At 45.2% G+C, this 477,691-nt stretch overlaps 2 protein-coding genes and 2 long non-coding RNA genes across 10 annotated transcripts in view; 2 read left to right on the forward strand and 2 right to left on the reverse strand.

Moving 5' to 3' along the window:
• Positions 1-71,631: 71,631 nt before the first annotated feature.
• Positions 71,632-391,243, reverse strand: PRICKLE2 (prickle planar cell polarity protein 2). Of its 4 annotated transcripts, XM_032867319.1 has the most exons (9): positions 391,066-391,243; positions 390,200-390,285; positions 160,770-160,953; positions 128,767-128,880; positions 125,551-125,688; positions 120,508-120,711; positions 117,142-117,328; positions 111,170-112,045; positions 71,632-77,692 (listed from the first exon to the last, which is right to left on the reverse strand). In XM_032867319.1, the coding sequence occupies exons 1-9, from the start codon at positions 391,105-391,107 to the stop codon at positions 76,818-76,820; spliced, it is 2,706 nt and encodes a 901-aa protein (XP_032723210.1). In that variant the 5' UTR covers positions 391,108-391,243; the 3' UTR covers positions 71,632-76,817. The 4 variants fall into 4 exon arrangements, with proteins under 4 accessions (XP_032723210.1, XP_032723212.1, XP_032723211.1 ...); XM_032867321.1 differs by lacking the exons at positions 390,200-390,285; positions 391,066-391,243 and adding an exon at positions 227,528-227,886; XM_032867320.1 differs by lacking the exons at positions 390,200-390,285; positions 391,066-391,243 and adding an exon at positions 185,529-186,702.
• LOC116873522 lies at positions 77,002-79,844 on the forward strand. The gene is made up of 3 exons (XR_004383834.1): positions 77,002-77,090; positions 79,116-79,164; positions 79,817-79,844. It is a non-coding gene; the product is annotated as an uncharacterized LOC116873522 (long non-coding RNA).
• A 36,744-nt stretch (positions 391,244-427,987) lies between the features above and the next one.
• LOC116873599 lies at positions 427,988-429,638 on the forward strand. Of its 2 annotated transcripts, none has more exons than XR_004383854.1 (3): positions 427,988-428,117; positions 428,234-428,523; positions 429,567-429,638. It is a non-coding gene; the product is annotated as an uncharacterized LOC116873599 (long non-coding RNA). The 2 variants fall into 2 exon arrangements; XR_004383855.1 differs by having other exon boundaries at positions 428,345-428,523.
• A 22,075-nt stretch (positions 429,639-451,713) lies between these two features.
• Positions 451,714-477,691, reverse strand: part of ADAMTS9 (ADAM metallopeptidase with thrombospondin type 1 motif 9) — a 164,907-nt gene continuing 138,929 nt past the window's right edge. For all 3 annotated transcript variants that reach the window (XM_032867326.1, XM_032867325.1, XM_032867324.1), the window contains 4 exons: positions 475,888-475,979; positions 470,920-471,024; positions 454,708-454,802; positions 451,714-452,791 (listed from right to left, as the gene is read on the reverse strand). In XM_032867326.1, the coding sequence (XP_032723217.1) occupies positions 454,713-454,802; positions 470,920-471,024; positions 475,888-475,979 (287 nt within the window). In that variant the 3' untranslated portion in view covers positions 451,714-452,791; positions 454,708-454,712. The remainder of the gene's footprint in view (positions 452,792-454,707; positions 454,803-470,919; positions 471,025-475,887; positions 475,980-477,691) is intronic.

The raw sequence follows: 477,691 nt of genomic DNA on the forward strand, positions 1-477,691 counted from the left end.
ACACTTAGCCTCACTGAAAGGGACCAGATATATTAATAGGATCATTCTGTACTTGTACCTTATCAACTGTTCTGTTCCATTCACCATGTATTGTAGATACCTTTCCTTGCCAATAAATACGGACTGACATCATCACCTCTAACGACCACATAGGATTCCACTGCTTTTATGTACCAACGTTGATCCCATCAATCCTTAATTGCTATCAATTTAGATAATTATGTCTTCAGTCTCATAAATGCCAAAGTGCTGATCATCTATGTGCATATATTTTCACATTTATACAATCAGTTCTTTTTTAAGATTTATTTATTTATTTGAGAGAGAGAGAAAGAGAGAGGGAGGAAGAGAGTGAGCAGGGGGAGGGGTACAGCGGAGGGGGAGAGAATCCTCAAGCCGACTCCCCATGGAGAGCAGAGCCCGCTGTGGGGCTTGATCCCAGGACCCTGAGATCAGGACCTGAGCCAAGATCAAGAGTTGACCACTTAACAGACTGGCCATGTAGGTGCCCCTCTACAACCATTTCTTTTTTTCTTTTTTTTTAAGATTTTATTTATTTGACAGACAGAGATCACAAGCAGGCAGAGAGGCAGGCAGAGAGAGAGGAGGAAGCAGGCTCCCCGCTGAGCAGAGAGCCCGATGTGGGACTCGATCCCAGGACTCTGGATCATGCCCTGAGCGGAAGGCAGAGGCTTTAACCCACTGAGCCACCCACGCATCCTACAACCATTTCTTAACCCACATCCCTAAAAGTGTAATTTCTAAATAAGCGGATCTACGCACTTTGTATTGACATATTACACAGGGATTAAATTCTTTTTCCAAAAATGATATGGCAATTTATATTCCTACCAGTATCTTAAAAAGGACTTGTTTTTCTCTTGTCAATACATCTTTATCAACCATTTTAAGATTTAACAATTATGGCAATGTTGCTTTCCTTTACATTTATTATTATAAGGTTGAATTCTTTTCATCTATCTACTGACTATGTATATTTCCTCTTATGAAATGCCTGTTTGGCTTTCTTCATTCCTCCACGGAATCTTATTAAATTGAGAACACTCTTCATATCTTAAGGATCTGTTTGTCAAATGTGACAAATTTCCTCCCAGTTTTTTTTTTTTTTACATTTTAATAGAATTTTTTCAACATAAATATTCAATATTTATATAAACATCAATATTTCCCTTTATGGTCTCTGTTCTCACCATCACGTCTTAGTAAATCTTTCCAACGTCATGGTTTGAAAATGATTAACCCATGTTTCCTCTAATATATTTCTTCCTTTCCCTTTTTCTTTCTTTCAGTGCTTTAATCTTTGATCCATCTGGAATGGATGTCTAAAGAATATTGTATGTCACATTTAAAATATTTTTAAAATTTGCTCTGTTAAAAAAAAGAACATATATATACACACACACACATATATATACTATATACTATAATGATATTTTTTATCCAGAACCACTTGCTTGACGTAAGATTAGACAGCAAAGAATCTTTGCAATTAGCTTTATCTTAATGAAATAAGCCTCAAAGGACTGCCCTCCTGCTTATATAACCCATAGGAATGGCCCCTCTGGGTCACATGACCCAGAGCTGATGAGACCAAGTAAAGCCAAAGGAAACCAACTCATTGTCTGGCTGGCAGATCATGACTAACCTGGCTTGTCTCAGCTAGATGAGCTGGTTGGGTGAATTCTGTTTTCTTCAGAATCTGAGCTAGGAAACACCCCGGGGCTGTTCAGAAGAGCCAATACCTGAATAAAATTCGAGAATAATAACTTTAGAATAACAATTCTAGAAGGAATAAGAAAGCTGAGAAGGCAGACATCCTAGAACTGAAGGACACAGCATTTCCAGTTTGAAAGAACCACTGCATACCCAGCAACACAGATTTTTTTTTTTTTTCAAGATACCTCATTGTGAAAACTTAGAACACTGGGTTCAGGGAGACAATTCCCAAGGTTTTCAAAGAGAAGAAATAAGGTCACTTAGGCAGGAATAAGAGTCAGGATGAAATATCTTCTGAAATAAAAACACTGGTGGGGGCAGGGCACCTGGGTGCCTCAGTGGGTTAAAGCCTCTGCCTCCGGCTCAGGTCATGATCTCAGGGTCCTGGGATCCAGCCCCGCATCAGACTCTCTGCTCAGTGGGGAGCCTGCTTCCCTTCCTCTCTCTCTGTCTGCCTCTCTGCCTACTTGTGATCTGTCAAATAAGTAAATAAAAATATTAAAACAAAACAAACAAACAAAAAACACTAGGGGCCAGAAGTCAATGGAACAAGGCCTTCAAAAAAGATCAAAGTAAAATTGTTTCCAACCTAGAACTCCTTACTCAACTTTTATTTGCAACAAATATGGGCATTTTAAGACCTCCCACATCTCAAAACCTACCTCCCACGCACCTGCCCTCAGGAAGGAAGTTGCAGAGGATGAACTGTCCCTAGAGAATGGGTAATCCCACCCAAGAGAGAAGAGTTATCTCTGGGATGGTATAAAGGTAGGCCTCGGGAGGGCAACCTTGCAGGTGACCTGGGGAGCGGCCCATCAGAAGTCCAGCAAGAAGCAGGTTCTCCTTGACAAGTCTTTCTCTCTCAGCCCACAAGCTCTTACTCTAACTCGGAAATCTATCCAGAAGCTGACCGTTTCTACCATCCCTACCCTTGACACTCTGGCCCCGCCCATCATCATTTCTAGCCTAGATCGCGGTGCTCTCCTCACCGGTCTCCCTGCTTCTCCCCTTGCGATCTCCTTGACCGAGCAACCAGGAAGTCATCGTCCTTTCAAAATTTAAGTTCCCCATTTTGCTTGTGAAATCAAGCCCTGGCAGTGGCCCACAAGGCCCTACGAGACGGCCTTTCCCAACCTCTCTGCTGTGCACACCCCCACGTTTCTCGTCACTCAGCCTGCTGCCCGCCCCAGCCCCAGGCCCCTGCCAGCACCTATCCGGCACCCTCTCCCGGTAGGCCCTTAGCCCTGACCATTTCCTCTGCCTGGAATGTGCTGCCCCCAGACACCCTCGTTCCCTTCAGGGCTACTCAGACGTCACCTCTCAGAGGGGCTCTCCCCACCTGTTTAGAATTCCACTGTGTCTCCTTGCCTGCCCTTCCAAGCCATTTTACCAAGCTCAATTTTTCCCCCATAAAATATCTTCGGAAGTACTGTTCTTTATTATCCTTATTGCTTATTTCTCTCTCCCCAACTCCAGGGTAAACTCCAGGAGAGCGCAGATTCTGTCTCGTGCACAGTTACGTCCAGTGCCTGCAACAGAGCCTGGCACCTAGAAGGCCCCCACAGATGCTTCCTGAGCGAATGAGTGAGAGTCTCCAAGAAGAACAACAAACAGGTCAAATACATGAGTTTGAAAACTCTGAGAACCCAATGATGCTCTTGCCCACGAGTTCAGGGGGAAGACAGTTCCAGGAGTTTGGAAAACGATGACAAAAGAACACGAGGCAATTATGAATTCCAACCGGACCACGGTTGTCCCAGAAAGCAAGTGTAACTCTAAAATACTTCATTGCTCCCTTGTGAGCGACATTTTTGTAGGTATAAAAACACAACCAAGGATAAGAATGGAAGTGAAGCTAGGACAGAAACAGATTGGAAGAATGGGGAGGGGAGAGGGGCAGGACTGACGAAGGTGGGACCCGTTCCGGAGGGGAGGGAGGCGGATTGCTGGGCTCTGTCAGCACAAACTCCCCTGCTGTTCTCGTCCTAATTTTTCTTTCTTCAGCCTGATAAAGGCACTTCCAAAAACTTCCATTTTGAGCTCTCTCCGTACTTTCTCACTGATTGTGCTCTGCTTTCCAGCTTTTCTGTTCACTCGGGCAAAAGGATTCAGTGATGGGAACATCAACCAGCACATCCTCCTCCCCGCAAGCAACAGGGACAGCCCTGGTGCTGGGAGGACCCCACATGATGGACCCCAAGACAGTGACCCCCGTGCCCTTTACTGCCCACCTGCACCCCCCACCGCCACCTGCAGACCTTTGTCCCACATTCTCCTTACATAAACTAGAGGTGTTTTCAGCTTTTTGGAGACAGTTTTTGAGATGTCTGTCCACTGTCTTCCTGGTGTTGGCCTCACTGAAATAAATTGCTTTCTAGTTTCACCATCACTCATCTCTCTGCCTTTGGATTCTGTCAGCGGTGAGTGGCCGAGCTGGTCTGTTTTGGACCCTGGGGTCCCAAGTGTGGGTTATAAGCCAGGACGGAAACCACTCTCAGAGGGCCTGAAAACACATGACTGCATGGGGCTTTATTGTCCATAGCAGGAAGTTCAAAGTTAACATCCAAAACTGGAGAAGAAGGAAAAAGTAGCACAAGTAAATTGTTTAGCATATGGGGGTCAAGCCCCCAAAAGGCAAGGTTAAAAGTGACGGTCTCCAGACGGCAGGATTCTATTAGGGTGATGCGCACATCCAGGCACGGTGGGTTTTTTTTTCCAAAATAAATCTTTACAAACCATATACTGCTTGAATACTTTGGAGAACATATTTAAATATTTGAGAAAAGAAGACAAGGCTCTGCTTTTTTGTTTTAATGCTCTCTTTTGAATTTCTAACTGTGAAATCTGCAACTCTTTACCTCCTAAAATTATTCTTCTTCACAGATATGTTATGAGTGTGTTTTCGTAAATGCATTACTCACTCTTGACACTTCTAGAAACCTGCGTTGCCCGTGGAAGCTCTCCACCAGGGTATTACTTTAACCCCACAGACAGACGGCTGAGCTCCAACCTGCAGTGGGCATTCCTGAATGAAAATAATGCAGACTGTAGCAAATGCAGAAGACATTTCACTTGAATATATGGGATACTTTTGTCGGTCTTTTATTATTTTTCTCACGTTTTTGTGTGTGTGTGTGCAAAGAAAAATCTCTCGGGTAGTTGTGTGAAAATCATCTGTCATTTGATCAGGGTAGGTGAACCCCAACTTTACGCCAAAATCCAAAACACAGATTACCCAATGTTATAAAACTAAGAGCTAAGAAGTATTTCCATTCGAAGAGGGAGCGGGGTTAGGTGAACTCAAGTCCATCAGCAAAGAATTTTTTTAAAAAGTGATCGTCAGAGACACGGATTCGTGACAGGAATTGGATATACGATGGAAAATGCACTGTTACGTTTAAGGGAACACCTGCCTCTATCATCATTAATATAGAGAAGGCAGTTTAAACCGCATATGACTGATAGAGTTTGGTTTCCTTCTCTTCCCCATACAGATTCAGGATCACACTGAACTCGCTCACGACCTCAGGGGGTCCCGCGCCCGTGCCCATATCCTCCGAACCACTCTCCAAGTCCTGCTGTCATGCCTTCCGCTCAACACAGAGGAGACAAATTTCCCGTCCATTGTGTCTTTCTCTGGGCTTTTTAGCACCATTACCTCTAATTGCTAAGAAATCAATCGATTCCTGAACTGTTGCTATGATTCCGTGGGCCAAAGCGGTTCTTTGCCCCTTATCGACAACTCATTATTGAACGCCCAATCACCCATTCCATGAGCGTCTCTGTAACCATTAACTCAATTTGACTGGATTAACTCGTTTTACAAAGATCCCTCTTGTATTCTTGAATTTTGGGATCTTTGTCCTCGTGCACAGGAAAAAATAAACATGCATCTTCTTTGTCAAATCCTGCTCCACGGAAATCAACAGCATTTAACCAAAACAGGTTCCGATGAACTAAGGGCACGTATGTCTTCTTTATTCGCTCTGCTTCTGGGGCTCATTTTAAAATCATACTTTCTTCATTTTTTATTTTCTGTATCACAAGCCCTCTTCTGTTCAGGCCTGGTTTTTATTTAGAGATCCCAGCAAGCAAGCCCTCCTCCTCCTTCACTTTGTACTTTGCCTTTATGTCAGAGCATCTGGTTCTGACCACAATGTTCTGTTTCAGGGCCCTGGAGGTTTTCATTCGGAGCAGAATGGAGTTCGCTCTCTGTACCAGGGCTGCTGGCCATTGACTGTGATGAGTACCATACCTACCACGAAAAAAATTTTAAAAATTAAACAAAATGTTCTTCTTACTGTATAATTAACTCTATCTGCTTGGCTGTGGTCTTGCTCACTTTGAGTTGCATGCACTTTTACGTTTTTCATTGAACTTCAAAGACTTGATGTGAGAGGCTCTGGTCACAGATCCCCTGCTTGTGTCCAGGGTGGGTTGGAGTGAGAGAGAGGGCAGTTCTCTCTGCACCTGTCCTCGTCTTTCCTGGTGGGCAGTTACTGATGACCCCTTGTTGGATACGTAAATTCTTTCTAGAGAGCATCTGCTCAGAACACAGGGAGTTTCAGTGTCATTGCAACATAATGATCAACCGATGTAGCACGCTCATTTCTTCCTCACTAAATTATACGTTTCCAAAGGATCATTTTGGAGCAAGAAGGCTTAGAAAATGCTTTTATTCCTGGAGCAGGTTATCAAGCTTGAGTAATTGATGTAAACCGGATCCGTTTTCCTTTTTGGATTACTAGAAGCCTCTCGCACAGTATGACCCCATCATGCAACCCTGCTGATGCTGTAGGCAAACACTTGTTGGACACCAGCTGTGTGCCAAGCTATGGCTATGTGGCTATGTGTTCGAGGTGCTAGGGTGCAGAACAGAGCAGCGGCCACTGGGTTCATGGAGCTCATATATATTATGGTGGGGAAGACACAGGGAAAGACATGCCAACATGAAGCCATTAGATGAATTATTCAGATAGTGGCAAGAACCATGGTAACATGGACACATTACTGGAACAAAGATGCTAAGGCAAGGCTCTTTGGTGAGGTGACATTTAGGGTAAGATAAAAAGGATGGGCTTGGTTTAGGATCCTTCTTAGAGGAAGTTACCTTGTGCCAAGTCTTTTGATTCTGTTGGTAATTACCTACCTTCATAAACAGTATAAGTCAGGTTTATCACATTATCCTCCTTCACTGCTTATTATTTTTTTAAGATTTTAAAAAAAAATTTACACAGAGAGAGAAAAGAAGCAGGGAGAGCAGGGAGAGGCAAAGGGAGAGGGAGAAGCAGGCTTCCTGCTGAACAGAGAGCCCAACATGGGCTCAAACTCAGGACCCTGGGATCATGACCTGAATGGAAGGCAGACGCTTAACTGAATGAGCCACCCAGGCACCACCCCCCACCCCCCCGATTCACTGTTTAAAAACAAGAGAGTGATGGGAAAGAGCAGGGATATGTAACTGCCCCTTGCAGCCACTAAGCACATACCAGGTAAAGTCTAAAGAGTGGCCCATTTCTGGTAAGCTGCTGGATTGGACCTACCCATCATAGTTCCCCTCCTACCTCTAGTCCTGCCCATTACCCCTGGGAAGGGGCTGCTCCAGGTAGACACAGGAGGCTGGGTGCAGCTGTGGGAACTGCAGTGAGCATCTACCGGGGAGAGTCCTGCCATGCAAAGTTCTGACCCTAAAGGGAAGATATGGGACACTCAGACTTGTCAGAATTGAAATTAGAAATTGGTGCGAATCATCTTAGTAGGCACAGAAACCAGGGTTGTGGAAAAGGGAGAGAGGATGGGGGACAGAGCCTCCATAAGTTAAAAGCACGCTGAAACCATGAGCAAGCAGGAGCAGGAGGAAGGTGTTTATGTCTTGGAGAACAAGGACATCAGGTGGTGACTTCAGGCAGAGCGGGTGGACAGAAGGGAGTGGCTTCACACACCAGAATGAATATTCATCAACCTCATGCTGGGAAGGGACCCAAGGCACTTTAGGTCCAGAACCCACAGCGGATCCTGCTCGATGAGGACAAGGACGAGTTCTCCGAGTTGTGCTACTGCTTCCGACCTTTCAATGAGCTCTAGTGCCAGCCTCGCTGCCCACTCCTCTTCCAACCAGCCTATTTTCTGGAGCACTCCTAAGACAGGGCTGCATGGCTAATATTCCAGTCCCTTTCCCTCTCTCCCTCCCTCTCCCGCTTCTTTATCCTAAGTATCCTGACATTAAATTCTCCTGACAGTCTTAGAGGCCACTTCTGCCTCCAGGAAGAGCCCTTTGGTAAAAGTGAACAAAACAGTCATACCCTCACCCTTTCACTCAGCAATCACCTTCAGGAACCTACTGTGAAGATACACCTTTGGTGTATCTCCCCGTGCTTATATCCACGTGATGGCACTCTTTGAAATTGTACAATATTGGAAACAATTTAAATAGCCAAATATAGGAAACTGGTTGAACAAACTAGGGCACATAACACACAAGGAAATACTACGCGGCAGTGAAAAAGAGCAAAGGCGCTCTTCAAGAGCTTTTTTGGAATGACTTCCAGAAATCAAGATGTATCAGTGTGAAAGGTATAAATTCCAAGGTAACTAAGGTGGCAGGCAATGTAAAAGTTATAAATTCTAGCCACTGGGCGATGTAAAGATATCAATAAGGCAGTAGGCAATGTGAAAGATATAAATTCAAAGGTAACTACTAGGACACAAAGTATAAAAAGAGAAAAAAGTGGGTCTCTGAATTTGATTACCAGAAGAGTCTAAGACACAACCGCAGAGCATGACTGTAACAGGGTAACTATCGCCAGTCGAGTGGAACACGTGGCACCTGAATTCCTAGCTCTTCTTAAGATAAGCTTGGAAAAACCTACCGGGGACCCACCGAAACAGCGTGGTTTCGACCACCAACAGATTAAGCAATGCAAAGGCAAGAGAGAGTCAGCCTTGGGAACGAATTAAATAGCGAGCATTTAAACAAGGCCTGTGGTCTAATGGTGGTATAGATCACAACTGTGCTGAACTTGCTATCGCTCATCTCTACTACTTAGTACTGCTTTTATCTGGAGCTTTTGCTGGCAGGAGGCACAGGCTAGATGGGGAGCTACAGCTTTCTTTTCCTCTGAAAAGTCAGGGGGAGGGACGGGCGTGAGGTGTTTCGCATGGTGACCAGCAGAGGGCAGCAGTGCCCACCGAGTCTCGCGGAGCCCATGGCCCCCGCCCACCTGGAGATCAGGAATTCCAGGCCAGCGGGTCAGGGGGCCTGCTGTTGGCCAAGGGGAAGGGGAAACCGGGGTCAGACTCGGTATTAAGCACAGAGAATGTGGTCCTCTTCTTAATTTCATCGGGGGGAAAAAACGTCAGGAAAGTCCACTCATTTAGAAGTTCAATATGACCTTTGAAAGCTTGCTCCTGATTTGAGTTTCAGCTGAAGCAAAAGATCCTTAAAGGTTTGTTTTCCTCATTTTAGATCCTGACACTGATCATTGGAAAACATGGAAATAACTTAGTAGATTCTTCCTGTAGTCAGCTATGGATTGCTTCCGTCCCTACTATGGGCTTGACTAGTTCAAACAAAACAAGGCAACAAAAGAGGTAGACCCTAATTCTGGAGACAAAACTAAGAAAAAGTTTTAAGCCAATGATTCTTTTTTAAAAAGATTTTATTCATTTACCTGACAGAGATCACAAGTAGGCAGAGAGGCAGGCGGGGGGTGGGGAGGTGGGGTGGGTGGACGAGAAGCAGGCTCCCCGCTGAGCAGAGAGCCCGTTGTGGGACTCCATCCCAGGACCCTGAGACCATGACTTGAGCCAAAGGCAGAGGCTTAACCACTGAGCCCCCCCGCCCAGGTGCCCCAAGCCAATGAATTTTTAAAGGTGACTTATGATGACCCCAATCACGTATTTTTAAAATAATGTGTAACCCCATGGAGAGTAATCAGCAGTGACCTGGTGGCTGGCGGTTCTTGGTTAATTCAAACCACAGAGAGTAGACATTTGAGCCGGGCTTCTAAGTCTTTGTGATTTCTTCATTTCTGATTTCCTGGGTAAATTAAATTGTTCAAACTTACAGGGAAACCTTTATTTTGGTTTATATTTTATTTTTTTAAAGATTAATAACCAGATCTTAAAGATTTTATTTATTTAAATGACAAACAGAGATCACAAGGATCTCTGTGAGGGAGAGAGGCAGAGAGGGAGGCAGAGTGAGGAGGAAGCAAGCTCCCTGCTGAGCAGAGAGCCTGATGCGGGGCTTGATCCCAGGACCCTGAGATCATGACCTGAGCCGAAGGCAGAGGCTTTAACCCACTGAGCCACCCGGGCACCCTTTGGTTTATATTTTAAAGTAGCCTAAAAATAATAATAATGGCACCAAACTCACACAGCATTTATGGTGCCCTGGGTGCTTGGTTAAGCACTTGACAAATATGAAGTCATTTAATTGGTACAACTCAATGAGATAGCTGCTATTATTTCTCCATATTACAGAGGTTCAGAGAGGTTAAGTGCCTTGCCCAAGGCCACACAGCTAGTCCATGACAAGGTAGGATTTGAACTTAGGAAGTCTGGATCTGACTGTAGGATCCCAGCCATGATATCGTACTTCCTGGTGTCAAACATTAACCACACCATGCTCCCCAGCAAGCCTGGCTCTTTCCTGTAGAATCACCTCCCTCTCCCTCCCCAGAATTCAAACCTTCAGTCTCACTAGACTGACTGATGACCCCAGTATTTTCATCCCTTTCCCATCCACGAGGTGCCAAGCACATGAACCTTGACATTTAAGTGAAGACCGAATTCTCTTGTTGTTTCACGTGGGTTTCACTGATTCTGACTTTTGCTCGTACTCTCTGTTGATCATTTAAACCACTGTTTCTGTGACTTTCAAATGGAAGCCTAATTCCAAATGTATAGTTTAAAAATTAGGTAATAAAAAAAAAATAGTCACCTGACTTACACCCAGACTCAAAACAGCTGTCATGTTCCCTCCCTTATCCCCAAGGTGATCTTACCAAGGTCATGCCGTGGCTTCCCCTTCTAGATTCCCTAAAACGCCTCTTCAATCTTCTCCATTTCAGTAGCAGTTCCAAATGCTCCCTCCCCTCAGCCTGAGTCTTTGTAACAGCTTCTCAACTGGTCTCCAGACCCCCATCCGACCCACGGACCTCAGCCAGATGATGCTTCTGAAAGTAACTTTTTGATCAGGCTGTATTTCTTGCTCTGAAACCTCGCATGGCTTCCCTTGTCTGCAGAATTAAGTACTGAAGCCATTAAGGATTAGTCTTTTCACCCAGGCTCCAACTTTTTATTACTCCCCAGTCCAAAAAATGCTTCATCGTATAGGCAAATTCATGCAGACAGAAAGTAGGATGGAGGTTACCAGGGGCCGGGGGGTGGGGAGGGAGAAGTGGGGAGTTCGTGCTTAATCATCACAAAGGGACTGCTTTGGGAAAGGAAAATATTTTGGAAAGAGATAGAATGAAGTCTGCACAGCATTGTGAATGTCATTCATGCCACTGAATTAAGCCTTAAAAATGGTTAAAATGTCCAATTTTATGTTATACATATTTTATAATAAAAAAAATTCAAGAATATACGTTATTCTAGTCCAAGAGACCAACTGTGTCTCTCTGAACCTCACCACCACCCCCACCCCTCCCCGTTATTGTTCACTCTCATACAAGGCAGAAAGCACGGGCTCTCCATGCTGGAATGTGGCAAGGTTTCCTGCTTCCTCCCGTCCTACCTCTGATCAGTGAAAGATTAGAATAAAACTTTCAGAAGGTCCGTAGTGGTTTTTACTGCTTTTCTGTCACCAGTTTATAGGAACAGTCTTTTCTTTCTTCTTCGTGAACACAGGCCTTCTAAAAGGATACAGAAATAGTCAAACAAGTTTATTTCACGGACTCTGCTTTCCAATCAGATGCCCTTTTGTGGAATATTTTCTCCACAGGGGTCGTCAGTGCTCTGGACAGTCATGCCGTGTACTGTGGAGTCTTATCTACCCCTCTTCAAAAGCAAGCTGGCTGAAAGATTTCCTAGACCGTGTACAAGCCAAATGTCTGCAATTTTCAGCATTCCTTTTTTTTTTTTCTTAAATGGAGAACACGGATTCCGTGCATTCAGCTTTATTTTAGGGAAAAATAATTTAGCATCTTATCTGTTTAAAAGGATGTTCCAGTTACAGCCCAAGAGCTGAGAGATCTCTAAACATGATGAGCGCACATTTCTGGAAGAAACCTCTCAAGCAAGCCTCACTCCAAGAGTTCTGCTTGAGAGGGTTGAGGAGGATTCTGGGAACATGGCAGCAAGCTGGCCACTCCCTGTGTCTTCATGCTCCCCTCCATCTCTCTGCATCTCCTGGGGTCCTTCTGCTGAAGTCTGAGGGCAGTGGGGTTCAGGTGAAGCTTTCAGCTCTGTGGAAGGTCTGGGGGAGAAACCTATGGGAATATCAGCCCCCCGTTCCCAGGCTGGGCAAGTACAAGAGAGTGGCAGATGCTGGGAAGAATCTGATCTGCCGTAGATGTGGCTGGTGCCTCCTGGAGTTGTGCATGGGGACAGCGCTGGTTGATACTGTTCCCTCAACCTCTCAGACGGCCTCTCCTCCAACAGGCATGTGGAGAAAACTTCATCAGGAGGGCCTGCGACCTCACACTTGCAGCACTCACAGAGTAGGGTAGCATCTCAGAGAGAAGGACCACAACCTAAGATTCCTGTACCCCGCCACGATACTGCCCAGATTTGAGGTTGGAAGAAAACAGCTGGAGATAAGTAAATAGCCAGAAACTGTAATGCCCAGATACCCCTTTCCAAGGCAATAATTGAGACTCAAAACCAACCGCAGATGAGCCAGAAGAGAGATCCCAAGATGGAAGAAGATAAACGGAGAGGTCACAGCCACTCAACAGGATGTTGAACGCCATTTTGCAACCACAAAGCTGACATTAATTAAACCAGTACAACAGACAGAGCACTTCTGCACCAAACTCTAGAAGCTAAGCACACAAAACAAAAAATGATTACAAATTCAAGGAGAACTTGTTAAAATTACTAGTATGATCAGAGACTTCTAGATTTCTCCCGAAGACAGCATACCCAGCAAGAAAATTGAGAAAAGAGAGGAATTTAAAAAAATACAATCAATAAACTTAAGGAAACTGGTACCTGTAGAAACTTATGTCCATTGAAGAGGGAATGTTTATTCTTAAAAAAAAAAAAAGAGAGAGAGAGAGATTTATTTATTTAATTCAGAGAAAGAGCACACATGCATGTGCTCATGGGGTAGGAAGGAGGGGCAGAGGGAGAGAGAGAATCTCAAACAGATTCCTGGTTGAACACAGAGCCTAATGCAGGGCTCAATCCCGTGACCCTGAGATCATGTCCTGAGCCGAAATCAAGAGCTGGACACTTAACCAACTGAGCCACCCAAGTGTCCTGAGGGAATATGCATTCTTTTCAAAGGTCCAGGAATATCCTCAAAGGTATCACAGAGAAGTGACCTAAGTCTACAATTAGAACTTTGAAAACTCAAAAGCACTAAGATTTTATTAGCCACAATTTTCCAACTCGTAACCAAATAAGATCAGACGTAAGTAACTTAAAAATGACTGAAAATCTTTCCCATTTGGAATGGGAAAAGGGGCTGTTGACAATATTGGATTAAAAAAGTAGTCATAAAGAAAAATTAATAGCTCTCTAGAATGCAACAGAGAGTCATACAGCGCGCATAAAACTTTTAAGACACAGCGAGACCCATCCTGAGAGTTCAGGGTCTTGAATGCCTTCCTGGCTAAACAGAAAAGACCGAGAGGCACTAAGCAGGTATCATTTCCTAAGAAGCACAGCAAAATAAACCCAAAGAAAATAGACAGAGAGATAAAACCCCAAGGTAATAAGGTAGCATAAATAGGTAGCAGAGAGGATAAATAGATTGAAGTTGTCTCTTGGCAAAGACTGATGAAATTTTAAAAAGCCTTTAAGATCCTGATTAAGAAACAGCAAGAGAGATATAGGGAGAACCTAAGGAGACAGAGGTTAGATTAAAAAGGAGAAAAAAAAAATAAAAGAAGAAAGGAGAAATAACCACAGAGATAGAAGTAATTATAATAAATTAAGAGATGGAATAATTAGTTACTATATATCAACAGGTGAATGGATAAAGAAGATGTGGTATATATATATATACACAAATACATACAATGGAATACTATGGCCAGCCATCAAAAAGAAAGAAATCTTGCCATTTGCAACACTGTGGATGGATCTAAAGGGTATTATGCTAAGCAAAATAAGTCAGAGAAAGACAACTGTCATATGATCTCACTGATATGAGGAATTTGAGGAACAAGACAGAGGATCACAGGGGAAGGGAGGGAAAAATGAAACAAGATGAAACCAGACAGAGAGACAAACCATAAGAGACTCTTCATCTTAGGAAACAAACTGAGGGTTGCTGGAGGGGAGGGTAATGGGAGGAATGGGTGGCTGGGGGATGGACATTGGGGAGGGTATGTGCTATGGTGAGACCAAAAAAAAAAAAAAAAAAAGTACCATTAAAAAAAGAAAGGAAAAAAACACAATTTTCCTTCCTGGTGATGGATTCTTTGTCATGTATTTTTATATATAATGAGGTTTATTTCTGAGTTATTCTATTCTATTAGTTTCTCTTGTGTCAATGTAACATTGCTTATGCCACAAAATTTATTAAGTATCTGTGTGTATAAATGAAAAAATCACTAAAAAAAAGAAAAATCAGTTACATAGTAATGATTTCAAAACTTGGAGGGACAAATTCCTAGGAATAGGATCAATTATGAAAAGTGACCCAGGAAAAAAGTTTACATTCTTGAATTCAGCGTAGCTGGAGATAATGATAAAAGATCTATTACACATTTTTTCAAAAACGTTTGGGAGATGCTAGAAATATTTGAATATGGATTGTATATTAAATGATATTTGGGTATCACAACTAATTTTCTTTGCTGTCACAAGTAAGACAAAGCTCTTGTCTTTAAAGCTTTTGTGCTAGGGTTGCCTGGGTAGCTCAGTTGCTAAAGCATCCAACTCCTGATTTTGGCTCAGGTCATGATCTCAGGGTCCTGGGACCGAGCCTAACACTGGGCTCCATAAACAGCATGGACTCTGCTAGAGATTTTTTCTCTCTCTCCCTCTCCCTCTGCTTGTGCATGCCCTCTTTCTCTCTCTCAAATAAATCTTTAAAACAAAAACAAAACAACTTTTGTGCTCAAGTATTTAGGGATGAATTGTTATGATATATGCGATCTACACACACACACACACACACACACACACACACACACACACACAGTAATACCATAAAACTACAGTCATCAAAATAGCATGGCACTGGTGTGTAGAAATAGACAAAGTAATTGAAGAGACTAGACTGTCCCTATATACTCCTCTGCCCACTCCACCACATGGACAACTGATTTTTGAAAAAGGGATAAAGGCAAAGCAAAGAATTCTCACTTTTCCACAAATGATGCTAGAACAATTGGATATACATATGCCAAAAAAAAAAAAAAAAAAAAAGAACTCGGATCTCTATCTCTCAACACATGACCACCTAAGTCTATAAAACTTCCAAAAGAAAATAGGAGAAAATCTTTGTGATCTTAGGTTAAACAAAGATTAGATATAACACCCAAATCCACAAAAGAACAAATTTGTACATTGGATTTTACGAAAATGTAAAAGACACTAACACATCAGAGAATAGAAAGATAAGCCACAGATTGGAAGAACCTCTCCGGAACGTGTCTACCTGATAAAAGACTTGCACCCAGATTTTGTAAAAAAAAAAAAAAAAAAAATCTCAAAACTCAACAATAAGAAAGCAAGCAACCCAATAAAAATGAGTGAAAGATGTGAACAGATTCGTCACCAAAGAAGACCCATCCAGATAGCAAATTAGCACATGGAGAAGTGATCAACACCATTAATCACCAGGGAAATGGGAATCAAGACCCCAAGGAGATACCAATTACAACAGTTACAATTAAAAAGTCTGCCCATGCCAAGTGGGGCCAAGGATGGGAAGGAGCTGGAGTTGTCACCCACGGCTGGTGGGAACACAAGATGTTAGGACACTTCAGCAAATAGTATGGTACATTCTTATCCAGCAGTTCTACTTCCAGTCATTTACCCAAGGGGATAGGAAACAGACATTTATCCGAAAACATGTTTACAATGATTCCTGGAAGTTTTATTTGTAAAAGTCCTCAAACTGGAAATGGCCCCAATGTACATCAAGAAATGAATGAACAAATTTTGGTGCATCTGTACAATGGAATATGGCTCAGCAATAACAAACAATGTACATGCAACAGCACAGATGTATCTCCAAATAATTATGCTGAAAGAAGTCACTCACAAAAGACCACATAGTCATGGGGCGCCTGGGTGGCTCAGTGGGTTACAGCTTCTGCCTTCGGCTCAGGTCATGATCTCCGGGTCCTGGGATCAAGCCCAGCATTGGGCTCTCTGCTCCGCAGGGATCCTGCTTCCCCCTCTCTCTCTGCCTGCCTCTCTGCCTGCTTGTGATCTCTGTCAAGTAAGTAAATAAAATCTTAAAAAAAAAAAAAAAAAAAGACCACATAGTCTATGAGTCCATTTACATGAAATATCCTGAATGCACGAATCTATAGAGACAGAAAATAGATTAGTGGTGCTTAGGGCTGGGAGGTGGGTGGCAAGGGGTAGGGAAGTTGGAGGTTGATTGCTAGACTACAAGGTTTCGTTTTGGGGTGATGAAAAGGTATTAGAATCGACTGTGTTGATGGTTGCACAGCCCTAGCACTATACTAAAGGAGATGGCATTGCACTTGAATGGGTGACTTGTGTAGAAATTGTATCTCAATAAAACGGATACACAAATAATAAAGGGAACCTTGCTTCCCTCAGGTATCCACAGGCAACCTTACGTAAATTGCTGAGTTCTCGGCTTATTTATTCAAAATTACACAGAAGTCAACACCACAAGCGCAGTGACTTTTCAGGGTTCTATCTGCTGCTACTGTCTTTGCTTAGACCAGGTTCTGGCACAAACCAGGAGCTCAGGTTTGCGTTAAACAAATAGGTAAATGAATTAGAACCACGACTTCTGCCACAGGCTCTGAAAGAATGCCCATTTTTGGTTGCAGAGAGCAGTCACAGTTTCAACTCTAGATTCAGTGGCAAATGGTCTCTAATCCCAAACTTTTTATATTTAAATTTAGCATAGGACCCCCCCCCCCCCGCCCCGGGAGGAAAGGCATGGCTGGAAGTCTCAATAAACCACAGACAATGATGTTCCCAAAAGGGGGGCGTGGTCAATATTTGCTGTTTCCCGCTTAACCTCCAAGAAGGCTTTGTGGTCTTAAGCCACAGACTAGACCCCGGTGGACTAAAGCAAAAAGGAGACTTACTTGAGGGAGGTACGGACCCACCCAGGAGGCCAGTGAAGCTCCAGAGGGAGCTTCAAGGGAGGTCCAAGGTACTCCAGCCACCTGGCTACTCACTTCAGGGCACGGAAGCTGGGGCGAACTCATCGCAGCATCCGCTCTTCCTCAGATCACCTCTCTCAAGATTCAAAAGTGGGAGAGAATCCAAATTTGTCCAGCGGGTCCTGTTTTCATCCCCGCCAAGGCGATTGTCCCGAGTGCTTCGGGACTGTGCACTTTTGGTTGGGGGGTGTCATTCCTCAAAATGGTATCAAGGTGCGTCACTGGAGAAAGAGGGGACAGCACTGGACAGCCATGGAGGTCACTGCTGCCATCTCTCTGTTTGGAGCCTTTTAGGGTTGATGAGTACTTGAATTTCGGGTAGGATTTCACTCATGTTCTACTCAATAAGCTTGAATGTGAAAGGTGTTTCATCATATTGTGAATTAATAGGAAGAGTCAAATTATAAGATAATACCTCCTTCGGACTGTTAAGGCAGGCATTGGACCCGGGCCTATGCGGCACAGGAGCTGTGGGTGGTGAAAACACCGGCGCCCCAGGGTCCAGACAGGAGGCCTCCGGCTCCCTGAGCAGCCGCCTTTCTGCTCTGAGAGCAGCTTCTTTACCCCTCAGCTTCACGACTGTCCCCCACACTCGATCTCCATCAAGAAATTCAACTTCCTTCCTTTTTCCCAAGGTAATTCCTAAATAAACTTAAGCTTTGGTGGGTGTCAAGGGGAGAACAAGGATGAACCAGGAAAAGGCTGTTTGCAGGAACTTGCTACTTCAGGCCCTGCAAACAGACCTGTGTGGCCACCGGGTTGGTGTCCCAGGGGCTACCAGGACCAAGTGCTGCATGGGGGGCCTTAAACAACAGCCACCAACTCCCTCCACATTCTGGAGGCTGGAAGGCCAACACCAAGGTCAGCCGAGTTCATTTCTCATGGTCATTCCTGTGTAGGTGCCGATGTCCTAAGCTCATCTTACAAGGACACCAGGGTTTGTTGGAGGGCCCATTGTATGACCTCACTTTACCTTAATAACCTTTTTCAAGGCCTGTCCTCAAAGAGAGTTATGTTCGGAAGTAATGCAGGGGGCTAGGGGGTTAGGACTTCAACATATGGATTATCAGGGGCCGGAATTCCAGCTTTGCTAGTGCAGGGATAGAAGAAACACAGCGGGAGCAGCACCCAGCAACTCGCCTCAGGGGACCCGCTGGGGACACTCTGTTATGAAGCCAGCCGTCGCTGTGCCCCCTCAACTGCCACACACTGCTTCAGCCTCAGTTTGCTGTTCTGCGCTAGCAGCCAAGGCAGAGCCCTGCCCGTGTGTCTGTGTGTCAGATGCTGGGAATTTAGACAGAGGTTGAAGGGCGTGAAGCCTGGGTTGTGCTACTAACCCATTACGACCTTTCCACCCGAAAGACTCCAGAAACAGTGTGCAAGTCTTTTCTAAACCCCATTTACTCACCTAACCAGAGAGGCCACCATTGGCGAACTTGGGGTAGCCGCTCTCCACCCGTGGCCCGCTTCGTGGAGCAGCCCAGCAAAGTGTTCGGGACCCAGGGGCTGAGATAGGGCGGCTTGCATTGGAATTCTGGCTCTGCTGCTAATGGGCTGTGGCGCCTTGGAAAAATTAACCTCTCAGGGCTTCAGTGTTCCTATCTATGAAATGAATCATCATAGCATTGCCCAGCCCTGGGCCTCCTGTGCCGACTCCTCGTCTTACTGTATGCCAAGTGCTTAGCACACAGCCTGCTACACAGGAAGTGCCCGGTAAATGTCAGCCAGTATTTTTTAGGTGACAGCCAAGAAATGTTAAAAATCCTACCTTAAAAATTTATCATCAGATGATGGGAGGAACTATTTATTCTCGAAGTTGCTCTACAGATAGAAATTAATATCAAGGAGGGCACGTATTGCATGGAGCACTGGGTGTGGTGCATAAACAATGAATCTTAGAACACTGAAAAAATAAAATTGAATTTAAAAAAAAAGAAAAGAAAAAAGAAAAATAAAAAAAGAAATTAAACTCTCTTTAGTTATGTGAATGCCAGATCTGTGAAGACCCAATCCATTTAAAATCAGGGTCCTCGGAGCAGCAGAGACAGAAGGCACAAAGGGGGACGATTTATCATAGACAGACCCCAGCCCGCGGGCCATCGCTTTTTATAGACTCTTGCTTTCCATACATTTCCAGCAACCTTGCCTCTTGGGTTTTCCAGAAGCAGCCAAATGGAAAGTAAAAGAGGGAAGTGCTTAGAGGCAGGCACACTGGCAGTAGCAAGAAGGGACAGCTGACAGTTTGTCAGCTAAGGAAGAAGTGAGAAAATTAAAAAGCAGAGCAAACAGTCCAGCACAGCTCAGTAACCCCCAAGGGCTTCTGAGTACGGCACAGTGATTGATGTTCTCAAGGATGACCCACAGACCTGACTTCCCCGCTGGGGGATTGGCCTCTCCATCCACTGGGCCACCCAAGCCGGAAAAACCAGCCCCGTCCGCAGCAACTCTTTCTCTGTTTTCTCCTAGATCGGCTCAGTCACCAAGTCCTGTAATTCCCCCTTCAGTGGGTCGGGAGGTTCTGGTGCCCAGCGGAAGGAGGGCTGAGGTCCTGAAGTATTACTCCGTGGATTCCAGCACTCCGTTGGGACCACCTTATCACTGTTTGCTGGGCGAGTGTTGGGAGATTTCCACCTGGCCTCCCTGCCTCCAGTCTCTTTGAGGACAGTGTCATCCAGGGTGGGGGAGAGGGGACATGCTCATAGTTGTCCAATGCCTATCATGTGTTAAACAGACGCTCGTCACTCTACGCAAATTAAAAAAAAAAAAATGACATCTCTTCACATAGGCACAAAGTCACTATTTTCAGGTGTTTTAGGAAATAAGGCCAAGTATAGGTATTCCGAGGGAATTAGACAAAGTGAGGTGATGAGGTCAGTAAGTCAGACTTCAACGTTGTACATCATGAGGGGAAACGCTGAGAGTGGTTGTGTGGAGAGGAACAGACCTTAATTCTTCACTGTGACTTGAACAAGATTTGGTTTTCCTTTTCTGTTTCTGGATCTCACTTTCTTCTCTACAGATGCCCTCCTGAGCCCGATGAAGCATCATCTGCTGCGTTTTCCTCCCGCAGCGGGAACTGTCTCCATTGGCGCGGGGCCGGGCAGCGGCGCTGGGTGGCAGCGGGGCGTGCTGGCTCTGCCCGCGACAGAGGGCGCAGATAGGACAGTGTGATCTTTCTTTTTCTTTTTTTTTTTTTTTAAGATTTTATTTATTCATTTGACAGACAGAGATCACAAGTAGGCAGAGAGGCAGGCAGAGAGAGAGGGGGAAGGAGGCTCCCCGCTGAGCAGAGAGCCCGATGCTGGGCTCGATCCCAGGACCCTGAGATCATGACCTGAGCCGAAGGCAGAGGCTTAACCCACTGAGCCACCCAAGGTCCCCAGGACAGTGTCATCTTGTGCAAACCACGGAGCTCCCTGTGCAGTGTGGTTGCAGCATCCTCGCTCACTTCTGGGGTCATTATTCTCCGCCCACTTTACTGAGACTAAACTCCAAGAGAGCTATGGACACAAAGGCCACGAGAACTGCAGATCCGTGTTCTAGGAGAATCCCTATCCCCTTCCCTTCGTTCTAGCTCTGAGCTGAATGCAAATCGTCTCCGTGTCTTTCCTGCAGGCACTGGGGGTGACAGCACCCTCCTCGTCGCAAGGTTGATAAAGTGCCTTGCAATTATGAATCTTAAACAGGGCGTTTTGTGTGCTCCAAAGCAAACTGCCTTTTAGCTCAAAAAACCTTAGAATACCATTATCCGTGGACCCCTTTTAGGTATGTGTTTGTTCTCGTGGTTCTAGGGAGTGTCCTTTGACGGACAACAGTTGTTCAACGGTAGCTGTGAACATCCTGTCATTGCTTCTGTCGCCTGCGCGTGGATTTCTGTCCCCCAGCAGAACGTCTGACAGCCGTGTTGCACTGCCCGGAGACAGACTGCCCTTACCCTGTGACATTTTTCCTGCCATATCTCAGAGCTATGAGGCACGTGTCATGGAATGTCACGGAACCGCGTGCGAGCACAGCAGCCCCGCCGAAGCAGAGCGGAGGGGTGGGCAACATTTCACAGGCAATTCAGCAGCCTAGAAGAGGAAACTTTCTTCTTACTATCTCTTCACCCACCGCCCACGCTCAGCCTTCCCTTGGCTTCCCTGGATGATGCCTGCAGAAACTCCAGCCTGACTCCATTATATTTTTCGTCTATGATGGACTCACATTCTGAGCAGGAGACCCAGAGAACAAGAACGCTTCTGTTCTTTTTTTCTTCCAAAGGTTTGGGTGGGTTTTATATTTGTATGGAGAAGAAATTAATGAAAATAAAATACTTTTATATGGTCAAGGGCATTAAGATCGACACACGTCCAGTTAAAAATAAATGAGTCTGGGGGATAAAAAGTACAGCATCGGGAATAAAGTCAACAATATCATAGACACACAGTAACTACACTTAAGTAATTCGATGCTCATTGTGGTTATTTGTCAAATCACTATGTGGTACACCTGAAACTAATAGAACATTGCATGTCAACTATACTTCAAGAAAAAAAAAAAAAACAAGAAAAAAATTTTGCTTTGAATTCCCAGTGTTTTTTTTAATGTGGCTTTTGACCTAAATTGTTCAAGTAATTGCCCCAGACCCAGCTTAAATCACTTTCAAACTCTGCAGACACTTATAATACAACCTGTTTTTGCATGTCACCATGCATAATTTTTTTTACCCTGTCTTCATTTTTTGCTGAATTTTCTTTTCTGATTATTTTATAAATAATCTAGAACATATGTGAACGAAGCCACAGAAATATGCCCTCTACCTCCTCTGAAAGTTTGGGGACACAAAGGAAACAGTCTCTTTTTATAATGTATTTTAAAACATATTTTAAAAATAACATGTACTTTTCATTAGACTTCTTACTATTGCCCAAGAGAAGAAAAGTAAGATTGTAATTCTACCTTTCAGAGATCATCACTTTTACCCTGTTGGTGTTTAAGAGCCTAATCTCTTTTAAACAGAGGGAGTTTGGGAAAAAAAGCTTTCTGTAAATTTTTAAAGTCAAATTTAGTGGTAAAATGAAGTCACAGTTTGGTAGCGAATTGGCATTGTTCCAACCGTCGAATAATAAATTAACTCAAACAAATTCCTGAAAAGCTGAGGCCAGTTCTGATGGAGCTGTCTGGGAAGATTACCTAAATACACAATTCCAAGTTGCTAATTATGGCATTTATGCTAAGTGTTCTATAATGAAGGTGGAAAAGCTTAACCTCAAAAGAGCAACAGCCTAGGAAACCGGCAAGATGACTGGATTTCTCTAACAGAAGCAGAAACTGATGTTCTCGAAGAAATGGTCCAACAGGGAATTGTTTTTAAAGATCCTTCTTCCACGTATCACCACTGTGCAATTTCTTCCATAGTTTTGTTGGATGCTTTCCTTAAAAGTAAATCTAATCCCCAAATAGGAAGGGTGTACACATCACCCCTCCTTTGAACAACTAGAGAAAGTCAACTTTCCCTTCTTCGTGCAATTAAAACAACAACTTGAAGGTATGAACACGCGACCACCACGGGATAGGAATAGCCAGTCCTTTTGTACTTTGTGCAGCCTGAGGATGTACATATTACCTCAGATAGGGGGGCTTTTGCAAATATAAGCTGAGATTTCAATAGAGATTCACTGACCAAAGACTTTTATGCCAATATCTTGGTAGAATTCGATAGCCTGGTCTGCAGAAGAGGTCTTTTACGTACATTTTCTATCTTAGTTAACATTGCCACCTCTATCTTAGTTACGACAGCAGCTCTCTTACAGGGCTGCCAGGGGCTACGGGGGAGCACCGATCAGCCTCACACAGAACAGGAGCACCCAAGGATTGAGGGTTAACCCACCCGACCAGTGGAAGCAGGACAGAACCCGGACACAACTAGGCTTGCACATGGCTGGGGCTCTGGGCCATGTCGTAGTCAAAGAAACAGCCGGGCTCACAGAAAATGCACATCAAAAACCACTGAATCTCGCTTGGTCTCACAAGAAAACACTGACTAGAATACTTTGAATGCAAAGAAAGTTTCTCTTAAAAAGTCCCTTTAGATGACATTCCACTTCCGAAGTCTATGACACTTTCTCCCAGGGACATCTACCAGAATGCCGTCTTGTCTCTCTTCTTCCGAGGGACCTTCTGGCCACATCCAGACCCAGGGGCTCTCCTTCCTCTGCGGTCCCTAGCGTCACTCCCTGGCTTATTTCTTCATTATCTGGGCTCACTCATCCTCGCTTGCCTCTTTATTTCACGTTTTTCAATTCTCTCATGGACAGGATCCTACACAACAAATGAGTCTGAAAACCAGTAACCAACCAATCAAAAATCACGAATCCAGTAAAAACTTTTCTTTTTGATGGAATGAATAGGGACGACATTATCAGCTTATGGAATTCTGGGCATGCCTGCTTCCTACAATTGTTGGACAAAGTCAATGTTCTTTTCACCTGCTTCCTGGCTCCCAAGACTCTAGTTTCCAAGGGAGATACTATATATATATATATATATATATATATATATATATATGCATGCCTTAAAGAAGGCTTTTGCTGTACACCCATTCATCTTTCATAGGCCACCTCATTCATTCAATAAGATTTTGTGCTAGGTGCTGGGTTGCCAAGATGAACAAGGCGCAGGCTACAGTGGCAACACAGCTATGAGAACCTGCACTGTGTCCTTTCATCTTTATACACACAGACCATGGGTAAAATATTACGTCAATTTTACGGATGTGGAAAGGCGTCTGGAAGAAGGAATCTGAGTTAGAACATGAACATGGGAGGGCATGATGTTTTCCATAGAAGGAACAGCATTTGCAAGAAGCTCTCCTTTATAATGTGAGAACAAAGAGGGACAGGATAATTATCCTCAGACATTTGGTGGGTACCCGTGTGGAAGGCAGAATAGCCTTGGTTTGAGTTATCTCAGTGCTGAGAAATGCGATCAACGGTCAGGAATAAGAGAAGCCAAACTTATTTCATCTGAAAAAGAACTTCCTGGTATGTGGAACACCCTTACAGCAGTGATAATAATAGCAAATAGTTACAGGATACTCAGTATAGGCCAAGCAGTGTTCTAAGTGATACACACCCTTTATGAAGGATTACAGATATATGTAAAATCAATCCCCATAACTACCCTCAACTACTGCTATCCTCAGTTTATGGGCACAAAAACTGAGGCACAGAATGTCCCGTAACATACCTAAGGTGCCACAGCTGGTAACTGGTGGCTCCTGCATTTGACCCTACGTAGTCTGGCTTCGGCATTTGTGTTCTGGGCCTCTTTCCTATACTGCCAATGCAACAGCATGGTGCCTCTCGCCAAAGGTCTCCAAGTAAGGGTTGGGCAGCTCCTTTCCAGGAAGGCTCTAAAAGAGCTTCCTGCATCGAATGGAAGGCTAAGCTACATCACTTCTAAGTCCCCCTTCTCCTGTCAACCTGTGAGGCTGGTAACTCATCCTCAATTTTTTCTTTTTTTTTTTTTTTTAGGTTTTATTTATTTATCTGAGAGAGAGAGAGAGACAGAGAGAGAGAGTATGACAGGGTAGGGGGTGGGGTTTGGGGAGCAGCAGAGAGAGAGGGAGAAGCAGGCTCCCAGCTGAGCCGGGAGCCTGATGACACCTCGCTTGATTCCAAGACCCAGAGATCATGACCTGAGCTGAAGGCAGACGTTTTATCAACTGAGTCACCCAGGCTTCCCCACCCCAAATCTTGATAGGTTCCTAACTCCTAACCATACTTCTCAATCTCCTTGTTACCTCCTCAGTTCAAGAGCCATGACTTACAGAATCACACAAGCTCAAAAAAAAAAAAAAACAAACAAACAAAAAACTTTAAAAAAAAGAATCACACAAGCTCTCTCAGTCCTAGCAGCCTGACTCCCTCCACACTCTCTTGTTGCCTCCCAAATCTTGTTATACAGATCAACAGAATGCTTGTGGAAAAGTCTTTCCACCTCCCCTCCTGCCTCTCAGCCTCCTTCATGTGCGTCCTCTGCCCGTTCCCCCCGCCCCCTTCTGCAACTGCACCACTGAGATCCAGAAACCAGTCTGGTGAAGACAGGATTTAGCTCTGAGAGTGTGAGGGAGAAGCTGAGGAAGAAGCAGGGAGGTGGGGGATAGGGCCGGTCACGCATGCCACAGCGTGGCCCTTTCCACGGGAGTGTCCCTTTATGGACATTTTACCAGTGTGACGAAAAGCTCCTCGGGCTTTGAGAGCAGAGCAAGAGGATGGGGGAAGAGGAAAATGTGAGCTCTGTGTGCTGAGCTTGGCCTCTCAGACCTGGAGAGCTTTTCACTGAAGGGTCTCTCTGATTTGGCTTGAGAAGAGGGAGCCATTCCGCCCGTCTCCACAGAAGCGGAAGAGACTAGATATTTCTATTTGTCTTGTGATCAGCTGGTGGCTCCTATATGAATCTAATTAAGCATCTTCCTGGCTGCAAACACTTCAAGTTCTATTTTTAAGATGAAGAATGTTTCCCAAAATGTATCTCACAGACGACTGACTGGCTTCAGACATTTTATCCCCAGCACACCATTTTGTGGCACGGGCTAAATCACATTATAGAAATGACTCCAACCTGAAGCTGAGCCAAGTCAATAATATTGATTGATGAACTTAGGATGTCAACCGTCTCGAATACAATGCTTCAGACCAGACTCATTGTCCTTTAACCTTGTCATATTTGTGGCTAATGCCCCTCCCCTGACAGCTCCTCCCCCAAATAATAAATGTCAGAGAAGATGAAAACCGATTACATCTGCTTCAGTCAGATGTAGCAAAGATGCAGCTGCTTTTCTGTCAGTCATCTATGCTGGGATCAGCTCTGTCACTGGAACCTGACTGGGCTTGGTTGGTCAGTGGCAGGCTCTCCCCTCCCCCCTACCTACCCACCTAACACAGATCTGCTCTGTCCCATCTGCTGAGGCATGCACTGTGACATTCGGAGCAAGGTAACGGGACACCCAACTGTGGAAAGTACAATTGTCGAAGAAAGACAGTTACTGTGATGTGCATCCCCAGGCTCCTGTGGAATCTGTCCTTCTACTCATAAATATATACCTACACCAAGAGATCCTTCTAGAACTCTGAATGAGTCTCCTCCTTTCTTCTGCTACCATCATTAAAGAGTGTGATGCGGGGGGGGGGGGGGGGCCGAGCCCCCGCCCCATAAAAGGGAGCAGGAATCAAGGCTAGTGAGGTAGCTACCGACCAATTTTCCTACCTTGAAGAAAAAAAAAGCAAAAAATACAATAGTACAGCAAGGGCTATGTAGTAAAATATATATAGTTTTCTTCCTAAAGAGAAAGAATTTCAGCCAATTCAGAGTGGATGGCTGCCTAGCCAGGGTCTCACGTTCCTCCAGACATAGGCAGGCAGGGGTGAGGGGTGGGGGATGCAGCCCTACCCCAGAGAAAAGAAAGCAAAATGAGGGCACAGAGCCAGACTACAAGGCAGAGGGAAATAGTAAAAGAGCCTGAAATTCCTCCTCAAGAATTCTGTCCTTGCAGCTGAGTGGAGCCAGGACTTCCTGTAATTATGCAATCAGGGGCTGGGGTGGATATTAAGTGAGGCTTGTCTTTGGAAAAGGGAGAAGGGTGTGGGGCCATGGTTTGGGTCCTGTCTTGACAGTGCAATCCTGTCACCAGGTGTCACCAGCAGCTCCGCCAGGATCAGGATGGGCCAGCCTTGGAGCCTCTCCACAACCACCGGGAGACTTCCCCTAGGGAGGACATGGTCTTCCAGGCCCCTGCCAGTCCGTAAACTGGAAAACTGGAACGATTAGTGTGCGATGCTGACAAGTCAGTTCTGCTTTGGGTTGACATGGCAACACAGTCTTAGCTTCCTCTGTTTTCCAAGTTTCTAAGCTTATCTATAGAAAGGAGCAGCTCTTCTATGCGCAAGAAAGGGCGAAAAACGAGAAAGGGTGAAAATCTTTCTTCGGGTATAATGGAAGCAGAATTGGACTCGGAGAGAGAGAAACCAAAACGGGCCAAAGAACAGGAGATTTAACGAACACCCAGGGGCTGGTGAAGCCACTTCCAGAAGACAGCAAGAGATACAACCTTCGGTGAAATGCATCAGAGTCCCAGAAGGCCGGAGGAAGAGAACTCCGAGTGAGGAAGTGGCCCCAGCTGCTGTCACAATCGTTCTAGACATCCTGGACTTGAGGATTTGGCATCGTGAAGTCAGGGGCCAAACAAGCAGCCAAAATTGTTGACGGCGGCGGTACCATCCCTGGGTTTCTGCCAGCACATGGGATTTGTGCAACAAAGCCCCCAGCCGCAAACCCCACCTCGGCTTCACTTCCTGCCCCACAGGGGATGGACCCATCCACCCCCCCCAACCCTGGTGCCTCCCCAGGGGACCCTGCATGGTGGGCTGTGTCCCCTTCTCTTCAGAAGAGCGAGCAATAAAGTCTTCTTTCAATTGCCATCGCCTCTGCACTGTGTCATCCCTGATGAAAACAGAATGTGGGTACATTCAAAACAGCTACAGAACATCATTCTGAATCCTCAAGACTGTGTGTGCTTTTTTTTTTTTTTAAAGATTTTATTTACTTATTTGACAGACAGAGATCACAAGTAGGCAGAGAGGCAGGCAGAGAGATAGGAGGAGGAAGCAGGCTCCCTGCTGAGCAGAGAGCCCGATGCGGGGCTCAATCCCAGGACTCTGGGATCATGACCCAAGCTGAAGGCAGAGGCTTTAACCCACTGAGCCACCCAGGTGCCCCAAGACCATGTGTGCTTCTAAACGGTGTTGGCAGAGGCGTGCTCTGTGAGACAGACTTTGTGCTCATGACCTATATGATCTTAAAGGTCAAGTTCACCAACCAGCTAATTCTGCTTACTGCCAAACTCATCTGGGACGCGCAGACTACGAGCGCTTCCCAGGACTCCACTTGTTTTATCCTCAACCAGCTCTACACACGTGATGCCAGCATCATTCCCAGGTGACACAGGAGCAAACAGACTCAGAGAGGGAGAGGGAGGAGCTCCAGAGGACTCAGCTCATGGCCAAAGTTGCTCAGACACTGTCTGGCTCCAGTGGCTGGGTTTTTAATGCGACGTTTATAGGGCACGGATTCTTACCTCCAAACCACTGGCTGCATTTTTACATCTCTCTCTCTGGGACTGTCCCATCACTGCACACATCAACGAATATTTAGTGAGGGTCCCATGGGTGCACTGAATTTTCCGAGACACCAAGAGTACCTGACTGGAGGAGAAATGAGCCCTGCCAGCTCTTGGGAAACATAATGCAAATCCAACCATCCAAGACAGCCTCCAGTAAGACCCAGCTGAGAGACAATAGGAAGATATGGGGGAGCAGGGACAGGCTTTGAGGTAGCTGGAAAGTGTGTGCTTGTGTGTGTGTGTGTGTGTGTTTATGGGGGGTGATTAACTTGTACCTTCAAGGAAAGAGAGGGGTCAGAAAGCAGGGAACTGAGGTGAGGGCATGGAGGGAAGGGGCAGGAGGAAAAGCAAAGGCACTTAGAAGATTATACCTGCCATGTTGACATTTTGGCTGGAGTGACCCTTTTTATTCATGTGAGGGGTTGGGTTGCATTTGAAGGGGTCTCGATGCAAGATGATGCAGGGTCTTTTATGGCAATGTCCGGAATCCGGTGTTTAGTGGGAGCCCCATAGATGGAGGAGGAGGGGTGTGTAGGAGCTCAGAGAGAGAGTTAAGGTGGGCAGGAGGGGGCAGGAGGGAGCAGGACCTGGGAGGTGGGAAGTCTGAGGGGAAGACTGCAGGGCTCTGTGAGGCCGTGAGGAACAGTAGAGGAGATGAGGGAAAGCGGGGGCGACAGAGTCTCCTGTTCTGTGGGCTCACAGAGCTCAGCCTCTCAGGATGGATGGAGAGCTATCTGGTCAGGATTCGCGGTGTCAGGGCCATAGCATCAAAACCCCAGTGATGTTCTTGCCCTCCCTCCTGATTCCAAGTCCAAGCAGAGGTATTTTAGACACTGGTGTTACCTAGTGGGTTTTTAATAATTTAGATTACTAACACTATGTGCTACTCTTCTATGTGTCAATAAAGCCTTTGTTTTAAGCAATTTTGCATTATTTTTTAGGGTTTTTTTTTTGATGAATAAAAAGTTACTGAAGAAAATAGAAAGTATGTATAGGTTCTATTCGAAATGACACAGAAACCAGCTGGAGATAATGACTATTTTCTTTTGGCAGAAGCTCACCTTGCACGCATTGAATTTGCACATACATACATGCACGCACATATTTGTGCATACACTTACATTGTAAGTGTGTTTTTATATGCGTGTGTACTTACTTAAGTAACTTATTTAAGTACTTATTTAAGCATATAGGTGTGTGTGCTTATACAAGTATACTCAAATTATATATAATTCATTTATCAACAGATTGTTTCTATGCCAATCATTTATATATATATATATATATATATATATACACAAATAGAAAAATGTTTTTGACTTACAGTTACATGAATGTACCATGATTTATTTGGATCTTCTACTTGCTTTCTGTTTTTAGGTATTATAAGCAATTAATAGTTTGGGCATTGCGGAGCCCTGGTCTGACAATTTAGGTAATTTTTATAAATAGATGAAAAATGCTGTTTCTCAGACTTCTTTTTTCTTTGTTATTTTCAATACTTCCTCTTTATCTCTACACATCTGTTGAACATAATTTTCCCTTGGTCAGTTTTCTTGCACAGTCTCACTTGAAAAATGACTTTATAAATCTCCCATGAAGGATTCCAAATAACTTATGTAGATATTCTGCCCTCAAGGAGGGAGAGCATAACTCCCCACTCTTTCAGTGTGGGCTGTACACGGTGGGTTCCCTCTGAAGAGCACAGTATGGAAAAGGGAGGCAGGAGAGTCACTTTATAGTGGGAAGACTGGACAACTACCTCAGCTAAGTGACCAAGATCACACCAACAGCCATAAATCATGTTGATAGTCTCCACCCTCGGTAAGATGTGATGAAAACACACGTTACCCCCATGGTCTTCCTCCCAGTAACCCTTGACCCCAGTCTTATCATGAGAAAAATATCAGAAAAATTCCCACAGCGGGCCATCCATCAGAATATCTGACCAGTTAAGTACTCTTTGAACTGTTCGGGTCACAGGAAACAAAGTCTGAGAAACCATCATGGCCAAGACAAACCTAAGGAGATATGACAACAAAATGTGATTTGGTGTCCTGAGGCATTAGGGAAAACTAAGACAATTTGAATAGAGACAGAAGGTTAAAAAGAAAAGAAAGAGAAAGAGACACAGAGAGACATAAGTAAAAGCTGCGACAATTTATATGGACTTTCGCTAATGATAATATACCAATATTGATTCATTAACTGTAACCAATGTACCGTACTAATTAAGAGATTACTAACTGGGAAACCTGGCACCTGGTAGATCAGAACTTTTTGTACTATCTGTTCAATTTATCTGTTAAAAAAAAAAAGCTTTCTAAAATTAAAGTCTATTAAAAATGAGTAGAAGAGCACTCTATATGTGGTTAGAGAAAGTGTTCCTTCAGAGCTGTGTGAAGACCCCAAAGTAGAAATGGGGACTGCATATGGGGCTACTACCATAAGGCCCAGCGGGGCCCTCCCTGCTGGGGGAGGTGGTTCTGTGGGGAAGGGAGGCCCCAGAGAGCAGAGTGTAATCCCCGGCCCACAGGGAATCCCCGGCCCACAGGGAGAGCTCAAAGTACAGGGCCCATCACTCCTTAGTTCCTCTTTCTTACTTTATCTCAGCCATTAGCCTTTTCTGAGTCCACCTTTTTCGAAGGTGGAAGGTATGGGTCTAACTTCTGAGATAAGAATGAGCTGAAGGAAGGCTCCCTCCACCGCCACCATGTCTTCCACCACCACCGACTCTGACTTTCGAAATGCCGATCTACAAATCCTCTTCCTTCTACAGCCTTTTCTGAGAGTCCAGCCCTGCTTGACTGGAGCTGTCCATTCTAGAAACCCCATATTCTCTCTTTCTTTCTGGTTACACCGATGATGAAAAGAAGAATTTTCAAAACCGAGTCAAATGCTGAACCCCAGGACCACCCCAATCGCGACAAGTCGCCACCCTGCACCAGGCTGGGTGCCTCAATGTCACTTGCTTTTCCACGAGCCGTTAAGGGTGCACTGTCCACTGGAATGGCAAATTCTATGAGAGAAAACCTTGGAACCAGACTCTTCTCACGGAGTCACGAGGGCAGAGAATAGGACAGTAGAAGGACACGGTTTACTCATGTTCTCCAGGCGGAGCAAATAGCAAAAGGTCATTACCATTACTAATTGGTACATTGCATAAAACACACCAGTAACTTAAAAGTTTTTTGTTTGCTTGTAACTCAGTTTTAAAAAAAAAAATATATCAGCCATATAGCCTACTTCTAATAAAGTTAGCTAATATGACTGATCACTTACTATGTGGCAGATTGTTTTAAGCACAAATATTGATCAACTCAATCATCACACAGTTCTAGAAAGTGGTTACTAGTTTTGTTTCTATTTTATAGATGCAACTGAGAAGCCGAGAAGTGACTTACACCAAGTCACACAGGAAGGAAAAGTCACACCCTAACATTTTGATTCCAGAACCCATCCTCTTGACCTCTATCCCATGTAACACACACGTTATCCTTACATACAAATATGTATACATGCGCACATATACATACAAGTACATATGTGTGCATGTGTGTGTGAATACACAGAAACCTATCTTTACTGCAAAATATTCTAAAAGATTCTAAAATTAATACTGTAACACAGTCTAAAATTAAATTTTTCAACTTCTGTTTCAACTGAACCTCAGAAGAAAATCATTGACTTTTTAAAGGTTTGAACAACCAGAATAAAAGCAAAAGCAATGGTTGGGTACTTCAAGACGAATTCTTAAATAAACTGCAGTTTTCAGATCCGTTTTAGCAGACAGAAGCCTTCGAAGATTATTACTTGAATGCTATTTTGAAGAAGGAATCTCTCCCTTAGGACAACTATTACCAGAGACACAATATTTAAGTACAATTGGAAAACTCGAATTCCCTTCGGATTTGGAGGGAAGTGGATTTCTCTAATGAATGCTACTTCTGCTTCTCCAAAGAAAAATAATAAAGGCCAGATTGATTTTCTTTGGCAGGGACTAAGTAGGCATTCTTAAACCTCACGCCCAGGTAGCAGACCTCTGACTTGGTATTTCGAGTCTGTAGGTTACAGAGACATCGTTTTCATGTGTGCATACATAACTGACCTGAGACATGGATGCCACTGGCATTTCTCAAGCCCCCTTTTAAAGATTATTTTTAAAATGATATATAATTTCAAATTTCTTTAAGGTACAGCAGAATCATTTTTATTTCTGCACCACAGTCCCCTAAGTGAGGAAAGGCTCCATTTTTAGTGGCCAAAAGAACTTCAGAAGAAAGCATTTTCCCCGAAAGTAAGCAGCGTGGCCAAGGACAAGAGATAGAGAGAGAGTGAGAGAGAGAGCTGGAGCACTGTGGTCCTGGGAGAAGGCCGATCGAAAGCACAGACAGAAGAAAGATTAGAGAGTCTGAGATAAACAGAGCCCATGAGGTTACTGGAGCATCAGAGGCCGAAATGGTCCCTGCAGCGGCTGAAACCCTCCCCAGGGGCACCTATCGCAGAATGGCAGGTTTTCCCCTCCGTGATTAGGAGGATTGCTTTTGTTCAGGTTACCATGGCAATACCCAGGCCGATTCAAAGGGAGTTTTCTAAAGTGTTGTGTGTTTGGTGTCTGTGTATTTCTCGACGTGTGTGTATCAGGGGTGAGGCACACACATGTGTATGCAAAGACACACAAGCCAAATCCAATCACGGATTCTTTTGGTGGGAAGGAATGTCCTCCTCGTATTGACTTATTTTGAATCTTACTTCTCATGAGTGGGTCATGAATTGGAGGGAGATTTTCTGTTGCACAGAGATTCTCATTGTGACTATAGGCCTCCCCAGGGCGAAGTCCTCCCTCCTCAAGTCCAATATGGTGAAATACAGGCTAGTGAGAGGGGCCAGGTCAAAGGTAAATAAAAGGACTGTCTTAAGGCATTTTCTTTTTTCCCTCTTCCTTCCCTCCTTCCTTTCTTTCTTATAAAGTCCATTGGAACTTGAGCAAGTCAGGGACAACCTTCATTGTCTGGACAAGTGTTCTTAAAAGGAGAGATTATAAAGATGTAAATCAGATTCATCCACTCTTAGTTTCACTTCGTTAATAGAATCCCCTGGCTGTCTAAGCGGAAATCCTCAGTTCTTCCTGCCTCTGCCCTAGCTCCTGTCTCCAACATTGCCCGCCGCCCAGATGCTCAAATAAACCTGTGATTCTTGCCTTCTCCCCTTTATCTTGCCCCAACATTCGTTCAGTCTCAGTCCAGGGCACTTTCTTCTCACAGCCTCTTAAATCAAACTTCTCTACATTCTCAAAGTCACAGCATTAATGCAAGTCCTCATCATCTTTACTAGGACCATTGCAGTAGCCTCCCAGTGAACTTTTCTACTCCTGCTGTCCCCTCGGGCATCACCCACATGGCTACCAGATAGATCATTCGGAAAGAGATAAAATCTTGTCACTATTTTACTTCAACAACATCCTTGGGAGAACATTCAAGACCCTCCACAATCACATTCCCTGGCATTTTTTCCAATTAAAATTGAAAGGCCAGCTGAGGTCAATATGCCCCCTTGAGACCTGGCCAAAATTCAGCTTAAGGCCCTTTCCTGGTTTCTTTTTTTTTTTTTAATTTATTTTTTTTATTTTATTTTATTTTATTTTTTTAAATTTTTTATAAACATATATTTATTTTTTCCCCAGGGGTACAGGTCTGTGAGTCTCCAGGTTTACACACTTCACAGCACCCACCATAGCACATACCCTCCCCAATGTCCATAGCCCCCCCCCCCCACCCCCCCCCCCCCAGCAACCCTGTTTGTTTTGTGAGATCAAGAGTCACTTATGGTTTGTCTCCCTCCCAATCCCAACTTGTTTCATTTACTCTTCTCCTACCCCATTCCTTTCCTGGTTTCTGATGAAGGTTTACAATTCTCCCTAAGATAATTTCTAGGATTATATTCTCTTGGTCTAGACTCAACTAAATTTGATATATGACATTAACATACTGTAATGAAAGCTTATGATATGGGAAGCATCACAGTAAATGTTTACACACATTATTTTAACTAACACAACAACCTAGTGGGGTTGCTACTGCTGCTATTCATATTTTATGGACAAGGAGACTGAGGCTTAGGAAGAAACATGTCCAAAGGCACTGAGACACTAGGTGGAAAGGAGGTAGGCAGTCAGGTGTATCTGATTCCACCGTTAGTTTATGCTACCACCCTTCCTCTTTCTTCATAGTTTGATCATTTATTCATTCATCCATCCATGAATGAGTGCCTCTGGGCACCAGGTACCCGGCTATGAATAGGGGCAAGATGCTGGGAAGAGTAAGAAATGAACATGCTCCTAAAAGGAAACAGAGGCATTCTATGGAATATTATAGCATCTCAAGGGCAAAGGGAGCCCCAAATGCAAAGTGCTTGGAGCCAGCACGGCCCAGCCCCAGAGTCTCACACTCCTCCCGGCTCTTCACTTGCTAGCCGTGACCTCTCATAATGTCCCCTCTCTGCTCCACCTTCTCCCAGCTTTCTCTTCCAACACACCAGCCACTATCCTCCACCCTAGACCAGCCAGTTTGCTCTGAAAATATGCCAGGACATGCTCATGTCTCTGGCTGTAACCAGCCTGATGTGTCCCTGCCTGGAGTATTTTCTGCCTCACTCAGTTGTTTCTCTTCTTCAGCACCAATGTCAAATCCCACCTCCTCAAAGAAGCCTTTCCAGATGACTCCTGCCGTCAACGATCTTTCCTGTTCAACTATTTATACAACACATTGCTTTAATCATTTTGGTTGCCCGTTATTTTCTATTTGACCCCCAATCCACTGCTCTGTTATCAGGTCTTTCTTTTTTTTTTCCTTCCTTGGGATCCTTTGCAAAATTTCACCCCCTTTCAGTAGGAAGGTAGCTCAGCACTTAACAATGGAGGCTGTTCTGCTGAACAAGGTCAGATCTGGTCCTGATCGCCTTGTCTATTAGCTCTGTGTCTTGGAACATTTATGTAACTTCATCTAGTCTCAGTCTATCTAGTTTATCTGCAATGTGATGGTGGTAAAGGGGTCTACCTCACAGAGTAGTCACGTAGGCTAACATATGTGACAACTTTTTTTACAAAACATATTTTTAATAATTTATTTATTTTAGAGAGAGAGTGAGTGCGAGAGAGAGAGAGAGTGCGCGCACACAAGCAGAAGATGGGGGGAGAGAAAGAGAGAGAATCTCAAGCTGACTCCATGCCAAGGGTAACCCTGATGTGGGGCTCAATCTCATGACCCTGAAATCACAACCTGAGCTGAAACCAAGAGTTGGGAGTCTCAACCAATGACACCACTCATATGTAACACTTCAGAGGAAGCTAAGAAACACAGACACTGGACAAAGGATGGAATCATGCTATTAGAGGATAATCACTAGGTGTGTGTTATAGAGGAAGTCATGAAAAAATAACATCTAGGTAACATCTCTGGGCATAGAAACAAAGGAAAACATGTAACCATGAGCAAAATTCCATAGTTAGGATTTATAATCATTTAGAAGGCTGAGATGAACTATGAATGCAACACAGAGGTCAGCTGGGTCACCTTGTTTCAACCTCACATAATTTTCACAGATTCTGAGAAGTCCATTGCTGTCCCCAGGATTTCTCTAATTCTCCAAGTTCTGAATTAACCCTCTACAGTCTCCTTTCCCATGTCTTGTCAGTCTTAGTTTCCTTTAAATGAATCTCTCACACAACCAGAGCATTTACTAAAAGTCTAGAAGATTTGTGTAGAGATTTCTGTTGCTGTAGTTCAGACCACTAAAAATCTAACACTAGAAAATCCTGTTCTTTAAAGGGCCACAGCTATTTCCACGGCTTGAGTAAGTTGGAGCTTCCCGCCCTTCACCTGGCTGTTCACTCTTTCCTAACCACTTCTACTATGAAGTGGAACTCTTCCTAATAACCAAATGCTGTCTTTACTCTAGCAATATCTGTGCCCTTAAAGCCTTCTTTTTTCTCTTGGAAACTCATCAAGGTATTTTTTTCAGAGATAGTTATTTTCCCAAGAGGAATAGTGGTCCCTGCTACTATTCCATTTGTTAAAATTCACCACGTCTAAATGACTGAAGTTATCCATCCTAATCAGACACCAGCATCTCTGCACCAGCTGTCAAGTGGGGTACAACCAGGCCACTTTTGAGGTATCTATAAAGTGAGGTGGAGATGAAAGCCAGTATCTATCAAAACACGGGTGTCAACTATACAGCTGAAAAATGACGTAAAAATGATTAAGTCTGTCCAAAAGCAGTTAGGGAACCTACATCTGCCTCAAATATAGGAACATGAAGGTACAAAAATCTTCACCGTAAATCAACACACAAGCACAAGATTTCAACTTCTCATCCATGTTCTCAAGAAGGATGTACTATTATCTAGCCCTGAAGAAGAAAGGTGAAGAACTGCTAAGTTATCAACTAAGTTATCTCAGCAGTTAGAGATCAACAAATATGTACGATGTCATACGGTTTTTTGGGAAGAGGGAGTGGCTGAGCTCAGCTTCTACCTCAGTCTCTGAAGATGTTGGATTGCAGCCATCTGAAGGCTTGACTGAGCTGGGAGTGCCAGCTTCCAAGATGGCTTCTTCACGTGGCTATGGGCCACAGGTCTCAGTTCCTTACGAGTCCTCGGTAGAAGTCCTTCCCCACACAGCCCTTTCTCCAAAGGACCACTGGAGTGTTCTCCCAACATGGCTGTTGGCTCCCCTGAGACTGACTGACAAGGCCGGGGGGACGATGATTTTCACAATTTAGTTTCAGAAGTCTCAGGCTGTAACTTCTGTCATACTTTATTAGTTAGAATCAATTTACTAAAGATATGGGAATTAGAGAACAGGAATTGGGCTCCACCTTTTTAAAAAAAGATTTTATTTATTACTTACTTGAGAGAAAGTGAGAGAGAGAGTAAGAACAGTGGGGAGAGGGAGAAGTAGGCTCCCCACAGAGCAGGGAGTCTGATGTGGGGCTTGATCCCAGGACCCTGGGATCATGACCTGAGCTGAAGGCAGATGCTTAAACCACTGAGCCACCCACGTGCCCCAACGATCCACTTTTTAAAAAGAATGCCAGAGAGTGTGGGCATATTTGAAACCACTGTGAGGAGAACACATTTAATCTCACAGAACCACCGAGAGGTAACTTCAGGTGAAAACTGAATCATAGACTATAAAATGTAGGGAGAACTCATTCTCCTCCTCTTTCTCACAAGTCCTTGAGGAATTCTGTCCCCATTCTATAGGGAAAATTTGACAGAGATAGATAGGAGACAGGATGGAGGAGAAGAATGTGAATATTGGGCATGCTGATTTTTAATATTCTATGCCATCCAGAATTATGTCAGAAGCAGAGTGAGATTAATTGGGGAATTAAATCTCTTTTCTTGTTCTACTCATTTCCCTCCCAAACCCTTCTCCTTAGCCATGGAGGCTATCAAATGACACACAGGGTTTTTTCCTCCATTATTCTTCACGCTAAGGACCCATTAAGCAGCATCGATGCTTCCGGGGATCAAACAATCAATCATTTCTGTCTCTGAAAGGGGGCCAGAGTGATCACACATTTCACTCTGCTTGATAAGGGCTACGGCTGGGGAGCCAGCACACACAGGATAAAAATACTTTCCAATTGATACGCAGCTATTATTAGAGCTGGTATTTACTTAAATGGTTTGTGTCACCATATTGCATTTACTGTATTGTGTCAAAGAGGGAATGTTCAGCTCCAAAAACAGATTTCTTGTTTTCGAAGCTGCTAAGCTGCTTTGATTTACATCTGTACTTTGCAGTCACTAGTTCCTCCTCCTAGAAAAATATTCCCCTCCCCTTTTGGTTTCAAGTGTTCATTTAAACCAAAGAAATCCCTTTTTAAACTAAGACCTAAAATCAGAACTCTTTGTGTGTTAAAAAAAAAAAAAAAATGATTTAGCCTCATAGGTTAATTCATAGGTGTGCCAAAGACCTTAACCGTATTTCATGAAACAGGGTCTCAGATTAGATGCAGCGGCCAAAGGAATTTCTTTTTTCCAAGCAATGACTGCTAGATAAGATTCAGTCATGATTTCAAAGATGAACAAAGAGAGAATTAACAGAATTAGGAAGGTAATGCTGACCTTTCTTTTCTTTAAAAAAAAAAAAAGATTTTATTTATTTGACAGAGAGAGAGAGAGGAAACACAAGCAGGGAGAGTGGGAGAGGGAGAAGCAGGCGCCTCAGTGAGTAGGCAGCCTGTTGAGGGGCTCGATCCCAGGACCCTGGGATCATGACCTGAGCTGAAGGCAGAGCTTAACTTAACGACTGAGCCACCCAGGCACCCAGTGCTGACCTTTCTTACATGAATTCTGTCAGGTTTCCTCTCTCACCTCTGAGTACTGCATTGAATACCATTTTAAAATGAAGTAGAGGGTAACTTGCTAAGTAAGCCAAAGGGTCATCACGTTGTTTCAGATATGAAACTTCATTTATGCTAATAGGGACTGAAGCCATAAACATAGCTCCCGCTAAGGAGAGAAAGAAAGGAAGGAAAGAATGGGAGAGCATGGAAGGACTCGCCGGCTCTGTCTGGACCCCTTTGATGATGGTAGCTCCTGAGACAGAAGTCCAGAGGGAAAGTGAGGATGAACGGGGCACACCATCAAAGGGATGCCCCCTGAAGATGATGATGTCCTTCAAACGGTCTTTTACCATGTCTGGCACGAAGCGGAGGCTCATTTTGTATTTTGTGAGAAAGATAACTTAGGTCAGTTTGGGAGGAATTTTTGAGCATATTTGAGTTAGATCGCAAAATATGAAAACGTTAGTCCCCAAGTATAAAATTAGGTATCTTGGAGAAATCTCAACTATTCCAGGAATTAGGAGTATATGTCATGACTATAGGAATAACAACATTTTGGAATTTAATAGACTCTCTTCCCTGCCATACACATTCGAACTTAAAAATGTTTATTAAACACTGTAACAATGTTTATTATTTAAAGATAAAAATCCTGAACAGGCTTCTAAGGGAGAATATGACAAACACATAAAACTGTAGGAAAAAAAAAACAACAACAACCACTGTAATGCCTTTACCTAGGAACAGACATTACAGACATTTTGGCTTATTTTCCCCCAGTAATTTTGTAAGCAGCCTTGTTACATAGCAAGGGTAATACTACAACTAAGCCTTTGCATCCTGCTTTTTAGAACTCAAAAAACTACATTTTTATTCTGACTAAAAGTGGATATGTGTTCATTGTAGAGAATCTGAAAACAATTAGTATAAAGAAGAAACAAAAAATCACTAGGAATCCTATTGTCTCACATAATCACTGTTAATATTTTGGTGGCCTTCCCTTCCCAGATTTTTTTTTTTCCTTCTTGTCTTTAACAAATCTGTAGATTCACAGGAGAGAGTGGGGTCATTCTTCAAGTGTTCGAAGACCGCTTATCCAAGATTTGTGTTGAAAACTCCAGGAAAAGTCAAATAGTTTATTACAAATTAAGTGAATTTCTTGGAAGGAATATACAGTATTATCTGGGAACAAAGAGGGCTTTAGAGATGCAACCCAACTGCTCTTCCCAGGTGGGAGCCTTTGTGTTCCCCCTTTTAGAGAAGGTCTGGGCCAAGGACACACAGTGGGACACAAGAGACCATGACATGGAAAGAACATTCCAGGCTAAGAGGCAGCTTGCCATTCCAGGAGAGCTACTATCACCAACTCTCCTGCCATGCCTCTGCTACCAAAAATTCTATTTAGCTAATAAAATTTATATTGAACAACAACAAAATTACACTAACCCACGGCCCCAGTTTTTCTCCCAGGGGACTCTGCCTATTTCTCTAAGCGAGGATCACACACATTATTGCCAAGAGGAGTTAAATTCAAAGGTCTCACAATAGCAGACATGGAAACCAAATGATGATGAATCTGAATTTTACATTTCATTGCCGTACAGTTTGATGAGGCCAGTTTCCAGGGGGCGTTGCGGGGTACAAGAGGCACAAAGGCAGCTCTCCGCACATCCCATGTGATCATGGGCAAGCTGCCTGCTCTTCCAGAAGGTCTGGATTTATCTCAGGAGAACCTGGGCTACTCACACCTTCTCCATGCACACCTGTGGCTCACGAGGGCTCACCATGGTAAGAGCCTTTCACGCGCAAGGGAATGAACGTTTGTTCCTTCCTTGTTTTACACTCCCGGGCTGCCTCTCACAAGAACAGGTGTGATGTACTGTGAGACACTGACCGTGGGCATCTGTGTCACTGTGGATTAGTTTTAACACAGAGAATAATTACATTCTTTGTGCTTATTGCAGAACTGCCAAAGTGGAGACAGAAGGGAAAGGAGAGGTTTGAGGCAGGGAAGAGGTTTTACCTGTTTGTATTCAGTAAAAGAAAGTGGGAAGGAGAGGGGAGGTGGGGGGATGGGTGAAACAGCGGAAGGGGATTAAGGGTACACACCTCGTGATGCCCATGGAACAGTGTGTAGGATTGTTGAATCATCATGTTGTACACCTGAAATTAATATAACCCTGCATGTTCACGATATGCGAATTAAAAAAAACTGAATAAAAAAGAAAGGAAAGAAAATTACAAATGTAACTTATTGGTGTCATTACAAAGTAACAGGTACATAAATATATGAACTATATACCTGTACCTCTCCGGAAGGGACCACTGTTCCCGGTCACGTGACCATGCTCCCAGAACCCTTTCTAGTCATCCCAGGTACATAAACACATATGCTGGTGTTTTCACATTATCTGCTCAGTCCTGTGGGACAGCCCTGTGCTTGGGCACCATGGTGGCATCTCATTTTTTTCCTAAACAGCAGCACCGGCTTTCCCCCGGCCAGAAGAACAGTAATGGAACCATCAGTCGGAGAAGAGAAAGACATGCAAAGGCTAGGTCTTCACCTTCGATCAGAGCAACTACGAGCAAATACACGTGTTAATTAAGCTCTTGTGAGACTCAGTAACTTCATCTGTAAAATGGGCAAAAGGACACCACCAGCACCCCAGTTGCGTTTCTGGGAAGCCCGCTGAGTTCCTATGCATCGAAGTGTCTCACCAACGGTAAAGCAAAGCCCGACCCTGCCTTCTACGCAGCCCTGTGTGGGGGGAGAGGGGGAGAGAGCAGAGCCGCTGCTGTTACTGTCTACATGCCCTGTGGTCATGTTTAATGCCAAACATGGGCATTTCCAGTAATTTCCAATTTGGCATTTCCAATAATGCCAAACTCTGGGCCATTCCGTGACCAAAGAGTCGTGACAGCTTGTTCTCTACCGAAGCGGATTGCTTTAGTGTTTGAGCTGCAGTCAGTTCTGAACTGAGGGGACTTCAAAGACCTTTGTTCTCTTTCTTCGGGCGCCCATCGCTCCCAGAGGCAGAAACCGCCGGATTCGGAGGGCTCCTAGCTGCTGATCAAGAACACATTCTCCTGTCTGCCTTATGAAGATAAAATGGACCTGAAGCTGGGCTCTTTTCTCAGTACCCTCCAGAGAGGTGGGCTGACAACACATCTGAGTCACTTGGTGAGTGGTTATTGCCAGAGGAGGTGGAAAGAGAAGAGCCTGAAGGAAAAGTCACCTGTGGGTTAGATTAGTAAGAACCCTGTCTGTGCGTTCTCCGCCAACACTGGGGCATCGGGCTTCTTACTAAGACAAGGCTATTCCATTCCCTCTTGTCAACAAGATAGATTGGACTCTGCCTTCAGAATGGCCTGCAGCCTGTCTCCAGGATGCTGGCTTGTTTGCACACGGCACAAGACTGTGTTTCCTTCAACTTTATTCTTGAACTTGACATTAAAAAAAAAAAAGACCAAGAGAGGGACACCCGACTGGCTGAGTGGGTAGAGCAGGTGACTCCTGACTGCAGGGTCATGAGTTCGAGCCCCATGGCAGCCATACAGATGAAGAAAATAATAAGAAAAAAGACCAAGACACAAAATTAGGGCCTGTGAGCATCAGGGGGAAAGAAAGGAAGCAGGGTAGCTTCAGTTTCCCAAGTTGTTGAGGAGACACGTCCCCCATCCCACCAGGCCCCAGGAGTTCCAGTGTCATAAGAGGAGCTATTCACTGTGGCGGAGACAGATACAGCAGCATGGTGTCCACAGACACCCTCCAACGACCTCAAACGCAAGCCAGATGAAAGGTCGGGTTCAAGTGCACTTTGAGTTGAACAGAAGGAATTTGGTCGTCCGACAGACTCCTCATCATGAGGTCAGTTGTTCTTGCAGTTCATTAAGGAAAATTTCAGCTTCTCTGATGCTACCCTGGGAGATCAATCTTAGCGTGTAATAACTCGCGGCCTTTTCATGAAAACGCAGCAGATCACCAGAACTGCCCAGGCAAATAATCTTACTCAAAGGCCCCCTCTTTTTTATTTCCCTTCTTACCCTTAATGAGTATTTTCTCCTTCCTACCGGTTGCGGACACCTGGAAAATTCTTTAAAAATATATTGAGGCTTCCCATTGGGAACCTGTTTTCCTAGGAGCAAACGGCAGACCATCCCCTTTTGTCAGGAACAAAAACCGAGGCTCCAGAGAATTCCACTAGCAGTAATGATGTTCTCCTGCTGCCCATGGGCCTGGCTTCAGTCCATGCTACTTTTTTTTTTTTAGAACAGGAAAGTTTTCCTTAACTGGAGAACTATACTCTTATCACAAATTTCAAGACATTTCTCTGCTTGAATTCTCAGGTGTTCTCTTTGTTCTGCTGGCTCAGGAGAAACTTCCAAGCCCATTGTTCAAGTGTCCTGAGGATGATAGATGACAAACCATCCCATCAACAGAACAATAATTTCCACTTAAGGAGAAAAATGCCTCTTGCCAATTCAGTTCACATTTTCCCAAACACGTTTGTAAATGTCTTTGCCCTGAATAATCTGCGATGCACAGAGCATAAAGTAAAAGCCCCCCACATGGAATGACTAACGAGGCAGATGCGAAACAGCTAACAATAAAAGCAAACACAAAAATAAGACAACATGTGTCAGGTGCCATGTCCATCACAAGAGAATGTTTTTCACATCTAGTCATCAAAGACTAAAGGCTGGATATTTAGCGCATGGAAAAGAGGGGGTCCTTTAAGAGTTTAAGTAAGGGGGCACCTGGGTGGCTCAGTGGGTTAAAGCCTCTGCTTTCGGCTCAGGTCATCTCAGGGTCCTGGGATCGAGCCCCGCATCCGGCTCTCTGCTCAGCGGGGAGCCTGCTTCCCCTCTCTCTCTCTCTGCCTGCCTCTCTGCCTACATGTGAACTCTGTCAAATAAATAAATAAAATCTTAAAAAAAAAAGAATTAAAATAAAGTGAGAGAGCAGTGCAGTGGGTTTGGGAAAAAAGAAATTTGGAGTCCTACTGGGGGTCAAGTACCATTTCTTCTGTGAATTAGTTGGGTCTCTGGAGGTCATGTGACTAGGTTCTCAGCCTCCTTTCCACCATAGGTGGACAGGAATGATGAGAACAACAGCTCTCCATCCCCCCTGTTCGGAACTCGTGAGAATCAAAGGAGATAGTGGGACATCAAGTTATTGCATCATGCTCTATGAATATTTGAACTTCTAAGATGTCATTTGAAAGGACATAGGTGGGGAGCCCATGGATGGAGCTGTGGCATGTGAGAGCTGGGAATGACTTGCCCCTTCAGGCTCCCTCCTGCAACCCTCATTCCCCGTTCCGGGAGGGTCAACTTATCAGATCTTTCCAGTAAGGCCCAGGGGAGAGTTCGGGACATGCCATGCAGATGGATCTAGCTAAGGCCCGGGAATTTGCCTCTGGTTCAGGATTAGAGCCCTCCTTCATTGTTTTTTTTGTTTTGTTTTGTTTTTTAAAGATTTTATTTATTTATTTGACAGAGAGAGAGAGAGATCACAAGTAGGCAGAGAGGCAGGCAGAGAGAGAAGGGGAAGCAGGCTCCCCGCCGAGCAGAGAGCCCGATGCGGGGCTCGATCCCAGGACCCTGAGATCATGACCTGAGCCGAAGGCAGCGGCTTAACCCACTGAGCCACCTAGGTGCCCCTCCTTCATTGTTTTTATGGGAAACTCAGCTGTGTTTGAACTTGAACCAATGTTAATGGAATTAGCCACATACTCAGTGAAGGGCGGTTGGAGTGTTGGTGAGGTTTGGTTCATGGCTTGGAGATTGTCTGGGGCTTATTTGGGGGTGAGAGGGGGAAAGTTGTAACCTAAAATGATTTTGTTGTGATTTGGACTGTATACTCTGTTCCAATCACTTGAGGGCTTCAGGAGAAAGTGGAGAAGAAAGGAAAAAGGAAGAAGCAAAAAGAAAGTAAAGGAGAAAAAGAACAGGAGGTACCCAGGAGCAGCAAGCCCACATCCTGACTTGACAAACTGAGGGGGCATCGCTTCCCTCCATCCACAGCTCACCTGTGTCACATACTCGGGTCTCCCGCATCCCCATGGCCATGGCGGATTGATCAAACACAAGGACACCGGACTCTAAATGCATGGATGTCTATACCTTTTGTCTTCTCCTCCAGGAGCCGAGGCCATTCCTGAGGAGGATGCTGGTGCATTGTGGGCCAGGAAATGAAGTTCTGGGTTTGAGGCCTGAAGCTCAAGTTTAAGGATTTTCCCAGCCCTAAATGCCCAGAGGACAGCAGATTCATGGGATCTACTCAGAATGTCATACTGGGGCTAAGTTTTGAGCCCTGGGCTTAGATATGGGATAAGAACGAAGTTCACTAAAGATTCAGGGCTCTCCATGAGGCCGCCAGCAGCAGACAGATCCAAGAATAGAAGCATGGCTCCTCAGGGGGTGATATGTAGAGACGCTCTCTGCCTCTCTAACCGACTCTCCTAGATGCGTGCCTGTATGTACACATTACGTACACACACACATACACACACACACACAAACACCTCCCACCCCAGCCGCCAGCAGTCCCCAAGCTCAGCTGTGCCCCAAAATCATGCTGGAGACTTTAGTTAGAAAGTTAGAGGAAAGGGGCACTGGGTGGCTCAGTTGGTTAAATGTCTGCCTTCGGCTCAAGTCATGATCCGAGGGCCCTGGGACCGAGCCCCACATCAGGCTCCCTGCTCATTGGGGAGCCTGCTTCCTCCTCTCCTTCTGATCCCCTCAACATCCCCCACTGCTCATGCTCACTTGCTCTGTCTCTAGCATTTTCTCTCTTAAATAAATAAAATCTTAAAAAAATATACGTACAAATTCTCTGGTGTCCAGTCTTCTTGCTACCTTACCAGATTGAAATGGTTAAGTCTTGGATCTGAGAACCTGGTATTTTTAAAATTATTGTAACATTAAAGAATCAGCAATTTGAGTAAAAGAGTAGCTCTACATCCTGATCCAAGAACACACAAATATTTTTTTCAAGTTAACTTGACACTCCCGGTCTATGGGCATATTTAGAATGTTTGTATTTTTCATACTAAAAGAATCTCATTGTATTGTTGTACTCTACTCTTCCTTTTCTGATGTGTCTTCTCATTTACTCTAGGTTTTTACCTCCCTACTCCCCTTCCAGATTACCACTGATTAAACATGTCACATTTTCTTCCACCCATCTCTATGCTCACACGAAGTATGTTAATACATACACACGTACGCTTGGTTATTGCTTCTTTTACATGTATCTCTGTATATTGCCTTATTTCCACATAATACATCATGGCAATTCTCCAGGTCCCTAGGTGTTGACATAACTCACAGTTGCATCATGTCTCGTGGTGTATTAATTAGGGTTCTCCAGAGAAACAGAATCAGAGGGTGGGGGGCCAGAACAGATTTTAAGCGATTGGCTCATAGGACTGTGAAGGCTTAGTCAGTCCAAACTCTGCAGAGTAGGCTGGCAGGCTGGAGACCCAGAGAAGGGATAGGGCCCAAATTCAAAGGTATTCTGCTGGCAAATTCTCTCCTGCCTTGAGCGGTTAGTCTTTGGAGCATTAAGGAGGGTCACCCACACCACAGGCAGTAATCTGCTTCCCTCCAAGTCCACCTATTGAAATGCAAATCTCATCCCAAAACACCTTCACAGAAACATCCAGAAGGACGTGTGACCAAACATCCAGGCACAGGGGCCCAGCTCAACACGGACACACAGAATTAACCATCACACGTACATGGATGCAACCAATTCACTCCCTGCCCAATTCATTCCTCTCGGGATGGACTTCGAGGTGCTTTTTTCTGTCTTCACTTTGCCTCTAAGAACAATGCTCACATATCAAAAGTCTTCATCGCCACAGGATCGAATCCCTAAAGATGACTGCATCCCAGGATATGCTTAGTTGTATTTTAACAGATGCTATCAGGTCATTTCCGAAATGAGTTATAGTGCTTAAACCAAACTCTTAGTTCGCCAGTGATTCTGGCCCAGCCAGGTCAGCTCTGGTCAGTGAGAGCACCAAAATTCAACATTTTCTTCCTATGCCAATGTGGAAATGTTTACAAGAAACTTTCTCTAGGCTGAGACCTCAGAGCCTTTCTCATTCGAGTGTGCAGGGATAACGGCGGTTGACATATCTGATAACTTCACGTTACCCCAAAAGCACAACCAGCAGTGCTCTGGGAAGAAGGCAAGGATGCTTGGCAACCTGAGATGGACTCTGGGGCTGGCAACATCCTTATATTTGACTTCAAGGTTACCTTTGTGACTACTGGGTAAGGCTTTGAGATGTTAATATCCCCCCCTCCAGTTCTGACCTTTTCTTTCCCTTCCCTTTATTATAAAAAGGAGCTTATAGGAACTAGATGCCAAAAAGATGGTCAAGGGGCCTAGGAGGTTTCTTGTCCTGTATAGAATTTGGGAAATTTCCGCAGTACCAGGAGGAAGCAAGATTTCCAAGAGGAGACAGTGACAGAACAAGCAGGGGGAAGAGACTAGATCAAGGGTTGTTCCAGGCTAGGGGCAGAAGAAAAGTCTGCAGATTCTAGAATCATTCAACTATCTGACGGAGAAGGGATGACCTCAAGGAACAGGACCTGAACAGCAAGCAGGTGGGTACTTTGGCGGCCTCCCTGCAAAATGCCCCCTTCCCAGCAGAGCACCCCTTATCCAAGCTCGGCTCAGCGCAAACCCCCAGAACTACGGTCAGAACGGACATTGTTCATCTTGCCAGAAGAGTAGGAGGCTTGGGGTAGAAATTACGTTGATTTATGGCAAGGTTTCCTGACACCAGCACTCCTGATATGTGGAGCTGGGTGATATTTTTTGCTGTGGTGTCTGTCCTGTGCATTGTAGGATTTTAGCAACACTCTTGACCTCTACCCACTAAAGACCAGTAGCATCCCTTCCCTGTCCCCAGTTCTTCTAACCAAAGGTCACACATTGCCAAATGGCCCCTGGAGGGGCGGTAGATTGCACCTGACCGAGAATCAGTGATTCAAGGGAAAGTAAGGGAAGCCTGTTACTTTGTAGTTCATGAGTAGAGATGCTTAAATAGGCCTTGACATTGATCTAGTCTTTGTGTAAGAGAGGCCACCTAGCCATTGTCCCTCTCCCAGATTTGCCTCCTGGACGATATTTTGCTTGGACTAATTATTAAACATTATCTTCCATTCTCTGAACTGCTTGTCAACAAGCAGATGACATCCATCAGCAGAAGGACGTGTATCTTAATTATACCTGCAGTGGTTAATGGGTCAGTGAGCATTTGGGGTGCCCTAAGCCCTTACTGACCTTTCCCAAGCTGGTGCCTGTCAGTTCCATGGCTATGCCAGACTACAACGAATGCCAGTTCTGGAAATGCTGGCTGCCCTCCAGGGCCTTTTAGTTCCACACTAATAAGCCTGATTTAGGCTTTGCATTACAGAGTAGCAACGAAGTGTTTTTGCCAGCGAGGGCAAAGAGCTGATGTCCGCGGTCTTTTCTGAGCAAGCAAATGAACGTGTTATTTTTGCCGCCTCCTCTCTTCTCACTGAGATGATTCTTGGAGATAAACCACTTGGTTATCCCTGGACGTGAACATAATTTGGAAGCAGCAGTTATGCCAGATGGCCAGCTCAAGCTGGGAGCCCTAAGTAGATTCCTGAGCCAAATTTCTCATTCCCTGGAGGAGCTGAGTGGAGGGTGTGTATAGGGGAAGGCCAAGCTTTTCATTTCTGGAAAAGGAGTGACGACCGGGAGAGGCCGGCATGAATGGCCACGGTCCTTGCCAAATATGCATGGTATGACTTAGGTGAATGATTGAGAAAACTTCCTGAGCACCAGTGTGGACAAATCCCGCAACAGGATGCCCCAGGCAGCTGTGGGACGCCCTTTCCCAGAGGTCAGGGCCACCCGGGTGGTTCTGACTCTCCTGCTTGTCTCATCCAGCCCAGACAACCGGAGTGACCTCTCAAGATGTGTTTCACAGCTCACAGAGTCCTAGATCTGTGTGGGCTCTGGGAGTGGGCAGCGTGAGCAGCAAGGCATGGGGCCAGTAACATAGAGCTCTGGGGGGTTGGTAGCTGCCATGAGCAGAAGATGAACCCCGGAGAAACTTCTATGTTCCAGTGTGCATCAGAGCCCACTGGAAGAACACAGAGAAAGAAGGAGAAGCAGAGAAGGAGAGTGGGAAGCCAAGGGAACTGAAGAGGGTGGGAGAATCTTTAGAAAGTGCCCTATAGGGGCACCTGAGTGCCTCAGTTGGTTAAGTGTCTGCCTTTGGTTCAGGTGGTGATTTCAGGATCCTGAGATCGAGCCCGTATTGGGCTCCCTGCTCAGCAGGAAGCCTGCTTCTCCTTCTCCCTCTGCTGCTCCCCCTGCTTGTGGTCTCACTCACATGCTCTCTCTCTCTGTCAAATAAAATCTTTTAAAAAAATGACATATGGACAAAGGACAAATGAAAGGCCACTAAGACTATTATAGGGACACTTCGATTTAATAGAACGCAAAGGAAGAAAAGTGGGCTGTGAGATTATGAAATAGGCCTATTTCATCATCTCAATTTTTACAGTATTTCTTTTTGATTACTCACTCATTACTGAAATTCATCAGATTTTCACCTTTTGTCTGCACTTTGGTCTGGGAAGTCATGGTTCCATTACCTACTATAGGACTTTGGGTCATTTTTATTTCTCTCCAAGCTTCAATTTTCTGATATTTAAAATAAATACACACACTCCCTGACTTTGGAAGGGTGAGGAGAGTCAAATGTACAAAGTAGAAAACTATACACAAAATGATAGTTATACTCATTTACAACACAATAGTCTCATCCAATCCCTTCTTCAGCTTCCAACATGAAAATTTTGAAAACTTATCCTGATGACGCGGCTCTCATGTCTAAATGCTCCGCAGTTCCCCATCATTTTCCGGAAAACATTTGAACTTCCACAGCTTAGCCCACACAGCCTCCCCAGTCTGGTGTCTGTGTTTCCTGGCCTCATCTGTCACCAGTATAAGACTCTACGCAATGGGGTAGCAGTCATATTCACCTGCTTTGGCTTCTCCAAATGCAGCTAACACTTGGTATCCACCTCCTTGCTGTCAGAGAGGGTCGGCACAGGGGGCCTCCTGCTGCACATGGTGGCAGGTTACCCTGGTTTAGGGCTGCAAACTCAAGTGCATGCAGGGCCTTGGGGGGTGGTGGGCAGGGTCACAGGGAATACAGGTGAACAAGTAGGGTGGTCACTACTTAGCTAATTCTCCTGCACAAACAGGACTGCATGCGATGTAGGGAGATGGTCCAGAGAATCCCCTCCAAGCAAGGTTTTTAGATGAATGCTCTTAATTTTTCAATCTTGACAAGGCATTAAATTTTATTTTAAACCAATTGTCCAAATAGAATGTATCACAGAATTGGACATAACCAGGAGCAATCATTTTCAACCCTCGGTCTTACCCTTCATGTAGGTTGAAATAAACACGAAACTGAACTTCTAAAAACAACAAGAAATGTTGTTAATACCTGCCCTTATGTTTCTTGATCAAATCTTTCTTGTCCTTCAAAATGCTATGCAAGCATCACCTCTTCTGAGAAGCTTGACTAGATATGCCCTCCTCTTCCAGTCCTCCATCATTCCACCCCCTCTGCCACTTCCTTAGTCCAAGTCTTCATCAAAACTGATCATCCCATGGTCCATAATGGCTGCTGACACTCCAGCCATCATATCTGCCTTCCAGGCAGCAAGATAGGGGAAGGAGGAGAAATGCAAAAAAAGACCTCCTCCTAGATAATCAATTCCTCTCAAAGAACATTCAGAAGCCTTAACCAAAAACTTCACTTGCTTTACATCCATCTCATAGCTCAGTCGTAGCTCCAGTGGGTTAGGGAAATACAATCACATCACCAACTAGAATAAAATCAGAGTTCCATTGTAGAAGGGGGGAAAAGGTTATGAAGTGGGCCATTAGCACTCTCCCACACTTACAGACTTGTTTTCCAGCTTCTACTGTTGTACATAAAATTCATTCCCCAAATAATCATTATTTCTAAATTGGATTATGTGGCCTCTCCAGTTTAAACACTTCAACAGCTTCTGTAATCCTTTGGACAAGACCATAACCATGTAAGGCTAGAACACCTGTGTGACTTGACCCCACCACTTTCCTCCCCCCTACCCCCACCCCTACCACAGTCTCATCCTCTACCTTCTTGTTCTCTGTTCCAACTGCATGGGCATTATTTCCCCTCCTTGAATGGGTTGTACTTTCCCTCCCTTGCATAGGCTCTTGCCCATCTCGAACTTTCCTTCCCCAACTAACCGGTGCCTCCAAGCATCTGGTCAAGGGTCACATTCATGGGGAAGCCATCCTCACCACCTCAGGTAGGACTTCCTCACCTCCCTTCTTCTTGGGCTACACTCTGTCCCCTGACTTCTCCACAGTTGGGGGGACACCGTGATGTGTATAAACATCACGGATGACCAGTCTTCCCCACTAGACTCTGTTGTAAGGACAAGGGAACATGTTGTACCTGTTCCCATCTGCAGGAGTTCCTGTGCTTGATAGATTAGGGACACTCAGGAAATACCTATTGCCTGAATCTTTATCATAAATCACTGTGTTTCTTTGGCCCTTCTGGGCTTAATTAGGTAAAGGATAGGTGAGACTCAGCCAAATATTTACAAGCTACCCTCTCTCTCTCTCCAAACCCATCAGACAAAATTATGAATCTAGGATTAGATCAGACCCAGCCCAACTAGCCACTTAATACCTAAGGGCACCTTCCCTTCCTCCTTATACAGAATAGCCTTTCTCCCCCCTCCCAGTGTAGCTATTCTGGCCTGAGGGTTACATACCAACTGGCTGCTCCCACATCCAGAATTCAGTTAAATGTATTAACTGATCCCACATCCAGAATTCAGTTAAATGTATTAACTAATTTTTCTGTTTGCTTCAACCTAAAACAAACACAGGCACAAAAAAATAAAACAAACACAACTTCATGTAACTATTTGCCTTTAAACCTCTGCCTTGAAAATGAGAAAAAAATTAAAGCAAGAACAAGGCAGGGAATTCTCAAGGGATGGATCATTCACCCTTATCTGAGGAAGCACATGGAACGTGATTGGGAAACAACATAAACCAAGCAGCTGGCAACGTCTACAGCCAGGGCAGGGAGAGACCCATGTTATGGATACCGATCCCTCCCAGATGTGTGTGATCCATTCCATGCTGGGCCCAACATATGCAGAGGAAGACGAACGTTAAAAGTCTCGTATCAGCCAGAGTGCTGACATTGGTTTTCTGCTCCATTTAGTGGGGGACCTTGAGAGTTTAGGGCAATGCTCTGTCCATGTGAACTTAGGCACAGTGGTGGAGGATGGGAGGCCCAGATGCCTCGACCCAACTACAGATGTCAACACTAGGATGGCCCAAAGGAGTGCAAGTTTATGCCTTTCCTTCTCCATGGGAGACCTTGGGAGATGGTATCTCACAGCCTTACACCAGATGCTAATCAGATTATATCCAGATGCTCTATAAACACGTGTCAGCAGTTGAAAATACCTATCCTAATTGGGACAAAATTACTTTTTCCAATGCTGTAGGTAGAATGCACAAGGGAAAATAGAACTGTGGTTGTTTAAATACACCCTAAGGTGCTTTATTTTTCTTTAGTACGAAGTCCAGCTCAAGCAAATGCATACGCTTGCAAGAAGTCTATTGGAGGGAAAACAGTGGAGAAAGACATTGGGCAGCTTCCCCAGCTCTGTGTACCTACAGATGGGATTTCTCATGGCTTTAGGATTCCATCACCTGATTGGAAGACAGTGCAAGTTTTAATGCATCATTTTCCCTTTTTGCTGATTGAGGAGCTCTTCCTGTTAGCAAGTGTGCAGATTTCCTTCTGAAGAAACCCCGGAATGGAGACTTGTGCACCCAGGGCAGAACTTGTGTTTTCCCACCAATACCTCAATCTCAATTTGGTGTAGGCCTGTGTAGTGGGGGACATCAGTGAACTGTGTCATAGTCTTTTTTTTTTTTTTTTAAGGGTAGGAACAGAAAGACAAATCGACAGGAAATTACAACACATGTGGAAACACTGGCAGAGTAAGACTAAGATGCTATGGGAGCAGAGAAGGGGTTCACTAGACTCAGCCTGGGGGTAGGGATGTGTGAGCCCACCCACAGTAGGAAGAGGTAGAATGTGAAGGAGCTGGGTAAGTAGAGGGGAGAGAACAGCGTACTTCAGGCGAAGGAAACCTGGGCGCCATGCCACTGGGTCGGGGGCTATAATTTACACAAATTTCAATTCGGACTTAAGCAACTAAAACTGTCCAAATGGAATGGGCTTTCCCAGAAAACAGCAAGTTCCATTTATTAGAAATGTGCAGGGAGTGTATTAGCATTTGGGGGGTATTCTACCAATAAATGTCTCACCCCAAACAAGAGATACAGAAGGGGAAGTCAGCAAGTCCTACTCCACCAAACGAAGAAGGAAACCATCAACCAAATGAGAAGACAACCTATTAAATGGGAGAAAATAATTGCAAATCATATCTGATAAGGGGTTCATATCCAAAACAAAAAGAATTCACACAGCTCAACAGCAGAAACACTGATTAAAAAATGGGCAGAGGGTCTGAACAGACATTTTTCTAAAGAAGTTGTATGGATGGTTCACACGTACATGAAAAGGTGCTCGACATCTGTAATCGGGGAAACGCACAGCACAACCACAATGAGAAAGCACAGCACAGCGGTCAGAAGGACCAGGATCAAAAAGACAGTAAGTGTTGGCAAGATGTGGGGCAAAGAGAACCATCGTGCATGGTTGATGGGAATGTAAGCTGGTGAAGCCACGATGGCCAGCAGGACGGAGCTTTCTCAAGGAAATTAAAAATAGAACTATCGGATGATCCAACAATCCTACTTCTGGGTATTTAACCAAGGAAAACAAACCCACTAACTCAACAAGACATTTTACACCCCAGTGCTCGCTGCAGGATTATCCAGTAGAGCTGAGCTATGCCAACAACCCAACCGTCACCCATGAATGAGTACAGAAATGTGTGTATCTACAACGGAATATTCCTCAACCGTAGGAAAGAATGAAACCTGCTTTTTGTGACAACACGGATCGACCTGGAGGACATGAAGCTAAGAGAAACCAATCAGAGGAACAGAGAACTTATGATCTTTTTTATATGTAAAATCTTCAATAAACCCCAAGCTGACAGATACACAGAACAGACTAGTGGATGCTGGAGGCATGGGATGGGTTAACATAGAGAAACTGGTTTTTTGTTTCTTTGTTTAAATTGAATAAAAAAGGGAGTTCCTGGGTGGCTCAGTTGGTTAAGTGTCTGCCTTTGGCTCAGGTCATCATCCCGGAGTCTTGGAATTGAGCCTGCTTTTCCTTCTCCCTCTTTTGTTCCCCCTCTGGGTTTACTCACTCTCTGTCAAATAAGTTGGTGGGAATGCAAGTTGGTGCAGCCACTTTGGAGAACAGTGTGGAGATTCCTCAAGAAATTAAAAAATAGAGCTTCCCTATGACCCTGCCATTGCACTACTGGGTATTTACCCCAAAGATACAGATGTAGTGAAAAGAAGGGCCATCTGTACCCCAATGTTTATAGCAGCAATGGCCACGGTCGCCAAACTGTGGAAAGAACCAAGATGCCCTTCAACGGACGAATGGATAAGGAAGATGTGGTCCATATACACTCTGGAGTATTATGCCTCCATCAGAAAGGATGAATACCCAACTTTTGTAGCAACGTGGACGGGACTGGAAGAGATTATGCTGAGTGAAATAAGTCAAGCAGAGAGAGTCAATTATCATATGGTTTCACTTATTTGTGGAGCATAACAAATAACATGGAGGACAAGGGGAGTTAGAGAGGAGAAGGGAGTTGCGGGGAGTTGGGGGAAATTGGAAGGGGAGGTGAACCATGAGAGACTATGGACTCTGAAAAACAATCTGAGGGTTTTGAAGGGGCTGGGGGTGGGAGGTTGGGGGATCCAGGTGGTGGGTATTAGAGAGGGCACGGATTGCATGGAGCACTGGGTGTGGTGCAAAAACAAGGAATACTGTTATGCTGAAAAAAAAAAAAGCTAATAAAAAAAAGATACATTTAATAAAAATTTTTAAAAAGATTTCTGTAATAGATGGGATGCTATGCTGGGTCTATGGTCCCAACCCCGGTCCCAACCCCAGACCCAATGCCAATATCCAAAAATAGAGTTCAAGAAAGGGTTTTTAACCTAACCCCCTAGCCCCATCAGTTATTTGGTAAATCAAAACAGTAAGAAAACCATTTCACACCTGTTAGGTATGAGAAGGCATTAGGATGGCTCATTACATGTGTATGTCTGTGTGTGTGTGTATGCATGTGTGCATAACAAGTGATGGCAAGGAGGAAGAAATATTGGAAGCCTTGGGGTGCCTGGGTGGCTCACTTGGTTAAGCGTCTTACTCTTGATTTTGGTTCATGTCACTCTTGGGGTCATGAGATGGAGTGTCCTGCTGGGCTCTGTGGTCAGCATGGAGCCTGATTGAGACTCTCCCTCTCCCTCTGCCCCTCCCTCGGCCTCAACACTCTCCCCACCTCACCCCCCACAACACCACCAAAAAAGAGCAGTGGAACCCTTGTATATTGCTGGTAGAGAGAACAGAACAGCTGATGTGGGAAACCGTGTGGTGGCTTCTCGGTAGTTAAACACAGAATTATCGTATGATCCAAAAATTCTACTTTTAGGTATATACCCAAAGGAATTGTAAACAGGCAGACATTTGCACACCTATGTTCACAGCAGTGTTATTCACAGTAGGCAAAAGGTAGAAACAACCAAATGTCCATCAACAGATGAATGGGTAAACAAAATATGGTACATACATAGAAGGAAATGTTATTCCAACCACAAAAGGAATGCAGTTCTCATACATGCCATGTCATGAATGAACTTTGCCGACAGGGTGCTAAGTAAGATAAGCCAGACAAAAAAGTACAAATATTGCAGGATTCCACTTACATGAAGCACCTAGAATAGATAGACGAGGCAACAGAAAGCAGCCTGGAGCTTACCAGGGGCTGAGGGGAAGGGGAATGGAGAATTACGGCTTAACAGTTAATAGTTTCTGTTGGGAATAAAGGAAGAGGTTTGGAAAGGGATAATGGGGATGGTTTTACAACACTGTGAATATCGTTAATACCAATGAATTTTACACTTAAAAAAGGAAAAAATGTTAAATTTTTTTTTTTTTAAAGATTTTATTTGAGAGAGACAGACAGAGAGAAAGAACATGTAAGCAGGAGGAAGAAATGGAGAGAGAATTTTAAGCAGATTCCCTGCTGAGCCTAGAGCGGGGCTTGATCTCAGGACCCTGAGATCACAACTTGAGCTGAAACCAAGAGTTGGATAACTTTTTTTAAAAAAATATTTTATTTATTTATTTGACAGACAGAGGTCACAAGTAGGCAAGAGAGGCAGGCAGAGAGAGAGAGAGAGAGAGAGAGGAGGAAGCAGGCTCTCTGCGGAGCAGAGAGCCTGATGTGGGGCTTGATCCCAGGACCCTGGGATCATGACCTGAGCCAAAAGCAGAGGCTTTAACCCACTGAGCCACCCAGGTGCCCCAAGAGTTGGATACTTAACCGAAGATGAAGACCGAGCCACCCAGGTACCCTTAAAATGATAAGTTTTATGTTATGTATATTTTACAACAACTGTATACAACAAATGTATACAATGTATACAAATGCATAATTTACAATTAAAAAAAAAAAAACTCCTTTGACCCAACATCATCATCCCAAGCCTATAATCTGGTGTGCTTATAAATGGAATTCACTTGGTCTTTCAACACTTATTAAGCACCTACTGCATGCCAAGCTCCTAAAGAGCACTTCTGGAGAACCACTGGACTAGTTGATCACACAGCTTTACGAGATTGAAAGGCTTAAAAAGTCCAAAGCATTTGCACAGCATTAATTTAAAACAGACCATAGGGCTTCCCTTTGGAATATAGGAACTTGGGAGCACAGATGAACTCCAAGCCTTTTTTGGTATCTGAGCCAATAAAGGGCCTCCCTCTGATGAAAACATTGAGGTGTAAAGCCTTTCCCAGGGAGGGTGGCAGACTGGGGTATTTCAGCTCCCGTTGCCCTCTTCTATGACCCACTTCAGTTCTCAGGGTCAGGTCTACCCAACAGAAGCCTACAGGCCCCCACCTGTATCTCTAGACTTGCACCAATCTCCAGAAGGTAGGAGAGGAGGAAGGGGACTACAGTCCAGGTCTACACATAAGTTCCCTAAATAGCAAAGTCTGGGGCAGGTAGGTCTTCTTTGGGAAGTGATCCCAGGGAGGAGAGAGGGATGGAGGGATCAACAAAGGAGTGAAATTCTATTCTAAGAATCACTTAGTTGGACGACTCTGGGAACAACAAAAATCCCACAGGACATTTTGAGAAGTCCTAAGACCCAGAAACCGGAACTGTCCACCTAGAAATTGGAAAGGGGTGATATTTACACTTCTGTTCCTTAATGTCAGGAATGGGCTTATGGGCATGAACTTCTATCATTACACACTTGGAGTTGAGGGGGTGAAAATCAGACAAGAGTCAGAGCAGAAAGCAAGAGGGAAGCGGCCACAGGCCAAGACCCAAAGGGAGCTATTATCCATCAGCATGGAGCTGTTTGCAGCCCAGGGGGAGGGGGGTGGGGGGCTCACAGGCAGAGCAGCAGGTGCATTGGGAGGCTGGCCTGGGAGGGTGCGAAGTTGTGTACAAGAGGAATCCAGGGGTTAAGAAACGATCCTGCCGTTCTAACCAAGTCTGGAATTCCCGCGTGGATCCACGATCTCGAAAGGACCACAGAAGGGCTGCCTACAGAGCAGTACATAAATCCTTACACTTGTCTACACTTGGAGGAAAATGGCAGGGGGTCGACCAGTCAAAGAGGGAATACTGCTCCCAGTTGTCGTTTGATCTATAAGCTGAAACCACTGTAAATCACAACAAATGAAACACACATATTCTTTTCATCATCCGCTTATCCTAAGGGGGACTCTTTTCCCCAGATTTCCACTCGTTTCTAAAATCAGAAGCCCCATTTCCTGGTCAGGGGCGGGCGGAGCTGTGAACTGCAGCTCAGTGGTTCTCAAAGCGTGGTTCCTAGGATCAGCGTCATCACCTGGAAGCTGGTCAGAAATTCAGGCCCTTAGGGCCGACCCCGGAATCCCTGGATCAGAAACTCTATGTTGGGGGTGGGGGGCTTCGGGCTCAGCAGTCCGCTCTAAGAAGACCCTCCAAGTGATTCCGAGGCTCAGTTTACAGAAGTGCTGCCTGAGATCACTTCATCAGTCACGTGCCCTCTGCCAGGTTTTCAGACCCTCCTGGTAGAGCACGAGGCATGACATGTGGACTCGGTTTTTATTTAAAACCAGCAAACAGGGACACCTGGGTGGCTCAATGGGTTAAAGCCTCTGCCTTCAGCTCAGGTCATGATCTCAGGGTCCTGGGATCGAGCCCCGCATCGGGCTCTCTGCTCCGCTGGGAGCCTCCTTCCTCCTCTCTCTCTGCCTGCCTCTCTGCCTTCTTGTGATCTCTGTCTGTCAAATAAATAAAATCTTAAAAAAAAAAAAAATAAAACCAGCAAACACTGAACATGCCCGCATGCGTGGTGTTGGGCTGCTGCCACGAGTTACCGCAGACCGATAAACACTAACCTATAGAATTGTTGAATCGCTATACCGCTACGCTGTGTACCTGAAATTAATGGAAACTAACCTGAAACTCTACTGGAATTAAAGAGAAGAAAGAAAAGAAAGAAAAGAAAGAACTCCCTCCTCCCCCACCAAAACCCCAAAACAAAACAAAACAAAACCCAAACCAAATTACCACAAACCTTGTGGCTTAAAACAACAGAAAATTTTTCTCTCACATTTCTGGAGACCAGATGTCCGCAGGGAAGGTGTTGGCAGGGCCAGGCTCCCTCCAAAAACTCTCCTTCTGGGTCTCTCCCAGCTTCTAGTGGCCCTGGGTGTTCCTTGGCTTGGGTGCACCATGGAAATAACTACTTCCACCTAGCTTTCAGAGTCTCCTGTGAGAACCTCCCGCAGTAGGGCTCTCTCTCCTCTCTCTTATATGAGCACCAGTCGTGGGCTGTAGGGCTCTGCCCTAAATCTCGAGAGACCTCATCTGGAAATCCTTAACTTAATTACAGAGCAAAGACCCTCTATTAAGGTCACAGTCACAGGTCTTGGAGCTGAGACTTGGATTTACCTTTTGGGGGGTTAAAACTCAACCAACTACAATGTCCGGCATACTAGCACCCAAATCTCCCTTAGTTTTCGTTCTGTTTTGCTTTTTACAGATAAGCAAACCTAAAATCCAGTCATTTAGTTACCTTTTACCCGCCCTTTGGCTCTAAGGAATCACGAGTAACTGGGACGTTCATTCTCTAGCATGGAGAACAAGGGTTACTGCTCCGCACTGATGCCCCAAAGTAAGACGACTCCATGTCCGTAGCCACGCAAATAAGCCTGTCTCCCTCCTTCACGCACATGTCCAAGAAGCATAGTAATTAATCGCATCCAAATGCCTGGCTGCTCACAGGTGATACTTGCCCCATGAAGCTGAAGGATTCAATTACTACTTCAAACATTCACTGCCCTGGAAACCAGCCACCTGTGCCCCAAAGCAAGCACCCTTTATAGCACCCTTTATATGCTGACCTTGGGTCCCAGGGACACAGCTACTCCCGGCCCCAGTGCCCTGCTTTCTGATTATAGCAGTGTGGGAAATATGGCTTCTTCTCTGCCACCTTACCCCCATGGTGGCAATATGCCCTCTCAACTTATGCCCAAGCCCAAACCTGTCCCAGGTTCTCCAAGTGAGTCGGTTCTTCAGCTGAGGGGTGAAGGGCCTCCTTGCTATATAACTCCAGGGGTCCCATTCATGTTCCATTCTCTGAGAATTGTGCTGTTGTGGGCCATGCCTGCTGGCCCCTGACATGGCCAGAGAATGCATCCACGCTTGGGATCTCTCCATGCCTCAGAATCTTGGCCTAACTCATCTCCATCTTGACTATAAAGGAAATTATTCCTTCCCCCAAAGTGACTTATTCCCAGTTGATTGGCAATGGGAATTCCACTGCCTTCATGGGAAGGGCCACGCTTGCCTCACTCTTGGGAATACAGTCTAGCCCCATGGCCCAGGAAGAAAAATTCCTAAAGCTCTGACATTCTAACAGGTCCCAAACGAAATGTGAGTTTATTATTATCCGTGCTCTCCTTCTTACAACCATAATTGTTGAAAGACGTTGGTAGGCACGAAACATCATGATCACCATGTTGGAAACCAAAAGAGTTATTAAGTAAGGAAAGTGAACTCTCGCATGTACTTGCATCAAAAGATGCTGTTTGGAAATGGCATAAATATGGACCGGATTCTAGCCCTGGCCAAGGTTGTGTGGTATCTGCTTTTATGTTTTTATTTAAATTCCAGTTATCTGTGTGCTGTAGTATTTGCTTCATGTGTAAAATACAGTGATTCAGCATTTCCATATATCACCCAGTGCTCCCCATTCAAGTGCCCTCCTTTATCCTCTTCATCCCCTTCTGTTACCCATCCTGTCACTCACCACTCTGCTAACCATCAGTGTGCTCTCCATAGTTAAGAGTCATTTCTTGGTTTTCCTTTCATTTTTCCCCCTTTGCTAATTTTTTCGTTTCTTAAATTTCCCATAGGAATGAAATCATAGGTTATTTGACTTTGACTGATTTATTTTGCCTAACATAATACTCTAGCTTCCGCTGCATCATTCAAATGGCAAGATTTCATTCTTCTTTATGGTTGGGTAATATTCCATCGTATACAGATACCACAACTTCTTTATTCATTTATCAGCTGATGGACACTTGGGCTGTTTCTATAACTTGGCTACTGTCGATAACGCTGCTATAAACATTGGGGTGCATGTGTCCTTTTGAATTAGTGTTTTTGCATTCTTTGGGTAAATACCTAGAGGTGCCATTGCTGGATCATAGGATAGTTCTATTTTTAACTTCTTGAAGAAACTTCCTACTGCTTTCCAGCATGGCTGTACCAGTTCGAGTTCCCACCAAACAGCACTGGCCAACTCTGTGTCTCCCTGAGGCTCAAAGATGGTCTGCATTGTGGGTCAGACCCGAAGGCTTGACTACTTGCTCCTCATTCCTTCCTTGACCATCCTGGTTGGAAGAGACTGAGTGGAAACCATGTGGTGTTCCACTGGGAAGATAAACGGGGGTCTGTCCCATCTGCAGTTCAACCGGCTTGTCTGCAAGGACCTCCTCTTCTCCCTGGACCTCTCCCAGCTGCAGCCCTAGGCTGGTAAGCTGGGTGATGATTTTCACCAGAAAACAAAGAAGGTCCATAGGAGTGAGGCTAGCAAGAAAGACCTGGAGCCAACCAGCCAACCCACTGCATTTCTCTCCTCGGCTCAGCCTACCTGGGCTTCATTTGTACCCACTCTTCTCTTAGTAAATGGGAATATCTTTGCCTCTCACATCTTGCGTCTTTTTCTAACGGGGGCATAGAGAAAGCAACAAATGTGCCCAAGGGCACACCATTGGCAAAGGACAGAGCCAGATGCAGAATGTGAGGGTCTGAATCTGTGCCTAGCTCCCGTTCAGGGGATCCCAGGTCCCCAGAAAGCCCCAGCTGCTGAAATAAACATCCCAATACCAGGAAAGCACTCCATCTCCTGGCTGGTTCCCACTGCCCATCTCCAATGGCTTCACCACGTGGCCTCCTCTTACCAAACTTCCCAGCTTTTCTTCCCAATTCCTCCCTTCGGATGCCCACTGTTCGGATCCCACTGGGCAGTTCCGGACCTCCACTTGCTTCCTTGCTTGGACTGATGCAACAATGTCTCTGCCCCGGCTCTCCATTTTCCTTCCACTCCGAAATTATCCTGTTCTGCAAAACAAGGGGAATCACTTCATGTTCTTACTTAAGAACCTTAACGGCTCCTCACTGCCCAGAAAAATGAAGCTGACTCTTTTGCTTGGCATCTGCAGCCTTTCACTGCCCACCCCATCTGCCTCCCCAGAGTCACCTCCTGGCACCAAAGCTCCTAGCCACGCTGATGGCACAGTATTCCCCGAATACGGCACACTCTTCTATGTTGCCTAGCGCTGACTCTGGTTTCCTCTGCCTTTCCACAACATCTTCACCAGCAGAACCCTTGCACATCCTTCCAAATCAAACTCAGATAATTCCTTTGAAAAACCTGTCTGTCTATTCCTTTGCGAAACCTCTGACCTTGAACTCCTCAAGGGCAGTGGCAATGTCTTTTTAAGTATGTCTGGTACCAAGTACAGTGGCTGTGCATGGGATGTTCTTAATGTGATCATGGGAAAGAATGTTTTGTTGAGCATTTAGTATGGCTCAGACACTCTGTGGGCCCTAAAAATATAAAAATTTGATAATAAAAACTCTTAGTATGCTCTCTGGGGCTGAACAGTGAATGGGTTCTTTCCTAATACAGCACCCTAACTTCTTTTAAACTCATTTGTGGGGCACCTGGGTGTCTCTGTTGGCTGAGCGTCCGACTCCTGATTTCAGCTCAGGTCATGATCTCAGGGTTGTAAGATCAAGCCGAAGGCTCTGTGCTTGGCATGGAGTCTGCTTGAGATCCTCTCTCTCCCTCTTCCTCTGCACTTTCCCCACTCACATGCATGCAAACGTGTGTGTGCTTTCTTTTTCTTTCTCTCTCTCTAAAATAAATAAATCTAAAAAAAAAAAAAAAAAGAAAGAAAAAGAGACATTCACTTGCAATACCTAAGATTTGTAATAGGGGTTGACAACACTTACATGTTCTTTCATGGTCTCATTTTAGCAAAAAAACACTTAATTCTAAAAAATAGAAAAGTGGTATTTAAAATATTTTTTTTAAATTTGAGTATAGTTGATACACAATGTTACATTCATGTCAGGTGTACAATGTAGTGATTCAACTTCTCTCTATGTTATGCTGAAAAGTGGTATTTTTATTTTTTATTTTTTAAAAGATTTAAAAAAAAATTATTTAGGGGCAGCTGGGTGGCTCAGTGGGTTGGGGCCTCTGCCTTCGGCTCAGGTCGTGATCCTGGGGTCCTGGGATTGAGCCCAGCATCGGGCTCTCTGCTCAGCGGTAAGCCTGCTTCCCCCATCTCTCTGCCTACCTCTCTGCCTACGTGTGATCTCTGTCAAATAAATTTTTTTTATAAAAAAAAAAATTTTTTTTAAATTTATTTGACAGACAGAGATCACACGTAGGCAGAGAGGCAGGCAGAGAGAGAGAGAGAGTGAGAGAGAGGAAGGGAAGCAGGCTCCTTACTGAGCAGAGAGCCCGACGCGGGGCTCAATCCCAGGACCCTGGGATCACGACCTGAGCCGAAGGCAGAGGCTTTAACGCACCGAGCCACTCAGGTGCCCCTGAAAAGTGGTATTTTTAGAAAACTTTTGTATAACACATCATTAAATAAATATCTTTGGTGGATTGAAACCAGTGCAACAAATCTTTCTGTCTCAGCAGATGTCTACAATTCCTGAAAAAAACAGATTACACATGTACATACATGTGGGTGTATTACTAAGGTTCTTCCACTGCACAGTGGGGGCAGGCTCTGGGGCCAACCCTGGTCCCAGGATTCTGTGCAACTGAAGTCAGAACCTTGATCATACAGGTGTTATTTCTGATGGCTTAAACGCGGAACTTCCGTCCTTTGTGATGGAAGGTGACAGACGCAAGGGAGAGAAGCTGTACTTACAACGCAGGTATCTTTCTCGAGGTGTAGTCTCAGAGAAGGAAGTGACAAGAGAAAAATCATGTATCTAATTGAAATACAAAAATAGAACTGGTAAGCATGCACAAGATATGATAATTCCCTTAATTTCATTCCACTGAGTGTGGCTCCTATAAAAATGAACAATGTGTACTACTTAGAAGTTTGCTCATTAGCGCAGCCAGCTGAGAAGATGAAAGAGGATACTGGGCCCAGTCTAGCAAGAAGCTTTTCCCTTGATGCTCTCACCATTTTTGACAAAGATCCATTCAGAGGATGCAGGGACATACATCCTTTCCAGATTTCAAACTCCTGGAACCATTAGTGCTGGGGCCTGGAGGTGGCTGAGCCCTCCCTGTCTTTCCCCTTCCCTGTTGGTCCAGAGGACTCACATTCTCGGCTGAAATCTGGGTTCGATGGTTCCCCAGGGGAGGCTCATTCTTGCCTCAGTGATGTAGCACAAAGGCTCCTTCTCCAGGGCTTTCAGTATTTCGTATGTGGTTTTATTTGTTAGCACACATGTTATTTATCTGGATGGCCCACCTAACAGAAGTGGCTCTTTGCTATGGGCTCATGGTCACTGGCCCATCTTCAGGGCAGGGGAGAAAACAGAAGTGAGGGACCCTCCAAGAGAGCACGTGAAGACTCAGACACCTCCTGAGTTCCTGCTCTCTGGGGTTCCTAGTCCATTCCAGGCTGCTTCTGTAGCTGGGCATGTTGTCCATACTACGGATTTTATTTTCAGCTGTCACTTGAGGTTGAAAACTTATTTGTGCCCTGGTTGGTGTGCCTGGGAATTGTGTTCTGAGCTCTCAGCCTCTGTCTTAAAAAAAAAAAAAAAAAAAAAAAAAAAAAGGTTTTATTTACAGGACGGTGTGGATGGCATTCATTTGCAAAACACAGAGCTGGAAAGAGGAGGAAGGAAGAGAACTGCCCTGATGATCTCAGGAAGACTCCTTTCAGGGGAAAACATGCTTCTGGGTGACATATACCTTGTGGGTGAGCTTGGGTCCATGCAAAACTGGCCAAGCATTTGAGGGTCTGCAAGAGACATAAAGGCAGGACTGGACGATGGTGAAGTTCCCTGTATCCCAGATCCCCGAGAGCAGGTCAGCTGCCTAGAGACCCTGTGGTGGGGCGGTTAGTGGAGGAGAGTGCTGGCAGGGGAGAGGGGATCAGCAGTGTGCACCTGTGCTAGCCCCCGCGCCCCCCAGAGCACTGTGCACCGCTTAGACCCCCACCCTACGTAGGCTCAGGCACGACTGTGGGGATCGGATGGAAGAACCAAGCTTCTTTCTTGAGTCCCTGGGCCAGTTCAGGGCAGACTTCAGTTGGGACTGCTGGGGAGCATTTCTCTGGAGATGTAGTGACCCCTTTGAAGAAGCTCATAGCTCTGATCCCCGGCGGGGGATGTTTAACACAGGGCAGCCTAGCGAGCCGTTTCCAAAATGAACCATGTCTGCTACTTAGAAGTTTGCTCATTAGCGCAGTCTGCTGAGAAGATGAAAGAGAAGCCCATGGAGGGAAACAGCTTCTCACAAGGATGAAGTAGGCCAGGGAGGAGGGTAGGGGTCATCCGCTCAGTTCAAATAAGAAACAGGGAGGTGACGATCTCTGAGGCAAAGCAGCAGAAGTGGACGGAGAAGCAAAGCTGGTTGATTTCTAATCAGGAGCTCCGGGGAAATGGGGTCTACGGAGTTGATATTTTGGGAGATATTCAGACTTTCTGCCATGGCCTTGTTTTTTTTTTATACTGGATAGCTCAGATAACTAGATAATTGAAAACTTGTCTTTCCACAAGTCAAAGTTTGGCTTAAAGATGGGGGGGGCACCTGTGTGGCTCAGTGGGTTAAAGCCTCTGCCTTCAGCTCAGGTCATGGTCCCAGGGTCCTGGGATCGAGCCCCGTATGGGGCTCCCTGCCCAGCAGGGAGCCTACTTCCTCCTCTCTCTCTTTCTCTGCCTGCCTCTCTGCCTACTTGTGATCTCTGTCAAATAAATAAATAAAATCTTAAAAAAAAAAAAAAGATGAGGGGAAAGCAAAGGAGAGCTCCATGAGAATAGGAAGTTTGTTTACATTATTCATTGTTTTATCGTGAACCTTAGAATAAGGCACCCAATAGGTGCTCAGTAAATATCTGTGGAATGAATGTGCTATCCAGGGAATTGAACTTAGTGGTTTCTTCCAGAGCCTCTGCTTCTGCACAGAGGAGAAAGTCTTCCCCAGTCTTTCTAGGGCAACACTCGGGTTGATGGAGGGCTCCATGCCATCTGGATTCTCTTTGCATGGGTCATTTCTATTCTTTAATTCTTTTATTCCTTTTGTTTAACAAATATTTATCAAAATCATACTCTCTATAGGTACTGATTGAGCTTAACACGTGTGAATGCAATGGCACAGATATGCACGTGCTTGGAGCTTACAGTCTTGTAGAATTTAGCTCTCTAAGCCCATTTTCATGGTTGGAAGCTTAAATAACTGAATACTTTAACCAGACCAAAGCAAGCAAGCAACCAACCAAACCAACCAAGCCAACACACGAAGAAACCACATCCAAAATATTGACCCCTTCGGGCTTCAGAACTTCTCATGGCCATCGAGTGACTCACATGACCAGATCACCCAGACTAGAAAGAACCTTGAGAGGTCCTTCTAGATTTGCCCCCAGGTATTAGTCACAACAGTGTGGGTCTAACCCTGAAATCTCTACCACTGAATTCAATGGAGGTGTATATCTTGTTCCCACAAAGCTTGTTATGGAACAAGTTATGGCTTCTTCCATGCATATGGTGACCCAGGGAAGTCTGCTCCTGTCCAGTGACCCAGCATCTCACCCCGAGGCATCCAGATCACCACGGTCTGGAAGGAGAAACAGTAGGCAAATAGATACATAGGGCTGGTTCACCGCCTTAGTCTTGGAAGGGACACCTCTCTTGTCCTCCGTGTTTTGGCCAGCCCAAGTTGTATGACCCCACCCAGCCGTAAGGGCAAAAATGCCCCTGAATCATTATTATGCAGAACTGAGGAACAGCTTTGACACAGTTGATAGATGAGTTTAAAAGGACAGATTTTGCAAATAAATGGGCCACTTTATTTCCTGAGTTCTTTATCTGGGAATCATTTTGAAATGAAAGGAATATAGGAAATAAACTATGTTAGAGTTATAATATAGGCTCACTTTACTGGATAGAAAGCATCAACGTCTTTCTTTGTGTTTCTTCCGCCATCAGGGGCTTTTATTCAGTGTTGTACCATCTCATTTATTTCTAATTCAGCTGTAGATTTCTATTACCTACGAAGGGTGCCCTGATTCTGTCCTGGCTTGCTCGGGCACATTTCCAATAAACAACAGTGGTGTAATTAGCACTAGGTCCATGAAAGAAGTATGTTGAAATATGGTAATTTATTCCATTTGCTGATATAAGTTTATTCCTGGGTAGCATTTTTCCAGATCAATATGGATTTGATTATTCTTAAACCTTCACTTCCCAGGGATGGTTCTTTCATTATATCATAAATCATCTGCTTATGATTCAGCGGCATGAGACCTTGACTTCAGTTTTTGCATTTATAGTTGATAATACTCGAAAAGTCGGTTGCTTCATTATGGAGTCCAAGGGCACTATTACTCTTTGAAATTGGAAAACACGATGCTTAGCTGGAGTTTAAAAAAAATACCAATTTGGGGGAAATTCAGTAATGCCAACCTGATCATCAGGGGCTGCAGGTGAAATTTTGCCTTGCAGCAACTCATCCTTCAGAAGAGAAAAGCCTTTGCCTCGGAAGGAAAGTTGGAGCTTCAGAGGGAACCCAGACACTCAAAGATGTAAAAGACTAAGCCCGTGATCTCTCTCAGCCCTTTTAATTTACTGAACCAAAATTTTTAAGAATCTTCCTTCTGACTTCCTTTCTAGGGCCTGTCCCTGATAAGACAACCAGGACACCGTCCTGCACGGAGTACAGGTTATAAAGGAGAGGGTAAACTTACAAGACGGTGATGGGGACATGCAGGGACCCTGGGAGCCCAAGGCAGAGATACCTATTTCCAACTTTCCAACAACTTTTCATCATGAAGGAAATCTGTGTCCACTAAGAGCTGAAGACTGAAGCGTGAGTGTTTAAAGCAGATACAGCAGCAAATCCAAAGGTCTAGGTACAAGGGAGAGACCACGTCGGTTAGCAGGAAGATGAATTTGGTTGGACTTTCATGCAGGGCTGTCCAGCAGTTGTGGCATATATGTTCACAGTCACGTCTAGGCATCTCCGTGAGACAAAATGAGCTGAAGACAGAGAGCAGGGGCCAGACCTGAGATCTTGTCTACCGCAAAGGTTTCCTAGGTTATGGGTCTTGACTATGAGAACAGGTACAACGACTTTCCCAGAGCCCTCCTCTTACCAGGCGTGAGGCCACCCGCTGGATGGAATTCACACAGGCTACGGTCAGAGGAAATATTTGGTCCCTGCAGCCTGGGAAGAAAAAAAAAAATTCATCCAGTGTCAAAAGCAGCATCGTCAGGAGGGAGTCTGAGTAGTGAGCAAAGAAGAGGTAAAAACGAACCCCCAGAGAGTGGCCGATTTGATTTACAGAATAAAGAGCAGGTGAGGGAGAAGGGAAGGTGGGACTGAAGAGATCTGAGCACTAGGTGTGTTTGGGGGGCGCAGGTTGAGAGTTAGGGTAGAGCATCTGGGGGAAATGTTCGCAACCATGTGCACGAGAATGGGCAGGGGGAGCGAGGGAGAGAGAGAATTTTAAGATATTCACTGTGCATGAAGAATTCACCTCTTCCTTTAGTATTTCCTTGAGAGACAGTTCAGATTTGATAGACAAAGTATAGGTTTATAGCAGTTTTTGGTTCCTGGGTTGTGTTTCTTTGAAGGCAATGCTTGGCTGAGCCTGGGCCCACAGGAGTCGTGGGGCTGGGGGACCGTAGAAACTTCCCCTTGAGAGGTACCTCCAATTCAGTAAGTAGCGGACATGTGACTGTTCAGAAATACAGCCAACAGATAATAGACCTGGTTCCTCCCTTGGGATGTTATGAGGATAGTTCTTACAGGAGATACATTTTGGGGTGTCTGTTCAGCCTATGACTTTCTCTGTCTGAAAACTGTTTCCTCACCTGCAAAAACTAGCACTTTGCCAGCATGCTAGCACCAGGAGTCACCCCCTTTCCTCCAGTAGATGATTTGACCAGGAAGGAGCCCCTGATCCAACTTGGGCCCTTTTTTCCTGAGAATAAGGGGCTAAATGTGGAGAATGACAACTCAGGAGCTGCGTGGAGCCCCATATGTCCATGAGCTCCCCAGAAAAAAAGCAAAGTCAGACGACTAAGCAGACAGTTGGTGGGAAGCAGATTCAAAAATTGGGATAGAATCCTTCTCAGCTCTTGGTGGCTCTCCTCTTCCTGGTTCAGGCTCTCATGAAAGGGCTGCCCTTAGCTTCTTGTAAGACACGTAGTATCCCCTAAATCAACCCTCTTTCCATTTCCCTTTTGCTCAAGTTACTTGAAGTAACTGGCCTAACATAGCTGCCCCAGTTCCTCTAGTTCTTGGGTTTACTTTCTGGTACTTCTGGTCTCATCTGTTTTGCTGTCTTGCTGTGTTCGTGGCCCAAAGCTGCCATCCTCCTTGATGATCTGTGTTGTCTCTAGAATCACCAGCCTTGCAGGGGAAAAAGTACCTGCCAGTATTTTCCTGAGGAAACTCTTAAAGCATCTCCTCTCCTGTGGGGTTGGATTGTGTCCTTTAAGGGCTCCATCCTCCCTCTCCCATACTTCAGCCTGTGTTTCTGTTTATCTGTCACATCTTCTGAGAAGCTTTCCTTCTGGGGCTTTTGTCTTGACATCTCTCTCAGACAAAATTAGGGGCTGCTATGTCTCACTGTGGGCTGGAAGCAAACCAGTGTCTACACCTATGGTAGATGAGCATTGGAGAAGACGATCCTTCCGAAGCAAGCTCGGGAACACAGGCGGGACTGCAGGCAGCACGGAGGGCTCTCAGGGGATGGATTTCCCAGGATGAGAGAGGCTCAGAGCTGTCTCTCTGAAGGCTGGTCTCAGATCCCTGAATGCTTAGGAAAAAATGCAGTTTTCCTAGTCTTGCTGGAGACCCGCTGAATCAGACTTTCTAGGGATGGGGCGCCAGAGACTCTGGATTTTAAATAATCTACCCAGGTAGTTTTGATGCGTGAAAGCCGCTGGTTATGAGCCAAGAGTAGCCATTCCCAGACCCAAACGCAGTTGTTAGGCTGAAATCCACGATAAGCTCACCATCTTCAATGCAGTCATGAGATATATGTATTTCAGAAAAATTAAGAACAGTTAAACTACCCTTCTACTTGTGAAGACTGTCACTCCTGGGAGATAGTGACTATACCCCAGATTCTCCAAAATTGTACTGTAAACCCCAGCCTCAGATCTTTCCAACCTGACCAACGGACTTGTTATCAGAGTCTCCTGAAGTGGGTGGGACCGGCAGACTTCTTGTTTATCTGTTTTGGAAGAAAACAAAGAAACAAGCAAATGTTAAGGCAGAGTCTCAAGTAGTGTGGTCCTCAAATCTGCGGGACTGGAAACACATGGAAAGCCTTGTTAGAAAAGCAGGTTCTGGGGTTCGACCCCGGATCCACTGAACCAGAACGTCTGTGGTCAGGACCAGGAGATTGGTTTTGTTTAATATTATCTGCAGGCATTTCTTACATAGAGTAAAGATTCAAGCCTCCCGGGGATGTCTCTAACACCAGTGTAATGCTTACGTTAAATGAAAGTAAACGAGCACTGTTAGACCAGATACCAGTGGTTTCTGAGATTCTTTCTCTTTGAGATGGTGAGGACAGTAATCGCAGCAACAGATAATATGTTTTGAGCTCATACAGGGGCAGACACAGCTCTAAGAGATTTCCATGCATTAGTTCTATAAGTGCACAGGACACCATTTCTCTCCCATTCGTTAGATAAAAACTGAGGCTCAGCGAAGACATGCACATTTCCCGAGATGATAAAACAAACAAGTGGTTAAGAGGGGATTCAGTTGCTAAATGCTTGGGGGTACCTAGGTGGCTCAGTTGGTTAAGCATCTGCCCTTGGCTCAGGTCATGATTTCAGGGTCCTGGGGTCGAGTCCCATGTTGCACTCCCTGCTCAGGGGACAGTTTGCTTGTCTCTCTCCCTCTGTCCCTCCTCTGCTTGTGCTCTCTCTCTAAAATAAATAGAATCATTTTTTAAAAAATGATTCTATTTATTTATTTGATGGAGAGAGAGAGAGCGAGAGAGGGATCATAAGCAGAAGCAGAGGGAGAGGGAGAGGGAGAAGCAGGCTTCCAGTGGAGCACAGAGCCCGACAGGGGCTCAATCCCAGGACTCTGGGATCATGACCTGAGCCGAAGGCAGATGCTTAACGACTGAGCCACCCAGGTGCCCCTGAAACAAATAAATAAAACATTGACAAAAATTGCTAAAGGACAGCAGGGCAAAAGAAAACATACAGAAGTTGCCACCCAGGATTCATCCTTCAAATGCTTAATGATAACTGGAATCTGTTTGGGGCGAGACATCGTGCGCACCAGCTCCTGTGGGTCGCTTTAGATCTCTCCGGGCTCAATCCATCTGTGTTCTTGGTCCTGTGTACATTTTTGGAAGAACTGCTGTGCTCTTTTCCACGGAGGATACACCATTTTACATTCTCCCCCACAGCACACAAGGACTCCAATTTCTTCGCTTCCTCACCTCCCCCCACCCCCCACAGTTAGGCTTTATTTTTTTGATAGCAGCTATCCTAATGGGCATGAGGCATGGAGAGCTTTTGGGTGGTCACATCTCAGGGGGAGGGGAGCTACTGGCATCTGGTGGGTAGGGAGGTCAATGATGTTGCTGACCTAAACATCCTACCAGGCATGGGCCCGTTCTCTGCCAGAATGAACTGGCCTGAAACGACCATAGCACTGAAGCTCAAAAATCCCAATTTCATCGGGTTCATCCTTCATAGTAAATCTCATCCCCCGACACGTGTAGCCTCTGTCTTCCTTGTTGAGATGCTCAAAGGCAACAATTTCAAGAAATCCAGAAAGGGAGGGAGGACTGAGAAGATTGGCAACATTTCTTTTATTCAAATTTTATTGGAAGTTTACAAATGTATTACAGACATCAGTAAAACATATCCATTTTACAGGGCACGGATCTCAAGCAAAGTGTTCACAACAGTCTCTGGCAGAGCCCACACCAAAGGCCCGTTGCAGACCTTCTTTACAAAAAGCTTGACACTCGACAAACAACACAGAGTCTGGCCTGCCTCACCTTCTCAGACCCTCTGAGGTTTTGTTTATGCACTTGGAGTTAAAGCACGAGATGGGCAAAGCAATCCTGTGCAGGAAAGAATGTGTTTAGGAGAGGGAAAACTGTCAAAGTCCTTATTTCCTAAGGAAAATGAAGGACTTGTAGACCTTAGAATGTTAAGTCAGGGCCCATCGTAGAACCAAAATGCTTTAGGGAAACACGGGAGTATTAACCAGAGGCTGGAGAACAGACCTTACTAGTGGGTAACTCTCTCCAAAAAATCTTAAAAAGGTGGGTCAGTGACCTATTGAACACGGATGGCCAAATGCCCAGTAGGGTGAAGGGATGTCTCTGAAAACTGCCAGGATAGAACAATTCTTTTTTCTATCCTTCAGATTCATCATATCTCAATCACCAGAAATGTTTTCCTACACGATGTGACTTTGCTCCCTCCTTTTTAAATTCCCCTTGGGGAAAGCTAGCTTTGTCAGCAGGAAGTAAGCTTATAAAAGAGTATCGCTCCCAACAGTGAGTCATGGTTTATGGCAGTCTTGTGTTGACTGGGCTACTGTTATGAGAAAATGGAAAAGGAATCCAATCCTTTCTTGGTCCTAACCTTGACAACTGCTTCCAAGTGGCCAGACAAGACAAGCCCCAGTGTCTGCTGATGGCCCCAAGGGACCCAGCACTGGAGGCGAGGCAAAGCTGGCTTCATTTCTACTTCCCTTGTGCTTTGAGAGATGTACCTCAAAAGGCGGCAATCTGAAGCCGCCTTCAAAATCAGGAGGTTTTGCTGAGTCCTACAGCTGGAAGGCTGTCCGTAGAGCCCATTTCAAAGCCTTGAAGGTGCTAAACGGTTGCTAACAGCAACTCTTCTGGCATGAAATAGATAACTGGTTTCATTTCCCACTCTCCTCTGGTCATAGATAGATCCTCTGTCTTAGGCATTAGCATCTGGTTTCTGTTAGACAGAAACACACAAAGAGCACTTCTCCTTGGAATTTAAATATTTGTGTTATTTCTGGTTAGAAGGTGGGATTAGACGAAGAATAAGATGGCCTCTTATCTGACCTCTGCAAAACGATGAACAGAAGGCTGCTTGTAATAATTGGCCAAGAACATGGGAATGCAGAAGGAGGCCCAAGGGATTTGTCTTTGTTTTGCTTTAAGAAGTCAGCCTCCACTTTTAGCATCCACAAAGGAATTGGGGGCTCTCACAGTCATTTACGAATGATGCTTCCTACAAGGTTGGTGTGCCATTTGGGGCCAACGGCAAATGATGGAAAGACAGATAAAAATCAGTTCCCAAATGAGATTTGTTATCAAATGACCTCAGTTCTAACCCACTGATCCTGGGTGCTTGGAGCGTCACAAAGATTTCTGAGACTGCATCCACGCTCCCTGGGAGAGTGTGGTGAGATTCACTGGCTTTACCAGCCGCGCTGCAGGAATGGGAGAGCGTGTGCTATGTCTGTGTCATCGTTGGCCGCACCTGAACTCAGCGATGGTGAGGGGGACCCAAGAAGTGGAAAACCACCGCAGGAGAAGGAAATACAGTTTGCTGCAGTGCAAAAGCATCCTACAGAATGGGGAGAGAGAAAGAGCAAGAGCTGTCTTGTGGTCCCCTCCTGGAAAGACAAAACTGCTTGTTCACTGGGCTGGCTGAGGACAGAAGGGAAGGACTAGTGATGAGAAGGTGAATGTAGAAAGAACCAACAACCAACAACAATCCAACAACTCTACCTGCCTTGAACCTGCGCAGGACCTGGGAGCATGGTACTGCTTTCCCTCACCTCATTCACCTTCACGGAACTATAGGACAGAAGGAAGGGTACCTAAACGCCACCCTCCATGCCACCAGGCTGCTAAAAAATCTTTCACAGTATCGAGGGTCATATGTATTGGCAGGGGCATTCAGGAAACCGTCAATGGCTACTTCTTCCTGGAAAAGAGCCCGTTCTGTTGCCACTGAGTTGAGCAGCGATAAGAAACGACCTGAAAACCAAAGTGGTCATTTTCACCAAAAGCCAAGAGGACCTATATGAAGAGAGGTAGAAAAAGCAAACCCAAGGTATTAGAGATGAGAGGGAACTAGGAAAAATTACTTTTCTGGAACGGTCTATCAAAGATGCAAGGAGATCTAGGAAGAGGTGAGTGTAAGCCCCACTCACAGGCAAAACTTGACGAGGAAGAGCTCATGGTTATGACAGAGGGATAAGTTGAGGATCCCAAGTTCTTGCCTCCAAAGAGAACACATTGAGTTTTCAGGAACGGAGTTCTGTGATGTTAGGTGTAAGTCATCACGAACAGGTAGGATTCCTACGACCATGACATCTTGCTCTCTCCGGGGCATTCACTTGGAGGTCCCATCACCTTTGTGATGATTTAACCAGCCTCGTGGGCATCGTCTGAAAGGCGCCTGGCTGCGTGTGGGGTGGGGAGAAGCCGCAATGGAACACACGGAAGTGACCTTGGTTAGAAACAGTGTGACCCTGAGGCTTCCATCTCAGTATATTTCATGCTCTGGCCAGTTGAGCTGCCGGACGCCCCCTGGGCAGCTAGCTCTGAAATCGCTTAGTCCTCCCACCCCCTTCATGGGATGTGGCTACGGGTCGATTTCAGGCCACCCTCTTCTTCCTGCGGAGGGTGCCTCAAGCCTCATGGGGGGAAAGTAAGGGGGTACTTCTGGAGAGGATGGATTTAGAAAGCAGCTTTTACCAGGAGAATTTCTTTCATTGGATTCCAGGCCACAGAGGACAGACATGATTTTCAGCTGTTTGCTATGTTAAGCGATCTACTTTTGTCTCTCTTTTCTTTTTCCAAAATGCCTTTTCATTCTCATCAATCAAGGAACTCCAAACTCCAAATTGGACTCGCCCGATTTCTACCAGAAACCTGCCACTTCAGTAGCATGGTGTTGCACATTGTTTCTTAATCAGTTTTGCCAAGCAGTTTACAAACTTACTATACAAACGTAATAGAGTTAATTCTCCGGAGGCTTGGATAAGTAATGAAGCATTTAGATATGAAGATAGCATGCGGAAAACAGCCACAACCAACATTTGCATTGCTTTTTTTTTTTTTAAATCAGTGACAATGACAAATGTCATATTAATACCTGAAAAGCAAATTATTTTAATACATCCTGAATGGAGTGCCATTTCCACGTCCTTTACAGCCTTCTTTTCCCCAGACCCATTTGGGATGGTGTCTGAAAAGCCACATCTCACATTCTCTCCATAAAAAAAATACTAGAAAATATTAACTACTATACTGAAAAGAGACCACGCTCACCTCACCACGGCAGATGGCCACTGAGTTACACCGTGTACTACATCAACAGTACATCTTACTAAAGGAGGGTCCTCCGATGGATTATTTCAACTGCTACAATCCATTCAAGGGAGGAGGAGAATGGAAGAGAAAGCAAGGGCTTCATTGTGAACTGAAGCAAGGTAGGAAGTTTTATTTTACTATAAACAACACAACCGTTAAATGTCTTCTTCAAGCAAACTCACTTTTGAGCCCAATTTCTGTCTGACCAACAGTCCCCAAAGTTCAACACGGAAATCCCCCTTTGAACAGCATCTGCTCTTCAAAGCCATCACCCTGAAATCTCCCAAGCTGCTCCCTTTCCTGGGTTACCCAGACACTCTGGTTACGGGGCGTGTTAAACTGGATTCTTTCTGCAAGCACTGGGTGGGGGGGGGGTGGTTATTCAAGGTAGCGGTCACCTCCCACTCTACTTCATTTCCCGAAGCTCTTCTTTACTCTGACCTTCCTTCATATGCCCCTTCAGTCTCTACCCTTGACCTGCTTTCTGCTTTCGAATTCCCTTGTTCCTTCTCCACGCATGACGTACGATCTAGAACACCCCGTCCTTCCCAGAGCCCCGCAGGACCTTCTACATGTCTATTGCTTAAGTTCATTTGCACTGAGGACAACCGGTTGTCAGGCTAAGGCAGCTGTTCTGTCTGCCTTGGTAAAGGAAAGCAGATAATATAATCCAGGAAACATGAGCACCAGAAAATAATGCCACATTCAAAACAACGTCATGCTGACATCACACGACGGGTACCACTCACAGTCACTTTCATTTTCCCCAAGGGACAGATCAACAGCAAGCAACTTCAATGTTCCCAGCAGGGACGGCGTTGCTCACGGGAGTTTACGGACACTGGTTGGTTTCTCTAATTGGCAAAAGTTACGTTTGCAATTAAAAAAAAAAAAATTACTATCACTTTGTAGAGAAGAAATTCTACCAAGGGCGGGAGCAGACTTAAGGATGTCTCCTTAAGGTATAATGGAGCATAAAATACTTTGGGTGATAATGGTTAATTTTTTTTTTCAGCCACAAAACGTCAAATTGAATAAACTCCTTTGAAAAAGGTCTCACTGACATGTAACAAATTTGTATAAAAAAAAAAAAAAAAAAAAAAAGGTGGTCCTGGACCGCCTCTGAATGTACTACTCAAAGACAACGCTGGGCGTGCATGCAAATTTCCACTGAGTCCTACGATATAGAAATTCCTTTGATATTACAAAATACAAAAATATTTTATCAGAACTCTCATTTACATTGCATTTACAATGGACATGTAAATAACTTAGTCTTGGGTCCTGGCTAATAAACAAATTACTTACTGGAAAAAGGGTCCTAAAAGTAAGAGAACCAGAGAGGATATAAGCGAGCGGGAAACAGTTTGCCATCTTGCGAAAGGCGACTCAACACAGACTGACGGGAAGGAGGGGACCAACCCTGGCCTCCAGAGTCTATAGCGTTTCCAAAGTGAAATGTGCAAATAATAGTCAACATGCCGAGAACTGGGACTACCTATTGAGTCAGTCTATAACCTTGCCTCCACCACGGCCAGCATTTCCCTCTTCTCCTCTAGCCACCACCCCGAAAGCGCTTTACAATGGAAAACAGTGCAAGTTTCTGAATGTACATTCTTAGCTCCCATCTTCCCCCATTCCCTGACCCCAAGCCTATTAGGAAATGATGCAGTTTTTGCTCTTTTGTCTTTTCCTGCTGTGCAACTGTCCCCTGCCCCCTAATGTGGAAGACTTGGGGAGCCCATAGGAGCTGTATTTGTGCAACAGCTCATCGCTCGTGACGTATCGCAGGCGGGCGGGCTGGGGGATGGGTTCTCCTAGGAAATAGCCCTCGTTGTCGGACTCCGAAGAGGAGGAGCAGGTAGAACACCAATCGTACTCGGCGAAGTAGGGTCCCCAGCGCTCCCCGAAGGCATTCTGCAGAGCCAGGTCTGACACCGTTCTCGGGCACTGGCCGTACAGGTCCCTTCGGGACCCTTGGCCCAGGCTCTCCTGGAAGCTCCGCTGGCGCATGAACTGGTCGTAGTCCTCCCTGGCTCGGAGCGGGGGCCTTTCTTTTAACCGAGAGATGGCCTCGCGTTCGCTGGCCAGGTGCAGGGCGTTGTCCGAGCGAGAGCGCCGGGAACGCCTGGAGCGGTGAGGTCGGAAGCGGCGACCATCGTCGCGGGAGGTACTTCTCCTCCGCGTGCGTTCGCTCATGGGCTGGATCCTCATGCCCTCCTGCCCTGGCAGCTTGCTGCTGGCCATCCCCCCATCAAAATCAAAGCTCTGATGCAGCCTGCCGTGGGACTGCAGGTCTCTGTACCCAATGGGGTTGCCGAGCTGATGGAGGTTTCCCTCCATCTCCTGGTACTGCTGGGCAGAGAGCAGGCTGCGAACCGACTCTGCGCTCCGGAACTGCATGGACGAGTTAAGCGTGCCCATGTTGCTCAGCTTCTCGGAGACATTCATTCCAGAGTCTTTGCTGAGGTCAGGCATGGAAAACCGGGAGAGGTGCTCCTGGCGCTTGGCCCCACCATCTGCGGACAGGCCTGGGGGTAGAGAGGGAAGAGAGGACCACGGAGGTTAATATAAATGTGCAGTCTTGCTCATCGGAATCACCGTCTGTCCGGGATCGCTGCATACAGTTGCGCAGTTGTACACTGCACAAAGGTGCTCTCAGAATGTTTGGGAGAGCTTTCTCCCCACTCCACAGGGGGGTGGTGCCCACCGAGAGAGGACACCTGGTTAAAATGCATCTGCACAGGTATATGTTACTAGTTACTAATTCCTCCAAAGGCTCACTAAAGTCACTAGGAGCCCACTGTGCATCTCATGCATGCTTCTTCTGTTTAGAATTTCACTTTACAAAGTGCTTCAATTACCTCTTTGATCTAAGGCTGCACTGTAAGTACATGGCACAGATATTCTGGACATGGAAGGTTTCAGTGACACAGGCTGGGCCATGCCCAAACAGTTCCTATCAACACTGAGCCTCGCATCTAATCTCCTGAAACCAGAGCAACTCACTTTCCTGTTAGCCTCCAGCAGCTTCCCCCTGCACCTGCCGTCCCTGAGCTCCACAGCTCAGATGTCTGGAACACTAAGTGGCTCCCTGGGTGTATACTGAGGGACATTTACTCTCTCAGGCTCTTTAGTGAATGACTGCTCCAGGGTTTTAAACTGGCCCTGAACAGCCAGAAGATGTGAGTGGGACTCTGGGATACTCCTTCTCCCCTGGGGGAGGCACTTTTTAAAACACCATGACCAGTGGGTATCTCTCTAGCAATGGGCCTGCAGTCCCTAAAGGCTATCAATGGCACCACTTAAATGAAAACCATTTTGCAAGTAGCAGGGGATTCTTGACCTGAGTAGCTTCCATGCTGCCCGCCCTAAAGCAGCACTCTCAAAAGAGAAGCTTAAGAATGGCCCCAGTGGTAAAAGCTCAGCATTTTCACTCATTACCTGTTGGAAGATGAGCCATTTTGCCATTGCTGGTTGCAGAAAACATGCCTTTGGATTACAATGGCCCAGTATGACCCAGGCTACTGATTCTTCTTCCCCAGCTGCTGGGGGCCAACAACTTCCAACCCCCGGACAAAACTAGTGTTATGAACACTTTGAAAAACTACTTAGCAGTATCTGTTTATGCTAAATACACACACACACACACACACACACACACACACACACTATCAATGAGTTGCTTGGAACAATTTGTGTCCTTTTGGGTGTGTGCGTGTGTGGACTTATGGATTATTTCTGTTGGGTGTACAATCAGAGTGGAGATGCTACAATTTTTCATTGTTACTCTTGATTATACACCAAACAGAAATTAGTTTATAGGTCCCAAAAATGTGCAAGGCTATTCCGAGAAGCTTTCTTTAGAGTAGCTTAGAACTATAAATAACTCAGATGTCAATTAACAGGAAAAAGGATCAGTAAAATGTATTTTATACCAATCCCCCTTAAAAGGAATGAGGAGTCTGGAGAGATGGCCGATTCCGGGACAGGAGGAGGGAAGGTAAGGTAGGAGCATAGAACATCTCACTACGCCAGAAAGGAAGGAAGTATTACATATGAAAAAATGAGGGGTTCTCTCTCGCCAAAGCTGAGCAACGTGAGCATCAAAACATTAAAACAGTAATGATTTATAAACCATTGAAAAAGGAGGAAATAAGTCCATAAACGCCCCAATAAATAAATGGGGAAGACTGGGCTCTTGTACACAGGACAATGTTGAGCAGAGAGGGGGTGCTGGATTTGGAAGACCACCATTTTGTAACCACTGTACATAAAGATTGATTCACAACAAGAGTCAAATTATGCTCAAGTCAGGGGGTAAAATTTGATGGGGGAGCAGGATATTTGCATGGTGTTAAGTATTTCTCCATATTAGTTTGTAAGGAAATATTTAATAACTACACAACAGAGAAATCAGATAGCACTTTGACCGGGAGATCAAACTTAACATCATTGATGAGGCAGAACTGGACACTGTGTGCCTCCCAACGTAGGTCCTAAGAAGGACACACTGTCACCCACACACTGTTCTAGTCAGGAACATTTCCCGAGCGGATTCTGAAGGAAACATTAGATAAGCGCCCAAATGAGGAAAATTCTATTAAGAAAAAAAAAAAAGGGATTATATCCTTAAAACTTTTTTTTTTTCCCAGTACCATAAAAGTCTGAGGGAATGTTCTATGCCGAAGAACACAAAGGAATCATGGCAACTGTGTAGAACATCTGATCCCTCTGGAACCTGTTCTTTGGTGAGAATGTTAGAGAGCATAGCTGTGGAACGACTGATTTCAGTTAGTCTGAAATTATTGCCAAATAAAAAGTTTCTTAAAACGAGCAGTGTATGCATATACAATGGTTTGGTTTTCCATGCTCAGGGACGTTCCTGGGGGTTGGGAGGGGGGTGGGTGGTGTACGCTGTTGGCATCTAATGGACAGAGGCCAGAGAGACGTTGTTGAGCACCTCACGGTGGACAAACTGGGCAGTCCCCACAACAGAAAATTATCCAGCCCGGGAGGACCAGTCATGCCACAGCTGAGAAACCATCATACGGCGGAATTCCACACGACGACGAGAATGAACAATGATACACAGTAACAGGGATGAATGTCACAGAAAATGCTGGCAGACATAAAAGAGTACATGTTGTGTGATCCCATCTGTATGGAGTTCAAGAGCTGAGGTTGTGTTTGGTGGCAGAGATCAAGGCAGTGGGAAGGGACATAAAGGGAAACTTCGAGGGTGCTGGAGATGTTCTATATCCAGATCTGGGTGATGGTTATAAAAGGATACACACGGAAAAATTTCTTGAGGTGCAATTTAATATTTTGTTTGCTTTATCTTATATATAAGTCAGACCTCAATAACAAGGCAGAAAAATAAAGCAGAGCCACATTTAAATGCTGGATATGCCTGCAGAGAAACCATTCTGCCAACCATGGTACTTTCATATAGATTTTTTAATTCCATTACTGGGGTAACTGTCAGGGCAGGAGGGGATGAGTTCTTTAACTCCCCCTTTCTCTGCTGCTTATCTCTGACACACACATCATAAAAGCTGATTTACAACAGCCTAATCACTTCCAGAACCTCCCCAACCTGAGGGCGGAGGGGACGGGTCGGCAAGCAAGGATGATGAATGAGTTGTCGGGGCAGACGAACTCCATCCAGTAGGGAAGGAAAAAATTCTTCAAAATCACAGGGAAAAGCAAAAGCTGTACAGGTGGGCTCAGTGATCTCTGCTGGGCTTTCTCCTCCAGCTCTGGAGTGGAATCAGCGTTGGCATCAACAAGCGAGCAAACACTGTAAATTCCCACACGAGCTGTTTTCCTGACCCTGTCTTTTAGATGCCCCAAAGCCTGTCATTTCTGAGGACATCACGTTATGTGAACAGATTCTTATTTCGATGAGGAGGTTAACATAAAGAAGGGCAGTTTCAGTCCCACTGGGAGGTGATCTTGCTGATTCGTGTTGTGATCTCAGGATAACCCTAACCATCTCAACCCTCCCCTACACAGGAAAATGCTCTGTCAAGAGCAGGAGGGGTCCTGGTGCTCAACCCACAGCCTACTGTTAATCTCACTTATCCCAAACACAGGCTACTCCCTCGGGGACATGGGGCTGGGATTGCAAATGCTACCTGCTCACTGCAGACATTATTAATACATTAATTTACTTAGGAATAAACCTTCTGATTGATTAACTCAGATTTGTCTCCAGGGTCCTCTTGCTCGTAGAACATGAACAGAATGGCCAATGTGGCCCACCGATGGGCAACAATCATGCATTTGCCGCTAAACAGGTGTCTCTGTGGTTAATTTCATTCTTGGCAAAGTCCAGAGTCCTGACGCAGATCTAAAGACCCCGAAGGGCCTCCAAGATCACCCACCAAATGCTCTTTCCAGTTTACACGGATTCAGCAATACATTTCACCACCAGCCAGCTCATTCCAGCCCTCCTTGGAAAGCCCTCCCCTCTGCATTGCTGACTTCTCTTCATCATTAATGTCACCTCTTCCGAGATACCTGCCCTGATCGCTCTTTCTCAAGTAGCAAGCTGTCCCCCACAACAACCAGTTGCTTTGTAGCCTTGACTTCTAAGGTCCCCACCCTGACTTGTTTTCTTAAGTTCATATGTTTGCAGTTGAATGGATGTCCCCTGGGAGCAAGGATCATGTTCCCTGCTCACCAGACTACCCCAGAACCAGGAGTGCTCCACTGGTGCTCAGTAAATATTTGTGCAGTCAAGGTCAATGAAGCCTCACACTGCCACAGCTAGGAAAAAAGCAGCTACCCTCTGACCTGGAGTGGGCCAGGACTTAAGGAACAACCAATTGTAATTCAGACGGTGGTTGCCAACCGGGGGAACAGAAACACATGGTCACACCTGTCAATCTCATTGTCTCTGGTGCTTCTTTAGGCGCCCTATCATCTGGGGCCTCTCCAATTTTAAAGCTGAGGAACGGGTGGTTTATAATTAGCTCCTCGATCTGCACAAAGTGTTTGGGCTTATTAATCACAGTTCTGGAGATATGTCTAAATTAGCAGCTTCCAAGCCCCCGAGATGATCACAGATCACACCTCAACTTGGGAAACCGTCCCTCCCTCCCTGCGAGCCAAACTGGAGAGCCACCTCTGGGGCTGGGTGACTGGGGGCAATCTTTGAACCTCTAGAGACACATCTCTAAAATGGGTATAACAACAGTATCTGAGTTTGGAAGTTGTAGTGCCACTAGATGAGGACAAATGTACTTTCCCTTGTTAAGCCTTATCACAGCTGCAGGAATTTTGTGTTGTCTCTAGGGCACCTTTAACTCCTGGGGTAGTCTAGAACTTCCAAGAGGGCAAGAATGGACTCCTGTTAGCCAGCTCTCAACTGGCCGCCTGGTACTGCGGTACTCTACATGCAGGAAGAAAGCAGGAAGCAAGACCGCAAACTGCCAACGAAAGGAAGCGTGCCCCAAGAGTTTTGTACCCAGCCAACTGTAAAGGCAAACAAATGCTTGAAGGTATAGATCCTATGAATGAAAGAATCTGAGAAAGACGACCCCCCCCAACCCCCCACCCAGGCCAGAGAAATGGCAATGTTCACTGAAGATGTGCCACTGTTAAAATAATTTGCGCCTCCAAACTGCACCTGGGACTACTTCTCTACGCGGAGGAAATTCACGTCTTTACTCCATTTATCTGTGTGCAGCCCGAGTCTCCGTATCCAATCACCGGCTACTGACAGAGTCCAACCAAATGCGGCTCTCCCAGGTCACTCTCTCCTGCTGCAACAGACACACATTACTTCCCTTGCTGCCCAAGCCGGGATGTGTGCACATGTGTGCCCGCAAGCGAGGTGAGGTGGGGGAGGCGGAGACCGCCCACTCAATTCCCCTTTGGAGCCTGTAGAGTCTGACCCCACAGGTGACACTGGCATGATCACAGGGCCCCAACACATGCTGGAAAACCTGCCTGCAGAATCCCAATCGACTTCATGAGCCATGGAGGCAAAGTCATTCCTTCTCCAGGGGAACTCTGTTTTCTTACTAGGCGGAGAGGGTCTTTTCCTCCCCAAATAATGCAGAATCTGTGAGCCATGCTCCATGGGGACTGTGAAGCTAGTGGCTTCCATTTATCCTTAGCCCAGCGATCGTTGTGGCCCAGAGCAAATGCCCAGGGGCTGCAGGCTTCTGTTAGCACTGCAGGCCTTGCCCCAACAAGGAGAGGGCTTCGTGGAATGTCGCCTGTGCTCCTCTGTGGTTAAACAGTCAGGACAAAGCTACAGCCGGGCTTCTGTAAGCAACGCCAGCGTGTCAGAATGTGCAATAAACCCGCACTGCCAATGGAAGGTCTCAGAGAAGCTGGGGACAGCAAGAAAAATCAATACCCTCAAAGGATGCCCTGGGTGTGATGGAAGAAAGGCAATTTTTGCGGTGTTCCCTCCCTCTCTTTATTCTGAGACCAGAAGGTATATGTGTGCTCAAGTCCAGAGAGAAGACAATGCAGACTTCAAGGTAACGCAGCCCTTTCGCTGCATCTTTCTGTTCCTTAGTTATTGCCCTTCCTAGTCCTATCCCTCCCCTCCAAAGAAACTGGCACAGAAGGACAGAGTTGTGTTTCTGCCAAACTAAACAGTGCATCCCCATTTTACATTTCTGTAAAAAGAAAGAGGAACTGCTCACCTTAGCCTTCCAGACATTTACGACTCACAATGATGATTTAGTTCGCTCGCAGTAGGGTTTTCCCTTTCTGACTTTTTTTTCCTCCCCCTGAAGCAGAGACATGAATAGGAATTGTTTGGAAGAGGGGTCTGCAAAGTAGAGCCCCTGGTCCAAATTCAGATCACTACTTGCTTTTGTCAATAAAGTTTTATTGGAACAGGACTACCCCCATACGGTCTAGAGCTGCTCTCCCACTACAATGGCGGGAATGAGCAGTCATGTCAGAGACCATAGGACCTACGAAGCCTGAAATATTTATTATCTGGTCCTTTCTAGAAACCGTCAACCTCTGGTTTAGAGCCTGGAAGCGCCGGGAAGCTGTACCAAGCTTAAGCAACCCCAAAGTCGTGAGCTCTCACCGTTTAAGTATCTCAGAGCTTGCGAAAATATGTCTTTGAGGGACAGGCTGATTCAAGTGTGTGTGTATGTGTGTGTGGTGGGGGAGGGGTAGTTTGATCAGGTCCCTTGGGATCCTTTTTCCAACTAAGTCCATTGATTTCATCAACACTCAGAATTTCAAATTGGCAACAGCTGGAGAGAAGCTGTCATCTGGGCAGTGGGGTTTAACCAACACCACATGTTTCTCAGTGACAAGGCACGGAATGTTCGAACAGGGCAGGACAGGGAAGGGTGGGGGTTGGGGCTGGAAAGAGAGGGAGAGGGGAGAGGCTATGGGAGGAATTATGGGTACACTCAAAATTCCTCACTACTAAGAGTGTGACCTGTGGCCAGTGGCCAAGGCGTCGTACTCAGACTTGCGGAATCCCGACCTGCCTTTGCACTGGAGCCTCTCTGGTGATTCATATCCCTTGAGGGTGAGAGGAGTGGTGACAGTTTCAGGGCCAGAGTGGTGACAGTTTCAGGACCAATCTTCTTAGCAACTAAAGGGGCTTCGACTCCAGGAAACCCCACACCCTCAGACATGGATTCAGGGTCTCTCAGCTTTGGTACTATTAGCGTCTTGGGCAGGATAATTTTTGTTTTTTCCTGTATGGGGGCTGTTGTGTGCTTCGCAGGATGGTTAGCACCACTCCTGGGCTCTGCTCACTAGACGCCAGCAGCACACCCCTCCAGGTGTGACAATGCACAGTATCTCCGGACACCGCCAAATGTCCTGTGGGAATAGAACGGCCCCAGCTGAGGACTCCTATCCAGACAGACCCAGTCCTGGGGGAGCCGCAGACCACAGCCTCAGAAGGACTCTGCTCCTGATCTCACAGCAAAGCTGGGTAAACCCTGCTTCACCCCACCATGCACACGTGAGCCTGACCACCAGAGAGGCCGGACACCTTGTCCTTCTAGAGAAGGAGTGTGTCCCACGAGGCTGGGAGTGGCGATGTCTCCCAAATCGGGGAACCCCAAAGTTGTTGTCTCTCTGAACTCCCCTCAGCTCACGCACTCCTGACAGTCTGTCTCCCCCTCAGTGGGTTTCCAGAGTTCCCCGTGGTTCGGGCCTTCACGGCCTTATTTTCCTCCTCCCATCGGAAGCTTGCAAAATCCTGCTCTCTTCCTTCCTTAACTCCGGTCACAGCCTGTCTAGTGGGTCCCGAGGGACGAGCTGGTCATAAGTGCTCACAGTAACGTGTCCGCCATCTGCTCCTGGGGTTCCAGGAAAAGTGCTGGCAGACGCAAAAAACCATCTTCTTCAGGCAGCTGCTGCCCAGAGGGAGGCTGAGGCAGGCTGGTCGGGGGTGGGGGGCGGGGGAAGTGCCCGCTTCTAATTTCGCACCACCCCGCTGCCCGCCGGGATCCCCCTCCAGGGAAGGGCTCTTTCCTTGTCCCCAACCACTGGGTGAGACCGGCCCGAAATAAGGAACAGCTGCCTCACAACCAGCGGGTTTTGAAGAAGGCCGTGACCAATTCCGGTTTCCCCAACAACAGAGGCGCTGGTTGTTAGCAGCATTCATCCCAGAGACTTGCCTTTGAGCCAGAGTAGTTGGGAAGTGACAAGTGGCACAAGAGGACTAAAACCGCTTTTCTGGCACACCCAGGACAGTTACCGGAGAGCGCCTGGTCAAGATCAAAACCTTGGGGCAGACGGGAGGTCCCTCGCCTCCTATCTGCTGAATGGCTCATTAACTCCCTCATAAAGTTACCCCAATAAAGACCAACGTGTAAAAGGCAGTGAGGGGGGGAGCCCAGGAAGTGACATTTTTAGAAACATGTGGGGTCAATTTTAACTCCTACCCAGCTCCGTGGGGGATTGTGGCCACATAGCCACAAAGCCTATTGCTAATTGAAAGGATGCATAAAAAATTCAAACCAGGTGAAGACTGCTTGCCGGGGTTTGCGCTGGGCTCACGCTGACCCCATGCTGCTTTCCAGAATCCATTCACCCAGGTCAACCAGCAGACCACACCGGAGTCTGTGTTTAGGGAACACGGGGCAGAAGCTCAGTGGCTCTCCAGCGGCCGAGAGCGGGCAGCCAGGGCCTCTGAGACTCGTTTGGTCTCTTTAAAGATTCTAGACAAAGCCAGGTTCTGGGGAGCAGATGCTTTCTGGTGACTCCGGAGAAGACGGACGACATTCACATATCAGTACAGCTGCTCTAGGGAGTAATCCCAGGAGGGAGGAAATGCAACTGTTGTCCTAGAGAATTAAAGACTGGCTGTACCCCGACTGAGCGCCTGCAAAGAACCCTGTCGTGGTGGGTGATAACTATCCTAACACCTCAAGGATGCGAAGGAGCCAGCCATGGGTGGGGGAAGGCATTCCAGGCAGAGGGAACGAGAACATTCTGTACCAGATGAAGTTCCCAGTGCTCTCAGAAGGGACAGGAGGGCTGCGTCACTGGAGCACAGGGGTGAGGACAGGGAGGCAAACAGCAGCCAGGGGGAGATTTTTCCAGTCCACTTTGGGTTTGAAAGTATCCCTCCCATGCTTGTCTGCAGGATTAATAAATCCCCCTTCCCCCAAGAGGCAGCACAGGAGAGTGGAGAAGAGTGCTGGCTTTGCCGTTCACCTTCCGGCTCCGGCTCCCAGAGCTATGCCTCCACCGGCAAGACCCTGGCCTGCATGGTGCCTCAGTTCCCTCATCTGTAAAATGGGAAGAGGCATGGACTCCACCTCCTTGCTGGTGACAGTGAAAATGAAGGGGTCAGGACACCAAGCTTAGAACAGTGCTAGTGCCGAGACGTCAGATAGAATGTTCTCGCTATCTCTCCCCTCAGTATGTCACTTTGCAAGTACTTCTCTCTCTGTTGTCATAGATGAAAGTGCTCCGCATTGAGATGCAAGTTTTTCAAGTGGGTAACAGAGAGTGGGAATAATGTGCCCAAGGTCACACAGCAGCCACGTCAGAACTCCTACTTTCTGCCTTTTATTTGGGTGAGTAGAAAGAGTACAAGTACAAGAGTACAGCCACAGGGCTGACAGTCAGAGATCTGACAGACAGGAGGCAAAGACAGAGGGAAAGAGCCATCCACACAGCGGCGCTTTGAACCGGCGGCCACAATTCACAAAACCCTTTTCATTAATGGATAACTTCCTATTGCATAAATATAAATTACTGCTACGCGCAACAGCACGGGTGAAGGTCAGAAAGTGAAAGACGCCAGACACAGGAGAACACAAACAGTACGATCCCAGGGATATAAGATCAAAAACCGTCCTGAACGAATCCAAACTGTTTGAGGTTAGGACAGTGCTTGCTTTGGAGACGAGGGAGGGATGGAGGGGAGGGAGGGGGGAAGGGGGCTTCTGCAGCCTGGTGGTGGTCTAGTGCTTGACCTGAGAGTGGGGCAGGAGTGCAATAATTCAGTGCCCATCCCTGGGCACATTTACACATGTATCCTACCTGCCTGTCCACAAGCCTCCCTCCCCCACTTAGGGGTGCATTTCCCACCCTGGTCAGCCAGGTTGATAGGAGGGTAAAGTCTGGATGAAAGTGGTTTATGGATTTGAGGGGCAGTATACAACAGCCTCTTTTAAGCTTGGGATCCTTTCTTCTCAAGATCTGACTGACCTTACACAGAGCCGGGAGTTGACAAAGTGCTATTCCTGGCATAAAAGTTCATGACATCATGTGCGACGGAGCAATGACTGGGATGACTGGGGGTGAAAAGATACAATGAAGGAGAGGTAGACGGCGTGGCTGTCAGAAGGATGGGTAGACGGCATGAAGAACTGAAAGGGTTGGGACAGAATGGGAAAATGGATGAATCCGTGAATGCGTGTGAGGCGATACACGTATAGAAAAAGACATGGCTTGGGGATTTCATCAAGATCTTACAAATTCAAGCTACAAAATATAGTTTTGGGGTAAGAATTAAGTTTTCAAGTAATCATTATTACTTCTATTGCTCATTTACCCCGAAATAGTCTTCATTGGTGCCTCCTGCCGTGTCTGGAGGGGAAGGCAGTGTGGTACCTGCACGTGGAGAACTGGAAAGAAAGACAAAACGATGAACAACTTGCCCAAGGACATGGATGATGACGGGAATCAGTGACAAAGGCAGGGACTGAATTAGTTCTCCAGACTTCCAAAGGCGGTTTCTTCTCCAACTTCAGCAGGCATGCAAGTCCCCCAGGTGTCTTCTTAAAATGATAATTTGGGTCCACTGCATCTGGGGCTGGGGCCAAGATTCTGAATTTCTAACAAGCCCCAGGAGGTGCCGATGTTGTTGGTCCACAGACCACACTTGAAACAGCAAAGGTCTGGGTACTTTCCTGTATCGTGAACTTGGAAAAAGAGCTTGGTTTTGCTTGTTTCTCATAACACATCCAGGAAGGTGTTGATCGAAGATCAACCAGAGGGCTGTTCCTGAGCGCGTAAAGCCCCTGGCCAGGGGACCAAAGAACTCAGAGAACGAGGGAGAGAAAGCACAGCCTTGCTCTGTCCTGTTCTCTACTTCTCCACTCATCAACATAAATGAGGCTGCCAACAACCTATATCCCTGCTTCTTTTCTTTTCTTTTTTTTTTTTTTTTTAAGAATTTATTTATTTGGGAGAGGGAGAGAGGAGAGCAAGAGTGTGCTTGTGCGTGAGAGGGCACGAGCCAGGGGAAGGGGCAGAAGGAGGGGGAGAAGCAGATGCCCTGCTGATCAAGGAGCCGGGTGTGGGGCTCGATCCCATGACCCTGAGATCATGACCTGAGCCAAAGGCACACACTTAACCAACTGACCCACCCAGGTGCCCCCCATTTCCCTGCTTCTGATGAGAGTAAAGCCAGGACTGAGTTCTTAGAAAGCATAAAAACACTGAACCTGGCCATGCAAACTTCCCTTCCTGCTCTCAGTCTGTGCCCATCACCGGGCTTCCTGAGACAGCCTGGGCTTGGCGAGCCTCACCCTCCACACAGATGGCGAAAGCAGCTGCTAGCCCAGGAGGAGCTGGGAATCCAGAGTTCTCCAAAGCCCTCAGATCTCTCTCCCCCCACCTTGCCAGTGGCACACATATCCCAGCCTGGGAATTGAGGGAACTTTTACAAAGTATCCTTTCTGGATTAGTGAGAAAGGATTCTGTATGCAAGTAAGTCTAGCCGTTTCTGAAGCACTTCTGAAAATCTTTAACTGCTTAAGTGTAGTAGGAATTACCATACAGGAGACACCTGGACGATAGAACCTCTTCCCCACCTGGCTCCAGCCTACTCCAAAGGACATATTTTGGGAAAACAGTGGCTCAACACTGACTTCCTGTTAAAATCCAAACATGTCTGCTTACAATTTCTGTCCCTGTCGCTGGAAGAGGGGCACGTGCAGTGGAAATTGAAGCCTAGGGCAAAAAGGAAATGGTCAGTAAAATGGATCCTGTCTTTATACAGTTTTTAAGTTTTGTTCCTCATGGATTTTTGCACGAGTTTTGATTCTGAAAATGCTGCAATGAACTACTGTGTACCTTGATGACCGAGTTTTTGACTCCCGTTTCAATTCTGTGCCCATGGGAGGGGTTTCACGCATCTCCCCCTGCCCCACACCCCACCGGACAGGCCACTCCCCTTTTACCTTGGTCAAATATTTCATTTCCTTTGTGAAATTCCACGGATTGTACACTTCCTATAAACTGTGTTTACTAGGGTAGTGAAAAAGTAATTGGTCTGGACAGGGAAGGACCTAGAGTTCAGTCACAGCTCTGCTGCCCACTCCTGGAAGACGGAATAAATCATTTCTCCCCTCTGAACCTCAGTTCCTTTTCTGAACCTGCACTAGAGATTCTCCAACCTTCCCAAAGCTGAGTCTGTGAAAATTTTTTTTTTTTAAGATGATTCAAAAGCCTTTTTGTATTTTGTTTCTATTGAGATATATTTGACATATAATCTTGTATTTGCTTTAGGTGTACAACACAATGATTGGATATAGGTATATCTTGCAAAATGATCACCACAGTAAGTCTAGTTAACATCCGTCAGCATATAGTTCCAATTTTTGTGATGAGAACTTTTAGAATCTTCTCTCTTAGCAACTTTCAAATATACAATACACTATTATTAACTACAGTCCTTATGTTGTACATCACCTGGACTTACTATTTATCTTACTAAATAAAATTTTTTTAAAGATTTTATTTATTTGACAGAGAGAGAGACAACAGGAGTGCAGGGGAGGGGCAGAAGGAGAGGGAGAAGCAGACTCCATGCTGAGCAAGGAGCCCGATGTGGGGCTTGATCCTGGGATTCTATGATCATGACCTGAGCCAAAGGCAGACGCCCAACCCAGTGAACAACCCAGGCACCCCCCCCACCCCGGGGTTTAAAAAATTTTTTTAAAAAAGATTATTTATTTGAGAGAGAGAGAGAGAACAGTGGGAAGGGCGGGGGGGGGGGGAATCCCAAGCTGACTGCACTGAGTGCAGAGCCCCATGTGGGGCTTGATCTCATGACCCTGGGATCATGATCTGAGCTGAAATCAAGAGTTGGATGCTTAACCAACTGACCCACTCAGGCACCCCATCAGGACTTATTTATTTATAACTGGACATTTGTACCTTTTGACTGCCTTCACTCATTTCTGTGAAAGTTTGTGATTTTGATTCTATGACTGCAGACAGCTCACGTTATCAGATCAGTATGGATTACCGGGAAGATACCAGAACACAGTCTAATCCCCCAAGGAATGGTGTCTAATCAAGGGAGTAAATGAGAGGGCAAGGAGAAGTCCTGGAGCGCAGTCTGAAATGAAAACACATAGGACATTCCCAGACAGAGAACATTTAAGGATGTAGTCTGTTGAAAGAAAGAAAAGAAAACGAGAGGAGAAACCTAAACACAAGATTTGCGTATTTCATCACGGCTTGTTACACTGAACCAATAGCAGGTCACAAGCAGAGTGTGTGGTACCTTCTAGCTTGTGCTTTGTCCCCAGAAAGTCAGAATGGAATGGCGAAGGCTCACTTTAAAATAGAGTGGGGGGACACCTGCGTGGCTTGGTTGGTTGGGCATCTGCCTTCAGCTAGGGTCATGATCTTGGGGTCCTGGGATCGAGTCTGTGTCGGGCTCCTTGCTCGGTGGGGAGCCTGCTTCTCCCTCTGCCTACCGCCCCCCCTGCTTGCACGCTCTCTCTTTCTTTCTCTCTCTGACAAATAAATAAAATTAAAAAAATAAAACAGAGTGGGGTCCTGACAGCATCTGTTTCAGAGTCACCTGGGTGGCTTCTTTAAATGCAGTGTCCCAAGGTTGGCTGGGGGATGGACACTGGGGAGGGTAGGTGCTATGCTGAGTGCTGTGAAATGTGTAAGCCTGATGATTCACAGACCTGTACCCCTGGGGCAAATAATACATTATATGTTAATATAAAAAAATTAATGCAGAGTCCCAGTTCCTGTCCCAGACCTACTGCCTCAGGACTTAGGGGAGTGGAGCTCAAGACTACATTTGCAACAAGTGTTCTGGTAGATTTTGATACCTCTTTTAAATTAAAAAACCCACTGCTTTGAAGTCAGATGGGTGTGAATAAATAAACAGGTCAGACCCCCTTACCAGCCGGCAACCTTGGAATTCGGAGTCTGAAAAGCTGCCTGTTACAGAACTCTGCCTTGCCAGCGCCAAGCAAGGTGCGAGGGTTCTGTGACCTGCCAAGCCCTGAGCTGCTTTCAGACACAGGATTTCCAGTTTGTGTTACCTTTCCCACCAGATCTTGGCAGGTGAAGACTGATGACTTAATTCCCCGGCCCCTGTCACTAAGTGTGGTCCCTGTGCCAACCCAGCCAGGGTGGATGGCAACCCAGCTCCCCTGGAAACCGTTCAGATGGCTAGCTCCCGAGAAACCCATCAGGCTGCTGGAGAAGGTAGCGAGGAAGGGATTTTACTTGGTCCGGCTCCAGCTCTTGGGCCATCAGAGCTGTTCTTTGCTCTGGGAGCACATAAAACCCCCAAATACTAGAGCAGATGGGGGACCATGCTGGGCACGCTCTGTAGGCCCCATCTTCAAGAAGGATTTTTGGTCCTACCAAGTGCCGAGCTCAGAGCACCTCCTCTTTCGATGGAAGTACAAAAGGGCAATTGGGTAGTATCTGTAGAAACTTGCCATGTGCCTATCCCTTGGTCCAGAGGGTCCCACTTCTAGGGATTGGTCCAGTGGAAAAACCCGAACAAGGACACAAATGATCGTAACAGTGAAATGCTGCAAAAAATCCAAGTGTCCAGCAACAGGGGATGTGTTAAAAGAATGATGGTACCATCATACAATGAAACTCTATATGGCTTCATGTCAGTTAGAGCTATATACACCAAGAGGGAAAGATGAACAAGATATAATGTTAAGTGAAAAAACATATTGCAGAATGGTATGATGACTTTGCTGTTTACAATTATTTATCTGTCAGTGTATGCCCAGAGATAAATACTAATGGAATTGTCACCTAACGGTGGGTGGATGCAAACTGGAGGATGAGTTCAATTTATATAGTACAGTTGACCATTATTCAGGTTTTAACTGTGTGGGTCTACTTATACATGGATTTTTTTTTTTTTGAAACAGTGCAGTGCTATAAATGTATTTTCTCTTCCTTATGAATGTCTTAACATTTCCTTTTCTCTAGCTTACTTTATTGCATAAACATAGTATAGAATATATTTAAAATAAAAAATGTGTTAACTGACTGTTTATGTCATCAGTAAGGCTTTTGGCCAACAGGAGGCTTTGAGTAAGTTACGTTTTTGGGGAGTCAAAAGTTATATGCAGATTGTCAACTATGCAGGGGCTCAGTACCCCCAACCCCATGTTCTTCAAGGGCCAACTATATATTTCTGTAGTTTTGTAATATTTTTAAAACTATTTTTGTTTGTAACTTAGAGAAGATGACAAAATTACATGGAAAACGTTGGGAGCGGGGTGCCTGGGTGGCTCAGTGGGTTAAAGCCTCTGCCTTCGGCTTAGGTCATGATCCCAGGGTCCTGGGATCAAGCCCCACATCAGGCTCTCTGCTCAGTGGGGAGCCTGCTTCCTCCTCTCTCTCCCTGCCTGCCTCTCTGCCTACTTGTGATCTCTGTCAGTCAAATAAATAAATAAAATCTTAAAAAAAAAAAAAAAGAAAACATTGGGAGCAACGAAAATTACATAGAAAACATTGGGAGCCAGTCGCTTTTTACCTTGGCCCACCTCTCAGGAAAGCTAGAGGCAAGACGCTTTTTCTGGGGCTGAAACGGAGCCCAGGACAAGGATATTGAGCACAAAGTCTACCCTTAACAGAACACTATGAGGCACAGCAAAGACAAATTCTACCCCACATGTTGTGCTAAATTATTCGGAACTGTCTGCGATGAAAAATAATCTGGAGTTCACAGGGAGGCACGGGAAATCAGGGTCGGTGGTTCCAGATCTCCAAGTGGTCCACCTCCACCCATACCTTTACTCCAAAGCTCTGAACCCAGACAGAGGACGGGCCACCCCTAGGGCTGGTGTTAAGTATGAGCCACAAGGACATTTGCGGCACAAGGTCAATGCTGTACAAGGAGCTGTGTCCTGGTGGCTAAGGCTCTCTAGAAATCCGGCTGCCTCTCAGCAACTGTGTGCTCTTGGACAATTCCCTTCGCCCCTCTTGGCCTCTGTTTTCCCATCTGTAAAATGGAGGCTCATTTGTTCACCAACATTTCATGAATGCCTACCCTGTGTGAAATTGATCCAATACGCACCATATGTCAGACAATGCTCCAGCCGCCAGGGCAACAGGAGCAAAGCCAGTCTCTGCCCTTAAGCAGCTCTCCTCCCAGTAGGGGAGGAAGACAATCAATAAAATAAGTGGCATATAGTGCTAAATGCTACAGAGGAAAAGAAGGCAGGGAAGGGGGAAGGGAAGCATTTTGTGGGAGGCTGCCCCAGGGAATAGGAGCAGACCTTACCCATATGGAATGAGTGAATGCATGTAACTCTGCAGACATAGCCCCATCCCGCAGCATCTAGTGACTAAGGCCATTACTACCAAGACTGCCATTATCACCACCACTGTCTGCCTGCTCCTCTCCTCCTACCTCTGCAGCCAAGTCCTGTCTTTGTAAGTTTTTCTTCATTGGTATTTCACAAGAAGTAGCCTTTTGAATAATTTATCAGGGACAAGGCATGCCACTAAACAATTTTACATATTCATCCTCATTTGATTTTCACGAATCCCTTAAAAGTAGGTTTTGTTACTTCGTTTTTTTTTTTTTTTTTAAACTAAGAGGAGTTTGAGGCTCAGGGAGATTGTGGGGGTGTGTGTGGGGGGAGAGGATTTCCTCATAGTTTATATGATTAAAAAAGTTCCCCACTGGGGCACCTGGGTGGCTCAGTTGGTTAAGCTTCTGCTTTGGCTCAGGTCACGATCCCAGGGTCCTGGGATTGAGCCCTACATGGGGCTCCCTGCTCAGCAGGGAGCCTGCTTCCCCCTCTCCCTTGGCTGCTCCCCTGGCTTGTGCTCTCTCTTTTCCTCTGTCAAATAAATAAAGTCTTTAAACCAATAATTTAAGAAGTTCTCCATTTTTCTTTTTTATTACAGTCTGCAGCATTTCGGGCTTCGCCCATGGAAAGAGCCTCCAGTCTCACAGAGAACAGGTGCCGGTGGCGGGAGAGGATGAGCAGGAAGAGGAGAAAGGAAGCGGGAAGGCTGCGGTGGTCTGAGAGTGCCCACAGCCGATCAGCGGGGCAAGGAGTGCTCCCTGCTTTCTCCACACCCAGGGCAACGGAGTCCCTGCCGTTGGTATGCACACACTGGAGCTTCTCCACAGGCAGAAAGAACCTTCCGGCAACAGATTCCACCTCCGTTGCTAAGGGGAGGTAGGGCCTTGGGCAAAGTCAAACCAGGGATCTTCCAGGAGGGGTGTGGTGTGGCTCTGTGTCCTTGATGGGCGGGGAGAGGTGTAGAGTGGGGGAGAGCTACGGGCACTTTAAAAGGCAGATTCAGCCTCTGAATCACCGGATACGGTACCTTCCCCCACTCTGTCGTGTAAGTCAAAATTTCCCAGACACTGCGGAATGTCCTGTGGAGAGTAAACTCACCCTGACCGAGAAGCACGGGGTTATGTATAGAAGGTCAGGACTTGGGCGCTAGGACCCTGGCTCAAGCCACCGGCTGCACTGTGATCCCAAACGTGTTATTCAACACCTTTAAGACCTGATTCCTTGTCTGTGAAACGGAGACGAGATGATACGTATGACTCATGGCGTTATTGTCAAGATGAACTAAGAAAAGTCTATGTTAGTAGTTAACACAGCATCCCACTCTCAAGGCTTCACAGCTGTCAGCTCTGGTTGTGACGGGAGATCTTGGTGGCCTCGGAGATGCACAGCGGGTGGTCTCTGAACGGGGGGGGGGGGGTGTGTCTGCAAAGAATGAGGAACTCTGGGCAGGTAGGGGTGTTCGAGTCTTGTGCTAGTTTGTTAAAGAGAGGGCGTGCCTTATTCAAAACCCAACAAAACGGGGAAACACTGCTCAGAGTCAGCGCTGTTTGAAGCAGCGTGACAGAGGACCTTGGTTCTACCAGAACAAGGCAAAGCAACAAGCAGGAGGAGGAAGAGGTGGGACTCCCCTGTCCCAGCCGGCAGCTCTCAGCCTGCAATGGCGGCTCGTAAGGTGGTTTTAGTTGAGCCCAGGCTGGCTGCTATGAGGAAGGGAAGCAAACGGTGAAAGGTGTGGAAGATGATTTTTTGAGGGGCCTGAGGCCGTCGGTGGACCCTATCCATTTTGGCTTCACATGCTGATGTCTCCTTAGAGAAGAACCCTTCCCACCAGAGAAAGACCTAAGCTTTCTGTAAACTCCTTTTTCTTGGGCACAGTTAAGGGGTGATGTCACCCAGAGGCCCTCTCCTTCAGGAGCTTTTATTTGATGGAGGAAAACACAGAGGAGTGGTTACATGTGTAGACTAGCAAACCCCACTTAGCCCACTCACTAGCTACGTGACCTTAAATTCTTTGACTCTTGGTTCTCTCATCTCCAAGAAGGGGACAATCGCTGTAATTTTTCTTTCTGTTATTATTGTCCCCTTGGCTTTTCCACTTCAGTCCTTAGCTACAACAGAATCAAAATACGTGGGTCCTGAGCATATTCCCCACCTCTGCTGATGTGGAAACAACACATGTTTTTTGTGTTTACCGTGTTAAGTGTCTTCTCATTTCACCCTAAGATGGCTATAGGTGAGGGAATACGGGCTCAAGAAGTTTAGATCATTTGCTTAAGGTCACAGAGCTGGTACCAGACAGAGCTGAGAGTTAAGAGGAATCTATCTGACTCTTGAGACTATCACCTTAATAGTAATTTCTAGGGCCTTTGGGTAGAATTTCATAGAGGACAGATGTTCCTAGAGCACATTTTTGTGTGTTCACAAATGAACATTTTCTCCCTTAAGATGCGGTACTTCACAGAGACAGGGCCAGAGTAGGGCAATAAAAGCAGAACCACCTCATAGATCATCCCAGAAGCTAGAAACAAATGCACCTAATGAAAAATTTGGATTTGCCTTAACACCTTCCTTCTCAATCTTGCCTGCTTGATAGAATTACTGGGGAGCATGAAAATATCCCCTGGCCCAAACCAAATGCCAGATACCAGTTACACTGGACTCTTAGGGATGGGGCAGAGGCACCTGCATCCTTTACATTCCTGGGATGATTCCATGTGTGACCAAGACTGAGAAGCAGTGTCTGAGTATTTTAGCATCTACCTTACATCTCACCAATAGGTGTCCAATCACACTTTCCCTTAAGCAAGACTAAGAAGGCCCGGTGGCCATTGTCTTTAGATTAAGTGTTAAGTATTCACTCTAAACCTTTTGAGTTTGAGGTGGCAAATCCCATGAGATATTGGCTCCTTTTTCCATCTTAGTCACAGCCAAGGGCCTCAAACATGCGATGGTTCTTGAGATTTGCTAAGGATAAGCCTTGGTCACCACTCAGTGAATGTGACATAACTGTGAATTAGTGAAGGTCTCATCTCTTGTCCTACCACAGTGATGAGACTCTAGAAGGGCAATGTCACACCATAACTTCTCCTCCCAGCAACACAAAATCCTCCTGCTGAACTTCTGGGCCTTGGCCTTAGGGATTTCGAGGAAAGGTGGAAGGACCCAGAGCTTTGAAGGCAAAGTGAAAGCCTTCTGTAATTTTGGCAACATCCACCTGGGAAAAATGACAGCTACTCAATCTCTCTTCTTAAAGACAAACATATCCAAAGAACCCCGGATTTTGTTTGCCAGGGCCAATACTGGCTAATTTGTGCAATAAAAAAAGAAGGGGTTTTGTGAATCATATTTCTGCATAACATATGTTTTGTTTTCAAGGATTACTGTTTACTTGAGGAAAGATTTTTGCATTAATCAGATTTATGCATGTTATGTGGCTAAGCCTGGATACCTGGGGTTATATGCAAAAGTACTGCGTATATGAAACCCAGGATATGACTAAGCATTGAAAGTAAATGTAAGCCACAGCAATAGAAAGATCAACAGAAAGAGCTCACAGACTTTTTTTTAACAAAACTTTTTGTCTTAAATGGCATGTCCTCCCCTCACGCTCCGCAACGCATGATATTTTTCACCTAATGCTTCCTTGTACGCTTGCATTTGCTTTTCGACTCCCTGTGCAAATCAGCTGACTTTTTCTACTTTAAGACACCCCCACTAAAAAAGGGGACGAGGACAGTGTTCTCAGAGGGATTCCAGGAGGTTGAACCAGAGCCAGCAATAAAATGTGACTGCTTCACAGCTCTAAATATAGCTCTCTCCCCCTTGACAACTCTGCTGGCCTGCTTTCAGTTGCTGGAACTGCACAAGTTCTCTCTTGCCTCAGGGCCTTTGCATATGCCATTCCTAAGGCCAATAGGGCCTCCTTCCCCTCCCCTCCTCTTCCTGTGCCAGACCAAGTTCTTTTATCTAATTCTTGCTACAATATCACTTCAGAGAGCTTCCTGGTCATCCTTTTTAGGTGGTTAACCCTCAACATTCTTTATTCTTGACCCTGCTCATTTCCTTCATGACACTTAATCACAATCTATCCGTGTGTGTGTTCCTACTCTGGCTTCTAGTGGGTGGGGCTTGACTTCTGGGAGGAGAGCGGAGTGCAGAGAGTGAGAGAGGTCAAGGTGTTGCCTTGGTTCCCTCCCAAGGCTGCAGGTTGGCTGCAGTTCTCTCCCAGAGTCCTTAGTTCTACTCAGCAGCCCTCCTTCATTAGCCTTTAATTACTCTTTGAATGTGCTGCCTATTTCTTGCTGGGGCTCTGACCCCTATAGGGACTGGGTCGGATTCATTCACCAATGTCTATAAATGTCTATTTATGCTCAATAAATATTTGTTGAATACATGAATATAAAAGAATAAAGAATCAAGATTTTAAAAAATGTACTCCTCCTCCCTATTCTGTTTCCAAAACAATCTTGACTCAAACTCTAGGATAGCAGACAGATAAAAAAGGGATGTTGGGATTCTGGGTGGGTGGGGGAGACAAACAAGCACGGTCCTCTTTCGAATGGCAACTCTAGAAACCCAGCGTGTTGGAGATCTTGGGGGAATGCCACGAGGGATGATGTGGCATCTTCTCCTGTGTTTACAGTTGCGGTACAGGATATTAGGGGCTGGGCTGACAGTGTTTACATCTCAGTGCTCCCAGGGGGACTTCGGGTTCAGCTGGTGGAAGACAAAAGGGGTGGATGGGGGTGGGGAGTAGATGGTACTTCTGTGCACCCACGGAAGAAGATTTAAAATTCTTTTTTTGCTGTTGTCTTGGAACTCAGAGGAAAGCTGGAATAAAAACTGTCCTCGGGCCTGATGTGCTCCATCTCTTACTGGCAGATAAAAGTGTGGCACCCAGGGGCCCTGACTACTGAGGCCCCCACAATAAACAGATTCAGAGAGCAGAGAATGACAGAGGAAGCCATCTGCTTCTCAGGCGGCTCTAATCCTGAGCAGAAAGCAAGCCACAAAAGACAGTGCTCAAGGTGATAGAAAGCCCAGCCACTTATAGCTCACCATTCCCTCAAGGATGGTGAGATCTGGGTTGCAAGGAGAACCATCTGAGAACCCTGGGGCCAAGCTGGAATTCCTCCCCGCCCACCCCCCCAGGGGCCCGAGCTTGAAACACATGTGCAAGATGAGAACCTGGCTGGGCTTGTTCCTGCGGCTGATAACGATCTCCATGGAAAACTTCCACTATTGTCTGTCCCCATTGTCTTCCCAGCTCCGGGCCCAGAGCAGGGCCTGCTTCTCATCCACAGATGGAAAGAACAAATTAACTCCTGTAAACTGTATCGAGTGGGAATTCTCTGAGAGGTTAATTGATGCTGGGGTGGGTGGGTGGGGGTAGTGGAGGGGGAGGAAGGGAGGTCAGGAAAGCAAAGGCTGAAGTCCAGGGGCTGGCAGGGGCCCTTCTCACACGGGGAGGGCGGGCTCCATTAGTACTAATAGTGTTACACGGGCAGAATTAGGCCACAGACTGCAGTAGCCTCTTTAAGCTCAGAGAAGGCTGGAGACTGAGATCCAGGGAGAAAGGGCTGCTCTTTCTTGCTGCGATCACCCCTGAAGATCCAAACAGCAGGGCTCCCCACTTTGGGTGTCTGCATGGGTCTGGACGGCTGACCTCGGCGGAACTGCCAGGCATCATGGCCCATCCGTCGATTCCTGCACCTCGGAAGGATTTCTGGATTCCATTCGCTCTCCCCTCTCCCTGGTTAAGTGAGCAACGGGCTGAGACACCGTTAAAGGAAGGTGGCAGGAGGTCGGCACTCTGGAGCCCCCTGATAGTAATAATAATAATAACTCTCCAATATTGAACTTGCCATGTGCCAGACATGCAATGAAGTGCTTTCTGCATACTACCCCACGCTTCACGACGGCCCCGGGGGGCATACATTGATAATCACGCTCTCTAGGGGATGCTGAGGGGGTGAGAGGTTTAAGCCACCAGCCTGAGGTCACACAGCTACAGTGGCAGTGCGATTTTAGCCAGGTCATTGTGACCCTTAAACACTAAACCCCAGTGTGGGCTGCAGCTGGGGTCAGAGCAAGAAACACAACCGGCTCATTCTACTGCATGGGGTACGTCTGAAACGCCCAGCCTGGGAGGCGCCTTCTCCAGCCATCAGTTCGGGATTCTAAGCGCCTGCCGCAGGAAGGGCTGATTTCCAAGGCAATAGTCTAGACCAGGCTTTCTCAGCCTTGGCGCTACTGTCTCATGGGACCAGATGGCTCTTGGTTGGAGGGAAGGTGCTGTTCTGTGCATTGGAGGCTGTGGAGCTGCACCCCTGGCCTCTACCCACTGGAAGCTACTAGCAACCTGCACCCCAAGTTGTGACAATCAAAAATGTTTCCAAGTGGCGTGCCCAGGTGGCACAGTCAGTTGAGTGTCTGACTCTTGGTTTCGGCTCAGGTCATGGTCTCAGGGTCGTGGGATCAAGCCCCTCGTCGGGCTCTGTGCTCAGCATGGAGTCTGCTTGAGATTCTCTCTCTCCCTCCCTCCGCCCCTGCCACTCGTGCTCTCTTCCTCTCTCTAAAATAAGTAAGTCTTTAAAAAAAATTGTCTCCAAGCATTGCTAAATGTCCCTTAGGTGACAAAACCCCTACCCCTCCCCACTCACCACTGCTGAGAACCGCTGACCTAGAACACCCTGCTCACACCCCAGGGGCCTTTGTGTGTGTGTTTATCACAGGTAAAGGGAATTTCTCCTCTGATCTTCTTACCTAGGACCCAGTATCCAGATATAAAGAAAGAAATTTTTTTTAAAAAATGAGTTATTCTAGGCTGTTTTCTCTCCTCTCCCTTCCAGCTCTGAGCTCAATCTGCTTCCAAGGAAAAGACACAAGGAAAGCCCGAACTGGATTTTCCTGCCTTTGAAAATCAGCGCCTCCAACTAAAAAGGCAGCCATCAGTATAGTCTGCTCCTGCCGGGCTTAGACACCCAGGCAAGGTCCAGCATGCTCACCACTGGGGAGCTCAGAATCCCTGCCAGGGCCAGTCACACAGGCCATCAGAATCAGAATAAGGCCTCCCAGGTGGCCCCAGACTGATAACACACTCTGCAGGCAGATGGGACCGGACCGGCTGAGTCCAAGAAGCAAGAATCCCTTATACTCTGCAGGGCTGAGTCAAGGAGCTGTTCCAAAGAAAGGCCCAGAGAACAGAAAAGAATATACCAAAGGACGTGTTCTACTGCTTTCTGCAAAGAGCGAAATAAGCACGTTTTTGCCCCAGTCCTTGTACGTGGGAGGGATAAAAGACAAAAGAGAAGACAGGAGCTGGGTAGTCTGCAAACCGGGCCATCAAACCCTCAGGGAGCCCAGAGTTGAGAAAGGCTCTTTTCTGGAACCCAGGAAAGGAGTGGAGGAAATGGGTCTGTTCTAGTTAAGTGGAGGGGGAATTTAGGAGGACATTTTTAAGCTGTTAAAACTTTTTGTACCAAAGAAAACACTAGGCTTTTTCTTAGTAATTTTGTGTTGGAAGACGCAGACTTTATCTTCTAGATGGTGCCCTGCCTGTTTACTCGGTCGGATTTGTGGCAGCTGTCTCCCAGAAACACGGTGTGCTCTGGTTTTGATTTGGGAAGGGTAGGCGGGAAGAGGTGCCTGGCGGCACACCGCTGGGAACACACACACACACACACACACACACACACACACACACACACACACAGCTACCTGACTGCTCATGGTGATGCGCCTGAAAATTACTAAGTTAACCAACCAATCAACCCACTTCCAATCCATGAAAACTGTGGTCTCCTGGCGCTTCGCTTGCCCATCGATTTCCAGCGGAAACAGGCCCTATTTGGAGTCAGAGTATTTTATTGTTCACCTTACCTGCTGCCTTCAATGACAATACCAAAACCACCAAATGCTCTTAGCAGGTATCACTCTCTTTCACAGTTAGCCCAGACTGAGTGCTTAAGAAACATACCCTCTGTGTTTCAGATAACATGCTCTTAGCTTGCTAAGATGCTATTTACGGTACCAAGGGCTATCCGATGTCAGGGACATCTTCAGAACTTTCTAGAAGAAATACAATCCAATTTTTCTTTTGTCCAAATAGGAGGCTAGACTCATGACTAAGAGAAGATGCAAAAGGGGTACCATCGGCGAGAAGAAACTTCTAACCACAGACAAGGCGGCAGGGAGGGCTGCTTACCCAGGCATGATCTGGGTTTCTCTAGCTCAGTGTTCCGTAAACTTGATGGACCTAGGACTTCTGTGGGGGCAACTGTTAGAAATGCTGATTCCCAGGTCTGGCCAGTGAGAGACTCTGTTTGCGGGACTTGGATGGGCCCAAGAATGTGTACTGTTGACAAGCATCCCAGGTCAATGTGATGTAGATGGTCCCCAGGTAACGGACTGATGGAGGGATGGTGACTATTTACATGAAGAAACAGGACTCCCCAAAGCTGCCCCAGGTGGGTTTTACTAGGAAGTGGGGTTTTAATCACACTCATTTCCTATGCTTGGGAGGCACTTTGTGTCTGGGTAGAGGAGGGGTGGTTGGGCCAGGATGGCTGGCATGGAATCGCTGACAAGCCTCCCAGTCCCACCAGAACACTCCATGGAGGAGATGCTCAAGTAAGGAGGTCAAGCAACTGGCGAGAAACTGTGCCAAAGTATTTAGAAGGTTTGATTATGTTTATAAGGAAAGAGTGAGTCAAAAAAGTACGTTTTTGTTGCTGCAAGTCAAAGGAAATGTAGATTTCAATACAAATCAGTTTGGGAGCCTCCTAAGGGTCCCATTCCAGGAACATGATGACGTCCATTCGATTGAATATTAACGTAGCCATTAAACATGATGTGATAAAAGCCAAGAAAAGAAGCTAATAACAGAATGCAAATGAAGAAAGTCAGGACCCAGAACATTCAGAATGTCTACAATTCAGAAAAAAAATAACATGCTGGTATACAGGGAAAAGATATGAAAATTCACCAAAATATTCGCACTAGTCAAGAGGTAAGAGCTATGATATATTTCTCCCTATATCTTAATTGTTCTCTTGTAGCTGTTCCTAGTTGCCCACATTTAAAAAAATAACTCCTAAAAACCTGAGTTTCAAGGCCATTACCAAGTGGGTGTGAGTGAAGTTATTTCCTTTTGTGATATTCTTTACATTCAAAAGCTCCAAGAGAAATGCACACAGGTCCTTTAAAAATTTACTTTACAAAATCTTGTACCAGTCTGAGGCGCCCATCGGCCCCCTCCCTCCACCCTGGGCCCATTTTCCTGTGTTGCCTTTTCAGTAATAAAATGAATAAAATCAGCAACCTTTTCTCTCCTGTCAGCAACCATGGTTACTTATTCTGGGTAGAGATGACTGCCCATGCCCAGGGAGGTTATAAATAAGCCTCCTGAATGGTTATTAAAAACCAGGACACTGGAAAAATTTCTCTGAACCCAGAAAATGTCAGTGAAACCGTGACCTGAAACAGGCATGCATCGGGCCCTCTGGGGTGAGCTCTGTCCAGACTGCTCTGTCCACTGCCCCCCTCTCCCTCTCACCTGGCCCTGAGAATATCCTCAGCTTCAACACAGCACGAAATTGACCCAAAAAGAGAAACACAAGATGAACAGATTCTACTGCGACTTTCACTCAGTTGGTTTTCATCTGGGCCTTGGTCTATGAGTCCGGTTCAGAGTCATGGAATACCAGTAAGGGGGCGTCGTTTCCATAAGGGACACAGAGAAAGTCACCCCGTGGAATGAGTCAGAAACCTGAATCACACCTTCAACACTGAGCTGAGGGGTTGGGTTCTGTCCAATCTGCCCTTGCAAAACATCCCCTTGCCATCCTGAATTCCCCACATTAAAATCACATATAAATTCCCCACATTCCCCACATTAAAATGGAGACATGCCCCCTTGTCACCAGAAAACCATGGCAAACATACATAATGGACATATGACGTCAAGTTCACATGACGGAGCTTCCGGAGGAAGGAACCAGATTCGGGATCGGTCCCGGAGGGATGCAATGCCCCAGACGGTATAGGCTCAGGAGCAGGTTCGTGTGCTGTTTACTTCCTTGCAGTACAATCCCTTTTCCTTCAAAAATACTACCTGGATTCCTCTTTGGGAAGCCCATCTCCATTCTCAGTCGCTGCAGTTTGGATGGGCTGCATCCCATCCCCTAGGTCCCAGGATGGGCACGTGACTCAGGATGGACCAAGCAGAGCAAACATTCCTCCGCTCCTTCCACCACAGGAGGTCCTTTATGAACTGTCAGGTGACGCAAGTCAGGCAAACGGGACCCCATTCTGGGGCTTTGGGTGACACTACCTCGTGCTAATGGGTGTTAGCCTGGAGTTGCCCACGGCCATCTCAACCACCACTGGGAAGAGCCCGCCTGAGAACGAAGCCAGCCAGTGGGGAGGAAGTAAGAACCCAGAGAGAGAGAGAGATGGAAAGTAGGTGGGTCCCGATGACATCATTTGGGCATCTGGATCCAGCTGTTCCCAGAACCCAAATCCTGTGAACTTTGTGGACACTCTACTTAAAGAAAACAAACTTATCTGTTTACACCAGTTGGGTTGGGCTTCTGACACTTGCAAACAAGAGTTCTGCCCTTCTCATGAAGGAAGATAATCCCAGAGTATTCTCGGTGCTGGCCCTGAAGCCAACTGACAGGACTCTGGGTTTTCTAATCTGTAATTCCGGACCAGGCCACCCATCCTTCCCGGCGGAGGGGATGAACAAAGGATCTGGGCTGTGAAATTCATGAGCCATGACTGAGGTGTGGCCGCTCAAGTAAGCGGGGGGCGGTGGCGGGGAAGGGGACTTGGGGGGGATGGGGGCAGCTGGTTAGGAGGTTTTACCCAGCCATTTAAATAAAGAAACTGGGGTAGAGGATGCACATCCAAACTATGCAGAAGAAAAGGAGCAATGTTCCTGCCCAGAATTAAATATAGAAATGTTTTGCATTACAAGGATTAAAAAACATTGCAGACATTCTTGGTCAAGTGAGCTGTTCCAGTTGGTTCTTTCAACTCCCCTCCACCCCTTGTTGTTCTCTGGTTCTCTCCCAGTTTGCCAGCAAGGCTGAAAAATTATCTCATGACTCCCCAGCCATCAGTACATCTTGCACATGCATCTCGGTCTTGCACAACAAAGTGTCCCTTGTCAAGGTGTGTCGGTGCCACAACTGTGCAACACTCATCAAAGGCAGCAGGAAGTCCTTTTGGACTTCTGCTTTGGTGGGGTCTCTACATATCCAGGCCAATGATATGTGCGCTTTTAGCTGATGGTGGCCTGGGTCAAAAATCAGAGTCGGCAAACTCTTACACAGTTCTAGGTTTTCAACTTGATCCTCTCTGTCTCTCAGAACCCTTCCCCCAAGGGCACTGTCAACCTGCCAGTTTTCTCTCCTAGGTCACCATCCTATCGGTCTTCCTCTATCAGTCTTTACTGTTGTTTACACTGTGGGCCTTCTTTCACGTGTTTATACTTGCCATACATTCCTACCACGGGGCCTTTGCACATGCTGCTCTTGCTGCCTGGAATCCTCCTTCCCTTGTCCCTTAAGCATCACTTTTTCAGGATATTCGATTAACCTCCCTGACTCAGCTCTATCTCTCTTTGCATGCCCTCTTAGCCCACATTTACCACAGATTCAATTTCATATTGCACAATTCGATGCTTCTACTCTATTGAACTCCACTAGACTGTGAGGAGAAGGAAGGTAGGCTCCTTGTCCACTTTTGCTCAGCACTGTATCCCTAACCCCCTGCACAGGCAGTGGCACCTTCTTGCTGGCACTGAGTACTTAGTGGACATCAGGCACTGTCCTAAGTTCTTTATAAGAATTAACTCTTTAATTCCCACAACACCCTATAAGGCACTGCTGTCATTTTATTTCACAGATGAAGACACTGAGGCATCAAAAAGGTAAGCTCAAGGCCACATGGGTATTAAACCACAAAGTCCAATTTCCAGCTCTGGCAGACTGGTCTATAGCCCATCACGGGGTAGGCCCTCAGTCATACTGGCTGGCTGCATGAATGCACAAAAACTGTCCTTTCTTTACTCCCATCCACACCTGTATTTCCTTCCTTTAGGTCGCAGCTCTCTCTGACCCAGCCACTCCTCACAGCATGTGGCTGATCCTCAAGGAGGAGCTGTGTTCCCAGCCTCATTGCTGCGCTCCATAGCGCTTTGCTGGGGACAAGCTAACCATCTCCAGTTGTCCTTTGGTGCAGCCTCTGCCTGAGGCAACAGGTCCCGATTTGAACTCTACTCTTCACCTGGCTCCACTGTGACTTGAACGGTGGCCCTGACTTGCGCTACAGCCTTCCCCTGCTCTCTGTAGGGGCCTCCCGCCAGGCGCCCACCCCTGGACTGTCTACACCTGTCTCCTTTGTCTTTAAGTTCCCCTGACCCACACAGGTCACCTCGGACTACCAGCTTTGCCTTCTGCCATGCTCTCCAGCTTTGGTCCAGCCCTGCCCAGGCCAGACGGACATCAGCAGACTGGCTGCAAGAGGAAAAGAAATCCCGATCCCGACTGTAACCATGACCCTTCCTGTGGGGACTCTATCAAGGAGGTTGAGAGCAAGGGCCTTGCAGGTTGAGATTCTGGCTCAATAGTGACCATGGAGTGGTCATCAGTAGTGACCATGGAGAGCTCACAAATCCTGTGGACTAGAGCATACTTCTCTGTAAATGGGCAAAATAATCAGATTTATCTCACAGGGCCATTATGAGGATTTAGAGAGACATTACCTGGGACATCACCATCATGTCAGACCATCGTCTGTGGTCTTACAGTTGTCACCCGTTACTACTATCATCACTGTGCACAAGTCCATGGTACGGTGGTTGAGGGCACAGGCCTGGAGCTAGACTGCCTGCATTTGCCTCCTGCTCCTCCACTTCCAAGCTGTGTGGCCTTGAGCTACACAGCGTCTCTGGGTCTCACTTAGGTCATCCATAAGAGAGGACTAACAGCGGGGTCCACCTCCTTGAGATATCGTGAGCTAGTTCCCACAAAGCCCTTTGAATCTACCTAGGACGTGCCCAACACACAATGCCAGTGGCTGCTGCTATTACTAAGGTGCAGTACTCGGGTCGCCCAGGCTGCAAGCTGCTTTGCGGGCACGTGTAGGCAATGACAGGGTTCGAGAGCTTCTGCAGGGCTCCACACAGTGCTGGTGTCAACGGCTGATTGTGCTCACCTGACTCACTCCGTGTGAGCCTAACGGGTGGATGGTATTTTCCAGGAACAAGGGGTAATGTGCTCCCGGTTCTAAGCAAATCAGGATGGGGCAAAGCCCAGATCTAAGGCTGGCAAGTCCCTGGGGCTGTTTCTCTAGATCTGTTCAAAGGAAAAATGCTGCCTACAACAAGATCATGCTTTATGCCAGATTAAACAGGACAAACTTATTCGATAACGTGAGTTATTGACGATGGAAGAAAAAAAATCCATTCTCTAGAAAACTAGCTTTCACCTGAGGATTAAGGTGTTTGGCTAAGTCTTCTATGACCCATACTTGTTACTCACAGACTGGGATTCCAGGATTTAAAGATACACAGTTCTGAGCACAGCCTTCTCAAAAGACGAGGGAATTTTCTAGCAAAATTTAAATGCAACAATGGGGTTTGGCAGCAAAACGACCGAGTTTCCAAGTCTAGTCAATACCACATCTTGGGTGCATGTGTGCATGTGTGTGTGTGTGTGTGTGCGCGCGTGTGTGTGTGCAGTGTAGGATCTAGAAGGCTATTTAAGGTTTGCTCCAGTGACCAAGGGCGAAGCAATGCTTAGAACATGAGTGGCAATCTTTCTTCCATACGGCTGTGTCTGACAGATCTATGGAAACACAGGGGCACAGAAGGCATTTCTTCAGTTCCCTGTTTCTCATGCTCTTCGCATGCTGGTTTAAAAAAGGAGAGCATCCCACAGGAACATCTGCAAACCTAAAAATGCAAACCTGTGCAGCTGGTGGATGCTGGGAGATGTCAGTAGCCAAAACATTCGTGGAGGTCCAATCTGTGCACCAGTATGCTTGGGATAAGAATGATGAAAATGCAATCATAGCAAAAAGTATCGGGTGAGCCTTGTAGAAGGTCCTCTGTGTCAAAGACTATATTAACGAGTTTAAATGCATTATCATAGACTTCTCCCCAAAACACTATGAAGGAAGTCCTGTTACTCACTAAATTCCACAGATGAGGTGACTGAGCCTTACAGAATATAAGCAGTTTGTGGAAGGCCACCCGTCTTGGCCATGATGAAGGTTGGATTTGAACTGGTCTTCCAAGCCATTAATTGACAATCTGAAAGACTGGGGCTCCTATGAGAACTTCCCAGGAGACTAAGGATGGGGTTAACTCTGGGCCCATCCTACCAGCTCCCTCCCGCCAGCTGTGCTGTCCAGAAAGGGTGGCTGCTAGCTACACGTGGCTACTGAAATTAAATGTAATATCAAATTCTGCTTGGTGCTCTTGAGCACTTGAAATGGGGCTAGCACAGCTGATGGCCTGAAATTTTAATCTCATTTAATTTTCATGAATCCGAATTTCAACAGTCACATGTGGCTACTGGCATCATGGGGCAGTGCTGATTTCAGGAATTTTTTTTTTTTTTTTTTTTTTTTTTTTTTGTAACGGTATCAGACACAGTTCAGGGAGGCTTCTCCTAATCTCAGAGTCAGAGGGACATTCAGTGCTTTGCCCAAGAGCCCACAGAAAATCATGGGGATAAATGTGTCTTCTTTAGGATGCGAGATGGTACATTCTTCAAACATACACCACATGGCCTTTCCAATATTTCCCAACACCTAGATCTCCTGATTTTCTCCTAAGTCATTACATGAGGACAATCAAGTCAGACAAGCCCACGGACAGCTGTTCTCAGACAGTGGCTGCATCAGCTTCAGCAGGAGCTGGTTGAAATACAGGTTCCGGCTCCCCCCCTCAATAGGGTCTGATGCAGGAGGTCTGAGGGGACACCCTGGAGTCCACGTTTGCATCAAGCAGCCAACGTCAAATGCACGTGGTCTAGCTTCGAGAAATGCTGCTTCGGAGGCTGAATTACCTGTTTATCTTCTGGCCTCTTAAATAATTATAGCATATACATTTTTCAAGAACAGCACACACTGGGCTGAAAGCCAGGCAGTCATCACTCGGCACTAACTGCTCGCTTCTCCGACATGCGGTAAGGCGCTTAGTCACTAAGGCCTCGTTTTTGTTTCATCTGAAACCGGAGGGTAACGATACCTGCTAGTTGTCCTCTAGGACACACGAGAACATAGACGTGAACGCATCTCAGAGGCATAAGGGTTACAAACATCCTGCGGAGACCTCCTAGGACTTAGAGACCTGTTCTGCTGGTCTAACAGAGTTTAAATAGATTTCCCATTTTAAAAATCCCCACGTTTAGCTCGTCTGGAGGCACTGGAAGTGTTGGCCACCTGGTATGATGAACAGCACCGCCCGGGGGGTCGAAGGCACACGTTCAAGTCCCCGCTCCACCTTTTTAAAAGCCGGATGACTTGGGGGCAAATTCTCCAATGTCTCTATGCTCCAGTTTCTTCCATTCTGACATGAGACTCTTAATAGTATAACCATTTTCTAGGGCTGGGAGGGTTTCCTTAAGTGAGTTAATATTTATGAAGTACGGAGAACGCAGTCTGGCACAGGGTAAGAGCTACGTCGCCGCTGGGTGAATAATTAAATGTCGTTGCACGCGGCAACAACCCGCTGGAGCTGAGCTGGGGCTGTCACCTCCGGATGGGGCTGGCACGTACAAGTTCATCACAAGCACCACCAAGACCCACTGACATCTGGGGTCCCTGATGTAAGGGGCAGGCAGGCGTACGTCCCCCTCCTCGGGTGTTCCAGCCATAAGGGAAGCGCATCTTGGGGCCGTCCTTCTCAGCTATCGATGGCGAAGGACCCGTTCTTAATTTTCGACCCACCGTAGGAGAATATGTGACCCTCCTGACCGTGGCTGACACACAGCCCATGCCACACACAACTCACAACCCACGACACCCTGACTGGTCCACACCTGGACCAGGAAGATGAGCCTGCTGGGCACACACTCGGATGTTGTGGCAAGGTCAGATCGTTCCAAGAGTTGCTAGACATTGTCATTTTTAGTACTTGTCTCGCTGCAGACTGCGGTGAGCTTCCACGCTCAGACTACACATTGCGGAGTGCCGTCTTAGAGAACTTCCACATCCGTCCCCACAGGTCCCACGGGCTGGACCACTTGTCTGGAGAAAGCAGACACTGGATGGTCTCTCTCTCTTCCCCCTTTGCTCCTTTTCAGCCTACTTCCCTTCTCCTGTCTGCCCCCATTTCTTTGGTCTCCATCTACACATTTAAATGAGCTCCCTAATGCGATACTGCAGTTTGGGACAGCCTCAGAAGCTGTCACAGATGCCGTGCTGTCTCAAGCATGACCCGGTATCTCGAGGACAGCATCTGGCTCACAGCTGCCTCTTCTCCTGAGTGCTGTCCTTGGCCAACAGCACCTGCCATGCCTTCTGCCCCTACCCACAACCTCATCCAGGAGCCACTCTCTAGCAGCCCAAAGCCCGTGACTGACAGATACACAGGACGCGGGACCATCCACCCCTGTCGCAAGACGGAGCCAACTGTACGATGCAACCCATCCTCCAGAGCCCCCTGTGGGGTCAGGTTGCAGTCAGATGCCAGCCCAGACAGGATTCTCTGCTTGGCTCCTCCCCCAACGCCGGCCTGCCTCTCTGACTCCCCTTCCCCGGGAGCCCGCCCTCACTGTGTCCCAGGCATCCTCATCCCTGCCTCAGGCTCTGCTTACAGGGAAAGTGATCAAAGACAGAAGCCATCTGAAACCACGCTTCCCCTCCCTGACACCCTGCTGGAGGAAAGCACATGGCAGGAACAACACGAAAGTCCTTGGGTCGCCTAGAGATCATTACCTCTTGCGTTCTGTTTCCCAGGTGACCAGAACCTACCTGTTGCATTAGACAGGGCCAGTGACTCCATGGAGCCCGGAGGGGTCTGCTCTGTAGGTGTCATGTTCTCGGTGTACTTCAGGGAACTGATGGGATGGCGGGTCCGACACTGCTGAGTGGCTATGCCCCCTTCCTCCTCCTCCTCCTCCTCCTCGTATTTGGCTACTGGGATGTTGCCTCGGGTCTCACTAAAGCTCTGACTCGACATATCGCTGTAGCTCTCCTGGGATCTCAGCCTTCCCGGGTAATAGTCCTCTCGGCATTCCTTCATGAAGCTGCCACCGTGCCCCTTCATGGCCAGTGATGAGCTCCTTTTGGGGTTGCTGAAGTGCTTGGCCCACATGTCGGGCTGGGCCCCGGCCCCCTGCCCTCCCGGACTGTAGGAAGTTCTGATGTTGCACTGGCTGAGAAGCTGCAGGGGACTCTGGGACTGGTTCTGCTCCATCTTGTTCCCGTAATGGTAGGGCTCGTCCCGGCTCCGCCAAATGGGGTCCCGGTTGAGGCTGGGCGTCTGGCTGGACAGGCTGAGCATGTCCATCTGTAGTGACAGGGGGTCCACGTCGGCCGATAGTCGGTTGGAACTCACCTGCAGCTGGCTGTGCTGGTTTAGCATGGGCTCCTCCGTCTTGCCCTTGTTCTTGCCGATTTTGGCACTGCGCCGGGACTCCTTAGCCCTGGCGTTCTGAAAGGCCGAATCGGATGAGTCAGAGCCATTGGGGTCCTCCCCGGCACTGCAGGCCCGTGAGCAGAATATCTGGCCCTGCTTTGGGAGGAAGGGCCGCCCCAGGAGGGATTTCTTACAGTGAGCACAGCAGAAACAGGTCTCAGTGGCATGCCAGTGTTGGCCGTCATAGGTCATCTGACCTTGGTCGATCCCTAGGGATGGAAAAGACATGAAAGAGGCTGACAAGTTAGCTCGGAGGCCCACATTAGGATGTGAGACACACAGCATCCTGGTTTGGCCCAGGGTTCCAAATACAACAGAATAAAATAATTATAAATCAATAATCAGGACCTCACATAGACGGTATTCACGTCCCTTTATGAGAACCCCCTTGTTCTACCAGCCAGCTGCTTCTGAACTCATTTGCTCTGAGCAGAGAAAAAACTAGATCAAAATGGCCTGTCCATGAATCCTTCTGCCTGGGACAGATTCTCCCAGACAAAATTATAATAATGCTACTAACACAAGATACAGAACTGCTTTAAGTGCTCTGCATATATGTAAAGTCATTTAACTCCGCCACTGTATGAGGTAGGTTTCTAATATGATTTCCATTTCTCAGATGGGAAAACGGAGGTACAGGAGGGCTAAGAAACTTGCCTCACTCAATGCAATTAGGAATCTCGGGTGGGATCTGTACCTGGAAGTCTTGCTCCTGAGAAACTAACATTTCCTTTTCACTCTCCCTGGGGGTCTGCTCCAATGCCAACTCCTTAGAGAAGTCTCCCTACACGCCTGATAGCATGTTCTCCACGGCTCTTCACCCTGACCTGCCATATTTTTCTTCAGAGCATGAGCCCTGCTTGACAACACACGACTACATGTGTGCATTTGCTTGTTAATTCTCTCCCCTCCGCAAGGGAAGCTCTAGGACAACAGGGTCCTTCATTTTCTGTGGCACGTCCAGGAACATGGCCTGACATATCGGAGGGTCTCTTTATAGGCTGAATAGATAACCTGAAGCCTAAACCCCCACGGGCCATTCAGATGAAAAAAATCACTGTTAACAGTTCAGTGGAAAACAAAAAAAAAAAAAAAAATGGATTTCAACACTTGGTAAGGAAAAACCTGGGTGTGGTTCATCAAAAGCAGCCTCCATAAGCACGCACACCTTTTGCTTAATGTCATCAGGGAAGGAAGAAACACACTTGCTCCCCACGCAAGGGCTGTCCCTGGTTTGCATAATCTTGTTACACCTGCCCTGCTGGAACCTTCCAGAGGCCCAAGGGCTCTTGCTTCTCAGCATCTCTTCCGCCCCCTGCTGGTTCCAGGCCTCAATCTCTCTGTGGGCCACCAACTTCGGGCCACCAACTTCTTGCCACCGTTGGGCCATGAGCTTTGGGCAGGGCTAAAGCCATGCCTGGACCTAGTACCGACCAGTAAAAAACTGTATTGCCCAACCTGGTGGCTGCTTTCAGAGTGGACCTAAGACCTGCACTAGTCCAACGGGAGAATTACATGGACTCCCCTAGAGCGCCTCCCTACGTCACTATCTCAGCAAGGTGCTCTTTCGACAGCAGTTGCTAAGCTGGTAGGATGGAAGTCTGGATGCCAGGGGCGGTGGGGGGGACCCGCTCCTATAGGGAGATCCTATGGGGGATGCAGTCTCATGCAAGTACTATAGAATGGAAGGGGACCTGTGCAAGACTCCTGATTTCTGATAATAAAAATCTTTCCAGAAATGGAGTTCTACTGTTGAACCTCCACCTTTAGGGGCTAACAGTCCGGAGCCCGGACCTTCCAGGAATCACCTTGAGAGCTGCATGTGGACAGGTAGTAAATGAGAAACTGGAGAACGACCTCTAAAGAGAAGGACAAGAACAAAGGGCAAAAGCCAAGCAGCTGTCCTGGCCTCCTCTGCTCCCTGACCCTACCTTCAGGTCCCTGGAGCCCAGGGAGAGAGAGGCACAAGGCTCCACCTCTCTTATGAGCTCTGTCCCAAATTAAGGTGTCTCGGCTGATTTGGAAGTCTGGCCCTAGGGACGAAGAGGGGACTTTCAGAGGGACAGGAGTGCCACAAAGGCCACTGGAAGGCAAAGTGGTCACTGTGGAAATCCACACCTTCGCATCAGAGCACTCCTGGGAGGAGTGAGAACTGACGGAGCGGGGCTAGGGACGGGACCCAGAGTTAGGGGACCCAGAGCTGCGGCTCCATCTACACTTTGTCCCCAGGCTCCTGGGAGGAAGCAGGGCAGGCCGCGCGGGAGGCCGAGGTCTGGAGTCCTGCAGAGGGAGGCTTCAGGAGTCAGTGAGGAGTCCGAGGAAGAAGGTTCCCATCCTGGCTGCATCCCATTCCAGCCGGCTGTGACACAGCTGCCAAAGCCCATCCGCCCAGGGTCCGATCTCGGCCCATGGCTGTGTGACCCTAAGCAAGTGGCTTGATCTCTCTGTGCCTCAGTGCCCTCTGCGGCAACATGGGGATGACAACAGGTCTGGCTTCCTAGGGTTGTTGTGAGTTAATATGCAGACGGTGCTTAGACCTGTATTTGCCAACTACTCTCACGTCTCTTTTTCTCCCATTTTCATTACCTCCTGATGCCCAGCTCCCTTTCTGCTCCGAGGGCCACTGCCCGGGTGCAGTCTAGGAAAGGCTCTGGGGCTGGCTCCGTCTTCCCTGCCCTCCCCTGCACAGGGCTGTGCTCACCCCTGGCTGCCCAGCATCCCCAGCAGCGGCAGCCTTCCCCGCTCCCTGTCAGAGGCACACAGGAAGCCTGGTTCCCGGGTTTGTCCCCCACCAGCTGCCTCTCTGAGCTTCTGTAAGGAAGCTGTGCTCCAATGTGGCAGTGGGGCCCCAGTAGTGGGGATGCGGCCTTGCAGAAGGCTGGACTGGGGTGAGGCGAGGCGAGCAGAGGGGAGGCAGGTGACAGACAGAACGGCCCCAGAGGCCATGCAATGCGGTCCCTGAGCAGCATCCCTGATGTCAGACAGTCCTCTGAACTGGTCCTGAACTCAAAACATCTGGAAAAGGGCTGTGCTGTCCCACATCTAAGCGTTCCTTTTCAATTCCCCCCTCTAAGCTCTGTAAGCCCTTCTCGGAGGGAGTGTGTGTCTACTGCTGCTCTAGCCTTGCTCTGTTTATAGGACTGTTTACTCGGCGATGCGCAGGCAAAAGTACCGTTGCCCTGGCAACGGCCGCCTGATGCACGGTCCACTCTGAGCGGCTGTATAAATATGGAATATTTGTGTAATACGGTCAGAGCAAAGCACCAGGAGATAGTGTTATGCGGGGTATACACAGCACACCCTTTCACTGTTGCAGGAAAATGAGGTTTCACAGAAAAGTAGATGAAGGGAGAAACCAACCAGGGACCACATTTGAACTACAGCAGTGATAACACTGCAGGCCACGGAGGTCCCCCTCTCTGGCAAAACACGGATGCCTTTTTATGGATTTACAAGGCAGGAGAAGGCAGTGCCGATCAAAGTTGTGAACAGCTAGAAGGGGAGAGAAAGAGAAGAAGACAGAGGGGCTTTCTGAGGCGGACCTGCTGTGGTGACAGACAGATTTTTCTCTCTTCCAAGTTGCTGAGCAAACGTTCTAAGTGGCAGTTTCTGGAGAGGCTTTGAAGCCTCAATGGAAAGGGACAGAAGAAACAGCAACACTGGTGAGAAGGGGGGGGTGTTGTGGTGGCAGGGGAGCGTCCGTACCCTCGATGCCTACTGGCGGACCCAGAATCCATGCACAGCGAGGCTGGCTCCGAGACCGGCACAATTCCCCCCTCCCCCTTCCGACACAGCCCACCTGGCCTTCCTCACGTGGCCAGCCACCTGTCCACAGAGAGCTCCCCGTTTCCTAACTCTTAGCATCAAAGCAAGTCTGTTTCCTTGTTTTGATCTTGTGAGAAAGGAAAGCCAGTGGGTCCTTGGTTGAGGCATCAGGCGGTGAGAGGGTGAGGCCGTCAGGGCTGCAGGGGGAGGTGAATTAGACTATCGCCCAGGCCCCGGTCAAGGACTCCAGCCCCGAAAGGCCTCCTAGAAGCAGGCCTGAGTCCGGGGGGGACAGACTGCTGGACCACAAAGGACCCCGAGCACACAGTAGGTGTGTTGTCTGCAAAGCTGTGATTTTTACCAGCTCCCAAAGCACTAGCTAGGTTTTCATTGGAATCTATCACTTCTGACGAGGCAGGGAGGCCATGTCCCTTTTTTCGGTTCCTGATAAAATCCTTGACGTGGGGCAAAATGGGCTCCCAGATGGATTCCCTCCACATCTCCCCACCAGAGGCAAGAAACTGGTGGCTTCTGAGCAGATTTCTTGGAAGGGCACAAGCCGCGGGAAGAGCAGGCTGCTGGCCTCCCCAACAGTCACCCCCTGCCAACTCTTTCTTTTCCTTTTTAAAGGGTGGCGCCTTCTCAAGGCGCCACAACAGGCAGTTGGATGAAGAAGCCACAGACACAGCCTGGTCTGGAAGAGCGCTGAAGGGTTGAACAAATCGGTTCTTTGCGAAGGGAAAATGATCTCCACCGCCTCAGATCTGCTGCTTCTTTGGGGGAGTCTATGGCTTATGAGCTATTTCAGGTTCTCTTGCTTTGTATTTGGCTGGGTCAGCGTTAGCTGATTTTTTTAAGGATGTGCTTGCCAGAAACCATTTGGTTTTCTTGACAACCCCTTCCTACCGAGAGGACTATGCTGGTTCCTCCCTCTGCTGATCCTCAAGTTTTCCAAGGAGACTGTGGAAGACATCTGTTTACATTTTCCCTCGGAGTTTCCTTCTGGGACCTCTCCCCCTCCCCCGGGTAGGGGAGCTGTACATCACATAACCCCATATCGGGGGTGGGCCCATGACTCAGGCAGACCAACCGAAATACCCTCTTCTCTTGTTTCTAAGGTGAAACCCGTGACCAAACCAGGGATGCTAATGTTCGTATTTGGAGGAGCTGATTTGGATACTCGGACAGACGTGGCCCCACTCCTTTTGAGAATGCAAGTGCTAAGGCTCTGTATAATTGGGCAGTCCTCTTAGCCAGCATGCGAAGGCAGCTTGCTTTTTACCAACGCCAACAGAAGGCAAGCAGTGCTGAGATACAAAGGATAAAAAGACCTCCAGACTTTAAACCCTTGAGCCATCCGTACCTGAAGCAAGCCCACTCCTTGGCCTTCCCGGAAACGTGAGCCAAGAAATTCCCTTTTTTTTTTTTTTTTTTCCACTTAAGCCAGTATGAGTTGAGAGCCAAAGGGCTTCTAACTACACCAGACACCCAGGAGACCCAGTCACAGTAGGACTAAGCTAAGCACCAAACATCGCCTCACCTATGTGCTGGGCACAGGTGTCGCAATATTCTGCATACAAGGACTCGAAGCAGTGGCAACAGTAGGGCCTTCCCTCCTTCATGATGTAGCGCTGGCCGCCAAGCACCGTCTCGCACTCGAAGCAGCAGAAGTGTTTCATGTGCCAGTGCCGCCCCTCAGCTTCTGTGCATTCGTCTGCAAAAATGATCTAGAGATGGGGAAGCCAAAGGATCAGTGGTTAACACCCAGCCAGGAGAATGCACTTTAATGGAGAAGAGCTTACGGGGACCCCAAACTAGAAGGATGGGAAAGCAAGACTTTGCCACAATTTACTCAATTGAAAAATCTATCTGTATATGCCCTGTCCTACAGCTCTATCAGTGAGCGCACTGGGATTTGCCTAAAGCACAATTAACCACAGTTTTTGGTCTGGCCAGATACTAACTGAACCACATTTTAATGAGAGATAAAGTTCTACCCTGAAGAATAAAAAGCAAGACCAGACACCAATGGCTCGTGGGCACTTTGGACAGCATGTCCACGTCTTCTTTGGCTGATGCAACATCTTTTTAAAAATAGGAAATGTCATTTTAATACTTAGGCTCCTGGTTTCTTTGTTGAAAACAAAGTATTTGAGAAGGAGGACTCCTGCTTCTAGATGAGTAGTCAGTTCTCCAGTTTGGTCCTTTCACCACTCACTGCTGTCTTAAAATAAGTCACCTTTGTGTACACAACCTGCCTTGCCCTAGGAAGCATTTGTGTTTTGACCTCTAATATAGACTTTTTAAGTTTCAAAGCACGGACTTCAAAGCTGACTATAAACTGTAGTAATCCAGGCAGTGTGGTCCTGGTATAAGAACTGACATATAGATCAATAGAAGAGAACTGAAAGTCCAGAAACAAACCCAAACATTTATGGCCAACTGCTTATCAACAGAGATGCCAAGGACATCCAGTGGGGGAAGGAATGGTCTTTTCAACAAATGTGGCTGGGACAGCTGGGTCACCACATGCAGAAGAACGAATCCGAGTCATATACAAAAATTCATTCAAAAGAGATCAGAGACCAAAGGAGCCATAAACTATAATGCTTACAAGAAAACACAAGTGTAAATTTTCAGGACCTGGATTAGGCGATAGTTTCCTCAGCTATGCCATTGCAAGTGTAAACAACAAAAGAAAAAAAAAAAGGTAAATTGGACCTCATCGGAACTAAACACTTCTGTGCTTCAAAGAACATCAAGAAAATGAAACTGTAACCACAAAATGAGAGAAAATAGTTGCAAAGCGTGTATCTGACAACTAGGATCCTATCTGAACTAGTATCTGAACTAGTATCCAGAATATGCAAGCAACTCCAGAATAGAAAGAAAAATTGCTCAATTAAAACAAAACAAACAAACAAAAAACCAGCGGAGGATTGGAATACACAGTTCTCCAAAAAAAAGAAGATACACACGGCCAATAAACACATGAAAAGATGCTCAACGTTATTACCCATCAGGGACAGATGTATCAAAACCATAATGTGGTGGGTATTATGGAGGGCACGTATTGCATGGAGCACTGGGTGTGATGCATAAACTATGAATTTTGGAACACTGAAAATAAAATTAAATAAAATTTAAAGCAAACAAACAAACAAAAAGAACCATAACGTGATACCACTTTGCACCCACTACCATAGCTTCTCTGAAAGAAAGTCTGCATTCCCTCAACTTGGGCACAGAATTACCACGTGACCCAGCAATTCCATGCCCACGTATATACTCAAGGAAACAGAAAATATATGTCCACACAAAAACCTGCATATGAACGTTCATAGCAGCACTGATCATAATCTTCAAAAAGTGGAAAGAACTTAAATGTCCATTAACTGCCTCTACCTAACATGACCTATATACGTGACTGAATATTACTCAGCCTTGGGAAGGAATAATATACATATACACTACAGTGTGGATTAACCCCGAAAACATTACACCACGTGAAAGACCACTTCCAGAAAAGATCACACATTGTCTGATTCCACTTATGTAAAAGGCCTAGAAAATGTAAATTCATAGAGACAGAGAACAGATTAGTGGCTGCCAGGGGCTGGAGAAGCGGGGAGAAGGGAAGGGACTGCTAATAGATACAAAGTTTCTTTTGGGGTGATGAAAAGATCCTGGGATTAGCCAGCAGGGAGAGTTGCACAACTTTATGAATATACTAAAACCCACCAAATTGGATACCTAAGAAAGGTGAATCTTATGCTAGGTTAATTATATGTCAAGGAACAAAAGTTTCAAAACACCTCAATCATCATATTCTATTTGCCATTAGATAACAATAAAGTATTAGGAGCACTAATTTCCAGAAGTAGAAACTGAGGCAGGAAGGTAAAGTGGCTGCTTGAATCCTGGTGGAACTGAATTCGGTTTCCCAAATACCCATCTAGAAGGTCTCTCCAAAACATCACCAACAGCATTAGAATCCAAATTAGTTAAGGCTGGCCAACTTCCTCCTAAAAAAGCAAACCCTCCCTAGGCAGGCAGGAGTGGGCTGTGGCTGAGAAAGGGGAGTGCCGCTTTGCAGAAGCCCACACCACCGTTTGCAGGGTCAGATGGAACCAGAAATCCACTCTGCAGAAGGAAACCCCTATCCAACATCCTTCCCAAATTATTCCCATAAAAGTGGTCAGGTTTAGAATATTCTTTCTCCTCCAACTTTTTTTTTTTTTTTTTTTTTTACTTTTTACAGGAATATAAGCTCCAAACTTTTGAAGCCAAAACAGCTATTCTCTTCTTGTAGCTTACAGATCATATCTGGGTGTGCTCCTTGTGGGAGAAAACACCAGGCACAGGCTTGGGGGTTCTAGTCCGCTTTGTGACCTGGGGTAGCAAACTCAAGGACCTCTCAGAGCAGGGCTCTCTCCTAAGGGAGTATCCACCTGCCTCCTGCATCCCCATCAGAATGTCCCCATGGGGACACTAAATTGTGACACCAAATGTTCCTCTTCTCAAAACACTTTGTCCCACTGGAGCTCAGGAATCCCAACTATTTTAAGAGTTCAGGGCCACACCATGACTGATGATTACTCCCGGCTGAAATCTAAAGCGGCCCAATGCCTCTCTTTGACAGTTCAGAACTGCCCTAGTGCCAGCGACTCTCAGCTACAGACACTGCCTTCTGGCCTGGATGCCCAGGACTTGTCCACTTCCAGATGGGCCAGCCGGCAGGGAGGGCTGGGGCTTCTCCCGCGAGGCTTAATATAGGAAGACGGAGCGGCCTGTGGTTTCCCTCCGGGCAGAAGAGCACAGGACCAAGTGAGGCCCATGGCCACACGGAGGGGCGATGGGCGGGGCTGGCCCCTCCCACCCCACCCGACCCGCAGCGTGCTCTGACCTCGTCGCAGGCTGCGCAGCGTGGCTTCAGGCACTCAGCGTGGTGCCGGCCACAGTAGATCTTCCCGTCTTGGTAAAAGTAGATCAGATCCACCAGCAGCTCGTTGCAGACGGTGCAGATGAAACACGGCGGGTGCCAGCAGACACCGTGGCCGGCGCGCGACGCAAACACGGCGATGTCCCCGCCATTAATCTGGCCTCCGCACTGCGAGACAAGCAGACAGGTCAGTCCAGACACCAGCCCCGTCTCTGCCTCTCCAGGGTCACGCGTAGAAGATAAGAGACCACCGCTCCCATCGAGGGCAGGTGGCTGGGCGCTTGTTTTCAAGCTGGTCACTGTGCTCCCTGCCTTAGGTACATGGCAGGGCAGGTTTTGCTTGCCCTCCCTCCCACTCTTCTTCCTTCCAAGGAAGACAAAGAAAAAGTCGCTGGGAAAATCAGGACTCACAAGGTGGGAAATTCAGAAAAGCCCCTTTAGCATCATGACACACTGGAGCTCTACAGGCAGGGGGCAAACCGACCGGGGCTGAAGGTGTCCATATCTTCTAGAAGCTCCCAACTCCATCCCAGGGCACAGCCCACGTTTAACACCAGGAGGAGTGGGGAGGATGGTGGTGGAGGGGAGGGTTGCAAGAAGGGTGCTGTACCATGGGAGAGGGAGGGGCTTCTGGGTGGCTCAGTCTGTTAAGCAGCTGTCTTCAGCTCAGGTCATGACCCAGGGTCCTGGGATCGAATCCCGCATTGGGCTCCCTGCCCAGCATTAAGTCTGCTTCTCCTTCTTCCTCTGCTTCTGCCCCTCCCCCTGCTTGTGCTCTCTCTCCGTCAAATAAATAAAATCTTAAAAAAAAAAAAAAAGAAGATGGGAGAGGGAGGGATGCCTGGGTGGCTCAGTGAGTTAAGCGTCTGCCTTCAGCTCAGGTCATGATCACAAGGTCCTGGGATCGAGTCCCACATCGGGTTCCCTGCTCAGCAGAAGTCTGTTTCTCCTCCCTCTGCCTCTGCCCCTCCCCTGCTTATGCTCACACTCTCTCTCTCTGTCAAATAAACAAATAAAATCTTTAAAAAAAAGAATAAAGAACATGTGATTGATATATGCAACAGGATACTATGCAGCCATCAAAAGAAATGAAATCTTGCCATTTGCAACAATATGGATGGAACTAGAGGGTATTATGCTAAGTGAAATAAGTCAGTCAGAGAAAGACAATTATCATATGATCTCTCTGATATGAGGAATTTGAGAGGCGGGGGGGGTCATGGGAGGAAGGGAGGGAAAAAATGAAATAAGATGGGATTGGGAGGGAAACAAACCATAAGAGACTCTAAATCTCAGGAAAGAAACTGAGAGTTGCTGGGGATTGGGGGGGTAGGGATGGGGTGGGCTGGGTTATGGACATTGGGGAGGGTATGTGCTATGGTGAGTGCTGTGAAGTGTGTAAGACTGATGATTCACAGACCTGTACCCCTGGGCCAAATAATACATTATACGTTAATTAAAAAAGAAAAAGAAAAAGAAAAAAAAAAGATGGGAGAGGGAGTGTGCTCATAAAAGTACCTTAACGATTTCCCCAAAGCTTTTCAGGCATGTTTGCAGTCTGCTTTCTCTAACATCTTTTTGCCTAGTCTTGACTGAAAAGGTACCACTTCTAAGGCCACGCTAGGGAAGGGGCTTCTCTCCCCCTTTCCTGTCATCTCTCTCATGTTCCAAGTTCCTCTCCCAAAACAGAAAGGAACAAGGCAGCATCTCTGATAACCCACGTTATAGCTGAGGTTGGGCCTCGGAGGGAGGAGTAAAGTGTGAGATGGTGGGTCCAGGGAAAGGCTCTCTGCAGACCATGGTGTATTTAAATAAATAAATAAATATCTATCTATCTATCTATCTATTCATTTATTTATTTTAAGGCTCTCTGCTTGGCCATGAGGTTCGCCGGCTGAGAATCTAGTTACTCGGCCCTACGTGAGTGGCTGGCTTCGGGGACAATGTCTAAAGGGTAGAAAAGATACCTTCAAACCTTCCCCACACCACAGCCATCATATGGGATTAAATGATTCATAGGAAATGGAGTCAAGGTCTCATGGAACGGTCTCTGGGAGCTCATTCAGGTAGTGACCAGACAAAAGAAAGACACTGTTAACACAAAGTACTACCCTTTCCTTTGAGAACATTAGTAGACCTGGGATAGGTGCAGTGGTAATAGATGAACTGAAACACATTAAAAATTTCAAGGGTTTATTTGAGCAAATACAGATTTAAGTTGGGCACTGCCCAAATGAAGGTGGTTAGGAGGCCTTCACCTATCTGGAGCTAGGAGGGAGGTGCTTAGAGAGAAGACGGGGGGGGGGCAGGGGGCAAAGCAAGGTAATTATTTGACCGGCTGCAGCTTAAGTGGTTGCCTTATTTGAGAAAACTTAGTTGCCTGTTGGTGATTGGTTAGTCCTCAGTGTTATTTTCTCAATACTAAGACACTGCCTTTGGCTTCGGTTTTGGTTTGCTCACATAGGTAATGAAGGTATCAGAGACATCTCAGTGTCAAGGCCTCCTTGTTCAATTGCTTTAACGATACAGAATACAGAATAAGGTAAGGGAATCCTCACCTTAATTCCATGATGGAAGCATTTTGCAGATGACAAAATGGAGGAAAAATAACAGGGGCAAGGTCGTCTGGCAGAAACATGAATCAAGCTTCTCTGCCTCCGTGCTCTTGTCACTATTCTACACAACTTTTGATACCTGCACATGAAATGTCCAACCTTCCTTTGTCCTTAAGAGAGTGCAGCTGGGCTGGTTCTGGGGGACTGATCTCAGAAGGGCAGAATTCCTGATATGAGGACACCGAATCTCACATATTTTCTTTTCTTTTCTTGTTTTTTTTTTTTTTTTAAATTTTAACTTATTTTTTAAACTGCTGTTAAGTATTTTTTAAAGGATTTACTTAATTATTTTAGAGAGAGAGAGTGGGGCGGGGAGGTAAGGACAGAGGCAAAGGGAAAGAGAAACTCAAGCAGATTTCTCACTGAGCAGGGAGCCCAACGCCAGGCTCGATCTCACAACCCTGAGATCACATCTGAGCTGAAACCAAGAGTTGGACACTTAACCAACTGAGCCACCAGGCGGCCCATTTTTAAAAAATATTTATTTATTTATTTTGAGAGAGAGATTGAGAATGTGGGCGGGTGAGGGACAGAGGCAGAGGGAGAGACGATCCTCAAGCCGACTCCCAGTGAGTGTAGAGCCTGATGTGGGGCTCGATCCCAGGAGCCTGAGGTCATGACCTGAACTGAAATAAAGAATCGGCTGCCCAACCGACTGAGCCACCCAGGCGTCCCCCTCCTTTTCTCTGTTTCCTGAATCTCGCATCTCAACCACTGACCACCTACATCTCAAGGGTGAGTATCAGGGGTGAAGACCCCACTTCCCAGCCTCTGGTCCTGTGCTCCCCCTCCTAAGGAGCATCTCCATCCCCCTCCAATGTCTCTGAAATCTCAAAGAGGGGCCATGGAACGGCACCCACTCTCCGCAGGGAGTAGCTCTACTTCTCACTGAGGCAGCTCCCTTGTGGTCCGCACCTGAGGGGTTTCCTGGAGAGCTTCAGGAGCTGGAATAGGCCTTTCAAAGAGCAGCAAAGCCAAGAGCAGGGCCAGAGTGATGGCTGAGAGGAGGGGCAGGGAGAACCCAGGCAGGCTGCCTGTCCACCTTCCTTTAAAACCCTCCGCCCCTGGGCCCTGAGTGCTCTGCAGGAGAGCAGCAGGAAAAACCACCCCCAGACCCAGCTCAGTGAGGCCCTGGGGAGGATGCAAGGGGGAATGCATGCATTTCCCTAAAGAACCCTCAAACCCAGGATGACCCTTTCCCACTTCTTTAAGTGGCCCCGGGTGGATGTCATGGTCCAGGCAAATTTCATTTTCTAAAGGGCTCATTATTTATTTCCTTTTAATGAACATATACTGTATTATTTAACCCAGGGGTACAGGTCTGTGAATCGCCAGGTTTACACACTTCTTAGCAATCACGGTAGCACATACCCTCCCCAAAGTCCATAACCCAACCACCCTATCCCTACCCCCCACCCCCCAGCAACCCTCAGTTTATTTCCTGAGATTAAGAATCTCTTACAGTTTGTCTCCCTCCCTGGTCTCATCTTGTTTCATTTTTTCCCTCCCTACCCCTCACGAGCCCCCCCGCCCTGCCTCTCAAATTTAAAGGACTCATTTTAGGCCATAAATCCATCATGTCTTTCCTGTGCTTAAATCCCTCAGACGGCTTCCCATCTCCTTCCAGTGGCGAACACAACCGGCCCTCCACGCACTCTGCTTTCATGGCCTCCCTCCATCCCTCCACTCTCTTCTGCGCCACAATGGCCCATGTGTTGGTCCCGGAACACAACAGAAAGGCTTCGGCCTCCGAGCCTTTGAGCGGCCTGTTCCCTCCGCCCTCTGAGATCTGCAGGACCCACTCCCTCCGTCCCTGAAGCCTTTGCTCAGAGGCCACCTTCTTCTTTTTTTTAAGATTTCATTCATTTATTTATTTGAGAGTGAACGCAAGCGAGAGGGAGCACGAGGTGGGGAGGGGCAGAGAGAGAGGGAGAAACAGACTCCCCGCTGAGCAGGGACACCCCCCTGCCTCCCCCTGATGCAGGATTCCATCCTAGGACCCTGAGATCATGACCTGAGCTGAAGGCACACGCTTAACCCACTGAGCCCCCAGGCACCCCCAGAGACCCCACCATCGAAGTGCAGCCTTGCCTGGCCACTTTCCTGAAAACCGCAAGCTCCCCACACCCCCCAGGGTTTGCAGCCTCCTTCTCTGCTGTATTTTTTCCTCTTTATTTTACTGTTTGACTTCTTCCCCTAGAAAGGACCTCCTTACGAGGACAATCAAAATCTTTCAACAGCTTTCACATCTTTTGTTCACCGCTGTATCGCCCAGAGTGAGAATGGGGTCCCGCCCCCCGGTAGGCGCTGCAGGACACAGCTGTTGATGGAATGGCCGTGCGTGACGCGACACCAGCGCGATCCCACCCCGCACCCCGGACTCCACGCTCACCTGTTCACAGATGGCCCCCGTCATCGTGACGGGGAAGGGCCTGACATTCCCGCGGCCCAAGTTTTCGCGTTTCCTCTGGTTGCTGAAGAGCTTCAGCTCCCTCTTCTCTTCCTCATCCAGCGAGTTGCAGTATCGAACCTGGACAGACATAGAGAGGGTCACGGGGGACGTCGCCCCTGCCCTGTGGGACTTCTGCAGCCCGCGCCCCAGACTTCTCATGACATGTGCTCGCAGTCGGCTTTACAGCGCCGGCCTGCACCAGCCCACCGGCGGGCTCGGGGCTGGAGAACGTGAGTTTCTACTGAAGCCGAAAGAGCTGACCAAAGGTGCCCAAGTCCGGAGCCCGAGTCACGAGCGGGCTCAAGGTTCTGAAACTGTCCCGCAGCCTTGCTACCCTGCCCTCCTGCCCCACGAAGGTCCCCATCATGTCGGGAAGCTCTGGGGCTAGTCAAGATCTGGGACTTCTTCCTACTTTAAAAAAATGATGTGGATCTTCAGACGGATTGTGGGGTCCTGATACGTTCACCTCCCTGCGTCCATGTGAGTGATCCCTGACACGGAAGGATGGCTCCAGGCCAGCGAGCAGGAACAGCGGTCAGAGGGCTCCCAGCTGCTTCTCCCACCTCGTTTTGGGAAAATGGGGAACTGAAGGCTTGAGGCAAAGGAGTTGGTCCAGAGGTACGTGTCCCGCTTCACGGAAGTCCCTGTGTGTTTATCTGTGCACGGGAGGGAAAGGGCTGCCCACTGGTCTGTGGCTGATCCGTCTACTTGCGTGAGATATTTGCCCTCTTGTTAAACATGAAAACTCCCAGCATTAAGGGCAGGGCACTACGGACACTCAAATCCAAGATTTCCCGGTCTTCCCCCTGATTAATACATACCATGGGAATTCTGCCATAGTCTTGAACCATTAATACCGTTTTTAAAATGGTCTCACTTTTTAAAACTTGAACACATTTACTTAAAAAGAAAGTATATTGTGACTATACATTAAAAATCAGTATCACCTGTAAGAACCAGAAGGTGACCCTAAAATGAGACAATGTGAGAATGAACTCATGTTGTTAGATTCTAGCAACTTCCGCTCAGGGGAGATCCTGAAACGGAGATTCTTTTCTTTTCTTTTCTTTTTTTTTTTAAGATTTTATTTTATTTAATTATTTGACAGAGAGAGATCACAAGTAGGCAGGGAGGCAGGCAGAGAGAGAGGAGGAAGCAGGCTCCCTGTTGAGCAGAGAGCCCCATGCGGGGCTTGATCCCAGGACCCTGAGATCATGACCTGAGCTGAAGGCAGAGGCTTAACCCACTGAGCCACCCAGGCGCCTCCTGAAATGGAGATTCTTAAGGCAGTTACCTAAAAGTGGAGACTGGTATGAGTTAGAGAGATAGGAGGAAATTGGGTAGCCCAAATCCCACCTCCCTGCCCCTGGGGCGGATCCTACCATTCCATCTGGAGGAATGAAGCACAATTTAAAAGGGAGTGATTCTCTTATTATGTGGCTCACTTTCACTAACTGCCATGTCTACGCAACACCCCAAGTCCTGTGTCTGCCACCCTTTGGGAAACACAGACCTCATCTCACTTCCTGTCCTTCTCTGGAGTAACAGCAGAAAGGTTAGGTGAAAAGCTCAGACGGCTTGTGATGTGATGGGCGTTGGCAAGTCTGTAGACCAGGACTACTGCTTCCTAACTGGGAAACCGAGGCAGCTAGATCCGTCTCAACTGCTTCCTCTGGGCAAAGAGCGAATGATCAGATACTGACTTTAGAATCATCACTCTTTGTCCTCAAAAGGGCCAGGTCAAGTGGGCGAAATCTTCCCACTGGGTCACATGGAAGGAATCCTCTCCAGCAGGAAGAAGGAGTTTGGTCTCTTTTCATAAACCCACAGTTAACTGGAAATCGTTAAGAGCAGAGCACAGATCCCCTTGCTCCAGCAAGCAAACAAGTGTTAAAAGGAAGTCGTCCTGTGGATGTCCCCGCGAGCACGGAGCACCACTGTGACCGAACTAGCTCGGAACATCGGATTACACCACTGACGTTTTATGGATGTGCTCTTAAAGAAAGGCACTCCCCTCCTGCTTGTAAAAACCCGCATTTTCACTTCCAAATTAGTTAACTGGGCATCCGGTTACAGGGCTTGCTCTCGGCTTTAAAGGGGAAAACATTGTTTGTATTTGTTTTATGAAGTTGGAAATGGGCGACAGGAAATTGTGGCTCTCTTTCTAGGGACTTGCTTTAGTTTTTAAGCTTTTGCTTCACTGACTCAAATTTATTTTTGAGGCTGCCAAATTATCCCTTTTGATCCAAATACAGGCAAATAAAGACTAAAATAGCACCTACTCAATTTCCCCGGAGATCCGGCTTGAGGGTGGGAGCAGTCGGTAGAAAGCTGGGCTCTAGTTCCCTGGAGGAGTTATTTCTCCTTTCAATTTAAAATCGTTTAAAATGCAATCAGCTAAGTGGACAATGCCATTCTAGGGGATGACTGTTTAAAAAAACCAGATATTTCAAAAATTCATTTCCAGTGTCCAAACCTAAGCCCTTCAAGCAAGATGATCTTTTCAAAAATGTATGCATGGATTTTCCCTTTATGAGCAATTCGACTTCAAAGATAAGAAACGCCTCATTACAGCAGTCTTCTATCGGGGTTCAGGAAAAAAGGACAGCCTGCAAGCCAGCCTTCCAGGTGTACAAATGGTGAGCAAGCAAAGCTGGTCTTTCAACGACAAAAACGCAGATGTTCAGAGCTGCAAAGCTGGATATGTGACTTCTACCACAGCATAACGTGGAAGACTTGCCCACTTACTTAACATGAAACGATGCTGAGAATGCCAGGGAATCATGTTTTTGCAAGGCTTGACCTTGGACTGGCCCGGGGAATCGCAATCAGCTGAGGGACTTGGGCAACCAGCACATTCTTCTTCAACTAGGAAAAACTGGGCTTGAGCTTTTAACTTTTAGGGCTCCCTGGATGCCCCAAACGGCTAGTTGTGCTGGGCTCGGAGATGAATCCAGTCCATAAATGAGATCTGCTTTCTGAAAAGTGTCGGGCCGTGTCTTTTGGCTCTCATTAAGGAAGCTAAAACCTAAAATGGGCCGGAGTTTTTCTTCGGAGACCTCACTGATCACAGCATGCTGATTATGGAGAAGGTGAACAATTCACAGAACCTCCTAAAACAAGTCTTGCTAAGGCCCCCCGGGAGCTCCTCCTTACCTCATTGTCATGCGGCGGCAGCTGGTGTAGTAGCTGCTTGATTCGAAGCTTCTCTCCGGGGCTGTTGACATAGGGAACCTTCTCTTCTGGGAGACAGCTGTAGTACTGATGAACCTGTAGGATGCAAGCACATGGGTCACTGCCCATCCCCACTTCCCCCGGGAAGAGGATTCCGGCAGCAGGACACATTCGACTTCCTGTCGTTTCCACCCTCCTGCAACTTAACAGCATCTGCCTTTCTCACTGCAAGCAGACAAATTCATCCTTGAAGAAAGAGTGGAGCCAATCACCCATATCTTGGGGCTTTCCCCTGTCTTGCTAGGGAAAAATAAAGCTAGTACACTTTCCTAGAAAAAGAGAATTCGGCAGATAGGCGGGTGGGGGCGGGGGGACCCAGAGGGTAGAGTTTTGTCGGCAGGCTCCCCGCCCTGAGAGAGCCAGAGAGAGAGAGAGAGAGAGAGACAGAGAATGAGAGAGAGAGCAACTTTACCATTTTCTCTGTGAGTCTCCGGCATGCGCCGTGCCTCCCTAGCCAAAGGGATGTGTCAGTGCCTGCCTCACACTGAAGTCAGAGCCAGGCTCTGGCACTCGCTGAGCTGCTGGGTCCCTTGGCCTCCACCTACACTAAAAGCCCTCTAGGTTTTGAGTGCTCTGTAAGGACAGGTAGCAGTTTCCAACTGTCTGAAAAGAGAGTCACTACATCTGGGATACTGAGTACGTAATTACAAATGGTCATTGGCGGATATTTCTGCACATCCCAGAATGCTCCTGTTTACGGCTGTTAGGACATATTCTTGTCCTTTCTGGGGCTTATTCAGCTCTAACAAAGACTTGGGAAGGCATCTAATTTTGCCTAAGAGAAGAAAACAGACATTCTGTTATCCAGCTGTATGCAAAACTTGGGTCAGGAAAAACTGGCCAAAACAGAAGGTATGCTATTACACAGGAGGGGCAAAAAAAAAAAAAAAAAAAATCCCACAAGTTCAGATGACATCATGGAAAATTCTTTCCAACTATCTCTTAGCATCATGACCAGCTCTTGCGAAACAAGGCATTCATTCAACAAGACACAGAAGACAGAAGACTTGAGGCTCTAAATTCATTCTATTTGTTCCACTCCGCAAACTTGGTCTAATTCCCTTGAGTTGAGGGAGCCCTGGACATGAATACATGTTTGGGGAATTCTGGGGCAAAGAGCTATGAAAGCTCTGTCTACTTTTATCTCCAGAAAGGAGATCATAACTCTTAAAAGGTGGGAGGAGGGAAAGGCTTGGCAATGACAAGGCCTTCAGGAAGATGCAGAAGCCATCTTTGTTTTCGTAACACACGACTGTAACCATTCACCATCATGTGCATATTCCTGTCTCAAGCAAAGCCCGAAGGCAACCGTAAACAGACTGCTCATAGACTAGCTGGCTTTCTCAAGACAGGGCCAGGGCCATGCAACCCCTCCCTAGAGGCATCTGGTGGGGAACCGCATCCTGGGATGGGAAGGAAGGGCTCCAGGTTTTGAAAGCAGCCCACAGGTTACCAGCACTCTCTCTGAGAAGAAATGAAAGCCCAGATCGTGAGTTAGTTTGGGAGGAGGAGCTGGCCGTGGGCCCGTCAGAGACCAGCACCCCACTCTGTGCTCAGAGCGATCTATGCATCACACACCACAGCCTTAAGTAAGTGCAGGCAGAAAGCTAAGCCCTGTGTCTTGAGGAATGGGTCTCACACCCCAAGCTGAGAGACCGCTGGTAGCAAAGCCTTGCTGCAATGTCCCTTTGTCATTCTCACGCTAGTGACAGAACCTTAGGGACGGATGCTACTAAGAAAGGAAAATCACTGGAGTTGCTTGACAGGAGAGTCCAATCTGAGTACAATGGACCCTCTCCTGACTCGCCCTTCGGGACTCACACACCCCTCTTTGCCGCCCAGAGCATGGACATCCCTGAGAGCCCCTGTGACCTGGCACCTTGAGCCCAGTCTTTGCTGACACCGGCCAAGGCTGAGCCTGGTTGGAACCTTCCTTGCCCCTTGGGCAGCTGTTTGTGAACCCCCATTCACAGCTCTGTCACTTCCCATCTCTGTGTTCCTGAGTGAATTCTAGAACCTCTCAGAATCCTCATCGCAGGACTGCAATTCAACAAGGGTGAGGGCGAAGAACTTGGCCCTCCATAACAATAAGCAATATGAACACATAGTGGGGAGTCCATCATCTGGCCCGCAGGCTCCCAAGGGAACGATCCAGATTTTCCTGGCCTCTCTTCCATTTCGAGAGGCAGAGCCACACTACCAGCTTGCAGAGTGAGACCAAACCTGGAGGCCCCCAACTACCTTAATCAAGGAAAGAAGGTGGCAAGGGGGGAAAATGTTATTTAAGATAGTTTGATTTCAGAGGGGAAAAAAAAGGCAGATTCTTACATAGGTGTGGTGTTCTCTCAAGAAGCCCAACAGAACTGTAGGGTCTTAAGAGGAAATGGGACCAGCCACTGAAAAGTGACCGGTAAGGGATTCTCATCTCTCTATGTTCAGTGTCCTCTTATCTCTGCCTTAGTTTTCTTCTGCAGATTTGTCCCTTAGCTTCACAAAGTTTAAAGATTCCCACAGCACCTTAACTTACACAACCTCCCTTTGCATCCATCCTTGACTGACTCACTTGGCTCCGTTTTGAAGTCGCCAGAGAAGGACCCTGCTTACCCCAACTGGGGCAAGGTCCACACCTGCAGACTGGATTGGAGAAGTTCCATCCTGTTTTGAGACTGGAGATAAAGGCGTCCCAACATGTCAGGGCAGGGCAAAGCAGAGTCGGCTGTGACTGGAGACCTCTTTGGGACCGGGAGCTCAGTAAATACCCTGGCACCCTGAGGTCCGTCCTAAAGACTTGGAATTCTTACGTCAACAGAGGCAGTGACTACTCTTTAAGAACACAGCTCTATCTTTCCTGACTGGGTATCTTGTGTTGCCTTTTATAATTCAAGCCAACAGATCACTGCTGCAGAAAATACGTCCTTCTACCAGCATTCAGCAATTCCATGTATACACAATGTATTAAAAATAGCTCCTCAGGAGGCGGTCAACGGTTTGGTGGACGACTTAAAAACTTACCGAGTGAAATGCACCATTACGAAACCAAATCAGCCAATATTAAGTAACAACCTCCCCCCATCATCCGCACGTCACGTGGTAGGTGATCTGGCCTGCTCTGAGGATGGGGAATGAGTTGGTTCTTCACCACTTCTCTTAGTTCTTCCACCCCCTGGCTTCTGTGTCTCCTCCTGGTGTTCCAGAGCTTGGGAAGTCCAAGCTCTTCCTTGAGCAAAGGGATGGGAAGGATGGAGAAACTCCCCTCTCAAATTCCCAGTCTGGCTCTGGCAAGACAGAATTGCTGCATGTAGTTTCCTCTGGCATCCTCCAAAAGAAAACTACTGCGCGGCCCAAAACAAACCCACGGCAAACCACTGGTAAAGGGAAAATATTTAGTGTACTTTCTGGCACTACGGAAATTAAATTTGGCGCCACCCCTGAAAACCCTGCAGATTGCTCATTTTTTGTCCAACCATGTTTCTCTCACTAATTTTCACAAGCAAATAATCAAATTCAATAGGATTTTGTCAATGGTGACCATTAACGAGCACTATCTGCTATGCTGATCATTTTTTCCTCCTGTGTGTACTGAGTATCACTCTCCAAAAGCAGGACTTTGGAATGGGCTAGAAACTCCATTCCATTTATTTATCACTCAGGTAGAGGTGCCCTGTGCTACTTGCACCTTGGGTTGAGCTGTATGAGGTATGCTTCCTGCAAACAAAAGCATTTTGCACACAATCCACTGGCTCAGGAAAATGAGATAGCTGAAGGCCTTTATTTACAATGTCACTCCCCACAGCGAGGTTTGGCAAGAACTTCAGTCTGTGTCAGATGGATTGCAAGAGCTTTAGTCAGTGTGCAAATAAATCTACAAAGCGAGGCCTCACCCAGTTTGAAAGACTGCGTTTGTTAGAAGGAACTGCACATTTGACAGCATATCTGCCTGGGCAGAGATGGAAAGGAGGGAGTCAAATGACTCCCTGTTGGAGAGAAAGGTGTGCTAATTAAAAAAAAAAAAAAAAAAAAGTGCAAAGTACTTCATTAGAGCAGTGGTTCTCAAATTTTAGCTTGCATCAGAACCACGTGGATGGCTTCTTAAAACACATTTCTTTAATTCCACAGGACTGGGGTGGGGTCCAGTGGTTTGCATTTACGCTGCCTTCTCCTGTAATGCCTCTGCTGGGGTCCAGGGAGCACGTTCTGAGATCTGTAGAGTCGTGTGACTGTTTTCCCTCAACAGCCAACCCCGTGAGGTTGCCCGGTAGATGATGGTGATCCTGTGTTCTCCAGGAGATCCAGGAGGCCCAGGGGAGGGGAGGGGACTTGTTGACTCTCACTTAATTTGGCAGGTGTCTCCTGCCACACCTACAGACATGCTTAGGAAGGGGGAGTCCACCAGCTCCAGCAAGGATAAGAAATTCTAAGGGCAAAATGCTTCTCTTATTGGGTGGGACATTTTCCATATCAAAAGCACTTGTGTTCTTAAGAGTGGGAACCCAATAGAGAAGTCAGATTTCCCTGGTTGGTCTCAGATTCAGCTGTCCTTCACCCTCTCAGTGAAGGAAGGGATCAGTGAACGTATTTATTTACGGAATGGCTCTTAGGGCATACATGTTTTTATAGACAGTATCTCGTGAATCCACCCCATGCCCTGGAGGCTGCTACATTGTACTCATTAGACTGAGCATCGCATAACTAAAAAGGGGGAAAACATTTTTTGGACTTGGTTTCCTTATCCTTTCCTGTTTTTTTGGATTCTTGGCCTTCTTTATCAAGAAAAAAAGAGGGGCGTCTGGGTGGCTCAGAGGGTTAAGCCTCTGCCTTGGCTCAGGTCATGGTCTCAGGGTACTGGGATCGAGCCCCACATCGGGCTCTCTGCTGAGCGGGGAGCCTGCTTCCCCCTCGCTCACTGCCTGCCTCTCTGCCTACTTGTGATCTTTGTATGTCAAATAAATAAATAAAATCTTAAAAAAAAAAAAAAAGAAAAGAAAAGAAAAAAAGAGACTGGCAGATGGATGGGAAAGAACTGAAACACCGGATATAGCAGATTCCCAGTATGTATGACTGACCACATACATGATGGACGTTTTCCTTTGGTGTTCTCCAGAAAATAACCAACATATGGTCCAAAATGAACTGGCAAAAGGTGAAAAATGAGGTACTCCAAATGAAAGGTCTTTCTGCAACTCCATGGAATGATGCTACAAGAGAGTTGTGGTAGACATGGTTGCCTATCTACATCCCTTTTCCTTAATAAGAATGCCAAAATCTTACTTAAAGCATCAATATATACCCAGCTTAGAATAATATTTTTACAGCTCCCTAGTAGCTATGAGTGGACGTGCAATTAAATTCTGGCCAATGACATGTAGCATGTGACTCCTGGGAAAATTCTTTTAAAGGAGTCTGAGCAGTTAGCAAAAACACCCCTCCCCCATTCTCCCTTCTTACTGTTTCCTGTCTGGAATTAAAAACAATGGCTGGAGCTCCAGCAGCCATCCTGTACCATAACTTTCTTTATTGTACTATGGAACACCAAACCAGCTCTGGATTGCCTATCTCCAAACCTCTCTTACCAATGAGAGAAAGAAATGATTTCTTTATTCACAGTCTAAGGTACTAGGAACTGAATGCCATTCCTAAATGATATAGCAATGGTTCTCAAATGTTAGCAAACTGTAGAATCATTTGAGATCTTCATTAAACATTATCCCCATTTCCATTCTTCTGGGTCTGGGGCAGGGGGGGAAGCCCAGAATTCTATATTCTTAATCAACACCTCATACCACACCAGGAGAAACACTGATTTAAGAGGAAGGCAAACATGACTCCACAAGGTGAAGGTAAAAACTCCTGACGTATAATCTCCGATGTGGGCTGACGCATTTGAAAGGCTTTATAAAAGCTCATCTTAACCCAGAGACCAAGTGGAAGATGAGACCTTTATTTCACACTCTCCCACTCCTGCAGTTTGAGAAGCTTGGAACCTTGGTTAATCTACCTCAATTCAGGAAGGCAATATCTAGAATAAGCCCAAGGTCTCAGAAGGCAGATGTTATGGAGAAGGGAAAGATGCTGCCTGAATTTGTGGCACGTGGTGGTTTTTATGAAAAGCACACACTAGTTCTGAAATGGAGACCTGGAGAACAATCGGGAAGCATTACAGCTATAAGCAAGTGGTGATGGGCTGCTTTTAAGGGCCCACTTGTTTACTGTGCCCCCACTTGCCAGAATTTCATTACCCAAGCAAGAGGAGAAAAGTGGTGTTAAGTGGCATCTAAGAGGTAAAATTATACGAGGTTTGGCTCCTTTCCTTTTCTCCTGGAGACCCACATTATAATTTTAATTGGTTTACTCAGGAAGTAATGTAGGAAATAACAGTCCGATACCTAATGCTTAAACACTGACTCCACCATGCTTCGACTCCCATAGGGTTAGGATCAAAAATCAGAAATAAAAGCTCATATAGGGTATTTTCAGAGAAGAGTATTTCAAAGGCTTTTTTTTCTTTCTTTCTTTTTCGCTCGCACCCAATGTCTGATTCAACATTAAACCACGTCAGACGTAGGTTCAAAACATACCAAGAACCCAGTCACCCTCCCCAACCCTGTAGGACCATCTAGCCACAACTAAGTGCTCAGGGGAATTACAGACACGGTTGCTTCTGGACCCTGGCTTTCACCTTTATTCCCTGCAGGGGAGTCTCTATCCAACAGCAAGGACTACCCTATCTGAATATTAACCAGGTCATGACACTGCTCTTTTCGAAACCTTTCATGGTTCCCATTGCCCTCTGATTCAAAACCAAAGTCTTCCACTATACGATCAAGGTCATGCCTCCTCCTGGCCGATCATGTCACTTACTATATTCCTGTGGCTCAGTTCTGCTCCCAACATCCTCCTTGCCACTCCTCCCGCCTCAGGGCCTCTGCACTAGCCCTTCTCTTGGCCATGCACATTTTCTTCCCCAGATGTTTATGGGACGCCCATTCTCACTTCCTCTACTCTTTGCTCAAATGCCACCTCCTCAGAGAGGTCTTCCTCCCCAGAGAGGACGACATTAATAAATCAGCACCTTCACCCCTTACTCTTAAGGTGAGTGTGTGTGTGTCTGTGCAAACATGCGTGCTGTTGGCATCGAGTGGGCTGAGGGCAGGGATGTTGCCAAATGTCCCACCATGCAGAAGACAGCTTCCACGGTCCAGAATAACCTGGTTCCAAATGTCAATAGCACTAAAACTGGCAAACACTTAACCTGCTTTTCATCAAAGAACTTACCACTTGCTGGTGCATGCTCTACTCATTCATTGTCTCTCTCTTCCCTCTAGAGTGTGAATACCTGGGATTTTGTTGACTGTATACACCCCAGATGAGTGTCTCATACCTAACAGGTGCTCAACACATGTTTGCTGAGTGAATGCATGCTGTGTCCAAATCTCACCTTTCTGCCTCGCTGGTTTATGGGAGGATTTGGACAGATACATGGAGGAAGGAGAGAATATGTAGGTGAGATTTCCAGAGCAACCAGAGTAAAACTCACAGAGCTTTCCTTTCATCCCATCGAAGCACCTGCTTTGTCACTGAAGATTCCTGGTGTGGAGGGATGGAGGAGCAGCTAGAAAGATGAATGGAATAACTGACAAGGGACAAGGGACTGCTTCTTTAAGAGGAAGGGACAAGGAGCACCTGGGTCCCCAGGGATCAAGCCTGCTCAGCAGGGAGCCTGCTTCCCCCTCTCTCTCTGCCTGCCTCTCCCCCTACTTGTGATCTCTGTCAAATAAATAAATAAATAAAATCTTTTTTTTGAAAAAAGGAGGACGGGGCAAAACAACACCATTTGTATTTGAAGCTAGAGCATTTCTTCCAAGTTGAGTCAATTTTGTTCAAATTATAGAAAATGATCATATTAGGTCCTAAGGAGCTCCTGTAATCGCAAATCGTGTGAGGTGTTCTTTCTCTATGCCTCTTAGGTCCACATACTCTCTCCTTCCCAATCTTAAAGTTTTCAAAACTTTTTAATTTAGAATATTAGAATATTAAACCTCAATGTTTATTAGAAAGTACTTTCCATTTAGTTTGGATTGGATGTGGATTGGAAACCTGGCATTCACTGTATTCTGTCTAGAAGAAGAGGTCCCAGACATGAAAGAACTTGGAATTTGAACACTTCCCCTTCAAACTACAATTACATCAAGTCTCCCTTACCCCAATTTTGTCAAAACTGCTCTTTGCACAATGTCTACACATTTGCATACATGCCCTGCTAAGAATTCCTCAACAGTTGCTTACTTTATTTGGTAACAGTTTCAATATTGCCTTTAGACAAAATATACACATACATATGTATGGAAAAAGCAGGAGGGTAGTTTCCTATAGTGGTTGAGTGTTTGGACTCTGGAATCCCATTGTTTGGGTCTGAATATTGGATTGAAAACTTACCATCTGTACATAGTTGGGCAAGTTACTCTACATCTCTTGTCAGTATCTTCATCTGTAAAATGTGGACAATAACATTCACCTTAAAGCATTGCCACGAGGCTCAAATGGGATAATGCCACTAGTACAGAGGCAGGCACATAGCGAAGGCTCTGTTTTCCAGCTTTGAAGAAATCAAATGCATAAGTCATAAATGTCTAGGTCATGGACGGACCTGTGCCCGTCTGTTCACATGCTAAAGCCCTAACCCCAAAAGTGATTGTATTTGGAGACACAGCCTTTAAAGAGAGGATTACATTTAAATGAGGTCAGAAGGGTAGGGCTGTAACCAGAAAGAAATGATGTCCTTAGAAGATGAGGAGGCACCAGGAGCGTGCACGCACAGAAAAAAAGCCCCGTGAAGACATACACAGAGGGCAGTCATCTGCAGGCTAAGAACAGAGGTCTTACCAGAAACCAACCCTGCTGGGTCCTAGATCTTGGACTTCTTGCCTACAGGACTGTGATGGAAGCAAATCTGCTGTTGACACCACCCAGGCTGTAGTGTTCTATTATGGCAGCCTGAGCACACTGGACAATGCAGTCTTCTATATGCAAGAAACCGTTCAGGGCTAGTGGGGAAAGGACACGCATACAAATAAGAAATGATGCCTGGATGAAGGTTATATTTGAGTATAGTATGTAAGACAAGGATGCAAGTGGCCACAATGTGAAGTTAAAATAATGCAAGAGCCATCCGAGGCAGACCAAACACTACAAAGTTTCAAAGAACAACAGATTAGATCCCTAAATGTGTACATCTGCCCATTTCTATGGTGGAAAACAATCCCGCTAAGGATAATTTCTAACTACCCATGGGACGTCACTGGATGTGGGACTGGAAGAGACACAGAGCAGCGTTCATTACATGGCATTGCCACCCCACGGATGTAACAGATGAAATAAACCCAAGAGCACAGACAACAGGGAAACACAGGAAAATAATCATGAAGGGATGAGTCCTGAGTACTTATCACCTCTGTTTTTAATATAAGTTTATACAATTAAGCTTTAAAAATGGCTGAATGAGCACTGGGTGTTATATGCAACTAATGAATCATTGAACATTGTATCAAAAACTAATGATGTGGGGCGCCTGGGTGGCTCAGTGGGTTAAGCCTCTGCCTTTGGCTCATGTCGTGATCTCAGGGTCCTGGGATCCAGCCCCGCATCGGGCTCTCTGCTTAGCAGGGAGCCTGCTTCCCTCTCTCTCTCTGCCTGCCTCTCTGCCTACTTGTGATCTCTGCCTGTCAAATAAATAAATAAAATCTTAAAAAAACAAACAAACTAATGATGTGTTATATGTTGGCTATTTGAATTTTTAAAAAGTTGCATTCTCAAAAAAAAAAAAAAAAGGGAGAAAATTGAATTTAACAACTGGCTTACAGAATTCCTGAAAACTGACCAACGGGATCTTCGGCCAATTCCAGCACACCACTGTCAGAAACTTCCATGGTCAGTTCTTTGGCAAACTCTCTTTAAGAAGGGAAAAACAGTAGAAGGCCTGTAAATACCTAAAAACTACTTTAAAGGGCAGGAAGACAACCATCCAGCTCTGACTCTGTCTTTGATGGTTCTGGAAAATAGCACATTTCACCAAGTCATCTACTTTCGCTGATACATTCTTCAAAATATTTGCACATCTCCCTCTGCGAGTCCTTTCCATATTCCTTCCATCTGTGGGCCACATACTTTGCCCTTTCTTTATCCATCTTTTCCTTTGCTCCCTTCTTGTTTCCTTCTTAAACCCCTGGGCAAAATCCAGAGGCAAAGAACATTTAAAAATAGTCATGTATATACTGGCATGCGTCTGATTTTCTCTTCTAATGTTAAAAAGGATGTGAGTCAAACATATTGTGGGTATCCACAAAAAGAAAAACAGCAAAAACCCCACCTGAAACCTTAATAAAACTCTACTCTTTTTAAGCTAGCCTGGGAATGGCCAATGGTGTTCTAGTAGGTCATCGATTCTTACTTTAAAAAAAAAATGATGAAGAAAGATTCTCCATTTCTGGGAGAGCCACTCAAACCTCAACTATATTACTATTTGTCTACAGTACAGAAGAGAGGAACTGCATTTGATATTTAATGAGTCTTTTTTTTTTTTAAGATTTTATTTATTTATTTGACAGACAGAGATCAGGCAGAGAGGCAGACAGAGAGAGCGAAGGGGAAAGCAGGCTCCCAGCTGAGCAGAGAGCCCAATGTGGGGCTCGATCCCAGGACCTTGAGATCATGGCCTGAGCCAAAGGCAGAGGCTTAACCCACTGCGTCACCCAGGCACCCCTAATGTTTGAGCCTCGACTATGACAGATGCTAAGTCTGCAACTGCAACCAAGTTATCTAAATTGTCTGGGCTTCTGTGTTTTCATTTCTAAGAGTAGGGTAATTGTACTCATCTCTCAGGGGTGTGAGGATTAAAGATGATGACAGAATGAAAATATACTGTTAACTGTAAGGCCGTATATAATTTTCAGGTGAGTATTACTACTGAAAATAAAAACAGTGGAGATAAGAATTGCATTACAATTCTAACTGCATTAGAATTGGGCAGCTAGTAATAACAACCTAAGTATAGTGGTCTAGGGCCAATATGGCATTTCTAAAAACCATCAAACATCTGGGTTCCATCTCTCTGTACCACCATCCTAACTGTGGCATCTATTCTCCAAATCACAAAATAGCTGCTGGAGCTCCAGCTATCATATTCACATTCCAGGCAAGAAGATGGGGAAGGTCAAGGGGAAAACTACCTATCTCCCAGTTGGATCAATAAAATTTAAAGAGATTTCCTAGAAGTAACTATTCAACGTCTATTTATAACTTTTGCCTAGACCTAGCTCCAAGAGAAGCTAGGAAATAACACCTCTAGTTAAACAACTGCTGTTTAGAATAAATAAGTAAGAAAGTTAGTAAGAAAGGAGGAGCCTTATATTGGATAGACATGTAGCAATTGTGTCCCAATAAATATATCAGTTTTGGGTTACCTCTTCCCTAGGTGGACTCCTAAGGAGTTTCCTGTATGGCATTTTCCCTGTGTGTTACTGTTTCTGATTCTATACTTCACATAATTAATCCATTTTCCTCCTCTATTATAAGTACAGATTTACAAGGTCACGTAAAATCATTTTGAAGAAAATTTAGAAAGCAGCAATAGGAGGAATCCTAGAACAAATTCAACTTTTTAACTACCCAAAGTGATGTATAAGGACACAAGCTATAATTCTAGTAAGAATTCTTCCTTAAATAGGGGATTGGTGATCATGGGATGCTATTAGAAATCCATGTTTATTGTTGGAAACCCCAAGTTGGTTGGGGTGCCTGGGTGGTTCACTCAGTTAAGCATCGGGCTCTTGATTTCAGCTCAGGTCATGATCTCAGGGATGAGCCCTGCGAGGCGAGGACAAGTCTCCTCCCCACTTCACACACACTGCATGTGCATGCTTTCTCTCTCTCTCAAAAAAACAAAAACAAAAACAAAAGAAAAACAGGTTGGTGATATTTATTTGCAATTGGTTTATTTAAGGCAGTTTCATTTCTGCCCATTAAATGACAGTTGTGAACCCATGAAAAAGTATGAGAACTAAGGGGCTGCATCCATATTATTGAATAAATGTTTCTGACCACCACGGCTACCTTCAGCCTGAGTTCCACTGCCTGTTAAGTTTCATTAAGTTTCAAATGTATCATGCATACAATGGCAAGAACTGAGTCCTCCCTGCTCTGAGAGGCCAAAAGATCAGAGGAGGTAATACCCTAGTCTCCGGTTCAACATTAGATGTGACCATACAACTCTAAATGTCCTAGACTATACTATTGTGGAGAAACAGATGGGAAAGAAGGTTTCGTGAGGATGAGCTAGGTTATGCCACTGTAACAAACAATAACAAAATATCAGTGGCTTTGCACCACAGTCATTTTTTTTTTAAGATTATATTTATTTATTTGACACAGAGAGAGAGATCACAAGTAGGCAGAGAGGCAGGCAGAGAGAGAGGGGGGAGGCAGGCCCCCCCCCCGCTGAGTAGAGAGCCCGATGTGGGGCTCAGTCCCAGGACCCCAGAATCATGACCTGAGCTGAAGGCAGAGGTTTTACCCACTGAGCCACCCGGGCACCCTGCACCACAGTCATTTTTTAATTAAAATAAAAAATTTTTTAACATTCTTATTGTGGTAAAGCCTATAAAAGATTTGCCATTTTAATTATTTTATTTTGTTGTTGTTGTTGTTGTTGTTTTTAAGTAGGCTCCCTGCCTAGATATTTCATCTAAGGGCAATCATACAATATTTTTCTTTTCTGGCTTATTTTGCTTAGCATAATTTTCTCAAGGTTCATTTGTGTTGTAGTGTCTATCAAAATAGCTTCTTGGGGCACCTGGGTGGCTCAGTGGGTTAAGCCTCTGCCTTCAGCTCGGATCATGATCACAGGGTCCTGGGATCGAGCCCCATATGGGTTTCTCAGCTCAGCAGGGAGCCTGCTTCCCCTCTCTCTCTGCCTGCCTCTCTGCTTACTTGTGATCTCTCGCTCTGTCAAACAAATAAATAAATAAAATCTTAGGGGGAAAAAAAAAAAGAGGCCCTCCTTTCTAAAAAAAAAAAAAAAAAAGCAGCTTCTTTCTTATGGCTGAATACTATTCCATTGCATGAATATTCCACATTTTGTTTATCTATTCAACTGTTGATAGAACTTGGGTTGTTTTCACCTTTTGACTACTGGGACTAATACTTCAATGTGTACTTGTATGGTGTACAAATATCTGTTTGAATCTCTGCTTCCAGTTGTTTGAGTGTATCCCTAAGAGTGGTATATACTGTTAGATCATATGTTTAATTTTTTTTTTTTTTTTTTGAGGACTTCAAACTGTTTTCCACAGTGCTCATAGCATTTGCCATTTCCACTGGCAGTGTACATGGACAAGGGCTCCAAATGCTTCACATCCTCACTCACACCTGCTATTTCCCTTTTTCAAAAATGATAGCCATCCTAGTTGGTGTGAAATGGTATCTCACTGGGGTTTTGATTTGCATTTCCCTAATGAATAATGATGTTGAGCATCTTTCCACTTCCTTATTGGCCAATTGTTGATCTTCTTTGGAAAAGTCTCTATTCAAGTTCTTTGGCTATTTTTTAAATGTGTTTTTTTTTTTTTTAATATATTGTTGTTGAGTTAAAGGAGCTCTTTATATATGCTGTATATAAAAGCCTTATCCACACCAGTTTTATTTCTCACTTACACTGTATCTCTGAGTGAGCAGAGACCCAGGTAATTGCGGCTCTATATTAATATGTACCTCCACGATGATGACAGCAGAGAAAACAAAAGTCTGGAGCTCAATTAAATGCTTTTTTTTCTGAATGTGAAGCAGGCAACTTCTGCATATATTTCATTGGTTAAAGCAAGTCATGTGGTCACGTGTAATTTTCATGTGCCTGGAAGAAGCAGGAGTCAATCATTTGTGAGCAGCACTAATACCCACTCTAGCAGAAGAGGAATGCAGTGGTGTGTGAACAATACACTACCCGTGGAAAGGAAAGTATAGTCAATTCTTGTTATTCGTGGTCATTATAGTCTATAAAGTAATGGCAGTCATCAGAGGAGTAAATAATAAACCATTGCTCCTAGGGGAAATATAGGACTAGGTTCCTGCCAGCCTCTGGTCACATTTTTGTCAGTGGATCAATATGAGACCTTGTTTTAATTACACATATACAGTTGATTCACAAACGCTGAATTCATGGTTGACAGCACTATAACACACGCTGAGTGAAGATCTGTTATTACCCACTGAACACATATCCTCCATGAGACTTCTCACAGGATTCTTGCCCTAAGGAACATTAGAGAGCACTTACGCGCTGAGCTTGAGAGGCAACTCAAACAGTGAAACCAACAAATGCAAAACATGTACAGCTAAACAGATGACAAAAAGCACGCTTCTTTATTTAATGAGAGCGGAAGCATTGCCTTGTTCACATAAATGGCAACGTGCATGTTGGATGATTCAATTTTTTCACCCCTCTGCACATGTCTAGGAATAACTGCAAACATGCTCTGGGTACTGATTTGGGGGTTACAATCAAATTTTGGTAACTAGGCAAATTTGCAAATACTCTGTGAATAAGGGGGATCAACCAGATTCTAATCTATTGGAGCTGTTCAGGAGTAAGGAAGGGGCTTACCCAGGATTCCAACTTAGGTCTGACTTTAAAGCTCACTCTCTTTCCACTTCACCACACTGTCTTCATAAGCCAGTCACAGGATTACACTCTGCCATAAGTATTTGATGAACAAATGGCCAATGCAGTCACAGTTCATTCTTCAAGCTTGAGATTCCTGCTAAAGCCTTGGGCAATGAACAGGCTAGAGTGGCTGCCTAATCATGAAAACCAGATGGACCCAAGGGAACTCCAAAGAAGGTGGACATCAACGGAGTTACGCAGTAATGTGCATGCTTTGAATGTTACGTGATAAGGATCATGTGAACTGACTCGGGCTTGACAAGGTTTTTTCTTTGAGGTCTACGCAAGAGAAGATAATGTGCTGAAGTTTATCCCCAACAAAGACCATGTGGTCCTTGAAACGACTGCTCCAATTCACGAGAGTACATTTTTAAATTTTATCAGTTTATTATTATTTTACGTACTTATTTTGTGATAAAACACATATAATATAAAACTTAACCACTTTAACCATTTTTAAGTGGCATTAAGTACATTGTTGGGCAATCATCACCACCATCCCTTTCCAGAACTTTTTCATCTTTCTAAACTAAAATTCCATACCTATGAAATACTAACTCCCCAATTCCTGCCCTCCCACCCCCGCACAACCATCATTCTCTTTTCTGTCTCTATGAAGTTGACTACTTGAGGGCAATTTTTATTACATGCTGAGACCAAATGTTCTTCTCCAGTAACATTTCTCTGAAATTCTGGTGAAAATCAGTGGAGGAAAAAATGAGTCAGATAATATATCTATGCTTACCTTTAAGTCTTTTTATAAGAAACTTTCCTTCTGTTTTTAATAAGACAATTAAAGGTTCCACCTGGGACACCTGTCCCAGCCATCAGTATCTATAACAAATGAGAGGATGTGGGAACTCAGCCACTCAGAGAGAAGACCCATGAGATAAATAGCCACTGATAATTGGGCAAGTTATTTCTCCTGACTTTTCAGCCTCAGGGCATTGACTTAACATTTCATAGATCACAGAAATTCCATTATGTAGCACCTCTTCCTCACTCAAGACAGTCTCCTTGTTATTCTAGAAGTGGCGTGAGAAGAATCAAAAGTGTTAGCCAATAATTGCAAGAAAAGAGAATACAGTATCAACTAGGTTCAGACCCAGACAGACAGTTCTAGCAAGTACTCTTCAGGATCTTGACATTCCTTATAATCTAGTGTAAAAACAATGCTCATCCATGTGTCACCACAATGTCACGCAAAAAACAGATACCGTTACATGCTTGGCCAAGAACAGCGTCCAGTTGTAGTAGTATCCTGCAGTCTTGGTCTTCTGTCATAATTACAACATCTTCCCTTGTTGTCTATAGCAATCTTTACTCTTGTTTTAGTTTACTGAACTTTCCTCTAAAAACTTTTTTTGGAAATCAGTAGAAAATGGATGAAAAAGAAAAGCAAAACCTTAATTTTACTCATATATATTTTAGAAACCAGAGCTATAAAAATGGGGGCCTTCTAAATCTGCTCTTATCTATGTTAAGAAAAGGGAATAAAGATGTAAAATAGGCATGAAATTGATCTCAACGTTATTAGTATTGATACGATTTTGGTTTTAAATTGTTTTACTTACACTTGACCAAATATGCATGCAATCGAGGTGGCTGGAAAGCATAATGACATGCAGGCTTTTCAAGATGGGAGGGAAAAATCTGTCATGAGTAACCTAAGAAATGGTACTGAAAGGACATCACAGAAGTTCACTGTCAGAATCAGGAAGAGGATGGAAACACTGATACTTGTTTAAAATGAATGACATGTGAACACTGTGAGTTTGAAGGCAGCTCAGGGTATGTGAACAGTGGCGAGCGATCCAGTGTGGTTGGATGTTAGGAAACAGTGAGCCACCCCTACAAAAACGGGAATATATTCCACGGCTTTCCAAGAGTAAAGGAAAATGAAGGAAAATTCTATTAAAAAACAGAAGTCCAGGGGCGCCTGGGTGGCTCAGTGGGTTAAAGCCTCTGCCTTCGGCTTGTCATGATCCTGGGGTCCTGGGATCGAGCCCTGCATCGGGCCCCCTGCTCAGCAGGAAGTCTGCTTCTCCCTCTCCCACTCCGCTGCCTGTGTTCCTGCTTTCGTTCTCTCTCTCTCTCTCTCTCTGTCAAATAAATAAATAAATAAATAAATAAAATCTTAAAAAAAAAAAAAGTCAAGAAAAGAGAAAAAAGCAGAGGGAAAAAAGATGGCAAACACAAAACAACAAAAGATGGTACTAATAATTATCTAAGTTATCATAACAAATGTAAATATATTATATCTATCAATTAAAATATTATCAGTTTGGATTAAAAAGAAAAATGCATTACTCATCATATGCTGCTTGCTTAAAACAAACCCATAAGAAAAGGTTGAAATAAAGGAATGAAAAAGCACAGTCCTGCAATTATTCATTCACCAAAAGAAGGTAGTGTGCAATGTTACTACTACACAAACCAGAATTTAAACCAACAGAACTAGTAGTGACAAAAAGGGATGTTCCATGGTTATTTCTAATTAATTAGAAATTAACTAATCCTTGGTCATTTCAAAATTATTAGTGATACGATTTGTTGATCACTTTGTAATAACCACTGGTCTACTATTTATGTTTCAGGAAAATATTATTAATGCAGCATTCATAGGCTTTTTAAAAACTATAAAAATGGTTTTTGTGGTAAAATAAATCAAATGCAAAAAATACTAAAAAGGGATGCTACAAAATAATAAAAGGAAACATCTAGAAAAATATCGTGTAACCATGAATTTGCAGGCACCCAAAATAGAGCTTCAAAACACATAAAATGATAACAGAAATACAAGGATAAGCAAACCCATAAATACAATGAGGGATTTTAAGATGCCTCTCTCAGTCTTTGAAAGATCAAAAAGGCGAAAAATTATGAAGGCAATAGAGAATATTATATCAACAGTAATTACTGCTCACTAACTCTATCTATCATGCTTTTTTCTTTTTTTTTTTTTAAGATTATTTATTTATTTATTTGACAGACAGAGATCATAAGTAGCCAGAGAGGCAGACAGAGAGAGAGGGGGAAGCAGGCTACCTGCTGAGCCCGATGTGGGGCTCGATCCCAGGACCCTGAGATCATGACCTGAGCTGAAGGCAGAGGCTTAACCCACCGACCCACCCAGGCGCCCTATCATGCTTTTTTCTAATAACCTGAAAACATTACCTTCCTTATTCTTACTTTATATTGGGAAGAAAGATTTAATATCCTTATTTTCTAAATGAGAAACGGACGCTACACGGTGCTAAGAAACTTGGTCAAGATCACTTAGAGATCCTACTGTCCGACACTGAATTTCCTGAATCATAACTTTTTCTGGCCTTAAATGCCACTTTTTCTGTCTATCTGTCTGATCTACAGTCCTTATATATTTTCCCTGATGTTGTAGGGGGAAGAGTGGTCAAATAGATAAATTCTGCTCCTTAAATTCTGGTTGTATGTGGCAACGTGCAAATCATACACTTTCACTCAGACTGCATTCTTAAGCATTAAACGCATGGTTTATGTTCCAGTAATTTCTGTGGTCTCTACAGTTCTTGAGTCTGTCCACGCTCTTCCCCCATTCCCTAGACTACCACTTCAGACTGAGATCTGTTTTGTTATCGCAGATAAGCCTTTCCAAAGAAAGTGTTTTCACACCACCAGTTGGACTTTCCAACTGGTAATTCTATCTAATGCTTCTTGAAATGCCACGTACTGTAATAGTTGCCCTATAAGGCAGGAACCATTACACCTCATTTTATAAAGGAGGAAAAATGACTTCACCAAGGTTAAATAAGTTGCTCCAATCATAGATATAGACAGAGAGTAGCAGACATGGATCAGGATCCTGGTGTGTCTGACACCACAGCTATGGCTTTTAATCCTGGTGCTTGGGAAAGACCACCCACAGACCCTATTTCAGCAGAGCTGTTTCTTAGGTAATTTTCATCATCCAGATGAATTCTTGATTATCCACATAGCAATGGGGTCCAGGAGAAGAGAGATGCTTCAAAATCATGCACAACTCAGCGTCAAATTTATCCACATAGGTCCGAACCTCTCCTCAAACATGAAAAGAATTGCCAAGTGCTTAGGAAAATTAGTTGGTTGGTATTTCAGCTCCTTCCCCTGCCTACCTCTCTGTCCAAGGCTATGACGCTTGCAATGATTTGTTAAATGTAAAAGATGAAGGAGAAAATAGAAAAGGGCATGAACTATCACCATCTTGACCATCAAAACTGGAAGAAAAAAAAAAAATTTTCCCTCCTTTCTGCTACGAATCACTCAATGTCAGTGAAGATGGGAATTCCACGTCCTGTAATATCCTTTGGCAAGGGTCAGACAATAGATTTCCCAAAACCCCAGGACTGCAGGGAAGTAAGAAATAAAATCATCAATAAGCTAGGCTAGTTAGGGTTTATAGTCCCTTCTATGTTGCTGTTAGACTTTTTGGTATCTTTACAGAAATTATACAAATACCCTTCCCAACCACAAATTAGAAAAAGCCCCCAATCTCTTAAGATAAAGTCTTACATCATACAGTAAAAGGTATGCCTCCTTTTGGGAATCATCAGAGCACAGGTGACTATCAGCCTCCAATCACCCCCCTGGCTGGGAAACTTTGTGCAGTGCACAAACTATACAACTGTTTGTGGCAGCCCTGATACCCTATCCAGTGAGAGCTTATGAATTTATCCAGTTCATGCAGGAAATTCAGGTTCAGAAATTGCCTGAATAATTAGCTTCTCTTAGCAAGATCTGATCACCAAGTTTTATTCATCCAGAGCAATAACAACTACCACCACTACTGAGTGCCAACTACGTATTAAGCACTGTCCTAGAGAATTTACAGAGATGATGAAATGAACCAGTCTGTGGAACTGATTTTTCAGGGCTATCCCTCTGGATGTTGATGAGTTTCTGTCCCCAATCTCCTTTTTATTGTGCATAATTAATACTAAGCAAATTCCTTCTGACAGTACTTGGCCAAAATGTTCTGTTAATTCCTGAGGCAACCACAGAACCTTAGGAAGAACCCACCACTGGCATGAGAAGATGCTTTCCTTCCTTTTTGCTAAAGAGCAGTTCATTCATTCAGTCACTAGATTGAGATAATTGAAATACAATAAGTTGCACATATTCAAAGTATCTATCCTGATAAATGTTGATATATATATATATATATATATATACATATATAGCCACAAAACCATCAGTATAATCAAGATAAAGAAAAAAAAAACCCTATTACTCTCAGAAGCTTCCTCTTCCCTTTTGCCATTCCTCCTTCTCATTCTCCCACCCCTCCTATCTGCAAGTAACCACTGATCTGCTTTCTGTCACTATAGCTTAAAGCTCCTAGAGTTTCATATAAATGGAATCATACAGTACATAATTTTTTGGTCTGATTTCTTTCACTCAGAATAATGAATGATTTTTCGATTCCGTCAGGCTGTTACACATCTCAAGAGTCCATTCTTTTTTACTGCAGAATAGCATTCTACTCTACGGATACAGCACACTTTGTTTACCACTTACCTGCTGATGGACATGGGATTTATTTCGGATTTTTCACTATTAAAAAGAAAGCCCTATGTTTAAGGTATGGTCTCATCTAATCCTTACAACCATGCTATAGTTAGATAATGAGATTCTCATTTTTCAGATGATGAAAGGCAAGATCAGGAAGGTGGAGGAACGTGGTCCATGTTTGGAAGCGACACAACTAGGATTTGAACACAAAGCCAGTGAGTGTCCAAGCTCATGCTCTGGAACATTCTGAGCTGTCAAGAACAAGTACGTCAAAGACAGAAGCCACAGGAGAGCAGCACAGAGCCTGAAGTCTCGGTGGATCTTCCCCAGGGAGAGTTGTCTCCCTCTGCCTGTAAATGAGTCTGTGTCACACAGAGCAGAATCTGCAGGCAGGGGCTGGGACACACCCGTTCTACACCGGACTCCGGACTCCGACGACAGCCACACCGAATCACATCTGGACTGACGGCCCGCAGGTAATGATGACTTAATAAATAACGGTCAAACGAATAAATGGCTGTGTGCAAAGTGAATGAATGAATGTACAGAGACCCGGACGGATGGGTGGGGATCAGTTACTAAATGACCTGATAGCAGATTCATCTGACCAGCCCATGAAACTACTCAAAATATCTCACGAGTCAGAAGGCACAGATCATCCCGAGAGTAAATCAACCATCACAGCAGCTCACAGTGCAGGCCACTGGCCGCTCAGTCCACAGAAAGGGCAGGCAGCTGTGTGCTGAGGCAGGAAGTCCAAGTCCTGAGTCCCACTCAGCCACCCGGAGGATCCCAGAAAGCATTTACTATGCAGGCGGGGGCCATCCATCTTGAAAGCTAGAAACCCTGATGGCAGCTCTCCTTTCTGGTGTTTGCAGATGAGTCTAGGTTTCTCTAGGCATCACACTCTGCACACAAGCCTTGACAAGGCCCTGCTCGTGGAACCTGGCTGCCAGGCTGCTGAAGTGATCGGCAGAGGCCCTGAAGCCTGCACGCAGCTTCTAGTCCCATCTCTGACAGCTCCGCTGAGAACAAGTTCATTAACGGGCAGTTTTATAGAAGAGTGCACATAGGCATAGTTCCCACTGCCGCGTGATGATGTCAGTGCATTTCTGGAGCCAAGATCAACACGGCATCCATCGTTCACGTGACTGGTTTCCCGAAACCGTGCGGGAGATCTCTTCCGGGGCCTCCTTCTACCTCCCTTCCCCACTCATCTCTTACACCACACTGAGAGCCCTGGGATGGGTGACAGGGAAGGTGAACACGGGAGAGGCCGCTTAGAAGAAATTTAATCCAATCCAGTTGGGGAGCCATGCGTCTCACTGCAGCCATGAAATTCCATTCTGAGCTCAGCATGTGCTGATGGAATAATGAAATGAAGACGGTAGGGTGAATGGCTGGTGCGTCTAATGATGGTGTTTGTGGGGTTTTTAGAGGGGTGATTTGATTGTACGTTCCCTTAAGAACCAGAACCACCCAGCAGGCCTACAGAGATGAACCACGTCTCTGCCTTCCCCCAGATCTGCCAGTCTCTGCCCCTCTTGGTATAAACAGCTTCACACATTATAAAGAACGAACTGTCCATCGCCTGACAGCGAATGGCAAAACTGGTTGCTGGCACCGTGGATCCAGGTGCCACAGGGGTGAGTCACAGCGGTAAAACTCATGCTTCTACAATAACAGGGACCAGAGCATTTTCTGAACGAAAAGGGCCAAGGAGAACGTGAAGGAACAGGAGCAGTGAAGGGATTTTGAAAAGCATCCCCAATTCTCCTTTAACAGACAGCCTTGTACTCGGGCCATATTCAAGAGAGGTCGGCCAAGGGCAAGATGCTGGAGGTGGAAGCAGATAGCTTCTGGGGCTCATCCCCCATTATTACCCACAGGCAACTCTGCTGCAGTGTCTTGAAGACCCAAACAGTGACCGTGGTGATGACAGCAGTCACGGTCGGATGAGGACCGCCTATGGGTCTGCATCTCCCAGGCTCTTTGGGGAGAAATTCAGTTCGTCTTCTCAGTGACTCCAGACCTGGGCACGAGCCTCTGCATTTTTCAGACAAAACTGAGTGAAGCTCAGGTCACAGACCTAATAACTGGTAGAGCCAAGATTTGTCATTTCTAACATTGGTTTAGAGCAGCAGTTCTCCAACTTTGGCATGTTTAAGAAACACCTGAAGTCCCTGTCCAAAAAGAATGCTGGGCCCACCTTCAGGGTTCTGGTTCAGTAGGTCTGGGACAGAGCCCGGAAATCTTCATTTGTCAACAGGTTCCCAGGTAGTACTCATGCTGCTGGTAGGGGAACCCATTCTTTGAAAACCATTGGACTAGGCTGACAAAATATCAAACCATCATTCTGCAGAACAACTGAACTCAAATGTCATCTCCTTGGAGAGGTTCTCCCTGGCCACCCCATCTAAAGTAGCTTCTCTAAATCAGGTAGCAGCAAGCTCTGGCCTTTCAGTCAAATACTGACTAAGGCCCACTGACTGTTCTTGTAAATAAAGTTTTATTGTCACCTGGCCATGCCCATTCATCTATGACATCATGCCTTCCCACGACATCATCAGAGTTGGGTGAACAACATCAGAGTTGGGTATTTGCAACAGAGATTACATGCCTCCCAAGGCCTAATATTTACTACACTGTTCTTCACAGGAAAAGTATATCTTCTCTGGCTCTAAATCATATCCCCCATTTTTTACTGCTTTTCCAGCACACATCATTTTCTGCAAGTGTCTCGTTCACTTGTACAAACTGCTAATTTGTCCGCAGCCTCTACAATGATGTCAGCTCTAGAAGGGAAGGGAGACTTGTGTGTTCACGGCTGTCCCTCGGTGCCCAGCACAGAGTTGGCATCCCATAATATCTGCCCGGTGAATGAGTATCGCGGTCAGGGGCCCAGGTCTGCGACACTGCACAGGAGCATGAGGACCCGTGCAGGAGGGAGAGGCAACGTGGTTCTCACCATGGGGGCTGTCAGCCAGGATGACTCTCCTCAGTGAGGAGAGCCAGAGATAAACAGAGATTGTGGATGGGGGAAAATCAGCCTCTGAAGTTTCCTGCTTCCTGCAGTGATGGGGAAACAGGAGGTGAGGAAAAGAGGAATCCCTTAGTCACCCGGGTCAACCTGAGATTAGGGGAAACTATCCTTCCCTGAGAATGAAAGCACCTTGTGTGACACATGCCGCCCGCTCTTCCAACACACGCCACGCCGGCTTTCTTGGCTCTGATCTCCTGGGTGGATTGCCGCAGAGGAAAGCCAGGTGGAGGAAGAGGAGCCCAGACTAGCAGTGGAGTGTCCCAGGACGCCTGTGTGCGCCGTGGCCCCGCCCCTTCCTACCTGTGGCAACCTGGCCGAGCTTCTGGTCCTCTCTGAGTGGCAAGGGATTCACGGGAAGAGGGAAGGATTTTGTACACGGATGACATGCGATGGCTTATTCAGGTAACATGTGTACATCGCATGGGTAATCTGCAGCAGACATCATTCTAGGTACCAAGCATGCGCAGTGAGCAAGACAATGTGTGACTCCCTCCGACAGGCTCACGTTTGAGAAGGTGGGACATCTAACAAAATGCGCAGACAGAAACCTTCAGGGAGTATCCGTAATGGGGGCTCTCTGTTGCCCTATCCTGACTTGTAAGCAGAAGCCCCGAGGTGATGGGTGTGAGGTGAGCCCTCCTTCGATTTCCAAGGGGCGACCAAGACACTGGGGTTTTCCAGCCTTTGCATCCATGGATGTCTTGGCCACAGCTGGACACTTCATGGGCTCCGTTCATCTCTCCCCACACCGTTCACCACCCGCTGCCCGAATTCGTCATGCAGATGTGAAGTTGATACTGATTTTGTTTCACTTCTGAGCTTCACACAAGTGGGTCCCATAACATCTGCAACACGCCAGACCTTTGCACAGGCAGCCCCTTCACGTCCTTCAGCAGCGGTTCAAATCCCGCTTCCCCAGAGAGGCCGTCCCTGACCGACCAGCCTAGGTCAGCCGGTCCCTCCAACACTCTGGCCCACCTCCGTTGTCACAGAAGCTTCTCTGCTTTCTTTGAGGCATGGATTAAATGGGACACCCCCTGTAAGGCACCCAGGATCACACCTGACAGTGGAAGAGGTCACTAAGTGTGTATTGACGTTATTCTTCTCTCACGGATCCCCATCTTGAATTATCTTGAACATCTATTTGTTTTCTAATTCATCTCTCTAACACACACCCCCTTATGACTACAGTCTAGCAGAAACCTTCATTATCTTGTCTGCTGTTTTAGCCTCAGTGCCTAGAATAGTGGCGGAAGCACAGTAGATACACACGAGTATCTGCTGAATAAAGGAATGAATGCAGGAAAAAAGCCCCCCTGCTGTTCCCTCATCACAAAAGTCTCCAGCACGTTCTCTGATGCACTCTGTACACTCTCAGGGGAAACGTCGCCAAGAAGTCCACCTGCGAGAGACAGGTGTTAAAGAGGCTCTAAGTGGCCAAGAGAGGCCAGAGCCAGGAGTGATGCCTCCTGGTGACCCACTGCTCCCAGGAGGCTGAGCGGGGGGGAGGATTGCAGAATAGTCTTGGTTGTGGGAAGGCTCTCTTTGCACTCTGAGCAGCCCACAGAAAACGCCCCAGGGACACACTCCTCCCGGGCCTGGTGACCGTGAAGTGGCAGGAGCTCTCGGGCTCTGAGGGAGGTGGGTGGCAGAGCTCTTCTCTTCAGCAGACCGTTCCAGAAACCTGCTTGGGGTGTGAGAGAATTCGGTCAGGTGGCTCCGAGCAGGCCCCCGTCCAAGTTGCCCTTGGCACTTGGCTCCGTGGAACTAAAACTACATTAGAAAGATGTGGCACCTTTACAAGGCTCACACAGCAGACAGCCTGGGGAACAGAAAGACCTCCAGATCGGCAGAATTCAAAACGGGCCTACTGAAGGCCTTTGAGAAGGCTGAGAGGGGATCCAGGACTCCCGCAAAGCCCATGCTTCCCTCACCTCTTCCACGCCCACCTAACCTTCCTCTGTCCTGGTCAGCCCAAATTTCCTTTTGCCCTCTTCCTGCCTGCTCGGGACACTGGTCATCAGTGTCACTCTAGCTTTGCAGGAAGGGCAGGGAGGAGATAACCATTTTATGGAGCACCTTCTGTATGCACACACCCCCTCATTTGGGGCCCAGAGCAGCTCCTGTGGCCTACAGCTCAGAGAGAATCAGCTCCCAGGTCGGGTTGGCCAAGACCATCTCTGTCGATCGGCTGTGTGACCTTGGGCATGTCTCTTTGCATTTCTCTGGGTCTTGCTTTATTCACTTCCAAAACAGAGACAGGAATAATAATTTTCAAATAAGGTTGTATTGAGAATGGAGAAGGAATCATGCAAGCAAAGTGAAAAACTGGTAGGCAAGGAACAAGTGTTAATAATTTCCTCCATTGTCATCATCATCATGATCATGAGAAGACTGAGGCTCTTGGAAGCTGAACATCGTTGCTAAGGTCAGGAAGGGATGAAGCGGCGCCTGGGTGTGCCTGACTCCAGAGGCGAGGCTGGTTCCTCCCTGGGACAATGCTGCTTCCTCCTTACCCCGCAGCTCCCGAAGGGCTCTGCATGTCTGGATGGGGACACAAACGATTCCCTGCCAGGCCCTTGGCTCCCGCCACCTGGCTCCAGCTCCGGGTCCTGGAGTGAGCTGCGCTGTGGTAGCCATGTGCTAGAGCCAGGTCCTTCTGTGAGCTCCCCTTGTCGGTGGAGAAAACCCTGAAGCAATCTTAATGGCTAGGGGAATCTGCTTGGAACACAGGCCTTCAAGAGAAACACAAGGAGCAGGAGAAATTGACACAGAATCCTCCTTTATGTAGAAAATAATATTGTTAAGACTGCTCTTCCCATGTGATGCAACCCTGAGCCTTTCTGCTTCTGCAGAGGACCTCAGTCCTCCGCTCGTCTCCTAACAACTATTAGTTGGGTGTCTGCCATGGGTCAGGCTCTGGGCAAGGGGCTGGGATTCTAAGATCCTGCCCTCTTGGATCTTAGACCAAAGTGGAAGAGGTAAATATCCAACATATAATTGCACCAGTAAGTATCTAATTATGTTTGAAAAGTGTTAATAAGGAGAGTAGCAGGGATTGCTACAAAGCACGTCAATGGGGACTTAATCATGTATTGGGGGTAGGAGGTGGTCACGGAAGCTCCTTGAGGAAACACATTGAATCTGATAAGTGATGGCTGAACTACTGTCACTGAATTAAAAGCCAAACGAAGAACTTTGTGTACTTCTAGGAGACATGGTTCTAGACTTTCACAGGGCTCCAAACCAACTAATATGCCCCACCCCCGTAGGTGGTACTGGATGGTCTGCTTTGCCACATGTGGCAGAATACTAGGAAAGCCAAACATTGGACAGTGGCTCCCACTATCTTCACCCTTCCTGGGAGGGGTTGGTGGGCAAGTTGAGACTTCCAAACAAATAACTGAATTGCCACTCTTTATGCACAGAACCACAGTTAAGGTCAAGGTAGTATTACTAATGTCTGGAGACCAAGGATTGGGGCATTCATATTCGAGAAACCTCTACAGATACTCAGAGTATCCAAAACACGGATGGAAAGGAATTCCCTCAGGAGACACGATCTGATGGGACTCTTCAGGTTTGCATGGAGCGATGACAGAATTAATAGGAAAAACACATCCATATGTACCCAATGAAGACGATCGACCCAGAGGCAGTACCAGTTATAACCCTTCTGCACAGAAGTTTGTCACAATAAATCAAAAGCCTTAGAAATGTTTACAGGAGACCACCCCACCCCTAAGAAGTGTTGTGAAGCAGAGGAACAGACAAATGCACAGGACGATGGCTGCTGTCCCCTTATTCAACGCAGAGGAAAGCTGCCAGCAAGGCACATGGTCAAAAATGAACCTTCAGCTCCGCGGTGCTCGGCGGTGGTCCTCTTGGCATTCGGGAGGGGTGGCCTTTTCTTTGCCCGGAATCATCTGGTAATTTTCAGGATGTCAAGCGTCTCAACCCTCTACCCATTTTAGTGCCAGTGGAACTATTCTGACAATAACTACCCCTTCCAAACATGTATTTCCAAATGCTCCCTAGTGGCGGGTCGGACCACTCCAGGTAAGACACTAGCGAGGAGGACAGGCAACCATTCCAAAGGGTCGTCTGGATCTAAATACACGGATACCAAAAGCTGCTCACAATACACGAAGTGGAACAAAAGTCAGGGTAAGGGGCGCCTGGGTGGCTCAGTCATTAAGCCTCTGCCTTCGACTCAGGTCATGATCCCAGAGTACTGGGATAGAGCCCAGCATCCACTCCCTGCTCAGCAGGGAGTCTGCTTCTCCCTCTCCCACTCCCCCTGCTTGTGTTCCCCCTCTCTCTGTGTCTCTCCCTGTCAAATAAATAAATAAAATCTTAAAAAAAAAAAAAGTCGGGGTAAGTGAACAGCATCATCACGTTTTTGACCAAAACAAAATGGAAAGTTCTCCTATTACAAAGCTACTTGCTACATGCATACAGTAAAGGTTGTCGGATAATAGTTCTTGACTGGTGGAATTATGGGTGATTTTGAGCCACACTTTCTTAGGTGTGATTTCTTTCCTTTCTACGTATTTTCAATGAGCCAGTTTTCTCTACACTAAAGGAGAAAGCGATTTGTGTTTTGGAGAACAAAGGGGACATCCCCACCACTGCCAGCTCCTCACACCGGTCCCATCCTTCTTTTGACTTAACTGAGCACAGCGGGGTCTGTTTGCAGAGCACCAGACTCTGCTCAAGCAGAGGGACCACCATGCTTTCACGCCACCAGATACCTGACCCTGCTACAAGGGAGCAGCTATGAAACCGGACCCAGAACATGGAAGGTTCTCGAACAAATGTCTGCTGATGTGAGTCAGCCTTTTATGTCTTGACTGGGCCAGAATTTTGCTGACAGATCCTTTGGGTTTCAACATCACTTTGATTCAGTGGTTCTCAACTAGGGTGCCCAACCCACCCCCCCTGCCAGAGTCACAGGGCGCTGCCTGGAGATATTTGGTCACCCCAATGTCCGAGGGAACGGGTGGTATATGCTACTGGGATCTGGTGGGTAGAAGCCAAGGAAGCTGCTAATCATCCTACACAGCTTAGGACAGCCCCAACAGCAAAGAATTATCCAGCCCAGAATTCCAACAGTACTCAGGTATGGAAACCCTGCTCACCATTTGCTTTTCTTCCAGCTTGTCAAATACCCTCCAAATTTTCTTGAAGTACCACCTACTACTGTAAACTGATCACGAGAACATCTCTAGAAGACAGGGCATTTATTATTAACTGATTTGAAGTCAAACTAGAGCTCGAAAGAAGACAACAGACGGCCAGTCAGGGCAACTGAAGTACTGGAGGGCTCTCCAGATGACGGGACACACCTTGCCTGAGGTGAGCAGAGGGGAAGGATCCAGGCAACCTCACTGATGACTTTTCAGTCCAGTCATTAAAAAAATCATGACATAAATGTTACTCCTTTCCAGCATAATCTATTACATTTATCACTTTTTGCTCTATTTTAAGAAGGTCAGGTTTTGCAGCTAGTAGGGTTTTATGAAATTAAATGCCCTTATTCAAAAACACCTCCCATTTAGGGTACTTCTGTGTGCATTATACTTAATTGAAGGCATTTCTCAGAAGAAACAGGATAATAAAGAGTATCACCTGAAGGTATATTACCAACCCCATGCTCAGGGAGTCAAATGAAAGGTTTCTAGCAGAAACAAAGGCACATGACTCTCAACCCTAACTGGTCTTTGGTATTTCCCCTGGAGCACAAAGCATTTAACTTTCCCTGTAATTTCTTTTGATAGAAAAATGAATTTTCTTAAACCAGAGACAACTAGACATGCTATTAAACTTCAGCATTTTTAGTGAAAAGCATACAGGGTCTCAAATTTGCCTAATCTTAGGACATCCTACACAGCTTTTAAAAAATCCTTAAACATATAAACAGCTCCATAAATAATAGATTTTAAAAGAGCTCATCATTTTAAAATTTGAATTCCATTTCTTTCAGGCAACATGATCCCTTCAAACACCTTTAAATACAGACTCCCATTTTATTAGGCAAATATACAGCCCTTCAAACAGCTTGAAGAGAGAGTCTCTCTGGAGAACAACTGCCCTTCCAAACCATCTGTGTCACATAGGTTTGAAGAAATTCAGGGAATAAAGAAAACCATCCAAGGAATAGCAGAATTATAAGAGATGGGACTATCCATTCATTGGACATAATTCAAACCACTTATTTAATAACATTAATTGCTTTCTGTCAAAACAAATCAAAGAAAGTTGTTTCATGTTTCCCCAAAACATGCATTTTGGTTAAGTGAAGCACCCTCCAAAATGACTATCAGCACTCACTTTCGGAACTGGTGAACCGAACCAAGACCCCAGCTTCTGCAACTGTCTATACTCTTGGGCCAACTGAAAATTTTCTCTGGGCCTGAAAATCATAGGGTGATGTTACATGGTCTTAGGGAAGAGTCTACCTAAGCAGGGAACCCCAAATAGCATAACTTCACAATTCCAGGGCCCAATTTGGCAGAAAGCAAGGTGAACAAAAGAAAGATGGGTCTCTTAGAAGCTGCTGGAAATGAGGTTAGCAAGAAAATGAAATAAGCTCACAGATGTATCTAGGTGTGAAAACTCCCTGCTCAAATACTGGTGGCAGAATGGTGATGCCAGAGATCTTCAGTCTCCCACCACCTTGTTAGTGTTCAGACAAACTCAATCAAATACTCTCATTCTTCGGAAGCTTACTCCTTAATAATACAATCTTCACTGAAACAGAAGGAAATAACGATATACCCTTAACCTGCAAACCAAGAGAAAATGTTCTTACTTCTTCTTCCTGATACCTTGAATCCTCATGGAGATTATTTTCTGTGAATGTTTCTGTTCTAAAACATTTTCTTCCTTATAAGAAATCACAAAAATGGAGTGCCTACAGGGCTTATGAAGGGCTTCCTCAAGAGATAAATATGAACTTTCACATAAAAACAAATTTTTAAGGATTAGCAAGTAATTCAAAATTTAAAATAATATTTTGCTAAACAAATCCTACCTGGGTGCCTGATTCCAGGTGCCAATTTACGACCTCAAATATTGGAAGAAGAAAATGAGAAACGGCTAATCAAAGAGAAATTACTAGGGGTCTACTCTTGAGTTGTTGGCAAATTCTCGGGTCTTCCCTCGTCAAAAAGAACTTTTTCTAGAAGCATTATTGCACCCAAAGTCCCTGGCTTTAAAATTTCAGGACATTTTAAGCTTCCAAACATTCTGTCAGACATGAAGATCACTAGAGACAGCCATTTTCTGTGTCAGAGGGCAAAACTGGGGTCTCTCACAGATGGTAAGTGTCCAGATTTAAAAAAGGGGGATTCTAAACCAACACGAGGCTGGTGGAGAAGAAAACTCCAAGGACAGAAATGCAGTGAAACAGAAAGAAACCGAGATCATCTGATCGAGCCAATATTTGCAGCCTGTAGGTAGTGCCAAATATTTCAGGAAATGCCAATGTCTTTCTTTGTAAAGCAAGGCCAAATTTAGTATTTAAACACAGCATATATCACTGGGAAGAATAAGGCAAATCCTTACATCCTCACTCTCTTTTAACAGAGAATCTTAAAGATTCATGGCCAGTGTTGAACTACCTTTCCCCCATTCAAAAATCAAGTTTCCCTAATGTTTCAAAGCCAGCGTTTCTGAGAAGTTTCTGGCCAATCTTCTGTTGACAGCTAATAATGGCAATCCAGAGTGAATTAGCAGTGGCCCCCATAGGACTAATCTTTACTGCTTTTCCTCAGCACCCACTGGTACGCTAGATGTCAACCCATGGACCCCCAACCACTTCTCTGACTCAGCAAAGTGAACTCTTCCTTCTGAGCTGGAATGAGGAAGTATGGGCAGGACAGAGAGAAACAGCCCAAACCCCGCCCTCCTCATCAAGAATGGTACCTGTTTGCCTCTTACCCTGTTGGTGGAAATACAAACTGGTGCAGCCACTCTGGAGACCAGTATGGAGGTTCCTCAAAAAGTTAAAGATAGAACTACTCTACAATCCAGCAAGAGAACTACTAGGTATTTACCCAAAGGATACTAAAATACTGATTTTGAGGGACACGTGCACCCTGATGTTTTATAGCAATGTTATCAACAATTGCCAGTTTATGGAGCGAGCCCAAATGTCCATCGACAGGTGAATGGATAAAGAAGTGTTGGTATATGCATGCAATGGAATATTACTCAGCCATAAAAAAGAATGAAATCTTGTCCTTTGCATTGACCTGGATGGAGCTAGAGTATTATGCTAAGTGAAACAAGTCAGTTAGAGAAGGACAAATAGCATACGATTCCACTCATATGTGGAATTTAAGGAAGAAAACAGATGAACACAGAGGGGAAAACAAAGGAGTGGTAAACCAGAAAACAGACTCTCTAACTATAGAGAACAAACTGAGGGTTGCTGGAGGGGACGGGGGGAGGTGGGGGGGAATGGGTTAAATGGATGATGGGTATTAAGGAGGGTTCTTGTTTAGATGAGTAGTGGGTGCTGTAAATGAGGAATCACTAAATTCTACACCTGAAGCTAATGTTACACTTTATGTTAACTAACTGGAATTCAAATAAAAACTTGAAAGAAAGGTTAAAAAAAAAAAAAAAAAAGAATGGTACCTGTTCAGGCTTCAGTCCCGGTGGGATCCAGGCATACTCCTCCAAGGCGCAGCCCGAGTCGTCGTCTGACGTGGAGTTCCTCTGGAAGTCAAACATGAGTTTGCTGACAGTCTTCTCCATCTCTAGGGGCATCACTGTCACCATGTGCTCCTCCTGAGGGCACTTGCAGTGCAGGCAGATCTTCCTGCAAACAGCAAAGGCGGGAGGTGAGAAGGAAGGCAAAAGAAACTATTGTTCAACCAGCCTTCGGGTCCTAAACCATAAACACATTCTTGGGCAACTGCCTTTTGGCAGGATCGCCTAAAGCGGCACCCCACAGCCCGCCTGTCTTCTTGGAAGGTGTGGAGCTGCACGCGTGGAAACGTCATGGAAGGCCAGAGGCCACCAGGTAAGCCTCATGAGAATGTTCGAACGTGGACTCCAACCTGTTCTTCCAAATCAATATCCCAAGAGCAACGTCAAATATATTTAACCAGACAGAGCATGGGCTATGGACCATGACTGCAATTTTCTTGACCATAATAGTCATTAAACAGACATAATACATATGCTGACTAGAAACATTACCAGTGGACTTAACAAATACTGACAACATACCATTTTCATAAAAGCTTCCTAGCAGCTAAGGAAATGGAAGCGTTTTTAAAGAGACCCGCAGGTGAGGTTTTCTTTCAGAAAAAGAGCAAGAATATGTTTTCCCACCAAACAAATCTAGCCCCAAGATCTCATGGAAAGACATTTTCACCTCTACTAAATATCCCCATAGGTTTAAAATTCTAATCAAAAACCCAAATTTTTCCTACATTGATTGTTTTTTTTCTTTTTTAAATATACAGTAGGAGAGGATCATGCATGTGAATTATTTCAAAAGGTAGCAGCCAAAGATAAAATCTCTCCCCAAAGTTGAACATTTCTCTTTTAAGGTTACCATCTGTTCCCTTTTCCATGGCTACAAAAATGATGAAGCAGTAAAAAGGTTGATGTCAGCAGCACAAAAGCATTTCTAGCTTCTACCAGTAAAAAAGAGAAGAAAAAGAAATCAAGGAGGAAAATTTTTAGAAAACGAGCTGTTCTTTGTGGTACTCAGATCTTCATGATCAGTTTCAATAGCATCTTATCCAGGCAATGAGAGGGTCCAGAATCCTAATCCCCACATGTGCCTAATTTTTTTGACAACAGCTTTGTTAAGATAGAATTCCCATATCCGAAAGGTCACCATTTTAAAATGTACAAATCACTGGCTTTTAGTGCATTCACAGAGTTGTGAAACCATCACCACTACTTAATGCTAGAATGTTTTAATCACCCCAAAAGAAACACAGGGCACATTGGCAGTGACTTTCCATATTCCCCTTCCCCCCAGGCCCTGACAACCACTAATCTATTTTCTGTCTCTATGGCTTTGCCTGTTCTAAATTCCATATGTATGGCATCATGTAATACATAGTTTTTTGAAACTGGCTTTTTTTTTGCACTGTAGGATGTTTCCAAGATTAATCCATGTTGTAACATGTGACAATCCTTCCTTCCCTTTTACTGCATTGTAATATTCCAGAGTATGGTTAAGTTACATTTTGTCCATCCATTCTTGAGGTGAAATTTGGATTATTTCTATTATTTTTATTTTTGCGACTACTACTGCTGTAAATATTTATATACAAGTATTTTTGTGCGAACATAGGTTTTCAGTTCTCTTGGCTATACACCCAGGAGCAGAACTGCTAGGTCATATGGTAACTTTATGTTTCACATGTTGGGGAACTGTCAAACTCTTTTTCAGAAATAGATGCACTGTTTTACATTCCCACCATTAATATATGAGTGTTTTATTTTCTCTACATCATTCCCACACTTTTTAGTATCTTTCCACTGTTTCCAACCTAGTGGGAATGGAGTGGCATCTTTTTGTGGTTTTCTTACTTCCTTAATAGCTAATGACACTGAGCATTTTTCTAGGTGCTTATTATATATCCTCATTGGAGAAATGTCTGTTTGAACTCTTAGTCCATTATTAAAATTGTTACTTGTCTTTCTATTGTAGAATTATAAGCATTCTTTATATGTATTTCTGAATACAAGTCCTTTATCAGAAATAGAATTTGTAAAAATATTCTCCCATTCTCTGGGTGGTATTTTTTTTTTTAATTGGATAAACACTTCCAAATTTGTTCTTTTTTTCTTTTTTTAAACACAGGCCTTTGGGATTTTAATTAATTAATTAGTTACTTATTTTTATTGGAGGAGGGCAGAGAAAGAGAGGAAGAAAGAAAAACTTAAGGAGGCTCCATGCCAACATGAAGACTGATGTAGGAGGGCTTGATCTCAACAATCCTGGGATCGTGACCTGAGCCAAAATCAAGAGTCGGATTAATTGACTGAGCTACTCAGGCGTCCCCAGTTTTCACTTTCTTGATGATGACTATTAAAGCACAAAAGTTTCTTATTTTGATAAAGTCCCATTTTTCTTCCGTTATTGCTTGTTCTTTTGGTATCTTATCTAAGAAACCACTGTCTAACTTGAAGTCAAAAAATTTACTCCTATGTAATTATCTAAGATGTTTATGGCTTTAGCTCTTATATTTGGGTCTGTGTTCCATTTTGAGCTAGTTTTCATGCATGGTGTCAGGAAGGAGTCCAACTTCATACTCATGTAGTTATTCAACTGTCTTAGCATTATTTGTTAAAAAGTCTGTTCTTTCTCCATTGGGTTGTCTTAGCATCCATATCAAAAATCAGCTGATCATAAATGTAATGGTTTATTTCTGGATTCTCAGTTCTATTCCATTGAGTTATCTGTCTGCCTTACGCAATTATGACTCTGTCTTGATCACTGTAGTTTTGCAGCAGGTTTTGAAATTGTGAATGTTGAGTCCTCCAACTTTGTCCTCCTTTAAAAAAAAAAAATGTGCTAGCTTTCCCGGGTCCCTGGCATTTGCACCATGAAATACAAATTTTAGGACGAGCCTGCCATTTTCTGCAAAAGTCCTAGCTGGAATATCGACAGGAATTGCACTGAATCTAGAGATCAATTTGGAGAACATTGCTATCTTAATATGAGATCTTCCAATCCATGAACAAAGGATGTCTTCACATTTATTTCAGTCTATTTCAATTTCTTTCAATGCTCATTTGTGTTTCTCCGTCACAAGTCTCACATATTTTTTTAAATTTATTCCCAAGTATTTTATTCTTTTGGATGCTATTTAAATGGAATTGTTTTGCTTAATTTCATTTTCAGTACAGAAACACCAGTAATACAGGCACATTCATCTTGCACCATACAATCTTGTTGAACTTGTCTTTTCAGTTTTAAGAGCACGACGTGTGTGTGTGTGTGTGTGTGTGTGTGTATTCCTCAGCATTTCCTGTATACAAGATCCTGTCATCTGTAAACAGAGACAGTGTTATTCTTTCTTTTCCAGTTTGATACCTTTTATGTCTTTGTCTTGCCTTATTGCCCTGGCCGGAACCTCCAGCACCATGGTCAACAGAAGTGTCAGTGGCAGACATCTTGGTCTCGGTCTTGATCTTAAGGAAAAACATCCAATCTTCTACCATCAAGTATTATTTAGCTGTGGGCTTTTTACAGCTTTTACCAAGTTGAAGAAGATTCTTTCTACACTAGTTTGTTGAGTGTTGTTGTTGTTTTTATCACTAAAAGGTGTTGGGTTTTGTCAAATGCTTTTTTCCATCCATTAAGATGATCAGTTGGTTTCTGTCCTTACTCTATGAATGTCTTGTGCCTACATTTTGACACCAAAATGTACTCAAGAAACAAAAGTGGTTTAGTTCAGCCAACTTGGGTTTGATAGATTCTCCTACTTCCTGCTTTTCATCAGATTGAAAATATACACAGATAGAATGCACACTTGGATCTGGTTTGCATCTCCAAACTCAAAGAGGTTTCTTCCCAACCCAGGCTGCTGCTTTTAAAAAAAGAGCCCATTTTAACAGTAACTCTTTAACTAACCAGCTACTGTAAAGAAGTCAAGGGTGTTAGGAAGTGGCCGGGGATTTTTCCCTCCCGTTATTTTTACATCAGTTAATGACTTAAGGGGCAAAAAAACAAACCAAACCAAAACAAAACAAAAAAAACACACTTCAGTGTGTTTGAGTAAATTTAGGAAGCTCTTTGGTGATTCACGGATTATACTAGACAGCCATACTTTTCAAAACGAAAATGTAGAAGAATGTTTACCAAAGTCAGTCTCCAGAATATTCGTCTGTGCAACCCATGTATCCAGCAGTACAGGGAAACAGCATAATAATACAATAGTTAAGGTCTGACGGACATAATCTAATGAAGTGAAGATCGCCGGGAGAAGAAAAAAGACAAGAAGAAAACAAAATACAGAATTGCAGAACCAGAACCAGAATGAATCTCACTGAGTGGAAGAGAACAGAGAAGGGGAGAGGGCTAAGGGCCGATTTTGTCACCATCAGGCAGCTACCGTGGGCCAGGCACTGTTCTTGCATTCCGGAAATCTAACCAAAACAAGCAAGGATCTCTGCCTTCTTGGAACCTGAGCAATCCACATAGCAAATGATCTGATCAAACAGCACAGTAAAGATGCTGGGTGCTAGGGAATACAGGCAAGGTGAGGCAGGATGAGGGTGATTGGGGAGGGTGCATATAGGGGCAGAACACATAGCATTTGGCTTACACATGCCTTACAGGAGCCCAGATTGGTACACCAGCCCTCCAAGAAAGAAAACACCATCCCCACTTCCCGGAGCAGAAATGGAAGTCCCAGCGATATCAAGCAACATGTTCAAAGTAAACCCCTAGTGGTGAGCGGAACAGAGACTCAAAATAGGATTGACCTGATCACTGAGCCCCAACAATTAACGGCAGAAAGCATACCTGATCCCAACCACAGAATGCGCTTTTACCCTTGAACAACACACACATCCAGAAAAAATCAAAGAGAAAACAAAGAAAAAAAGAAAACAAAATGGTAAACAGAAAACCATGAGGACCTCCTGTGTTTTCCCTGCTAGCTGCCTGCCTTCTACTTCTCATTCATAATTAACAGGCACTCCTACGGCAAGGCATTTTTATTTGTAAAGAATTTTCAATCTTTGAGTGATTCCATGGCAGCCTTTGGAAAGACTAATTTAATTACCCCTGTTTACAAATGGGGAACCCAAGGCCCAGACACTCAGAAAAGAGCAGAGGGTCAGAGATAGGCCAAGCGGATTTCTCTTGGTCCCTGTGTCTCTCTCCCCCTCCTGGCAACATGTACACAGCAACACCCAACCACTCTCTCTTTCGACACACTGATTAAAGCTTTTCAGGAGTGTGTGGGGAAATATATGATTTGGCTTTAAAAAAAAAAGACATTTATGAAAATAGAACCTGCTAGTATAGCAGGATTTCATTAAAAAAAAAAAAAAACACTAACCATATAAAGCACGCATTGGTTTCATTCTGTCAGAGTTGACATGTTACCTGCACATAATTGGGTTTGTGAATGACAGGTTTCCAGGGAGGAAGGCAGGATTCCGAGAGCAGTGATCCCGCATTCCCCTTCCTTTCTTCCCTCTGCCGGGCAACCACCCCTGCAGCCCACCCCCCCATCCAAAAGTTGCAGCTTTTAATGTATTTGCTTCCATATCCAGAAGCCATGATCTGCTTTTTCTTAGGACACACAATACTGGTGGGCAGGTAGAGGCTCTCTTTCTAGCCATCTCTAAGTACTCTGGTCATCTGCACCCACGGCCACACCATTTGAAGAATGGCTAATTTAGGCTAATTACCCTACCTACCGTGCTGTGGAAAGGTTCATTATAAACAGAATGGGTGCCTGGCTGGGTTCGGGTGTGTGTGTGTGTGGGGTGGGGGGGTCTCATCTTGGAAATGTTGACAGGTTATTTACAACACTGATCCCGGAACCACAATGTCTTGTTTTGTGTGAGAAGTGATAGGATGAAGGCAAAAAGGGATCCTCCTTTATAATGCGATTCTGACAAGTTTGTGTCCTGAACTGCAGGATTCTAGATTTGGATGGCACTGTAAACATCATTAAGTCCTTTTTTTTAAAAAAAAAAAAAAGGGGGGCTTTCTCTCTTTCACCCTCCTGCTCCCTTTTTTTAATGAGAGGAAAATATCTTTTCAAAAGAACTCATACGTGAAATCTCGATATAGAAACAGAGCTGCCCAAGTTGATGTAAGGGAAGGAGACCTGGCCTGTTTCAGGCTCGACATGCTTTCCAAACTCCAGGCATTTTCACGGCCCTAAGATCCCAAGAACATAAGTTTGGAAACCAGCACACTTCCCTCGAGAGCTCAAGGTCATTCCTAGCACTTAGCAAAATGTAAATTAGATGCTCAATATTCTGAAAGATGATGGAAAGACACCCTCCCCCAGAAAAGGAGGCTATCAATGACTTTCAAAAGACAAACAATTCCCATCATGAAACGCTGCATACAAATAATGATTCTAGTCATGGGAAATGACATATCTGGTTGCCAAGACATTACATGGAGATGCTTGGGGAGGAGGGAGGTAACCTGGAAATTCAGATTTGATAGACCTGAGACAGGGCCCAGGAAATGCGTTTCTCCCAGCATCCCCGATCCACACTGGGAGGACACTCTTCTGATGCTGGTCTTCCAGTTAGAAGGGAACACTGGAGTCAGGGAATGGTCTGAAAACGTGAAAACATGTGTGTTCTGCCAACATACCGAAGGTCTCAAGAACCCTGGACAACACACGTTTTTAAAATTGTTCCAGGGAACCTACAGTGAACCCTCCTGACTGCCATGTCTTAGACTTTGACATTGCTAAGCCCACCTGTCACTCCCCTGGGTACCCATCGAGGTACGGGTATAAAAAGGTGCTAGAGAGGGGCAGTATCACATCAACAGCCAGAGGCGTGACTCATTGCCAGCCCTGCCACCTGTCCTCCTGCCTTCCACTGCCCCTGTGCTGTGGACTTCTCTGTCCCAAGTCCATGGCCAGATTAGGTTCAGGCCACTTTTTATGCAAAGTGTCAAAGGGCAGACTGCTTAAAGGGCAACTTGGCCACAAGACACACTAAGTAATTGATGAGGAATGGACAACCCTAGACATGGCCAAGGGGCCACAGGGCAGTACCTTAGGCTGCTGAGCTCAGCTCAGAGTGGGGAAATTCACCTTTGTTAAAGACAAAAGGGATAAAATAACCCAAAGTCTTCCATAGCTTTTTGCTATGTAAATGGATGGGTCCTCAGTATTTGAATTTTTCCATGACTCCAGATCATGGAAGGCAAAAAAATAACTTATTTTATTCTTAATAAGAGGAAAAGGGGGAACCTTTTTCTCCATATTACAAAGTTACTGCTTCCTTACCCTTTAAAAAAAAAAAAAAGCACACAGTTAATGTAGGAATCAGGAATTGCAGATAAGCAAGAAGAGAAATATTTCAAAACACTCACAATCCCAGGGATAATCACTGTTAAACAGAAACAGCTGCTGGTCCTCTCTTTTCCCTCATGTTAAGAAACTGGAGACCAGACTTCATTCTCTATGTTCCCCATCGGCGAGTACCAAGAGACAAGACTGTCCTGGAATGACAAGGCATGAGCCAGAACACCCACACACGTACACACAGCACTCTCGGCAAAGAGAAGGGGATTATTCAATCCAGATAAGTGGGTTTGTTCTGATCCAGTGCCCCATAACGGGATTAGAGAACTTACTTACATAGCAAGGAAGATGCCGGCAACGTGGGAATCACATATGTATTTATGACTATCCCATCGTTATGTTAGGTCCGTCAGATAAAAACACATCTGAAAACCAGATTTCAATAGCTATCAACTTTCAGTTTTCTGTGCAAGTGGGGAGAGATGGGGCATGGATAATTTAAAACCACTAAGCCTTGGCTGTGAATTGGGTCTTTGTACCTCGGTCACATACTCTCAATGCTGCGGCAACTGACATTACTTCAAACCGCGTGGAGGTTCCACCCTGGGCAGGACGGACTTGGCAGGAGCTGGACAGGAGCTCCACTTTCACAGTCTACTCTGTTGCCCAATTTCCTTAAGTTTCCAGCCTAAGATGAGGTGAACGTTGTTCTGAGTTCGCTGTCCCATGGGGATACCTCCCCTGGGTCTCCTTAGGGGGAAAATAAGTGTGTGGGGTGAAAAGAGTTTTTACTGGGCTGCAGGTTGCCCCAAAGTCAACAAATGAAGAGACAGTGGGTGCTGTTAGCAGCAAAGGCATTGCCGTGCTGTGTTGCAGGTGAGCTGGTAGGAACCGTAAGTGGGGTCTGTCTGCCGTAAGATATGGCTGACATGATCCCGTCAGGACTAAGGCAAAGCTGTCAAAATGGTGCTCTGACACAGAACACCCGCTGTTTCCCTCCGAAAACATGGTCACATGATTATATAACCTACACATACGGCTACTGCTCCCACCTCCTGCATCTTTCACCAAACACAAGTGGAGGTTTGGAATGGTGGAAAGGCAGGCAGGCAAGAGAAACTTGGGCGGAGGCTGGCCTGAAATAAAGTCAGGATGTTCCATTTGGTGAAACTGCCCCACGAAGGAGCAAGGGCTCCGCATGACAGTTCCGACCTCCGGGCTCCTTCCTCTCCACTGCTACTACACCTGCTTTCTGACCAGAGAACACCAGGTAAGGGTGAACATGGCTGATGCGTTTCTACTCCCAGCGTCATTTCTCACATTTATGGAGGGTGTATGACATTCGTGTGATCTTTGCATAGTTTATCTGACCTCTTCATTCTCAGTAGTCCTGTCGACTTAGCATTTGAATCCATGGCACAAATACAAAAATCAAGGCTGTCACCTCATGGGTGACTTCTCTGAAGTCACACAGATGAGAACCTACGTCGTCTGCTTCCAAGACAAGGGATCATTCTACCACCTTGTTGCAAACAGAGGAGCCAGGTCTTCCTTCCTCCTTTTTTCCATGCATCCTTCCATCTTGCCATCCATCTGTCTGTCCATCTGCCCACTGATCCATATCCATCCATCCATGCAACCTACCCACCATCCAAGCAGACAGCAGTCCATGAGCTTCTACGGCATGCAAGGTACACCATAAGATGCTGGGCACAGGGTGCTGACAGAGACTTACGACGCTTCCATCTCGTGGAGCCTAGACTCCAGTGGGGAAGGCAGACAAAAGGCAGATAAACAAACAGGTGAACTTGCCATTTGCGGATCGTGGGAAGTGCCATAATGGAAATAAACAGGGAAATGAAGCAGAGGGGGGCTGAGGAGGGGTTAGGACAGGCCTCCCCGCCCCAGTGACATCTGAGCTGTGATCAGAATACTGAACAGGAGGCCACTCTGGGGGAGCATTCTCCAGGCAGAGGAAGGCAAGCACAAAGGCCCTGAGGTGGGGAAGAGTGCAGCGTGAGGCGTTCTCAGGAGGTGGTGCGCGGCCTCCCCTCCCCCACCACAGTCTGCCTCTGTGACAGTGACCACACTGGATGTGCCACTGCCTGCCCCCCGAGCTCAAGCACAGACGTGAAATTCAGGGGACAGCAACAACTAAGTGTGTGCCTCAAGCACACTGTTTCCCTCATCCCCTCGTCCCTGGAATTCCTCTGTCCCTCTGTCTTGATACCCAGATATCAGCACATCCTGTTATTTGCAGCCTGACTGGCTCCTTTGCTCCCTCCCCACAGCCACAACACGTTGTTTGCCCCCCCCTTTCTGGCAAACACTCCGTCTGAATGAGGGACCCAGGCATGAACCTTGACACTCGCCATGTCTGGAAGCGAGATTCCTATCTCTGTGAGAAAGGAAAAAATGGTTTCCTAATAAACACAGAAGCTAAAGGGTGAGACCGTGACAGCGCCAGCTGGGTAGGAGGCTGGTGTGTGCTGAGAGCCAAGACCACGCTGCCTGGCCCCATCCAAGTCCTTGCCCTCGGCCCGGGCTCCAGCGGCTCGGGCCATCTGCGCCGACAGGAGCTTCTCTCTCCCAGGCACTGCTAAAGTTGGTAGAGGATCATTTTTGGTGGCAGTGGTTTCCTCTCATATGTCAATTCATATCTCCATGAGCAAATACACACTGCTCCCTACTCTGAATTTATCTTGTAATTTCCGAGCAGGAGAAATATTCCGTTTGAACGATCAGCCTCCTGCATGACCTCTCTTACAGAAACTTCTTTGGAACCTCTCTTACCGTACTTTGGATTTAGGACTATGATGTCTCAGTAACTGAAGGACGGTGCCCGAGATTGTCTGTCCCCAGAATCAGAGCCTCAGGAGGTATCTGAGTGTAAAGAATCATAGGAGTTGATCCCCAGAAAGTCCTGACAGGGAAATCGAAAATGAAATTGGGCGAAGGGAAGGATGCCAACATAAGGTAAGGGACAGGCTGCAGCGTTGGACAACTGTGACCCATTTCAGTTGAGGAGCTGTGGAAGATGGTTTGAAACACTCCTCAGAGAGGAGCCCAGTCAACCAAGCTGGTGAGTGCCAAAGGGGAAGAAGGGAATACCAAAAACGTTCGCTGCAGGCAGCTTCATTTATTAAACAATAATTCACTGAACATCTATGTACTATACATCCCAGGAGGTATTGTGAGGCATTCAAACAAAACAAAACAACAACAACAAAACCAAGAATCCCGTCTGACTGGGACACAAAGATATAAACATAAAGAGCTAAACCACAGATATCAAAGTGAAGAGTTCTTTGGGGGGACACTGAGGAGAATGTCCTTGTTTCAAGGAGACAGATGCTGAAATATCATCAGGGATGTTTGTCATTTGTTTTCACATGGGTAAGCTAGAATATTAATAATATATATGCACGTGTGGGGAGAGAGAGAGACAACCTGTAGCAAATGTGGCAGAATGTTGACAACAGAGAATTCTAGAAAAATATATGGATGTTCACTGTTATATTCTGGAAACAACTATGTAACACTGCAGGTTTTCAAAATAATAAGTTTGAAAACAAACCAACTAGAAAGTCATTTTCTGTGGCTTTGCTGTTAGGAGAGTTACTAACAGAAAACCTACCGTGTGCCAGGCACTGTGCTACGGAGAGTTTCTGGTTACCAAAGAGTCAGGGAGGGCTCTTTTGGGGAAGCTGGACCTAAAGGTTGCCAAGTAGGAGGATGCTAAGCAAAAAGAGAAGGAAGGAATATTCCCAACAGGTGAATGAAAGACGGAGGTGGGAGAGAAGAAGGTGCCATCAAGATATGGAGAGGAGTCAAAGATGGCAGCAAGAGGGCAGGTAGAGAAATTACACATAACAGACCATGTGAAGGAGTGTTGACTTCGTTGTAAAAATGTTCCCTGGCCACTGAGGAATCTGCCTACCAAACACACAGCTAGCTAATTCAGCATCATAATGAGTACACACAGTGAGCCCTCAGAGGAGAAGAGCTTGGCCACGGATGTTGTCTCCATGGCAACGCTGCTACCTGCATCACTGCATCCCCAGGAAGGGCTATGGATATCTAGAGAAGCTCTGATTTCCTTAGCTGCCTGTCAGACCCATGGCTCTGTGAAGAATAAACCGAGGTAGACAGAATGGTTACTCTTTCTGGAAGAATTCTTCAGCTTCACTTTGTCAACATGCTATCTGTGATTTTATGACACGCACGTTTTGTTTCGTTGGTCATTGAGCAGAGTAAGTTCTGAGAGCGTTTCCTTTCCAGATAAGTCCTTCAGGAGAATAGTTTTTGAAGAAGTAACTGCAAATTGGATTCTAACACTTGCCTCCAAACTTCAAGGCAAGGACTGGAAGATTCCACAAAATATCTCTTTGCCTTCATCTTCCATGCTATCTGCTGATTGTAGAAGAAGTTGGCTAATCTCAGGACAAGATCTGAGGCATTAAATATTGCCTAGGCACTTAAAGGCAGTAGATAGTATAGTGGATTAAGATCTTAGATTCTGGAGGCACGCTACTTGGGTTCAAATCCTAACTCCACTACTTCATTGACCTGCTGCTAGGATTAGATGGTGCATACATACAGCATGCATCAGGTAGCAAAAGCTGACTGTCTGCCACTATGTCATGCCCTATTCTCTATGGAAGGATAGCAAATAAAACAAGTAAAAGCAGTCATGGTTCCTGTTCTCTAGAAGTTACTCTAGACCCAACTAATGTATTCCAGTCAGGACAGAAAATAGATCGATGGAAAACTAGGAGCAAAGAAGTCCTTTCCATAAGTCTTTATTAAACTCCTGCTATATACTTACAGGTATGCTGGATGAAGCAAGTAACTTGATTACAATCCTTACCCAAGGATTATGTATCTTTAGCATGCTTTTAATATTTCAAGGTCACACAAATGACCTTTTCTAACCAAAATACAATAAGGTAGAACAGGTTACATATTGAATTATTGACCCCCGGGCCTAATGAAGCACTTTAGGGAATACCATCCATTTTCACTCCTGGGAATCCATTGAATTACCTTTTTGAAACTCTACAAGGTTAACGAGAACAGCAAGGGCTATTATTGTCCTTTCAGAGATAAAGAAAGTGAAGCTCAGAGACACCAAATGCTGTGGTTGTGAGTGTCCAGAATCCCAAATACTTTTTTCTTTCCTGAGCAAGGGAGGTAAAGCCCATTTGGTTCCATTTCTAGGGTTTGCTTTCCCCAACTTTTCTTTTTTTTTTTTTAATTAATTAATTTATTTATTTGAGAGGGCGAGAGTGAGCACATATGTTGAGGGGGAAGGGGCAGAGGGAGAGAGAGAATTTCTAGTAGATTCTCCACTGAACTCAGAGCCTGGACCAGGAGGGGCAATGGAGGGGTGGGGGGTAAGTAGGCCCTTAATCTCATGACCCTGAGACCATGACCTGAGCTGAAACCAAGAGTCAGACGCTCAACTGACTGAGCCACCCAAGCACCTCAACTTTTCTTTTTAAGAAAATATTTTGATTGTATGCTGGGCTCTACACTAAGCACTTTCCACATTTCCTTATTCAGTCTTCAAAGCACAGTACGGGATGGAAATTATCGTTCTCATTCTCATTTTAGAGATGGGAAAACCAAGGCTCAGAGCGTTTCTGGAACTCACCCCAGCTCCCACGGCCAGGAGGTGATGAAAACAGGACTGCAAATCGTGATCTGCTAGACTCCAGAGCCCTTCACCAAACACCTGAATGCCTTTTTGATGCCCTTTCAGACTGACGGCACCGGTCCCCTAATCCATGTAAAACAAGTTGTGCTTTTCTCCCTGTTCACATAGAGGCCCCCAAATCACTGGCAAGTCATAGGAAATTCTTAAGTGGCTGCTTATTAATAACATTTTCAGTTTATATTAGGCTGCCTTTCATCCAGGGGAACTCAGCCAGCTCCATACACAGAGAACCACTGAAATCCAGCCATTTCTGCTATGGCGGGGGGCCAGCTGGCAACAGCTTCCCTCAGGGGCTTGGCTTGTGGGGATTCTGGCAATGGTCACACCCTTCAAAACTTGACAGGGGCCCTTTAATATCCGTGCTGAAGGGCTTGAGGCAGAAACTTCCCAGAAATCCAGGTTCCTCAGTGAATGAGGCCAAAGCTCAAGACAACCCCAGCAGATTTGGAAAACGAGACCATCAAGAAACTGGGTATTTACCAAATACTGAAGCTGGAGGTAAAGCCCCTCGACTCACATTGAGTCAGACACAATAGGGAAAGACATTCTTTTCAGGAGAGACCTGGCTTCAGTCAAGTCCAAGGGAAAACAAAACAAAACAAATTTCTCAGGGTTTCCCACCGCGGCGGCTAGGCAAAAAAGGAAAGACTCTGACTTTCCCTCGATGGAAGCTGGATCTATGGAATGGTTTTTGCGGTTTTGTTCTGAACCACAACTAGTTTCCTCATTCTGCAGCAGTGAGAGGACAGGGCGAAGTATACAGAAAGAAAATAACATTTCCTAGTTTCATATTTTATTGGAAAGAAGCCTTTGATGAATTGAATTCACATGGTCTACAGGAATAAGGGTTTGAAAATACTTAAGAACTTGTTGTATTCAGATTTTGACAAGGTAATGGTTGAAGAACATATGTCCCCTGCCCGTACCCCACCCCCCAAAGCCTACTGGAAATAGCCACGCCCACACACTTTTGGTATAGTTGTCATCGTTAACAACAGGTCCAGCTTCCTTGGTGCATGGATGAATCTTGGTCATTTCTCCATTAGCTCTTCTCACTGTTCCTGCCTTTACTCTCGTAGTCCAGCTCATGATGACCTCCTGCCTCGGCTACTGTAACAGCCTACTTTCCTAATTCTCTGCTTCCAGCCCGGCCCTTCTCAAATCTATTTTCCACCAGCTGTTTGTTTTTAAAACAAGGGAGACGACACTCAAGTCTCCTGCTTCAACTGCTGGTTCTCAATGCAGTCAGAATAAAATATACACTCTCCTTAACCTTGGCCACAAGATCCAATATAATCTGCCCCCTTCCTCTCTCTCCAACGTTATTTTGTCCCACTCTCCATATAGTCTACTGAAGTTTAGCCACATTGACCTTTAATTTGTCCTCTACACTTGGACATACCAAGGCCATCCTTCTCTTTGGATCTTTGCAGTGGCTTTTCCAATGCCTGGAACACCCTTTCCTGAGTGCTTTATGAGCTGGCCTACCCTTCACCATTAATGTGACTCAGAGTCACCTCCACCAAGGACCCTCCAGAAAGTAGCCCACTTCTGCTTCTCATTCACTCACTACTCTATTACCCTTCAATTTTCTTTCTTAACATTTGTCATACTCAGAAACTGTCTTACCTGTCAATGTGTCCATTACGCTTTTCCCACTATACTGTATTTCTACGAAGTCAAGGGGTTTATCCCGTATCTAGAACAATAAGCACTCCATAGGTATAGTTCTTTAAAATTTTGAATCTTTAATGCCCAGCCCACAATCTAGCTGGACATTTCTCAACCAGAAGGCTCTGAACCCTTTAGGGCCATACACAAGATTATGATCACTGCGTAAAATTTTCTTTATACTTATTTTTTGCAATAACTGAAAATGCATATCGTTTCAGTGATGCCAGAAATGTAGAGTGGGAGTCTGCTATTCACATGATCAGGAGTATGTCATCAAAACCATACCAAAGAGGGGCACCTGGGTGGCTCCGTGGGTTAAAGCCTCTGCCTTCGGCTCAGGTCATGATCCCGGGGTCCTGGGATCGAGCCCCGTGTCGGGCTCTCTGCTCAGCGGGGAGCCTGCTTCCTCCAGTCTCTCTCTCTCTCTCTCTCTCTCTGCCTGCCTCTCTGCCTACTTGTGATCTCTGCCTGTCAAATAAATAAATAAATAATCTAAAAAAAAAAAAAAAAACAACCATACCAAAGAAAGACTGCCTTTTTCCTGGATTAAATGAAAGTAGGCAAAGAAGAAGGTAAGGGCAGAGAAGAAAGTATTTGTTGTTGAGGATGACTGAGAGTTGAACCATAACTAGACAGTAATATAATTCTGCTAAGTGTATTGCAAATGTCAAATTTTTGAAAGAATGCCTGGACTATACTGAGAGGCTGAAAATCCCTCACTTAACCCAAAGCAAATGTTCAAAAAATTGGTAAAATATTAAATGAATACTAAAAAGTCTCTGAAACACAGAGGAAACAGAGACTGCCATGGCCTTCGCACCTGAGACTGCAGACCTCAATTTACCCATCTGTAAAATGAAACAGATCCAGGTAATTCTCCTTCTAGTTCCACAGAGCTTAACATTAGCTCCTGGGTAACCATGCAGAAAAGTGGTGTGCTTCCTCCCGCAGAGCAAGAGGATAGTTCTTTCTAGTCACTTAGTAACTTTTTAGAGATTTTCCTGGATAGTTTAGCAGTCCTTATCTTCTGGGTTACTTTATATCGTTAGGAATCTGATGAAGGTGGAGGTCCCGCCCTTAAACAAAACCCACAAACCCACCACACCACACACACAAAAAAACCCCACAAAAAACAGAACACCAAAACCCCACCCACATATATACAGTCACAGAAATTGCTGCATTTAATTTCAAAAAGTTCATCCATCTTTGCTGGTCTTTTGGTACTCCTGGATTCTAAGTTTAAAACACCTGGTTTCGGGGCACCTGGGTAGCTCAGTGGGTTAATCCTCTGCCTTCTGCTCAGACCATGATCTCAGTGTCCTAGGATGGAGCCTCTCACATGGGTCTCTCTGCTCAGCGGGGAGCCTGCTTCCCCCTCTCTCTCTGCCTGCCTCTCTGCCTGCTTGTGATCTCTCTCTCTCTCTCTCTCTGTCAAATATATAAATTTTAAAAAAATCTTTAAAAAAAAACAAAAAACAAACAAAACAAAAATATCTTAAAAAACAAACAAACAAACAAACCTGGTTTTGAGAACTGGTTGAGCGTAAAAGGCTTCTCTGTGGTCCCTATAGGGCCAGAGACAATGCCTTGTATGCTGTAGATGTTCTATTTCTCACTCTGTTTTAAAAATTCAAAATAGCAAATGATATCATAGTTATGACTTAGGAAGCCAAACCTTAGCAATTCAATGGTACAGAATTTAAAACAACTTCTAAGCATGGCCAGGGCAAACCCCAGTGGTATTTAGGCAGCCGGTTAGGCAGCCCAGGGGACAAAGGGCAGGGAAAGCAGGTTTAAGCCAGTCTGATCAGTCCAGCCCCGTGCTTAGGTTGCTTTTCACCTACTCATCTTTTGGAAGCCATTCCAGCAGGAACCCAAGCTCCCCTAGTTGGGAGAAAATATATGAATTCTTTGCTTTGCATTTTCACCCACTTCCTAACATGGCAGGTGTTTCTGAGTGCCCTAACCTGCACAGAAAGCATGAGAGATGGTGTGGGGGGAGGGGGGCTCACTCTTCCGGCTGGTGGCAAGCATCTAGTCTAGACAGGCTTTCCAGGGACTTCTGACATGATGAACTCAAACGCAAGGAGGAAACTTAAGTGGTCATTTAAACGGACACCAGATTCTTGATGGATAAGCTGTCAGGGGGAGGGCTTTAGCTGAGCACGGTGCAGTTGCTGAGCCAAAAGCAGCCATTTGCTCCTCAGGGTCACCTACCCGACGGCTGAACCGCCCCGGGGATGTCTACAGAAAGCAGGTCATGGTAACGCGGGTATTCCTCTGGGAGCATCGTAGCAGGAAAGCTGGAGAAAGACTCTGCGTTCACTGGTGATGAAAAGTAACAGAAACCTTAACAACGCTCACCAAATTAATCAGAACTGCAGGATGCATATCCCAGAGAAAGGAGAGAAACTCTATGAAAACTTTAACTAAAAATTCGACGAACTCAGACTTTCAGTAGGCCTGCAAGTTATCCACTTTGTAGAGGAAAGGATAAAACGAGAAGGTGGAAAACATGTCTTTTTCGCACGCCTAAGCAATTAGGTGTTTAATCCATATTTATCGAACAGAAAAGAGACTCAAACTTCAGGGAATTTTTAAGGGTTGACATTGTGGGCAGGTTAAATCACTTGGGCTAATGGCAACGGATGGGTCCAGGCCGCGAGGCATGCTGAGGTGAGAACGAGTCTAAGATTCTGTTGGGATGTGGCAAACGGATTGGAGGGTTTCATCAGTGAGGTCTGCGATGGGCCAGGGGTACTGGGGCCTGCTGATGCAGGTGCCCGGTCTTTGCCACGCTAACTCTACAGTCGGGATGCTTCTAAGAACGGAATTCAGACATGAGTACACATTCATGTGAGAATAATTCTCTCACCTGAAGAAGACTGCTACTATCAGTCAGATAGAAGCCTCTGGGGAATTACAGGGAGGAGTGAGAGAAGAAATCGGACATCTGCTTATTCTGACAGATGGCAGCCTGGTGTCCAGTGAGGTGACAGATGACGAAGTCAGAGGCTGTTTGCAATCAACCTCTTATGACTTCCACTTGAAGAACAAATTCAGCAGGAATTCATGTTCAGGATAATAATTTACATGGTTGCCATGTCCTAAATCACAAGAACCATGTAGTTGGGTAACCCTGCTCTTCCTACCAAGGCAGTCAAGGGATTGGGTATATTTTCCAAATAGGCAAAAATAAGGCAGGAGACTAACTTGGATTTCATTCCAAATAACCAAAACCTCAGTAAACCAACCTCCGATTCCTCTGAACATTCCTCCTAGGGAACACATTTTTGGGGGGGCTAGCTGAACTACGCGAGACAACATGGCAAACACCTGTGTTCTTCAAAACTTTGAAAAGCATTGGCTTTTTCATAAACTGGAACATTTTTTTACTCAAGACAAATACAATCTCATCTGGAAAACACCTCTTCTACCTCTTCTTTTCAGGTGTCCTAAATATTAAGGTGAGCATACCAAAGAAATGGATGTTTTTATTTATATGGTATGTTTGTACAAAACACACACACACACAAGTAAGTTCCAAGAACTTTCCTATCTACCATGTCTACAAGTTGCGAAGGCTCCAGACTCAGATGGTACAACTCAAATCCTAGCCTATGTATGAGCCATGGACCCTGGGCAAGTTATTAAACTATCTGTGCTCAGCTTCTATAGGATACAGCTGATAACAAAGCCTACCTCCTAAGGTTATCACGAGGATGAAATAAGGTAGAGCACACACAAGAATGAGCACACCTGGCATTCGATGTTAGTTAGTAATTATGTTTATAACTCTGTAGGAGAAACTCTGAGGAGCTAAGGGATCTCTTTGAGGTTTGTTAAGATAAGGAATGATATAACTGGGATTAGAACCTGGGATTTCCAAATTTGGTTACATTTTCTTTCCTGTGCGGCACCCGATGCTGATCGGAAAGGTGGGTAAGAAGGAGCCGTGCTGGCACCACCAGGGAGCGTGTTACAGAGTCTGAATTTTAGCAACAACCCAAGGTGTCCACACATTCAGCTGGAGCAGCCTTTGTCTCTGGTACCTGGCGGGATGCTCGCATATGTAACAGCCCTGGAGGGTTTCTAGGGGTGAATAAGCAACACCAGCACACGGATGAGAGGCACGCACTCCCTCTTCCCTGGCGCAAAACCGCCAAAGGTCAGATGTTTCTCTGGGAAGCTCTGAGTCATTCTCTGGAGAGCTACTGCTTCTCATCTTGCCGCACATATTCACAACACAGAGGGGTCAGGTCCCGATAGAAAACCTGACCTTTTAGTTCTCTGCGCCAGAGCCACCGACGGCGCAAATGGCACGTCTCCACCGTCAAGGCTGAGTTCATTCTCAAAGTTCACGCTCATCAAGGTCAGTGCTGGAAGAGAACTTATGGATTATTTGATTCGGAACCTTCATTTTAGGGATGAAAGAACAGAAGCTCAGAAAGGGAAACACATACATTTTAGTTAGAACCTGATGTGGATGCCACAGGGGTCAAGAACTAAGGAGCATGGCCCCTCTCTCCGTGCTCCGACTGGGTTTGGCCACATTCACCTACAACTTCCGCACAGCAGAACTTCCCACGCCCCCCCTTGTCCACCCAAGGGCTGCTTCCATTGGCTTCTAGCTTTTACCCCTCACCTCAGTGTGTCTTAACGGACTTTCCAACCAACCTCCCTTCCATTCTAAAAGCCATGTTCAAAACCAGAGTTGAAGATGCCATTGTGTTCTGTTTCAGACCTGGCGAATTCTCTTCCATGTTCCCTCTAATCTTACCAACAGATTAACGGAAAGGATTTTGAGGGCTGAATAATGAGACGTTTCTCAAAGGAGAGAGCCACAGCAATGATCTAGAAAGTAAAGAAAAAAAAAAAACATTTACAGTGGACGTTAGAGTGAGAATGGCAGACATGACTCAGGCTTTGGGTGGTGATTATCCTGGGGCTGAATCCCAATTTTCCTTGTTACTGTCTGCGTACCCTTGGCCAAGTCACTTAACTTCTAGCAGTCTTGGTTTCTTTAGTATGAAATAGAGCTGATAATCCCTAGCGGCATAATTGCTGCAAGAACTAATAAGGCAAGGTACGGAAAGCTCCTAATAGGTCAGCTAGCACACCCGTCTCTGATAGTCACTACTGTTTCTATACATTCATGCAAACACTGACGCAAAGACTATAAACAGATACCAGAAACCCAAAACACACTGACATGTACACTAACAGCTACTCTGAAAACCTGTCTGACCCTGTGAGCCCAGAAAGTATGGTTGCTTTTCAGCTGAGTTCTGGAACTTTCCTGAACAAGCATCTCGGAGGACTCACAACTGATGAATGGATGCCAAGAAAAGAGCTGGAAAAATGGCATCCTGCCCAGTCGAAATGAAATGCTAAGAATTCCTGTCCTAGTTACTTTTAACCCTGGATGGGGCTGGATGACATTTTTAAGGTTTGATTTTAAGGTGTCCAGCGGGGTTGGGGGGAATTCTGAGGGGAGTGGCGCTCCCCAAGTGAGAGGAATGGAGGCAACACAAGTCAGCCATCTAGCGTGAGGCGTGCAGAGTGCCAGACAGTCAAAGGCATCAACCTGGGCTCCATCTCTGTGCCATATTCCAAGGAGTAAATGATGCCTGTGATCCCTCCAGAGCCTTGGGATGGTTTATATATGGCAGCTCAAATGACAGCACCAGGAAGAAGGGGGGGGGGGTACCGGAAATCACATCCTTCCTTCCTCTTCCAGGTTCACTCTGCTGTTCTGAGGCAGCATGATTCAGGGTAACACTTTCCCACAGGAGGCCAGCCCCAACTTCCCTGAGGCTCCCACTTCCAACCAGGGATGCTTCTCCATTCTGTGTCCCTCCTAGTGCCCTATCTCCTCTTCTGGGTCGACCCTCAGAAAATCTGAGTCTTTGGTTCAGCCCACCTGATTTTTCCAGACTTTATGGCCAAACATGTACTGGAAGTTTACCATGTACACCCACCAAGGAAAGGCAGGTTCATATCATCCTTGAAAACATGTTCTTTTTCATTAATGGTGTTTTCATAATGGTCCATGGTGATCTGGTGGAAAACACACTGTGTATTTAGCCACCAGGAAGGTTTGAGGATTTAAAATGGCTGCACTATGAATTCTGTAGGACAGATGGGGAGAGGAATTTCTAGCTGAAGGAGAACAGAGGCTCCTGTCTCCGAGTTGCAACTTCACCCACAGGGAACCTTCAGCTTTCCACTTTCATGGTGGATTGGAGATTGCTCTGATATTCTCCCAGCTGCTTTCACATTCTGGCTTCCCTCCTCCCCTCCTCTTAACTCCTCCATCTCTCTAAATCGCCCCCCCTCCTTCCTTGCTTTCTCCCTCTGCCTTGTCCCCAGGGAAATAAACGAATCAAGCAAGCCTCCGGGCTTCAGACTCCAAACAAAGAGATGCTCAAACAACAGGCCAAAGGAAAAAGAAAACCTAATCTCCCAACTCAACTGGCCAAGTCCCCAGTGAGATTTTGGAGGACTTAGGTTGCTGGAAACTCAGTCTGATCTTATCCAACATTTTCTTTTCTGCATCATCTAAACATGCACGCGCGTGCAGGCACACACACACACACACACAGAGACAAGGCATAAAAACAAGAACATTTCATTAACAATCTTTACAGGATGGGACCAGAGCAAAGTGGCAAGCGTCAGTCATGAACATCCATGAGGGAAACAGATTTTCCCAGTGTCTCACTCCAAAGCTTCTTAGTTTACCACAGCTCACAGTCACCAGCAATTACCTGATTTTTAAGGACAACAGTCAGGGAGAGAGGGAAGAGAGAATGGTTTTGATGGGCCTGCAGACACAAAAGAAAAGTCCTCGGCCAAATGAAAGCCACGATCCTGAGGGACAGAACATTTTCGCTGGGGTGTGCTTGAAAACAACAGAGATGAGAGAGGACCATGTCTTAAGGCTTCTGAAGAGAGACATCGTTGCTAGTTCAAGGAAAATAGTGCCATGGGGTGGCTAAAAGCTCTGTTCCTATTCTGAGCCTCTGGAATCGATGTCTCGTAGAAGCAACATTCTGCTAGGTCCCAAGCTTCATCACCAGTGTGTCATGTAAGGTAAGGGCTTTTCCCTCTGTGGCCTTAGTTTCCTCTGTCAAAAGACTATTTAAACTCCAACCTCCTGATGTGCATAGGTTGGGACTAAATGTGAAATATGAACATTATTGGCACCAGAAAGAAAGAAAGCCCAACACCTAGTAGGTACCAAGAATCGGTCAAGGACATCATGGCCACCATTTCACAGTCATGCTATATGTCCAGGGAAACTGATTTCCAATTTTCACATAAGAAAACCAAAGTTCAGAGAGGTTAGGCAACTCTCTCAAGATCCCCTATACCAGCAGGAAATAACGGAAGTGGGCTTCTGTCAAGGTATGCGTACAATTCTCTAAGCAAAACACAACTTGACTGAAAACCCATAGAAACCAAGAGTGAGCAACTCCCAGTTCTGAGTCTCCTGAGGAAAAAATTTTCTGCAAGACTCCTCTGGCTCCTTTGGTCCCTTCTCATTTGTCCTTCAAACCCTACGTCGGAGCTCCACTTCACCTAAATGTAAAAGAAAGATGTTGAGAAGAAAGGGAAAAAGAGCTGTCAGACTGAGTGACTAAAGGGCGCTCACTGGCACGAGGAGTGAACTCACAAGTCTGGAAAAGACCTAGCACGTCAGCAGAAACCAAACACAGCCTATTCCTTTCTTCACAGCGCGTCTCCATGCTGGAGTCACCCACACGGTGACACACACACAGCCCTAGGGCTTCTGAGGACCCAACCATCCAAAGGCCTCTCCGGATGGAGGGGGGAAAAAAAAAATGCAAAGTGTCTGCCCTGAGCAGAAGAAAGAAAAGGACTGCCTCTCACATGCGAAGTTGGAACTGAAGAGAAATGGGAAGAGGAATCCAGAAATGCTTCAATTCCAATTTGGATCCCACAGCTTTCTGCATGTGACTCGTCAGCTGCCCAAGCAGGAGACCTTCTTTCGGCATGCCTGAGCCGTGGCTAGTGCTAAATGATTTCTGTGGCACCATCCGGTCACTCTGAGTTCTACAAAACATGGGAGCCCTCGACGCTGCACTTGATTCTGTCAGCTCGGTCAATGGGGTGGAAGGTTCCCTTGAGTGGGAATGGATGTGGACATTACAGTCACTGCCGATGGCACCTCTGCCACCAGGAACACCTCTTTGCAGACAAATGGCCTTTCGGGTGGACCGTCTTGTTTTTAGCAACAGTGCTGACACCAGTAGTGGTAAAAAGGAAACAAGGATGGCAATAATGACGGCTAGAATTCACTGAGTACGTGCCGGTGGCTAGCACTGTGCTCCGTGCTTTTCATGCGATCTCATTAAATCATACCTATTGCACTGCCTAGAGGTCCTACTGGTCTCCCCATTACACAGATGGGGTCAACCCTCAGAAAGGGAGCTAGCTCTCAGTGTCTTCAGTGCTGTCTGAACCCAGAGTTGGAGCCCTCAGTCCACATCATTACAGAGTGCCTAACCTCTAAGTTCCTTTCTCATTCTTTAGGCTTCTACAAATGCACCCTCCTTCCTACATTTCTGTTTATTCCCCTACACTGCATGGTGAGCCTTTACAAGCCTGCCATTCCAAACAACACTATTTTATTATTTCTGGCTGCCCCATGACTATTTATAGGCTGAAATGCCCAGTGGAGCCAACATGTTTTAATGTTTGAAAAAAAAAAAAAAAAAAAAGAACTTCCGAGGGGAAAGAGCATCTGATGGAAAGGCAAAACCTTTACAAGCACTCAAGGAGCCCTTAAAATCCAAATTTCCAAAATATGGTAATTCTGTCAAAGTTGTGACTGACTCCGGAGCCCAGGGGGATCCTCATCCTGACCCATCTGTGAAAGCCATCGGCAGCCAATAACCCTTCTGCCAAATCGGCCTCCAGCAAGGAGGCCAGGCTGCTTCCTTTAGTTTGAGTCTCGTGGAGATGCTATAAAACAGTCTCCGGGAAGAGATGGTCAAGCAAAGCAAATTGGAGCCTTGCAAGCTTTAGCTTTGGTGCACGGCAGTCCGAGCCGATATATTCACGGCACGCTGGAGCCCTCCCCTGACTGTGGTCATGGATGCATGGCCTGGAAGCGGAACTCTCTCGCGGGGGGGAAATAATACATGTGCCTAAATTATGCAAGAGCCGTGCTTGGGCCCGCGGATGGCATCGCACCTGGTACAGATCACTCACCCTGGTGTGATTTGGCCCGGCCCGGCTTATTGAGGGTTCGTAAAAGTCCCACCGGACCCCAGCGTATTCTAAGACCGCACAACAAAGAATAATGGGATTAAAGATCTGGATTTCATCGCAAGACCTCCGTGGCGGATTAGTAATGCTCTGACCGGTTTTGCGGCAACCGAGAGTGAGGAGGAGCACTAATGAGGAGCACTCCTCCAAAAACCCAGTGTAGACAATACGCTGAGTCATGTGATTCAGCCTGGTAGTGCAGGCATAGTCGGGAGCTCTGTCACCATTTCTAACATGAAAGCGCTGGCTAAAATTAAACCTAAATTATTTGAGCACCATTTCTTTCCCTGGAAGTCTCAGCAAAGTCCTCCTTCCCCAGACCCTCTAATGGTTTCTGATATCCGGAGCAGAAGAGACGACTGGGCATGAACATGAGCAGGTGTTTGGTTTTTAAACCCTCTCCCCTTCACGATTATTTTTTAAAGCTAGCTGCACTTCTTTTTACAGAACTGCTGCTTCTAGAGCATGAAGACGACAGAAGCGTTTCTTCAGGACTCTCTACAGCTGTGACATGTCACTTTGCAAGTGAGCTTTCTAATCAGCACAGAAAAGGTAAAAGGTACCAGAGGACCACTAAAAATGTCACTTGCCTAAGATAATGGAGCTCTGATAACCTCTCCTCCATGCAAAGCATTTATATGCAGCTTTCTCAGCCTCCCTAGAAAATACACAGTTTTTTTTTAATATGTGGATTAGAACAAATTTCTCACCTACCTCCAGGGAGGATAAAATGCCCAGTTTCAGGGGTGGGGGAAGGTTCCACCAGACCCTCTGAGCTTGTCAGTTGCCACAGTTCACTTTCTCCCCAGGTCTGGCTTCTAAGAACGCAAGCAGGACCACAGGCAGCCAAAGCATCTTCTTCTGGAAACCCTTCTTAAAATCTAGACCCTTCCCGAAGCCAGAGGCAGGCTCAAGGCGGAGCGGCTCTGCATGCGCTGGTGGAAAACAGCACTGCTGGATGGAGACCCTGCTGGGCACCCACCGCGCAAGGGGGGAAAAAAAAGTGTGACTTCTACCCTTCCTCTGGATCCGACTGCCTTTCTGCGAACCCAGCCTCTCAATCCGCAGGAAGTCACAGACCCCAGCTTCAGCGTCACCAACTGATCCCGAGCCAGACCCGGGGCGACCAGTCAGCTGGTCGAGGAGCCCAAGACGCCGAACCACGAACTGTAGAGCTCGGCCAAAAAAAATAATAATAACTGTGGTTGGAGAGGCTGGTGGTGCCGGAGAAGTCGCTGTTGCAGTGCCCGCATCCTCCGCATGCTAATGAAGCCGTGACGTCAGCAAGTCAGTCACGGCATCTGGACGTCCCGTCCCGCTGCCCAGCACCGAGATTTATTTACATGTAAATTAGCCTCGCCTTCCCAATCAATAATCCCCAAGACAGGGAGGGGTGGGGGGAAAAGCCTTCTCTGGATAGGAAGGCCCTAGGTCTGCACCCTCCTCCGAAGGAGTACAAAAATATCACACGTTAAGAAGACAGGCTTTAAAGATATACGCCTATTTTCTTTTCTTTTTCTTTTTTCTTTTTAAAGGTTGTGCTCTTGTGTGCCGGGGATCGGATCTGGGCACAGTTATCAACCTGAGCGCCTGTTTTAGATTATATGTTGCATCAACCCAGGAGTGGAATCCAAGCTCGTTTTTTCCTCCCCTACCCTCCCAAAATGTATGGAGTCTTCAAATGCCTGTACTTTGTTTTCTCTCTTTAACTTTCATTTCTGGGTGTTTGTTGGTCGGAGACTACGTCATCCTTGAATTTTTGTGCATGCCGGAAATAAAACACAAGACTACTTTCCTCAGGTGCTTGGGTGATGAATTAGTCATTGCCTCCCTCCGGCCCTGACCCTAGCTCCTCCTGAGTATAAGAGATGACAAAGCATAAACCAGTCTGAGGACCCTGGGACTCTTAAAGAGCACTTCTTCCATTCCTGCATTTTACAGATTACAAAACCGAGGCTTTGAGTAGAGAAGGGGTTTTTCTTCCTACAGCCAAGCTGGGAGTTCAGCAAGGGTAGGCCAGAACCTGTATTTCCTGCATCTCAGACTGCAGCTTTGTTAAACACCTTTGGGTCTCTAACACCCCATTCACTGCTCCAACAGAGGCCCATCCAAGCCATCACCAAGAAGGAATCCACAGAGCCTGGGAGTCCTGGGTTCGAATCCTTTCATTTCTGCAAGTGATGTGACCTTGGACTAGTGACCTTGGACCTTGGACTAGTCACTAGTAACTAGTTACTGGCAACTAGCTACCAATAACTAGTAACTAGAAACTCCTGGGGTCTTCAATTTCATCTGTAACTTCCCTTCATTCAAGAAATATCTGCTGAGTATCTACTCTGTGCCATGCACTGTTCTAAAGACTAGGTATAGATACAGCATCTGCTCTCTCCTAGCTCATTCTAGTGAAGGCCAAGTGTTGAATGCGACGGCAGTGAGGACTGATACAATGTCACTCTCCATAAATAACAGTGATTTCTGACATTTTGGAAGAAGTCAGAAAAAAAAAAAATCACCAAGGCCTTCTTTCCACTAGGATGGTCATTGTTTCTATCCTCTATTTCCATGGTCATCTCATCTTCTGGTTTAAAATCAAGTGTTCTTTCAGTTCTGCCTGTCTATGCTGTGAGAGGCAAGTGCCAGCTGATATCCTCACCTGTGTGCTTGTGATAAGGAAATGCTGGGGGTTCCTTAGGTGGAGGCTGAGGGAGGGGCCGGGGAAGTGGGGAGATAGGTTTATCCCATCATGCATGGAAGCGGTCCCCAGGACAAAGCAGCCAGCACGGCTCCTTGCCCACACTCCCCCCGCCTAAGGAACCCACTCTGATGAGCTCTGCCCTTCCAGTGGGAGTTCCTGAAGCTTCAAATGAATTTCTTTGTTAGATGTGGGGAAGTTAAATTATTCTTTTGTTATATGTAATTGTATTAATAATGCCCTATAACTTCTTTCAGAATGCTTCTCTTTGGTTCAGAGAAGACCTTTCATGGTGAAAATCATGGGACCTGGTCTGACTTGGCACTAACTGAAACAGAATACGAATAAAGGAGTCCCACTCCGCTTTAGGTGTCCATCACGCAGAGCTCAGAGCAGGTGGGGAAGCGGATGGTCCCCTTAGACCTCAATATCCTTCAAGGAGGAGAGCAAATACGACATTTTGGGGCCACCAATGGTGAGGAGGCATCCTACTCTGGTGTGGCCATTGACATTTGCTAACTGAATGATTTGGGGCCAGAGTTTTCATCTGTAACAGGATGGACAAGAACAGTGTCTTCCTTTGCAGGGCTGTTCAGAGAATCAAATGACCCTCAGAATTGAGCATTGAGCACTGAGCACTGAGCACACATCAAACATGAAGTTAATGTGAGCTCTTGGTACCTGGACGTAATGATGCCTTCACTGGTAACTTTGGCACTGATGAGTTAATGGACTAGACAAAGTCAAAAAACAGGAGGAAGTAGGTCCATGGAGACAGCAAAATCATCCCCACTTCCGGGGTATAACTCAAAGTTCCACCTAACGCGGGCGAGCTACTGATGTGCCCTTCACATCAAACAACAGACATTTGCAAGGGGCATGAAACGAGGGAAATAAGCAGCCAAAATGACCAACAGGCACTAGAGGCCTCCCCCGCTGAAGCTGCACAAGAGGGCAAGACAGCTAGGCTCCTGGGAAGCATGGACACTTCATTCATTCCTGTAACCCTGCACTCATTAAATGAGCTCCTACTATTTGTCAGTCACTGGGTTAGGCCTCAGGGACATCCTGGTGACCAAGACAGACATGAGTCCTGCCTTTAAAAAGCTCAGAAGTGAGAGGGGAAGACAATTAAGCAAGCAATTAGAGCGAATGTGATGCATGTCAGGATAGGGCACGTGCAGGGGTTCTCAAAGGTCTAACCACAGTTAGGAGGGGGATGGTGCAAAAGCACGTTGCTGAGGTCCTTGTGACAGCGTGTGCTCCATGAGCACAGCTTGGTGATGGGGAACCTGGAGATCTATGCATTATCCTTGTACAGATTAATAAAATAATAAAGCCCACGGATCAGTAATGCCTCATGACAATCATTTTCATCCCGGACACCACCCTACTCGGGATTTTTCCAAAATATACTGCAAGGTGTTAGACAAGGTGAGACCCCAGCTGCTTGGAAATTTCAGAGACCTGGTAAATGGGGACAAACCTCACACTGTTCTTTTACAAAAACAGAGTGAAATTCCACAGTAATGAGAGCAAACTTCTTGGCAGGGGGTGGCAGGGAAAACAAGGAATGCCTATGAGACAATCAAGTATTTATTGGGGATCTGTGAAATTCAGGACACTTCTTGAGACAAGGACACAAGTGCTGACCTTCAGAACTTTCTATTTAGACAGAAAATAAGATATTCATATAAGTGGCTGGAACTGCATACCGTGTATAGGTAGAGACACGCAGGAGACTAGATTCATGGTGGCAGAGGTGATCAGAAATCAGGAAAAGTATGATCTGAGTTCTGTTGAAGGTCAAAAAAAAAAAATCTTTCTTTTATCCTGGAATGAGAAAACAATTTTATGGGGGCGGCAGGGGGAAGCTTTACCCAGCATGACCCAATATCCACAAGCCATAAAGGTAAAGTCGGCTGTAATTGCCAAGGTCAAATATGAGCTGCCAGAGAAGGTGATGCAGGCAGGAAGAAGAGCACAGATACGAGGGGAAAGTGTTAGCACCCGTGCAGAATTAAAGACGCATCTGTAAGGGCACAGGACAGCAGAGCGACACTGACGGGACGCTGGTGGGGCTGACGAGAGGAGCTCCTGACATTGAGGAAAATCAAATCGGCTTTACATTCTAGCCAGCATCCGTTAAAATCTTGTTAGAGGAGTAGAGGGGAGGGTCAGCAAATCACTGCTGGTGGCTCGCTGAAATGGCAGGGGGACTGTGGCCCCCAAGATGAAGGCTCTGTGCAGGGCACTCCTAAGGAACAGTTTCTTACCTCCATTTCTGGAGGTATAAAATAAAATGAAATGGATTTGAAATGAACTAAAGAGGGACCTCGCTCCGACTCAAGGGACTTTTGAATACTGCGATGGTAGGAACTGGCATTGGTCACTCAGAGCAACAGCAGGGACTTGGTCTCAGGGACACTTGAAAAGGAGAAAGACAGGGCACCTCTGGTGCAGGAGGTTATGCGTCTGACTCTTGATTTTGACTCAGGTCATGGTCTCACGGTTATGAGATCGAGCCCCATATCGGGCTCTGTGCTGGGCATAGAACCTACTTGGGATTCTCTCTCTCCCTCTGCCCCTCTCCCCACTCTCTCTCTTAAAAAAAAAAAAGAAGAAGAAAGAGAAAGAGAGAGATAGAAAGACAGCACCAGTCCTAGCTAGTTTAGATTAATACCTCCTGGCCCTGTTACTGTGAAATCCTAATTGCCATAAGGGATATTACCAAAGTTTCAAAGCATGTATCTAACAAAGATCAAAAGTTCATTTAAGTTTATTTTATTAAGAAAAAAGTATGTATGAGCAGAATATACATATTATATGTGTGCTTATAGTTTATAATTTAATTTTATTATAATTTATAATTACATATAGTATGTATAATATATATTCTATACACACTATATATAATTTTAAAGAATATTCTTTAAAAACTTTATACATACATATATATGTGTGCATATATATGTGTGTATGTACATATATATATATGTACATACACACACAAATGCATAGTTTTATATAGTTTTAAATGATCCTCAAATTTCAAAATCTAGTACTTTTTAAAAAATGGGGCCGAGGAGGCTGACAAAGAATTGTTGTATTAGCTGGGATAGGCTGGACTCTGGTGCAGTAACAGACAATTGTAGTCTCAGCAGTTTAACCACAAGAACTGATTTCACACTCATGCCAAGCTGCCTGGAGGGGCAGGGGTTCTGCAGGGACTCGGGGATCCAGTCAGCTTCCCTCTGGTGTTTCTGTGGTCTCGACACCTAACCTCTGGAGATGCAGTTAGGTGACTTGGCCTGGAGGCAAATGACATCACTTCTAGCGAAGACTTTGTCCCATGACCTCACCCAGCTGCAAGGTGGCTGGGAAGTACAGGCCGAGGAGGCAGGGACAATAAAGAGATCCTGGGGAGCCCTGATAACACTTAACCACAGCTATCCATTTTAATTTTGGCCACGTAAATGGATTAGCACAATGTACTAAAACCATCATGTCTTAAAACAATGGGATGTCAAACATCAAAGGATGATGACATTTCGGGGCGCCTGGGTGGCTCAGTGGGTTAAAGCCTCTGCCTTCGGCTCAGGTCATGATCCCAGGGTCCTGGGATCAAGCCTCCAATCGGGCTCTCTGCTCGGCAGGGAGCCTGCTTCCTCCTCCCTCTCTCTCTGCCTGCCTCTCTGCCTCCTTGTGATCTCTGTCTGTCAAATAAAATAAATAAAATCTTTAAAAAAAAAAAAAAGATGACATTTCTAAATGAATGCTAGACATCAAGGATGCATCTGCTTCGCTCATTTGCTCTAAAAAGAAAAATGACAAGAAAAAAATCCACATTCTTGATTTGTAATAACTCTCAAGCAACAACAGAGAACCCATACAACTCTGAGGAAAATGAACCGGTGAGGTTTCTGGAGGGCAGGTAAGACACATAAGGGGCTCACCGGGTGCAGGTAAAGATAAATAAGGCTCCTTCGCAAAAAAGAAACACTCCAGGGAGATTCCCCTCAACAGTTTCTATCCACTTTTCCAATTAGGACTTACAATAAAACATCTGCCTCCTGTAACAGAAAGACCTGAATTTCACGTCGGCCTTATGATCTCCTTGCCTACGTGACTTGGCAAGAACAGCCACTCATCTTTTCTAAGCCTCAGTTTTCCCATCTATAAAATGGAGAGAGACCATCTATCTACCAGGAGTGCCAAGGAGATGAGCTGAGTTAATGGGTATTACAAAGTACTTCGAAGAGTGCCTAGCCCAGAGTTAGTGTAATGTTACTCCCCACTTGGTTTTCAGACAAGGGAACAAGAATGAGAGGTGCGAACGTAAATTATAAAATTGTTCTTGACAGACATAGGGACTGACCCACCCCGAGCACCCCTTCTTTCTTGCCTATTTTAGACTCCATATCTTAGGGCGCCTGGGTGGCTCAGTTGGTTGAGCGACTGTCTTCAGCTCAGGTCATGATCGAGGAGTCCCAGGATCGAGTCCTGCCTTGGGCTTCCTGCTCAGCGGGGGGGTGGGGGGTCAGCTTCTCCCTCTGACCCTCCCCTTCATGCTCACTCTCTCATTCTCTCTCTCAAATGAATAAACAAAATCTTAAAAAATAAAAAAAGACTTCACATCATGAATGTTTCTTACACTGTGGAAACATTTCTAAATCTTGTGAAAAATAATCTGCCACACTTTAAATCCACCCCCCCCAAAAAAAGGCCTTCCTTTCTCTTTTCCACCATTTTAGGAATGTGCCTCATCTCAGACATTTTAATTATTCTTGATCCTGATAATCTAACGTGCAAAATTCTACCACAGCCTCTTATCCTTTTTAAATTATATTAATTAAAAGGAGACATGTGGACAGGCTAGCATGGGCAAATCCAAATGAAAGACTGTTACAGATTTTGCTCCCTCCCCCCAAAAAGATTAGAAACTGCATCAATGATTTAAACATGCTTACCACCGCACATTTCCATGAAAATATTGTTAAACTGACACAATGTGCTAGAAAATACCGCTTTTGTTTTAGAGAGAGAAAGCTGTACTTTTATTACAGCAGCTTTTTGGAGGTACTCATTTTCATTAAACAGCTGAGCGAAACCTGAATTTTCTCAGTATAAAGGACGAGAACAATGAGAAAGAGTTGCACAGGGATGCTTTGGTTTTCCAGCACTTCCTAAATGTGGGCACTAGAGCTCCCCATGCTTCTCTGGGGAGAGAATGCTGGCAAGATGGAAGATACCCCGGAAAAAAAAGCTGAAAAACTCCCTGCCTCAGAACACATTCAACTTGGAGCAAAGACCTGTCTTGTCTTGGGAAAATTATCTTGGAAGATAACATGTCACAGATGTACAAGATGACATACTGTTTTTCTCAAGGAATGGGAAGGATCTCCGTGCCAGGTGTTTTATACACTTTGTCTCATTTAGTCCTTACCGTCATCTCGCACTGTGGCTTTTACTATCCACTGTTGTACCCATGAGGACAATGACTTTCAAAGAGGATCAAGAATGGCACCAGGTCCCACAGCTGAGGTTTGGTCCTGGCTTTGAGGACAGAGCCTGCATTTCTTCCTTGGGTTCAGAGGTTCTCAAACGTCCTCTCAAAAACCAGGTGTGTCCCAGTCAGGATGTGATACGTTGGAAATCATTTATTATTAAAAACAAAGAAAAATATGAAAGGTTCCCTGGCCCTCCAAATTAGATCAATTCTTCTTCTTTTTCTTTTTCTTTTTTTTTTTAAAGTAGGCGCCATGCCAGCATGGAGCCCAGTGTGGGGCTTGGACTCATGACCTTGAGATCAAGACTTGAGCCAAAATTAGGAGTCAAGTGCTTCACTGACCGAGCCACCCAAGTGCTCATTTGATCAAAAGATCAATTCTTTTGTAGAAAACTCACAGTACTACTCCCTTAGATAACTCCTTTCCTTTAGAACTCTTACTGTGTTTGAGGGAGGTGCACCCATCCTTGGTTGTTAATGAATTACCTAATGAATATCTCTCTCCAAAGACACTGCATATGCTCTCTGAGGGCAGGGGCTGTGCCTTTGGGGGCCTGTGTCCTGTTCCAAGCATCTAGCAGAGTGCCTGGTGACCTGACAGCTCATGAATGTTTGTTAAATGAATTAAAAAGCCTGACAATAATTTTCTTGTCTGAAAATTAGAGGGAATTCAGGATTCTTCCGTAAGAACATTTCTCTGCTCATTTGCGTACCAACATGATTCTGTGAGTGGGGAAGGAAAGGACGGATTTACCCTCTCTGAAGCATTTTCTCAGCTTCACTCCGTGATGTCACCTTCTCCTGGTTTCCCTTCTATCTCGTGGCTGCACTTCCTCAGGTCCTTTTGCTGGTTCCCCTAATCTATCCAACAGCTAAAGACTGGAATAACCCAGGGCTCAGTCGTCAGACCCCTGCTCTTCTCTATACACTCGCACTTCCTGGATCTGGTCTAGGGTCTCCAATTCCACCTCAGACCAGCCTTTCCTCAAACTCAAGGCTTACAAATCTGGGTGTCTGAAGACTTCTCAGATTTACCAAGAGACCAGTCCTCACAGATCTGCTCTGCCGGTAAGATTCACTCTCACAGTTAATGGTAACTCCATCTTTCCAATGGTTGAGAACAAACACCTCTGAGCTACCCTTCACTCGTTTCCTCCTCTTGCCCTGACATCTAACCCAGGAACCGGCAGACCACGTCCCATTGGTCAAGTCTACTGTTTCACATTTTTGCCAATACACTGGTACTAGAACACAATGATAATTATTCATTTATGCATGTCTATGGCCACATCCAGGTTTCAACAGCAAAGCTGAGTAGTTCCAACACAGACTGTATGACCTGAAAAGCCTAACATATTTACTCTCTGACCCATTTTACTGAACATTTTGTAATCCTTGACTTGTCCTGTTGGCTTTACCTTCAAAGTTCCTGCAGAACCCAACACGTTGCCATCATCCCCACCCTTCTTCCCCTGCTCCAAGCCATGTCATCTCCCTCCTGGTTAGAGATGCAAGCCACCGTCCACCCTTGCCTCTGTCTGACCCCCCTTTCAGTCTATTCACAAAATTGCAACCATAGTGATTCTCTGAAAATAAATAGTGTGTCAAAATGCACCAACACTGCTCATCTCAGAGTAAGGCCCTTGAATTTGAGGTCCCATGACTTCTGTGGGACCATCTCCTGCTCCTCTCTTCCTTGACGTCGCACGGACACTAGTCCTCACACACACCAGACCCGTCTTCCAGGTCTTTGCACTGGCTCCTCTCTCTGTCTGAAAGTTTCCTTCCATGGATAGTAGCATGGCTCACTTTCTCACCTTTTCTAGTCTTCAAAATGTCACTGCAGTGAAGGCTCACTCTCCTATCCCAGATTGTCTTCCCTCCCACCTTGCTAATACTGCCAAACCTTTACCCTACTTTCTTTTTCCTTAGCACTTGGCACTCTTTAAAACAAGTTTTATTGAAATACAATTTACATATCATACAGTTCACCCACTTAAAGTATATAATTTGATAGATTTTAGTATACTCACAGACTTATGCAACCATTATCACGATCTAATTTTAAAACACTTTCACCAACCCTTCATGCCTTAGCCAGGAATAATCACTCCCCATTTGTCCCACTATTCCAGCCCTAAGCAGACACTGATATATTCTTTCTGTCTACAGATTTGCCTATTCTGAGACTTCATATAAAAGGAATCATATAATATGTGAACTTCGGTAATTTGTTTCTTTCACTTAGTGTAATATTTTCAAGGTTCATCATCATGTTGTAGCTTGTACCACAGCTTCATTCCTTTTTTACTGTTGAATAAAATGCCTACAGACTTACATTTTCTTCACCACTTCATCAACTGATGGACGTTTGGGTTGTTTCCACGTTTTTGACTATTATCAATAGTGCTATGGGGACCATTTGTGTAGAGTTTTTTTGAAGATGCATGTTCCACTTTTCTTGGGCATATATCAAAGAACAGAATTGCTGGGACAGGGTGCCTTAGTGGCTCAGCTGGTTAAGCATCTGCTCTTGGCTCAGGTCATGATCCCAGCATCCTGGGATCGAGTCCCACATCGGGCTCCCTGCTCAGTGGAGGGCCCTTCTCCCTCTCCCTCTGCCTACTTGTGCTCTCTATCTCTCTATCACATAAATAAATAAAAATCTAAAAAAAGAATTGCTGGGACATAGGGTAATTCTATTTAACATTTAAAGGGAGTATCAATCTCTTTGCCGAGACGTAAGAATCAGCTCTTAATCCTATGAGAGTTCCCTTATTTGCGATAAGTTGTTTTCCCCTGCTGCTTTCAAGATTTTCTCATTATCTTTTCACATTCTGACTGTGATGTGCCTCAAGGTAGTGAGTACAGATCTTCTTAAATTTACCTATTTGGGTTGCATTAGCTTCTTGGATGTGTAGACTAGTATTTTTTCATCAGATTTGGAAGTTTCCACTATTATTTCTTCAAGTATTGTTTTCCTGCTCTTTCTTCTCTCTTTAGCTAATCCCATCACACATATATTGGTGTGCGTAATAGCATGCCATAGTTCTCAAACACTCATTCAGTAAAGCAAACCATCACACTGTGCACCTTAAACTTTATATAGGGATGTATGTCATTTATTTCTCAATAACACTGGAAAAAAAAATTATCTTTAAAAAGCTGTTCATTTTTCTTTTTCTCCCTATTCCTCAGACTGCATCATCTTGATTGATCTACTTTCAAGTTTTCAGTTTCTTTCTTCCTCAGATTAAATCTGCTGTTGAGCCCCTCTAGCGAATTTTTCATTTCAATTACATTTTTCAACTCCAAAATTTCCATTTTTTCAAATAATTACTTTTTAAAAATAACTTCTCTTCATTGATATTCTCTATTGGATGATGGATCATCCTAATGGTTTCCTTTAGTTCTCTAGACATAGTTCCCTAAAGTTCTTTGCACATATTCATAATTGCGGATAAATCTGTCATTTCTTTTGCTTACTTTTTCCCTGTGTAAGGGCCAGAGTTTTCTGTTGTTCTTTTTTTTTTTTTTTAAGAATTTATTTATTTATTTGACAGATGGAGATCACAAGCAGGCAGAGAAGCAGGAAGAGAGAGAGGAGGAAGCAGGCTCCCTGCTGAGCAGAGAGCCCAATGTGGGGCTCGATCCCAGGACCCTGGGATCATGACCTGAGCCGAAGGCAGAGGCTTTAACCCACTGAGCCACCCAGGTGCCCCTGTTGTTTCTTTTTTAATGACTCATGATATTTTGTTGAAAACAGAATGTTTTAGATAACATATTGAAGCAATTCTGGATACTGACCCCCTCCCTCCCTTTTCTGGAGCTTGATGTTATTGTTTACTTGTTTGGTGACTAGCTAGACGAGTTGAGTGAAGTCTCTTTCCTCTGCGGTGTGCAGCCTCTGCTGTTGCTACTCAGAGAGCATGAGTACCTTCTCTCTGAGCACCTGGCTGATTTGTATTTATGGTATCACACCCAGCTGTTAGCCTCCACTAATTGCTAGCTGATTGTTCTACTATTTTTGACAATAGCCTGGGGCACAATTTGCTCCACAGTTTGATCTAAGGTAGGGCTTCTTTGCAGGGGCAGGGTGTTCCCAATCTCTAAAGTGCCCCTCCCAGGGTGAAATCATAGCCCTAGACTGAGAGCTAGGTGGATAAGGAACCCCATGTTCTTGGCTGCATACTCCCGAAGTGAGCATCCATCACAACGATCTGTGATCGTGATAAGGGCACCAGGAGAGGGGTGGGTCATGGTTCACATGCCACAGACTCTCTCTTCTTACCAAGATTTAGTAGCTTTTCTTGAATAGGTATTTCTGCATTTGCTACATGCCCCTGGGGTAATTTTCAGAAACCTTAAATAGCTGTATCTTGTTTTTTTTAATAATGTTCACAATCAAATGATTATTTCCCTGGTTAAAGGGTCTGCTGTGCCCCCCACACTGTCATTTTGGAAACTGATGCACAGGACTGAATACTCTTAAATCATCATATATTTTACTTGCTTATGTCACTCTATGTTCTGTCTCCTTACGGAGGCCTAAAGAGTAAGCGCTAGGGGATGGTAGGCAAGATTTTTCATTGAGCACTCAATTGAGCATTGAGCACTTTTCATTTTCATTGAGCACTCTATCCTCAAAACCCAGAACACTGCCTTGCATACAGTAGGCCCTTTAAAAACATGGTAGAATGAAGTGCCCAGTGACCTACGGCCTATCCCATGTCTACCATGGCCGGTCATAAACCGCCACAGCCGATGATCCATTTAGGATGGTGACAATTATTAATAAGTGGGGTCCTTTACAACCATGTAACTTTTTTTTTTTGCATTTTTTTGCAATTCTCTCACAACCCTGGGCAACTGTCACACTTGTGCATGTCATCAGGCAGGTGACTGATGGAGAGAAAAGAATGCAAACAGCCGCTATGGTACACATACTTCTTCGCCCACCGTGCTGGATTCTTCCTGTTCCTTTGAATCTTAAATCTTCTTAGCATCTATAAATAGCTATGAAGAGCAGCTCATTTATCTGGGTTAAAAGAGAGTCCTGTTACAATGAAACTAGCCCTGGAATTGGAAAAGAAATCTGTATTTGATTCTGGGCTCTGGAACTCACAGTCTGTGTGACACGGGTAAGTTGCTTAACCTCTCTGTTTTTCAGAAGTCTTCTGTGAAACATGTGAGTAACGGTGATAACTATAAAACCTCTTGTTATAGGAGTTCAAATCATCTTCACAAAGCACTCTGCACAGTACAAGATGCAGCAAGGACACTGTCAGCGTTAGACACTATTATTATTATCCGCTAAACGGTCATCACAGACCTGCCTCTGGCTCTGCAGACAGATTGTGTGGTGCACTGTGCAAAATGGCCTTTTGAGAACTGCAGAAATAAGTCTTCCCGGCTTGCCGGGCTGAGAAAAAGCCCTGTTCAAGTTTGCTTCAGTCCCACTCCATCCTTCCACTCCTCTGACAAGTCCTAACTTGTCAACCTTCTGACTCAATGAGGCCCTTCAGGAGAACCTGGGAATCCTGCCTCAAGACCCTCACTTCCCTCAGGCAGGAAGTTCCTGGTACAAGGCCCATCGTTTTCAACACTGCCTCCCAGCTACCACCTTGCTCAACAGAGAACCCAGCCAAGGCAAGGTCCGAGCTACAAAAAACTGGTAACACAACTTGAAACACCAGCAGAAATGGACAGTGGGAGAAGTTCGGTTACACACAGTCATGTGCTTCCCTACAGAGAACCTGGCAGTGTCTGCCCTAATGTGGGAGGGTCCAACCCACTGAGACAGCCAGCGTCTGGAGGAGAGAGGAAAGGCCCCTTGATGGCCAGGCATCTCTGGATAACAGGGGATCTGTGAGGCAGGATGTATCCAAGGGCAAATCCTGACTCTGCCCCTTATTAGCTGTGGGAACTGCGACAAGTCACTTTCCTTCTCTCAGCCTCTTCTAGCAGTCTCTGCCTCGTGGACTTTCTGGATTATAGGAGATACTACAGGTAAAACTGCCAAGCACACAGCAGGTTCTTAAAAAATGTTCTTTTAATTTTTTTAATTATTTTTAATTTTTAATTTAATTTTTAAAATTGATTTTTAAAGTTTTAAAAATTAATTTTTAATTTGAAACATTTAAATTAAAAAAAAATTTTAAATGTCTGAGTGTAAATATGCCCTCCGTCACACTCTGGACTGTGAGGATGACCAGAGCTGCCCCCCACCCACCCTGGCCTGAGCAGCCAGCAGCCCACAGGGTCAGTGCACCCAGGCTGTGAGCTGCCTCCCCGCTGAGGCCCACAGAGCCCTTGACAGCCCTGAGGGTGTTCACACTGCCTTGCTGATTCTTCCTGCTCCCCTCGACGTCGCAGCACAGCGAGGAGGAGCCCTGCTGGGGCATCCTCAGGGTCGCCGGAGGACAGGCCCGCATGGATATTGGAGCAGTCTGCCGTAATGAATTATTTAGCACCCGCTCTCCATGGCAGCAGCCCCATTCATCCGGCAGGAGCCACATTCCTCGTCCCGCAAGTGGCACACGCAGAGCCTGCTGGCAGAGCCTTTACTGCTCAACTCAGCACAGCTGGGGAGGCCGTGCAAGGAAGGGCTGTTCGGAGCCTAGCCAGCAAGAAGACATGTGCACAGAGTGTTCGGCTAGCTGGGAGGAGGGGAGCAGACAGTCCTGGCCCCCAGAAACACCAGGGATGGAAGAAGCTTAGAGGCAGCTGCCCAGAAAAAATAGGAATGCTTCTTGGAGGGTCCCTTTGGCAGAGCCAAATCAGAACCACCAGCTGCCACCCACAGACCTTCTAAAGGCCCAGACTCTTGGGATCTCTGAGATGATTGCTGTCAGGAAGACCTAGCCAGCCACAGGGCCATATGTGGAGAGAAGATTTATAAGCCAGAATTACAGGTGACATTTACAGCATACCCAACTTCTAATATAATCCTCAGGACAATCATCCAGGTGATACCAATAGTGTAAGGAAACAGAGTTACAGACGAGGAAACGGATGCTCAGAGAAATCGAAATAGCTCTTAACGACATGCATTCCTCCGAGTCCCGATTCTATATCCTTCTTCTGTTCATGGCAGTCCTTAAAAATCTTCACGCTGCTTGCCGAGTCTGGTCCTCCCTCTCCATCCCATTCCATCCTAGATTTGGGGTTGATCTTGACAGAAAAGATCTTCCTCCAGGATTAAGAGACAAGTTCCCTGTGCTTGTCATGAATGCAGCGTTAGCCCACCACAGCCCCTCTTCATGGTCACACTGACGTGCGACAGACTAAGCACACCCAGCTAGAGCCGCCCTGCGGGCTATGCAGGCGGTCTAGCATAGATCTGGGTCAGTGTGATGCTCTTATTTGAAGAAAGAGATGCTCTTCAAACTAGGAAATGAGGCAGATCTGTAGGACTAGGCAAAGTCATAGAATCCTCCTCTGGGCCTGCAATGCCTCAGGGAGTCTATCGTAGGGTTCTACAGAATTCATCCCTCTGCCTTGGCCAATTTAGTCACCCACATGATAGGCCGGGGGCTTTGAGATACTGCCCCCCCTGTAAAAAAAAACAAAAACCAAACAGAAAACCAAACGTGGCATATCTAAGCCCCGACTTCCCAAGTGGACTCCTGGACTGGCAACACTGGCGTCACCAGGGAACCTGCTAAACACGCAGGTTCTCGGGCCCCACCTGGCCCCACCGAATCCGAGGGGGAGCCCTCCAGGGGGTCTGCATGCAGGCTGAACTGTGAGAAAGGGTGCTCTGACGAACCCCCAGTACCTGCTGTAGAAAGCTGACAAGAGGAAGAAGGGGTGAGATGGGATACCTTCCAAGGGGTCCAGCATGGTCAGCAGGTGGTGGGATTTGACCCACTTCTGTTTTGCTGGGCCTGTATCGGAGGTAGGGAAACTGCAAAGAGCCAAACAGTATAGATGTTGGGCTCTGAAGGCGCTACATTCTCCGACCCAATGACTCAGCCCGGCTCCAGTGGCGATCATCGGCAAACCAGCACAAGGGGGCCCGAGTCCGGTACATCTTTAAGCAGGTGCTGGCCCAATCTGGGCTGCAGGGTATGGCTCGCCAGCCAGACATCCCCACAACAGCTTCTCTTCTCAAAAAAAGAAAAGAAAAAGCCTCAGAAGATCTGGCCATTCGAAGCTCAAGTTCCCGAGACCCACTGATCAGGTAGACCCACTGAACCGGCAGCCTTCCTTAGGCTGGGGACACTCAGGTTTTCCACGGTCCCTACCTCTTCTCTCCCAGACACCAGGGCAGAGAGTGAGTTCCCATTACTATCCTGCTCATTGTCTCATTCACCTATTTATACCAACATAAATGTGCATTTGTCTATATATGTGTGCACATGCATATGTGTAAGTGTGCGCACGTGTGAACATATGTATATTTCAACATTCACAGCTTTCGGTACGTTTACACTATGGAGCTATTGCAATGATCTCTAACGGGCTTTAATACCACAGTAGGAGGAAGCCCAGTTTTGAATCCTTGCTCTGTCCTTGACACTGTAACTTGAACGAGAGTCTGACCCTCTCAGAGGCACGGATTCCTCGTGTGTCCAAATGCAGAAGCCACCGCACCCAGGGTCACTGTGAGAATAAGCAGCCGCAAGTCTGGGACAGCAGCGCACAGGACGCCCACAGGACTGGCCCAGCAGAGCAAAGGGTTTGTTTGGTTTTGTTTTCTCCTACATCAGGTGTTTATATGATTCCTTAAATCAAAACGGGTACTAATCCAGGGCACTGGTCCTATCCTTATCCACCTCACACCCTGTGCCTGAGAGACCATGGCGAGACCCCTGCCTGTGTCTTACTTTGCTCAGATTGGCTGGAGGGTTCTTTGGAAAGCTCAGGATGCCAGGTGTGACTTCTGATCATCGTCTCTTTTCCAAGAGCCGCTCAAGGGGTCAGAGGTCTTAAGGGAGTCTTCTACCCTCATCCAGTTTTCTTTCCTCTTCTTCCCATTTCACATGGACCCAAATAAGTAAATAATGTGTGCATAATGTATTCATCTTTTTTTTTAATAGAAGGAAAAGGCCTATTTATTATGACTTCTTAGCAGTCTAGATGGAATCCTGCATTTTAAGTTACATGAAGCAAACACAGCATTTTGAACACTGCCTTTCTCTCTTTTTTTTTTCTTCCTTCTTCCACAAAGGAAGTTCCTCTACCAAACCACCTCCGTCTTTCTTCCACTTACACCCTTTTCCCACCCGATCTCTTCTAGAAAATGTCTCTTGAAAGCAAATACATCCATCTTTAACTCATCTGGGTGGTATGTTTCACAGAGAATCACAAAGATTCTTTGATTGGTTACACAGTTAATTTTCCATTTACATTACAGAGCAACAATTTACTCTACAATAAAACTAACCAACCCTGGGAGTCCACTTCAGCCAATGCCTTGGCCGGAAGCCAAGATTCCTGGATTCTTTCATTTCTATCACCCCAACTCCCGTACTTGCACTGGTCACCCATCCTTCCCAGTGGCTTCTCCTGGGATGCCTTTCACCCACACCCTCCCCCGCGTGTCTAAGACACCGAGCATCAGTCCATGAACGGCAGTCTGTGGCTCCCACTGGCGTGCACAGTGGAACCAAGCATGCACCTGGCCATCTGTAAGAGCGCTGGCCAACCAAGAGGCTTATAAAAGGGAAGGGAGGCAATGATGACAGAAGGGTATAAGGATACTGAGCTCTCACTATGACCCAGTCATCCCAGGAGAATGAGGACCTCCATATGTGAAATGAGAAACGGGCGTGATGGAACAGAAGTGTGAACGTGGGTCCATCTTGTCCTAAGTTCTGTGGCTGACAAACACAGGGATGGACCGAGAGGGTCCAGCTGTGGTGCACATGTGAGCACCACTTTAAGCACAGGCCTGTCACTACTTGAGGATGGGCTCATGTTTTTTAACTTCTGGGAACAATGGTGAAGACGGTGTTTCTGTGCTGGGCCCAGACCAGGGATTCTTGACCTTGGTATTATGGTGTCAGACAATCTGTGCCAAGTAATTCTTGGCTGTGGGGCTCTGTGCCACATACTGTATAGTGTTTATTAGTGTCTCTGGCTTCTATCCACCAGGGGCCAGCAGTACCCCTTTTCCTAGAAATGCCTGCAAACATGGTCAAATGTCCCCTGGGGGGCAAAAATGCTCCAGCTGGGAACCAGTGGTCTAGAAGTAGTTCCTACTTTGCCATAAGTTATTAACTGCCTCTTTGGGGACCATATGCAGTACAGGTGAAGAGCACAGATTTGAGCATCAAACATACCTGAGTCAGAATACTCAGGTCTGCCACTTACCAGCTCTGCGGCCTTGGATGAAGTATTCAATCTCTTTGAGCTTTTCGGTTTAAAATGGGACAGAGTTTTATAATTTGAGGCTTAAAGGGTGAAAATGCAGATGAAGGCTTTAGCAGAGTGCCTGACACAGTAACAATGTGATAATGGCAGCCACTGTTACTGAGATTAAGAAAAAACAGATGTTAGAAGGTGTCTAACCGCCTCCTCTCATAGATAAGTACACTGAGGCTCAGAAATAGGAGGTATTACTTCTAATTAGGACTTGTTCTACTTCCCCAAGAATACACAATTTTGGCCGCTGCTCCAAATGCCCAGGATGGTTTCGGCCCCATAAAACTGTATCTTGGAGGCTCCTAGTATCTTATTTCTGTACTTCCCCTCCTTTCGTCTCATAATTGCTAGGATTCCAATCTGTGGCGTCAAATTACGAAAAGAGACAAGTTGAGTCTCTTAGGGAAGGACCTACCATCCATTTGGCCGAGTGATGAATCCAGGACAAAAGAAAACAGGAGATAAAGAAGAACTTGCAGAAATCACAGAAGGCTCTGAGAGACCCTTCCAGCATTTTTGCAGTTACAGTATTTTGGCCCCGATAGTCTGTTGAAATCAACCCTGGGGGCGAAATACCCCATGTTGTTTGATTTTGCTCAGTGAACATGTTTGGGCCACCACTTGGTAACCATGGCCAGAAACCCCGCGATCTCAGTTCAGGCAGAAAAATACCATCTCGATACGCTCCAGTTTATACCCTCATTTGTGCCTTGTCATTCTAAGGGAAGTTAAAAGACAAGCTGGCTGGTGGAGGGAGTCATGTAGTAACTAATGTGGTAATTAGTCTCTCACTTGAAAATGTCTGGGATAATTATCAAGTCATATTTAGAAGGGAGATCTCCCTGGCTGGAATCGACATTCAGTTACCCTGGATTTAGGGGACATGTCCTAGACCTTCTGATGTTGGCTACTAGGTGATGAAAATTAAAGGAAAAACAGTGATAAGCCTAGAGGGAAAAAAGTGAATGGCTGGTGTGTGTGTGTGTGTGTGTGTGTGTGTGTGTGCGTGCGCGCGTGCGCACGTGTGTGTATATGGGGAGGGTACAGAAAAAAAATGGGTGTGGGTAAATTCATATATTCCTTTAAGAAACCACAGTTTAGGGGCGCCTGGGTGGCTCAGTGGGTTAAAGCCTCTGCCTTCAGCTCAGGTCATGATCTCAGGGTCCTGGGATCGAGCCCCGCATCGGGCTCTCTGCTCAGCAGGGAGCCTGCCTCCTCCTCTCTCTCTGCCTGCCTCTCTGCCTACTTGTGATCTCTGTCAAATAAATAAATAAAATCTTTAAAAAAAAAAGAAAAGAAAGAAACCACAGTTTAGCATGATCTAGGCTTCATTTGGTCACCAGGATACAGGAAGAATAAGGCATAGTCCTTGACTCAAGTGGATCCCGGCTCAAAGGAGAAAGATACAATTGCATACGTAATACATATACCGATTACACTGAGGTTCTCAGTAGACCAATGGCTTTCAACCAGAGTTGCATAGCATACAACAGTGTACCCTGCGTGCTTAAAAACTGGGCTGTCATGGGGCGCCTGGGTGGCTCAGTGGGTTAAAGCCTCTGCCTTCGGCTCAGGTCATGATCCCAGGGTCCTGGGATCGAGCCCCATATCGGGCTGTCTGCTCGGCGGGGAGCCTGCTTCCTCCTCTCTCTCTCTCTGCCTGCCTTTCTGCCTACTTGTGATCTCTATCTGTCAAATAAATAAATAAAATCTTTAAAAAAAAATTGGGCTGTCAAACCTTGATCAATGTGTATTAAGTTGTTTTGCAGTTAAAGATACACACTAGAACGTTGATATCCTGCCCTAAAAGATGCAGAATTCAGTTATTTAGCCACTTGGTATCAATGGGGTGAATTAATAGTAAGAAAAGGTAAGCACAGGGTAGCTTCAAGCCCATTTTTCTAAAAGAAAAATTGTGTGTTCATTGGATAGATGACATTGGAACATTTTATTTCAACTTTCCAAAGCTTGCTTAAAAAAAAAAAAAGTTCAATTCTATTCCATTTTTTTTTTCCTATTCTATTTCCATTCCATGACTTTTAAAATGACCTGCCAAAAATTGTAGTATTTCCAAGAGTTCCACAATTAAAAGGGTCGAGGGGTAGCAGAAGAAGGACAGGAGAACCACCCCCGGGGTAAACTAGGCTTCTCAATCTGGAATAAACCAGGGAAAAATGTATTAGAATTCTTTGTCAATAGGGCCATATAAATGCTAGTGGCCCTTGTCTCCTACCACCCTCCTTCTACTTTTGGAGCATTCAGAGGACTCCATGTCCATGCTCCATGTGTCCCCTGCAACTTCTACCTGGAATCCAATTCCGTGTTCATACCAACAGAAGCTCTTAAAGCAAAAGGAGAACCTTGAAAGGGAGAGATGTGTTCAAGCAGACTTCAGGAAGATACCCTGAGCAATTCAAGGGTTTTGACTCGGTGATAAAACTATTCTCTCCACCAAGCCAATCACTGAAATCCAGGGAAGCACAGGGGAGATTCCTCTTTTGGACCCACAGATGGTCCCTGAGAGAGTTTGAAATCCAGTATAACTGGCAAGCTATGCATTCTCTAGCTGAGGGTTCCATGGTTTGAAACCCAATTCTGGCCTCAGAGCTTTCAGGTTACGATAGCGGAAAGCACGGGTGAAAGGACCAGGTACGTGAATCACCGTGCGGTCTCCCCTGGCCAGTAACTCAGGTATTTCGGCAAAGATGACTTTCTTCTTTTAAAGGCTGTTCACTGAGACTTTTCCTGTCCGTCTGGTCTCTCCTGAGTATCCCTAAAGACCAAGTCCTTCCTGTGTACACCCCCTCCCTTGGAAAACTTCATGGCCATAGTCGTCATTTGAAAATTGTCCCAGGGATCTTGGTGACGCTATTAAAAACAGAGCTCGAGGGGCACCTGGGTGGCTCAGTGGGTTAAAGCCTCTGCCTTCGGCTCAGGTCATGATCTCAGGCTCCTGGGATCAAGCCCCCACATCAGGCTCTCTGCTCGGCGGGGAGCCTGCTTCCTCCTCTCTCTCTGCCTACTTGTGGTCCCTGTCAAATAAATAAATAAAATCTTTAAAAGAAAAAAAAAAAAAGGAGCTCGAGATCACATCAGGTAACGCTCAACCCCACCCCCAGACACACCTCCACCTTTGGACATTAGAATAAATTCTCTTTTTGATCTTCTAGTTTCTCCACGTGATAAGGCCTGTGGTCTGGGTTCAGTTACATCAGTGGTTTTAAACGTTTTCTGTACAACAGAGTCACATGGAGGGCCTGTTACCAAGAGACCTGGGAGCCGCAACCCCAGACTTTTCCACTTGGTAGTGGGTCTGGGATGGGTGGAGCCTGAGAATTTCCATTTCGAACATGTTTTCCTATGATGGCAAGGCTGATGCTGCTAATCTGGGGCTCACACAGTGTGGACCACTGAATTAGACGCTCATACTTGAGAGGTTTAGCTGGGAGCCAGTTCACAGCCAGAGGTCGCACTCACCCATGCCTCGCCCCTACCTTTGTTTCAATAAAGTCCTGGTAAAACGTGGTTCTCGAAGTTCTCAGGTTTCCCTGGGCTGTCCTGTCCCCTAATACAAGGAGGAATCCCCAAAGAGGGGTTGGGTAGGACCTACCCACAGGGTTTCATTGCCAGGTTTACCAATACTTATTCACGGGAAGGTCTTCATGGGTCAACCCGAGGTCCATTTTTCAACACTCATATATTTGGGATCCCATATTCAAACATCTCATTCGAACATCAAACAGGTCATGTGACTGTCCAAAGCCACCAGGCCTGCTGGCTGTACCTAGCACGGCTGTACCTGGAATCTGAGCCTCTTGATGGGTCAGTTTCCGGCACAGACTTCTCCAGAAGGCCAGACTCCCCGATCAGGTGATAACATTTTAACCATCTGTATAATGTTTTTTCCCTCATTTGAACAGGAAGCTCCCAAAATACAGTTTAATAATTGCAGCCATTACTATGCATGCATTTTAATGTGCAAGGAAGATCAAAATGAGGTTCATTTTCGAGCAGCACTATCCTATTTATGTTACCTTGCCCTGTATTTATAGGCTACTGATTACCTTTAAGCCTTCTGATTTTAAAAGAGTAACACTCTGAAATGACTATTATTCTCAAGGGACAAAGACATTTTATTTTGCAATCCTTTTGTCTTGCATCATATATAACCTCCTGGATGGTAGGTGGATTCTTTTGATTCCTTTGTTTAACTATGCAAAAATTTGCTGCAATTAGGAGGCAGGCACAAAGTTTTTTCCCCTAACTTCATACGACACCATCTCAAAGGAAGGAGTGCGTAGCTAAATTATCGGAGGTCATAATTTTAGTGACCCAGGCCCTAGCCATGACGTAGGATAGAATGAACTGTTCTCCTCCTGAAGTTTCTTGAGCCTTGTGATGAGATACAAAGACTTTCACCAGACATAGGCCTTTGGGTGCGGGCTACTACTGAGCTGACAACTCAAATTGATTTTTAATGAAGAAAATTAATTCAATTAGGAATTACAGCATGGAATTTCATTTTCTAATGGGCCTGAAACACAAGTGACGGTGTAAAATAATTTTGAGATCAAAGGGACTTTGGGTCTGGACTGGTTTTCACCAGCTTGTCACTGACTGGGAAATCAGCCATTCATTCTTCAGACGGGTCAGGAAGACTGACCGCCCTCCCTTGGTCTGCACCCTCCAGTCCACAAAACTTTAAAGCCCATCCTCTATCAAACTTATGTAACTGAAACTTCACTCGCTGAACATTTGTGCAATAGAAAAGCGGAGCACTTGGTACTTTTTTTAAAAAGGCAGCCCACCATCTCACCAGATAAAAATTTAAATGCACATTAGAAATAATTCACTTAACATCAGTTAATTTTCATGAGTCATTCCCACTAACTTCTTGCTAATGATCTGTCTTGGCAGAAACTTGCTTCACCTAACTTCTCTTCTGTCTTCCTTACTCATTTCAAGGAAAGCATTTAATAATGGGCAAATGGCAACTAATTAGGGGGCTGGGGGGGGACTTCCAATCAACTCCAAAGGGAAACTGCCTCTCTTCCCCCAGTAAATTCCCAATCAGAAAGGACCGAGGAAAGTTAATTACTGTGTAGCAGCATGTGGCTATGGGGACATGGACACATTCAGGCAGTTGCTGGCTAATAATTAAAGTCCCCCACGTGAAAAGCAAAAGGTCAACCTCTGTAGCGATCAGGCAGGTGGTGACTTGAACCACAGATCAATCACCATTCACATCAAAGGAGGGAGACAGGTAAAGCCAATGAGACAAATCCAGCTGGAAAAATGTGTCCCCTCATTTGATAATGTATCACCCCTTTTTTAAAAGCCACCCCCCCACACACTATTCCCTTTTGCAAAATGCAGCAAATATCCCGATGGACTCTCTTAAGGAAACAGAATTAAACAACAATAGAAATAGAAATCAGGATCACACACTACCTTGGCTGATAACAGGACTTAAGGGAAGCTGAAAAACATGCTGAGAATTCAACCCTTAAAGGAAATTCTTTCTGGATTCCTTACCCAAAGCTGTGATTTAAAGTAAACTCCTTTGATATCCAAATTTATCAGACATTTCCTCAACAGGATTTACTACCGTAAAGAAAAACACATACATTAGCATTCTAAGAGGGGGGACTAACCGTAGTACTGGCCATCGTCTTGTCAGACGGAGACTCAGTATGAAATATTATTCCTTGCCAGTAAACCACATAACCAACTGTTGGTTACTGCAAGGCTCAGCCCCCGAAAGGAGAGAAGCTACAGGGTCAATGCTTTGAGGACTGCACCGCCCTCGGCCCTGAGCCCTACAGTTCACCAGTTCTGGTGCACCCCCAGAATATCTTGTTGTCCAGGCTTGAATCCACTTTCGGGCACTTGGCAAGGCTGTTCCTCTCACCAGCCCTGCAATGGTTGCCTCCTCAGGCAGAGACGTCTCTGCAGAAGACAAGACGTGTCGCAGAGCCCTCTGCGCAGGAGACCGTCTCTAGCCTGCATTACTCGGGCAGTGTATCAGTGCATAAATCGCTTTTGCACAGAGCTTCAATCCCACCCTCCTCGACGCTTGGTCTTTGGGGTCTTTTTCCACAGATTTTCCTGAACAGAAAACAGAAGCTAAATACTTGCTCAAGGCTTGACAACTTAAGGAGCAGAGGCAGAAGGGAACTCGGGATTTCAGAAGCCGTCACCGCTTTCCTTCCCTCGGTCACCCAACGAAAGGCTGATTTTCGGTCTCCACCATACCATTACCCAACAGCAGGTTTTGTGGAAGGCTCTGAGAGCCAGGGGCCACTCCTGGTGAGTGACAGGTTCTCCTTGCAGAGCCATATCCTCCTGGGGCTGTACTTAGCTTCTTACCTATTGGTATTTTCTGACATTGGCAAATATCCCCATGAAAGAGGGAGGAGTGGACCACACTGGGAGCCACCCGGCTAGAAAGAGGAAGGTCACCTTGCCTGGAGGGAGGCAGATGGCCTATATCAACTGACCAGAACATCCCACGCCAGTCTCCTCTGCCCTTGATTAGCTTAGGACTGTGTATGTCAGCAGGACAGGGCCAATCAGTATTTCCACCCCCCCACGGGGAGGGCACTGATAAGGACCCCTGGAAGAGTGAGAAAGCCTTGCTCCTTAAATCCTCGCACTCTTAGGACGGAAGCTGCCAATGGTCATCTTTGGGGAAGGCTGGACAGAGGAGGCCTGGAAACCAAGCCAATACAAAGTGGGATACAGATGTAGAGAAGAGAGAGAATCCCTATGACATTGTGCAAGAACACGCCCCCAGCAGTGCCTGAAATAAGAGCCACCCCTCACGACTGCCAGGAGCCAATAAAGTCCCTCTTGGCTTAAACTGCTTTGACTTGGAATTCGGAACCTGGCAACCCCTGGAGGCCTCCTTCAGTGCAGTGTGTGCCGCCCAGTGTCGGCTTCCCTTCCAGCAAAGAATGCAAACCAGACTCCTATTCCAGGCTAGCAAGGCCTTACGTGCTCTGACCTCTCCCCTCCTCCCCGCTCACCCATCCTTGCTCCAGCCCCAAGGTCCTCCTCCCTTGCTATCCCTTGACACCCTAGGCATGCTCTGTACGTGCTGATCCCTCTGCCTAGGACATGCCCCCAGTCCCCGCACACCTTCTTTCCTTCAAGTCTGTCTTCAGCACACTGTCTCTGGAGGGAGAGCTGTAATCACAAGCCACTCCTTCCTTAACCTTTCTGCTGAGAGGCAGACATTCCATTTTGCACATAGGCCAAGAACTACGGGGAGGGGTTAGAGGTCAGGGACTTGCTCGTGTCTCGGTGTCTGTTCCTCACTGCTGCTCTTCCTCATCTGTGAGTCTGAAGCTTTCAATTTCCAAGTCTGAGTCTGGGCCCTTTCACCCATATCAGGTTTGCCTTTGAGCAGAGCAGCCTGGTTACATCTGGAGACTTATGCTAATAACATTTCACATCTTGAATTCTAGTTTGTCCAAGACACCACAAATATTTACTAAGCTCCTAATACATGCCATGCCCTGTTCTAGGCTCTGGGGACACATCAGTGCGCACAAAAGACACATCCCCCTGCTCTGATGAACCATCCAAGGTTGGGGTCTCTTACCCCTTTAGATGTAGACAAGATTTATTGCTTTTCTGGTCAGACATTCCTATGGGTGAATTCACATTTTAATGGAACATACTGGAGACGTTACCACACAGTGACTAAGAATGTGTATGAATCAATCCAAGATGGTCTTAAAAAAAAAAAAAAGTAAGGGCATAGCCTACACCTATGCCAACAGTCGCCCCTCATCTCTAATATACGCCTCTTTTCTTTGGAATCTGACAGACCTTCATGCCTTGGCTCCACCACTGGTCTCGTGACCTTGACCAGGTCAGTTAACCACTCTGAGCTTCCACTTCCTCCTCTGTAAAACAAAGGTCACCACAGTTTCCTGTCTTAGAAGGCTGCTAGAAGAAGGATTCAATGACGTGCTTCAACAGGACACTCAACAATGAAAAAAGAAGAGGCATTCAACATAGGGAGGGACTCTAAAGCAAAAAGCCTGTGAAAATGACTTCCCCCACCAGGTCTCTCTTTCAGCAAAGTTCACCCGTGGTCCCCACTGGCTACGCCCAGCCGGGTCCACCACATGCTAGAGGGGCCCAGCGGAAGCATTCCCCCTCCCCAACCACTGGCTGACTGGCTGGAGAACACTGAACCATGACGTAGTAGCTGATCTGAGCACCAGAGTGGAGGGCACGATGCCGCCATCATCCCAGTGTTGATCCTTTACATCTAGGAAGTGGTTTCCTCCATGGAAGGATTGGTCTCTTTGCTGGCCAACAGCACTTCTGCTCTGGGTTTCAATATACAAGCGACATAGCTCTCCCTGGGGTTTCCATTATCCCTTTCCTACCAAGCCAGGAGGCAAGAAACACAGCAGCCTGGGAGCAGTCAGTGAGCTTACAATCAAGACCTGGCACCAGATCTCAAGTCTTCATCCTCCCCTGAGCCAGGGTTTCCTGAGGGGCAAATCCTCAGTGGATTAGATCAGGGTCAACAAACCTGCTCTGTGGAGGCTCAGAGAGTCGAGCTTTTAGGCTCTGAGGGCATGTAGTTCCTACTGCCTCTGTCACAACTATTCAACTGTGCCCTCGCAGTAGGAGAACAGCTATAGAGAAAGAGAGAAGACATAAATGAAAGCGCCAGAATGTGTTCCAACAAAATGGTGTACAAAAAAGACCGCAGGCTAGATGTGGCTAGAGCGCCAGACTTTGTCAACCCCCAAGCTGATGATCTTTTCATGGTACCTTCAGTTCCGAAAGTCCACAATTCAGCGATTCAAGTGTCCCCTCCAGTCAGGCCTTGTAGGAAGTCTCAAAGGCTAGAAAGTTCGAGGTTAGGATCAAAAGTTCAAGAGACAGTGACAACAGCTAGCACTGAGGAAGTGATTCCTGTGTACCAAGTACTGCCCCAGTGGCTTTAGGGGCGCTATCTCCTCCTGTCCGCAGAGCAATCTGTTGAGCTACACACCAGAATGAATCCATTGTACAGGCAGAACAACAGACTCAGGCGGGGTGAGTGCCCCAGTCGACATCATCAAAGTGGCACGTGGCAGAGCTGGGATGTGAACTACTGTCTGACTCCAACGTCCTTGCTAAAAACTAGCCAACTATGGGATCATCGCAAAGTTATTCGGAGACCTACGCCTGCTGGTCGCTCCACCCCCTACCCTGGTTACTGTTCCGTGAACCCTCGAGAAGTTCACGTGAGAAACCCTGGTCTGGCATGCCACATAAATTAAGAGGTTGGCCTAAAAATAACACAAGAGTTCACTACTCTAGATGATGAATTGCTTTTTAATGCATAATAATTGACTCCTTGACCAGCTCAAGACCTTACAGCGGCTGGAATACCTACAGCATGCCTTATTTGGAAGGTGACCACGAGACAAGCGCTGGGTCTGCGGAGGCCATCTGCACTCTCTCACCCAGCCTCACACAACTCCATTTAAAGAATCTTTTCCAGTAAGAAGAACGGGGGAGAGGGAAAAAAAAAAAAAAAAAAAAGAAGAGCCAAGGGTCTACCTCTTACTATGGTTTATCATAATTAAACCCATCATAAACAAAACTAACGAGAGACAGTGGCCTTGGAAAAAAAAATCAAAGGGCAGCTTGGAATGTGCCTGGGACCGGCCAGCTGATTGCTTGAGAGGCATTTCAAGGTAGGGCGCCTCTCACTACTTCATCCCCCGCCGTGCGCTGTCTTACCGTCTTCAACTTCAACCAAGTCTCCTCCAGCAACTGGCGGTGATTCTGGCCGTCTCCCTGGGCCCCTCAGAGAGAGCGAAGTCTGTCATCATAGGGGTGCAGGTTTCGGCTCGGTCCCAGTTCCTTTCTCTCTTTGGTGGCAGACGACTGCACTCTCCAGAGAGTTCCGGTGTCCACAGGAGGCACAGTAAAAATGTTAATGCAACAATTCAATAAATATTTAATGGCTCCTTCCTTAGCTTGCTGATGCGATCTTGCAGGAGCCTCATTACTAAAACCTACTTTCACCTCCTCTTTTATTTATGAGGTTTATTCCTTTCCATTACCATACAGAGCCCAGCACAGACAAACCAAAGTCCCGAATACAGTAGAAAGAGGAACAAACAATTCAACAGAAGACCATCAAAACTCAGGGTGAGTCGTGTCCTGGCAAGAAGCTTTGCACCTGGCCCCCAACTTGGCAGATAAGACTGAGCTAGACGAGAAGCCGCCTCAGGAATAGGGATCTGCTATTTTTACGGTGATGGGAGATGAACAAGAAGACAGGGTTCCCGAATCCATTTCTCACCTCCTCACTCGACAAGGCTAAGTATTTACTATTATAGTAGATTGTGTTACATCTTTGACCAATAATGATCTGTTTCAGGGGCTTTCATTCTTCCTACCCACACGATCCTACTCACGGAGTCCAGCTCAAATGTCCCCACCTCTTGAAAACTCTGCCCATTTCTCCCCCCAAGTCAAAAGGAATCATTCCCCCTGTGGTAATCCCATGTGCTTTGTTGAAAATGCCATTACAGCTTTTAGCTTACAGGGTGACTTAAATATTACAGTCGAAAGTAGTAGAGTTAAAAGTGAAGACTCAACTTCAAGTGCATGGGTTGGCCATGTATAGCCCTGTGGTCTTGAACAAGTTACTTACTCTGTCACCACTGTACTGACTTGTCTTTAACATGGTAATGATGACAGTATCGCAAAGGGCTACTGTGGGATTATGGGAGTTAAATGATTTGGTACTTAGCGAGCATTCAAACGTTCTCATAGCTGGACATCTGTACCTGTACCTGTATTTATACATTACTCATATGTATACACACATACAGACATACATATGGGTATGAAGTTTTAGATTCCAACCACATACAGGGAATATGTAGAAGTATGTTGTATACGTATTAAGCAGAAGGAGCCTGAAGTCTCATACCCACTTTTCCCCAGCTTCCCATTCAGCGTAAGATGTTGGGAGCCTGGTTGGCTCAATGCCAGACCACAGTAGTGAGTAGAGTCACTTTAGAAGTCCACATGCCCTGGCACTGTTTCCTTGCTCCTATGTCCTTGCTTCCCTGCAACTTGGTAGGTAAGTGGGCTTATCGCAAGGCCCGTAGCCCTCCTCTCTGCATGAGGGAGCTTGATGGTCATTATATTTGCTCTCTGTTCTATGTGACTGCTGAAAAACTTCGGTAAGATTCTCATTTTCATTTATGTTTAGGGGGAAGTAGGAGGTGTCACTGAGGCTTTACCCACAGCCATGTGCCCTGGTACAGCCTTCACTGGGCTCTCCACTGAAGGATGATGGTCATCAACCTTCCTTATAGGTACTCTGGGAACGCCTTTGGAAGGATCAAGGATACACGTCACTCATCACCTCATTCCTTATGTTACGCACGCGGACCTCTCCACAACGCTTAAGGGTAGGCTTAGGGAGAGGGACAGAAGACTCTCGAATTGCGCAGACCTGGCTCAAATCCCAGTCTGCTCCCTCATGGCCCTGGGAAAGATGGCACTCTCTCCAAGGCGCACCTTCTGCCCTTGTTACACGTGGCAGAGAACTCTAGCTCCTGATCCTAACCTCTCTCCTGCCCCCTCAGGAGGTAGGATTCCAACTGTTCTCTGAGCACACGAACAGGGGGAGTAGACAACCTCTTCTGTAGAGATGTGTGATCATGTGACCCTCACTGGCCAATGAGAGAGTAGTCGGACTGGGGGACACTTTGAGAGGTCTCCTTAAAAAAGAGAAGCTATGCGCCTCTTCCCTCTTCCTCCGTTTGCTTACGGAGATGCAAACGTGATGGCAGTAGCTGGTAAGGGGGTGATTCTGATGACAGAAGCCATACGCTGAGAGTGGCAGGGCAGAAAAAATAAACTTAGGTCACTATGACATGGTGAAGCTGCCAGGTCAGCCCTCACAGTCACCGCTACACCCCTTTTGCAGGGAGAAAAATAAATGCCTGACACATTCATGCCGCTGCTGAGTTTTTCCCTGTCCTCTGCAGCCCAGATTCAGCATTACTGATACATGAAGCCCAGCAACAATGTAAATTAAACTATCTATGGCCTCCAGGCCAAATCCAGCCCACCACCTGGCCCAGGAGTGAAAAGCGATTTTCTGAGATAAGCACTTGCCATCGATTTCATGACAGGGAATAGTCACGCCAATCTCCACCTCCTCAAAAAAGAATTTCATTCTTCTCATTAGCAGACCTGTATTATGAAAATGTCATGCTCAGTGATTATCATTACATTGGGAATTCTGTCAATAAAAATTATGGGGAAATCTGTCCTATAGTTACGTAAGTACCTACATAGCGTCCACAATTTTGCCTCTTTACTTGCAAAACCTAAAATATTTACTATCTGGCCCTTTAAAAAAACAAAAAACATCTGTTGACCCATGACAGAGACCCATGACACTGCTGGTCATATAAAAAAAAGCTTAAGGGACGCCTGGGTGGCTCAGTGGGTTAAAGCTTCTGCCTCCCGCTCAGGTCATGATCCCAGGGTCCTGGGATCGAGCCCTGCATCGGGCTCTCTGCTTAACAGGGAGTCTGCTTCCCTCTTTCTCTCTCTGTCTGCCTCTTTGCCTGCTTGTGATCTCTGTCTGTCAAATAAATAAAATCTTAAAAAGAATAAATAAAAACTTAAAAAGGCTTAATAAATGGCAGCTACTAGTATAACTAAATCTCCAAAGGAAGTTGGCCAGAAGTTGCTCAATTATTTGCCCATTTTTGTGAGACATTATCATCCTCTAGAAAAGTATGCCTTGATTCTTTGTTGACTTTAACAGATAAGACATCTCCCGGAATCAACCTCACCCTTCCCAAACAGCCCCACTTTCTTTCCCACTTCTTGGTCACCAGGCAATACAAAGTAAACACAAGAGCATAACAAAGACACTCACAACGTATTGTTTCCCATGCCTCCCTCCCCACTCCACCTGTCATAGACATATTCGAAGGCCACCTATCACAAAAAGGGACAAAATGAGTAAGACAAAGGAACCAGACCAGCCTAATTTCATTGAGATCTCATCTCTCTGAATGTGTTGGTAACTATGACTAATATCCATCTTATATTTCCCCAGAGAATTCTGGATTTGACATGTGTAATCTGGCACAAATTAACAGAACCCCAGGCAAAGCGACAAATGGGATTCTACCATTCACCGTATGGTAGTAATGCTTCATCCATGACCAAACTCAATTCAGGGACCTAGGAGAGACTCTCTCATGCATGTAATACCAGGAACAGTTGAAGCATGAGTTCCAACCTTCCCCAACAAAAGGAAAATCGCATGGCTGAGTTAAACCAGCAGCTTCCAACCTTCATCAGCCATGGTGCCAGGTTTTTGGCTCATGCCCACATCACAACACCAGTTTGTGCCAACTCCTCCCTCCACCCTTCTGCCCCCAACCTTCAGCCGGACTCGCTCTAATCTATAAGACAGTTTGGGTTGTTCCAAATGCCAGGTTTGGGATTATGAAATGGGTGTGTAGGATTACTTCAGTAAAGCCTCAGATGGAGAAGGAAAGGGCCATCTGCGGCGCATCTCATCTCTCCTTAATACAGTCAGGGAGGAAGGGGTGGACTTCCCACTGGCAGCGGAGGCACAAGTAAAAGAGGGAGGTGCCAGGAGGTGGAGCTGTGCCCCTGGCTGGGTGTTGCATACTTTGAAATGACCACATCTGGTCCCAGCCCACCGAAAGAGAATTCTGCAAAGTGTGGTGGTTCCAAAAGATTTCAACCATCATGGAAACGTCGGCTTGGCCAACAGTTTAGGAGTGTGGTGGGTAGAAGGGAAGGAGAATGATTCCTTCAAAGCAGCCATGACCTTGGTTATGAGAAGTTCTCTGTGTTGTGAGCTCCTAAATTAGCATGCTATGTGGGTAAAAAAGAGGTCTTGATTCAAAGTACTGTGGATTTTGTTCCAGCATTGTATAGTCCCCAAAGGATGTGTACTAGAGTGACCAAAGTAGTACTCTTTGTAATAACCTCTAACTAGAAACTAACCAAACACCCATCAACAACTGAACAGATACACTGTGGTCTAAGAACGGAATACTAAACAATTAAAATTAATGATCTACAACTATAGACAACAAAATGATTGAATCTCACAAACCAAATGTTGAGTGAAAGCCAGATTCAAAAGAGTAGCTATTGTATGGGTCCATTTAAGATATCAAAATAGGAAGAATCTATGACGCTAGATGGAAGGAAGGATGACGGTTAGTGTAAAGAGCCCAAAGAGGGGGGTGTCTGGGTTGCTCAGTTGGTTAAGTGGCTGCCTTCGGCTCAGGTCACAATCCTGGAGTCCTGGGATGGAGTCTCATATCAGGCTCCTTGCTCTCTCTCTTTCATTCTCTCTCAAATAAATAAATAAAATCAAAAAAAAAAAAAAAAGCTCGAAGAGGGCACACAGAAGAGGCTCTGGGACCCTGGTGACATCTGATTCTTGATCTGTGTGCCGGTGACACAGGTGTGGTCAGTTTATAAAATCTCTCTGAGCTGAACACTTATGTTCACTTTCCTTGATTATATTATACTTCCATGAAAAGATCTGAAAAATCAAAGGCCTTTGAGACTTCCAGGATCAGCCACTAGTTCTGAGAGGAACCTGGACATTTTGTGCAAAGCAGCAGCCTCATCACTTTATTTGACAAGAAAGTTCAAAGAGAAGGAACATGGTTAAGAGCAGTAGGAGCAGGGACACCTGGATGGCTCAGGCATTAAGTGTCTGCTTTCAACTCAAGTCATGATCCCAGGGTTCTGGGATCGAGCCCCACATCGGGCTCCCTGCTCAGCGGGAAGCCTGCTTCTCCCTCTCCCATTTCCCCTGCTTGTGTTCCCTCTCTCGCTGTCTCTCTCTCTCTCTCTCTCTGTGTCAAATAAATAGATAAATAAATAAATAAATAAATAAATAAAGTGGTAAAAGCAGCAGCAACAGTAGAAACAGGTCGTTAGAGCATTATCCCATTTAATCTTTATAATCATCCTATGAAATATGTACATTACATCCCATTTAATAGTTGAGGGGACTGGGGTTTTGAAGGTAAAGAAATGGGCCCTGTCTCCTGAGTAAAGCATTCTAACTGCTTCCCTGGGGAAGCTGTGGTGGGCAGAACTCTTGGCAAAGCAAGGACCAGATGCAGGACTCCTGATTCTTGAATCAAATGTCCTTGTGTGAGGTTGAAAAATGACTCCCCCCACCACCCCAAGATATGTCCATCTCCTAAATCCTGGAACCTGTGAATGTCATCTTCTTGGAGAAAAGGGTCCCTACAGGTATAATTAAAATTCTGGATTTTGAAATGAGAAGATTATTCGGGATTATCTGGGTGAGCCTAAATGTCATTGTAAATGACCTTGTAAAAGAAAGGAAGAGGGAGATTTAATAGACACAGAGGGAGAATGCGGCCATGTGAAGAAGAGGCAGATACAGGGAGTGATATACCCACAAACCAAGAAACCCTAAGGATTGTCGGCAGGCACCAATCATGGGAAGAGGCAAGGAATGGATTCTCTCCCAGAGCTTCTGGACGGAGTATGGCCCTGGTGACACCTTGATTTTCAAAATCTGGCCTCCAAAACTAGGAAAGAATACAGTTCTGTTGCTTAAAGCTATCATGTTTATGACACTTGGATATGGCGGCCCTAGGAAATGGATATATTCCCCACTTCCCCAACATCATAAGCCATCTTCTAAAGAGAGTGGTCTACAAAAGGGCAACAGGTGTCCCTTAAGAGTATCCTGGGGTGACAAAGATTTGGGAAACAGTGTGAGTAGATTTCTTTATAACTGAACTTCTGAGGACCTTGACTATGTTTACTCCGCCTTATGTGTGTTTCAGAAGGGATATGGTAACGCAGAATTTCCCAAACTTTACTGGAGGATCCCACCGAACACTTCTAGGAGGTACTATAAGGCGCCATGTTGAATGCACTGATGAGACCCCGGAGGAAAACAAAGGCCTAAAAAGTTAAGGGTTATTACTTCACCAAGCTCAAGATTATTTTTCTAAAGCCCCCAAAACACGGCTTAGTAGTTACCAGGTCAAGAGTTGGACTGGATGATCTCTTTGGGCTCTTCCAAATCTAGCAATCTCATTCTTTATGGACAAGACCAAAGACGATTCTTGCCCACCACAGACACTGCTCATCAATCACGGTGCTGCCCCCTGAGCTCCAAAAGGGCCCTTTAATGCTTCCAACCAGAGCTCCAAGCAAACAAACCCTCTGCACTTTTCCTGCTCCAGTGACTAGATGAACAGTATAAATAAACCGGGGCCTGTAGGTTTTCAGAAATGCCAGTATCATTCTCTTCCTACCTAGGGAAAGACATCCTATTCTTCACCAATACTCGTTGGCTTTTACTCATTTCTAGGATATGCGATCCTTTGCTCTGATTTTTTTAATATGTTTTTTAAAGATTTTATTTATTTATTTGACAGAGATCACAAGTAGGCAGAGAGGCAGCCAGAGAGAGAGGAAGGGAAGCAGGCTCCCTGCTGAGAAGAGAGCCTGATGCGGGGCTCGATCCCAGGACACAGATCGTGACCCAAGCTGAAGGTAGAGGCTTACCCACTGAGCCACCCAGGTGCCCCCTTTGCTCTCATTTTTAAATGAATACTCCAGTAATGATGTTGGGTGAGAGTCTTTGGGAACAGGGAGGGGAGGAAGTCTCAGACACTAAACATCCAGTCTACCTTTGTTCTCTGGGCAAGATTTTCTCCAACAGATTAAAAAATATATGCATGTTTACTGCGCTGTGAGTTTCAATTTGTGGGCGTTTCAGTGAATCTTAAAAATCTTTGCATCGCGGGTCACCTGGGTGGCCCAGTTGGTTAAGCATCTGCCTTTGGCTCTGGTCTTGATCTCAGGGTCCTGGGATTGAGCCCCACAAGGGGCTCTCTGCTCAGTAGGAAGCCTGCTTCCCCCTCTCCCTCTGCCCTGTGCTCTTTCTCTCTCTGAAATAAATAAAAGCAACCTTTTAAAAGAAAAAAAAATTTTTTTTCTTTTGCATCTCAAGTAATGCTCCCAGAGCTGATCTAGTAAGATTTCCTCAGCAGGAGAGCTCAAAGGCTCACGGTCTTCAAAGAAAACCATTAGCCATGGGGGCAATTTTTAGAAGGTGACAAAACACTAATGCCTCACTCCCACTGTGATAACACCTTCCTCCAAAGAGTTTATAGACCTCTACAAGGGGCAGCTATCACCGACCTTGTTTTATAATTAAACAAAACAAAACAAATGGAGGGTCAGAAACGTTAAATATGTGGATTAGTGGGGTCAAAAAGCACATTCCCATCCCCAAGGAAGAGGGAGTTGAGAAAAGAAGAAGAGTAATAAAACAGAACTTTAAAACTGTTTATTAACTAACAATTTTCTTGCAGTTGCTACGTCAGACACTGAGTTAGATGGTGGTCATTCAACTTCATGAGCCCCTACTGGGTGGCAGTTCTGTGTATGGAATATGGGAAGCGAATGACACACTCCCTGCCCTTCCAGAGGGAGAAAAAGACAGTTACCACATTGAAAAACACTTCTATCTTGAGAAGTGCTTTGAGCAAAAATTAGTTAAGTAATGTGGCAAAGAAAAACATAGTGTCTGTGTGTTGGGGGTGTGGGGGTTGGTGGTGAAGCAAAGCCATGTAGGGATTCTTCTTGGTAGAATGACGCTTAAGCTAAGGAGGTCAATGATGAGAAGCTACCAGCCAAGCAAAGTTCTAGAGCATTCTGACCAAAAGGAACAGCAGGTACAAAGGCCCTGAGGCAGGCAGGAGCTTCTGGGGTTAGAGAGCTAGTATGACTGAAGCATAGGTACTAGAGGTTGGGGGAGGGAGACATCCTTACAGAGAGATGTTTGTGCCAGTGTTGTTGGAGTGGGAGTGGGGGATCTCGTAGCTCATAGTAATGTGTTCAGAGTTTGTCCTTATTGTCGTTAGCATCAGAAGGTGCTAATAAAGGAGGGAGAGAATCTGACTGAAGCTTTAGAAACACTAGGTATTTGGGAAAGTGACTGAATAATCAAAGTGAGGCATGATGGCAGCATTCTGAAGTCGTGCCTGCAGACACAGTGAGCAGTGGCCCCACTTGGGATATTTATCTTTTCTATCAAATTTTTTTAGGGAGGTATAATTTACATACAGCAAAATGGACATTTTACCTGGAGAGACTGACCAATTTTGACAACCACCTATCCGCATGAAACCCATACTCTAATCAAGACATAAGCCCCTTCAGAACCCTATGAAGTTACCCGAAACCCCTCTGTAATCAGCCCATCCCCTTCCTTCCCCATGTCCCAACTAGAATATATTTTTGAGGTTGAGCTGCAAGGACTTATTCTTACTGGACTAGACAAGGGTGTGTGTGGAAAAGAGAAAGGGGCCTGATGTTTGTAGCTCAGCAACTGGGTGACTGGGATGGCGGGGGGCGGGGGGTCCAGTTGCTGGTGAAGACTCGGGCAGAGGAATAAATCTAGGGTTGTGTTTTGACACAAGAGGTTTGAGAAGCCTGTTTCATATCTAACAAGGACACTAAGAAGAGATGTGTGTACATGTCTGGAGCTCAGGAGAGAGGTCCAGGCGGAATATGTCGATTTGGAAGTCATCAGTCGGTGACGACATGTGGCCAAGGATGATGTTGGCAAGTGAGCAAACAAAAATGAGCAACAGAAAAACAGAGAGAGAGAGAGAGAGAAGAGCAGTCCAACTTAGAATGAGTGGAGAACAAGGAAAGGAAAATACAGCAAGGGGGACATACAGAGGGTCAGAGAGAGAGAGAGAGAGAGAGAGAGAGAAAGCCAGGAGAGAATGACGTTCCTAGAGGGCTCAGGCAAACGGTTCTGAGGTGGAAGGCAATCTCTTAACTTATTTAACTTTATTTAAATAAACTCTGTGGGGTAGGTACCACTATTATTCCCGTTTCAGAGAGAAGGGAATGGAGGTTGCGCGAGGTGAGTGACTGGTCTGAAGGCACACCCTAGTAAGTAGTAGCCGCCATCTTACACAGCAGCGCCCCCAGCTGTGTTCTGGGATCCCATGAACAGGGAACACGCAAAGCCAAAGAGGTTTCTCTACTCCAGGTCTCAGAGCCTTGAATGTACTAGCATGAACTGTGATTCCTCAACAAAAGACACAGGATGTCACGTGTTGCAAATATACATGGAACCATTTTTTGCCTTCCTGTTTGGAAGACCAATCTGCCGACAGGTGTTCTCTGGAACACAGAATGAGAACCACCGCTTGCCTGAAGGGTAACATAAGCACACCTTCAGAATGTGTTTGAACAAAGCCCAAATTGCTTCCATGGTCGTTATGTCACTTGTAACCCAAGGAGAAAGGGTTGACAGGAGCATTCCACTGTACAGATAATGGAGGCAAAGCTCATGAGGTTAAGTGGTTTGTCCCATATCACAATCTTGCAGCAATTAAGCAAGATAAATCAGCACCCGTCCGCATGCCCAGAGGCAAGAGAAACCAGGTCAGGCCAAGGGGGAATCAAGCAAGAGGTCTAAATGAGACTCCTCGTCTCTGCCTCTCTTCTCAACATTTCCTTTGCGTTTGTTTTCTGCAGGAATTGACCCAGAATGGGGGCCGTTTATACAGAAGACTGAGAAAAAAGAGGGGCTTCAGGTGGCCTCAGGTTATGGGTATCAGAAAAAGGCTTCCACCTCCTTGGGCATGGGAATCATGAGGGGTCATGCAGGAGGATTCCGGGGAAATGTACAGAGAGAAGACAGGAGGTGGCCCTGGGAATTGTGAAGGGGCCCAGTGAAGGGGACCGAGCTGCCTTAAGGGCTCTAAAAGCTGGGGGACTGAAAAGCACCTCACGGATAAATTAATCTGATTTTGACTTATCTCGCTCGGCAGTTAGAGAACTCAGGGCAAATTACTTAGACAATCCTTAAGCATTAATGTTAATGCCTACACCCCTATTCAGTCCTTCCTAAATTCAGCCAGAGCAGACAGCATAAAAGGGGTCCCTGAGGACTAGTGTCTCCTAGAGGCCAGCCAGCATTATAGAGAAGGGTCTTTAGAAGAGACAGTTGGGGGGAAGGGTCAGCAGGTCCCACTTGTAGGGAGAAGACCTCCCAACCACCAAGAGAATAGGCCTGAGCACAGGGACAGTGGAGTTGGAGAGTTACAGGCCCAGGTCCCCGGCATGGCCACTTAGTAGCTGTGTGACCTCAGGGTGTTACTGAATCTCTCTGAGCCTACTCTTCCTTATAGGTGAAACAGGGATGATAAGAGCACCTATTTGGGTTATAGTGAGGATCCGAATGATAATGGACAAAAATGCTAAGTGTGTTTCAAACTAGAGTCCAAGGTCCCACCTAGGATGCTTCTTAAAATGCAAATTTCCAGGTCACACCACAGATTTACTGAAACAGAATCTCGGACGGATATTCTTACGTACAGTCAAGTCTAAGGTTGGTAAGACATTTAGTCTATGCTTGGCAACAGTAAGTGACAGCTATCATTCTGTTTATTATCATTTACAAGATGCATATATGAGACCTCTACTCAGGCTGGACAGCCAAGCGCTCAAAAGTGAATTTGAGGGGCTCTGGGGTGGGGGAGTCTATTAGGCATCCAACTCTTGCCTTTGGCTCAGGTGATGATCTCAGGATCCTGATGGGAGCCCTGCATAGGGCTCTGCACTCAGCTAGGAGTCTGCCTGAGCCTCTCTCTCCCTCTCCCTCTCCCTCTGGTCCACAAACCCCCACCCCTGCCCATTCTCTCACTCTCTAAAATAAATAAATAAACCTTAAAAAAAAAAAAAAAAACACAAAAACCCTGGAATTGTTTGAAATCCAGCTCAACAGGTATCTGCTCATTCTCAGGAGCCTAAATAGAACCTTGATCCCTGAAAAAATTAAAATGCGTAATTAATGGCAGCCCAGGTGAATGCAAAGGGACCTCTTGCAAATGTTCCCAACAAATCAAGTAGTCACAGTTTTAGTTTGGTTGGTTGGTTTAAGAAAGAGTGGTATGAAGCAAATTTTCAAAGAGGTGGTAAGCAATGTCACGTACACACTCCCTGTGGAACTGGCTTCTTCTTGGAAGGTGCTTTGCAAGGAGAGCGCCCCCTGTGGTGGGTAACGTGATTTCTATACACAGGCTGGCTGGTAAAAGTCAAATATGAAACAATCCTCAAAGGCCTCTGGGCTAAATCTGCAGGGAAATCATTCATGAGTTTTCCCAGACACTGAGTCCCACAGTACCTGCGTCTGTCTGTCCCCTCCGCTGTCCCTACACTTTCCATTGTTCTGGAAAATGTCCAGATACAATCTCTGCAAAAACGCGTCTCCCCCTGCTTGTTGCGCAGAGCAGCAGGATATGAAAAAGAACGTCACCGAAACAACTGCCTGGTAATCAAATGCTAAGTATCCTGAAAAAGAATCCCTTGCCATTTCGATTTTGAGAAAATAAAAAATAGCAGCAAAGAAACGTTTTCTTTTTTTTTTTTTTTTGAACACTGCATTTAAACTCTTGCTACAATTTTCATAAGGTTTCATTATATGCAACAAGGATTACCATCCTGTGCTCTGTTAGCTTAAAAAAAAAATTACTTCCTCTGCTTCTTCTCCTTGACATGGGAATAGTGCTCTGGGTTTATTTGCACCCAGGGCTCTCCCATTTGATGATGTGGCTAGGAAGTGCTTAATGTGATGGGGTACCTTTCGGGAAAGATTAAGAAAAATGGCCTGGGGGAACACAGCACCTCTGAGGTTTGGTCTTCCAAAGTATTAACACCGGCAGATCTCTGTAAGCACCACGACAAAGCAGCATGTTGTGTCCCTCAGTTGTCCCTTACAGTCTTCCAAATGCCATTCTCCACGCTGCTAATGCATGATGCCCTTTCTGGTTAACTCAACACAGAACCACTGAGCCTTCTCTGCACATAGCTCTGCACAGACCACAAATGTTTCCACCAAATCGGTGAGCACTAGCTCCCATCCTCGCGCATCTCCTTCCTTGAGACATCTGTGTCCCTAAGGATACCAATCCTGGCTTATAGGAAATCTGGGGAAAAGCAGCCAAGTGCTTTTCCTGCTGAGGCTAGGGGGAGGAGGCCAGTGGGGAAGTACGCTGGATAAAACTGTCTCAAAAATAAGTTCCGTTTTAAAAAGCTCATGAAGGGAATGAGAGAGTTATTTTGGTTTCTAAAACGAAAGCACAACCCCAAAGTTAAAAAATAAAAGGCTTGCTGATGGAGCAGCTCAGAAGACTGGGAGTCGAGGTTATCACGGCAGAAAGATTGCCTGGTAACAGAGCTTTCTTGTTTTACACCCAAAGCTGTGTACCATCTGAGGCTGATTCAGGAAAATACTCAAATCTCCTGGTAATTTCCTGCAGACAGGACGTTTAATCATCTCCAAGCCTCCACCGCAAAAGGGGATAGGGGGAGGTGGTGGGAGAAAAAACCTAAACCAAATGATTCACACTCTTAAAAGGAATCTGCCTTCAGAAGGAGAACCATTTTCTACTCTTGAAAAGCAGCCACAATTTGTTATTCTAACAAAGTGTTTCTTTCCTCCAAACAGAAATAAAAGTCACTCAAGGAGGGCTTGTACTGATTTCTGTACTGCATTTCTTGAAACTTCCATTCAGTCAACAGTTTCTCCTGGCAGGTTCTCAGAAATCCAGGGAGAGCTGGGTAGTCAGTGACTAAGAACACAGGATCATTTTCATAAGCCTCCCTTCCCCCGACTTTTTGGCCCCATGGGAAGATGTTTTATTGTAGGACGAGCAGAATTAGTTGCACATATAAATTCTTCACTGCTCAGCTCACTTGACACCTTTATCTGAATTTCCCAATGGCTGATTTGGCAATGGACGATTTGAAAAGGAAATGCCCAAATCCTCCCCAAGCAGTGTTTGTTCACTCTGTACATAGAGGGCCATGTCCATCTAATTCTTCAACGAGTTGCAAGATAAAAACTTCTGTTTGCAGAAAGCAGGGAACCCAAAGCATACAAATGATTCACACCACCTCAACAATTGGAAAGAAAGGCCAGCCAGCAAAATGCCGAAATAATTTAATATAGGCAGAAAAGGAGTTTGGCAGTCTATGCATCAGACTTTGTTCTGATTTACGAAGGCATTGCTTCCAGCTGCCCCATCTTAAAAAAAGAAAAAAAAATCTGACCTTTTGTATTAGGCTTCCAACTTCTTGCTTAGGTTATATGCAAGTGAACAGACAGATTAGGGAGAGAGAGGATGGAAGCTAAAACTTTTAATCTTTTCAATAAACCTTACCTCCCTCCCCCACCAACCCTATGGATTATGTTGGTTTTAAAATTCCCTAGGATACAGCTGCCCAGGCGCTCCAGATAGGCATAATTCCAGTCCCCCTCAAGTCCTCACTCCCCCGAAACAGAGGGTACACTGGAAAAGCTGGAAGAAGAGAATTTCAATTAACTACCTCCCCCGAAACCTTTCCCCATCCTATAGACTCCCCTATGTGAACTAGAAGAAGGAAGAAGACCAGGAGAGGGGGTCTCTCCCCCACGTCTCCCCCTAATTCACAGAGAACACATGCACAAATCCAGAATCGCTTATTGACAGGGATCTACAAAGGAGAAGAGGATGACTATTAAAAGTTCTAGGAAGGCAAGCAATAAGGAGTGTGGGGAGAAGTCCTTCGTTTTTTTCTGATCTTTCTGAAGACACCGAAAGTATCTTTTGATAGCGTAAGGGAAATAAGTAAGTAGGTCATTAGCAGTAAATGCATTGTAAATATTTGAGGAAAATGAATCATAAGAGCATAATGACTGTTCAAAAAGCAAGTTAGGAGAAGTTTAAATGTTTCCCCCAAAGTCGTCCTAATACAGTCACAACACCCCCACCTCCTGGTATCATTACTATTATTACTGGTTAATAAAGTGCGCAATAGCCAGCAGACAGCTCAAAATGATCCCTAGGTCCCCTCCCTAGAGCTCGGGACATCCTCAGTGTCTCTATGTGGCCAGGCGCATCACTGCCAGACGTTAGTGTCCCAGCTCCAGGCCCCTTTCCCTGGGAGGGTCCTGAAAACCAGGAGCAAAGGCGCCCCAGCGCCCCCTCCGAGCGCCCCGGCCACGGGAGGGCCACTTACCCGGCTCAGCCTTGCATTGCTCGCCGCTGCGGCGCCTCCGCCTGCGGGGGACTCAGGGGGGAAGGGGGAGGGGGCCCGCAGACCTAGGGGCAGGGGGTGCGGCTGCGGCTAAGAAGCCCAGCAGGGCGTTGGCCGCCAACTGCCCGGAGCCAGAGGGGGCCCTGTAGGGGCTCCGCGCAAGGGGAGTGACATTCCCGGGGGCTGTGGCAGCTGCTCCGAGCGCAGGAGCTCCGACTCCAGGAAAATCGCTCAGGTCCTGGGGAGAGAAGCTTCAAGCTCTCCAGGCTGCCTCCCTGCTGCTTAAAGGGACGCCTCTCCACCTCCCACTCCGCTTATTGGTGAAAATTCCGAGCCACAGGCCAATCCTAGGCCTGTTCCCGAATTGAGATTTCAATCAAGGGAGCTAGTGCTTTAAAATTAGAAAAGGCTGATGGGTGGTGGTGCTGGTGCTGGTGCTGGTGAGGTGGGGTGGGGTGGGGTGGGGTGGGGTGGGATGGGATGGGGGGGTTCAGCCCCCTTTCCGATGTGGGACTCGGGCTGTCTGGCTTCTGCATGCAGAGATACTAAGATCTAGCTGCGGCTGCAAGAGCCAGATTATAGGGTAAAGAGCACTGGAGGAAAACAGGGAACATGCTGGACCCTTGTCCTTCACCCCTCTGGTCCATCTTCCCCCAGCTCACTCATTGTTCAAGGGTCATCCAGTTTTTCACAGATGCTGGAGACCCTCTATGCCTGGGAAGAGCCTTCAAGCTCTATGCTTCTAAAGCTCCCTTATTATCTCCCCTTCCAGACACTCATCACGCTTTTTTTTTTTTTCCTTAATCTGTCTCTGCTTTCACACTGCATGTTCCACCAGAGCAGAAATGATTTCACCAATAATCACAGTATCATTCCCTGCCTGGAACACTGTGAGCTTCAGGAAATCTCTGAGAAGGGAAGGAAGGAAGGATGAAAGGAAGGATGGAAGGAAGGAGGGAGGGAGGAGGAGGGGGATGTCCTGGAGCCTTTGTGACAATACAAATGTTAATTAAGAGGTAGTATTCAAGAGGCCAGGCACTAATCTCAGACACAACTGTATCCAAATGTGGCCTCTGCTTCTTGCTAATTATGTAAATAACCTGTATCTCAGTGTCCTGGTCCATACAGCAAGATGCTGTCTGTCTCACAGAGTTGTCAAGATCGCATTAACTCGTGTCTGGAGCAGAGAAGACGCTCAGTCAAGGGCTCCAATAGCTGTTGTTATTACGGAAATCAAAGTACATTGCTTGAGGTTGGGTCTGGTGTGATTGCTGGTTTAGCCTTTCTGTAAGTACCCAGTTAGTCATGAAACAGATCTGAATTCAGTGCAGATTCAGCACTGAATGGCCCCACGTGGGGTGCCAGAGTCACCAATGAATGATAACACCCTTGAGTGCAAGGAATTCATAGTGGGGCTTGGAGGTGGGGGGGTGGGGTAGCCAGGGTTTTCCAGAGAAACAGAACCAACAGGTTACATAAATTTGAGATTTATTAAAGGAACTGGCTCTCATAGTCACGGAGGCCGAGAAGTCCCAAGATACACAGTTTGCAACTTGGAGAACCGACAGCGTAATTCAGTACAGGACTGAAGGTCTGAGAATCGGGAGCCAGTGGTTTAAGTCTTGGTGTGCGTCTGAAAGCTTGAGAACCAGGAACAGTGCTATCTGAGGACAGTGGAATGTGGATGTCTCTCCTCAGGTAGAACACTGACCTTTCCTCCATGCTTTTGTTCTACATAGCCCTCAAAGTCATGGGTGATGCTCACCAGCATTGCTGAGGGCAATCTCTGTGAAGTCCATTGATTCCAATGTTAATCTCTTCTGGAAATACACTTGCAGACACACCCCAAAATAATGTTGTACCAGCCATCTGGGCATACCTTAGCCCAGTCAAGGTGACACATAAAATTAACCATCATGGGGTGGGGAAGAAGAGAGAAAAACAGAGAAACAGGTCAACAAAGAAAACTATGTTAAGTGATACACAAGCAAAGACACATGTACAGGAATGTCTACTGGAAGGTAGCTTATCAGCTCAAAATAACGGAAAAAATTATCCAATAGGGAACATGGTTAAGTAAATTATAGTACCTCCATTTTAGGGGATATCGTGCAGTCACGACAAGAGGCATAGCTGAGTACACTGATATATGATGAACTCCAAAACATATTGCTAAGTGCAATGTAGAAGGTAAAATATATTCTCACCAGCATAAATAAATCTTCATGTATTGTGTCTACATATGCATGCTCTATATACATGAAATGCCTCTAGAATGATACCTCAGAGAGTGCTAAAGGTTATTATATCTAGCAAGGTGATCTGAGAACTACACAGGTCAAAGACAGGAAGGAGACTAATATTTCATAACGTGCCCTTGTGTATAATTTGATTATTTTACCATGAACTGGTAGTAAGTTCCTAGTTCTGGGCAATGTGGCAAATGATGGCAGCCTGAAAATTCCCACCCTTCAAACACCTAGATATGCTAGATAAAATATTTAACAATTCTTTGAGTGCTTAACCCATAATAAGAAGAGGAAAACACCCAGGTGGTAGAAATACAGAGGTATCCGAAGAAAAGAATGGTAAGCCTATAAACTCATGAGGTTGAGGGAAAGGTGGTGGCAGCCGGGCAAGGTTTGTCTTGGTTCCCTAGGGTGAGGGATTTAATGCCCATGCTGGACAGGAAATAAGGGCTCTGGATAAGGAGAAGCAGGAAGTTGTTACATGTCCCCTGTAGAAAATCAGGAGCACTCACTGAGGGTAGCACCCGTAAAGAACACACAGATTGGAAAAACTGTCGACCAGCCCAGTGAAACTTGTCTAATCTTGGCGTGTGCTTTGAGTGGAAGGGAAAAGTTTAAGCTAAGAATTAGAAACCCTAGGCTTGTGCCTTTCTTGAGAGTGGAGTAGGAATTACCAAGGCCAGGACCGGGAAACCCTAACTGAAAAATAAATATAAAAACTGGTCCTGTTCATGACACACCTGGAACACCTCACAGAGGCAGATGAAAAATTGTCCTGGAGAGCCAGTTCCATAACCTGGGCTATACCTGGCCCAGCAAAAACATAAGCTCCCACAAGTACGTTACAGGGCACCCAGGAAACTGATAAGACTCAAGTCAGCAAATATAAGGATGAGAGCTCATGAGTTCAGGGTCACTAAACAACATTCTGAAAAAAAACATGCAACAAAGTCTACAATGATTAAAAACATGAAAGCTAGGGGTGCCTGGGTGGCTCAGTGGGTTAAGCCTCTGCCTTCGGCTCAGGTCATGATCTCAGGGTCCTGGGATCGAGTCCCACATCGGGCTCTCAGCTCAGCAGGGAGCCTGCTTCCCTCTCCCTCTCTCTCTGCCTGCCTCTTTGCCTACTTGTGATCTCTGTCAAATAAATAAATAAAAGCTTAAGAAAAAAAAAATGAAAGCTAGAACGGAACGCCTAAAAGGGAATAAAAAGTGATTTCTATCTCTCCCCACTGATTCACTGACATTAAAAACTCAATCGATCGGTTAAGCAGGAAGTCAGGTACTACTGAAGAGAGAAACAGAGATCTTAGGACGTAACACAAAATGAGGCACAAAGGGATAAAGAGTTGAAAGACATGCCAGAGAGGGTCAGAGATACAGAGAAGAGAATGAGAAGGCACACCATATGTCTAACAGGAATCTCCTAGGGAGAGAAGAGAGAAATTGGGGAGAGGCATAATAGCTGAGAAATTTCTAGAATTTATACAACTTGTGAATTCTCAGATTCAAGAAACACAGAGTATCTGAAACCAGATAAATAAATGTAAGAACATCTGCATGTATTAATTTTTCATAAAAGTACAGTTAATAAAACAGTGACGTGTTAAAAAATCGAACGGCTTAATAATGCAAAGACAGACGGAAGCAGAAGGCACTTAATAGAACAGCAGAGAGGCAACTCTGCCCTTCCACATTTAGAGCTGGATTGCATTTCTCTAAATCCTTTCTCCTCAAATATAATGAATTCTAAACTACAATAGATTGTTGAAGGACTAGCTGTACATCATATATGGTGCCCAAGTAAGAACGCAAAGTGGCAGAGGTCTCCTGGGAGAGATGGACTCAGTCAGCCATCAGTCAAATGTTGGGGGCCGAGTGGTAGCAGAGAAACAGCCCATCGCAGAACGGAGAGTATTATAATAAGGGAGTATAAACTGCTATGGAAACACAGAGGCAGAACATCTCAACCAGCCTTGCAGGGGGAAGTCTTCCTCAAGGAAGGCTTCCTGGAGGAAGTAACATCTGCATTGAGAGAGCTGGCATCTTTAGGGGAAAAGACTCTAGAGTTAGGCCTGGCTTTAAATCCTAGGACTGCCACTTACTATGACCTTGTGACTTTGGCCAAGTTACATGACTTCTTCAAAGCTCATTTATGTCACATATGAAATGGAATTCATATCACTAGTCTTGGGGTTATTTTGAGGTTTAGGGATAATATATATAAAGCATTTAGCAGAACACCCTACCTACAAGTGACTTTCCATTAAATGGGCAGTTAGTATTTTCATTAGATGAAACTTAGTGCCTGGGTTGGGGGGAAAAAAAAAAGCTTCTGTTTTTAAAAGATGATTTTTTTTTTCCCTAAAAGTTAAAGAAAACAGAGGTTTGCCAAAGTTTCATCAAACTACCTTGAGGAATATGAAGTATTCACCGAGTATCTACCCTGCAAAAGGCATATTACCACACTATCAAAATATAAAAAGTTACCAGATCCGGACCTTTCTGTAAGGAACCTACAATCCACTTCCCAAAAAATAACTCAAGTCTGCATATTTTGTGTCAAATACATGAGTCCCCCTGGTGTTAAATCCTGAAATGGGCAGAAATTCTACCTAGAGCAGTAAAACTTCAGATTCTCAGCCACAAGTCAAGTTGGAAGAATTCAGAATCCAGCATGGGATGGATTAAATGGATACCCCTCTGTATTACTCGATAGGTTTGTGAATGACTGGGACAATGGATGGAAGGGAAACTCATCAAGTCTGGCTAATGATGCCAAGTTGCTTGGCTCTGCCAATGCTCGGTGGACAAAAGCACACATTGATCTAACCAGCCTGCAGGAATGAACAGAATGAAAGCAGACAAAATTCAGTCACAGTAATTGTTGTGCCTGCCCTTTAGAAGAAGCACTGATCTGTATAGTCTTAGGGAGGGAGGAAAGAACTGGCCAAGGACCTGTTTTCTATTCATTCCTGGTGTACCATGTCACAAATATTTATGGAATGTCTTATAGGCTAGATAAACATGGAAAAACATGAATAAAACACAATGCCTGCCTTCAAGGAGCATAAAATAAAGTGATCTGAAAACCTCTTCACTTGAAACTACCCATGGCTTCCAACATTCTTCCTTCTACCATGAAATGGTGATGCAACCTTTACAGATTAAGCACCATCATGTTGCAGAATGGCAAATAGATTTCATCTCTTGGACTAACACTGATTGATTAGCCGTGGCTTCCTGGAGTGCTGACTTGACAAGAAGTCCGAAACTACATTTGGCAGGCAAGCATGCTGTGATTGATTAGTGATGTCTGTCATGGGATGGGAAAGGAGTGACAGCACTAGCGCTGTAAATTTGACATCTCCCATCCAGTTCAACCCCCTCATTCCACAGATGAGAAAACAGAACAGATCTTTCTTTCTTCCTATGGCATTATAAATTCAGCAACTCTAACAGGGGCAACCGAGGAGAACCTCCATATCTGAAATGCTGCTGAGAGAGAAAAAAAACATCTATGGCTTAGAATATTTCTGATGAGCTTTTAAGATATGCACTCGAATCCTTTAAGAAGCTTTATATTCTGTAACAAACTAACTAAATGGAGGAAGCTACCAACTTTGATCTGGTTAGCTGCAAAGGGCAACCCCTGCCCACCCCCCCCCCGACATACACAAGATCAAATTAAACACATATCATTTGAATATGCTTGAAGATTTAAAATGCATTGGGGGACGTAAATGTCTATAAATAAAGCATATTTCAGAAACACAACATGAATAAATACACAGAACAGCAATTAACATGTTATTTAAGACAGGATGAAGATTTTTATCATTTTATTCTATTAAATGGTATTGATATCATCCACTAAAGAAAGGAAAAGAGAAGCCCTTATTTACTTTCATACAGACACCTTATATCCTGGGGACTCTGTAACACTAACTAAGAAGATAGGGTCTGTCCCTGTTAAGCATTTCCACGCCCAATCTATCAACACTCACAGCCATCACTCTGCCCAATCACAAAGAATTCAGGCTCATTTGCTGCAAAGGACAAAATAGTATAAACGGACAACAGATAAGCAGGAAGCCCAACCCCAGCCTGACTCAGATACAAAGAACAAATTGTAGCATTTGATTAATATGCCAGCTCTTCTGTCAAGCCAACTGCAAAGTGAATTTTACAGAAAACCAACTCTTTGAGAAATAGGTCTAATTAATTCAGTTACATAAACTCCAATGAAATATTAGGGGGAGGGTGTGAGGAGAGAGAGGGAAAGAGAAGGTGAGGATGAGGAGGACGAGGAGGGATTGACGGAGGGAAGGAGGAAAAGAGGGAGGGAATGAATGAATGAGAGGCTATGAATGGGTGCTCTGGAGGCCACTAGGTTTACCTTAAGGGAGCAAAAAGATGTTTTCTGACTTAAGAAGACAGAAAGCCTATTTATATTCCAACCAAACACACTATTAGAGGTCTGGATAAGAAACTAAAGGGTAACCCACCACAAACAATTCCTCAATGCATAAATTAGCCAGACTAGTTCCCTCCACTCTCCTGCAAGACTCCCTTACTTGCATACCGCGCCTATAGGATTTCTCCCAAATCTGCTTTAAATAAGTACCATGTTCATAATTTGTTAAACGGAATATGACTTGTGTTATTATTTAGAATGACTATACTGTGGTATACCCATATAATGGACGAGTACTCAGCAATTACAAGGACTGAACATATGCAACATGATGGATAAATCTCAAGTGCATTACGCTAAGAAAAAGCCAGACTGAAAAGGCTACATATTATAGGATTCCATGACATGGAATTTTGCCAAAGGGCAATATTATAGGAACACAAAGCAGATCAGTGGTTGCCAAAGGCTGGAGGTGGTAGGTGGGATTGAGAAGCCCGAGGGACTTTGGGGAGGGGAGAGAACTGATCTGTATCTTGACTGGGGGCATGGTTACGTGACTGTACGCATTTGTAAAAATTATGAAATTGTAAACCCAAGAGTGAATTATACTGTATGCAAACATGAAAAGTGAAAAAAATGAAACAAAACAAAACAAAACAAAACAGATAAAAGGCCAAAGTCAAAATCATCCCTAGTATCACTTTGGTTTTAATTATTCTGTATTAACTACTTTTCTATTGTCTTAATTTTTTTTAAAGATTTTTATTTATTTATTTGACAGAGAGAGATCACAAGTAGACAGAGAGATAGGCAGAGAGAAAGAGAAAGGGAAGCAGGCTCCCTGCTGAGCAGAGAGCCCGATGTGGGACTCTATCCCAGGACCCCAAGATCATGACCTGAGCCGAAGGCAGCGGCTTAACCCACTGAGCCACCCAGGCGCCCCTTGTCTTATTTTTATAAAGATGTTTAACAAATCACTCAAGGCTGTAACCCTCATGTTGCTTTTTCAGATATCTGATCAAGTTTTAGAAAAGTAGCAACTCTAGCCCCCAAATGAGATCCCCTTCTTGATGTATCTACAAGGTTTAGAAGATTGGAAAGAGCATTTTTAAGGATGCGTGACTCAGTCTTGGTTAATGATTGAGTGGTGTTACAGCCACCCCAAACCACCTCACATTTTGGGAAATGGTGCTGTAGATTGGAAGGTCCATCAGGGGTTGTCTCTGTCTTTTCTTTCACAGTATCCTCAGGGCTATCAGAGGAAGCACTTGATGGATATTCATAAAACAAAGGAAAGGAACCCTTTTACTGTGTCCCACACTCCAGTCCTCCGAGAAGGAGGTTCATCACTCCCAGCACAGCCAACTCTCCCACTCAACATCCTTCAAAAACCCAAACCTTCTCTTCTGTCATCTTACTTCCATTAACTGGTCCTCATGGGATATGGTTTCAAACTCCTTGACACCCCAACCACTCAAAATAAAGTGGCTGTGGAGAAAATTTCCCCCTGTATTTTTAGGAATATTCCTTTGGAGGTATATGTCACTTTCAGTCATGCTGACCTGCATCCAGATTTTTTTTGGGGGGGGAAGCCCCCCCCAATGGGGAAGCCCATTACTCTGGCAAACAAATTTGGAAAACAAAGAAGCATTATGCAGATGACCAACCCCTCTCCATTTCCTCCCTCTCTGTCCTTTTATAAATTCATTATATCCTTGCAACAGTCCTTGGAAACAGGGCTTAGGATGAGGAGGCACAGCAGTTTAGTTAACTGTCTCTAGTAACACAGCTTGTAAGCGGCAGGGATGGGATTCAAACCCATGCAGTTCCGCTTCCAGATCCTTGAGATGTAACTGCTCACGTGTACCGACCACTGGCTAATACGCAGATGCTAGTCACCAAAGACATTCGGAAGAGAGGCAGAGCGGAAACTGAGCAAAGTAGTTTACTTCTATGAACTTTTCATGCACTTATCCATCTGCCTGTCTACCTTACACTTACTGACTACTATATGCAGGCATTATGGTAATAAGCTCTGGGGACACAGATACAAAAAAAGACTCAGACGACACTCAAAAGGAACCCACAGTCTGGTGGGAGAGAGACAGATCTGTCACACATACATTCACCCAACAAAGGCCCGAGTGAGTAGCGTATCCCAGGTATGGAGAAACGCTGCACAGCAAGTCACATGGACCAACCAGCGTAAAAAGGTGATGTTGGCAGCAAGTCCTGAAGAATGAGTAGGAACTCTTGAGGTGGAAAAGCGGAGAAGCATAGCCAGGCAGATACAACAGCAGATCAACATACTGAAAGCTAGACAGAGACCCTGGAGGGGCAGGTAGGAGAGTCCGTTCATAGAGCAAATCAACCTTGGCACTGGTGATACTGGGGGGCCAGATAATTCTTTGTTGAGGGAGCTACTCTGTGCATGCAGGATGGTTAGCAACATTTCCGGGTTCCACCCGCCGCATGCCAGGAGTACCCTCTCTAGCTGCGATGACCCAAAGCATCTCCAGATATGGCCACGTGTTTCTGAGCAGCTCATCCCACTGAGAATGTAGACAAATGGGGAAGTGTGTGTATGTACAGGAGAGAGAGGGAGAGAGAAAGAAGAGCTTGCCAGTAGACTGAAACAACACAGAGAGGTAGTCGGGTTCTAGATGGTACAATCTGTTGGTCAGACCCCACCAGTTAAGTCACCATCTGGCCCTGGGAAGCTCATTTCCTTTAAAAGGGCCTCCTCCCAGTTCCAGGCTATGCACGCAATCCACACGCCAGCCATTATTCTGATAATTTGGTTACCAACTTGGACATTTCATGCCTTCTATCATGGGACAGGCAGAATTCAGAGATGGCCCCCAAGATTCCTGGCCTGGGGGTACACACACACTCCCCTGGTTTTCCAACCAGACTCCATCCTAGGAGCTGCTGGGAGGGGATTTTACTGCAGTAACTGAGGTCCCAAATCAGTTGACCTTAAAATAAGGATATTACCCTCAGTGATTAGGAGCCCTTAAAAAAGACTAGGATCTTCCAGGAGACACAAAGAGTGATGGAACCCTGATGTGAGGGAGGTTGTCAGTCACTGGCTCTGCAGATGGAAGTCCCTGGGGCAAGGACCCAGCAGTTCCCCTTTAAGAGCTGAGAGTGGGCCCTCCTTGACAGCTAGCAGGGAAACAGGGAGCTCAGTCCTTTACCCAGCACAAGGAACTGAATCTGCCAATGATGTAAATGAGCTGGGAAGAGGAGCAGATGAGGACACAGACAGCAAAACCTTGACTTTAGCTTTTGAGAACCTGAGCAGAGAAGTCAGGCATGCTACCCCTGAACTTCTAATCCATGGAACCGTGAGACGAGAAATAGATGTTGTTTGAAACTACTAAATTAGTGCTAATCTGTTACGCAGCAACAGAAAATGAATACATCTCAGATCCCTCAATTCTCCAAGATCCTGCAAAAATCCTTCCTACTCCATGAAGCCTCTCCCCACAAAGTACAAAGGGCAGGCTGTGCCATTTCAAGTTTTCTCATGTTGGTCCTACTGCCCGGACACGGAGGCATCTCAGGTCGATAAACTACCATCCTGTCCACCACTGAATGTCCTGAATGCTTGCTTCCTCTTTCATTTGTTTACTCCTCTCCTCTTCTCCCCACCTGCAAAAAGCAGGGGGAAAGATACTGGTCGTCTATTCAAGGCTCTTTTGAATTTTTGCATAATGTCTATGACAGAGGTGACCCCACTGTAGGCACTTAGTAAATCATTACTGATTGATGACCATGGGTCCTCACCCTCCGCCCGGACATGAAGGGAGAAGAGGTATTGCATGCTACTGCCAAAATTCACATGATGATTGAACTAACTTGGAGCAACATGCTGGCATTTGAAAGAACCATTTATATTTCAATAATTACATGAGCTCACTCTCTTGGGTGACAATGACTCTCAAGTTATGGTGACCTCTCACAGGTCACTTAACTTCTCAGGGTCAAGTGACTGATCAGTTACTATGAGTTGCCAGCCAGAAAGTCTCAATGCTCCTTGCATTTCAAACTCTCTTGCTGCTGCTGTCTCCAGATGTTAAAGCTTGAGATTTCTGGGTTATTGGCCTTAGAGTTTACTCTCCTAGTTAGGAGACCCAACTGGGGAGGTTTCCAAAAGGAAGCCAGCCATTAGCATTGCCTATCGAGTATTCTACCCTCTTCCAGAGGGGCAATAAGAAAATTTCAAGGATTTGCTTTTATCTGGGATGATGATTAGCACAAGTAGGAAAAAATAATTAAGAGAAACTATTAATTGAAATAAGTTAAATTGGGACAGATTAGTTCTGAAAACTATCTATGCTAAAGAACAAATAATTATGGACAAAACTCAGCACCTGAACTTACAAGCTACGGAGTCACAGCTTTCCAGGGTGGCATAAAAAGGATCAGGCTATAAAAAGTCAAGCTTCACTCTGGCCTCATTCAACTCCCTTAGTGAGCTATGCTAATGAGACTAGAGAACCACAAGCCACCAAGCAGAGTACCAGGGACTGAGGGAGGCAGGATGCGTATCTGGGAAATGCAGACTGAGACATAGAACGGAAGTATTTCTGGAAAATTATTACTCATAGTAACAGATCCTCTAGATGAAGGTAGTGAATGTCAGCTATGTTGCCACCCAAGGACAGTCTCTGCAGAGAATACCACCAAATGACCACAGTGGTCTTTCCAGCTCTTTCCAGAATCTTCCTCAATATAACTCTCTTGGGAAGGAAGCACCTACCAAATGATCCCAACCGGCCTGCAAGATAAAGTCAATCTGCCTCTTGTTGGATTGACTCTCCTGAGGCTTCCCACTCCTCACCTAGAGCCATGCCTGCATTTAGCTGATTTTTTTTTTTTTTAATATGGGCAAGGAAAAAGAAAACAAGAAAAGAACAAAAAAAGTGAAGCACATCACCTACTCAGCTCTATCCTGCTGCTTCCAGAAACCCACCTGTCCCCAAGAACCACTCTTTTGGGATACTTGGAAGTTCTCCATATTTGGCCATTCAGAGCAAAGAGAAGAAGCATTTTGTTAGAAAGTTCCTCTTTCTTGGTCCTGCCTTTTACTGGAGTCCTTTTCAAGGTTCTGTCCTGGGCTCTTTTCTACACTCCCTGAAGGAGAGATGATGAACTCCCCTTCTCTGTCGCAGCATCTGTCACCCTCTGTCGGCTGGCTGACTTATTTGCTGCCGGGCACTGTGCCGGGTGTGGGAGATGTGGCAGTGAACAAAACAAGTACATTCCCTGCCCTCATGGTGCTTATACTCTATTGTGGTGAAGAAAGACAATAAGCAAGTAAGATGAGAAGTACTAATGGGGCAAAGTAAGTCAAAGGAGGAGAAAGACGAGGAGATGAAACGTAGAGGGTGCCCAGGACCTCAGATCTCCTTTCCAGCCCTGAGAGCTCTTGTAAGGATTGGACTTGTGAGTCCTCCCCACTTTCTGGGCACCTCCACCAGGAAGCCCCACAGGCATTTTACAAAATCACCAAGTTCACCAAAGACATATCACCCTCTTCTAAGTCTTCTTCTTCAGTGGAACCCTCCACCCAGACCCATCAGTCAGACAGCAGATGTCATCCTGTAACTCTCCCCCCATCCATCTTCATCCAAACAGCTTCCAAAGGCCCCTCCACTCTACTTTCTTCTCTATTTCTGTTGCCGTGTCCTGACCCTGCTGCCAATCTGACTCATGGCCAGAACTCCCGCCTCTCCTCCCAGCTCCCAATCCTCCCGCCTCTCCCACCCAACCCCATCTTATAAGCCATGGCTGGAATGATCTTTTGAAACAAACCATCTGCTCAGAACATTTCTTAGCTGCCCTCAGGTAAAGGAACTGGACTCACAAAGACCTCTAGGATGTGACCCTTACGATGCAACTCTATCAAAATGGTCTCCCTAGTGCAGTTACACTGACCAGTTTGCATGCGCTCTGGTTTCTTGCTCTTCCTACTCCTGGGACCCGAAACACAGTTTAGCCCTTTCTCCTGAGCAACACATCCTGCACATGCCCCAGGATGCATTTTGGACATCCGGGAAACCTCCCTTGACCTCCCAACCCCTCACAAGTGGCCCGTCTGTGGACTAACACAGCAATCAGCATGCCGTCTGGTGCATAATCAGAACTTTCTGAATAAACGCGTACGTCAATGTACAAATTGACTGGTACAATTATAACTGATTTCTTTTCAGTTTTAGGTCCAAGCCTCTGAAGGCAGGACTTCCCATGCTTTCGGGCTAAGTCTTTTCTTCTCCGAGACTCAGCTTCCTCATTTATAAAAAGAGAATAATGGCTCCTGCTTTGGAGAGATGTCATGATGAGAAAGCGGAAGAGTGTATCATCCAAAGAGCCAGCACATGGCTGGTGTGAAGTAAGCAAATGGTAGCTCTTATTATTAAAAAAAAATTGGCCTGTAAGTCAGAGGACAGAAATGCTTTCAGAGATGAGTGTCATTTCCCGGAGGTCGTCACAACGAGGGGAAAATGAAGAGAATGAGGAAAAATACATCCTCTTCATCAAATGCCTTTCCCTCGTTTGAAGATCTCTCGAGCACTTTGGACTTGCCATTCTGTTTTTATTCTGAGATCCTTTAGCTTTAAGCTCACAGTCTTTATTTTAATACACACTGCATTTTAACAAGTAGGTCAAAGCCATTTTATACTTGCAATATGATTACCATAGTAATAGCTGTATTTTATAACCTGCAAAATGCTCCCAGGGAGACCAGTAGGGACAGCTACAGTTTGTAACAAAAATAATAATTTCAGCCCTGCAGAATAAGCTCCTCTTAAGAACTCTCTTGTTGTAAGTATTAATTTTTGAGGCTCCCACAATATCTGGAAATGGCAAATGCTAATGACTAACTGAAGACATACTCAAGAGCTTTGCTGGAGTATGTCTTTACTTTTAGTAGCTTTATGTTTCGAGAGTTAATATTAGTAGTAATAATAATAATAATAGTAATAAGCAGCAGCTAATACTTATATAGTGCTTGAAGCCGACTGTCTGTGAAAATGGTCTGAATAATTTCCCTACCTGTACTCATGCTCCTGAGTCTCTCCCATTACGAGTATGGGCTTGGCTACGTGACTTGCGTTGACCGATGTGATATTAACGAATGTGGCAGAAGGAAAAGCTTGGAAAGATATTGTGCCGTTGCCCTTTAGTGGCTGTTGGGAATTCTGTGAGCCAGCGGAGCTGCTATTGTCCCAGCGACTATCACATTAAACATGGACCAGAGGCCATTCAGTAAGCAGTCCAGTCCAGCCCCAGCCAAAGTGACACAGACCAGACCAGAAGAACCACCTGCCAACCTGAATCATGAGAGATAATAAATGGGTGTTATTTTAAGCTACTAAATGTGGGGATGCTTTGATATGCAGCATGAACTAACTGATACAATGTTTATATTACATCAGGCAGTCTTCAAAGTGCTTTACTTAAGTAAACTCATTTACTCCCTAGCACAAGTTTTTGGGGGCAGAACTATTCTTGACTTCAGAGTTGCAAAAATGAAAGCACAGAGAGATCTGGTAACCAGCCCAAGATCACACAGCTAGAATGTGATGGAGTCTGACTTTGAAACCAGTCAGTCTGGTTCCAAATACTTGTTCTAAAACTACATAGTACTAACTCCCAAATATTCTCATTTTTCTCCTACAGAAGTTTTTTTCTATACATTATGGAAAGCATTGTCTAAGGTAAATAATTATGTCAACAATCAAGATCACAGAACACTATTGCTCCATAAGAATACATTTTGGATCCAGAAAGCAGTCAATTAAAAAGAACCCCCAGTCACCCATGCATCAAATTCTATTCCAAAATTCTGATCGATAATATACAACTTGATGTACACTTAAAACCACTATCGAATATACTCAAAAATTTTAAAATCTGACTGGTACCATGGAGCTTTTATTTATTTATTTATTTATTTAAAAGATTTTATTTATTTATTTGACAGAGATCACAAGTAGGCAAGGAGGCAGGCAGAGAGAGAGAGAGAGAGAGAGAGAGAGGAGGAAGCAGGCTCCCCGCTGAGCAGAGAGCCCGATGTGGGGCTCGATCCCAGGACTCTGAGATCATGACCTGAGCTGAAGGCAGAGGCTTTAACCCACTGAGCCACCCAGGCGCCCCTATTTATTTATTTTTTAAATATTTTATTCACTTATTTGACAGACAGAGATCACAGGTAGGCAGAGAGGCAGACAGAGAGAAGTGGGGGGAGCAGGCTCCCCGCTGAGCAGAGAGCCCTAGGCGGGGCTCGATCCCAGGACCCTGGGATCATGACCTGAGCAGAAGGCAGAGGCTTCAACCCACTGAGCCACTCAGGCACCCCTACCATGGAGCTTTTAGAATGAATTTGAAAATAGAAAGTAAATAAGAAGGTCCCATCAGAATATGTTAATTTAATTTTTTAGGTCATGTACTTCCTTAATTCTTCATACATTTCATTTCAAGTCAATTAAATCACAAAAGCAATACAAGCTTTTTAAACATAAAATAAAAAGTGAGTCTCTACCTCACTCACTTTCAACTCCACCTTGTTAATGTGACAAACTGTTAATAATTTAATGTGTATCCATTTATACTTTTCCTTTAATTATACAAACATGGTTATTAAAGGCTTACCAGATTATTGTTCTTTAAAATTGAAAAAAGAAAAAAAATCAGTTGATTATAAACTGAAGAGCAGATTTTTAACAGGCTTGTCATTCAAAGAAATTTTATAGAAGTCTCAGTTCATGAAATCAAGTTTCTACAACATTAATTGTACTTTAATTCTCAAAGTGACAATTATTCCTTCACTTTATACAATCAACAGAAAGGTTAGCTTCTATGACACATACACAGGAAACCAATTTTCTAGTTTTTTGGTCTAAAATAGAATTCTTATCTGAAAGGCATTACTACACCTTTTGGAATTAAAATCATATTCTCAGCATGGCCATGCCAGATCAGAGTCCAGGAATTCTAAAACAAGCCACGAAGATCACAGACACGCATCTGTACATATGACCACCCCCCAAAACAAACAAACAGGAACAGTAAATGCACAATTACAAAAATGAGAGGCCATCCCAATGCAGAGTAAGAGCGTGTCACTGAATGGAATAGAATTCCTTTAGAAGTTAAGAGTGTCAGTCTGTATTGCAAGTAGATAGGAACCATAGGAAGTCAATTTCTATCAAGAAAGAGAACCATAGCAAAGCAGTTCACTTTCCATTATATCCATAAATGTCTGAATTTGATTTTTTGAGAATCCAACCTAAAATATTTTTGTTTGGATCAAAGGTTTTTGCACCTTGTAGAGAATATAGAAAAAGTGAACACTAACATAAGGAAATGTTATCTTTGTGGATGCTTTGGCTTGTTTTCTTTCTTCTTCACGATATGTTATTCTAGACAACGTGTGGATAAAGCATATGAGATCAGGATAGTTAAAATTCACTTCAGGTTTCGTAAGGGCAACCTACTGAGATGGGGAAAGGGAAATGCTCCTGCCCGTTCTATCTGGACAAGATAAACATGAAGTGAAGACACAGCTCCATTTTTTCCATAATGGAATACACTCTACATCTTTTAGAGCACGAAAACCCCACTTAATTCACAACAGTGAACAGTGAACTATATATATCTAGTTCTCTAAGTCCATAATGTCCATAATGTCTTTAAGTCCATGAGTCTATAATCTGAATGCGTAATTAAGGGATGATAGTAAGATGAGCATTAACACAGGAACCAGTACTGAACCCTTCACTTTTCCTAGTTCATCCATTCAAGACATCTTTATGGAACAACTACCGTATGGCGGGTCAGGGGACGGATCCTAGGAACATAGGCACCAGTAAGAGGTACAATGAGACAGAAGATATACCCCAAAGGAGTGAACAAGAACACTGCGGTTACGAAAAACTTGTGCCGCTGTTGAGGTCCCTCCTTGAACAAATCTAATTAGAACTTCCACGTGGTAAATAAGTTACCATGCAAATGTTCAATAACTGGGCTGAGATCATGAGATTTCACTGCATTTGCTCATCGAGCATCCTTCCATGCCAGGCACTACAAGAAGTCCTGGAAGTATAAAGGGAACCAGACATGACCCCTGCCCTCCTGGGGTCCTCAGGTCAAAAGGCAGATGTAAGAACATAGTGGCATGGAGAGCAAGGACATCTAACCTAGTTTTAGGGAGGAGGCCTTCCCAGACAAGTTATATTCAAGTTCATACCTCAAGGATGAGGTTCCTTTTGGGCTTTTAAAACAGGAATCTTTTTAAAATATTTAATTTCCAGCCCATGATTAGAAAGCTGTTTGAGGAAGTGCTGACCTGAATCAAGTCACCAGCGTAGTATTCTCCAATTTTAATGTGTATCTGAATCACCTGGGATCTTGTTCAAAGACAACATTCTCACTTAGTAGGTCTGAAGTGGAGCTGCGATTTTGAATTTCTAATCAGTTCCCAGGAGATGCTGAGGCTGCTGTTCTGGGGACCACACTTGGAGTAGCCGGGCCCTTTGCATGGAAGGGCCCCTGGCCAACAAATGTGTTGTCCTTGGCTCCCACGGTGTTCCAAAAAGTCTCCTTTAGTTAGCAGTAATAAAAACCTGGAGATTTTACATAAAAAAGCAGGATTTCCAGCTTCTTCTAAGAAACTGGCATCAAACCAAGTGGGATCTCCATTTTCCCAAGGCAGCAGTCAACTGGAGGCAGGTGGATACTTGTGATCTCTCGGTTTCCACCATGGCCTCCCACCCACAGGAGTTCCTACCTTCTCTGACTTCATTCCACATGCCTTCCTTCCCCTTAGGTATCCCGCAGCTTGAAAGTGTTAACAACCCACCCAACCACCCAACATTCTTCCAGAAGCTGGCTGCACACCTGGCAGGAACTGGCACCATTCATTTATAACAAGGAAGGACCAACAGCCTTTTATGGAAACAGCACAGCATTCTGCTGCCAAATTCTTCTGGCTTGGCAAGTATCTGAACTGCTCCAAGGTGGCATTTCAGTATACCCCATTACGGAGATAACAGGGCATTTATGGAAGGACAAGCATGGACAGTAAGAGTGCATGGCCTCAGGCACCAGACACAGTCTGGGGCACAGCCCAGAAAACTCAGCTGGCCAAGGATCCAAAGAACCCATTCTCATCACTTAAGAAGTCAGCCCCTGAACACATCTGGAAACACTTCTCGAACTCAAGTGTTGGCCAGAAGTGGGGGAGGGGCTCCGCCTGGAGAGAACATGTGGGTTGGCACATGCCGAGGTAGTACCAGCGGACAGACAGACCAGACACCGCCCCCCCCACCCCACTCCCCGTCTCTTCATTGTGGAATACTAATCTGCATGCGGGCAACTTAGCTATTTTTGCATCTGAATGACATCTCTGTGTTTGGATAAGAGGGAAGAGTTCCGCATGGCATCGTGGCTCAGTCTTCCACAATTGCCAGGAACCCTCACGAGACACCCCTGCCATCCACATATTAACAGACAGAGTGAAATGGACTGATACAATTTTAGTATCAATTGATGAAAAGTATACCAGAAATTACTTAGTCTCTGGTGCTTCCGATGGCTGATGTGTCTGTCATTTCCTATGATGAGAAAGATCTATTCTTACTGCGTCAGACTGCAATTAGGCTTGTAAAAAAGAAAATCGGGCGAGTCTCTCCTGTTTGTGACTGCCACCGTGCATCTTACTCATCATTACTCGTCTCTACCAGGGTCATTTCTATAAGCCTTTCTTGGATTCGAACCTATCTTTACCCGTCACTGAGGAATTGTTTGACCAAAACTTCACATTTTCATAGAGCCTATGAGAAGATACGGGATAAAAAAAATTTTTTTTAGAAAAATCACTGACAAGGAATAAATGTTTATAGCAACTGGAGGGGAATAAAATGGAGCTCACAGCACAGGCATATTAATGCATCCACATGATCATGCCGCACGTATATTAATTTTGTGATGATAATAAAAAGGAACTGAGAGAATCCATAGCCTATCGACATATACATAGTGAGGCAAGACTATATAACCCAGCTTTTCTGTTTGTTTGCTTATAGGATTCAAATCCTAATTTTTAAAGCTTTCAAGATAATGGAGTTTGGCATAAATAACAGACGTATAAGAAACTGTTTTAAAAACACATTACCCAACACCGCAAGGCAACCTAAGTTCAACTAAGTGGACTCTGGATGTTCCTGTCCAATTCTCATCAACAATTCTTAATCATATGGCCTGTGGGTGAATGGTCTCATAGTATATGCAATATAGTGGTCTGCACTCATCATAAACTGTGACTAACTGATCCTAGGATTATCTGTTCCGTGTTGGTCTTCCATTCTAGCATCTAGAAGCACCAGGTAGTGGGGCCCAGGTTTATCCTTGACTGTGATCCCAGAAACACTCGGTGCCTGGTACACAGTAGGCACACAGATATTTATTGAATGAACAGAGATTAAACAGGTAGCTGAAACTGAGTTAGGAAACAATGACTGCCCTTAAGGAAGTTGAACTCCAAATGGGAACTCAGAGGACTACAGGTTCTCTAGGACTACACTTCAGGGAGCCATTGATGCACTCACTGGCATCACATCCTCACACTTGGCATTGAGAAGAGAGCTAGGAGCAAGCAGATCAGGTAGGATTTTCAGAGACTCTAGCTAATGATGACAACTTTCCTGGTCTGGGATGCAAGAACGAGTATCAGATTCTAATGATCAGCACTGCGCTTTTCAAATATCAAATGCGAACTTGGGAACTTGAATTCTGAACTCAGGTCAAAATGGAGAGGTTGGCATTTTTCAAGATGCACTAAATATCACCTCTCTTCTTTTTTCAGCTGCACTTCAGTAGTTTCTCAAAGCTGCCAGGACTATAGCACATTCTGGCATCCTGGGCAGCAATGACCGCATCAGGAGCGTTCATGAGCGTCTTAAAGGTTGACGTGACTCTCATGTGCTTCAGTAACAGTAACAGCAGCAAGGACTATGGGGCCCAAGAAAGAGCTCCAGATGGGAGTGTGTCATTTAACAGCAATTCAAATGCAAGAGGGATGGGTTCCTGAAAAAAGAAGAAAGCCATGTGCGTGTGGTATGCTACAAAGATTTACAACATGGGTAGTAACTGGGATAGCTATCAACTCTGCATGTATCATTTGAAAGACTTTCATTGCTCAGAACTGTCCAATGTGGATGAACATTTGGCTTAACCACAGAAATTTTAATCCCAACCATGAGCGGGAAGGAAAAGGTTTAATTTCTTAATTTCTTTCAAGGGAATAGGATCATATTTAATACCTGTAACAGCACTGACAGGCTTAACTTCTGGGCCCCCCAAGCATATATGGCCAAAAGTGTCCTTTACCCTCCAGTACAAAATAAACCTATGTATAGTAGAGAAGGCTTGAGATGGCTGGGTGTGAATTCTGTAAAACCCTGCTTACCTTTAGGTTGCTGAAAATGGCCCTCCTTGGGTGGACAGGCCAAACGGGATCAGAGCACTCCGTTTCTACAAAGATTTAGCTCATAAAATGATATACCTATGAAGCAAACTTTTTCAACAACCATAAAATAAAATAACTTGTAGGGTATACCTGAAGTCCAAGTGAATCCAAGAAAAGTTTGTTTTGGTGGAAACATCTAAATTAGGTACCCAATACATCCATGTATCAAATGGCCCAAGGAGGAGTAACACTATCTCTCAAATGAATGCCTTTCAAATAAACTATGGTAATATAATCCAAGAGCTATTCACATTTTCAAATAATGAAATGCAGGCAGAAATGAATCATCTGGAGTCACTGCTTTCATACCAATTATGATAAGCTTCTATGAAACATTTACTTATGAAGGAGGGCAGCTATGGATAGCATTGGTCTCCCCAGCAAGCCTCAACCATCTCATCTATCTGGTGCATGGCTAGGCATATCTTAGGCCTTCTCTGGCTCAGTCTGAACTTGAACCTTCCCTTGGTCATCTGTCTTTTCTTTTCCTTAAAATGAAAAGGTTGGACTATACAAATTAGACAGTTTTAACCACTCGTAAGTGTAATACATTTCCCCTATAATTGAACTGCCAAAAGATACCACATGAATAGTATTTAATTATTCTCATTGTTCTCAATACCAAAGGAGTTTACTGGGCCAACCCAACTAGCAGAATGACCTTAGAAGTTGTCACTACATGCCAGTGAAGATATCCAAAATTAAACAGGTTTTCTTTCTAATACCTGGAAAAGTTATAGCCCCGACAGGATGTTTTTTAAAAGATACCATTTTCCAAGAAGTTCAAAAGTCACTCAAGTTAGCTGGGAAGATATTCCCACTCCTTAAGAGACAAAGAAATGCAACATCCACATGGTAAGCTTGGAGCAGTTTTGAAGAGTGGTCTATGCCTTTTAACCTCTAACTTGCTCATAAAGGTCACAGATTATTTGAACATTCACTTTATTAATTTATGAAGTCAATGGCATAAGGATTATTAACAGGGGTCAGGGTCTCCCAAAAGCATTAAAGACAAGAAACTGATCCATGTCCCACTTGAAATTTCCCATCATCATGCAATTTCAAGGCGGCTGGCTGACACGATATCCCCTAAGTTGCTTAGGATGACAAATGTTTCCTCGGTGGATAAGCATCTTTTCACCCTGCTAAAATTTATAATGACACAGAGAAACATTTAAAAGAACCAAACCGATAATCTTCATATAGCTTCCATTATGGAATCTGTATATACTTGGTACTTTAATCATTTTACCATGTAAGAGGATTTGCCCTATTCATAAAACCAGGTTGTTTGTGTAATTCCAATTTAAAATGTTTAATTGAGTAATTGGTATAGACTTACAATTTTAAACTAAAATCTCGCAAAATTTACACACAGTTCTGAAGGACTTCAGTCAACTTAATGTTCACCATAGTTAAAAGTTTAATTTATGAGAATTGTGAAAATTATTAAAAGGGGAGTTTGGAAAGGGTGTTTTCTTGGGAAAGGAGGGGGTTAAGTCAGAGGACTTAAAAAAAAAAAAGCCAAATATTTCACACTAAGGAACACATCTTAAAATGTAAAGAATTTAATTATTTAAATTCATAAATGGGGACCAAATGTTATAGCCATTAGAGAATAGCAAGATCTGAGTGCAAAACTTGAAGAATAAGGTTTTTCAATAACCTGAATTTAAATTTTAAAACCAAAAGCAGTTTCAACATAATCTTCCCTTAAAAAAACAAAAACAGACAACTATCCTCCAGTGACTCCAAAAAAATCACATAGACCCCCTGTCAGTAAAGTGACTCCAAGGGCTGATCTGCAGGCCAAAGCAGGGATCGTGCCTGACCCTTGTGGGGCAATGAGACAGGCCTCAGGGTTGCCCATGTATGCCCATGTATCAGCTGCTAATAAGGACGGAATCCACACTGTAGACCAGGCCCCGGCTAAGCTCCTTGTAAAGATTACCTCTCTGTTTCATAGAAGAGCAATCCAAAGCTTCAGGACAGTATCTATCTTACTAGGACGACAAGGTAACAAATGCTAAAAATGGGACTGGAACCCCATGCCCTTAACTACCAAGCATTCTGCCTCCAATAGGAAAAACATCCCATGAAGCCAATGAGTTTCTAGAACCTTGCTACACTGGAGGGGCCACAGAATTGGCATCACCTGGAAGCTTATTAGAAATGCAGATTCTCAGACTTATTGGATTAGAACCTGTGGGTAATTCTTAGGCACATTAGCATTTGAGAAGCGCTCTTCTAGAGCAGGGGACCTGCAAACTTTTTCTGTAAAAGGCCGGATGGAAAGCAATTTGAGCCTTGTGTGTCTTATGTTCTCTGTTGCAATCGCTCAACTTTGCCATGAAAGCAGCCACAGGCAATACACAAATGACTAAGCATGGCTGTGTTCCAAAATTCTTTATTTACCAAGGAAAAAAAAAAAAAGGTCATGGGCCGGATTTGGCCTGCAGACCACAGCTTGCCAACCCCTGGTCCAGAGTGTAGCGACTATATGATTCAGACGGATCCATTCTCTGATCTGCTGGAAGACAACTGAACACACTTCCCATCTTGGGAGGTAGAGTCCCCACCCAGCCTGGCTTCACCCATTGCTACCAAGCAGCAAATTCCCAGTAATACCATCTTCCAACCTCGTCAAATGCTCCCTTTTTCTCGAGGTTGGGTGGTTATGTCTCAGTTTTAACATCGTCTTACAGCAGGCCCAGGGTTCACAAGGCCGGTGGGAAATTTCCCCAAATGCTTTCTCTCTTTGGCACAAAGACATCAAATTAAAATGGTGTGAGCGCATTGTTAAGTTCTTTGGGGAGTTCACAAACGATTGGTCTTACTTTTCAATAAACACAAGTGCGTGAGTGCAATTGGCTTTCGCACATTAACAGACTAGGATGCCCTCAGATTCTGAAGACCTTCTGAGCCAATTACTACATGATGATTCCATGTGTTGGACAGCAGTTCCTTGGCTGACAGTTATGCTCTGCAGACAAGCTCAGTCTTGCATTTGGGAGCACCACACTGATTGCTCAACTGGGAGCAAAGTCTGAGCGTCCCATTTCAAGAGCTCAACTTTTCCATCAGAGGGTCCCACAAAGATCTGAATGCTACAGTTAAAACGAACAGTGACAGCATTATTTCCTTCTCTTTCATGCTTCCCGTCACAGGTAGAAGGAGGCTGCTCACACTCACTGGGAAAATTCCAGAAAAGGAGTTTAGGAGCTGGTCTGGGGAAGGTGCTGGAGCCAACAGTTTTAAGTCTTCTGCTCATTCGAGAAAATGGAGAAAACCTAAAAATGACACACATGAGGCAACTGAGAGAAAAAATGTCTATTATGGGAACTTACTGAGTGATTACTGTTTATAAGATACTGTGCACAAGCCTTCCCAGAGACTGTCTCCCATAATCTCACCACAGGGAGAAGGGAGAAGAAGATATGGAGATGAAGACACCAAGGCCAGTGAGGTCAAAGGTCACTAGTAGAGGAAGATGATGGATTTGAACTTGCAGACACCAGAGCCCAAGGGGTGAATACTTTTAAATTAATCTGAATTAAATGGAATTCAAGGACAGCTCCAGTACATTTACAATGCCCTCTCCAACTTCTGCCAGCAGTGAACACCTCTGCTGTCTCTTCGTCCCACAAATAAGGCTGGGATCTGTGCCCCGTACTGCCATGATGCCCTGCTCTTGACCTCTTCACACCTTATTATTAACGGTATTGCTTGGTGCTCTGTCTTCCCATCTGAAGTACAAACCAGAGTTCTCACCCTCTGCCATGTGTGGTCCCTGGAGAGCCGCAGAGTTCTTTACTAGGGGGCCTATCCCGGGAACTGTAGGATGTTTAGCAGCCTGCGCACTCAATGCCAACAGCAAACCTCTCCACATGAGGTAAGACTCCTCGTGGTTGAGAACTATTGCTATCAAAGCCCCTGAGGACAGGGTTTCTGTCCACCTCATTGTTTACGTACTGCCTGATGCAGGGCCTGGCACACAGTAGGGGCTTAATAAAAACTGAAATCACTGCATACTGTCTTTTCCCAGTGATATAGCTAAGGACGTTGCTCATGTTGGTAAGATGGATCTAGCCGGCCCAGAATGAAATCGGAGTCTAAATCTTCTTTGTGCCGTTTCAATCAGATGTTCGGTTTCCATGACAGCTGGAGTCATCTTTAGTGACTATATTTCATCCACGATAAATTGATTTTATCCCCCCAGACATTTCTCTGATCTGCCTCTCCTCCTCATCTTCACGGCCACCGCCCTAGCTCAACCAAGCTGCCTCCTCTCTTGCATGGACTGACAGACAGAGCCTCCTTACTGTCCTCCCAGTGCCCTCCCTGGGGACCCTGCCCGATGCTCTGCCTCAGACACGGGAGATGCATTTTCAAAACCCAAATGTATTCATTCCACCCTCCTGCTGAAGGCTCTTCTGTGGCTTTCCCGTACTTGTTAGGTAAGTCTCCTTAACACGTTTTATGGGGGTCTCAGAGGTCTGCCTTGGCCAAACTCTGCAGCCTCCTCTTACTACCAGGGCTGCGGGTCCCAGAAGAGGCCATGATCCCATATGCCCCCGGGCTTTTGCATATGCTATTCCATGTGTGGAATACAATTTCCCCCTCCCGTTGCCTGTCCTCTCTGTAGATCTCAGCCTCGGTGTTGCCTCTTCCTGGCCTGGAGCAGGTACCTTCCTCAGAGGTCACTGTGGAACCCAGTTGAATTCTTTCCTAGCATTCATCCACATGGCCGCTGATCACCAAAGAGGACAGGCACCTTGTCTACTTTTGTTCAGCTCTATAATCCCAGTGTCTGGCCCATGCTGGGTGCTGAATGAATGCCGGTTGACTATACCTGCGTCATCGGTAACTTATCAGAGAGACACTGAAAATACGGAGGTTTCACAGAGGAGACGCGCTGAAGCAAAGTGGTTACGTGCATGAATTAAGGAGTTAAATTGCCTGGGTTCAAACTCCAGCTCTGTCACTTAGTAGCTGTGCGACCTGTATCTTACGGAAGAGCGTACCTGCGTTCCCAGTATCCTTCCTGACAGTGCATGCGAGCACATAAAGCCTTCCAACAGTGTCCGGGACATAAAAAATATAGAAGTTGTTATCTCTATTATTGTTAATATTGGTGCACGGAGTGGTATTTTTATTTCTGTACAATGGCCTAAGTGACAGGGTGATATTCTCTGACCTCAGCCCAGGGGACAGCAGCAGCCACAGTGGAGTTCTTCCATTCCGGATGGAGAGATTCATCCTTCTGAACCACGTTCTTCTGAAATACGAGCCGGCCCCCCCTTCCCCCAAGGCCCTCTGCAGACAGGCTGAGAGCAGCTTTGCACAGGGTCCCTTGATCAAGTTCCCAAGTACCAGCTCCTGAGCTGTAATGACAGAGCTGATCCTCCATCAGACCCTCACCTGGAGCCCTGGGGGCGCTGAGACACTCTCTGCACCTTGGCCAGTAGACTCATGAAAGACTCCCCTTGTTTGCAGTGCAGTGAAAGTCCAACCTCCCTGAAAAGCCTAAATCCGCCTGTGGACCTTTTTCACTCAGGGGCTACGAAGCACGACTCAGAGTTGTTCCTACTCCCTTCTCCACTCAACAGGTATTTCCTGACCGCAACTTAAGTGCCAGGCACTGCGTGATGGGGCAGAGACTGGCAGCCGCCACTCGGTGTAGAAGCCTGAGCTGCGGGTCCCTTTGTGATGAGTGGCTTTTGCTAATCTCCTGTATACTTAGGAGAATTCACCATGTTATTATAGGGTTGCTCCGGTTCACTGATAGCATATTTCAGGGAAAGGCAAATGAGGCCTTGCATTCGTGTGTAGAATCACTATTCTCAAAACATAATTCTAATTCCAAACATAACCGCAGGTTAAATTCCATTATGGAAAAAAAAAAAAAACAACTCCTAATGCATATGCAGGCCTGGGATTTTGCTGCCTGCAATGAGCAGGCCATTGTTTGGAGGAGGTGGGGAAATCTGTTGTCATATAAAGATTCTGTTGTGCTGGGATTTGCTGTGATGGGATTTGGCCTATTAACTTAACTGAGAATTAGCAAAGGGCCACTTTTATTTCCTGAATCCTAGCACCAGAGGGTACTGGCATGGGAAGGAGCTTTCTCCTAATGAGGCAATTAATACCTCAACGTGGTCTGCCTAAAACACATTTTATTGCTTTGCTCATCAGAAGGTAGGATGAGTAATAAAATATCAAAAGGCAGCCAGATAAACATTAAGGTAAAGTGGAGAAAGGCTGTTGATAAGAGATTATTTTTGTTTTCCCTTTAGGTCACGAAAAAGGATAGATCACAACTCAAGGTACCTTTTTAAAAAAGTGTTATAAACAGCTTGCTTCTCCTTGTACTGTGTTACTTTCAATTACGGTCTAATCTAACCCAGCTAGAGGAACACCTACATAGAATTTAAGATACGGAGTCCTTTGGGTAACAGATTCAGAAAGGTGAGTCATTCCACTACAACTCACTTGAAAAATATTCGAAAGGAGCAAATGAAAAAGTAGGATTTCAGATACCAAGAAGGCTTTAGCCACTCCAGTTGGTACCAGGTACAAATGTTATGAGTCAAGATAAAATAAAATATCTAAGTGCCAATCTATAGGATGTTCAAAAGTGTGGACCTTTTATGAGAAATAGTGCAATCACTATCCACTTTTCAGATTAACAACTGGCCCCAGTGCCTTAAATTTCGATGTATTTCAAGGGTGCCTGGGTGGCTCAGTCGGTAAAATGTCTGCCTCAGGTCATGATCCCAGGGTCCTGGGATTGAGCCTTGCATCGAGCTCCCTAATCAGTGGGGAGCCTGCTTCTCCCTCTCCCTTTGACTGCTGCTCCCCTGCTTGTGTTTTCTCTCTCTCTCTCCCTGTCAAGTAAATAAATAAAATCTTAAAAATAAATAAATAAATTTAGGTGTATTTCATCTAAAAAGATGTCAGGAGGGTACAGAAAAACATATATTAAAAATAATTAAGAAACCGTTTAAAATTAGTTTATCTTTGTTCCCAGTATCTCAGATACTCTGTGCATATTTAAGACCATCTAAAATAAAGGACAAAGAATGACCCAAAAATGAAAACACTCCCAACACTAGCATGAGAAAGAAAATATAAACTCTAAAGATTTAAAAAAAAATGGATTTGTTAGCCTAGCTATCAAGATTTTAAACACATACACCTTTTGAGCTAGCAAGTCCAGTTCAATGACCAAATGACTTATAGATAATAGGTCCTTTACCACTATCCGTGACAGTGAAACTTGGGGAAAATACCTAAATGTTCATTAGTAAAAAAATTAGGACACAGCCATAGAAAAGTAACACTCTCCAGTCATGAAAATTTAACTCACAGAAAAGTGAGTGCTTACATCATTTGTAGCACATACTGGCTACAGATGTCCTAATGGTCTTAAACACCTAGAAGGAAAAAAAATTTAAATCACTTCTTGAGTTCTTCTGCACAAATGACTTAAAATCCTACAGACTTCCATTTTCATTCATAACTAGGTCTTCAGAGTATATTCTTAAGGATTTTTAAAAATTTGTGTTCATAAATTAAAACCGGATTGCCTAGAGAAGGAATTCCAGAATGACAGAGTAAGGGCCTCCAAAAATCCATTCCTCCATAAAAGTAATAAGAATACTGGCAAAAATTGTCAAACTAAACTTTTTCAGGGCTCTGGAACTTAAAGGCTTGCAACAACCAAAAGGGCATTAATTTGAGAAAAACAGCATAATTTTGATGAGAACAGCAAGCTCTATGGCATTTTAGCTGATACTCTCCCCATTTCTGTGGTAGCCCTTAAAACCACTAGTCTGACAACAACGGTAATTGGCAGAATGTGCTTGGACAGCCCCCCATCCCCACCCCACTGCTCCCAGAGAGTCCCATCCACAGAGACTTGTCTCTATTTGACCAGTCTGGAAGTTTCCTTTAAAAACCCTATTAACAGGGCTTGTGTTCAGTTGACTTTCATCAGAGTTGGCTCCATGGTGAAAGCCCTATCCCCAGACGTTTGTTGAAAACATTTAGCAGCAATTGTTTAACACTGCAGTTGCCTGAGAAAGTAATACCGTTTGGGGAAAATGAGAGGCTGGCTAAAAGTCTTAAAAACAGAATTTAGAGAATGAGGTGAAATGGAGGGCTTAGAAGAGCTCCAACAAATTCTGGGGACTTTAAAAAGTAGGCATGTGAAGGGCTGTGCACATGCCCATGAAAGACTTAAGAGGACTCTCTTGCCTCTAGTTGACCTTGATGTTCTGACAAATGGGAAGTGAAAGCTAATGCAGAGTCAGAAGCTGCCTGAGTGCTGAATATGTACATCAACACACACACAGCAAGCAATCTGGTAAAGAAGACACTTCTTCACCTTAGGTATTCAAGAATATCTCTGGCCAATTAGTAGGTAGCCAATAAGGTAACTCTATAAAATCCCTAGCAGACATATATGATAAGACAATACAGACACTATAGAATTCATCTAGGAAAGTCACCGAAGAGAGGATAACAGTACAACAGCAAACCATTTGGGGGTAAAGGAAGGTATGATTTCCAGAGTTTTAACAATATTATTTCAAATGTTCAGATCTCATTTATAATTATGAGACCAGAAAACTATAGCCCATACATAGGAAAAAGAGCATTCAGTGTAAATTGATCTTGAAGAAGGCCAAATATTAGATTTACTGAGCAAAGACTTTAAATTATTATAAATATGTTCACGAGTTAAAGGAAAACATCCTTAAGTACTAGAGTAAAGTATGTGAACAATGCCTACTAAATAGGCAGCATCTAGGTGGCTCAGTCATTTAAGCACCCGACTCCTGATTTTGGCTCGGGTTATGACATCAGGGTTATAAATCGAGCCCTATGTGCACTGGATCTCAGCACCTCAAGCCTGCTTGAGATTCTCTCTCACCCTCTCCCTCTGCCACTCCTCTCCCACTGAAAAACAGACAAACAAAATGTACAAACTGAAATTCTTGAGTTGAAAAAGCATAATAACTGAAATAAAAATTTCATTTCACTAGAGATTTGTGAGCTACAGAAGAAACAACCAGCAAGCTTGAAGACAGACCAAAGATGATCTAGTTTGATTTATGATTTTTGGAATACAAAAGGAATTTGTTTGAGGAATGCAAAGGAAAAAGAATGTAGAAAAATGAACACGGCCTCGGAGACCTATAGGACACCATCAAGTGTACCAACATATACTTAAGAAAAATCCCAGACAAAAAGGTGGAAAAGAAACGCACAGAAAGAAAATGTGAAGAAAGGATAATTAAAAAGTACTAAAATGTGATGTATATGCATGGACACATCCGAGAAGCTAAACAAACATCAGGTAGGATAAATTCAAAAGTATCTCCTTCTAGGCACAACATAAATTGTAAGAAGTCAAAGACAAAAGGAGAAACTTAAAAGCAGTCTGACAAAAGAGACTTCTTAAGTACAAAGACTTCTCAGTAACAATGAGTGCAGATTTCTCATCAAAAACCATAGAGGCCATGGCTGGAACTAGAAGCTGTTATGCTAAGCAAAATGAGTCAATCAGAGAAAGAAAATTATCCTATGATTTCACTCATTTATGGACTATAAGAAACAAAACAGAGGAGCATACAGGAAGGTAGAGAAAAATAAAACAAGACGAAATCAGAGAGGAAGACAAACCATAAGAGAGGCTTAACTCTAGGAAACAAACTGAAGGTTGTTGGGGGGCGGTGGGGGGCTGGGATAACTCAGTGATGGGCATTAAGGAGGGCACGTGATATAATGAGCACTGGGTGTTATATGCAACTGATGAATCACCGAATGCTACCTCTGAAACTAATAATACACTGTATGTTAATTAATTGAATTTAAATTAAAAAAAATAAATTAAAAAAAAACCCATAGAGGCCAGAAAGAAGTTGAATGGCATATTCAAATTACTGGGGATACAGTGGGGAGGAGGAAAGACTATCAGCCATGAACCCATTAAAACTATCTTTCAAAACCAAAGAAGAAATTAAGATATTCCCTGATAAACATATATTGAGAGAATTTGTCACTAGCAGACCTGTGCTGCAAGAAATACTAATAAATGTATTCTTTCAGGCTGATATTCACATGCAAAAAATGAAGCTGGACCACTTTCCTTATATCATAAATAAAAATTAACTCAAAATTAATCAGAGACCTAACTGGAAGACCGATGTAATACCAAAAACTATTTTTAAAAAATCTTAGAAGAAAATAGAGGAATAAATCTTCATGACCCTGGGTGAGGTAACAGTTTCTTAGATATAAAACCAAAAGCACAAGCAACAAAAGAAAAAAAAATTGATAAATTGGTCTTCTTCAAAGTGAAAAACTTCTGTTCTTCTCAGGATTCTATCAAAAAAGCAAAAAGATAACTCATTATGAGGAAAAAAAATTGTAAATTGTATATCCAATGAGGGATTTGTATCCAGAATATATCAAGAACTCTTAAAACACAACAATAAAAAGACAACCCCATTTAACAATGGCCGAGGCTTTTGATACATTTATCTTCCAAGATGATATACAAATAGCCAGTAAGCATAGGAAAAAATGTTCAACATCATTAGTCATCAGGAAATTACAAATCAAAATCACAACAAGACACCGCTTCACATACACTAGGACATCTATAATAAAAAAAAAAAAAAACAAGCATTTTTAAGGATACAGAAACGATGGAACCCTCATGCATTATGGTAGGATTATAAAATGGTGCAGCTGCTTTTGAAAAGAACCTGGCAGCTCTTAAAAATGTTATTCCACTCCTAAGCACATACCTATGAGAAATGAAGATGTAGGTACACACAAAAACTCAAACACGAATCATCGAAGAAGCATATCCACAGCAGCCAAAAAGTAGAAGCAATCCAAATGTCCATCCACTGATGGACAGAAACACAAAATGTGGTCAATCTGTACAATGAAATATTATTCAACAATAAAGAGGGGAACAAAGTACTGATACATGTTGCAACGTAATTGATCCTTAAAGATGTTCTGCTAAGTCAAAGAAGCCAGTCATAAACAACCAGAGATTGTATGACATCATTTATATGAAAGGTCCAGAACAGGCAAACCTAGAGGCAGGAAGTGGATTAGCAGGGACTAGGGACAGGAGGCCATGGGGGAATGACTACTAATGAGGACAAGATTTCTTCGGGGGTGATGAAAATAGTTTGGAATTAGCAGTGTTGGTTGCACAATTCTGTAATTATACTAGATCGCACTAAACTGTTCATTTTAAAAGGGAAAATTTTATGATATGTGATTCATAGCTCTATAAAGCTGTCTTTTTTTTTTTTTTTTTTTTTTTATAAGCTGATAAGAATGAACCAAAAATAGATTACCAGGATTCTGGAGCCAGACCACCAGGTACGACATTAAATCTCAGGTATGACATTTATTAACTGTGAGACTCTTGCAAATTATTTAACCTCTGTGTACCTCAGTATCTTCATCTATAAGATGGACATAATGATAGTTCCTAATTAATGGGGTCATTGCGGGGATTAAGTGAATCAGCTATTGTTATTATTTTAGGAAGGGGAGGTTCAGGCTTTCCCTGACCTTCTGAGGAAGAAAGGAGGGAAAGAGAGATAATGGAGCAGGTGTGTCTAGAATTGGAGAATGAAGTTGAAGATATAACCCATGAGTGCCTTTATTTTTTTGTGCGAGAGACTGGGTTACAGGGGTTTGGGAAAGAAGTCACCTTAGCATGCTGACAAGTAGATGAGAGGCCAGCTGAAGCAAAAAAACAAAAACCAAAACAAAACACTTATGTTTAGGGCTGTCACTCACACGTCTCCAAGAGTCCTTCCTCACAAAAACATGGCGGCCTGGAATCAGTAACAGAAAACAGAATGACAGGACTTTTCCAGGGCTGTTGAGTGGCTGGGGTTGTGGGCAAAGAAAAATGGAGTGAGGGAAAACGAGTATGCTCAGAAATGTCACTGAGGGATTGGCAATGGAGTCTCAGTCGAGAACAGAGGAAGGATGTGCTGCTAACGGAGCCAAGAATGAAACAACTGCGTCAAGTTTCTTAAAAGATGGTTAGTCTGAAACAAAGCTTAGCTATCCAGCAAGAAAGGAATTAGGATTCTTATGCCTGGAAATGAGGCAAATCAATGATGACAGATTCATTTTTTTGTTGATTTTTATTATTATTATCATTATTATTATTAGATTTTATTTGCGAGAGAGAGAAGGAGCGAGAGAGAGAAATAGCAGGGGGAGGGGCAGAGGTAGAGGGACAAGCAGAGTAGGGAGCCTGACACAGGGCTCAATCCCAGGACCCCAAGATCATGACTTGAGCCGAAAGCAGATGCTTACCTGACTGAGCCATCCAGACACCCCTGATTTTTTTTCATTCAACATTTTCTCCCTCTACTTTTTTTTTTTCTCCAACACCTTATCACTGTCACATTCTCTTCCTGGAAACTGATCTTATTACTCAGGCTTCTAAGGTAACGCAAATTTTAGTGGAGGTGGTATATTTAAAATAGTACATCAAAGACAAGTACGTAACAACAACAACAACAACAATAATAACAACTCATGAATTTACCTACCACTTTTCTCCAAAACCCAAAGTAATGTGGCACAATTTATCATATAATTCCCCGGGGCAGCATTTGGTGTATCAACAAGTGAAAATCGAGTATTCCTTGGGGAAAGAAGCATTCTCTAAAATGATTTTAAGAATCATTACAAAATAGGCCTCTTTAGATATTTACAATGAATCTTAGCATATTTAAGGCTCTGAAAAGTCCTGCAGTGAAGAAAACTATTTATTTAACCTGAAGTTTCCAAAATTTATTTGATTAGAGAATCCTCTCTTTCTAGAGAAACTTTTATAACATAATTCAAGCATTAAGTCTGTGAAGCACACTTTCAGACATATGACTCAATGAAAAGGCAGTGTTATCTATAATGGACACACAGGCAACTGGAATCCAAAAGAGAGGAAACAACTTCCTAGAGCTTGGTAAGGAAAAGACTCCAGGTCTGTTCCCATCCCTGCCAACTAAGTCTATTTCCCCAGGCACAGCTCATGTGAAATGTACCCCCAGACAAGGAATGTGTGAAGGCATTTCCTACAATGACATCAAAGCAGAAGCATGCAACAGATTACCACAGCGTCTGGGCACACTGAAGTATAAACACGAGATGGCAACACTTAACCCATCTCAGTGTTCAACCCTGCTGGGTCAAACTCCCCTTACCTATCAGGTGGAAGGCTCCATCAATAAACACCTTTACCCGACTCTAATTTTTCATTAACTTCCAATTGTTTCAAGGGTCTCATTCTGGTTTTCTAAGGCTAAGCCCCTGTTCTTCTTCTTCTTTTTTATTTTAAGATGTTATTTATTTATTTGACAGAGAGACATAGAGAGGGGGGGAACATAAGCAGGGGGAGTGAGAGAGAAGAAGCAGGCCTCCCGCTGAGCAGGGAGCCTGATGTGGGCTCCATCCCACCACCCTGGGATCATGACCTGAGCTAAACGCAGACGCTTAACAGCTGAGCCACCCAGGGGCCCCTAAGACCCTGTTCTTTTAAAAAACCCCTATTTTGTATTCGGATCCACATTCCCTCCCCCATCCCATCAGGGCAGGTGGCTTAAAACATAAGGCAGAGGTGTGTGGTCTGCCCTCAGAGTGCTTCCTCTTTCCTGAACTTCCTGCTGTGGTGTTTGGGACACGGAAGATGAAATCTGCACCCGCAGCAGATTAGAGATTGGTCAAACACATTCATCTCTCCCATATGCCTTTTCAGAAGGGGTATCTTCCTCTATATCCATGATGGTGGTGGGCTTGGTCACGTGACTCGCTTTGCCCAATAGGATGTCAGCCCCCATGACATCAGCAGAATCTCGGCGCACGCATGAGCAGTAGAGCTTGCTCTCTCGCACTTCACTCATCGCCATGAGTAAAAATTTCCCCGGGGTAGCTGCTGCCCCTTTGTCCTGGGTCCCCGATTAAACACAGGGGAGCGCATCTGAGGCTGACCCACAGTGAACAAGCATAGCTCAACTCCCACGTCAAAGCGGGACACCAACCTGTTCCGGAAAAGCTGACATGAGCAAGAAGCAGTGGCGGTCATTACAGGCTGCTCTGATTAGGGGTGGACAGTACTACTGTAGGAAAAGCCAGCAATGCAGCAGGATCACAGAGAGATAGTGCGGAGCTAGCATGGTTTCGTTACGTGCATTTGGTTCAAACAAGTGGCGCCTCGCTGCCCTGGTCCTCGAAGGTTCTCCTGAGAGAACTGAGCGCAATCTGACCCCCAGCTGGTGGTCTGGGGCCACATGCCTCTAACATACGCGGCGGCATTTCTCTCCAAGTCCAGAGCCTCCACCTCATTTCCGGTGTCTGTCCTCCAGCTCCAGCACCCTCGGGCACCACAAAGGGAGGTCTACACCTGTGCAGAAACAGAGGGGCCCCTGTCCCAACCTGGGCTTGACCATCCCACTGCTCACCTCTCTCCTGTTTTTTTATTGTTGTTGTTGTTGTTGTTGTTGTTGTTGTTTTCCCCTAAATCTTCTCACGAAGGTCCCAGCAGGTCATAAGCCACTGCAGTAGCTGGGCAAAATGCACACCAAAGATCACCAGGCCCTGACTTGACTAGAGGGTAGAGTGGGGATGACTGGCAGTTGGGACATGTCCAGACTTCACAAACAGCTCTCTCTCTTGGAATATCCCTCCTGCGGCCTCGAAAAAAATGCAGTACTATGGGACTGTAATTTTTTTAAAAATACATCTGCATAATTAGGGTGATGCCATGTACATGCCAGTTAGTTTAGTCTTAAATTTCAGGGCTGTAAGCGAACATGGGACCAAGAATACACAGACTCAGGGAGGCCACTTAGCACCGCGCTGGAAAGGGCCATAATCCAAGGACAGTTACCATATGCACACTTCCTTAGCTGAGTTTAATCAACAATAAGCACTTGTTAATTAGCATTGGGGATGCCAAAACAGGTTCTTATTGGTGAAACTGATGACGTGTTAATTAGCATGATGGATGTTAGAAATAGGGTCTGGTTGGTGAACTCCAAGGTATTTAGAATGCTTGAAATGGCTAAAATCGTCTGGGTATGCTTCTCACCTCTGTGTGAACTGGAAACAACAAAATCCACTTTGGCCTGTACCCCGCACCCCTGATGACGACACCCTTAGGTGCAGACAATGGAGATTTTCTAATTGAAAGAGTCCTAATGAGTGAAGTCAGAATTCTGCCTCTGTGATGGGGCTGGGTTGGCCTGAAATGAACCTTTCACACAGGGTAGGATGGGAGTTTCTCAAACACTGATTCTCCGCCTATGTTGAACAGGAGCTTTGCATGGGGAGCATTTAGGATCCAGAGAGCCAGGCCTCACCAGAGAAAAATAATGCAGGAATCTCTGGACGGAGGACCAGGATCAGTACCTTTTTTAAAGCTCTCCCCCTGCTTCCGGTGTGTAGTCAGGATAAGCCCCACCGCTAAACAGCTATACGGCGTGCTGGGACTGCACGGGCCTGCAGAAGGGGTTGATGAGCTGTTTTGAGCCTGCTTTGCTAATGAATATTCATTTAGTCAATGTCTGTATGTGTGGGAGAATTTGGTCCAAGGCCTGCTTTCATTAAATTGGAGCAAGGTTAGAGAAGAAGAGCTAACACTCACCCACTCTAACTTCTTTGGGGGCTTCCAAAAGCTCTGGAAGGATCAAATTAACTTTGGTCAGCTCACAGTGAGGGGATAACCCCCTACTTCTCTTACAGGAAGGAAAGGGAGATAATAGCGTCTGGGAAACCCTCTTCTCCCTAAAAAGACAACCTTTCTCTCTTTCGAGTTTACTTCTTTTATCAGCTCAGTTTGTGGGTGAAGCCAGAAAGGACCCTTCTACTGAAATGGAGCCCATTGGCAAGTGCTGCATGGCCCCAACTTTGAATTTAGAACACAGGGTACTTGCATCTTCTGTCCATACTCTCGGTCTTGGCCAAAATTCTGGAACAACAGGGGATGACTTCTGTCAGTTCCCAAACACTATTCTATTATAAATCCATAAACAAGTGGACACATAAGTTATAGAATGAGAGGCCAAAGCCAAGGATCTTGGAAAATGCCCTAACACATTTAAACTCAATGGTAAAACAATGGAAGGAAGGTAGAAGTGCTACCCCTGATCTTTTCTTCCCAGTCTCTTGACAAAGACCAGATTGCTGAACACAGGGCTCATCTCCACACTAAGCAAACCTCCTCTCCCTGGGAGCTCTCTGTTATTACCACTTCAGGGCCCTATCTGCTTTAATAACAGGCATCCATCAGAAGAGGCCTGCGAAATAAACAGACAGTAACAAATAGGACAGGCTACGTTTACAGGAGAGGAGAACAAGAAGAGATGAGATTAAATTTTCTGTGCTTTTAATCTCGCATGTCACTCTCACCAGCTGAAAGAGTTTACTGTGTCCTTTTTCCACCCACAGCGGGCTCGCTGAGATCTTCCAGCAGAGACTGCGGTCGACAAGAATGCCATGTGAATTAGAAGCACAGAAAAGACTTTCATGTTACCCTTCATGAAAGAAAAAAAATATAATTCTAGTGGACTGAACCATGACCCCCCCAATTCATATACTGCAGCCCTGACCCCACACTGTGACTGTATTTGGAGATGGGGTCTCTAAGGAGCTCATTAGGTAGGACACTGATCCCATAGGACTAGTGTCCTCATTAGAAGAGGAAGAGGGGTGCCTGGGTGGCTCAGTTGGTTAAGCAACTGCCTTCAGCTCAGGTCATGAATTCAGGGTCCTGGGATCGAGCCCTGCATCAGGCTCCCTGCTCAGCGGTGAGTCTGCTTCTCTCTCTCCCTCTGTGACCTCTCTCACTCTCCCTCTAATAATAAAAATCTTTAAAAAAAGAAGATGAAGAAGAAGAAAAGGAAGAAACACCAGAGATATTTCTTTCTCTCTTCCCCCTCCCCTCCCCACCACTCACACACACACAGAGGAAAGGGCAGGTGTAGCTATGATAAGAGAATGGCTGTCTACAAGCCAAGAAAAGAGGTCCACCGGAAATGAATCCTGCTGGCACCTTGATCTTGAACTTCCAGCCTCTAGAACTGTGAAAGAATAAATCTCAGCTATTTAACTCACCCAGTCTGTGGGACTTTGCTATGGTCGCCTGAGCTGACTAAAGCAATGATACTGAAAGGACTTTTCTTCTAATGAAGAGAAATGGGTCTCCATTCTGCCAGGTGGAGTTCTACTAACTCCAGTATGGCGACTTTTCTCTACCACAACTGGGGGGGGGATGGAAAGGAGTGGAAACTGAAGAAAAAAAAAATGCCCCCACAACGCACCATCAAAAAGCAGGTTGTGAATGGAAAGTCCCAGGTGTCAGTCCTTACCGCTGACCATTCAGGACTCAGAGTGAAAGCAGGACTCAGGCCGATGGACGTTGTGCAGTTTTAAGAATCGAACCCCCAAAACCTAGAGATAAAAGCTTCCAACTGGTTGTAGAAAGGCCAGTTCCTTCCATTGTTTGCAATGGACTGAGCGAGCATTACCATTGTCTAAGCAAGAAATTTCGATCTGTGCATGTTTGGGTTGGAAAAGGGAACTTTGGAGAAAACAACCCCTGAACGTTTCAAAGCAAAATCTTCAAGTAAAGACTAATTCAGGGTGGCTGGTTTTGACACTTGAAATAAATGGAACAATATCTGGATTCCTAATGCTCGGCGAACAGCTAAACAAGCTTCACGAAACACAAGCTACATTTTTCCTTCTTTTTTTAAACAAATGCATCACAGCAGTTAATAATAATGCTCCGTCATAACATACGAAGGGCTTGAAAGATTTTTTAAAATACCCTTTAAATAGAAATCCTCGGTTACTTAAAAAAAAATCTTAATTAAATAAGAGTTTTAATACCACATTGAAATTTACCTGCATCTAGTGACAGAATCGAGGCAACGACATTTGTAAGCACAAGCCGTGCCGGGCTCTCTGGTGCTTAACAACAACCAACCATTCGCTCTCCTGAATGACACTTCTTTCCGGTGGAAACAACAACCATCCCAGTAAAGCGCTCATCAGGGTGCAGGACTGAACGGTTACCGGGACACCGGTCGTCGGAAAATGTACATATTCCACGTGTGAGGGCAGCAAAATGGAAAGAACAGGCACAGCATGCTTCTCAAATTCTACTTGGACTTGGACATGCAGACTTTGGCCAGAATGCAAATCCCGGCGCTGGATGACGAGGGAAGGACAAAGGGAGGCCAGCTTGTGTTGAGTGTCTGACTTTAACTCATACTCTTTGGATTCAATCCACTGTCTCCCAGGCAGAGAGAAGTGGACCCCTTCAAAAACTCCTGCAAAACAAAGGCCACCATGTGCCCGTTCCTCTGTAATTTATACATCAAAGATATTGCTCTGTCCCCAATTTGTGTCTTTTGTGACCCTCTGCAGCATCTTTTGGCTCACAGACATTTCACCCGGACTCTAGGTTCATTTCTGCATGCTACTTTGTTGCTTGGTACCTATTTTTAGAGCATTTTGTGTGTATGTCTCATGTGTCTCCAGGACAGCAGAGGACCAAAGAACATTTTGAAATGACCACAGTGTCTCATATAATGACCTTGTAGAGTGAGGAAAAGGAAGGGGAAAAAAAAAAATCAGTGGTTCCATATAGGGTATGAGCTTAAATGGTATACTTAGGAAAACAGAGATCTATTGTGGCCATCTGTGGGGTTTTACCTAATGGGTTTTTCCCATTTCTTGGGTCAAAACATCCCGGTTTTCATTTGGAAACTGTCCCTCCCCCATGCTCAGATGAAGTAACTGAAGCTAATATAAGAGTAGGTGGGTTAACCCCACTCCACCGTTGGGCTCCAACGACTGGCACAGGGTCCTAACCCTGGCCACTCTCAGCCCCCTTCCTCCTTAGCCCAGGGTTTGGTTTATGGGCAGATTCTTATTTTATGTTGAAACATCATTCCCAAGAGTGGTGCTGAAACTTTTGAGAAAGATTCATTTCCTTGTTGCAGGGGTTGTCAAGCTGGTCAGAAAAAGCCTAGAGGTGGCTGGGTCAAATCCTGCTTAAGAATGATGCCAAATGAAAGGGAAGCCAAGCTCAAGGGATGAAGAGAGAAAATGTGAGGTCTGATTTTGTTATTTAGGTGACAGATGAGCTCCTAGATCTAGTCGTGCTTGAAGTTAATCTACCACTTGGTTCTGAGGGCAATAAATTTACCCTTTTCAAACTCAACACCCAAAGAACAAATAATCCAATCAAGAAATGGGCAGAAGACATGAACAGACATTTCTGCAGAGAAGACATCCAAATGGCCAACACACACATGAAAAAGTGCTCCACATCACTCGGCATCAGGGAAATACAAATCAAAACCACAATGAGATACCACCTCACACCAGTCAGAATGGCTAAAATTAACAAGTCAGGAAATGACAGATGTTGGCAAGAATGTAGAGAAAGGGGAGCCCTCCTACACTGTTGGTGGGAATGCAAGCTGGTGCAGCCACTCTGGAAAATAGCATGGAGGTTCCTTAAAAAATTGAAAATAGAGCTATTCTACGACCCAGAAAGCACACTACTGGGTTTTTACCCTAAAGATATAAATGTTATGATCCGAAGGGGCACATGCACCCAAATGCTTAGATCAGCAATGTCCACAATAGCCGAACTATGGAAAGAACCTATATGTCCATCAACAGATGAATGAATGAAGAAGATGTGGTACACACACACACACACACACACACACAACAGAATAGCATGCAGCCATCAAAAAACCCCCAAATCTTGCCATTTGCAATGACGTGGATAGAAATAGAGGGTATTATGCTAAGCAAAATAAGTCAATCAGAGAAAGACAATTATCATATGATCTCTCTGATATGAGGAATTTGAGGGGCAGGGTGGGGGGCCATTGGGGAAAGGGAGGGGAAAAAATGAAACAAGATGGGACCAGGCAGGGAGACAAACCATAACAGACTGTTAATTTCAGGAAACAAACTGAGGGATGCTGGGGGTTGTCGGTGGGGAGGGATAGGGAGGCTGGGTTATGGACACTGGGGAGGGTATGTGCTATGGTGAGTGCTGTGAATTGTGTAAGCTTGACGATTCACAGACCTGTACCCCTGAAGCAAATAATACATTATATATTAATAAAAAAATAAGTTTGAATTGGACTTCTGTCACTAACAACCCGAAGTCCTGATTCATAAAGGTCCCTCACTGCCAGTGACCTACCTAACAATGTAGTATGTCAACAACTTCCTGGGAAAACAGAAGAATGAGCAGGCTATCTTTGACTCAGATGACATGGATTCAAATCTCAGCTCTTCTGGGGGAGTCTCTGATGATCTTTTCACCTGATTGTTCTTTCTTATAAAGTGGATATTAAAAATATTTCTTCTCGGGGCCCCTGGGTAGCTCAGTGGGTTAAAGCCTCTGCCTTCTGGTCAGGTCATGATCCCAGGGTCCTGGGATCAGCCCCACATTGGGCTGTCTGCTCAGCAGGGAGTCTGCTTCCCCCTCTCTCTCTCTGCCTGTCTCTCTGCATACTTGTGATCTCTGTCTGTCAAATGAATAAATAAAATCTTTTTTAAAAAAATTTCTTCTTTGGCCCAATCATGCAAATGAAATAAGAAACAGTAGGTGACATTAGGCTACCAACTGGGCCAGCCATCATTGGGTGATTTAGAAACAGCTACTAATACTTCTCCCCTCCCTTTTCTATTTAGTTCATATACTTCTCACCTGAAGATCAGGAAAAGGTAGAGAGTAGTTCTCAAAGTGTGGTATGGAAATTCCCAGGAACCAAAATCTTTCCAGGGGAGTCCTGGATAATAACACTAAGATGTTGCCCTCATTCTTTAATGGTCAAAAAATTTTTCCAGGCAGTAAATCACTTGTGATACCACAACAAACTGAATGCAGAGACCAAAGTGATTATCCATCTGTCTTCTAGTAAGTTAGATGTTAAGATTTGGAAAAATACTGCCATGGGGCCCAGTTATTTTTGTTTGTTTGTTTGCAAAATATGGTAAGTATGATAGCATGCAACAAATTCATTATTCTTATATTTTAAATATTTCAGTAATTTAAAAAGATTTCCAGTTAGAAATATGATTATGGTACATATTCATAGATATATACCACTCGAAAACAAACTCTTTGAACAGACTAAAGGGGTCCTGAGAATAAGAACTTTGAAAACTCATACAAAGCATGGATTTGGGAGCCAGATAAGGTGGGTTCAAATTTTGGCTATGCTATTCACTGACCTACTGAGGGAGGGAAGTGACTTAACTTTTCTGGGCTTGCCATACTTTTCTCATTCATAAAATAGGCCTATCATAGTACCTACCTCCCAAGGTTATTTTAAGGATTAAATGAGTTAACAAAGGTAAAATGCTTAGTTCAGTAAATGCTAAAAAGAAAAAAAAATTTAGTTGCTATGATCATTATTACTAAAGTTGAAAATATGGCATTAAAAAAGCTAAGGGTCGCCTGGGTGGCTCAGTTGGTTGAGCTGCTGCCTTTGGCTCAGGTCATGATCCTGGAGTCCTGGGATGAGTCCCGCCATCGGGCTCCTTGCTCGGCAGGGAGCCTGCTTCCTCCTCTCTCTCTCCCCGCCTCTCTGCCTGCTTATGTGTACTCTCTCTCTCTGACAAACAAATAAAATCTTAAAAAAAAAAAAAAAAAAAGAGCTAATTATACAGAGCTCTACAGTATGTGCACTGTTTTTGGTACAACAATCCCTTTCAGCAGATTATTTAGAAATAATTTCAGCAAATTATTTAGATTATTAGTCTCAGGGCACCTGGGTGGCTCAGTCAGTCAAGTATCCAACTCGATTTCCCCTCTGGTCATGATCTCAGCTTCATGAAATCGAGGCCCTGCACTGGGCTCTGTGCTCAAAGCAGAGTCTGCTTGAGACTCTCTCTCCTTCTCCTTCTGCCTCTCCTCCAACTTATGGCCTCCCCCCACCCCAAGCTCTCTCTCTAAAATAAATAAATAAAGTCTTAAGAAAAAAAAGAAATACTATGCATCAATAAACACAATGTACTCAAAGATCAAAAGAAACAGACTGTGCCCCCCCCAAAAAAAGACTGTGTCTTCAGGAAATTTATAATTTAATAATAGTAAGAATAATTATTCAGGTCATACTTTTGTACCAAGCACTTTTGACTGTTCACTTCAAACCACTGAGATAGGTACTACTGACTTCTGCGTTTTATAGGGGCAGTAACTGAGATTGCCAAAGATGTCATAATTTGCCCTGAAGCATACAGTTAGCAAGTAGGCACACATCAAGTAAAACCTACATGTGTGAGACGACAAAGACCTGGGTCTTTACCAATACCCTGCAGAATCCCTATTGGGGTGGCTGGACCCTGGAAAGTACTGAACCAATGTTTACCTTCAAAGAGAAATAGAGAAGTATGTCCTTATTTCAAAAAGGCCTCAGGAAATCCCAACAAACCCACCTTTATTTTATTTATTTTTTGGGGGGCACACCACCTTTATAGGGGTCCTTCCAATACTGAAGGCTATAGGGACATGAATAGTAGAATTACTTCTTCTATGGGCTGGGGTAGAGAACAGTATTATAAATGTGAGGGGTAAAATCATGAATCCCATTCTTTAAAAAAACACAGAAATGAGCCATATTACATACATCTTTATAGAAGGGGTATGCCCATTGGTGAGGGGCATTACCTGCTTTCAAGTAATGCCTATAAAAGAAAAAGCTCTTCTTAGGCAACAATCACAGAGATAAGAACCACCAAACACAATACAGAAATGTCACACACAATTTGTAGCCCAAATTATAAGCTATTCCCCCTTCCTATACAATCTTCCAGCAAAAACGCAATGTGCCCCAGGGGAATGAATAATAGTTAAAGCCAGCCAAAAATATGGCCTTTAGGAAGAGAAACAATAAAACATCTATTATTTTTAGCAATTTCTCATTATTTGTCTTGGGAGGGTGCTTTTCTCTTTCTTTTTTTTTTTTCTCAAAAGATTCATTTTCAGATTAGTCACAGAGGGCTGGCAAAATGCTGGGAAGTTGAAGGTGCTTCAGAGCTGTCTTCTGGGGCAATTCTCCAAAGCTTTTCAGGGAAATGATGCTTCCCTTGCCCAGAAATCTGTGCGAGGTACAGAGTTTGAGCAAGGCAGAGAACAGAAACCTTGGGGTAAATGCCCCTGGCTATTCAGCTGAACTTGAAATAGATCTTTTCTTCACTAAAGGGAGATGTTAGCTAGAAAAAGTAGAAAGCCTGACACAGTGAAGGTCTCCAGGACCATAAATACAAGTGGAAAAAGAAAGGAAGACTTTCAGAGCACCTAGATGGCTTAGTCTGTTAAACATCTGCCTCCCACTTGGGTCATGATCCTGGGGTCCTGGGATCAAGCCCTGCTAAGCGGGGAGCCTGCTTCTCAGTCTCCCTCTCCCTTTCCCTCTGCCCCTGCTTGTGCGCTCTCTCTCACTCACTCTCTCTCTCTCTCAAATAAATAAAATCTTTTGTTTGTTTGTTTGTTTTTTAGGGAAGACTTTCAACAACAAAAGGGAAAATGTGCATTACAATATGTTTCAGCAGGAAAAAAAAGAAGTTAAAAACAATTCCTCATAAAAGTGGTGAAGATAGGTTAGAAAGAAAATGAGATATTATTGTGGTCTAAGAGAATATTTTTTAAAAGTTCCCTTTCTGTGCAATTATGCAGTTGCTGTGGAAAACAGTATGGAGGTTCCTCAAAAACTTAAACATAGAATTAGTCTGTGGTGCAGCAATTCCATATCTGGGTATACATCCAAAAGAACTCAAGCAGAGACTTGGACAGGTATCTGTACACCCATGTTCATAATAACATTATTCACAACAGTCTAAAGGTGGGAGCAGCTCTAGTGCTCATTGGAGGATAAATGGATAAACAAAATCTGGTATACAAAAGGGTATATTCAGTCTTAAAAAACAGAATTCTGGGGTACCTGGGTGGCTCAGTCAATTAAGCATCTGCCTTCAGCTCAGGTCATGATCCTGGAGTCCCAGGATGGAGCCCCAAGTCATGCTCCCTGCTCAGTGGGGAGTCTGCTCCTCCCTCTCCCTTTGCCTCTCCCTCTACTCCTCCCCCCACCCCTGCTCCTGCTTGTGCTCTCTCGTTCACTCTCTCTCTCTCAAATTAAAAAAAAAGAAGAAACAGAATTCTGACCCATGCTACAAAAGGATGATCATTGAGGACATTATGCCAAGAGAATTAAGCCCATCACAAAAAAAACAAATGCTGTATCATTCCATGCAGAAGTATCGAGATAGGTTACACCTAGAGTCGTCCCATTAATAGGGCCAGAAAGCAGAACGGTGGTTACCAGGCACTGGGGGAGGGGGAGCAGAATGGGGGATTACTGAGGACAAAGTTTCAGTTTGGGGAGGTGCTGAAAGCATCCATCTGGAGAGGGATGGTGGGGATGGCCGCACAGCCGTGTGAACACACTCGGTGCCTGTGAGCTCTACACTTAAAAAGGACTAAAAAGAAAAATCTTATGCTACATGTATTTTACCACAACAAAGTAAGCTGGAAAAAACCAACCAACCAACCAACAACCCAGAACACAAAGGGAGCCCCCTCCCCTCCACCTGTACTCTTTTTGCAATTTCACGGGCTGCTCCTCCCACTAAGAGGCTTCGTCCCTGTCCCTGTCCCCAGCCCTCAAGTCTGGGCTGGCTCTGGGACAGACTGGCTTGCACCACAGACGGTGGCGGAAGGGCCATTCTGGGATGTTGGAGCTGAGGCCTTGAGGGGCCCTGCAGTGACCACTTTCCCACAGGGAACCTGGCCACAACATGCTTGAAGAATTCCAGATTATGAGAGAGAGAGAGAGAGAGGCCCTTGCCAGATGAGGGCGTGTGCGGAGACGAGCCTCAAGAAGAAAAACTAAGGCACCCCAGCCAAGAGTCAGCACCTAGTCACGTGAGAGAGGCCAGCTGGGATTCTCCAGAACCAGCTCGACTGCCCCAGCCAGCACCATGGGGAGCAGAGACAAGTGAGGCAAGGATGAACCCTGCCCAAATTCTTGACCACGGAATGGTAGGTAGGCCAGGGACTGGTGACAGCTCTAAGCTGCGGCACAGTGAGGTGGCTTGTCTCATGGCAATAGATGGTGAAACAGTTGTGCAAACGTATGCCCTCGTTCTAAAGAATTTCCTCTCATCTTATTCTACTTTGACTATCATGTATGACAGTCACCCATTCATTCAACAAATATTTACTGGGTACCCACGATGCAGCACGACTCCGCTGACACATGAGGCGTATCACGGGAGGAAAGGAAGCCTCCTGTCCTCACGGAGCTTACATTTTCAAAGGAGGAGGACAGAGAAGAAATACAATTCAGAAAAAAATAACATGTTTTAAGGTGAAATGTGATGGAGAAGGAAAAGGTAGCCTGGAGCACGGGGAGCTGGCAGAGGGGAGGGAGGGACTCGGGCATTCCTTCTAGAAGGGCCCGCACGAATCTTTTCTGTGAAAAGATAATTTATCTGTTCCATCCTATGTTTTTTGTTATCTGACCTTTTCTGATGATGATGCCTTGGTTTTAATTATATGTAATCACTGTGCTAATGGAAATAAATATAGGCAGCTCAGTTCATTATCTTGATTACAGAAAAAATTATATGTTCTCTCATATTGCTACTACATTAAAAAAAAAAAAGACAGAAACTTCAACTGCAGGCAAAATCTTAAAGAAAGACCTGGAGACCCCAAAATTCCTGAATCCCACACCAAATATAAAAGGGCATTTGTGAATTTTCCACAGTCTTCAAGCCAGACTTTACCAAAACGGACCCTCCATAATGCTGACCGATGAAGAGCCCTACTTCTCTGCCAAGGGCTTTTAGGGCTCACTGTCTTATCAGGTTCACATAAATTTGTGGTGAAGACCACATGTTTTGGTGTTGGGCACACCTGGGTTCAAGTCCAAGTTCCACCACCTACAACCTGGTTGACATGTTCCCTAAGCCTCAGTTTCCTAGTCTATAAAATGGGCATAATTATACCATGCTTCAAAGAAGGAAGAAATAAATGAGACCACGTACAACTTAAAGCATTTAGCCAGAGGTTACAAAATGACAAGCATTAGATAAATGTTACCTGTTAACACAGGATTACTTTTTAGAAGGTATTCTCAGGTATAAAAACCACAGAGAAAGAATGACAGTCAGCCCTTGACTTCATAACCACAGAAGGATTCACCCTTGGACATGTCATAAGACTCTGCAGGTCCTACCACGAAGGCCTAGAGCTCAGGACCTGGCTTCAGACAGAGCTCATACTGACAGGTACCTTCCTGCTACAACCATATTCTGAAGTTAGATGTAAGTGACCCTTTAATTATGCATGATCCTGGTGCAGGATTAATCATAAGAGGTCAAACTGAAAGCCAGTGTTGAACGGAAAAAAAAAATCCCTCCCCCCAGATCTATTTAAGGCTCCCATGACTCATCCATGCTACCTGGAATCATCCAGAGACAAGAACCTAGAGCTCTCCCTGCCCTCTTGAAACAGTATTTCTGACCCCAAATTTGCAACTTAGTGATGAATGTAAGGAGTTTTGTCTTTTGGGGGGTTGGGGTGAGGAGTGCTGCCTAACACTTAAGGTCTTTTATTTTTTAGGTTTTTTTTTTTAATTTTTAATTTACTTGAGAGATAGAGATCACAAGCAGGCAGAGAGGCAGACAGAGAGAGAGAGGAGGAAGCAGGCTCCCCGCTGAGCAGAGAGCCTGATGTGGGGCTCGATCCCAGGACCCTGGGACCATGACCTGAGCCGAAGGCAGAGGCTTTAACCCACTGAGCCACCCAGGTGCCCCTTAAGGTCTTTTTATGTTTGGAGAACCCTTGTTTTATAAATGGAAGACGGAGCCTATTTCACACTAGGGAGGGTGAAAAGTCAAAACCTTCACTTGCCAGCTCTCCTAGCAGCTGCTGCACAGGCAGGAGCCAGGCCTGACCAATCACACAGACTTGTCTAGACCAGAATAGGGACTAGAATGCGGATCTAATGACACCAAGGAGCAGGGCTGGGGGAGCGTGTGAGTCTTGCAACCAGCTACAGTGTGGGTTTCTAGGGGCAGCAGGGGTGGAGGCGGTGTCCTGCCCAGGCACCCTGAGGTACGGGAGAAAAGCCACAACCACATGTGGTACTGGCCGCCATGCCCCTGGGGACCCGTGTCCCAGTGTGCTTCAGCTTGTCTGACTGGAGAGTGCTTTCCTTTGATCAGTCTGCATCAGAATCAGACTCTCCAGCCTTCCTGGAAGCCCAGAAAGCTTCCGGATAACCTCTGAATAGAGATTTCCCTGACTAAATCAGCCCCAGCTCACAGCTGCTAAGAACCTTGACGGATACGGTAAATTCTAAAATAGCTTCCACACACTAAATCTGACCCGGTGCCAGGCCCTGGGTCCAGCACTGTCTGCTCAATATCTCAATTAATTCTCACAACCACACCGCAAAGAAATCCTCTTGTCTCCTCTTAAAGAGGAGGAAAACTGTTAAGCGGTAGAAATGGAATTTGACTTCAGGCCACTGGAGCACCAATATATACCCAGTTAATCCCCAGGCCAGATTTTTAACTCCTATTCCTTGTGACCTAGATCATCAACTCAAAAAATGTTACAGAGAATCTGCTCTATGCCAGGCACGGTTCTAGACATCAAGGACAGAAGAGTCGCTATAACAAGCAAAAATCTGTGCCCTAACAGGATTTACATTCTAGGCCTTTGCTGAAGACTGGATATTTGTGTCTATGCCCCCCGCTGCCCCCGAGTAATATACTGAAATCCTGACCTTGAGCGAGGTGGTATAAGGAGGTAGGTCTTTGGTAGGTGATTCAGTCATGAGGGAATGGGATGAGTACCCTTATAAGAGGCTCTGGCACTCAGGGCAGAAAGACAGCAGTCTCTGAACCTGGAAGCTGGCTCTCACCAGACATGGAATGTTCCAGCACCTTGATCTTGGACTTCCCAGCTTCCAGGACTGAGAGAAAGGAATGTCTGCTGTTTATCAGTCACCCAGTCTGTGTTTTGTCATGGCAGCTCAGACAGATTAGAGATACTTAGGTCCGTGATCTCTTACTCTGCGGGCTGGTTTTTGTTAATGGCAACCCCCAGCCCAACCACTTCACGAAGTCCGTGTAAGTGCACCGTTCCAGTTCGGGGGTGGGGGGTGGAGGGTGTGGGAAGAGCCCAGACCGGGTTTGTGCTGACACACGGCTACTCTCAGGTACTCTGCACCATCGCGGAGTCTCCAAACCCTTCTCCACACAGCTGAGAGCTGCTCAGGGATCAAATCTGCCAGGAGGGAAGAATCCGATTTGCCATCTCTGTTAGTGGTGCTCCAGCAGCTCGCACGGACTCGGCAACCAAAAACAACATTTGCTCGTTATGTTGCAGTTCTGTAGGTCAAAGTCCAAGGGGTTCTGCTGCCTTTTCTGCATCACAAATCTGCAATCAGGTGTTGGTGGGTGGGCCTCTGATCTGGAGGCTCTGGGGAAGTATCAGGCAAGCTCTTTCAAGCTGCGGCAGAATTTACTTCTTTGTGATTGTAGACCCAGATGGCCTTCCCTTTGCCTTTGGCCATATAATGTAATATAACCGTGGACGTGACATCAGGGGAAAAGGTCATGGAAGCCACTTAGCCATTTCTGCCTACCACACCCCGCTGAGCCTGGGCCTATGGTACAGCCGCTATTTTCAATAGTCTGGATAGAGCCAGTCTCTTCGGGAAGATGACATGAAGGATGTGAGCACGCAAGCTATATGGAAGAACATTCCAGGCAGAGGGAACTTCGAGTGCCAAGTCCCGGGGAAGGAACGCAGCTCAGGTGTTCAAGGAACAGCTGGAGGCCAGATGGCTGGAGTGTAGTGAGTGATGGGAGGGACAGGAGGAGAGGCAGTCCCTGAAGTTACGATTGTGGTTCTGAATCCCAGAGACCCTCCAAGGTCCTTGCAGGCTGCTCCAAGGACTATGGCTTCCTGTGTTCAAGAATTCTGGCAAGAAAGGATGGTGGCTCAGATGGGGCTGTGGGTACCAAAGGGGCTCTTTCTTCTGAAGTGGTCAGATGCTAAATACATTTGGAAGGTGGGGCCCACAAGGACGAGAGAAAGAAAAGAAAAAGATGAGAAATTCTGACTTTGGCATTTGTAATCTGTGCATCGCTGGGCAAACCATCGAAACTTTCCATACTTAATGTGTGCTGAAGAGTAAAATAAAATGGGCAGATCACGTATGAGTGGTGGGATTTCTGTGAGAATTAATGTCATGTGTTCTAAAATCTAGCAGGTGCTCAGAAATCTTTTCTTTCCTCACTGCTTAGTATTAAATGCACAATTCTTCCCCGTCCTGTTGTGACTTTCTCGTTCGCCAACTTCATTCTCAAGGAAAGGCATTAAAGCCCAACTCAGATTAGAGTTATAAATGCAGAGAGGAGGGACCAATGTCTGTCTGTTGCATTCGACCCCTTTGATCGAGGGGTTAAATAAGGATGTGAGAGGCTCAAAGAGGCCCCCAAGTAGAGAAACATCTAAGAGCCTCTGGCCCATGGGTATAAAAATGGGCGTTAAGAAGTTAATCTTCCTAGTGGGGTTCCTGCTCTGGCAATAAAGGTGCCTATCCAGCACAGAGGAGCAGCTCAATAGGTAATTGTTAAATAAAAACGTTAATAAATATTTACACTTTCAGTGTGGGGCTCTTTATCCAGACACGCCACGTTCACGCTGAAGGACGCCCACTAACAGTGCACGAGGCATTAAGAAATGAGGCACCTGCTATTTTTACAGCAGCAGTCATAACATCTTTATTTTGCATCCTTTCCTTACCCCTTATGAGCCGGAAGACCTTGGACAAGCCAATGGAGCCTCAGTGCTGGCGGCTGCGTTTCCTCACGGACTTACCAAGCAGACTAATGATACATATAAAATGCTCAGTAATGGTGCTCTGCACCATTCATCAATAAATGGTTAACTTCTTATTATCAACATTAATAAAAATAGATTCTGAGTATAGGAAGCAGGAGCTTCATCTCAGCCTCGCTCTGATGCTCTGCTCTATTTTTTTTCCTTTTTCTCACTCTCTCTGACATAGGAAGAGTCAAATTTAGTACACCGTTCCAAGAAAGAACTTGAGATGATTTTTGGAGAAGGCCAGTTAATAACACTGCTGCCCTCAAGTTTGACTCCCCCACCCCACCCCACACTCTTCTGGTGCTAAATATGCTAAAATTTCTCTTTTCTAGTCCTACCGCCACCCAACCTGCAGACTCTCCATTGACCAGTCTGAGTGACTCACAGGGTTTGCTGTGATGCATCTGGAGTTTCTCACAATCCTGCCTTCTTCTCCCAAACCTACGCAGATTTGTGTCATCAGCAAATTTCACTGACTTGCCAGTAAAAGAGTTGACATTTACACACCCACAGCTCTAGGCAGCAGTGACCAAGCCAGTGAATTTCTAATGAGAAAGGTTTTGGTCTCTGGAAATAAATATTTGACAGCTGGATGTCTCCAGAAGGAAGTTGACCATTTAACCCATTTGCAGCCATTGTCCCTCTCTTTGTCTGTTGCTCCCTTCCCTTTCACATTTTTTGCCTATAGAGCTGATTTGACTACCAGTGTTCTTTTTTTTTTTTTTTTAAGATTTTATTTATTTATTTGACAGAGATCACAAGTAGGCAGAGAGGCAGTCAGAGAGAGAGGAGGAAGCAGGCTCCCCGCTGAGCAGAGAGCTCAATGTGGGGCTGGATCCCAGGACCCTGGGATCATGACCTGAGCCGAAGGCAGAGGATTTAACCCACTGAGCCACCCAGGCACCCCAACTACCAGTGTTTTTAGTGGAACCCAGAGAGAGGACGTTAAAAGGAGGGGACAGGTAAATGGATTGTGAGACAAGGTCTGCCATAGGACTGGTGACTGTTGGCAGAGGAGAGATAGCAGAATGCTTTACCCTATAGTGTTGGGCATCCCAGACAATGCATTACAAAGATACCAGATGGTGCTGGATTGAGGGCAGGACTCCTTGTGTCTTCCCAACCTCCTTTGTCTTCTTCTGGAAAGAGCAGTTCAAGTTTCCCTTGGGAGCAGCCCCCCTCCCCAGTTTTGGTTGAGAATGTCAATCCAGTTCCAGGTCCCCGCCCCCTAGGGAGCACATGACCCCAGGGAAAACCATTTCCATTTCTCTCTCCCTTGCTTTAGAATTTTCAGCACAGGAGCAACACATCAAAGATGGCAGACCAACAGACAGGGGTTCCTGTTCCCTTGATCCTCGGGTCCCTCTCTTCTGAGAAGTCTGCTTTTTCTGCTTTGCCTTAGAATCTGTAAGTCACTCTACATCCTTCCTTTTTATGGAAGCTAGCAGAAACACTTTCTGTTGCTTGCAGTCGAAGACTCGCAAATGATCTAAGCTCTAAATCTAGCCTTTCCAGGGAAAGAGGAGCAGTTCAGAGAAACAATAAGCTGATATGTTTGCATTTACCAGCTGCACACTGGCTTTTTTTATTGCGAGCAAGGAGCTATTTTCAAGACAGCTGTAAAATTGTCACTGAGGGTATCTTAGTTTAATAGTTTTCATTTCTCCTGCCAGTTACAGGGGAAGAGCAGAGATGAGGGGGAGGCTAGGAGGGCACAGATATAAGTGATAGACTGGCACTCTTGTGGGATTAATTAAGCAAGGATTGTGGGTTTTATCAGCATAAGAGAAGAAATAAAAACAAAGCAAAACCCAAAGTTTGAAAGGAAAAGAGACATCAAAACTATCTAGAGATGGGTTTGCAAGAACAGGATAATAGAGACATCTTAGACAGGGGTTAGGTTCTGAAGTCATTGTACAAGGCAAAAATAATTGAGTCACAGTGAATTGATCTCTTGATTTACCAAAGAGTTACAGTGTCAATGATGATCCCATACAGGGAGATATTATTATAAATATATCACAGAGACTAAAATGTATACTGTGTAATAAGAGTACATATACACAGTATAATTTTGTATTTTTAACTACGTAAGACAGACAGAGTCTGAAATGCGAAATTTCCATGTGTGAGAAGCCCACACTATAAGCAGCAAGTTGGTTCTATAAAAGAGAGACACATCTCTTGTCTCACACATAATCTGGCCACAAACCTTATGAACGGAATGGCAGGCAGAATCACCTATGGTACTTCAAGTGTTATTTTTATTTTGGGAAGGGGGTTGATGGTCAAGTACTTATTAATGCATGCTAGAAGTATATCTATGTATGCTAGAAGTATATCAATGCCTGTGACCTTGAAGGGTCATTCACCTTACCTAGGGGTCCTGGGCTGCAATCACGTGAGCTGCTACCTCTTTAGAAACTTCGCTGAGCCCTCAGAGTCAGAGGTCTCCTAGGTTTTGAACACTAAGAGATACAGATTACCTAAAGCTCTTTCCTTGGTTTTGCTTTCTTTAATAAAATAGAAATGCAACTCTATAAAAACATTTTGACAAAATACTAAAATAAAATCAGCATGTAAATGAAATTACATACAAAATTTAGAGGCAGGCAGAGATAAATACAAAAACACAGGTACAAGGAATTGATTTACTCACTGGTCATAGAACCACAAATTAATTTAGGCCTGACAGAAGGCCTTAAAGGTAATCCAATTTAATTTTTTTTTTTAACAATAATGCCTATTGCATAGTGGGACACTCAGAAACACCTGTTGAGAAGATCAATAGCTTAACTTTTTAAATTAGGAAACAACAATGATTAAAATGATTCTCAAGTTCATCATGATAGTCAAAAGAAAAAGAAGAAAAGGAGAAAGGCAAAATTGTTAAAGTATGAGAAAGTACAAGGTAAAGCTCTTTTTGACAGAGGAATATCAGCTAGGAAATGGAGAATGAGTGGTAAAATTAGAAAATCAACATTGTGCGACCCCCAGTATAATAACCAATTCAAGCTTCAGGCTCATCAGTGCACCCTACAACGACGGGGTAGAAGGGTGTCGAGGAACAAGATATGCATACGGATTCCTTCTGAACTACGGTGGGGAGAAGCTACCTGTACAATGGAGAGATCTGGCAAATACTCCTTGATCAAATGATCACACTGAGCCCTGGCGATTATAGGACAGACTCATGCCATGTCCCTCCAGATGGAGGGGAAGCACACGGCACCGCCCATGCAATATTCTCACCAAGAAAACCTACCCTAATTCCAATCACAAAGAAACAGTCCAAAAACCCAGAGCGTGGGTCATTCTATAAGATAACTACCTTGGACGCTTCAAAACATATCAATGTCACAAAAGACAAGGAGGGAGAACATTTTCTAGTTTATAGGAGAGTGGGAGACCACACAAGCAAAAGTAACATGTAAATCTTGAATGGATCCTGGAGTTTAAGGCAAGAAAGGACATTTGGGGGAATACTGGAGAAATCTGAATCTGGAATATACATTAGATATTACTGAATTAATATATTTCTTGGATGTGAGGAAGTTATGATGGTTATGTAGGAAAGTAATCTGGATACGCTAGAGTTCTTCGAGGTGAGGGTCATTATGTCTGCAAATTACTTTTAAAGGATTCAGCTCTGTTAAGGTGTACACACACACACACACACACACACACACACAGAACAAGAAAGCAAATATGGCAAAATGTTCATGATTGGTTAATCCAGGAGAAGGTATAGAGATATATATTTTTTTTAAGATTTTATTTATTTATTTGACAGAGATCACAAGCAGAGAGGCAGACAGAGAGAAAGAGGGGGAAGGAGGTTCCCCCACTAAGCAGAAAGCCTGATGCGGGGCCTGATCCCAGGACCCTGGGATCATGACCTGAGCCAAAGGCAGAGGCTTTAACCCACTGAGCCACCCAGGCGCCCCTAGAGATATTCTTTGTGCTGTCCTTTCATTTCAGTATTTTGACATTTTTTTCAAGAGAAAAAAATTTGCAGACAATAAAGAATCAGGTTCAGAGACATCTTTAAATAACACACCCAAACCACTGGCAATGTTATCAATTACAGCTTAGTCTACCCCTTAGTTTCCCCTCAGGCTTGAATAAAAAATATTCTCATTAATCCAGAGCTGTTAAAAGCCAAGGCCTGGTAGGATAAAAAGAACCAACGTCAGAAGTGTTCGCAGCCAGAATATGTGAAGAATATTTACAACTCCATAATAAAACGACAACCTGATGAGAAAAGAAGTAAAAGATATTTTTCCAGAGAAGACAGACAAACGGTCAAGGAGCCCATGAAAGGATACCCAGATACAGCCACTAGACAAAGGCCAATCAAAGGCACCATGAGACACCACTTTTCATCTACCAGAATGGCTATAAAAAAAAAGATAAGAACAAGTGTTAATAGAGATGTGGAGAAACCAGAACCCTAACACATTGCTGGTGGGAAACTAAGTGGCACAGCCACTTTGGAAAAGAGTTTGTCAGCTCCCCAAATCCTGATGACCCAGGAGTGTCACTCCTTTCCTAGGCATAGATGCAAGAAAAAACGGAAACATCCATATATACAAAAATGTGTACACAAATGTTTCACAGCAGCATTATTTACAATAGTCAAAGAATGGGCCCAGTCCAAATGCCCATCAGCTGCGGTGTATCCATGCCAAGGAAGATGATTCAGCAACGAAAAGGAAGGGCACACTGATACATACAATGGTGTGGATGAACCTCGAAAACACCACATTAAATGCAGGAAGCTGGTCACAAAAGCCTACAGATGGTCTGACTCTGTTTATGTGAAATGCCCAGAGTGTGCAAATCTCTGAGGACAGAAAGTGGATTAGTGGTTGCCAGAGGCTTGGAGGAGGGGGAGGATGGAGAGTGACTGCTAATCCCTGTGGGGTTTATTTTAGGGATGAAGAAAATGTTCTCTAAATAAGATTTTAGTGATGGTCTCACAACCCTGTGAAAATACTAAAAAACAAAGAATTGTACACTTTAAGGAACTGAATTGTCCGGTCTGTGAATTATCTCAATGAAACGGACTTTTAAAAAGTATATGTATATTTATGTATTTATATGTATTTTGTATATTTACATAAATATACATATTTATATGTAAATGTGCACATATGTATACACTTTATTAAAAAATATGTGTGTGTGTATGTGCACACACAGGCACACACAATATGACCTCAAAAAAGTGTTTGCAAGCAGCTTTGCCCCTAATCTTTGATCCCTCTAGCAGGACATTTCTTCCTCCTGCCACAATTCATAGGGAAGTCCCATGTTTCCATTCTAAACTCTTTACTATAGACCTCTGGCTAAGTGGACAAAGAGAAGCCACAGGAAGCTTAACCTGCCTTTCCTACAGCGTGAGTTAGGACTCGGTTACTCTGAGTTCCATCCTCCCACACCAGGAACAGAAGCACGGAAGGATCAGCTGGTACCCAACTGTCCCTGGGCAATGATCACGCATTCAAGATCAGGCTCCAAACTGCTCTCTGAGGCAGCCTACTTCTGAAGCATCTGCTTTCTTAGATGAATCAGGAGTTTCGAAATTAGGAAGCAAAGGCCCAGGTTTTTAAAGGGATGGAAAGTGGTTATGCACTGATGAGAAAAAAAAGAGAGCCATGGCACAGGCAGGAAGAGAGTTGTGTGTGCGAAGCTGGAGCAGTTCTGTGATGGGTTTAGTCCCTCCAGCCAGCTGTCCTTCTCCTCCCGGAAGTGGCTACATGATTTCCCACGGGGATTACTCTTCCTCGATGCTTCAGGCCACTTGGTTTGGGTGGTGCCTAAGCTCAGCCCTAGGGGAGGCCCCAGGACCTGGTCTAACCAATCCGCACATTCATTCTCCGGGCTGCGGTGATTGGTTCAGGGATGGGCACATGACCCAAACGGGCCAATGAGATTGAGACCCAAGATTTAAATTGGAAATTCTGAGAAGAAAAAGACTCTGAAGACTTTTAAGCTAAGAGTAGCCGGCAGCGGTCTATCCCACACAGGAGAATGGGAATGGAGAGGTCCTCATACTACACAGAACCCAGGACTCTGATCTAGAAGCTAGAAACCCCTGATAGTTTGACCTACTGAATCAGTGTTTCCTCCCCCTCCCCAGTTTTTTTTTTTTCTTAAACCAGTTTCATTTAGTGTTCTGCCCCTAGCAATACAAAGAATTCTGTTTAACGTGGAAAAAAATCAAAAGAGTTCCACTAGTGGCCACCTAAAGACAGGGAACACTACCTGGGATAGTTAATTTTATGTGTCCAGTGGAGGGGTCATGGTATCTGGACAGTATAAGGTATGACATTATATATTTCTGTAAAGGTATTTTTAAGATGAGATTTTCATTTAAATCAGCAGACTTTGTTTGAGTAAAGCAAATTACCCTCCATAACGTGGGTGGGCCTCATCCAAGCAGTTGAAGGCCTTAAGAGAAAAGACTGACCTCCTTGGAACAAGAGGGAATTCAGTCAGCAGACTGCCTCTGAACTCTTAATTCCAGCTCCTTCCTGGGTCTCCAGCTTGCCAACCTACCCTGCTGATTCTGGGCTTGCTGGCATCCACAGGTACATGAACCAATTGCCTAAAATAAATCCTTAAGATAAATCTGCATCAATCTCTATCTGTACCTATAGATTTAGATACAGACAGGGAAGTGGGCATAGATATAGAGGGAGAGAACAGTTTCTCTTGAGAACCTTAATACATGATCAAATGGTGGTCCCAGGGCAATATGTTGGCTTTCTGAGTTTGAGGTGGGAAGAACATATGCTAGGGTTCTCACCGACTCTCCCTTCATCCTCAACAATAATCATACACACTGCATACCAGGTTCTGTGTGACATCTTTGCTCCTGTCAGCTTAATTGTCTAATATGCCATTCCCATTTTTCTCGATGAGGGGTTAAATGACTTGTCTGAGGTCAAAAGGCTGGTAATGGAGACCCAGGAAACCAACCCAGGACTCCCTAGATCTATCCTGAAGACTTCAGCCACCAGGCCAGCTGCCCAATTTCTGGGAGAAAATTCCTAAGGTTACTCTTTTCTTTCTCAGGGGTTTGGGGGTCTACTTTTTTCTTTCTCAGAAATTTGGAGCATGGGGCCACACATCTTGTTCCAAAAAGCAGCAAGACCATACCCTGCCCCTGACAGCCTTCCTCCAACACTGTTTCCATGTTGGAAGCCCTCTGCCCCTTTAAACTCTGACTTGTGGGTGGTGCTGGTCTAGAATGAGTCACTGAGTCACAGGGCCTTGTTCTCTGCTCCTGGTGAGGAGGATCCAAACTCTAATTCCTAAAATGCTGACTAGGCGCACAGACATGAGTTACCACACACCCGCTCTACCTTTCCTCCATCACCACTTGATTTTTTGACCAGGCCTCCGGTGTCAGGTGCAGCTTTAGGGTAACATAGATGGCCAGCCGCCAGAATGGGAGAGAAGGAACTGGTGGCAGAATCCCTCTGAAGTCTAAGCAGAGGCCTTAAGGATGCTGTCTAGGCAGAAAGGCAAACGTTGGTGTCCTCTCTCCTTAGGATGGCAGGAGCGGCCATTTCCAAATATTTGTCATTTTTCTCTCTCCCCTCCCGACAAGGGTCATATTCACAGACTACATTCAATATTATTTATCCAACATAGTTTTTAACTGGCTCCTTGTTGCGTTAAAATGAATGTATTTGAAAAAGGGATTTCACAAAATTATATATAGAAATTATTTTTACTTGCTATAAATAGAAAAAAACACTGGGAAAAAAATAATCGTTAACACGCTTGTCCCGCAAAAGCCATGAGGCTATGGCTGTCATTTTGTTTAAGAAAAAGAAAAAAAAAAAAAAAAAGGCAAGATTACAAGTAATGGAGAGATGTAAAGACCTATTAGTTAGTAACCTTGAATGATTAAAATCAGACTAAATGATACATCATTTGAAAAGACCAGGGAGTACATGAAGCACCGTAGGTCAGCGAACCTTGACTGAGCACCTGATTTGGGTCAGAACCTGTGTGGTTTATCTCTGACAAGCCATTTCAGTAAGAGTTCCATCAGAAATGATTAAAGACGTTTTGGCATTTAATTCAATTATGTTTCAATATAAAGAAAAACATCTTCAGATGCTCTGATTTTTAAGTACCAATGTAAGTATGGGATTTCCCTTCCCTCTCTTCTAATGCCATCCATGAAAATACATTTCCAATTCACGTAACTAAAACATACAGTCTTAAAGATTATTAAACTGGAATTTCAGTTAAAAGAAAAAAGACCTACTTGCACCACCTAAGTGACCTATTAGCACTTTCTTCTCACGTTTGTGGAAGAGTATAAAACATATTAGCGTCTACTATGTACTTTATTTTTATTTTATTTTAGTTTTTTAGGATTTTATTTATTTACTTGACAGAGAGAGAGAGTACACAAGTAGGTAGAGAGGCGGAGGGAGAGGGAGAAGCAGGCTCTCCACTGAGCAAGGAGCCCAAGATGGGGCTCGATCCCAGTACCCCCGGGATCATGACCTGAGCAGAAGGCAGACGCCCAACTGACTGAGCCACCCAAGCGCCCCTGTACTTTTTTTTTTATTTAATGCAGAACTTATACACCAACTGAAACTATCTTCCTTACCACCTAAAAATAACTCACTGCCCCATAAAATCATTTTTAAACTGCTGTGCCATGTGTCCCATTTTGGGGAACACAGAAAACAAAACAGACTTTGTAGTTCAGTACCTGGGTTGGATTCCTGTTCTGCCACTTAGCAGCTGTGTGGCTTTAGGCAAATTACTTAACTTCTCTGAACTGCCAGCTCCTCATCTGTCAAACGAACATAACAATATCAACTCTGTAGGGCTGCTGGAAGGAGAAAAGGACGAACTACGCCGAGCTTGGTGCTTGCTACACAGTAGGCACACAATACACGGTATAAATCTTTCATGGGAAAACAAAGGAATCAGCAATGGCCAATAGTGAAAAAGTGGGTCCTTGTCAAGGATGACAACCTGAAAGGCTACAAGGGCCCAGCAAATCACATGAAGGAAGTCAACACGTTGGGTAGTGTCTAAAAGGGTGTATCTGAAAGAGGCAGGTGCTTGCTTATCCTCTACTGACTACGGCCATGTGAGCAACCAGGGACATTTATTAAGTTAGTATCATTACTCAGCTACTTCTAACCTTAGGAGGGAGGTCCTGGTATCATCCTCATGTTACATGTGAACAGACTGGGGCACAGATAGCTTGTTTGACCCTATACAGCTGAGGAAGTGGCAAAACCAGATCCAGGCATTCTGTTTTCAAAGCCAGTCACCCTTTTTACACTTTAAGTGTGGTGAGTGACTCTCAAGCTTTTGGGTCCATCAGAATCACCCAGAGAACTTATGAAAATAAAAGTTGCCAGATGATTCCATAGGTCAGGAAAAGGGAAAGGACCGAGAATCTGCATTTCTAACCAGTTCCCGGCTGACACCGATGATGCTGATCTGAGGGCCACACCTGGAGAACCACTGTCCTAAGCTCTTCTTCCTCTCCTAAGGCTGGTCCCGTGTTCCAGATCTGACTGAATTTTAAGAGAAGCCAGAAATGTGGTCTTCCTTAGGAAGGTTCACCATATTTACATGCTGGCCACTAATTCAATATTTTTAACAATACTGTACAAGCTGACAACAACAAAAAACCCCAGAAAACAAAAAACAAAAAAAAAACAAAAAAAAACCCAGAAACAAGCTTAGGAAGCCAAATTTGGCCTCTGGGCTGTTGGTTTGTGATTGGTGCTTTACGTGTCAAAAGCACTTTTAACACACTTACCCAACAAATGTTTGTTGAGCACTTGTTACACACCAGGGGCTGATATGGGAAATGAGTCGAGAGATGAGCCAGGCAGATGAGGTCTCTCTCTCTCTCTGCAGAAGTCACAGTTGGGGGTGGCGGCAGGCAGGGGAGTGGGGAAACAAAACTAACGAAATAAATTGCAAAGACCTTTCCAGCTATGGTAAGCTCCCTGCAAAAAAGCCAGCAGGGTGAGAAACTGAATGATTTCCTTGACTATTTACCACTCTAGAAGAAGGAAGGGAAAGTGTACTATACCTCCATCACAGAGGAGAGGCAGACAAAAAATAGTTGAATTACGTGCGGCGACCGACGTCCCCAGGCCATGGAGGTCAGCCAGGAACCACACCACTGCCTGACTTCCCTGCCAATACCAAATTCATGACATCATCCCATCTCCCACGAATTATTTACCTCATCCCCAAGTGTGGAAGGTCAAACCGCCCGGTCTTTTTTTCGCAGTCTGCCTCTGCAGGTGAAATTTAGCAGTAATTGTCTAATTGCTACTCTGGCAACGGCTGCCACAGATACATTTTAGAACTCCGCACAGGTGTGCTCCGTGGCTGATGTGCTATTTTCAAGGACGAAAGGAAGGAATTAGGAAACCTGATGTCTTCTGCTTCAAGAGTTAAGATGAAGTTATTTTTTTCCCCCAATCAACTCATGGTATCGCGCTTCAATTTTCCAGAGTGTCTTCTCATCATAAATTAAACTGGGTTGCCTAATCCCAGAGCAACAGAAACGGAAAGGTAGTTGGGAGGAGGAGGAGAAGAGAAAGTTTGGGAGCTTATTAAAGAGAAATGTTTCTGTGTCCTTGAAGTACAGTTATTACATAAGGAACTGTATATGATGATAATAATGAAAAATGATAGGGCCGATAAAAATAATAATGATCGTGATGTTGTTGACCGTGGCTGGCGCTCAGCAAATATTCACTCATTAAAGCCACAGGATTCTGCTTTGAGGTAGGTAAGCAGCCCTAGGCTGATTTTACATATTAAAAAAACAGATTAAAAAAAAAAGTCTAAGTGAATTCCTTAAAATAGTTACTGCATTCTTGATTCCAGCAGTTAATTCAATTTCAACAAGACACCCTTTTTTTTTTTTTAAACACTTGGAAGACAGATATGCTGACTTTACATATGCCTTAATTATTTTCAATTCAGCACTAAGGAGATGAGCTGTAGCCAGTGGTATGCGCCTTTACAAACTTGATGCGTAATGGAATGAAAATGCCGAGGCGGACAGAGCTAACAAAGAGAACGCCAGTAAGTCCATCCCAGCGTTGCCTTCCACATCATGGCGCATTTTGGGAGTCAGCACAGGTCAGACCTTGTCCCCAGTCACAAAGCATGCAAAGCTACAGGGTATAGGAGAAGCAATCCATCACAACTCCAACATTCACACCTGGCCGTGAGCCAGGAGGTTCTGTGTTCTCGGATTGTTTCACGGGTAGGAAGAGGCAGCGCGGGCAGAACTCATGTGAGTATTAGCTACAGTGATCAAGTCAGAAACCCCTTCCCCAGTCTCAGTTTCCTTACCTGTGGAATGGGAGGGGACAGTGATGATCACAGCTGCCTATCTACCCACAGGCTACAACAAGGGTAAAACAGAACACCACATTGGGAACCATAAAGGGACCATCAGACAAAAGCAAGGGGATCAGGACCATGACCTTCTCCTCAACTGGGCTCCTGAACTACGGGTGTGCACAGAAAACATCAGCTTATACTTCTTTGCACCTCTTACCACATTATTACCAAATAATGATGTCAAGTGCAGAGCCTAGGCTCTGGTTTTCAAAAGTCTTTGTCCCCTTTGAAAGGGTTCACCTAAGGTTTTCTTCAGTCAACTCTACCAATACATTTGAAATACGATCTGATTGCCCCCAAAATAGCAAAACTATTTCTAAAATGGAAATGGAGTTCTTTGAATTTATTTTCTGATTTAATCTTCCCCATAGCCCTTCAAGATTGATATAACTAGCCTTGGTTTTTGATGTGAAAATGGAGACTCCGTTTAAATAACTTGTCTAATTTCACACAAACTAATAAGCAGCGCAGGCAAGATTTGATCCCAGATTGGACTGCTTGGGAGTCCGAGGACTCCTGCATTTCTCACTTGTGCAAAGCTTGGCTGGCCAGTGGACAGAACGGTCCATCACAGTGCCCATCACACTTAATGTAACTTCTAAACTTACTCGTATATATTAGGAAAAACTCTACCCTTTCTACAAATATTTCTTAAGAGACTATTCCTCTTACGAAGAAGAAATGAGCACTCTTTGGGGCCTGTATTCAAAAGATAAATCTCAACCCAGTAAGAGTATTACAGATGCTTCCCATTTAGTCTTTAATTTCTACATCACTGTTAAAAAGGGATGTGCAGGGTCAAAGAGTAAGGCATAATGGCAGCTTAAGCCAGGACCCTGATTCTCCGCCTTGAGCTTGCCTTAATGAGCATGTATCCAGGAAGCTGGTAAAAATGCAGACTCCCAGCCTCCCTGCCACTCCATGATCTTTCTACCTGCTTCCGGTGGAGCCCAGGAATCTGAGTTTTAATCAAATCCCTGGTTATTCCCATGGCAGCTGGTCTCAGACCACACTATGTGAAACAGGTCAAGGCGAAGTAGTTGGGGAATCGGGAATCAAGAACTTACCTCTGGGGCATGTTTGTTTTAAGGCCTTCAACAACTCACCTAAACCTCTTTGGACTTTTATGTTTGGAAAGCAACTCGTCTTTCCTGGGTGATCTCTGGCCCCCATCCTTTGGGGGACTAACTGGGCCTTGTGTGTTTCAGACCTTCTAGATAGGCTGAGCACCATCTTTTAGTGTTGGGTCTCTGTGCCAGCTATTATCAAGGGGAATGTGGGGAGTGCTTTTGTTTTTAACCACAGAACAAGCTCCAAATGAAAGGTAGGAACACCGTGAGGAAGCCTAGGCCTCTCCCAGCATTTGCAGGACTCCACTCCAACCAGATAGTCACCCTCGGGGGGCAGAGCCATATGCACTGACAATGTGCTTAACAAACTTTCTTCTACTAGTGTTTACATGACTGCAGGAGGCCCCCTCCTTGGCAAATACGTGTAACTAAGGAGGCAACACAAAGGCTATTTTTCTCAAGGGGATTCCTCAACACTTCTAAACACAAATATGTATACATACATACACACAAATACATATATATATACACACACAAAAACTAGGATCCTTCAAAATTGGCAGTAGAGGGAAGACCTCGCTCAAGACTGACTTTCTTCTCCTCAAGGCTGTAGTTCCTAATCCTACCTGTGCATTAGAACCAACTGTGGGCTGTAAGAGAACCTATACATTCTTCTATGCTCACCCACAGGCTTTTCTGTAAAGGGCCTGCACTGGAACCTCCAGCTGCCACTTTTCAGAGTTCCCCAGGCAAATCCACTCTGCAAATTGAATTGAGAACATGGACTTTGAGGACCTTCAACCCAACCACCCTGCCAACACGAGGGAAGAACTGCCCCCTTCCCACAAAGGACATTTCCCTTAGCAAAACACAAGGACAACCACAGTGTTTAGGCCAATGGTCTCCACAATGGATTAAAAAGATTTAAGGTTTATATTTGACCTAAACAGTGGGAGATATCTACCATATGTCTTGACAATGGGACCCTCACTAGATTTTGCTGTCAGCTGGGCATGGGGCATGCTTCTCAATGGCATTAACAGGACTCTGAGAAAAGGGTGGGAATGTCACAATATGGGGCAGTTGATGGAGGAGCATATTGAATATGACATTTTAGCACTCTGTGACATATTACTGAGTTTGCTGGGTTAAATGGGTTTATGGAGTTGTGGAAATCTAGTATTACTTGGACTAGCTTTGACAAATGACTTAAACAGATTCTACAAAACCTCCACAGAGCAGAATTCTAACAATGCAAACACATGGAAATGAGAAATGGGCAGAATTGGTTCATCTTCTACCCCTGGTCTAGGCTCTTTGAATGCCGCATCATAAAGTCAAAGCAATAACCAGAAAAACTAACCGTAAACTGGTTAAAACAAAAAGATCAAGATAGTTCTGTGAAGGTATGGATTTTGCATACTATTATTGAAACCACGACCGTTGATTTACATATGTGTCATACTTTGGAGTACAGACAGTATTCACTTTGCACGGTTCCTTATGCACAAATTTTAGTTACCCTGGTTTAGTTAAATAACGTCAGTCTCCCATCATGGTTCAAATTTCCATTTCCATGCTATTTTAACTGTGAGTAATTTGCATGGTATTTAACTGCGAGTAATTTGCATAAAGTATAAACTCCACTGCTTCCACAAATCACTATGTAAATAACAAATGTACATTTTGATCAAAAACCAATCATGGTATTTCTTCCCGCATCTGCCAGTGACTGGCCACAGCCTGCACATTTGTTACTTAGTTCGTGCACAGACAGCAAAGCATGGAGCTGTGTTGCCTGTGTGTCTCCCAGTGATACCCCCATGTGACTGATCGGGCCATCAACATTCCAAGTGTGGCAAAGAAACAGAAAGTGATCATGCTGGAAATGAAATACAAAGAGAATATAAATGGAATTATTGAAGGAAGAATAGTGACCATGGAGTTGACTATGGATACGCCACTAGAGGGATTTAATGAAGGTGAACTTATCAACATCAACAGAAAAGTAGTTTTGACAAAAAGGATGAAAATTTATGTTGGAGAGGAAGTGACACACAACAAAAAGTTCCCTTTAAAGGAGCTCTTAGAGGGGCACTTGTGTGGCTCAGTCACGTAAGCCTCTAACTCTTGGTTTAGGCTCAGGTCATGATCTTAGTGTTGTAGATATTAGGGTCATAGGACAAAGCCCGCTGCCAGGCTCTGTGCTCAGCACAGAGACTGCTTGAGATTCTCTCTCTCCATCTCCCTCTGTCCCCACTACCCCCAACTTGCACTTGCTCACTCCCTAAAATAAATAAATAAATCTTGGAAAAATATAAAGGAGTTCTTGGAAATATTTCATGAAATCATAGAGCATAAAATAGAAAGTGAATCCAGATTAGAAGGGAGTGTGACAATTTGCCAAGTTATAAAAAAGATGTTTGCTCTCCATCCTAGTTAGAAGATGAGAAAATTTGAAGACAAGCACTATTCAAACTACTCTTATAAGATTTTGACAACAAATTTTTTTTTTCATGGTCAGTGCTTCTCATGTCTTAAATTGGAGTGTACTAAATATTAGTTTTACTATTTTTCTTATTTCCCTATGCATTTACAACCAACAGTAAGAGAGTTTCTACTATGTTTAAAAAAAAATTTAAGGGTCCTAATACAATTGTAATTTTTCCCACTGCCTATTAAGATCATTTTGCAAAGTTTCAGCTTGCATGGTTATTTTTATAGTCCCACACTGCCATGCAAAGCCAGTACTGCCTGTTTTAGCTAATCATAGGAGTATATGTATGTAATTTATTGATAAGTAAATGTAAATGGTTTGGCAGTCTGTGTCCAAACATTTTCTACTGAGGGAGTATGTAGTTAGAAGAGTCTAGAGACCAGTGACTCAGACCATGTTTACTGGAGAACACGGGATGGCAACAGGGAAATGACCACAGTTACAAGGAACAAAGATAATCCACATATCACGATGTAGCTTTCTCAAACTCCCCTGGATGCAAGCGTTTCCTTCTAAGCTCCAGCCTGCTCCCAAGTGCAGAGACCATCTGGAGCACCTCCTACCTGGGCATGCCTCTAGGACCTCCACCACCTTAATTCTCAGAGGTGGTCTTCAAAAAGACATCACCCAAAGCTTGTTAGAAATGCAGGTTAGGGGCCCTACCCCTACCCCTATCAAATTAGAATCTTCCTTTTAATAAGACCTTCAAGTGATTCCTAGACTCTAAAGTTGGAGAGTATGACTCTAGACTTTGTGTCTGAGTCTGTGACGCAATACAAGGACCACGAAGAGACAGGGATTCACTGTGTCCTATATCGAAGGCCTGCATTCTGTATTTTGTTTGAAGACTTGGTACTTCTCCAGGTGACTGATGTCACTCACCAAAAACAATAACAGCAGCAACAAGAAATATTAAGAAAATATTAAAGCACTTACTCCATGCCAGGCAGTGTGATAAGCCACTGACAGACTCATTGAAGAGTCATAACATCTGTAAAATGGGAATCATGATACTACTCCCAAAATGCCTATAAGTTGCAGAACTGCACAGAACCTACATGACATTGGTGGTAGACTGAGAATGTGGAACTGCCTCTATATGTGAACCTCAGAGTTTGTGTGTGTGTGTGCTTTAACTTAATTTTTAAAAATTTTATTTATTTGTGAGAGAGAGAGAGAGAGAGCACAAGCAGGTGGAGCAGCAGGCAGAGGGAGAGGGAGAAGCAGGCTCCCTACTGAGCAAGGATCCTAACACAGAGCTCAATCCCAGGACCCTGGGATCATGACCTGAGCCGAAGGCAGTGGCTTAACCCACTGAGCCACGCAGGCGCCCCGTGTGCTTTAATTTTAACAGGAAAAGTCACCACCTCCCTTTTTCTTTAGGATCTCTCAAACTCCTTCCCTGAGTCCCTGCATACTGCCGGCAAATTGAGGACCACCTCAAATTCAGAGTCTTGGTCAAAATCCCAGTTGGCTCTTTTGCAGAAATTGACCAACTTTATGTGGAAATTTAGAGCACCAAGAAGGGCCAAAACTTCTCTCTTGAAATAGAAGAGCAAAGTTGGAAGACTTTCATTTCCCTATGTCAAAACTTACCATAAAGTTGCAATAATCAGGACAGTGTGTTACTGACATAAGACAGACATATTGATAAAGGGAACAGAATTGAGAGTCCAGAAATAAAGTCATGTATCTATTATCAACTGATTGATGAAAAGGGAGCCAAGAGAATTCAATGAGGGAAAATGATAGTTTTCAACACATGGTTCTAAGACAATTAGATATCCACATGCAAAATAAGTTGAACCCATTCCTGTTACCACAAACAAAAATTAACTCACAGTGGATCATAGAACTACATGTAAGAGCTAAAACTATGAAATTCTCAGCAGAAAACATGAGTAAATCTTCATAACCTGGGGACAGGCAATGGTTTCTTAGATAGGATCCTTAATCCCAAGTGACAAAAGAAAAGTGTAGCTCAAGTGGACTTTATCATAATCGAAAACTCTGGTGCTTCAGAGGAGATCAAGAAAGTGAAAAGATAATCTACAGAATGAGAGAAAGTATTTGCAAAGCGTGTATCTGACAGGGGACGTGTACCTAGAATATACAAAGAATCCTTAAAATTTAACAATAAAGGGGCGCCTGGGTGGCTCAGTGGGTTAAGCCTCTAGCCTTCAGCTCAGGTCATGATCCCAGAGTCCTGGGATCGAGCCCCTCATTGAGCTCTCTGCTCAGCAGAGGGCCTGCTTCCTCCTCTCTCTCTGTCTGCCTCTCTGCCTACTTGTGATCTCTGCCTGTCAAATAAATAAGTAAAATCTTAAAAAAAAATTTAACAATAAAAAGATAACTTAATTAAAAGTGGGCAAAAGACATTTGTCTGCAGAAGAAGACACACAATGGTCGAATGCAGATGGAAAGGGGCTCACAACTATTGGCACAGAAGTGCAAATCACACCCATGAGTTGCACTTCCCATCCACTAGGATGGCTCTAAGCAAAGCACAGAAAATAACAGGCATGGGGAGGATGTGAAGAGATGGCAATCCTTATACACTGGGCCTGGAGATGTAAAAGAGACACCCACTTTGCAACAATTTGACCATTTCTCAAAACGTTACAGATGAAGTTACTACCTGACCCAGCAATTCTACTCCTAAGGATATACACTCAAGACAAAAGATAACATAGGTCCATGCAGGCTAGCTAAAAAGTGCAAACAACTCAAATGCCCATCAACATTTGACTATATAAACTGTGGTATATCCATACAATGTAAGATTATTCAGCAATGAGAAGGTACGAAGTATTGATAATTGCTACACTATACATGAGCCATGAAGACATCAAGCTGAAAGGAAGATGCCAGTCACAAAGGACTGTATATTGCATGATTCTACTTATATGAAATGTCCAGAATAAGTAATTCCATAGAGACAGAAAATAGATTAGGAACTACTTAGGGCTGGGGGAGGGGGAGCTGGGGGGCAAGGGGGAGTGACTGCTAATAGGTATGGGTTTTCTCCTCGGGCTGATGAGAACGTTCTGGAATTAGTGGGGACAGATGCACAGCTCTGTGAATGCACTAATGACCACTGAATCGCACACTTTCTATAGATGAGTTGTGTGGTATGTGAATTATAGTTCCATGAAGCTATTGAAAAAACTGGGAGCCTAACGCGCTTCCCATGATTTCCCCACCTAAGGACAGCTCTGATGATTCAGGTCAGAGGCTGGAGCTCAGTTGCTCTCTAACGCCTGGCCCACTCCTGCTTCTGTATGCCCCTGCTGTTAAAAATAGAAGTATCTTTATTCTCAAGGATGGGTATGCAGGCAGTGAGGTCCCATCAGACCCAGCGTTGCAATTAACGCAGTTGCCAACTCACACACCAGTCCTGCTTGGCACTTTTTAATACTCTCTGCGGGGGAGTCAGGCTTCCAGTTTGGGACACTTCTCAGAGGAGGCAGGGAAACCAGCAAGGGAACAGAGTTCAAGTCTTGATCTCTAAATAAGAATAATAGAGCCTGGGGAAGACGGTTGGGGGAGGTGCCATTGTTAATGCGGGACAAGTGTGACACTGAATTTCTCTCCTTCTCCTCAACTAATTAGATTTCCATTTTAATTAGTCTGACTCCATCTGCCATCCCTTCTTAAATCCTTTTACCAGCAGAAAGTGAGATTGCATCCCAGTCCAAACTTTCTATCCACCCAGGTTGGAATGGCAAAGAATTTACAGAAGTCAGAATGACAGAGGCTTATTTGTATAATTAATAACTCAATTAGCTAAGATATCATGGGCAATCTACATTTCAATGATGACATTGCCCCCTGCGTGTGTTAGCTCAGGAGAGCCCCACTTTAGGAAAAAAAAAAATGCTGGAAATGATGTTTCCGTATATCCCTGAGAATCCGGGGATATCAACTCACCAGGAAAAGCCAGGCAGAAATCTCAATGCATGACTTAAAGTGCTCGATTCCCACTGGCAGTTGGTTGCTCACGTGCTTTGTAGGAAAGAAGACTCTCAAATATCGAGTTTAATATAAATGCGTCTGCTCCCTACGTATTTTCCAAACTTTAAAGGCTGCAAGTTCTTTCCAGACTTCCAGTTACAAGAAGGGGAAAAAAAAAAAAAAAGGTTAATTGCTCTGATCCCCTAAAAGACCAGTGCAGACTAGCAAATATGTACACACACAAACATGCACACACAGAGCACCTTGCTATCATTTTTTTGAGGGGCTCGGATTTTTCATCAAGAATCTGGCAGGCTCGCCTGCTGGGTCCTGGAGTACTTTCCAGACTTGGAGCCACCCCCCTCATGCTTTCAGGCAGTACGTCATTCAGACCTACGTGCATTTCAAGTTCAGTGGCCAATCTGTAAATTGCCCAGGGGTTCTGGAGGGGGTCACCAGTATGAATGCTAGGGACGTTGCCTATAAACTATGAAATGAAGAGCCATAATTTGTCATACAATGTGCTTTTCTTCAGGAAATCTCTGTACTTGCACAGCTAGCTCTGAAGAGTTAACTAAAGATGTTGTAAAGACCTTAACATGAGGCCCAGAGGAAAAAGAGGAATATTCTTCCTCCTCCAACTCCACTTTGGAGTTCCGAATCAACTTCCTAATCCTGCTGTTTCTGGGCCAACCACCCCCACCCTTCTCTCTTCCCTTCCTAAGAACCAACTGCATCTCAGCCTGTTCTCTCTTGGCTCTGCCAGAAGGGAGCCCTCCCGCATGCCTAGGACCACCCACAGACTCCTGGCTCTGTTTGGACAGGAGGACCCAACTGCAAAGAGGGAACATCTCGCCTGTTTCCAAAAGGGGGTTGAGTCACCTTGGTTCAAGCAGTCAGAGCTGAGCAACGTTACGCCCCCGTCCTCATCGACAATGAGGGTATCCAAACAGCAGCTGATGGACCCAGGAATGCTTGGCTGGCCAGAGCCCTGCTACCTCTACAGGTGTATAAAACAGAATGACTTCCAAGGCCGACGCCCAGAAATCTGGATTCAGTAGGTCCTGGAATGGTAACTGAGAATCTAGAAATTTTTTTGGTTTGTTTTTGGACGCTTCCTAGGAAGTGTAGATGGAGAGCTGGGTTTGGGAACCACTGCTCTAGAACCAAGATGCTAAAGGTAAGCCTGTCAAAGAAGTGAGATGAGGAGGAAATACGAGAAAACACTCGCTTCTTGACATGTACAGCGCTGGATTCTGTCTGGGCGCCTTCGAGAGAGAGAAACCACCCACATCCTGTCGTGCATGGAGCTGGTCAGAAAGACAGGGTTTCTAAAAAAGGACAACTTTGGAAGTGAATGGACTTGGCTTTAGTTCTACCGCTCAGGCTGACAGACAGACACGAGTTCCAACTCCCCCTCTGTGACTTAGGAGCCGGGAAACCTTAGGCAAGCCTGAGCCTCAATTTCCTCAGGTCAATGGTGAGGCCGTCGACAGTAACTATAGTCGCTAACAACTTTATTGTGTGCATTTTGTGCTGACTGCCATCCTAATATCCCAGATGTGAGTTCGCTGGGGAGGTGTGAGTAGAAAGGAAGACATTTCACGTAATGTGCTTAGCATACCACCTTATGCGTTGTTACTGAGTAGCTACTCTTAGGATTTAACAGTTTTACGGTTGCATTTGACCAGAAAGATAACAGCCCTATTGTCTCCTTAAACTGGAGCATAAACTTGCACTTGTCTCCAGTCAACAACCTCCTGGTCACCGCAGCCCTCTCCCGCACCCCTTGCCCTGGCTTCTGATATTGCCCTGGACATATACCTCGAGGTTCTGGCACAAAAGGTCTTGGTAAAAATAAAACTATTCTCATGGAGCAAAATGCTTTCCTGATAGACATTCATACTTCAGATATAATTTATTTTTTGGACCAATTACTTAGCAGAAGGGTTGAGGATTAAAAAAGAAAAGGTTAAGGGAAAGCAAAATTCAAGTCTGTAAATGTGGGTAAAATTTGCATATCCTTTTAGGGTAGGGATCTTCATCTGAGAATCACGGACACCTTGGAAAAAGTATTATAATCCATGCATTCTCTTTCCAGAAAAGTCCTATGTGGGCATGCACACACATAAAATATTTTGCATTTTATTTCAGGGGATTTGTTCCACCCAGGGCCATCAATGGATACCCTTGAAAAACCAGAGTCTCTAAGTTAAAAATCCACCAAGGGCTGGAAAACTCTTTCTGTATAGAGCCAGATGGTAAATAGTTTCAGCTTTGCAGATCATGTGGTCCCTGTCACAGGTCCTTAACTCTGCCATTGTAGAGGGAAAGCCGCCACAAAGGATAAGGAAACAAATTGCATGGCTGTGTTCCAATAAAACTTTATTTACAAAAACAGGAGGTGGGCCAGATTTAGAGTATAGTTTATTTTGCTAAGTCACTGTGGGCCAAAACTCACTCTGGGAACATAAAGGACCAGAGCCTTAGCTATGCTAAGGACCACAGTATGAGAGGTGGGAATGCCTTTTGCTCCGCAAGCCCCCTCTGTTCTCGCTGAGCACCTTCCCGGTACACTCCTCTAAGTGTCTAGGAGGGGGGCAGTTCCACAGAGGCCCACTTACTTCTCACCCATTTCTGGAACCCAGGCCCTCAAGCACCAGGTCTTCTGGGCTGTTTCCATGTAAAACCCCCTTCTCTATAAATTTCTCTGGAATATGGAGTTCCACATCCCCTGCTAGGATGTGAAACACAGAGTAGTATCGGTTCATCTCAAATCGGTTTTGCAGGGGATAGAGAAAAAGAGTAACCTCGCTTTAATCCCAGAGCAGGCCTGGGTTGTCCTGAGTAAACTTACATGAGTCACTTAAGTGTGCTTGCCATGGCGGGGGGAAACGGCCTTATTAGTTTTGACAAATGTCATGAGAAAACACCACATCTTTACATGTGCATGATTAAAACCTAATCTCCAGACAGCAGGAAGAGAAAGCCACTCTTTTCCCCCTGTGGTCATGTTTTTTTAAAGAACCTTTTAAATAATACACAAGGCTGTAATCAGATGCTACCCAAAGACAGAGAAGACGTTATTAACCACAGAAGAGCCTGTTTCTCGTCCCTCCCCTGCTATCCTTGTCGTAGCCAATGCACGGGATATGCTTGTGGGCCGCAGACTACCTACGGGAGCCTCACCCCGGACTCCCTCTCAGGTAACCAGGTCCCTGCAGCGTGGCTGAAGACGCCCAACAATCAGGCAAAGATGGAAATCAATGGATGGAAAAACTCTTGCAATGTTGAAGCCTAGCTCCCCAGTTGCTTATGTTTGCCTAGGAATGGCTTCCTCTGGTCAAGTATGTCCCTGCTGATTGGGTTGGGTTGGGGGAGGGGCTGGAAGGGAGGATGTTCTTCCTCCAGAGAAAACAGGGAGCTAAAGAACAGTGATGTGCACTAGTGGAGTCCGGACCCCAAAACCACTCACCACAGGATGAGCACATTCAGGGCCCGCTGAGTCTCCGCCGTAAAAGCTTACAACACTGCCGTGATCTAACAGTGGTAAATTCTTGAGCTCAGTCCATTTAAAAACATCCCAAGGGACATTACCACAAAGGAACTTTGGAGTAAACAAGGGGGTATTTGCAGGGTCCTCCCCCGCCAACCCCCACAGCCACAGACATGCAGAATGCTGAACAATGGGACACCTGGGTAGCTCAGTCGGTTATGCCACTGCCTTCGGCTCAGGTCATGATCCCAGGATCATGGGATTGAGTCCCGAATGGGTTCCTTGCTCAGTGGGGAGCCTGCTTCTCTCTGCCTCTGCCTGCCACTCTGCCTGCGTTTGCGCTCTCTCTCTCTCTGATAAATAAATAAATAAAAATATTTTTTTAAAAAATGCATCCTTCAAGGAACAACTTGAATTCAGGTTGATCGCCACCTCACCTCCTGACAAGACATGTATGTCTGTCTTCTAAGCATTTACATTTGTTGACATCACCAAAAGAATGCTAGATGAAGCGACCCTTTTACTAGATAAACATTTGGTTTTGATAAGGGAAGTCCATTTTTTCTAAATGGAAACACCCCAAAAGGCCACCATTACATTCCTCCCCCCCCCCACTGGAGGCACGTCCCAGAGAGGTCTCCAAGACCCCAGCAACTGGGCGTGCTCCAGGCTTGGGCCTATCACACCAGGGAGGGGAGGTCTGCCCTGTGCTGGGAAGCCATGTTTGGTTTTCCTCTCACAGATCTGTCTGAGTTTCCTAATTAGGAAGAAGCCTGGAGAACATCAAGAGGTCAAATATTTATTCTCGGAGAAGAGGCCAGGCTTGCCTAATATGCTCTCCCGATGGGTAGGTGAGTCACTTCCAAAAGCAGCAAGAATCACAAGCTGCTGAATTTATAAATGGCTGCAAACCCCAGTTGTTAGGACCTCCTCCCCTAAAGCCACAGGCCTCCCGCTCACCAACCCCGTTGCTTGGGGGGGCGGGGGGGGGGCTCTGTACAGCAGGAGGGCAGGACTGTGCTCCTTGAGAGGTCAGTCCCAGTCACTGCCACTTCGGAGAGCCTATGACTGTTTCTCTTCCCTAGAGTTGGCTCGGAAGACCAGCTGTCAGCCTGGAAAGGTTATTACCTTCAAGAATGCTAGGTGTCTAAAAGATAAATAGCTACAGGCCCTACGATGCTGAAGTCTTTGTTTCCTTGGTCCCAGAGTTCTATCCCCTCCCCTACAGTCTGCTCCTTCTCTCTGCCTCCTTCCCCTCTTCCTCCTCACCCCACCCCTATACCTTTGCACCAATCATCTAAGTTCCTTTGAAGAAAGCAACACTATTTTCTCCTTCCTGGTCTTTAATCTGTCACTAATAGGGATCAGTATTTTCCAGTTACATAAAGAGCGCCTGTGTGGCTTTATAACATATGCTGACAAATCATTTGGCAAACGCTTTCTTTTGTTGCAACAAACTGCACTGGGGAGGACTGTAGCATTGGCAACCAAACAGGAACACTCTTAATGAAGCAACAGAGATAAGAAATCCATCTCGATGCTGACTGCAGGCTCTGGGGAGCCAGAGTCATATTAAAAAGGAAAATTGTGATCTATTGTATAGGAGGGATGTCTGCTGGAATGGTTTCCAGATGGATCCAGGAGGCTCCAGAAGAGAGGTTACTGAAGAATCGTGCAAGGTTCACATGGAGGGTGCTGTTAAGCCACGGTTTATTTTGGAGGAATTTGCCCCAGTTTCATCAGTGTAATTAAGACTTTATAAAGTGTTCCCTCCAGCGGGACAGCGGACCAGGTCAAATGGTGGTAAGTCGTGGAAAGCACTCCCGCTTGAGAAAAGCTAACGCTTCATTTATTAATAACGAAGATTACTCAGAGTCTACTATGTGTCAGGCCCTATGCTAAGCCCTTGGCATTCATTAGGGAGTAAAGCAAGATGCCGCCCTTACAGTTAGTGCAGGGTGGGAGAGGGATAAACAGACAAGAAAGAGAGACCAAATAAGTCAGTAAACCATATATGTGTTAGAAGATGGTTAAGTGCTCTGCATGAAAGAAAAAAAGCATACTAGAAAGGCTGGGAATCCCAGGGAAGAATATGGTGGGAAGCAGAAAGAGATCGTCCAGGCTGACTAAGCAAAGACTTGAAGAAAGTAAAGGTATTCCAGCAAAAGGGAAATCGGATGCAAGTGTCCTCCGGCCAGAGCAAGCACAGCACGTTCTGGGAACTGCCAACAGTCGGCTGTTGCTGGGGCACTGAGTCTGAGCAAGTGGTGGCGCCTGGGAACGGGAAGGAGGTCGGGGTGAGAAAAGGGGCTGTTGACCCTGTGGTGACTGCAAGGTCACTGAAGGACTTTGGCTTTGAGACTAGGGGAGATGGGGTTGTCACTGGAGTCTTCCCATTCAAGGCCTGACGTAGAGTTTCCAAATATCCCTCTGGAAGCTCTTGCTGGAACCCAGGCAAGAGATGGCAGTGACAGGACCAGGGGTGTGCTGGGGTCACGGTCAGCGTCTGCGTATCTGCAGGCAGAGCCTGTAACACTTCTGGGTGGGCTGAGCGTGAGAGGTCAGAGGCAGAGAAGAGTCCAAGATGACCTCCAAGCTTCTGGGCTGAGAAATGGATGAGTGAAACGGTCATCGAGGGACATGGCGAAGTTGCAGCTGGAATGGGGAGAAGATGAGGAATCCAGCTCTGTACATGTTCAGCTCCCTTCGCCTAGCGGTCATCCAAGAAGAGAGTCGGAAGGAGACAGCCACGGAGTCCAGGGAGAGGTCTGAGCTAGAGACACACAGCTTCACGGTGGCAGCATCTGGAGTGCTCAGAGCTACAAGAAGGGCGAGCTCACCGTCCTTCCAGGCATTTTAAGGACACAGCCACCCTGATCCAGGAAAGGGTTTGGATTCCCCTCTCAGTCCAGTCCTGAATCAGGAGCCCAGCAAACAAAATGCAGCCAGAAGCGGAGAAGCAGCCACCCCTCGCTTGTCAAACCGAAGTCGGGGTCAGCTAAGAATGTGCCGAGAGAGTTTCTCAGAAGCTTTCATGAAGCGTTCAGAGACAGGACAGTCAGTGACTCCTGCTTATTTTGAAAATTATATGGTGCTTCCAGAGAAAGAAGATAATGGGAAAAAAACAGCAGGAGCTGCAGAGCTCCAGTGCACAGTCAAAACAGGCAAAATAACCAGTTACCTGAATTCAATCCTCCCTCCTCCCCCATCACTAATTTCAATTCAAGTCCTATTTCCTGTGCCTACTAAGTGTTCAGGTCTCCCCCGGAGAAGGCTCTCACCTCCCCTCTCAAGCCCCTGGAGTTCCCGGGAGGCATCTTAGAAAGATCTACCTTTCCAATGCAAGAAGCACTTTATTTATACTTCTCATAAAACTCTTCACGTTTTTATATATTGATTGATATATACTTTGTCTTGTTTCAGGGAGAATTTGAGGCAGCTTATGAAAAGACATAAAATACAAGATGGCATAAATTTAAAATAGGAACAAAAGGAAAAGAGAAATGAGGACGGCGACATAAAGCGGATCCAAGAATGAGGCTGAACTGCATACCGAGAAGATGTATGGGCCACAAACTTGGCTCTAAATTTGTAGCAGCCGATGTGGAAAAGGAAAAATGACATAATTACACAACTCGCCGTGTCCAAAAAGTAAAATCCGTCCAAATGCTCTGGAAAAATTAAAACACTCCCATACGCCCTAGATAACATCTCTCTATCCCTTCCTCCCTTCAGGCACCCAGCTCACGACTTGTCTCCAGGAGCTACTCAGTGTCTGCAGAGAGGGAAATGAATACGTGAGCAAATCAGCTCATTCACCCCCTCATTTACCATCATCCCCTTACCCCAGGAATGCTTCCCGAGCATAAACTCAAACTCAGTGGCAGGCACTGAACTAGGTGCTGGGGACAGACTGGTGAGTAAAACAAACAGGGTTTCTTCCCCGGGTGGGGAGGGGGCTTATCTTCTAGTGAAGGAGGGTGAGAAAACACAAGTAAGTGTACAAATAAAATAATTACAAAGTGCCTCATGTTATGAAGGAAAGAGACAGGAGGCTGAGGTATAAATAATGAGAAGTAAAATACAGCCTGTGAATGGGTGTGCTTAGGTAGGTCGAAGAGGTAAGAATGGCTGAGGCCCGAAGTAAGAATGAGGTCGCTAGGTGAAGAACCAGGGAGCTGACTGAAAAGTCCTGTGCAAAGGTCCTGAGGCAGAAAAAAACTTGGCATGATTCAAGTACAGCCGAATGTGGCCAGAGATCACAGTGGCTCAAGTATATATAGTAGGCAGGGCAGAAAGTGGTATGAGTTGACCACTGGCAAATCAGATCACACAAGGCCATGTAAATCTTAGAAAGAATTTGTTTGTCCTAAGTGCAACGAAGGGTTTTAAGCATGGGAATGATATTCAAGGTAGGTTTGAAAGATCACTCTGGCTACATGTGGGAGAACAGATAGGAAGGCAGGAGGCAGGAATATCAGTAAAGAGGCTGCTTGTTGTCTGGGCCAGGCATGCACCTGAGGAGTAAAAATAGGAAAAAAAAAAAAGAAAGCAAGCAAGCTGGGAGAGGAGTGGTGGTGAAGAAAGGGGGTAGGTTACAAATGAAATGAAAAGGATCTGGCAAGTAGTTTGGACAGTGAAGGAAATCATTAAAGGAAGGAGTCAAGAACAGCCCAAGGTTTCTAAGGCAGAGATGACGACAGTATAACACCAGCTCAGGGAAACCGAGGCCCCAGCTCTCCTGGGCTCTGGGCGAAGCACTTGGTCTGAATTATCTGTACCACCATCTCAGCCACTCTGTATGGTAGGTACTATTATTACCATCTCCACATCACTGAGGAGGACAAACAGATAGGAAACATCTAAGATCCAAAGTCCATTCTTTTAAGAATTAAGAACATGATGAGAATCTTGTGTGTGTGTGTGTGTGTGTGTGTGTGTGTGTGTGTGCACGCGCGCACGCATGCGCTTAACACAGTTGTCTGGTACCTCCCAAACTTCCCGAATTAGGAGAAGAACAGGATGAGAATCGTGTGTGTGTGTGTGTGTGTGTGTGTGTGTGCATTCGCTTAACACAGTTGTCTGGTACCTCCTAAACTTCCCGAATTAGGAGCCCAGAGGTGGGGCCCAAGCATTCGTCTTCTTCAAGAGCAGCAGGCATGACTCCGCGAACCACAGTGGGAACTCAGGCTGGGCTCCGGCTGCTGAAGACACATGGCACTGTGTGGCCACGTCCCCAACAACAAAAAGGTATGTTCAAGCTACAAGTAACTGCTAAGAACATGGGAATAATCATTCCTTGTTTTCATTTTTGCCTTCAACAAGGTCTTAAGTGCTAAAATGTAGCCAACTGTTCCTCCAGTTCTTCTTTTAGCAAGTGGTAGGGATGGGGGAAGGGAGAGAGGGGGCACAACGACCCGGGAAGGAGGATGAGACCTACTTGTCATAGTGTTCCAGAATCTTTCTTAGAGGCTCAGACAGGAAGTGGAGCTTGCAGATTTTTCAAGGGTACATGTGCGGGCTTAGACTGCTTTCCAAATTTAGAAGTCTTTCACCAGACTGTTCCAGATCAATGGCTTTCTAGGTTTTACCAGTCTCCGAGAAAGACAATTCTATCACCTGCTCTGGCAATGAATTCCCATTGTTGGATCCCTTTGTCTCAAAGTTCCTTCCTGTATCTAACTTAAATCCCAGGAGCTGTTATTTAAACTCATTTCCTCCTTAACTGCTAGCGGATATTTAAAAGGGTTGGCCTTGATCTTCTTTGAAGCAATCCTTCACGTGAAATAATAAAAAAGACTTTTCTGTATTGGGGGGGAAAGAAAGGAGTACATAAACGTGGAAAAAAAAGAAAAAGGAGAAAAATCCCTCTCAACTTTCATTCCCAGGCGTGGTCTTCCAAAAAAACATAAAATGATTTATCACATACATATGTTAGCATCTGGAGTGAAACTAAGAACTATAATTACAATTGGATAATTGGAATTGTTGAATTTTGAAGCTGGAAGGAAAAGGACAGTTAAAAATATGTATGTATTCTTTATTAACCATCCACTATAATTTAATTAGGTTTCCTCATGTCAACTTCCCAGTCACCTTTCAGGAAAGGATCAACTTGCCCCCCCCCTTTTTTTTTTTAAAAGGATTATTTATTTTAGAGAGAGAGCACAAGCAGGAGGGACAGAGGAAGAGAGAGACTCTTAAGCACGCTCCCCACTAAGTGCAGAGCCCAACACAGGGCTCGATCCCACGACCCTGAGACTGTGACCTGAGCTAAAACCAAGAGTCAGATGCTTAACCAACTGTGCCACCCAAGTGCCCCTCGATGTCCCCTTCTGGATGCAGGTGAAGAAACTAGAGCTGAGGGGGTTCATAAGGTATGTCCATGGCCACTCTGCCCAGCTGTGCAAGAGACAGAAGTCAAATTCTAAGATGCATTTAGTGGGGACTGCAAAGTGGCAGTTCTCAACCAATGGCAATTCCACTCCCCAGGGGACAGTGGGGAATCTCTGGAAACATTTTTGTTTGTCCAGCTGGGAGGAGAAGGTATTTCTGGCATCTGGAGGGTCATCTAGAAGCCAGGGATGCTGTTAAACACCCCATAATGCACACGATAAGCCCCAAAGCCAAGAACTAACGGACTCAAAATGTCGATAGTGCCAAGATGGAGAAACTTTGCCTTAGAAAATTCTCCAGTGAAATCCCTCACTCCTGACAGATTGAAAAATGGAAGCACAGACATTTAATAGGAAAGATGTTTATATTTCTCAACTTAATAACTTATTGAATTATTATCTTCGGCTACCTGCAGAAGAGTTTACCTTCCTACAAAAAGAAAAAAAAATCTGATTCATTTTGTTTGGCATTTCATAGATGTCATGAGAGATTTTTTTTCTCAGAAGCACTCAAGGAATAAGTATGATTCATTTCCTTCCAAGGCCAGTGGGAAGCCTTGCTTTGAAGGCGCTCAGCTGTTACTGCCTGGTTCTTCTGAAAGAAGCAGGCTGGATTCAAAGGAGAGACCACCAAACGGTCGCTCTCTGGGAAGGTCTTCACGTGGTGGCTGAGAGCCAGGGGTCCAGAACCAACTGGTCTACCCTGTGAATCCCAGTTCCACCATTTATCAATTGCACAACCTCAGGCAAGTTACAAAAACTCTTTGTGCCTCAATTTCCTAACCTGCCAAGGGCAGTAAATGAAAGTCTGAATTTTGTATAGGTATCACGAAGACTAATAGAGTAAAATGCTTACTACAGTGCCTCCTTCTGAATATTTGCTGCTGTCATTATTACGATTATGAACAGTATTCTTATTCCCTTGGTGAAATAGGAGAATGGCAGGAAGTTCTGGATTTGAGAAGGATTTTACGAATAGAGACGAATGTAAGAACTGTCCCTTTCCCCCAAACTCAACTGTGGGCATTACCGTTTCTTAGAAAAGGAACACTGCTCGCATGAATGACAGATACAGATAGGCCCTTCGAACCTGCTGCAAAGGCTACCTGAGCCAATGGACAGATACATAGTTAAACTGCCCGTGCACTTACTGTGTGCCACAAACGACACTCTCCATAACATCACACCTCAGCTGTTATTCCTAACACCGGGAAGTAGGCACTCTTTCACAGCTTCCTCTTACCAGTCAGGGAAAGAAAATCTCCTGAGATGAAGAACCATGCCCAAGGGCACTCAGCCTGTTTACGACAGTACCAGGACCAGAATGCAGGTGCGCTTGACTCTGACCTGAGTGTTTAACCACAGTTAGATCGCCTCTGCCTGTCTTTTAACCCGGGAACAAAAGCACAGTGTGATCCAGGGATGCATGACAGTGAACCAGCTGGTGGACTTGATGGACGTGAACAACACACAGTGTTCTTGGATATTTTTTTCTTTTTGTCTGCCACATTTTTCTGTAGGCTGTCCACTAAGTGCTGTAGCTTAAAGAGGCCTAAATAAAGCACACGCACCCAAGGACACCTGCTGAGATGCCTTCTGGAGAGCATTTGGTCTGCCCAGGCCCTGGAGAACAAAGGAGGAATTGTATAAGCCATATTTGTCTTGGAGGCTCCAGAACTATGCCGCTTCTAAAAAGGGTGGCCCCTGCAAGACTGGGGAGGTGGCCTGCATGGGAGTGATGAGTCCAGGGCTGGGCCAGACGCTCCGATAACTGGCACTCCTCTCCCAAAGTCCAGGCTTGCCTCCCAGCGGGGAAGTCTGCTCCCTCCGAAAAGTCTACACCAATACCCCTTTGCAGCTCCCCATGCAATACCTCTGTGGATAACACCTCATGTTCAAAGCCAAAGGTTATAGGAACTTGGCAGTCCTGGCATGGAGCCCAGGAAGGATGCTCTCCAAAAAGCAGAAACCGGCCCGAACAGTTTCATAAGTCAGAACAGGCATGTCTGCCAGCCACCGCTGAATCCACAGGTCAGGCATCATCTGGGAGTTCGGCAGGGGTGTGTGGGGGGGTGCGATCTAGGAAGTCACCAAGTCTAAGCACAATCTCCAAACCACACAGGTGATGCCAGGCTCAGGAGCCAAGACTCAAAATGCATGGGGAGAGCAGGATGCTTCTGTGTCCAGGTGGTGCAGAAAATCATGGAACGGGTTTGGAAGGAGACATTGCCTGGAATAGAACATTTCTTTTCAGGACAAAGTGGGACCAGGGTCCAAGAAGCCCAACACACTGTTCAATGGGATAAATGGAGCTACTTTCACTCCTTTTATGGTGTGTGTGTGTGTGTGTGTGTGTGTGTAGTGGGCAAAATTCTTTCAGTTTTTATTTTAATTCCACGAGTTAACATACAGGGTAACATTTGTGTCAGGTGTACAATATAGAGATTCAACACTTCCATACAACACCCCAGGGCGCATCACAAGTGCCTTCCTTAATTCCCACCACCTGTTTCACTTATTTTCTGGACTCATACCCATCACCCTATAGACACCTACCGATTTCCTGGTCATACAGAAACTAGCTCTGTATCACTCGCTTAGGAAAACCCCATGAGATGTAAATATCTACCCATTTATATGTTCTAGGCAACTGGCAAAGGGCTTTAAAAAATATAACTCTGTGAGTTAGGCACAATTATCTCACTTTACAGGTGAGGAAACTGAAGTTTAATTTGCTGAAGGTCACACAGCTAATAAAGTACAAAGCCAGGATTCAAGCCCAGATTTCCCTCATTCCCACCTCTCCCACTCAGTCTTGATAGTGCCTCAGGGATCAGGCCACACACAGCCTAAAGCCCAAAGAAGTATCAACAGCAGCTTCCAGCCATGAGAGTTACGGATCTCCACACAATCTCCAGTCAAAATGCGAGGGCCTCGTGTGTGCACGCTCCTCTGTCAGGATCCTAGTCTGCCAGTCATCGCACAGACCAAACCAACAGTGATTTAACCAAGAGACAGGTTATTTCCCTCTTGGTTCACAGTCTGAGGCTACGCAGACCAGGGCTGGTGCAGAGATTCCATGGGTTCAGGGACCCAGCCTCCTACTCCTCTGTTACGCCCTCATCTTTGCAGTGTTGCTGTCGTCACAAGTCGGTGATGCCTCACTGCCACCACGGCCACATCCCTGAAGCTGGGAAGCAGGAGACAAAGGAGGAGAGGAGGGCTTCCCTCCTCCTTCTGAGACTGTGACCCAGTAGGTTCCCTCATCCATTGGTCACACCTAATGGCCGGGACGCCACATGGTTGCAAGGGAGGCTGGGAAATGTAGTCTTTGTCCTGTGGCCTCCTAAATTTCAGCATGGAAGCAGACTGGCAGAATGGATATTTAGAGAAGATAGGCAGCGTCTGCCACAAAGTAGTAAGTCCTTAGCATGACAGACAAGAAGAGAATTAGCTCTGCTCCTTAGTTCTGCAGAGGACCCTTTCCTTCCAGCTGCACAGAGCAGTAAGAAAGGAGGGAAATGACAAGAGTGACAGGAAGCAGTGTGAGGACTGCAAAGTAGAAGGTGTGAAAAATAGAGGCGAAGGGACAGAATGATGTCCTACTGTTGATCTGCCCCCACTCCAAGAAATCACACTTGGCATCTACTTCCCGCACAGAAGAACAACTTGGAAGGGAGCAAGCCCATTTCAGGAGGGATCGCCCTCAGAGCAGCCCAAACCCTAGAAGCTGAGCCCACCCCGGGCTCTCCACGGCCCTGCACAGACACTCACCCTTGAGCAACCTCATCCGATGGCCAGAGTTATTTCCAAACACCAGCACACAGGTGGTCCTTTCGTTCTTCTTTCTGAACTCAGGTAATTATCCCCTCTTGCTTTCGCTGGAAGAAAAGCCACCTACTCTAGGGCACTAGAATTTCTGATGTTCTGAGGCTTTTCAAGAAATATTAGGAAGTGACGAGGTCAGGATCAAGAGAGATAAAAATGGAATTTCTCAAAGATTAAAGAGAAAAACAATAATAACTGTAGTAAGATTCATTATTTCAATGTGCCAGGCACCATGTTTAAATGGTAGAGATAATAATAATATAGAAACATATAATAATGTATGGTGTATGTTCCTTCAGGCTCAAATGATCCATTTTACAAAAAAAAAAAAAAAAAGATACGGAGACTCAAATTGAGCAGGTGTCCCAAACACGCACAACACGTACAAGTAAGAGCTAAAGCTTGAACCCAGGCTTCTCAGGCTCTAAAATCATTAAGCAACGCTAGCACCTGTCTACACTGCAACCACTCCACCCCCAACATTGCCTTAGCAGTCGCGGTGCCTAGAGCAGATAAAAGCTGTTTCAATACAGGGAAACTTCACTCTGTAGCAGAGCATTTCTAGGAAGCAGCACTTAGTCTTTATTTAAAAAAAAAAAAATCATAATTTAAATGAGCTCATCATTTTAGAGAATATTCTGGTAAAGCCTTTTGCAAGCATAAGAGACTCCTTTTGCAAACTGTGTACCTGATAACTCATTGTTTTGCACATATTTATTTTCAGACATGGTATTCAGTTCCTTTCAAAGGGGGAGGTATTTACATCTGTAGAGCTTTCAATTATATTGTAGCTGTGGTTGGATTATAATCATTTGGGAACTGGCCGTCCCATTTCTGGATCATTCAAAAAGCTGAATTTTTCTTTCTACCTGAGAACTAAATGTAAATAAGGGAGGCAGGTCAGCTGGGTAGGCAGCAAACCGCACAGCAAATGCCCCACCTGAAAGGGCCCCGGGTACGGAATTCCAACCAGCCTCTCAATGCTGTGAGCCCCAGCATGAAACCACCAATTCATAAACATTAGCAACTGATCCCGTCCTTTAAGAAAACCTACACAGGCCAAACACACACAGTACAGGTGTATCGCTGCCTAGGGCCACCGTTCTGCACCAGTGTTTTGTTTTGGGTTACTTGAACCTTGGGCTGTTTTGTGAATTTCACTGATGATGAGAGTGAAAGAAAAGACAGAAGGAACACGGATGGAGATTAAGTGGACCGATCTTGGAGTCGGCTAGATCTAGACTCCACTCTTTAACACCTAAGTAACGACCTAAGTAACTGCCATGAGTGCTTAGCCTCTCTAGGTCTCTGTAAAACGGGTCTAATGGTCTCTGTAAAATGTCTAATACCCACTACAGGGGTGCTAGGAGGGTTCAATGTGACATGGCATAGCATTTAATATATGATAGCTAATTTTATCGGTACATTTATTTTCAGGGCACTGGTCTTCTAACCATGTGCAAAGCTATCAAAATCCCTTCCAACATCTTAAGAAAGATCCTCACGAGGTGGGTCCAACGACAGTTCAACCTAGGCCAAGAGAAGCAAGCCAACCCGCAGGGCTGTCAGCACAATAAGGCTTAGTTCCTTCTCTGGCCAAGTTCAGATTTCCAGATATCTCAGATAAGCAACAAAATCACTGGGAGCTAAGGAACCTCAAAGATCATTTTACAGACCTCTACCTTATGGATCAGGAAACTGAGGCACAGTCGAAGTCATCCAAGGTTAGAGCAAGACCCAGATGGACACTCACAACAAGCCCTTTTGATACGGCAGTCATTTCCCCTCTGTACTACCAGGTGCCACCTAGGTGACATCTACAGTCTACAGTAAGATATGAAAGCATGGACCCACCTCTCAGTTTCAAAATCGCACTTGTCCAGAGGGTCCAAGACAATCATCCAAAGCCATGGTGGGAACACAGAGCTTACCAGGAAAGGTAAAGCTCCTCCCTTCTGTCCCCACACCTGATAATCCTTCCTTATTAAATAAGTGCCCCTCCCCACAAATGGAAAAAAGCTCTGTGTAGCTCTTGTATGCTTAATACCCATAGTTTATAGATTTCCTTGGCACTTTCATGACACCTCTAGCACCATTTCACATTGTCCTCTTCCCAGGTACTGTGAGTCCGTAATGTTCATGAGACCATGAGAGGAGGACACAGAGAATGATGATAATTTCTCCTTTTGTCATACTGTGGCAAGTACAGGAGAGTCCATTAGTCCCCATCAGCAGAAACTCACACTTCCCCGAGAGCCCTGAGAAAGCAACTTTCAATAATATAATCAATTCAGGTATAGTGAAAATAAAAATACTCCTGGGGCACCTGGGTGGCTCAGTCAGTTAAGTGTGTGCCTTTGGCTCAGGTCATGATTGCAGGGTCCTGGGACCTAGCCCCATGTCAGGCACTCTGCTCAGCTGAGAGCCTGCGTCTCCCTCTCCCTCGGCCTTCTGCTGCCCCTGCTTTGCTCTCTCTCAAAAAAATAAACAAAATCTTTTAAAAAATTAAAAATAAAAATACTTCTAAGGTAGAGCTATAATAAATCTGTGCTGATATATAATTGGCACTTTATCAGTATTAATTAAATCAAGGCTGAAGAGAGAATTAAACAAGCTAAGTATACACAGAATTTTTTTTTAAGAGGGAAAGAAAATCCACCACCCAGACACAACCATAATTACCATTTTGGTCTATTTCTTTTCTGTCTTTTTTCCTATGTGTATGCATTATTTTAAAAAATAATGAGAAACTAAATACACAATTCTCCCTTATTAATATATCATAAGCATTTCCCGTATCATAAAAATCTTAGTCAACAACACTTTTAGTGGGCATATTATTTAAAGATATTAATATTCCAGTCTCCTGTTGCTAGAATGTTTTATAACCTTATTGCTACATATTTATGTTATTTCCAATTTGTAATTATAAAAAATAACATTGTTATAAATACCTAAGCATTTCAGCTTTTTTTTTTTTTTTTTCCTCTTCCTTTTTCTTGGATGATTTCCTTAGCAAGGAATCCTGGAAGTGACATTCCTGAGTGAAAGGGCATGACTATTTTGGGGGCTTCTGATAATATCTTGCCAGAAATTTTGAACTAATGTGTGTTCCCAACAGTACTGTATGGCAGTGCCAATAACCCCGCCTTCCACACTGTTTCACTCTGGCAACTCAACAACAACAACAAAACCTTTGTTAAATTAATACACAAGGGGTGCCTGGGTGGCTCGGTGGGTTAAGCCTCTGCCTTCGGCTTAGGTCATGATCTCAGGATCCTGGGACTGACTCCCGCATCGGGCTCTCTGCTCAGGGGGGAGCCAGCTTCCTCCTCTCTCTCTCTCTCTCTGCCTGCCTCTCTGCCTGCTTGTGATCTCTGTCAAATAAATAAATAAATCTTTTAAAAAATGTTTACATTAATACACAAAATGGCATCTCATTTTTGGGCTAACGTGCACTGCTTTCATCACCGATGAGTTGAACTTTTAAAATCCCCATTTGCCATGTGGCCTCTGCTTCTCTGCACTTTCTGTTCCTATCCTTTGCCCCTCTGGCAGGCACTCTGAAAGCAAGCAGTCATCGTTTGTGAAAAGTGAATAGGTTTTGCCTATGCTCTTGTTTTGTCCTCTTTACCTCATCTTCCTACTTATGCTCTAACATGGAGAAGTGACCGTGAACGCCAGAGAATCCTTTTGTACCGACGAAGGAGAGGGCTGACTCTTCCTCCCCGGGGTAGGAACTGCTGGGCTGCTCAGCCTGCGTGCTGCTTTTCTCAACCCTTTCCAGCCAGAGCCCACGGACACCAGTGGGAGAAGCAAGCCCCACCAGCTCAGAGGGGGATGGAGGTGAATTCTACAAGCGGCACCGCGGAGACTCACCTGCAACCCCAGCTTTCAATTAGAAAGAAGATTAGAGAGCTGTCAGAATTGATTTCAGCAGTGGTCACTTCCCCAGTCTGCTTCCCAAGAGGCACGGAGACGGGCACGCACACACCGCATTGCTGTGCCCTCCGAGCCATGTGTCTGGGGTGGGGGGCGCTTTCCACAGAACCGATGGACACTTGGCACACAGGAGTGTGGGGGCCCGAGGAGGCAATGCCTGCCCTGCCACAGAGCTGGGCATTAATCCTTTGGGAATGTTTCTGTTTGCAGGAAATTAACTAGGCACAGACTGGGCTCTGCAGAGTCACAGAGACAACAGAATAAAGACTCCAAGGTTAAATATACAAGATTAAATGAGAGACCTGAAATAGCATTTCTTATATCCATGTAGCAGCACTCCTCAAGATAAACATCCTCACCGCGGATGTTAAACAAGAAGGATTGGAATTGTTTTCCCTGGCATGCCCAGGATTAATTACAGAAGCTCAGGGACAACAGAACCTAAACTCACTTGCCTGAAGCGTCCACTCCTCTCTGGAGTGAAAATCAACAGGGACTTTCACCTTGGCATTATTAACAAAAGCCTGTTTGGTTTGATTTTTTTTTTTTTTTTTTAATCCATAAACCTAACTTCACAAAACACTGATCGCACTGACCCTACCTTGCAGGCACGTGTCACAAAGAGACAGGTAAGTATTGGATCGGGCAGCTAATCACAGTTCTGCTACAGTTGCTCTGGACCTAGATGCTGCTTCACCGGGCAATGACAGCAGCACTTGGCTGGGACTGAAATGAAACAAAATCTTCCTGTGTCTTCTGCACCTGAATACTTACATGACAGACCAAACATCAGCCTTCTGGGGCCAAGTAAATACAATGATCGAGCAAACTGGCCTTGGCATCAGGCAGATAAGACTAGGTTCAATACCTAGTTCTCTGCTTTTGGGTTGTATGACAATGGGCAAGTCACTTAAACTCTCTTGGGGCAAATAAACTGATAGTAAATGAGTTCAAAAAAGACTATTTAAACAGTGCCTGGAACATGGTAAGAATTGAATAAATTATTGTTATTATAGTACCTCAACCATAAAATGAATACTTATTTCAAATCCAAGCTACCCCTTGAAGGCTAAATTGTAAGGATTAAATAAAACTTGGGAAACATTCATCATTGTCTCTGGCCAAGAGGAAGTGTTCAGTAATGGCAGCTAGTCTTTTTAACTAATGAAGAACTTCAGAATTTAAAAAGTATACAATCGGGGTGCATGGGTGGCTCTGTCGGTTGGGTGTCCCACCCTTGATTTTGGCTCAGGTCATGATCCTGGGGTTGTCAGATCAAGCCCCACATTGGGCCCCACTCTCAGCACCGAGTCTGCTAGAGATTCTCTCCATATTTCCTTCCCCCTGCCCATGCTCTGTCTCTCTAAAGTAAATTAAATCTTTAAATAAAATTAAAAGTATACAATATTAGAATGTCTCCCTTCTTTTCCTGAATTTACCAACACTCACTCTGTGAATTCATTCCCATTTTTATTTGGGAACCTGGCATAGATGAACAAATGCTTAGGATGTCACGCAGGTAATTCAACACTGTGATATTGGTTGTGTGAAACAAAGTTAAAAAATACATTTCAAATTAAATAAAAGGGAAGACAAAACAAAAAACTGGTAAGGAAACTTAACCAATCACTGAGACGGCTATAGCAAAGGTGACCAGCTCCCAGAGAGAAAAGGTTGACACAATTCCATGGTTTCTATTAAACCCGGTCTTGGAGAACCATCATCGTGGTTCCATGACTTCTTAAGCCCAGCCCTAGAAAAACATCATCATGGTTTTTTTATCTCTTCATCCAAGAATTTAACCACTGTTACATGCCTGAAGCTATTTTCAGAGCAGGGAATGCACATCTTCCTTTTTCTCAGATATTACCAAATTGTTTGCTAAAATGGTTGCACGAAACAGCTGTGCATAAAGAATCTGAATTTCAGTTTTTAAATAATCCCCATGAGCCAAGGAAGGAGACATGATGTTTTTCCATTTCACAGATAAAAAAACAAAGGTAGAGGAGGGGCACCTGGGCGGCCCAGGTGGTTAGCGCCCAACTCTTGATTTCGGCTCAGGTCATGATCTCAAGGACATGAGACTGAGTCCTGCGTTGGACTCTGTGCTCAGCAGGGAGTCTGCTCGAGATTCTCTATTTACCTCTTCCTCTGCCCCTCTTCCCTGCATGCACATGCCTTCTCTCTCTTTCTCTCTCTCTCCATATATAAAAATACAAATACATATATATATACATATATATATATATATATATATATATAAAATAAACTTAAAAAAAAACCCAAAGGTACAGAAAGTCCTATTTGTATAAGCAGGAAACAGAATATCATAAAGCATTCTTAGGCCACCCTCACAGGTGAATGCCTCTGGGTGTGAATGTTTGTTATGTCTAGTGAAGAGAAAACAGCAAAAGTTTCTGCAGTCCATAGGAACTAGTGAATGCATTATTCATACACAAGAAAACTTACGCCATACAGGCAAAGAAGCTTCTATACCAATGGTTCTCAACCTTTGCCACACCGCAGAATCTTTGGAGACCTTTCGAAAGTCTTCATGCCCGGGCCATAGCTACAGCTGTTATATCACAATCTCTGGTGGTGGAACCCAGGCATCCACATTTCTTAAAAGTCCACAGTTTATTCCCATGCAGCCAAGGTTCAGAAACCACGGGCTTGAAGATACTTAAGAATGCATTCCCTGTGAACAACCTGAACACCTAATTAGTATACAGGACTGAGCAGGTATTAAAGAATGATAACTGGGAACACAGGAAACACGCAGAAATGCCTGCTATATAGCATCAAGGGGAATGGAAAAGGTTGGATTTTGACTCCTGTGGGCAACAGAAGGCAGAATGTTATCTTTTCCATGGGTTCTCCTGCATGACCTTGGAGTTGCGATCTCAATTCTCCAGCCTCCTGTCAATTCTTTATGTCAATGACAGGCTTCCAAAAACATGTTTTGTGTTTCCTCTTTTTTTTTTTTTAAGATTTTATTTATTTATTTGGCAGACAGAGACCATAAGTAGGCAGAGAGGTAGAGAGGGGGGGGAAGCAGGTTCCCTGCTGAGCAGAAAGCCCAATGCGGGGCTCGATCCCAGGACCTGAGATCATGACCTGAGCCGAAGGCAGAGGCTTAACCCACTGAGCCAATCAGGTGCCCCTTGTGTTTTCTTTTTAACAAAATATTTTTAAAAGTTGCCCATGAATGATCAAGTGGGTAAAAAACATGCATGAATGTGAAGAGACACAGGAAAAGAAAACATAAAAATATGTAGTACTACCTTGGCATTTTGTCAAATGATGGGACGTCTGAGTAAGAGCACCAGGGAGAAACTTATTCCATTTTAGTCAAGGTCATTAGGCAAATGTCACAGTAATAAATGTCGTTAACAAAAGTCATCAATGAAGGCAAAAATAGTGGGCTAAAGGATGCTGAGAAACAGGGTATTTGTAAATCTCAAAGTGTCTCCCCATAAGATATCTACTGAATACAAAGGGGAAATAGTAGCTTGATACAAGAGAAACCTTGATACAAGAGTACCCTAAACAAGGTGTCAAGATTGACATTTCTGCAGCACTTGGGTAGCTCAGTTGGTCAAGCACCTGACTCTTGGTTTCAGCTCAGGTTGTCATCTCAGGGTCCCAAGACTTAGCCCTACATCGGGCTTCACACTGAGCAGGGAGTCTGCCTGAGGTCCTTTCCCTCTCTTTCTCCCTCCTCCTCTGTTCCTCTCTGCTGTCTGCCCCCTCCACATAAATAAATGAAATCTTAGAAAAAGACATTGGCATTTCTGATACCAAGACACACTGAGATCATGTAGCTCTTGATACAATGCACTGAGATGAACACAGCATCCTTTCTGTGGTCTTCTTGTCAAAAAGGCATACTTCAATCTGATTGTGCAAAAATATCAGGCAAATCCAAATAGAAGAACACTCTACAAAATAAACTGCCAGTTCTGTTCCAATGGGGCAAAGTCATGAGGACAAAGACCGATCAGGGGTCACAGGCTGGAGCAGAAAATTATGAAGACACAAGACAGCTAAGTGCAATGTCAGGTCCTGGAGAAGATCCAGGATTGGGGAAAAAAGGATATCAGAAGGAAAGCTCCCGACTTTTAAGTAAGGTCCACAGTTTAGTTTAATATTTAATTTATTATATATTATATTAATTTATTATATATTACATATTGTATATATTATATATAATAATTAAATATTAAAATGCTAATATTTAATATTGTGTGGGTGTCAATTTCCTGGTTCTGATGATTATATAATGATTTTGGAAGATATGGACCTTAGGAGAACCTACAAGAAAGGTGTGTAGGAATTCTCTGCATTTGCTTTGCAACTCTCTGTGCTTCTAACATATTTCAGAATAACAAGTTTTTGAAGACTAGCTCAGCTGTTCAAAAGTCATTATTCACAAAGTGTTAACATCATCTTCCCTCCACCAATGGGCTATCATGGGCGTACACTTTGGAGATTAAAGAATAGGGCCAAGGATGCTGATGAAGATGACGGGGTAGAGGACGGTTTCATTCTGATGCCTGCATGGATGGGCACGTAACGAAATCCAGCCCTTTCCCAACCAAGGAAGACTGCCGGACCAGTCACGATGGACCCACTGAAACAGCCCCAGATTTGCAGTCAACGTTATGGACATGCATGCTCTAGTGCTGGCAATCCAACACAGCTTTGTGATAATGAGTCAGATGCTTGTCACCTGCAAAAAATGGAGATGAACAAACTTCATTGCATATGATTATTCTGAGGATAAAGACAAGAGATGTGCCTGAAAGCATTAGGTAAACTGAAAAGCCCTGCTTTTTTTTTTTTAAGATATTTTATTTATTCACCTGAGAGAGAGAGGGAGAGAGAGCACAAGCAGGGGGAGTGGCAGAGGGAGAGGGAGAAGCAGACTCTCCACTGAGCAGGGAACCCGATGTGGGACTCGATCCCAGAACCCTGGGATAGGACCTCAGCCGAAGGCAGATGCTTAACTGTCTAAGCCACCCAGGTGTCCCTGAAAAGCCCTGCTTTAATACCAATAAAATGGTTACTGAAATTAGCGAGATTAACAATAGTACATATCTACTCAAGATAATTCTGCAGTTTCACTCCCAAACCGCAGCATCCTAGCATTGAATGATACTCATCCCATATGGAAGCAAATCTGTCTTGCCTTCTGCCTGAACTTGGAGCCCGGGGCCATCAGTCTTCATGTGTGGTCAGTATGAAGCACCATCTGTCCTGAGTTAACATAGCTCCTCCCAGGTTCAAGCAATGAACACAGGCTGCACTCTCAACATCATAAATAAATGCAGTATGAAGGAAGGCCTTCGCATTCTGTTGATTACTTTGGAGGGTGGCACTCAACTCCTAGCCGTTTACCCATCTAAACAGCGTGATAAAATGCCGTTTGAACACTTTCACAAGCAATCAGATGCAATCAAGTTCTCTTCTCACTTAATTCGCCTCAGCAAACAAGATACTAAAAAACCCATAGGAAGTTGGGCTTCATGTCAAATCTTTTTTCCTGCTGCACATATATTCCCTGAAGTCATTCCACCCCATCCCTCCATAAAAAGCCCTAACAATGGCTATGTCCATTACCTCTGCGAAGGTCTTTCTCAGTGCTTCCGGGATCTAAGGTGGAAAGGAAACGGACTGTTGTAGGCATCTGCCGTGTTAGTCTCCTCGAGATCCATTTCCTACTTCTGATTCATGGCACCTCATTCTCAGTTCTCACCTCTGAGCACACCGGGCCTCTCGCACCCCAGTACAAATGAGCCGGGATTGGCCAATCAGCACAGTCCATCCTCCAGGATGGGGCCTGTCTGGGGACAGATAACAAAAGGCAACTTCCGCAGGAGTAACCAGATGATAAAGTTCCCTTTTCCGGGGGGCATTATGGTAACTGGATGTCAGCCAAGGTTTGCCTGAGCCCTTCTGCCACCATCCAAAGAGGGGCTCTCCAGACACAAAGAGACAGACAAAGAGAACACAAAGAGACAGACAGACAGACAAACAGAAATAAAAACACTACCAGTGCCTAAGCCTAAAGCCATGGTTACACACTCTCTCCCCCACTGACTGCTTAGTTTCTTGTGTCAATGTTTTTGCATCTGTCTCCTTAAGTTAGGTTTCTGCCACTTGCAAACCCAAGTGATCCAGTGGAGGCACCAGGGAAAGAAACACTGAACACTTTTTGCGAACAAAGAAGATGCTGCCAACCTGCACGTTTTTGGGGAGCGGAGACAGCTGTCCAACATCAGCCTGCAATGACCTCACCTACCTGCCTTGCGGTGGCGGGAGGGACCATCTGCAAACCAACTGGCAAGTGTAAGGAGGCATCTCCACGGGGGGGATGGCCATTAGCTGTGCAGGGCTCACATACCATACACAGCCCTCACAGAAGCTGGCCAGCTTCATCTACCTTCTATCTTCTTCCTCCTGCATCTCTGACATTCCAAGCCCGCAGAATGTCTTTCTCTTTCCTGATTTGTGAATCACTCTGCCTCACACGGCCACCCCAGGGCCCTTGTACTCCTCCTCTCAGGCCCAACTCAGAGACCTCCTGTCTCAGAGACCTTCCTGGGACTTTTCCAGGCAGAGCTGGTGGTCCTTCATGTGGGTTCCCAGAGAAAGGCCATAATGTTAGGTAGAGGTGACCATGTGACAGGACAAATATTGATGGACAAATGTTTCTAGGCTCCCTGCCCCCGCCAACTACCGACACAAGTTCTGGCTTTGCCAATCTGCTTTCTCTATCATCACCTTACACCCACCCTGCACCCCATCTGTGGTCTGTGGTCTGAGGGCCGCGGGGGGGGGTTGCGTTCACTGGGGCACTAGATAAGGCTTCTGTGAAGCAGAATTGAGAGAAAGTGGGAGTGGAGAAGGAGAAATTGGAGATATGTGAGGAGGAGGGTTGGGGAAGAGTGTTTTTTGAGGAATTTCTGGGTAAGTCTGGATGACAAGATGGAGGGGAACCAACAATGTGCGTGGATAAATTAGGAAAATCTTTTTTTTTTTTTTTTCAAAAGGAATGTCTTCAAGTATCCCTTTACGATGTCTGAGAAGAGGATGGATTTTTTTAATGTTACCTACAAAAATTGTCAAAATATCTTTCTTGGATGACATCTCTCTTTGATACACTGGTGTCTGGAGACAGACAGACAGACAGACACATATACACTCGCACACAATAGTACACACCCAGGTTTATTTAGGTCTAGCTCCCTTGCTGGAATGTAATTTCACTAAGATCGGGGTGGGGGGCACTTCTTGGACTATTAAGACATGACATGACCCTTAGTGCCCAGCACACGTTTTTTCATCTATTCCTTGCCACAGTTCTGAGAGGACGAGGGAATAAGGTAAGTAGTCAACAGTCTTTGTCCTTTCCTTGTTCTAGAAGAGAACACAGTATCAGTTTTCACTCTGAGGATATGTTTCTTTTCCTTGGTTCCTTTGTTCCTTCAGGTAGCACCTGAGACAGAAAGCACCTTAAGAGCATGGGCCAACAGTAGCCCCCAAGCCCAACAGAATTCCTGGCACACAGTAGGTATTCAATAAAAACTAGACCATTGATATCCAACATGAACTGACGTTCCAGTTCCACGTTCCACACACATTCTGTATGACAAGTCTCCACTCTTCCAAGTTTTCCTCAGAAATGTCTGCCTAGGTTCCTTCCTATCGTCCCTGTCATGGCAAAAACGGAAACAGGAGAGAGGAGCCATTAGCTCCCCTAGAGTGAAGCTATATGAGAGGGACCCAAACTGTGTCATGACTTACAGAGGGATGAGAACCCAAATTTGGGGACTGGCTGTCATTCCTGTGTTGTTTGTGGCCAACCTTCGATAAAGCTCAGAGCTGTATCTGATCACATGGGTGTTCCTTCTTTCAAAACACACACTCAGGGGCGCCTGGGTGGCTCAGTGGGTTAAAGCCTCTGCCTTGGGCTCAGGCCATGATCCCAGGGTTCTGGGATCAAGCCCCACATAAGGCTCTCTGCTCCACGGGGAGCCTGCTTTCTCCTCTTTCTCTGCCTGCCTCCCTGCCTACTTGTGATCTCTGTCAAATAAATAAATAAAATATTAAAACACACACACACACACACACACACACACACTCAGATGGAAGGCCCAGGGAGGGTAGCTGGGTTTCTGAGAGCCACAGTTACACAGGGGCCATGTTCCCTATGATTCATTTGGGTTCTTTGCTATAAAAGGATCAGCCAGTAGGCTGGCTACTTCCTGCCTGCTTTTCTCAGACCACCACCACAAGCTGGACTACATGGCCTGTCCATCTACCCACAGTGCACCAGAGCTAACATCTAACTTGGCATGGAACAGATCTAGGACCCTCAGGGGTCCTAACTTGACCCAAAATATGCCAGAATGCCCATGGCACGCCAGGTCAGAATATACTTTTCAGAGTGACAAGAGCTTAAAAAATCAAAGCAACCAAAATATTTCAATTTTCCTCTTGTACCAGTCAGGGTTGTTCAGAGAATCAGGACCAGCAGGATATATATATTAAGTACGTATGTGTGCATGCGTGTATGTATGTGCACATATATATATGGAGAGAGAAGGAAAGAGAAAGGTATTTTAAGGAATTGGCTCACACGATTGTAGGGGCTGGCAAATCTGAAACGCACAGGGCAGCTCAGCAGGCCAAAAATTCAGGTGAGTCAACACAGCTGTCTGGAGTCTGGAATCTATAGGGCAGGCCAGCAGTCTGGAGATGCGTGCACCGTTTCCCTGCTGAAGTCTGGAGGCAGAATCCCTTCTTTCCTGGGGCACCTCAGGCTTTTCTCTTAAGACCTTCAATTGACTAGGAAAGGCCCACCCACATTACAGAAGGCAACCTGCTTTAAAGTCCCCTGAGTGTAAACATTAACCACATTAAAAAAAAAAAAAAAATCCTTAAAAGCAACATCTAGACTAGTCTTTAACAAAACAACGGGGCACTGAAGCCTAGTCAAGTTGACACAATGAATTAACCAGCACATTTAATGCAACCCATAATACTCAGTGGCTTTCATCTTCTTTGGACTATGAGAATCTCTCCCCTTCATCAAGTTCATTGAGGTAGTGCTCGCTTTGGCGGCACATATACTAAAAAATTTCATTGAGGTATAGTTTACCTGCCACAAAATTCACCTATTTTAAGTCTACAAATTGATGATTTTTTAGTAATTTTATCAAGCTGTGCCACCATCACTATAATCCAGTTTTAGAAGACTTTCATCACCCCGATAAGATCACTCACATCTGGGGATCCTTTGGAAAATCTGCTAACTCCAGCCAGACACTAAAGGTTGTCCATGCTGAGCATTCAAGGCATACCACTGTCAATATTCTTAGTAACACCTTCCATCTTTGCACAGTTTTGGATAGGATTCCAGGGGCCAGATAGTCCTGCAAACTTAGCTCCATATCCAAGTGGAGGCCACTGATCCAAATAGTTTCCAGTCCAGCCCCTCCAACCTCCCTCCTTGACTTCTGTGTGTGCATCTAGATGCCCATGACCTCTCACCTAGAAAATTGTACCCTCCTTCCAACACATCTTTCTGTCTCCAACCTTGTTTCCCGCACAGCCATCCTCCATGCCCTGGGCAGCGGGAGTCTTCTACAATGGAAATCAGCTATTCTTAGGGCCTTTCCAAGGTCTTCCCTCATCATGTCAAATCCAGAGGGTGGTCCAAACATTCTCAGTAATATCTATCAAGCTCTGACATAGCTCCTGGCTGTTTTTCTGGCTCCATCGCTAGCTACTCTGCCTACTACATCCCACACTGTAAGCCAAAACTGCTCATCCTCTGCCCTGTCCATCCATCCAATGCTCAGGTGGAATTAGATATACACCTATCTGTCCTCTATATGAAGCATATTTCTATTATTGACCTCATCATATCGTATTATAACACCAAGCTTCAATTTCTCTCTACCCTACTGCATTGTTCCTTGCAAGCCACAAGCAACTGGTCAACCAGAATTTATTCAACCAGGAACCAGAGAGGCAGGTTAAATACTTAATCACAGCAACTATATTCTCTCAAGGTCTGATTGCCTAAAATCATTATCCTGAATTACCTTTTGTAGCAGAGCCTGGATACCACTCTGGGAGTTACCCTACAGAAATAACAAATTCAAAAAGACCTATGTACAAAAACATCCAGAGCAGTAGTTTGGAACAGTGGAAGACCAGACCATAAAATGCTTATTATTGTCATCTGGGAGGGAGGGAGCAGGCAGAGTCCAGTAATAGGGATTTGGTAAAATAAGTCATGGTGCTGATGAGGTGTCGGATATTATACTGTTTTTAAAATAACATGTAGTGGGGTGCCTGGGTGGCTCAGTGGGTTGGGGTCTCTTGCCTTCGGCTCAGGTCATGATCCTGGGGTCCTGGGATCGAGCCCCGCATTGAGCTCTCTGCTCAGGGGGGAACCTGCTTCCCCCCCGCCCCACGCCTGCCTCTCTGCCTACTTGTGATCTCTGTCAAATAAATAAATAAAATCTTTAAAAAATAAAATAAAATAACATGTAGAGGTATATTGATATGGGAAGTTATTATATTTGCTATTTTATATTTATATTTGCTACATTATAAATTGCTATTTGTTTAAAAAGTGGTAATTACCACATATTTATATAAAGGTACATGCTTTGGATATTTTATATAAACAGACACACACACATACACAGAAATAGACACACCCACACAGAGTTTAGAAAGTAAAAATTTAACAGTGGTTAATAAACTTTCGAGGGACAAAGTAGTAGACATTATACATGACTTATGGGTATAACTTTAAATTTCGTGTCTCTTATCCCTATCATCTATGTATTTATGATGCGCACATGAGATTTGTGAGGAGAGAGAAGGCGCCCGGTGGTTAAGAGAAAGGGCTGCGTGGTTCCAACCGACACAACCCTGAGTAAACAGGATCCCTGACAGCCTTCATGTCCCCATCTAAAAAAAGGAGCTGCGCCCCCCAGATCATGCCTCTCCCGGCACTGTGGTAAGGTCCGTGTAAAGTGTTTAATCCAGGTGATGGCACACAGTTCTTAAATAAATCAATACCTTTGAAACAGGAAAAGATTTAAAGAAATAAACATCAATAAACAAACATGTTCGCAGTGTCTTTCAGAAGACATTTCCAGAATGCATGTTGGAGGTGTTGCTCTCCCACAGGCCCTGGTTGGGTTGGTGAACGAGGGAAGAGGGGCCACTTGTCAAAACGTCCACCTTCCTGCAAACAGCTCCAAACAGCACTAAGGATCTATCTGTTCCAGAGGCTTCTGGAACACTGTGGGCAAGCCTGTGATCTGCCAAGGATGTGACCCTGAAGCCACCCCAGTCCTCACTCCCTTCCACGAGGATTTTGTTTTCCATTAATGTGCCACAGCAGGTGGCCATCCAGGAGGTCCAAGGTCCTTGTGCGGCTCTGGATCACATGACACTCGTCCCTCCCAGCGGGGAGGGCTGCAGGAAGGGGAGGGAATGCTAGAGCAAGGAGGGAATGGAGCACCCACTACCCTAGCCTGGACAAAGGGGAAATCAGCTGCGTGCTTGAAGAATTGGTGGTGTTCCTTCCGCTTTGCCAACAGTGGAGGGTAAAGGAGTCTGGCGTGCAGGCATCAGAGTAACTGTGTTTCACGCGGATTTATAAGAAACAACGTTCATCTTTTCCAAGGGATCCATTCCTTTATTTTGATCATCCAACCTAAAGTAGGTCCACTGCCAGTTCTTTTCTTACTAGAAATAACATTTTTTCCATATAGCATTTTCCATAGTAAGCAATGAATAGCATATTTGTAATGTATTATTATAATAAATAATATTATTAAAGCTTACTTCTTTGATGCTATTTCCAGGGATCCGAAGCCACTAGAAATAGAACAGCAAGGATATCCTCACCTAGGGGCCCCAGAAGGACATTCTTCCTCCCTCAATGACCACGTCATGCAGGTGCCACCAAACTTTCACTATGATCCTTCCAACGGTTCTCGAGACACATCTGCTAACTGAAAATAAAGGTGGTAGCAGTCTATCCATATGCCTGCATTTTACCACAGGTGAAAATGGCTGCCTATATGGTGGCATGAAAACTAAATCCTCTGATGGTTTTTAGATTTTTTTTTTAATTTATTTATTTGACAGACAGAGATCACAAGTAGGCAGACAGGCAGGCAGAGAGAGAGAGAGAGAGGAGGAAGCAGGCTCCCTGCTGAGCAGAGAGCCCGATGGAGGACTTGATCCCAGGACCCTGGGATCATGACCTGAGCCGAAGGCAGAGGCTCTAACCCACTGAGCCACCCAGGCGCCCCCCTCTGATGGTTTTTAAAGGTTCTATTTGCCTGTAACAATCGTTATTATCATCCTGTATGCCTTCCTCCTGATGATATTAGGTTGGATCAAGGACACAGTTCGGGAAGAGGTAAAACTGAAATTCAGAACACAAGGCTTGTCAAACACGGTAGCCTTTCTAGCATAAGACTTCTTTTGAAACCTCATGTCCCATGACTTATGAAACCTTGTATGTGAACTCCAAGTTGTACACTGAAATTCAACAGATATTTAAGGAGTGCTTTTTATAGGCTAGGCACCGAGCTGGGAGGAGGCCATCAGACCTCAGACAAGACAACGGAGGACAGTGCCTTCCTGGAGCCTACCTGATAGTGGGGGAGACAGACAACAGCCAAGGAAACAGATCAATGGACAGGATGGTTTCCGGTGGAATAAGGGCAGTGAGGGAAAGAAGCATAATGAGATGGTAGTGCACGTGAGTGGAGGTGCAGATGAGAAAGACAGGCCTGACGGTTCCCAAGGAGCTGCCCCAGGAAAGGCAGGGAAAGGGCAGGCAGGGTAGGTGGGCAGCAGCTGGAAAGCTCTATTGCAGACACAAAGCTGGTATGTTCATGAAGCAGAGGAGGCCGGTGTGGAAATTAAATGCAATTAGGCCAGACATCAGAGGTCATTCCAGACATGCCCAAAGGAGTCAAATTCTCCAGAAAAGAGGGAAAATGATTATAATATCAATGATGCCAGGCAAATTAGCTCCATGCCAAGCATAGTGCAAAGAACTTCACATGTGAGATTTCATTTGACCCGCGACAATTGTGCAAGGTAAGTGTCATCATCCCTATTTCTCATATTCAACAAGCTAACCTTGGAGGAATTAATAAATTGCCATTTCCACATAGCTTCTGAAAGGGGGGACAGCCTGGATTAGAAGGCAGGCAGTCCCTTCTCCCACCTCCTGGGTTCTGCCCTCAATGACATCTTCTCCTCGGACACCTCAAGAGCCCAGCTTAAGCCCTGCAGTAAGGGTGATGTGGCCCCACCCATCCATAATCCCGGCAAAAATCAAACCATTTTCGATCCACAAGGCGAAAAGACAAAAGCCATTTAGTTCCGATTTTCTAGCAGCTCAGCAGGAGGCTTGGCTCACCACCCACACACTCTTTTATTAAGCTATAATAAGACTCAGATGAAAACTGTTGCCATAGGTGAAGCTTAACTTTAACATATGGTTGATCCAACTGAAGAAAAACATGTAAAAAATGCATTTTTAAAATCCCAATTTACTTGTGTAATTTTTTTTTTTTTTTTTAAATCGTTTATCGTGTTTCTGGTCTGCTGATGCATTCCAAATGTTGGGGTATGGAAACTTGTCCGTGTCCCAGGGTTACTCGCTAAACTGATAACAGAGGCCCTCGGCCCCCATGGAGTTTGGCTTTCAGTGTTCGATTTGATGCAATTTGCAAAAACATAAAGAGGTAACCTGTGGTTTTGTAAACTTGGTTAGGGGCAATATGTTTTTGACTTGAAAGCTAGCTGGGATATTTCTAACACAGCTCCTCAAATACCCACCACCACCCTCAGCTGCAGAAGGCTTTGCCTGGCTCTTAGAGGGGGGTATTCTAGCAAAGCTCTCTGCTTGGGAAGGCAAAGCAGCAGGGGTGGGCAGACACAAGACAAGGCAACAAAGACGCCATCAGGTTGGGGTGGGGTGCGGTGGGGTGGGGAGGAGTCAGAGCTTCCTCTGGGCTATAATTGAAATTGGCTAGCTGAGAACACATAATGAGCGTGCAGTTAATTCCGGGCAGTGTTCTAAATGCTTTCCATGTATCAGCCATTTAGTCCTCGCTAGGACCCCATGAGGTGGGTCTCGTCTAGACTGGCAGACTGAGGCATTGATGTACAAGGTCACACGGCTCTTGAGGGGATGGTGCTCTTTGATGATGTGGATATGTGGGCCTAGAAGGCACTCAGCCTCCCTGTGTTCTAGTCTGAAGATGAACGGTTTCTCTTGACCAGCCTAGACCAAGGACACTGATCATCCACCATTTCTCAAACACTGGCCACAGGCATTCTACTGCCATCCACCTGGCCCACCCACACCCCTCCCCTGACCACCACAGCAATTTTTACCTTTTATGCACATGCCACTTATCTTATTAAATTTTTAGTTTAGTGTATTTATTTTAACAGGAAACCTATATATATATTTTATATATATATATATATATTATATATATATATAATTTTTTTTAAGATTTTATTTATTTATTTGACACAGACAGAGATCACAAGTAGGCAGAGAGGCAGGCGGTGGTGGGGGAGAGCAGGCTCCCTGCTGAGCAGAGAGCTTGATGCGGGGCTCGATCCCAGGACCCTGAGATCATGACCTGGGATGAAGACAGAGGCTTAACCCACTGAGCCACCCAGGTGCCCCAGGAAACTTATATTTTAATAGGAAAACCAATACATTTTGCTATAAATGGAAATTAGCCTTTTTTTTTTAAGATTTTTTTTTTTTTTTTTTTTTTTTAAGTTCCAAGTCATCTCCACACCAAGTATGGGGCTGGAACTCATAAACCTGAGATCAAGAGTAGTTCATGCCACCAACTGAGCCAGGGAGGTGATCTGGAAGCCAACCATTAAAACACACACACACACACACACACACACACACACACACACACACAAAACATGAAATATCCAGAATAGGCAAATGTGTAGAAATAGAAAATAGATTACTGGTTGCCAGAGGCTGGAGTAGTGGGGGATTTGGGGGATGATGGCTAAGGGGTGTGGGGGTTTCTTCTAAGCTAATAAAAATATCTGAAAATTGACTATAGTGAAGGATGCCCAATCCCATGAATATACGAAAAGCCACTGAATTATACACTTTAAATGAATGAATTGTGTGGGACGTAAATTATATCTTCATAAAGCTGTTTTTCAAAGAGTCTATATAATGCTCTCACTTTAAAATAAAGGAGAAATAAAAGGGAAGTGATTTGTTATTATAAAATACAGTAAATGTCAAATAATGCTATAAAATTCCACTTAGACCCTGTAGTCTCCCTGCTGACAGTTCTGAGGGCCTAACTTCTTCTTCTTTTTTTTTTTTTAGATTGCATTTATTTATTTGAGAGAATGTGTGTGTGTGCACAAGTCGGGGAGAAGGGCAGAAGGAGAGGGAGAAGCAGACTCCCCGCTGAGCAGGGAGCCCAACTCAGGGCTCCATCCAAGGACCCTGAGATTATGACCTGAGCCAGGCAGATGCTCAACTGACTGAGCCACCCAGGCACCCCCAAACTTTTTTTTTTTTTAAGATTTTATTTATTTATTTGACAGACAGAGATCACAAGTAGGCAGAGAGGCAGGCAGAGAGAGGAAGGGAAGCAGGCTCCCCGCTGTGCAGAGAGCCCCATGCAGGGCTCGATCCCAGGACCCTGGGATCATGACCTGAGCCGAAGGCAGCGGCTTAACCCACTGAGCCACCCAGGCGCCCCCCAAACTTCTTTCTTAAAAGGGAATCCCAAAAGTGGATTCACCCTCACACCCCTGTAGGAGGGCTACATTGAAAAAAGGGAGTCAACAACCAAAGATGGCAAGGGCGCACAGAAAGTTGAACTCCTATACACTGTTGCAGAGAATATAAAATGGCGCAAGCCCTTTGGGAACCAGTTTGGTCATTCCTCAAAATGGTAAACACAGAATGACTGCGTGAACTGGCAGTTCAGCTCCTAGGCATATCCCCAAGAGAACGGAAAACATGTCCACGTAGAAAACTTGTACACAGATGTTCATAGCAGCATTATTCTTGATAGCCAAAAAGTGCAAACAATCCCATTTTTTATCTAGCAAGTTCTGAATGAACAAACAAAATGTGAACTATCCGTACAAAGGAGTACTATTCAACCATAAAAAGGAATGGAATCATGACTCATGCTACAACTTTGAAGAACCTTGTAAACATTACACTAAAGTAAAAGAAGCCAGATACAAAACTGCACGGATTAAAAAAAAAAAAAATTGCTTGATTCCATTGACATGAAATAACCAGAAAAAGGCAAATCTATAGAGACAGAAAACACGTAAGTGGTTGTCTCAGCCTGGGAAGGGGGGAAAATGACTGCTAATGGGCATGAGGTTTCTTTTTGGAGAGATGAAAATGTTCTAAAATTGATTATGGTGATGATTGTGCAACTCTGTGAATATACTGAAAAACGCTGAATTATACAACTTGAACTGTTGAATTGTATGCCATGTAAATTAAGTCACTGTTAAATAAAATAAAAAATTTTAAAATTCCACTGCCAAAAAACGTAGGTTCATGCTGTAACTCAATAGTAATGTCTTGTCTACAAACCATCTAAGACATTTTGCACACCACCAACGCCAAGGATCACATAGTTGGGCGAACACTGTCTTAGGCCTGCCAGATCTGGAACTTTGAGAAATTCAAATGAGTTACAAACAAGTTTCCTGGGAAAGTGAAGTCCCTAGATTTTCTCTCCAAAAGTCCATAAGTCTTAGGATTTTATTTTTAATTGCAGAAGCTTATCATTGGTTCGTTCCTTCAAACCAGCCTTTATGGTGCCCTTGTTATAAGCCAGGTGCTGTTCTAGACCATGAGTGTAAAGAGGTAAGTAATTCAAATGATGTTCTTTATGAAATTGATGTTCTAGAAAGGAAAAAATAAATTATAAAGCTTAATAAAATAATGACAGATATGAAAAAATAAATCAGATTAATAGGATAGAGGAAGATGAGGGACAGGGAAAGGTGGATTGCCATTTAATAAAGAAGCTGAGTTTGAGGAGAGCCCTAAGTGAAATAAGGGGCTAGGCCATCCTAAACCCTATAGGGAGGAGCTAAGGCCACAGGACCAGGTAACTCAAGGATGAGGAAGAAGGATGGTATGAATGGAGAATATGCAACTGGCAAAGGGTAGGAGATGAGGCCAGTAAGATGGGCGTTTGGGACCTAACTGGTCACAAGGTCTTAGATTTCAGGGTCAGTGTGAAGGGAAGCCATGAAGAAGGTTCTGGAATGGGGGTATGCATGATTTTACAAGGTCACTCTGCCTGCTGCTGTGAATGGGTCGTGAGAGGCAAGAATGGAATCAGGGAGTCCAGGGAGAAGGTCTGGCAGTAAGACAGGCCAAAGAGGGAGGCAGTGTGACCCACAGTGGTAGCAAAGGAGATAGGGACAAACGCAGATGGGTTCTAAAGGTAGAGCTGATGAAAACTTGCTGAGAGTTTGGTGGCATGTATGAGAAAAAGGAATAATCGGGTTTCTGGCCTAAATGAAGGAACAGGCATCAGATCGAAGTGCTTAGAACAGGGGGCCAATAACTGAAAAGGTGCTGAAGGTGCTGAAAACAAGAAAACACCATCCTGCACCATCAACATCACTGATGTCATTATAACCCCCGGGGTTATCCCAAGTTCCACCATCCCCTCCACCATGGTCATTACAATTGCCATCAACATTTCCATCACCCCACTGTCACCACCACAGCACCATCAACAGCAGGGGGGTATGTGGCACAAAGAGCAGAGGAAACCACCCAAGGAACAAGTCTATGTCAAAGACACCTGCATCGCAATCAAGGGACTGGTTCTGGACAAGCACGAAGGATGGGATGACCTGTCCTGGAATACCGCCTAAGTCACAGGGCCTAGGGAAGTCTTACCACCTCTCTCTCCCTCCTTGCCCCCCCCCCCATATTAAGCTTCTTTTCATGGTTATCTTTTCGTGGTTATGGTCTCTTCAGAGACTCCTGTCTTTACTGTCAGGCTTTTGCCTGACCCTGTCCTAGTCCAATCCCTCTGTGGAGCATGCCTCCCGCTCCCCGCCCCAAATGGCCTGATGTATCTTCCAAAATTCCTGATGGGTATTTGGAACATTCATGTCACTGAGTATTACAGTATCTACAAAATGCAAGCAGTGTGCTCAGCGCTAACACTGACCTAGAGCTGGCCCATGCTATAAATAGAATCTTCAAAAATATAAATACATTAATTGTGCTTGCAAATCTCTTACCCCTTAGTAACCTTATGCCTGAAATACCTCTAAGGCTCTTAGTCCTCCGAGCCACTTAGCTTCCTACCAGCGGACTATTGAGGGACCACCTCTGCAGGGTCAAGGAAAAAGAACCTCCACTTAGGTGCTTATCAGCAGGAAGGTCGGGAAACAGATGGAAGATCAAGTTCAAGAAGAGACAAGCATGCCCGAGAAGGCTCCACATTCCCTGGGGGAGCCTCAGCCGTACCATACATCTATTCACCATTCTAGCAAATCCCCAACATCCATGAAATGGCTGGCCTCTAGCCATGAAAACCCATGGCCTACCACTTCTTCTCCAAATACTGCAATGTTATATAACACGATTGATCTCAGAATTCTAGTGTAAAATCCTAGAACAGAAGGATCCCCGAACTTGAGTCTATACCTTTTTACTTCCAGACAAGAAAGGGGATATCTCTCTAGTGGTAGGATAGCTCAGGATCATCTTTCTTTAGATGTTGCTTTTAAAACACTAATTTATTCTTGCCAAATGCTCATGACTTGTTTTTGAAGTGGAACATGAGCTCCAGACACCACTTCTCTGAGTCCCCGGCCAGCCCCAAGTGCTTTCTTTCCTGGGTGGGGTGGCCAGGGCACCGTGATTATCTTGCTAAAGAGAGCAAATCCCTTCATCTAGGATCAAATCCAAGCCAATATTTTGGGGACCTGTATGAGCGTGGGGAGGAAAGAGAAATGATGACTTTTATCCAGTGAACAAAACTCCTTATAATTAGGTTGGTGGTTTCTATGGTAACAAGGAGCTGACTCTTTTATTTGAAATAAAAAATAGCAACACTGCAGCTGTCCTTGCCGTCCGGACGCTCCAAAGCAAATGAGAGATTTGATTTCACATTTGCTCTGACTGTTGAGGGCTTTCAACTACGTATTTTACTTGCCGTCAAGTTTTGGCAAGACGCTGCATTCCAATCCCCTGAGAAAACAGGTGTGAGAAACAACAAGCAAACAACAACCAAAACAAAATCATGTTCCCTCTCGGCAACCAACAGGCTGTTTGTTTCCTTCTTCCTCCTTGTCACAAGCAGCCATCCAGCCACCTCCTTGAAGAACAGTGGTTGGTGGTGATTCACCTTGAAAAGTCATTGGAGCTCTCTGAAATACATTCTCACCTTCATAATAACAGCATCCACTGTAACGAGGACATTACTGGCTGCCAGGTTCTGGGCCAAGGATGTTCCTGCACCATCTCATAAAATGCCCACGGCAACCCTGTGAGATTAGTCCTATTATCACGTAGGTTTTAATGATAAGGAGGTGTTAAGAGGGGAAAGAACTTGCCCACTGCCAGTAGGAACTTAAAGTCCATCCCAGTTCTAGCTGATGGCAAAGACCACACTTTGCAGGAACACCTGGGTGGCTCAGTCTGTTAAGCATCTGCCTTTGGCTCAAGTTAGGATCCCAGGGTCCTGAGATCAAGCCCCACATGGGGCTCCTTGCTCAGCGGGGATCCTGCTTCTCCCTCTCCCTCAACTTGCTGCTCCCTCTGCTTATACTCTCGCTCTTTCTGACAAATACATAAAATCTTAAAAAAAAATAAATTAAAAAAAAGAAGAAAGATCAAGCTTTGTAGTGGCCACACAGTACTACTCTGCCTTTACTGTCATTTTGTAACTGACACCAAAAAACATCATTTACTAGGTGGAGGCTCTGTTTGAAATGCCCCATCAAGAATTGTCAACCTTAGAAGCCCCACAGAGCACTGTCATCTCTAGGAACAACCGCTGTCCTTCTCTCTCCATCCCACATGGTGCCAGCATGCCAGAAGAGACACAGGAAATGATGATTTTTCTCTCAGGAGGACCGGCCTGTAGTTCACACACAACAGTCAGAAAGGCCAACCATCACATCCTCAGAGGGCTAGTCTCCTCACAGTGGGTGCGCCGCTTGCTGGGGGCCAAGAAGCCGGGAAGGACCCAAACAGAAGGGGCACTTGAGCTAAGTCTTGAAGGGATAATAGATGTCACTCAAGCTACCTAGGGATAGAGAGAGCCATTTTAGCAGAGAAAATGACTGGATGGGGAAGCCAAGGTAGGGAAGGGAAAGGTGTGGTCAGGGAGTCTTTGTTGTAGGGCATGGCTGGAAAGGGGCAGGGATGCTTGGCAAGGTCCGTGAAATGAAGGGACTTGTGTATCTCGGAAGGCTGAGGGCAGTCAGTGAAAGAGGGAAAGGGGGAAAGACATGTACAGGCAGGGCACAGGCTTCCCTTTGTGATATTCTAGAAATCTGAACAAATTGCTTTTGGTTGTACACAGTTTAGGGGACTGAACCGTATGGACCATGGAATTAGGAGCATTCCCTTTGATGATCTCCCCTACGTGATTGCTTCTACCAAGAAACCATGAATTACTTAAGAACGAGAGTTGTATCTTATTCATTCTTATCCCAAGTCTAGTAAAAGACCCAGCGCACAACAAAAATTCAACAGACACCAAACGAACGGATATAAACGCTCACCAAACATATATTCTTCGACACATAAATATTAATTACTAATGACTCCATGTCAGCCCTCACTATAAGCCAGCTGGGCTGCAAAGCGCTTGACACGCATCTTCTCATTTAATCAGCATACGCACTATAAGGAGAAGGTACTAGAATAGCCTCATTTTATAAATGCAGAAAATGTGGCAGCCCAAATCCACAGGGCTAGTCAATGGCAGAGTCAGATTTGGAAACCCGCTGGCATCCCCTCGGGGCTCAGGCTCTCTGTCGGCAGGCTGTGGCGAAAGAGTCAATTTGAACGATTATGGCAACAGTAGATGCTCAGGGACGGAACAATGCCAAGCACACAGTAGGTACACAATTATGTTGATTGGAACAATGATTAAAAACCTGCTGTGTGCAACGGACTTGAAAGTATGTTTAAAGATCAGGGGCCCCCTGGTTGCTGATGACTGAGGAACTCCCTCCCAAATGATTCTGGAAGTGGGGGAGGGCTGTGATTCCTGCGGCAAGAGTCATTCTCTTAGAGAAGCAGAAAAATGATCCGTCTATAGGTTTTCATAACAGCACTTTGATGTATTTTGCCAGCTCAGCACCTTTTCTTCTTCTCAGTGATAAATTGACCTTGAAGTAACTCTGGGGTGCCATGCCCTTCCCCTCTCTCCACTCGAGCAGTGTGGATGGGCTAGCCCAGAGTCCTGATCCACAGGGGAAGTGTGTGACCCAGATCTGGCAAATCCAAGCATTTAATCTGTTTGGCCACAGTTCACACAATCCAATCAGAGCCAATCCTGAGAATTTTCCCTGGAGCTACACAGAGAGCCAAGGTTTTTGGGTGAGGCTGGGGGATGGGGGCGGGCACTGAGTGGAGGTTTAACAAAGGCCGACCATCTGACTCACGAGGGTGGAGACCATGGGACAGCAGAGCCAAGTCCTGGAGAGATCCCTATCCTAAAGATGTTGCCAGAGCCTTTGCACGCAGCCTTGTCTGGGTATTCCGATAACCTCAACCAATCAATTATCAGTTTCGTGCATAAACCCCTTTAAAATGGGTCGCTCGGGGCACCTGGGTGGCTCAGAGGGTTAAGCCTCTGCCTTCAGCTCGGGTTATGATCTCAGGGTCCTGGGATCCAGCCCCGTATCAGGCTCTCTGCTCAGCAGGGAGCCTGCTTCCCACCCAACCTCTGCCTGTCTCTCTGCCTACTTGTGATCTCTCTGTTAAATAAATAAAATCTTCAAAAATAAATAAAATAAAATAAAATAAAATAAAATAAAATAAAATAAAATAAAATAAAATAAAATAAAATGGCTCTCTCTGGCACTTGCAACCTAGAGCCTAGACAAATACAACTGCATTCTAAGGAAGCGAGTAGGCGCACGTGGTGATCCGCAGAGGAGTGGAGAAAACACTGGACGGGAAGGAAGTTGGGCTCAATTACTCCTGAGCATGCATTTTATTTCCTGCATTGAGGCGCATTCTATAGGATGGCATTAAAGCGCCCTTTCAGCTCCTCCAGGTAGAGCAGTCACCTAATTACTGCCCCAGGGCACTAAGGTAGATTCAGACCCTTGGAGACAGGGAGTTAATGCTGCTTCCAAGGAAGACAAACAGGACAGAAATTCATTCATTCAATAAATATTTATGCAGCATATTCTGTCAGACGCTGAAGCGAACATTTGCAGAAAAATTATCTCATTTACTTCAAAGGGGAATTCAGATCTCTTTCAAGTTAAACTTCACTGATCCGTGAGACAATTAAGGGAAGGGAACAAAGACGGCCCTCCCCTCCACCTTCTGCCCCAAGCCGTAGAAGGATAATTTTGGATAGCTAAGGGTGGCTAGTAGGTGTTTGGAAGTAAATGAAAATCTAGAGCATATGCAAAGGAAGGAGATGGGGAAACTGACTGGATTACTGATGAGCCATAGTTCAAGTATTCAATAACCTTCTCATAATGCACAGCATAGGTCTACAGAGCCGGGGTGGGAACGTTTCCAGCCAAGGCCCAAATTTCCTAACAAGAATTCCAAAATCAATGTATTTGAGGAAAAAAGAAAATAAAGGCAATGAAACTATGTTAGGTTACCAGTGAAGAACCAGCCAACATGCACACAGATATTTTCAGTATTACATATTTTTTAAAGCTATTAAAACCATTATGATAAAAGCCGTTATAAGGGCTAGGGGACCAGGCTGATAACCAGCTACCCCTTTTCCATGGGTTCACAGAATCAAGGACCTCCACATGCTTTCCGTGATCTCCTACTGCAGGTTTCACTTTCAATTCAATTCATTATCTCCTAGGTAGAAATCGATACAGTACATTTCCGCCGACGAGGAAAACGTGAAGTTTCCAGCCAGGTAGAACAGTATCAACCCACACGGGGTAGGGTGAAAAAAAATTCAGTCCCTCGGAGATAGGCAACTAAGAGATATTGGAGCCATAAACACCAGGGCTGAAATTCTGCTTTCTGCCTTTCCTGGTGGGCTGAGGACTTCGGGCAAATGACCTAATTTTTTGATGCTTCAATTTCTTCATCCGTAGGATGGGAATAATCACTGTACCTACCTTCAGGCCGATTTCACGAGTCAATACTTATGAATGTTTCCCATGGTGCAAAGGAGTACATGTGCCATGGGGCACAGACTGAGCATTCAATACAGGGTATGTGACATTATCAACATCACTATTTAATAATTTTTAACAGAAAAGGCACTCATGTGGAAGTTGTTACCAGGACTAGGACTAAGTGAGACGCTCACTATGGATGCAACATTTAAGAGGGTACCATAATACTTAGCAATCTTCGATGTTTCGATGCAATCTTTCATAAAATTTAAATGTAACGCAAAAACAGGTGACACTGAACAGATCATCAAAAGTCTTTAAATAAAAACAAGATTAGTATTCCTGAATTTTCCCCCTTCTGCCTCCGGCTTCTGTGTGGCTCAGCGGGGCACTGTTCAAGTGCAGTCTTTCTATAAAGTTCATTTATCCAAAGTTTTGATGTTTGGTTCTCATGCCAGGACTGTGGGGGACAACCCCGCGCCTTGGGCCCTTGAATTCATGGGAAACTTGGAAGCGCCTGGTCCCCCAGCACCTTGTGTCACTATGGCATGGGAGAAAGGATATCGGAGTCCCAGGATGAGAGCCTGCAAAAGTGCATCCAGGGCCCGGCCACAAGGTCAACCATGAATGCTGTTTATTTCCTATACGACAAGGACAGTCCTGAAGGTGTAACCATCCATCATGCCCCAGAAAAAGTGCGAGGCACCAGACAAAGGTTTGAAGGAGCAGTCATGCTCCCTGGTCATTCTGAGCGTTATCTTCTCCCCTTCTTCCCTAGAGGTCTCCTCCCACCATGGGCCCCGCTGAAGGGACCCGCCTCCCCTTCACCTTCCCTCAGTTAACCGCAGCCACGGAGATCAGTTGCTGCAGAAACTGAATCTCCTCCACACAAAGATGCTTTAAATGGCAAATAAATACGGTATGTGGGAGTAATCAAACTCAGCGCGATGCAAGCCTCACTTCGAGCCCAGATTATTTTAAAGCATGAGCAGAATTGTCAATGAACTGTAAAAGAAAGAAGGGTAGAAGAAGCAAACACAAAAACCCACCACCAGCCTGGCGTTGTTGGGATGGAAAGATCTTTTACATTCTTGCTAACCAGACCTGAATCTCTGACTGTCAGGGAGGCGGCGGCGGCCTTCCCGCCATCCGCCCTCTACACCATCTTAAGTTTCAGCAACCTAAGTTGGCTACGGTCATGCTTCAGAGGTCAAGTGCAATCAAAAAGCTGTGAAATACATAACCTCGCTGAGGAGAAAATGTATTCTTCTTTCCACAGCTCTGAGTCTTTTTACAGTTCACTTCAGAAAGCTAAACTGCATTTTCCCATTTGGTGTTAGGGAAATGTCTTCCCTTTATTGGCTCCACATCTGATACCTCAGAGGAAAAGAATGAAAAAGAAAAACCCATAGAACACCCAAGGATGTGTTTTTGCAATATGGCTGCCTCACTCCCTGTGATGTCTAATTTGGTCGAGGCTCTCTTCTGCCCGGGGGATTCTGGGAGGTGTGATCTTTTCTTGTTTGACTGTACAAACGGTTCCTGTCTAGTTGCTGCACTCGTGTGGTTTCTCATGAGGGTCGAACAGTCACCAGGAGCTCTACATCACACGAACAAGACCACAGTTTTAGAGAACTCCAACTCAGAATCTGGAGCTCTTCATCTAAGCAGGGTTACCAACTTCTACCTGAGGCTTGCATTGGAGTCTCCACGAGGTCCCACATGTCAGAACCCAACTGTCTCAATCATCTTTTCAAAACGTTCCTTCCAACGTCACAAGGATGAAGAAAAACAATAGGTTTCAATACTTTGGTTATTCAATTCCTAGGTATTGAAAGAAAATTCAAATTCCCTCTTCTACTTGAAGAATGATAACATACTCTTACAACATTTTTCTTTACAAAAATGCAGTCATCTCACCTTAATGTCCACGACGAAATATCTTTTAAGTCTCACTTTAGCTACTCACAGTAACACAGTTCTGTAACATAGTATCAGAGACACACACATTCCAAGCTGTAGAGGCAAAGCTTTGGCTGGGAGCAGTGAAATTTTACCCTGAATTATGGAGAGTCCTGAGTGAAACCAAGGAGGCACCTGGATCGCTTTTCCTTCTAGTCAGACATTCTACACTTTTGTCTGTATTGCTCAAAAGGTGCTTCATATATACGTTTCGAGAAGTTAATAGATACTCCCTCAAAAAAAAAAAAAATAGAAAGAAAGAGTGGTTTGATGGCCAAGAAAGTTTAGAAAAATATACCAAATCTGCTAGAGAATTTGTGACACATGTTAATATATTAAAAGTTCTGTCTTCCAATAAAAATAAAACAAACAAATTGATAAATTCCAACCTCTCTGACTTGGTGTAATGCCATATTTCCCAAACAGTGGAAGCCTACCTCAAAGTGTTTCCCATCTTCCCATTTGTGCCGCCTTGGTCACATCTGGATTGGAATCTCACCATGGAGATGGTCTCAAAGAGGCTCCTACAGATACTTCAGATACTTTGTGTGAAAAGTGTATATAACAAAGCCCTTTTGCAGTTTAACAAATACTTCTTTTCACCCTGAGTTTTTCTAAGCCCTAGTTTCTTCAGTGGGAAAATGTGGATAATAAATTTCATCTTCCTAAGGTCGCTATGAGGATTAAAGGGGATAATCCCATCAAACACTTGGCAAGTTGAAGGGTAGATAGTCAGCACTCAGTAAAAATTAGCTGCTATTACTAGGACGACCCCCACTATTATGAATTTCCACCCCGGTTTACCATAACCAGAAGACCTATCTGCCCAGCTGCCTGTACACAGAGCTAGGAGATGTCCCCAGAAATTCAGCCAGGCATAGGATTGGCCCCCATTTCTCTGTCTTCCCACCTTCCCTTAGCTCTCACTCTGCCCCCACCCCTCCATCCTGAACCACATCTTCTTTCCCATCCAATACCATTTCCCATGCACAAACACCCCACCAGCCATCGACTTTCCCTCTGTTCCTCAAAAGCCATCAGTAGGGACATTGGGAAGAGAAAGTGAGAAATGGCTCAGAACTCCAAGAGATCAGCAGGAAAGAACCCAGAAGGCCCTCTCCTGGTTTTAAAAGGAGGGCAAACTGACCTGTATTCCTTGGCTAAGGGAGCATTCTCCATTTTACTCCGTGTCATTTCCCTCTTGCTGGGGCTTTGATTTGTGACTAAATAATTATCTGCTTAAAAATGATTCCCGGGGTGGGGGGGTGCGTGCCTGGGTGGCTCAGTGGGTTAAAGCCAGCCTCTGCCTTCAGCTCAGGTCATGATCCCAGCAACCTGGGATCTAGTCCCACATTGGGCTCCTTGCTCGGCAGGGAGCCTGCTTCTCCCTCTGCCTCTGCCTGCCACTCTGTCTGCCTGTGCTTGTTATCTCCCTCTCTCTCTCTCTGACAAACAAATAAATAAATAATCTTAAAAAAAAAAATTATTCCCGGGGTGGGGGGCACCTGGGTGGCTCAGTGGGTTAAAGCCTTTGCCTTCAGCTCAGGTCATGATCTCAGGTTCCTGGGATGGAGCCCCGCATCAGGCTCTCTGCTCAGCAGGGAGCCTGCTTCCCTCCCTCTCTCAGCCTGCCTCTCTGCCTACTTGTAATCCGTCAAATAAATAAATAAAATCTTAAAAAAAAAAAAAAAGATTCCTGGGGAAGTTTCAACGATACAAGCCAATAAAGATCTGATTTGATTAAAATCACTGAGTCTTAGAGGCACCAATCTCTTTTCTTGTAAGGCAGTCAACAAATTAGGTTTCTTTTACCTACAGCCACGAACTAAGATGATTTAATGACTTAGACCCAACAAATATTTGCTAAACAGTCCATTTTGTAACTCTATCATCTCAGGCACATTTTTCTTTCAAATGCTAATATGAATTTAGGGGTTATGATTGGGATAAATACCCCTTTTCATGTTCTTATTTGGGTTGCTGATGATTATCAAACGGATCCAAAGACACCCGCTTCCGCCAGGCTATACTCAAAGGCCATTCATTTTACTCTTAAAATAAACCAGTGAACAGAAATCAAACTCTTTTATAGATTTACAGCTTCCCTTGAGCCAACAGAGAGCACTGTGGAAAAAAAAACAAAAAAACAAAAAAAACCATTTTAACCAAGTTAGAGGTAAGAACAGATATCAAAGCAATTATGATATTAAACACACAAAAGCCAGCAGACATACAATGCCGCCAGGATCTCTAAGACCGAAAAGTTATTCTGCCAAAGAAAACCAAAGGAAAATCTCAAAAGGTAGCAATTTGTAAGACAAGAACGTCAATCAACTTCAAAAAGCTCCGCGCTCATGGACGTGACCACAAAATGTTACATTGAACAAATGTTAGAGGTTTGTCTTGAAACCACAGAAGCAAAAACACAAAAGCACCAGGGCTGGGAATAGATTCCCAGAGAGCCAGCTGGGTGTAAGCAATCTGGTCCAAGGGAGGGTGGGACCACCTTTTAAAAAGATACCACGTGAGCTTGTGTAAAAAGAAAGAGCAGAACTGATACGAATGGGGAAGAAACCCCTTCGTTTCGGCATAGAAACTTATGACGTCGTCATTAAATGTGTTTATAATGTTTGTTGTGCAGTAAACAGATTTTTTCCAAATGCCCTTAGGTCCAACGTGTGGGCCACTAAGGGAGCTTTAATGAGGACACCTAGGGGACAGGGGGAGAATGGCAACCTGTCTCGGAGGAGGGGAAACTGGTGGGCACAGGGCTTAGAACATAGACCCAGGCCATCTTCTCATGCCTGCAAAAGGAGGGTCGTAAGGGCTGATGCACAAGGTTGGCTTTGGGCGGCAAGCATGGACAACTGCATCTACTGTCAGAATATGGAAACACTTGGCAAACAGCCACTTCACCGAAACCCTCACAGGCCCACCTGCACCAAAGGGTTAATTCAGAGCCCAGAAGGGAGCCTCCAAAGGCCCATTTCCATTGCTCGGGCCAGTACTGGTTGTAAATTCCAGGCATCTGTGCCATGGCATTTATTAAATATTCTTAATATCCTTCCTGTGTGCATGACATTTCCCCATCTTACTCCAAGGGTGGAAAAAGGATGAACTCATCACCTAGGAACTTACAGGGGTAAACAATGCTTTACAAGATCCCACAGAAACGAGATCAAGATCTCAGAGAATACCTCATTTTACTGGACTCTGTAGATACCGCATCTTCTATAAATGGAAGGTTCATGGCAACCCTGTATCCAACAGGCCCTTCGGTGCCAGTTTTCCAACAGCATTCACTCACTTTGCATTTCTGTGTCACAGTCTGGCAATGCTCACCACGGTCCCAACTTTTCCATTATATCTGTCCTAGGGATCTGTCATCGGTGATCTTTGATGTTCCCATTGTAATTGTTTTGGGACCCCATGAACAGAGCCCACAGAAGATGAGAAACCTAATCAGTAAATGTTATGTGTGCGGTTGGACTGCAGATGAGGTGGAAACAGCAAGAGAACAAGAATTTGATAGTGGAGCCTGGAAACAGGACTGCATTGGAGAAGTCTCGCGCTCAAACTTTAATGGACGAGGAGTTGTTTCTTGCAAAGGAAGTGGTTTCTTTCTGTTTCTTTTTCCTTCCTTCCTTCCTCCCTCCCTCCCTTATTTTTTTTTTTTAAGAACGTGGTTTCCTAAGAGGGCACCTACTCCTGGTGAACACTGACGATTATTATACAACAATGGATTTAGAATGTTATTATCAACTGGGCTGATAAGGCAGTGGGCAGGGTCTGAGAGGACTGACTCCCGTTTTGAAAGAAGTTCTCCTGTGGGCAAAATGTGGTCAAACAGTATCGCAGGCTGCAGGGAAGTTGTTCAGGAAAAGAAGAGTCTGTTCATGGAGCAAATTTCACTGCTGTCTTATTTTAAGAAACTGCCACACTGCCCCAACCTTCAGCAACCACTGCCCTGATCAGTTGGCGCCATCCACATGGAGGCAAGCCCAGCCACCAGCAAAAAGGTTCTGACTCGCTGAAAGTTCGGACAATGGTAAGTATTTTTTTTTTTTTTTTTTTAGCAATCAAGCATTATTAATTAAGGTACATATGTTGCTATTTTAAGAGTCTTGTGCTCTACCGACTGAGCTAGCCGGGCACATATGTTGCTATTTTAGATATAATGCTATGGCACACATAATAGATTAAAGCACTGCATAAACATAACTTTTAAAATGCTAAATGGTTGGGTGCCTGGGTGGCTCAGTTGGTTAAGCAACTGCCTTCAGCTCAGGTCATGATCCTGGAGTCCTGGGATCAAGTCAGGGAGTCTGTTTCTCCCTCTGACCCTCTCCCTTCTCATGTTCTCTAAGTAAATAAATAAAATCTTCTAAAAAATAAAAAAAAATGTTAAATGTTTTTATTTAAACTCCATTTAGTTAACAGTGTAACATTAGTTTCAGAAGTACAATACAGTGATTCAACACTTCCACACGACACCCAGTGCTCATGACAAGTGTCCTCCTTAATCCCCATCACCTATTTCACCCATCCTCCCGCCCACCTCCCTGCGGGTACCCATCAGTGTGTTCTCTCTAGCTAAGAGTCTGTTTCTTGGTTTGCCTCTCTTTCCGCACCCCCCCACCTTTGCACGTTTGCTTCTTAAATTCCAAATAGGAGTGAAATCATACGTGTTTGTCTTCCTCTGACTTATTTCACTTAGCATAATACTCTCGAGCTCCAACCATGTTGTTGCAAATGGCAAGATTTTATTTTTTTTATGGCTGAGAAATTTTAGGTGTGTGTGTACACACACACACACACCCATCTCCTTTATCCATTCATCTGTCAATGGACTGCTTCCATCATGTGGCTATTGTAGATAATGCTGCTATAAACACAGGGGCGGGGGGGGGCACACATCCTGTTGAACTAGTATTTTTGTATCTTTGGATAAATACCCAGTAGTGCAACTGCTGGGTAGTAGGGTAGCTCTATTTTCAACTTTCTGAGGAATTTCCATACTGTTTTCCAGAGTGGCTGTACTAGCTTGCATTCCCACCAACAGAGCAAGAGGCTTCCCTTTTCTCCGCATCCTGGCCAATACCTGTTGTTTCTTGTGTTTTTGAGTTGAGCCATTCTGACAGGTGTGTGGTGATAATCTCATTGTAGTTTTGATTTGTATTTCCCTGATGAGTGATGCTGAGTATCTTTTCATGTACTTGTTGGCCATCTGGACAGCTCCTTTGGAAAAATGTCTATTTAATTCTCTGCCCATTTTTAATTAGATTATTTTGGTGGGGGAGGATTGAATTTTGTAAGTTCTTTATGTATTTTGGATACTAACCCTTTATCAGGTATGTCATTTGCAAATACATTCTCCCATGCCAGAGGCTGCCTTTTAATTTTGTGGATTGTTTCCTTTGCTGTGCAGAAGCTTTTTATTTTGATGATGTCCCAATAACTTGTTCTTGAAATTTGTTTCCCTTGCCTCAGGAGACCTATCTAGAAAGAAGGTGCTACTGAACACAACTTTCAAAGGCACTGGGAAACTCAACGCTCATTTGACTTGCTTTATTGCGATACGTGCTCTATCGTGGTGGTCTGGAATTGAACCCACAGTAACTCTGAGGTGTGCCTGTATTCCTTCTCAAATGAGAAGGAGGAATAATTGGACATTCCTTGCCCATGCTGCTGCTGCCCTGTGAGTTGAAGCCAGCCATGCCTGTACAGTCTGGTAGGTTGACAAATGTGAGCTCCTGAAGGGCATAAACTACATCATAGTTCCCTCGTCCCAGCCTGGTCCAGGACCTCATCCAGGCCCTCACACAGTGTAACTGCTATGCGGAAGCTAAAGGAAACACTTGAAGACAATTACCTGTCAGTCTTAAAGTCAAGAATTGAATTGAACAGCAAGTTCAATCTTCCTTATTATTATCATCACTAGTTTTATTATGTGGGCTTTTCTACCTTGAATTTTGCTCTGCAATGTACCCAATAAAACATTGTTCACTATTTTGGTTTCGTTGATCACATGGTGATTCTCCACCAAAGGCCTTATTACAACACCTCTCCACCACCAACCTCCCACCAGAAACATCTGGAAATACTTGGGGTTAGTTTTTGGTGCTGTGTATTTAGAGCACAAAAGACAGAGACGTATGTATTGTTTAGTTCTTTACCACGAAGAATTAACCCAACCCCCAATCCTACAGCTCCCCTATTGAGGAACCCAGAACCACCAAGGAACTTAATTTTTCTAGAAAAAAAAATTTTTTTTTTCATGGAAACCATCTCCAATTCCCTCAATCTCTGTTGTGTGTGTCTGCATATCTGAGCTACTTGGTCACCGTCCCGATGTTGCCATTCTGTAAATTAGTCTTCAAGGATAGACTTTGATAAGTCACCTCCTAGTCATTTGTCCTCCAAACGGATGCCTGGAAAGGTGGCAGCCAGGAACAATAATCAAACTATTTAGTAACCAGCAATACCTGGGGGTGGGTGTAAATGAAGGGACTACACCCTTCTTGAGTGCTATGTGTCAACTTTAGACATGGACTATGAAGGTCCCACCAGCAGCAGACAAGGGCTCAGGGAAACAGCATACTCAGAGGACAGACCCCTGACGTTTTCACATGGTGTATTATGGTAACCAATGGACTGTCCCACAGGAAGACCACTCAGCTTGAGTGAGATGGCTGAGCCAAATGGTGACGCTGAATCACTCAACAACCTTTGGGTCTAAACTGGTTTATCTCCAGAGCCTGAGGCAGGTTGAAAAGGGTCCCTTGTACTTGGATGGCAGGCAGAATTAAGGACCCTTGAACTAACCTTCCCATGAACCTTCTAAAGTAGGAATTACTTCTCCATTTTACAGATGAGAAAGTCGAGACCCAGAAAACAAAATAGCTTTCTTAAGCAATGGTGTTTGAAATTAGACTCCAGAGCTCTACAAATCCACAGCCCATGAGCTTTTGTGTAGGGTGAAAAGAAGTGGAAGAAAGAAAAATATGGGATGAGAAGAAACACAATATACTCTGCAATGCATTATATCTATCCAGAATATAGGAGTAAGATTTAAAGGGGTCCAAGAAATAAAGCTTTTTCCTCTATAAATTGTCTTTGTTTTCTCCTCCCTTCAAGGCCCAATGGAAGGTCCACTTTCCTCACCAAGTGCTCCCAGATCCACACATCCAGGCAGATGTGTACTTTTTCAGAATTCCATGAAGACCCAAAGTCTGTGTCAGATCAACGACCACTGTCAAAATCTCTCTCATTCTTCAAATGCCACCCACTCCTCCGAGTCTCTCCTCTGACCACTCTGGGTCTCACTGTGGCCTATACAGCCTTTCCAGCTGCACCAGTACCCCCGGGTAAGCTGTGTCCTTAGTTTGACTCCCGCTGGGACTGTGTCTTTCTCTTACCATCCCCATTCAAGTAGTAGCATATGGATTCTTTTGGGAAGTCTTACGTCTGTAAGGATAATTTATACTTTCAAAGGATAAATCCCACCATCAGCACCAGCACCACCACTAACGTACTGTTAGCCGCGTAGAGTACACTGGGCACAATGCTGAGTCCCCAAGGCCTGCTCACAGAACTCTCACCCTAGCTCTGTGATGTGGGGTTTTTATTACTGCCCTTCCCACACCTACAAACTGAGCCTTCGAAAGAGGACATAGCTTCTCCAGTATCATAGTGGCTTCTTTCTCTTTCCACAGTCTCCAAAGGATGTCCATCCAATAGGGAAAAATTCAGCACCTTGTGAATACTTAATGTTATGTCATCCATCCATCTACCCAACCATCCATCATCCATTCATTCATTTACTCTTAAGAGTCCAACTACATGCTAGATAGTCCATAAACCAAAAAGAATGAATGAGCCCCACTGTTGCCCTTAGAAGAGTCACAGATTAGTGGGAGAGGCCCCTTTTCCTTCCAAATAGGCCCAGAGGATATAATGTAGGAAGCTCAATGGTGGTGAATGCTCAGGTTCCTACACAGGTCAGAGAACAGGCATCCAAAAGGAGATGGATCCAGGTGATCAATAATGTCTGTCCCTGCCAAGGACACAGCCAATGGAGTGCTCCAGCGAACGTGACATGCCCTTCAGTACCCTCCTTGGCTACACAAACGCCCGGCAGCCACGATTACCCCAGAGTTCTTACATAGCAGCGACCTGAGGACCTGGGCTCTCACTATTCTGAGTACTTATCGGCAGCCTGCGGCAGGGAAACAAAGTCCCCTTCCCGTCCTTCCTCATTCTTACAGATGATTGTTTGTGGCACTTACAGGCGGCTTCAAATGAGTACACATGTTTTATTTCCCAGCAGACTTTAAATAACGACATCCTACCATGAGCGAAAATCTGGCTGGCACTCCTGAGGACATGTCAGCTTGCGGCTTCATTCCCTTTAAGGCATCAAAAAATTTTTATGAAACATAAAAATTTAAAAAGACAAAAGATTCCATCATTTTCCTTCTCGTAGAAAAATTGACCGCCAGAAAACAGAGTTCCTCCCCACTTGGTGGTATCAGGCATCTGTTGCAACGATAAGGCTGACCGGAAGACCTCAGTGGCCTCTCCTTCTCAGGGGTCTATAGGAGCCACTCTGGGGCTGGGATCCCTCATGCATAGGTGGTGGTTGGAGGGTTGGGGTGGGTGGGTATCTGATTTAGGCTGAGTTTGGCTGGTCTACTCTGCTGTACTTTATGTCCCTCTCATTGCTTTTCCTGGACCACAGGCTAAGCTCAAGATGACAGAGAAGTAGCAGAACACAAGCAGAAACATGCCTGCATCGCTTTTTCAAGCCTCGGCATACATCAGGTTTGCTCCCGTCCACTGGTCCGAGCAGCCCCATAGCTGAGTTCAGGGTTGGGGCGGGAGAGTACTTCAAGTAACAGAAACAGAAGAAGGGAAGAATTAGAGACCACCAATGTCATCAGCAACCACAACGGTCCTGGTCCCATTGCAAAGCCAGCGGTGGTACTTTCTGAAGCCCCGATCAGGCTTGATGAGGACTGTTATGGCCTCCCAGGTGAGCCCGGGAAGAGTGGTCTGTATGGCAAAAGGTGGTGATTTTTCTCAGACATTTTGATAGTGAACTCCAGGTAACACACGAATCTCCCGGGGGCACAGTTACATGCCATCCCGAAAATCAGGAGAAACCGTCACCAACAAATCAAGTACCAAACCGCCTGTCAACGATGGCTGAACGCTTCCGACAAAGCTAGAATAGACTCTTATGTACTGCCCATAACCACTTAATGAGAGTAACTGTGACAAGTGCAAACATTTAATGTAGCACGTACTATGTTTGGGGTTTGGGCTTTGGGCTAAGCACTCTCTCTGAGTTATTCCTCTTACTTTTGATAACACACCAGTGCGGTCAACATGATGATGATAAGGCCAATTTTACAGATGTGGAAACTGAGGCCAGGGGTTGAACAGCTGGCCGAGAACCCACAGATAGGAAAAGGAAGAGCCAGAACTTGAATCCAAGTCCACGCGGTTCTCCAGATGGGGTTTCTCACCACGACCCTAGACCGTCCCCGTGTTCATTCATGTAAGTCTCAATGGCCTTGTCATGCTGCTCTCTTTATTTATAAATAATGCTCACGGCTTCGGAATCTTCTGTTCCTGACAGAAAGACTCTTCTGTCTAAAAAAAAAACGCCTACATTTTACTCAATGCCTCGCTAGTCTAATTTGGTGTTTCTTCCATTTGTATATTAACTAAGACGGTTTCTGGGGAGAACATAGGATAAGAGTCAAGATACTAAGTCTGACTGGCTGCTGCCTATCTCTGGAAAAAAAAAAAAAAAAACCATGGAGGGAGGAAATCAATAAACCTTCAAGAAGCAGAGCAGAAAGGGGTAGTGGGGGGAGCCCTTGGCTTCAGCTTCCCTTGGTTCCTTCGCTGTAAATTCAGACTATTTGGTGATTATATTTGAGATACTCTACTTAATAGAAGTTGATATAAAATTAGATACTGAAATTTTAAAATGGCTTCCTTTTATTCTCCATGTAGCATATGTGTGTGCATAAAAGTGAACTGCTTGTCAGAAGCTGCTAAATGGTACAAGCTTTACCATCAACCGTGTTTCAACCCATTCTACTGTTTTCCATATTGCTTGTTGATGGCGAGAGGTTTACGGGCAGACTCTCATTTGACTGGCTCATCACGAGTAAATGCTGCTGCTGAATCGCGGTTGACCTAGACAACCACACTAAGGGCGTTCAAGGGCATTCCCACTATGCTATAATAGTCATTAGGACCCCAACCCCCAGCAACTGGGAGCCAGAGGGAGGCCAGATGTTGCTGGTGCATCTGGGCCAGGGAATGAGTGTCAGCTCTTCCTGTAGAAGCTGTTCCTAGAGACCCTGAAGTTGGCCTCTTGACCAACTTGACCTCCGGACTTCTCTGAAGTCCCAGCCAGTGTCGTGGCTGGTGCTGCAGGGGCCTGCCTCTGTCCATCAGTCGCCCCAGGACCCTGCTGCCCCAGCCGTGGTACAATGGCAGGCCTCCCTCACTGCCACCCAGGCTCGGTAGCAAGGTCAGTCATCAGGGTAACCCCAGTGTAGCTGTTTCCGTGCCCAAAGACTAAACTTCAATCCTGGGAAATAGTTGTTTTTGTACCCACAAAACAGGGGAAGGAATCCTGTGATGTTTAAATGATCGAATGTAGGCGAGGTCTTCAAAACCAATCATAAACATTTATGAGAAAATGCCTTTGGACACTTTTCAGTCCCCGAATGTGTACTTGATAAAGCAAAGGAAATCCAGGGTAACTCTCCCATTCTTCTGTTACTTTCGGTTCACTAGTTCTAGGGAACAATCTGCAAAGCGTGTAAAAGAAACCAGGAATGCTGTTTGTCAGCAAACTGCTGTGCTGGGCAGAGTTCAGACGGTGAACAGAGCGGGGGAAGACCAGTTTCCTGGCCATTATGCAGCTGGTAATAACCTCTTAGCGAAGGCAGGGCTCCTAGCATGGGGGTCGGCAGTAAGTCTGCACTGAATGTATACAGTACGAAGGCCTCCGAGCCCTGTGGGTGCTGTCCCGCAGCAAATGGGGGTCTCAGGACAAGAGTCCGATGGTACCCGATCAGGCCTTGGAAGCTCAGGTGAACAGAGAGATAGATGGTAGAGAATAGTAAAAGAATGCATGGTATTACAAAGAGAGGCAGGGCTACCTGCCCTCTCTAGACAGAGGTGAGAGGTTGTTAATGATAAGGAAGCGGCTTACATGATTATGGAGGCCGAGAAGTCTGAAATGTGCAGAGTGAGCCTAGGGTGTAAACCTAGGGAGTCTGAAGGTCATTGGGCAGGAAGGGCTAACGTTGCAGATGGAGTCCAAAGGCAGTCAGCTGGACAATTCTCTCTTGTTCAGGGGAAGGTGGGGTTTTGCTGTTGTTGTTGTTGTCGGTTTTGGTTGATCCAGGCCTTCAACTGATTGGACAAGGCCCCCTCACATTATGGAAAGTGACCTGCTTTACTCAAGTCCGCCCATTTAAGTCTTAAGCTCACCCAAAAACACCCTCACAGGGGCGCCTGGGTGGCTCCATGTGTAAAGCATCTGCCTTTGGCTCAGATCATGATTCCAACGTCCTGGGATCAAGCCCCACGTCTGGCTCCCTGCTCAGCAGAGAGCCTGCTTCTCCCTCTCCCTCTGCCTGTGGTTCTACTTGTGCTCTTTCTCTAGGTCTCTATCAAATAAATAAAATCTTAAAAACAAAAAAACAAAAACACCCTCACAGAAACACCCAGAGTGATGATGTTTGACCACTCTCTGTTGCTCAGCCCACTTGACAAAAAAATCACTCATAAGCACGACCCTAGAGAACTTAACCACATTTCAGGCACGGGTTGATCGCCATTAATTCTGGATTGGCATAGGAGCTCCCAGGTTCTGTGCGTCAAGAGAAGTCCAGAAGGCTTGGGAATTCTGGAGATTTTACAGAGATGGATTTCTCTAGCACACGGAAATCTCCCCTAAAAGCGGGTGGGGGATGGTGAGAAAGAGCGACACACCCCAGGGGGAAACCATTAACAGATAATGAATCATCATCTGAGCTTAGCAGCTCCTGCTGTTTCCTCTGACAAAATAGCGTGTTTGCCAGGCAAGGTTATTTGGGAGGGGAGAATTACTTATAAAAAGCAACATCAGATCCAGGACTCCTAGCAGTGCTTAGCTATGTGCACACGTGAGTGTGTGCATACGTGTGTGCATTGCATATTTATCGAAGGACACATTTTCCCCCCCTTCTTTAAATCCTTTGCTGATTCATCCTCCTCTACAAATCCTCTGAACATGGCGAGGCCTCGGGCATCGGGCAGGCCCTCTGCCCTACATCCATTCTCTCTGGAAGTCATCTCCACCTCAGATATAAAGACCCCTGGTAGGTGGATGACTTGGGAATTTATTTTTCCCAGCCCCGACCTTCCCTACCAAACAGCAATTTCCTGGGGTACAGCTTCGATCCAACAATTACAAAAAAAAAAAAAAAAAAAAAGCCTCTCACTCATCCCTTAATTTTCTCTCTTTACAATGATTCCTTCTCATCACACAATGTATACAGTCCCCACACCACTGACTAATCACCACTGCCTTTTATAAATGGGCCTGGCCCAGTTCCCACACAACCCAGATAAAGCCGCTGTAACTTCAGAAGCTCTTAGCATGGGGTTTCCTCCTCAGCCCGCCCCCCTCCTGCCAGGTACCACCCAGCACTCCCTGGGGACTGCTGGGAGGTCCGAGCACCAGAATATAAAACCATGAGAAAACACTCACCTAAGTCCTGAGAGGTGGTTGATACCACAAGAGAATAAAACTTTCATCTAAGGACACTGGCCACCAAAGGCTGTGTTTCCTTTTTGAAAGATTTACGGGTTAGGAAGGGGGTTAAGTCAGGTTTTCTGGAAAATTTTTACCAGGAGAAACAAAAGGAAAGTCGTCTCTTTTGTATAATTCAAGGTGCTCACGATTTGCTTCTGCCTCTCCTGAGAGAGCAGGCGTGTATGCTGAGATTGGCCAAGCTTCCAGAAGCAGCAATGCGGCTCCCAGTTTAACGTGCCCTGGCCACTGAGGCAGGTGATTGCTAAAACTGGATCAGCCTCGGCGTTTTATCATCTGTGGGGGTTACTCCTTGGGATGCTGGGCTCCTGACCTGCCCTCAGCTCCACTCAGAGCATTTTAAGCCAATGACAAAAGCAAAACCTTGCTTCCTCAGCACTGACATCAACGCCCTTGTCCCCCACACAATAGAGAGGTCATCATTTTCAGGAGGAGTTCAGTTTCAGTGCTTTTAATTTGATTTTTGTCCGGCACCTAGAGGAAATGGGGATTTGGGAAGCTCTTTAATGCCTTCATCTTACAAAAGAGCGAATCAAAACCCAGAGAACCCCAGCGACGTGCTCTAGGTCACACAGCACAGCCCTTAACCTTGGGACTCCATCTCCCCATCTGTGAAATGGTGGTAACAAGCATAGCAGCCTTATGAGGTTTTCGCGGCTATTAAATGCAATACTATATAAAACAGCCTCAGCAGAGTGCCAGGCACAAGAAAGAAAAGCAGATGTCTGGCATTAATAATTTTCTCCAGGCTAATCCTTTGAGCCAGGAGCAGCTAGGACAGCCTGAGAAATAGGCAAGGCTGGCTACAGTTTTCAGTGCCCCTACCACTTTGTGTATTTGGTAAAATAACAACAACAAGAAGCCCACAAACAAAACCGGAAAGGTGACTCCAAAACTAACCCCCTTTCATCTTTGAACTTCACCAATTAACCCCAACGGTGTGGGGGCTTGGGGCCAGCCGAAGAGGAAGATCCCTCCCCGAAGAACAAAATGGCCCTTCCTGCAGATAAAACATGGCTTCTAGGAGAGCAAGGGACTTTTCTCCCCTTTATGAGGCCAACCTAATCAAAGGAACTTTTTTACGGGTTCTTCAATTAAATCGCCATCACGCAAAGGAAGCCTTGATAAGCATGAGAGACCGCCCTCTGCTGTGGGTTTTCATTAGTGCAACAAGGGTTGGTATGGGAGCTGCGGGGCCAGGCAGGGGACCAAAGTCGAGGAATTCTGGAGGGACTGTGGGGCTGGAGGACACCGACTTCTTCTTTGAGTTCCGTCCCCTCAAAATGGAAAGAACAACCTGACAGGGTTCTCAGGCAAATGAAGAATTCTAGAGGAGAGGCTGGGACTGGGAGGGAAGGTGTTGTGACAAAATGATCTGCTCACATCCCTGCCTTCCCAACCCTGCATCCAGCGAAGGGCCTGCAGGGAGAATCAAGGCTGGCTCACTTCTGAAGCGTCCCTATGTTTCAGGTGGACAACAAATTGTTACAAAATTCCAAACTGATGAGCTGAAGGAATCATCAATAGATGAAAGGAAAGTCGGCTCCTCTTTCCATGGTTAAGATGCTGGGCAAACTTCAAGAGGTCACGGTGCTGATTACCAGTGTCCTCAGGTACTGGGAACAGGAGGAGGACTGCACACTGTATTAGAGAGAAGGAGAAGGATCCCGTGGTCACAGCTGACCAGTGACGCCTGGCAATTTTCCATTTCTGGAGGCAATCAAACACAGTCTGGATGATTCCTTAGGGGTGGGGGAGAAATCTCCAGATTGCTGATTCAGGTGGGTAGTTGGTCTCAATCAGTAATTCTCAAAGTCTGACATGTCACAGGCCCAAAACAACATCCAGAATAATTTAGAGGATCTACGCAGGGTTTGAAGGCTTTTATAAAAACTGTTTAATATCACTGTGCTTTCTTCAAAGAAGGAGCCATTTAAAACAAATCTAAAGACCAAGGCAAGTATCAGAAAGAGGAGGAATAGTCTTTAAGTGGACCGTATTTGGTTTCACAACCCTTACCCTTCATATTTAGCTATGAATAAATGAAAATATCCTAGAACAGTACTTGTTTACCCATTAGTTTGGAGAAACTTTTTTTTTTTTTTGTAATGCTCAAGAAAGATTGAAAAAGCTATCTTAATTTCAGGGGAAAGAAAAAAAAAAAACCCATCTGATACTGTGATCCCATTTAAGAATTCTGAAGATCTGGGATGAGCAGCAGAGAAGGGCAAAGAACTTGACGAGAGGCTGGAGTGGCACCATGCTGTCTCACGCCCCACCTGGAAAAGACAGGGTGCCATCAAGGCAACGCTCCCCTACCAACTATCAAAACTTGGGGCTCATTCGGGGCGCCTGGGTGGCTCAGTGGGTTAAGCCTCTGCCTTTGGCTTAGGTCATGATCTCAGGGTCCTGGGATCAAGCCCTGCATCAGGCTCTCTGCTCAGCAGGGAGCCTGCTTCCTCCTCTCTCTCTCTCTCTCTCTCTGCCTACCTATGATCTCTGTCAAATAAATAAATAAAATCTTAAAAAACAAAAAAAACTTGGGGCTCACGGTTGGACTTGAGATAGCCCCTAAAATATGAATGCTAAATTAAGTATATATTGTGTGTTCTCGGAGAACATGTGTAGAACTTTCATTGTATTCAAAAAGGGATCCATTAGGTCAAAAACTCTAAAGTCACTATTTAAAAGGGGCAATTCCAAAACGTGTCCTACTGAAATGTATAGCTGATTGAAATAGCCCCAATTTTTACCTCTCCCTGCATCCACACTTTGGCTCATCACAGACCTTATTTCCCACCGCTCACCATTGACTCGGCCACACGACTTGCTTTGGCCAATGGCAAATAGGTAGAAATGACCACACACCAGCTCCAAACTTGAGCCTTAAGAGCACGTTTGGTTTTGAGCTTGTTTTTTTGTACCTCTCCCCTGCCGTGAGCAGAGCCTGAGTTAGCCACTGATCCCGAGAAGGGGATGAAAGACAGGAGAAGCAGAGCCAATTCAGCCAACCCCCAAACTGACGAGTGAGGAAAAAATGAATAGTTTTGCACGCCACCAAGGTTCTGAGGTTATTTGTTACACATCATTACTGTGACAATAGCTAACTGATACAGGAAGTGAACTGTAGAATTTTCCTGGAGTAGAAGGAGAATAACTAGGTGTCATCAGGGCTGAGTCATATGAAGACAAGCACAGCTTCTTAATCTCACTCCCGCTTACCTTCTACAAAAGTTCTTGACCCCTTTTCCCAATCCTTGGCTGTAAGAGACGTTAGTTTTCTGCTCAAGCAAAGAAAAATCTGAGCTGGGACCAAGAGTATGGGTCACCATTTTGGGCTATTTTGGCTGCTTAACTTTAATGGATACGTGCACTTTCCAAATATTCACAGTTTCTCTTTTTAAAAGCCCCAATCTTAGCAGACGCACTTGTAATTGTTCCAAATCTTTTACAGACTTGCCCACCTTGGCCAGCGGAGCATACAGCCTAGAGTTTTGACTATTTTGGAGGAAGGCAGGATAAAGCACAGGCTGCAGAAATCTAAACTCTGTAGCTTTGGATTCTGAGTAAAATAGCCTCCCTGAATCTGTCTCCTCACCTGTAAAACGGGGCTCCTACTCACTTCCGAGGGTTGTGGAGAGGTTTAACTAAATGATGCATCAGCTACTTGGCTATGGAAGCATGGTCCTCGGAAGCCGACGTCTTAGTCAGTATGAACCGTAGCTGAAGTATGGAGAGCCCACTGGGGGCAGAAGCCAAGGGCTCTTTGCGCTAAGAGTCAGAACTGGATTCCTGCCTGGTTTTGCCCCACCTCTCCTATGCCGGACAATCTACCTCCCCTTCTGAGCCCTGGCTGCGTCATCTAGAAACCAGTGCTCCTGCAAAAAGCAAAAGCAGGAGAATCTTCCAGGGCGCCGGAATCACGAGATGATATATGCAAAAGGGTCTAGAAAACCGTACAGAGCCTTGCAAATACAGGTTATTCTTACTCTTGGACAGAGGCACAGCGACACCTTCCGGGAGCTCTCCTGTTTTTAGTGGTACTTCCCAAGCAGGACTCGTGGTGGCTCATAAGGAATACTTATAAATACTATCTCGGTCTACTTAGGAAAAGCCAGAGGAACTTGAAGGAGACTCATTTACTGAGAATGAGCCAAGCCAATGAAAATGTAATTTAAGGGGCTTTCAAAGGAGGTAGAAAACCACAGCATTCTGTTAGCTCCAATATTATGATTCACATTCCTTTTGGTCTGAGAAGGGGCTGTCCATGAAATGCTATCTTAGAACCTAGGAGCGTGAAGGCTGGATTCAGAGGTTCCTCGTTTCATGGGATCACAGAAAGTATGAACAGTGCAGGGATAGCAGCTCAATACAGAGCCTCAGGAAATCCACGTTTTGATGGAAGAGGGGGAGAAAGGAGAACGACACCTAAGTGAAGTTTTTACGTGGCTTGTAATCAGACCTGACTTTGCTTCACCTACTGGACTATATTAAACATATGGGTCATCTTTACCTACACATGTCCAACTTTATTATTAAACCCCACAGCTCCAAGCTAAGGGCGCAGCCTCTCTGACCGGGGACAGACAGAGGTGGGATTCCACAACATCTCTCCAAGACAGGCTCTGGGATCTCGGTGCAGAAACCCGGCCCCAGGACGAGAGTCTCGATTAATTCCATGTGTGAGAAAGGGCCGCTACTCCACGTCTCTGCATTGTTCCCGTAAGATCTCTTGTTCTTTCCCTCATCATGTAGTCTTCAATAGAACTTTTGTATCCCTGCTGGGGGACTCCTGAGTTCCCAAGGATAAGTAAGAGGACTGGAAACAAAATATGGAGATATGGTGGGTATATCAGGACCCTGGTAATAAGGAGCCTAAAATCAGAAGATCCATCTGAATATGGACATAGGAGACTTTAGGGGAAAACAGGCTAGCCAACAAACAAACATCTTTTCCTACAGGTAAGAATGATCTGATTCAGTCAGTGTAAGAGATTAGGGGGGAAAAAAATTGAGCCAGAGTGTTCAATAACTTATTCATATTGCAAGGGAAGTTGAGGGGGCCTTCTTTGTTAGCATGGATTCAAGTTCAAGAGTGGAAATCAGTGGCTGATCTTGGTGCTAATAATAGTCTTTAGCTATCGCCCGGCACTGTGCTAAAGGCTTTCCATGGACTATACACCATTTTAGCTACACAATAACCTTATCAAAGCAGTATTATGGTCTTCATGGTGCTTTAGGGGAAAAACCGGAGCTTAGCGAGTTCCAGCCCCTCACCCACAAACTAAGATGTCAGGAGTACCAAGGACGGCATCCAGACCTGGCTGAAGTCAAAACCTCCCCCAAATAACATCCACAAAGGGATCGGAAACATTAATCTCCCCATCTTCTAGAATCAGATATCTTCACCACAAAATCAATCCTTGTTAAAGGCAAGCTTTAAAAGGAGGAAGATCTCCCACAGTCCCCTCTCCGCCATCCCTCACATCCCCCGCCTGCCAATCACTGTGGACGGATCAGGTTTTAGCTGAAGGGAGACTTTAGTGACCAAAATCTTATGCAATTAAAATGTTTATTGTTCAAAAAACTTCTGCTGGAAAAGACGCATTTTACATGTATAACTAGTATAGTAACCTTTGATAAGTATAAAAAAAATGTCTACAGAATGTCTAGAATTTAGTTGGTAAATCACCCCAGGAGACCCAGATTGTGGCCTGGGCTTTGCCACCTAGTATGCTCTCTTAAGAAAAGTCACTTCCACTCCTTGTCAATCTGTTTTCTCAACTGGACAGACCAGGAACTCTCTGGGAGTCTTCCCAGGTCCGAGATTCTGCAAGACAGGAAGGAAAGGTAGTTTACTCTGAGATGACGTAAGAAAAATGTTCTCCTTATCAAGAATTGAACAACAGAATCTGTGAAGGAAATCTCCATCTAGAAATTTCTCAAGGTACCCTTGAGAGAAGAACGCATACTTCTGGTGATTCCAATCACCGTCTAAAGGACATAGAGACATCTGTTAATTAATAATTAATGACTTACCGGGAAGAACATATTAATAGGCAGATCGTGGTAATGTGCGTTTTCTCAGCATGGGAACCAGTGTCTCGGGTGGTGACCACGCAGTGTCTTTGGCCTTGAAGAGGCTGTCCCATGCTAGCATGACTCACTGTCCAGGGCCTCATGCTGCTGACAGGAGAGAAAGGACTGCCTTCACCCTAGCTGGTCTCCTCTGCAAGAAACAGAGAGACTAAGAGGACTGCCACTACCATTCCAGACCTCGTGATTTGATCTTATGCCACCCATCTCTGGGACAACTGTAGCTGTGGAAGAAATCTCAACATGCCCATCCCAACAATCTTCCATCAGACAGACTGTCATCTCTTAAGATCGCCCCTGTAAAAGTTTAACAAGGGACGGGAACAGACATTTTATTCTATTTTTACAGGTCATCTCATTCAATTTTTACAGGCAAACTCTCTCATCAGGCACATGAATGTCCAAGGGAGACCTCTGGAAGGCCAGGCCAAACTCTGGAACCAGGGTAAATCTCTTCAATTCCTACGTCACATTTCCGACCGACTGCCTGTCCGGTCCTCGATGCCTTGTTTGAAAACACAAACCTCAAAGGACAACGGGCAGTAAGCCCAATGCCACCACAGTCGTCATTCCTTTTTATACAGCGAGTTCCGGAAGTAAAAGGATGTCGCCCTGTTAGGATAAGGATGTGGCCTAAAGGAAATCCCCCCCACCCCCGCCCCAGTGTTCAATCATACACACGGAGATCTTGGAGAAGTTACCCTGTTATCTGGTGACCCAGGAAAGCTAGGAACATGAAAGTTGCCCGCAGCTACTTTAACTTAGGCAATGCATTTCTCGACATGGTTTTCAAACATTTTGGAAAGGAGAATGCACATAACGGACTTGCCTGAACTTTGTATTTCCTTTCTCGGCTTTCCTCCTGAGCCTCTCCCAGAGGCCTGGCTAAATTCCAAAAGCAAACACTACACTCATATGTTCCAGTCTCCTTATTAACTTCTGCAGCAGTAACTTCTGATTCATTGTCATGCCAGTGTTTCATTACACTCTGTTCATCAGGAGCAACACTGATCAGCCCGTTTCTGCCCTGCACCCACCCCAGAAAGGGGCACTGGACCAGAGTTTCAGCTCCCCCTCCCCTCCCACCAAAAAATGTCCTGATTTTTATGACAGAAACACTCCAAAGGGGAATCACGTGTTTCTGGAAGAATTTTGAGCATCTCTGAAGTGACAAAGAGATGACTCATTACCAAGAGCCTGGGAGAGCAAAATGGAAGGGAAACTGATGAAAAGCACTTTCAATTTCTCAAAAAGGAAAAAAAAATTGTTTTCTCCTGATACCTCTCAAAGAAGATGGCCTTGGTCCTAGCACACATCTTGGGGGGACACAAGCAACAGGAAAAGCAACCTGAGGTCTCGTCTTCTAAATCAACCTTGGACTTCAGCATCTCAGCTTATGAACAAATGAAGGTACCCTAGTGGCTTCATCTTTTCTTCTCACCCCAAATATGCCATCCTTTGATTCGCAAGCTATGATAAGATATATGTGGAAATGAAAAGATGACTCTCATCTACATGGATTTTGACAAAAAGAAGAACACCAAAATGTGAGCCCTCATTTCTAGCCAACCAATAGAGCAGAGCAGAATATAGGAATGGGAGCTATTTTGAAGGTTTCCCATGGTTACAGCTGCTATGGAAATCATTTTCTTCTCTGGGGTTTTCAGATATCTGAGCCCAGCTTCAATCACTGTTTAAAGAAGGAGAACAAAGGGAGAACATGGACAGAAATTGCTTCTTTTATTTAAAGTTTTAAAAGGTTCCAAACTAGGGTGGTTGGAGGATGGGCAGAGGCACCAATGGCCGCGGTAACCTCAAAAGACTGCCATCAGGGTCAGCTGGCATGGGACAAGATCAATCCCTCAAGGTCTGGAGAGAAACCTGTGCTTTCTGGACAGAGACAGATTTATCTTTTAAAGCACCAAGTGAAACGTATCACTCCCCCCGTGTAAAATCAATGGCCTCCTACCATCCTTAAGATAAAGTTCCTGAGATGATATGACACCAAACATTCTTCTTCCATCTCACCTTTCTTACCCTCTGCCTTATTTTCTGCAGAACAGCTGCCCTGGTTTTTAGTACATCAAATATGTTATGTTCCTCCCTGCCTCAGGGCCTTTGCACATGCCATTTCCTCTGCCAACGAGGCTTTTTCTCCCTCTCCCCCATTATCACCTGTTCATCTTTCAGATTAAATGATTAAACATCACCTTCTCTGGTTTATTCAGACTGGTCAGGTCATCTTATCCTTCCCTGTGGAGCATTTGCTGCAATTTAATCAAATCTATAATTTGATGTTTCAGGATTCAGGAGCACAAAGAGGTAGAGTAGAAGCTCTATGAGGGCACAAAATGTATCTCTACTTTATCCTGCGGTACACAGGCATTATAGTTCAGTGCCTTGCATATGACTGGCACTCGGTAGATATTTATCGGATAAATAGTTCCATGGTATGCTACAGGTAGAGTTTTGTCTCTGTCCGATGTCATGGCATGGTATTTCTCTAAGCCGCAAACATCTCATATGTGACAGCTTTATAGAAGTCTTACAAATACGGGCTGAAAATGTTACATGTCAATTTTACCTCAATATAGCTAGAAAAAAAATATGGAGTGGATTTACACTGTAGGTCAGGCTTGGGTTTTGAATTTAGCACACAAGGTCAACTGAAGTAGAGCAATGGCTCTGGACTGGGGACAGTCGTGACAGGGGGAACATGTAGTGACATGTGGTGACAGCTAAAGACATTTTTGATTGCCACAACTGGCAACCAGTGCATCAAAATCAGGGATGCTGCTAAATGTCCTACAATAAACAAGACAACCCCCCCCATAACCATGAGTTATCCAATCCACGTGTCGACAGCATCAGAATAAGAAACCTGATATAGAGGTAAATTATTCTTCACAACACACTTGAAAAGAGAGCCATCTTAGAAAACAATAGCCCTCCCTCCTGGTCTATTCGAGGCAGCTTTCTGCCCATGTTGAGACAGACACTGCTCCTGTCTCAAGTTGAAAACTAGACAAAGTCACCAGCTTTCATCAATGCATTAGAAGAATGTTTATCTTTAAACACTAGCATCTCATCCAGCATGGCAAGAAGCCCACACGACCACAGGGATTCAGAAGCCGAAACCAACAAGAAGCAAGAGAGTCATGTTCTCCTTCTCCTGTTCACACCAGGGCTGGGCAACATGAGGAGAATGGAAGGTAAAATGTCCACACTTTTCTCAAGTATTTCCATCTCTCATTCTGTCTTTTCCACAAGGATGAAGTGGTCCAATGGGAACTCACCTGCCACCATCTTGCCAGTGGGGTCAGGTTTCTCTCCACTGCAATCCTCTGCCCACATCCCCTAAATGTTTCCCCCTTTGGTGCAGGTGAAAAGTCCACTCCTGGAGCTGCATTCCTTTGGATCCACCATTTCTCAAACAAAACGGGTCTGTTCAACTGCACGCTGTCTTAAGAAATGTAAATTCTAGGTGAGTTTTTAAAAAGGAAGTAGCACTTAGCCTTTACATAGGGAGGAATTATGTTAACTGGGGAAATGAACTAGTATAAAAGAACTGGATATGAAAAAGCAAGGGATGTAGCAGAAGGTAGGTCTTTGGGTTGCATACATGGGGCCAAAAATGTGGAAAGCACTGAAAATCCTATCACTTGCTATGTGACAGCAGGTAAGCGACTTAACCTCTCTATGCCTCAGTTCTGCTACCTGCAAAACAGACTTCACAGTGCCAGTCCCAAAGGACAGTAGGTGACGATCAAATGCAAGAATGGAAGTCAAGCTCTTAGATCAGTCCTTGGCCCGCAGTATCTACTCCACAAACAGTTTACTCAGGACAGGCCATGATCTAATTGTTAGAAGACTGTACAGTCAAGACAAGAAAGCCACCTTGAGGAAGGACGCTTCGAGATTTTTGCATACAGTCAGCATTCAGTAAATATTTGCCAAATGTTTACTTCATTTGTTTAGTCATCCCTTTGGCCCAGTGCCTTGCTACCAGGACTGCAATGTTATACTCAGGGTGGCAATAAACCAACTCTACTTCCTAACTTCCCAGGCAGGTAGTGATGGCCATATGACCATGCTTTGGCCAATAAGATGTGCATTGATGTCATGGATGAATCTTTTGGGAAAGAAGATGATTCAGTTACAACAGTGCTTCTTCCTCTCCCTTCCCCTTTCTTCACACCTCAAATATAGTGCTTGTGTAGGGTGGCGGAAGAGGGAGGCGGGCAAGGAAAGCTATCTCACTCTCTTGAGGACAGAGCACATGCTAACAAGGGATGAGCTGAAAAGAGATAAGCATGGGTCTCAGAGGACAGCTAAGCTGGCATACCACCCCTGTATGCCCAGTCACTATTTCTCATTACATAATAAAAATAAAATTCCTAATTCATTTAAACCAGCTTCTGTCTTGGGGAGGAGGGGGTCTGTGCAATTCTCCACCAATAATCACACTTTTTATGGTAGAGTGTCTCTACCTTCTCCTGGTCAAATTGTTCCCACGGCTTCAACTAACTCCCAGCAATGACCTAAACACTAAGGACTATTTCTTCATCTCAAGCCCTAAGCATATACCAAGCCTGTGACATATACCAAGCCTGTCTCTAAGATAAACCTCTAGAACTTCTCCATCAGAATGTCCCACAGGCCCCTCAACCCCATCTTATCCAAACCGAAGCTCTTTCCCTTCTCCCCACGTGTCCTCCACCTGTTCCCAGTTCGGGGAATGTTGCCTGCCTGTTTGGGATGTTCCACGTCACCCAGAAGGCAGAAATCTTTCTTTTCGTCCAATCCCTCAATTTCAAGTCAGCCACTGAGTGTTAAGAAATTGAGTTCTAGGGGCGCCTGGGTGGCTCAGTGGGTTAAGGCCTCTGCCTGTGGCTCAGGTCATGGTCCCAGGCTCCTGGGATCGAGCCCCGAGTCGGGCTCTCTGCTCAGCGGGAAGCCTGCTGCCTCCTCTCTCTCTCTGCCTGCCTCTCTGCCTACTTGTGATCTCTGTCAAATAAATAAGTAAAATCTTTAAAAAAAAAAAAAAAAAAGAAAAGAAAAAAAGAAATTGAGTTCTAAAATGGCTCACAGATTCAAGCCCGCTTTGTCTTGGTCCCAGTTATAAGAGCAGTCAAGGGTCAGGGGAAAGGGCAGAAAACACAAAGTCCTTTATAATGCTTTATCATCCACCAACAGGATCACCATTTTCTAGAGCTGATGTGGTGCATCGGGGAGGACTTTCCCTGAAGAGCATCCAACATTCGGCCTCTAAGGTCAGAGCAAAGCAGGTCATTCATTAGGACAATGTTCTAATCCACAGAGACTGATATATTTCTCTCTTGTGAATTCCTTAGGTAACTGACAGTGGCACTGAGGTGTGCACCTATGTTATGGGCAGTCCCTTGGAGGCCTTTTCCCCCTCTGCCTACCCCCACTCCACAAAAGCACTCAGGCCATTGGTAAATTAACTCAGTAGCATGGAGATACAGTTTTCACTGTTTGTTGCCTAATTCATACTGCAGTCCACCAGGATGAAATAAAACTTCAAAAAGCTTATCAAAGATCCAACAGCGTTGGGCAGTAGGAGAAGCACGGATTTCATTATGCCACAAAGAGGGGCTTTCCACAGTGCAGGCAACGTGGCTCCCACCGCCGCCATTCTGAGACACCAGCCAGCTTCTGGCACTCGACCTGCGTTTGGGAATAACGTCAATTCATCTTCACTGATTTTCTCTGTGATAACTTCATGACTATTTATGGGAAGCTTCAAAGGCTAAGAAATGCTAAACAAACAAGGAGATAAGTTGCCAAAATGTTAAACATCTGCCCTGGCTGACCTCACAAGATTTTGCTAGGGGAATTCTTCTAAATTCACATAGATTATCACTGGAAACCAAATGCGTGATAACGTCTCAAAAAAAAAAAAAAAAAATTCATCCTAGGCCAAACTGAAGAAGCTTACAAGCCAACACAAGATTATTTTTAGAATGTCACCTATTGAGAAGGGGGAAAAAAAAAGCATGAAAAAAGAGTATGATTATAAAATACAAAGAATAAAAATGAGATCTTTTTTCTTCAGAACCTATCTTGACCTTTTCCATTCTAGCCTGGGAACTTCGCAAGTTAAAAAAAAAAAATCTAATTAAAAATCACTGCTGATATTTCAGTTCAAGTGAAAGTAATAAGGCTTTAAATTTTTTGGATGAACACATATCATTTTTCAGAGATAATCTTTCATAATACTCTAAATTAGATGTCTTACAGAGAGTTTTGCCTTTTCTTTTTAAGTGGATGATGTTAAAATGACTTTCTCAAATGCCACTTCTTCCTTTCCTTTCAATTTTAAGTAGCTAGGACAAGTGTGAATACCAGGGCAAAAAAATCAATCTTTAAGAAACAAAATATGCAGGTCTCTATTCACAGATTCTCTATCTGCCGTGGCAGAAAACAAAAATCAAGTGAATTAACGGGACCATGAAAGAGTCAGTGGATAAAAAGAGGTTCTATTTTTATTAGGCATCATCATTAAAAAGCTTACTCGGTGCAATTAGATCTTTTAGCTCCAAGGAGTAGCCATTACCAGATAACATTAAAGACACACTCAATAAGGAGTCTGAACAAATAGTTCTCGGCCTAGAGGCTTAAAAACAGTAACACAAGTTAACGTTTATTAAACACCTCTTTGTCAGATGAAGTAATTAGTATTTATGGAGCAACTTAATATGTGTCAGGCCCCTTCCTAAGTTTATTGGGATATTATCTTTTAATCCTCGCAAAACTCTGTAGGTCTCATAGAATTCTCCTGTGCATCAGAAGCAGTGAAGATGAGCAAAGTTGAGCCACGTGGCCCGGCTTTTCAGACCAGACAGACCTGGGCTTGGATGCGGGTTCTGACATTTACCAGCAGCAAGAGCAAAGCCAAGAGCTAAGCCCTGAGACTCAGTTTTACCCTCTGTAAAATGGACACTGACCTAGTGAGGTTGTTCTGAGACCTGAAGGACAGTATACATAAAGCTCCTGGCCCAGCAGCTGCCACAAACAGGGACCCAACACACACCGATTTCCTTCCCTTTGTATTTGGTTCCTTATTTACATTTTGTATCTTTGCCTTGAGGGCAAACATTGGGCATAGAAGTGGTCAACCTTTCCCATCTATTGTCAACCATAACTGAGGAAAGATAATCCATGAAACCTCCTTGTTACAGGATGTATACCTAAACCTCACGGACTCCGGCATGAAGGGGAAGTCCCCACGGGGCTATGCCTCCCCCATGTACTCTTCCGCACATCTCCCACAGCACAGTGCACATACCACTGGTGGGAGCACTGAGTGCGGAAAGGCGGGCGAGGCGGTTTCTTGATCTAGGTCCTGAGTGTGCAATTTGGGGAAATTTTGCAGGTTTGATTTGGACACTTTTTTTTTTTCTAAAGATTTTATTTATTTGACAGACAGAGATCACAGGCAGGCAGAGGAGCAGGGAGAGGGAGAGTCAGGATCCCTTGCTGAGCAGAGAGCCCTACATGGGGCTCGATCCCAGCACCCTGGGATCATGACCTGAGCCAAAGGCAGAAGCTTTGACCCACTGAGCCACCCAGGTGTCCCTGATTTGGACACTTTTATTTCTACATATAATACTGAAATAAAAAGCGTTCAAATAAACAATTTCCGGGACACCTGGGTGGCTCAATCGGTTAAGCGTCTGCCTTTGGCTCAGGTCCTGATCCCAGAGTCCTAGGATGGAGTTCCGCATCGGCCTCCCAGCTCAGTGGGGAGTTTGCTTCTCTTCCTTCTGCCCCTCCACTCCTGCTTATGCTCTCTTATTCTGCTCTCTCTCTCTCTCTCTCTCTCTCTCTCAAGCTCTCTCAAATAAATAGCCAAATCTTAAAAAAAAAAACCACACACACAAAACAATTTCCACGTAAGCAAATCCCTTGGAAAAGTCATTACATACTGTTGGGTACCCATACCTCCATCTAAATTCCATGCCTTAAACCATTACCCCCGACCTCCTTCTCAGCCCCCGCCCCTGCCCCTATGCCTCCTCCAGCCTCCACCCTAACCGCCCCCCGCCCCCCCTGCCCCAGCTTCCATTCTTCAAGCTCCTTGTCAGGCTCCATCCGGCCTCTCTCTGTCCCGGCTTGGCTCTTCCCCCCATCCCTCGGCCTGGCGTGCCCACCAGCCTTAAACTCTGTGTCATCCAGCTTCTCTGCCTCTTCTCTCATATTCCTAACCCAGCTTGACCTTCCCCTGCCTTAGATCTGGATCCTCTGCACAGTTTGACACCTGTGGTCCTGCCTTCAACCTTCCTTGCGGTGACGGATCTGGCTCCCCACCCATGCCCACGCTGTCTGTCTGTCTCAGGAATTCCCACTCCCTGCCCCTGGAGTTCAGGCCTTTCACTGAGACCACGGTCCTCCCTGTTTTCACACTTTTTGTTCCCCCTCCCTGTGATCTAATTCCCTTTCTAAATGATATTCATTTTGACTTTTATAAGCCAATGCTAACAAAATTATAAAGTCAACAATCACTCATTTCAACAGCCAATTCTCAACTGGGTGCTTCTTAGGAGTCGCGCACTGCTCTCTGGACCTCACACATACTAATTTACTTAATCCTCCTCACAATCCCGTAAGAGAAGTACTCTTCCAACCCTGAGTTCAGGGATGCGTGAGTGGACACTAAAGCCCAGAGAGGTTAACTAACTTGCCTAAAGACACACAGTCATTCCTGGTGGAGCTGGGATGGGAACCAAGGCAGTCTGAGCCCAGAGCCAGGCCTCCTGAGCAGAACCGCCACTTGAAATTACTTCTCAGGCATCAGGACGGCACCTAGATCTGGCTGAGGGCACGGAGGGCACCCGGGAGTGATGGGAGTGGCTGGCTTTGGGAAACTGTGTTCTGAGCAGTGCTTCTCGGGTGAAACAGAGGGAGGAGGTGTCAGGCCCAGTTCCTTGCAAGTGCACCGATCACTGACACAGGGCAGTTCCCTGAGGTGCTCGTGGTGGGGCCTGGCGACATCCGGGGTTGGCCTTCTCACCTCTTCAAACACTGCTCAGGACAAGGGCTGGAGAGAAGGGCTCATCATGCCGTCGAGGGAGAGCAGCCGGAGGGCACGCTGTGTGTGCGCAGTGGGCTTTTCAGTGAGCAGGAGGAGAGGCAGAGACACATGGGAGCTCCCACTCCCCTCCCGAGAGTCTGCTTTTGACTCGGTCCTAAACCAATCTGAGAAAAAAATGCTTCATAAAACACTGAAGTGAGGGGATGAGTCTCTGCAGAACCAAAGGCTTCTCACTGTGAAAAGCAACATCTGATTTAAAAACAAAGACCACTCGGGGTGCTGCGCTGCGGCTCACTGGGTTAAGGCCTCTGCCTTCAGCTTGGGTCATGATCCCAGGGTTCTGGGATCGAGCCCCGCATCGGGCTGTCTGCTGGGAGGGGAGCCTGTTTCCTCCTCTCTCTCTCTGCCTGCCTCTCTGCCTACTCATGATCTCTGTCAAATAAATGAATAAAATCTTAAAAAAAAAAAAAAAAACAAAGACCACTCAGTGGCGTGGTTCTGAAAAGCCACACTTAAACCCCCAAACTCACAATTCGACTGTTCACAGGCTTCTAAAGAGAGATAACAAAATTTCGGAGGGCATCCCCTTCTCTCTTCATCTCCTCTCTCGAAACAAGTGTCAGAATTCTTCATCTTTCTGTGCCTTAGTCTCCTTTGGGGCATCTAGTGAAGCCCAGGAACCCCTACCCAAAGGGAGTAAAATAAACTATATCCGATTATAAGGGAAACCAAATACATAGATATTAAAATTTTCAATTTGATGTAGCAATGTATGTCCTTTTATGTGAGTATATATGGTATATATACTATATAACTTAGTATATCCTATATGCATAGAGTATATATTGTCCATTTATATAGTCATACATGTAAGTTATGTGTTACTAAGGTATTTTGCTTTTTTTAGATTGAGAGTGAGAGAGTGAGAGAGAGAGAGGGAGAGAGCAGGCCAGGAGATCAAGACCTGAGCTGAAATCAAGAGTCAGATGCTTAACTGATTGAGCCACCCAGGCGCTCCTGTTAGCAAGTTTTATAAGTTATAATTTACATGATTTAGTATATGTGGGGATAATGTACTTATTAGCATATGATACATGGAGATCTAGCACCAAGTTTGGTAATACCATAATTCCTAAGCGACCTAATTTTCTAAGTAAATGATATTTCCAGATAACGTCCATGACCACTATGGGACATGAAGACATCTGGAATATTTATTGGGGACAGAGTCACAGGTACCGCTCATGTTATTACCCTCGCTTGTCGCCTGCATAATTGAGGGAAACGCCCAAAGTTCAAGTAGGGGTTAGTAGAAACAAAGATGTAAAACCGTCTCCACCCACGTTCAGGGATGCTCAGAATTTTGATCAGGGGCGCTCTGAATTTTGATCAGGGGCAGCCAGGTTAAGAAACCGTGTTCTTGAAGGATGTTGGGATAAGGCCAGGGCTGAAATGGGGGGATCTGGTGGCCGGTGGAAAGTAAGCACCATTAGAAGGGGATTTTTCTACCTCGGTGGGTGACTAGTTATCACAAGTCAGCCTGCTTTTTTTTTTCACACTGAGCTGATTTTTCACAAAAACAAAACAAAAAAAACCAACTTCCTCTTGTTCACAAATGTGCACAGGGCCTCCCACATCAGGGCGCAAGCTAGGGCCACAGACAGGTGTGCAGTGTGGAGGCTGAGACTCTGAAAGCTCTCCTTAGCCCTCTGTTGACTTCTTGACTCATTTTTAACCAATTTTCAGCGTCATTTGTACCTGTAGCCCACTGCCATTCCCTCAGTTTTAATCCTCCCAGTTTAAGTCATAAGCCATTAAGAAACACACTAAAGCAAAAAAGACTTGGGAAATGTTTTAAAAACTAAGAGTAGCCACTTCACAGCAACAGTTTAATCAAGGGAGGTTTAAGTTATTTGAGCTACTCGCGAGAGTAGAGAGGAATGCGTACAGAGAACAGTGGCGAGCAGTCCCAGATCTGCGCTCCGGCCACTTTCAAATACATACCCCAAGAAGTCAATCTCCTTTGCATTGCCCCTGGCCCCTTATGGATAAAATAAAGATAATTCTTTTTTTTTTTTAAGATTTTATTTATTTATTTGATAGACAGAGACCACAAGTAGGCAGAGAAGCAGGCAGAGAGAGAGAAAGATAATTCTTTAAAAGAAAGAAATCCAGAAACATCCTAGGTGTCCGTCACTATCCCAAATGGTTTGCCTTCCTTCTATCACTTGTTCCATGCTGGAAACCTGTTAAGGTGGGTATTCACATTCCCATGTTACAGATGAGGAAACTGAGGCACAGAGAAGTAACATGCTGGGGTTGACAGAGCAGGTAGATGAGCAAACAGATTCCAGCTGGGCCTATTAGCACCCCTACTCCCTCCCCACTCCCAGGGCGGGGGCACCTCTGCGGCTGGGATTTCTCAGGAACGCTGGGCACCTTTACTTCCTCCCATTTCAATTTCACAGGACTATGCAGGAGAAAGGGCTTTGCTGGCTGAGTGATCATGTGTCAGGGAGCTCATTCTTTATGGATGTCAGTCCGGCCACTTGCTTAATTTGCAACAACGGCATGCCCGCCCTCCCAGTCTATCCGGCCTGCGGCTGTGGGGCTCAGTCTCCAACATGCTTCCCTCGCAGGTAATGTGCTACCATGAAGGACTGAAAAAATCCCACCGCCGTGCACGCAGGCAGAAAAAGCGACGGCGACAGGTAGGCCGTCCACACTGGGAATCTGGGCTCTTGAGTAAAACGTGCCCAGGCCTCTCATCCGGGATCATTGTCCGTTTTGGGTTTTTTTGTTTGTTTGTTTTTCCGGTTCACATAATGCTGGCTGGAATATAGGTTCATTCTGTACCCCAAGAGCACCGCTGCTCACCTTTCTTCCTTTGAAGGTTAGCAACCATAAAACCTCCACTTCTTTATGCTCTGGTTATTGAGTTATTTCAAAGGGACCTCGTTTTTGGTATCCGGTGTCCAAAACATTCTTCTCTACCAGAGCAGCACATAATCGACACACCATCCAGGTCTCCGGTTACCATCTCCATCACCAAACTGCCTTGAAGCCAGAGGCAAACATGAAGCAGGTTCCGTTTAACTTTCTCATGTCCTTATTTCATGTCACTGGACCAGGGGACCATAGGCTGGCAAGGACCGGACTCACTCAGCCACTTACTCATGATACCGACTACGTACTGAGCACTTTCCCCCCTCCCCGGCACTGGGCTGGGCCCCCGGGGCTGCAATGATGAACCAGCCCATGTGGATCCTGCCTTCCCAGAGCTTACAAGCTTGGGACCAGGGGGCATATGGTGGGAGCAATGTTCTGAAAAGGTGACAATTTATTATACTGAGTGCTAGAGGCTCTGTGGAGGAGCGCCCAGGGTTGGGAGATACGGGAAAGCCCCTTCCATGCAGAGGAAGCCGCATGTACAAGGATGAGGGGAGAGCTGACCAACCAAGCGTGGGAAGGAGGAAGACAAGAAGAACCTTACCCACTGATGGAGCGGAAACCAAAACAAACATCCTTGGGAAACCACATGTTGTTATCTAGGTAAGTTCCCCCAACACACACCCATGCTCCTGCAAGGCCACTCCTGGGTACCTGCATCACAGAAGCTCTTGCCTGTTTATCCCCAAGAACAATGGGAAAAGCAAACAAAAGACTGTCAGGGAGACAGACTTGGAGCAAAACTTGTACACAAAGCAAAGAGATGATAAACTCCTAATTCAGGAGAATGGTTACCTCTCAGTGGAGGGGGCTGACAGTGGGGGGTGGGGATGGGAGGGGGCAGGGAGAGGATGGAATCAGAAAAGACAATAAGGTTCTTTCTCCTAAAGCCAGGTGGTGGGCTCACGGGCAATCATTGTGTTGCTACTGTTTATGCCTTATACATATTTTATCAGTATGTTTGTATCTGCTCAATATTTCATAAGAACCACCGCTTTGTTTCTGCGTGCTGCACGGAAAATCGATTAGTGGGGTGAAAAGGTGGGAATGGGGAGAGCTGCTGGGGGCAAGGGCAGCTGCTAAGACAAGAAGGAACAGACATGGGGAGTAGAGCAGGCATATGGTGGAGACAGAAGAAACTGCTTCCAGGCACATGTAACCTGTGTTTTTCAAACCGGGTTCAAGGTTTAATTCCAGAAACAGTTCTGGAGGGTGTGATGGAAAAAATGAGTGAGAGGGGTTTTTATTCGCTTATCTACTCAATCCCTTGATTTTTACAGATATGCACATCAAGACCCAGAGAGGAGATGAGAGCAGTCAGGGCAGCATCAAAATCACCAACACCCAGCCCCCTGCCTCCTTCCACCCAACCTTGCAGCAGAAAAAGGACTCTCACTAGGACACACCCGACATTCAGTACCACACCGCCGGCAGGAGCAGGAGCTGAATGTTGACAGCACGTTGGGCCTTGTCTGCAGTAGGGATGGCGTGTCTTACTCCCACAGAGACTCTATCAGGAGAAAAATATTGAATAACTCCTACCTCAGTACAGTTAAATCCAATTTAGTGGTTTTGCAAAAACTTGAGGTTGGCAAATCAGAGTAATGAATACAAATGGCATTCCGGTTATGTTTACTTTACCACAATAAAAAAGGTTTTAATTGGCATCCCAAGGAGTTGAACTTAAATGTTTAGCCATTGAAAATCAATGTTCTACCCCCATACATGCTGATAGCTACATCTTCAAAAACCAACTTTTTTCCTTCTAACAATATTTATGTAATTGAGACATGTATTCCCTTTGATTCAGTGATCCCACTTCTAGAAATGTATCCTACAGATATTTTCATGCATAAAGGCAATGACGATCTACAGATAAGATTGTCTACCCAAGCAACATTTGCAACAACCAGAAATTTTAAATATCCTAAATGATCATCAGTGAAGATCTGGTAAAAATAAATTATAGTACAGCTATATAATGGGATTTTACAGACTTTTTAAAAAAAAGAATATTTATGTAACTGATATTAAAAGCTCTCCAAGATCTACTGCTGAATAACAAAGAGGAAGTAGCTATGGTATGCCACCATTTGCCTTAAAAAACAAAGTTATGTACACATACACACATCAATATTCATAACGGCATATGCATGATATATATACCTATATATGATATGCATTGAGGAAGGACATCCAATTCAAAATACATACTTACATGTTATAATTTTATTTCAGGGTATATGAGGTCATAGTAGGCACATAAATTTTCTTGAATGAATAAAGTCCCTACATGCTTTTTATAAATCAACTTCCCAGTGTGTTTTATAAATCAAACTTGACCCCAAAATGTCATCCAATTCTTCCTCAGACATTTTTTTTATTACCCAATTTAACACTCTTCTCAGATAAATTAGGAAAGCTCAAAAAAAGCAACCCGAGCTTCGAGTCTTTCACACAAACCTATCCTGCAATAAAACCAACACCGCAGACTTTCCAGCAAGCGAAGTTTTTGAATGGTGATTATTTAATTAAGAGGTTAAAAAGGCACATGCCTTTTTCTGTTCACACAAAGGCGATAAGGTTTCCCCCCTTGCCCACACTCACACGCAGTAGCACTGCGGCATACTTCTCCACATATGTAATGTGAACCCAAGCTTTCTGCCTCGTCTGTTGGTAAAACGATAGGGGCTATCAACGGGATTAATCGTATCCCTTCATTCTATACCCTTTAATCCTAAAATAAGCAGTTCTAAACACATTCCGCAACAGCATATGCACTTTTCAGAGGGTCAAATCAGGGCTCCATGATGACAATACTGAAATGTTCCAGGTTATTCCTCGATAGATGATGGTGCCGATTCACAGAGAGGTTGGAACTATGGTGGGGAGTAGGGGGAGGAGGACTCTCACTTCAATACTTATTATAACCATGCATAATGGAATTTATTCTAGTAACTTACAAAAACTCTAGGTTTCAGACAAAGTCATCCCTACCTCAGAATAATATATTATATATTCTGCCATAGCACACTTGCCCTTAGCAAGCACTCCCAAACTTAAAAAAAAAAAAAAAGATCTTGGATCCTCTATCATTGAGAACATAGTGCCTAACTTATTGCTAGAAAGGAGTTCTAAATCTGTCAAAATAGTCAAAACTAATTCTTGACCCTGGGGCAATAGCTAATATAACAAGCCTTTTATCCAACATAAAGAACATCTGTAGTCAAGTTGTGAAGAAATTCGGCTGTGGTTGTCTGAAAATCCAAAATAATAGTGGTTTAAGCAAGATAGAAACTAATTTCTCCCTCATGTAAATACAGTCTGGAGTTATGCAACCCAAGGCTACCAGGGAGAGTCTCTATGGTCACCAGGAATCCAGGCAATGCCTGTCTTGTTCCGCATTCCTCCATACAGGGCTTCTACCTCACGGCCCAATTTGGCTGCTTGAGCTCCAACTGTCACATCCATATTCCAGTGGGCAGGAAGCAGGGGTACACACTTTCTTTTGAAAGGTACTTCCCAGACGTTGTACTTACTATTTTAACTTATATGTCTTCGAGTGGAACTTAGTGAAATGGCAACCCCCAGGAGTGAAAAGGGCTGGGACGTACTGTCTTAATTCTCAGGCTGCCTGTCATACAATATTTTACAGGTTATATCCCTAAGGAAGACATAGATGATGGACGTGGGGACACCTAGAAGTGTCTATCACATTGAGGAATCACAAAATAATGATACATACATACGCTAATTTTTTTCTTGAAATATATAGCCTAACATTCATTTCTAGGGAGAGAGGAGATTTTGCATATGGGTTTATGGAACAGAAAACCTTTTAGGTCATGCACAAAAGAAACCTATAATCCATCTTCCTCAATTTCAGTTTGGTTGTTTTTAGAGCTGTGTCATAACGTAAAGACATCCGAACAAATCTAGGTCCTTTTATCATCTCTGCCTCATTCCCAGTCTCTTAGAATCATTTTGCTCAAACCTAATTCAACCGAGTTGTTTGTAGGATCCATTACTGGGTTATTTCCAAGCACTGAGCTTCATTTTCATGGAAATAACTCTTATTTCTGTTTACATCTTTATTTCATAGATTTATGAAGTTCACATATGTACCTACCGTCCCAAGGAAAACAGGTGGGAATAGATTTAGGAACAAATTCACTCCTGGTAATATAAAAGCTACAACAGAGGGCACCTGGGTGGCTCAGTGGGTTAAGCTGCTGCCTTCGGCTCAGGTCATGATCTCAGGGTCCTGGGATCGAGTCCGCATCTGGCTCTCTGCTCAGCAAGGAGCCTGCTTCCCTCCCTCTCTCTCTCTCTGCCTGCCTCTCTGCCTACTTGTGATCTCTGTCAAATAAATAAATAAAATCTTTAAAAAAAGGAAAAAAAAAAAAAGAGCCTACAACAGAGCTGAAGGGACCAGAGACTGACAGCGTCCTGAAAAAGGACTTACAAACTGGACGTTTCATTGAGGGAAGGGAGACCTTTGGTTTATCCAGCAAAGGGGATTGAATGAACTCCCCTCCAATTTCTTCTTGCCAAAATCTCCTCCATTGGCTATTTTAGCAAGAAAGCCCTAGTAATGCTATCATCATGTGTTAATGATGACGGAGCTCTTCCTGATTCATCCCTGTGCCTCAATCTCAAGATGAGAGAAACTGAGGTCCAGGAGAGTTCGGTAAGTTTCCAAGTATCAGAGGTGTGTTCTGCACTTCCCAAAGGTGTTTGCTGCTTTCAACACTTTGCATTACTCCTCAGTGGGTGAGAATGCTCTTGGCTTTGGGGCAGGGCTACCTTCACTGTGATGGCACAGTCTCTCAGGCTAAAGAATGTTTAACCACCCTGTCTCCAGCCTACTAAGCACCAGCAGCCCTTTCCGAGTCACTGTGACCAGAACACAGAAATGCAGCTATGAGTGGCCAGACACCCATAACCCTAGAGGTAGATGTGATGTTCTGTTGTAGTTGTATAGCCGTTTTCCTGTTGTCTCCTGGATCACATGATCACAGCTGTGGACCTGGCTTATGCCCTCAGACAATGCCAAATCCTAAGGAATCTGAAGAGCTCTTTAAATCTTCTCAATAGAAGTGAACAAAGCTTAGCTCAAACCAGAGTATCATCCTATTGTAATAATTCCTAGGAAAGCAGACGCTATAGTTCATGAAACACAAACTTCACCGTTGCACACAAATCTGTTTCCTAAAAGCTATTTATCCTGGACTCAAGCAAACAGAAACAGGAGAAATGATCATGTCATTAAGAAAACAAATAATGCTTTTTCATACAACTGCCTGATGAGATCCTTTGTTCACTTTTCTATTGAATCATTTCATATTGTTCTCATTAGTTAGAGCTGTTTCCACATTTTGAAAAATTAGGTCTCCTTATATCATGCATTACTAATAATTTTCCCAAGTTGTCTTTTGAAAATTTCAAGTTATTCATGGGAAGATAATCTTCTTTTATGACTTCTGGGCTCCGAGTCATCCCTTCATTTATTCGGTTATTCAACAAATTCTATCGGGATTTTTGCCATGCACCAGGTATTTTTCTGAGTTGGGGAATTAAACAACAACAACAACAAAAAGGCACAAAACAGAAGATTCTTATGAAGTTGAAATTCTTGTGTAGACTATAGTCATTAAATCTAGTGCAGATCAAAATCCAGATAATCTATTAAAAATGTAATGCGTCATGTCGTGAAAAGTGCTCCCGAAAAAAACAAATAAGAGAAGCAGGGAAAAGAGAAGGGCTGGAGCACTATTTTGGATGGTTAGGAAATGCTGCTCTAAGGAAACACTGGAGAAGGGCCTGGAGGGAAGCAAAGCAACAAATTGTGTGGACATCTGCTGGGGCGGGTGTGGGGTGGGGGGAGCTGCCCTGTCAAATGTCCTGAGGTAGAAATATGCCTGTGTTTAGGGACCAGTAATAAGGAGGCCAGTATGGCAAAAGGGTATGGAGTGGGGGACAGAAAAAGAGAAATTATTTGGATTTAGATATGCGTTTTACTTTCCAAATTTATAAAAGCATTCTCCCAAAAGAAAATTTAGGGGCTTATTTAAGTTTCGGATCTCTCTCTCCTTATTGCAAATGGAAAGCTGCTTGTCCTAGCACCATGTATTGAAGCTTAGCCCATGGCTTTTACAGGTCACATCTCTTGAACACCGAGCACATCTGAGCATCTGAGCACAGACTCAGATCTAGTTTTGGAGGCATCTTGGTCTGCCTCCAGTATCACTTCCTGCTCCAGCACCACACTATCTCATTTCTGTACCCTTACGATGTATTTGACTACCCAGTGGGGCTAGAACCTCCTAAACCTTGAGTCATCTTCACAGACGCCAGATCTTGGCTGGTTCTCCTTTCTGCTGATGGAAGAATGCGAAAGCTACTTTAGTAAATTCCATGGCCCCTAAGTGACAGGAAGGAGGAGGCAGCCAAGAAGGTACCGATGCTCACATGGGAGTGGGGCTTCTCTCTCCCATCTACACTCCTGGCCCTCAACATCAGCACCAATCACGTACCAGTACTCTAAACTACTTCATGGTAAGAAAGCTCCTTGACTGCTAAGTGGACAGTCATTTAAATCATGTCTGTCTGGCTTCTCCGATGTGACATTAAACCCTAGAGTGCGGGGCTATAAAGGTTCTCAGACTACTTCTCTGAACCACCAGCACCTGATTTATTAGGTGTAAATTAAGCACCAACTGAGAGCTAATGAATGGGAAACTTGGAGCAGGAAGGGGATAGCCCCACCACTGTTTAGATCCCTCAGAGCGAGGCAAAGAATATGGCACTCAAAAGCTCACATCACAGTCAGAGTCCTAAGATCTAACCTTGGTTTTAATACTAATTGTGTGACCTTGGGTATGTAACTTCAACTTGCAGCACCCAGGTCTCCTCTTAAAACCAAAGTGGATCATGGTGTCTGTTTCATAAAGGGTTTCAAGAATTAAATCTAAGAATATAAGAAATGGGCCTGGGATAGAAGAGCTCTTGCCCATTGTAAATGGTCAATTCGTGATCGCTAATATGAGAGTGATAATGAGGAAAATCATTTGCTTTCATTTTATTTCATTTAAGTTACTAGGAAAAGCCAATATCCATTCATGCTAAATTTAACAGAACAAAGGGAGTAGGGAAGTTTAATTAATGTTAGACTCTTTCTGATTGATTTTACAGAGAAGTGATAGGAGTTGGGGAGTGGAGTAAGTTAGCTGTGGCAGGACTTTGTAGAGATGGGACCTAGTTCCAGAATTAGGAAGAATTTTCTTTTCTAAGGGAGCCCAATTTTCTCCCCTTTGAAAGTCAATCAATTATACAACCTAGACATTAATTAAAAGCCCCAGGGCCAACAGTTCTCCCCACAAATAACCGTCTACACACTATGAGTTCATTTCATATACATCTCCCTGGCAAAGCCTAACAAAAGCTACGAGAAGATGGAGGAACTTCATAGAGTGACCCCAGGGGGTCAACTGATTCAGACTGCTGAATTCAGCAATACGGACAGGAAATTCCATCCACTAACAGCGGTTTGCATAATCCCCGCCTGTTGCAAGCATTTAACCACACCTTGGAAAGACAAAAGGCGGGTTCCCCTCAAAGGTGCCCCAAAGTGGATACCCAGCCCTCCAGCGCTCCTGGACTTTCCTAGATTACGCATTTAAAAAGGCCTAGTTGGGTGCATTGCTGGAGAACATGAAAGGGTATATGCTTTCTCACCATGATTGTAATTATAATGGATTGAAGAGCAGGCCCCCCCACAGCTACATCCACCAGGAATCTCTAAATTTGATTTTATTTTGGAAAGGAGTCTTTGCGGATGTAATGAAGTTAAGGACCTTGAGATGACATCATCCTAGATGAGAAGGTGGGCCCAAATCCAATGGCAAGGCCTTCTGAAAAGAGAAAGGGATAGAGAGACAAAAGGAAGCACCCTGTGATGACAGAAGCAGAGATGGGAGTGACATCTACAAGCCTAAAAAATGCCAAGGGCTGTCAAGAGCCACGAGAAGCTAAGACAGAGGCAGGGGGTGCATTTCCCCTTAGATCCTCCAGAGAGAACCAACACTCCTGACCCCTTCATCTTAGACTTCTGGCCTTCAGAACCACCAAAGAATGAATTTCTGTTATCTGAAGCCACCCAGTTTGTATTCATTTACATAATAATACAATTATGTAAAACTCCCGATTGAAAAAAGCCCTAGAAGGAAATCACACCCTAATGTGGAGAAGATTCCTCTGGGTCCAGGGAGTCTCACTACTTTTTTTTTTCCCCCTAAAGAAATCATTTGACTTTGTTGATTTTTCCAAATTGTCTACACAGCGCATTTATCATCCAACAATTTGATCAAAACTAATTTAAAATAAGAAATAAACCTGCTGTAAAATGCTGTTATCACCAGGACTTTGAAAAGTAAAACCCAGAATTTTTCAAAAATCCCTAGCAGTAGGGTACATCTATGAAACCATTCCACCTCCCAGGACCCAGGAAAACCTAGGTACCCGTCCTTCCCTATGACTTCAAATATTCCTGGACCCAAGACGACAGAGACGTTCCTGTTATCCATTGCCTCCCAATCTGGGGCTTCATGAAGCTGAGAGGAGACTGTCCCTATGACTTCCCAACAACTCTGTATGTCACTGGAGAAGCTCCAAAGGGCAAGTCATCAAAGATGCAAATGACAGGCGTGTGCTCCTAGGTGCCTGATTGTGGAACAAAAGACTTGGAGAAATTATATTATCACAGTAATTTCATAGTATCGTTGAAGAAAGAAAACACCTGCATTCTTCTAATAAGCCCCCTGGAGGCCTAATTCCTCAGCACTCAACGTGGAGGACAGGCTCTGGATGTTACATGTACACTTAATGAGCCAGTTTTTAAGAATTGTGAAAGCAGTTTCTGCATCCCCAAGTAGTTTACCAAACATAAAAATCAAATAATGCTCTCATTAAATGCCTTCAAGCCGGCAAATGTGTGTCTGCTTTGCAATGTGGTATCGGGATCTGTGAAACATTGGGGACCATAAGCTGGAGAGCACAGGTCCAAAGACTGGAGGTCCTGGTTATTTTTAGCTTAGGGACTCAAGCCAGTTCTGAGGGGGTGCTCCGTAAACTCCCGCCCCTGACCTCTTCCGCGGAGGGTTCCTCTACGAAACATGCAAATGCCATGCTGCAGACTCCCGCTTTTCACAAGCCTCCCCACAGTCCAATTTAATACCAAACGTGTCAGCAAGCTGAAGAGAGCCCCCTTCGATGTATGCAGATCTGATGGGGAAACTGCAAGTGGCTAGTTTGTCACCTCTCAGACACCCTCAGTCCTCTGACTTTATAGGACTTTCACCTTAAAGCCCCCATCTGCAAGTAAACCCACCAGCCCAGGGTTCTTCAGACGTTCTGTTCAGTGTGGGCAACAGTCCAATCTCACCCCCAGGCCACTGAGAATATGACTCTTTTTCCAAGTTATAGTTGTATATTTAGACAAGGAGAGACAAAATGCCAGAGCTAAACATGCTGTCTTGGTCAGAGTACTTGCGATCTTGAACCTCAAAGATCTGGATTCAGATCCTGACTCCACTAGTTCTTACCCGTGTGACCTAACACATGTTACCTAACCCCCCTGGGTCATAGTGTCCCCCTGTTTACAAAGTGGAAGATAAAACACGTGCCTTAGAAAATTGTGCTGAGGGAGTCAATGGGCCATGAAAAAAGCCAACACACAGCAAACCCTTAACAATGTGAGCTCCTTCCAAAAAGCAACTCCCAGATAGGGAGGATTTAGCTACTTAGATGTCCTGCTCAGTCCATTTGTCCCTGCCAACTGGCGACTTTATTCTGTTCTGCCATTCTTATCTCCTTCCAGTCAGGCATATCACTCATTGGCTTCTTCAGATTACTAGCACAAAGTTAGATGTCTACAGCAACAAGTCCGAAATGTAAATGAGTGAGGCAGGCCAAGGGTAACACAACAGGGAATAGTGGGGACTGTGGAAAAGCTGAACTCACATTCTTATCAGAAAGTAAGGGAGGAATATAATAAGCCCAGAATTGCTGGAAATTCACTACTCCAAAGAAAACCCTGAATGTTATTTCTTACACGAAACATCAAAATACTGGCAACTACTTAAAATTTTAAATTTAGTACCACGGCAACAAAATATAGGTACAGGCCAGATCTTGTCCCAGGACTTTTCAGGGTGTGATTTGGAGTTCAAATATTGTATAAATTAGAAAAGGGAGCTTCTCCTTAATGTTCATGTAAGTCAAAGTGTTTGGTGTGGCACACTAGCAGCGGGAAAGCCCAATGCTTATCAAGCAGGCTTGAGTAACACGGATTAAGTATCGCCTTGATGATGAGTGGCTTTCATCTTGGACATGAATTTTCATGGTCCAGTTGGTGGGCACAAGGCACAAAAAAAGGCCCCTTTTTATATAAGGACACCAGGGGCAAAATTTAAATGTTGTCTTCTTGTTACGGTTGGCAAACTGTTTTAACGAACATCATATGCACATTTCACTTAAGCAAATAGACTGTGAGGGCAGAGGGTCCAATTCTAAACTCCATTTCATCTGAAGTGTGTATATCTGCATGTAAGTGTGTGATGTGAGTTGGCTATCCCATCCGTAATACTCCTTCCTTTAGAACCTGAAGTCCCACATGGTCGGGGGTGGGGGAGCTTGGAGACACCCTCTCTCCTGACTGAAGTTCATAGAAAAAGGAGCGTCACACCCGTTTAACAAATGAAACACTGCAGCTCATTATGGGGGGCGGGGTGGGGGGAATTTGTTCTCCGTCATTGCATCTCCAATTTCCAGGGCCATGAACCCACACCTTCCTTCTCTCTCTCTCTTTTTTTTTTTTTTTAAGATTTATTTATTTATTTATTTGAGCAGGGGGTGGAGGGGTTGTGGGGGTGGATGGGGAGACTGAATGGAGGGAAGTTGCAGAGAAAGAGAATCTTCAAGCAGACTCTCCGCTGAGCACAGAGACCAATGAGGAACGCAATTTCACAACTGTGAGATCATGCCATGAGCTGCAACCAAGCTTTGGATGCTTAACCAACTGAGCCCCCAGGCGCTCCTGCCTTCCTACTCCTTATCCAATCCTGTTGTTACTCATCTGTCTTTCGACCAGAGACCTGTGGAGCTTACATTACACGCCATGCACAATGAGGCATGTTACATGCTTTATTCCACGTAATCCTCCTGACAACCTCATAACAGAACCTCACAATAGTAACCTTATTCCCATTTTTCAGATGAGAAAACCAAGGAAGGCTCAGAAAGGTTAAGTCACATTTTCAAGGATTCTTAGCTAGTAAAAGGCAGAACCAAGACTACAATCCCAGCAAAACGTCTTCAAAGGCTTTCCCTTTAACCGCTCAGCCATAATCTTCCCACATAAGCCCTTATATACTTCATAGAAGTTTTTATGACACTGCCTCAAAGTACACATTTCTCCCCAGAGATCACTCCCCGTGGCTCTCTCATACACAGGGCAGGTAGAATTCTTTTGATCTCATAATGCTCTACGCTCTGGGAATCATTCCCTTTAGGGAATGCTCCCTCTGTCCACAGGGAATTCCCTCTGGGGTTCTCATTAATGGCAGAGTTAACAGATAACCTCACAGCTTTCTGAACCAACAGACCACAAAATAACCCACTTGTGAGATTCCCCCTCATCCCACCAACCTTAAACAACAGAAGCAGGAAGATGGATGGCCACCTTTCAACAGAATGTGAGTACCACTCTCCGGATCAAAGACAAATAAAGCGTATTTTGAAAAAGAAAAAGATGACTGACATCAATGCCCCGTGTTTTCTCACTATTCATTGGGAACAAATTGTCACTCAGGGTGATTAAACAAGGATTAATTACAAGGTTGCTGTACAAGCTGAGATGTTTCAAAGTTTCAGCCTGAAGAACACATAAATATATTCACATTTTTTTCAATAGCAGGGGTGGAATTTGGCACCATCTCCTTGGAAGACAATTTGACAAGAGCTTCACATGGCCCTGTTGTAGCATAAGAAAAGCTATTATCATAGGCTATATGATCAGGAACGGTGGAAAACAACCAAAGTGGCCATGAGCAGAGAATTTTCAATTTACTGATAACCCATACACCAGATTCTAAAAGCTAACAAATGTATTAGTTTCGATCTTTCTGCCTTTTTTTTTTTTTTAAAGATTTTATTTATTTATTTGACACAGAGAGAGAGAGAGAGAGTACAGCAGGGGGAGTGGCAGGGAGAGGGAGAAGCAGGCTCCCACAGAGCAGGAAGCCCGACCTGGGGCTCAATCCCAGGACTTTGGGATCACCACCCAAGCCAATGGCAGATGCTAAACCAACTGAGCCACCCAGGAGTCCCTCGATCTTTCTGCTCTTTATATAATGACACGCAAAGATGTCCCGGAAAAATTTCTAACTCTTATTAAAGTATGCTACAGAAGACCACATAGAATGCATGTTTTCTCTAAAATCTTATTAACAAATACTAACTTGAATGAATTTGAGGATATAAAAACCAAGCCATAAGCAATAGATCTTGAGACATCTGGCTGGGGGGTCAAGCAGTCTTTCTGCACAGGGCCAAGTGGTCAACTTTTCCGGTTTCCTGGGCCACGAGGACTGTCTCAGCTACCAGATTCTGCTACTGTAAAAGCCATCAGAGAGGATGCTAAAGGAAGCGGCATGGCTGTGTCCCATTAAAACTCCAGCTATGAACTTAAAATGTAAATTTTATGTCATTTTTATGTGCCACAAAATGTTATTCCTCTTTTGATTTTTTTCCCCCCAACCACTTAAAAATAGGAAAGCTATTCTTGGCTAGAAGTTTCTACAAAACCAGAGAGCAGCCTGATTGTGTCCCACTGGCTGTGCTTTGCTGACCGCTTCTCTCAAAGGTGTAATTAAGGGTTTGCTTCTGGGTGCTGTGTAAGTTTTCTATGTGCACGTACGTGTGAGGGTGTGTGATTTTAGAATACTTCACAATAGCCATGCCTTATCTGGAAATCAGAGACGATAACATGGACACAGTGGCACGAGCAAATAGGTTTCTTCTAGAGAAAAGTCCTACGAAGGTGCTAAAGCTTCTATCAAGCATATTATCAAATGCCAAGGATGCACAGTGAGCCAGACAGCAAGTTCTGAGCTGCTACAGATCCTTCCCTAATTTGAGGATTCCAGGCATACGTCTTGGGTGCACACACACACGTACACACACATACCATCTCCTTTCATCTTCCCCCTTCACCCCCAACTTTTCTTGGCACGTCAAGTGACCGAGACAGAATGTTTTTCCTCCCCCAGCAAAATAATCAGTAGGAACCCATTTCTTAGCCAAATTACAACCCACTAAAGGAAACCAAGCCGGCATCTCCCCAGATCGCCACCCGAGTCATCAATCAACACCATTGCCCGGTCAACTAAGATGCTTTTCGAGGCAGTCTTGGCTGACCCAGTGAGCGCAGCCTCTAGGGCAGCTGCGTGGGGCCAAATCATGCCGCCTGGAAAGGCCGCTGGTTGTCCAGAGACAATCCATTCTGCATAATTAAAACCACCTCACAAAACCACCCCTGGTCTGAGCTATCCACGTCAGATGCTCTTGAAAGTGCAACTCCAGGAGGCTTGTTCTAAAAGCCCGCCTTTTAATACTCAAATCGAATCTACATTTATCAGCAAAGCCGAAATGTTAAAGGGATTACAAGGAGCTTAGAATCCGCAGGCGGGGCATTGATCTGGTCTCGCAAGCCGCATCTCCACATGCCTTTTAGAAATGGCTTTGGTCTATTCCCTGGTTCTTTGGCTGTCTTTCATTTCTGCACCAAATCTCACCCAGGTTGGAGAGGAGGTCTCCTTGATTTCTAATTCCGAAAGGTTCTCAGATTCTTTTCTTCTAAAACCAAGAGATGCTACTTGCATATTCCCCTTGACTGCTGTACAGCTCAGGGATTGGCAAACATTCTCTCCAAATGGCGAGGTGGTAAATGTTTCTGGCTCAGTAGGCCAAGTGATCTCTGTTACAAATACTGAACTCTATTACTGTAGCAAGAAAACAGCCATAGACAGAGCATAAACAAATTCACTTGACTTTGTTCAGATAGCTATTTATGGGCACTGAAATTTGAATTTCATACAATTTTCCTAGGTCATAAAATACCCTTCATTTTTTTCCAACCATTTAAAAAAATTTTTTTTAAGATTTTATTTATTCAGGGGCGCCTGGGTGGCTCAGTCAGTTAAGCCTCTGCCTTTGGCTCAGGTCATGATTCCAGGGTCCTGGGATTGAGCTCCACATGGGGCTCTCTGCTCAGCAGGGAGCCTGCTTCCTCCTCTCTTTATGCCTGCTTCTCTGCCTACTTGTGATCTCTCTCTCTCTGTCAAATAAATAAATAAAGTCTTAAAAAAAAGATTTTATTTATTCATTTTAGAGAGAGGAGAGAGAGAGAGAGAGATCAGGGGGAGGAGCTGAGGAAGAGGGACAAGCAGACTCCGTGCTGAGCTCAGAGCCTGATGCAGGGCTCAATCTCATGACCCTGAGGTCATGACCTGAGCTGCAACCAGGAGTCCAATGCTCAACGGACTGAGCCATCCAGGTGCCCCATTTTTTTTCTAACCGTTAAAAAATTACTAAAACCATGTATGTCTTATAAGCCACACAGAACAGGTAAAGGGTCACGTTTGGCCAGCAGGACTCAATTTGCTGAGCCCTGGTCCAGACTGTTGCTACTCAAAGCATGTTCCCAGAACCAGCAGCATTAGCATCACCTGGGAGCTTCTTAGAAATGTAGAATCTTGGGCCCCTGCCTCAATCCCCTTCAGTCGGAATCTGCATTTGAATACGATGCCCTGGGAATTCCTATGCAAGCCAAGTTGGAAAAGTCTTGGTCCAGACACAGAATTCTGCAGTCAGACAAGGCCGGAAGTCCATCGACTAGCTGGCTATAAGGATGTAGGCGAACTGTTTGACCCCGAGACTCCCTTTCCTTCTCTGTTAAAACAGGGATAAATAATTGTACCATCTCCAAGGACTGCTGTCAGGGAAAGACAAGAAAGTCATAAAGCGCTTGTCTGGCTTTGCCTGTGCTTTCGGAATGGCAGCTACTCTTATAAAAGCGTCCTATTTTTTAAAGATCATATTTAGAGAGATGAGCGTGCTTATTCAGCGTTTACAAACTCCAGGCACTTCCAGTATGGGACAGGGTGCCCAAGGATTTGAGGAGGTCCTTCAGGGAAACCGGAATGTCAGAGACGACTGCAAGCCAAGGTCAAACCCATCTGAAGAGAGACCACTCCTACGCTGCCAGGTAGCAAAGGAGGCTCCTTGCTATCACATTGTTGGATTTTCAAAGAGAAGCTGGAAACCTAGATTCTAACGTTATAAAAAGCCCTCTTACTTAACACACTGGGCAGACCAACGAAAATCCACCTGCGGGCTGCACGTGACAGGAGAACCCTCTGCCTTACATCGGAGAGGTAACAGGAAGCCATAAGTCACAAGAAAATGAACTGGGGGTTTAGAGCTCCATTCCAGCTCATTCTCCCTAGTGAGGAGACCTGGGACAGATTATTTAACAATTCGGAGCCCCAGTTTCCTCATCAGGGAAATCCCCACATGTACCTTGGAGAGTTCGGTGAGGACGAACTAGAAACGGGTATCACCTGGGAGGTAGAGCTCGGAACAGGGTAAGCACCCATCCCTGTCATGGCTGATGCTGTGGCATTATTATTGCTACTTTATTCATCAGAGCCTAGGCATTCACAGGGCAAAGCTTCCTGGGAAAAAGGGCTATTTTTCCCCTCCCTTCTCAAACTGGTTGCAAACAAGCAAGCTCAGTGAACCCCCACCGAGCGTGCTGTCTCATAGTACAGGAAGATCTTAGTTATTCATGATTTTGTTCTGCCCACGGTCCATGAAGATGCCTTAATGTTCCTCTTAATGCAAATTCCCTCTGAGGCCCGACCGCTGCGGGGTTGGCCCTAGGCTGCCTTCAGGTGCTGCTGCTTTGTGGCCCAGTCGCCTGTGGGGGAGAGTGCTTACCTCTGCTCCCCACCTGCCCTGGATCAGGTGGAGGAGGGCACCGTGCTGGACGACTGTGAGCCCTCTGTTCGCCAAAACAAGGTAACCTTCCTGGGTTTTTTTGTTTTGTTTTGTTTTTCTTTAGAAATCCTACAAATCCTGGGGCACCTGGATGGCTCAGTGGGTTAAGCCTCTGCTTTCGGCTCAGGTCATGATCTCAGGGTCCTGGGATCGAGCCCCGCATCAGGCTCTCCGCTCAGCGGGGCGCCTGCTCCCCTACCCCCCGCCTACTTGTGATCTTTCTGTCAAATGAATAAATTAAAAAAAAAATTCTTAAAAAAAAATCCTACAAATCCTCACATTTGCCACCTGCAGGTGTGGGTGATAACGGAAATGGGGAAAGAGTATTGTAACTCGGGGAAATTCCCACGAACTCTAAGGGCCATCCTTGGGGCCTTCGGCGTCTTCCTTCACACAGAGGAAGCCTCAAAGTACAGGGAACAATCCAGCATCCACAGGGCTAGGTGTTCGAACCCCGCACTGCTCTCTCTCTCTCTCTCTCAGGTGCACAGGAATCAGCTGGGGATCTCACTAAAGCTCAGACTCAGATTCAGTAAGTCTAGGGCGGAGCCTGCGATTTTTGGATTTCTAGCAAGTTCCCGGGGAGATGGTGATCCAGCTAGTTCCTGCCCCAGGTTTGAATTAACAGGGCTCTTTCTTCATCTAGGTCCCTTCTCAAATGCCACCTCCTCAGAGAGTCCTTTCCCGACCACCTTATCTAAAATGTAATTATTTGTTCAATGAGGGTAGGAATCCTGTCTGCTGTGTTCTTTGCTATATCCCCAGCACCCGCTGAGAGCCGGGTCCAAAGCAGGTGCTCAAATATTTGTTCGGTAGAGAAATCCCTCTTCAACAGCAGAGGGAAATGGAACTCGGGGAGCCCAAGCCATTTGCTGAAGGTCACGCAGCTTGTCAAAGCCAGAGCAAGACAGCAGGCCAGCTCTGGACTTGCAAGCCTTAGCTCTCTCCACCACACCAGAGGAGCAAACGAACACTCTTCTTGCCCTAGAACCTTCGTTAGTACCTTGCATCTGGAAGCAGGGCCACCACTCTGTTCTACTTTTGGGGGGGATGCCTGCTGGTGAGCAGTGGGTCAGAGGGGACCCGTGTGGAAGCAGAGCTGCTGGAAGAGAGGCCAGTCGGTAATGTTCAGGGTGCCTTGCTCCTCTGGGGTAAGGGAAATTCTCTCTCTCTTCAGGTCTGACCAAAAGGAGCCCTTCAGCCTCCGTCAGGACTCTTGCTCCTCTCAGGGCTCAATGGTCTCTTCCCAGGGCTCACAGCCTCCCCCACACCCCCGTCAGAGGAGCGGAAAGTGAGCATACTGCGGGCTCCAAACTGCCAAAAAAGAACATTGTGTTGTGACCCAGGATTGGTTGTCCCTCTTCTCCAAAAGGTCACCAGAAAATATGCCCATGGGGGAAAAGGAGGGAGCAAAAGCAAGGAGCGGCTTCCTTTCCAGCAATGGGTGGAAATGCCATAAAAACCCCATTCATGGAGCCCAAGAGAAGCCTTTCTGCTGCCAATGGGGAAACTGCCTCTGCATGAAAACCCATCTCAGCCTCATGAAAAGGTCTCTTTCCAGAAGAAAAGCTCCAAAATGGGCTGAAAATACAACACTTGTATTCCCGTCACAAAATCAACTGGATTAAAACAGCTAAAGGTTCTCCAAGAAACTGTGGTCGTGGAAGTCTAAAGTAACCTAGATACCCAGCAGCCTCAAACAGGCTACTGAGGCCTCCTCCCCAGCAGCCGTTGATAGGAAGCTAAAAAATAATTAACAAATGTAGCCAGTAGTTACCGTGGGCCTGATACTGGGCAAACAATGGGTTTTCCCCATCTCATCTAACCCCTCCCACAATCCTGTGAGCTGAGTACCACAATCATTCCCACCTGATGGTCAGGGAAACCAATTACTAGGGAGACCAAGGGACTTACTGGAGATCAGAGGTCACACAGAAAAAAAGGAGGAGCATCAGGCCACAACCCATACACAGAACCACTACCCCACAGGCCTCTGGGCAGAAGTTGACCCCAAGCTGCTGTGTAGGGGAGGAGCTGGGAAGCACTCTCCTGTTTGTGACTCTGCCTTTCCCACCCCGGTGAGCCCAAGAGATCAGAAAGGAAGCAGTGAGCAGTCGGGCCATACTGGACTGGGTTCACATTGTGAGGCTCCTATACCTAGCCCATTGACCACATACTTCCACATTTGGGATGTGCAAGGGGCCAGCTCAGACCACACCTATCTGGGCTACAAAACTGGCAGTGATGGATGCCTCTCTCTGCCCATTCCATATTTATAAGGTTGCCTGGCCTTGCCTCTGAGACAGAAGTTATTAAATGCTTGGGAGCCATAAGGGCTGTGCTCAGTGCCTTGAAACAAAGGCAAGGAGACTGCCAGACCTATCAGAGGCAGGAACAAAAGCATTTAATTTCTGAAGGAGCTGCTTGGGAATTTCCTTGTAACTGGGTGCCCAACACACATTACCATTTGGGAGAAAGTAGAGAAGCACGCACAGAGGGGTAGAATGAAATCAAAGCAGGCTTCCCCCCACCCCCAGCCTTGTGTCCAGAATCCGCCCACTTCAAAGGGCCATATGAGTGGTGGGGAAAAGGGAAAGATGCACTCATCAAAGAGAGAACATGTTAGGATGTCGGGGAATATTTTGTCACTGGTTTTTCCTTTTCGTGAAGTGGCCAAGAAGGATCCACCCCCTTATCCTTACATCATCCAACTGAGAGCCTGCAAGCCTGCACCCCAACTTTTTCCAACCAAAGCCCCAGCAGCCAGATGCAACGGGAGGGCACCCGGATCCCACATCTAACATAATCATTCCAATCCAGGCTGGGGCTGCCTGGAAGTCAACATTCACGGCACATTTAATAAGAAACATCTGGCCACTGAAGAAGGTTGACACAGCGCAGGCAGGCAGAAGTGGATTTGTGGGTGGGACCCAGAGCTACAGGAGCTGAACTGAAAACACAATTGGGAAACACCAGCTCATCCAAGGTATCCTCCACACGCTGCCCTGTGGCCCTCGGAGACACCGCCATGCCCAAGTTGAACCGTTTGGGGCTGTGCAACTTAGATACACTGAGTGTGGGTAGGAGGGACTCAGAACCCTCCCAGCAGGGAAATGCAGCTGGAGCCAGGCTCTCCTGCATCCCCCAGTGTCTGGCCACCACTTCCACCTTCTGATATTTGTAGCAGATGTAGCCCCAGTCTTAAAGGAACAGCCTTTGCATTCTTTCCATGTGACATACAAGTGAGATTTACAAAAGGAGATAAATATAGGCGTTTGTGTGAGCGTGTATATATAGATATAGATACATGTTTCCCCGCTCCCCACCCCCGAATTGTTACGCCTTTAGGAATCAGAGTTCATGCATCCTACCTCCATTTATGCAAGGCGAACCCGGGGCATTGGTCACCACACGCATTACACGGCTGGCCTCTCTCTATCCGCCCCAGTCCAGTCAACTTCAAAACAAAAAGACAACACAACCATGTTTCCTCCACGGGGGCTCCCTCCAAAGCCCCACTGGTGTCCCAAGCAGGCTGACCTAACCCTCCCATCCCACCTTATCACATTTGCCTCCAATGCTCTTCTCAGTTGTGGGGGACGCGGGGCGGGGCGCTGCCGGGCGCCCCAGGGGTGGTCTCCCGCATGGGGAAGGGTGTGTGGACCCAGGCGGGCTACCCCTGGCGTGGGCACCAAGCCACCAAGAAATGGCCATGGCTGGGGCTTTGTCTCCCCCAGACACCTTGGTCACGGGTTTCTAAGAAACAAAAGCAAGACCTTTCTGTTCCCCAGGGTCCGGGAGAAGCAACCATCGCGCATTCGCCTAGAGCCATGCCGGTGCTCCCGGGAAGGGGGCAGCACAGGACACCCCAAAAGACAGCCCAAAGTCAAGTCCGCGGCTAGAGCTCCGAGAGGCTGGACGGTGGAGCTTAGATACTGTGATTCGGGAAAAAGGGAAAAAGCGAGGGAGGGGGCTTTCCCGGGCGCCCCCGGACTGTGACACACAGGGCCACGGCTCGGGGTCTCGCTCTCGCCCAGACAGGGGTTTCCAGACTTAACCCCTTCCGCGCCTTGTAGCGCTCCCGCGCGCCCCGGACGCGCCCTCGCCGGCGGGGCCGGCTTACCTGGGGCCACAGGTGCGCGGCCGCCGGGCGGGGCGGGAGGGAAGCCGGGCAGGGGCGCTCTCGGAGGCCCGGGGGGACCCAGAGACCGGCCCCGCTCAGGTAGGGGACACTCACCGAGCGGCTGGAGAGTCTTTTCCGGGAGCTCCGGCTGAACATGGCCGGGCGCCTCCTGCACGCAGCGCCGTCGGTCGGTCAGTCCGCACCGCGGCGGGGAGGGCGGGTCGCCTGGGCGGGCAAGCTCGGCGGCCCGTGGCCTGGCTGTCTCCACCTCGCAGCTCCGGGCTCGCTCCGAAGCGCACGCTTCCCCCGCCTCCCTTGCTGGTGCCTCTCGCTCTCCCGCCGGCAGGTCCCTCCCTCTCTCCCGGCATCCCCCCGCCTCCCCGGGTTCGCCCCGCGGTCCGCGGGCTCTTCCCATCCCTCCCCCGCACCGGCTGCGCCTACTTTCTCCCTTCCCCGCCTCCCCGCCGGCCGGCCGCGGCTGCCTCCGGTCCCGCACCTGGGCCCGCCCACAAAGGCTCGTCCCTCACCCCAGCCCAAGTTAGGGCAGGGACCACTTGAAGGCCCCCTGTCGCTTGGGCCTGAGAAGCGGCTGGAGGTGGAGGGATGGGGGGGTTAAGTTTTCTAAATGAAGTCATAATTCACTTAAGTAAATTGCGGGGCACCATTCTGCCAGTTTTGGCAAATTCATGCAGACCTACAACAGCCAGCACAATCGAGATCTAGAAGGGTCCCCTCACCCTCAAAAATGGGCTATTTTAAAAGTTAGTGACATGCCTGGCATGTATTCACTAAGTCCGAGTAGATGAGGAGGATACCCTAAGCCCTTACCCCCACAGCCCCCGGAATACAGCAGCCGCTGAGTACCTGTTGAACCCGCGTAGGGCAAGCTTTGACTCTCCCCCTCCCCCCACCGCGTGCCCCTGCTTTTCCCACCGCTTGGTCGCTGGTGATCTTCCCCAATTAACTGCCTTTGTGATTCCGTCTCCTTATCGATTAAACAAAGGTATAACAAGAGTCCTAATCTCACAGTGCTGTTGAGAGAGATGAGCGGGCCCAGGTACGGCTGTTAATAGATATTGTTAACAGGCACAGACTAAGGGCTCATTAAAGATTAACTGTCAAAAAAAAATTTTTTTTTTTTTTTTTTTGCCAGTCCGAGCGTATAGACCAGGCTGTCCACTTCCCACTGATGTGGGAGCTTAAATACCACCTTCTCTGAGAACGCTGACCCCCTGTTGTAACAACCTAAGGACTCCATAAATGTCAAAAGGAGACATTCTTGTTGTCAAAAAGATACTTCTCTGGGCTTAGTGTTTTTCTGGGTGAGACATTGAGCCTGAGAGCTGAAAAGCTTGTGTGCCTCAGGTAATAACAAATTAGTGGCAAGGCCAGTCTATGTTGGGGCTACCTCAAAAGTCTGTGTGTGTGTGTGTGTGTGTGTGTGTGTGTGTGGCCCCCCCCCCCCCAGCTTAGACACCTGATGTGTATTAGCATTTGTTGATGATCACCGGTGCCCAGAGATTAAGGTTTGATTTGAGTTCCAGGCCAGAACAAGGGTGAGGAAAGTGCAGAGCGAAATTTACAGGGGACCTGAAAAACTCAGGAATCGAGATTAGCAATATTTTTATGGAGTATTTAATGTAATTGTAATGTACTGTCATGTAATGCAATTTTTTTTAAGATTTTTATTTATTTGACAGAGATCACAAGCACCCCCCCAATCAGAGGCAGGCAGAGAGAGAGGAAGGGAAGCAGGCTTCCCGCTGAGCAGAGAGCCCGATTCGGGTTTCAATCCCAGGACTCTGGGATCACGACCTGAGCTGAAGGCAGAGGCCTTAACCCACTGAGCCACCCAGGTGCCCCTAACGCAATATTTTAAAGTAATTGATGCAAAAAAAGTCAATATTTTAAATAAAGACCATATCCTACCCTGTACTTACCTGCCCCTCCTTCACTCGCCTCACCGGAATCCTAGCTCTGGAAAAAATATTCCACCGCTTAGCGGCCTAAAGGGGAGACTCTTCTACATTGCCTTTAGCTGTTTACCCAACAGCCCCCTCCCCCCAGCACCAGTAGCTGTATACTTGCAGAAAGTAACTGCCATGGCTCATTCATCTCTTTATTTGCACAGGCCTAGCACAGTCTCTGGCTCATTTCAAATGCTTGACAAATGTTAAACGACTAAAGAGAAGGCAGTCGCTAAACCCCAGGTGATCATCAGTACAGGTGCAGAGGGCCCACCTGGCCTTCTCAGCAGGGTGACCACATTCCCTGCTCCATGCTGCACCGTGCGTGGCCTTCTACTGGCAGGTGTGGGTCGGGAGGACCATGTTCTAGCTGTGGATATTGCCTACTTGTATTTTAATTATGAAATCTGTTAGCAAAGGTCAGGAACAAAACCAAGGCATTACCAGTCTCTGACAGATGGAAGGAGCGTATCCGGAGGAAGCAACACCTTCTTCAGATTCCTTGGAAGGAAGTACAAGGGTCCATGGCAATAGTCCTGCCTCTGGATGGACGTGGCTGTGAAGGATGTAACAGTAATTGTGTCCTTGGGGAAAGCGGTGTGGGTGATCTGGGCATTTCACTTTCGTTTCTCGGTTAAAGAGAAGAGGCCAAGAAGATGTATGTGGTCTCCCCGTGTTGTCTGATCGAGCCACAAGCATGAGGCCCAATTCCACCTCCCAAACAGAACCCCAAGGACTTCCCCTGTTATTGGCCATTTAAATGGGGCACCTGGTTGGCTCAGTGGGTTAAGCCTCTGCCTTCGGCTCAGGTCATGATCTCGGGGTCCTGGGATCCAGCCCTGCATCAGGCTCTCTGCTCAGCAGGGAACCTGCTTCTCCTCTTTCTGGTTGCCTGCTTGTGATCTCTCACTCTCTGTCAAATAAATAAATAAAATCTAAAAAAAAAAAAAAAAATCCCTGACACGGGGGAGCCTGGGTGTCCCTGTCAGTTAGGTGTCCACCTCTTGATTTCACTCAGGTCATGATCTTAGGGTTGTGAGATCGAGACCCGAATCATGTGTTCTCTCTCTCTCTCAAATTAATAATGCTTTAAGATAAAAAACCCTGAATCTATTTAACATTGCATGTTAATCATACTTCAATATTTTTTAAAAAGCAGGGAAACTAAAAAAAAAAAAAAAATTTTAATCACCCCCTGCTGGGTGAGTCCTCCTTGGCTTATCTCCTCGGAACAGGAGCCAGTTTTCCGTGGGCTTACTTACACCTGAGGCTCACGTTTGAGAAGCAGTGTTTTACTTCTCTAGTCAACAAGCACTTTATCTTGCTTAGGAAGATAAAGCTTAGTAACCAGGAAGGAAAACTCATTCTCCCTGTCAGCTATAGGTGAACAGTAGGCAATTTTATTTTGCTTTGTATCACTGCATTTACCCTTCATAGACCTCTTTGATGGGTGCTCTTTCCTCATGTCTCAAGGCAGTGCAATTACGGATGGAACCTGGAGAAATCCTGGTACAGGATTATTGACATGGAAAACGTCTTTGCTATCATACAATGTGGGAAAACAAAACCAGTAGAGGCTGTCTGGCTTTAATTCATCTTAAAATAGACATCAAAAGACTGGAAAGACACACACAAAATAAGGGTTTTTTTTTTTTTCCTTTTTGCTGCTTAAATGTATTTCCTGTGATGAACAGATGCTCATTTTATCATCAGAAGTGTAAAATTATTTATCTGAATGGAAAATTGTGTCCTTGTTGCCTGAGGTCTTCTGATAATCAAATCGGAACAGGTGTAGCAAGAAGCTGTTGGTCTCCCCATCCTTTGGTGTATGCATGCCTGCCTTCTGTGTTTGGGCTTTTCTATTTTTCCTTATATGAATCTGAGACTATTAAGCCAGGTGAAGCCTCTGACATCCTGTTTCCACGCACCTGCAGCAAACCTTAGGGATGTGTGCACATAGCGCTTCCTAAAATAGGGACTAAGAACAAAATATCTCAACACAGGCCCACCCAGGTGCACATCTCCTGCTGTTACCTACTGGAAACAATCCTGAGTGTTGCAAAGGGGGGGAAACTCCCTGAACGGGCAGCCAACACTTAGAAGCTCCGTGAAAGCACCCCCCCAATCAGAAGTCTACAAAGGAGTATTTGGGAAAAGCGAGGGAAGCCATGGGTGGTGAGGGAGTTGGCGGGGGCGACAGGAGAGCTTAATCTCTTCATGGTGGGATCATAAGGGGCTTTCCTCTTTCATCCCAACCAACTCTTCTGTAGTCTACACATTTTCTTATATGAGCATGACACCGATATATATAATCAGAAAAAAAAAAATTAAATCAGGAGAGAACTGTAATAAAGAGTATTGATGGGCTAAGTATTTCACAAGGCATCAAGTCATCTTAAATTTATATTCTCATATATGTAAAGCAAAAATATTTGAAATGATAAAAGGTACTATGCTAAGCATCCTACCTCTTCTCTTTGAAAATCCTTAGAATTCTGCAGAGCCATTGGCCTGGCTTATCCTAAAAATTAAATTACAAAGAAACCACAAACACATGGTTAAAGAATAATTGTGACAGTGCTGTTTCTAAGAGGAAAAAGAAAAATCACAGGTGATCTAACTACTTAACATTAGAGGATCAGTTAAATGAATAATGGTGCATCCATCTAATAGAATTCTACTCAGACATTAAAAGTAATGTAGAGGGGCGTAATGTAGTGGCTCAGTGGGTTAAAGCCTCTGCCTTTGGCTCGGGTCATGATCCCAGGTTCCTGGGATCAGGCCCCACATCAGGCTCCCTGCTTAGCTGGGGGAGCCTGCTTCCCCCTCTTTCTCTCTGTCTGCCTCTCTGCCTACTTGTGATCTCTGTCAGATGAATAAATTAAAATCTTTAAAAAAAATAAAAGTAATCTAGAATGTAGGGAAATTTGTATGAATATTGTTCCATTTGGAAAGCAGGTTATAAAATGGCGATATGCATTCACCATTTGCAAAAGATATCGGGTACTTCTTAAGCTTTCATTTGAATATTGGAAAGTCCTGGGAATACAACAAAAAATAATAGTTGTTATCACTTATTTTGGGGTATGGATTTTTAAGTGGTTTAAAACTTTCCCTTTTGCTCATCTAATTTTTATAAAAATAAATTTGTGTTTAGGGGCGCCTGGGTGGCTCAGTGGGTTAAACCTCTGCCTTCGGCTCAGGTCATGATCTCAGGGTCCTGGGATCCAGCTCCACATCGGGCTCTCTGCTCAACAGGGACCCTGCTTCTCTCTCTTTGCCTACTTGTGATCTCTCTCTCTGTCAAATAAAACAAAAAAACTTGTTTCTTGTATAATAAAAAAGTTAAAAAATATATGGAATATGTAAATATTTGACTTTTTAAAGTTCTAGAGCACTAAGTGGTCCTAAGTGGTAGAATATAGATGATTTTTTTAAATCTATCTATTCTCAATTTCTGCAAGAAGTTTGAATTATTTTGAGTGAAAAACACTTCTAAATTTGAAAATATAATGGGTTTTAAATATGCATATATAGTTGTTTTGTATGACAACTACTACTATTCTTTCAGAAGGAGAAATTTCAGGTTTCATTTCTTTGCAATTTTCCACGTTGTTTTCCCCTATGACATGCGTGTCTTTGTAACAACAGAAAAATACTCGTTTTCCCTTCTGTTCCTCCCTTTAACCATGCACTTGAGGGCTTTATAATACTGTGCTCCTGGAATTCCCAGGGCCCCTATAAAAACACAAAGATGCAAAGTTGACTTTTTAATAATTCCTTATACTGGTGTTGCAGCCTAGTGTTTCTGAAATACATTCCTAAGTAACAGGCTGGAACTCCAAGAGTCACAGGAAGGTCAGAAGAGGACACAAACGCTCCCTGAGGTCATGTGGTTTGCTCAGTACCTTGCCCTGTTGAGAAGTGGCTCCAGAAGGAATGAAGCCCAGCTTTGTTGTGCCAGGTTTCATGATCCCTTACTGCCTATGAGGGAGAGCTTCCATTAAAGTGCTCTTTCTCTCCTTATCTGTCTCTCCTTTTCTCTCTCTCTCTCACTCACTCTCTCTCTCTCTCTTTCCCTCTCTCGCAATTTCCCTAGCTGTCTCCTCCGACGCCACTCTCCCCCACCCCCCACACACAGAGAAGTGTTCAGGTTCCTCGCGTGCCCTGGGGTGAGAGCTGGTTGCATCCAAGCGTCATCTTCTAATTTACCCAAATATATCTTTGAAGGACCAGTTTGGGTCTGAGGAAACAGTTTGGGAAGGTGAGTGACCATCTTTCCTCCTTGACTGCCTGCTTCCCCTGATCCCATCAGACTCTTTTTCCCCCTGCTCACCTCTCAAGGACGCCACTTTCCTTCAGCACTCAACTTGGTGTTGTATCATTTTCCCAAGTGCCTTCTGTCCAATAAACAGAAAGGAACAGGAAAGAGAAAAGAGCTTTCTGGCACCCATTTCCCTCCATTGTCCTGGTCTACGCCTGAGAAGCATTTTGCCAACAAGGTCTGACACAGGGAGCGGGATACCTGGATGTTGATACCTGATTCTTCTCTGTCCTAACTCCAAACTAAATTCTCTGCCCCACCCTTCTCAATCTGTCTTCGACTTAATGGCCTCCTTGTCTCACAAAGACACTATCTATGCCTATGCTTTATGATGGTAGAAGGTGAGAGGACTCACTTAATGAGATTTAAACACTCGCGACGACAGAGGTCCACAATCAGGACAGGAGAATTATGGCTGCAAGGTAGGAAGCCTGGCTTACCAGAACCCTTTACTCCTGCCCTTCAGCACTGAGCACTGTACAAAGAGCAGCGAGCCGCAAACTTGGCTGCACATCAAGAACAACCTGGGAGAACTTCAAGAATCCCAGTGCCCAGGCCACACCCCAGGCCAATTAAATTGGAATCTCCAGGGGCCCGGCCTGGGCACAAGCATTTTTTTTTTTTTTTAAGATTTTATTTATTTACTTGTCAGAGAGACAGAGAGAGTGCACAAGCGGGGCGCAGGGGTAGAAGGAGAAGCATGAATAGGGAGCCCAGTGTGGGACTCGATCCCAGGACTCTGGGATCATGACCTGAGCCACAAGCAGATGCTTAACCAACTGAGCCACCCAGATGTCCCAGGACACAAGCATCTTAAGAACCCCCTGCGTGATTCTAAGGTTCAGGCACAAAGCAGAGCTCTTGCCTCTGTGATCGTTTAATCAAGGGCTTCAAAGGGCCAGCTCCTTTGGCTATGGTTTGCATTGGTTATACTTTTTGTGTTCTTCCAGAAGCTGTGCCCTGCTCTGAATTTAACAGAATATTCTAACATCTAGGTAACAGTTTATAACATGCAGGGTTTCCACTGCTATCCAAAAATTCACTTTATCCTGCTTCATTATACAAAAGACCTACATTAGTACCTGTTTTCACTAACTAAAAGAAATCTGAAGGTGATTTTTGCATTTATGAAATGCTGAAAGATTTCATAGGAAGACTCTACTTTGAGATGGCAGGGGAAACATGTCTACCTACACAGTTGGGTCCAGATTTCTAGAGAGACTTGTGTTTGCTATGCCTGGGTCTAGGCCCCCCATTGTGGAGCAGCTAGGACAGGGCCAAACTCTGATCCAAAGGAGTAAAATATTGGGAGGGGGATGGGACACAGCAATGCAGGAGAATCTCCTTATTGGCTGTGTGCATAGGCATTCCGGGGGAGAGGTAGGTCTAACTGGGATTGTTCGAGATGCCGAGCTGTGGCGGATGCAGCCTCCATCCCAAGACAGAGGAATCGTACATAAAACTCAGTATTTGCAGACTCTTGGCACACCTAGATTCCAGAATGGGGCTGAGCTTTATGTCAAAGCTGGCAAAGGGCCACCTCTGAGCTGGCTTCTGGGAACAAGGAGACAGCCTACCACCTGGGCTTCAGAAGTATAAACTCAATCGTAGCAAAACTATTTATGTGCACTGGTCCGAATTTGTTGGACCACCTGTGCTGGGCTCATGGCTCCCTTCCCCACCCTATAGAGACCCACTGGACGAATTACTGGACCAGTAACTGGACAGGTACTGCTACCAGCCAAAGCTGGCTTCTGTGCTCCAATGAGAATCTTTCAATAGCTTCTGTGAGCATAGACAACAATCAAATCCACAATGCTGATGAAAGAAAAAGAGCCTCCGATTCCCAGAAACGGCATGGATTTCACAAACAAATGGCTTCAAAGGATTAGAGCTAAGTTACCATCTCAGGTGAGGCCCACATTTAGTGTTTTGTGACAGCTTCATCAAATGGATCTGATTTTTCAAGATTTCAACCCAGTGGCTTCCCTTATATGAAATTTCCATGATCCGTTTTTTTTTTCTTTTTTCCTTTTTCCTCAACCAGCAGCCCCTCAAAACCCAACCTGATTTAATACCTTGATAAGACCCTTTCCAGATTCTTTCCAGCTGGGAAAGTTGCCTCTTTTGTCAAGCCCAGAGGTTCTGAGCCCGGGCTGCGCATGATAATAACCTGGGGAGTTATTTTCTTTAATATGTCAATGTATGGCCCCATCCCAATCAATTAAATCAGTATTCCCGGGGTGAGACTTGACAATGGATAGTTCTGAAAGCTCTCCAGGTGAGTTTAAAGTCTAGTCAGCCTTGGAAACCTCCAACCCATCTCTTTTTCCATGATTTCTGTAGTCATCTGCCTAGATTCCCTTTAGGGCTGCCTATTCTGCATTACACTTATCCTACACTTCCCCCACCCTCTGAATTCAAAGTAGATATCGCATCTCAGCTCAGGAGGTACCAGAAGAGGGAAACACAGAGCAGGATAAGACTCTCTAATTTCTTGCTCTTCTAAGGTGATGTCGGTGATGGGCAGCTTTGAAATTACCTGGAAGCTCATTTAAATGACATAATCCTATTAAATCGAATCCGAATTTAAACAAAATCCTTAATCAATCAAATGCATATTGGAGTCTGAGAAACATTGTAGTAATTAACTCACGCACTCACATCCTCATTACCGGACCACCCGGCGGCCCCTCCTTGATGCCAGTGTTGGAAATACGGGCTCCGAACCACAGTCCTCTGAGGTACCGACTCTGTATGAAGCCGTGTCCTAGCTGCTTTCATAGACATGGGTTCTTGCTACAGCTTCAGGAGGTAAATGTACTATTACCGTAAATGAAAGAGAACAAGACTCAGAGAAGTGAAGTGACTTGTCCAAACTCATAAGTGATAGACTCGAAATTTTGGTAGAGGTCTGTTTGATTACAAAGTTGGTTCTCTCTCTCTCTCTCTCTTTTTTTTTTTAAGATTTTGTTTATTTATTTGACAGAGATCACAAGCTGACAGGTAGGCAGAGAGAGAGAGAGGGAAGCAGACTCCCCACCAAGCAGAGAGCCCGATGCGGGGTCCATTCCAGGACCCTGAGATCATGACCTGAGCCGAAGGCAGAGGCTTTAACCCACTGAGCCACCCAGGCACCCCACAAAGCTGGTTCTCTTTACAATAAAACAGGTGCGGTGATTTGCCCAGAAACAGGTGGGCACACAGAGTGGGTGAAACAGTGAGTCATCCTAGCCCTTCTGACTTGGGACAGAAACCCACAAGACTCTGTCCCTGACACCATAGAAGGAGAGACCAGTTGTCCTGATCTAGGAGTGAGTCATCATCCCACCTTGGAAATGAAAGGAACATTGAGTGGCAGGCACAACCCCGCTGAGAAGCACCCCCCACCCCCCACCAGTCCCCAGAGAGCAGTCTGGCCCCTTTCTTGGCAGAACCCTCCTGAACATGGAGTCATTTCCTCTTCAGCAGAGAATCTGATCTCTTGAGTATTAAAACTTACACTTTTCTTTCATGTTCTCTTCCAAACCAAAAATCATCAAACCAGATGGCCCTTTCTCTGTCATGTATGGGACACGCACAGTTTAAAATGGTTGTAAAAAAAAAAAAATGGCAGTATTGAACAGAACTGAACCTTCCTACATAGCTGAGATCGTTATGTCCAAGCCGCTCATGAAGCTACTCTTAGTTTCTGGCTCACGAAGCCACTTCTCTCATCTTTTAAAATGGATAATTAACACCACAGACGAGGTTAAAAACTAGATCTCAGCAGAGGCCTTCATTGGCCTTCCTTGAGCTTGTAAAATGAATGAGTAATGGACTGAACTGTCCTCTCTTCATAAAAGCAGTTGCCAGGACATGGGTCTGTATAGTTCAGGGCTGCCTAGCCCATCAAGTCTATCTGTAGAGCTGTTATTTCTTGCTCACATCACATCATATCCAGGGCAAGCGGACCAGGAGAAGAAAGAGGGAGGGGGAAGGAGGTGCTCTGCTCCACCCAGACCTCAGGCTTCTGATCTACCATCTTGCAGAAGTGTCCTAGCCAATAGGGCCGTCACTAGTTTTATGTGCTCTTCAAACTTATCAAGAGTAACTATTCACCTCCTCAGTTACACTAGACACATTTCCAGGTCACAATATCCCCATGTGATGAAACGCTGTTATATTGAACAACGCTGAATAGAAGCTTCCCATCATTCCAGAAAGTTCTATGGGACAGCTCACTCTAAACTTCAGAGTCCTCCACTGGGTTGTTTGTATCCTACAGGCAGGGAAGAGGAGAGGATATGGAGGGTTAATGAGGAAAACTCTGCTAGGGTGTGGGAATGGTGACATGTTTCCCCTTGATTCCAGCAGCAAAAACTCAAGATTTGGCCCACCTTACTGCAAGGAACCTGGGACGTTTCTGCTAGTTTTGTGCCTAGAAAGAAGCACAGACATGGGTGACCCCTGGGCACCTTGTTGTAAGGGCCTTACGGGATATGTAATTCTCCATTCCTTGTCATTCTAGTAGGATAAGCCAAGCTTCTAAGGAACCTTACCTGACTCTTGATTGCTGTAGATGTAAATTCTTGGTGAAAACAAAACAAACAGAACAAAACAGTAATTAAGGTGTTGGTGAGGGTCGACTCTTGGGTGCAAAATCTTTGACTACGGTCAACCACTTCACTTGATGAAGAAAGTCTCAGGACGTTCATCTCCCCAGTGGCAAACTATGTGGAAAAGAGGCTCTGTTTTTATGTTCTAAATCAAGGTTGGTGAACTCTTTGTGTAATGAGCCAAATAGTAAATATTACAGGCTATGTGGGTCATACAATCCTTATCACAATGACCTGACTCTGCGACAGTAATGCAAATGCTTTCATAGAGAAATGAGTGTGACTGTGTGTTAGTAAAACTTGATTTACAGAAGTAGGTGGTAGGTCAAATTTGGTCTGTGGGCTTAGTTTGCTGATTTCTGGCTCATTGGGATAAGCCTCTGCCTTCAGCACAGGCCATGATCCCAGGGTCCTGGGATCGAGCCCCACATTGGGCTCTCTGCTCAGCAGGGAGCCTGTTTCTCCCTCTCTCTCTGCCTGCCTCTCTGCCTACTTGTGATCTCTGTCTCTGTCAAATAAATAAATACAATCTTAAAAAAAAATACTTCATTTATCTATTTTAGAGACTGGGGATGGGGAAAGGGAGAAGGAGAGAGAAACCCAAGCAGATTGTGTGCTGAGCATACAGTCAACATGGGGCTCCATCTCACGGCCATGGGATCATGACCTGAGCCAAAACCAAGAGTCAGACACTTAACCGCCTGAGCCACCCAGGTGCCCCTGATTTCTGCCCTTTTACCAGGTCCTCTTCCCTCTCTTGAAAAATCACCCTTCTCTTCTGCTCATATCTTCCAAAAGAGGAAGGTAAAAAGAAAATATTACTGTGTATGTAGAACCAACATTCTGTGTTAAGCATTTCACTGGAGTTAATTACATTTCATTTAATTCTTCCAGCCCTTTGAGTTAGATTTTGTGATTGTTCCCATTTTACAGATGAGGAAGCTGAGGACCAGAGATGTTAAGCAGCATGCTCAGTGAACACCTAGCAGGAAAAGGTCAGGCTGGGATCAAAGCCACGTTTGGCTGACACAGAGGCTGAGATTCTAAGTGCGTAATATACACTTCACTATACACTGGGGCTCAGAGCACATCGCTTAATATCCCCCCAACATGGCAATCAGGAAAGAATTTATCCATAGGCATCATAAGACAGAGGAATTGGAACAGGAGATGGAAAAAGATACCAAATAGTTGTTGATGGGCTTTATTTGTGAATACTGGGGCGGGGGGTGGGGGTTGGGAGGGGATGTAAAATAAGGACAAAGCATATGAACTATGTAGTGGTCTATAGTCTAGCAGGGGCAGATGGAGAAATCATTACTGTGATGAGCTCAAGGCTTATTAATGTGCCCAGGGGTAGCCCTCCCCCATCATATTAGAAACAGGGACTTTTATCTTTGACATCAGCTCTCCTATCCCCAGTTCCTAGCCTTTTTTAAAGAAAAAAATGCAAAATTGGGACATGGGTATAGAGAGATATATTTAAGTGGAATGGAAGAAAGGAAGGAAGATTTTTGTTGAGCATTTTCTGTGCTCTCCCTTCTTGTGGGAAGTCTGGGTAGTGAACAAACCAGAGAGAGAGAGAGAGAGAGAGAGCAGAGAGGAAACAGCCAGAGAGGTAAATTACACAGCATATTGTTTAGAATGAACAGAGGTAGAAAAGAGCCTGAAAGAGCATGTGGGCTGCTCTTGGATAGACTTGGGTGTGGGGTGGTGAATGAAAAGCTCTGGTATCACGAAGAGGTATGGGAATTAAGAAGGAAAGGGAAATGGTAGGGTTTTGAGAAATGCTACCACAAGTTATAAACTAGACCACTTACAACATTCTTTGGGAGTTGCAATTAAAGCCCTAAGTTACCACTGTGATTACTTTTGATTTGAAGATGTGACTCTACAAGAAGACTGGGACCTTGGGATTTTTATTGGATTTTATTGGGCCAAGTGACTCCATTTTTAACCTCTGAACTTGTCAGAGGAATCCAAGTTATATGCAAAAGAGAATTATAGTAGTCATAGCTCATGGAGTAGAAGATTCTCCTTCTCTAGAAGTCTCCATGTAACCATCTATTGTGATGTTGCAGGGAGAAATTTAGAAGCCATGTAGAGGAAGGGTTCTCCAATCCAGCTGAACATCAGATAGAATTGGACCTTACATAATCCAAAGTCCCAGGCGACTTCCATTTCTGTAATGGTGTGGGGGACTGACCCTTTACAAAATCTCTCCAGGGTGTTCAGAGGTCTGGGAGTCAATGATGTCAAGAGCTGGACAAGGTGACCAACATTGCCTCTTCCAAGTTTGACACGACAGCAGCATCCCCCACGGACCTCTCCTTCATAAAAACATACATCGCAGGGATTCTTAGCCAATTAGAACACATTCTATTGAAAAGGAAGTATATCCAAAGGGTCTTTCAAGTAAATAAAGAGAAATAGAGTAAACAAAGTCACTATGAAGTTAGGTCCTGCTTCTTTTTGGGTCCGCTCAGATGACCCTTTAAGCACATGAAACAAGTCCACTTACCGATTTCAGCGCCCTTCATCCACATCTACGGGCACCATCTCTTCTCTGAATTTAGGCCAAAATATCTTTTTCATGAGAAAAGGGAGTTGGATGGACAAAACAAGAGACAAGAGGTTCTCAGTCCTGCCACAAAAATTCTTCTAGAATCCAGGTGGTTGTGGCTGACAGGTATAATCTGGAAAATAGCGAGTAAACTACATATTGTAAAAATGCAGTCCCAGGTGAAAAGCCATAAGGGAGCTTCTTACGAACAAGGCTAAGTTACGATGACTTTTTCTGTAAACTGAGTGTGTAAATTGGGATTATAATGTTTGATATTTTCCCCGACTGCAAAAATAATATCTGTTATTGCAGAAAACATGAAACATTTAGAAAAAATAGAAGATAAACTAAAAATATGTGTAATTCCATCACTGGGAGAGAGCGATCTTAAATATTTTGGGGTACATGTTTCCAGGTGAACACACACATACGCATATGCATATATATGAATCTATGTGCATGTAATAAACTGTTTCCAAAAAATTGGAATCAAGCTGTACATACTTCTTTGTAACCTCTTCTTCCCACTTCAGCTCGCTTGAGAATTTTCTCACATTGCGAATATTTTTTCACGGTTGAGTTCCCAGAGCCTGCATAGGATCCTATTAAATCCTGTCGTGGGCCAATGAGGCCGTTTTCAGCCTTTGATACAATGGGTGATGCAACCTGTCCATACCAATATTGTCTTATTTTATTTACTTTATTTTTATTTATTTTTAAAGATTTTATTTATTTTTAAATATATTTTATATTTAAATATATATTTATGTAATATATATTTAAATATATAAATATATTTTTATATTTTAAATATATTTTTTATTATATTTCAAATATATTTTTATATTTGACAGAGAGAGACACAGTGAGAGAGGGAACACAAGCAGCAGGAGTGGGAGAGGGAGAAGCAGGCTTCCCACTGAGCAGGGAGCCCAAAGCAGGGCCTGATCCCATTACCCTGAGATGCTGACCCGAGCCAAAGGCAGATGCTTAATGACTGAGCCACCCAGGCAGCCCTGTCCATATCAATATTATTTTAAATCAAGACACAAAGATATAACCTGTGATGCCAAGGAAAACAGTGGCACTGCTAAACATCTTATGTTTTATTTATTCTCAAACACTGAAGCTGTGTCTTGGGAAGGGGTTACCAGGTTCAAGGGTACGGGGCTAGTCCTCCCACGGTTGGCTGCAGCCGACGAGCTGCTGTGTCAGCCGACTTCTGTTGTAAGAGAAGCACATCCCCTCAGGTGTGCCAACGCCCTGCTTTATGCTCTGGTTCCTGGGCTCAGGAAACCTTTTGTCCCTCCAACAGTAATAACACTAAAAGGGGCAGAAGAAGAAAAGAAAAATGGATGGGTCTGTTAGGGGCTGAATTGTGCCTCCCCTGAATCCCTGTGTGGAAGCTCTAACCTCCTGTTCCTCAGAACGTGACTATATTTGGAGACAGACTCTTTGAAGAGGCGGGTAAGGTAGAATGAGGTCATGCGGTGAGTCCTAATGCAACGGGTCTGAGTTCCGATCTCCTCTTCTTGTAAGGACACAGTCATACAAGACACACACCAAGACCACGCAAAGACACAGGGAGAAGACGGCCATCTACAAGCCAGGAAGAAAGAATTCAGAGCAAACTAATCCTGCTGACACTCCGATCTTGGACTTCTGGCCTCCGGAATCATGAGAGAACCCATTTTGGTTACTGAAGCCACCTGGTTCGTGGCACTCGCTTAAGGCAGTTCCTGCAAATGAATATAGCTTCCTAATACTTCTTCAGAGAAATTCTGTTAAAACTTTTTTTTTTTTCCTAAAAAAGAAAAAAAAAAGCTAACCCCAAATGAAAAAGCCCTTTCTCCTGAGTCAACCCCCTATGAGCAAGCAGCTTTAGATTCTAAAAGATGGGACTGGAATTCAGACTCTGGGACTCATCTGCAGTGGGACTTGGATGGGTGTGAACCTCAGTATCCTCATCTGTGAAACAGGGGTCATGACTCCTGCGCTAAATAAAACCCACCCTCGGGAGGTGCTGCACCTGGCAGATGGGAGGGGTCTCCAGCACGGTAGGAATGAGGATCTGCGTGAACCTTGCTTGCCAGCGGCCTGGGCGAGCTCATCTGCCTCCCTTGCAGATAAAGTGGGTCGTGAGAAACCATGCCATTTTTAAAAAGAAAACCACATGTTCAAAACTTTTGCTTTCAGGCAGACTTGCTGGGTTGAGCCCACACGATGTTTTTTAAAACTTGGAATTAGCTGTCAATATTTTTAAAATAAGAGATTCTGCACAAATGCTGGGTTTCTGGCTTTGGGAAAAATCCGAAAATCTGGCAGCACTAAGCCCCACGCTCCTATGGCTGTGTTCAGCTGCGGCTACCCAGCAGCTGTCCAGCCTTCTGGCTCACATGGCTTCTGGGCACGGAACTCGTCCGTGTTGCCTGCCAGGCCCTGGAGCATTGCATTCGTAACCCAAGCCTTAATGTGCAAACTAATTTCTATAAATAAAAAAATACGTACACGTATATACCCATATATACGTGCATGTATATGTGTGTGTCCCTTAAGTCACATGCCTCTTGACATTATTTCAACATCTTTTCCTAAGAATCTACTCTGCTCCAAATATGTACCTTTGACTGAATAAAACAGAATCCTAAAAACCCTATCACCACATACATCCCAGTAACATGAAACTGTACAGTTCCCCTCATCTAACCTTTCATTTTATACATGTGGTCGCACAGCCCATTTTACAACCAAAAATGTAGCTTTGAAAGGGGCTCCCCGAAATTACCTAGTTTTCGTAAATCCTCACTGTTGCCAGAAACCTCAGAGATTTTAGGAAAGGTTTTGGGATCTGATTCCATTTTGGTCAAACAAACAAAAAGAAAGAAACTCAAACATTTCATTAGTCTCATTAATTTTCTTTCCCTCCCCGCAACCCCCCAAATAACATGGAAATGATCCCAGGTATTCCGAAAACACGGGTTTACCTCCACCCAGCCTGTGAACCTCTGGGTTGTCTTGTATTAGTTGCTAGGTAACTGAAGATTTATGCACATCTATTGTTAATTTCGAAGACAGTTTCCAACTCTGCCATAAACAGCCCTAGAAGCAGACACCACACTTGCTTAAGAGAGGCTCTTCTCACCCTCCCCGAGATGAGGCATTTCAGGGCACATCTACAAGGTCTAAAATACTCTGGTTTAAAAAAAAAAAAAAGTAATGCTGGTAAATTCCAAGCTGTCTGCAAAAAAGTTGAGCAAATGTGAGACATTTGGGCCCGTTTCCAGTGCCCTCTTGTGCCAAATCCATTATAAGTTTTATTCAAAGAGTGGCATCTACCCTCTTAGTTCGCCTATACAGAATCTAATCTTGTGCTTCTCTCCTCCAATCCCTCTAAGCAACACCAAAATCCTGTCGTTGAACAGCAGACTGTGTATCCCAGAAGCACCTGCAAAGTTCTTTCTCAAGTCAGTGGTATCATGACCTTTTAAAAGGCTCTTGCTGAGCACAAGGACCATGTACTCTGGGTTGGACCACAGGCACAAATTTTATTGTCACTGCCTGGGGAAGTGATGGGGGACCCAATCTCTACAATGTCGCCCCCACAAACCAAAGTTTTCTAGAGTGATCATAATTCTAATGACCCTTGGCATTGAGGGGAGCATCTCCTGCTTTGCCGGGAACTTCCCTGGCCAACCTAGCGTTGGATTTTGCCTGGGACTTCCACAGACGTTTGGCTGGTGGCATCGTCCATCACTTCTGGCTCAGATGACCTGCTGACTCGCACCATCTGCCAGTTGGTGGTCCAGCTTTGCCTCTTCCTAACCCATCCTCCACACAGACTCCAGGGAGTTTGCCTTCACACGGGGCCCTGAGTGTGCCAGGAGGTGTTTAAATCAGCCGCTGGACCTCCTGGTTGATGGGACGCAAGTTCATGTTCCTTAGCACGGAAGACAGGGATCTCCATCCTGTAGCCTCTGCCTTCTGCCTCTCCTCTCCTGTCACTGTCCCCGCAGAATTCGCACCCCGCCAGCACTCACTGCATCTGGTACGGTCCCCTGCAAACCACGCTGTTTCTTACTCTCTTTTCTTATTTCTGCTGCAGCATATATTCCCACCCCCCAATGACTGCACCCCATCCTGGAGGCTGGCAGAGTCCTCACGGCATCACGCTATCAGTATGTCTGGGGAACCGTTTTATCATGTTCTGTTCATCTGTCTCCCTTGCTACATGTTTGCATGTCTATCTGCCATCTTCTCCCTGGTGGGATCTCCAGATCCTGGCACAATGCCTGGCCCATCAAGAGCGTCAGTCTGTCGGTAAGAAGGAGGAAAGGAGGAAAGGAACAGAGATCGCTAAAAAGGAAGCCATTAACACCCGGGGTCTGTTAGGTAGCGTGAGCTCAGGCAACACAGTTAGCAAATGGACGAGCCAGATATGAAGACAAAGACCTTGAGAAATAATCTAACCTATCCTTCCATATCCTGAAGAGAGCCTCTGCTTGCATTCTCCCAGGGATGGGGTGCTCACTGCCTCTCCAGGCAGCCATTCCCACTGCCTGGCAGCCGCCCTGGAAGACAGTTCTTTCTTGGGTGGTGCTAAAACCCAGTTTCCCTGATTCGCCTCAGCCTGGTTCCACTTTTGTCTTCTGCTGCTAGACATTTCCTCTTGTCAGAGCAGAAACCTCAGACTTCCCATCCTGTGGATAAATCACCCTCAAGTTGCTCCCACCTCCCTCCACTGTCATCAAAAATGCAAAAATAACCAGATTCGCAGCCTGAACAGAAATGCTTTCCACGCACTACCTAATCCAAACCTCCCTGAAGCACCAGTTAAAAAACATGCCCAAGATCACACAGCTAGAAAGTCACAGATCAGGCCTGGACCCCGAGGGGTCCAACTCCAAGTTCATGGATTTAACCACTTCACAATACTCTTCCTGTTTGAGCCCTTCTGCTATTCAACGGTGAAAAGCTAAGCAGATTAAAGGTACATAATTCGCTTTTTTTTTTTCTTTCCTCTAATACCAGCTTTACGGGGACCTAGCAGATCTCCCTCCTCTGAGGATTATTTTTAAAAGTGAGTTTCTTTCTCCTCCCTTCCCCCTCCCCAAGCCCCATCTGAGGAAGAGAGATCACTGGGTTATGGCTCTGCAAATACGTGTTATTCACAGGCTGTGGCACTGGGATGAGCCAACTCATTAGTTTTGAAGCCTCAAATTAATCTTACATTACTGTTCTCGCAGGTTAAAGGTCATTTTTTTATCTTCTTAGCTGTATCTATCCCCCGGAAAGAAATTGGATCTTTATGCAGGCGGAGGAGACCCCCTCTCCCTGTTGTACCAGCTGTTGACGTTTCTCTGTTCTTCATCGTGAGCGGAAAGTGCACAGAGAGCTGGAATTGTTTTAAAAGCCCATAGGTGGTTGTTTTTGTTTTTGTTTTGTTTTTAAAGATTTTACTTATTTTATTTGACAGAGTGATCACAAGTAGGCAGAGAGGCAGGCAGAGAGAGAGGGAAGCCGACTCCCCGCTGAGCAGAGAGCCCGATGCGGGGCTCTATCCCAGGACCGTGGGATCACGACCTGAGCCGAAGGCAGAAGCTTTAGCCCACTGAGCCACCCAGGTGCCCCTAGGTGGTAGTTTTTTAAGCAGAAGAATTTTGTCAATCATGGAACATAGAAATGATTACAAGTCTGGTACTGGTATTGTCGGGGAAAAAAACAAACGAACAAACAACCCTAAAGACTTAAACAGACTGCTCTGCCAGAAAGAAGCTGGGGAGAACTGCATAGAAAAAGTCCCTTTTCTGTCCTCCAGCTCTGCAACTTCCCTCTGGTGCCTCTTAGTGGCAGAACCTAGCACGGCACCAGCTGGCTGGGAAAAAGGGCCGTCCAGGCCACAGCATGGCAAAATCAAGGTGACTTGAGGGATGAGAGACAACTCAAAAAAAAAAAAAAAAAAAAAGAATGGCACCTGCGGTCATACCTCTATCGAGGCTATGTGCTAAAAATTTAAGTATGCTACTGTATGGAGCGCTGGTTTGCGGGGGGCGTGGGTAGTGATCCACATTCATGGAACATTCTAAGCTTGGTCTCGATTGCCTCCCGGTTCATGAAAGGAGCCACCCCCACACAGTGAGGCATCGTTCCCGGATTGGGCTGCCCCAGTTAGACCAAAATTCCTCCTGGGGAGCCCTGGCTGGATCAAAGCTGCATTGAGGAGGGGAAGAAAGCGGCATTGAACCTGGGCTGCTTGTATTCACAGCAGCTATTGTCCGGTCTATAACGGTGTAATCAGAGTGAATACATTAAACGGTATTTGCTTTCCCCCACCTGAGCCTCCTCCCACAGGGGCTCCTAGTTCCAGAGGGAGGTCTGGCATATAAAGCAGGGGTGGAGTGGGCCAAGAGTCATGGGTCACCCCTGGAATAGAGAAAATGGAGCCCACTCTTTACGTCTCCAAATGCTTCCAGGCAGTGGGAACCCTGGGGAAAGCACAGGTTGCCTCACACCCTTGGGGTACGATACTGTGGAAGCAAGATAGAAATTTGCCCTTTTCCATGAATATCTTGGAGCCAAGAAGCATTCCTGAAAGATAGCAGCTGCTAAATAGAGCAGCAAAAAGGTCAAGGAAGAAAGGTCAGATTTGACAGAAGAAAGCAAAATATAGCCACCACAGTTTTTAATTCAACTCCATTTTAAATTATATTCAGCAGGAAGTTTAATGACCCTGTGGAACAGGGCAAAGTGTTACCTTTATTCCATACCATGCTTCCCATTGAGGTCTACCCTTTCTCAAAGACGGAGAGGCAGCAGGATGTGAACCCCACTGGAGATTAAAGCCCCTGAGCACAATTGAGGATGGGGACTGGCAGAAAGGACTGTTCTAAACCAGGTACAGGTGGAACCCAGCAATCACTCCTGCCACCTTTTTTTTTTTTTTTAACCTCCAAGCTGAGCTGGCACTGTGGGGAAGGGAGGGCAAGTTGCCAGGAAGTAAGCAGCCTGCCAGTTGGCTAAAGGCACCTTACCCATTCTGGCCTGGAAAGAGAAAGAAGTTCGGGGCTAGGACTTTCCAAGGTCAGTAGTACAGTAAAACACTGTGCACTGGGCCTCCCGACCTGGCTCACTGGTGACTGGTCTTACATTCAGTTGAGTTCCAACCTACACTTCAGGTGTAGACATGAACAAGGACTATTCCTGGCTTTTATGGACCCATGGGACATGGTGTAATGAGAATCAGTCATTCTGCTGGCTTTCTTCTGGTAAAAGCACCATGATCTTCCTGTGGTGCTTACAGCCCTTATGTCTTGATTCCAGATGCTTCTCTTTCCCCTGCCTCCCAGTACTGGGAGAAGACCTAAGTCTGGCCAATTGAAATCGGTCTTAAAATTTTTGTTGGTATGATCAGAACAGAAAAGCTCTCTCTTGATGGAGGTTGTTGGGAAAATGGCCGTGTATCTCTCAACTGCGGCCACAGTAAGTCTACATGACAGATCTGCGCCCAGCTCGGTGCCATACAAGAATAAACACTGATGCTGGGGCACCTGGGGGCCTCAGTGGATTAAGCCTCTGCCTTCAGCTCAGGTCATGATCCCAGGGTCCTGGAATCGAGCCCCACATCGGGCTCTCTGCTCAGCAGGGAGCCTGCTTCCCCTTCTCTCTCTGCCTGCCTCTCTGCCTACTTGTGATCTCTGCCTGTCAAATAAATAAATAAAATCTTTAAAAAAAAAAGAATAAACACTGATCCCACGGATGGCTTATGTATTAGCATCTGTGGTCAGTGGGCAATTCTACTCTATATGTCTTTTGTTTCTCTGGGACCAGCAGGCTACCTGGTGTGTAGTCTCATGGGGATTCCAGAAGCCATAAGAGAAAGGCAAATGGAAACAGGTAATTCTTAAGGGCCAGGCTTGGAACTGACTCACTGTCATTTCCAACCATATTCCATCTGGCCAAAGTCGGTCTCGCAGCCATGCCCGACATCTGTGGGGTGGCAGATGTGTTCCACCTGTTGTGGGAAAAACTACCATGTCTGTGGCAAAGAACAGGCACGGGAGACAGGGAAAGGCTTGGAGACATTCATGCAGTCAATCTCACGGCATGAGTCGCCTTTGCTGCTGGCCGATTCGTCCCCTGATGGGACAGAGTCGGCCTGAGTGAAGCCAACAGAAGGGAGAGCAAAGGCAAGACATGGGCATGGAGACGGGGTAACACTGTTGAAGTCCCTGAATCCTGCTGTATCCTGACTTTTCAATTATATAATTGTTTAAGTCTGTTTCAATTGGGTTTCTGTCCTTTGCAACAAAGACTCCTGACCTACCTGTATCAGTCAGGAAACTCAGAAAGTCTATGGCATCAAGTCCAAATGAGAAGGGCAAGATTCAAAGAGCAAACAATATAAAGCAACTGAGTCTTGGAGGCCGAGCCCAGACTGGCTGCCAGAGGCCCCTGGATATGGGTTATGGAGTCTTTCACAAGCTGTCCTGAGACAGCCAATCAGTATAAAGGGGGTATTGAAGGACACTGCCGTTTGACTGCTCTGGACCCAAGGAATATAAGGGCTCCTGTTTCTCCAGCATCTGACAAAGGATACCAGAGTAGGCCATACTGATGTCAGGCACACTGGCCAGCCCCGACGTTAGGACAATATGAGTTCTGGGAAAGCGCCATGGGGCTTCTGCGATCATAGGTACTATAAAAAGCCCTTGCTCTTGTGATCCTACAAAAAGAAACCAAAGATCTCACAGGAGGAAGGGAGAATTTTGGCCTAAGAGGGTCACAGGGATGCAAATATTTGAATAGCCTTTCAACAACAGTGAGTATAGCCATCAGCATTTACTGAGAATGAGCCACGTGTGCCGAGCACCGGGCGAGGGAAATCGCCATACTTAGGACACCCAATCTTGCCAGGAAACCTGAGAGGTCAGTATCTTATCACCATTTGACAAATGAGAAAGGAGTTAGAGACTTCCCATCCCCCCCCACCTCAGACTAGGGTCCTTGGGCTGAACCTCCGCCCTGCCCCCGAGCCCTTGGAGTTGACACCAGCCTGTGAGCCTCCCTAACTATGATTCTTTGTTCTTTGTGACCCGAGAGCCCACAGGGACCTCTTAATTAGCACTTCCTTCCTTTGACCTTTTTATAGCCTCCTGTTCTTTGAAATTGGGGCCCAACATCAGATTGGAGAGAAAAATATCCTCTCTGTAAAAACTTCTCTACGGGTCTCATTGTGGAGGGAAGCTGTTTTCTCTGCCCAACACCCAATCGTCTCTCTCCTCCAGAACAAGAGCACCCGAGTGCTTCTGAGCCATCAGCTTCCCCAGTCCTCACCCCAGGCTGCTGGGTTAAACTGGCCCCATACGGCTGATTCTGCCCGCTTGCTTCCCACTGCAGGGCTGGGCATCAGAGTCTCGGTTGCCAATCCCTACTGTCCATGACCTTCATCAGAGGCGCTCAGCATGGTGGGGCCAAAATCTACTAAGGTGTGACCTTGGGCCACTTGCCCGATCATTTCTGTGCCTCAATCTTCCCCTCTTTAAAATGGAATGATAACAACAGCCTGACTCTATCGGGCTGTTATGAGAAAGAGTTAAGGTAACAGACAGACACGGATAGAGCTGTGATCAACCCTGACCCCGCATGGCTGTGCGGCATACGCAAGCCCGTGGGCATCTTTGCTAGGATTTTGTTGGAATTACTAAAAAAGCAGTCCCTCCTCTCGTTTCTCTCTCTCTCTCCCCCATCATTACCGCCCCCCCCCCGCCGCATCATGGCTTTCATCTCTCTCTCTCTGGTGGGGGTGTTAGGCTGTGGGGAATGGGATTAGAACAGCCACTGGAAAGGTGATCTGAGTGGTCCAGAGTGAGGTTTTGATCAACGCCGTTTGAGGACCGAGGACTGGCTGTGCCTACAGTCACCACTTCCCTGGGCTTTTCAGTAGCACGCATCCGTGATTACCTTTCAAGCAAAAAATAGTTCTAGCTGGAGTCAGGGCAAGGGATGGAACAACAGAGTGAAGGTGGTAAGACTTGTTGGATTATCTTCAGACTCCAGCATCTTCTGACTTTTCTTTCCTCTCCTAACCCACGAGACACGCAGAGTAGATAACTAGGACATGGGAAGAGAAAATAAAGAATCTTTGTGCTATTTATTTCCTTCCTCCCTCCCTCTCACAAGTCAGCAAAACAAAAAACAAACAAACAAACAAAAAAACCCCAAAAAACCCCGCAGCCCCTTTGGAACAATACACTTCTGGGTGGGAATCACAGCTCAGCCATACTCCAGTTATAAAGACACACACAATTTTTATAAACCCACTGGTTCAACCGGACGAAATGATCACTTTCATAGATCACGGACTGGTTGAATACTGACAATTTCACATTGTTCAAACTAACAGTTCCCACCTGATGGGGGATTGTTGGGATTAAATGACACGATGCATGTGCAGTGTTTAGCACAAGGCTTGGCACCGAGATCATGGCTACATGTCAACTGCTGCTACCACGATGGTGGTGGGGACGAAGATGGTGATGGTGGTGACGGCGATGGAGATGACAGTAGTGAAGATGGTGGTGGTGGGTGAGGAAGGTGATGATAGAGATGACGACGACGGTGGTGGGGTTGTGAAGTAAGAGTCACAAATCAAAGGGCACAGAAAGAGGCAGTTTTCAGCAGTCATTTTTAGGCTTGACTGACCGCCCTGCTTACTTCCCCCCCAAATCTTGTACTTGGGGGCGTTTTGCTTTTTGTCTCCACCAAATCAGGGACGCCAGGGGTTCACAAAGGTAAACCAGGAATGTTCAGGCCTCGATGGCTCTTCTATGGAAAGGATCCTCGGGGACCCTGGGGCTGTGTGAAGTTCTGATTCCCAAGGAGGGAGGGGAGCGGTAGGCAGAGTGGAATTATGTCGGAATGACTGTGCAGATTTTTAAACATCTTGATGTTGAACAGTTTCTAATTTGGTGACAGCTGTGGCATTCCGTTTGATGGTGGGTGTCTCACCTATCAGCCGGTTATTTTGGTTAAAACAGAACATTTGTTTTCTGAGAGGTGACAACTGGATGCCACCAAATTATTCGGGCTGCATTCTTCCCTAAATCCAAACGGCTCTCCCCTCCTTCTTCACCTCATTCCTAGGGAGGGTTCAGCCTCCGTGTGACTTTGTGACATCTCTGAGACACCCAAATCCATTGTCCCTTCTGTTACATGCCCTCATCTCACTTGGTCATATTCTTTCACACCACATAGGACAACGTCATTTGTCCTATAGTCTGTGTAACTATCTGTTGAACATCGTCTTGCCCACTGGCCTCCAAGAGCTAAATGACAGGTGCAGACTGGGTGTACTTTGTTCTCCCTATTCTGTACCCTGGGGGATGGCATGTGACTGACACTCAAAAGGATATGTTAAATGATGACTTAATCATTCAATGATTTCTAATAACTAATTCAATAAATCTATTAATTAGTGATAGAGGCTTGGACCTTTCCCGTGGGAAATACAATGAGCTTTCAAACTGGGGTGCATAAAGGGAAATCAGCCGCGACGTCAAGCTGGTTTACCATAGGAAGGGAGAACAAGGAAGAGGAAAAACACCTTGGCTCTGAGCATCCTCTAGCTTGTTGTGAAATCTGGAAAAGGCCATTAGAAGACATTCTGGGATTTCATAGAAAAATCCTCCCCAGGCTTAACAGAGATGATGGGAACCAATCTTGAATGGACACATGACTAGCAGGCCAGAATGAATGGAGGAATTCTACGTTAGAATGAGAGTGGGGGAAGGACATTTATCCATCACCAGGAGACTGCAGAATCAGTCACAGGCCCTCGGGTAGGCACTGGCTAGCGACAGTGCTGGTGTTTGCCTCTGAGTTTGCCAGAATGATCAACAATCATAGCCATTACAAGACAGGGAACACCTCACTGAGGTCTCACTAACCAATCAAACTGCGGTTTACCTGCTGGAAAAGGCATCTCCTTGCTTGACTAAGAGGCTTCTAAGGCCAGAACTCAGACCTTATTCTATCTTTCAATTTCTGTTCTGTAGAATAAATGTCTTTGGATGAACAAATGAAAAATTTCTATTATTGCCATGTGGCCCTTCTCCCTCAAGAAAACAAAATGTCATCCAAATCCACAGATCCAGATAATATCCATTCCATAAAATCTCCATTATCAAGAAACAAATACTTACTGAATGCCTACAAGGTGTTAGATAGCAACTTACCCTTCGAGAGGCACATGGGGACATGGCCTCGAAGAGTTTAATTACCCAATTAGGAAGTCTTCTAGTGAAAGGTTGTCTACCTCCACATAACACAAGGCTCGCTCAATTTAACTCAAGTAACTAAAAAAAAAAAAGAAAGGAAAGGAAAATCGGTTATGGGATCAAGAACAGGAAACAGTTTAGCAAGAGAACTGGAAACCCAGAACAGAGGCCACCTCTCTGTCCCACTTAGGCTTTTCCATCTGCTTCCTTACCTTGTATGTGACCCAAGCTGGTGGTCAGTCTCCATAGGACATGATGACCTTGAAGGTCAAGTGCTCATCCTGACTCCTCAAGGCTGGGGAAGGTAGGGGGTGGATCACGTGATTTGATGCCTCTCTACGCTGTGGCCCCAGGTGTGTGCAGGTGGCCCCAGGTGGGGCAAACAATGATCAACATTTCAAATACAGACTAAAAGGCTCCACATACACAAAAAGGTAATAGAGCAAAGGGCAAGCAGAAGAAGGTGTAAGCATCCAGGAAGAAAGTAGTAACAGTGGATGTGCCCTATAGAAAAGGAAATAGAATGGGGGAGAAGGTCCCTAATTCCAAACCTTACTAATAAGAAAGAATTCCAAACCTTCTCTCCTAAGGGCCATGGCTGTACTTGTTCCTACTGCCAGAAGGTCCTAGAGAGTTTTGTTAGCAAGCCCAAGCCCTCTAGTTTCTTGGAATGATATTTCAGGGCAGTCTCTAAATTGCCTCGAGTGTCACTGGCCTCCATGACATTGAACCCCAGACAAGAAATGCCTTGTCTCTGAGGTATCTTCAGGGGCGTAAACACAGACGCAGTCAGTCCCCAAATTAATAATAACATCCAACACTCACCTGGAACCTAGTAGGCTCCAGATACACCTTTAGGCGCTTTATACATATTAACTCATTTAGTCTTCAGATCATTTCATTTTGATTTCAAACATTCACTGAGCTCCTACTGCATACAGGGCAGTTTGCCAGAACCTGTTAAGAGTCTCCTACCTTGGGGCACCTGGGTGGCTCAGTTGTTAAGCATCTGCCTTCAGCTTGGGTCACGATCCCAGGGTCCTGGGATCGAGCCCCGCATCCCTGCTCAGTGGGGAGCCTGCTTCTCCCTCTCCCACTCCCCCCTGCTTGTATTCCCTCTCTTGCTTTCTCCCTGTCACATAAATAAATAAAATCTTTTTAAAAAAATAAAAAACAAATAAATAAAATTTTAAAAAGAGTCTCCTACCTGTTCTCCCCATGCTTCCATGAGTATTTCTTCTTGCTTACTTTATTTTTTTTTTTAAAGATTTTATTTATTTATTTGACAGAGATCATAAGTAGGCAGAGAGACAGGCAGAGGGAGAGAGGGAGGGAAGCAGGCTCCCTGCTGAGCAGAGAGCCCAATGTGGGGCTCGATCTCAGGACCCTGGGATTATGACTGGAGCCGAAAGCAGAGGTTTTAACCCACTGAGCTACCCAGATGCCTCTCTTCTTGCTTACTTCAAAAAGTAACTACACATGTGGTTGTATAGGGTTGAGGTGAGAGTGTGAGCATCAGATTTAAGAAGTAAGTGAGGTTGGGGAGCGCCTGGGTGGCTCAGTGGATTAAATCCTCTGCCTTCGGCTCAGGTCATGATCTCAGGGTCCTGGGATCAAGCCCCGCATCGGGCTCTCTGCCCAGCAGGGAGCCTGCTTCCTCCTCTCTCTGCCTGCCTCTCTGCCTACTTGTGATCTCTCTCTCTGCGTCAAAAAAAAAAAAAAAAAAAAAAAGAAGTAAGTGAGGTTGGATCCTAATGCCATCACTTACTGTGAAGGTACTTCGGCTGGGGTTCCTATGCTCCCCGAGCCTCAGTTTTCTCATCTGTAAATGGGGAGAATAACAGTACCAACCTCATATAGTGTTCGGAGACAATACATTGGAAAATTTATGGAAAGCTCTCCCTTCAAGCTCTTGCAGATAAGCATAATCAACATTGGTAATTAGCTTTGCTATGAAGAAATTAAAAACAGAAAGTTACTGAATACCAAGACGGATTCAGGAAAGAGAACACAGCCGAGGTACAGTGACTCAGAGGAGTAGGGCAGTATAAAGAGATGGGATGAATATAGAAAATAATTGTTTTATTATAATCTGAAGGGGAATATAAGGTAGAATCTGGTATCCTCTACCTTCTATTACTTAGTTTTAAAAGAAAAAGGAAAGGTGAGTCGTGTGTAGGTTGGGTATTTAATTCACTGCACTATTCCTTCAGGGAGTTTTTCCTTGGTTCTTTGTGCTCCCCACCAACCAAGTTCTAGGCTATGTGAGTATGATGTAGGGAAGATTCTGGTAGGCCAGAACACAGGGGTCCAGTCCAGTGCTTTCCCTATTCTTCATTTCCTCTCTTGCACTCAGAAGTATAAAATGGATATCATCTCAGATCTTTCTAGCGTGAGTTCTATGAACATCCTAAAGGAAATTTTTTCCCTTAATTTTTCTCTTTAGGATCAATGAATTATAACTACAAATTATAATCAATAAGTTGAAATTAAATAAATTAGCCTCTACCATATTAAGATGTCATTTTCTTCAATTAATTCTTTAATTCTTCTTTATTAAGAAGTAATCATTTACCATATAAGGACATGAGTTAATACCCTACTCCTTGGAAGGAATGAAAGTGAAATAACCTCCATTGGGTTATTCAGTCTGGTCTTTGAGGTCCAGGAAAAACAGGACTGCAAGGAACCAAGGACAAAATGGTCTGTGAGAAAAACACACAACAAAGGTACTTGTTTTCTCTGTGTGCCTAGGTATGCAGGAAAACACAAAGTAGAAAAGTTCTAGAAGATACACTCCAGACTTGTAACTTCTGGTAAGGAGGGTCAGGATGGTGATCAGGAGTGGTCCAAGGCAACTGTAGCCTTATCTGTGACATACTAAGTTTTTTAAAGGCGAATCTATTCATATCTGATTTAGGTAATTAAAGTTTAATTGCTTAAATAGGAAAACTGGCTTACAGCATACTTCTCCAGGGAACTGCAAAAAAGAACAATGTATCAGGCTGATTTCCCCAAGGCCAGGCCAGGGTTCAGCAATCCCCCTCCTGGCACCCCCCCCCCCCACCACCACCATGATCCCAGAATTTAAGAGGTGGCTAGGTCAATTTAATTATTAACTGAACTGAAAAAGTAATTTTCTAAAAGGAGACTGACTGCTAATTTTGACATTGATGTCAATATGTAGATTTCTTTTGTTGAAAAGAAAGCATCTGGTTGTGTGTTTTCCCAACTATTGTTGAAACAAAATTAGATGGGAAGACAAATGTGCACAAACTGCTATTTTGGGGGACTCGAGAGAAAATAAAAATATGAAATAAACAGAGCATCCAGAAAATGCATTAGGCCGTGGAGGTGTTGTAACTGTATCCTCAACTCTTTCTCGGTGAATTTCACACACACACATCTCCTACCTAATCTCTCTCCTCCAATTCTCAGGAGCTTAGCCGTAAAAAAAAAAAAATCACATAATCATCACTTCAAAATTGTCAATGGATCAGAAATGTAATGGAGAATTTACAGTCACAGATCTTCCTAAATCTCTGAGCTAACCGTTGGTCTCAACTGCTTCCTCTGCAATCCTGACCAAATCCACTGCAAACCCGCAGATACTTACAGAGCCTTCCCATGTCAAGCACTTTGTACTTTTCTGCTCCACCAGCCTGTTAGAACTGGTATCAAATTCTCCCTCCTGCTGAGCCCATCTCCTCTGTAAGAAAAGACTCCTGGCATCTATGCCTCCCTCTGAGGAATTCTGAATGCCCAGGACTTCACAGGACATACTAAAAATAATAATACAATTCAAGGCACCTTTTTTGCTATTCTTTACCAGCAACTGTGGGGAATAGGTAAACTATAAATAAGAATTAGGTAACAGTTTGTTCTCAGACTACACTGGGCCCATGGAAATTAAGGACGTCTTTAAGGACCAGAAAGCAAAAGGTCACCTCAGGATCATGGGTAGTGCTGGCAGGGGCGGGATGGAAGGAGTGGGGGAAGTCATCTACCAACTGGAAGGGCAAGAAAGAAGGTCTTTAGGAACCTAAGTTAAGAATCTGGTGGTTATAGGGTGACCTGGACATAGAAATAATCACAGTCAGTAGATACAGTAGAGACTCACACTGGACAGATCTTGTTTTTAAGATCTTGCTTAATTCTATGACTTCTCAACCATTATCCCCATTACACAGATGAAAAAACTGAGTGTTAGAAAGGTAAAGTCATGTATTTAGTCAGTAGAGGAGGTGGGACTTGAATCAAGGCAGTCTGACTACCCAGTAGGAAGGAAGAAAGGGACAGAGAGGCAAGCCTGGGTGGCTCAGTGGGTTAAGCCTCTGCCTTCAGCTCAGATCATGATCCCAGGGTCCTGGGATCAAGCCCCGCATCGGGCTCTCTGCTCAGCCGGGAGCCTGCTTCCTCTTCTCTGTCTGCTTCTCTGCCTACATGTGATCTCTGTCTGTCAAATAAATAAATGAAATCTTAACAAAAAAAGGGGGGGGGACAGAGAGAGGGAGGACTGATGGACAGTCAGTCTAAAAGAGACTAAAATTGAGAAATTAGGATTTGGGAACAATCAGCAAACATCTTGAACCCAAGAAATGTTTGGAGGCGGTAAATGTCAGTAGTGAGGCTCACTAAGGCAAAGCCTATCTATCTATCTATCTATCTATCTATATATATATATACATATATATATATATACACACACACACATATAAATATGGCAAAACCAGAATGCATATATATGCCAACAGAAGGTATGTCAATCAGGGACTCAGCACATTCAAGTGAGGACAACTGGAGAAAGGTTTACTTAGAAAGGGTTATTTCAAGCATGGCAAGGGCAGAGGAACAGAAGGACTAGTGCAGAAACCCAGGTCTAGGAGCATCCAAGCATCACATCCCTAGATCTGAAGGTATGAAGGAGGGGACAGAGCCTGGCTGAGGTGACTTTGAAAGGAAGGACCAAGGACATCCCTACCCCTCCTCTTTCCCTTCTCTCCAATCTGGAGACTGCATTGGCAGACCCCACCTGAACGCCAAAAGTCAAGGACACTCTGTGACAGATGGCCAGCCACCAGGCACAGAGCAGGGGGTCTGAGGGGGAACCCAGATGCCCCACCCAGAAGATGGAGGCAGCACTTCTATCTAGAGATAGGTGCAGAGGAATGTGCAGAGAAGGGCTAGCAGAGGGGTAGGAGAGAGAGAAGGTTGCGAAATGGCTCCGACCTAAAGGAGCTGTACCATAGCCTGGAAACCCACACTCAGCCACTGGTGGGAATGGCCATGCCCACGGTGGGGCGGGGGTGCTAAGACCCAGGTGAAACATTCTGTGGTTGCTGCAGGTTCTCTGAGCTCTGTCAATGTTTACCTAATTGATAACTTCTAACACAGTGTCTTACTGTAGGTGTGTTAAGAGCCGGAAGTAGCTATTTTGGTAAAGGACATCCAGCCATTTGGGGACCTATGAGGACATACGGAGGTGACAAGAGTGGTGGGCAAGGAGGCAGACCCAAAGGCCCCTCCTCCCCTCACTGAAAGGCACAATCAAGGAGGAAGCCTCTTTATTCATTCTGGACCACATTCCCAGGGAACCAAGGACTTTGGTGACAGAGCTGGGAACAATCTATGTTCAGAAATGAGAGGTAAAGACAAAAGAAAAGAGATACAGGAAAAAAAAAACTGTTGTCATTATAGATGTTAATTGGACTTATTGTAGTGATCATTTTGCAGTGTACACAAATATTGAATCGTTTTGTTGTACGCCTGAAACTAATCTAACGTTGTATGTCACAACTCAATTTTAAAAGTTTTTAAAAAGATGGGATATATCATTGTGGCAAAGAATTCTCTTTTGTTCCTTGGGGGCTTTGATGTGCAGTGAAAGGAAATGTTAGGGAGGAGATTTAACTCCTTACACGGGCCACTTGTTGCTTAGAACCTTAGGTTATGTTGAAGGAGCCATGAGTCAAGTTAGAGCTCCCAGAAAGTACGAGTCTTCAAGATGATCACAAAGGAGGACGGGATGTGCCAGGCAGCTGAGGACAGCGAAGCCAGTCCTGGGAGCAGACAGTGTGGTCTGGATAACAGGGACGTCACATCACATGAGGTCACAGCCTGCAGCCCAGAGCACCAGTCCACAGGGAACACCGCATCTCAAGGATACACTAGAAACAAGATGGCCATGAACTCAGGTTCACTGGCTGGAAAGCAAATTGGTCCTAATACTGTCAGAGTGGAAGTTACTCTTAGGTAGAAACAAACGACAGTGTCCACCAACACTGACCTATCTCTGGAGGGAACTGCTGCTACTACCTTGTATGAGCTGTGAGGCATGACCACTGAATCCTGGGATTTGCCAAATGACCACTATTTAAAGGCAAAGGCCAGACAAGTGAAATTTTAGAACCGAGAAGTGTGTGACGTAGTCTTGTTTCCTGGACACCAGTTATTTAATTGACATTTTAAGCCTTTAAAAGAACTTCCTAAGAAGTTTTTTTTTTTTTTAAGATTCATTTATTTATTTGAGAGAAAGAGATGGAGAGGGCCAGAGGGAGAGGAAGAGAATCTCAAGCAGACTTTGTGCTGACCTTGGAGCCGGTCACCGGGCTTGAACTCATGACCCTGAGATCATAACCTGAGCCGAAACCAAGAGTCAGTTATTTACCCGGGTGCCTCAAAGTTGTCTGATTTTATTTTTTAAAAATATTTTATTTATTTATTTGACAGATGGAGATCATAAGTAGGCAGAGAAGCAGGCAGAGAGAGAGGAGGAAGCAGGCTCCCTGCAGAGCAGAGAGCCCAATGCGGGGCTCAATCCCAGGACCCTGGGATCATGACCTGAGCCAAAGGCAGAGACTTTAACCCATTGAGCCACCCAGGCACCCCAGCTGTCTGGTTTTTAATACTGCAAGAGAAAACTGAAGTGATGGGCATAAAAAAGAGAAAAAGTATTTCTTTAATCAGAGAAGACATGAAGAGAATTCATTTTGAATATACACATTATTAACTAGAACGTGGGTTTTTTTCTTTATCCCCACTAAATCCATCTTGAAGAAATGTCTAAGGAGTTCTGGCTTGACTGGGAGATTTGCCGTGAGGAAGTCTGAGAGCTCAGCCCCACAATTTAACAAAATTTGTCAAATGCAGAACACGGCTTTGCTGGTTGATTTTCTTTCCCCCTTTCTTGCTTTCCGGCAAACTCCCATTCACCCAGCATTTGCTGTTTGCCAGGTTCTAAAGGTTGAACATGGCTTATTTTATCCAACACCCAAGGGGTTCCTGAGGATACATAGATCTTAAGCTCAGACATGTTTTAGACCCGCATCATCCAACACAGTAGCCACCAGCCACATGTGTTTATTTAAATTTATTATAGTTAAATAAAATGAAAAGGTCAGCCCTTGAATTTTGCATTAGCAGCACGTCAGCGGCCCAGGAGCACATGTGCCTAGAGGCTACCCTATTGCACAACGGAGATACAGAGCGTTTCCATCATCACAGAAAGCACTGCTGGACCACACAGTTCTCAGACACGCCAGAGCTGTTTCTACCCCCTGTGAAACCGCTATAGACAGAAAAGCTGTCATTAACTGAGCATCATCTCACCCCATTTTAGGGATAAAGAAAGTTGAGCACAAAGACCTAAGCAACTTTCTCATCATTACATAGTAAGTGAGTTGCAGAAACATGGGAGTTTAATTTCAAAAGCTTTGCTCATTCCAGTGATGTCACCTTCCAAAGGTATCTCTCCCAAGAGTGAGTTAAAGCCCCATCAGAGATCAGAAAGAGCTGGAGGGGATTTTGGCCCTTCTGACAGAGAAATGGCCACATGCCTTCGGGGTTAGACAGGCTACAAGACCAAGCTGAGTTGTGCCACCATCTAGCTGGGTGACACTGGCCAAGTCACGTGTCTACTCTGAGTATATGTAAAGTGGGGATGTTTACAGTACCCGCCTTGTAGAGCTCTAAGGATTAAATGAGACTGTACACCTAAAGCACTTAGCACAGTATTGGCTACATAGTAGCTGTTTAGGTATATAGATGCAGTATGATGATTATTTCCAGAATGAATCCCTTTCTCCCAGTTAAGTTGGAAACCACAAGATTCACCGTAGGCCCTGCAGTGCCCATTTCCAAGTCTGGCGCGCCCCCTGCTGGTTACTCCTGGATACATCACTCGGCCGGGTGGTCCCTGCTGCTGCCTATCCCCAGTGCTCCAAGAGCAGCTTGGCTATAAAACAGAGCATTAGGGAAAAAAAGAAAAAGGTTCTTTCACTCAGGAGAAACTCAGTACTTGCTAACTTGGCTGTGATCTTTGCTGCCTTAACTGCCAAGCAGATAGAGATGGTGTACCTCGTTAGGTCCCCATTCTCCATGCCCAGCCCATGCTCCTAGCCACAGAGCTACTGGAATGCCCTGGGGGCGGGGTCTTTAATGAACTACCAATGCCTGGGTGCCAGCCCCAGACTAAGAACGTCAGAGTCTTGGAGTCTTGGTTCATATATAGTTCATACATTTATAGCTCATTAAAGCCCCTGGATGATTCTGTTGTGCAGCCAAGATGGAGAACCACTGAGTTTCCTGTCCCAACCGCAAGTATCAGCATCACCTGGAAGGCTTGTTCAAACCCAGACTGCTAAGCCCCACCCTCGAGTTTCTGTTCAGTAGGTCTGGGGGTGGCCCTGAGGAGTTCCCATTCTCACAGGTTCCAAGGTGATACGGATGCTGCTGGTCTGGGGACCACACTTAGAGAACCAGAACTGTAAAAATATAACTTGGAACAAAAGCTCCCTATTCAAATGACTTCTCATTACACTTGGATATATGTTTAAAAAATTCACCTTCTATCCTGTTGGCCTGCCAGGCAGGATGTGGCCCCTCCTAGCTTGGGACCCCTCCCTCCCTCTGCTCCAGTCACACTGGCCCCTGTCTGCCTCTTGAGCATGTAAAGACTTTTTTTTTTTTTAAGATTTTATTTATTTGACAGACAGAGATCACAAGTAAGCAGAGAGGTAGGCAGCGGGGGGCGGGGGGGGGGAAGCAGGCTCCCTGCTGAGCAGAGAGCCCCATTCGGGGCTCCATCCCAGGACCCTGGGACCATGACCTGAGCCAAAAGCAGAGGCTTTAACCCACTGAGCCACCCAGGTGCCCTGAGCATGTAAAGACTTTTGTACCAACTATTCTTCCTGCCCAGAGGGCTCCTCCTTGACCTCATCTCTTGTCTTGTCTGGCTGCCTCTTAGTCTTTGAGGTTCCTAGAAATGCCACCTTCTCAGAGAAGACTTTCCTGACTGCCCCATTCATCATGGGTTTCACCTTCTCACCTCTTACTGTCTTTCTCAGCAACCTGTTCATTTCCTTTATAGCACTTGTTATAACTTGCATTTATATTATGTGTCTGCTCACATCTATCAGATCCAGCTTTCTGCCAGGATGCACGTTGTATGCTGGCAGGTGAGGACTCGGTCCAGGTTCACCACCTGTTACATATATGGTCAGGGAGGGAGGAATTGAATAGAAACACAGATTCAGAGAGCTCAAGGTTTAAAAGTAACAGTAATTTAAGCAGAAGCCATTTTCCCCCTGAGGTTGGTCTTTTAACCTTGTATCTCTAAGCCACAAGGACCTGGCGAGGCACATGGCATCATCTTCAGTCTACAGATGTGGGGATGAAGACCCCGGGGAGGAAGAGACCCTGGGCTGAGGTCAGATGCTAAAAGTGGTGGAACCAGCTGGGATTCTAGACTGCCTGCTTCCGAGTTCTCCCTAAGAGGAGGGAGGGAAGGAAGGAGAGGCAGGCAGCAAAGGGAGAGATTGAAGAACTCTTCCCTCAGGGAATTTTTAACTCTAAACTCTTAGCCAAGGCAAAAATAAAAAACTGAGCTGAAATCAAAGAACCCTTGTCCTACTTTCCAGCTCTCTGATTCTCCCAGAATCTCTTTAGAAGAGAATGATCAAGCAATGATGGGTGTCTCAACTTTAAAGATTTTTTTTTTTTTTTTTTTTTTTTTTTAAGTAGCTGCTCAGAGACCTTGGAAGAAAAGCACAGGTAGGAAATGAGGAAGGCAGAACCTGGGGCGGGTCCTGCTTCCTGCACAGCTTGCCTTGGCCTACATAGGCAACACCAGGGGGCAGCGGACTCAGCTTCCCCTTGTGGCTACCTGCCGTCAGGTGGAAATCAGTTAAGGTAACACTAGATGCTGTAACAGGTAACCACCTCGCTCTTCAAACTCAATGACTTACCATGCTAGAAGTTCATCTCTCTGGGAAAGCCCTAAATCAGTGCTTCCGACGTGGGGGGAGGGGAGAGAGACTTCCCCTCCCCCTCATCATGGCTGGGCAAGGGGACAATGCATGGCAAGTTTGATGGGTCACAGTTGCAAGAGGTGCACATCATTTGTACCCAATTCATGGGCCAGAACTCAGTCACATGGTCATTCTTGGCTCTAAGGGAAGCTGGAAAATAGAGCCTAGATGTCAAGGTCAGGGAATAGCCAGCGAGTCTCAGCCTCATCCCCTGAGCTCCGTGAAGAGCTGACCACCCTGGTCCACCTCCTCAGTGGGTTAAAGCTTCTGCCTTCGGCTCAGGTCATGATCCCGGGGTCCCCGGATCGAGCCCCATGTTAGGCTCTCTGCTCAGTAGGGAGTCTGTTTCTCTCTCTCCCTCTGCCCCTCTCCCTCCACTCATGTTCTCTCTCTTTCTCTCTCGAATAAATATTTTTTAAAAAGCTTGACATAAATAATATTCAACATTGCATTCAACACATGACACAAATGATCTGATTTAATCCTCACAAGAATCCTATGAGGTATCATTATCATCCCCATTTTACAGAGAAGGAAACTGAGACCCAAAGAGATGAAATAATTGTCCCCAATCCTTCACTCTTAAGAGGCAGGAACAGTCTCTACTCCATTATGCTGCCGCTACCAGTGAATGACCGCACTGGATACAGTGACGTCAGCACGCTGACGTCAGCACCCGCATAATGCAGCCGGCTTCCGAGAATGGAAGGTTTGGAGCTCCCAGCAGTTACCAAATCCACCAGCAGCTCAAGTAACTCCTGATGACCTTGGGGCCAAGCAAGCTGTGTGGCCCGGGAAGAGAACCTTTGCCTCCAAGTTCATCGGTTTACCCTGACCTAGAGGACTCCTCCATCCCTTTGTTCCCATAAAAGCAGCATTGCTAGAGGCAGGAACAAAAGTTGTCATCAGCTAGATTCAGCTTCTTTCTACCTGTCTGAGCCTTTGTGTTCCCATCTGTGAAATTGGAATGAGGTGTGACTTGCTCATTTTTCTTTCCCTAGTGTCTGGCACTGGGAATATAACAGGAGCCCAACATATCCTGGCTGTGCCCTTCACCTCGCACCTGACTGCAGGTGGCAAGAGCTGCGTGAGCAGAAGACAGATTTCTAAGCTTTGAGCTATTTCTGAGAGCAAGGTATCTGAACCTCCGTCCAGGGGAAACAAGGGGATTGGGGAGAGCAGCTGAGGGTCAAATGTACCATGACACCAGGTGCCCCCTGCCCCCGTCTTCCCCATACCCTATCCATCAAGATCCGGTCCCAGGCAATCTGGATTCCCACCGTTCTCTCAGAATCCTCAACAGGCACGTTCAAGACTTTGGGGTTTAGGATTCAGAGAGATGAATATTAGATGTCCCTGCAGACCTCCCCAGTCGGCCTTATTTCTTAACGATGTCTTTCTGGATGCTCCCGGGAGCCCTGCCTGCCTGGCAGATACTGAATAAGGCAGAAGGAGCATGAAGGAAAAGTAGCATCTTGGAACGGTTGCCTAGTTACACACTGATCTGGACCACGTGGTCTCCTCCCCTCGGAGGGCCCGGGGTGAGCCTGCTGAGGGAGGGGAAGGAACACAGGGCCCTGCACAGGCAGGAAGAGAGGCAGCCAGAGCTAGTTCCTAGACACTGGGCCTTCCCTCTCCCACCCCCACTGCCCACGGATCGGAGCAGGGGACAAGGGGACAAGCTGCCTGGATAGGAAGTCTGCCTCACCTGCTCATCAGCTGTGGGACTGAGGCATGTTTAGCCTATCCGTGCCTCCCCTTCTTCCCCTTTAACATGAGTCTGCTGTGTACTGTTAGATCTGATGGGTACAAGAGTCCACACCCCACTGCGTTCTTGGAAGCCTCCAAACAGATGATAGAGGAAAAGTGCTGAGCACGGGGCCTGGAGCACAGTAGGCTGACCATAAAAAAAGCTAGCGCTGCCCAGTCAGAGCTGAAAGCTGATGGAAGGAGCGATCAAAGTCCCGAGTCAGGACCTGCCACCTGACTAGAGGTCCCAGTGCTCTGTGGTCCCATTGCAAAGAGAAATGCAGGGCCCCTTGTTCACACAGTAGCAAAGAGCTGCTATGAAAAGTACCAAAATATAAGGCTTTTATTTTTTTTTTTTTTTGCTGGCTCTCTCTTGATGACTGCCAAGTACTTGGGGGATATAGGGAAGTAGAGGGAGGCACCCCACTTCCCTAGAGGCCCTTTACCCCAACCCACAATGGACAGGCAACCTCAAATATTGCAACTTCCCTAATGGGATGCCCTGGGTTCCCAAATCAGACAGGGGAAGAGGCTCAGCCCCGCTGGGCTGCACAAGGAATGCACCATGGATGGGGCTGCCGACCTCAGGCCGGGATTGTAGGGTGCCCTACCCCAAGATGCTGGCAGCTATGCCCGCCAACCCTCCTCATTCACAGGCCCCTGCTGCTGGTTGTAGAGGGGATGGGGCTAGGGGAGTGGGGCTAGGGGAGTGGGGAGCAGCTGACTGGCCAGGCGTGCGATGTCGGGGGAGGGGGGCACTGAGAACCTACCCAGACAGGCAGCGGGAGGCAGGATTTCACACGCGCCACACTGAGTCTCCCAACCCTCCGTGCAGGCTCTGCTGTCCCAACAGATTTCACTTATGAAACACAGATTTAAAGATACATCAGCTGAGAATTTCCAGACATGAGCACAGAGCATGAAGACCCAAGTGCAGGTTCTGTGGGGCTGCCGTGGTTGCACACTATGATGGTAATCCTCTCCCGAGTTCTAGTCCTCTTGTCCTAGCTGTCACTACCTCCCAGCTCTGAGCCTTGGTTTCCCCTTCTCTAAATGTGGGGGAGGGGAGGTATATGGTTTTTACACCCTCTTCCAGCTTCTACCTTGTATGACTTCCATCCTACTGACACACTGTGTGGCCATGGGCAAGTCCCTTCCCTTTCTGGGCATCATTTTGCCCATCTGTAAAGTGGGGATTCAGTGGCCCTGAAGGACCCTCTCAAGGTTAATACTCAAAGAAGGGCCCCTTCCCCTCCTTTCTCTTGTTGGAGGGGACTTTTTCCTTTTGGGGAAGGGAAGGTAAAATCTTCAAGCACGAGTTGGGGGATGGGGTTGGCTGGGACATTCCCAGTCTCTTCCTTCTGGTGAACTTGGGGATCAGGAAGGGGAAAAGGAGGGAAGTACAATCATCTTACATTATGAAATTAATGTTTGCGCACCCTGTGAGGTAACAGAAAATATATACAGGTCTTTTTACCCTGTTCCAGACACAGAGCTCTTGAAACCCTTGTAACTTGCTGGAAGGAGCATCTTTTAGTTCCAATGAGGTGACTCTGGGTGGGGCTCCTGGAAGGGGGCTGGCCACCAGAAAGACCGAGCCACGGTCAGAAGCTGGGAATTTTCAGCCCCATCCCCCCCATTTTTCTGAGAAGGAAGAAGGGCTGAAAATGCAGTGACGGATCTATCTGCCTCCATGAGGAAGCCTAAGTAAAAATCTCCAGTGTACAAGGTTCAGAGGACTTTCTGGCTGGTGAGCACATCCATGTACCAGAGAGGCGACGCGCCCCAGCTCCATGAGGACAGAGGCTCTTGTGCCTGGGACCCTCCCAGACCTTGTCCCATGTAACCCCCTACAGTTCATCCATGTCCTTTATCACACCCTTTAATTAAGCAAGCGTTTTTCTGAGTTCTGTGAGCTGCTGTGGCAAATGGATCCAGCCCGAGGAGGAGGTGGTGAAAATCTCTGATGTGTAGCCACACTGGACAGAAGTCGTGAGTAGCCTGGGGACCTACTCCTCACCAGGGGCATCCGAAGTGAGGTGGGAGCAGCCTTGTGGACTGGAGCCTCACTCTGTGGGATCTGACGCCATCTGTGGGTAGATAGTGCCAGAATAGAGGTAAATTTTAGGATTTTCAGCTGATGCTATAGAATGGCTTGTTGTGGGGAATGCCCTAATCCCCAGCGTGAGCGTATCTGGAGGTGGGGCCATGAGAGGTAGGTAGGTTTAGATGAGGTTCAGAGGTGGGGCCCCCATGACGGGATGAGTGCCCCTTTAAGAAGAGGAAGTGACACGAGAGCTCACTCTCTTGGCCATGGAGGAACAGGGCCTTCACCAAGAACTGCATCTACCTTGATCTTGGACTTGTCAGTTTCCAGAACTAGGAGACATAAATGTCCGTTGTTTAAATCATCGAGCCTACGATATTTGCTTATAGCAGCCCAAGTAACTTTTAAGGAAGGCTCACCAGCTAATGGAACAGAAAGGCAAAGGAGAGCAGATCGTCAGAGAAGATGAGAAAGCAGGCAGCACTGGGCCGTTCATTCATTCATCTATACATTCATTCACGCATTTGCCTGGAGAGGAGCAGCAGACTCTGTCCCATCTCCCTGCTTCCATGCTATTCCCTTGTAGTCTACTCCCCACCCAATAGTCCAAAGGAACTTCTTACATGATAAAGAGAACCGTGTCCTTCCCCACTGCAACCCTCCATCAGTTAGGATTAGGTTCAGCCGTGATGGACACTTCACACAGTAACCGAACCGTGTCTTCAATAAGACAGACCTCTCTTTCCCATAGAAGATCTACCGCGAGGCTACCCAAGACTGGTGTGGTAGCTCAACGGTGTCAGAATCCAGGCACTGTCTACCTCATGGCATCTCCATCCCTAGCCTCCATTTTCAAGGTTGCCTCCAAGTCCAAGATGCTGCTGGGGCTCCAGCCATTGAGTCTGGATCCCATAGAGCAGCAAGGATGGGACCACTCCCTCCTTTCAAAGGTATACACTTCAGCTTGCATTCTAGTGGCCAGCTTCAGTCACACGACTGCATCTATGGAGGAGGCTGGGAAAGTTGGGTCTTTACTCCATAGTCCTTGCATATAGCTCCCTCCTACACTTGGAATAAAACCTGTACCCTTTCCTCTGTCTCCCAAAGCCTGACACATTTTGCTGCCTTTCTGCCTCCCAGCCTCACCTCCCTTGTCCCACTTCGGGCCTCCCTTTGGGTCTCTCCAAGGCCAAGGCTCTTTCCATGCAGGGCTATCCACCCATGCTGTTCCCTGGGTCTGGAACGCCCCACACCCACTTTGTGCATGGGGCTCCTTCAGGGCACGACACTCCATCATCTCTTCAGAACTGTCCCCCCCTCCCCCGCCGACCACACCATGCTGACACAGTCCCCATGCTTCTTTCCTGACTCCTCCTTTTGTGAGAACATAAATGATGCCTTGACACTATTGTATGAATTGCATTGATAAAGAAACCAAACCATGAGTGCCTGCAGCAAACACCTGCATTCGGGTTGATCTCCCCCTTAGAAAGGCAGCCCCGGGAGGGGAAGATTTGTGCCCTGTTCACAGCTGGATCTCCAGAGTTTCTCTGAACAACTATTTATTGCTTTCCCACTATGTAGCAAGAATTTAAAAGACAGTAAGAATATCCAGTTTTCTTCTCATCCACAGACAGGCCAAGAGTTGCAACTAAGGGTCCACCTGCCAGAGAGGGGCGATGCTTGGCCAGGGAGGCCAGCAGAGACAGGGAGGCACGAGGCCAGTAAAATCCTACTAATGACCCTGCAACCGCCAGAAAGCCGGTCAGGGCCCTTTCAGGCCTTGCCGCTGGCTCCATCCCACGTCTTCGCCCTGGTGTCCTGGCCTTCTGGTCCAGCTTTTAACTTGTATGGCCTATTGTTTATTCCTTATCCTTGTAAGCAGCTTTACATCCTTTCTGGAAGAGGGCGGGGTTTAAACAAACAACTGCAAGATAAAATGTAGAAAGTCTGGGTGTGTCCAGGTGCCAGGAATAGAAACTTATTTCCACCAATGTCAGATCTCAGCAGGCATCCAGCCATCTCTTTGTCACGTTCTCTTGATGGCCTTTTTTGTTGTTGTTTTTGTCTTTTAAACAAGGCATACTTCTTTCTCAGAGTTCTGGAGGCTGAGAAACCCCAAGTTCAAGAGGCCAGCAGATTTAGTGATTTAGTGTCTGCTGAAAGCCCTCTTCCTGGTTCATAGATGGTCATTGTCCTGCTGTGTCCTCAGCTGGCCTCTTCTTGGGTGTCTTTGAGGACTTCAGCCGCGTGTACCCAGACAGCAACCCATAGTCCCCCTGGAACTGGTCTTCCCCTAGTCTTGGTAAATGAGCTGTCTAAGATGTAACCCAGGCACTATCCTCAAGAGGTTAACGCAGCGGTCAGAGCTCGAGCTCCCCACCTCGGTGATACTGGACAGATGGGGCTGGACCATCCTCTCTTGTGGGGGCTGTTCTGTGATATAAGAAATTTGGCAGTAGCCATGGCGTCCCATCCTCTAGAGGACAGGTGGACCACACCCCCCCACACCCATCCCGGAGTTGTGGCAGCCACAAATGCCAGCAGATATGACCAAATGTCCTCAGCAGCAAAATCATCCCCAGGTAAGGACCACTGGTTTACAGCAAGGACTTAAAGCTCAGACCCTCAGGCCTGACTTCCCAACTCTGCTGTGGGACGTGGGGCACGTTATACTTAATCTTTCTGCACTTCAAGTTCCTCTTGTGTATAAAGGGAGGAAAAGAATAGTCCCTCATTCACAGATTAAATCAACTAATATGTGTAGAGCACTTAGAATGGTGCCTGGCACCTCCAAGTGTCATGGAAGCAATTATTACTACCTTTGAACTCACCCCCCAGCCCCCAGCCCAACTGATCCCCATTCCTGGGTAATTCTACTTTATAAAGATCTCTAAAATCCACTCCTCCTTCTCCAACATCACTCTTGCCCAAGCCACCCTAGGCTTCCTACAATTTATTCTCTACAGAGCAAGGAGTTGGATCTGTTTAAACCCTTCAGTGCTGACAACAGTCATAGAGCCCTGTTGTTTTCAGGAAGAAGCCCCTCACCAATGACCTTTAGAGATTAAAGAATGACCTCTATCTCTATATCTTGTCTCCTAACTTCATCTCCCTTGTTGCCTAATCTTAGCCGCATGGTTCTTCTCTCTGTTTCTCCAAAGTGTCCTTCTCTCTCCTAATCCAAGGCCCTCAGATATTCTAGGCCCTCTGCCTGCAGTCTCAGATGAAACTATCTTCAAAGCAGTGATCATGTGCTTTTCAAAAATAAAGATAGGCCACTTCCTGGGGGGAGTAGAAAGAGTTTAAGCGATTGAGCTAGGACAGGCTGCCTTTGTTCAGTGGGGCAGTTTGTGCACTGCACAAAGAGCCATGGCCATGAATAGAAACTACAATTCATTCCAAGCTCCAGTTGCCAAATCATACCCATGCAGATGCAGAACCACCTGCTCACCTAAAGAGGGTGCTTTTGGCTAATCTGTAACGAAGAGGCCATAAGGGCTAGTGACAACCCTATAGTGAGAGCATACAGTAGGTAGATAATTGTGGAGCTACATTTAAAAATGTATATTTCCTTTCTGCCGTAGAGACATTAATTTGCCAAAGACCAAGAAAGAGATCAAGCATGCCAACGGACTGGCATTCTCTTTCTTTCCGTGGCTACAAGTGACAATTCTGCATCTCTGGAACTAGTTTAGAACTGAGGCTAACTTAGGAAAAGCTGTCCCTTACTCGTGCATGAAGCAATTGGACAACTTTCAAGTCTTCGAGTGATACAATTATCACTTTCCATAATTAAATTCACAGTGAAATGCCTTCTGGGAATCCAGTATTTTTTTTAATTATCTATTCTTATTAACCTCATTCATCTGTCTCATAAAAAAATGTAGACTAAGCCTAGTCATACAGGACACATATCCTAACAAATATAATTAAGCACTAAATATTTAGCCTTGCTGTTACAATACTTCAGAGGCGGAGGGAACCTCTGAGACCACTTAGTACAGTCACAGTGCTGAGGAACATGGGACTCAGTAGTTAGAAGCGATGTTGCCTTGGAGCCCTCGGCTCAGAGGTGGCTTTGCAAGAGGGTACCCACGTCTCCTGCTTGCCACCTGACTACTTCCATCAACCACAGGAGAAAAAGAAAAAGAGAGGGTTCCTAGTGTCGTATCAAATAGTAAGTATAACTGAAATCCACATTTCTGACTAGGATCCAGAATCCTGGCTGGCAACTCCCGGCTGCGTCGAATTCTCATCAGTTACAGAGACTGTGGTTTCTCAGATGCCACACGTGGAGGGTCACACGCTCTTAGGAAACACAGAGTCTGGGTCTCAGAGGCTCAGACCCATTGTCATTCTTAGGCTGTTTAACAGGACTGAGGGGCTCTGAGACCACTGAGCCTTAGGAAAACCCCAGTCCTACAGTTTGCGATTTGCACATGATAAAATAAGAGTGAGCGCTTCCCAAAAGCGGTTGACCAGAAGGTTGGAAGAACATTCCTCTCCTCCCCCAATTTGTGCATACCTGGGTTTCAATCCTGACTATACCCCCTAGGGATCATCACCCTGTGAAAGCGGTTTCACTTCTCTGAGCCAATTTCCACGACTGTAAATGGAAACGCTTAGAGTTATTTCCCAGATGGATGTAATTGGCAGGTATATTATTAATTAATTGGTGCTAATTATTAACTAATTGGTAGAATTATATACATAATGTATATGCGTTATGTACACAAAATATATATCTATCAATATACATGAGGATACCATAAATAATGCTAGGTGAGCTGATTTGTCTGGGAGGTCTCTGTAAGTCCTTTTGCTTATTATCTTGACCTTGGTGTGCAAAGCCACACGCAGGACCTTGTCTTATAATCAGCTCAGTAAATACCTGCTGAATTAATTAATCGGTGCATGAACATGGGAAGAGGTTACATCTTTTCCTCTGCAAAACTAGCCGAATCCAGCGGACTGATGGGACTGTGCCCCAAGATGTGTCCATGTCCTAATCCCCAGAACCTGGGAATGGGACCTTATTTGGATAAAGGGTCTTGGCTGATGTAACTAATTTAATGATGTCCAGATGAGATCTTCCTGGATTATCTGAGTGGAACCTTGTTTTAATCTATTCAGGTTGCTACGGCAAAGATACCCCAAGATATCACGGAGGCACCTGGCTGGCTCAGTCACTAGAGCGTGCAATGCTTGATCTCAGCATTGTGGGATCGAGCCCCACATTGGGTACAGAAACTACCCAAAAATAAAATCTTGACACACCACACACACACACACCACAGACTGGGTGGCTTGTACAGACAAGCATTTGCTTCTTAAAGCTCTGGAGGCTGGGAAGTTCAAGACCAAGGTGCCGGCAGATTTGGTGTCTGGTGAGAGCCTGCTTCCTGGTTCACAGACAGCCACCTCATCACAGCAGCCTCACGTGGTGGAAGGGATGAGGGATCTCTCTGGGGTCTCTTATCAGGGCACTCATCCCGCATATGAAGGCCCCACTCTCATGACCTCCTCCCCTCCCAAAGTCCCCACCTCCTAACACTATCATACTGGGGATTAGATTTCAACATATGACCTTTGGGGAGGGGGACACAAAAACTTTTAGTCTGTACTATACCCGAATCCAGCCACAAGTGTCGCTCTGAGTAACAGAAGAGAAGTCACAGAAACACAGAAGGTCATGTGAAGACGGACACAGAGACGGGAGTGATCCGAGCCACCAGGAAGGCCAGCAGCTACCAGGAGCTACTGGAAGTGGGAAGAAGACACAAGGAAAGGTTTGCTCCTAGAGCCTCCAGAGGGAGCATGGCCCTGCTGACAGCTAGATTTCTGACTCCTGGCCTGCAGCCCCACGAGAGAACACATTTCGGCTGTCTTAAACCACCCAGCTTACGGGAATCTGCTATGGCCGCTCTAAGGAAAGAACATGGAGCCGTGGCGGGGGGCAGTGGGGGGCACTCAGGAAACCCTGGAAGAAGTCAAGTCAAGGGGTTCTCGCCCACGGCGTGATCTCAGGTCCTTGGATACATCCACAGCATTTTACTCAGGTTGCATCAATCATGAGCTGGAACTCTGGTGGGGGTACATTAACCTTTGAAGTTGCATTGTAAAAGCAGCCGGAGTCCTGAAAAACCACCTGGATGGTGTTACTTATCCTAAAAGAATATGCGTTTCCTTTTCCCTGCCCCTCCTTCCCCCCTCCCCCGACCCCACCAGATACCCCTGACAGCTAGCGCTTATCCATCATGATTTTTTTGCGGAGAGGCAGAGATGCCCTGTAGACATCCAGGGGACGTGTCAAAGAGCAGGTGAACATTCAATCTGGAGTTTAAGGGGGGGGATCAGCGTTGGCACCCAGGATGGCTCCAGCCTCCACCTTGCACTCCCAGGTCCTGTGTCCAGCTGCTCCTTGCTGTGCCCTCAACTGAACTCCTGATGGCCGCCACTGCACCGGCTATTTCACCCATCTGTGAATCTAGATCCTCGTTCTTCCCATTACTCTGCTCTCCTCCAGCCCTCTCCTAGTCTCCCACCCCTCATCCAACCGTGTTGGCACCACCTCAAAAATGTGCTGGTAATCCAGTCACTTAGCACAATTTCCACTGGTACCAGAGGCCACCATGCTTTCTAGATGTTTTGTGTGCTATCCTTATGCAGGGCCATGCAAACCTCCTCTGTATAGTGCCAAGTTTAGTATATATGCTGCCAAAGTGAGTGCCAGATGGGACTATTTTAAGAGCTGCTTCTTCGCTGGTTATCTGCTTTAACCCCTGTCACACTACATTCTATTTTCTAACTAGTAGCCAGAGAAAGCTTTTGAAAAGCTAAACCATGGGGCGCCTGGGTGGCTCAGTGGATTAAAGCCTCTGCCTTCTGCTCAGGTCATGATCCCAGGTTGCTAGGATGGAGCCCCACATCGGGCTCTCTGCTCAGCGGGGAGCCTGCTTCCCTTCCTCTCTCTCTGCCTGCCTCTCTGCCTGCTTGTGATCTCTGTCAAATAAATAAATAAAATCTTTTAAAAAATGAAAAGAAAAGCTAAACCAGGTCCAGTGGCTTCCTAGCTGATTCAGAATAGAAGTTAGGATCCCAGGTGCCTGGGTGGTTCAGCGGGGTTAAGCCTCTGCCTTCGGCTCAGGTCATGATCTCAGCGTTGTGGGATCGAGTCCCGCATCGGGCTCTCTGCTCAGTGAGGAGGCTGCTTTCCCCTCTCTCTCTGCCTGCCTCTCTGCCTACTTGTGATTTCTCTCTCTGTCAAATAAATAAATAAAATCTTAAAAAAAAAAAAGAATTTAGGATCCCTATGCTGGTCAATAATGTATAAGGGACCCCATCTCATTCTGGCCACTTCTCTTATTTCATCTCTTCTCACTCCCCCCACCCCATGTACACAACCAGCTGGAGCCCTGGATTCTCCGCTATTCTTTCAAAATGCCAAGCACACGCCTACCTCAGGGCCTTTGCATCTACCCTTCCCTCTACATGAAACACGGCCTTGCCTGGTATCTGCAGGGCCTTGTCCCTTCTATCATTCTGTCTCTAATCCAGTGTCCCTTCCCTAGGCCATCTCAGACCACCCTATAAACCAGCACCCACCCCTCACTTTCTAACCCCTCTACTCTTCCTGCCTTTTCTCTTCAAATGCCACTTCTTATCAACAGAATGATCTTGGACATTGTGCTTAAAAATTCCACACCACTCTGAGGAATAGCCACAGTGTCATTAGAAATCTGTAAGTGTTGTGTGGCTTTAAGATTATGGAAGGAAAAGAACAAAGAAAAAAGAAACAAAGCCATATTTTGGTCAAGTTCACATGTCTTTTAGACCTAGGAGTAGATGTACTTATCTGTAAAGGCAAGGGAATTCGAAACCAACAGTGTGGCCATCTGGGTGAAGATGTGAGTGTAAAGGACATGAGTGAACCCACCTCCTTCCTCTGTAGGCAACTCTGAAAAAGGGGTTCAGGTGTCACATGACACCTTCATTGCCTAGCTAAATCTGGTCATCATACTCCGTGAACCTGGAAGGGGTTGATGTCATTGTCCCTTAAAGTAAGCATATTACTACCCTTAGGAAATGTACAATTAATGATAAAAATGTTTGAGATAACAAAATCCATAGCATTACTATTTACATTTTAAATATTTCAGTAATAAAATGTGTATTTTATATGCTTCTTTTGGTTATAGGAATTTGATCTGTTATAGTGAACTGATCAGCCTAGTAACAGCCACTTAAATTATGTAATTGGGTAATAATTGATCTTGACTTAGGATTTTAATTTGAAATCTTAGTAAGTTTATATATAAAGTTAGAACATTAAGCTGTCTTAAGGATCACCATACTTATTAGCTTAATTTAATAGCTTTATAAAAATTACTTAAGCACCTAGGAAGATTTGTCAATAACACAAATGAGCTACTAAAAAATGAAACTGAATACACAGAATTTATAAACGTAGCTTAATTAAGTTTGCAAATGCAATCAAACATTTTCCAAATGGCCCTTAAACACGATGGCTCACAGACTTCCAACTTAAAAGTAGATGGCTGAGCTGAGCTTAAACCCTTGCTTTTTTAACACGTGACTTCAATGAATTGTCTATTTCTAAAGCCGAGATACACTTCAGAATAGTCTTTTCTGGACCTTCAAACCATCAAGCCCTTCAGACGTTATGGATCTCATTTATACCCCATTAAGACATACGTTCCAGAAGAATGGTATTGTGATGTCACACCGTCCCCCCCTCACCCACCCCTCTCAGCCGCCACTGTGTTCTCAGGTCTTTGGGCCACTTGTAGCACACAGCAAAAGCTCAGGAAATGCTGACCGGAGGTGATTACTTTTTCCCTGAGGTCCTGTATGATTCCTGAGCTCTTATTAGGACATCCTGAGAGACTGTGGAACACGACCAACACGCTGAACAAAGTCTGATGGAAGAGTCCAGGGACAGTCCTGACCCTGATTTTCTGGGCCTTCTGCTCTTGCAGGACATCTGGAGTTCTAGATGTCCCCCGCGCCCCCCCCCCCCCCCCCCCCCCCCCCCCAAGTCTCCCATTGTACTCAAAGCCATGCTCATGCGCCCTTCCAGTGAAGGAAGCAATGATAAAAGCGCGGACAAACAGCGCGTTTGTAAAGCGCGCCATGCGCACACCGGGTTACAAAGGTTTCCAGCCCGGGCTTGGCACTGGGGCTGCACGGGATCAAATCCCAATTCCGCAGCGTGGTGCTCGGTGACTTCAACCCACGATTAAGAAATATTTTGAAACCTTCATGCTTTCCAAATAAACGCCGGCCTCCTTCTGCTTACCCGGCAACATGAAAGGAAAAGCTCAACCCAAGCCACGAGTGAAAACATTTAAAACTGTTTGTCTAAGATAGGTCAAGAGATAGCGGCAAATGTAAAGTCTTACCAGGACACGCAGGCCTGGGGGGTGGGGGTGGGGGGAAGAGTTTCAACGTGGTTTACATTTCAGCTTCAATATTTATAAACAGAACGAGACCCAGAGGAAAGGAGCCCTGGGAGATAAGCCGTTAGGTAAATAGTTCAGGAGGCCCCCGAAGCTGCTTCCTGGGGATGGGCCGTTCAGGCTTCACACTGGCAGTGATTGGGTGAAGCTGGAGACTAGGGTGGGGAGGAGAAACGGAACAGTTGGGGGCTTCTCGGATTTGAAAACGCGGCCACCACCTGGGCATCGGGTTCAGCAGATCTGCGCTGGGGCCCAAGATTCTGCATTTAAAAAAAAAAAAAAAAAAATTAAAAAATATATATATATATATATATATATATATATATATATTAACCTGTAACCTACTGAACCACCCAGGCACCTGATAAGATTGTGCATTTTTAACAGGGTTGCAGATATCGCCAAAACTTCCGGTCTATGTGACACACTTTGAATAGCAGTGGTCTGGTAGGAAAGCATTATACACCGCTCCAAAGGCATTAATTAGTCCACCAAAACAAAACAAAAACCCAAACCCCAGAAGCACAAACAGGGATGAGTGCTATTTTTATTCTCCGCAGATAGGTGTCTTTAGGGGCTGTATCTTAATATAAACCTCCCTGGTAAGATTCATTTATTTGCTCAACAAATATTGATTGAGCATGGAAGAGGTGCTTGGCACTGTTCCAGGTTTTAGGGTGCAGTGGTAAGTAGGCATGACAAGGTCCCTGACCATGAGCTGTTGATATTCCAGTACGGGAAGTCAGATGAGAAACTCAGAAACACGTAAGGAAAGACACAAGCAAAAAAGGATGAAATTGTTTCTGAATGTGATAAATGGCAAAAGCAAATAAAACAGGGTTATGAGTCAGAGAGTGGTTTGGGAAGGAGGGCTGTTGAGAAGGGATGAGAAGTAAACAGCCATGCAAGGCTCTAGGGAGAGAGTGTCCCAAGCAGTTGGTGCAAAGGTCTTAAGCTGAGAAAGATCTTGGCAAGTTGGATGGATGGTAGCTCACTGCAGTTGAGATACAGTGACAAACAGGGAAAGGATGAGTGCAGAGCCAGATTATGGTAGGGAGCTGGGATTTATCTGAAGTGGAATGGGCTGCCCTTCCAAGGTTTCTAAGCAGAGAAGTAACATAAACATTTTAAAAAGCACCACTTGGATTAATCTTAAAATCACTAGCAGTGGCACAACCAGACATTACGTGCCTCCTAGTGAAATAGAAATTGGATGACACGGTGTCACTGATGAAATAGTTTGCTGAATATAATTCCTTAAATCTCGTTTATAGGAACACAGACATATAGGAGATAGGAGAAGAAGTTCACGGGTATCACGAGGAAGCATTCAGATAAATCCAGAATATGAAACCACTGGCCTCTTTTCTTTTCAACAAATAAACGGAGAAAAATGAAAGAAAAAAAATCAGTGGCATGAAAAAGGGGAGGAGGGTGTTAGAGACTGAGAGTTAAAAGATATCACAATCAAATTTATGCAATGCATGAATTTTTTTTAAAAGATTTTATTTATTTACTTGTTAGAGAGAGAGAGAGCATGAGCACAGGCAGACAGAGTGGTAGGCAGAGGCAGAGGGAGAAGCAGGCTCCCCGCCAAGCAAGGAGCCCGATGTGGGACTCAATCCCAGGACGCTGGGATCATGACCTGAGCCGAAGGCAGCTGCTTAACCAACTGAGCCACCCAGGCGTCCCAGCAATGCATGAATCTTAATTGACCGTGGTTCCCATAAACTATCCATAAAAGACATGGCAGGGACAAGTGGAAATATTTAAGATAAAGCAGGAATTTCAGTGACATAAGGAATTATTTTCATTATTTTAGATGTCATAAGGCATTGTGGTTGAGGAGGAGAATGTCTGTTTTTTAGAGATGATATTGAAGAACTTAGGAGTAAAAAGCTCAGGATGTTTGAAATTAGCTAATGACTTCCTTCTTGTGCCTAGGAAACAACAAAAGGGATAGGATGCCTTCTCCGAGGTTAGGTTATGAAAGACTGACATCCTCCTTGGCATTCTCTTTCTGTCTTTTTCTGCTTGCTCACTCTGATCAGAGATCCACTCTGGATCTGGAGAGAGATCCACTGGGCAAGAACTGAGAGCAGTCTGCGGCCAAGAGTCTGCAGAAAACAGAATCCTGCCAACAACCACGGGCATGAGCTTGGAAGTAGATGCCCCCCTAGTCAGCCTAGAACTGACTACAGCCCCTGCCAATGTCTTGAGTGGAGCCTATAGGAGACCCTGAAGGGATCTCAGACCCAGCTAAATCATACCTGGATCTCTGATCCGCAGACCCTACCATGAGATAACAAATGTGTATTGTTTCATGGTGCTGAGCTTTGGGTGGTGTGTTATGCCGCAATGGCAGGAGATTGATGCCGTTATCGCTCTGATTTACAAATGAGGAAACTGAGTTCTAGAGAAGTAAGCAACCTGTCCAGATTTTAGAAACTGCCCTCTTCGCCACCACATGCTCGCCAGGACTGTTCTGACGCTTTTCCTTCGTGACCATGCCAACGCGGGCACTTTGGTCTTTGTGACTGCAAAGCCAACTCCATTTCTTAGGTGCTGGCGATGATTAGAATGCTTTTTCATTACCAAGGAAACCTTTTATTCCGAAGGAAAATGGGCCTTAAATGATTTAGTGCACACAAGGAGGCAGAAATGGAAATTGTTGCTGAAAACCAGCTCCTCTGTGAGCAGAGGATGGGGACGGGAACAGAAGCGTGGCCTTTCAGAATTGCTCATATCCTCTCCCACTTAAGTGTCTGGGGAAGCTGACAATGGCTTCCTGATGTGGAAATCACTCTGAAATGTGTAGGCTGGTAGTTAAAGCCATTAGTCCCACTTGGACTTCAAGGACAACTACAAAGAAAATATTTTGTAAATGGCAAAAGAAGCAAGGATTTGCCAACCCCAGGTTAGCCCAAACGGGCCCAGCAATTGCTTTTAACACTTCATTACCTAAGTAGAATAATACCTGGGCAGAGATGGAAAATAAATCCCACTTCAGACAACATAGGGCCTCTTAAAAGCCACAGGTGTCTGCACAGGACAGCCGCTGAGTGAAGAGCTTGGCTCTTTCCTTGGACAAAGAGTTTTTTGTTTTGTTTTGTTTTGTTTTCAGGCCTAGGGAGGAGGGAATGCAATTGAATCCAGCATCCCTAGCCCAACCTTTCCTCGTTGGAACATGGCGGCCAGCTGCCCTGGCAGAAAGCCCGGAAGGACGCTGAGGCAGCCATTTCCAAATGTGGCTCAGTCAGAGTAAAAGGTGAGTCCCACAGAGACATGGAATAGGAAGAAAGTCTAACTCATTAACTGAAACTGCCTTATCTTGACCTCGCAGGGGCCTGTGGTTCTTAACCCGTGGTGGTGTCTGGTCCAGAATATGGAGCAGTCATAGGAAGCATTCCAGGTGGGACCGCTTTCATTCTTTGCCTGCCTGCTCACGGGCAGCAAGGTTCTAGACGCCCTCTTCTTTCTGTGAGGAAGCTCACTTGTGTGGAAAGTCAGTGCATCAGGCGTGAGGAGATGTTGACTCTAGGTCCTGCCTCCCCTGAGTGGTTAACACCCAGAGTTTGCCAATAAAGCCATCAGACTCAACCTTCAATCTCCTCAGATTTAAAATGGGAATAAACAGATGGTTCCCCCAGAAAGCTGTCATGAGGGGTCCATGAAAGGACATGTGCAAAGCCTTCAGCGGCTCAGGGTGAATGATGGGCTCTAGAGTTGTGCAAAGGGGTCTCTCTGGCCTGTCATATGGTCTCTTAGTTGGTGTTCTCCAGGAATACTACCAAGAGGAGCCAGCTATCAGATATGGATGCAGAGTATATAAAGTTACATAATACATACTATTATACTACCTATCTCGAGAGAGACTTATTCTTATGGCTTATGCGATTATGTAGGCTAACAAGTCCAAAATTTGCAGAGCAGGCTGGCAGGCTGGAGACCCAGGGAAGAGCTGATGTTGGACAGCCGTCTACAGGCAGACGTCCTTCATCTTCAGCAAACCTCAGGCTTTTTCTCTCAAGGCTTTGCACTGATCGGATGAAGCTTCCCACAGCGTGGGGGATAATCTGCTTTACTCAGAGTCTACTGATTTAAGTGTTAATCACATCCAAAAAAAACCAAAACAAAACAAAAAAAAACCCTCAGAGCGACATCTTGACTGGTGTTTGACCAAAAACAGGGTACCATGCGTTAGCCAAGTGGATGCAAACTTTAACCATCCCACAAAATGAATGGGCAATAAACACAGGTTCTGTAATTCTTTTGATGTAGCTACTGTGATTATTGTCAGTCTATATAATCTTTCAGGCTCCCTCTAGTCTTGACATCAACCTCTGATTCACAGCTTTCATTCACATGTTGGAGGAGGAAACAAAGAACTGTAGCATTTTGGGTGCAAATGGCATCCAAGGACAGACATATAAGAAAACCTGGTTTTCTCAACTCAAGGACATGGAGTGGAGGCAAATGCTGGGTCAGCCCTGTCATACTCTCCCTTCCCACATGAAAGCATAGATTATACGTAGCAGGTACTGATGCTCTACATATATGTTCTAATAGCTAAGATACTGAGTACTTAACTACATGCCAGGCAATGTTCAAAATACTTTGAATGTACCAGCACAGAATCCTCACAACAACCTAATAACATGGGAGCCTCATGTCATGGAAGAAGGGGCTGTGCACCAAGGAATGTAGGTGGCCTCTAGAAGCTGGAAAAGAAAGGAAATTGATTCTCCCGTAGAACCTCCAGAAGGAACACAGCCCTACCGACCCGCTGAGGAAGGAGGAGGGCCAGGGAGTGTAGGCATCATGTCCACAGCTTGCTCTAGAGCCCGTGGGTGCTGACCATAGACTCACAACAGGCGAAGGTAAGTGCTGGGGGTGGGGTGGGCGCAGGCACTGTCACCAGTGCCTGGAGATGTTCATGCTATGTGGGAAGAAGGAAACTCCTGGGATCGGGGGTCGGGGGGTGGGGGTCTCCTTCATGTGCAGACGGATCACTTGGGGAACCTGTTAAAAAGGCAGATTCTTGGGCCCTGCCTCTAGAGATACTGATTAAGCTTGGGGGCTGTGCCCAGGGACCACATGGGCAGCCCCTAAGGTCTCCTTACTTTGCCCTGGAGAAGTTGGGGCCCAGGAGGTTCCCACGTGTACACCCATTCTGTGGTATCACGAGGCTGAGCTCTAAGCACTGAGGAAGCATCCTGGTTTATCAAGAAGGATGATAAAGGGACGGATACCAAGTATTCCTCAGAAGCTTTCTGTACATATAATGGCTCATGTCCTACAAGGCTGTCATAAGAGAGGCCCTATCATCGTTCTTCAGGGCAGGTCAGAGATGTCCGAGTACAAGAAAGCTCCAGAATACAGCATACCATCTCTTCAGTATCTTCAGAATTCTATGTCCTAGGAAGTACATGTGAAAACACAGAACTCTTGTCAAGTTCAAAAGTCTTTGGGCAAAGACAGGAAGCTATTCATGTACAAGAGCTGTATGCAAAATTGAATCAAGCAGTGTGTTGCCGACCTTGAAGTATGGTCAGAGAAATGAGGCACGGGGCAGAATTCAAGGAACAAGGGCTATGGGGACTCTCCTGTCTTAAAATTAAGGGTAATTGACTTAAAGGCCAATGTGGCCCGGGATTTGGACAATCAATCCAGTTAGCGTCTGGCCTGTATCTCTTAATGCTTACATGTACACAGAAGGTATAGTAAGCGGATTCATGACCTCTGAAGCTGACCGTGTCCCAATCTCCAAACATATCACAGGGGCTAACCTTACATATCACAGGGACTTTGTAGGTATGATTAAGGATCTCAAGATAAGGAGAATACCTTTGCTTATCTGATGGGCCCAGTGAAATCAAGAGAAGCAAGTGAGTCAAAGTTAGAAAAAGTGTTATGCTGATGGAAGCAGAGATTGGATAGGGAGAGCAAAATCTGAAAATGCAACTTTTCTTTCTTTTTTTAGTAGATTTATTTATTTAAAAGAGTGCAAGTGCATGAGCAGGGGCGGGCGGGAAGGAGGGGCAGAGGGAGAGAGAGAGAGAATCTCAAGCAGACCCCCTGCAGAGCACATAGCCCCGCACAGGGCTTGATCCCGTGATCCTGAGACCATGACCTGAGCCAAAACCAAGAGCCAGATGCTTAACTGACTGAGCCACCCAGTCGCCCCGGAAAGTGCTGCTTTTTGATGCTCCTGCCGCTTGCTTCAAAGATGGAGGAGGGGCTGCGTGCCAGGGAATGTCGGTGGCCTCTAGAAGCTGGAAAAGCAAGGAAACTGAGTCTCCAGTAGACCCTCCAGAAGGAACACAGCCCTACTGACCCATTCTGGATGTCGGACCTCCAGAACTAGGAGATGATAAATTTATAGTTTGAAACCTGGTCTGGGGAAATGCATTACATTTTAGGACATAAATACCAAAGGTTTCCCAAGTTGCAATGAGAAGAACCACCTGGCTCTTTCCTGCTCCTGATCTCATGCCCAGTGGGGGTCCGGGTCTCTCTAATGGTTGTAGAATGCACAAAAGAACATAAAACGTTTATGCATCCTAATGGTAGGACGTAAGATATAAAAGTGCTTAAGGGAATCAGAACCATTGTATTAAGCTTTTAGTGTTAGGAACATGTAAAAACTTGATAGCTTATATAATTGCCATGACTTTAGACATTTGAACTATAAGTGCGGTAGCTTATAATGCTAATTTACAATGTGTCATTGAGTACTCGATTTAAATTTGTAATTTTAAGTTGAAGCCATGTTAGATTAATTTTCCATGATGGGATAATTAAAAGAACTTCAAGGCCACTGATTTATGTAATATTTATATTACGTGTTTGCATTTATAAAAATTTAAGTATGCAGAAAGACTTGCTTAAGTCAGATAACTGAAGGACTTAAGACAGAAATACATTTCATGAGATGCCTAAATACTACATAAAATATTTGATGGTTTTTAACTGACAATGAAGAGATGAAGCCAACATTATAAGTTTTTTTTTTTTTAAGTAATAGCTAAAAACTGGACTGATAAATAATGGAATTTCTCAGCTGCCTCCAAAGATTAAGAACTAGGTTTTTGGACTTGTAAATGTAATAAATTGAATATTGGTTGTCTTTTTAACACACAAACACCATCCTGGGCCATCTTGCGACACTTGTAACAACAGCTTGTAAGGCACTGGATCCTAAGTCCTAAGTGTCACAATACCAGTCACCCAGTAACTGGTACAATTTCCACACAAAGTTACATTTTATTCTCTTCCCCGTTATAACCAGATGCCCCACTTCTACGTACTTTGAATATTTGCTCCTTTGTCTTGATAGAATATCATTGTGACTAATGATGTTGTAAATTGAGCTGCGTCATCTTCTGAACACAAAACATGTGCTTAAGGCTATAGCAAAAAGTTCTTCAAATTTCTTAGGAAAAAAACATCAACATTTGCTATTTTTAAAAGGTAGTCTCCGTGGAAAAACCTAAATTTATGATCTGGGTTATTTTTAATTTTGAGGTACATATTTGAGGAGAGTAGTCAAATCTTTGCAGGGCTTAGGGGCTCTCAAGGTCTTAGGCCCATCTTGCAGAATCACCTCTAAAATAAGCCAAAAACATTGCACAAGCGCTAACAGTGCAACGACCTAGATTGGAGACCAAAAGCCAGCACAGGACTGCTCCTGCACAGGACCGCTCCTGCCACCTGCTGGTGACAGTTGGAATTTCCCCGCACGCAGGGTGAAGGGAATTTCCCCGCACGCAGGTGGCAGGCTTTTATGGGGACCCTAGCAGGTTTGTTTGTAGCTGCATAAAGAATTTCTGACCATTTTATTTAAAACGGCAACACACTTACCCCGGGATACAGGGCTCGCTCTGTTCCTCTTCTCCCTTTATTTCTTCCTCTGGTACTTCTCCCCATTCCACATTGGGTTTTGTTTGCTATTTGTTACTACCATATCAGAAGAGAAAGAAAAGTAGAAGCAGGAAGGCAAAGGGAACAACAGCATGTGTGAAAGCTTTGGCTATGAGAGCTCTTGATGCTGATGGAATGACACGTTGGGCCACGGTCATACCTGGGGGCCATGGTGGCCAACGGAGTCGGATTTACTATTGGGAAACCATTGTGGAGTGGTTTTGTTGGGTCTTTGCTTCTTGTCCATCTGTTACCACTACAATGTAAGCTCCAAAGGGCACAGATTTTTATAGGTTTTGTGCACTGCTGCTGGCAGAAGCTGCTAATTTTCCCATCAGCCATCCTTCCCTTCATCCTATTGTAATAGACACCTCGCCTGCCCGTAGCCTTTGCTGGTACATGGTGGCTTGCTGGGGAGCATTTCCCAGCTTCTCTTGCCACTCGATGAGGACATGCACTGAAGCAAATGCCAATAAGTGGGGAATAAAAGTCATTCTTTAACTTCCAGATCTTGCTTGATGACCTTAAGATGATTGCTCCCTTCCTGCAGGCTAAACACAAATATGATGGGGACGAGCCATGTAAGGACAACACCTTTGAGAATGGCTAAGCCACAAAACCAAAGGAGCCCAAGTTCTCTGATGACATACAGAATCAAGTCACCAATCAGATAGGACCTGTGCATGGTGAGGAGAGAGAAATAAATATCCATGTTATTTTGGGATTTCTTCCTTATAAAGCCTCTGTTATGAACTGAATTGTGCCTCCCCAAAAGTCATATGTTAAAGCCTTAACCCCTAATGTGGCCACGTTTGGAGATATGGGGTGTAATCAAAATTAAATGAAGTCATAAGAGTGGGGCCCTATCCAAGAGGACTGATGTCCTCATAAGGAGAAAGAGAGACACCAAAGATCTCTTTCTGTCTCCGTGCTCACACTGAGGTTAGGCCCTGTGAGGGCTCAGTGAGAAGAGGCATGTCTAGGCATGTTTAGGAGCCAGGAAGGGACCCTCATCACAAACCAACCCAGGCGGCATCTTGATCTCGGACTTCCAGCCTCCGGAATTGTGAGAATAGATTCCCATTGTAAGCCACCCGCTCTGTGTATTTTGCTACGGAAGCCCTAGTGGACTAATACAGCCCCTAGCCTGTACCCTTAACGAATACACTGCTGCACTCCCGATGCCTAGCTTAGGCCTGGAAATAAGCAGATGCTCGATAAGTATTATTTGGGTAAATGAATGAATGAAAAGAATAGAAAGACAGTATTTAATTTGTACAGTGCTATAAAAATGTTAAAAACCCACAGACTCTAAAAGACAATATCTGTCCATTCTGCCACCTACGCATTCATCTTTGTATCACCCTGGCTGTATTTGTAGGCAAATGACTTTCCTTCCTGCAGTCCACCGTCAATCTATCCACTGTCACCATCTGTTCATTTTCCCACCTCCGTCACTCTATAATTTTCCACCATGACAATAGTCACAACCCTTGCCCAGATCCCATTATCTCTTACTTACTTTGTGCTAATTGCTTCCAAACCACTCCCTCTCCTCTCTGTACTTGAACCTGTCACAGAGACTTATAGTTGTCTCTCTTAAACTCATTTTGCCTTCTTTCATAGGAACAGATCCCTCGTTTTATTCAGATTGGCAATGTACTCTGTGAAACAACCTGGTTTCTCTACTGCTCCTGCCAGCTAGAAGCTGTAAGTGGAATTTGTTAAACGAGGCTTCTGGAAAACCTTTTTAAAAGCAAGACAGCTGGGGCCAGGCCACTTTTCCTCCCCTCCATTCTTCCTGTCTGGAATTTGGGAGTGATTGCTGGAGCCTTAGCAGCCATATTGAACTACGGAGGATTGAGGAGACAAGATAGAGAAAGAAACTGCACCTGAGGATTCCATGGAGCTGCCATACCAGTCCGGGATTGCCTATCTCCAGGGTTATTTTACATAATAGTAAAACACTGTTGTGTTGAAAAGTGAACACACTTTTTAATGTATAAGACATTGTAGTCAGGTCTCCGAAATTAGCAGTTGAACGTTAATTCCTAACTGAAACAGTTCATGTCTTCACTGTTGGCCATCAGTTTAAATTTGCTGATGCACAGTTTGAAGGCAGTTATTTTAATACCATTGATGCAGGATGCAGGGCTGAAAAGGTCTTCAGAAAACAATCTCACAAAGTAAGTAGGAGGACTATCAATAGCCTCATTTTATGAAGTGAAGAAACTAAAGCTTAGAATCAGACAGTTAGTAGATGTCAGAAGAAAGACTAGAACCCAGGTCTCAGACAATGCTGAGGGTCGATAAGGGGTGGGATCCTGGTGTTAGCTATAGGATTTGAGTTTGCCCACACATGCAAACACACACACACACACACACACACACAGTTGGAATCTAGAGTAGATACACTCTGCTTTTGTCTGTCTTTATACTATCTATCCTTCTCTGATAACAAAACCCCTTCCTCTGGGAACTTCCCTCCAGCCGAAGCTGTCAATCACCTGACTCTAGATGGTACATGACATCAGCCCCCTCAACAACATGACTGGCCCAGAGGTGGACCCATAATCCAATCAGAGCCAAACACAGGTGTTTGGGGACTGCCACTTACTCACTGTACATGAACTTCTGCTTGGTGGTTATGAGGAAGAGCTAAAAATTTAGAGGAGGGGCTGGCATATGGTGGATGCCCACTTACTATTTGCTGTTTATCTGACATCTTTGGAAAGCTCTTATTTCCCTGGATACCATTAAGTCCACAGAGTAGAAACTCCTGCCATATAAAATTAACAATGAAGCCCCCAAGCCCACTTAAATCTCCTGTTTTATTTGTTCATTTGTCCCCCATCATACAGACAAGAGAGTAGTATCTCTCTCAGAACCACTTCAGCTGATTTGAATGGTGAAAAAGCAGACCTTGGGGACAGTCCCCGTCCCTTATATATCTCTGGAGTGGCAACCGTGATCGATGGGATTACGAAAATATGTCTTGCTTCTCAATCCAACAATCTTAAAAAGTTGGACATATTTTCATTCCAACTTGAATCAAGAGTCCAGAAACCATGTAAAACACAAATGTTTGGATGTGCTCATGGTATTTATTCATAGTATATTTTCACAATGTATTAATAAACGAGAATAACACATTCATACACTGAGTATAACCTCTTCTGGAGCACTCTGGAGTTTGTTTGGGGTTGGAGGTTACTGCCAGGTTTTTTCCAATCTCTTTGGGTTGTGGAGGTGGGCTGGATTTCTCAAACCGAGCACCTGGCATGGGCCACTGGCAATGACTTCCCTTCAATCAGGTCAGAAGGTCAGAAAGATGACTTCAACTTCCATTTTAGAAATAAGTTACAAACAGTTGGTTAATGGACAATCAGAAAGATTCAGGTGTCTTGTACTCCACAGTTTATGTCTTCTCACAAATGCTGATTGCGGTAGCAGCCATGGACACTGGCGGGGTCTTAGGCTCACGATCTGAAGAGAAGTCATGTCACCAGCCAATGTGTTAATGCTGTGACATGCCGGTAGCAAGACAATTGTGACGACTAAAAACTGGTTCTGAACTTCTCCAGGTGTGCTGGGGGTCCTGAAGGTCATCCCATCCTGAGCACCCTCTGTCTTGCAACCAGTAAACATGGACACCACTTTAGAACATCTTGGCAAAATATCGAGAGAGTCCCACTTTCTTAGTATCACTCTACAATGAAGCTGCTTTGGAGTAGCCTCCATTTAACTTCGGAGAGAGCATGGTGCCAAGAACTGAAGCAAAGTATTAATAACGATAACAAAATAAAGAACAGAGTCCACCTCTCTTCCAAAACAGGCATGTCCAAAAATAAGGATAAACAAGCTGGTCTTACTTTTCCAAGTGATTCTGTCCATTGCAAACTGTCCTTCCATTCCTCCCTTTTATTAAAAATGTTTACATTTCTGAGTCTGATATCACTTAAGTATATACAATATATAGCACCAAGGCAGCAATCTTTTTTTCCCAGAGATCACATGACACTGAATAGACAGTTAACATCACTAATAGCTGCAATGATCTGTGATGTTACTACGTTACTAATTGACGGATACTTTCCTAGGAATGCCAAAATACACTTACAGGACCCTTGTAGCACCTTGATGGCAGCTAGGTTGTTTTAAAAAACAAAAACAAAGTACAATTTTTAAAAAGGAACAGCAGAATATTTACAGATAGAAAGTAAACAATAATGTACCGTGATAATGAAGGATCACTTCTGTCATAGTACTACATATAATGTAGAGTACGTAAAATGCAGTGATCTGACTGCAGGGGACAAATTATGCAAAAGGCAGTCGTAATAGAATCATTTTACGTACAAAAATATTACATCACAATAAATAATTTCAAACATAAATATTAAACTTTACATCATTAGGATATTCCACATATACACACACACACATATACGTGTATGTGTGTGTGTGTCTATGTATATATGTGCATATGTACACACACACCCACTCATACAAGTCTTCACACACACACACGCACGCACACAAATTTCAGGTGGAGGTATTGCATTACTATCCTTCATCCATCCCATAATGACTTCCTCTTCAGAGCACCTGAAAATGAATAAGTCACACAAGAAATGTAAACCATCTGTCTCAAATGTCATACAGCAGGCAAGATCACTTTTTACATACAGGATCTTAAAAACGACGCTACTTTGTCTAGATTTTAAAAGTGACGTATGTTTGCTATAAGAAACATGAACATTTCTGGGGAGCATAAAAAGAATAAAATAATAAACTACTAGCCTGAAATCTCTCATGTGAGATACTGCTCTTCAAATATTGGTCCATTTCCTTCCAGTTTTTTTCTAGACACACATGTACATATCATGTATATATAATTCACTCAAATTTTACTGCCTATAAACACATACAAAACTATTTTGCTAGATATAAAATATGTAAAATACATATAAAATGAGGATCTCTAGTGGATTCCTGCTGACTTTGCCTGTCTCCATCCCATCTCCTCTTTTCTGATAACAAATTCCCTCTTCTTCCTCTTCTAAATGAAGCTGTAGATCACCCAACTCCAGCTGGGTACATGATCTCAGTCTCCTGGACCTTGTAATTGGTTCAGAAGTACCCATGCAACCTAGGAGAGCCTGAGTTCTTGTGTAGAATGGGCGCTGGAGGTGAGCATTTATCTGGGGCCATGAACGGCAAAGATGATGTAAGCCTAGAGCTGCCAGAGACCAGGGAGTGGGGGAGAGGTTCTGAGAATGAAACAAGCCTTGCTGACTGATGGGAGAATGAAAGGGTCTTGATGATCCTGTTTGAGCCTCTGGATCCAGCTATGTTTGAAGCTAGCCCACTACTTGGATTTCTCAGTTATTTAAGGCACTACATTTCCTTTTTTTTTTTTTTTCCTGTTGCCTCTTGCAATAGAAACAATCCTAATGGAAGATCATCATTTTGAATATGAATGTTTAATGAAACAGTGAAATACCGATACATAAATGTCAAGTAGGTACTCCTACGTCAGGATCTTAAAGAGTCCTACGGGACGATGGGCTGCCGAAAGGTTGAAATAAATTGCAGAAGGGTCCTGGGATTGACTGAACTCATCCACTGTAGCTGAAGTCACGGCGATGAGACAATGAGAGACCAATCCAGTCCTCTGCCCAGCAGAGGGAGCACGTGCCAGCATACAGAGGTTAGACCAGGCACTGTCAGACTTTATCATGCATGACTCTCCTGTGCATTTGTTAAAATACAGATTCTGATTTCGCAGGTCTAGGGTAAGGCATGAGAGTTTGCATTCCAAAAAGCTCCCAGGTGATGCTGATCACCCTAGTCCTCGGATGACACTGTGAGTCACATGTGTGTTGAACAGCACATTAAGCAAGAGCCCTGGCTTTGGGGTAGAGCACTACCCCAAATGGGTTCTGCCAAAGGAATCGACTAGGCAAGGACTTGCCTCTGTGGGCCTCAGCCTCTATCTGTAAAATGAGGATAAAGCCCCATCTTGTGGCTTTATTGTCAGGATTCAGTGAACTAATGCCTGCAGGGTGCTCGGCTCGGTGCCTGACACATAGTCAGGGCTCACTGAATGCCATTAATATCACTCTTGAAATACTCTCAGCCAGCATCTCAAACATGAATTCATAGGTCACCTGAATCAGAACTCCCTGTATTCAAAATACAGGTTGTTAGATGTGCCAGAGACCAAAGGACTTCTAGAGATGGAGTCCAGTAAACACCTTGGGTAAATACTGCAGAGGGATCTGATGTACAAAGCCCAAGGACCTCACCTCCAAGGGTGCAGCAGAGACAACCTCAATCACATGAGGGCGGGTGAGCAGGAGAGAAAAAGGTAGAACAGTACTGAGTCACTTTCGAGGTCCTTCAAGGACAGGTTAGGACCTGTCTGGGGGGGCAACTGACTAGCCCCCATTTGCTAGTCATTAGTTTACAGAAAGAACAGGAGAGAGAGAGAAAGAGAGGGAAACATGGGACTTACTTACCTTAACTATAATATTTGGACCTCCAGGCCGGTGCCAGAGGACGGGGTACATTTTCCACAGTAACCACCACATTTTCCTATGACTCGGGTTCCATCCTGCAAGAAAATGCATGTGCTCAGACTACCTGCTGGGCTAGCGTTCCCAGGGCTGCCACTGGCTTTGGGAAAATCTCTCGTGCATGCACAGGAGGTACTAGACGCAGAGCCTAACATCCTCATGTGATCTACAACAGGGGCTGACAAACGAGGGTTTGTGGGCCCGTGCAGCCTGCCACCTGTTTCTGTATGGCCCATAAATCAGGAGCAGTGTTTACATTTTTAAATGGTTGGGAGGGAGCAAACCAAGAATAATATTTCCTGACATGTGAAAATGATGGGAAATTCAAATTTCAGTATCTGTAATAAAGTTTTATTGGAACACAACCCCACTCATTCATTCATTTAACGTCTGTGCCTGTGCTCAGGCTCCCACAGCAGGGTGAGTAGTGGTGACAGTTCTCATTGCTTTACACTGCTACTCAGCACACTGCAAATCATGGAGACACCCTTGTAACTTGGCAGTGTTGTGGATGCTGTGCGTATTGCCGTATCGAAACATTTTGTTTTATTTTGTTACCAGCATATACCATCATGTCAGAACCCGAATACAAAAGTGACTTTGAATGTTGCTCTTTTAAGGCACCTTGGCATAGGAAGTTATTCTCTTATCAAAATGAAATGTTTCTCATGCAATGACACCACAGCCATGCGAGAAAAATACAGAATACACCAATGCTACCAACCTCAGCCTCATCACACATTCCCAACTCAGTAGGAAAGCAACAGTCACACATTTAGAAAATTTACAACTGACGATCTCTTCACAGTGTAATCTCTTCCTCACAATAAAAAATGAAACTGAGTAAAAATAAACAATGAAACTGACTACATTTCCAAGTGGCTGATGTGTTAGCCAAGCAGGGAAAACAGTGTATATACCCCCAGGCGAGTTAAGGACGTTTTGTTTCATTGAACAGCTGAACAAATGTGTCCAGAGAAAACACATTGTTCAAGACTATTATCCTTTCCATAGGAACAGGTGCTTGAGAAGTTGATGATACTGAAAGCAACATCAATAATCACTTAAAATGCAAGGCACATAATTTTGGGTGGTATTTTCTGACACTTGACGAGTTGATGGGTGGATAGTATCGATATCATTCTGTTGTCTATTTGAGGAGGTGATGCCGAGTCTGAAGTGACTCAAAAATTAGCTTCTGTGAAGAGTCTGTGTGGAATGAGTTCAGGCAAGAAAGCTTCAAAGACACTGAGGAAACACTAGTGTCAAACAGCTGAAGTGGAATCTACCAAGACGTGTTGGCAACTGACAGTAGTAAAAAATACGTAGATGGCATAGAGGCAAAGATGGCGGAGGAGTAGGGGACCTTATTTCAACTGGTCCCCTGAATTGAGCTGCATATGTATCTGAACACTCATGAAATCAGCCTGATATGTAAGAAGATATCTCTGGTGGTTGGTTTCAAGGTGTGAAGTGGGGAACGTGATCTGCCCGTGATTCTGCGGGCAGATATTAGAAGATAAACAGAAAGGGGAGGAAGCCTCCTGGATCCCGTGCCGCCAAAGCACCAAAGCCTCCTGTGCTGGGGACCAGGCACAGACTCAAAGACTGGTACCAGCGGGGAAAGGGCTTTAGGGCAGGCCCCCAGACTGAACTCTGGAGCTGTGGGGGGCACACGTGTGAACTGGGGGCAGCTGGTGGTTTTAGAAGGACAAAGGGCAGAGACATACCTGGACCTGGAAGCGAGGGCTGAGAGCACTGCTGTGGGGTGCAAAACCCAGGACTCTGCGGTTTTTAGCAGCACAGACAAAAAAGGAGGCAGTATGGCTTGGAGAGCTCACTGGAGAACAGGCTGCTATCTCTCTGCTCTGAGACAGAAGTTTGATATGGTGACTTCTCCTCTGACTCTTGGAAGAGATGCAGAAAGCTGCCAGGGGAAGCCACCAGAGAAAACCACCAGAGAACAAAAGCCCCCCAAACTGGTTTTTACTGAGCCCATCCCCCACACAGGGGGCAGGGCAACTCTGTCCAAACAGGGTTGCCTGAGTAACAGTGTGTCAGGCCCCTCCCTCAGAAGACAGGCTGGAAGAACAAGAGGCCAACAACCCTAAGGTCCCTATAAAACAGGTGCATCTTGCCTGGGTTGCAGTGAATAATCTGCACTCTGTACATTCCCTCAACCACCCCTCAATAGAATGGCTAAGAGGAGGAACCCCCAACACAGGAAAAATTCAGAGACTGTGACCTCTGCCACAGAACTAATGGATATGGATATAAGCAAGATGTTGGAAATAGACTTCAAGGTAACAGTCGTGCAGATAATAACTAGGATGGCTAAAACTATCAACGCTAACATAGATTCTCGAAGGGCAGAAATGAGAGTGGATCTGGCAGAACTTAAAAATACTATTAATGAGCTCCAATCTAATCTAGATTCTCTGACAGCTAGGGTAAACACAAGGCAGAAGAATGAATTAGTGATCTAGAAGACAAACTGATAGAAAAGAAGGAACAGGAAGCGGCCTGGAACAAACAGCTTAAAAACCATGAATACAGAATTAGAGAAATAAACGACACCATGAAACAGTTCCATGTCAGAAGTATTGGGATCCCTAAGAGGGTGGAGAGAGAGAGAAGACCAGAAGATCTATTTGAGCAAATCATAGCTGAGAACTTCCCTAATCTGCAGAATGAAACAATCATTTGTGTCCTAGAGGCAGAGAGGACCCCTCCCAAGATCAAGGAGAACAAACCAATGCCCCAGCATGGAATAGTAAAACTCACAAATCTTAGAACCAAGGAAACCATCTTAGGGGCAGTGTGGGGGAAGAGATTCCTTACATACAGAGAGAGGAACATCAGAATAATGTCAGACCTGGCCACAGAGACCTGACAGGTCAGAAAGAGCTGGCAAGACATATTCAGGGTACTAAATGAGAAGAACATGCAGCCAAGAATTCTTTATCCAGCAAGGCTGTCATTTAGAATGGATGGAGAGATAAAGAGCTTCCAAGACCAGCAAAAACTGAAAGAATATGTGACCACTAAGCTGGCCCTGCAAGAAATATTAAGGGGAGGGTGTCTAAAAAGGAGAAAGACCCTAGGAGTGACATAGAACAGAAAATTACAGAGACAATCTATAGAAACAAGGACTTCACAGGCAATATGATGACAATAAAATTGTATCTTTCAATCATCATTCTCAATGTGAATGGTCTAAATGCTTCCATAAAATGGCATAGGGTTACAGATTGGATAAAGAGACAGGATCCACACATATGCTTTGTCTACAAGAGACTCATTTTGAATCTAAAGATACAGCCTGAAAGCGAAGGGATAGAGAACCATCTTTAATGCCAACAGACCTCAAAAGAAAGCTGGGGTAGCAATTCTCATATCAGACAAATTAGATTTTAAGCTAAAGACTGTAGTTAGAGATACAGAAGGACTCTATAGCATTCTTAAAGGGGCTATCCAACAAGAAGATCTAACAATTGTAAATATCTCTGCCCCCAACATGGAAGCAGCTAATTACATAAGCAAAACCGTTAATGAAAATAAAGAAACATATTGATAATAATATGTTAACAGTAGGAGACCTCAACACTCCACTCTCAGCAATAGACAGATCATCTGAGCAGGAAATCAACAAAGAAACAAGAGCTTTGAATGACACACTGGACCAGATGGATCTCATAGATATATACAGAACATTCCACCCTAAGACAATAAAATACTCATTCTTTCTTGAGCACACATGGAACTTTCTCCAGAACAGACCCCATACTGGGTCACAAATCAGGTCTCAACTGATACCAAAAGACTGAGATTATTCCCTGCATATTCTCAGACCACAATGCTTTGAAACTGGAGCTCAATCACAAGGAAAAGTCTGAAAGAAATTAAAACAGTTGGAAGCTAAAGACCCTCCTGCTCAAGAATGTTTGGGTCAACCAGAAAATCAAAGAAGAATTTAAACCATTCATGGAAACCAATGATAATGAAAACACATCAGTCCAAAACCAATGGGATACAGCAACGGTGGTCCTAAGCAGGAAGTACATAGCCATCCAAGCCTCACTCCAAAAAATAGAAAAATCCCCAATACACAAACTATCTTTACACTTTACGAACTGGAGAATCAACAACAGATTAAGCCTAATCCATGCATGAGAAGGAAAATAATTAAGATTAGAGCAGAGATCAATGAATTATAAACCAGAGACACAGTAGAACACATCAACAAAACTAGAAGCTGGTTCTTTGAAAGAATTAATAAGATTGATAAACTACTGGGAAGACTTATTCAAAAGAAAAGAGAAAGGACCCAAATTAATAAAATTATGAATGAAAGGGGAAAGATCATGACTAACACCAAGGATATAGAAACAATTAAAAGATATTGTTATCCATAGCTATAGGCCAATAAGTTAAGCAACCTGGAAGAAATGGATACATTTCTAGAAACCTTTAAACTACCAAGGCTGAAACAGGAAGAAGTTGACAACCTGAATAGGCCAATAACCTGTAAGGATATTGAAGCAGTGATCAAAAACCTCCCAAAAAACAAGAGTCCAGTACCTGATGGATTCCCTGGGGAATTCTACCACACATTCAAAGACGAATTAATACCTATTCTCCTTAAGCTGCTTCAAAAAATAGAAACAGAAGGAAAACATTCAGACTCTTTCTATGAGGCTGGCATTTTCTTGATCCCCAAACCAGGCAAAGACCCCCCGCATCAAAAAGGAGAATTTCAGACCAATATCCCTGATGACTATGGATGTCAAAATTCTCAGATCCTAGTTGATAGGATCCAACAGTACATTAAAAGGATTACCCTCCACAACCAGGTGGGATTTATCCCTTGGGAGGCAAGGGTGGTTCCACATTCACAAATCAATTAATATGACAGAACACATTAATAAGAGGAGAAAGAACTACATGGTCTTCTCAATTGATGCAGAAAAAGCATTTGACAAAATACAGCATCCTTTCCTGATTAAAACTCTTCAGTGTATTGGGAAGGAGGGAACATTCCTCAATTTCCTAAAATCCATCTATGAAAAATCTACAGCAAATATCATTCTCAATGGAGAAAAGCTGAGAGTCTTTTCCTTAAGATTAGGAACATGACAAGGATGCTCACTCTCACCACTATTGTTTAACATAGAACTAGAAGTCCTAGCAAGAGCAATCAGACAACAAAAAGATATAAAAGGTATTCAAATTGGCAAAGAAGTTGTCAAGCTTTCTCTTCATAGATGACATATTTTATGCAGAAAACCCAAAAGACTCTACTCCCAAATTACTAGAACTCATAGAGCAATTTAGTAATGTGGCAGGATACAAAATCAATGCACAGAAATCAGTTGATTTCTTATACACTAACAATGTACCTGTAGAAAGAGAAATTAGAGAATTGATTACATTTACAATAGCACCAAAAACCATAAGAATAAACCTAACCAAAAAGATAAAGGATCTATACTCTAGGAACTATAGAACACTCATGAAAGTAATCGAAGAAGAAACAAAAAATGGAAAAGCATTCCATGCTCATGGATCAGAAGAATAAACATTGTTAAAATGTTTATGCTGGGGGTGCCTGGGTGGCTCAGTGGGTTAAGCCTTTGCCTTCAGCTCAGGTTGTGTCTTGGGGTCCTGGGATCAAGCCCTGCATTGGGCTCTCTGCTCAGCAGGGAGCCTGCTTCCTCCTCTCTCTGCCTGCTGCTCTGCCTACTTGTGATCTCTCTCTGTCAAAAGAATAAATAATATATTTTTTAAAAATGTCTGTGCTGCCCAGAACAATCTATACTTCCAATGTCACCTGATCAAAATACCAAAGGCATTTTTCAAAACGTTGGAACAAATAATCCTCAAATTTGTGTGGAACCAGAAAAGACCCCAAATCGACAAGGAAATGTTGAAAAAGAAAAACAAAGCTGGGGGCATCACGTTGCCTGATTTCAAGCTATATTACAAAGCTGTGATCACCAAGACAGTATGGTGCTGGCACTAAAACAGACACATAAATCAATGGAACAGAATGGAGAGCCCAATATGGACCCTCAACTCTATGGTCAAATAATCTCCGACAAAGCAGGAAAAAATATCCAATAGAAAAAGGGCAGTCTCTGCAATAAATGGTGCTGGGAAAATTGGACAGCCACATGCAGAAAAATGAAACTTGACCATTCTCTTCCATACACAGAGATAAACTCTAAATGGATGAAAGGCCTCAACGTGAGGCAGGAATCCATCAATATCCTAGAGGAGAACATAGGCAGTAAACTCTTTGATATCAGCCACAGCAACTTCTTTCGAGACGTCTCCAAAGGCAAGGGAAACAAAAGTGAAAATGAACTCTTGGGACTTCACCAAAATAAAAAGCTTCTGTGTGGCAAAGGAAACAGTCAATAAAACAAAGAGGCAACCCACAGAATGGGAGATGATATTTGCAAATGACACTACAGACAAAGGGCTGATATCCAAGATCCATAAAGAACTCCTCAAACTCAACACCCAAAAAACAAATAATCAAGTAAAAAAATGGGCAGAAGACATGAACAGACACTTCTCCAAAGAAGATACAAATGGCTAACAGACATGAAAAAATGTTCCATCATCATTAGTCATCAGGGAAATTCAAATCAAAACCACATTGAGATACCACCTTATACCAGTTAGAATGGCCAAAATCAACAAGACAGTAAACAACAAGTATTGGAGAGGATGTGGAGAAAGGGGAACCCTCTTATACTGTTGGTGGGAATGCAAGTTGGTGCAGCCACTTTGGAAAACAGTGTGGAGATTCCTTTTTTTTTTTTTTTTTTAAAGATTTTATTTTTATTTATTTGGCAGACATAGATCACAAGTAGGCAGAGAGGCAGGCAGAGAGAGAGGAGGAAGCAGGCTGAGCAGACAGCCTCACGCGGGGCTTGGTCCCAGGACCCTGGGATCATGACCTGAGCCGAAGGCAGAGGCTTTAACCCACTGAGCCACCCAGGTGCCCCCAGTGTGGAGATTCCTGAAGAAATTAAAAATAGAGCTACCCTATGATCCTGCAATTGCACTACTGGGTATTTACCCCAAAGAAACAGATGTAGTGAAAAGAAGGACCACCCGTACCCCAATGTTCATAACAGCTATGGCCACAGTCACCAAACTGTGGAAAGAACCAAGATGCCCTTCAACGGATGAATGGATAAAGAAGACATGGTCCATATATACAATGGAGTATTATGCCTCCATCAGAAAGGATGAATACCCAACTTTTGTATCAACTTAGACAGGACTGGAGGAGATTATGCCAAGTGAAATAAGTCAAGCAGAGAAAGTCAATTATCATATGGTTTCACTTACTTGTGGAGCATAAGGAATAGCATGGAGGGCACTAGGAGAAGGAAGGGGGAAATGAAGGGAGTGAAACTGGAGGGGGAGAAAAACCATGAGAGACTACAGGCCTCAAGAAACACTGAGAGTTTTAGAGGGGAGGACCATGGAGGGCGGGTGACCTGGTGGGGGGTATTAAGGAGGGCATGTATTGCATGGGCACTGGGTGTGATATGCAAACAATGAATCATGGAACACTACATCAAAAACAAATTACGTTGGGGCACCTGGGTGGCTCAGTCATTAGGCGTCTGCCTTCGGCTCGGGTCATGATCCTGGGGTCCTGGGATCAAGCCCCGCATTGGGCTCCCTGCTCAGAGGGAAGCTTGCTTCTCCCTCTCCCACTTCCCCTGCTTGTGTTCCCTCTCTTGCTGTGTCTTTCTGTCAAATAAATAAATAAAATCTTTGAAAAAAAAAAGAATGATGTACTGTATGGCGACTAACATAATTTAAAAAAAAATATGTAGAAGCAGAGAAAGAGTTAGTTGGCCAAATTTACAAAGCTCATAAAAATATAAGATGCTGGGGTGGCTGGGTGGCTGAGTCAGCTAAGTGTCCGCCTTTAGCTCAGGCCATGATCTCAGGGTCCTGGGATGGAGCCCCACATCAGGCTCCCTGCTCAGCGGGGAGTCTGCTTCTCCCTCTCCCCCTACCTCTATGCGCGCTCTCTCTCTCTCTCAAATAAATAAATTAATTAATTAATAAAATCTTCAAAAAAATGTAAGATGTTTGAAGCCTGTAATTACTCATTGTATTAACCCTCAGTAGGCACTCTATGGAAAATACAAGAATCTATCAGGTGTCATCGAATCGGCAGTATCAAGGATGAACATCTTTTGCTCTTGGGGACTTATCCATCATCAGTTTTATAAACTTGGTCAGAACTAGAAGTTGAACACCCTGACTCCTGCCACCATCCAGCAGTTTGATAACTGAGTAATGATAAAGTTTTACTGTGAATGTTTGAGCTCACAGGGCTGGGATTTAAAGGTTTCTGAATGAGAACTGCTCTCCATCACTGCCCTTGGACACTCACTGGCTTTGGACACTAGCTTTTGCTATCGACTTGACAATATTTCCTAGTGAATTGAACTTAAATTTCAAGGCAAGACTTCTACTTATAGGCCCAACTTATACCGTGGTAAAGTCATTGTAATGGCAATTAACATTGTTCCAATCAGAAGTAATGTTAGGCTGCTTTCTGTACTTTCCATTCTACTGAAAGTTAAAACAAGAAGCTACATGTCATGCCACATAAGTTTTTGTGGATATATTTTCTGAGCCTGAGCTGCCATTCCAGCAGCATCTTTTGGACTTTGATGTAAGTGCAAATAAAATATCATACTTCAAAATCCATGTAACAAAGCTTCCATCTTACCTTCATAGCAAGTACCTAATCTGCGATGTAATGACATGCTGAAGGGCAAATACCAAGAGAAAAATCTAACAGAATTCTAGAAATGCTTGCCAAGCCATAAATATGCTCCATGAAAATTATATGGTTTTGGACTATATCAGTTGTGGATATATTTTTTGTATCACTTAAAAAACGTTTATAAAGATGAAATACAGAAAATCCCATCTCTGACCAGCATTAAGAAACACTTAGAACCAATTTTGATAATAGAGAAGTAAGCAAAATATTCAGCTAATTAAGCAAAGTATTTTCCACTCCGAATATTCCATTCTTCTCATTGGTAAAAATGTATGGCAAAAAAATTGAACTCAATTATTATTTTTAAAACTCAATCAATAAAAACTTTATACAAATTTCTTTCCACTCTTGTCATATAAATACATAATATTATTGATTTTGCCTCCTGGCTGGCAAAGTCTAAAATGTTTATAAATAAGCATAAACTATGTGGTTTTTCACAGACGAAGTTTGCTGGCCCTCCAGTCTACTCCTTCTTGCCTCTCCAGATTCATCTTGTGACTCTCCAGATACCATCCTTTCCCTCTACCCGACCCCAGACTTCTGCATTTCTCTGGGCTGCTCTTCTGACACGCCTTTTATCACACAGGGCCTTTGCACATACAATGCCATTCCCTGTAATTGGAACCCTCTTCTGTGTCCCTCTCCCCTTGGTGTACACTGGGTCACCCCACCTTTTGACTGTTAATTTTTTCAGAACCGAGCCCAAGGACCACTCCCTCTCAGACACCTTCCTTCCCCAGTTTCCTGCCACACAGCATCGGGCAAAACTGGGTAATTCATTCTTTACATCTGTCTTCCTGCTACAGTGTAAGCCCTGTGAAGGTAAGGCCTATGTCTTTTTCAATTCCAAGGTCTCCAGAACCCAACAGAGTATGGCTCAGAGTGATACGAAATACACATTTGTTAAATGAATAAATAAATGAGTGAATGGGAGGCTGAAGCTGATGTACACTCTTTGTTTTGACCTGCAATTCAGACTGCTTGGCTAATTCATTCCCTAACACTTGACCATGCCTCAGAGAACTCCTTAATTTACACAGTGTAGCTCACTGTGTAAATTTACCATGTCATATTAGCCACCCTCCACCCCTCCATTCTTGCACAATGTTTGGCATCTTAGATGTTTCACATTTTCCACTGTTGGGAGCAACATTGTGATGAACCCTATTTGTGCCTGCATTCCAGGATATCTTTGGGCTACATTCCCAGAACTGGGTCAAGGTTGTGAAGATTTGCTTCCTATGGCCAAGCTCTGAAAGTCTCTTGCAAATAATGGATCATCTCATTTAAAAAGAAAGAAAGAAAGGAAAATAGCCTTGCCAATTTAACAAATAAAGAGAACAAAATAGTTTCTCTTTGAAAAATTCACTTCCCCTTGATTATAAGTGTTATTGAGATGGAAGACTGATTTCTAAGACCCTAACTGGTCTTGCGTTTAGGGGTTCATATTAGTTCTGGAGCTGGTCTGACACCACCAACCGGATCTGATGCCAGATCATCCTTCTAGCTAGCTCCAGCCTTCTATCTTCTAGAAGGTTCTAGCTAGGAACCTTCTCCACAGGCTGAAGCCCTGGTCTCCGGGCCTGGAGAATCCTGATGTGCTGGAATGTCTTCTGTCTCATCCAAGCTCATGCTTTATCCACACTCTCTCCTGCCCCAGCAGTGCACAGAACCAGGGTCAGACTGACTGGCCTGTACTGCATTTTAAAACAAACTCTCTACGCCTTGGTTTCCTTGTGCATCTGTAAAATGGGGATAATATTTGTCTCCCTTCAAAGGTTTGGTGTAAATGCAAGAATGTACATAAAGTACTTAGCAGACTACTTGGCCAAATGTACGTGCTCAAAAAATATTAGCTATTATTATCATAAAAGTAGTTTTTAGGTGTGAATCTCCATCATTGTCTGCTCTCATGGAGATGAGGAAAAGTCTGGGTAAGTATAAAGTTGCTGATAATGGCTTTGCAATGTTCCTGCTATTTCACTAATTGGGACTCTGTTAATGTGATTTAGATAAAGTCTGAGCGAAAACTCATCATTTTTACTACAGAGTACAAAGAAAAAAAAAACATTAAGAAAATGATTAGCATAAACACGATTGTCATGGAAACAGTGCCTATTTTAGAGAAAAAGGTATATTTCCCAGTATCTTAGTAGTATCCACTCACATACAATGAAACACTAATTATAAATCATTTTTATTTCTTCATTAGAGCAAGCCCTCTAAAAAGCTCTTTCAAATGAGTATTTTCCTAGCTTGGTTTGAGCTATTACATATAATTAAAATGAGTAACTATCTGTTCCATTATGAATAGTTTATATTTCATACTTTTCACTGTATTTTCTGGTTTTCTCGGTCAATATGAACAGGGGAAGTAGGCTCATGTGATTTAGAAAAGTCAGCACATCTTCGTTTGAGGTGTGTTTATGTATATTTCTTTGGAGTGTGCTGGTGGTGAGCTGCCCATAAAACACAGGAGATTATCGATTGATTGATCGATATATACACATATATATACATAGAGTCACATAGATGTGAATATATACATTGCCTAACATTTATTTAATTTATTTTTATTGTTATTATTTTTTAAAGATTTCATTTATTTATTTGACAGACAGACACAGCGAGAGAGGGAACACAAGCAGGGGGAGTGGGAGAGGGAGGAGAAGCCAGCTTCCGGCTGCGCAGGGAGCCCGATGTGGGGCTCCATCCCAGGACCCTGGGATCATGACCCGAGCTGAAGGCAGACAACAAATGACTGAGCCACCCAGATGCCCCTACTGCCTAACATTTAGAATATATTTAAACATTGGGTGCCTGGATGGCTCAGTTGGTTAAGCATCTGCCTTCGGCTCATAGATCCTGGAGTCCCAGGATGGAGTCTGACACTGGGCTCCCTGCTCAGGCCTGCTTCTCTCTCTGCCCTCACCCCACTCTTGTGCTCTCTCTCTCACTCTCTCCATCTCAAATAAATAAAGTCTTAAAAAAAAAAGAATATATTTAAACATCGAACTTCTATGGGAAGGAAAAACACACATCTGTAAAATGTAGTTTTTCTCTACTGGTCTATAGTATGATTTTTATACTTGTGGATAGCTCGATTTTCATAAGCGATTTGTGGGTTAGGAGGCAGCCCACGGTAGCTGAATGAGAACCGATTCCGTCCCATGTATATACATGCACCCCGCCCTCCACCCCACCTTTATCTCATGTTACCTTAACTCCACTGGTTGTGAATGAGCTAAAAGATACAAATTGAGTCCATCTCCTCTATGACAATACAGAGTTCATTTTTAATTTCAAAGCAATTCCTCAATCTTCAACCCTTCTCCCAGAACAAGGAATGTGGTTCGGGCCTCGGGGCAGGCAGCCAGGCCTCAGAAACATGGGCCCCTAGCCCCTTGCGGACCCCACAACTTCCCCAGCCATGCAAAGTAGCACAGAGACTCGGGGGGCACCTCTTCCATGTGGCCTGAAGTGAACCTCCCCCTCACCCCCTCGGCTCTCAGGACTGTTCCAGAACCTCCTCCCAGACAGAGGGCCGGAGAACAGCTCGGAAAATGGGTCACGTAGCTGCACAGGACCTGTGGATGGGGCCAAGGGCCCTTTCATATCCTGGGTGCGTTCTTGAGTTGAGGGTGCATGGAATGTTACTGGCAGAAGAGCTCGCTTGGCATTTCAGCATGGTCTCTCCCGTCTCACATCCAGGCCATGCTCCCCTTTCTGTCTGTCTGTCTGTCCCTCACCCACAAGCAGAGTAGAAACTCACTAGTTCCTGAGCACAGCAGGGGAAGGTAAAGCACCCCCCGGGGCCAAGGGGGTGTCAGAAAGCACCAGGGACAGAAAGTCCATGGTGCTCTGGGTGCCAGCCAGGTCCAGACTCAGCCCCCACTCAGGCCACTGTTCCCTGTCCTTCCACTTTTCCATCTCAAGCAAGCCTATTTCCTCTGTCACCTTGGCCAGCTTCTAAAACCTGACTGCAAGCCTCAGGGCAGGGAAGCGGGATAACACTGAGAGCTAACAACTATTGTGGGCATGCTGTTTGCCTCGGGACATCAGACAACTTTTGGACCCTACTTCCTATAGGCCTTAGAAGAACCCAACGATGATCCTCATTTTACAGATGTGAAACCACACCCCCCCCCAGAAGTTAAACACCTTGCTCAAGAGCTAGTAAGTGAGGGAACAGGCAACCCTACTTGGGGGGTCTGCGAGCTGAACCTCTGTTCTCTGCAGCCACTGGGAGCTCTCATTTCAGCATCAGGGGCTGCCTGCTGGCACTCGGGCCTGGGATCCCTGGGCCAAAGCGACGTGATGGGCTTACCCTCACCCACCTTCTCAAACTCCCTTTCCAGATAGGATGAGAAAGCTGGGGAAAATGGGGTTTAATGCATGCCATTTGCCCAGTAAGTGTTGCTATTTCAATCATAAAAGTACTTATTCATATTAGTTAAATATAGGAGAAGTATCTTTCCAGGACACCTGGAGAGCCCCCCAGTGAACCTGACAATGAGACTTAATTTTACTGGTTCTTCCTCCTGATGATGAGATAGTGGTTCTGGCAATTAAATTTTCTCCTGGTTGTGACTAGAGTTTCCCCATAGTTCTGCTTGGGGAAAACATTTTATTGACAACCCGGTTTGGAGAATTGAGATTTTCTATGCCCTTTTCCCTGTAGCTTCCAGTAGAAAAGGGAAAAGAACTATTTTCTATGCCCTTTTCCCTGTAGCTTCCAGTAGAAAAGGGAAAAAAAAGTAAGGAGTGATGATTTGAGGCTGAATCAGAGCAGGGCCGTTTGGATAGGAGAGGACTGGCTAGGGTCTCAGAGCCACAGAAGACCAAGGCCTCAGTGCCTCGGGAACACGGTGGCAGGTAATGGTGAGAGCAGGAACTTATCCAGTTTGGCAAACTGTGTTCCATTACATGGAATACTGGTTATTCAGGGAAATTAAAAGGTCCAATTTTGAAGGGAAGGATCTGGGGTTGATTTAACCCGGTCAGTGGTCCTCAAAATGTGATCCTAGGCCAGGGACATCAGCACTACCCAGGAAATTGTTGGAAATATACATTTTGAGCCCCTCCTGAGGCTGGCTGTGGTTTTCTTTCATTTGTTTTGGGGGAGAAGGGCAGACGGAAAGGCAGAGAGAGAATCCCAAGCAGGCTCCACGCCCAGTGCAGAGACAGATGTGGGATTCGAACTCACCACCCTGGAGGTCATGACCTGAACTCCCTAGGCACCTGAGGCTGCCTGTGCCCTGCAGCTGATGAATGTCACAGGTGATGCTGATACACACTCGGGTTCCAGAACCACTGATTTAGGGGAACACTGGTTTGACATTTCTCAGGGCTGCCAAGGGTTATGGAAGACTCTGACCTAGCTCCCGGGGTTCATAAAGAGTGCTGGACAGACCCTGGAGATTAATTTTAAGCTCAGGCTCTTTGAGCTGTCATATAACACCAAGATTTAAAAAAAAAGGAAAACGCTGCCAGACAACTGTCAAACCGACTCCCTGTAGCAAAGGCTAACTCCCCTCCCCAGGCTTGGGAACCGGCCAACAGATCTTTGCAGGATGGAGACCATTCTCTCCAGCAGGTGGCGCTCCCTGCCACAATAATTTTTAGTTTCGGGATGAAAAGAGCCGTGTTGATAATGGGCTAACAGGACTGAAACTTATGTTACATAGTTTACAAGGATGGTTTCCTACGAAATCATGCCTCATGTCTGACCATTTGGGAAGTTAAGTTTTCTGTTCCTCTGAGCAACTGCTCCATAATATGTATGGACCGTGAGGGGTAGTGGCAGGGGAAGAACATAATAATTTGGGAGCACCTGCTAAAGCACGTGTGTGGTCAGCTATCTTTACTCCTTTCAGTGCAAAGGAAAACATTTAATGATTTATGAGCAATCAAAATGGCCAGTTAGTGAATTAGATATGAGGGGCTGATTGGCTTAGGGGAAAAAAAGGGAGTAAGATGGTTTTTTTTATAGACAAATTTATCCCTGGCAGCTAAAAAAATGGGCACGGGAAATTCTGGGATTTCCCCAGGAAGTCACAAGTGGCTGTTTCTTCCGGGGGGAAGCAGCTTGAATTTCTTTTTTATATTTTGATTTTGATAAGGTTTAGCTAATAAAAATACAGGACACCGAGTCAGATGTAAATTTCAAAGAAATATTTTTTTTTTTTAGAAGAAACACATCCCATGCAATGTTTAAGGCAAGCTTACAGTTAAAAAAAAATGTTGCTTGTTTATTTCAAATTCCAATTTACCTGGGTATCCTGTATTTGAGCTGGCAGCTCTACTTTGGAACGGTACCTGCTTTTCCAGTCCTCGTCCTCATTTTTCCTCCCCTCCCACACTTCTGAGGAGACCCCCGGGGTGGGGGTCTTGGTTGAAGAAGGACTTGGGACCATGGGTCATACTCTGGTAAATTTCCCATTTGTCCACAGGTCAGGTTCCTATCCCAGGTCCTCAGAAGTTCTGAGGGAAGGTTGATGAAGAGGCAGCAATTTCTGCCCTGGCCCTACAAGAGAATTGTCCAGGGAGTTTAAAATTCTAGCCCTGCCTCCAAGGTTCCCATTTGGTGAGTCAGGCTGGGGCGGGGGGAACATGCATTTTAAGCTTTCCCAGGTGATTCTAAGAAACAGCGCTGAGACGCAGTTGCGGAGACCAGTGCTTCTCAAGCTGTGCTGCGCTAATGATCTACCCGGCGACCTTGTTCAGCGGCCCATCCTGCCTGAGAAGCTCTGGGGCCTGAGAAACTGCCTTTGCAATGAGCCTCCGGTGATGCTGGTGCTCCGTTTGGACCACAAGCAGCAAGATTTCAGAGCATGAAAAGCTGGTTAGTGTGGAACCCCTGAGTGTTTCCCTAACTCTCCAGAAAAATCACCTGGTAAGCTATCCCTTTCTTCCAGCCTCTTTTGTATTTCGAGTTTTCTCAAAACAACAAGATACATCTTTTTCTTTAAGTTCACAGAAGGAATCTCACGTTGGCTAACTCAAAGGGTCTGAGCCACACACTCGTAAAAGGCTTCTTCCTGCTTTCAGCTTCCTGGTTAAGCATCCTCTAATTATCTGGATGGTTCACAGGTTTGTGACTCAGGGAAGAATTCACCAGAAAGGAAGCAAGGCTCTTTCTGATACACTCACTTATCCACGCTTCACCTTCAATTTATTTCCTACATTCTCATCCTGACACTTCGCATAATGGTTTGAGGAAATGGGAAAGCACATTCGTTCCTTTAGCACCACCACAACAGACGAACACGGAAGAAGGTAAGAGAAAACAAAACCCATCTGAAGCCACTAGGTAACCTTACCGGGGACTTCTTAATGTCGGAGACAGCGTAATTCCCTTGTGATATCCATCTGGCTGATTCAGTTAAAGACAGGCCGGTTCCGTAAAGGTTGATGCTAAAACGACCCTGGAAGAAATGGCCAATGAAAGAGATTTTTAGTCCACGTGATGTCCTGAGCAAAGGCTACACAGTAAAAGGGACCTTGGGAAGGAGGACATTAATCAATTACGATAGCCACTAATTAATGAGGGTTTTTTTGGAAGGAGGGGCGGAGGTCTGGGCCAGGCACTTTACATGCAGCATCTCATGCATCCTCCTAAGAGCACTATGAAGGGGTTCTCTTCACAGATGGGGAAACTGAGGCCCAGCGGAGGTGATTAACTTCTGCAGGATACAGTGAGAGTCCAACTCACATTTTCCTGACTTCAAAGTCCTTGCTCTCAACCAGCATCATTCTGCCTCCCTAACACAGCAATCCTGATGTTGCTTACAATTATCAGATTCCTTCAGGAACAAAATGCCACAGTGTAATTTTTCTAACAAGATCTCGCTGCCAAAGCTTCCTAGGCTGCAGCTCCCCGCCGCGGCGGAGCTCTCTGCGTACTAAGCGCAACGAGGCGGGACTTCAAAGGAGAAGCGCGTTCTTCGGAACCGCCAGCAGAGGGCGCGCGCGACCCATTCTACACGGCCTGCCGCCGGGCCTCCTCTTCCACGCCCGGATCCCGGATTCCAACCTGCTCCAGGACTCCTTTCAAAACGGGGGGCTCGGGGTTTCCAGGCTCATTTCTTAGGAGCCGCTGCAGCAGAGATTCTCTCTTGCTTTCCCCATCTATCTGTTTCTCGCTTTAAAAAAATGACTCCAACAAGCACTTGACATCATTTGTCAAGGCTTCCTGCCCCACAAGGAGCATTTTCAGAATTTAAAATGTTCTGCACCAACAGGCTCACGGTGAATGCTTCCTCACTCCCTCACTGAACCTTGCCCAATCCCGTACTCTGTCAAAGCAGTCTTTACTAAAGCCAGGGGGAGGAGGGCCGTGAGGTGGAAACTCCCAGCCTGCCAGAGCTAAGTGTAAAAACTTGGCTCTATCCTCCCTGGGGAGGAAATCTGGTACAGAATTTTTTTTTTTTTTTAAGTATCTCAGAAACTCAGTTTGTCCATCTGTAACATGGAAGGTAATAACAGTACCTGCCTCAGACTGCTGCAGGGAGGAGTAAGTGAAATTAACCAAGCAGCACAGGGCTGGTACACAGGAGATACTAAAAAATACCCGTAGCCACTGTTTTTTGTGTTGGCTGTCTGCCTCCAGTAGAACAGTGAGCTTAGCGAGGGGAGGGCCTTGGTATTGCTTTATTTGGATCAGTAATGGTTTCTAACACATGACCAGGCACTTGGTAGATTCCTAATAAATATCCCACCCTGGCTTGTCCTCTCTGACCACCCGGACTAGGCGTACTCCTTGGGTTTCCTTTCCTTTATTAGTACCATTCATATTTTCAGAGTTTAGCAGAGTTTAGAAACCCCTTTGAGGGCTTAGATTCCACGTCTATAACATGGGGACAGGTAAGACTCCAACTCACAGAAGAGATGTGGGGGATTAGTCTGGTCTAAGTTAGTGGCTCTCAACAGGGGACGATCTTGCCCCAGATATCCGCAATATCTAGAGATATTTTTGGTTGTCCTAATGGGCAAGAGTGTGTGTGTGTGTGTGTGTGTGTGTGTGTATGCACGCATGTGTGTGCATTACTAGCCTCTAGAGGGTGGAGACCAGAGATCTTGCTAAATGTCCTGCAGTGCACAGCACAGTCCCTACAACTGAGAATGACCCAGCCCAAAACATCAATAGTGCTGAGGCTGAGAAACTCTGGTGTTGAGGATGGATTTTTCCTAGGACCCAGACTCCTCTACTTTTAACGTGACCTGGGGTGAACAGTTTCCCTTTCCTGAGCCCATCTGTAAAAATGGGTTAGTAACGTCTAACCTGCAAATAGGAGGGAATTATAAGGTGTAATGCACCTAACACCTAACTCATAACCTGGCAGAGAGTAGGTGATATCTTAGAAACACTCTGGAAATTATTTTATGACCGTACTCTACAGATGCCAGCAGTGGCTCTGTCAAGGAGCCTCAACAGGGGTCCACGATTGCGGCCACGTGGAAGCACAAAGCCCTCCTTGCCTGGCCTCCCCAGACATGGGCCTCTCAGAGTGGCACCAGCCCCTCCCTGTCGCACCAGGCCACCTCCTCATCTCACTCTGCTACCTGCCTTGAGGTGGGTATTCACACTCGTTTATAACATCCAGCCCACTTCACTGCCCAGGATCCCTCTCTCTCCCCATCCCCATCCTGCCTCCCATGCTGACAGCCCCCCTACTCCCACCCTGCATGAGAAGGTAGACTGCATCGACTTCCACCTCAGGGTTCTTGGAAGGTCCAGGCTGCTGACCTGGCTTCTAGCCCAAGAACGCCCCCAGTTGCCCTCGGGTCCAGGATCTGAGCTCACGCCACATGCACAGCTAGCTAGACCTGCTGTCTCAGCGCAGGCCATACACCTCAGGGAACAGGAGGTCTTCCTCCTCACTCTCTTCCCACCCTCCCCAGGACCTCCATCTTCTGCTGATAAGGAACACCTTAAGTTGGGGGCCACCAAGAAGTAAAGACTTACTGTCCTCTTAGCTCCAGGCCCCACATCTTTGCCCCCCATCTGCAGGGGGTAGAGGACCCTAGAGGGATAGCTACTACCTCCTGTTGCTGATTTAAGAGAATAAAAGTAATTCAGAGTTATGCGCACGCCAGAGGATCCAGAGAGATTTGCAGAAGATGTGCCTGAGACAAACAGAGGTTTTGCTCTTTGTTGGGACAGAAGGGAAGGCTGCAAAGTCTTGCGTACAAGCCATGTCAGGCGGACACGTCAGCTAGGGTGGGTTTGCTCTCAGACACACTTGAGATGGAGTCCGGCCTCTAGTGAGCACCAGCTGTGTTGGGGCAAGCTACCCAACCTTTTGGTGGCTCAATTTTCTCATCTGTAAGTGAGGGGGGGGGTGCTTCTCACAAGTTGCTGTGGGGATTACATGCTACCGTGACTTAGAAATGCTGGGCCAAGCCTACAGTCTAGGAAACCCTCAATAAATGAGACCAATACCAGCGTCAACCACGATAATGCCACATCCCCAGTGATCAGAATAGAAAACCACATTCTGGCTGCATTTTCAGTTGGGGGCTCACGGCAAACCAGCTCTTACTGCTACACAGATCCCCAAAGCGACATTGTGCATGGGGAGGAAGAAGCAGAGTGGCAAACAGAACGTCCCTCTACTCTGACTTGTGTGCAATGATTAGGTCCCGGGAAGAGCCGTCTGCCCCAAAGCACCTCGCACAGACCTTTCCCCAGAAAACCGATCTGCAACACTCAAGGCTTGAATTCTCAAAATGCCCGATGTGGTTTGAAGAATGGGCTAAGAAAAATACAAATTAGCTTCTCACTAGCCTTTGGGTTTTCTCATTTAGCAACTGCTTGGGGGCCAGATTTAGCAAATCAATAAGTTCATTTGTCTCTGAATTATGAAAAGAAATGAATGCAAATTACCTTTCATTTACTTAAACTTCCCCCAAAGATGCGCACCGAGAAATAAGAAAATCCTCAGACTTTTGAAAGAGGCAGGACAGGGCTCCTGTATTAGCTGTTAAAATGCAACCCATACCAATGGGGTGTTTGAAGTCATCAGCTGCTCTAAAGAAACAGCACTTCAAAAGTTTTCAATTCCTGGGTAATAGAGGAGAGGCCCCCTTTTATCATTATGCCCTTTGTTTATTTTCTTTCTCCCTGAGAGCTTCCTTTTCACTTCTCTAAAATGTTTAGCATTGCTTTCTGAAGCTGGGGGCTGAGAAAACACTTCGTTAAAAGAAAATTCAGATGTGTTTGTCTTTGGATGGTCTCTGTGGTTGGGCGTAAATCCATCCTGGGGAGGCAGTGCCTGGGATTCCAAATGCATCTCCCAGTCCCAGTCGCCAGACTTTTGAAGGCCTGTCGGCAAAGTGGGAAATTCCTGACCCACAGTTTAGCAACAGCCTTGTGAAGACCCCGTATGAACCAGAGCAATAACAGGGGCCAAGTTCTCCTGCCCACGATCACCGAATTCCTTATCCCTTCTCAGGGCAGAAGCTTCTTGCAAAGATTGGTGTCTGCTTTGCAAATTTGGCAGTGGGCTGATTATAATGCCAGCATGTTTCAAAAGGCTAGTTAAAACTCGCCAGGCCTCTAAAGAGGCAAGAAAGCGTGGAAGTATAGTTGGGCAATGCCCCGGCCGTTCAGTGGCTCTGCTAAGGAGGGAATCCAGTAGGAGATGATAAACTTGCACTTCTTCGCCTGAATTACGATACATTTTATACATCGGAGGTAGTGATAAGAATTTTTCTGTAACATGCAATGTTTAGAATTCTTAATGGCTGACCCTGGCGTGGGAGCTCCATTTAGTGACAACATCACGGGCTTGAAACCAGTTACTGGAGTGGGGTCGGGTGGGGTGGGGGAAGGGGACTACTTACACCTTGGAACTGGGCAAAGGCTACAAAGTAGGCTTTTTATTTTCTTCAAGAGCCAGTTAGGAAACAGAGCAGCATGCCACTGACTGCGTAATATTCATGTCATTAACGTCATCATTTGTTTCAGCAAGACCCCTGCCATCCGGCGTCTCACTTACTTTTTTTTTTCACTACTACTACTATTTTTTTTTTTTTTTTTTACTACTATGATAGGTGCATTTTGCTGAATGCAGAAGTTTGGGGGTGTAGCTCTGATCAGTTCCTTGGGAAACACTAGGAATTACAGGATTATAGCTCTGAGCACTGCTGAGACTCTCTCTGGAGGCAGGCGGGCACAGGACCCTTCCCAGGGTATCTCTCTGCACTCCCAGCAGCCAACGCAGCCAAGGGTCCCTAGGGGCAGGGCAGGATGTGGGTCCCTGGTCAGGGGAGCCCCCAGCACGTACCTGCGGGCACTTGGCCGCACTGTAGCAGTCCCCAGCTGTGGCAAAAGGGACAGGGTGCCCTTCGCTCGTCCTGGCAAACTGTAAGTCAGTGGCTGTGGCGTTTCGGAGAAAGGGAGAGGAGAAGGACAAAAAGGTACAGAAGGGACAGGACGGTCACAGGGAGGCAGAAGAGAAGGAGTGTAGCAAGAGAAAGAGTAAGAGGGAGGAGGAGAGGGGGGAAAAAAAATCCAAAGTATCATTAGTGAGCAAATGAATCCAGATGGGCACTTGCTTCTTCCCCATTATATCTGCGGTTGCAAGAGCCTCATTCCCTGGGCTTTATCTGCACAGTCGCTTCACGGTATGGAGGCCAAAAAGGGGGGTTTAAGATGATTTTGGAATCAGTTCTCCTATACCTAAATATGTGAATTACCTCCATTAAATGTAGTGTCCTCAGTTGTCCTGAACACCGCCTCTCAGGCTTAAAGGACAGGAGGAAATAAGCCACAAGAATATTTCCAGCTACTTAGGAGTTCTTCCCCGAGGCTTCATCTGTCCTCCCATGGCCTATGCACTATTATTGCCAAAATGTGCAGCCATTAGAACCCACATCTTGAAAGTATTAATGGCAGTTTCTCAAGTTTGGGGCTCACTTGTAGTTTAAAAAAAAAAAAAGCCAATAAAAACAAGGCTTGTGTTTTTAACCCTCTTTAGAGCTCCCGAGAGCAGCTCTACAAATGGGGACCACAGATCAGGAGGAGTTCAAGTGGGAATCCCCCAAAAGTTGTCACTTGTGGAACGGGATGGAAAAGGCAGCTTTTTACCTTCCTGCCTAGCCTTTCGGGAACAGCAAAAGGCCTTAATCTTCCTGCAGTTACCCACGCTCCGGTGCGAGGGAACTCTGAGTTCTCCATCCTGCAGGGAAATGGGCCCTTGCGGCTTCAGGGCAGAGAAGCCCTGGGTCTTAACTATCTTAACTGGAGTGTTTTTCCTGAGCAGGAAAACCGCAGGCTCTCTGCCTTTAGCCCGCATCAGGCTGGCTGAAACAATAGAAGGATCTGGGTACAAATCAAATTTAATCTCTCTCAAGAGGAAAGCAGTGCAATATTATGGGAGCCATGTTAATGAGGAAAAATTAATTATTCATGATTTCTGTTTTTCCTCTATTCGAGGGAACATGCTTGGATAGCTTAGCTGTCTTTAATCATACCTAGGATTAATGTCCCTAAAAAAATGCAGTGCACGCTAGGGTAATAAATCAGCTCACATGGAGGCTAGTTTAAAAAGGTAAGTCTGGGGGCGCCTGGGTGGCTCAGTGGTTGGACCTCTGCCTTCGGCTCCAGTCGTGATCTCAGGGTCCTGGGATGGAGCCCTGCATCGGGCTCTCTGCTCAGCAGGAGCCTGCTTCCTCCCGCCCTCTGCCTGCTTCCCTGCCTACTTGTGATCTCTCTCTGTCAAATAAATAAATAAAATCTTAAAAAACAAATAAATAAATAAGTAAGTCTGGGGACGCCTGGGTGGCTCAGTCAGTTAAATGTATGCCTTGGGCTCAGGGCCTTGGGATTGAGTCCTGCATCAGGTTCCTTGCTCAGCGGGGAGCCTGCTTCTCCCTCTGCCTGCTGCTCCCCCTGGTTGTGCTCTCTCTCTCCCTGACAAATAAATAAAATCTTTAAAAAAGATATGCTGAAAAAAGGTAAGTCTGTGCGCCATTTTTCTTCCATAAGCCGACAATCAGATAAAATTTGGCATAAGCCCTGCTCCTGCGTATGCTCTGCAAGGGGGAGCCGCGTAGGAGACAGACGCCTGCACACAAGTCTCTTAGCTT

Source organism: Lontra canadensis, unplaced genomic scaffold, assembly GCF_010015895.1.
Source record: "Lontra canadensis isolate GAN:19392208 unplaced genomic scaffold, GSC_riverotter_1.0 scaffold34, whole genome shotgun sequence".
Lineage (NCBI taxonomy): Eukaryota > Metazoa > Chordata > Mammalia > Carnivora > Mustelidae > Lontra > Lontra canadensis.

Bases quoted from the DNA above. Each gene is read 5' to 3' on its own strand.
- PRICKLE2 (XM_032867319.1), bottom strand. From the start codon at position 391,107: ATGTTCAGCCGGAGCTCCCGGAAAAGACTCTCCAGCCGCTCG. The intron at 128,881-160,769 runs GTACCATTCTTT...TGCATCCTACAG, and splicing joins CGGGACTGAAGCCTGAACAG to GTTCATCAGTACTACAGCTG. The intron at 125,689-128,766 runs GTAAGGAGGAGC...ATGTCTGTCCAG, and splicing joins TGCCGCCGCATGACAATGAG to GTTCGATACTGCAACTCGCT.